Source organism: Aquarana catesbeiana, linkage group LG06 (assembly GCF_042186555.1).
Source record: "Aquarana catesbeiana isolate 2022-GZ linkage group LG06, ASM4218655v1, whole genome shotgun sequence".
Taxonomy (NCBI): Eukaryota; Metazoa; Chordata; class Amphibia; order Anura; family Ranidae; genus Aquarana; species Aquarana catesbeiana.
In genome coordinates, this window is record NC_133329.1 from 162,336,627 (window position 1) to 162,913,342 (window position 576,716).

The window sequence follows — 576,716 nt, forward strand, 5'->3', positions numbered from 1 at the left end:
TCCTTGGGAGTTTTCATCGGAGGACTACAGGTCCCAGAGGTGCATAATTTAGCTCAAAACAGCAGCAAACTTAACCCAGCACTATCTGCTCTTTAGATAATGGTCCTGAGAGCACCTAAAACTAAACTTAAGGGGGCGTGTCCGGACACAGAGCAAGGAAGACGTGCTTGTGCTGAACTCTGCACAGCCAGCGAACATCCGTTGCCATCCTCCTTCTCTCTCACCCCGGAGATCTTCTAAAACTCCAGCATACTTCCCAAGACATCTTGTACCACATCTACAGCTACCTTTTTTTTACTGCGGACTCTGCCTGGTTGTGTGTACTCTGGCTCGGCTCTCTGGTCTCTGGGCTCGAGGCCCGCCACCATCTTGAGGCCTGCCAGCTCCCTCACTCCTACACATCGAGATCCGGAGGTTGAGCGAACATTCCATCTCAGCTTACCAGTAGCACACCTCCGGAGGACACTGGACAGGCCCATAGTGGGGACGAGCTCCCTGTGGATTCCTAGTCGTGAGCCCCAGCACACTGCGGCCTGGTGTCAATCTGCGGCCTGCGGCCTACTGATTCGGCCACATCCTCCTCCCGTGGGCACAGTGAGTAGCGGACCATCTGTATCTCCCCTTACACAGCTAATACCCTTGACAGCGTCTGCCCACTGCCCCACTAGCTGTGACCAGTGAGGATTCCTTAGGCCCAAACGAAGTGGAGCTTGCACGGCAGGCCGGCCCATAGGAAAGTCTGTGGCTTCGGCCTACACACGGAGGTCGGTGGCCATCTTGGGACTCCAGATACACCCGGCTGCTTTTGTCTCAATCCATTATAGCTCATTTTTACACTCCCTCAACGGTGTCCACCACTGGTAATACTATGCCCTTCCACAGATATTTAAATAATTACCCTCGCAACAGACAACTGTAAGGTGCACATGCAGCTTGCAAAAATGGAAGACGTCTGAGATCTAAGCTCTGGCCTCCGCCCGCATATCTGAATCTCCACAACGCTAGTTTTTCAAGCTTTGGGAGACACGTCAACTTTCCAGGGAACCCCAAAGCTATCCTCCGAACGGTGTATGGGTAAAATTGGAGACCAACGAACCATATACTCAAAACAAGCTTCGCAGGCCGCACTCCGGCAAGCCCACTCAATGGAGAAATACCTCCGGAGGCCTCACTCCCCAGCCTCAAATACTCCGGAGGCAGCCATGAATCAAACGGACAATTTCCCGTTGGTCGACCCTTCTCTATTTACTGAAGACCCTCCACAGCGCCCACAACTACCTGACTCCCCTGCAATGTCACTACTTGTGACAGTGGACGTTTTAGATACCAAGCTGCAAGCTCTGCTCCACAGCATCACCCATAACATTACCAGAGAAGTAAATAAACTAGCCCACGAACTTAGGGGTGAAATAGATCAGCTAGGTGAACGTACAGATCATTTGGAAACTAAATTCGATGACATGGTTCAATATATCCATGTCCTGGAGGAAGAAAACACAGGCCTGAAAAATACAGTCTCACAACTACAGATGCAGCAGGAGGACCTTGAAAATAGAGAACGCCACCAGAACCTACGCATTCGTGGAGTCCCTGAATCCATACCAGATAAAGAAATTCGACCCTACCTCCTTGCTCTCTTTATCATGTTGGTACCTCATATTCCTGATATAGAATGACGCCTTGATAGAGCACATAGATCACTGGCTCCCAAACCTCCTCCAGGTGCTAATCCCAGGGACATCATCGCTCGTTTCCATTTTTATGAAATCAAGGAAGCCTTGACCATTGCTACTCGAAACAGATCAAGGGTTGAATTTAAAGGCACAAAATTTCAAATTTTTAATAACTTATCGCCCATCACCTTGGCTAAACGCCATGCATTACGCCCAGTCACCTCTCAGAAGTCCATAAAACCAAGTCCCTTATCGTTGGGGTTTCCCATTCCGATTGACGGTCATCAAGGACGGTTCACAACACTCCATGCGAGACCTGCAAGAATGTAAGACTTTTATCAAAAACCTAGGTCTCCCTCCCATATCAGATGAAGACCTGCAGACACAAATTCCGCCATCTTGACAGATGTCCACGCCTGGGAAAATCTGGACCGCAGTGCGCCAGAGGTCAAGGAAGACACCAGCCACTCCTCAAAGAGCTGCACAATTCAAAGGCCCTACCTGAAAATGATCTATGGCATATCCTTTTATTCCCTCTTTACACGTAGGTCTTATCTTTGACTTATGTGTTCTGAGACTCTGGGCTCAGAGTCAAACTTCCACACCTGAAGTGCCTTGCACATATGCCCGTTTACTACATTCCCGCACAAAACCTCCATGTTGGCGGTTCCCTGTTTTTCCCTCTTACTTTTTATAAGATGTTCGGATCGGGCGGAGGCCTACACGACTGATTTTGTAGACTGACATGCCCCCCCTAACATGGTCTTGAATCGAGACCGTGATTTCCTGAGGCTCTCACGTTCCTCAGGCCTAATACCTATTTGGTATATATTTTTCCTTTTTTTGTTTTTGCTAGCGATCCTTTTTGGTCCTATCCTGGATCCCCTTTTTTTTTTTATTATTCTTGGTTTTATTTTTGTTTCCCTTTCCCTTGTTTTGATTGTTTTTTCTCTACACATATGATCTTTTTTTGATCCATATTCAAAATACAGTTATATTTAAAAAATTCTACAATACTGTCATATGGTTATTAATGATGTTTTTGTTGCTATGTTTTATACATCATGGTACACATATCTTTACCACTTTTTAAATGTAATATATGCTTTACTCACCTACCTGAGCTATGGCTGTAAGTATATTTTCATGCAATGTTAAAGGTCTAGGTTCCATCCGCAAACGTTGGCTGCCATTGAAAGAGTTTAGGACATCTAAAGCGGAAGTGATCATGGTTCAGGAGACACATTTCCCTACCGCTTATATGGCATCTGATCCCTCTGGAAAGGCTGGAGTGGCCATATTACTGAAATGTAATTCTAATATACGTGTCAAATCAACATGTTTAGACTCTCGAGGCCGCTTTGTTCTCCTGAACTGTGATCACGAAAACATCTCATTCACCCTTGCCAATGTGTATGCACCCAACACAGGACAGATTGGATTTCTTGAGGTATTTTTTGAAAAACTGCAATCCTTTTCTCAACCTTTCATGGTCATTGGGGGTGATTTAAATTTATGCATGTCACCGACTAATGACAGATTTGCTCTTTTTACACATACCCCACCTCCCCAGGTTCAAAAACTGGCTGCATCTTTTAGAAAACTTATCAGAGCTCATAACTTCCCCACAAGTTATATACAAGATTGGACCACTTCTTCGTCTCTGCGCCCTTACTGTCATATGTAGTTAACTCAGAAATTAATACAAATTACATGGTCGGACCATGCCCCCATAGTACTAGACCTTCTCCTGACCAAGCCTACATCTAGGACGTGTCATTGGCGTCTTAATGAGACTCTTCTTAAAATACCTGATATTTATATCCATCCTCAGAAAAAAACTGACCGAATTCTTTGAACTCAACGAAGGTTCGGTTTCTGGGGCGTCTACTCTGTGGGAGGCTCATAAGGCCTTCTTCAGGGAAGAATGCATCTCCTCAAGCTCTTGTCTCAAGTGAGACCAAGCTCTTCCCATGGTAGGGTGCCTTAGATCTGTGGTATCGTTACGTAACCGCATCAATTCTCTAGACCTGAATACATTTGCTAAGTCCTTGCTTTGGACCAAGCAAAAATTTTACAAATTTGCTAATAAGCCCCACAGAATGTTGGTCAATAAATTAAAGCCAAGACCCGCCGCCTCAATCCCTGATTTAATATTACAACCCAATGGTAAACCCACCTATTGCCCCCAACACATGTCCAAGGTCTTTGGTGATTATTACCAAAAACTCTATAACTGCTTGGCTACAGACCAAAATTCCAAATTCACTCAAGAAAAATTTGATACCTTCATTGCGTCTCTAAATCTCCCTACACTCTCCCCTGTGGATCGGTCGGGACTCAATGCACCCATATCTGCTGCGGAGGTTACTGCGGTTATAAACCAACTTCCGACCCACAAATCTCCTGGGCCCGGTGGACTCCCTTATTCATACTTTAAAAGCTTCCTATCGGTTCTAATGCCCCATATGATAAGTCTGTTTACCTCTCTGATGTCAGGGGTTGTCCCACACTCCCAATTCCTCCACGCCTTTATTACAGTTATCCCGAAACCGGGTAAGGACTTATCATTACCAGACAGTTATCTCCCCATTGCCCTCGTGAACTCTGATTATAAAATTTTCACTAAAATCTTAGCTAACAGACTATCCCTACTTCTCCTCTCACTCATACATAAAGACCAGGTTGGTTTTGTTCCCACTAGACACGCAGGAGATAACACTAGAAGAACTATCGATCTTATTGACCTATTGACTAAGACTAAGAAACCTGCGATAGTCCTTAGTTTAGATGCCCAGAAGGCATTTGACCGCCTAAACTGGTCATTTATGTTCTCTATTTTGACTAGATATGGATTTTCAGGCCCCTTCATACACGCTTTGAAAGTGCTTTACTCCACGCCCACTTTTGTCTTCCCATGTCTCTCCGCCATTTTCCTTAAGTAACGGTACCCGACAGGGGTGCCCCTTGTCCCCTTTGCTCTTCATTCTCAGTCTGGAACCTCTGGCTGAAGCTATTCGCTCCAACCCAGACATAGGGGGAGTGGCGCTGAGACATCAGGAATGCAAGTTGTCCTTATTCGCTGATGACATCATATTAACATTGACCCATCCCCATATATCACTTCCTTCTCTCCATGCAATCCTAAATCAATTTGGAAACATTTCAGGTTTTAAAATAAATCCAACCAAAACTGAAGCCCTCCCTATTAACCTTTCAACAGATATGCTCTCGACTTTACAGGCAAATTTCAAGTATCACTGGTGCCCTCACTTCGGTGTTCACCTGACCTCCTCATATTCTACTCTTTTTCAGGCCAATTTTCCCCCTATGTTTATAGAGATTAACAAATTATTGAAGATATGGACAAAGCTTCCCTTATCCCTTCTTGGAAGGATAAATGTCCTCAAAATGTCGGTGCTCCCTAAGCTCCTCTATCTCTTTGAGACCCTTCCAGTTAAGATTCCAATGTCCTAATTAAAGCTAATCCAACAAAATTTCCTAAACTTTATATGGAAACATAAATTCCATAGGATAGCTAGCTCGGTACTTTTTGCAACCCGAGCTGGTGGAGGTTTAGGAGCACCCGACATAATTAAATATTACTATGCTTCACATCTTAGAGCCATAACCTCTTGGACGTCTAAATATGCCCCTAATAGATGGTCTGAAATAGAAATGGGCATTACAGTACCCGCACACCCATGTTACATGCTATGGCCATCCTCGGATAAATTTATCTCTCAGTTACGTAAAATCAGTTTAAACCCGATGTTATTTACACTTTCAATATGGAAAAGTTGCTCTAGTAAATATACGCTTTCATCTCCATGCTCTTCTTTAACAAATATTATTTTTAATCCAGAGATCCCTGATAGCCTTTCTTATGACGCCATGTTGCCATGGACAAAAGCCGATATTTTTCAACTACGTCACCTGGTTAACCCAGTGACACGTAAACTCCTCACTTTTCCTGGCCTACAATCTAAATATAAAATCCCGAAAAAACTTTTTTACTCTTTTCTACAAATTAAACATTTCTTTTCCACCAAAATCCCACAACTGACCCTATCCATACCCATTGAATTTGAAATGGTGTGCTCCAGAGGTCCTTACGATTCTCACCTAATATCCACTATTTATAAAATCTTACATGCTGCCTCTCCCATCACAGAGCAGACTCACACATATATGCAGAAATGGTCCCACATCTTAAACAGACCTATCTTATTAAGTGAATGGAAGAATATCTGGGACAGTGCATCTAAGATATCTAGATGTGTGACTCAGAAGGAAACAACCTATAAAATACTGATGTTCTGGTACAGGACCCCGGAATTTCTATTAAGACAGAAACTGACTACCTCTGGGCAGTGCTGGCGATGTAGTTCATCTTTAGGCACCCATTTCCATATATTTTGGGAATGTCCTCTGATCGTGCCATACTGGTCACAGATTCATGCCCTTCTGGAGAAGGTCCTAAATATCCCTGTACCCCACCAACCTATACATCTCTTACTAGGCCTGCCCCTCCCAAAAACACCAAAAACCCTCAGGAAACTGATGGCTTTCATTTCACTAGCGGCTAAACGGGTTATACCCCAATGTTGGTTAGCCAGTACCCTCCCTACTTTTGCACAATTTTTGTCAGCCATCACAGCTATTTGCAGGATGGAACGTATCACAGCCATAATTGATGATTCCCTCCCTAGATTTGATGCTATATGGGGAAACTGGGACTCCTCTGAATACAACATAGAGAATCCCCAGGTAGTCCTGAGTTAAGGCGGTGAAATGACAGATTCCTTTATTGTATGAGTAAAATAATGCCAATGACCACAACATTGATATTGTTTCACTAACTGATCCTCTTATTCGTTACCATGATGTGTATGTAATGTCTGATAATCATCTGACACTTTATGTTATTTTTCTTGATGCATAATATGCTACAAAATTTTATTTCCTTAAGATTATACTGCTTTTGATGACTTTTCTATGTGAATGTATACTCTGTTTCTGTATACTTGAAAATACTTAATAAATAAACAATTTAAAAAAAAAAAACCTAAACTTAAAACCGGTAAAACAAAGGAAACGGCACACAGGCTGGCGGCTGGAATGGCGGCGGCATCCTCTCCCTCACAGCACAGCAGTACACATATTAAAAAGTCTCTGCCTCACAGCCAGAAGACACAGGCTGCTAATGGTGAGTCTGAGTCTGATTATGAAAACTGTGACTTACAAACTACTATACAACCTGACATATTCAAAAAATTTGAACATGCTTCAGAAAGCCCTCAAGCAGACTTCGGATCATATAACAGAGAAATTGACTAAAGAAATAAGAGAACTAGGTCAGAGAACAGCTGACTTAGAAATGAGGGTTGATGAAATTGATAATTTTACACAGAACTACATGTCTGAGATGACGATACTTAAAGAGGAAAATCTTACATTACAGTCACGTTTAGAGGACCAAGAGAATAGGGATCGCCGATCGAACTTGCGAATTAGGGGAATACCTGAATCTGTTCTAGACCTGCAGGCTACTATCATGGCGCTCTTTCAGGAATTAATACCTGGTACCTCTATCGACAGGCTTGAAATGGATAGAGTACATAGAGCGTTAGCCCCACGCAAAATTAATGGTCCTCCGAGAGATATAATAGCCAAATTACATTACTACAGGACCAAAGAACAGCTACTAACAGCTGCCAGAGGTAGAGAATCCCTCAGTTTTCAAGGCTATGCTTATCAACTTTTCACAGATTTGTCCCCACTTACAGTCGCAAAGAGACGAGAGCTCAAGCCTCAACTGCAGATACTTCAGCGTAATCAATTACTTACCACTGGGGATTACCTTTTTGTCTCAGATTCACTCATTTGGAAACTAAATATGTCTGTCGCTCATCAGAGGACTTGCAGTCGGCCCCAAATGATATGAGTTTAGCTGAAGCAGTCTCATCCAAGGACCAGTCTCTCAGACGCCCAGCCTCTCGAACTAAACAGCACAATAAAGTCCCAAAACCCAGTTCTTCCACATCTTCTCATCAAAATCTTAACAAACGTGGTCGATATGAACATTCACCGCCCAACAACAAGGATTCAATGGACTGACACTTCAGTTTCAAACTAGTTATTCTCTCTTGTTACCTTTTTCCAGCACTATATGCTGGCCAAGTTAATTAACTTGCCGTGTTCATGATTGAAATGAGCCCTGGCTACATGGTACTGTTATAGTTACAAAAAACACTTTTTTTTTTTTTCTTTTTCTTTGAACTTTATGTTATTTTTTAAACAATTTCAGTGAAATATTTCCATGATAGCAATGGAATAGTTCCTGTGGTTCTCCGATGTTATTCATCCCTTAGGAATTTCTTGCTGCCCCACATACCACTTCAGTGCTCCTACCATTGTTATGGGGGTCTCTGTTTGTGGTCCTGGATCCTCTCAGGGAGTTCTAAATACTCTCCTGAGATGTTCCCACTCCCTATTATTTAGCTTTTACATATTGATAAATTACCTTCATATTGGGTTTGCTCTATTCTCTTCTCTTTTTTTCTTTTATTTTTTTGCTTCTCTCTTTAACTTCTACTATTCCCTTCTGATTCTCGGGTTGGTGTTCCTGGCTCTTGGTGAGTATTTTGCTTGTTATACTATGATGTTCACACTAATTGGTTTATGGCTCCTATAAATATCTTATCATTAAATGTACAAGGGTTTACTACTCCATATAAGCGTACCAAGGCAATGAAGAAAGCTAATATCATATGTTTACAGGAAACCCATTTCACTGATAAAGTTTATCCCAAATTTCTTTCATCCGCATATCCACAATTCTATGCTGCTTCTGCTACAGTTAAACAGTGCGGAACCCTCATTGGTTTTCATCGTTCCACTCAGTTTAACCTTGTATCACAATTAACAGACCCTGAGGGACGATATATACTCTTAACAGGATTTATTTCTTATAATCCTATTACAATCATGTCTTACTATGCCCCCAATAAATGCCCAACAGCTTTCTTATCTCACCTTCTTCAACTTATAGAAGTATATAAGTTTGGTACTGTTGTAATTTGTGGGGATTCAAATGCAACTATTTTCCCATTCTTAGATAAATCTCCATCTGGACCTACTACAAGCTCCATAAACCTAACATTTCAGCATCTACTTACCACACATGGCCTGGTAGATACTTGGCGAGAAATGAACCCTACTAGCAGACGTTTCACTCACTATTCCTACCCTCATAACTCCTTTTCACAAATAAATCATATCCTTATTCCATCAAGTATGTTACCAGAAATCATAACAGCTAAAATCATTCCCCTTCCTTGGACAGACCATTGTGCAGTATTCATTACCATTGCTTCCACAGTTCCTAGATCTCATGACACCACTTGATGTATAAATGACTCAATATTGACCCATCCTTCTCATCATATTGAGATCAAGAAGGCACTCTTGGATTATCTAATATCTAATGATACGGGTGATGTTTCTGCTATTACATTATGAGAGGCACACAAAGTAGTCATTAGAGGTAGATTGATACAACTAGCAACTAACCTTAAAAGAGAATGCAAACTTTTGTTTGCAAAACTTGAATCTACCTTTAATGACTGTCATCAGTCCTTTCAAACCTCCCCAACTGCCACTAATAATTCTAAACTAGCAAAAGCCCGTCTTGACCTAGATCTTTTTCTGACTGATTCTGCAGATAAGCTTATACGTAAACGCCAGTATGTTCAATACCATAAGGCAAATAAACCTGATACACTTATGGCAAGAACTTTAAAGAATTCACAACACATGAAGACACCTATCAGATTGAAAGTATCCCGAGAAGCGCACACTAGTAACCCAGTGAAAATTCTAGAGATTTTTCACTCTAATTTATTTAAATTATATTCTTCTGCTCCGAATTTTGATAAAACCAAATCTGATACTCTGTTTTCCAATATTACGCTTCCTAAGCTTGATCAACAACAGAGAGATCTTCTTGAATGCCCAATTACAGATACTGAAGTTCTTAACGCAATAAAATCCTTAAAACTACGCAAGAGACCAGGCCCAAATGGATTCTCGGCAGCATATTATAGACAATTTGCACATATCTTAATGCCTGTCTTAACTAAAGCCTTCAATTCGATCCTTAAAGGTAACTCATTCAGAACGGAGACTCTCACCTCTATTATAGCAATGATCCCCAAACCACATTCTGACTCCACCTCCTGGACTAACTATCATCCTATATCCCTTCTCAACCTAGATATAAAATTAATGGCTAAAATTCTGGCCACTAGATTGAATAATATTATCAGTCATCTAATTCATAAAGACCAAACAGCCTTCTATCCTGCTTGGAAATTTCCAAGATCATTCTCTGCATGGTCCTCTACGAACCTGACTCATTTATACAATCTTTCCTCTGCTAATGTTATTCATACCTTTCCTGTACTATGTGAAACCTTTGGGTTACCTAAAACAGAAATATTCCGATATTTACAAATTAAACATTTCTATGAACCACTTCTTAGTACAGGCTCAACTCTCAATAAAATGACTCAATTTAAGCGGATATGTATAAGCGACCCTCACGTTAGAGGACTTATCTCAATATTATATTACCAACTTAATGTGATCTCTAGTGAGTTTCTACCCTCATACACTACTAAATGGGCACAGGATATGAATCGAGAGTTTGATAAACAAGATTGGTCTAATATATGGTTAGCCACCAAAACTTCCTCTCCAAACTGTTTGGCTGTAGAAACAAATTACAAGGTTCTAGCACATTGGTACCTTGTACCAGCTAGAATAGCTAAATTTGTCCCCACATATTCACCTAATTGCTTTAGAGGATGTAATACATCGGGAACACATTTCCACATATGGTGGCAGTGTCCTGTAGTCGAAGAATTCTGGAAGAATATATTTCTTATGGCTTCTAAAGCTCTGGAAATCACAATTCCTCCAGATCCTGCTATGGCACTCTTAAACCTTAAGCCCTCAATACTCACCCATACTCAATTTCAATTGTTTATTCAACTTAGTACTGCAGCTAAACAAACGATTGCCAAGGCATGGAAATCCCAAAATCTAATTCTTGCTGAAGCCAAACACAGAATGAACAGAGCACTTGTATATGCTAAGATGACAGCTATTGAAGAACATAAAATCAATACATTTCGCAAGATTTGGCAACCATAGGTTAAAAACTACCTTCCCATTGATTTCGACCAATCTCTGTTGTTACCACACTAAGTTGTATACCATATTTACTACTTAAATATGTATTATATTTGTATATATGCCGTGAGCCGGAACACCATCCCGGGAAATCTCTTCTTTCCATCTTCATCTTTCCCTTTCCTCCTTCTCTATTACTATTTTCTAAATATTCTGGATACTTAGTCTGATTACTTGATTAATTTCTCAACTCTTACATCTTTTATTCCAAATAACGTAAAGTAAACGTGGTTGTAAGATAACTCTAAACTTTTTATTATATTGGAAAACATTTTAAATGTATGCTATGTATCCATGCATTATATCCTTTATTTTTTCTTTTGTGAAAACTTAATAAATATATTTAACAAGGAAAAAAAGACAAGATAATAATGGTGTTGTGGTAACTTGACACACAAAACACACCCAAAACAATTCTGGAGATCACCAAAAAAACAAAAAAATAAAAAATAAACAGCATGAATTTAAAAAAAAAAAAAACAACAAATATTACAAAATAAATAAATATAAAAAATATTTTTTTTTTCGGTAGATGTGACAAATAAAAAATATTATATTCATGAAATCACGAGAAATAATAAAGAAAGAAGTTTGTGAGAACTCTGTGTGAATATGAGCAGCAAAACAACTTAATTCTTCTAGCATTATAAAGAAGATTGCAGCGTGACGAAAGTGCTATATCCATTACGAACACTAATTTTACCAGACCGAGCAGTTCTGTCTTGGAATTTATTCTGAGCATGCGTGGCACTTTGTGCGTCGGAATTGTCCACACACGGTCGGAATTTACGCAAACGGATTTTGTTGTCGGAAAATTTTATTGCCTGCTCTCAAACTTTGTGTGTCGGAAATTCCTATGGAAAAAGTTTGATGGATTATATGTGAAAATAAGATGCGCTAAAGTACGCTGCTATTTATGTGCTGGAAATATTCATAAAATAAAATATTTAGACTTGTTTAAGGCAGATATTGATCCACATATTTGAGATCTATGATAAACATTCATGTAGTAGTACTAAATGGGTATAGATATCCAGTCCACATACTGCACTGTAGACTTGAGAAGCTGGTATGGAAAAAAAAAACAAAACAAAGAAATCTCTGACAAGGTGATTATCTTCCTTATAAGGTAGAGTTCAAAAATGTTGCAATTTCACCTTAAATTAGCTCACTGTTTCCTTTGATGATCGGCTGGTATACTTCTCCAGTATTCAATTCCATTCATGCAATCAAACAGAAAGAATATTCATTGCGCAATGAACCTTTCACCTTAATCTCCTTGGCAAAACAAACTAAGCACACTTGTATAAGCATCACACATCAGCGCATAGAGCAGTCAGCCACCCACCGCGATCTCTTTCTCGCACCGTGCTGCGAGTATCAATCAGGCACTTTGGATGACGTCACTTGGCTCCTCCCGACGTGTTACATCACATGTCACATGACTTTATCAAGGATCTGATGGAGCCCACCCACGGTCGGAATTTCCAACAACAAGCTCCGAAACTTTTTTTTGCATTGATACATGTCCCCTGGGGCAGGACCCGGGTCCCCAAACACTTTTTATGACAATAACTTGCATATTAACCTTTAAAATGAGTACTTTTGATTTCTCCCATAGACTTTTAAAGGGTGTTCCGCGGCTTTCGAATTTGCCGCAAACACCCCAACTTTTTTGCTATTCAGCGAACGGGCAAACGGCCAATGTTCAAGTCAAACTCATGTTCGACCAGAACATAAAGCCCATCCCTACTCTGCAGTGACAGGTGGTCAAATCAGAGTCTCTGCTGCTAATTCACATATGCTAGGCTACATTCAAGCCTTGATGTGCTTCCGCAGTACTCAAAGAGAAAAAGAGATGAAAAGGACCATTGCGCAGATAGTATGACATAAAATTTCCTATGTAGTTAGGATAAATTTCACTCACACATTCCTGCAGAGTAAATCGCATATAATATGGTCAGTTGCATAAAGCTGAGATTCTCCTCATACACCAATTTACTCTGCAGGAATGTGTGAGTGAAATTTACCCTAACTACATAGGAAATTGTATGTCATACTATCTGCGCAATGGTCCTTATCTTCTCTTTTTCTCTTTGAGTACTGCGGAAGCACATCAAGGCTTGAATGTAGTCTAGTATATGTGAATTAGCAGCAGAGACTCTGATTTGACCATTTCTCACTGCAGAGATATATTGAGGTTTGAAACCAGTTCAGCATATGTGAACTAATAGCAGAGACTTGGATTCTACCATTTTGGTTATTGCACTGTGGAATTACTTCTCCTACACGGTGTCTGTGTCACATTTACTAGTGAAACCAGTCAGTACGCTGGGAGTAGGGATGAGCTTCGAGTTCGAGTTGAACTCAAGTTCGACTTGAACATTGGCTGTTCCCAAGTTCGCCGAACAGCGAACAATTTGGGGTGTTCGCGGGAAATTCGAATGCCGCGAAAGACCCTTTAAAAGTCTATGGGAGAAATCAAAAGTGCTAATTTTAAAGGCTTATATGCAGGTTATTGTCATAAAAAGTGTTTGGGGACCTGGGTCCTGCCCCAGGGGACATGGATCAATGCAAAAAAAGTTTTAAAAACTGTAGTTTTTTCAGGAGCAGTGATTTTAATAATGCTTAAAGTGAAACAATAAAAGTGTAATATTCCTTTAAATTTCATAGCTGGGGGGTGTCTATAGTATGCCTGTAAAGGGGCGCATGTTTCCAGTGTTTAGAACAGTCTGACAGCAAAATGAAGTTCATTGATAAAAACGTCATGGGATTTCCCCACAGGGGAACCCCGAACCAAAATTAACAAAAAAAAATGATGTGAGGGGTCCCCCTAAATTCCATACCAGGCCCTTCAGGTCTGGTATGGATATTAAGGGGAACCCCGCGCCAAAGTTTAAAAAAAAAACGGCGTGGGGTCCCCCCAAAAATCCATACCAGACCCTTATCCGAGCACACAACCTTGCAGGCCGCAGGAAAAGAGGGGGGGACGAGAGAGCGCCCCCCCTCCTGAACCATACCAGGCCACATGCCCTCAACATTGGGAGGGTGCTTTGGGGTAGCCCCCAAAACACCTTGTCCCCATGTTGATGAGGACAAGGGCCTCATCCCCACAACCCTGGCCGGTGGTCGGGACATGATGGGACTTTCCTGTGGCATTCCCCGTGATGTCACAGGGAAGTCCCGTCAAGTCACCGTGCGTCAGAGGGGGCGGGGTCATCGGGTGGCCCCACCCCCCGTCATTTAAGAACCGTCAGAAGAGGAGACGCGTCACACAGCGGGAGCCTCCCACCATGCCAGCATGGATGCGGAGCGGCCCGGAGAAGAAGATGAAGAAGAGAAGAAGATGAAGAAGAGAAGAAGATGAAGAGAAAAGCGGGAGCCTCCCCCCATGCCATGGGTGCGGAGCGGCCCGAGGAGAAGAAGATAGAAGATGCCGCGGAGGAGATGCTGGACAAGAACACCAGAGGAAGAACCAGAAGAACCAGAAGAAGAAGAAGATGAAGGAAGATAGAGGATAGAAGAAAGAAGAAAGTAAATGCATTTAAATAAAGGAATTGTCAAAAACTGTCTCTTGTCATTTTTAACATCTTTGACAGTTTTTTAGTGAAATGGTAGGGGTACTTTCGTACCCCTTTACCATTTCACACAGGGGGGGCCGGGATCTGGGGGTCCCCTTGTTAAAGGGGGCTTCCAGATTCCGATAAGCCCCCCGCCTGCAGACCCCCACAACCACCGGCCAGGGTTTTGATGATGAGGCCCTTGTCCTCATCAACATGGGGACAGGGTGTATTGTCGGACCGGCAATGCAATAGCCGCGAGTAGTTTTAAATGACTTTTTTTCCTTTGAAATTTCATTTTGCTCTCAGACTGTTCTAAACACGGGAAACATGCGTCCCTTTACAGGCATACTATAGACACCCCCTAGGTATGAAATTTAAAGGCATATTACACTTTTATTGTTTGACTTTAAGCATTGTTAAAATTACTGCTCCCGAAAAAATGGCCGTTTTTAAAACTTTTTTTTGCATTGATCCATGTCCCCTGGGGCAGGACCCGGGTCCCCAAACACTTTTTATGACAATAACTTGCATATAAGCCTTTAAAATTAGCACTGTTGATTATTCATGTTCGTATCCCATAGACTTTAACGGTGTTCGCGTGTTCGAACAAACTTTTTTCCTGTTCGCATGTTCTGGTGCGAACCGAACAGGGGGGTGTTCGGCTCATCCCTAGCTGGGAGTATGTATTAATCGTGTTTTATGGTGAAGACTATATTTATTGAACATATTAGTTAGACTTTATATTTAGTTACTACTGACGTAGATCTTAGCAACCAATAATGTTGTACTTAATATGCTTGCATTGTAAAAAACTGTATAAATTAGACCTGCATCTTGTAATACTTTAAAAATAAACCTGTATGTTCCCAGCTGTTGTTAATAAACCTGCATCACTGAAGTCCTGCCTGGTTTGATACATTATTCTACTTCATTTGGTGGCCCGTATGTGGTTAGCATCACCTCAACTCCGATCTTGCCTAACTCCATGCTGGTGAGGCACTAAGCTCAACACAATATTGCGCAATTTATATCAGGTTAGCAGACACCTATTATTGAAAGTTCTGCATCGTGTTGTGTTGTGCCGTGTTTTGCTAGTGCCAGGTGGTGGTTGTTGGGGTATCGCTGTCCACCAGGCAGATATTTGTGATGGCGGGTTGGGTTTTCTCAACTGTGGGTGCCTTAAAGTGCATTGTAGAGGATGAGATACCCTGGGTGGAAATTTTTCATTTTTTTTTCCGAAGGGGTACCACTGTAGGGGGTTAGTTACTCTCTATGTAAACCTAGGTTTTACATGCATGTTGGTTCCCTGGACTGCAAAAAATAGTCAGGAAGAGGTTTTGGGGATTTAGGACCCCTGGAGAACCTACGTTTCCATGCATGTTGGTTCCCCGGACTGCAAAATTTAGTCTGGATGAGGTTTTGGGGATTTAAAGACCCCTGGAGAACCTACTTTTACATGCATGTAGTTTCCCTTGACTGCAAAATTTTGTCTGGATGAGGTTTTGGGGATTTAAAGACCCCTGGAGAACTTACGTTTACATGCATGTTGATTTCCTGGATTGGCAATCAGTCTGGAGGAGGCTTTGGGGTTATCAGACCCCTGGAACGCCTAAGTTAAATATTTTTTAGGATGAGTACTGATATGTAGTTACTAGGAGAAAAAGGTACCTTTTTTATTGTCTGTGAAAAGATAACATAAAGCATAAAAGTTGTGGTGTAAAACAATACTCATGAGTTTAGAAATGTCAGGAAAGGTAAGTCCTGACAGGTAAATAAGATAAAGGTTTTGGAGCTCCATTTGTTAACAAAGTTAAAAGGTATGTATGATCTTTGTAATATAGGCCTATTGGCTTTACTCTGAGTACTGTTTTCCATAAGTAATTACTAACTAACCTGTCAGTTTTAATCATTCTGTGAATATTTGTATATTTATATATAGTCAGGAATTTGTGTTCATATGTATGCATACTTTGCTAGGTGGAGTGACTGTGTATTGTTATATAGAAAACAGAAGATAATGACATTTTGTTAATGAATGTTCACAAATGTAAGTTAATTTCTTTGTAATCTTTGTAGACTGTTAGGGAATACTGTATGTGTGATTAATAGAGGGAGACTGATCATCTCCCAAATGAGTCTGTAGTGGTTGTAAAGACATTGGTGTGGAAGGACCCTGTGTGTTTGTTCTATGAGTGAATTGTAAGAAGTATGCAGCTGATGCTGAATTCTGCATAGTGTATGATGAATATGGAAATGGTATGTATCTGCCATACAAATACAATTATACATTTCTGTTTCATATCTTTGATTTTGTGACACTTGTTTTTACAATATTTAGTAATCAACAGGCTGATTATTAGTTTGGCTAAAGTAATCATTTGTTTCTTTATTCCAGGAGCAGCCAGCACGTTTTCATATGTAAAGTTATGCTTTGTAAAATTTCACTCCTTTTGATTTTTTTATTATTCAATTTCCTAGTTATGCTACTACAGGTGACAACGTCAGTTTTTGCATTAGGGTCACTCTGCATTAATATCTAATTAACAATAAAATGTGTATATATATATATATATATATATATATATATATATATATATATATATATATATATAGTGTGGGATCAAGCTATAGTTTTTTTTACTTTATTAAACATTGGGTTAGCCTTATCCCAGATATGTGGCTTGTTTTTGGTCTCCAGTTATAAGTGTTACATTTATTGATGTGGGGAAAATGTTTTATGGAAACATGAGCACAATGTGCTAATGTGTCAAATGTAATTAAATAAACTGTAATGACATTCTATTTACTTATGGCTCCTGTAAAGGACATATGATACATTTTAATCTTAAATTTAGAAAGTTTTACTGACAACAGAAACTGTGGGGGTCATTTACTAAGATGAATGCACTGCGCTGGTTCAGACCTTAATTGGTGCGCTGGATAGATCCTTAATTCAGCGCGTGAACCGGCGCACACACAGGAGTACCTACACGCAAGAATGTTTCCAGTGCGATGGGATCGTGCTGGTTCTTGGCGAGGTACATCTTGCGCTCGCTGCAATAGGAAAAACACATCTCCCTGTTAAAGCAGCGTGAGAAAAACCGGCATGGGTTCCTCCTCCGGGTGCATGCCAGGCCTTTCGGTCTGGTATGGATTCTAAGGGGAACCCCCTACGCCAAAAAAAAATACCAGACCAGACCATACCAGACCCTTATCCAAGCATGCAGCCCGGCCGGTCAGGAAAGGGGGTGGGGACGAGCGAGCGACCCCCCTCCTGAACCGTACCAGGCCGCATGCCCTCAACATGGGGGATGGGTACTTTGGGGAAGGAGGGCGTGCTGCGGGCCCCCCCACCCCCCCACCCCAAAGCACCTTGTCCCCATGTTGATGGGGACAAGGGCCTCTTCCTGACAACCCTGGCCGTTGGTTGTCGGGGTCTGTAGGTTTATCAGAATCCAGGAGCCCCCTTTAATAAGAGGGCCCCCAGATCCCGGCCCCCCACCCTACATGAATGAGTATGGGATACATGGTACCCCTACCCATTCACCTGGGGAGAAAAGTGTCAAGAAAAAAACACACTACACAGGTTTTTAAAGTAATTTATTAGGCAGCTCCAGGGGTCTTCTTCTGACTTCGGGGATCTTCTTCCGCGCTCTCTGCATCTTCTCCCAGTGTCCGGTTCTTCTCCACGCTGTCCAGCCTCTTCTCCCGGTGTCCGGTATCTTCTGCTGGCCTCCCCCACTATCTTCTTCCAGCTCTTTTGCTATCGGGGGCCCAGTCTTCTGCCACTGCCCGGTTCTTCTCCAGTATCTATTGCTGGCCTCCCCTACTTTCTTCTTCCAGCCCTTTTGCTACCGGGGGCCCGGTCTTCTGCCGCTGTCCGGTTCTTCTCCGGTATCTTCTACCGGCCTCCCCCGCTATCTTCTTCCAGCTCTTTTGCTAGCGGGGGCCTGGTCTTCTGCCACTGTCCGGTTCTTCTCTGGTATCTTCTACCGGCCTCCCCCACTATCTTCTTCCAGCTCTTTTGCTAGCGGGGGCCTGGTCTTCTGCCACTGTCTGGATCTTCTGCCGCTGTCTGGTTCTTCTCCAGTATCTTCTGCCAGCCTCCCCCGCTATCTTCTTCCAGCTCTTTTGCTAGCGGGGGCCCGGTCTTCTTCTTCTACGCCATCATCTTCTCCACTTTTCTCTTCTTCCGATGTTGACACGATGCTCTCTCCAGCTGTAATGCCGTCTGCGAGGTGTGCAGCGACTTATATAGGCATGGCGCGTGGTCACCGTGTGATGTCACTGGGTGACCCCACCTATTATGATGGCATAGTCCCAGGGCATGATGGGACTATGCCGTCATAAAAGGTGGGGTCACCCGGTGACATCACACGGTGACCACACCCCATGCCTATATAAGTCGCCACACACCTCACAGACGGCATTACAGCAGGAGAGAGCGTTGTGTCAACATCGGAAGAAGAGAAGAGGGGAGAAGATGGCAATGTAGAAGAAGAAGACCAGGCTCCCACTAGCAAAAGAGCTGAAAGAAGATAGCGGGGGAGGCCAGCAGAAGATACCGGAGAAGAATTGGACAGCGGCAGAAGATCCAGACAGCGGCAGAAGACCGGGCCCCCGCTAGCAAAAGAGCTGGAAGAAGATAGCGGGGAGGCCGGCAGAAGATACCAGAGAAGAATCTGACAGCGGCAGAAGATCTGGACAGTGGCAGAAGACTGGGCCCCGCTAGCAAAAGAGCTGGAAGAAGATAGCGGGGGAGGCCGGCAGAAGATACCGGAGAAGAACCGGACAGCGGCAATAGACCGGACCCCTGCCAGCAAAAGAGCTAGAAGAAGATAGCGGGGGGAGGCCGGCAGAAGACACTGGGAGAAGAGGCCGGACAGCACGGAGAAGAACCGGACACCGGGAGAAGATGCGGAGAGCGCGTAAGAAGACCCCCAAAATTGGAAGAAGACCCCGGAGCTGCCTAATAAATTACTTTAAAAACCTGTGTAGTGTGTTTTTTTTCTTGACACTTTTCTCCCCAGGTGAATGAGTAGGGGTACCATGTACCCCATACTCATTCACGTAGGGTGGGGGGCCAGATTCTGATAAGCCCTCCCGCCCGCAGACCCCGACAACCAACGGCCAGGGTTGTTGGGAAGAGGCCCTTGTCCTCATCAACATGGGGACAAGGTGCTTTGGGGTGGGTGGTAAAAGTACCCATCCCCCATGTTGAGGGCATGTGGCCTGGTACAGTTCAGGAGGGGGGTGCTCGCTCATCCCCACCCCCTTCCCTGACCGGCCATGCTGCGTGCTCGGATAAGGGTCTGGTATGGATTTTGGGGGGACCTCCACGCCGTTTTTTCGGTGTTGCAGGCTCCCCTTAAAATCCATAACAGACCGAAGGGCCTGGTATGCTCTTGGAGGGGAACCCATGCCCGCACTGCCCCAGTGTGAAAGGGGCCTATTTTGATATTAAATTTTGCAAACAGGTAATTTTTTTCCTTCATTGATGTACGCTGATGAGGCGGCACTGATGGGCACTGATTGGTTACACTGATAGGCAGCACTGCTTGGGACCACTGGTGGGCATTGATAGGTGGAACTGGCAGGTGGTACTGGTGGGCACAGATGAGGCAGAATTGCCTCTTCGGGACCAATGTCCCTTGCACCTAAGCCGTTGATCAGCTTTTATTTTTATCCTCATGGTGTCAGCGTGAGGAGATAAAAGTAAACAATTACCAAGCTTTAGTTTACATCATGTGATCAGCTGTCATTGCCTGACAGCTAATCGCGTAGTAAGGGGCCGGGATTGGCCCTTACTTTGATCTGTGATCACCCGTGTCTCAGTGCGCAGGGAGCACACGGGGAGCCCGTCCTATGACAGCCTCCCAGAAATTCAGGTCCACGCTGTGGCCGTCGTTTGGCTATAGCACAGACACCAAGTGGTTAATAGAAAAACAGATGCAGATTTCTAGGACTGGCCAAAAATAATGTTTACAGTCCAAGGCAACTGATGACTTTCTATTAAAGGTCTAAATGGGCCATTAACATGCATCACAATTTAACTTAGGAATGTGTCTTTGCAAAGTTAAACTAATTAAAATCCTTTCTTATTTTTGCTTGGGGATAGACTGCAGAGGAATTAGAAGTTTTGTCAGATGTCTACACCCCTGATAGGGTGAAGACACCTCCCAAATTTTGCCAATTACTCATTCAAAATTATTCACTTCCTGTCACATAGCCAAGCAGGAAGTGAGGGTAAAACCCTACCAATGTATGTTCTTGGGGACACATAGGTCAATCTAAATAGTTTCCCCATTCGGGAAATTGCACTCTAGCATTTTGCCATGTACATCCCAAATTATTATGTATCTTGGGGTTTATTTACTAAAACGTAAATCCACTTTGCACTACAAGTGCACTTAGAAGTGCAGTTGCTGGAGATCCGAGGGGGACAAGCAAGGAAAAGAAAAAAATAACAGCATCTTTGCCTCTACATGACTGGATGATAAAATCACCAGTACTACCCCTCAGATTTTCATCAACTACACTTGTATTGCAGAAAGGATTTGCCTTTAATAAACCCCAAAATACCTAATAATTTGGGGTGTACACAACAAAGCACTAGAGTGCAATTTGCATAGTGGGGCACTAGTTAGATTGACCTGTGTGTCCTCAAGGAAAAATATTGTTAGGGTTTTACTCTCACTTCCTGTTTGGCTATGTGACAGGAAGCAAAGCCAATTTTAAGAAAAGGGACACAAAGCCCAACCTTAAAAATAAATAAATAAATAAATAAAAATAAAAATCTTGATTTCCCTCAAATGTCCGCAATTAGAATAGGATTGTCTTCAGCTTGATTTTAGTTCAGTGCTCTAAATCAGTGCTTCTCAACCCTGTCCTCAAGTACCCCCCAACAGGCCATATTTGCAGGTTTTCCTTCATCTTGCACAGGTGCTTTAAATCAAAGTCAACGGTTTTGTATTTTGGACATCTATTTTAGATAAGATAAAATTTCCTAAACATGTCCTGTCGGGGGGCTACTTGAGGACTGAGGCTGAAAACCACTGCTATAAAAAAGAAAATTGAATACTTACCACGCTGAAATGTTAGTTTCCTGGTCACTATCCATGGCAGCATACACACAATCCATGTATGTGCTACCATGAAGGCACCAGGAAAGTAATTTAAAACTAAAAAAAAATAAAAAAGGGATTTGTCTAAGACATGTCAATCAGCCTAGTTAAGCTGCAGCTGGAAAATCCGTTGCATGAAAAGAACACACATAAAACAAAAAATTTGAAACAATTTTATTGGTCCAAAAAAAAAAACAGAACTTGGAAAAGAAGCAAGGAAAGCGAAATACACACATGTATGTTAATTTGAGACACTAACAGAATATGTTTGAGGTTCGACCCTTTTGCAGTGTAAATTAACAGGAGTTAAAAGGAGTGCACCCACAAATGGACATCTATTAAGGATTAAAACAACATTAGGCACAACATCTTGAGAAAGAATTTTAAAAATAAGGCAGCACAGACAGTTAAATCAAAGTGAACAACGTAAAAACAACAAAAATTGCCAACATAAAAAAGATTTCATGGTAAAAAAAAAACAACAAACCAAAGTAACAAATGAATTGCATTAAAACACATCTGTTTTGCAACAACATAAGACGCTTCTCGTCTTCTGACTGTTCTTAAATAATGGAGGGCGGGACCATCCGGTGACTCTGCCCCCTCTGATGCATGGAGACTTCCCCGAGGCTTTCCCTGTGACATCAGAGGGGGCGGACAGGGACGTCCCTGTGCGTCAGAGGGGGCGGGGTCACCAGGTGGCCCCACCCTCCGTTATTTAAGAACCGTCAGAAGATGAGAAGCGTCACACAGCGGGAGCCTCCCATGGATGCGGAGCAGCCCGAGAAGAAGAAGGGAAGAAGACGCCGCGGAGGAAGATGCCGGATGAGAACACCGGAGGAAAAACCAGAAGAAAAAGAAGATGGAGGAAGAAACCGAAGGAAGATAGAAGATAGAAGAAAGAAGATAGAAGAAAGAAGATAGAAGAAAGAAGATAGAAGATGGAAAGAAGAAGCATATAAATAAAGGAGTTGTCAAAAACGGTCTCTTGTCATTTTTAACATTTTTGACACTTTTTTTGTGAAATGGTAGGGGTACTTTTATACCCCCTTACCATTTCACACGGGGGGGCGGGATCTGGGGGTCTCCTTGTTAAATGGGGCTTCCAGATTCCGATAAGCCCCCACCCGCAGACCCCCACAACCACCGACCAAGGGTTGTGGGGATGAGGCCCTTGTCCTCATCAACATGGGAGGTTTGACCCCAAAGCACCCTCCCAGTGTTGAGGGCATGTGGCCTGGTACGGTTCAGGAGGGGGGGCACTCTCTCATCCCCCCTCTTTTCCGGAGGCCTGCCAGGTTGCGTGCTCAGATAAGGGTCTGGTATGGATTTTTATGGGGACCCCACGCCATTTTTTTAAAAAAATTTGGTGCGGGGTTTCCCTTAAAATTCATACCAGACCTGAAGGGCCTGGTATGGATTTTGAGGGGCACCCTCATGCCATTTTTTTTTTTTGGCGTGGGGTTCCCCTTAATATCCATACCAGACCTGAAGGGCCTGGTATTGAATTTTGGGGGAACCCCATGTATTTTTTTTCTGAATTTTGTTTTTTTTCTTAATGCTGTTTTTATCAATGAACTTTTATGTGTTTTGCCAGACCGACATTTCATTATAGCCGCAAAGTCAACCAGCGTAAAAAAGAAAAAAGTCTAGAGGTGCGCCCGTTCAACCTATGCAAATGTATTTACGTTGCTTGACATTTACTAAGATTTTGCCGACGCACTGAACCAAAGCATTTGAACAAGGGCAAATGCCATTTGAGCATGCGCAGTATATAAATTCACCTCCCACAGCTCTAAATGTACCTGCCGGCACTGCTGGCTTGTTCAGAGAAAGTCACTTTATCATTCTATTTTGGCCATATTTGTTACTTGGACAGTTAGTACTACAGTTCCCCACATCACCCCACATCACCCCCATAATATTGGCACTTCCAGCTTGTTTAAATTTTAAGTTAAAGATGCCGTGCGCCATGTCTATAGTGGCGTACCGATCACCTCTTCCTGTGCCCCAGGAAGAGAATAGTAAATGGGGGATCGCGCTGTGTTAACGGCGCAAATGCTTTGTAAATACAAAAATGTCATTTGCGCATCATCGTGCACCACAAGTCATGGCGCAAATGCTTCGTAAATCATCCCCATTGTCTTATAAAAATGTGAAGCTTTCTTTCACTCATAAACAGTGGCATTTGTTGCTAGTGATGGTATACTCAAATATTTAGATATCTTAAGTTTGTAGGCTGTTGATCTAGGCATTGTTTCATCATTGATAATAACACTGATTAAAGGGGTTGTAAAGGTAAAAATTTTTTCACCTTAATGCATTCTATGCATTAAGGTGAAAAAACTTTTGACAATACCGCCGCCCCCAGCCCCCCCGTTTTACTTACCTGACGCCTCGAATCTTCGCTGCTCGTTCTCGTCATCTCCACTGCAGCTCAGCCTGGTCGCTGATTGGCTGCAGTGGATGGATTGAAAGCAGCGCAGCCATTGGCTCGCGCTGCTGTCAATCACATCCGATGATGCGGCGCGCCGGGGGGCGGGGCCGAGTGATACAGCGAGCGGCTATAGCCGCCGGCTGTATCACGGGAGCGCGCCCGCAAGCACTCACCACCATGCGAGGGAGCTCGCATTAAGGTGGTGAATGCTTGCGGGGAGGAGCTGAAACAGCCGCCGAGGGACCCCAGAAGACCAGGTTCGGGGCCACTCTGTGCAGAACGAGCTGCACAGTGAAGGTAAGTATAACATGTTTGTTATTTTTAATAAAAAATAATTTTACCTTTACAACCCCTTTAATGTTTTCAGGTTTTATTGTCTTCTTTCAGATAAGTAGGGTAATTGCACATTTTCTTAACCTCTTCGGATTTAACAGACTGTGCAAGTGACCGTGTAATTTTATTTGATTTCTTTTTAATTATGAACATTATGATAATGTAGTTTCATAAAATGTAGTTCTACAAAGTCTATTTTGTGTGCCTGCATATAGACTATATTGCAATGAAAGAACAAAGCTGTAGATAGATATACTTTAATAAGTGTCTGCTCCTTTTTAAAGTAAATCAAAGTTTTTCATAAGGTCATGCAAATGTACGAGACAACAGCTAAGTGTCTGATGTGGGAAGTTTTTCCCAGGATTGGGGTGTACACAGCACTGATATCAGATAATTGTACCCATTTTTATGAAAAATCAGTTCCATTCTGGTCTATGCTTGGCATAGACAATAGAACCTTGTGTCCACACTCGTATTCATTGGTGGACAGGATGTATGGGCTGTTGTAGACCGAATTAAATACAGTTTACTGGGCCATATGAAACTTTGGATAGATTTGTCACTAATTTTCGGAGTTCTAGAGGCAAATGATAGTTGCTTAGACTTAATGCTGTACAGTGGGAGATAAAATGTGCATGTGTTTAAAAGAATTAAATAAATTGGTGTAGTTTTTTTTCTAAACAGATCCTTGTTTTAGATGTGATCTCTTCCAATCAAAGCCACTAAAGGAATGGATGTCAGTAACTCTTGATGACTACAAGTACATTAACGATCATAAAAGAAAGTGGAAGAATTCACAATTCAAGTGTCCATTTAAATCCACATTTGTGACAGTGACATTTTCAGTTTCTATAGTAGTCAAAGTCTGAGTGAGATTAGCAGGAGTGTTATTCACATAAGTGCAAGTGGAATGCATACAAGAGACCGTTGCAGAAAAAGATATTAGAAGTATTTCAGTAATGGACAATTCTAAATAATTGTATGTGATACTCTGTATGTAGAGAATTACCATTGTTTTGATTGTTATATATGATATAAGTATTATTATTGTGAAGATCTTAAAGTGGAACTTTGGTGAGAAAATTAATTCCTGCTGGATCACTTGAGGCTGACCCCTTTTGCAGGCATAGCTATAAAACACAAAAAAAATAAATGCCTATACTGTTTAAAATCCACTGTCTCACCCTGCTCTGCACATGCTCAGTTGTGCTCTATTTTTTTGCACTGATTAAAATCTTGAGGCTAGTCTGCCTGAAATTCTACTGCTGCTCAAAGGTTCTGGGCTTCAGTAAAATGGTAGCATAATAATTAATGTGGAATGTATTTTTTTTTTGCTAATGAACATTATTTTAGCACATTTTTATGAGTAGAGTTCCACTTTGAGAAAATATTCAATCACTATATACAAATAGTTTTATAATTTTTTGAGGAAAAAAAAAGTGGGGAGGACTAACCGCTTGCCGACTGGCTCACACCGATATACGTTGGCAGAAGGGCATGTACAGGCAGATTAACGTACCTGTACGTTGCCCTTTAGGAAGCGGTTTGCGGGCGCGCGCCACGACCTCCATGAGTGTGATCGCGGGTCCCGCGGACCCGATGTCCTCCGGGATACCCGCGATCGTCTCACGGAGAGGAAGAACGGGGAAATGCTTGTGTAAACAAGCATTTCCCTGTTCTGCCTAGTGACAGGACACTGATCACAGATCCCTGTAATCGGGAGCCGTGATCAGTGCCCTGTCACACATAGCCACCCCCCTCACAGTAGAATCACTCCCTAGGACACACTTAACCCCATCAGTGCCCCCTAGTGGTTAGCCCATAATGTCACAGTCATGATAAAAATTGCTGATCGCCGACATTACTAGTAAAAAATAATTATTAATAAAATTGCCATAAAACTATCCCCTATTTTGTAGACGCTATAACTTTTAGCAAACCAATCAATAAACACTTATTGCAATTTTTTTTTTACCAAAAATATGTAGAAGAATACGCCTCAGCCTAAACTGAGGATAAAATGTTTTTTATATATTTTTTGGGGATATTTATTATAGCAAAAAGTAAAGAATTTTTAAAATTGTCGCTTTTTTTTGCGCAAAAAATAAAAACCGCAGAGGTAATCAAATACTACCAAAATAAAGCTCTATTTGTGGGAAAAAAAGGACGTCAATTTTGTTTGGGAGCCACGTCACACGACCGCACAATTGTCAGTTAACGCGATGCAGTGCTGAATCACAAAAAGTGCTCTGGTCTTTGGGCAGCCGAATGGTCCAGGGCTTAAGTGGGTAATGTAATGAGTATGACATTTTTGCTAAGAATGTAGGATATTGTATGATATTGATGCTTTATAAGATACGTTAGGTTATTTATCGTGATATTTGCATGATGTGGGCCAAGAACTCTCATTTATATGTTGGGGGATACTTATAAAAAAAAAAAAAAACAGCAAGATATATGTGTGTGTACAGATTTATGTAATATGATGTTTTATAATTCATATAAAAAACAGGGAACAATCAGCGCAAACACAATAAAAGAGCACAAACAAATGCAAGCTGAACACTATAGGTAATCACATAAGCCTAAAGATAATTTGTAAAAACAATCGTAAGTGCAGCACAAAAAATTATTAAGAAGAAGGAAAAAGTCCAATACAGATCAATGGGAACTCCAATAACCAGACAGATGGAATTATAAGATCCCTTGTGAAGAAAGGTGGAAATAGATTCTTCCAATAATAGGTGACAATATCCTCCACTACATAAGCCAAAATACGCTTACCAGAAATGGTGGACCTCCTTTTTACAGAAGGTCAGGAGCACGTTTAACCCCACAGGGATGATGTTAACCTCCAGAAGGGCTTGAGCGATCCTCAATCCGGGCACATGGAGCTCCTGTCCAGCAGTGAGGTCTAGCTGAAAAAGCCTCAGAAACCATTTTTTGGGAATGATAAACTCTGTGTTCTCCTTATAACAATACAAGTCAGTAGGATAGGCAAAACATCAAGTCTTAAATTCCGCTGAACTGCATTTTCATAGTATATTAAATAGATATAGCTAAGAATTTTTGAAAATTCAATCCCATAAGACTGGGATGCAAGCTGGAATAGCTGCAGCTAAATAGGTGAAAGCAGATCAGGTATCCACCTCGGAACGATCCATCAAAGCTCTCAGGGATTACCCCTTAGAAAGGAGGGACAGATATCTGTGATTTCATTGTAGTATTGTGTTCACAGAGATCCCTGGCGTTTCTTGGCTGTATTTTGATTCATGCTTTAAGACATAGGAGAGGTAAAAAAATAAACCATAGTAATTAAAATTAGGCTACTGACTTAGACAGTATAGCAGTGACTGACAGAGGAGACCCATGCTGACTGTTATTGTATAATATTCTACAGTATAGTATGTGCAGGGATGGACAAAAAGTGAAATGGTTTTGGGTTTAGCAAACTTTGTGGGAAGACTACAGAATTAAAACTAATGAAATATCTGGACTGACTATATTGACCTATGACATGACAAGGGTAATAGTAACTGGTAGGTGGAGTCAAGGTTAAGAAATTATAAGAATTTTAAATTTATTGTATGGGAAATAGTATTGGCTAGAAACTAGGAAATAAAATGTAAAAGAATAATCTATATAAAATACTTCATACTGAAAACATGTACTAATATTGTTGAGGAATATTCTAAGAGTATTGTATTATGATAAAACTATATAGATACATGTATATTATTTTAGCGGATGTTGTAGAAGTAAAAGGAACGCACTAAATAAAGTTATTAGATAAAATTATAGTGTAGGAGCCATTGCTTTGTAGGTTTCCCTGAAATGCTTGCCAGAGGCCTAGTGTATCCTGACGCTGACTATTTTTTTACAACTTTAATTTTGAAGTGTATTTTATATCCAGACAAATATCGGGTGATCGCAGAAGACATGATGCAACTTGTTACAAATGTTAATTGCTACAAAGGAAGGATTTCATGCAATAAAGGAGGAACTGGAACATCTGAGACTTGTATCTTTGTAGAACAGGTATGCACTGAACTTGTGTCTTACAGCATCCAAAGCAGCTTGTGCTATGATACTGGACCAGCAAATGATGATGAAAAAGAAGATCTCTCCAAAAACATCAAGCACTTGGCTAAGCTGAACAGACCTATGCAGGAAAAGGCAGAGCCTTATGGGACTGAGTCTGCTGAATGGTCCCTGGAACCACAAATTTGGCTTTCATTCACTAGCTAAATGGATTGTTCCTCTACCCTGTTATTCTTGATGTGATGTTGCTGAGTAACTGTTGTCTGTTGCAAGAAGTTTGTGGCAAGGATGATCACGATGCCACTGAGACTGACAACTATGTCTTCCTTGCCACATATGGAGAAGACTTTGCAGCTACAGAAGAAGATGCAGTGTGTTTTTGATTGGACTGATTTATTTTTTATTTTTTTTGGACGATTTATGTGATAAGTGTCAGGTACATGGGATCTCTGAAGGGCATGGTGGGTGATCTGTATTGTAATTGCTGTGAGGCTTACCCCTCAACAGGGGGGAAATGTAGTCGAATTTCATATTAACCAATATATTTTATGTTTTTCATATTAATTTGCACATGTTTTATTGATAAAATCATTATTATTTATATTATTATTCATATTATTATTATATAGTAGCGGTCTTATCACTATTATTATTCAATAGTAAAGCAACAGTTTTTAATCTTTATTAATGTATACTATGTTATTCCATAAATATACAAAGTCTTCATTTTTAAATGTTGAACTTTAGATGACCTCTCTGCTTCTTTCTGATATTTTTTATAAGATAGTTTACTGGGTGAAAGTGTATTAGGATACTTCAGTTTTTAAATTCACTAATTAAAAGAAGAGAAACACTTTGACAGCAGTTGAACTATAGTCTGATAAAATAACATTCCTTAAAGGTAATAAATAAACATTGTCAAGTATAAGAAGTTTCATGTGGAATATGGGAAAGTTATGTATATTAATTTAGTTTGACAGCTTGTGTCCTCACACAACTGATGTGTATGTATGTATGGATAATTAAACAATATTGAATAAAGTAGTTTATATATATATATATATATATATATATATATATATATATATATATATAATGTAAACGATACAGTACTTTTTTGTGAAACCAATATATGAATATATACATATGGGATTGTATAGTGAAAAACTATAAGACATATAAAGACATGGGGTTATTACAAGTTAATTTTCCCAAAGTCGTAAATCTATTATCCTTGAGTTGCTAAAGTCTTATCAGGACAAGGAGGGTTTGATTTAACATGACTGGGTGCCATACTGTCTCTATACAAGTATTTTAATGGGCAAAGCCATAGACAAAAACAGTTATAAATCATTTTAATAAACATGTAGGAATTCTGGGAATGAATAAGTTTGTCTGGTTGTATGACAAGTGTCAGATTTATAGTTAGTTACATTGACATAGATCTTAGCAACCAATCATGTTGTACCTAATATGCTTGCATTGTAAGAAACTGTATAAATTAGACCTGCATCTGCATGTAATACGTTGAACATAAACCTGTATGTTCCCAGCTGTTGTTAATAAACCTGCATCACTGAAGTCCTGCCTGGTTCAATACATTATTATTCTACTTTACTCTCTGCTGGTGGCTCACTTTTTTTAGCATATCAGTTACAGTTTTAGGGAATTGTGCGCTGTGAACTTAGAAGACCAAGCCTTTTCTGGCACTTTTTGTTTACAAGATTAAATCAGTATTTTTTGCTAGAAAATTACTTATACCCCCCAAACATTATATATATATATATATATATATATATATATATATATATATATATATATATATATATATATATATATATATATATAATGTTTGGGGGGTATAAGTAATGGGATGATATCTATATATATAGCAGACACCCTAGAGAATAAAATGGTGATTGTTGCAATTTTTTACGTCACACAGTATTTGCGCAGCGGTTTTTCAAACAAAATTTTTTAGGGGAAAAAATACACTCTAATTAATAAAAAATAAAGCACCATATATACCCCAATTTTTTTGGAAAATATGTTTGATGAAATTAGGCTGAGTAAATAGATACCTAACACAGTTAGATAGTCATGCTTTAAAATTGCACACGCTCAACTTTACTTAATATGGTACTTTAAAATCTCCATAGGCGACACTTTAAAAATGTTTACAGGTTAACCGTTTAAAACTATAGAGGAGGTTTAGCACTATAATCATTGCTCTCTCTCTAAAATTTGTGGCGATAACTCACATGTGTGTCGTGAGATCACTGTTTACATATGCGTGAGCGACGGACGTATGTGTTCGCTTGTGTGCATGAGAATGGGGGGATGTGGGTGCTTAAAATGTTTTTTTGTTTGCTTGTTTATTTTATTTTCTATTTTTGCATAGTCCCTTGTATCCCATGTAATAGAAATAAGGATGACAGGTCCCCTTTATGGAGATATCTGTGGTCAAAAAGACCCCAGATCTCTCCTTTACCTTCAAAAGCAAAAGATCACAAATTTTTTTTGATCTGTTGCGTTAAAAAAAATGAATTGTTTACTTCCACCCATGATGTCACAATGTTGCTTTGGTCCTCCAAAGCCAGAGTCGCAATCAAAGATGATCTAGTCTTTTATCGCCTCTGTAACCAGCCGGCTGCACCTTCGGATTGTGGGGGGGGGGAGGCGTCCCCTCCTGCCACTTCTGAAAGCTTTCCAGTGGCTTATGAGCTGTTCTGAGCACTTTCAAAAGAAAGCCAGCCCCCAGTTGAAAACAAAAAGGGGGTTATGGCTGTCAGCTTCAGGCATAACCCCGGTAAACCACTTGCAAACCGCAACGTATATATACATATTCTGATTAGCAAGTAGTTAAAAGGCTGTCCCTGTCATCTTTATTTATGATTTATATAAACTACTATTATTAAATGTCTATCAAACATCCCAGCTGAATATGCTATTGTTATGTATAGTAAAACAGTTAATAACAAATTGCCATATATACAATTAGATGAGGCTATCCTTTCATAGTATGCATAATTTAACCCTTTACATGTACTGTTACATTTACATGTAAGATTAAATATACTGTACTGTTCTGTTAAGATGTGCTTGTGTAAGATTGTGTTTGTGATCATAGTTCCTAATGTTTAAATAGCAATTACATATGATCTTCAAGTTCCAGCATTTTCTATTTTTGTGCAGATGTTACAACTCTAGCTTCTAGACAAATAAGTAATTGTACCCCTCATCCTCCTGTCATCAGCTCATCAAACTCACCACTGTACTACCGTGTTATAGGATGTCATGTGATGTTGAGTGGTTAAGTGAATCTGAGGATTCAGATAGCTATCACTGTACAGTCTACTGTCACTAAAGTAAGAAAAATATGTTATTCAAAAGCATTCAAATTTTTATCTTTGACAATAAGCATGTTAAGAAATAAGATGTTGTTTCTTTTTTTCAGATTGTGTATGTCCAGGCATTTCCTTATATTTTTTGTATATAGATTATTTGTTTTTCTACATCTGGGCAGGAATATTCCAAACATCTCGGTTCCCTGAAAACATGATTAAGGGCCTGCATTGATGATAGACAAATACAAAGTGCTTTTGACAAATATTATTAACTCTACCTGCCATAAAAGTTGTTTCCACACTTGCTACTGCCTTGAATAACCACCTCTGCATTTGCGATAAGAGCTACAGTGATACACTCTATCCGTGATCATTATTGATGGACTGCCCCAGTACACTGTGTGTTCAATTTTATTTTTCCACAAAACAAATAGTATGACAAGCAACAAGGAAGGATGTCTTCTGTGTGTAGCCCCTTGGAAGACATCTCATCAGACAAAACGTGCGTAGGGTAGAGTTTAGTGGTGACATTATAACGCCCGCCCAGAGAGTCAGTGGTGCTGTGCGTTATGCTTGTCATACTATTTATAACTTGTTTATTTTTAAATGTTGTTTAAACAGTACTTCACTATGGGATTCCCTTGCTTTTCTCTGCTGAGATTGTTATATGAAAAGCAATGTAGTGACAACTTTTAGGGCATGACATTTATTAGAGAGTGAGGCTTGAGGCTTGCTGAGGTGTGAGAGGAAGAGAGCTGGAGCCATCCATCCATGTGGGATTTGTCATCTTTAAATGCTGATTTAGACCTTTTGAGTTGTGGGGTCTAAGGATTTGGTAAACGGCATTATAATCCCTTCGTGGTTGGTGCACAGAAGCTGCATGAAGATTTTTCACTCTTTTAGTGGACTTTGATTTTTCGTTTGTAGGACTTTTTATTTTTTTAATTGTTTGTTATACACTATATATTGAATTAGAAGTTTTCCTGAAAATGCAACACTATTTTCTTCAAGTTCTCGTCTTGACTTTTGGTGATATTGCTGTGTTTACACCCATGTACACCCATACTAGCTAGTCTGTTTTCTCCCAGATCAAGACACTACTATTTTCATATGTGACTTCTCTATATTTGGTTATCTACACCAACAGTTTAAAATTAAAAACAAAATACAGAATGTTCATATTTATCTCAATGCATTCATGTAATGAAGCATGTGATATATACAATATTGCATTCTTATCTTGTTGTAATATCTATATACTTTTTGCTGTGTAATATATACTTTCTTTTCTGTATTTGAAAATCTCGATAATACAAATGTATTAAATTAAACTGAATATACTATATAATGTTTATCATATCACCAGCTTATGTATGTAGAGTTTTTCAAATCTAACTTATTTTGAAAGTTCAAGTGAAGAAAAATCTCAAATATCAGATAAAAATGATAAGTATAGACAAGAGAACCTTTAAAATATTGTACACTATAAGAAATTAAAATAGAGAAGAGAATCTTAGAGCCCATTTACACAGTTGCAATATGCTAACATGCATTTTACTACACTAGTGCGATACAGTGGCATTAAGAAGGAATGCCAAGGCATCCTGCCAATGTATTGCAATACAAGATGATGTAAATTGTTGTGCACTGCATTGCAGAAAAAGGTGCATGTGTATATTTTACAGCAATTCATTGAGTTGACAGTTTTTTCAAATGAGTGGAGTGCCTGAACGCTGTGTACCCCACTCACTGGGACTTCAGCTGATCACCGGGGCGGTTATTACTGTCTGTCATTGGCTCCTTTTCAGTACCCCTCCTTCACTAGCAGCCTGTGCATGCTGACAAGCTGCAAAAAGAACTAGGGCAGTGCTCAGAAATCCCTAGCACACTACCTGCTGATAGAGAGAGAGCGCCTAAGCATGGCCGAACAGCTGGGGAACCAGTGTGTATGATGAGGCCACAATATAATGCACCGGGAACAAGATTATAGATTTTTTGGATACATTCTGGTGTCACTTTGACTTTGGATAGAAGTAACGGTTGCGTAAAAATTGGTCTTAGGGTGTCGTGGCGCCTTTCCACCATAACCCTATAGAGGTAATCTTGATGAAAGCAAGAATTGACCTTGCTGTAAAAAATTGCAATGCTATGCACCTGTCAAACAGGTGCAGAAAAATTGGTCTTTGGGTGTTGGTGCGCCTTCCCACCGTACCCCTATAGAGGTACACCTAATGAAAGCAAGAATTGGCCTTGATGTAAAAAAATGCAATGATATGCACCTGTGAAACAGGTGGATAAAAATTGCTCTTTGGGTGTCGGGGGCGCATTCCCACCGTAACCCTATAGAGGTGCTCTTGATGAAGGCAAAAAAAAAACAGGTGCTGAAAAATTGGTCTTTGGGTGTTAACTGTGCCCATGAATCCTATACCAAAACATTCTTCCAGATGAAATGATCGAACACCCTCAAAGCTAGGTAGCCTCGAAGTCCTGCAGAGATTCCACATCCCAAAAAGACTTAATCAGTGACATCGACATCAGGGGCTTCATAGCTGGTAATCCAGGACTGATTCATCTTTATAAAAGTCAAACGGTCCACGGAGTCTGTGGACCGTTCCTAGGATCCATCGTTTGGTCCCGCCCAGCCTCCCCCTTTTGGAGCGCTAGAAGTTCAGCGCTCAGAGCCCATTAGACTCACTGCCATGTGGTAGGTGTGTCCAACGTATCTGGTAAGAGTATTTCATCTTTTCCATCTGATTACTGCTCTTGAATTTTCCAGACTCATTCGGGTCATACCATTTAGATGCACACTTTCACGTGTTGCTATGCTGTTTTGTGAAATACTTTTGTATATGTATTTCAGTGTATTTGCTTTCATGCACACCACCACCATTTGTTGTTTTAAGTACTGTTTGCACCCATATTTACAGTGGGTCTTTTTATTATCACTTGTAGATTATTGTTATTCATATCCATAGAGATAGCTCACTTTTTAAAACCACACTAATTATTTACACATTAATCCAATAAAGTGACTTGTGCCCAGTGCCTGTTCAGAATAATGCTGATTATCTTTTCAAGTGACAATGGTGCCAGGTGATATTATCCATGCTAGTAATAAGATTGCACTCACCAGATGGCCTTACCCCCCCAGGGGTATTGAACGTTAACAGTGTGAGCCACTGTGTAGCTCTCTGGAACCTGCTGAGCAATCTGTGAATCACTTGCTGGCTTTCCACCAGGTTATCACATACAAAAAAGAGGAGTGCACATAGCATAATATTGCTTAAAAATGCTTTATTTTTAATAAGATGTGAAGATATACTCACATTTTGCTAAAATTTGACATGCATCAATGAAAAAATAGTAAGTGAAAAAAACTGCTCTGGAAGAAAAAAACTTTAAAAGACAAGCTGCAACACAATGTGAGATGCACACAAAAACAAATAGAAACAACAATGGTTGGGCTCTAAACCTAAAATGTAAATAATAGTGACAAGTAATTCAAGAAAATATAAAAGTCCCAAAATGAACCAGTGAACTATTATGGTATAGGTGATAATAAGCAAAAGTTCTAATATCGGCCGAATATCCAGTGAAACAGCCTTTATCACTTTAGTGAAGATATCGACTGGTGAGCAATTCCTAAATTAGTGACGTTGCTTGCAAGCCCACCACCATAAAAGATGTGTGCTTACCAGATGCACAAACAAAAAATGCCTGTGGCTAGCACCAATCATCCGGACCGGACATCCATGGACCCAAAGGAACTCTGCTGGAAGCTGGTATGCAACTCAATACATGGTGAAATGAACGTGGCTCGGAAAAAAAAAATTCAAAGAGCAGCCATAGATAAAACCCACTAGGTGATTTATTTAAAAATTATTTAAAAACAGTGCCAATAAGCATTTACAGAAGAATTCAACAAACATGGTAGCATGTATTAGAAGGGGGTTCACCAAACATTCGGTATCCAAGCATGATCTGACTGCCCATAATAGGGACCCTTCTAATACTATTTTTCTAGGAATAGATAAATATAACCCCCATTGGAGGGGTAGCTGTCTTGTAAGAAGTATTTCCAAACTCGAGATGGCATGGGTACATAAGATAAAAAGCTATACCCCTATGGTTTAAATACTGAAGTTGATGTTAATGCATTTATAGATAATGCTTTATTGCTTAGATCCCTTATGCTATATTGTTTTAGACATGATTTGATACCATGTGAACTCGATTTGAATCTTGTAGAGTGGAATTCTTACCCTTCTTTAATGCACGGGAGGTTGTCCTTCATTAAGAGTAATGTGTCCAAGGGAGATGCCCTCTAGTTCAGAATTCTTAGGTTAGCTTGGTTTGTTATTTATTACCATTTTGGCTGTAGGGGGTCATTTAGTGTGACAGCTGTCACTGTTTTTGATGACCTATCCTCACCAGTTTGATTTTTGGTGATTAATTTATGGGTTCAGTTTTTCTCTAGATTGGCCGATTGCACTTTCATTCCTAATATCGGCTGACCTGATTGTTAGTATTGTCAGGTTAATGTTCACAGCACCTGATTTGTTTACTTTTGGTTACATGCTACCATGTTTGTTGAATTCTCATCACGGCAGGTATGATGCATGTCACCAATATGGTTTCGGTTGGCCGATATCATCGTTTTATCGCAGTAGACATCGTATCATCGTATATCATAGTAGACTACATTTAGTATTTATGTTGATATGCTATAGGACTATTAGCAGCGTCTATTGTGGATACAGAGTGTTTATTATGACACCTGGTGTGTATTTAATAGTTGTCCTTGCCTGTTTTTCATTATTCAATGATATTATATTATGATCTTTTTCTTATTTCTATTTTTAAGTTTTTATTTATGTATATATTTTTTAGTTTTTTCGTTCTTATGTAGGAATTTAGTGTCAGCAGCACAGCAGGCTGTGCCGATTTTCAGCTTCTAAATAGTGTTTATAAATAGCGTCTCTTAGAGAGTGATTTAGTATTGTTTCTCTTAGATTTAATTTGCTGTGACACGGGGGTTGTGCTTGGAGGAGTTATTTTGGCCATTTGGATGGTAAATAAGATAGTTACTTGTTTACTATAAGTTAGTATCCCTCAAGGCTCAATGTGCAGATTACTTCTGGCATTGTAATGGGGTTCCCCTTATCCAATATTGCGTTTTTCACCAGCCACCTACGATTCAGAATGAGGCTTGGTTTTGTCTTTATAAGCAGTGTGTCAGTTCGCCGCCTGTGCCCCATGACAACGTCAAACCTGTGATGAAATGCATCGGGAGGAGCGAAATACTGACGTCACCATGCGCTACGTTCCATTTGTTTTGAAGCACGAGCGCGTGTATTGCAGCTGGTCGGCCGCATTATTTTTATTCCATGCACGGGCGTGTGTATTGCAGCCGGCCATGCTGTATATGCCTATTGACATTGTTTTTTAATAAAATTTAAATAAATCACCTAGTGGGTTTTATCTATGGCTGCTCTTTGAATTTTCTTTCTGAACCACGTTCTATCTGCCATGTATTGAGTTGCATACCAGCTTCCAGCAGAGTTCCTTTGGGTCCATGGATGTCCGGTCCGGATGATTCCCCCCCTTTCCTACTGATGCGGTGATGGGACCAGGATTGGAACTCCACTGAGGAAAAGGTCCTGGCTGGGTGTTAGCCACAGGCATTTTTTGTCTGTGCATTTGGTAAGCACACATCTTTTATGGTGGTGGGTTTGCAAGAAATGTCACTAATTTTGGAATTGCTCACCAGTCGATATATCTTCACTAAAGCTATAAAGGCTGTTTCACTGGATATTCGGCCGATATTGGAACTTTTGCTTATTATCACCTATACTATAATAGTTCACTGGTTCATTTTGGGACTTTTATATTTTCTTAAATTACTTGTCACTATTATTTACATTTTAGGTTTAGAGTGCAACCATTTTTGTTTCTATCAATGAAAAAATGTAAACAGACAATCGTGGCTCTGACCGGAAGTGACGCAAAGACATATTTAACTATGCGTTTCATCATTCAAGGCGCCAGGTGACATCTTGAATGACGAAATGTGTAGGGAGGGGTCACAATACCTCGTTGATGGCCCTCTGCTGCATGTATAACCGCTACAGCATTGCCAAAGTCGAGTTCCACCTGGTGGGCATGTCACAAATCAGGCAGTTTACGGGCAGGTGGAATTCCTGCTGAATTTCAGCCAACAGAGCACTGGTTATGTATTACCGTCTGAAATGGCTACAGACTCTTCTGGCCAGCTTTAGCACATCTTGCAACCCTGGGTACTGAAGCACTGTATGGCACCTTTTAGCCTGACTCATGGAATAGCCCTTTGAACGCTTAGGGGGTACCTGATGTTCATAGGACAATTCTGCAGAGGAGGGCATAGAGGTGGCAGAGGAGGAGGGGGTAGAGCTCACATGTCTAGTATCATCACCACCAGCTGTATGGAGACATGGGGGCACAACAAGCTGCATCCTTTCAAGTTGCAAGTAGCTTTACCCAGTGTGCAGCAAACAAAATATATTACCCCTGCCCATGCTTGCTGGATCATGTGTCAGCAGTAAGGTCGATTTTACGGATGACTGCCTTGCCCAATAATGCCAGAACTTTCCCTTCCACTTGATGGTAGAGAGATGGAAAAACCTTGCGTGAAAAGTAGTAGCAACGGGGAACCTGCCATTGTGGTAAAGCACATTGTGCAAATTCACGGAAGGGGCAGAATCCACCAGGCTGAAAGGCAGAAGTTTGAGAGCCAAAAGCTTTGATAAGCTTGCATTTAGACGCTGGGCATGTGGGTGGCAGGGACTGTATTATTTTTTCTGCTGCAGCAGATGGGGCAGAGAAATTTGCCGGCTACAGTCTACAGCTGGTGGTGTGCTGCTGGCAGATGTGCTGGTAGGACCTGGGACACCCTGTGCTATATCATCATCCCTGTCAGGGACAGACTGAAATGGGTAAGGAGGAGAAGGAGGAGGGACAGATTTGTGCCCTTTTTGTGCGGCTTTTAGGTTCTCTTGCCAAAGGACTGAGTGGTTGGACATTAAATGCCTTGTTAAGCATGTTTTAAAAAATTAGGACATTTTGAGCGGACTTTACCGGTACCAGAAAAGGAACACTACATCATTTTATGAAAATCTTTTTATTACAAATACGTTACAAAAAAAAGATTCTAAAAAATATTAGCACAAGATAAAAACAGAAAATTGAAGCTCTCATTGATATAACCACATAATATATATATCACATTGGATCCCTATCACTGCTGAGTCAAAGAGGTGGACGTTTCGCTTTATGTTTCCTCAGGACCTTATTTCTACTAAAAAGGAGATTCTGTATAGAAAAGAGAGGAGGGAGACATCATATTCCAGTGATGGCGAACCTTGGCATCCCAGATGTTTTGGAACTACTTTTCCCATGATGCTCAACTACACTACAGTGTAGTTGAGCATCATGGGAAATGTAGTTCCAAAACATCTGGGGTGCCAAGGTTCGCCATCACTGTCATATTCCAATTGCATGAGAAATGCAGCATAACATTTAAATAATATAATCCCAATATATAATATGGAGATCAATGTACTAGGAGTGCCATTCACAAATCATAGAGAGCCCTCATACGTGTAACATGCCATGTGCTATTTAGAAGCGGTTAGATCAGCGATATCATCCCTAGATCAATCAGCCAATGTACGAAAAGGCCCCATTCTGAAAGGGACAAGAGAAAAATCAGCCTCTAAAGAAATATAAGCATAATATTTACTAACGTTCAACCATATCCATAATGATATACTACTTACTGGGCCAAGAAACCCCCAGAGTAACTACATCGGGATACAAATCAACCGCCAGTTCACAATATCATTCAATATGGCTACTTTATCCAATTAGCTCCTAAAGTGAGTATGAGACACATGGAATGATCAGCATTGCAGATGGCAGAAACCCCCTTGTCTAACAATAGAAGTCAATAGAATCAAATAAAACAATACCATAAATACCTTGATGGTATTCAGGTAGGAATCAATGACGGAGTAGTTTATTGGAACTTTAAGTATCCTCCACGAAAAAACATTAGATAAAGTGAAATCTAAAAATAGAGATCATAATGTGTTATCAGATAAATCATATTAATCACCCACCACGTAATTGCAGATTGAAAAGCTGTTCCAATTAGGGGCAGCAATCAGTTGCAAACTTACCAGCAAATCAGTGTTAGAAGTCAACATCAGTTAATATGTATTGCATAGCCACTGATGTTGTCCATATCCACTAGCGACAGCTTCAGCCAGATAGTCTAAAGAATGTATATATAGATGCAGATAGGCTTCAGTTACACAACACCCCTCAATAGTGCTGATAAAAATCATCATCATCACGGACACCTCACACAGACTCACCTAACAGTGCTTTCCCTGAATAACACCACAGCAACAATTACTGCCAGCACAATCACCATTAAATAGGAGGAAATAGTGGTGCCAAAAACCAGCCAGTTACTTAGTCTGACTTAAATCAGCTGTGCGAAGATGCACACAGGGGGGTGAGGCAGGGGGCTTCACCCCGTGTAATGTATCAGGATACCCATACGGCACAGATGGGCAGCACCATAGTGTGCCATGCATGTGCTGTAAGGACATCGGAGCCTGCATTAGAGCCGAAAGTGCACGCATGCACAGTGGCTAGCAGCAGGCAGTCAGAGAAAATATAGAATGATGAACCTCAGATAATAACGGTCCTCCACAGACAGACCTAAAATAGCAAAGACGCCTCTACCCTAATACAATTACCACATTTACCATGTAAACCTACTCTAAAGGGGCTAGAATGGACAAAAGCACAATAGTACGCCATTAGAAACCTATTGTTATTAAATAATAAAATACATACAATAAATGCTCATGGGGGATTTCCCCTACTCCAACCACCGCAACACCACCACCATGGACATGCAGGGGCCATAGGTAAGCCAACCTGCTTCCAGATTTTTACCATGCAGGGGGTCCTTATTGCATATAAAGAGAAAGAACACCTGATCAGAACTGCATATGGGAAGCTCCATGGCACGTCACAAAAATATGTGCACTTAAAATAGATCTTCAAAGACAAAGGAAAGAAATAAATTTATCCCATGTATAGAATTAAAAATTACAGATGCTGCATTTATTATCCAAACCTCCAAAGACAATTTTTTAAATACTCACGATTCCAATCTCATTAACAATAGTTTATAGCTCATGATTCAGTTCAATGATTTGAAAAAACAAAACCTATTAGGACACATACAGGCAAATAGGAATGGTGTAACCCTATCATAATTTAAGATGACTAGCTTTTAATTTATGTGAGGAGAGGTTAGGTCTTAAAGAGCCACCACTTTTAACCCAAAAATGGTTTATAACTAAGGGCCTCATTGAGGACAAGGACAAGTAGCATTTAATTTAAAAATCCATTTGGCCTCCCGCTGCAGTAATTTTTTGTCCACATTTCCTCATCTAGGGTCCTCCAGGACCCTTTCTAAAACTGTAAACTGCACCATTGATGTGTCATGCTTATGTTGGAGGGTAACATGTCTCCAAATTGGGGTATATAATAGATTTTTTCTAATGTAGTAGATGTGGTCATAAATTCTCTTCCAAAATTTCCTGAATGTCTTTCCAACATAAAATGATCCACATTTACATTACACATTTCTTTTGGCAGTCAACATAATGATCAATTCTATGTGTATTACCATTTGGAAGAGTGAAGGATGCTTCTTCTAAAATCCAGTTACAGTACTCGCAACTACACATGCCCTTCAAATGTTCAATTGACACCTCAGATTCCTGGAAGTGACTATGGACTAAGCCAGGGGTCCTCAAACTTTTTAAACAGGGGGCCAGTTCACTATCGGTCAGACTGTTAGAGGGCCGGACTATAGTTCGGACGCGCTGTGATAAAAGTCCCGCCCTCCTCCTACCTAGACCAGCTTGTGGCTCATTCTATCTCAACACTCCAAATCAGTCCATCATATCTAAGGCACCCCAAAGAGGACCACCCTAACCACAGCACCCCAAAGAACCCCACACTAGCGGGATGCACAGGGGGAGGCAGTGGGGTGGAGGGGGGACTGCAGAGCGGTCAGAAGGACAGTGGGATGCACAGGGGGACAGTAGGATGGACAGGGGGACAGTGGGATGGAGAGGGGGACAGTGGGATGGAGAGGGGGACAGTGGGATGGACAGTGGGATGGACAGGGGGAAAGTAGGATGGAGAGGGGGACTGTGGGATGGAGAGGGGGATTGTGGGATGGACAGGGGGACAGTGGGATGGACAGGGGGAAAGTAGGATGGAGAGAGGGACTGTGGGATGGAGAGGGGGACTGTGGGATGGACAGGGGGATAGAGGGATGGACAGGGGGACAGAGGGATGGACAGGGGGACTGTGGGATGGACAGGGGGACTGTGGGATGGACAGGGGGACAAAGGGATGGACAGGGGGACAGAAGGATGGACAGGGGGACAGAGGGATGGACAGGGGGACTGTGGGATGGACAGAGGGATGGACAGGGGGACTGTGGGATGGACAGGGGGACAGAGGGATGGACAGGGGGATGGACAGGGGGACTGTGGGATGGACAGGGGGACAGAGGGATGGACAGGAGGATGGACAGGGGGACTGTGGGATGGACAGGGGGGCAGACGGATGGAGAGAGGGATGGACAAGGGGACTGTGGGATGGACAGGGAGACAGAGGGATGGACAGAGTGATGGACAGGGGGACTGTGGGATGGACAGGGGGACAGAGGGATGGACAGGGGGACAGAGGGATGGACAAGGGGACAGAGGGATGGATAGAGGGACTGTGGGATGGACAGGGGGACAGAGGGACTGTGGGATGGACAGGGGGACAGAGGGACTGTGGGATGGACAGGGGGACAGAGGGATGGACAGGGGGACCGAGTGATGGACAGGTGGATAGAGGGATGGACAGGGGGTCAGAGGGATGGACAGGGGGACAGAGGGATGGACAGGGGGGCTGTGGGATGGACAGGGGGACTGTGGGATGGACAGGGGGACAGAGGGATGGACAGGAGGATGGACAGGGGGACTGTAGGATGGACAGGGGGACAGATGGATGGAGAGAGGGATGGATAAGGGGACTGTGGGATGGACAGGGAGACAGAGGGATGGACAGAGTGATGAACAGGGGGACTGTGGGATGGACAGGGGGACAGAGGGATGGACAGAGGGATGGACAGGGGGACTGTGGGATGGACAGGGGGACAGACGGATGGAGAGAGGGATAGACAGGGGGACTGTGGGATGGACAGGGGGACAGAGGGATGGACAGGGGGACTGTGGGATGGATAGAGGGATGGACAGGGGGACATAGGGATGGACAGGGGGACTGTGGGGTGGACAGAGGGACTGTGGGATGGACAGGGGGACTGTGGGATGGACAGGGGGACAGAGGGATGGACAGGGGGACAGAGGGATGGACAGGGGGACTGTGGGATGGACAGGGGGACTGTGGGATGGACAGGGGGACAAAGGGATGGACAGGGGGACAGAAGGATGGACAGGGGGACAGAGGGATGGACAGGGGGACTGTGGGATGGACAGAGGGATGGACAGGGGGACTGTGGGATGGACAGGGGGACAGAGGGATGGACAGGGGGATGGACAGGGGGACTGTGGGATGGACAGGGGGACAGAGGGATGGACAGGGGGATGGACAGGGGGACTGTGGGATGGACAGGGGGACAGAGGGATGGACAGGAGGATGGACAGGGGGACTGTGGGATGGACAGGGGGGCAGACGGATGGAGAGAGGGATGGACAAGGGGACTGTGGGATGGACAGGGAGACAGAGGGATGGACAGAGTGATGGACAGGGGGACTGTGGGATGGACAGGGGGACAGAGGGATGGACAGGGGGACAGAGGGATGGACAAGGGGACAGAGGGATGGATAGAGGGACTGTGGGATGGACAGGGGGACAGAGGGACTGTGGGATGGACAGGGGGACAGAGGGACTGTGGGATGGACAGGGGGACAGAGGGATGGACAGGGGGACCGAGTGATGGACAGGTGGATAGAGGGATGGACAGGGGGTCAGAGGGATGGACAGGGGGACAGAGGGATGGACAGGGGGGCTGTGGGATGGACAGGGGGACTGTGGGATGGACAGGGGGACAGAGGGATGGACAGGAGGATGGACAGGGGGACTGTAGGATGGACAGGGGGACAGACGGATGGAGAGAGGGATGGATAAGGGGACTGTGGGATGGACAGGGAGACAGAGGGATGGACAGAGTGATGAACAGGGGGACTGTGGGATGGACAGGGGGACAGAGGGATGGACAGAGGGATGGACAGGGGGACTGTGGGATGGACAGGGGGACAGACGGATGGAGAGAGGGATAGACAGGGGGACTGTGGGATGGACAGGGGGACAGAGGGATGGACAGGGGGACTGTGGGATGGATAGAGGGATGGACAGGGGGACAGAGGGATGGACAGGGGGACTGTGGGATGGACAGGGGGACTGTGGGGTGGACAGAGGGACTGTGGGATGGACAGGGGGACTGTGGGATGGACAGGGGGACAGAGGGATGGACAGGGGGACAGAGGGACAGAGGGATGGACAGGGGGACAGAGGGACTGTGGGATGGACAGGGGGACAGAGGGACTGTGGGATGGACAGGGGGACAGAGGGATGGACCAGGGGCACCGAGGGATGGACAGGTGGACAGAGGGATGGACAGGGGGACTGTGGGATGGACAGGGGGACTGTGGGATGGACAGGGATACTGTGTGATGGACAGGGGGACAGAGGGATGGACAGGGGGACAGAGGGATGGACAGGGGGACACTTACACATATGGACTTGCCTCTGACTGTCTCCTCGACCTCTCATTTCTCATTTCTTCCTAGTAGGCTGTTCCCTGAAGCCTGCGCTCTCCCTGCTGGACTCCTCTTCCTCCTCGCTGTCCTGGGACAAGTTGAGCGTCCCCTCCGCGCCTCCTGTCTGCCATGCCAGTGAGAAGTGAATCCGCGGGGCTGCACTGGAAACTACACTTCCCAGCGTGCAGCGCGGCACACGGAGCCCTCCTTAGAGATGACTGGGGTGGGGGAGGCGGCTTGTGTAGCTTGTCTGAGCAGAGCGGACATTCTCCCCTCCAGAGCAGAGTGGACCTGCCCAAGATAAGCCGACCTGGCCCCGGCCCGAGCCAAGCAGATCCGCCCCCGTCCGTGCCATTTATTAGTCTGGCTGGGAGTCCTGTCAGGAATCCGGCCCTGGGTGGGGTGGGCCGGATAAATGTCCTCGGCGGGCCGCATGTGGCCCGCGGGCCGTAGTTTGAGGACCCCTGGATTAAGCGATCCTTAAGGGATCTACAATTCTTATACGTAACTTGGGGGTAGTCCCAGAGATATATTTCATCAGGATGGGATCACCAGTTAGAAGGTGCCAATGTCTATCCAATGTTTTCCTTGTTAAGCATGTGGTACCCAAATGGATGGTGTTTTTGCCACGTTTGATGTGCCTGAGACACAGTTTGCAGATAGAAACAGTGCTATCATCTGCAGATGTGCCGAAAAAGGCCCATATAGCTAAGGGTTGGGGAGTGGGCCGGGAGATAACAGCTGCAGAATGTGATGAAATAGGGTGGCTCTCCCCTCTCTCTAGGCTCATGTTCCTGTCATCCCCAACCTCAGAACCAACATCTGAATCCAGTAATGGCTGGGCATCATCAAGGAGCAAGTGGCTTATGCTGTGGTAAAATAACTCAGCTGACTCCTCCAGGGCTGATGTTGGGGCTATGGCAGGAATAGATGTGGATAAGGGGGCAGGTTTATCCACTCTGGCAACTTCAGGGGGCTGCACACTTGTCTCTGCTTGCGTGACAGAGGATGAGGAGGTTGAGGAAGCTTTAGTAAGCCAGTCCACCAGCTCCCCTGCATGCTGTGGCTGGATAGCATGGGCAAACTCACTAAACAGAGGAAATTATGCCCTGCCTGAGGACTGACCACCACGTCCACCTTTGCTTGTGGATACATTTGTTGCTGGCCCCCTTAAAGTGCAGAGGGAACGTCTGTCTCTCCTTGTTGTCCTCCCAGACATTATTGGGAGGGAGGGTGCGGTGCTTATAAGCAGATGTAAAGAAAAAGTGGAAATCTGTACGTAGATGCATTTTAATCAATGTAAAGTGGTGTTTGGTGCACTTTAATTTGAGTACTCACACTACACAGACACACTCGATGGATATACTATAATATACTGCAATATAATCCGTCAAACGTACAGTGACGCACAGAACTATGTGGTATTAAACTTGCAGTAACGCACACAGAAGTAAATGGCGTTAAACTTGCAGTAACGCACAAAACTATATGATGTTAAACTGGCAGTAACAAACACAAAACTATATGGCGTTAAACTGGCTGTAACACACACATAGAACTATATGGTGTTAAACTGTTAGTAACGCACAAAACTCTATGGCGTTAAACTGGCAGTAACACACACAGAAGGAAATGGTGTTAAACTTGCAGTAATGCACACAACTATATGGCGGTAAACTGGCAGTAACGCACACAAAACTTTATGGCGTTAAACTGGCAGTAACGCACACAGAATTATATGGCGTTAAACTGGCAGTAACGCACACAGAACTATGTGGCATTAAACTGGCAGTAAAGCACAGAACTATATGGCGTTAAACTGGCAGTAACTCACACAAAACTATATGGTGTTAAACTGGCAGTAATGCACACAGAAGTAAATGGCGTTATACTTGCAGTGATGCACAAAACTGTATGGCGTTAAACTGGCAGTAACGCACACAAAACTATATGGCGTTAAACTGGAAGTAATGCACATAGAACTATATGGTGTTAAACTGGCAGTAATGCACACAGAACTATATGGCGATAAACTGTCAGTAATGCACAAAACTATATGGCATTAAACTTGCAGTAACACACAGAAGTAAATGGCGTTAAACTGGCAGTAATGCAAACAGAAGTAAATGGCATTAAACTGGCAGTAATGCACACAGAATTATATGGTGTTAAACTGGCAGTAACGCACACAAAACTATATGGTGTTAAATTGGCAGTAACGCACACAGAAGTAAATAGCGTTAAACTGGCAGTAACACAATCAAATAGACGGTGTTCAACCGTCACTACACTGACGCTATCTGAACTGTCCCTATTCTAACTATACATTAATGTAAAGATTACTGACACGGTCTCACTACACTACACTCAAACTATATGAGCTGTCCCTACACTACACTAATGTCTGTATGCAGGGCTGGACTGGGACAAAAATTTGGCCCTGGACTTCATCCAGACCGGCCCACTTTAATTTTTCAAACACACACAAAAACAGTATATAAACTGTTGTATTGCACAGCATTGCAGAGTATTGTGGGGGCATTGCAGAGTATTGCACAGCATTGCAGAGTATTGCACAGCATTGCAGAATATTGTGGGGGCATTGCAGAGTATTGCACAGCATTGCAGAGTATTGTGGGGGCATTGCAGAGTATTGCACAGCATTGCAGAGTATTGTGGGGGCATTGCAGAGTATTGCACAGCATTGCAGAGTATTGTGGGGGCATTACAGAGTATTGCACAGCATTGCAGAGTATTGTGGGGGTATTGCAGAGTATTGCACAGCATTGCAGAGTATTGTGGGGGCATTGCAGAGTATTGCACAGCATTGCAGAGTATTGTGGTGGCATTGCAGAGTATTGCAGAGTAGTGTGGGGGTATTGCAGAGTATTGCACAGCATTGCATAGTAGTGAGGGATGGCTGAGCATGGATGGATGGATGTCTCTGTGCAGCGCTGTGGGCACTACACATACAGCCCACAGCGCTGCAGACATCCATCCATCCCCCTCCCCGCTCACTGTGTACCGATCAGTACACAGGAGGGGAGGAGAGGAACCGGCGTCATCAGACGGCGTCATTTGACGGCGAGATCACATGGTAAACGGCCGCGATCAGCGGTCATTTACCAGGATCCGTGATGCGTGGTCACGGATGTGTTCGGGTGTGCGCCCCAGGGGGCGCGCGAGAGGGGAATTCTGGGAGGACGTCATAGTACGTCCTCCCAGAGTTATCCAACCGCCCTGCAGCCGTCATTCGGCTATGGGCCGGTTGGTAAGTGGTTAATATTAATTTAATGCCACTGATCAATTATTAATTTAATGCCACTGGCCATGGTAACTGATGGATGAATAATTTAACCATGTCCAGTGGCAGTACATTTACAGTACAGATTAACCCCTCCCCCCCTCCCCCCACCATGCTGCATATTCAGTTACTTTATAATTTAACCATCACCAATGGCAGTACATTTACAATACTTTTAGTAACTGAATATGCAGCATGGCGGGGGGAGGGGTAAATCTGTACTGTATAAATGTACTGCCACTGGTCATGGTTAAATTATTCATCAGTTACCATGGCCAGTGGCATTAAATTAATAATTGACCAGTGGCATTAAATTAATATTAATGCCTGGCATTAATATTAATTTAATGCCACTGGTCAATTATTAATTTAATGCCACTGGCCATGGTAACTGATGAATAATTTAACCATGACCAGAGGCAGTACATTTATACAGTACAGATTTACCCCTCCCCCCCTCCATGCTGTACATTCAGTTACTTACTAGTAATTACTATTATTATTAGAAAAGTTATTATTACTATAGTGCTGCACTGCTGCTTACTTGAATGATGACAGACTCAGTGACACTATAGCCTTGGTCTCTCTGTACTTGTTGCTGGTGGTGGTTCAGAACTTCTGCTCCGCCTCCTCCTATGTCCCTGGGCCGCCTCCGCCCTCCGTCCGTGAGTGACGTCACGGCGCCGGGACAAAGAGGCAGCCCAAATAGCTATATTGATAGCTGTTAGGGGGAGTGCCTGGGGGAGTGTCAATGCCTGCCTGTTCTTTTGTGACGCCGGCGGCCGGCCCGCCCGCCGAGTGCAGGAGCGGAGCCGCCCGGCGCCAGGCGACACTCAGACGGAGAGAGACAGTGACACAGTCACTGTCTGACATCTGAGTCATTGTAGTGGCCCGCTGCCAATCGGCCCACCGGGAATCTCCCGGTAGTCCCGATGGCCAGCACAGGCCTGTCTGTATGAATGACAAGGTCTCACTACACTACAGTGAAACTATCTGATCTGTCCCTACTCTAGCTGCACACTATGCAAAGCTGAATGATGGTCCTCCTCACTACACTCACACTATCCTAAGACTGACACTAAACTAATATTCTACACTGACAACTAAAGCAAAATAGCACAGTATAGCACATTAACTAACTAATAGCACTGAACAGAGCCCTGTTCTATCTCTCTCCATGCCAAAATCACACTGAAAATGGCTGCCATTGAAAGAATACTTTTATACTGTGGGGCAGGAATGAGCCATGATTGGATAAAGTCATGATGACTCTGACAATGCTCTGTGCCCTGATTAGGGATGAGCTTCGAGTTCGAGTTGAACATGAGTTTAACTCGAACATCGGCTGTTCGATCGCTCGACGAAGATCAAACATTATGGGCCCTTCACGCCAAATTAGAGCGGTGCGTCATGGCCCATAGTGCACTGCATCATTGCAGTGGTTTGCTGGCTGATGATTGGCCAAGCACGCACTATGACCCGCATGCTTTGGCCAATCACAGCGCCATAAGCAAACAGAGCCATAATTGGCCAAAGGCAGGGTGCCTTTGGCCAATTATGGCTCAGGGGATTGTTGTTGATCTCTTCCTAATATACTACAGGCAGGCAAGTTCATTCAGTTAGCTGCAGTATATTCAGTACTGTATCCTGTGCAGCTAGATCTCGCTGAAGACCGTTCCTGTTGTTCTCTTCCTAATATACTACAGGCAGGCAAATTCATTCAGTTAGCTGTATTATATTCAGTACTGTATCCAGTTTAGCTAGATCTCGCTGCAGACCGTTCCTGTTGTTCTCTTCCTAATATACTACAGGCAGGCAAGTTCATTCAGTTAGCTGTATTATATTCAGTACTGTATCCAGTTTAGCTAGATCTCACTGCAGACCGTTCCTGTTGTTCTCTTCCTAATATACTACAGGCAGGCAAATTCATTTAGTTAGCTGCAGTATATTCAGTACTGTATCCTGTGCAGCTAGATCTCGCTGCAGATCGTTCCTGTTGTTCTCTTCCTAATGTACTACAGGCAGGCAAGTTCATTCAGTTAGCTGCAGTATATTCAGTACTGTATAGGGATGAGCTTCGAGTTCGAGTCGAACTCATGTTCAACTCGAACATTGGCTGTTCGCAAGTTTGCCAAACAGCGAACAATTTGGGGTGTTCACGGAAAATTCGAATGCCACGGAACACCCTTTAAAAGTCTGTGAGAGAAATCAAAAGTGAAAGGCTTATATGCAAGTTATTGTCATAAAAATTGTTTGGGGACCTGGGTCCTGCCCCAGGGGACATGGATCAATGCAAAAAAAACTTAAAAACGGCCGTTTTTTCAGGAGCAGTGATTTTAATAATGCTTAAAGTCAAACAATAAAAGTGTAATATCTCTTTAAATTTCATAGCTGGGGGGTGTCTATAGTATGCCTGTAAAGGGGCGCATGTTTCCCGTGTTTAGAACAGTCTGACAGCAAAATGACATTTCAAAGGAAAAAAGCCATTTAAAACTACTTGCGGCTATTGCATTGCCTATCCCACAAGACCCTTCAGGTCTGGTATGGATTTTAAGGGGAACCCCATGCCAAAAAAAAAAAAAAACGGTGTGGGGTCCCCTCAAAAATCCATACCAGACCCTTATCCGAGCACACAACCTGGCAGGCCGCAGGAAAAGAGGGGGGGATGAGAGAGTGCCCCCCCTGAACCGTACCAGGCCACATGCCCTCAACATTGGGAGGGTGCTTTGGGGTAGCCCCCAAAACACATTGTCCCCATGTTGATGAGGACAAGGGCCTCATCCCCACAACCCTGGCCGGTGGTTGTGGGGGTCTGCGGGCGGGGGGCTGATCAGAATCTGGAAGCCCCCTTTAACAAGGGGACCCCCAGATCCTGCCCCCCCGTGTGAAATGGTACCATTTCACAAAAAAACTGTCAAAAATGTTAAAAATGACAAGAGACAGTTTTTGACAATTCCTTTATTTAAATGCTTCTTCTTTCTTCTATCTTCCTTCTTCTTCTTCTTCTTCTGGTTCTTCTGGCTCTTCTGCTTCTTCCTCCGGCGTTCTCATCCAGCATCTCCTCCGCGGCGTCTTCTATCTTCTTCTCCTCGGGCCGCTCCGCACCCATGGCATGGGGGAGGCTCCCGCTCTTCTCTTCATCTTCTTCTTCATCTTCTTCTTTTCTTCTCTTCTTCTCTTCTTCATCTTCTTCTCCGGGCCGCTCCGCATCCATGCTGGCATGGAGGGAGGCTCCCGTTGTGTGACGGCGTTGTGACGAAAATGTAAGCGTAGGATAGTTTTGCCTTAACAAGATGTGGTGTGATCTGTAGAAGTAGTGTAATTGTAGATGTAGTTTAATTCTGGGTTATTAAAAATATAGTATTCTATGTCAGTCATGCACATATGTTCTTTCATTAGCATTTGAAAAGGACACAGATAGTTTTTTCTAGGATCGAAGTGACACCTAGATGCCAATAAAAGTTCCCATTAGAGTAAACATAGATTGCCACCTTCCTGAGGCTCAAAGAAAACTGCTAGTCATCTTGGCCACACGGATCTGCAGGGGGCATTCACAAGGCTCCGGACAGTCTGTAAACTTTGATTAATATCAAGAGATCTAAGGAACCTATTTTATCTCTCATAAAAGCTAAAATATTAACGGCAGAGAGATGAAAATAATTCCTTTTGATCGTACCCCTATTGGGTTACATGTACATGTAACTCTGTAGGTTTAGCAGGTGTGGAATCCTAGAGAGCCACACAAAACCGTTATATGGCACCTGATTGCGGCAGGCAGGCGGTGATTGGTACTGTTGCGATCGGACTGATGCGCCGGTATCCGAAATCCTATCCATGACCCAGCAATCAGCGCCGTTCTGGGCCAATTTGACTCTGGTCGTTTCAGAACACAAAACATTTGTGAAAGTGTGAACAAGATATGGTGAAAAATACTCCTGCGCTAGTGAGATCGTTTGCTGTAAAACAAAGGTAGTATTGTAGTCAGAGATAGGACTGGGGGAGATAATGGAGCGTGTCCCGCTGCCTTAGCTGACCAGGGGTGGTCTGGAAAGGACTGTTTAGTAGGAAGTGGGTGGAAGGCGCGTGATCAGACGCTTACATCAAGAAATGTATGGTTTATTTATGTACAAGAATACAGACATATAGTCATATAGATATAAAATCATACAAATACTACATAATATTAAAAAAAAAAAAAAAAAGGAAAAACAGGTAACAAAATAAGTACTAGGAAGTTAAAATTGGGGTGTGCCCATATTGAGGCAGGTATTTAAGAAAGGCTGACGCGTTTCGAGGAAAACCTCTTCATCGGAGCCAGGAGAACTGGAGCACAGTCTGTATGGGCCGGTAGGCCGACATGTGTACATGGGGAGAGGTGGTGTTGCTAGTAGGAGGATGTGTCCTGTGATGGACAATTGATTATTCCAAGTTCCATACCCAGGTGTTCTAGATGGGGTATAAATAAGAACAATATATACCGTACACTACAGACTGGAGACGTAAGATAAGTTAAGATTACATTGGAAAATGCATTCATAAAATGATGAAAAGTATATAATAAAAAAAAATATATTAGAAATAAAAATTACCATATCAGTACAAAAAATTAATGATAGGTAGTGGGATTTTGAAGCACAGAGCATGAGATTGTAGTCTAAATACATACAAATAAAAGAATCTACGCATACATAAGTGTACACACACATACTCGTGTACACATACATGCACATACTTACACGTGCATAATACAAACGCATGTAAATGCATAAAAAAAAAAAAACATATATGCATATGAGAGGGGGGGGGGGAAAGGGGGCGATGGTAAATGAAGTAAAAAGTGCACTGAGACACATTGAGAGATATTGTCTCTCCGCATGGTAAAACCGGTTGTGCTTTTGTCCAAAGGACATGTGCATGCGTGTAAAAACTCTGCCAGCACGTAAACGCTGTGCTGGAACAGATGTGTGGAGGTATGTCCCTGTTCACTGAAAGCACAAATGGGGGCACAAAGGTGGCCATGTGGTTTGTGCAAAAACAGAAATGTGTTCATTCAAATGGAAATCCACAAAAATGTATACAAAAATGCATATATCAAATGTACATAAAAATCTAAAACGCATATGCATATATATACATAGATAAAGAAACAATATGCACAAAATAAATATATGTATATATTCACATAAATCTGTACACAATTATATATACACACATACACACATATGCACACATATATATATATATATATATATATATATATATATATATATATATATATATATACACGCACACATATACATGTCCACATGCATGCACACACATGTGGAGACCACCCCTACACAGCATGTATTGTGCCTATGTAGAACCAGTGTCATGGCGGTAGGGTGGGAATGTGTAGTTTGTGCAACACAATAGCGGAGAGTGGCGGGAGTGGATACGTTAGGGGGATAATCTGGTGTTGGTGACCAAATATTGGAGGTGGCAGACAGGTGGGCTGATGACAGAACGCACCTACCTATGGATGTAAATAGATTGTATACAATCTATTTACATCCATAGGTAGGTGCGTTCTGTCATCAGCCCACCTGTCTGCCACCTCCAATATTTGGTCACCAACACCAGATTATCCCCCTAACGTATCCACTCCCGCCACTCTCCGCTATTGCGTTGCACAAACTACACATTCCCACCCTACCGCCATGACACTGGTTCTACATAGGCACAATACATGCTGTGTAGGGGTGGTCTCCACATGTGTGTGCATGCATGTGGACATGTATATGTGTGCGTGTATATATATATATATATATGTGTGTGCATATGTGTGTATGTGTGTATATATAATTGTGTACAGATTTATGTGAATATATACATATATTTATTTTGTGCATATTGTTTCTTTATCTATGTATATATATGCATATGCGTTTTAGATTTTTATGTACATTTGATATATGCATTTTTGTATACATTTTTGTGGATTTCCATTTGAATGAACACATTTCTGTTTTTGCACAAACCACATGGCCACCTTTGTGCCCCCATTTGTGCTTTCAGTGAACAGGGACATACCTCCACATATCTGTTCCAGCACAGCGTTTACGTGCTGGCAGAGTTTTTACACGCATGCACATGTCCTTTGGACAAAAGCACAACCGGTTTTACCATGCGGAGAGACAATATCTCTCAATGTGTCTCAGTGCACTTTTTACTTCATTTACCATCGCCCCCTTCCCCCCCCCCCTCTCATATGCATATATGTTTTTTTTTTTTTTTTTATGCATTTACATGCGTTTGTATTATGCACGTGTAAGTATGTGCATGTATGTGTACACGAGTATGTGTGTGTACACTTATGTATGCGTAGATTCTTTTATTTGTATGTATTTAGACTACAATCTCATGCTCTGTGCTTCAAAATCCCACTACCTATCATTAATTTTTTGTACTGATATGGTAATTTTTATTTCTAATATATTTTTTTTTTTATTATATACTTTTTATCATTTTATGAATGCATTTTCCAATGTAATCTTAACTTATCTTATGTCTCCAGTCTGTAGTGTACGGTATATATTGTTCTTATTTATACCCCATCTAGAACACCTGGGTATGGAACTTGGAATAATCAATTGTCCATCACAGGACACATCCTCCTACTAGCAACACCACCTCTCCCCATGTACACATGTCGGCCTACCGGCCCATACAGACTGTGCTCCAGTTCTCCTGGCTCTGATGAAGAGGTTTTCCTCGAAACGCGTCAGCCTTTCTTAAATACCTGCCTCAATATGGGCACACCCCAATTTTAACTTCCTAGTACTTATTTTGTTACCTGTTTTTCCTTTTTTTTTTTTTTTTTTTTTTAATATTATGTAGTATTTGTATGATTTTATATCTATATGACTATATGTCTGTATTCTTGTACATAAATAAACCATACATTTCTTGATGTAAGCGTCTGATCACGCGCCTTCCACCCACTTCCTACAAAACATTTGTGGGCTGAGACAGGAACACCCCCCCAGGGTTCATTGGCCAAGGGCTAAAGTCCAGCCCACATCCATATTTCAATAAATTGGGTAGCCTGAGATATGGACATTGTTCTTCCACGAAGCCAGTTCGAAACTGGGGAGTTCCCACATGTCCCAGTATGCTTCTACTAACGGATAGACTTGGGTAAAGTTTATTTCTGTTTTTATCCCTTTTTATTTTCATAGCAAATTGCCAATTTGTGTGTCTTTCTGCATTTTTTTTATCTTTTTTGGTAAATTCTTTTTCTTTGTATATCTTATATGCACTGCCCACTTTCGGGCTATTAAATGATAAAATTAATAAGTGACTTCTGTGTACTAAGCTAGGACTCATATCTCTGGAGAGGTTGTTGTATTTTAGTGCCTAAGTACTCGGTCTAAGTTACGTGCCAATCGGTATGCAATTGCACTGTGTGTTGGCAGATTGCATGCAGATTGTAAGCTAACAGATCTTCCAGACACAGATCTGTGTGTATGGTGGCTCAGCAGACCAGTCTGTGGACAAACTGTTGGGTGGTGGCAGGCTATCGTTTATTGTGTGTCTGGTGTGTGGGTGTGGGGACAGTGGGGAGAGTGATTAACACCGGGGTTCAAGCTTGCAGGATAGCTGGAGGAACCCTAGAAGTGTATAGTAATTGCTAGACTGCTCCCCAACCCTTAGAGTGCACCAGATTGTATGTAAGATTTGTAACTGCCTGTGTGTGGTCAGCTAGCTGGATTGAAGTGGAGTCTCCCTCTAGTGGTGGCCAAAGGTAGTGTAGGCTGTGAAAGTATCGCAGCCAGTCTTACATGCGCAGTATAAGTTCCCCCTTATTCCCTTAGTTCCTCATATACTCCGGTCACGGAATGCACGTCGCGGTTAGTTAGTCGCCGTGGGCGTGTGAATTTGTGACAGTTTGGCGGCAGCGAGCGGGATTTGCTTAGTACATTAGTACATGGTTTATTCATTTAACCTGTGTACTAAAAGTCAGAAGCTTGTTAGAAGCAACTGACCTACAGAAGCTCGGTGCATAATTTTTGTTTTGTAGAAGACATACTTGGCTATTTGCTCCCCACCCCCTCTTTTTTTTTCTTTTCTATCTTTTATTTGGGCAAAAAACTTGGAGATGGTAACCCACGAGATGATATGCTAGTACAAGAGGCAATCCGAAGAGACTGCGATTGACCTCTGTGGTCTAAGAGGCATCAGTACAGTCGGCAAGACGAGGACCCAGTTTTTATGTGCGTTGATAGAGGATGACCATGAACAGTTCACTATGGCATCTAAACCCAGAGACTGTGCCACTCCAGAGTACTGTGCGAGACAGCATGACTCTGTTCTCAAACCCTCTCAGCGGAAGAAATCACTACAGCAGATGAAGCAAAGAGAGAGAGAGAGCACAAACTGAACAGTACCCAAATCCAGCCTGGAAATGCAACATCACCTCCATCTGCATCAAAAACTACAAGAGCCAGACCTACATCTGTGGAAACCTTGAAGTGTTTTGTCTGTAACCAAGGTGGACATTACTCAAGCCTTTGTCCAAAGAGGAGGAGGCCTAGCCCACCAGCAAGTGTGAAAAGTGCTCCCCCTACTGTGTTGCCTTTTGGGGAAAATGTAGGAGACCGAGCGGATAACCTGCAGCCAATTACCGCAAGTAACAGCGCTACAGTCGGACTCCGAGGTATGGGATCAGAGGATGACCTAGCTCTTCCAGGATTGAGGTGCTGTGAGGATGTGATCCCAGGGGAAGCCATGTTTGTCACCGGAGGTGGAGGAGCCATCTCTGCCGTGCCTATGGCTTGTGTTTTGTTGAACCTGGACTCTGAAAGCCAAATGAAAGAAGTGGGCAGAGCAGATCCCACATATGTAGGAGGCCATGCGGATAGTCTGCAGCTGGTTACCGCAGGTAACAGTGTTACAGTTGGACTCCAAGCTATGGGATCAGAGGATGTCCTAGCTCTTCCAGGATTGAGGAGCTGTGAGGATGTGATCCCAGGGGAAGCCATGGTTGGCACAGGAGGTGGAGGAGCCATCCCTGTCATGCTTATGGCTTGTGTTTTGTTGAACCGGGAATCTGAAAGCCAAGTGAAAGAAGTGGGCAGAGCAGATCCCACAAATGTAGGAGGCCGTGAAGATACCCTGCAGCTGGTTACCGCAGGTAATAATGGTTCAGTCGGACTCCGAGATACGGGATCCTTGGATGCCCTAGCTCTTTCAGGATTGAGGAGCCATGAGGATGTGGTCCCAAAGAAAGCCACAGTTATCACAGGGGTTGGAGGAGTCATCCCTGTGTTACCAACAGCTTGTGTTGCTTTGCTCAGAGGATCAAAAAGCAAAGTGAGAGAAGTAGGCATAGCAGATGCCAGTAATGTACTATCGGGTACTGACCAGGTGCAGTTGGTAGCTCGCTATGAGCCAAATTCAGCCCCCCTGGAACCTGCATCTCCACCTGAAGCCCCGGATTCACGTAAAGTACTGTTGGGTGACTCAGTGCATGTTGGGAACTCTGGGGAGGGTCAGGGGACTAGTGACTGTGTGCTAGGTCCAGGCCCTAATGGGTTTCTGGAGCCAAGGCCCAGAGAGGAAACTAAAGTCACAATGAACTCTGAAATTGATAATGTTTTGTGTGATGTAAAAAGTCATGATCTGTGCTGCGCAGACGCTCCCTCTGCTGCAGTGGTGACTCCCGGGGCCCACCGGTCTGCCCCGAACTGGTCATTGCCCACTGCTACAGAGGGACTGTCTGTGAAAGGGCCCAATCCAACTGGGTCGGACCCTTGTGAACTTGGTCAAGCAGGCCTAAGGTCCCCTCACCCTGTTGTCTCCCTGGCTTCTGTACAAATATACAGCAATCAGTGTAGCGCTGGACATAAGAGTGTAACTGGTGATTAGAAATTGGTGCACAATCTCTGATAATGCTAGGGTGTAATGCCGAATAAACAATGTAAATACACCAAAAATAATCATCTAAAGCTTATATCTATACAATATATAGTGATATTCCTTTTAAATATGGGACCATGCCAGAAATAGGTATGTGTGAAAAGAATAATAAAAGTGAAAAATAAAATAAAAAGTTCAAAAAAGTGTCCCAAATAACAATGTGTAAAATCCAAAAGAGATCCGGAGGAAGATATATTGCAGGATTCGGGAATATTCGATCCACCTCCCGTGCAGCCCACCACCAAATGGTAAAGATGAAGGCTTACCAGAAAGCCTGCGACCGCCCTTACTCAGGGGGGTCAGAACAAGCTTAGTTGTGGAAATGTCCAGGGATGATGGAGCCTCCGAGTCCTCTCTCACTACATCGGGCAGGCAGCCCACAGCAACGGGAACCCCGAAGAAGAAGTTCACAAGAATTCCCTCAATGTTTCTTCTCGGAAAAGGTCAGATATAAATGAGCCATAATGCAGAATCAGTGGGAGTCCCGAGTGTGTCACTAGCCACGTCGCCTACAACCAGATGCCATCAGGCGTCCCCAGCAGTCCGTCCTTACATCAGGTGCCCCCAGCAGAGTCCCTCCTTACATGCAGCATCCTTACATGCAGCATCCAATCTTCTGTGACCTTCTCCTCTGTCACCACAGTTGTGAGTACCGCCACTGCGGATTCATTGTGTGTCACGGAGGAAATATTACAGGGTGACAGGGCAAATCTGGCCCCATCAGGGCCTATCATCTAAACAGCTGCAGCTGAAAACACTGAGTACTTTCTGGCTGATAAGTCTGATGTTGGCCCAGAGGAACTGAGGTGTTGTGCTGGCAGGCCTTCTGCTGAGGAGGACAGAGTAGGAGCATGTGACACGGGTCAGAGGATGACCCCTGGCAGAATAAAGTCTTTTGTGGCTTTATCCTCTGTCCCCACAGCTATGAGTATCATGATTGAGGATTCGTTGCTGTACATTACAGGGGAAGAACCACAGGATTATGGGGGAAAACTGACCCCATCTGAATCTGCTCTCTCAGAGGCTGCAGCTGATGGCACTGTGTTCCTACAGGCTGATATGTTTGGTGTCAGCATAGAGGAATTCAGGGGTTGTGCTGGCAGGCCTTCTGTTGAGGCAGAACGAGAAAAAGTGTGGGAGACAGGCCAAAGGGTGGAGGCCCTGGTACCCAGGTCATGGAACCAGGCCCAGACCACCCAGGGACGACCTTATGCCAGGCTCAAACATCTGGGTGTGGTAGCTAATAGAGTACCACCAGATGGCCAGGGCCAATGGCTGAGAATGCTGACAGCACGCAATGACAAATTTTCCTGTAACCTTTCAGTAGGTAGGCAGTGGCCAGTGGATGAAGTGGATCCGCGGTGCAATCTGCTGGCCAATCCTGATCCAGACCCGTTAGGATCAGTCAGAGAGGGGTGCGGTCGCCCTCTCCTATCTGCAAAGGGACAGGCTGAAATGTCAGCGGTGCCAAGCTTCAGTTGGGGGAACCTTCACCCCCCAACCTAGGGAATCTTCCATGCAGACGCATTAGCTGACCCGTTTAGGCTCGGCTGTGCGTCATCTGGAAGGGGGAGATGTGACGAAAATGTAAGCGTAGGATAGTTTTGCCTTAACAAGATGTGGTGTGATCTGTAGAAGTAGTGTAATTGTAGATGTAGTTTAATTCTGGGTTATTAAAAATATAGTATTCTATGTCAGTCATGCACATATGTTCTTCCATTAGCATTTGAAAAGGACAAAGATAGTTTTTTCTAGGATCGAAGTGACACCTAGATGCCAATAAAAGTTCCCATTAGAGTAAACATAGATTGCCACCTTCCTGAGGCTCAAAGAAAACTGCTAGTCATCTTGGCCACACGGATCTGCAGGGGGCATTCACAAGGCTCCGGACAGTCTGTAAACTTTGATTAATATCAAGAGATCTAAGGAACCTATTTTATCTCTCATAAAAGCTAAAATATTAACGGCAGAGAGATGAAAATAATTCCTTTTGATCGTACCCCTGATGGGTTACATGTACATGTAACTCTGTAGGTTTAGCAGGTGTGGAATCCTAGAGAGCCACACAAAACCGTTATATGGCACCTGATTGCGGCAGGCAGGCGGTGATTGTTACTGTTGTGATCGGACTGATGCGCCGGTATCGGAAATCCTATCCATGACCCAGCAATCAGCGCTGTTCTGGGTCAATTTGACTCTGGTCGTTTCAGAACACAAAACATTTGTTTTTTTTTTGGTAAATTCTTTTTCTTTGTATACTGCCCACTTTCGGGATATTAAATGATAAAATTAATAAGTGACTTTTGTGTACTAAGCTAGGACTCATATCTCTGGAGAGGTTGTTGTATTTTAGTGCCGAAGTACTCGGTCTAAGTTACGTGCCAATCGGTATGCAATTGCACTGTGTGTTGGCAGATTGCATGCAGATTGTAAGCTAACAGATCTTCCAGACACAGATCTGTGTGTGTGGTGGCTCAGCAGACCAGTCTGCGGACAAACTGTTGGGTGGTGGCAGGCTGTCGTTTATTGTGTGTCTGGTGTGTGGGTGTGGGGACAGTGGGGAGAGTGATTAACACCGGGGTTCAAGCTTGCAGGATAGCTGGAGGAACCCTAGAAGTGTAGACTGCTCCCCAACCCTTAGAGTGCACCAGAATGTATGTAAGATTCGTAACTGCCTGTGTGTGGTCAGCTAGCTGGATTGGAGTGGAGTCTCCCTCTAGTGGTGGCCAAAGGTAGTGCAGGCTGTGAAAGTACCGCAGCCAGTCTTACATGCGCAGTATAAGTTCCCCCTTATTCTCTTAGTTCCTCATATACCCCGGTCACGGAACGCATGTCGCGGTTAGTTAGTCGCCGTGGGCGTGCGAATTCGTGACAGGCATCTCCTCTTCTGGCAGTTCTTAAATAACGGGGGGTGGGGCCACCCAGTGATCCCGCCCCCCTCTGACGCACGGGACATGACGGGACTTCCCTGTGGCATTCCCCGTGACGTCACAGGGGACGTCAAGTCACCGTGCGTCAGAGGGGGCGGGGTCACTGGGTGGCCCCGCCCCTTATTATTTAAGAACCGTCAGACGAGGAGACGCCGTCACACAGCGGCAAAAAACTGTCTCTTGTCAAAAACTGTCTCTTATCATTTTTAACATTTTTGACAGTTTTTTAGTGAAATGGTAGGGGTACGTACCCCCTTACCATTTCACACGGGGGGGCCGGGATCTGGGGGTCCCCTTGTTAAAGGGGGCTTCCAGATTCCGATAAGCCCCCCACCCGCAGACCCCCACAACCACCGGCCAGGGTTGTGGGGATGAGGACCTTGTCCTCATCAACATGGGGACAAGGTGTTTTGGGGGGCTACCCCAAAGCACCCTCCCAATGTTGAGAGCATGTGGCCTGGTACGGTTCAGGAGGGGGGGCGCTCTATCGTCCCCCCCTATTTTCCTGTGGCCTGCCAGGTTGCGTGCTTGAATAAGGGTCTGGTATGGATTATTGGGGGGGGGCACGCCGGTTTTTTTTTTTTTGGCGCGGGGTTCCCCTTAAAACCCCATACCAGACCTGAAGGGTCTGGTATGGAATTTAGGGGGACCCCCACTTCATTTTTTTTTTAATTTTGGCCGGGGTTCCCCTTAATAACCATACCAGACCTGAAGGGCCTGGTATGGAATTTAGGGGGACACCCACGTCATTTTTTTTTTAAATTTTGGTTCGGGGTTCCCCTGTGGGAAATTCCCATGCCGTTTTTATCAATGAACTTCTATGTGTATTGTCGGACCGGCAATGCAATAGCCACGAGTAGTTTTAAATGGCTTTTTTCCTTTGAAATGTCATTTTGCTGTCAGACTGTTCTAAACATGGGAAACATGCGCCCCTTTACAGGCATACTATAGATACCCCCCAGCTACGAAATGTAAAGGGATATTACATGTTTATTGTTTGACTTTAAGCATTATTAAAATCACTGCTCCTGAAAAAAACGGCCGTTTTTAAAAGTTTTTTTTGCATTGATCCATGTCCCCTGGGGCAGGACCCAGGTCCCCCAAACACTTTTTATGACAATAACTTGCATATAAGCCTTTAAAATTAGCACTTTTAATTATTCATGTTCGTGTCCCATAGACTTTAACGGTGTTCGCGTGTTCGAACAAACTTTTTTCCTGTTCGCATGTTCTAGTGCGAACCGAACAGGGGGGTGTTCGGCTCATCCCTAGTACTGTATCCTGTGCAATTAGATCTTGCTGAAGAACGTTCCTGTTGTTCTCTTCCTAATATACTACAGACAGGCAAGTTCATTCAGGTAGCTGCAGCATATTCAGTACTGTATCCTGTACAGCTAGAGCTTGCTGAAGACCGTTCCTGTTGTTCTCTTCCTAATATACTACAGGCAGGCAGGCCTGTGCTGGCCATCGGGACTACCGGGAGATTCCCGGTGGGCCGATTGGCAGCGGGCCACTACAATGACTCAGATGTCAGACAGTGACTGTGTCACTGTCTCTCTCCGTCTGAGTGTCGCCTGGCGCCGGGCGGCTCCGCTCCTGCACTCGGCGGGCGGGCCGGCCGCCGGCGTCACAAAAGAACAGGCAGGCATTGACACTCCCCCAGGCACTCCCCCTAACAGCTATCAATATAGCTATTTGGGCTGCCTCTTTGTCCCGGCGCCGTGACGTCACTCACGGACGGAGGGCGGAGGCGGCCCGGGGACATAGGAGGAGGCGGAGCAGAAGTTCTGAACCACCACCAGCAACAAGTACAGAGAGACCAAGGCTATAGTGTCACTGAGTCTGTCATCATTCAAGTAAGCAGCAGTGCAGCACTATAGTAATAATAACTTTTCTAATAATAATAGTAATTACTAGTAAGTAACTGAATGTACAGCATGGAGGGGGGGAGGGGTAAATCTGTACTGTATAAATGTACTGCCTCTGGTCATGGTTAAATTATTCATCAGTTACCATGGCCAGTGGCATTAAATTAATAATTGACCAGTGGCATTAAATTAATATTAATGCCAGGCATTAATATTAATTTAATGCCACTGGTCAATTATTAATTTAATGCCACTGGCCATGGTAACTGATGAATAATTTAACCATGACCAGTGGCAGTACATTTATACAGTACAGATTTACCCCTCCCCCCCTCCCCCCGCCATGCTGCATATTCAGTTACTAAAAGTATTGTAAATGTACTGCCATTGGTGATGGTTAAATTATAAAGTAACTGAATATGCAGCATGGTGGGGGGAGGGGGGGAGGGGTTAATCTGTACTGTAAATGTACTGCCACTGGACATGGTTAAATTATTCATCCATCAGTTACCATGGCCAGTGGCATTAAATTAATAATTGATCAGTGGCATTAAATTAATATTAACCACTTACCAACCGGCCCATAGCCGAATGACGGCTGCAGGGCGGTTGGATAACTCTGGGAGGACGTACTATGACGTCCTCCCAGAATTCCCCTCTCGCGCGCCCCCTGGGGCGCACACCCGAACACATCCGTGACCACGCATCACGGATCCTGGTAAATGACCGCTGATCGCGGCCGTTTACCATGTGATCTCGCCGTCAAATGACGCCGTCTGATGACGCCGGTTCCTCTCCTCCCCTCCTGTGTACTGATCGGTACACAGTGAGCGGGGAGGGGGATGGATGGATGTCTGCAGCGCTGTGGGCTGTATGTGTAGTGCCCACAGCGCTGCACAGAGACATCCATCCATCCATGCTCAGCCATCCCTCACTACTATGCAATGCTGTGCAATACTCTGCAATACCCCCACACTACTCTGCAATACTCTGCAATGCCACCACAATACTCTGCAATGCTGTGCAATACTCTGCAATGCCCCCACAATACTCTGCAATGCTGTGCAATACTCTGCAATACCCCCACAATACTCTGCAATGCTGTGCAATACTCTGTAATGCCCCCACAATACTCTGCAATGCTGTGCAATACTCTGCAATGCCCCCACAATACTCTGCAATGCTGTGCAATACTCTGCAATGCCCCCACAATACTCTGCAATGCTGTGCAATACTCTGCAATGCCCCCACAATATTCTGCAATGCTGTGCAATACTCTGCAATGCTGTGCAATACTCTGCAATGCCCCCACAATACTCTGCAATGCTGTGCAATACAACAGTTTATATACTGTTTTTGTGTGTGTTTGAAAAATTAAAGTGGGCCGGTCTGGATGAAGTCCAGGGCCAAATTTTTGTCCCAGTCCAGCCCTGCAGGCAGGCAAGTTCATTCAGTTAGCTGTATTATATTCAGTACTGTATCCTGTGCAGCTAGATCTTGCTGCAGACCGTTCCTGTTGTTCTCTTCCTAATATACTACAGGCAGGCAAGTTCATTAACCACTTGCTGACCGCCTAATGGCACGGGCAGGCAAAATTACGTACACACCGCTGTATTAGTGTCACAGGTGACGCTAGTTAGGGAGGTAAGTATATAGGTTCGCCGTCAGTGTTTTATAGTGACAGGGACCATCATATACTACCTAATATAGGTTTTAACCCCCTGATTGTCCCCTAGTTAACCCTCTCACCAGTGATCACCGTATAACTGTTACGGGTGACGCTGGTTAGTTAGTTTGTTTATTATAGTTTCAGGGCACCTGCTGTTTATTACCTTATAAAGTTTTAACCCCCTAATCGCCCGGCGGTGATATAAGTTACGTTTTAGGGTCAGATAAGGTCTGCGTCACCCCAGGCAGCGTCAGGTTAGTGCCAGTACCGCTAACACCCACGCACGCAGCATACACCTCCCTTAGTGGTATAGTATCTGAACGGATCAATATCTGATCCGATCAGATCTATACTAGCGTCCCCAGAAGTTTAGGGTTCCCAAAAATGCAGTGTTAGCGGGATCAGCCCAGATACCTGCTAGCACCTGCGTTTTGCCCCTCGGCCCAGCCCAGCCCACCTAAGTGCAGTATCAATCGATCACTGTCACTTACAAAACACTATACACACATAACTGCAGCGTTCGCAGAAGTCAGGCCTGATCCCTGCGATTGCTAACAGTTTTTGTTGGTAGCATTTTGATACAGTCGCTAACAGTCAGGAGCTTTTGAGCCTCACTAGTGTACCACTAAATTTAGAGCCCAAAATGGCAAATCGAAGGTACACTAGTGAAGAGGCCTACAAGTTTCTGAGCATGACCGTGAAGAGGAAGTCACTCATCTGTCAGATTCAGGCTCAGAATATGATCCTGTAGACGACAGCGGCTCCATGACAGATAGCTCTGACGATGGAGTTGTGGTCCCTGCCAAGGTCAGGCGTACCAGACCCAGAACTTCTTCTTCTGTCCTTGATGTGCAAGAACCGCAGGTCCCTCGTATGGAGCAGAGAAGTACTAGCGCTGCTATTCCTTCTGGTGAACTGGCAAGCACCAGCGGCCTAGTACACTCTGGTCGTACATCCAGCACTGCAGTAACACTTGGTGACGTGGCGAGTCCCATAAGTGCAGTTCAAGCTGGCGAGGTGGTAAGCACAAGTAGTGTCCCGCTGCCACCAAGAAGATGAACACAGGCCCGTCGTGCCCATAGTGCCCTTCCTGCTGCATTCGCCAATCCTAATTGGGAACCCACCACTTCTGCAGCACCCGTATTTCCCCCATTCACTGGCCAACCCGGCATTCAGGGGGAAACAGTTGATTTTACGCCCCTGGATTTTTATTCGCTGTTTTTCACTGAAGATCTCTATAGATCTATTGTGGACCAAAGCAATTTGTACGCTGGTCAACACATCGCCACTATTCCCCAGTCCTCCCTTGCCAGAGATTGGAAACCAATTACGGTTTCTGAATTTAAGATCTTTCTGGGCCTTTCCCTCCTCATGGGCATAACGAAAAGAGTGAGTTGCGGTCATATTGGTCCATTGACCCAATTCACCGTATGCCCATGTTCTCTGCTTCTATGGCCAGGGCACCATACGAGCAGATTTTGTGGTTCGTGCACTTCAATGACAATGAACTCTGTCGTCCTCGTGGAGACCCTGAATACGATCGGCTCTACAAAATTCGGCCCCTCGTAAACCACTTCAACCAACGTTTTGCAGACTTGTTTACTCCCCATCAAGTTGTCTGTGTTGATGAGTCCCTGATTAAGTTTTCTGGCCGCTTGTCAATCAAACAGTACCTTCCCAGCAAACGTGCCAGATACGGGGTCAGGATGTATAAGCTCTGTGACAGGGCCACAGGCTATACATGTAGTTTTATGGTTTACGAGGGAAAAGATAGTCACGTAGAGCTGACAAACTGCCCTGACTACATAGGAAGCGCTGGCAAGATTGTGTGGGACTTGGTGTCACCCTAATTCGGAAAGGGGTACCACTTGTACGTGGACAATTATTACACAAGCGTGCCACCTTTTAGTCACCTTTTTGATCATCAGATTGGAGCACGTGGCACTGTGCAACCTAATTGCCGGGGCTTTCCCCAGCGGCTTGTAGATTCCCGTCTTAGGCTGGGGGAGAGAGCCTGCTTGCAGTGTAATAATTTGCTAGCTATGAAGTGGAGGGATAATAAGAATGTTTTCGTTCTTACCTCCCTTCATGCAGACACGACGGTCCAAATTACTACGGCGACTGGTGTTGTGGAGAAACCCCTCTGTGTCTACGAATATAACCTTAACATGGGAGGGGTGGACCTCAACGACCAGTTGTTGGCGCCTTACCTAGTTGCCCTTAAGGCCAGACGCTGGTACAAAAAAAGTGTCTGTTTATTTATTTCAATTGGCTTTGCTGAACGCTTATGTGCTATACAGAGCTTCAGGATGGACTGGATCCTTCCTTAAATTCCAGGAAGAGATCGTCAGAGCCCTTCTGTTTCCAGACGGTGCTCTACCTCACCTTCCCCAACCAAATGCAGTAAGCCAGCTGCATGAGAGGCATTTTCTTTATGTCCTCCTAAGTACCCCTACCCAACAAGCCCCCCAAAAAAGATGTGTCTGTAGCAAGTGTGGATATAGGCGTGACACCCGCTATTATTGTCCCTCCTGTCCTGACAATCCTGGTCTTTGCATTGGTGAAGGTTTTGAACGCTACCATACACTAGTTGAGTATTAGCGTAGGGTACAGCACTGCACAGACTAAGACACACTTTCACAGGGTCTCCCAAGATGCCATCGCATTTTGAGAGACCCGAACCTGGTACCAGTTACAAAAGTTAAAGTTACAAAAGAAAGTGTAAAAAAAAAAAAAAAGTAAAAAAAAAAACACAGAAAAATATAAAAAAAAATAGTTGTCGTTTTATTGTTCTCTCTCTATTCTCTCTCTATTGTTCTGCTCTTTTTTACTGTATTCTATTCTGCAATGTTTTATTGTTATTATGTTTTTATCATGTTTGTTTTATAAGTATGCAATTTTTTTTATACTTTACTGTTTACTGTGTTTTATTGTTAACCATTTTTTTGTTTTCAGGTACGCCATTCAGCTGCAGAGCAGATTTATTCATCTTGACAGCAACAGCGTTTGCTCCCACGATACATAAAGCCGTGACTCCAGCGCTGTCGGAGGTGATTTCACCACCACAGTTACATACTTCAGCATATATGCTGAAGCGTGGGGGCAGCAGTGTGTGGAGGAGCGGTTTGCTCCTACCTTTTGCGGGAGGATGCCCCCATGCTTCGGCATACATATATTTTAGGCACAGGTTGCGCTAAATGTTTTATTTTTTACTATGTTTTTTTGTATGTGCTTTGCAGGTATGGTAAGTCTTACTGTTATACTGTAATGTTACTTTGTTTTATTGTTAACAATCATTTGCTTAGCAGGTACGCCATTCAGTTGCAGCGCGGATTTATTTATCTTGACACCAACAGCGTTTGCTCCCACGATACATAAAGCCGTGACTCCAGCAATGTCGGAGGTGATTTCACCACCACAGTTACATACTTCAGCATATATGCCGAAGCGTGGGGGCAGCAGTGGGTGGAGGAGCGGTTTGCTCCTACCTTTTGGGGCGGATGCCCCCATGCTTCGGCATATATAAACGGTGCATGTATGCCCATCATTAGAAGTGGGTGGATGAAGGGAGGTATTCTAATGGTGGGCATACCCACCGATCAATCTCTTTTTTTCGTTCAGCCCACAGGCTGCATGAAAAAAAAGTTTACAATATATGCCCAACAAGGACCAGCAACATACTGGTACGTTGCTGGACTTTGAGTGGTTATACCAGAATGATGCCTGCAGGTTTAGGTATCATAGTTACATAGTTACATAGTAGGTGAGGTTGAAAAAAGACACAAGTCCATCAAGTCCAACCTATGTGTGTGATTATGTGTCAGTATTGCATTGTATATCCCTGTATGTTGTGGTCATTCAGGTGCTTATCTAATAGTTTCTTGAAGCTATCAATGCTCCCCGCTAAGACCACCGCCTGTGGAAGGGAATTCCACATCCTTGCCGCTCTTACAGTAAAGAACCCTCTACGTAGTTTAAGGTTAAACCTCTTTTCTTCTAATTTTAATGAGTGGCCACGAGTCTTGTTAAACTCTCTTCTGTGAAAAAGTTTTATCCCTATTGTGGGGTCACCAGTCCGGTATTTGTAAATTGAAATCATATCCCCTCTCAAGCGTCTCTTCTCCAGAGAGAATAAGTTCAGTGCTCGCAACCTTTCCTCATAACTAGGGATGAGCCGAACACCCCCCTGTTCGGTTCGCACCAGAACATGCGAACAGGAAAAAAGTTCGTTCGAACATGCGAACACCGTTAAAGTCTATGGGACACGAACATGAATAATCAAAAGTGCTAATTTTAAAGGCTTATATGCAAGTTATTGTCATAAAAAGTGTTTGGGGACCTGGGTCCTGCCCCAGGGGACATGGATCAATGCAAAAAAAAGTTTTAAAAACGGCCGTTTTTTCAGGAGCAGTGATTTTAATAATGCTTAAAGTCAAACAATAAAAGTGTAATATCCCTTTAAATTTCGTAACTGGGGGGTGTCTATAGTATGCCTGTAAAGGGGCGCATGTTTCCTGTGTTTAGAACAGTCTGACAGCAAAATGACATTTTGAAGGAAAAAACTCATTTAAAACTACCCGCGGCTATTGCATTGCCGACAATACACATAGAAGTTCATTGATAAAAACGGCATGGGAATTCCCCAAAGGGGTACCCCGAACCAAAATTAAAAAAAAAAAATGACGTGGGAGTCCTCCTAAATTCCATACCAGGCCCTTCAGGTCTGGTATGGATATTAAGGGGAACCCCGGATAAAATTAAAAAAAAAAAATGACGTGGGGTTCCCCCTAAATTCCATACCAGACCCTTCAGGTCTGGTATGGATTTTAAGGGGAACCCGCGCCAAAAAAAAAAAAAAAAAACGGCGTGGGGTCCCCCCAAAAATCCATACCAGACCCTTATCCGAGCACGCAACCTGGCAGGCCGCAGGAAAAGAGGGGGGGGCGAGAGTGCGGCCCCCCCTCCCTCCTGAACCGTACCAGGCCACATGCCCTCAACATTGGGAGGGTGCTTTGGGGTAGCCCCCCAAAACACCTTGTCCCCATGTTGATGAGGACAAGGGCCTCATCCCCACAACCCTGGCCGGTGGTTGTGGGGGTCTGCGGGCGGGGGGCTTATCGGAATCTGGAAGCCCCCTTTAACAAGGTGACCCCCAGATCCCGGCCCCCCCCCTGTGTGAAATGGTAAGGGGGTACATAAGTACCCCTACCATTTCATGAAAAAAGTGTCAAAAATGTTAAAAATGACAAGAGACAGTTTTTGACAATTCCTTTATTTAAATGCTTCTTCTTTCTTCTATCTTCCTTCATCTTCTGGTTCTTCTGGCTCTTCTGGTTCTTCCTCCGGCGTTCTCGTCCAGCATCTCCTCCGCGGCGTCTTCTGTCTTCTTCTCCTCGGGCCGCTCCGCACCCATGGCATGGGGGGGAGGCTCCCGCTCTTCTCTTCTTCTTTTCTTCTCTTCTTCTCTTCTTCATTTTCTTCTCCGGGCCGCTCCGCAATCCATGCTGGCATGGAGGGAGGCTCCCCCTGTGTGACGGCGCTCCTCGTCTGACAGTTCTCAAATAACGGGGGGGCGGGGCCACCCGGTGACCCCGGCCCCCTCTGACGCACGGTGACTTGACGGGACTTCCCTGTGGCATTCCCCGTGACGTCACAGGGAAGTCCCGTCAAGTCACCGTGCGTCAGAGGGGGGCGGGGTCACCGGGTGGCCCCGCCCCCCCGTTATTTAAGAACTGTCAGACGAGGAGCGCCGTCACACAGCGGGAGCCTCCCTCCATGCCAGCATGGATTGCGGAGCGGCCCGGAGAAGAAAATGAAGAAGAGAAGAAGAGAAGAAAAGAAGAAGAGAAGAGCGGGAGCCTCCCCCCCATGCCATGGGTGCGGAGCGGCCCGAGGGGAAGAAGATAGAAGACGCCGCGGAGGAGATGCTGGACGAGAACGCCGGAGGAAGAACCAGAAGAGCCAGAAGAACCAGAAGAACCAGAAGATGAAGGAAGATAGAAGAAAGAAGAAGCATTTAAATAAAGGAATTGTCAAAAACTGTCTCTTGTCATTTTTAACATTTTTGACACTTTTTTCATGAAATGGTAGGGGTACTTATGTACCCCCTTACCATTTCACACAGGGGGGGGGCCGGGATCTGGGGGTCACCTTGTTAAAGGGGGCTTCCAGATTCCGATAAGCCCCCCGCCCGCAGACCCCCACAACCACCGGCCAGGGTTGTGGGGATGAGGCCCTTGTCCTCATCAACATGGGGACAAGGTGTTTTGGGGGGCTACCCCAAAGCACCCTACCAATGTTGAGGGCATGTGGCCTGGTACGGTTCAGGAGGGAGGGGGGGCCGCACTCTCGCCCCCCCCTCTTTTCCTGCGGCCTGCCAGGTTGCGTGCTCGGATAAGGGTCTGGTATGGATTTTTGGGGGGACCCCACGCCGTTTTTTTTTTTTTTTTTTGGCGCGGGTTCCCCTTAAAATCCATACCAGACCTGAAGGGTCTGGTATGGAATTTAGGGGGAACCCCACGTCATTTTTTTTTTTTAATTTTGGCCGGGGTTCCCCTTAATATCCATACCAGACCTGAAGGGCCTGGTATGGAATTTAGGGGGACTCCCACGTCATTTTTTTTTTTTAATTTTGGTTCGGGGGTCCCCTTTGGGGAATTCCCATGCCGTTTTTATCAATGAACTTCTATGTGTATTGTCGGCAATGCAATAGCCGCGGGTAGTTTTAAATGAGTTTTTTCCTTCAAAATGTCATTTTGCTGTCAGACTGTTCTAAACACAGGAAACATGCGCCCCTTTACAGGCACACTATAGACACCCCCCAGGTACGAAATTTAAAGGGATATTACACTTTTATTGATTGACTTTAAGCATTATTAAAATCACTGCTCCTGAAAAAACGGCCGTTTTTAAAACTTTTTTTTGCATTGATCCATGTCCCCTGGGGCAGGACCCAGGTCCCCCAAACACTTTTTATGACAATAACTTGCATATAAGCCTTTAAAATTAGCACTTTTGATTTCTCCCATAGACTTTTAAAGGGTGTTCAGCGGCATTCGAATTTGCCGCGAACACCCCAAATTGTTCGCTGTTCGGTGAACTTGCGAACAGCCAATGTTCGAGTCGAACATGAGTTCGACTCGAACTCGAAGCTCATCCCTACTCATAACTAAGATCCTCCAGACCCTTTATTAGCTTTGTTGCCCTTCTTTGTACTCGCTCCATTTCCAGTACATCCTTCCTGAGGACTGGTGCCCAGAACTGGACTACATACTCTAGGTGCGGCCGGACCAGAGTCTTGTAGAGCGGGAGAATTATCGTTTTATCTCTGGAGTTGATCCCCCTTTTAATGCATGCCAATATTCTGTTTGCTTTGTTAGCAGCAGCTTGGCATTGCCTGCCATTGCTGAGCCTATCATCTACTAGGACCCCCAGGTCCTTTTCCATCCTAGATTCCCCCAGAGGTTCTCCCCCCAGTGTATAGATTGCATTCATATTTTTGCCACCCAAATGCATTATTTTACATTTTTCTACATTGAACCTCATTTGCCATGTAGTCGCCCACCCCATTAATTTGTTCAGGTCTTTTTGCAAGGTTTCCATGTCCTGCGGAGAAGTTATTGCCCTGCTTAGCTTAGTATCGTCTGCAAATACAGAGATTGAACTGTTTATCCCATCCTCCAGATCGTTTATGAACAAATTAAATAGGATTGGTCCCAGCACAGAACCCTGGGGAACACCACTACCCACCCTGACCATTCCGAGTACTCCCCATTTATCGCCACCCTCTGAACTCACCCTTGTAGCCAGTTTTCAATCCATGTACTCACCCTATGGTCCATGCCAACGGACTTTATCTTGTACAGTAAACGTTTATGGGGAACTGTGTCAAATGCTTTTGCAAAATCCAGATACACCACGTCTACGGGCCTTCCTTTATCTAGATGGCAACTCACCTCCTCATAGAAGGTTAATAGATTGGTTTGACAAGAACGATTCTTCATGAATCCATGCTGATTACTGCTAATGATACCGTTCGTATTACTAAAATCTTGTATATAGTCCCTTATCATCCCCTCCAAGAGTTTACATACTATTGATCTTAGGCTAACTGGTCTGTAATTCCCAGGGTGTATTTTGGGCCCTTTTTAAATATTGGTGCTACATTGGCTTTTCTCCAATCAGCTGGTACCATTCCAGTCAGTAGACTATCTGTAAAAATTAGGAACAACGGTCTGGCAATCACTTGACTGAGTTCCCTAAGTACCCTCGGATGCAAGCCATCTGGTCCCGGTGATTTATTAATGTTAAGTTTCTCAAGTCTAATTTTAATTCCGTCCTCTGTTAACCATGGAGGTGCTTCCTGTGTTGTGTCATGAGGATAAACACTGCAGTTTTGGTTACTGAAGCCCCCCGATTCACACATGAAGACTGAGGAGAAGAATAAATTCAATACCTTCGCCATCTCCCCATCCTTTGTAACCAGATGTCCTTCCTCATTCTTTATGGGGCCAATAAGGTCTGTCCTCCCTTTTTTACTGTTTACATACTTAAAGAATTTCTTGGGATTTTTTTTGCTCTCCTCCGCTATGTGTCTTTCATTTTCTATCTTAGCTGTCCTAATTGCACCCTTACATTTCCTGTTGCATTCTTTATAAAGTCTGAATGCTGAGGATGATCCCTCAACCTTGTATTTTTTGAAGGCCTTCTCCTTTGCTTTTATATGCATTTTTACATTGGAGTTAAGCCATCCAGGACTTTTGTTCGCTCTTTTAAATTTATTACCCAATGGGATACATTGGCTAATGCCCTTATTTAATATGCTCTTAAAGCAAACCCATCTCTCCTCCGTATTCTTTGTTCCTAATATTTTATCCCAATTTATGCCTTTTAGCAAGGTTTGTAGTTTAGGGAAGTTGGCGCTTTTGAAATTCAGTGTCTTTGTATTCCCTTTATGTTTCCTATTTGTGTGATTTATACTGAAACTAATTGACCTGTGATCGCTGTTACCTAAATTGCCCCGTATTTCCACATCCGTGATCAGGTCTGTATTGTTGGTAATCAGTAGATCCAGTAATGTTTTATTTCTAGTTGGTGCGTCTACCATCTGACCCATAAAATTGTCCTGCAAGACATTAAGGAACTGGCGAGCCTTAAATGAATGCGCGGTTCCCTCCGTCCAGTCTATGTCTGGATAATTAAAATCCCCCATTATGATAACACTTCCCATCCTTGCTGCTAATCCAATTTGTGATAGGAGATCCGTCTCCACTTCCTCCCTCAGGTTAGGCGGCCTATAGCATACTCCCATTATTATTTTCCCCTTAGCTTCATCCCTTTGGAGCTCTACCCATAAGGATTCCACCTCCTCTCTAGCTCCCTCAGTGATGTCAACTCTCACATTCACTTGTACATTATTCTTGATATATAGGCATACCCCTCCCCCTTTTTTACCCTCTCTATCCTTGCGGTATAGGGTATACCCTTGAATGTTTGCCAGCCAATCATGAGAGCTGTTGAACCAGGTCTTTGAAATTCCCACAAAATCCAAATCCTCCTCATACATGAGTATCTCTAGTTCACCCATCTTGTCCGCCATGCTCCTGGCATTGGTGAACATGCCACATAGTTTAGACCGGGCGCATATTGTCCTCGTATTGGGTGTTTCGAGATTGCAACTAGGACTTGCTACTATACTCACCTTGTGTTTTTGTGCTTTGGTTAACCTACCACTAATGCCCCCAATATTACCCTCTGGAATATCTTCCACGCTGGCTATCTCTGCCTCTGGGCCCTCCCCCCAACGCCTAGTTTAAAAACCCCTCTAACTTTTTGGCCATCTTCATTCCCAGCAGATCTGCACCCTCCTCATTAGGTGCAGTCCCTCCCTTCTATAGTACTGGTTACCGACTGAGAAGTCGGCCCAGTCCTCCAGGAACCCAAACCCCTCCTTACTATACCAGTTCTTCAGCCACTTGTTTACTTCCCTAATCTCCCTCTTCCTTTCTTGTGTGGCTCGATGTACTGGTACTATTCCTGAGAATACTACCTTGGAGGTCCTTTTCCTCAATTTAGCTCCTAAGTCCCTAAAATCGTTCTTTAGGACACTCCATCTGCCTCTGACTTTGTCATTGGTGCCAACGTGCACCATGACAGCCGGGTCTTCCCCAGCCCCTCCCAGTAATATGTCCACAAGATCCGTGATGTGCTGAACCCGAGCGCCCGGTAGACAACATACTGTTCGGCGCTTCAGGTCTTGGTTACAGATTGCCCTCTCTGTCCTTCTAAGAATTGAGTCCCCTACCACCAGAATCTGTCTTTCCTTTCCCTTTGCTGCCCCCCCACTCTCACTGGGGGAGTTCTTCCCCCGGCAGCTAGGAGAGTCCCTCAGCTCCAGCAGTGCTGGTCCCTGACTGGTTTCACCAATGTCACTCAAAGTAGCGTACTTATTGGGATGCTCCAGTCCTGGATCAGCCTCCCTGGCACTTCCCCCTCTACCCCTCCTGACTGTCACCCATCTACTCTTTGCTAGTGCCAGCACCTCTTTGTCTCCACCCGCCTCTGTGCTGCCCCCTGCCGGCACCTGCCGTGTACGTTCCTGGCTCTCCTTTAGTATGGAGGAACTTCTCAGTGCTGACAGTTGCTTCCCCAGATTCTGAACCTGGGCTTCCAGGGAAACAATGTGCTTACATTTTGCACAGCAGTATTCGCCCTCGATCGGATGATCAAGGAACGCATACATGCGGCAAGATGTACAAAGAGTCGCCTCTCCACACCCACCGGGCATCGTACCTATTAAATTTAGTGAGGATTGGGGATTTTACCCTGTCCAAATTACCTAACAGCTAGCTTCCTGGCACTAATACTCAAGACAATACACAGGTACTCACAGACCTGTATACTCAAGTATACAGTACACAATACACAAGTACTAACGACCCACACACACTACTCAGACAACACTCATGTACTCACACTACACAGGTACTATGACCCCTGTTATAATCTCCTTTTTTAAACTCTGGTTTTTAACTCACCACTTAGAAAAGTTCCACTTGGTTTAAGTTCCAGCAGACTCCCAATGAGCAGGCTCAGGATGAGTCCTACACACAGTTATATAGACTACAGGCACCTGTGAGCAATTACCCCCTCCCCTTAATTAATAGCCTGAAGGAACCAAAGAAGACAAAAAAAAAAAGCTATTTAAAAAGTGACAGAAAAAGGTTGGTATCTTTCTTTTCAGCCAGCGGTCGGCTTTCATGTAAAAGCAATCCTAGTGGCTAATTAGCCTCTAGACTGCTTTTACAAGCAGTGGGAGGGAATACCCCCCCACCGTCTTCTATGTTTTTCTCTGGCTCTCCTGTCCCAACAAGGAACCTAAGAATGCAGCCGGTTATTCAGCCAGCTGACCATAGAGCTGATCAGAGACCAGAATGGCTCCAAACATCTCTATGGCCTAAGAAACCGGAAGCTACGAGCATTTCATGACTTAGATTTCGCCGGATGTAAACAGCACCATTGGGAAATTGGGGAAGCATTTTATCACACCGATCTTGGTGTGGTCAGATGCTTTGAGGGCAGAGGAGAGATCTAGGGTCTAATAGACTCCAATTTTTTCAAAAAAGAGTACCTGTCACTACCTATTGCGATCATAGGGGATATTTACATTCCCTGAGATAACAATAAAATGATTTAAAAAAAATGAAAGGAACAGTTTAAAAATAAGATAAAAAAGAAAAAAAAAAAAAAAGCAAAAAAAAAAAGCACCCCTGTCCCCCCCTGTTCTCGCGCAAAGGCGAACGCAAGCGTCGGTCTGGCGTCAAATGTAAACAACAATTGCACCATGCATGTGAGGTATCACCGCGAAGGTCAGATCGAGGGCAGTAATTTCAGCAGTAGACCTCCTCTGTAAATCTAAAGTGGTAACCTGTAAAGGCTTTTAAAGGCTTGTAAAAATGTATTTAGTTTGTCGCCACTGCACGTTTGTGCGCAATTTTAAAGCATGTCATGCGTGTCGTATCCATGTACTCGGCCTAACATCATCTTTTTTATTTCATCCAACATTTGGGCAATATAGTGTGTTTTAGTGCATTAAAATTTAAAAAAGTGTGTTTTTTCCCAAAAAAATGCGTTTGAAAAATCGCTGCGCAAATACTGTGTGAAAAAAAACATGAAGCACCCACCATTTTAATCTGTAGGGCATTTGCTTTAAAAAAATATATAATGTTTGGGGGTTCAAAGTAATTTTCTTGCAAAAAAAATTTTTTTTTTTCATGTAAACAAAAAGTGTCAGAAAGGGCTTTGTCTTCAAATGGTTAGAAGAGTGGGTGATGTGTGACATAAGCTTCTAAATGTTGTGCATAAAATGCCAGGACAGTTCAAATCCCCCCAAATGACCCCATTTTGGAAAGTAGATACCCCAAGCTATTTGCTGAGAGGCATGTCGAGTCCATGGAATATTTTATATTGTGACACAAGTTGCAGGAAAAAGACAATTTTTTTTTTTTTTTTGCACAAAGTTGTCACTAGGGATGAGCTTCGAGTTCGAGTCGAACTCATGTTCGACTCGAACATTGGCTGTTCGCAAGTTCGCCGAACAGCGAACAATTTGGGGTGTTCGCGGCAAATTCGAATGCCGCGGAACACCCTTTAAAAGTCTATGGGAGAAATCAAAAGTGCTAATTTTAAAGGCTAATATGCAAGTTATTGTCATAAAAAGTGTTTGGGGACCCAGGTCCTGCCCCAGGGGACATGAATCAATGCAAAAAAAAGTTTTAAAAACGGCCGTTTTTTCAGGAGCAGTGATTTTAATAATGCTTAAAGTCAAACAATAAAAGTGTAATATCCCTTTAAATTTCGTACCTGGGGGGTGTCTATAGTATGCCTGTAAAGGGGCGCATGTTTCCTGTGTTTAGAACAGTCTGACAGCAAAATGACATTTTGAAGGAAAAAACTCATTTAAAACTACCCGCGGCTATTGCATTGCCGACAATACACATAGAAGTTCATTGATAAAAACGGCATGGGAATTCCCCAAAGGGGAACCCCGAACCAAAATAATAAAAAAAAAATGACGTGGGAGTCCCCCTAAATTCCATACCAGGCCCTTCAGGTCTGGTATGGATATTAAGGGGAACCCCGGCCAAAATTTAAAAAAAAAATGACGTGGGGTTCCCCCTAAATTCCATACCAGACCCTTCAGGTCTGGTATGGATTTTAAGGGGAACCCCGCGCCAAAAAAAACCAAAAAAAAAACGGCGTGGGGTCCCCCCAAAAATCCATACCAGACCCTTATCCGAGCACGCAACCTGGCAGGCCGCAGGAAAAGAGGGGGGGACGAGAGTGCTGCCCCCCCCCTCCTGAACCGTACCAGGCCACATGCCCTCAACATTGGGAGGGTGCTTTGGAGTAGCCCCCCAAAACACCTTGTCCCCATGTTGATGAGGACAAGGGCCTCATCCCCACAACCCTGGACGGTGGTTGTGGGGGTCTACGGGCGGGGGGCTTATCGGACTCTGGAAGCCCCCTTTAACAAGGGGACCCCCAGATCCTGGCCCCCCCCCCTGTGTGAAATGGTAAGGGGGTACCCCTACCATTTCACTAAAAAACTGTCAAAAATTTTAAAAATGACAAGAGACAGTTTTTGACAATTCCTTTATTTAAATACTTCTTCTTTCTTCTATCTTCCTTCATCTTCTGGTTCTTCTGGTTCTTCTGGCTCTTCTGGTTCTTCCTCCGGCGTTCTCGTCCAGCATCTCCTCCGCGGCGTCTTCTATCTTCTTCTCCTCGGGCCGCTCCGCACCCATGGCATGGGGGGAGGCTCCCGCTCTTCTCTTCTTCTTCATCTTCTTCTCTTCTTCTTTTCTTCTCTTCTTCATTTTCTTCTCCGGGCCGCTCCTCACCCATGCTAGCATGGAGGGAGGCTCCCGCTGTGTGACGGCGCTCCTCGTCTGACAGTTCTTAAATAACGGGGGCGGGGCCACCCGGTGACCCCGCCCCCTCTGACGCACGGTGACTTGACGGGACTTTCCTGTGACGTCACGGGGAATGCCACAGGGAAGTCCCGTCATGTCCCGTGTGTCAGAGGGGGGCGGGGTCACCGGGTGGCCCCGCCCCCCGTTATTTAAGAACTATCAGACGAACAGCGCCGTCACACAGCGGGAGCCTCCCTTCATGCCAGCATGGATGCGGAGCGGCCCGGAGAAGAAAATGAAGAAGAGAAGAAGAGAAGAAGATGAAGAAGAAGAGAAGAGCGGGAGCCTCCCCCCATGCCATGGGTGCGGAGCGGCCCGAGGAGAAGAAGATAGAAGACGCCGCGGAGGAGATGCTGGACGAGAACGCCGGAGGAAGAACCAGAAGAGCCAGAAGAACCAGAAGAACCAGAAGATGAAGAAAGATAGAAGAAAGAAGAAGTATTTAAATAAAGGAATTGTCAAAAACTGTCTCTTGTCATTTTTAACATTTTTGACAGTTTTTTAGTGAAATGGTAGGGGTACTTTTGTACCCCCTTACCATTTCACACAGGGGGGGGCCGGGATCTGGGGGTCCCCTTGTTAAATGGGGCTTCCAGATTCCGATAAGCCCCCCGCCCGCAGACCCCCACAACCACCGGCCAGGGTTGTGGGGATGAGGCCCTTGTCCTCATCAACATGGGGACAAGGTGTTTTGGGGGGCTACCCCAAAGCACCCTCCCAATGTTGAGGGCATGTGGCCTGGTACGGTTCAGGAGGGGGTGGGGCCGCACTCTCGTCCCCCCCTCTTTTCCTGCGGCCTGCCAGGTTGCGTGCTCGGATAAGGGTCTGGTATGGATTTTTGGGGGGACCCCACGCCGTTTTTTTTTTTTTTTTTGGTGCGGGGTTCCCCTTAAAATCCATACCAGACCTGAAGGGTCTGGTATGGAATTTAGGGGGAACCCCACGTCATTTTTTTTTTTAATTTTGGCCGGGGTTCCCCTTAATATCCATACCAGACCTGAAGGGCCTGGTATGGAATTTAGGGGGACACCCACGTCATTTTTTTTTTTTAATTTTGGTTCGGGGTTCCCCTTTGGGGAATTCCCATGCCGTTTTTATCAATGAACTTCTATGTGTATTGTCGGCAATGCAATAGCCGCGGGTAGTTTTAAATGAGTTTTTTCCTTCAAAATGTCATTTTGCTGTCAGACTGTTCTAAACACAGGAAACATGCGCCCCTTTACGGGCATACTATAGACACCCCCCAGGTACGAAATTTAAAGGGATATTACACTTTTATTGTTTGACTTTAAGCATTATTAAAATCACTGCTCCTGAAAAAACGGCCGTTTTTAAAACTTTTTTTTGCATTGATCCATGTCCCCTGGGGCAGGACCCAGGTCCCCAAACACTTTTTATGACAATAACTTGCATATTAGCCTTTAAAATTAGCACTTTTGATTATTCATGTTCGTGTCCCATAGACTTTAACGGTGTTCGCGTGTTCGAACGAACTTTTTTCCTGTTCGCATGTTCTGGTGCGAACCGAACAGGGGGGTGTTCGGCTCATCCCTAGTTGTCACTAAATGATATATTGCTCAAACATGCCATGGGAATATGTGAAATTACACCCCAAAATACATTCTGTTGCTTCTCCTGAGTACGGGGATACCACATGTGTGAGACTTTTTGGGAGCCTAGCCGCGTACGGGATCCCGAAAACCAAGCACTGCCTTCAGGCTTTTTAAGGGCATAAATTTTTTATTTCACTCTTCACTGCCTATCACAGTTTCGGAGGCCATGAAGTAGACACCCCAAGCTATTTGCTGAGAGGTATAGTGAGTATGCAGCTAGGCTCCCAAAAAGTCCCACACATGTGGAATCCCCCTACTCAGGAGAAGCAGCAGAATGTATTTTGTGGTGTAATTACATCACATATGCCCATGGCATGTTTGAGCAACATATCATTTAGTGATTTGTAATTTTCCCACATTTTGTGTCAAAATATAAAATATTCCATGGACTCAACATGCCTCTCAGCAAATAGCTTGGGGTGTCTACTTTCCAAAATGGGGTCATTTGGGGGGGGTTTGTGCCATCTGGGCATTTTATGGCCTTCAAAACTGTGATAGGTAGTGAGGAGTGAAATCAAAAATTTACGCCCTTAGGAATCCTGAAGGCGGTGCTTGGTTTTCAGGCCCCATATGCGGTTAGGCTCCCAAAAAGACCCACACATGTGGTATCCCCATACTCAGGAGAAGCAGCTAAATGTATTTTGGGGTGCAATTCCACATATGCCCATGGCTTGTGTGAGCAATATATCATTTAGTGACAACTTTTTGTATTTTTTTTTTTTTTTTGTCATTATTCAATCACTTGGGACAAAAAAAATAATATTCAATGGGCTCAACATGCCTCTCAGCAATTTCCTTGGGGTGTCTACTTTCCAAAATGGGGTAATTTTGGGGGGGTTTGTACTGCCCTGCCATTTTAGCACCTCAAGAAATGACATAGGCAGTCATAAACTAAAAGCTGTGTAAATTCCAGAAAATGTACCCTAGTTTGTAGACGCTATAACTTTTGCGCAAACCAATAAATATACGCTTATTGACATTTTTTTTACCAAAGACATGTGGCCGAATACATTTTGGCCTAAATGTATGACTAAAATTGAGTTTATTGGATTTTTTTATAACGAAAAGTAGAAAATATCATTTTTTTTCAAAATTTTTGGTCTTTTTCCGTTTATAGCGCAAAAAATAAAAACTGCTGAGGTGATCAAATACCATCAAAAGAAAGCTCTATTTGTGGGAAGAAAAGGATGCAAATTTCATTTGGGTACAGCATTGCATGACCGCGCAATTAGCAGTTAAAGCGACGCAGTGCCAAATTGTAAAAAGTGCTCTGGTCAGGAAGGGGGTAAATCCTTCCGGGGCTGAAGTGGTTAAGTTAGCTGCAGTATATTCATTACTGTATCCTGTGCAGCTAGATCTCACTGCAGACCGTTCCTGTTGTTCTCTTCCTAATATACTACAGGCAGGCAGTTCATTCAGTTAGCTACAGTATATTCAGTACTGTATCCAGTTTAGCTAGATCTCACTGCAGACCGTTCCTTTTGTTCTGTTCCTAATATACTACAGGCAGGCAAGTTCATTCAGTTAGCTGCAGTATATTCAGTACTGTATCCTGTGCAGCTAGATCTCGCTGCAGACTGTTCCTGTTGTTCTCTTCCTAATATACTACAGGCAGGCAGTTCATTCAGTTAGCTGCAGTATATTCAGTACTGTATCTTGTGCAGCTAGATCTCGCTGCAGACCGTTCCTGTTGTTCTGTTCCTAATATGCTACAGGCAGACAGTTCATTCAGTTAGCTGCTGTATATTCAGTACTGTATCCAGTTTAGCTAAATCTCGCTGCAGAACATTCCTGTTGTTCTCTTCCTAATATACTACAGGCAGGCAAGTTCATTCACTTAGCTGCAGTATATTCAGTACTGTATCCTGTGTTGCTAGATCTCGCTGCAGACCGTTCCTGTTGTTCTCTTCCTAAAATATTACAGGCAGACAGTTCATTCAGTTAGCTGCTGTATATTCAGTACTGTATCCAGTTTAGCTAGATCTTGCTGCAGACCGTTCCTGTTGTTCTCTTCCTAATATACTACAGGCAGGAAAGTTAATTCAGTTAGCTGCAGTATATTCAGTACTGTATCCTGTGCAGCTAGATCTCGCTGCAGACCGTTCCTGTTGTTCTCTTCCTAACATACTACAGGCAGGCAGTTCATTCAGTTAGCTGCAGTATATTCAGTACTGTCTCCTGTGCAGCTAGATCTCACTGCAGACAGTTCCTGTTGTTCTCTTCATAATATACTACAGGCAGGCAGTTCATTCAGTTAGCTACAGTATATTCAGTACTGTATCCAGTTTAGCTAGATCTCACTGCAGACCGTTCCTTTTGTTCTGTTCCTAATATACTACAGGCAGGCAAGTTCATTCAGTTAGCTGCAGTATATTCAGTACTGTATCCTGTGCAACTAAATCTCGCTGCAGACCGTTCCTGTTGTTCTGTTCCTAATATGCTACAGGCAGACAGTTCATTCAGTTAGCTGCTGTATATTCAGTACTGTATCCAGTTTAGCTAGATCTTGCTGCAGACCGTTCCAGTTGTTCTCTTCCTAATATACTACAGGCAGGAAAGTTAATTCAGTTAGCTGCAGTATATTCAGTACTGTATCCTGTGCAGCTAGATCTCGCTGCAGTCCGTTCCTGTTGTTCTCTTCCTAACATACTACAGGCAGGCAGTTCATTCAGTTAGCTGCAGTATATTCAGTACTGTATCCTGTGCAGCTAGATCTCACTGCAGACAGTTCCTGTTGTTCTCTTCATAATATACTACAGGCAGGCAGTTCATTCAGTTAGCTACAGTATATTCAGTACTGTATCCAGTTTAGCTAGATCTCACTGCAGACCGTTCCTTTTGTTCTGTTCCTAATATACTACAGGCAGGCAAGTTCATTCAGTTAGCTGCAGTATATTCAGTACTGTATCCTGTGCAGCTAAATCTCGCTGCAGACTGTTCCTGTTGTTCTGTTCCTAATATGCTACAGGCAGACAGTTCATTCATTTAGCTGCTGTATATTCAGTACTGTATCCAGTTTAGCTAGATCTTGCTGCAGACCGTTCCTGTTGTTCTCTTCCTAAATACTACAGGCAGACAAGTTCATTCACTTAGCTGCAGTATATTCAGTACTGTATCCTGTGTAGCTAGATCTCGCTGCAGACCGTTCCTGTTGTTCTCTTCCTAAAATATTACAGGCAAGCAGTTCATTCAGTTAGCTGCAGTATATTCAGTACTGTATCCTGTGCAGCTAGATCTTTGCTGCAGACCGTTCCTGTTGTTTTGTTCCTAATATACTACAGGCAGGCAGTTCATTCAGTTAGCTGCAGTATATTCAGTACTGTATCCTGTGCAGCTAGATCTCACTGCAGACCGTACCTGTTGTTCTCTTCCTAATATACTACAGGCAGGCAGTTGATTCAGTTAGCTGCAGTATATTCAGTATATACAGTGGGGCAAAAAAGTATTTAGTCAGCCACCAATTGTGCAAGTTCTCCCACTTAAAAAGATGAGAGAGGCCAGTAATTGTCATCACAGGTATACCTCAACTATGAGAGACAAAATGTGGAAACAAATCCAGACAATCACATGTCTGATTTTTGAAAGAATTTATATGCAAATTATGGTGGAAAATAAGTATTTGGTCACCTACAGCAGGATTTCTGGCTCTCACAGACATGTATCTTCTTCTTTAAGAGGCTCCTCTGTCCTCCACTCATTACCTGTATTAATGGCATCTGTTTGAACTTGTTATCAGTATAAAAGACACCTGTCCACAACCTCAAACAGTCACACTCCAAACTCCACTATGGTGAAGACCAAAGAGTTGTCAAAGGACACCAGAAACAAAACTGTAGACCTGCACCAGGCTGGGAAGACTGAATCTGCAATAGGAATGCAGCTTGGTGTGAAGAAATCAACCGTGGGAGCAATAATTAGAAAATGTAAGACATACAAGACCACTGATAATCTCCCTTGATCTGGGGCTCCATGCAAGATCTCACCCCGTGGGGTCAAAATGATCAGAAGAACGGTGAGCAAAAATCCCAGAACCACACGGGGGACCTAGTGAATGATCTGCAGAGAGCTGGGACCAATGTAACAAATGCTACCATCAGTAAAACACTACGCTGCCAGGGACTCAGATCCTGAAGTGCCAGACGTGTCCCCCTGCTTAAGCCAGTACATGTCCGGGCCCATCTGAGGTTTGCTAGAGAGCATTTGGATGATCCAGAAGAGGATTGGGAGAATGTCATATGGTCAGATGAAACCAAAGTAGAACTGTTTGGTAGAAACACAACTGGTCGTGTTTGGAGGAGAAAGAATGCTGAGTTGCAACCAAAGAACACTATACCTACTGTGAAGCATGAGGGTGGCAACGTCATGCTTTGGCGCTTTTTCTCTGCAAAGGGAACAGGATGACTAATCCGTGTACATGAAAGAATGAATGGAGCCATGTATCATGAGATTTTGAGTGCAAACCTCCTCCCATCAGCAAGGGCACTGAAGATGAAACGTGACTGGGTCTTTCAGCATGACAATGATCCCAAACACACCACCTGGGCAACAAAGGAGTGGCTTCGTAAGAAGCATTTCAAGGTCCTGGAGTGGCCTAGCCAGTCTTCAGATCTCAACCCCATAGAAAATCCTCAGCATGTGACCGTGGGGCACGCTTGTCCTTTTTTTCCAGCAGCTGGCTGTGTTGAGCCACAACATGCAGAAGAGTTGGTAGAGTGGATGACCAAGCCGTCCTCATCCTCCTTATCCTCTGTCACCCAGGCTCAGAGTACCAAAGCAGCCTCTTCCATCGGCTCAATGTCATCAGTCACTCCTTCCCTAGCCCCACCATCATGCCCAGAGGAGTCCCCCGAACTGGTCGACCACAGTGTTGGGAACATGCTGCAGGAGGATGCGCAGCGTTTTGAAGGCTCCGATGATGGTACCCATCGGAGGCAGTAACGTGAGCCCAGAGAGAGGGGGTGCCCAAGAAGGACAATAAACTGGCAGTCATGTTCCCCCAGCTGCAGCATACTGCTAGGTTTGCTCCAGTGATGAGGAGGGAGGGGATGATGAGGTCACTGACTCAACGTGGGTGCCTGATAGGAGAGAGGAGGAGGAGGAAGCACATCTCCAACAAGGCAGGATGCCCTCCAGGGGCCAGCTTAAGGGCAGCCAACTGACTGCATCACACCGCATGTGCAGGACGCTGCTGACTCCGCACGTTTTTCCAAAAGTTCTTTGGTGTGGGCCTTTTTTGAGACGTGTGCAGCAGATCGCACCATTGCTGTTTGCAACATATGTCTGAAGTATATCAAGCGTGGCCAAAATAGCAGTCGCTTGGGCACCACATGCTTGACCAGACATATGTAGAACTCCCATGCCGTCCGTTGGCAAGCGTACTTAAAAGACCCACACCAAGGAACAAGGCAGACCTCTCCTTGCTCCTCATCAGCTGGGATCTCCAACCCCACTATATCTTCAGTTCTCTCAGAAACCTGCACTGAGAGGAATGAAGGTGTAGAATTAGGTGTGCCAAGTACTTGTGGGCAATCTGCTATCGCTACACCAATGTCCGATTGTAGCAGGCAAATTTCCCTACCCCAGTTGCTAAACCGGCAAAAGAAATTTGGTCCCAGCCATCCACATGCCCAGCGGCTGAATGCTAGCTTGGCTAAATTGCTAGCACTCCAACTGCTGCCTTTTCAGCTGGTAGACTCTGCCCCCTTTCGTGAATTTGTGGAATGTGCAGTACCTCGGTGGCAGTTTCCCAAATGCCACTTTTTTTCATTGAAGGTGATTCCGGCTCTCTACTGGCATGTGGAAGGCAATTCCTTGGCCTCGCTGGACAGGGCGGTCAGCGGTAAGGTGCATATTACCGTTGACTCCTGATCCAGCAGGCATAGACAGAGACGTTACCTATCTTTCACGGCCCACTGGGTGACCTTGCTGGCAGCTGGGAAGGATGCAGGACAGGGTGCAGTATTGTTGGAGCTTGTTCCACCACCACGTTTCCAAAATGCAACTAGTGGTGATTCTGACACACCTCTCTCCTCCACCCCCTCCTATTCTTCTTCCTCCATGGCCTCTTCCTCTATAGATTTTTCCTCTGAACCAACGGTGCTCTGTAGGCATTCAAGGGGCTACGCGAGCACTCAGGCAAAAAGATGCCATGCAGTGCTTGAGCTGGTGTGCTTAGGGGACAGGAGCCACACTGGGGCAGAGATTCCGTCAGCTCAGAGGTGGATGACACCATGCCAGCTTCAGGCGGTAATGGTGGCTTGCGACAATGGCACCAACCTCCTCTCCGCCCTTGGACAGGGACACTTCACCCATGTTCCCTGTTTGGCTTGTGTCCTTAATCTTATTGGTGCAGCTGTTCTTGTGCAGGTACCCGGGCTTACAGGATCTCCTGAGGCAGGCCAAGAAAGTCTGTGTGCATCTCCGCCGGTCATATAATGCCAGTGCTCAGCTGGCTGACCTCCAAAAGGAATACAACCTGCTCAAGAACTGCCTAATCTGTGACATGCCCACCAGATGGAACTCAACATTGGCCATGCTGCAGCGGCTGCACACGCAGCAGAGGGCCATCGATGAGTACCTGTCCGACTATGGCACCAGGACAGGGTCAGGGGAGCTTGGCTTTTTTTCGCCACGCCAGTGGCTCATGATCAAGGATGCATGCACTGTCCTGTCACCATTTGAGGAGGCCACGAGGATGGTGAGCAGTGACAGTGCGTGCATCAGTGATACTGTCCCTAGTGTCTACCTGTTGAAGCACACGCTGCATGAAATAATGCACAGGGCACTTAAGGCAGAACAGAGGGAGGAAGAGGATGACTTCCTTACCTCTCAAGGCCCCCTTTATCCAGACCGTGTTCCTGCGGGCCCCCAGATCACACAGGAAGAGGAGGAGGAGGATTATGTCAGCATGGAGGTGGAGCCTAGCACTCAACATCAGCAGCAGTCTTCAAGGGATCGTTTACAGTCCACAGAAACCCATGGACTTGTACGTGGCTGGGAGGAGGTGGCTGCGGATCAGGTCATCCTTAGTGACCCAGAGGACTCCAGACCGAATGCCTCAGCAAACCTATGATGCATGGCCTCCCTGATCCTGCAAAGCCTGCGAAAGGACCCTTGGATTTGTGGTATCAAGGAGAGGGATCAGTACTGGCTGGCAACCCTCCTTGATCTATGTTACAAGGGTAATGTTGCAGAACTTATCCAGCTGTCGCAGAGGGAGCAGAGAATGAAACATCTTCAGGAGACCTTGAAGAAAGGTTTGCACGTTTCCAGAGCCTGGGAGGTTACAAATTCCTGGTCCTGGACAACCTGTTGCTGAGGCTTTGGTCAGTCACAGAAGGAGCGGTGGAGAAGGTGGCCGTCTGACAGATGCGTTCAGACAATTTTTTAGTCTGCAACCCCAAGATCTGATCAGATCCAGCAACCATCGCCAGCGTCTGAATTACATGGTGCAGAAATACCTAGGGGCAAGATCAGACTTGGAGACCTTTCCAACCGAAAATACTCTGGGTTACTGGGTCTTGAGGATGGATCACTGGCCAGAGCTTGCACAGTATGCAATTGAGCTACTGGCCTCTCCTGCATCCAGCGTTCTTTCGGAATGCACATTCAGTGCTGCTGGAGGCTTTGTAACCGATCACAGAGTGCGCCTGTCCACTGACTCGGTTGATCGGCTCACCTTCATAAAAATGAATCAGTCTTGGAACACCAGCTACCAAGCATCTGATGCATATCTAACCGACTAATTTTTTTTATGAATGTGAGATCCCTTGAAGACTGCCTATGCTGATGCTGAGTGACTATCCTGTTATGCTGAGTGACTATCCTATTCCTCCTCAATGTTCATGTTAATAGCTTGTAAGAACATTTTTGGTTATGGGCACCACCACCAGTGGCTAAGGCCCAATTTTTCTGCCCCTGTTCAACAGGGGCGAGAAATTACAATTTTTGCTGTAATATTTTGCAGCAGAGATTGTTCCTGCACTCAACTAGAGTATCTGTGAGGGGTGGCAGTGTTGTAGCACCAGTGCCTAAAGCCCAATTTTTCTGCCCCTGTTCAACAGGGGCGTGTAATTACAATTTTTGCTGTAATATTTTGCAGCAGGGCTTGTTCCTGCACTCAACTAGAGTATCTGTGAAGGATTGCAGTGTTGTGGCACCACCACCAGTGCCTAAGGCCCAATTTTTCTGCCCCTGTTCAACAGGGGCGTGTAATTACAATTTTTGATGATATATTTCACAGCAGGGCCCGTTCCTGCGCCCACCAAGAGTAACTGTGAGGGCTTACAGTGTTCTGGTACCACCAACACCCAAGGCCCAAATTTCTGCAGAGTATATAGGTCAGGCCCCTACTTTAAAACATCTGACTTACAAATGACTCCTACTTAAAAACGGAGGGACACAACAAGAAGTGAGAAGAAATCTACCCCTAGGAAGGGGAATTCTCTCCTGTAAGAGTTAATATGGGAAAAAGGTGTCTCCTCCACTGATGCTTTATCACCAATCCTTGTTTCCCTAAAAATTGCAAATTTTTAAAATCCAATTGCCATTGAGACAGAAAGTGAGGTAAAAATCTTCTGAATAGGGGCACAGACAGCAAAACAAATGTTACAGGGGTGATAACCCTTCCCTATGTTTTCCAAAAATCTTAAAAATAGATTTTTTGGCTGGAGCTACACTTACAAAATGTACCTGTTCCAAATTACAAACAGATTCAACTTAAGAACTAACCTACAGTCCCTGTCTTTCCTGGGACCGCCTGTTCAGAGTATATAGGGCCTAGGGGCCCCACGCCTTTTCTTTTTTAATTTGGGTCATGGGTTCCCCTTAATATCCATACAAGACCCAAAGGGTCTGGTAATGGGCTGGGGGGTTACCCATGCCGTTTTTCTCAATAATTACATTACAACCGCAAGCAGTTTTAAATGACTTTTATTCCTTTAGAAATGTCATTTTGTGCAGGGACTGTTCTAAACATGGGAAACACACGCCACTTTACAGACATACTATAGACACCCCCCGTTACGATATTTAAAAGAATATTTCACTTATATTTTTTCACTTTAAGCATCATTAAAATCACTGCTCCTGAAAAAACGTCAGTTTTTAAAACTTTTTTTTGCATTGATACATGTCCCCTGGGGCAGGACCCGGGTCCCCAAACCCTTTTTAGGACAATTACTTGCATATTAACCTTTAAAATTCACACTTTTGATTTCTCACGTTCGAGTCCCATAGACTTTAACGGTGTTGGAAAGTTCGCATGAACTTTCGGACCGTTCACGTGTTCTGGATACGAACCAAACCGGCGGGTGTTCCACTCATACCTAGCCCTGAATGACTGAAGCTTTCACTGCTTCAGCCAATCAGGACTTGCAATGCACTGTTCAGCGCCACAATGCATTGTGGTCAGTTTGGGGGGCCGAACAGTCCAACGACATGTTTGTTTGGATGTTCGCCAAGAACCATAACTTACCATAAGGTAAGGTCCTAGTGCAGCAGAAGTGTTTAAAAACCTTACTTGGCACCAATCTAGTGGCAGGCATGTGCGCCGGCGCGCACACATGTGCACGCATGCACATGAGTATGAGCACGGGTCTGGCTAACAGGAATTCTCCGTCCGTGATTAACTATGCACCTGGACACATTGGGGCTGATTTAAGAAACATTTGGGCCATGAATTGCGGTGTACGCCGATGCTCAAAGGACTTTTTTGTATATACAAAATATTTGCGCCGGTAACACAGCACAATTCCCCATTTACTATTCTCTTCCCGGCGCGCGGGAGGAGGCAATCGGTGCGCCATTATAGACATGGCGCATGGCATCTTTAACTTAAAATTTAAACAAGCTGGAAGTTCCAATATTATGGGGGTGATGTGGGGTGATGTGAGGAAGTATAGTAATAACTGCCCAAGTAACAAATATGCCCAAAATAGAATGAGAAAGTAACTTTATCTGAACAAGCCTGCGCTTGTTCAAATGCTTTGGTTCACTGCATCGGCAAAATCTTAGTAAATGTCAAGCAACATAAACGCTGGTTCACTTCGCGGCTATAATGAAATGTCGGTCCAGCAATACACATAAAAGTTCATTGATAAAAACAGCATTAAGAAAAAAACAAAATTAAGAAAAAAAATGCGTGGGGTTCCCCCCGGAATTCCATACCAGGCCCTTCAGGTCTGGTATGGATATTAAGGGGAACCCCATGCCAAAAAAAATGGTGTGGGGGTCCCCCTCAAAATCCATACCAGGCCCTTCAGGTCTGGTATGGATTTTAAGGGGAACCCCGTGTCACCATTTTAAAAAAAATGGTGTGGGGGTCCCCATAAAAATCCATACCAGACCCTTATCCGAGCACGCAACCTGGCAGGCTGCAGGAAAAGAGGGGGAATGAGAGAGGGGCCACCCCCTCCTGAACTGTACCAGGCCACATGCCCTCAACATTGGGAGGGTGCTTTGGGGTCCCCCCAAAGCAACTTGTTCCCATGTTGATGAGGACAAGGGCCTCATCCCCACAACCCTTGCCCGGTGGTCGTGGGGGTCTGCTGGTGGGGGGCTTATCGGAATCTGGAAGCCCCCTTTAACAAGGGGACTCCCAGATCCCCCCCCCCCGTGTGAAATGGTAAGGGGGCACAAAAGTACCCCTACCATTTCACAAAAAAGTGTCAAAAATGTTAAAAATGACAAGAGACTGTTTTTGACAATTCCTTTATTTAAAGCCTTCTTCTTTCCATCTTCTTTGGGTCTTCTTCCTTCCTTCTTCCTTCGGTTTCTTCCTCCATTTTCTTCTTCCTCTGGTTCTTCCTCCAATCCTCTGCTTCTTGCTCCGGTGTTCTCGTCCGGCATCTTCTTCCGTGGCGTCTTCTTCCCCACTTTGTTCTTGGGCTGCTCCACATCCATGGGAGACTCCCACTGTGTGACGCTACTCTTCTTCTGACACTTCTTAAATAATGGAGGGCGGGGCCACCCGGTGACCCCGCCCCCTCTGAAGCACGATTCCGTTATATAAGTGTCAGAAGAAGAGAAGAGTCACACAGCGTAGGTTATATGATTTTCAATGGCATAGTTCACACCAGTGCTTGCAGTTCCAGTGCGTTTCCAGTTCCCGAAAAAAAAGCAGAACATGCTGCATTTTTTATGTACTGGACTGTACTGGAACGCTGTAAAATGCATCAAAAACTTACTGGAGTACACCTAAATGCACCAAAAATGCATTGCAACACACTTGTCCTTATTTAAGGTTAAGAAAAAAGAGGGGGGAAGCACAGGACTGCATCAAAAACGCACCCAAAACACACTGGAACGCATCAAAAACGTGCATGCAGAAAAGCACCTGAAACGCATCTGGACTGCGTTTCTATGGTGTGAACTGGCCCAAAGGGTCCTTTGGGCCAGTTCACACCATAGAAACGCAGTCCGGACGCGTTCCAGGTGCTTTTCTGCATGCGCCTTTTTGATGTGTTCCAGTGTGGTTTTGGTGTGTTTTTAAAGCAGTGCTTTTTTTCCCCTTCTTTTTTCTTAACCTTAAATAAGGACAAGTGTGTTGCAGGGCATTTTTGGTGCATGTAGGTGCATTTTTTATGCATTTTTGGTGCATTTTTGATGCAGGCTAGTGCTTTTTCCCTCCCTCTTTTTTCTTAACTTTAAATAAGTGTGTTGCATGCGTTTTTAGGTGCATTCCAGTGCATTTTTGATGCGTTTTACAGCTCTCCAGTACAGTCCAGTGCAGAAAAAATGCAGCATGTTCTACTTTTTTTTCTGGAACTGGAACGCACTGGAACTGCAAGCACTGGTGTGAACTATGCCATTGAAAACCATATAACCGACTTTCCATGCATTTTTGATGCATTAATTATGCACTGGACTGCATTGGTGTGAACTGGCCCTTAAGCAATTTGGCATATTTAAAGGCATTTCTCCTAGTTTCGTTTTTGGGGTTGTCCAATTGGTGACATTGATATATGTCCCCTAGGGTGGGACCTGGGCCTGCATACCAATTTAAAGGCCAATAACTAGAAGATAAGCCAGCCAAGTGGGGACTAGTAAAATTATCAAGTCAGTTCCCTTAGACTGCAATGGTATTTGTTGTATAACTTTTGCACATGTTAGGCTCTTTAGTTGCCCCCCTGGACTGGGGGGTGTTTTGTCCCATCTGTAATTTTGGTACATGCTGGATGATGTGCTTAATTTTGGACAGGGGGTGGCTTATTTTGTGCTAGCTGCATTTGGGTTGTTCTGGGCATGCTCAGGGACTTTGTTTTTTTCCTGTGCCTTTTGGTGTGTGAAATGCATTTGGGTTTGTCTGGGCATGCTCAGGGACTTTGTTTTTTTATTTTTTTTGGTGCTTTTTGTGTGTGAACAGCACTTGGATGTTTCTGGGCATGCTCAGAGTGTGTTTTTTGGGCTAGTAATTTAAGGTGTACCCACTTTGAAGTTCTCTCGACATTGGGTGAACTTGTTTTTTGTGTGTTTCATGGACTGTGCATGTGTTTGCAATGGCCTCATTAGCACACAAACCTATGTTATATAAAGCTTGCAGATAGCATTCTTTACTTTGCCCTGAAAAGAGCCAAGATTGTATGTGTGTGGGAGGCAGCAAGACAGTACATTTGGGTGTCCTTATCGAGTTTCTAACACATGTATTTTCTCTTTGTATTTTGTTTGTTATGTTGTTGCAAAACAGATGTGTTTTTATGCAATTTATTTGTTATTTTGGTTTGTTGTATTTTTTTGGGTGGTGGTTATTTTACCATGAAATCTTTTTTATATTGGCAATGTTTGTTGTTTTTACGTTGTTCACTTTGATTTAACTGTCTGTGCTGCATTATTTTTAAAATTCTTTCTCAAGATGTTGTGCCTAATGTTTTAATCCCTAATAGATGTCTCTTTGTGGGTGCACCCCCTTTTAACTCCTGTTAATTTACACTGCAAAAGGGTCAAACCTCAAACATATTCTGTTAGTGTCTCAAATTAACGTACATGTGTGTATTTTGCTTTCCTTGCTTCTTTTCCCAGCTGCAGCTTTACTAGGCTGATTGGCATGTTTTAGACAAATCCCTTTTTTATTTTTTTATTTTTTTTTTTAGTTTTAAGTTACTTTCCTGGTGCCTTCATGGTAGCATGTGCATGGATTGTGCGTATGCTGCCATGGATAGTGACCAGGAAAGTAACATTTCAGAATGGTAAGTATTCAATTTTCTTTTTGAGCGGTCGTTTTCAGCCTCAGTCCTCAAGTACTCCCCCGACAGGACATGTTTAGCAAATTTATCTAATCTAAAATAGCTGTCCAAAATATAAAGCCATTGACTTTGATTTAAAGCACCTGTGCAAGAAGAAAACCTGCAAACATGGCCTGTTGGGTGGTACTTGAGAACAGGGTTGAGAAGCACTGAACTAAAATCAATCTCAAGACAATCATATTCTAATTGTGGACATTTGAGGGAAAGCAAGAATTTTTTTTTTTTTTAGGTTGGGCTTTGTGTCCCTTTTTTCTTAAAATTGGTTCTTTGCTTCTTGTCACATAGCCAAACAGGAAGTGAGAGTAAAACCCTAACAATATTTTCCTTGGGGACACACAGGTTAATCTAACTAGTGTCTCCATTATGCAAATTGCACTCTAGCACTTTGTTGTGTGCACCCCAAATTATTAGGTATTTTGGGGTTTATTAAAGGCAAATCCTTTCTGCAATACTAGTGTAGTTTATGCAAATCAGAGGAGAAGCACTGGTGATTTTATCATCCAATCATGTGGAGGCGAAGATGCTGTGTTTTTTTTTTTTTTCTTTTCCCTGCATGTCCCTCTCAGATCTCCAGCAACTGCACTTCTAAGTACACTTGTAGTGCAAAGTGGATTTACCTCTTTAGTAAATAAATCCCAAGATACATAATAATTTGGGATGTACATGGCAAAATGCTAGAGTGCAATTTCCCGAATGGGGAAACTATTTATATTGACCTGTGTGTCCCCAAGGACATACATTGGTGGGGTTTTACCCTCACTTCCTGTTTTGGCTATGTGACAGGAAGTGAATAATTTTGAATGAGAAATTGGCAAAATTTGGGAGTTGTCTTCACCCTATCAGGGCTGTAGATATCTGACAAAACTTGTAATCCCTCTGCAGTCTATCCCCAAGCAAAAATAAGGATTTTAATTAGTTTAACTTTGCAAAGACACATTCCTAATTGTAATGTATGTTAATGGCCCATTTAGACCTTTAATAGAAAGTCATCAGTTGCCTTTGACTCTAAACATTATTTTTGGCCAGTCCTAGAAATATGCATCTCTTTTTCTATTAACCACTTGGTGTCTGTGCTATAGCCAAACAACAGCCACAGCGTGGACCTGAGTTTCTGGGAGGCTGTCATAGGACAGGCTCCCCGTGTGCTCCCTGCAGGTCGCGCAGCGTGCACTGAGTCGCTGAGATTCAGGTGATCGAAGTAAGGGCTGATACCAGCCCCTTTCAGTGGATCTAAGGCAGCGCAGGGGTCAAAAAGCCTTTCCTCATGACAGAGGGCTCCCAAAGAAGGCCTCTGCCTAAGAGCCACAGAAGAAGTGTCCCACTCCGCATTCATAACCATATTAAAATCGCCACAGACAATTAATCTACCTTTCTGCATTTTTTTTGCCATTGTGAGTACTTTACGGATACATTTTAGAGCTCTCACATTCGGTGCATACAGGTTTACCAGGGTATAGGTGACATGGTCCATTTCAGCCACCAGGATGATAAAGCGGCCTCGGGGGTCCACATGTACCTGCAAGAGAGAAAAGGTTAATCTGTCCCTGATAGCTATTAGGACTCCATTCTTCTTAGTGTTGTTGTTGGCCGTGATTACTTGTTGAAATTTGGGATGTGTGCATTTTGGTGGTTTCGTGCTAGAAAAGTGAGTCTCTTGAGCGCACAAGATGTCGCAGTTCGCTTCCATGGCAGTTTTCCAAAGGGCTCTTCTCTTGTAGGGACTGTTCAGGCCTCTCACATTGAATGTCATCAGTTTAAGATTCATGTAGGTGGTAGAAGATGCAACTATGCCATCTGGTGGTGGAGATGAGCGTTGAAGGTGACGTAGGTGGTGTGTCCAGCGCGCAGGGAGCCCCCCGCAGCTCTGCTTCATGCTGAGCAGTGAAACTTGTGGTAGCGGGAACCATAAAAACTTGAACTGGTGAGATCTTATAACGTATAGATCGCATCAAACACGGAGAACAGGTTACGGACAACATCTCGTAACTTGAGTTGGGGTATTAGAGTAAAAATAAAAGAAAACAGCCGAACAACGGGCGGTTGTTCTGTGAGCATTACACTTGCTGTGCAGGGTGAAGGCACCAAGATTAGGGTACGTCTGGTGTACCTAGTACTTTAAGAGTAGGTTGGAGGCTTGTGAGAGGTGGTTCTTCTTTGGCGGGTGAGGGTGCTGTGCCTCCCGTGTAAAGGGTCAGGGTCTGCTAGCTCACCGTTCTCAGGCAGCAATTTCCATTTGCAGAGGATCTCCAGGCCTTTGTCAAGTGATGTGATCACATGCGATTCGCTATGCATATCCACGATTAGCTTGGCTGGGAAGCCCCACTTATAGATGACTTTGTGGTTACGTAGAATTTTGGTGATTGGTACCAGGTTGTGCCGTGACGTAAGAGTTGCTTGTGACAGGTCAGCATATAATGCAATTCCGGTAAACGGGTCAGGAAGAGCAGGGCTTGTTGTCTTGCAGTTGATCTTTGATATGGTAGAAGTGGATGTGTGCGATAACATCCCTGGGGATCTGGGCAGGCAGGAAGGATGGCTTCGGAAGTCTGTGGGCCCTGTCAATTGTTAAGTCCGCAGGTTCTAGTGCAGGGAGGGCTGTTATCATGAGCTTTTGAAGGTAAGCTGTAAGTTCAGCCGGCTTGACCGACTCAGGGACACCTCTGAATTTGATGTTGTTCCTGCGGGCCCTGTCTTCGATGTCGGCCATTTTAAGTTGCATGGTTTTGAGCTCTTCCTCAACATCAAAGTGTGCATCCACTAGATCGTTATGTGCCAAAGTGAATTCTTCCATTTTCTTCTCCACATGTGTTACTCTGGAAGAGACTGCTGCCACTTCACGTTTGGTGGTATGCATAAACGCTGCAATGTCGCACTGGAGGGCCCCTCTTAGTGTTTGTAACATCTCTTTCATAGTGGTGTCTAAGATGGGCTGCCCTGAGGTGGGGAAGGCATCTAGCTTCTGCGTATAAGCAGAGGATTCCTCCATATCTTCCCCCTCCAGCCCTGAGTTATCCCAGGTCTCATCCTCTTCCCAGATCCTCCTTTTTTGCTTGGCAGGGCTATTAAACGGGGAGGATGGCAGCGGATGGTCACTGGCGTTTGACTCACCCGAGGATGGCACAGGATGGCTGTGTGGCTGTGCTGTGGAGGCTGATGAGCGGCTCTCCGCGCCGGCGCCATCTTGGAAATCCTGGGCCGTGCTGAGGGGATAGAAATCCGTCAGTTTTCTCTGTGCTTCTCTGTCCTTACGTTTGGACATCGCTGCCGCTGTGTGCCCCACGTCCTAAGGAGTTGATAGATGTGTTTTAGGGGTGCTGTAATGCGCTGTGAGCCGCTTGATTTCGCTCGTTGTAGCAGAGCTTAGGTGTCATACATCCATCAGCTCTGGCAGCCGGCTCCGCCCCCTCCTGATACCAGCCCCTTACCACGCGATTAGCTGTCAGCCAGTCACATGATGTCAACTAAAGCTCGGTAATTGTTTATTTTTTCTCCTCACACTGACAGCATGAGGATAAAAATAAAAGCTGATCACCGGCTTAGGTGCAAAGGACATTGGTCCCGAAGAGGCAATTCTGCATCATCTGTGCGCACCAGTACCACCCGCCAGTGCCACCTATCAATGCCCACCAGTTGTCCCAAGCAGTGCTGCCTATCAGTGTAACCAATCAGTGCCGCCTCATCAGCATACATTAATGAAGGAGAAAAATTACCTGTTTGCAAAATTTAATATCAAAATATCCAAAATTATTTATAAAAATCTGTCTCTTCTTTTTTTTTTTTAACAAAAGAAAAAACCACAGAGGTGATCAAATACCACCAAAAGAATGCTCTATTTGTGGGAAATTAAAAAAAAAAAACATTTGGCTCAGTATGATAATTGTCATCCAAAGTGCATCAGCGCTGAAAATTGGTCTGGACAGCAGGGGGATTTAAGTGCCCAGTAAGCAAGTGGTTAATTTCCATGCAAATTATGGATTTCTGTAATAAAGATGTGTGCCCGCTGTGCATACAGCATGTGTGCATGGGCGTAAGCAAGTCGCACACATATGAACGGTACTGATTGTAAATCATGGGGTACAACTTGCGATGCAACTTTTCAGTCCCAAGTGGCCATAGGCTCTCTTTCCACTACTGCGAGTTGTTGTGCAACTTGACACATGTGAAGTCGCAGGACAAGTCAAAACACCTGTATTTCAATGTCCCTCCATTCCAATTGGTGCAACTCCAAACAAAGTTCTTGCACTACTTTGTTCCAACTTCAGTGCGACTTTTTCTCCGATGTTTTGAACTAGTTGCATGACATGGCATTAAGGCTCGGTTTCCACTATTGCAAGCCTGAAGTCGCATGTTTTTTGCCACGAGTTTCCCACAACTTTTTGCCAAAACTTGAAGCAATGCCTGTGTATTTTTGAGGTCTATGGACCTCAAGTCACATCAAAATGGGACCAAAGTAGTGCAGGGACTACTGTGAAGTTGCTGCAACTTGAGGTCGCACACATATGAACGGTACTCATTGTAAATCATGGGGTAGAACTTGTGATGCAACTTTTCAGTTCCAAGTGGCATGACAAGTTGCAATAGTGGAAAACAAGCCGAAAAAGCACATTGTAAATCACGCAACTTTGGGGTTGAAATAGTGGAAACAGAGCATTAGGCTAAAGCAATAATAGGAAGATGCACTATAAGAATTACTTCTAATTGTAGAAAATCAAACAGGCTCTTGCACTGAAATTAATTTATGGAAGATCTAACTGATTGCCCAGTGTATGGTGACCTTTAAAGATATGAAAACTTGAATTTCTGGTGTTTAAGCCTCATACACATGATGGCACTTTGTACAAGTGGATTTTTCCCGTGGATTTTTGTACAAAGGGCATTAGCCTTAGGGCTCTTTCACACAGACATGTCCGTGTACGGATCCCGCTCTGCTCAGCGGGGGATTGCTCTGTCGATCCCCGCTGAGCAGGCACATGACAGGTCTTTCTCTGCACACTGTGCAGGGACGGATCAGTCAGAGTGCCGCTCTCCTCTATGGGGGATCGGATGATGACGGACCGTAGAGTCCGTCGTCACCCGATCCGCAGACGGATGGAAAAATAGTTTTTTTCGGATTGGAGAGGGTCAGATGTCAGCAGACATGTCACCACTGACATCCGACCCTCCATAGAGGTCTATGAAATGTCCGTTCAGGTCCAGCAGGTTAGGCCCCTTTCACACAGCGGTAAAACGGCGCTTTACCATCATTTTAGCAGCAGTATTCAGCGGTTTAACCCGCTAGTGGCCAAAAAGGGGTTAAATCCACCCGCAAAACACTGCTGCAGCGGCGTTTTGCCGGCGGTATAGCCACGCTGTCCCTTTGATTTCAATGGGCAGGAGCGGTTTATACACCGCTCCAAAGATGCTGCTAGCAGAACTTTTTTTAGGCCCCTTTCACACTGGGGTGTTTTTCAGGTGCTACAGCGCTAAAAATAGCGCCTGAAAAACGCCCTAAAAAAGCAGCTCCATTCACTCCAGTGCTTTCACACTGGAGAGGTGCGCTGGCAGGGTGTCACAAAAAGTCCTGCTAGCAGCTTCTTTGGAGCAGGGAACTCACCGCTCCTCCACCGCTGCTCCCCATTGAAATGAATGGGGCAGCGCTTTGATACCGCCGGCAAAACGCCACTCCGGCGGGCAGATTCAACCCTTTTTTGGCCGCTAGCGGGGGGTTAAAACTGCCCCGCTAGCAGCCGAATAACAATGCTAAAACAACGGTAAAGCGGCGCTAAAAATAGCACCGCTTTACCGCAGATGCCCCCACCGCCCCAGTGTGAAAGGGGCCTTACCGTCCTGCTAGCGCACCGCTCCAGTGTGAAAGCCCTCAGGCTTTCACACTGGAGTGAATGGAGCCACTTCTTTAGGGCGTTTTTCAGGCCCCTTTCACACGGACAGATAGAAATGTGCTTTTAGATGCATTTTCTATCACAGCTAAATGCACACAATGCTTTCCTATGGCCCCATTCACACACTGCGTTTAGCTGCATTTTGATTACATGTGGTTTGGTGCGGATAGAAAAAATAAAATTGACTGCATCCAGGAGCGATTTAGAGCAGCTATCCGCACATAACCGTGGGTAATCGCAGTGCACTGTCAGCTGCGGATAGCAGCGCCAAGCTGGCTCGCTCACTGGGAAAGGAAAAAATGTTTTTTCCTTTCCAAATGAGCTACAAGGACGAGGATCCGGCTTGGATCTCTGCCAATACAAGGCACTGTTTGGTATGAATCTTGAGGGAGAACTCCACGCCAAATTTAAAATAAAAAAACGGCATGGGTTCCCCTCCATGGACATACCAGGCCCTTCGGTCTGGTATGGATTTTAAGGGAAACCCCCTATACCACAAAAATGGCGTGGGGGCCCCCCAAAATCAATACCAGACCCTTATCCGAGCACGCAGCCTGGCCAGTCAGGAAAGGGGGTGGGAACAAGCGAGTGCCCCCCCTCCTGAACCGTACCAGGCCGCATGCCCTGTTGATGAGGACAAGGGCCTCTTCCCCAAACCCTGGCTGTTGGTTGTCAGGGTCTGTGGGCGGGGGACTTATCAGAATCCGGGAGCCCCCTTTAATAAGGGGGCCCCAGATCCTGGCCCCCCACCCTATGTGAATGAGTATGAGGTACATGGTACCCCTAACCATTCACCCGGGGAAAAAAGTGTCAAGAAAAAAACACACTAGACAGGTTTTTAAAGTAATTTATTAGGCAGCTCCGGGGGTCTTCTTCCGACTTCAGGGGTCTCTTCTGCACTCTCCAGCCTCTTCTCCGCGCTCTCCGCTTCTTTTCCCACTCTCTGGTTCTTCTCCGGCCTCTTCTCCCAGTGTCCGGTTCTTCTCCTGCTCTCCGGCCTCTTCTCCAGGCCTCCGGTTCTTCTCCCGCTCTTCTGCCGGGCTCCTCGGCTATCTTCTGCTCTTTTGATGCTCTTTTGCTAGCGGTGGCCCGGTCTTCTCTGTTCTCTTCTCCCACTGTCCGGTTCTTCTGTAGCTGTCCAGTTCTTTTCCGCTCTCCGGTATCTTCTGCCGGACTCCCCTGCTATCTTCTTCCAGCTCTTTTGCTAGCGGTGGCCTGGTCTTCTCCATCATCTTGTTCCCTCTTCTCTTCTTCCGATGTGGACATGACACTCTCTCCCGCTGTAATGCCGTCTGCGAGGTGTGCGCCGACTTATATAGGCATGGGGTGTGGTCACCGTGTGATGTCACCGGGTGACCCCACCCCTTATGACGTCACAGTCCTGGGGCATGCTGGGACTTTGATGTCATAGGAGACGGGGTCACCCGGTGACATCACACGGTGACCACGCCCAATGCCTATATAAGTCGGCGCACACCTTGCAGATGGCATTACAGCGGGAGAGAGCGTCGTGTCCACATCAGAAGAAGAGAAGAGGGAACAAGACAACAGAGAAGACCGGGCCACCGCTAGCAAAAGAGCTGGAAGAAGATAGCGGGGGGAGTCTGGCAGAAGATACTGGAGAATGGAAAAGAACCGGACAGCGGGAGAAGAGGACGGAGAAGACCGGGCCACCGCTAGCAAAAGAGCGACAAAAGAGCAGAAGATAGCGGAGGAGCCCGGCAGAAGAACCAGAGAGCGGGAGAAGAACTGGAGGCCTGGAGAAGAGGCCAGAGAGCAGAAGAAGAACCGGACACCGGGAGAAGAGGCCGGAGAGCCTCTTGAGGGCATGTGGCCTGGTACGGTTCAGGAGGGGGGGCGCTCGCTTGTCCTCACCCCCTTTCCTGACCAGCTGGGCTGCGTGCTTGGATAAGGGTCTGGTATGGATTTTGGGGGGATCCCCACACCGTTTTTTCGGTGTAGGGGGTTCCCCTTAAAATCCATACCAGACCAAAGGGCCTGGTATGCCCCTGGAGGGGGAACCCATGCCATTTTTTTCATGCTGCTTTAATAGGAAGATGTGTTTTTCCTACTGCAGCGAGCGCGAGCTGTACCTCGCTGAGAACCAGCGCGATGGGATTGCGCTGGAAAAATTCTCGCGTGCAGGTACTGCTGTGCATTTGCCAGTTCACACTCTCAATTAAGGATTTATCCGGCGCACCAATTAAGGTATGAACCAGCGCAGCACATTCATCTTAGTAAATGACCCCCATTGTGTCTTTCCTGACATTGGGTCTGGCTAATAGGAATTCTCTTTCTGCTCATAACTGTGTGATTGGAATATTTCGTGTTTTCTGACACTGATAGCCTTTTAAGAATCTTTCCCAAACATAGACTATATGTAAAAGCAAAGTTTCCTCAAAAAACAGAACTTTGAAGGACCATGAACACTCAAAAAGAATTGTTTAGTAAAATGTTTGTTTGACAGTTGGTTTGGGCCTCTTCCATTCTTTTATGTTTCAATTTCATGTGTATTATAGTGTCATCATGTGTTTTAGCTCCTTCCTTGATATGATGTTAATTAATAATATGTGTACTTTTTACTAAACAATTCTTTTTGAGTGTTCATGGTCCTTCAAAGTCCTGTTTTTTGAGGAAACTTTGCATCCACTTGTTGTCCAAACATAGACTATATGGACTGTGTGCTACCACTTGTGGATTATTTGCCAATCATAGACACTGCCTCTAATGTTGCGTACACATGACCGGACTTTCCGTCAGAATAGACTCCGACAGTCTTTCCGACGGAGTTCCAACAGAGTTTCGCTGAAACGGACTTCCCTACACACGATCACACCAAAGTCTGATAGTTTAGAACATGATGACGTACGACGGGACTAGAAAAAGGAAGTTCAATAGCCAGTAGCCAATAGCTGCCCTTGTGTCGTTTTTGGTCCGTCGGAATAGCATACAGACGAGCGGTTTTCCCGATAGGAACTGATTCCGTTGGAAAGATTTGAAACCTGTTCTATTTCTAGGTCTGTCAGAATTTTAGAAAGAAAAAGTCAGATGAAGCCCACACAGGATCAGAATGTCCGACGGAATGATTCCGTCTGACCTTTTCTGCTGAATAGTCTGGTCGTGTGTACACAGCATTAGGGACACTAAGGACTCTCTGGTGTTATTCAAGTATCATTAACCTTTGGGCACTAAAGCACCTTGTACAGGAATTCATGTGAGAAGCTGCCAGATAAGAACTGTTCCTGTGTGATGCCTTACTCCAGTAAAGCTATCGCCAACTGTTTAATGCCTGGACTGAAGTTTCTCTCTTAAGTGGTGTATTGCATGGTGTATCCAAAGAACAGGACTCGTAACAAGGGAACTGTAGGTTAGAGTAGATACAGTACACTTTAGTCCAGCATGTAGTTTGCTGTCTAGTTTAGACTATACTGCCATTGCTAGGGACAACCATACATGTATCATAGCTTTATACACCCAACCAGCCAGGGAATGGGTGACTGGCATAAGTTGACGGTTACTCTGGTAGTGAAGTGGAGTGGTGCCCATCCCCTTCACTAGCAGCCAGCTCTCTGTTTTCTGGGACCAGACCTGCGGCGCAGACTAGCTAGGGGACCTAGCCTGGGAATCACAAGGAGAGAGATGTTGAGAGGGGGCCCCTGATAGAGAGAGAGAGCAAGCATGTATTTACAGAGTGAGGTTCATTGCTATATCCATTGGTAACTGTGGACATGTCACTGGAAATGTAGTGACAGGTATTGCTGGGTTGGCGGATGCTGGTACAGTCTTTGCAATACCAGTGTCTAAATGCTGCACACCTGGGAGTTGGTGTTCTCTAACCATGGTAGGATTTGTATTGCTTAGTGTAACAGTACAGTCAGTTAGCCTGGGGTTGTTAGAGGTTTGCTTTGACACCTACTGCTCTCTAGTTATTGAATTAATTATTAGAGTGCAGCGCCAATAGGGAGACATTGCAATATAAGCTCTGTGATGAACAGTCCTATTCAGAAACTGCCAACAATGATGGTTGACAGGTTGGTAAAGAAGTCCCAGCACCAGCAGTGTGAAAAGAGATTGAATGCTCTTGTCACCGCCAGTGTGTAGAGGCAATCCTGCTTACCAGAAGAAGTTGACTCTCAAATCATAAAGAGTCAGGGAACGTGTATGTGATAAAGACGAGCATCCTCAACTGCACCACTCCAACTCCTGTCAGTTATGGAAAATGTGATCCCAGCCCAGGAAGCACTTTCTCCGGGGAAGTGGATGTATATATGAATATACTGCAGTCTTTTTACCTCAAAAAATGTAAGGGCACCACAATAGCGTAATATTGCTTAAAAACACTATTTTATTTAAAAAAAATATATAGTACACTCACATTTCCATAAAAGGTAACAGGCAAAGAATCTCATAAAAGGTCCATAAATCGAAACGTGCTTACATCGTCTGGTACTACCTTACATGTTTCGCAATAATATTGCATCGTAGCGGGCAAACACAAGCACGTCCTAATATAATAAAATAACCGGAAGTGACCCACAGGAAGTAGTTAGTCCACTCTCAGATCGGAAGTGGCAATATAAGATAAACTTTCTGCTGATAATCTACTGAACATTGTTATACGTATTTTTCCTGTTTTTCCTCTTTCTCTTTTAAATGAAATATTATGTTATGTATTTTTATGAATTGAATCTGTATCTGTATGGGATATTTGGCTATTGTATAAATTATGTCCACTAGATGGCGTGTTCACCTCGCGTGCTTTTCAAAATTTTGATTAGTGGATTTATGCAATGATTTATTTCATATAGAGGACAGTGTAATGCCCCATACACACGATCGGATTTTGCAACAACAAATGTTGGATGTGAGCTTGTTTGCGGAAAGTCCGACCATGTGTATGCGCCATCGAACAAATGTTGGCTAGTGGGTTCTCAAATTTTCCGCCAACAAATTTTTGTTGTGGGACTTTCCGATCGTGTGTACACAAGTTCGTCCCACAAAAGTCCACGCATGCTCGGAATCAAGTACGAGCCGGAAGCGCTCAGTCTTGTAAATGGAGATATCACGTACGTCTTGTACATCACTACATTTGTAATTGTTGGCCAACATTTGTGTGACCGTGTGTATGCAAGACAAGTTGGAGCCAACAACCTTCGAAGAAAAATCCACTGTTTTGTTGTCGGAAAGTCAGATCGTGTGTATGGGGCATAATACTATCTTCGTTATGGTTTTGTTTTTTCTTCTTCGCAAGTAGAGAGCTTTTCTCCTTGTCGTTCATAGTATTTCTTCTATTTAATATACTCCCATTGTGATCTGAGAACAGCGGGACCCATCTGCAATCGCTTCTGGTCCTTGGAGCGCATGGTGAACCGCATGAGAGCAATTCGCTAGCTTTAGGGTAGGTAATTTGATAGCTGCGGGATAGGCTTTTATCCCTTCTGGTCTGTGGAACGCATGGTGAACTGCATGACGGTGGACTGACCACTTCCATTTTGTCACTTCCGGTTTGAGAGCGCACTGACTACTTTCAGTGAGTCACTTTTGATTTGTCACTTCCGGCCTGGGAGCAGACTGACTACTTCCGGTGGGTCACTTCCGGTTATTTTATTATATTAGGACATGCTTGCGTTCGCCCGCTATGCCTCTGACGACATAATATTATTGCGAAACATGTAAGGCAGTACCGGACGATGTAAGCATGCTACGATTTATGGACCTTTTATTTTTTGTTTTCAAAAGGTTTTTATTAGAAATAATAAAGAAAAGTACATGTACATATGAAGCAATAATATAAACCATATTCTTCAGAGTAATATAACAGTTATGGAAAGCAATTTAAAGAGTGTACATTCATGGTAGGATGTAAGAACATTTAGTCAACATAGTGGCCACTTGAATTACACTCAGTTCTAGAAGGTTGTCCCAACTCAGAAGGAATGTTGTACTAGGAAAAAGAAACAGGAGGGAAAAGCCAGAAACAGAATATAAAAGGTGAAAAGAAAAGAGAAGTTCAGCATAATCAAACTGGATATAACACGGTCAGTCTTGAAGCCTGAAAAGGAACCATGGGTTCCATTTAGCATCAAATGCATGTATAGAATCATGTAGGGTATGAAATATCTTCTCGGTTACCATCATAGAGTCAATGCGTGAGATAATTTGTGCAAACGGGACCATAGAGGATTTCCAGTGAAGAGCGATGCCCCAAAGCATAGACACACAGATTGAGTGTATTAGCCTCAAAGGGTTTGGTAATATCAGGGATATCTTGAAATAGGATGCAATGATGGAAAGTGAGATTGATGGGATTTCCTACTAGTTTGTCAACCAATTTTAGTAATTCCTTCCAGGTGGGTTGTAGTTTCTCACATTCCCAGAATATGTGTATGTATGAATCAAAATTTAAAGGCTGCGCTGCAATAAATGACATAAAACAAATGAAATAGTAAATGCATTTTGACAAATATCCATTTCTATGCGTGAATTATAGCAGTGATGACATGACCCACACAATAATAACCAAAAAATTGATAAACAACGTAAAGTCCAAACTGCAAAGTGCACAAAAGTGTATAGTTCATATAGAGGCAAGATTTATGCCAGGAAGAGAGTGGTGAACATCCGAATGGTGTATAGCATATGATTAAATCACCCAGGGTTCAGTGATGATAGAAAAAACTCCTCCACCTATGTAGAAAGATGTCCCCTTACCGACTCCTAAGATCTCTTTTCAGGAGATCAAGCAGGCATATGGCTGTATAACCCCAGCCTCGGGTATGGACCCGGAAGGTGACACTCATAAACCTCTAGGATGGGAGTCCTCTGTGTGGCGAATGGTCACTCGATTGTCTCCATACACAGGAGAAATGGATGGACAGATCATGTCTCGGTGGGTCGGTGATGTACTCGGTTTCCGGGCTGTACACTGATCTCTGCACTCACTGATCAACTATTCCTGATAGTGATGTCCAGTTCATGTACCAATCGTTCTTTTGCATCGATTCTTTTCAGTGAACTGGATGGATCTGTTTGATAGAGTTCACTATGGAGTGATAAGTGTAGAAGATCAGATCTGGTAATAAGATCCTAGAGTGAGAGAGGATCTTATTACCACTCTAGGATCTTATTACCAGATCTGATCTTCTACACTTATCACTCCATAGTGAACTCTATCAAACAGATCCATCCAGTTCACTGAAAAGAATCAATGCAAAAGAACGATTGGTACATGAACTGGACATCACTATCAGGAATAGTTGATCAGTGAGTGCAGAGATCAGTGTACAGCCCGGACACCGAGTACATCACCGACCCACCGAGACATGATCTGTCCATCCATTTCTCCTGTGTATGGAGACAATCGAGTGACCATTCGCCACACAGAGGACTCCCATCCTAGAGGTTTATGAGTGTCACCTTCCGGGTCCATACCCGAGGCTGGGGTTATACAGCCATATGCCTGCTTGATCTCCTGAAAAGAGATCTTAGGAGTCGGTAAGGGGACATCTTTCTACATAGGTGGAGGAGTTTTTTCTATCATCACTGAACCCTGGGTGATTTAATCATATGCTATACACCATTCGGATGTTCACCACTCTCTTCCTGGCATAAATCTTGCCTCTATATGAACTATACACTTTTGCGCACTTTGCAGTTTGGACTTTACGTTGTTTATCAATTTTTTGGTTATTATTGTGTGGGTCATGTCATCACTGCTATAATTCATGCATAGAAATGGATATTTTTCAAAATGCATTTACTATTTCATTTGTTTTATGTCATTTATTGCAGCGCAGCCTTTAAATTTTGATTTGTACAACAGATGGATGTGTCTCACATTGTATGGTTGCAGCTTGTTCACATATAATATTTTTTTCACTTGGGGATAGCGCAGTAATTTTTTTCAGTTTACAATGTGTATGTATGAGCCTGAGTGGGTGCATCCCCTAAAGCAATCAGTAGAAGTCTGCAGATAAATCTTATGAATACGGGCTGGGGTATAATACCATCTCGTCGTGAGTTTAATGGCTGTCTCTCTAATCGTTAGGGATTTTGAGCATTTGTGTATGTTCAACCAGCCCCTATCCCAGTCTATATCATCTTGGTCTAAGGCTAGTTCTTGTTCCCATTGAGATCTGTACTTCAAGGCCGGAGTGTCTTCCACCGATTCTAATGAGCTGTAGATTTGTGAGGTAAGGCCCTTTTGACGAGGGGCCGTGTGGCACAAAACCTCGTATGATGTCATGTTTTCTGTCGAGGGGGCGGTGTAATGCTGTTGAAAAAAGTGTTGAATTTGAAGGAAACGGTAGAATTCTCTATCTGGAATATGATAACGGGACTTAAACGATGAAAATGAAATAAATTTAGAGTCAGTTAGAAAATCTCCCAAGGTGATCAGGTTATGTTGAGTACACTCCACAAATAACTCCGGGTGGTAATAGGCCGGGGGGAATCTAGGATCTCCGATATAGGAGGCTCCAAGAGGGGATTGAGAGGAGAGATTGTATTTTCCCTTATATGAATTCCAGAGTTTCAGAATTATTGTTACTATTTGATTTTTGGTGGAGATTTCTGTGAGGGAGGGAATTGAGGACCACATTAATCCAGGTAGATATAGGGGAGCAATAGAGTCCTGTTCAAATTTAACCCATGGGACCTTGGAGTCTCTAATGTTCCACTGGGCTTGTTGTGTGTATCTACTGGCTATATAGTATAACCAAATACGGGGAACCCCCAGACCCCCCCCCCCCTTTGGAGAACGGTAAAGAATTTCCCTAGTAAATCTAGGAGGTTTGTCTTGCCAAATAAATTTATTAATGTGGGCTTGAAGAGTGAGCAAGTAAGATTTAGATACTCTAATTTGGAGGGAACGAAAAAGGTATAGTAACCTGGGGAGTATCACCATTTTTAGGGCTGTGACTCTACCAAGGAAAGAGATGTGGAATTGAGACCATGATTTAAGGGTTTTTTTCAATTTAGAGAACATGGAGGGATAATTGTTTTCAAAGAGTTTGTCAAAGTCACCTGTCAGATCAATGCCCAGATATGGTAAACGGGTTTCTGCCCATACAAAGTGGAAGGTACTTTTAAGTTGTTGTATCTCCCCCGGAGAGAACCCCACCGGGAGAGCGACCGATTTCGAGACATTGATCTTGAGGCCGGAGACTCCTGCAAAATTTGATAAGGTCTGTAGGAGATTTGGCAGGGAAATGTGGGGATTAGCTAAGAACAAGAGGACGTCGTCTGCATACATACTAAATTTGTAGGAAGAGGAGCCTTTGGTGTAACCCGATATATCTTGGTTATTAAGTATCGCGATGGCTAAGGGTTCTAGGGCAAGGGCAAATATTAGAGGGGATAGTGGGCATCCTTGCCTAGTGCCCCTCCCTATAGAAAAGAAATCAGAACTACAGCCCGGTATCTTGATACGAGTTTTGGGGTTTACATAAAGGGCCCGGAACGCATGTAAAAATTCATCACGAAAACCCATGCGTTGCAAAAGAATAGATAGATAGCTCCAGGAGACAATATCAAACGTCTTATGTATGTCTAGGCTGAGTAGAAAGAGTTTATGGGAAGTCAAATTGGAGTCTTGTATAATGTTAGAGGCTAGCCTAATGTTATCTGTTATGAATCTATGGGGTATAAATCCTGATTGGAAGGGAGAGATAAGAGAGGATATAATAGATGCTAACCTGTCTGCTAGGATTCTACTAAAAATTTTAACATCATTATTCATGACAGAAATTGGTCTATAATTTTGGGGAAGTAGATGATTTTTATTAGGTTTGGGGGTCAGGGACATATTTGCCAGCAGCATTTCATCTGGGAAATTACCTCCTTGTAGGACCCAATTAAATAGTTGTACTAAACCAGGGGAAAGAAGGTTGGCATTTTTTTTGTAGTTTATGACTGAAAAGCCATCCGGGCCTGGGGCAGAGCCCATCTTGAGGGATTTGATCACATTAAGGACTTCTGAGGGTGTGATAGGAGCATTGAGCTTCTCTATTTGAGTGGGTGAGAGAGTGGGTATAGGAATGTCCTGAAACCAAGTGTTTTCTGCCAAAGTAGGAGGATTTTGGACTGGAGCTAATAGGGAGGAGTAAAAGTGTTCAAAAATTCGAAGCACCTCTTTGGGATGGGAAGTAGAAAGACCTGTCTCTGAGGCCAGTTTATACACATGTGTGGGACGGGAGGTCTGATTGAACTTTCTTGCAAATAAGGTTGATGCAGTGTTGTTATGCAGTCAAAATTTGGCCTTGGACCATCTTAGGGCTTTTTCAATCTTGGAGGATAGGAGTGAGTCTAATTCTAGGCGCTTTTGATCTATCAATTTTCTGGTCGACTCCAGGCCCAAAATGTTAGTATTTTTGTATATGCGGTCTAGTTCAGTTGTAAGGTTCAACAATTTTTTGTCTGTGTATCTTGTTGTAGGATGAGGCGATGCTTATTAGTTTACCCCTTAGAACTGCCTTATGGGCAGTCCATAAAATAGAAGGTGGAGTATCAGGGAGAGCATTAAGAGAAAAGTATTCCTCAATGGATTTAGCTGTCTCAGATTCTGCCACTAAATCCGAGAGCAAAGCCTCGTTCAGTCTCCATGTATGAGGAGTGGGTGCCAATCCAATAAAATTTGTTGTAAAGGAGGTTACGTGATGGTCAGACCAAACATAGCGGTGGATCGTGGCACCAATGGAATTTGGTAATATGATGGGGTAGTGTAAATGTAATCCAACCTGGCATAGCTGTTAAAAGGTGTATTCCTTAAGCCCTCTGTTGTCCGTTCTCCAGGTGTCAACCAGCTGGTGGTCAAGGAGGCCTTGGGTTAGAGACCTGGGGAAGGCCTTGGAGGCGTTTGTGGAGGAGGATCTATCAAGTGAAGGGTTAGCTACTAGGTTGAAATCACCCCCTATTATTATATGGGGAGAGTTCAAGGAGACCAATTTATCAAAAAAGGATTTAAAAAAGGATGCAGGTGCGTCATTAGGGGCGTATATACTGGCAATTGTTATCTCTCTGTTGTGTATCACCCATTTGATAATGACGAACCTGCTGTCCCTATCTTTATAACATTTCTTTACCTCCATGGGAAGGGAAGCATGTAAGAATATGGCGGCATCCCTGCTTTTGGTTGAATAAAGGGAGTAAAACGATTGAGGGAAATGCCTATGAAAGAATTTAGGGTGCGAAGAATGGGAGAAGTGAGTCTCCTGCAGCAGAAGAATCTTGGCCCCTATATGGCCATACAGATCAAAGGCCTTTCGTCTCTTTATGGGGGAATTAAATCCCTTCACATTATGTGATATACATGTAATTACCATAATTGGTCACTACAACTCTATCGTATTTGAGAGGGTCCAAAGTTAACCATGCAAGGAAATCAACCTGTATTAGCAAACTAATGCATGCTAGTCCCAGCAGGGGTACTGCCATTATCCCACACATCACATTGTAAATACAGTATCCATTCTTCCTGTAAAAAGGGTCCATGCTGTGAACTGATTGACCAGAAAAAAAGAACTATAAACAAGTATACTCAAAAAAAAAAACATTGTAGAGAACTAGAAAAGGACATGAAGTTCAACGTCCAAACTGTATCAGGTAGAGAGAAAAAACAAAGCTTTACCTGATAAAAAAAGGTTAAGTCACAAGCGAGACAACTAGGTCTCGTACCCAGTCAAACTGCAAAATCCTACTGGTGAGGTTGCAGAGCGAGAAACCTGTAGGGCTAACAAAGAAAGGGAAAGTAAATTCAAAGAAAATTATACAAAAAAGGAGGTGCAACGCCCAAAATATAAAAAAAAAACTCTTGCTTGGTGGGGTGGACATGACACGCCTCCGAGGGACAGCCGCTCTTAGTGAGGTTAGAGAAAGTTAGGTGCAGAGCGTCTCAAGGAACAGATGAGTGATATTCAGCGACACTTTCAGCGTGGTTGTAATGCGAGGTCCTCTCCGATATCATAGCGGATCCTTCTTCTATCCCTCCTGGGTGGCGGGGTTTGCCAGATGGGGGCCGGACGGGGTGTCGATGGTGGGCGACGAATTGCAGCTGCATCTAGGAGACCAAGCTTCACCAGAATTTCTTGACCCTCTTGTAGGGAAGAAGCGGAGAAGGTAGTGCCATTATGGGGAACCAGCAGCTTAAATGGAAATACCCATCTGTAACGGATTTGTGCAGATTGAAGTGCAGAGGTGATTTCCTTCAGGCCTCTTCGCCTGTCCAAGGTGGCAGGGGAGATATCCAGATAAATCTGGATAGGATGGTCATCAAGGGTTATCCGTTGTTTATTACGGGTAGCTCTCAGGATTTCCTCTTTGGTGAGAAAGTCTTTCATGCAGAGGACCACGTCCCTGGGGGACTTATCATCTGGTGGTTTCGGACGAAGTGCCCTGTGGATGCGATCACATTTGAAAGCTGCGGAGTCATAATCTGGAAGGAGTGATTTGAATAACCAAATTACGGTCGGAATTAAGTCTGTCTCTGACCCAGGAATACCTCTTAGACGTAAATTATTGCGCCTATTTCTATTGTTGAGATCTTCGACTTGGGCTTGGATAGCAGTAAGGGCCAAGGCTAGAGATTCATGTTCACGACTGAGGTCATTATAAGCCAAGGCAAGCTCGTCATGTTTGGTTTCCAGGAGCTCAGTACATGAGCCTAAGGCTGCTATTTCTTGTGACAGGGTGTGGGAAGTTTTATGCAGTTCCGTTTGAAATTTAGTGGCTAGTCTGGTGTACATAGCCTCCAGGCTGACATACAGATCTGCCTTAGAGAGGGTGGTATGGTACTCACCCGCATTGCTTGCGGACGGAGAAGGATTCGATCGTGGTGGAGGAGCCAGAGCAGGAGACTCCCCCTTCCCTGCCGCGCCATCTTGAGACATGCTGAAGCGATCCTGCATGCGGAGGAGATAGTGGGTCAGGGTGTTTTGAGAGGATCCTCTGGATTTCCTTCTCCTCGGCGGCATGCACCGAGTGTTTGTGGCTTGAGGGGTGTAAAGATTAATGTGCATTGTGCTGTTTGTAGCCCTCAGGAAGCCTCTATAGTCCCGGGTGGAGCGGAGCTACAGAGTCAGGCGTCCATCTTCCTCGGCGCTGCGTATGCGCCCCGATTTATGGACCTTTTATGAGATTCTTTGCAGGTTACCTTTTATGGAAATGTGAGTGTACTGTATTTTTTAAAAATTAAAATAGTGGTTTTAAGCAATATTACGCTATTGTGGTGCCCTTACATTTTTTGAGGTAAAAAGGCCGCAGTATATTCATATATACATCTACTTACCTGGAGAAAGTGCTTCCTGGCCTGGGATCGCAATTTCCATAACTGACAGGAGTTGGAGTGATGCAGTTGAGGATGCTCGTCTTTATCAAATACATGTTCCCTGACTCTTTATGATTTGAGAGTCAACTTCCTCTGGCAAGCAGGATTGCCTCTACACACTGGCGGTGACGAGTGCATTCAATCTCTTTTCACACTGCTGATGCTGGGACTTCTTTACCAACCTGTCATTCATCATTGCTGGCGGTTTCTGAATAGGACTGTTCATCACAGAGCTTATATTGCAATTTCTCCCTATTGGCGCTACATCCTTATATATTTAATTTTAGTGGTGCCATGATCAAAACCTTTAGTGCTGGCTACCGTGGTCAGTGTTACTAGCTTTACATTTTTTAGCCAAAGCGCAGATTTTATTTGTTTTTTATGTGCTTTGATTTGTTTGTAACCTATTTGCTGCTGGCTTGATATGGATATTTTTTCAGTTAGGAATAATCATTCCATTGATTTAAAAGATGTGTTTGAGGGCCCCAGTGTTTCTGGGAACACTGATTTGGGAGGTACATTCGTGAGATTGAAAAATATCATGATGTCAGAAATTCATACTAATTGGGACATTGCCCTCCTGGAAAAGTACCTGGAGGTCAATATGATCCCAAGAAGTCTAAGGTGGGAAGTCAACCCCCAAGAGGATGAAAAAGATTTAGTCCTATGGTTCAAATATTTTAACGATGCTGGTTTGGATATTTTGCGGTTCTTAATTGGTCACAAAAGAAATAAACTTACCAGATTAGATGCAGAGGTTAATGAACTCAAGGATAAATCGTTACCTTATATTGATGGAGATGAATATAAGAATAAGTCAGAATCATTTAAAAAAAAAAAAACTTTAGAGAAAGAGGAACAGGAACAGAAAATAAAAAAAACAGAAAAAATACTTCAGGGATGTAGAGGCCTAAAAAAATAATGTTGTTTTTAAATGGCAGAAAAAAGTAATAGAGGAGGCGGGTGCAGAGGCTACAAGGGTGGGACTGACTCAGCCTGCTCCATGTGGAGGGGGAGGGTCTAATCCTTCACATCTAACTTTCCAACCACCCCCTTTGAGGCTTCATCAGACCCCGCAAAAAGATTGGAATAATGTACGTAAGGGACAATCTCAATCCAAACCACCCTTTAGATGACCAGGTCCGTTCTATCAGAATGAGAGATTCCAATCTAATGTTTCCAATATCGATGAGTACAGGCAGTATACGCCATGGGATTTGTGAGGAATGGTGATAATTTTAGCCATTTTGCCCCACAGAGGAACGGTCCACCTTTGTTCAATAGGTTTGCACCTCTTACAGGTCACTCCCCAGGAAGTTATGGGGACTATGACGACAGATACATCACGGGTCACCCTATGAACACTCCTGGTAGAGATAGGAATTGGAATCAATACCAACAGGATTGGTTTGGACCATCTCGGAACTATAATCAATTTAGACCCCCTTTTTTTCGTGAGGACGGACAGAGGAACAAATCAAATTTAGATCAAAGACAGGAACTAGAGGGGGGAGGATGAGTAGAAAGCAAAAAGAAAAAGGGTCTGAATGATGTAGGTATCTTTAATCCAAGCCAAACCGCCTTTACGGATCAAGAAAAACTGGTTCTTAATCATGGTCTGAAGTTTGCTTCCCCAAAACCATTAAACAAGTTTGGTGTTTTTATGGATGTTCACAAATACATCCGTAAACTAAACATTAAACGCCATTGGATTTCTAATCCTGTTATCACAAATAGGACAGAAGCCACTAGCATTAGACACTCAGGGTTGGCTAGTGCTTCCTTATTCAACCCCCCTGGTGTGTTGGCTCCTTCATTTGGAGTTTTCAGAGAATTAGTGTTAAAGGATCTAGATTCCTTGAACATCAAGAGGGCTAGGTTGGATATTGGATTTAAACAAGGATTAAAGTCCCTAAAACAGAGGAACAACATTATTGTCCACCCTGCATATAAGGGTGGGGTTATTGTTCTGGATAAATCTTCTTATCTATTGGAGATGGAAAGGATATTGTCATAAGACTTATATTTCTTTACCATCCAATCCTACTAATGGATATAAAAAAGAGCTAGTCTGATTAATAGATGAGGGTTTTCAAAAAAAGATTTTATCCAAGAAGGAGAAGGACCATTTGGTCCCCATGGCCCTACATGTTCCAGTAATGTACTACCTACCAAAAGTAATACTACCTACCAAAAGTGTGGTACCTCCTGGGCTGGGATTGCGTTTTCCATAACTGACAGGAGTTGGAGTGATGCAGTTGAGGATGCTCGTCTTTATCACATATGCGTTCCTTGACTCTTTATGATTTGAGAGTCAACTTCCTCTGGTAAGCAGGATTGCCTCTACACACTGGCGGTGATGAGAGCATTCAATCCCTTTTCACACTGCTGGTGCTGGGACTTCTTTACCAACCTCTCATCCATCATTGTTGACGGTTTCTGAACAGGACTGTTCATCACAGAGCTTATATTGCAATTTCTCCCTATTGGCGCTGCACCCTTATATATTTGTTTTTAGTGGTTCCACAATCAAAACCTTTAGTGCTGGCTGCCGTGGTCACTGTTACTAGCTTTACATTTTTTAGCCAAAGCGCAGATTTTATTTGTTTTTTATATATTGAATTAACTATTACCTGAACAGGAATCACAAGCATTTACATGTGACCGGATTAACCCTGCACTTAACCTCCACCAGACAAACGATCCAGTGACATCATACTATGTATGAAAGACTTCCTTGTTAAGGAGGACATCCTCAGAGCTGCAAGACATTCCTTTAACCTCATGTTAGATGGAAATATGATCTTAATCTTTCCAAATGTCCCCCCAGCTACCAAAATAGTCATCACAAATTTAAAGAAATTACTGAAGCTTTAACAACTGCATGGATCAGATATTGTTGGGGCATTCCCTTTAAATGAATAGTCTCCCATAACAGCACCACCTATGTGGTCACTAATATTCTGGAGGGACAAGACATTCTGATTAATCTCGGCCTTGTTGACATGGAAGCTCTACCTAGGTCTCCCTCTACTCCACGGCCCTCTCGTATCTTGAACACACCTTCCCCTTGTAGAGATCACCGCAGAATCTGACATGAGATCAGCTAATATTGGCTCACTCTCCTAACCTTTGAATCATTTTTCCTATTGCAGTGGTTTTTTTTGTGTGCTCTTTTCTTAGGTTCACAATGTCTTTAATCCATATATTCATCCATTACATGCTTATAACCTCAGCAATCTTGTGGACACTTTCTACACTTCAACAACATGACTAATTGTTCCTCTGGTAACATGTAATTAATAGGCTGGATATTTCTAACCACTGGGAACTATTCAGAGTCTATATACCAGATGGACTATTTTTTTTTTTCTTATTTGTCTTTTTTTTTCTTCTGCAGAATCAAAGGCTCATTCTAGTGGCTTATGCAAAAAAAAATAATATTGGTAAGGTTTTTTTTAACAAACTAGACTGAGTTTGGGACCTCTGTGTCCCTTTGTAATGGGTTTGATATTGGATTGTTCAGTTTTTCCTGATCTGGATACTATTCCTCTACTGTTAACTGTTTCTTTATATATTATTCTATTGTTATTTTTTTTCTATTTTGGTATAATTTAATGGTGATACTCATGTACTCTATCTTCATATCTTTATGATGATGATTGTACATAGGAGTTTATTGTCTCCTTATAATACACCTTTATGCGCATATGGATTGTCAACCTCTTTTTGGGAGCGTTTCATGTCTAATTTTTCTAAGTAGCCTTTTCCCAATGTTACACTTTTAGATTCCTGTAAGAGGAAATTATCTCTTTGTCAATTCAATTCCCCGCATAAAAGGGTGAAGGCTTTCTTGCAATATAAACGGTAGGGAGCTAAAATTGTTTTGCTACAAGAAACACAGTTTGCCAGTAGACATGTGCAGTTAGTTTCGGTCCGAATGTATCCGAATGAAATAGTAACGAATCTCATTGAAATCCATTAAGATTTGTTTTGTCTACTTGTTTTCTAATGAATTCCGAATTTTCGTAACGATTCGAAACGGATAAAAAACTATCGACCGATTTGAATTCTGTGTGAAGAATAGATGATTGTTAAGCAGTGGGTCGGGAAGCCGGCCGCTGTGTCCTTAACATCTGATGACTCATCAGCTGTCAACGGGCTTCCCTGCTGAAAGCTGAAATGGAAACTTGTTCGGAATAGAAATGTCAGAAAAAAAACAGCATGGGGTCCCCCCCCCAATCCATACCAGGCCCTAAAGAGTTTTCTATTGCCAGCATTCTTTTGTTTACATTTCAGGTCAGCGGGGAAGCCTGCTGACAGCTGTTGAGTCATTAGTTGTTAAAGATGCTGTGGCCAGCTTCCTGGCCTGCTCCTTAACATCCAGCTATTCTTCACACAGAATTCAAGTCAGTCGATAACTTTTTGACCGATCCGAATTCTAATCATTCCGAAAATTTGGAATTCAATCAAAAATTTATAAACTAAACAAAATTAAAGCAAACTAAACAAAACTAAACAAATTCTGAAAAACAAATCAACAAAACGAAATTAGTAACATAACGAATCTATCCGAAAGAAATGTTTCCGTTCTGCACATGTCTATTTGCCAGTTTGAATCATCCAAAATTTTTTCACAAACCCTTTGGTCAGGCATTTTATAAATTTTGTGCAGGGGTGTTGCCATCTTTATCTACAACTCGCTCCCATTTGATATACATATATATTGTAACAAAGATAGTTGATTTTTGATTCTTAAAGGCCTTATAACTGGTCGTGAAGTGTCTATGCTCCTAATGCTTCTCAAACCTCCTTCACCCAATTTTTTACAATTTTTATCATTCTCCTTCAGACAAACGAATATGGTAGCACAACCCTTACTGGATAGGAGTAAACCTACTCCAACGTCTAAAACATTCTCAGAATTTCTAGTAAATTGCCTACTCTCCTGCCAATTGATTGACACTTGGAGAGCTCATAATATAGGTGCTAGAGAATATACCTTTTTCTCACAACTTCTATGCCAGAGTGGATTACGCTTTTTGCATTCCAATTATTTTGATCCAATTCTAATTCTGCTATTATCCCCCATTGTACCTGGTCTGATCACTATATTAACTAATTTGCAACGAAGTTCATAGGTCTTTCTACTACTTCATACTCAGAGAGACTCAATGAGTCACTCCTTACAGATCCCATCATTGAAACAGAGCATTCCCAGGTAATTGCAGAATATTTTTCTCTCAGTTCTACCCCAGAGACTTCTATTACTACTCAGGGCAGTCTTTAAGGCAGGGCAAAAGGGGCATCTGCCCTGGGCCCCATCATTGTTGTGGGGCCCAAAGCAGCTGCGTCAAACTTGCCAACTATCCCAGTTCAAATTCCCTTGTCCCTTGAAGTTTTAGTCCCATGCTGTGTCCTGATATCTCAGTATAAAATTCTGTTCCTAGTTGCTCAGCTCGGCCTATTGTTGTGCACAGATGACCCACCTGCAGGCCCTGTGTTTAAATGTAAATAACCTGCATTGATATGTAAATAAAGGCGGCATTCACATGTATATCATCCGCCACTGAGGTCATATCCGCCATCACTTCTGCTGAATGCTGACCAGTGGGGAAGTAAAGGGGCATGCCTGAAAGTCCTGCCTAAAACTGTGGTCATTAAACCTATCATTAGCCTGCCTGTTCTGCAAGGCAAGCAAATTGGAGGTGGAACCCTTTTTCAAAATAACATGGTGCAACAGAACCCTGAATTGTGGTGCATGTGAATACGCACATCTCAGCAGATGTGTGAGGGTGTCATTAACAATTAATGGCACCGCTGTGTATCTGCTAAAGGGCAGCATGTTTCTGTGGTGTCAGGGAAGCAATTTTGCATGCGTTCCCGACACACACACAAATGTGAAAGCATGCTAAATGTCACAGTTACATTGGTGGTCAGTGTAAATCTTCTCATTACATTGGGGCTTGGTGTACAATCCTTTCATTCACACTAGTTGCCAGTGTGAAGGTCCCCTTTACATTGGTGGTCAGTGTAAATCCCTCCTTACATTAGTGGTTCCTGTGAATGCTCCTATTACATTAGCGGTCAGTGTAAATCCCCATTACATTAGTGATCAACGTGAATCCCCATTACATTGGTGTTTTCTGTCTGTTGATGAGTCCCCTCGCCTCCCCAGTCCATGGTGTGCAGGCAGTGAGGAGATGATGTGCTGTGACCTTTAGCAACCAATCAGTGAGCAGTAATGATGTGGACTAAGCTCTTGCAAAAAATTATTGAGGGGTAAGGATATGCAGTAACCTCTTGCAACCAATTAGTAAGCAGTAATAATGTACAGGAAACTCTAGCAACCAATCATTGAGCAGTATTGATGTACAGTAATCTCTAGCAACCAATCAACAACAGGCAGAAGTCATGTGATGTAACCTCTAGAAAATAATAAGCAAGCCATAATGTGTGCTGTAACCTCTAGCAGCCAGTCAGTGAGTGGTAATGATACACTGTAACCTTTGGCAACCAATCGCAATCACTGCCTGATCTGATTCAGTAAACTGATTTTGTGTCTAGCTGCTATTTATTGTAGACTCAGAGCAGGTGGAGAGCGAAATTTCATGGGGGCTCAAGAAAATGTTTTCCCAGGGTCCAATCAATATTAAAGATGGCCCTGCCCATAATACAGTATTGTGAGGGAGACTTGTTAGCTTAGCCGCTACATACAATAAACAGAATTTGGCAGAATTTCTCTCTTTCACAAAACAATTAGATTGACTTTATAGAACTCACGCGAATACCCATACACCCTCAATAACCCATTTAATTACCCAAAAACATTTGGAATTGAATTCCTTACTGTCATTCAAGGCTAAAAAGCTTTACAATGTAGGCCATGTTTTTATTACATAGCAATACCACTACCACTATGTTTGCTAGGAAATTAAACCACATATCTATAAACTCAACATTGCTGCAGGCCAAGCTACAACTCACCCATGGGAAGCACTTCAAATTAAAAAAAAAATAGGATTTTTACGTCATACTTACCTGTAAAATGCTTTTCTTTGAGTACATCATGGACTACAGAGTCAGGCTAATATTCATTACATGCTGGGTTATACTCCATCATTAGGTGAATGGACACTGGTAGACCAAAGGTCTTCAGACAGGAAGTGATCCCCTATATAACCCCTCCCATACAGGAAGTACTTTAGTTTTGTAGCAAGCACTAAATCCTCAAAAAAGAGGGGAGGGATCTCTGTGTACCATGATGTACTCAAAGAAAAGCATTCTACAGGTAAGTAGGACGTAAAAATACTATTTTCTTTTTCATACATCATGGGAAACAGAGTAAGGCTAATACTCATTACCTGCTGGGATGTCCCAGAGCAATAGCCTTGAGGGGAGGGTGACACCCTGCCAAACAATAGCCATCAGAACTTATATGGCAACCCGCAGTACACTGCGGCCGAAAGCTGAATCCTCGGCTGCTCGAACATCCACTTGATAAAATTTTGTGAATGTATGCACTGAAGACCAGGTAGCAGCCTTACAAATCTGAGCCACAGATACCTGGTGGCGAAAAGCCCAGGAGGTTCCTACACCCCTGGTAGAATGAGCTATCACCCTAAAGGGAGGAGCTTTATGTTTCAGACCGTAGGCCTGAATGACCAATTGACGGACCCAATTGGCAATGGAAGCTTTGGAAGCTGCCTGCACCCTACTTGGGTCATTTTGGTAAAACAAATAAGAGTCTGATCCTCGGATCTCCTCAGATTTAGACAGATAAACCTTGACTGCCTGGACAACGTCCAAAGAATGCATTTATCTCTCTTCCGTCATGGTGAAGGATCAAGTACGGTTCCCTGCATTAAAGGGCCGCCAACTCCGACACCCTTCTAGCCGAGGTGATAGCCATCAAGAAGGCTAGCTTGCGTGACAGCAAGTCTAATGGAATTTCCTTAATAGGTTTAAATGGTTGTTTCTGTAACACAGACAGCACCAAGTTCAAGTCCTAAAGACACATAGGTAACCTAATGGGGGGAAGCAAGCGAGTTGCCCCTTGCATAAAGGTTCGGATCAATGAATGGGAGGCTAAAGGCCTTTAGAAGAATACTGACAGGGCTGAAACCTGACCTCTGATTGTACTCAAAACCAATTTGATTTCCACAGTTGACTGTAGAAAAGAGAGAATTCTCCCAATCACATATTTCCGAGGCTGCCATTTTCTGGCTTCACACCAAGCATTATAAGTCTTCCAGGCCTTATGATAAATCTTCCTAGTGACAGCTTTTCTAGAATTCACTAGAGTAGACACCACAGGTCCCGAGAAGCCACGGTCCTTTAACACCCTGGCTTCAATAGCCATGTGATCAAATTTAGAGACTTTAAATTGGGGTGGAATATAGGACCTTGAGACAGTAGATCGGGCTGACATGGAAGTGTCCGTGGCCCATCTATCGTCAGTCTCACAATCTCCAGGAACCAGGGCCTTCTGGGTCAGGCTGGTGCCACCAGAATGACTGGAACCCCCTCTCTCTGAATCCTGCGCAACAAATGTGGAAGGAGAGGGATCAGAGGGAAAGCATAAACCAGGGAGTACTGGCTCCATGGAACTATCAGAGCATCTGCTCCAATTGCCAGAGGATCTCTTGTTGGAGACAGAAATTGCTATAGCTTGTTGTTGAACCTGGATGGCAGTAGGTCGACCCCTGGCCATCCCCAACATTAGCAAATTTCCTGGAACACCTCTGGGTGTAGGGACCAGTCCCCCAGGCAGATCTGCTGGTGGCTGAGATAATCTGCCTCCTAGTTCTCTACTCCTGGGATATGGACTGCCAATATCATTGGCACATGTCCCTCTGCCCAGGCTAGTATGTAGGAACGACTCCTGGTACTGCCTTGGTGGTTTATATAGGCCACTGCCATGGCATTGTCAGACTGAACCCTGATGGGGCAGTCCTGAAGCTCCACCGTCCTGGACCGCAGGGCCAGACGTACAGCCCGTAATTCTAGGACATTGATGGGCAGGGTCTGCTCTGTCCTGACCATTTCCCTTGAGCTGTGAGCCCGTCTAGGGTCTCTCCCCAACTTGAGAGACTGGCATCTGTAGTCAGTACTCTCCAAGTTACTGGGACAAAGGATTTTCCCTTTCGCAGGTTCTGCTCCTGTAACCACCGATTTAGGCTTAAGCATGCCTGAGGAGATAAGCACATTGGATAATCCAGGGCTTTTTCCTCTGTTCCAAGTTGACAAGATGTCTTGTTGTAAAGGCCTGGAAAAGAACTGGGCATAGGGCACTGCCTTGAAGGAGGATACCATCCCCCCTAGAAGACTCATACAGAGCGGAATGGAGGGTTGTCTGGTGCCCCTTATCTGACGCACCTGATCCTTCGGAGCACAGATCCTTATGGGTGGCAAGAATATTCTTGCTTGGACCGTGTTTAGAATCAGACCTAAATATCTTAGACTTTGAGCTGGTCTCAAGGCTGACTTTTCGGTATTTATGACCCAGCCTAAGCTTTTCAAATACCTCACTGTGTATATTATGCTCTGTTCTAGAGCCTGTACTGAGTGATCTTTGAGCAGGAGGTTGTCCGGATACCCGAGCACCAGAATCCCTTGGGTCCTTAAAAGACCCAGTACTGGTGCTAGGACCTTTGTGAACACCCGAGGAGCTGTAGCAAGCCCGAAGGGTAGAGCCACAAACTGAAAGTGGCGTTCCTCTACTGCAAAACGTAGGAACCTCTGATGAGGCTGAAAGACAGGTACATGTAAGTACGCGTCCTTTATATCGATGGGGGCTAAAAAGTCTCCCCTCTGGAGTGAGGTTACTACTAAGCAGACAGACTCCATCCGAAAGGACTGTATCAATAGATATTTGTTCAGGGACCTTAGGTCCAAAATGGGCCTTGTGTACACATTTGGTTTCTGAACTGTAAACAGGTGTGAGTAAAACCCTGTGCCCCTTTCGAATACAGGAACCTCTAATATCACTCCTTGATGCATTAGATGATGTAGTGCCTGAAGCAATAGGTTTCTTTTTGGAGGATCCCAGGGAACGCTAGATCTTAGAAACCTCTGAAGGGGAACCCCCTGTAACTCCAGCTTGTAACCACGAGATATAATTGAGGTGACCCACTTGTCCTGAATTGTTGTTTTCCAAATGTCCGCAAAGTGCATCAGCCTTCCCCCCACACAATGGAGTGGGAGCGTCCCCTCAAAAGGAGGGCTTGGTACTGGGTTTAGAAGAATTTTGGACCCAGGGCCTTTTCTGGCCCTGGCCTTGTGGCTTGCCTCTGTCCCTAGTTCCCTGTTGGCGGTGGAACTACCCTGACGTTGAGACATTTGAAGAAGTAGTCCCTGGGTTTTTAAACGAGGGATGTTTGGTGCTTTTCTTCACAGAAAGTAGAGAACTCTTCCCTCCGGAAATCTTTTGGATATATTTGTCCAAGTGATCACCGAATAAATGTTCCCCATGAAATAGGAAACCTGCCAATAACTTTTTACAAGTAAGCTTGGCTGATCAGTTCTTAAGTCATAAAAGTCTGCTCGTATGTACAGACAAGAGATCCAGACGAGAAACCTGCTGTATTGAATCATCCTCCTGGTTAGGCCTATCCGACCATTTGACCTGATGCTTTACAGACTGGAGAATACCAATTGCTGCAACAGCTGGCTGAATAGCTGAACTGGCCAAAGAAAAGGAAGCCTTTAATAATAACTCCAATTTCTTGTCAACAGGGTCTTTCAAGCCCTGTGCGTTATCTACCGGACAAGTTAAGTTCTTGTTTAACGAAGAGACTGCTGCATCTACGGCTGGCATGCTCCATTTTTTAAAAACTTTTCATCCATGGGATATAAAAGGGAAAACCTTTTAGGAGGCAAAAAAGTCCCATCAAGATGTTCTCAATCAGCATACGTCACCTGTTCCAACAGGGGTGTAGCGGGAAAGTCTGTGCGACCTGAAAAGGTCTCAGAGATCCCAAAGAGGACCAGGGGGGCTCAGACACCTCTGCAAGAGTCAACTTAAAGGCAGAATGAACCATTTCGGTCAGAGTCAGGATCAAAAGCCTCTGTGACTGAAAGGCAGACATCGAATGGATATCTTCTTGTCCTGATTGCTCAGAAGCAGACTCATCTGCCGGGCACTCCACCGAATCCTGAGCTTTTAGCTCTTCCTCATCCTTAACCCATTCCTGCTCCAGACTAGGAGACTCCAGGGAGGATGATCTGTCATGCTTCCTGCCACCCTTCCGGATGGAGGCAATCATGCTGGCAATCCTGTGCTCTTACCCTCTTCCTCCTCAATGATCATGCTTATAGCTTGTAAGAATATTTTTGTTTCTGGGCACCGCCACCAGTGGCTAAGGCCCAATTTTTCAGCCCCTGTTTAACAGGGGCATGTAATTACAATTTTTGATGCAATTCTTTGCAGCAGGGCTCGTTCCTGAGCTCCAACTAGAGTATCTGTGAGGGGTTGCAGTGTCGTGGCACCAGCACCAGTGCCTAAGGCCCAATTTTTCAGCCCCTGTTTAACAGGTACATGTAATTACAATTCTTGATCTAATATTTCACAGCAGGGCCCATTCCAGCACCCACCAAGAGTAACTGTGAGGACTTACAGTGTTGTGGCACCAGCACCCCCACCATCACCAAAGGCCCTATTTTTCTTCCCCTGTTCAAAAGGAGCAGAAACACAAAACACTAAACACATAACTGCAGCATTTGCAGAGTCAGGCTGGATCCCTGCGAATGCTAACAGTTTTTTTGGTAGCGTTTGAAGCAGTCACTGTCAATCAGGTGCTCTTTTTTCCTGTGAGTCACACTGGTGTACCCGTAAAATGTCCAATTGAAGGTACACTATTGAAGAGGCCTACATGTTTCTGAGCCTGACAGATGAGAGTGAAGAGGAACTCGCCCATCTGTCCTATTCAGGCTCAGAATACGAACCAGTAGACAGCAGCGGCACCCTGACAGATAGCTCTGACGACGGAGTAGTGGTCCCTGCCAAGGTCAAGCGTACCTGACCCCGTTCTTCTGCTGTTGTTGAGGTGCAAGAACCGCAGGGCTCTCATATAGAGCAGAGAGCTAGTACTAGTGGCGCTCATCCTTCTGATGAACTGGCATGCGCCAGAGGCCTAGTACATCTTGGTCATACATCCAGCACTGCAGTAACACTTGGTGACGTGGTGAGTCCCATAAGTGCAGTTCAAGCTGGTGAGGTGGCTATCACAAGTAGAGTCCCGCAGCCACCAAGAAGACAAGCACAGGCCTGTCGAGCCCATACCCTTCCTTTTTTTTTTTTTTTTTTTTCTTTTTTTTTTCTTTTTTTTTTCTTTTTTTTTTTTTTTTTTTTGCCACTTCAGCTTGAAGGTTTCTCCCGGGAAAAGATTTTTCAAATATTAAAATTCAAATTTCTTTCCCATCTTATCGTCACATCATCGTGGCTTTACATTTGCTTGGTACTCCAATTTAGTATATTACAAAACAAAAGAGGATACATAATTATCCCAACGATAGCTAATGCTTCCCTTTTACCCATCCCCCCCTCCCACCCCCTACCCCCCCCACCCCCCCCGAGACCATATCCATCCAGTCCTCTGCATTCCTCTACTTATGTAGACCACATCTCAACCGCATTTGGAGATTCTTTAAATTTTTCCCAGTCTTTCCATTTTATTTCAAAGGCCCCCATTTTTGTCCCTTCGCTAAATCTTAGGTACTTCAAGCACTGAATCTCATTAATTTTATTAAACCATTCCCTCATCTTTGGCCTCTCTTTCCTTTGCCAATACTTAGGGATTAAGCTCTTAGCTGCATCAATAAGATGTGGCAAAAGTGTTCTGAGATATGTTTTAGTCGGCATATCACTCATGTGGAATAAACAGATCCAAGGGTCATTTGGGACGTCCAAGTTTGTTATCACTTTGATAAATTTTCTTACTTCGCCCCAAAACCTTTTCATTTCCGGACATAGCCACCAGATATGGGCCATTGACCCCATCTCTGAGCAGCCCCTCCAACAAAATTGCGACTTATCCCTATGTATTTTATGCACCCGATCGGGGGTCAGGTACATTCTGGTCAGGCATTTAAAATTTAATTCTAGGAGTTTACTATTAACTGAAGTGGCTGAGACTCTTTTCAAGATCAGGGAGACTTCCGTATCTGTAAGATTTCTGAGCCCATACCCTTCCTGCTGCATTTGCCAATCCGGATTGGGAGCCGACCACTTCTGCAGCACCCGTACTTCCCCCATTCACTGGCCAACCCGGAATTCAGGTGGAAACAGTTGATTTTACGTCGCTTGATCTTTATTTGCTGTTTTTCATGGAAGATCTCTATAGATCTTTTGTGAACCAAAGCAATTTGTATGCTGGTTAATTCATCACCGCTAATCCCCAGTTGGTTCTTGCCAGAGATTAGAGTACCTATTACGGTCTCCGAATTTAAGACCCTCCTGGGCCTATCCCTCCTCATGGGCATAGTTAAAAAAAGTGAGTTGTGGTCATATTGGTCCACTGACCCAATTCACCATATGTCCATGTTCTCTGCCTCCATGACCAGGACACAATACAAGCAGATCTTGTGGTTCATGCATTTCAATGACAATGAACTCTGTCATCCTTGCGGTGACCCTGGATACGATCAGCTCCACAAAATTCGGCCCCTCGTTACATAGTTACATAGTTACATAGTAGGTGAGATTGAAAAAAGACACAAGTCCATCAAGTCCAACCTATGTGTGTGATTATGTGTCAGTATTACATTACATATCCCTGTATGTTGCGGCCATTCAGGTGATTATCTAATAGTTTCTTGAAGCTATCAATGCTCCCCGCTGAGACCACCGCCTGTGGAAGCAAATTCCACATCCTTGCCGCTCTTGCAGTAAAGAACCCTCTACGTAGTTTAAGGTTAAACCTCTTTTCTTCTAAATGTAATGAGTGGCCACGAGTCTTATTAAACTCTCTTCTGTGAAAAAGTTTTATCCCTATTGTGGGGTCACCAGTACAGTATTTGTAAATTGAAATCATATCCCCTCTCAAGCGTCTCTTCTCCAGAGAGAATAAGTTCAGCGCTCGCAACCTTTCCTCATAACTAAGATCCTCCAGACCCTTTATTAGCTTTGTTGCCCTTCTTTGTACTCGCTCCATTTCCAGTACATCCCTCCTGAGGACTGGTGCCCAGAACTGGACAGCATACTCCAGGTGCGGCCGGACCAGAGTCTTGTAGAGCGGGAGAATTATCGTTTTATCTCTGGAGTTGATCCCCCTTTTAATGCATGCCAATATTCTGTTTGCTTTATTAGCAACAGCTTGGCATTGCATGCCATTGCTGAGCCTATCATCTACTAGGACCCCCAGGTCCTTTTCCATCCTAGATTCCCCCAGAGATTCTCCCCCCAGTGTATAGAGTGCATTCATATTTTTGCCACCCAAATGCATTATTTTACATTTTTCTACATTGAACCTCATTTGCCATGTAGTCGCCCACCCCATTAATTTGTTCAGGTCTTTTTGCAAGGTTTCCACATCCTGCGGAGAAGTTATTGCCCTGCTTAGCTTAGTATCGTCTGTAAATACAGAGATTGAACTGTTTATCCCATCCTCCAGGTCGTTTATAAACAAATTAAATAGGATTGGTCCCAGCACGGAACCCTGGGGAACCCCACTACCCATCCCTGACCATTCTGAGTACTCCCCATTTATCACCACCCTCTGAACACACCCTTGTAGCCAGTTTTCAAGCCATGTACTCACCCTATGGTCCATGTCAACGGACCTTATTTTGTACAGTAAACATTTATGGGGAACTGTGTCAAATGCTTTTGCAAAATCCAGATACACCACGTCTACGATGTTAGGCTAACTGGTCTGTAATTCCCAGGGATGTTTTTTGGGCCCTTTTTAAATATTGGTGCTACATTGGCTTTTCTCCAATCAGCTGGTACCATTCCAGTCAATAGACTGTCTGTAAAAATTAGGAACAACGGTCTGGCAATCACCTGACTGAGTTCCCTAAGTACCCTCGGATGCAAGCCATCTGGTCCCAGTGATTTATTAATGTTAAGTTTCTCAAGTCTAATTTTAATTCCGTCCTCTGTTAACCATGGAGGTGCTTCCTGTGTTGTGTCATGAGGATAAACACTGCAGTTTTGGTTACTGAAGCCCCCCGATTCACTCGTGAAGACTGAGGAGAAGAATACCTTTGCCATCTCCCCATCCTTTGTAACCAGATGTCCTTCCTCATTCTTTATGGGGCCAATATGGTCTGTCCTCCCTTTTTTTACTGTTTATATACTTAAAGAATTTCTTGGGATTTTTTTTGCTCTCCTCCGCTATGTGTCTTTCATGTTCTATCTTAGCCGTCCTAATTGCACCCTTACATTTCTTATTGCATTCTTTATAAAGTCTGAATGCTGAGGATGATCCCTCAACCTTGTATTTTTTGAAGGCCTTCTCCTTTGCTTTTATATGCATTTTTACATTGGAGTTAAGCCATCCAGGATTTTTGTTCGCTCTTTTAAATTTATTACCCAATGGGATACATTGGCTAATGCCCTTATTTAATATGCTCTTAAAGCAAACCCATCTCTCCTCCGTATTCTTTGTTCCTAATATTTTATCCCAATTTATGCCTTTTAGCAAGGTTTGTAGTTTAGGGAAGTTGGCTCTTTTGAAATTCAGTGTCTTTGTGTTCCCTTCATGTTTCCTATTTGTGTGATTTATACTGAAACTAATTGACCTGTGATTCACCTAAATTGACCTAAATTGCCCCGTATTTCCACATCCGTGATCAGGTCTGTATTGTTGGTGATCAGTAGATCCAGTAATGTTTTATTTCTAGTTGGTGCATCTACCATCTGACCCATAAAATTGTCCTGCAAGACATTAAGGAACTGGCGAGCCTTAAATGAATGCGCGGTTCCCTCTGGATAATTAAAATCCCCCATTATGATAACACTTCCCATCCTTGCTGCTAATCCAATTTGTGATAGGAGATCCGTCTCCACTTCCTCCCTCAGGTTAGGGGGCCTATAGCATACTCCCAGTATTATTTTCCCCTTAGCTTCATCCCTTTGGAGCTCTACCCATAAGGATTCCACCTCCTCTCTAGCTCCCTCAGTGATGTCATCTCTCACATTCGCTTGTACATTATTCTTGATATATAGGCATACCCCTCCCCCTTTTTTACCCTCTCTATCCTTGCGGTATAGGGTATACCCTTGAATGTTTGCCAGCCAATCATGAGAGCTGTTGAACCAGGTCTTTGAAATTCCCACAAAATCCAAATCCTCCTTGTACAACAGTATCTCTAGTTCACCCATCTTGTCCGCCATGCTCCTGGCATTGGTGAACATGCCACATAGTTTAGACCGGTCGCATATTGTCCTCGTATTGGTTGTTTCAAGATTGCAACTAGTACTTGCTACTATACTCACCTTGTGTTTTTGTGCTTTGGTTAACCTACCACTAATGCCCCCAATACTACCCTCTGGAATATCTTCCGCGCTGGCTATCACTGTCTCTGGACCCTCCCCCCCATCGCCTAGTTTAAAAACCCCTCTAACTTTTTGGCCATCTTCATTCCCAGCAGATCTGCACCCTCCTCATTTAGGTGCAGTCCGTCCCTTCTATAGTACCGGTTACCGACTGAGAAGTCGGCCCAGTCCTCCAGGAACCCGTAAACCAATTCAACCAACAGTTTACAGCCTTGTTTTCTCCCGATCAAGTTGTCAGCAATGATGAGTCCCTGATTAAGTTTTCTGGCCACTTGTCTATCAAACTCTATCTTCCCAGCAAGCATGACAGATATGGGGTCAAGATGTATAAGCTCTGTGACAGGGCAACAGGTTATACATATTGTTTTATGGTTTACGAGGGAAGAGATAATCACGTGGAGCCTGAGAACTGCCCAGACTACATCGGGAGCGCTGGTAAGATTGTGTGGGACTTGGTGTCACCCTTATTCAGAAAGGGGTACCACTTGTACTTGGACAATTATTACACAAGTGTGCCACTTTTTAGTCACCTTTTTGATTGTGGAATTGGCTCATGTGGCACCGTGCGATCGAATCATCGGGGCTTCCCTCAATGGCTTGTAGAATTCCAACTTAGACGGGGGGAGAGAGCCTGCTTGAAATGTAATACTTTGTTAGCAGTGAAGTGGAGGGATACACGGAATGTTTTCGTTCTGTCCTCCCTTCACGCAGATACGACTGTCCAAATTCCTACAGAGACTGGTGTTGTGGAGAAAACCCATCTCTTTCCACAAATACAACCTTAACATGGGAGGGTTTGACCTCAACAACCAATTACCTAATTACCCCTAAGGCCAGACACTGGTACAAAAAAGTGTCTGTATATTTATTCCAATTAGCTCTGCTGAATGCTTATATGCTATACAAAGCTTCAGGACGAACTTGATAATTCCTTAAATTCCAGGAAGAGATTGCCACAGCCCTTCTGTTTCCAGATGGTGCTGTGGCCCACATTCCCAACGCAAATGCAGTGAGCCAGCTACATGAGAGGCATTTTCTGTATGTCCTCCCTGGTACCCCTACCCAAAGAAATCCCCAAAGAAGATGTCGTGTCTGCAGAAAATGCGGATTTAGGCATGACACCTGCTTTTATTGTCCCTCCTGTCCTGACCAACCTGGTCTCTGCATCCGTGACTGTTTCAAACGCTACCACACACTAGTGGAGTATTAGCGTAGGGTACAGCATTGCACAGTCCTAGGGCACACTTACACAGGGTCTCGAAAGATGAGATGGCCATCACATTTTGAGAGACCCTAATCGTTTAAACAATTACAGTTTACAGTTTATATAAAAGTCCAAAAAAACCCCCCACAAAAACACAAAGAAATAAAAAATAAAAAAGCCAAAAATAGTTGTGGTTTTATTTTTCTTCTCTCTCTATTGTTCTCTATCTTATGTTCACTCTCTATTTTCCGCTTTATTGTTTGCTCTCTATTGTTACTGTATTTTAGAATGGTAATGTTTTATTTTGACTATGTTTTATTGTATTTGCTTTGCAGGTATGGCATGTCTTACTGTTATACTGTAATGTTACTTTGTTCAATTGTTACCCATCATTTACTTAGCAGGTATGCCATTCGGCTGCAGCACGGGTTTATTTATTCTGACAGCAACAGCGTTTGCTCCCACGATACGTAAAGCCGTGACTCCAGCACTGATGTCACCACCACAGTTAAAAAAAAAGGGGAATATATGCCAAAGCATGGGGGCAGGGGTGGAGGAGCAATTTGCTCCTAACATTAGGGGCGGATAGCCCCCATGCTTAGGCATATATTTTTTAGGCACAGATTGTGTTAAAAAATCAAGTTGTTTTATTGAGTTAATATCATTACCATTGTTTGCTTTTCAGGTACGCCATTCAGCTGCAGCGCTGATTTATTTATCTTGACAGCAACAGCATTTGCTCTCACGATATGTAAATCAGCGACTCCAGCACTGTAGGAGGTGATTTCACCACCACAGTTAAAAAAAAATTGGTGGATGTATGCCCATCATTAGAAGTGGGTGAATGAAGGGCGGTATTCTAATGGTGGGCAAACCTACCAATCAATCTCTTTTTTTCGTTCAGCCCACAGGCTGCATGAAAAAAAGAACATTACAATGTATGCCCAGCAAGGACCAGCAATGTACTGATATGTTGCTGGACTTTGAGTGGTTATACCAGAATGATGCCTGCAGGTTTAAGTATCATCCTGGTATCATTTTTTTCAGCCAGCGGTCAATTTTCATGTAAAAGCAATCCTAGTGACTAAATAGTCTCTAGGTTGCTTTTACAAGCAGTGGAAGGGAATCCCCCCCCGGGAGGGAATGCCCCCCCCACTGTATTCCATGGTTTTCTCAGGCTCTCCTGTCCCAACAGGGAATCCGAGAATAGAGCCGGTGGTTCCGCCAGCTGACCATAGAGCTGATCGGAGACCAGAATGGCTCCAATCATTTTAAAGCATGTTTTGTTTGGTATCCATGTACTTGGCATAAGATCATCTTTTTTATTCCATCAAACATTTGGTCAATATAGTGTGTTTTAGTGCATTAAAATTAAAAAAAGTGTTTTTTTTTCCAAAAAAATAGCTTTTGAAAGAGCTGTGCAAATACTGTTTGAAAAAAAATGCAACACCCACCATTTTAATCTGTAGGGCCTTTGCTTTAAAAAATATATCTTGTTTGTGGGTTCACAGTAATTTTCTAGCAAAAAAATATTTTTTCATGTAAGAAAAAAGTGCCAGAAAGGGCTTTGTCTTCAAGTGGTTAGAAGAGTGGGTGATGTGTGACATAAGCTTCTAATGTTGTGCATAAAATGCCAGGACAGTTCAACCCCCCCCATGACCCCTTTTTGGAAAGTAGACACCACAAGCTATTTGCTGATAGGCATGTTGAGTCCATGGAATATTTTATATTTTGCCACAAGTTTTGGGAAAATTAGAAACTGAGGAAGTGAAATCATCATTTTTCGTTCGTAGAAAGCCTGAAGGCGGTGATTGGTTTTCGGGGTCCTGTACACGCCTGGGCTCCCAAGAAATCTGATACACATGCAGTATCCCCGTTCTCAGAAGAAGCAGCAGAATGTATTTTGGGGTGTAATTTCACATATGCCCATGGCATGTTTAAGCAATATATCATTTAGTGACAACTTTGTATAATTTTTTTTTTTTTTGTCATTTTTCAATCACTTGTGACAAAAAAATAAAATATTTAATGGGCTCAACATGCCTCTCAGAAATTTCCTTGGGGTGTCTACTTTCCAAAATGGGGTAATTTGGGTGGGTGGTGGTTGTACTGCCCTGCCATTTTAGCACCTCAAAAAATGAGAACTAAAAGCTGCATTAATTCCAAAAAATGTACCCTAGTTTTTAGACGCTATAACTTTTGCGCAAACCAATAAATATACGCTTAATGACATTTTTTTACCAAAGACATGTGGCTGAATACATTTTGGCCTAAATGTATGACTAAAATTGAGTTTACTGGATTTTTTTTATAACAAAAAGTAAAAAATATATATATTTTTTCAAAACTTTCAGTCTTTTTCCGTTTATATTGCAAATCAAATACCATCAAAAGAAAGCTCTATTTATGGGAAAAAATTGCGTTTGGGTACAGCATTGCATGACCGCACAATTACCAGTTAAAGCAGCACAGTGCCAAATTGTAAAAAGTACTCTGGTCATTGAGCAGCCATCCATGGCTCTATGAGGAAGATTTACTAAAACCAGAGCATACAAAATCTGGTGCAGCTGCGCATGGTAGTCAATCAGCTTCTAACTTCAGCTTGTTCAATAAGTGTCAGTTCACACTGAGGCAGCACAACTTGCAGCGTGACTACGTCAGGCGACCTGGACACGACAGGAGCGGCGACTTGCAAAATGACTTCTGTATAGAAGTCAATGCAAGTCGCCCCCAAAGTCGTACAGGAACCTTTTCTAAGTCGGAGCGACTCGCATCGCTCCAATTAGAATGGTTCCATTGTACCGAACGGGACGCGAACGGGACGCGACTTGTCAGGCGGCTAAGTCGCCTGACGAGTCGTCCCAGTGTGAACCGGCATTTAAGCTTTGACAATAAAACCTGGAAACTAATTTGTTTCTATGCAGAGCTGCACCATATTTTGCACATTTTAGTTTTAGTAAATCTCCCCTTATGTCTTGCTTTTCTGAGAAATGGCACCCATGGTTCTTGTCCCATCTTCCCACCTCCATCTAAACCCACAAATTACACAGAATCTACACAATTTATTAAGAAGTGCTCCTTCCTAAACTTATTGTCACCTGCTTACACAGATTCTGAGAACTGAATTATATGACGTTTATTCTTTTTTTCATGATCCATGAATGTACTGCCTTACTTTTTGCTTTCTTTTTCTTATGTTAAAATCCTTATTTGTTTTTGATGCAACATACAGTATGCAGAAAGAAATATTTTACAAAATATACTGTATGCCTATTAAACAGGTAATGCAGGAAATAGTAGATACTTAAGGACGGCAGTGGTGCAGTGGGTAGCACTTTCGCCTAGCAGTAAGAAGGGTCGCTGGTTCGAATCCCAACCACGACACTACCTGCATGGAGTTTGCATGTTCTCCCTGTGCCTGCGTGGGTTTCCTCCGGGTACTCCGGTTTCCTCCCACACTCTAAAGACATGCTGGTAGGTTAATTGGATCCTGTCTAAAATTGTCCCTAGTATGTATGAATGTGAGTTAGGGACCTTAGATTGTAAGCTCCTTGAGGGTAGGGACTGATGTGAATGTACAATGTATATGTAAAGCGCTGCGTAAATTGACGGCGCTATATAAGTACCTGAAATAAATAATAAAAAATAAAATGTAATACAGGTAAGGATCTAGACCAGGATGTGCTGCTCAATAAAAAACAAAGGAAAGGAATGCTCTGAGACATAATCCAAAAATCTACTTACATCTCCTCTGCAAAAAGTATGATGTTTATGGAAGAGATACAACATACAGTATGCAGAAAGAAATATTTTACAAAATATACTGTATGCCTATTAAACAGGTAATGCAGGAAATAGTAGATACTTAAGGTAGAAGAACAAAGCTACAGTACACTTTTGTACCAAGTTACAAATCATTGAACCTCATTCTGCTAACAATTTTAAAAGCAAAATCAGAAGAAAAATCAGAACAGACAAATGGCTTGTAGAGAAAGAAAGGGTTAGTAGAAGAATAAAACTGTATATACTGTACTAATTAGAAATAATTAGCAATAAAGAGAACTTTGTAAAATAATCTTTGTGGATGGTTCACCAGATCGACCTTCATAATTTGATTAACAATAATCTAAATCTTTTTTTTTATTAAGCCATAGATAAATTATTTTTACTGAGTCTCCACACATACATGTAGGAATCTTTACAAAAATGTAATAGTGAAGAAGTGAAATTTTGCCAAAAGCATTGAGGAATTCAGTATATATACAGTATCTCACAAAAGCGAGTACACCCTTACATTTTTGTAAATATTTTATTACATCTTTTCATGTGACAACACTGAAGAAATTACACTTTGCTGTAAACTAGTGAGTGTACAGCTTGTATAACAGTGCAAATTTACCTTTCCCTCAAAATAACTCAACACACAGCCATTAATGTCTAAACCCCTGGCAACAAAAGTGAGTACATCCCTAAGTGAAAATGCCCAAATTGAGCCCAAAGTGTCAATATTTTGCATGGCCACCATTATTTTCCAGCACTACCTTAACCCTCTTGAGCATGGAGTTCACCACAGCTTCATAGGTTGCCACTGGAGTCCTCTTTCACTCCTCCATGATGACATCAGGGAGCTGGTGGATGTTAGAGACCTTGCACTCCTCCACCTTCCCTTTGAGGATAACCCACAGATGCTCAATAGGGTTTAGGTCTGGAGACATGCTTGACCAGTCTATCACCTTTATCCTCAGCTTCTTTAGCAAGGCAGTGGTCGTCTTGAAGGTGTGTTTGGGGACGTTATAATGTTGGAATACTGTCCTGCGGCCCAGTCTCGGAAAGGGAGGGGATCATGTTCTGCTTCAGTATGACACAGTACATATTGGCATTCATGGTTCCCTCGATGTTGTGTATTCTTTCACATCCTCCTGGCTAATAACTGCCCCAATTTTTGTTAAATCTGAATATCTGGTAACCTTTTAAATTCCAGCATCTTCACTACAAAGTGCATTTTATAGGTTTAGGAAAAGAAAATGTCTATTGGTTTCCTTTTAATGTATTCTCTGATTTTCTAGTTTTGGCTTTGGCTTTGGGGAGGCTTTGGCCAATTATAGCTCAGGGGGTTTAGTACACGCCCCACACTATATAAGACCGCCTACGTGGAAGCCTTGTGTAGTGTGTTGCGGTGGCGGAGAAAGATAGACAGAGAGACAGTGTCATTTGATTTAAGTTAGATAGAGTAGGCGGGTGAGTCAGTTAGCTGCACTAACAGTGTATTGTGTATATATATGCATCATAGGTGTACACTGTGTACACTGTATTCAGTTTAACTAGATTGGTTCCTGTTATTCTCTTCCTACTGACAGGCAGGCAGGTGTTTTTACAGTATTTACAGTATTTACAGTTAGTGTACTGTATCCCTTGCACTAAGTGTACCTAAAGCTACCAGAAGAAAATTACTGGTGTTCTAATGATCCGAATAGTACCACTGGAAGGCAGCTGCAGTATTTACAGTTAGTGTACTGCGTCATCTGCACAGTGTGCACCTAAAGCTACCTGTAGACAATTGCTGCGGTTCTGATCCTATTAATACCACAGGCAGGCAGCTGCAGTATTTAAAGTTAGTGTACTGTGTCCTCTGCACAGTGTGCACCTAAAGCTGCCTAAAGACAATTGCTGCTGTTCTGATCCTATTAATACCACAGGCAGGCAGCTGCAGTATTTAAAGTTAGTGTACTGTGTCCTCTGCACAGTGTGCACCTAAAGCTACCTGAAGACAATTGCTGGTGTTCTGATGCTATTAATACCACAGGCAGGCAGCTGCAGTATTTACAGCTAGTGTACTGTGTCCTCTGCACAGTGTGCACCTAAAGCTACCTGAAGACAATTGCTGTTGTTCTGATCCTATTAATACCACAGGCAGGCAGCTGCAATATTTACAGTAAGTGTAGTTCGTCCTCTGCACAGTGTGCATCTTAAGCTACCTGAAGACAATTGCTGCTGTTCTGATCCTATTAATACCACAGGCAGGCAGCTGCAGTATTTACAGTTAGTGTAATGTGTCCTCTGCACAGTGTGCACTTAAAGCTACCTGAAAACAATTGCTGGTGTTCTGATCCTATTAATACCACAGGCAGGCAGCTGCAGTATTGACAGTTAGTGTACTGTGTCCTCTGCACAGTGTGCACCTAAAGCTACCTGAAGAAAATTGCTGGTGTTCTGTTTCTTATAATATGACAGGCAGGCAGAAGCAGTATTTACAGTTAGTGCACTGTGTCCTCTGCACAGTGTGCACCTAAAGATACCTGAAGAAAATTGCTGGTGTTCTTCTGATCTTACTAGTACCACAGGCAGGCAGCTGCAGTATTTACAGTTAGTGTACTGTGTCCTTTGCACAGTGTGCACCTAAAGCTACCTGTAGACAATTGCTGCGGTTCTGATCCTATTAATACCACAGGCAGACAGCTGCAGTACTTAAAGTTAGTGTACTGTGTCCTCTGCACAGTGTGCACCTAAAGCTACCTGAAGACAATTGCTGTTATTCTGATTCTATTAATACCACAGGCAGGCAGCTGCAGTATTTACAGTTAGTGTACAGTGTCCTCTGCACAGTGTGCACCTAAAGCTACCTGAAGACAATTTCTGGTGTTCTGATCCTATTAATACCACAGGCAGGCAGCTGCAGTATTTACAGTTAGTGTACTGTGTCCTCTGCACAGTGAGCACCTAAAGCTACCTGAAGAAAATAGCTGGTTTTATTCTGATCTTACAAGTACCACAGGCAGGTAGCTGCAGTATTTACATTTAGTGTACTGTGTCCTCTGCACAGTGTGCACCTAAAGCTACCTGAAGACAATTGCTGGTGTTCTGATCCTATTAATACCAAAGGCAGGCAGCTGCAGTATTTACAGTTAGTGTACTGTGTCCTCTGCACAGTGTGCACCTAAAGCTACTTGAAGAAAATTGCTGGTGTTCTTCTGATCCTATAAGTACCACAGTCAGGAAGCTGCAGTATTAACAGTTAGTGTACTGTGTCCTCTGCACAGTGTGCACCTAAAGCTACCTGAAGACAATTGCTGGTGTTTTGATCCTATTATTACCACATTCAGGCTGCTGCAAAATTTACAGTTAGTGTACTCTGTCCTCTGCACAGTGTGCACATAAAGCTACCAGAAAAAAAATGCTGGTGTTCTTCTGATCTTACTAGTACCACAGGCAGGCAGCTGAAGTATTTACAGTTAGTGTACTGTGTCCTCTGCACAGTGTGCGCCTAAAGCTACCTGAAGACAATTGCTGGTGTTCTGATCCTATTAATACCACAGGCAGGCAGCTGCAGTATTTACAGCTAGTGTACTGTGTCCTCTGCACAGTGTGCACCTAAAGCTACCTGAAGACAATTGCTGTTAATCTGATTCAATTAATACCACAGGCAGGCAGCTGCAGTATTTACAGTTAGTGCACTGTGTCCTCTGCACAGTGTGCACCTAAAGATACCTGAAGAAAATTGCTGGTGTTCTTCTGATCTTACTAGTACCACAGGCAGGCAGCTGCAGAATTTACAGTTAGTGTACTGTGTCCTTTGCACAGTGTGCACCTAAAGCTACCTGTAGACAATTGCTGCGGTTCTGATCCTATTAATACCACAGGCAGACAGCTGCAGTACTTAAAGTTAGTGTACTGTGTCCTCTGCACAGTGTGCACCTAAAGCTACCTGAAGACAATTGCTGTTATTCTGATCCTATTAATACCACAGGCAGGCAGCTGCAGTATTTACAGTTAGTGTACTGTGTCCTCTGCACAGTGTGCGCCTAAAGCTACTTGAAGAAAATTGCTGGTGTTCTTCTGATCCTATTAGTACCACAGTCAGGAAGCTGCAGTATTAACAGTTATGCCCCGTACACACGGTCGGATTTTCCGATAGACAATGTCCGATCGGAGCGTGTTGTCGGAAATTCCGACCGTGTGTGGGCGCCATCGGACATTTTCCATCGGATTTTCCGACACACAAAGTTGGACAGCAGGAGATAAAATTTTCCGACAACAAAATCCGATCGCGTCAATTCCGACCGGCCTGTTCCGACGCACAAAGTGCCACGCATGCTCAGAAGAAATTCCGACACGGGACAGCTCGTTCTGGTAAACTTAGCGTTCGTAATGGATAAAGCACTTTCGTCACGCTGCAATGTTCAAAATGGTTTAATACAGCGCACTCTCTTCTTCTTTATAATGTGACAAGAATTAAGTCGTTTTGATGCTCATATTCACACACACTTCTCACAAACTTTTTTCGTTACTATTTATCGGGATTCCCTCAATATATTTTGATTTCTCACATCTGACAACATATTTTTTTTTTTTTGTTTTTTTACTTTAATGTAGAATCTTTTTTTGTGTTTCTCTTTTTATTTATTTTTTTTTGGTGATTTTGATTTGTACTCCCGAAAATGTTTGTGTGTTTTTTGTGACAAGTTCCCACAACACCATTGATATGTTGTTCTATTTAATCTGTAGGAGGAGATTGTTTGGTGTTGTTGTCCCTTGTTAATTTCACATTGTACTTTAGAAATGTACCTGAATCCTCACCAACAAACTGTCCTTTTTGGATGAAAACACACACAGGAGAGTAGAATTTACCGAAAAATATTTTATTAAGGGGTCACAACTATAAACAAAGAGGGAGGCAACGCTGGAGAAACTGCAGAAGTGGGTGAAGCCTTGGACCCCCGGGGCAGACATCAATTATTTAAAAGCAAAATTGGTGGCCTGAGGAGTCCTTATCTAAGGGAGGGCAGTCTGGTCCAGAAGTCCCAGAGATCCGGAAAGCAGCAGATGACATCTGTGTCCCCAGGCTGTGGTCATACAAGAGACTGCAGCTTTTGTCAGACCAGACTAAACCCAGGGCCATCACTCTTTGGTCTTCCTTCCACGCTTCCTTACAGGCTTTGGCTGTGGTGGTGGAGTTGTGGCAGCAGGAGGAGGAGGAGGAGGATCGTCCCTCTCCATGACATCCTTCTTGTGTGTCAGTTCCCCACTCTCCCCCTTACGTAGGACTTTATAAATCAGGTCCTCAGAAATCTTGCTTTGGCCCTCCTGCATGCCCTGCAATTTGGTGGCAGCCATGCAGGCAAAAGCCTCTTCAGGACTGGGGAAGGCTCTGAGGGACGCCGAAGCCTCCTGGATCAGCCTGTACGCTGAATCCTGCACAGGACTGGGAGTGGCCTTCCTGGCCCTTTTATATGGCAGGCGGAGGGGAGGGACCTGAGACTCAGTCAGGCTGCGACTGGTCCCTGGCTTCTCTTGGCTGACACTTAGCCCCGCCTCCTCCTGGCTGCCACTAACCCCCGCCTCCTCCTGGCTGACACTAATAATCCCCGCCTCCTCCTGGCTGCCACATTCCACAGCCTCCTCCTGGCTGAGGTCTTCCTGTGTATGAAAAAGGGACATAGTTTTAGTATTGTTTTCATCAATCACACACAATTTTCACCTCCTGACTGCTGCAAATTCAATGTTAACAAATATAACAGACTATCCTTCTGAACCCAGCATTTTGCATTCTTGTCCCAATTTTGGGTGCCCACTACTGTCTATTGATATGTAAAACACTTTTTTCAAGCAGCAATTAGTGTTCAATAATAACATCTAGTAAACATCATTTATTTATTGACCAGAAATCTGTAGAAGAATGCTATACCTGACTCCAGCTGGGCTCCTCCATTTCTTCCTGGCTGGAAGGCCCAGGTTGGACATCGGAAGCCTCAGCTGGGGTGGAAGGAAGCGTGGAAGGAAGAGTGGAGAGGGATTCCCTGACTTCAGTGTGGTCTGACAGAAATCGCAGTCTCTCGTAGTACCACAGCCTGGGGACATAAATGTCATCTGCTGCAGCTCCGGACCTCTGGGAATCTGTGACCTTCTTGCGCTCCCTAAGATAAGTGCTCCTCAGGCCACCAATTTTAGCTTTCAAATAAGGGATGGTTGCTGTGGGGACCACCGGCTTCACCAACTCCAGCAGTTTCTCCAGCGCTGCCTGCCTCTTCTGTTTGTGATTATAGTGGGGGTGTCTGACCTGCCACAGACAGGGCAGCTCTCTGTACTTGTCAATAAACAGGGGCAGGAAATTGTGGTCGTTGAACCCATCCATTTTCTCTGCAAGACACAACACAAGACAAACCCTAATGTCAGGCCAAACTCCCCTAATCTTGTTACAATATAGGCTTCCATTTCGAAGCAGTATAGGCCCAAGTTTAGATCCTACCTTCGTTAGCACGATCGGCGTCTCCGATGCTCCTTCCTCCGCTCACAGATCGTACGTAAGACGCGCGCGTTACGATTTATACACACTGCGCATGCGTATAACTCCGCCCGCCCCTGACGTTCTTTCTATTCTATTCCCCGCCCCTTTTCGTTCGGCGCAGTGGAGGAAGAGCACATGGCGGATAGACAGCAGGATCGTGCTAAGTACAGCAACGAGGAGGAGGAGGAAAGGCCGGAGCCTGAAACGTCCCGATCCAGAAGGAGATTAAAGGACTCAAATATGTCCTTTGGGGAGATGTTGGAGATGGTGGACATCCTGAAGAAGGCCGACTATGATGGAAAGTATGGGCCTTACCCCAACCCCAATGTCCGAAAGGCCAAGATCATGGCGAAAGTGGTCAGGAGTCTGCACCGGAAATTCGGGGTACGACGATTAAAAGATCAGCTCAGGAAGCGGTGGTCGGACCTGAAATTACGAGAACATGAGCAGTACAGAAAGATCCGGAGAGTGCTGCAAAAAAGTAAGTAGTTGTGCTGTGTTCCTATTGTTCTTGTGTTTATTACGTTCGTGCTGCTCCATGTGCTTTTAGGAACTGTTGTACAGTTTAAAATGGCAACTTTCATGTTCATGGGCACATTATTCGTTCGGATCACACATTTTTTTTTCGGACTATAAAATACCATTGTTTAGCCCATATGCATTTGGCCACCATTTTGAGGCCCTATACTTGTCTTGAAAGAATTGGGGTGTGTAGATGGCTTTGTTACTAGAATGAAATGCAAACTAGATTGTGTGTAAGGAGAGGACACTCAGCAGCTGTTTTCACATCTGGACACTGGAGCACTAGTGTGGGACACCAGAACACCATTTTTATTAGGGGGGCCACACAGGTGCTCCAGTGTATACTATAGGGGGGGCTACATCTGTGAAGCTTGTACCAAACAGGTAAAGTATTGCAGCTTGACAAAGGACACTAAAAAAGCTACATCTTGGAACTCGGCTAAAATAGACAATTGTACCCCACTTCCAAGCAATGTTTCATCTTTATAGTTCTGCCATCAAATATCTGTGTGCTAATTATACCATTTTTGTTTTACATAGGGGAAAAAAGACTCGGAGGACACCCCTCATCCGAGGAGACCAGAGACCCCCTGCTCTGGAAGAAGGGGAAATCCCCCCAACACAAGCTGAGCAGGAGGAAGAAGACGTGGTGGAACTAGTCACCACAACAGGTGAGTGTCTGCAACCACAGGCTCAGATAAGAGATGGATGGCGGCATTTTTTTTAGACCTAATTTATTTTGGGTTTCCTGTCTTTGTAGGTGATCGTGAGGTTGTGGATGTAGATCCTTTCACATCCGAAAGTGCCCAGATCCTGATCGGGGAGATCATGGGGTGTAATTTACAATTGGAAATCATCAAGCAAAACATCAATGATGTTATTCCCAAATATAAAAACATCATTGATGTTTTGGGGCGAGTTTAAAGCCCCTCCAAATCACTTTCTTCTTTTGTCTGCTACAATGTGCGAAATGTTTTTGTGATTTTTCCCAAAGCCAAATTTGGAGGATGCACACAGTGTGTCAACATGTGCTATCTGCCATCACGGGAGATCAATGGACGTGTTTTGGGGGTGCAACCCCTTCCTCAATAATAAAGTAGCGGTGAGGAAGGGCTTTCTCCCCCAAAACATGTCCCTTCATCCCCCATGATGGCAGATAGCACATGTTGACATTGGGAAATTTGTGTGCATCTTCCAAATTTGGCTTTTCCAGGGGTGATTTCCCCCCATCTGAACGCAATATCAAACACAGTTCCTAAATTCTCATGTCTGATATTGCCTTCCAGTTCTAACAAATGTGAACTTTGTAAGATCAAGATTTGTGTCTTTCTTGTGGGTTTTACACAGGCCTGTTTTCTATAAAATGCACATTTTGATTTTGGATAATGACACCACAAAAATTGTTCTACAACAAACATGGTTTGTCAGAAAAACCTTTGGTAAATGCACATGTGATTGTGCAGGTATTAAAAAGATTGCTCATCAAGAATGTGTGGATTATTGTCTCAACGCTACAACACTTTTGGGGTGATGTAATTGTTGTTTTATGTGAAAATGGGGGTAATTTCCTAAGGGCAAATCCACTTTGCACTGCAAGTGCAGTTTCAGTGCAGTTGCAAGTGCACTTGTAGTGAAAAGTGTCTTTGCATTTAGTAAATAACAGCCAACAGTGCTTTGTATAAGGTTACACAATCACGACATTTTCTGGACTCCACACATTTCTGTCAGGGTCAGCTAAAACAAACACAAGCAGTAAATGTCCACAAAGAAGAGCCTGGGGGGGAGATGCCTGTCGAGAACTTAAGGTCCTGCAGGCTTCTCCCTGTGGCCAAATACCGCAAGGTAGCAACCAACCTCTGCTCCGGAATGATGGCTTGCCTCATGCAGGTATCCTGCCTGCTGATATAGGGGGTCAGCGAAGCCAACAAACGGTGAAACACGGGGTCCGTCATCCTGAGAAAGTTCCTGAAATCATCAGGATTATTCTCACGGATCTCACGGAGCAAAGGCATGTGACAGAACTGGTCACGCTGAAGCAACCAATTCTTGGTCCATGAACTCCCCCCCACCCTGTTCATGGACTGGACTTGTGTCAAGGTCAGGACCCCAACACCAAGCCCCCGCACAGCACGAACTCTACGAGGAGTACGCATACGAAACATGGCTAGAAAACGGTCGGCTGCTCAGAACGAAGTAACAGAACGCACTGAAGAAAAGCAAGGCCTGTGAAGAGCGACCTGAAAAACAGCAACGAGCGGACAAGATCGCACAGAAAACTCCGATACGAACTGACTGCACGCACTGAAGAGCAAATACAAACCCACAAGCACAAACTGAACGGCAGAAAATGATCTGAAAGCCACGAGTCTGAAAAAGCGCGAATCGTCTCTCACCAAACTTTTACTAACACGAGATTAGCAAAAGGAGCCCAAAGGGTGCCGCGCTTGGTTCTGAACCGGCCTTTTCTAGTCTCGTCGTACGTGGTGTACGTGACCGCGTGGTTGTCGATCGGAAATTCCGACAACTTTGTGCGACCGTGTGTAGGCAAAATAAGTTTGAGACAACATCCGTCGGAAAAAATCCGAGGATTTTGTTGTCGGAATGTCCGAACAAAGTCCGACCGTGTGTACGGGGCATAAGTGTACTGTGTCCTCTGCACAGTGTGCACCTAAAGCTACCTGAAGACAATTGCTGGTGTTTTGATCCTATTATTACCACATTCAGGCTGCTGCAAAATTTACAGTTAGTGTACTCTGTCCTCTGCACAGTGTGCACATAAAGCTACCAGAAAAAAAATGCTGGTGTTCTTCTGATCTTACTAGTACCACAGGCAGGCAGCTGAAGTATTTATAGTAAGTGTACTGTGTCCTCTGCACAGTGTGCGCCTAAAGCTACCTGAAGACAATTGCTGGTGTTCTGATCCTATTAATACCACAGGCAGGCAGCTGCAGTATTTACAGCTAGTGTACTGTGTCCTCTGCACAGTGTGCACCCAAAGCTACCTGAAGACAATTGCTGTTAATCTGATTCAATTAATACCACAGGCAGGCAGCTGCAGTATTTACAGTTAGTGTACTGTGTCCTCTGCACAGTGTGCGCCTAAAGCTACCTGAAGACAATTACTGGTGTTCTGATCCTATTAATACCACAGGCAGGCAGCTGCAGTATTTACAGTTAGTGTACTGTGTCCTCTGTACAACGTGCACCTAAAGCTACCTGAAGACAATTGCTAGTGTTCTTCTGATCCTATTAGTACCACAGGCAGTCAGCCGCAGTATTTACAGTTAGTGTACTGTGTCCTCTGCACAGTGTGCACCCAAAGCTACCTAAAGACAAGTGCTGGTGTTCTGATCCTAATAATACACAGGCAGGAAGCTGCAGTATTTACAGTTAGTGTACTGAGTCCTCTGCACAGTGTGCACCTAAAGCTACCTGAAGACAATTGCTGGTGTTCTGATCCTAATATGTACCACAGGCAGGCAGCTGCAGTATTTACAGTTAGTGTACTGTGTCCTCTGTACAGTGTGCACCTAAAGCTACCTGAAGACAATTGCTGTTGTTCTGATTATACTAATACCACAGGCAGCTGCAGTATTTACAATTAGTGTATTGTGTCCTCTGTACAACGTGCACCTAAAGCTAACTGAACACAATTGCTGGTGTTCTGATCCTATTAATACCACAGGCAAGCAGCTGGAATATTTACAGTTAGTGTAATGTGTCCTCTGCACAGTGTGCACCTAAAGCTACCTGAAGATAATTGCTGGTGTTCTTCAGATCATTTTAGTACCACAGGCAAGCAGCTGCAGTATTTACAGTTAGTGTACTGTGTCCCCTGCACAGTGTGCACCTAAAGCTACCTGAAGACAATTGCTGGCGTTCTGATCCTAATAATACACAGGCAGGCAGCTTCAGTATTTAAAGTTAGTGAATTGTGTCCTCTGCACAGTGTGCATCTAAAGCTACCTGAAGACAATTGCTGGTGTGCTGATCCTATTATTTAACACAGGCAGACAGCTGCAGTATTTACAGTTAGTGTACTGTGTCCTCTGCACAGTGTGCACCTAAAGCTACCTGAATAAAATTGCTGGTGTTCTTCTGATCCTATTAATACCACAGGCAGGTAGCTGCAGTATTTGCAATTAGTGTACTGTGTTCTCTGCACAGAGTGCACCTAAAGCTACCTGAACACAATTTCTGTTGTTCTGATCCTATTAATACCACAGGCAGGCAGCTGCAATATTTACAGTTAGTGTACAGTGTCCTCTGCACAGTGTGCACCTAAAGCTACCTAAAGACAATTGCTGGTGTTCTGATCCTATTAATACCACAGGCAAGCAGCTGAAGTATTTACAGTTAGTGTACTGTGTCCTCTGCACAGTGTGCACCTAAAGCTACCTGAAGACAATTGCTAGTGTTCTTCTGATCCTATTAGTACCACAGGCAGTCAGCCGCAGTATATACAGTTAGTGTACTGTGTCCTCTGCACAGTGTGCACCCAAAGCTACCTAAAGACAAGTGCTGGTGTTCTGATCCTAATAATACACAGGCAGGAAGCTGCAGTATTTACAGTTAGTGTACTGAGTCCTCTGCACAGTGTGCACCTAAAGCTACCTGAAGACAATTGCTGGTGTTCTGATCCTAATATGTACCACAGGCAGGCAGCTGCAGTATTTACAGTTAGTGTACTGTGTCCTCTGTACAGTGTGCACCTAAAGCTACATGAAGACAATTGCTAGTGTTCTTCTGATCCTATGAGTACCACAGGCAGTCAGCCGCAGTATTTACAGTTAGTGTACTGTGTCCTCTGCACAGTGTGCACCTAAAGCTACCTGAAGACAATTGCTGTTGTCTGATCCTATTAATACCACAGGCAGGCAGCTGCAGTATTTACAGTTAGTGTACTGTGTCCTCTGCACAGTGTGCACCTAAAGCTACCTGAAGACAATTGCTGGTGTTTTTCTGATCCTATTAGTACCACAGGCAGGCAGCTGCAGTATTTACAGTTAGTGCACTGTGTCCTCTGCACAGTGTGCACCTAAAGCTACGTGATGACAATTTCTGTTGTTCTGATCCTATTAATAACACAGGAAGGCAGCTGCACTATTTACAGTTAGTGTACTGTGTCCTCTGCACAGTGTGCACCCAAAGCTACCTAAACACAAGTGCTGGTGTTCTGATCCTAATAAAACACAGGCAGGCAGCTGCAGTATTTACAGTTAGTGTACAGTGTCCTCTGCACAGTGTGCACCTAAAGCTACCTGAATAAAATTGCTGGTGTTCTTCTGATCCTATTAATACCACAGGCAGATAGCTGCAGTATTTGCAATTAGTGTACTGTGTTCTCTGCACAGAGTGCACCTAAAGCTACCTGAACACAATTTCTGTTGTTCTGATCCTATTAATACCACAGGCAGGCAGCTGCAATATTTACAGTTAGTGTACAGTGTCCTCTGCACAGTGTGCACCTAAAGCTACCTAAAGACAATTGCTGGTGTTCTGATCCTATTAATACCACAGGCAAGCAGCTGAAGTATTTACAGTTAGTGTACTGTGTCCTCTGCACAGTGTGCACCTAAAGCTACCTGAAGACAATTGCTAGTGTTCTTCTGATCCTATTAGTACCACAGGCAGTCAGCCGCAGTATTTACAGTTAGTGTACTGTGTCCTCTGCACAGTGTGCACCCAAAGCTACCTAAAGACAAGTGCTGGTGTTCTGATCCTAATAATACACAGGCAGGAAGCTGCAGTATTTACAGTTAGTGTACTGAGTCCTCTGCACAGTGTGCACCTAAAGCTACCTGAAGACAATTGCTGGTGTACTGATCCTAATATGTACCACAGGCAGGCAGCTGCAGTATTTACAGTTAGTGTACTGTGTCCTCTGCACAGTGTGCACCTAAAGCTACGTGATGACAATTTCTGTTGTTCTGATCCTATTAATAACACAGGAAGGCAGCTGCACTATTTACAGTTAGTGTACTGTGTCCTCTGCATAGTGTGCACCCAAAGCTACCTAAACACAAGTGCTGGTGTTCTGATCCTAATAAAACACAGGCAGGCAGCTGCAGTATTTACAGTTAGTGTACTGTGTCCTCTGCACAGTGTGCACCTAAAGCTACTTGAAGACAATTGCTGGTGTTCTGATCCTATTATTTACCACAGGCAGGCAGCTGCAGTATTTACAGTTAGTGTACTGTGTCCTCTGTACAGTGTGCACCTAAAGCTACATGAAGACAATTGCTAGTGTTCTTCTGATCCTATTAGTACCACAGGCAGTCAGCCGCAGTATTTACAGTTAGTGTACTGTGTCCTCTGCACAGTGTGCACCTAAAGCTACCTGAAGACAATTGCTGTTGTCTGATCCTATTAATACCACAGGCAGGCAGCTGCAGTATTTACAGTTAGTGTACTGTGTCCTCTGCACAGTGTGCACCTAAAGCTACCTGAAGACAATTGCTGGTGTTTTTCTGATCCTATTAGTACCACAAGCAGGCAGCTGCAGTATTTACAGTTAGTGTACTGTGTCCTCTGCACAGTGTGCACCTAAAGCTACCTGAAGACAATTGCTGTTGTTCTGATTATACTAATACCACAGGCAGCTGCAGTATTTACAATTAGTGTATTGTGTCCTCTGTACAACGTGCACCTAAAGCTAACTGAACACAATTGCTGGTGTTCTGATCCTATTAATACCACAGGCAAGCAGCTGGAATATTTACAGTTAGTGTAATGTGTCCTCTGCACAGTGCGCACCTAAAGCTACCTGAAGACAATAGATGGTGTTCTGATCATATTAATACAACAGGTAGGCAGCTGCAGTGTTTTGAGTTAATGTACTGTGTCCTCTGCACAGTGTGCACCTAAAGCTACTTGAAGACAATTGCTGGTGTTCTGATCCTATTAATACCACAGGCAAGCAGCTGAAGTATTTACAGTTAGTGTACTGTGTCCTCTGCACAGTGTGCACCTAAAGCTACGTGATGACAATTTCTGTTGTTCTGATCCTATTAATAACACAGGAAGGCAGCTGCACTATTTACAGTTAGTGTACTGTGTCCTCTGCACAGTGTGCACCCAACGCTACCTAAACACAAGTGCTGGTGTTCTGATCCTAATAAAACACAGGCAGGCAGCTGCAGTATTTACAGTTAGTGTACTGTGTCCTCTGCACAGTGTGCACCTAAAGCTACCTGAAGACAATTGCTGGTGTTCTGATCCTATTATTTACCACAGGCAGGCAGCTGCAGTATTTACAGTTAGTGTACTGTGTCCTCAGCACAGTGTGCACCTAAAGCTACCTGAAGACAATTGCTAGTGTTCTTCTGATCCTATTAGTACCACAGGCAGGCAGCTGCGGTAATTACAATTAGTGTACTGTGTCCTCTGCACAGTGTGCACCTAAAGCTTCCTGAAGACAATTGCTCGTGTTCTGATCCTATTAGTACCACAGGCAGGCAGCTGCAGTATTTACAGTTAGTTTACTGTGTCCTCTGCACAGTGTGCACCTAAAGCTACCTGAAGAATATTGCTGGTGTTCTTCTGATCAAATTAGTACCACAGGCAGGCAGCTGCAGTATTTACAGTTAGTGTACTGTGTCCTCTGCACAGTGTGCACCTAAAGCTACCTGAAGACAATTGCTGGTGTTCTGATCCTATTAATACCACAGTCAGGCATCTGCAGTATTTACAGTTAGTGTACTGTGTCTTCTGCATAGTGGGCACCAAAAGCTACCTGAACAAAATTGCTGGTGTTCTGATCCTATTAATACCACAGGCAGGCAGCTGGAATATTTAAAGTTAGTGTAATGTGTCCTCTGCACAGTGTGCACCTAAACCTACCTGAAGACAATTGCTGGTGTTCTGATCCTATTAATACCACAGTCAGGCAGCTGCAGTATTTACAGTTAGTGTACTGTGTTCTCTGCATAGTGTGCACCTAAAGCTACCTGAACAAAATTGCTGGTGTTCTGATCCTATTAATATCACAGTCAGGCAGCTGGAATATTTACAGTTAGTGTAATGTGTCCTCTGCACAGTGTGCACCTAAAGCTACCTGAAGACAATAGCTGGTGTTCTGATCCTATTAATACCAAAGGCAGGCAGCTGCAGTATTTACAGTTAGTGCACTGTGTCATCTGCACAGTGTGCACCTTAAGCTACCTGAAGAAAATTGCTGGTGTTCTTCTGATCCAATTAGTGCCACAGGCAGGCAGTTGCAGAATTTACAGTTAGTGCACTGACTACTCTGCACAGTGTGCACCTAAAGCTACCTAAAGAAAATTTATGGTGTTCTTCTGATCCTATTAGTACCACAGGCAGGCAGCTGCAGTACTTACAGTTAGTGTACTGTGTCCTCTGCACAGCGTGCACCTAAAGCTACCTGAAGACAATAGATGGTGTTCTTCTGATCCGATTAGTACCAGAGGCAGGCAGCTGCAGAATTTACAGTTAGTGTACTGTCTCCTCTGCACAGTGTGCACCTAAAGCTAACTGAAGACAATTGCTGGTGTTCTGATACTATTAATACCACTGGCAAGCAGCTGAAGTATTTAGCTACCTGAAGAAAATTGCTGGTGTTCTTCTGATCCTATTAGTACCACAGGAAGGCAGCTGCAGTATTTACAGTTAGTGTACTGTGTCCTCTGCACAGTGTGCACCTAAAGCTACGTGAAGACAATTTCTGTTGTTCTGATCCTATTAATACCACAGGCAGGCAGCTGCAGTATTTACAGTTAGTTTACTATGTCCTCTGCATAGTGTGCACCTAAAGCTACCTGAAGAAAATTGCTGGTTTTCTTCTGATCCTATTAGTACCACAGGCATGCAGCTGCTGTATTTACAGTTAGTCTACTGTGTCCTCTGCACAGTGTGCACCTTAAGCTACCTGAAGACAATTGTTGGTGTTCTGTTCCTATTAATACCACAGGCAGGCAACTGCAGTATTTACTGTTAGTGTACTTTGTCCTCTGCAAAGTGTGCACCTATAGCTACCTGATGAAAATTGATGGTGGTCTTCTAATCCTATTAGTTCCATAGGCAGGCAGCTACAGTATGTACAGTTAGTGTACTGTGTCCTCTGCACAGTGTGCACCTAATGCTACCTGAAGACTTTTTCTGGTATTCTGATCCTATTAATGCCACAGGCAGGCAGCTGCATTATTTATAGTTAGTGTACTGTGTCCTCTGCACAGTGTGCATCTAAAGCTACCTGAAGACAATTTCTGTTGTTCTGATCCTATTAATACCACAGGTAGGCAGCTGCAGTATTTACAGTTAGTTTACTGTTTCCTCTGCACAGTGTGCACCTAAAGATACCTGAAGAATTTTGCTGGTGTTCTTCTGATTTTGTTAGTACCACAGGCAGGTGGCTGCAGTATTTATAGTTAGTGTACTGTGTCCTCTGCACAGTGTGCACCTAAAGCTACCTGAAGACAATAGCTGGTGTTCTTATCCTATTAATACCATAGGCAGGAAGCTGCAGTATTTACAGTTAGTGTACTGTGTCATCTGCACAGTGTGCACCTAAAGCTACCTAAGACAATTGCTGGTGTTCTGATCCTATTAATACCACAGGCAGGCAGCTGCAGTATTTACAGTTAGTGTACTGTGTCATCTGCACAGTGTGCACCTTAAGCTACCTGAAGAAAATTGCTGGTGTTCTGATCCAATTAGTGCCACAGGCAGGCAGTTGCAGAATTTACAGTTAGTGCACTGACTTCTCTGCACAGTGTGCACCTAAAGCTACCTGAAGAAAATTGCTGGTGTTCTTCTGATCCTATTAGTACCACAGGCAGGCAGCTGCAGTACTTACAGTTAGTGTACTGTGTCTTCTGCACAGCGTGCACCTAAAGCTACCTGAAGACAATAGATGGTGTTCTTCTGATCCGATTAGTACCAGAGGCAGGCAGCTGCAGAATTTACATTTAGTGTACTGTCTCCTCTGCACAGTGTGCACCTAAAGCTAACTGAAGACAATTGCTGGTGTTCTGATACTATTAATACCACTGGCAAGCAGCTGAAGTATTTAGCTACCTGAAGAAAATTGCTGGTGTTCTTCTGATCCTATTAGTACCACAGGCAGGCAGCTGCAGTATTTACAGTTAGTGTACTGTGTCCTCTGCACAGTGTGCACCTAAAGCTACGTGAAGACAATTTCTGTTGTTCTGATCCTATTAATACCACAGGCAGGCAGCTGCAGTATTTACAGTTAGTTTACTGTGTCCTCTGCATAGTGTGCACCTAAAGCTACCTGAAGAAAATTGCTGGTTTTCTTCTGATCCTATTAGTACCACAGGCATGCAGCTGCTGTATTTACAGTTAGTCTACTGTGTCCTCTGCACAGTGTGCACCTTAAGCTACCTGAAGACAATTGTTGGTGTTCTGATCCTATTAATACCACAGGCAGGCAACTGCAGTATTTACAGTTAGTGTACTTTGTCCTCTGCAAAGTGTGCACCTATAGCTACCTGATGAAAATTGATGGTGATCTTCTAATCCTATTAGTTCCATAGGCAGGCAGCTGCAGTATGTACAGTTAGTGTACTGTGTCCTCTGCACAGTGTGCACCTAATGCTACCTGAAGACTTTTTCTGGTATTCTGATCCTATTAATGCCACAGGCAGGCAGCTGCATTACTTATAGTTAGTGTACTGTGTCCTCTGCACAGTGTGCACCTAAAGCTACCTGAAGACAATTTCTGTTGTTCTGATCCTATTAATACCACAGGTAGGCAGCTTGAGTATTTACAGTTAGTTTACTGTTTCCTCTGCACAGTGTGCACCTAAAGATACCTGAAGAATATTGCTGGTGTTCTTCTGATCCTGTTAGTACCACAGGCAGGTGGCTGCAGTATTTATAGTTAGTGTACTGTGTCCTCTGCACAGTGTGCACCTAAAGCTACCTGAAGACAATAGCTGGTGTTCTGATCCTATTAATACCATAGGCAGGCAGCTGCAGTATTTACAGTTAGTGTACTGTGTCATCTGCACAGTGTGCACCTTAAGCTACCTGAAGAAAATTGCTGGTGTTCTGATCCAATTAGTGCCACAGGCAGGCAGTTGCAGAATTTACAGTTAGTGCACTGACTTCTCTGCACAGTGTGCACCTAAAGCTACCTGAAGAAAATTGCTGGTGTTCTTCTGATCCTATTAGTACCACAGGCAGGCAGCTCAAGTACTTACAGTTAGTGTACTGTGTCCTCTGCACAGCGTGCACCTAAAGCTACCTGAAGACAATAGATGGTGTTCTTCTGATCCGATTAGTACCAGAGGCGCAGAATTTACAGTTAGTGTACTGTCTTCTCTGCACAGTGTGCACCTAAAGCTACCTGAAGACAATTGCTGGTGTTCTGATCCTATTAATACCGCAGGCAGGCAGCTGCAGTATTTATAGTTATTTTACTGTGTCCTCTGCACAGTGTGCACCTAAAGCTACCTGAACACAATTGCTGCTGTTCCTCTGATCCTATTAGTACCACAGGCAGGCAGCTGCAGTATTTACAGTTAGTGTACTGTGTCCTCTGCACAGTGTGCACCTAAAGCTACCTGAAGATAATTGCTGGTGTTCTGATCCTATTAATACCACAGGCAGGCAGCTGCAGTATTTACAGTTATGCCGCGTACACACGGTCGGACTTTCTATCCTACTTGGTCCGGCACACTTTCCGACGGACTTTGTCCGCCAGGTGCGCCGGACTTTAAAACGGACGGACTTGCCCACACACGACCGGACTTTCCAGCGGGCTAAGTCCGCCCGTCTTTCCGACGGACTTTCGCCGGAGTTACGGCGGACTTTCAGAATGAACGGACTTGCCCACACACGGACAAGTCCGTTCATTTTGAACGTGACTCAGGTGTGACGGGACTAGAAAAGGAAGTCAATCTTGCCGCTTTTATCGGCGAGATTGACACCTTGCGAGCCCCGTCGCGGGGCATACCAGGCCCTTAGGTCTGGTATGGATTATAAAGGGAACCCCCTACGCCGAAAAAACGGCGTGGGGTCCCCCCTAAAATCCATACCAGACCCCGATCCGAGCACGCAGCCTGGCTGGTCAGGAAAGGGGGTGGGGACGAGCGAGCGCCCCCCCTCCTGAACCGTACCAGGCTGCATGCCCTCAACATGGGGGGTGGGTGCTTTGGGGGAGGGGGGCGCCCTGCGGGGCCCCCACCCCAAAGCACCTTGTCCCCATGTTGATGAGGACAAGGGCCTCTTCCCGACAACCCTGGCCGTTGGTTGTCGGGGTCTGCGGGCGGGGGCTTATCGGAATCTGGGAGCCCCTTTAATAAGGGGGCCCCCAGATCCCGGCCCCCCACCCTATGTGAATGAGTATGGGGTACATGGTACCCCTACCCATTCACCTAGGGAAAAAGTGTAAGTAATAAAACACACTACACAGGTTTTTAAAATAGTTTATTAAACAGCTCCGGGGGGGGATCTTCCTCCGGCTTCGGGGGTCCCTCCGCTTCATCTTCTCCCGGCGTCCGGTTGGTTCTTCTCCCGGTGTTCCAGTTCTTCGGCCGGCTCCTCTGCTGTCTTCAGGTAGCTCTCTTGCCAGCAGAGGTCCGGACTCCTGGGCTTCTGGGCTTCTGGGCTTCTTCTCTTTTCTTCTCTTCTCTTCTCCAGATGTTGACACGACGCTCTCTCCGGCTGGACTGCTCTCCGAGGTCTGCGTTGTGACTTATATAGGCGGAGACCCCGCCCCCTTTTGATGTCACAGTCCCTGGGCATGCTGGGACTGTGACGTTTTAGGGGGCGTGGTCAACATCACCCAGTGACCACGCCCCCTAAAACGTCACAGTCCCAGCATGCCCAGGGACTGTGACATCAAAAGGGGGCGGGGTCTCCGCCTATATAAGTCACAACGCAGCCCTCGGAGAGCAGTCCAGCCGGAGAGAGCGTCGTGTCAACATCTGGAGAAGAGAAGAGAAGAGAAGAAGCCTAGAAGCCCAGGAGTCCGGACCTCTGCTGGCAAGAGAGCTACCTGAAGACAGCAGAGGAGCCGGCCGAAGAACTGGAACACCGGGAGAAGAACCAACCGGACACCGGGAGAAGATGAAGCGGAGGGACCCCCGAAGCCGGAGGAAGATCCCCCCCGGAGCTGTTTAATAAACTATTTTAAAAACCTGTGTAGTGTGTTTTATTACTTACACTTTTTCCCTAGGTGAATGGGTAGGGGTACCATGTACCCCATACTCATTCACATAGGGTGGGGGGCCGGGATCTGGGGGCCCCCTTATTAAAGGGGCTCCCAGATTCCGATAAGCCCCCGCCCGCAGACCCCGACAACCAACGGCCAGGGTTGTCGGGAAGAGGCCCTTGTCCTCATCAACATGGGGACAAGGTGCTTTGGGGTGGGGGGCTCCGCAGGGCGCCCCCCTCCCCCAAAGCACCCACCCCCCACCATGTTGAGGGCATGCGGCCTGGTACGGTTCAGGAGGGGGGGGCGCTCGCTCGTCCCCACCCCCTTTCCTGACCGGCCAGGCTGCGTGCTCGGATCGGGGTCTGGTATGGATTTTAGGGGGGACCCCACGCCGTTTTTTCGGCGTAGGGGGTTCCCTTTATAATCCATACCAGACCTAAGGGCCTGGTATGCCCCGCGCTCGCCGCAATAGGAAAATGTGTTTTTCCTATTGCAGCGAGCGCGAGATGCAATACCCTGCCCTCGTGTCGTATCTGGTCCGTCGGACCAGCATACACACGAGCGGGCTTTCCGTCGGACCAGCACACACATGAGCGGACTTTCCGCCCGAAACTGAGTCCGGCGGAAAGATTTAAAACTTTCTTCAAATCTAGGTCCGGCGGGCTTTTGGGAAAAAGTCCGCCGGAAAAGTCCGCCGGCGCCTACACACGGGCGGATTGTCCGGCACACTCTGGTCCGCCGGACTAAGTATGCCGGAAAGTCCGACCGTGTGTACGCGGCATTAGTGTACTGTGTCCTCTGCGCAGTGTGCACCTAAAGCTACCTGAAGACAATTGCTGGTGTTCTTCTGATCCTATTAGTACCACAGGCAGGCTGCTGCAGTATTTACAGTTAGTGTACTGTGTCGTCTGCACAGTGTGCTCCTAAAGCTACCTGAAGACAATTGCACTTATTCTGATCCTATTAATACCACAGGCAGGCAGCTGCAGTATTTACAGTTAGTGTACTGTGTCCTTTGCACAGTGTGCACCCAAAGCTACCAGAAGAAAATTGCTGGTGTTCTTCTGATCCTATTAATTACCACAGGCTGACATCTGCAGAATTTACAGTTAGTGTACTGTGTCCTCTGCACAGTGTGCACCTAAAGCTACCCGAAGACAATTTCTGTTATTCTGATCCTATTAATTCCACAGGCAGGCAGCTGCAGAATTCACAGTTACTTTGCTGTGTCCTCTTCAAAGTCTGTGCCTAAAGCTACCTGAAGAAAATTGCTGGTGTTCTCTGATCCTATTAGTACCACAGGCAGGCAGCTGCAGTATTTACAGTTAGTGTACTGTGTCCTCTGCACAGTGTGCACCCTAAGCTACCTGAAGACAATTGTTGGTGTTCTGATCCTATTAATTCCACAGGCTGGCAGCTGCAGAATTTACAGTTAGTGTGCTGTGTCCTCTGCACAGTGTTTGCCTAAAGCTACCTGAAGAAAATTGCTGGTGTTCTTCTGATCCTATTAATACCACAGGCAGACAGCTGCAGTATTTACAGTTAGTGTACTGTGTCCTCTGCATAGTGTGCACCTAAAGCTACCTGAACAAAATTTCTGGTGTTCTGATCCTATTAATACCAGAGGCAGGCAGCTGGAATATTTACAGTTAGTGTAATGTGTCCTCTGCACAGTGTGCACCTAAAGCTACCTGAAGACAATAGCTGGTGTTCTGATTCTATTAATATCACAGGCAGGCAGCTGCAGTATTTACAGTTAGTGCAGTGCGTCCTCTGCACAATGTGCACCTTAAGCTACCTGAAGAAAATTGCTGGTGTTCTTCTGATCCAATTTGTACCACAGGCAGGCAGCTGCAGAATTTACAGTTAGTGTACTGTGTCCTCTGCACAGTGCGCACCTAAAGCTACCTGAAGACAATTGCTGGTGTTCTGATCCTATTAATACCACAGGCAGGCAGCTGCAGTATTTACAGTTTGTGTACTGTGTCCTCTACACAGTGTGCACCTAAAGCTACATGAAGACAATTGCTGTTGTTCTGATCCTACTAATACTATAGGCAGTTGCAGTATTTACAATTAGTGTACTGTGTCCTCTGCACAGTGTGCACCTAAAGCTACCTGAAGACAATTGCTGGTGTTCTGATCCTATTAATATCACAGGAAGGCAGCTGCAGTATTTACAGTTAGTGTACTGTGTCCTTCGCACAGTGTGCACCTAAAGCTACCTGAAGAAAATTGCTGGTGTTCTTCTCATCCTATTAGTACCACAGGCATGCAGCTGCTGTATTTAAAGTTAGTCTACTGTGTCCTCTGCACAGTGTGCACCTTAAGCTACCTGAAGACAATTGTTGGTGTTCTGATCCTATTAATACCACAGGCAGGCAACTGCAGTATTTACAGTTAGTGTATTTTGTCCTCTGCAAAGTGTGCACCTAAAGCTACCTGAAGACAATTGCTGGTGTTCTTCTGATCCTATTAGTACCACAGGTAGTCAGCTGCAGAATTTTCAGTTAGTGTACTGTGTCCTCTGCACAATGGCACCTAAAGCTACCAGAAGACAGTTGCTGTTGTTCTGATCCCATTAATACCACAGGCAGGCAGCTGCAGTATTTACAGTTTATTTACCGTTTCCTCTGCACAGTGTGCAACTATAACAATGAATAAATATAGAGGCTTGTCTTGAGACATGTATATAATACCGTGACCTAAACCTTGTGGTTGCCTACCAACCCCTATAGTCAGCAAACCAAAGAATATGTCCCAGACAGATGGGGACCAAGAGAACAGCGGGGCTTATTGGAAAGGCAATGAAAAGGATGTATATATCAAAAGAAATAATTTATTGTGGGTACACAGTAGAAAAACATGAAGAAATATACAGTAGCTTCACCATAGAGTGACCTTGCCCTAGTAAAATATGACCAAAGCCTAGATTGATCAAAAAACGAAAGACACACAGACATGGGGAACAGGTAACAAGACATACAAAAAACCACCGTCCGGACGTCAAAGCTTATTGATGTCTGCGCAAACCCACAATGAGGAGTATACAGCAATTGCTGAATGAGGTTTTGCTGGAGCAGACATCAATACCCCCGGGGGAGGGGTGGCTCAAATGGTGGGGTAGGGGTGGGGAAGGAGGGGGGGAGGGGTGGTGGAATGGGTAGGGAAGGGGCGAGGGCTGTGGGGGGAGAGAGGTTAATGACCGTGGGCAGGGGTGCCGGGAAGAGTCCTAGGACATCAATTGGTGTAAATGGCGAAAATATGCCGGCCTTCCATGTGAAATAGGTGGGTTGTGATAACCAGGATTCAAAGTAGTATACAGCTGTGCTGTTGTCATATACAGTACTTTCCGGAATGGTGTGGGTACTCCTGCATATAGCCTCCCTGTGGTTGGAACAGACAATACTGTGCATGAGCTGCACTACATATACAGATGGCTGTGTACGTTACCACTCCCGGGTCCCAGTTGGGAATCCTTATGTGATGCCGGGTAGCGGTAGCCTCTGTATGTTTTAGCTGCTCCACTGGTCGCTATGAATGGTACCAAACGCTGTCCCGGTATGGTTGATCACACACCCCTGGATCAGAAGTGTAGTTCGTAGGGGTAGATGGACGGCCGGGCAGCTGCATCTATTTCCTTCCCCACGGTTCGTTCACAGCATGGAGCGGAACGTCCTCTCGATCGGTGAGCCGGCTAGCCCCAACGGGGGATGACAGCAGGCATGACGTCCGGACGGGATGACGTCAACGCGTTTCACAACATAGACTTGTGTAGCTTCGTCTGGACGTGACAGTGTGCAACTAAAGCTACCTGAAGACAATTGCTGGTGTTCTGATACTATTAATACCACAGACAGGCAGTTGCAGTATTTACAGTTAGTGTACTGTGTCCTCTGCACAGTGTGCACCTAAAGCTACCTGAAGACAATTGCTGTTGTTCTGATCCTTTTAACACCACAGACAGGCAGCTGCAATATGTACAGTTAGTGTACTGTGTCCTCTGCACAGTGTGCACCTAAAGCTACCTGAAGACAAATGCTGGTCTTCTCATACTAATAATACTACAGGCAGGCAGTTGATTCTGCTAGCTGCAGTTTAATTAGTATACAGTGGGGACGGAAAGTATTCGGACCACCTTAAATTTTTCACTCTTTGTTATATTGCAGCCATTTGCTAAAATCATTTAAGTTCATTTTTTTCCTCATTAATGTACACACAGCACCCCATATTGAAAGAAAAACACAGAATTGTTGACATTTTTGCAGATTTATTAAAAAAGAAAAACTGAAATATCACATGGTCCTGTCACAGACCTAGCCGGGACAGAGGCTGTTGGAGAGGACTGTATGCAAGCCTGTTGCCTTTTGATTATTGGCCCTGGATTTTCAATGGATTCATTCTGTTGGGACACATCCTGTGAGGAGATGCTGGTGTCATCAACCTGTGTTTATGTTAATTTAATGAGCTAATGACATTGTCCTCTATACAATGTAGGAGACGGGACGACTGCCATTGTGTTGATATAACTGTGTGAAGCTCGGTGACCACAAGTCTGGGCGAAAGGTCATGTCTCAGTCACCTAGGCTGTATAAAGGATTAGATAATTAGCTCATGTTAATTAGGTTACGTTTGTATTGTTAGAGTAATCTTCTCCTGTGTATATAAGACTGTATTCTGGTTCTGAATAAAGTGAGTTCTTGGTAGCAACAAGTAAGTGTCGCCTTGTTTGTGCTCAGAGAGGTTGGGATATCTGTATACAGACTGGGAGGAAGTGATATATGACGGAAGCACTCAAGCGGAGTATGGGACGTTCCGTGACAGGTCCTATGTATTCAGACCCTTTGCTCAGTATTTAGTAGAAGCACCCTTTTGATCTAATACAGCCATGAGTCTTTTTGGGAAAGATGCAACAAGTTTTTCACACCTGGATTTGGGGATCCTCTGCCATTCCTCCTTGCCGATCCTCTTCAGTTCTGTCAGGTTGGATGGTAAACTTTGGTGGACAGCCATTTTTAGGTCTCTCCAGAGATGCTCAATTGGTCTCTCCAGAGATGCTCAGTCTGAGGTCCTGAGCACACTGGAGAAGGTTTTCCAGGATATCCCTGTACTTGGCCGCATTCATCTTTCCCTCGATTGCAACCAGTCGTCCTGTCCCTGCAGCTGAAAAACACCCCCACAGCATGATGCTGCCACCACCATGCTTCAATGTTGGGACTGTATTGGACAGGTGATGAGCAGTGCCTGGTTTTCTCCACACATACCGCTTAGAATTAAGGCCAAATAGTTCTATCTTGGTCTCATCAGACCAGAGAATCTTATTTCTCACCATCTTGGAGTCCTTCAGGTGTTTTTAGCAAACTCCATGCAGGCTTTCATGTGTCTTGCACTGAGGAGAGGCTTCTGTCAGGCCACTCTGCCATAAAGCCCCGACTGGTGGAGGGCTGCAGTGATGGTTGACTTTCTACAACTTTCTCTCATCTCCCGACTGCATCTCTGGAGCTCAGCCACAGTGATATTTGGGTTCTTCTTTACCTCTCTCACTGAGGCTCTTCTCCCCCGATAGCTCAGTTTGGCCGGACGGCCAGCTCTAGGAAGGGTTCTGGTCGTCCCAAACATCTTCCATTTAAAGATTATGGAGGCCACTGTGCTCTTAGGAATCTTAAGCGCAGCAGAATTTTTTTCGTAACCTTGGCCAGATCTGTCTCTGAGCTCTTCAGGCAGTTCAGTTGACGTCATGATTCCTATTTGCTCTGACATGCACTGTGAGCTGTAAGGTCTTATATAGACAGGTGTGTGGCTTTCCTAATCAAGTCCAATCAGTATAATCAAACACAGCTGGACTCAAAAGAAGGTGTAGAATCATCTCAAGGATGATCAGAAGAAATGGACAGCACCTGAGTTAAATATATGAGTGTCACAGCAAAGGGTCTGAATACTTAGGACCATGTGATATTTCAGTTCTTCTTTTTTAATTAATCTGCAAAAATGTCAACAACTCTGTGTTTTTCTGTCAATATGAAGTGCTGTGTGTACATTAATGAGGAAAAAATTAACTTGAAATGATTTTAGCAAATGGCTGCAGCATAACAAAGAGTGAAACATTTAAGGGGGTCTGAATACTTTCCGTCCCCACTGTATATATACAGATCCCAGCTTTGTGCAGCTACATCTCACTGCAGGCCATTAGTATGTCTGGAAGGCCAACAAGGAGAGGCAGATAGTCACAAGCCAATAAAAAAGGGCAAGCAGGCTCTGTGTCTAGAGGCAACAGTGCTGGTCGTGGACACGGTGCATCCTCATTAGCACGGGGCCGTGGGACATGCTTGTCCTTTTTTTCAGCAGCTGGCCGTGTTGAGCCACAACATGCCGAAGATATGGTAGAGTGGGTGACCAAGCCGTCCTCATCCTCCTCATCCTCTCTCACCCAGGCTCAGGGTACTTTGTCTGGCAAAGCAGCTGCCATCGCGGCCTCTTCCATTGGCTCAGTGGCATCAGTCACTCCTTCCCTAGCCCCACCATGTCCTCCTGAGGAGTCCCCCGAACTGTTTGACCACAGTGTTGGGTACATGCTCCAGGAGGATGCCCAGTGTTTTGAAGGCTCCAATGATGGTACCCAGCTAGAGGAAGGCAGTAACGTAGCCCAGAGAGAGGGGGTGCCCAAGAAGGACAGCAATCTGGCAGTCATGTTCCCCCAGCTGCAGCATACTGCCAGCTTTGCTCCAGTGATGAGGAGGGAGGGGATGATGAGGAAGTCACTGACTCCACGTGGGTGCATGATAGGAGAGAGGAGGAGGAGGCACATCTCCAACGAGGCAGGATGCCCTCCAGGGACCAGCTTAAGGGCAGCACACCTGCCTGGGCACCACATGCTTGACCAGACATATGTCGACCTGCCATGCAGTTCGTTGGCAAGTGTACCTAAAAGACCCACACCAAAGAACAAAGCGGACCTCTCTTTGCTTCTCATCAGCTGGGATCTCCAACCCCACTATACCTTCAGTCCTCTCTGAAACCTGCACTGAGATGAATGAAGGTGTAGAATTAGGTGTGTCACAGCCAAATACTTGCGGGCAATCTGCTATCGGTACACTGACGCCAGATTGTACCAGGCAAATTTCCCTGCCCCAGCTGCTGCACCGCCGAAAGAAGTTTGCTCCCAGCCATCCACATGCCCAGCGGTTGAATGCTAGCTTGGCTAAATTGCTAGCACTTCAACTGCTGCCTTTTCAGTTGGTAGGCTCTGCCCCTTCCGTGAGTTTGTGGTTCCTCAGAGGCAGGTTCCCAAACGCCACTTTTTCTCACGGAAGGCGATTTTGACTCTCTACCCGCATGTGGAAGGCAATGTATTGGCCTCGCTGGACAGGGCGGTCAGCGGTAAGGTGCATATTACCGTTGACTCATGGTCCAGCAGGCATGGACAGGGATGTTACCTATCTTTCACCATGCACTGGGTGACTCTTCTGGCAGCTGGGAAGGATGCAGGACAGGGTGCAGTAGTGTTGGAGGTTGTTCCGCCACCACGCATCCAAAATTCTACTAGTGGTGATTCTGCCACACCTCTCTCCTCCACCCCCTCCTCTTCTTCTTCCTCCACGGCCTCTTCCTGTGCTGACTTGTCCTCAGAACCAGCAGTGCTCCGTAGGTGTTCAAGGGGCTACTCAAGCACACAGGCAAAAATATGCCATGAGGTGCTTGAGCTGATGTGCTTGGGGGACAGGAGCCACACTGCGGCAGAGATTCTGTCAGCCCTGCAGGGGCAGGTTCAGAGGTGGTTGACGCCATGCCAGCTTAAGCCAGGTATGGTGGTTTGCGACAATGGCACCAACCTCCTCTCCACCCTCCGACAGGGACAACTGACCCATGTGCCCTGTTTGGCTCACATCTTTAACTTGGCAGTGCAACGGTTCTTGGGCAGGTACCCGGGCTTACAGGATGTCCTTAGGCAGGCCAGGAAAGTCTGTGTGCATTTCCACAGGTCATACAATGCCAGTGCTCGGCTGGCTGACCTCCAAAAGGAATTTAATCTGCCCAAGAACCACCTAATCTGTGACATGCCCACCAGGTGGAGCTCAACATTGGCCATGCTGCAGCGGCTGCACACGCAGCAGAGGGCCATCAATGAGTACCTATGCGACTATGGCACCAGGACAGGGTCAGGGGAGCTTGTTTATTTTTCCCCACGCCAGTGGGCTATGATCAGGGATGCATGCACTGTCCTGTCACCATTTTTGGAGGCCATGGGGATGGTGAGCAGTGACAGTGCATGCATCAGGGACACTGTCCCTCTTGTCCACCTGTTGGAGCACATGCTGCGTGGAATAATGGACAGGGCATTTGAGGCAGAACAGAGGGAGGAAGAGGAGGACTTCCTTACCTCTCGAGGCCCCCTTTATCCAGACAGTGTTCCTGCGTGCCCGCCGATCACACAGCAAGAGGAGGAGGATTGTGTCAGCATGGAGGATGTCCTTAGGCAGGCCAGGAAAGTCTGTGTGCATTTCCACAGGTCATACAATGCCAGTGCTTGGCTGGCTGACCTCCAAAAGGAATTTAATCTGCCCAAGAACCGCCTAATCTGTGACATGCCCACCAGGTGGAGCTCAACGTTGACCATGCTGCAGCGGCTGCACACGCAGCAGAGGGCCATCAATGAGTACCTATGCGACTATGGCACCAGGACAGGGTCAAGGGAGCTTGTTTATTTTTCACCACGCCAGTGGGCTATGATCAGGGATGCATGCACTGTCCTGTCACCATTTTTGGAGGCCATGGGGATGGTGAGCAGTGACAGTGCATGCATCAGGGACACTGTCCCTCTTGTCCACCTGTTGGAGCACACGCTGCGTGGAATAATGGACAAGGCATTTGAGGCAGAACAGAGGGAGGAAGAGGAGGACTTCCTTACCTCTCGAGGCCCCCTTTATCCAGACAGTGTTCTTGCGTGCCCGCCGATCACACAGCAAGAGGAGGAGGATTGTGTCAGCATGGAGGTGGAGCCTGGCACTCAGCATCAGCAGCAGTCTTTAAGGGATCATTTACAGTCTGAAGAAACCCATGGACTTGTACGTGGCTGGGAGGAGGCGGCTGCAGATCATGTCATCCTTAGTGACCCAGAGGACTCTGGACCGAATGCCTCAGCAAACTTACGCTGCATGGCCTCCCTGATCCTGCAAAGCCTGTGGAAGGATCCTCATATTCGTGGTATCAAGGGGAGGGATCATTACTGGCTGGCAACCCTCCTTGATCCACATTACAAGGGTAAGGTTGTGGACCTTATCTTGCCATCGCTGAGGGAGCAGAGGATGAAACATCTTAGGGAGGTCTTGCAGAAAGGTTTGTGCAACGCGTTTCCAGAGCCTGGGAGGTTACAATTTCCTGGTCCTCCTGGACAACGTGTTGCTGAGGCTTCGGTCAGTCACAGAAGGAGCGGTGTTGAAGGTGGCCGTCTGACAGATGCGTTCAGACAATTTTTTAGTCCGCAGCCCCAAGGTATGATCAGTTCCAGCAACCATCACCAGCGTCTGATTCACATGGTGCAGGATTACCTAGAGGCAAGATCAGACTTGGACACCTTTTGCACCAAAAATCCTCTGGGTATGCAATTGAGCTACTGGCCTGTCCTGCATCCAGCGTTCTTTCGGAATGCACATTCAGTGCTGCTGGAGGCTTTGTAACCGATCACAGGGTGCGCCTGTCCATCAAATCGGTCGATCGGCTGACCTTCATAAAAATGAATCAGTCTTGGATCACCAGCTACCAAGCACCTGATGCTGATGTAACCAAATATATATTTTTTTTTTAATGTGAGATCCCTTCAAGACTGCCTATGCTGATGCTGAGTGACTATCCTGTTATGCTGAGTGACAATCCGCTTCCTCTTCAATTTTCATGCTGATATCTTGTAAGAACATTTTTGGTTCTAGGCACCGCCACCAGTGGCTAAGGCCCATTTTTTTTGCCCCTGTTTAACAAGGGCGTTTAATTACAATTTTTGATGCAATACTTTGCAGGAGGGCTCATTCCTGCATTCCAACTATAGTATCTGTGAGGGGTTGCAGTGTTGTGACAGCAGTGGCTAAGGCCCAATTTTTCTGCCCCTGTTTAACAGGGGCGTGTAATTACAATTTTTGATGCAATACTTTACAGCAGGGCTCATTCCTGCACTCCAACTAGAGTATCTGTAAGGGGTTGCAGTGTTGTGGCACCAGCACCCATGCCCAAGGCCCAATTTTTCTGCCCCTGTTCAACAGGGACATGTAATTACAATTCTTGAACTAATATTTTACAGCAGGGCCCATTCCTGCACCCACCAAGAGTAACTGTGAGGGCTTACAGTGTTGTGGCAACACCACCACCACCAAAGGCCCAATTTTTCTGCCCCTGTTCAACATGTGCATGTAATTACAATTCTTGATATAATATTTCACAGCAGGGTCTGTTCCAGCGCCCACCAAGAGTTACTGTGAGGACTTACAGTGTTGTGGCACCAGCACCACCACCACCAATAGCCCAATTTTTCTACCACTGTTCAACAATGGCATGTAATTACAATTCTTGATCTAATATTTCACAGCAGGGCCAGTTCCTGTGCCCACCAAGAGTAAATGTGAGGGCTTACAGTGTTGTGGCAACACCAACACCTAAGGCCCCAATTTTTGCAGAGTATATAGGGCAGGCCCCTACTTTCAAACATCCAACTTACAAATGACTCCTACTTGCAAACAGAAGGAGACAACAGGAAGTGAGATGAAATCTACCCATAGGAAGGGAAATTCTCTCCTGTAAGCATAGGCGTGCACAAGGGGTGTGCCAGGTGTGCCTGGGCACACCCTAATCCTGGAGTTGGCAACCCATCAATTGTGGGCAGGTGACAGGTAAGCCGCGATCCTTACTTGCCGACCCCCAGAATCTGAATAGGATAGGCAGCTGGAGTGGAAATCAATGGACCGATCTGTATTTTCTTCTGCAGCAGCTGAAACTAGGCTTCTCCTCCTCTTCCTCTCGACAATATTCAGCTGCCACGGGAGGAAAATACAGGGGATTGGTACCAATGTATGCCACCCCTATTGTCCCAGTTCCTTTTCTTTCTGCTGCCCAGGTCCCCCTGTGTGCTCCCCTGCTCCCCCCATTGTTTTAGGATGACGAGTGGTAAGAGGCTGGTTAATATGTCACAAAGGCATATGTGTTGGAGCTTTGAGGTGCACACCCTAATACAATAGGCTGCGCACACCTATGCCTGTAAGAGTTAATATGGGAAAAAACGTGTCTCCTCTCCACTGATGCTTTATCACCAATCCTTGTTTCACTAAAAACACCAATTTTTCAAAAACATTTCTCATTGGGACAGAAAGTGAGGTGAAATCTTCTGAAGATGTGCACAGACAGCAAAACAAATGTTACATGGGTGATAACCCTTCTCTATGTTTTCCAAAAAGCTTAAAAATAGATTTATTTGGCTGGAGCTACACTTTAAAAATGTACCAGTTCAATATTACAAGCAGATTCTACTTAACAACAAACCTACAGTCCCTGTCTTGTTTGCACCGCCTGTATACTGCTGTTCAGAGTATATATGGCCTGGGGGCCCCACGCCTTCCCTTTTTTTAATTTGGGTGCGGGGTTCCCCTTAATATCCATACAAGACCCAAAGGGCCTGGTAATGGACTGGGGGTGGTATCCATGCCGTTTGTCTCACTGATTTTGATCCATATTGCCGGGACCCGACATTACATTAAAGCCACAAGCAGTTTTAAATGACTTTCATTCCTTTACAAATGTCATTTTGTGCAGGGACTGTTCTAAGCACGGGAAACACGTGCCACTTTACAGGCATACTATAGACACCCCCAGGTATGATATTTAAAGGAATATTTCACTTTTTTCACTTTAAGCATCATTAAAATCACTGCTCTTGAAAAAACATCTGTTTTTAAAAAAGTTTTTTTTGCATTGATATATGTCCCCTGGGGCAGGACCCGGGTCCCCAAACCCTTTTTACGACAAAAACTTGCATATTAGCCTTTAAAATTAGCACTTTTGATTTAGAATGTTCAAGTCCCGTAGACCTTAACGGGGTTCTAAAGTCTGTGCGAACTTTCGGTTCGTTCACAGGTTCTGGTGCAAACTGAACTCTGGGGTTTTCAGCTCATCCCTAACCACCACAATGGATTTGAAATGAAACAAACAAGATGTGCTTTAACTGCAGACTTTCAGCTTTAATTTGAGGGTATTTACATCCAAATCAGGTGAACGGTGTAGGAATTACAATGGTTTGTATATGTGCCTCCCACTTTTTAAGGGACCAGAAGTAATGGGACAATTGGCTGCTCAGCTGTTCCATGGCCAGGTGTGTGTTATTTCCTCATTATCCAATTTACAAGGAGCAGATAAAAGGTCCAGAGTTTATATCAAGTGTGCTATTTGCATTTGGAATCTGTTGCTGTCAACTCTCAATATGAGATCCAAAGAGCTGTCACTATCAGTGAAGCAAGCCATCATTAGGCTGAAAAAACAAAACAAACCCATCAGAGAGATAGCAAAAACATTAGGTGTGGCCAGATCAACTGTTTGGAACATCCTTAAAAAGAAAGAATGCACCGGTGAGCTCAGCAACACCAAAAGACCCAGAAGACCACGGAGAACAATTGTGGTGGATGGCCAAAGAATTCTTTCCCTGGTGAAGAAAAGACCCTTCACAACAGTTGGCCAGATCAAGAAAACTCTCCAGGAGGTAGGTGTATGTGTGTCAAAGTCAGCAATCAAGAGAAGACTTCACCAGAGTGAATACAGAGGGTTCACCACAAGATGTAAACAATTGGTGAGCCTCAAAAACAGGAAGGCAAGATTAGAGTTTGTCAAACAACATCTAAAAAAGCCTTCACAGTTCTGGAACAACATCCTATGGACAGATGAAACCAAGATCAACTTGTACCAGAGTGATGGCAAGAGAAGATTATGTTGAAGGAAAGGAACTGCTCATGATCCAAAGCATACCACCTCATCATTGAAGCATGGTGGTGGTAGTGTCATGGCGTGGGCATGCATGGCTGCCAATGGAACTGGTTCTCTTGTATTTATTGATGATGTGACTGCTGACAAAAGCAGCAGGATAAATTATGAAGTGTTTCGGGCAATATTATCTGCTCATATTCAGCAAAATGCTTCAGAACTCATTGGACTGCGATTCACAGTGCGGATGGACAATGACCCGAAGCATACTGCGAAAGCAACCAAAGAGTTTTTTAAGGGAAAGAAGTGGAATGTTATGCAATGGCCAAGTCAATCACCTGACCTGAATCCGATTGAGCATGCATTTCACTTGCTGAAGACAAAACTGAAGGGAAAATGCCCCAAGAACAAGTAGAAACTGAAGACAGCTGCAGTAGAGGCCTGGCAGAGCATCACCAGGGATGAAACCCAGCGTCTGGTGATGTCTATGCAGATTGTTAATCTGTCCCATTACTTTTGGTCCCTTAAAAAGTGGAAGGCACACATACAAACTGTTGTAATTTCTACACCGTTCACCTGATTTGGATGTAAATACCCTCAAATTAAAGCTGATAGTCTGCAGTTAAAGCACATCTTGTTCATTTCATTTCAAATCCATTGTGGTGGTGTACAGAGCCCAAAAGATTAGAATTGTGTCAATGTCCAAATATTTATGGACCTGACTGTATATATATATATATATATATATACCAAAACATTATGAATCTCTAGCTTTGGATAACACCATCCATAGAAAGCAGATAGAAAGGTTAAAAATAAAAAGCCAATGGTCTTGTTTAAAGATTGTTTTATTGGTTGCAGCAGCATCACTTAAAATATCTGCTGGAAATATACGATAAACATTGAAGACTGACACTGAAAGAGAGTCAATACCACATCACTATACACCCTAATACACTCAGCACACCCTGTCATGAATCCCAATACACTCAGCACACACTGCCATGCACCCCTATACACTCAGCACATCACACCTTGAAACCCCTATATATTTATCATTCTCTCATGCACTGCAGTACACTCAGGCCACTCCAAAATATACCTAATTACAGTCAGCACACTTCACCATGCATGCACCCTTTATGCATTCCGCACAATCAACCATGCACCTTCAATACACTCAGCATATCCCATTTTAAACTTTAAACATATTCAGTGAACCCAAATACATACAACACCTACCATAGAAATCCAACTGGTGGATCGGTGGGCTGTCAACTTTTCAGGTTGCAAATGAATCTTAATATCAAGGCCAGCAATCTTTATTTTCTCCTTTTGCTTCTCTCTCATGAAGCTCTGCCCACTTACTGCATATCACTTTCTTGCCCTTTCCAATACTGGCCCTATTTACACTAAAAGACCTGATCCCTGCAATAAGCCTAATGAGTTAAAAAAAGATGACTAGTGTGTGGCCAATTTTAAGATTCCAAATATATACACTGCAAAATATGAAAAAAAAACTAGAATGTTTTCTTTATTTTGTGGTTTACACATTCTGGTATAATTTGTGCTTACATTTTCATAAAGGCTTTTATTTATTTTTAATTGTTGAGCTTTGCTATGTGACCCATGCAACAAACCAAACTGAAAACACAGCAAGAAAGAACATCTGCTATAAGCATTTGTTAATAAATACAATTTGATTCTGGGACAGAGGACAGTGCCCCTGCTTCATCATAATCAATTCTCAGACCAGCTAGTGCACTCTAGGTAGGATTTAGTATTAAGTCCATTTACTACCTGGAAATACATTAGTTATTTGACAATTTCACTAGCATCAAGGGCAGTGAATGTTCATTTAGACTGATTTGCTACAATTTTCTCATTTTTGTTTTTGATTACAAAACCCGAGCAGTGAAGGACATTTTGCATCAGTAGTGCTTGGCAGAAGGAGAAGCTTGTTCTAAAGACACAATGAACAGAGTAATACATTTTCAAGCAACCATGTTATACTGCAGGAGAAAAATGCTATACACTTCCCATGACCTCAAAAGCTGATGTCCCCAAGAAATCTAATACAGCCAGCAAACAGAAAGAACAGATCAAAAGAAGCATTAGATACAATCCTGTCCTTTTGCACCTTTTTTCTGTTTCTTCCACAGTTCAGTCACTGTAATCCCCGCCCAATACAATTATTTTCTTCTTTTCACTCTCTTCTATACTATTGGGTCAGGTTGCCTTTTTTCTCCCTCCTTGACAATCTAGTTCTTGGTGTCCTGCCCCAAACAGTCCTGTTCTTCAACAGCCTTGTTGTCAGTTGTCTACATGCCTTTACTTTTTTATCTCCGTTGTCTCACTCCTCCACAATCTCATGTCCAGGGAGAAGCAAACACTCAGAGATTCTGTCTCACACACATTTGATCCATTGCAATGGCAAACAGTGGGACTTTGGGGGGTCCTGTTTAAGGACAAATGTAAGCATTTAGGGGGCTTGGAGCAATTTTTTTAGTAGCAGAATTCACGTAGACCAGTAGATCTAACGTTAATATTTACCATTAGGTCTACTTTATTTAAATAATTTTTTGATTTATTGTGAAAATATAAACAATTTACCAATTTCCTCTCGATAAGTGAAAAATGTGTTTGGTGGCTTGCTTTGCTTATCAAAGTGGTTTTGCCATTGCACAATAGATGAAAATGTGAAATGTTTAATGCTCATTTGTAGTAAGTAAGCTGAATGATAAGAGTTCTTTGTGATGATGGCAATTAATATTTTATTTAGGTGAGTCCATGTCAGTGTAACAAAGTAGAGGTCAACATAATTTACAATTGTACTCAAAGTCAATCTGTGGATAGTGTAGGCAAGGAACAAAGAGCAACAGAGAACATAGACCTGATTTGTGCCATGGTCACGTGGTCAGTATGCCTAAAAGGGGGCAAAAATAAACACAGTAGGATGAAAGCTAAACAACCAGATTTATTACACACAGAATTAACGTGCAATCTGCCAGATTGACAAAATGCTTGTGGCACCTCACAAGAGGCTCTGGGACGTTCCCAGAGAAACAAGCCGCCCTCCACTACTGTAATGGAAATTTGTACTTTCTGTATATAATTGTATTGTATTTTGTATGTATTGCACACTGCCCTCACTGTGCACACAGCACTAATAATGTTTTCAGTAAATGTTTACATTCTTTCGAGTCCTGATTACAATTAGTCTGCCTATGTAACGCCCCTTGTTACCATAAACGTACAATTGTAATATTAATGTGATACCTACGTAATCATGTGCATAAAAACCTTCAATTGCGTCATAATAAAGCAGAACAGTTATTTGGAAAGATGCTGAGCGTATCTTTTGTGTCTGTTCCCTACTGCAGTAGTTATTAATTTGGAACCACTAATCAATATGAGGATAGGAGTTGCCTATCATCAATTTAACCAAGTCAGCATGGCAAGCTTTGCCTTAGGAGGGGATTCCAGGTGACCCTGAGTATCCGAAACGAGGAGCTTGAGACGATCTGGGAATTTCTGATAATCAGCCGGCTGAGGTAAGCCTTTTGCTTACATTTGAGTTATCAGACTTCCTTGATCGGTAAGGCATTTTCGGGACAAAGGGTACCTATTTTACTCCCCTTAATCGAACTGTATTGATTGGTGGTTATATGTTATGTTGTCCCTGACTATTGTCCATCGGAGTGTTATAGATAAGAAAGGGAAGAATAGTGCTGTTCACGGGTATATGTAGTAAATCTGCTAGATAAAGTAGTTTAGAGGCAAGAGGGTATAGGCACACGCAGAGAAGAGAGAAGACTGGCCAGTCATTATGGGCATTGAATTAAGTAAGGGAATGAAGGGTAAGAGACCCTCAAAAATGCCCAGCGCAAGAGGAGCGCTATATATGAACCGAAGGTGCGGTTCCGCCTATACTGAGCCCCTAGATTAATGGTTAAAGTGGACATGGATCCACAATGGGTAACTGGGTTACCAAGGTCCACAGGGACTAAGAATCATGCAGAGTAAATAGCTAAAGAAACAGTTATCTATGTGAGCAGGATGGATCAAGGGTGACATTAACACTAGACAGAAAGGGAAATTTTCATGTTAAGTTGTGGGATGAATTTGGGGTCAGGCACTACAACTAGTAAAAATCAGAAACAGAGAAATGAGAGGTAAAACAGAATACTTTATATGTTGTCAGAGAGGGAAGATGGGATGAGTACTCTGGCTGCCCGTCTGATCATAGAAGCTAGAAATAAAAGATATCTGAACAAAATAAGGAAAGCAGAATTTAGGCAGGTAAATATTAAAGAGTTAAAAGAAAGTGAGAGAATGATATGCATGTGTTGTGTACAAATGGGAAAAAGTAAGCGATTTTAGAGAGATATTGGTGTATGTGTGTGCGAATGCTGGGAGCTTTAGTTCTATCCCTTGTGTGTTTCATGTACACAGATGTGACCCCCTCCTTTGTGCTCTCATGAAAGAAATGTGGCTGGGATGAGAGGTCAGTGATAAGCTGGAAGGACACCATACCAATTCCAGTTTTTTAGACAAAACATTTATAACAAAATGTGCCGGGTTAACGAATCTAATGGTAAACAATGTGATCACAATTATTTTGAATCTGTTTTCCAAACATGGTAAAATGAAGGTTACATTTAACCGTGTATTATACAAATTGAAAATCTTTTGAGAGTGGAAACAGTGCATTTAAAAAAGGGAAATTAAATAAAATTAAGTAATGAGTATTAATTTCTAATATGAGTTTAACAATTTTATTAATAATATAGATATATTGAAACTGGTTTAGACAACCTTTGGTTGGAAATGAAATCCAGGTTATTGGGGAAATTAGTAAATGAGCATGGGATAGAGCCAGGGCTCTCCACAGTTGTTTTTATAACATACCACTTCTTGTTTTACCTGTTACCAAATGTGTTACCAAAAGCTGAACATCCCTTCCAGAGATTACAAAAAGATATATCCAGATGCCCAAGTTAGGATCTTACGAGTATGCATTTTGTCTGTATGGACATGTTTTTTTGATGTCCAGTGGCAAATGCTACTGGCAAAGGCCACAGTAAAAAGTGTTATTAGAAGTAGTTTGTAAGTACAGAGTGCAGAAAGTACAGAGAGTAACAAAGGAAATAATTTTTTATAGGAGAGTCCTTACCAGAAGTTTTGAGGTTTTATTTTTACACCCCCTGCTGTCTACAATGTAGCGGAAAAAGTAGAGTAAGAAACTAGAAAACTTTTGCCTGAATGTTTTCTTATATTTTATGAAGCCCCTAAAGGGGATATTGGACTCTCTCCCTATGAGATTTGGTTTGGGAGTGTGTTACTCACTTGCTTATACTTTGTCTCAGCAGCTGAAGTCCTCCATTCGGATCTCACAGAGAATGTTGCTGATCTTTTAAGGTTTTTGACAAACTCATTTATGTGTTTTTTCCCCAATTCCAGTTCCTAAAAGTTTGGAAGGATCTAAAACTAAAGCCAGGTGACTTGTGGATTGTTAAGAGACATTTATATATATGGAAATGTTTGGTGACTCAATACAGCATCTATTTCATGTACAGTTTTTGCAAAACTTGAAGGAAAAGTCACCTGGATCCACACCAGACACTGCAAAAATGACTAAATTAAAGAAATCTCTGTGTTTGATTTGTTTCCCTCTTGTGATTGTCGTGAATATTCAGTCAGAATAAGTTGTGCCTTTTTAAGGACAGGTTTCCCGCACAATAATTATCATTGAGTAATTTTTAACGAAGATATTTTTAAGATACAAAATCGATCAATATGACACAGTCTGTACATGTGAAACTTATTCGCGGAGACGTGTGGTCATACGAAATAGAAATTTATTGGTAAACAAACACAAATAATCACATGAAATTAAGATACCGATTGCGTTACATGAACGTCTTGAAAATCAATAAAAACACTTGCGAAAATGGGCGTACCGTCCCTTTGACATAATACCACCATGATAACTTCTCGGTAGAATCAATAACCTTGTGAACTTGACAATTAAACAGAACATCTGTATTTCACACGTACAACCGTTACTATACTGCAGGTAAGTAAGTGGTTAATAATGTGAAATAAATTAGACGTTTGTTTTGTCAATAAATGTGGCAACTATGCAAAAAGAAAAATATAATGTAAAATTTGAATCTTTAGAGAAAAATCTACCAGGCGGTTATTGATTCGGGAGAATGATTATCAGTGTAAAATATTCAATACATCAATATTTGAGAGAGCATATCAATATTTGAGAGAACATACAAGATAAAATCAACATGACATAATTACCCATTCCAAGATGGCTACAGTTCCTATTGGCTGGTTACCAGAGTTAAGATGGCTGCCTTAGTTTCAAAATAGATACTCCTAAAGAGGATTTACTTCTTGTGACCTCCGAGTTCTAAGTATTAGGTGTTGAGGAATCTTCATGAATGTAAAGATATGAATTCATGCATGGTGCATGAGTGTTAGTCTCGGAGTGTGTGTGTCTCCCAGTGTCCCCCCTTCAGGGTGGATCCCTGAGCTCTCCCCCTGAGCTCTCTCCTTCCTCCTCCCGTTCTTCCTATCTGCCATCTTCCTTGCCTCTAAATACCATTTCAGATAATAAGACCATAAAAATTATAATGGCTCTGCCCAAAAGGAGGTGGCTCACTTCCCATTGGGTTAGGAGACGTAATGATTAACTTCCTCTGGAAATTTAGTGAGTTCAAATAATACCACCTTCAACCACCAGGTGTCTCACACGTGTTTTGAGTCCATCCTTTTAAATTAATACGTTCTATTTTCATAATGTGTATAATGGTAAGGATAAGTATATACCTTTAAATATTCTGGTACTCGGTCTAATGTAAAATACACTCAGTATAAGTTTGATTAATCATCATTACATAACTTGGTTATATAACTGTATCTCTATAAATGTATATCTGTAAAAACTGGTCTATCTAGGAAATACACACATTGTTATATATTTCATCAATACCACATAAAAATGATTGTCTATATGGATACCTGTATAACTTCTGGTATCTCCACTGAACATTTGTTTATCTTAAGTATAGGCTACAATCTTATATAATTATAATCATGATTATATGTTTTTCCTAATACTAATTTGTTACTTAAATTACTTCTACTTATAAAATCACACTTTCATATACATTTTCTTCATGGCAAAGTTGTTGGGTCCGCAGATGCCAACATTATAATGTCTCTGTGACCTACAATGTCATAGATAGTTTAAAATGACTTATAATAACCTTATCGATACTTTACAATATTTTTGACTGGCACAATATTCAACTTTCTCTAAGGGGTTGAGATGGACCGTGAACATTCTCACTGGGTGTTTAGAAATGACTTGTTTGTCTAAACCATCCTAAAAGTTCATACAATGAGTTTTGTTAGCCAAGGTGTTAGCTATTTAAACAGTTCTTCACTCGAACACAATAAGTTAGGTTATCTCTATGCGAGAAAAGTCTATATAACCTTGTGTCCTGTGGCACTTTTTGTTTATTCCCCATACCATGTAAATATCTCCTTGTTTTGTGACGAGAGCAGCCTTTGTTCCAACAGTTTCCTTTACAATACATGCTTGTAAAAGTCTTCAATATTTGAAGAAGTAGAGAAGGGCTTGTTCAAACATGAGAACATCCATTTTGTCCTAAGGTCAAAAAGGGCAACAGTTCATCTGCTTTTTGAGGCATAAGCATCTCTCATGTTTTCTGCCAAGAAATATAAAATATGTTTCTTCATGAATTCACAACATGATCACAGTCTAGGGTACTTTTTGATTCAATTACTTTAATTGTAAGGAATATATATATATATTTGAAAAGTAGTTCAGCCATGTTGAAGTCATATTTTGTCTTTTGTTTGTCTTCCATTTTATGTAGAATTGTCTGTGTTTACATATGCTGATAAGTCAGCATGCCAACAATTCAGCTAGAAGGCCATTCTGGCCACAGGAGTGTACAGCCAGTACTCTGTAAATATGTCTTATCAATCATTTGTTTTTCACAATGAAAAGTCATTTTGTAATGAAAAAGTTGCTCAGCTATTTTCTCTACAATGGAGTTTTTTTGCCTCTTTGGCCAGGACTACCTCCACCTATGCGTGTGGAGGTTCCAGGTTAAAGGTTATAGCAGGTATGGTTAGTGATCAAAATATTGATCAAAAGAGGGGAGACAGTAATGGAAATTTGTACGTTCTGTATATAATTGTATTGTATTTTGTATGTATTGCACACTGCCCTCACTGTGCACACAGCACTGATAATGTTTTCAGTAAATGTTTACATTCTTTCGAGTCCTGATTAGAATTAGTCTGCCTATGTAACACCCCTTGTTACCATAAACGTACAATTGTAATATTAATGTGATACCTACGTAATCATGTGCATAAAAACCTTCAATTGTGTCATAATAAAGCAGAACAGTTATTTGGAAAGATGCTGAGCGTATCTTTTGTGTCTGTTCCCTACTGCAGTAGTTATTAATTTGGAACCACTAATCAATATGAGGATAGGAGTTGCCTATCATCAATTTAACAAAGTCAGCACCTACCCAAATACCAAATAATAAGGGCTGGGGCCCCCTGGCGCAAAGACACAGAAGCTGCTCCTATCCTGAATGAATGTCAAAGTATGCTAAAGGGTCCAGACCCTGATTGGCCAAAAAAGGGGTGGGAATGAAGTATGCATAGAGCTGTGAAGAGAGGAGGGTTAGAAAAAGGCAACAGAGGACCAACCCTGGGTTTGTCAGATGTAGCACTGACGAGCTGGTTTAAAATGCAGATGTAAACAGAAAAGGCCAGGGTGCAAAAACCAGTTGATTGGCCAACAATAAATGAGACCCTGCGCCAGAAGAGCAACTCCCCTGGCCACAGGAACCACAAAAAGGCCAGCTATAGCACTGCCTTGAGCACCAAGCTGGTAACCAATGCAAAAGGAGACCTTGAGAGCATGACAGATACTTTATGAAAAAATATGACCTACGATGGGAAGTCTGCTGAGCACAGCAGGAGGGCCACTCTTCAGGATCCCTGAGGATGGCTTAATAGAGTGCGCAGAAAATAAGAAAGGCCTGTCGGGTCTTCCAACAACATGAAATGCTGAGTCTCAGCCAGATATGCCCCGATAGTGCTGTGGGCCGATATGAGTTGGAAGAGGCAAAAAACAGAAAAGCAAATAGGAACTGGATATTAACCGTCAGGACTAGGAAACCTTGACCTGGAAAACATCCCAAGCAGTGTCATGAGCTTTCCTGGTATTCAAAATAAAGACTTACGATCAAGCCTGCTGCGTCCACCAAATAGAAACCCAATCCATCACAAATGCTGGAAATCAAAGAGAAGGCATGATGCCAGCATCTGCATTCTAGACCTGGGCCTACTGGTACCAGCCTAGGCACCGAGAGGGTTCCGGAATCCACTAAAGCCCCTGAGCCAGTAGAAGCTGCAATAAGCTGACTTACCAATAGTTCCATACAATAGCCAATCCTGGCCAGACATAGCTGGGAATTAAAGGTAGTGTGGATTTGGGACAGGGAAAAACCACAGTCCGCCGAGTAACCTGCTCCGCACTCGCACTCGATGTGCAAGGAAACCATAACCTAAGTAGCTGGGTTTACCGAGCCGAAGCCGGGAAAGCAATCCCCTGTGTTGAAATACTGCCGTCAGGTCAAAGAGTGCTAGCTATGTGTAAAAAGGAAGCCTTGGGATGGACCAGGTTCTGAGAGAGGGTGAGCTATCATGCTCCGACCCCCCCAGCTGGAGAAAGGAGGGATAGAAGCAAAGTCACCAAAATCCGCTGCTTGAGACATGACCTGCATAACCGGAACTTGCAACCTAAAAATGTGTCCGGGTGCTGAAGTAAATGGTAAGATGTAAATTTATGAAACAGAAACCAAGTTATAAAGAATGTAACCCAGATGAGAAGACTTGCTGCTGCCCACGCCAATTAAAAACTGACCAACTCAACTATGAAGACAAAACCTATGAACAGTACCCAGAAAAATGTTGAAAAAAAAGAACCCATGAACTGAGTGGAAATGACACACAACTGGGTCAGCAACATAAACTGCGAGAGAAACGTGAGCAGAATGAGAAAACTGTGACAGGAATGTAAGCTGCATGAAGGAACGAGAAACATGCATAGCGCAAGCTGACGAAAACGTGAGCAGCATGCGAACTGAGACTGCAAGAAAACACAAACTACATAAGAGACACTGGTAGCATGAGAAAGTGAATTGATGAACAACGTGAGAAACATGAGAGACGAGAGTAACATGGGAAAACATGAGAAACCTGAGAAAACGAGAGAAACATGAAAACGTGAGTTGGCATAGAAACAATGAATTGCATGAGAAACGTAAATTGCATGAGAGACGTAAATTGCATGAGAAATGTAAATTGCATGAGAAAACTTAAATTGCATGAGTGGCGTAAATTGCATGAGAAACGAAAATTGCATGAGAAAATGTAAATTGCATGAGATACGTAAATTGCATGAGAAACGTGAGTTTGTACGAAATACATAAGCAGCGTAAGAACAGATGAGGAGACTTGCCACCCAACAAGCCAATTAAAAACGATCACCTCAATCTGTTAAACCCATAGACGTGATGGGTAACCTGCAGTGGCAGAACATGGACAACCCAGCTGTGTGAAAGCAACCAGATAACATTACAGACAACCAGCCCATGACATAACACCCCTGGTACCTGAGAAGTATGATCATGTGGGTGCAGAAATGACAAGACCAAGAGCGCAAGAATGTGAGCCTAATGACGACACCACCCTACTGTATGCAGTAAGCGAGCCAGAGCAACCTGCAGCGCCAGGACAGGAAATTAAAACGAACACTCAGGGCTAAGGTACCCACAGGCTGTGGTGGGTAGTAGTAAAGGTGTAATGGTGAACATGCACGTATGACATATGGAAAACAGAGCAGGAAGATTGTGGGACAACAATCAATTAAAACGAAACCTCAGCCCGTATGGATCTGTAGATGTGATAGAACCTGGATGTGAGCACTAGCTAACGGAAATGCAGCGAACGAAAGGCCATGACATAAAAAGGCATATGACATGAAACGTGAGAAAGCATGGGAAAACGTAAGAAAGCAAAAACATGGGAAAACGTAAGAAGAATGGGAAAACGTAAGAAGAATGGGAAAACGTGAGAAACATGGAAAAACAAGAGAAACATGGGAAAACGTGAGAAGCATGGGAAAACGTGAGAAGCATGGGAAAACGTGAGAAGAATGGGAGAACGTGAGAAATGTAAGAAACATGGAAACACGTGAGAAACATGGGAAGACGTGAGAAACATGGGAAGACGTGAGAAACATGGAAAAACGTGAGAAGCATGGGAAAACGTGAGAAGCATGGGAAAATGTGAGAAGCATGGGAAAACATGAGAAGCATTGAAAACGTGAGAAGCATGGGAAACGTGAGAAACATGGGAAACGTGAGAAACATGGGAAACGTAAGAAACATGGGAAACGTAAGAAACATGGGAAACGTGAGAAACATGGGAAACGTAAGAAAAACATGAATAGGCATAAGAAGTGACAAATTGCAGGAGAAACCATAATTGCATGAGAAACCGTACATTTCATGAGAAACCATAAATTGCATGAAAAAACGTAAATTGCATGAGAAACCGTAAATTGCATGAGAAACCGTAAAATACATGAAAAACTGTAACAAAGCATGAGAAACCGTAAAAATGCATGAGAAACCGTAAAATGCATGAGATATTGTAAAATGCATGAGAAACCGTAAATTGTATAAAAATCGTAAAATGCATGAGAAACCGTAAATTACATGAGAAACCGTAAATTGCATGAAAATTGTAAAATGCATGAGAAACCGTAAAATGCATGAGAGATCGTAAAATGCATGAGAAACCGTAAATTGCATGAAAACTGTAAAATGCATGAGAAACCGTAAACTGGATGAGAAACCGTAAATTGCATGAAAAACCGTAAAATGCATGAGAAACCGTAAATTGCTTGAGAAACCATAAAATGCATGAGAAACCGTAAATTGCATGAAAAACGTAAAATGCATGAAAACCGTAAAATGCATGAGAAACCATAAATTGCATGAGGAACTGTAAATTGCATGAGAAACTGTAAAATGCATGAGAAACCGTAAATTGCATGAGAAACCGTAAATTTCACGAGAAACCGTAAATTGCATGAAAAACCGTAAATTGCATGAAAAACCTTAACAAAGCATGAGAAACCGTAAAATGCATGAGAGATCGTAAAATGCATGAGAAACCGTAAATTGTATAAAAACCATAAAATGCATGAGAAACCGTAAATTACATGAGAAACCGTAAATTGCATGAAAACCGTAAAATGCATGAGAAACCGTAAAATGCATGAGAGATCGTAAAATGCATGAGAAACCGTAAATTGTATGAAAACTGTAAAATGCATGAGAAACCATAAATTGCATGAAAACCGTAAAATGCATGAAAACCGTAAACTGCATGAGAAACCGTAAATTGCATGAGAAACCGTAAAATGCATGAGAAACCATAAATTGCATGAGAAACCATAAATTTCATGAGAAACCGTAAAATGCACGAGAAACCATAAATTGCATGAAAACCGTAAGCTGCATGAAAACCGTAAAATGAGTGAGAAACCGTAAAATGCATGAGAAACCGTAAATTGCATGAAAACCGTAAATTGCATGAAAACCGTAAAATGCATGAGAAACCATAAATTACATGAGAAACCGTAAATTGCATGTCCCCAAAGGACCCCACAGAATATAATGAGATGACAGGCGATGAGCAAGTGTCATGAGAACCCCACAGCTTGAATTCACCCCTGAAACCTGTACTTATGCATGGGTGGCATGAGGTAACCGGGCGCTAGTAGCGTGGCCCCATGTAGGTGAAAAGGCAGCACCCGCAGGCTGCCCTGTCTGCAAACTGTACTACCATGGACACCCCCATCCACAGCCTTACAGCATGAGGATGCACTGCTCTTACCTTGTAAAAAAAAAATAGTGACATAATCACCATTGTGCTTATAACTGCCAATAGGGAGAGAGGAGCAGGCAGGCGGGTGGCTGACCTTCCCCCACAGTGTGAGCACCGGGATGGAGGCTCCCACGTGGAGCCGGCGTGAGCACCGGGAGGGGCGGACAGGCGGCCCCCTTATGGAACCGGAGCAGCACAAGGAGAGGAGAAGACAGGCGGCCGAACACCCCCCTCCCCCCGGCGTGAACACCAGGAGAAGCGGGCGGGCGGCCCCCTCACGTGGAGCCAGATATCCCTGGGGTGATACGAAGGTGGGCGGGCGGTCTCCCAGGTGGTGCCTGGTGTGAGCACCGAGAGAATATATAGTATAATGAACCACAGAAGGGAAAATACCTCACCTTCAATATGTTGCCAACATCCCAGATTAATGCAAAAAAATAAGAACCCCAAAACTAGGGAACTTGTGTACCCCCCAGTACTATGGGACTTTGTAGGCAAACAAAATGATTGCGTTTGGATAAAACTATTATTTATTAGAAAAAAAGCATAAAAATAAGACAGACTGAACATAAATCTCTACAAAAGTGCTTATGCAGTGGATTTTCTTTCATAATGATCATTATATACTTTCATCTATAAATACATGTTTCTCTGTAGGCCTAACATGTTTCAGGACGGTGTCCCTTCTTCAGAGGCGTATTGCAGAGATAAATTATATGTATAGAAGACGCATTCTAAAAAGACAAGTGACAACAATTTACATATTAAAGTATTGTGCAGGATAAACATTTCACAACATGGTATCCGACAGTGTCCAACATACCTACCAAAATCCAGTCCTTAAAACGAGAATAAAGTGCATGAAGTATGCAAAGGAGCAGACTTTTGTATCAAATGAAAAGAAAGGGAGTGATTTGATAAAATAACAATGGCCACCAATTAGCCAAATGGTGAGTGTGGCGGTTTTTCCCCTGGATCCAGGAATAGCTCCGCAAAGGCCCCCAAAAAGGGAGGATGACCCTGCCGCGTCCACACAATGGCCCTAGAAAGGGGGGGGAAATAAGTTTGTGTGAATTAAAAAATCACATTGGCTTGCTGTAGGCATTTTAGATTGCTGTAAACTGCTTTCTCCATAATTTCAAACAAAATGTATGGCTTTGTATTGTGACTGCAGGAACTAACAGTCCTTTGGTTGCTGTGCAACTGCATCTTAGAAAAAAGATGGGGGGGGGGGGTATTTTAGTTACTGTTGTTCTTAACAATTCCAAAACTTTCAACTTAGAAGGGAAAAGGAACAATATCAAAAAGAAATGAAAACATGATGAACACAGCTTTTACCCCAATCGTTATATTGAGAAGACATGGTGTTCCATGTATATTGATGAACAAATAGGAAAAAAAGGACTATTCATGCAGCTACAGACTTAACCAAACAAGCACAGTTTAAATTGCAATGGAGGAGGTGGTAAGGCATTAACTCTCCTTCATCACAGAATGCATACACAATATATATCATAAGACTTATTTACTACTTACTCGTTTGGGTTTAGCCGTGTTGGACAGATGACTGAAACGTGATGAGCATTGATAGATAGGGTTTTAACACTGAGCTGGACACCAATTGCGGCTTTTAAATAGCCGCCGGCGCCTGCGCAGTGTGGATCAAGCTTTCGGTGTCAGCAAAGGTGGGTCTATATCGTCGCATATGACGCACAAACGTCATAACAAAGCGACGAGCACGGGCAATCTGAATGGATAGTGGCCTGGAGAAACTAAGGAAACAAAACCAAAATGTCTTATGAGCATACATCTGTATGTACAGACATATTACTCCAATGATTAAATGATTTTATTGGTCTGGATGCGAAGGACATAGTCGGATGTACATGGTGAAAGAATAGCAGGAATCAATGAATACAGGACAGCATATGGAACTGCAAGCTATCTGGAGTAAAATAGGGGGGACATCACACCCAGAGACCAAAGATAACAGTCAGATGTACAAACATATTTGACATATTCATCATATAGTGGTGTCAACATCATACATAAGTATGTTAAGTACAGTTTATAAACAATGTACATTCACAGATATATTAACAACATTGCATGACAGAAAAAAGCGGCACTATAAAAAAAAGGGGGAAAGAAGAGTCTTTCACAGAATCAAAATCAATTATCACATTACAATTAGATTGTTTAAATGTTTAGTCTAAGCGCATATAACTCTGATATTTTTGGGTATGCAGTGCATTTTAATGTAAATAATAAAAGTAATAAAAGGTAATGTGAGTCTGTTTACTCCAGATGGCTTGCAGTTCCATATGCTGTCCTGTATTCATTGATTCCTGCTATTCTTTCACCATGTACATCCGACTATGTCCTTCGCATCCAGACCAATAAAAGTATTTAATCATTGGAGTAATATGTCTGTACATACAGATGTATGCTCATAAGACATTTTGGTTTTGTTTTCTTTTTTGATTTACAATTTCCTTTTTTGTGCCCTTGGCTTTGGTTTTATCTCCGCCCGGCGCACGGGGGCCATGTCGTTTCCATCCTCAATGGCGGCATGGCGTCCTTTCACACTGCAGATCTGTCCGATTTGGGGCATGTCATTGCGGTGTTTCGTGCGTCGGTGGGGCTTACCTGCATGACGCTCCCCCAGCGCTTAGGCACTGGGTGGGTGCCGAGCAGACTTGTCCCTGGGGCCCCTTCATTGGATGTCCCAAGTCCTAAGTCCCTTGTTTTTTTCATGACTTCCTTGTCTTTGTTGGTTAGTATCCGATTGGCATCTATTGGTTGTTAGTATGCCTGTGTATTTTTGGCTGCCGTAGTGCTGGGTGGGTTTTCTTCGACAGCCTTTCGCATGGCTTTGTTGCCTGTCTTTCATTTCCTTGCACCGCCCCCGCAGTTGCCGTGGTGATGATTGGACCCCCCTTGAGTAGTATACTGCACGTTTTTTTCCGTTTTGTGTACCGCCCCCTCATTGCGTCACCGCGTTGAACGTGGTGACGCGGTCTTGTAGTAGTGATGCGGTCCCTTAGTTTCTCCAGGCCACTGTCCATTCAGATTGCCCGTGCTCGTCGCTTTGTTATGACGCTTGTGCATCATATGCGACGATATAGACCCACCTGACACCGAAAGCTTGATCCACACTGCGCAGGCGCTGACGACTATTTAAAAGCCGCAATTGGCGTCCAGCTCAGTGTTAAAACCCTATCTATCAATGCTCATCACGTTTCAGTCATCTGTCTAACACGGCTAAACCCAAACGAGTAAGTAGTAAATAAGTCTTATGATATATATTGTGTATGCATTCTGTGATGAAGGAGAGTTAATGCCTTACCACCTCCTCCATTGCAATTTAAACCGTGCTCGTTTGGTTAAGTCTGTGGCTGCACGAATAGTCCTTTTTTTCCTATTTGTTCATCAATATACATGGAACACCATGTCTTCTCAATATAACGATTGGGGTAAAAGCTGTGTTCATCATGTTTTCATATCTTTTTGATATTGTTCCTTTTCCCTTCTAAGTTGAAAGTTTTGGAATTGTTAAGAACAACAGTAATTAAAATACCCCCCCCCATCTTTTTTCTAAGATGCAGTTGCACAGCAACCAAAGGACTGTTAGTTCCTGCAGTCACAATACAAAGCTATACATTTTGTTTGAAATTATGGAGAAAGCAGTTTACAGCAATCTAAAACGCCTACAGCAAGCCAATGCGATTTTTTAATTCACACAAACTTATTTTCCCCCCCTTTCTAGGGCCATTGTGTGGACGTGGCAGGGTCATCCTCCCTTTTTGGGGGCCTTTGCGGAGCTATTCCTGAATCCAGGGGAAAAACCGCCACGCTCGCCATTTGGCTATTTGGTGGCCATTGTTATTTTATCAAATCACTCCCTTTCTTTTCATTTGATACAAAAGTCTGCTCCTTTGCATACTTCATGCACTTTATTCTCGTTTTGAGGACTGGATTTTGGTATGTATGTTGGACACTGTTGGATGCCATGTTGTGAAATGTTTATCCTGCACAATACTTTAATATGTAAATTGTTTTCACTTGTCTTTTCAGAATGCGTCTTCTATACATATAATTTATCTCTGCAATACGCCTCTGAAGAAGGGACACCATCCTGAAACATGTTAGGCCTACAGAGAAACATGTATTTATAGATGAAAGTATATAATGATCAATATGAAAGAAAATTCACTACATAAGCACTTTTGTAGAGATTTATGTTCAGTCTGTCTTATTTTTATGCTTTTTTTCTAATAAATAATAGTTTTATCCAAACGCAATCATTTTGTTCACCTACAAAGTCCCATAGCACTGGGGGGTACACAAGTTCCCTAATTTTAGGGTTCTTATTTTTTCAAGCCCCGAGAGAAGAACCGCCGCCGCAACCACTGTAGCAGCCGACCGTCACTCCGCAATGGACCCGGAAGTGACGTGAAACGAGCCACACCTTTACCCCCTTCTGACCATCCCAACTCAGACACGAGAGCCTACAACCACTAGGGAGGAAGCAAAGGAGGGCAGGCTTTATGCAGCCTGACTCCTCCTACAAATACAGGCTGACCTGCGGACAGCCTTACACTTATGCCTTACAATCCCCCATTTTAGCATATATTAGCAAAAATGTTGTGTCACAATAAACCATGTTCATTAAGACAACACCCACGATTCACCCTGACTACCAATCACTGCGATGCTGGGATACACTTTGTGTTCATACCATGGAACAAACCAAGGCAATTCAGATCTACTAATTGTATTGACATGTAGTTTTCACATAAGGTAATCTCTGCTTAAGCAGATTTTCATCATATGTTCCTCTGCAAATTGCTAGGTTTGTAAATGATTTACTTTATGTGGCCACATAGCATTAAAGAACACCAACTGAGCCAAAAACTTGCTCCCCAAACATACAAATTTTCTACAAACAAGATGGGACCAATTTTTACTGGAGTCTCTTTAAAACATTAGAAGACATACAAATATCAATAAAAATCACCCATGAAAGAAGGAATAGGTGGATCTGCTATCGTGAGTTGCAACTACCTTTGTTTGAACGCCAGACTTCCAAGAGAAATAACAATAACATTTCAATCAGTTTCAGAGTCTGTCAGACAGCAGCCACAACTGATGTGTTTGGATCACTAAGTCAGAGATGTGAGAAGGCCAAATAAAATAGCTGTGTCTCTGTGAATCTTCTGAAATAAAAAGTGAAATGACAAGGTCACACATACAAGTAAAACTGTTCCCAGAAACTCATTAAAACGTAAAGGTTAGAATTTGTTCCTGCTTCCTACTCAAATACAGAATGTCATCTTTAAATATAAAAGCTTTAAGCACTAGGTCAAGTTGGCAGAACATGTATTTTAAATACATTTTAAAGTACATCTGCCACCCCATAGATCCCCAAATCTAACCGTTAGGCTGGGTTCACACATGTGCGGTGCGAATTGAAGCTCCGTTTTTACAGCTAATTGACAAAGTAGTTGTTCAGCGTTTCACATCTGTTTCTGATCAGGATCAGGTCAGGATTGCATCAGTATCAGGTCAGGTTTACATCAGGATCAGGTCAGTATCTTATCCTGTTCACAACGGAATGCATCTGCGAATCAGATGCGTTCCCATAGAAGATAATGTGCTTGCAATTTACACCGCAATGCCCAGAAAATGCACACTTTTTTGGGCAATGCAGAGTGCGAATGCAATGCACATATGTGAACCAGCCTCATTCAAACGAACGATTTTAAAATGTCACATAGGTGTGAAACCAACCTTAAATGAAGATTGATTTTGCCAAGTGCTGACAGATACCAATGACTCCAGAAACAATCACAAGAATGTTAACATTTTTGAAAATGTAATGCTACAGGGTTTGCTGGGCACTGGGGACTAGGGATGAGCTTCGAGTTCGAGTCAGACTCATGTTCGACTGGAACATTGGCTGTTCGCAAGTTCGCCGAACAGCGAACAATTTGGGGTGTTCGCGGCAAATTCGAACACCCTTTAAAAGTCTATGAGAGAAATCAAAAGTGCTAATTTTAAAGGCTTATATGCAAGTTATTGCCATAAAAAGTGTTTGGGGACCTGGGTCCTGTCCCAGGGGACATGGATCAATGCAAAAAAAGTTTTAAAAATGGCCGTTTTTTCAGGAGCAGTGATTTTAATAATGCTTAAAGTCAAACAATAAAAGTGTAATATCCCTTTAAATTTCATAGCTGGGGGGTGTCTATGTGTCTATAGTATGCCTGTAAAGGGGCGCATGTTTCCCGTGTTTAGAACAGTCTGACAGCAAAATGACATTTCGAAGGAAAAAACCCATTTAAAACTACTCGCGGCTATTGCATTGCCGTCCGACAATACACATAGAAGTTCATTGATAAAAACATCATGGGAATTCCCCACAGGGGAACCCCGAACCAAAATTTAAAAAAAAAATGACGTGGGGGTCCCCCTAAATTCCATACCAGGCCCTTCAGGTCTGGTATGGATATTAAAGGGAATCCTGGCCAAATTTTAAAAAAAAATGACGTAGGGGTCCCCCTAAATTCCATACCAGACCCTTCAGGTCTGGTATGGATTTTAAGGGGAACCCCACGCCAAAAAAAAAAAAAAAAACGCGTGGGGTCCCCCAACAATCCATACCAGACCCTTATCCGAGCACGCAACCTGGCAGGCCGCAGGAAAAGAGGGGGGGACGAGAGTGTGGCCCCCCTCCTGAACCGTACCAGGCCACATGCCCTCAACATTGGGAGGGTGCTTTGGGGTAGCCCCCCAAAACACCTTGTCCCCATGTTGATGAGGACAAGGGCCTCATCCCCACAACCCTGGCTGGTGGTTGTGGGGATCTGCGGGTGGGGGGCTTATCGGAATCTGGAAGCCCCCTTTAACAAGGGGACCCCCAGATCCCAGCCCCCCCCGTGTGAAATGGTAAGGGGGTACTTACCCCTACCATTTCACTAAAAAACTGTCAAAAATGTTAAAAATGACAAGAGACAGTTTTTGACAATTCCTTTATTTAAATGCTTCTTCTTTCTTCCTTCATCTTCTTCTTCTTCTTCTGGTTCTTCCTCCGGCGTTCTTGTCCAGCATCTCCTCCGCGGCATCTTCTATCTTCTTCTCCTTGGGCCGCTCCGCACCCATGGCATGGGGGGAGGCTCCCGCTCTTCTCTTCATCTTCTTCATCTTCTTCTTCTTTTCTTCTCTTCTTCTCTTCTTCATTTTCTTCTCCGGGCCGATCCGCATCCATGCTGGCATGGAGGGAGGCTCCCGCTGTGTGACGATGTCTCCTCGTCTGACGGTTCTTAAATAATGTGGGGCGGGGCCACCCGGTGACCCCGCCCCCCTCTGACGCATGGTGACTTGACGGGACTTCCCTGTGACGTCACGGGGAATGCCACAGGGAAGTCCCGTCATATCCCGTGCATCAGAGGGGGGCGGGGTCACTGGGTGGCCCTGGCCCCCGTTATTTAAGAACTGTCAGACGAGGAGATGCCGTCACACAGCGGGAGCCTTCCTCCATGCCAGCATGGATGCGGAGCGGCCCGGAGAAGAAAATGAAGAAGAGAAGAAGAGAAGAAGAGAAGAAAAGAAGAAAAGAAGAAGAGAAGAAGATGAAGAAGATGAAGAGAAGAGTGGGAGCCTCCCCCCATGCCATGGGTGTGGAGCGGTCCGAGGAGAAGATGATAGAAGACGCCGCGGAGGAGATGCTGGACGAGAACACCGGAGGAAGAACCAGAAGAAGAAGAAGAAGAAGATGAAGAAGATAGAAGAAAGAAGAAAGAAGAAGCATTTAAATAAAGGAATTGTCAAAAACTGTCTCTTGTCATTTTTAAAATTTTTGACAGTTTTTTAGTGAAATGGTAGTGGTAAGTACCCCCTTACCATTTCACACGGGGGGGGGGCTGGGATCTGGGGCTCCCCTTGTTAAAGGGGGCTTCCAGATTCCGATAAGCCCCTACCCGCAGACCCCCACAACCACCGGCCAGGGTTGTGGGGATGAGGCCCTTGTCCTCATCAACATGGGGACAAGATGTTTTGGGGGGCTACCCCAAAGCACCCTCCCAATGTTGAGGGCATGTGGCCTGGTACGGTTCAGGAGGGGGGGGCCGCACTCTTGTCCCCCTCTTTTCCTGCGGCCTGTCAGGTTGTGTGCTCAGATAAGGGTTTGGTATGGATTTTTGGGGGGACCCCACGCCGTTTTTTTTTTTTTTTTTTTGGTGCGGGGTTCCCCTTAAAATCCATACCAGACCTGAAGGGTCTGGTATGGAATTTAGGGGGACCCCCATGTCATTTTTTTTTTAAATTTTGTCCGGGGTTCCCCTTAATATCCATACCAGACCTGAAGGGCCTGGTATGGAATTTAGGGGGACCCTCACATCATTTTTTTTTTAATTTTGGTTCGGGGTTCCCCTATGGGGAATTCCCATGCCGTTTTTATCAATGAACTTCTATGTGTATTGTTGGACCGGCAATGCAATAGCCGCGAGTAGTTTTAAATGGGTTTTTTCCTTCAAAATGTCATTTTGCTGTCAGACTGTTCTAAACACAGGAAACATGCGCCCCTTTACAGGCATACTATAGACACCCCCCAGCTACAAAATTTAAAGGGATATTACACTTTTATTGTGTGACTTTAAGCATTATTAAAATCACTGCTCCTGAAAAAACGGCCGTTTTTAAAACTTTTTTTTGCATTGATCCATGTCCCCCGGGGCAGGACCCAGGTCCCCAAACACTTTTTATGACAATAACTTGCATATAAGCCTTTAAAATTAGCACTTTTGATTATTCATGTTCGTGTCCCATAGACTTTAATGGTGTTCGTGTGTTCGAACAAACTTTTTTCCTGTTCGCATGTTCTGGTGCGAACCGAACAGGGGGGTGTTCGGCTCATCCCTACTGGGGACTAGGTTTAAAAAAATATGCCACGGTTTAATTGCGAACAGTTTGGCAAATCTTACTTGAAGTTTGAAGTTTGCAAACCCTATTAATGTATATGGGGAAGTCTATTCAATTTTGACCATTGGTATGGCTAAGCAAGATATTGTCAAAGCAAATACATAGGAATCTGGGTACTAGCTTTTGTTATCTATTTAAAGTTGGTACATTTCCCATGGTAAAAACTGCTAAAATGCAGCTGTTATTATGTCAGAGTGGATCACCCCCTGGGGGGATTAGTCATGGACTTACTGCCTTTTGTTGAATATCACCAATTCACGGACTCTGAGGCCTGATTCACACCTATTCATTTTTAGTGCTTTTTACATTTTGGAGATTTGCACTTCAGAACATGTTCCATAGGAAACCATGTTGAATGGACTGTAATTCAAATCTGCAAAATGCAAAAAGTACTAAAAATGCATAGGTGTGAATCAGGCCTAAGGGACTGTTGCTACCTCTTGTGGATTTACTGCCTAAATGGACTTTTGCCTTTAAAGGACTCTTTATGCATATAGCCATCGGCCTAAGGTACAGTCACTATATGGGGAACCTAGAGTGCTTTGTATAGGAAAGTGTGTGGAAGTTATCTTTGAGAACTGTTACTTGTTACCTTCAATAAAATATCTTTTTGTTCATCTGAATTGTTTGGTCTGAAATCTCTAAAGGGGTGCATGTATGGCGTAGCAAAACAACAGGGCTTACAACAAGAGGACTGAAGTTAGGGGAGATACAGTACAGAGGTCTATCAAGCAAAATGCTGTCAAGTGAAAGCTTGCTAATGCTATTTGTGTCACTTGCTAAGCAGCCAATTAGCGAGAAAACGGGTGACATGGCAGGAGTGATGTATATTCTGGTAGTGAAGGAGTGGTGTGCTAGGCCCCTTCATTAGCGACTGGCTCCCCACATACTGGGACCAGTCTTGTGGCACAGGGTACCTAGGTACCTAGCCTGGAGTCATGGGAGAGAGATGTAGAATAGCACAGGGAAGGAGAACAAGCATGGAGTTGTGGAAAAGGTGCTTTTGATGTATCCAGTAGCAACAATGGGACCAGTCACTGGGAGTGAGGTGCCCTGATTGCTGAGTTGGTAGGGACCAGTGCATGCTCCACGGCACTGGCTCAGAAATGCTGCACACCAGGAGATCAAGGTGTTCTCTAACAAAAGTGTGTCTGAAGTGCTCAGTGTCAACATCCTATACTGTTGACACTGCCACATATTACAAAGAGTTAACTGTGCAAGTGTACTGTATTCTTCTATGTCTGGACTATTGCCTTGATGTTGACTTTTACATGAAAGTGGTTCCCTGCCTAGGTTAGGCATTAAGGAGTGCCCTTCCCATCAGCTAAAAAGGACCACAAAGCCTGACCTCCACCTACGTATATCACCTCAAAATAGAAAGTGACACAAGGGGAAAGCTGCACCACAGCACACATCAACCCCTATTTTACCAAATATGAAACAGTTAATGTATAGTGCACCAATAACACTGAGACACCTGCCTACAAGCTGCTAGATCTTTTACTAAAGCTAGGGCAGACACTGGGGAAAAAAGGTGCAACACAAGGTGTGGAGAGTATATGGTGATATGCACATTATAGAAAAAACTGTGCAGCGCTTAGATAATTAAAAAATAGATACTGTATAACACCAACAATTATATATTGATAACAATAAATAACAAAAAGAGTTCATATATAAGTGTCAATGTTGACTAGTGATAGGCCTCAGTGATCTCTAAGTCTCTCTGGACCACTCCAACAAAGTATTTCAATGTGTTCCACCACTAATCTAATGTACTTACCAGAATATGCTGCTGCACAAATTATAGGCAGCAAATTGGGCTCAAAGGTTTCACCCAGAATCAATGATGTAACCTTGGGTATAAACTCTCATGGGTGATGGCCTTCTGGAGATGACAACCGCCACGTCAGTAGTCAGTAGCCTTTCAAAACAGCAGATGGATTGCAGGACTTTGTGGAATGGATGCTTGCCAAAAAAGAAAAACATTGGTAATAGTGTAGTATTTAAAAAATTGAGAATGATTGTGTACTTGAATGAAATATGAAAGGTGAAACACCACTGTGTGCTCAAACATTAAACTGGAGCAAACCTTGGATGAAATGAATGTACAAAAATGTGAACAGCATGTAGGCACAGTGAATAGGCACTAAAACACAACAGTCCACACTTGAAGGACAATTCCGCTTTAACTAAATACAGTATCTAGTGAAAAAATCACCACAGATGTGTCCTACCACAAGTATATTGCGCTCACCAGATCAAGTGGCTGCACAAAACTGTGAACAGCAAATAAGCACCATATAAATTACCAGGTCCCCGTGATGTGCACCACTACCAATATAATGCGCTCATCAGATCAGATTGCTGCACAAAAATGTGAACAGCAAGTAGACACCAGCGATTAACACTTTTTAGGGATGGTCCCCTTAAAGGAAAAATCCTCACACAGTGGAACCGACCAGGTATGTAGCAGCATTAATAGATAATGGGAATGGTAAAAGCCATACCATATACCTGGTCAGTGCCAGGTTGCCAGTAGGGTTTTAAAAAGGAGAATACTGTATATCTGATTAATATCTGAACAATAATTCTAAGGCCATCTTGTGGAAAAAAGCATACTTTCTGCTAAGCACATAATAGCTGGGCAAATATTGCTTTCATTAAAATGGTTCTAAAAGGCTAAAGGTTTTTACCTTTGTGCATTCTATTCATGAAGAAAAAAAACTTTCTCTGTCTAGCTGCCCCCCTCCCAGACCCCACTAATACTTACCTGAGCCCCATCTTTTTCCAGCACTGCGCAGAAGAGCCTCGGCTCTGGAGACTGAACCTCTTGATTGGCTAAGACAGCAGCAGGAGCCATTGGCCACTGCTGTCAAACACAGCCAGTATAGCCAATGAGGAGAGAGGGGGCAGGGCAGAGCTTTGGCTCTGTGTGTGACTGGACACGCTAAGCAGAGGCTCAGGAGCAAGCCTGCCTGGGTGCCCCCATGGCAAGCTGCTTACTCTGGGGGTTATCGGCAGGAGGGAGGGGCCAGGAACAACAGGGGGACCCAAGAAGAGAAGGATTGGGGCTGCTCTGTGCAAAACCATTACACAGAGAAGGTAAGTATAACATGTTTTGTTATTTTAATGTAAAAAACAAAGCTTTGATATCACTTTAAAGCTAAGCTAAACGAAATATGTTCTTTAAATTTTGGAGGATGCCTCTGGGTTACAGTTCCAACCAGCTGTGTAGTACTCTGGGGGAGATTTACTAAAACTGGAGCAATCAGAATCTGGTAAATCAGCTTCTAACTTTAGCTTGTTTAATTTTCACAATAAAACATGGAAGCTGATTGGTTACAATACAGAGCTGCACCAGATTTTGCACCCTCCGGTTTTAGTAAATCTATCCCTCTGAGTCTTTTTTTATCTACAGTATTGCATTTTGACTGTAGGTTAAAATGGGAATAGTTTCAACTGCTTTGTAAGACCTAAAACCAGTCAAGATAATAATAACAAAGGCAGTGATCACAGTAGACTTGTGCACAACGGAAAATTTTGTTTAGTTTTGGTTTGTTGTCTTTCGTAAAATACATAATTTTGTTCTGCTATATTCATTATGTTACGTTAGTTTTTGGATAATTCGTTATTTTTGTAGAGTGTCGATATTCGTTATACTGAATCTCGAATCATGTTGAATTCATTTGTTATATCCACTATAATTTCTTTCGTATTAGTTGAAATTCGATATTTATGTATGTATGTATATTTGTGATAATTAGGGATGAGCCGAACACCCCCCTGTTCGGTTCACGCCAGAACATGCGAACAGGAAAAAAGTTTGTTCGAACACGTGAACAAGTCTATGGGACACAAACATGAATAATCAAAAGTGCTAATTTTAAAGGCTTATATGCAAGTTATTGTCATAAAAAGTGTTTGGGGACCTGGGTCCTGCCCCAGGGAACATGGATCAATGCAAAAAAAAAGTTTTAAAAACGGCCGTTTTTTCAGGAGCAGTGATTTTAATAATGCTTAAAGTCAAACAATAAAAGTGTAATATCCCTTTAAATTTCGTAGCTGGGGGGGTGTCTATAGTATGCCTGTAAAGGGGCGCATGTTTCCTGTGTTTAGAACAGTCAGACAGCAAAATGACATTTCGAAGGAAAAAAAGCATTTAAAACTACTCACGGCTATTGCATTGCCGGTCCGACAATACACATAGAAGTTCATTGATAAAAACGGCATGGGAATTCCCCACAGGGAAACCCCAAACCAAAATTTAAAAAAAAAATGACGTGGGGGTCCCCCTAAATTCCATACCAGGCCCTTCAGGTCTGGTATGGATATTAAGGGGAACCCCGACCAAAATTTAAAAATAAAATGACGTGGGGGTCCCCCTAAATTCGGATTTTAAGGGGAACCCCGCACCAAAAAAAAAAAAAACGCGTGGGGTCCCCCCAAAAATCCATACCAGACCCTTATCCAAGCACGCAACCTGGCAGGCCGCAGGAAAAGAGGGGGGACGAGAGTGCGGCCCCCCCCTCCTGAACCGTACCAGGCCACATGCCCTCAACATTGGGAGGATGCTTTGGGGTAGCCCCCCAAAACACCTTGTCCCCATATTGATGAGGACAAGGGCCTCATCCCCACAACCCTGGCCGGTGGTTGTGGGGGTCTGCGGGTGGGGGCTTATCGGAATCTGTAAGCCCCCTTTAACAAGGGGACCCCCAGATCCCGGCCCCCCCCTGTGTGAAATGGTAAGGGGGTACTTACCCCTACCATTTCACTAAAAAACTGTCAAAAATGTTAAAAATGACAAGAGACAGTTTTTGACAATTCCTTTATTTAAATGCTTCTTCTTTCTTCTTTATTCTATCTTCCTTCATCTTCTTCTTCTTCTGGTTCTTCCTCCGGCGTTCTCGTCCAGCATCTCCTCCGCAGCGTCTTCTATCTTCTTCTCCTCGGGCCGCTCCACACCCATGGCATGGGGGAGGCTCCCGCTCTTCTCTTCATAGTTACATAGTTACATAGTAGGTGAGGTTGAAAAAAGACACAAGTCCATCAAGTCCAACCTATGTGTGTGATTATGTGTCAGTATTACATTACATATCCCTGTATATTGCGGTCATTCAGGTGATTATCTAATAGTTTCTTGAAGCTATCAATGCTCCCCGCTGAGACCACCGCCTGTGGAAGGGAATTCCACATCCTTGCCGCTCTTACAGTAAAGAACCCTCTACGTAGTTTAAGGTTAAACCTCTTTTCCTCTAATTGCAATGAGTGGCCACGAGTCTTATTAAACTCTCTTCTGCGAAAAAGTTTTATCCCTATTGTGGGGTCAGCAGTACAGTATTTGTAAATTGAAATCATATCCCCTCTCAAGCGTCTCTTCTCCAGAGAGAATAAGTTCAGTGCTCGCAACCTTTCCTCATAACTAAGATCCTCCAGACCCTTTATTAGCTTTGTTGCCCTTCTTTGTACTCGCTCCATTTCCAGTACGTCCCTCCTGAGGACTGGTGCCCAGAACTGGACAGCATACTCCAGGTGCGGGCGGACCAGAGTCTTGTAGAGTGGGAGAATTATCGTTTTATCTCTGCAGTTGATCCCCCTTTTAATGCATGCCAATATTCTGTTTGCTTTATTAGCAGCAGCTTGGCATTGCATGCCGTTGCTGAGCCTATCATCCACTAGGACCCCCAAGTCCTTTTCCATCCTAGATTCCCCCAGAGGTTCTCCCCCCAGTGTATAGATTGCATTCATATTTTTGACACCCAAATGCATTATTTTACATTTTTCTACATTGAACCTCATTTGCCATGTAGTCGCCCACCCCATTAATTTGTTCAGGTCTTTTTGCAAGATTTCCACATCCTGCGGAGAAGTTATTGCCCTGCTTAGCTTAGTATCGTCTGCAAATACAGAGATGGAACTGTTTATCCCATCCTCCAGGTCATTTATGAACAAATTAAATAGGATTGGTCCCAGCACAGAACCCTGGGGGACCCCACTACCCACCCCTGACCATTCTGAGTACTCCCCATTTATCACCACCCTCTGAACACGCCCTTGTAGCCAGTTTTCAATCCATGTACTCACCCTATGGTCCATGCCAACGCACCTTATTTTGTACAGTAAACGTTTATGGGGAACTGTGTCAAATGCTTTTGCAAAATCCAGATACACCACGTCTACGGGCCTTCCTTTATCTAGATGGCAACTCACCTCCTCATAGAAGGTTAATAGATTGGTTTGGCAAGAACGATTCTTCATGAATCCATGCTGATTACTGCTAATGATATCATTCTTATTACTAAAATCTTGTATATAGTCCCTTATCATCCCCTCCAAGAGTTTACATACTATTGATGTTAGGCTAACTGGTCTGTAATTCCCAGGGATGTTTTTTGGGCCCTTTTTAAATATTGGTGCTACATTGGCTTTTCTCCAATCAGCTGGCACCATTCCAGTCAATAGACTGTCTGTAAAAATTAGGAACAACGGTCTGGCAATCACCTGACTGAGTTCCCTAAGTACCCTCGGATGCAAGCCATCTGGTCCCGGTGATTTATTAATGTTAAGTTTCTCAAGTCTAATTTTAATTCCGTCCTCTGTTAACCATGTAGGTGCTTCCTGTGTTGTGTCATGAGGATAAACACTGCAGTTTTGGTTACTGAAGCCCCCCGATTCACTCGTGAATACTGAGGAGAAGAATAAATTCAATACCTCTGCCATCTCCCCATCCTTTGTAACCAGATGTCCTTCCTCATTCTTTATGGGGCCAATATGGTCTGTCCTCCCTTTTTTACTGTTTACATACTTAAAGAATTTCTTGGGATTTTTTTTGCTCTCCTCCGCTATGTGTCTTTCATGTTCTATCTTAGCCATCCTAATTGCACCCTTACATTTCTTATTGCATTCTTTATAAATTCTGAATGCTGTGGATGATCCCTCAACCTTGTATTTTTTGAAGGCCTTCTCCTTTGCTTTTATATGCATTTTTACATTGGAGTTAAGCCATCCAGGATGTTTGTTCGCTCTTTTAAATTTATTACCCAATGGGATACATTGGCTAATGCCCTTATTTAATATGCTCTTAAAGCAAACCCATCTCTCCTCTGTATTCTTTGTTCCTAATATTTTATCCCAATTTATGCCTTTTAGCAAGGTTTGTAGTTTAGGGAAGTTGGCTCTTTTGAAATTCAGTGTCTTTGTGTTCCCTTCATGTCTCCTATTTGTGTGATTTATACTGAAACTAATTGACCTGTGATCGCTGTTACCTAAATTGCCCCGTATTTCCACATCTGTTATCAGGTCTGTATTGTTGGTAATCAGTAGATCTAGTAATGTTTTATTTCTAGTTGGTGCGTCTACCATCTGACCCATAAAATTGTCCTGCAAGACATTAAGGAACTGGCGAGCCTTAAATGAATGCGCGGTTCCCTCCGCCCAGTCTATGTCTGGATAATTAAAATCCCCCATTATGATAACACTTCCCATCCTTGCTGCTAATCCAATTTGTGATAGGAGATCCGTCTCCACTTCCTCCCTCAGGTTAGGGGGCCTATAGCATACTCCCAGTATTATTTTCCCCTTAGCTTCATCCCTTTGGAGCTCTACCCATAAAGATTCCACCTCCTCCCTAGCCCCCTCAGTGATGTCATCTCTCACATTCACTTGTACATTATTCTTGATATATAGGCATACCCCTCCCCCTTTTTTACCCTCTCTATCCTTGCGGTATAGGGTATACCCTTGAATGTTTGCCAGCCAATCATGAGAGCTGTTGAACCAGGTCTCTGAAATTCCCACAAAATCCAAATCCTCCTTGTACAACAGTATCTCTAGTTCACCCATCTTGTCCGCCAGGCTCCTGGCATTGGTGAACATGCCACATAGTTTAGACCGGTCGCATATTGTCCTCGTATTGGGTGTTTCAAGATTGCAACTTCATCTTCATCTTCTTCATCTTCTTCTCTTCTTCTTTTCTTCTCTTCTTCTCTTCTTCACTTTCTTCTCCGGGCCGCTCCGCATCCGTGCTGGCATGGAGGAAGGCTCCCGCTGTGTGACGGCGTCTCCTCATCTGACAGTTCTTAAATAATGGGGGGCGGGGCCACCCGGTGACCACGCCCCCCTCTGACGCACGGGACATGACGGGACTTCCCTGTGGCATTCCCCGTGACGTCACAGGGAAGTCCTGTCAAGTCACCGTGCGTCAGAGGGGGGTGGGGTCACCGGATGGCCCCGCCCCATGTTATTTAAGAACCGTCAGACGAGGAGACGCCGTCACACAGCGGGAGCCTCCCTCCATGCCAGCATGGATGCGGAGCAGCCCGGAGAAGAAAATGAAGAAGGGAAGAAGAGAAGAAAAGAAGAAGATGAAGAAGATGAAGAGAAGAGCGGGAGCCTCCCCCCATGCCATGGGTGCGGAGCGGCCCGAGGAGAAGAAGATAGAAGACGCCGCGGGGGAGATGCTGGACGAGAACGCCGGAGGAAGAACCAGAAGAAGAAGAAGATGAAGGAAGAAAGAAAAAAGAAGAAGCATTTAAATAAAGGAATTGTCAAAAACTGTCTCTTGTCATTTTTAAAATTTTTGACAGTTTTTTAGTGAAATGGTAGGGGTAAGTACCCCCTTACCATTTCACACAGGGGGGGGCCGGGATCTGGGGGTCCCCTTGTTAAAGGGGGCTTCCAGATTCCGATAAGCCCCCTACCCACAGACCCCCACAACCACCGGCCAGGGTTGTGGGGATGAGGCCCTTGTCCTCATCAACATGGGGACAAGGTGTTTTGGGGGGCTACCCCAAAGCATCTTTGGACTTTATTCTCAACCACAATGTTTTCTCTTTTGATGGCTCCCACTACCTCCAGGTACAGGGTGTTGCGATGGGGACATTCTGTGCCCCATCGTACGCTAATCTGTACCTGGGGTAATGGGAGCATTTTTTGATGGCAGATGAACATTTGACGATGTATACCGACCACATCATGATGTGGGTAATATACATCGATGACTTTTTTTTAAATTTGGGATGGTCCAGTGGAGATGCTGTCTGCTTTTTTGGCTAGGCTTAACAAAAACCAGTTCAATTTAAACTTCACCATGACCTACCATCCAAATGAAGTGACCTTTCTGGATGTCACAATCCTTCGTGGAGAGGGCAGTGCCATCCAGACTCGCCTGTTCAGGAAGCCGACGGCAGGAAACTCTATACTCCATGCATCCAGCTTTCATCCACGTCCTCTCATGACCTCCATGCCCTTCAGTCAGTATTTACGCACTAGAAGGAATTGCTCCGACGAGAACATTTTTCAAATCGAAGCAAAAGAGTTACAAACTAGATTACTTGGGAGAGGATACTTCAAAACCTGCCTCAAGAAGGCCTACAAAAAATCTTTGGAAAAAACAAGACATGAACTTCTATATTCTCATAAACAAATAAGTGATGCCCAAAACCCTAATGCGACTAAAATTATAATATCCTATTCCAACCAACATAATAAAATTTGCAATATAGTGCAGAAATATTGGCACCTTCTTTCTATGGATGCCAGTTTGAGCAGGTTTGTGTCAACAAAACCACTCATCACCTTTGGACGTGCCACATCAATTAGAGATTGCATTGTTCAAAGTGAGTTCAAGGGTGAGAATCGGGGCAATCCCTGCAAATCCCTAGGCCCATACATGCAGGTGGGACCCACATGTGTGCTGCCAAATGGAAGACCCTTTAAAGCGGCGCATTTCACTAACTGTAAGACCAAGGGGGTGGTATATTTGCTACTCTGCGATTGCGGCTCATTTTACATAGGTAAAACAAAGGTTGAACTATGATCTAGGATGTCCAAACATATTTTGAGCATGAAAAAAATGTGTTCCAGATCTCCCCCTTGGGAGACATGTTCTGTCCCTGCACTGCGGTATCTGTCCGAGGATCAAGTTTTTGGTCCTGGATATTGTTCATCCCAGTGCAAGAGGGGGAGACTGGAACAAAATCATTCTACAAAAAGAACTTAAGTGGATTCTTATGCTCCAGGCCACAACCTTTCCAGGCCTGAATGAGACAGTCAATTACAAGCCCTTTCTGGAGGGGTTTGTGTCTGGAGGTATGGAAAAAGAGTGAGATTTATTTATATATGTTTTGTTTTTATAACACAATTATCCTCTCTGTTTTTCTACTCTGCCCTCATTTTTTCCTCCTCTTTATACATATGCATATGATCCACTCTTTATGTGTACAATATTTTGTTTATTCATCTCAATTTATGACGACAGCTTATGGTCTTTGGGGCACGTGTACCCTAAAAAATATAAAAAAATATATTTTTCTTTGCCTTTGATCTTTTCCCCATTTGCATCTGTGTCGTTGTGGGTGCCGCATGTCACTAGGGCCTCTCTTTGTCTACTTTGTTCCCTTTCCTTTCACCCCATGTTGCTTGTGCCTGTGCACACACAGTACCTTTTTGAGGTATATTTCTATTGATACTTCTTTGTATATATTTCTTTGTATGCCTATGTGTATGTATGTATGTATGTATGTATGTGTATATATATTTATATTTATATATATATATGCGTATATTTTATTTGAATATTATAAAATCAATTTGACTTAGATGGGCCCCTCTTTGACCTCCTGACCAACCTCTTTATGTGAGGCTCTTTGGAAAAAATGGGGGACTAAAATAAAATAAAATAAAATAAAATAAAATAAAATAAAATAAAATATTCAGTGTTAGTTTATATACTTTGAGAGTGTTTTTTTGTTTCATTCCCAGCTTCCTGCTGTTTGCGGTCTCGGTTCGCCTTCAGCATTGTTTCTGCATCCACTTTCTTCATCAATCAGGAACTCACCCATCTTTTAATTCCAGCTTGCTTTATCTGTGCTTCTTGGGCTTATTTGGCTATTATTTTAGGCTCTGGTGGCATATTGGACGCGTGAGTACAACAGCGACATATATGCATTCTTTGTTACATCTGATATAAACACTGACTGAGCTATGTTGTTATTTAAAATATGTATTTCTTTGTATTTTAGATTATTACATGTAGAAAATATTTTTGCATATCGAATCATCCCTGAAGAAGGAGTGTTAGACACTCCGCAAGAGATATCATATACTCCAAAGCCATTTGCACAGACAATTTTAATATATGCTGATATATGTATGTTATGAATTTTTGATACATTGTTTAATAAAATTTTGTTATTTTTTACTATATTATATGTCTGACAATCTATGCCTTTAAAGCCCCACCCTAGAGGGGAAAACTTTGTACCATGTTTTAGCATTAAAACTGGTTGCTCTATGAAAGTGTTTCTGAATTTTTATTCCAGAGGGACTGTTCGGAAATAAGAGCATACATAGGAAAGTGGAGATATGAAGCAGGGTGTTGTTTATAACAAAGGCATAGACTGACCCGCATACGGTCAAAGCATCTGGTGAGTGTCAGTGTGCTCAGGGGGAAGGTGTGGAAGGACAGGAGAGCATAGTTTTGCAGAGCACAACTTTTTGCATGAATAAGAGTTGAGCACAGTTTGAAGTTTCTGGACATATCATCATTAACACTGTTGGAATTTGGCACATATTGTATGTTGGACTGCTATATTGACTTGTTAGCATTTACATTTTGGAGTGCAATATATGTTTCTTTTTTTGGTATTCATATATTGGTGATTTAGACTTTTTATGACATAGGTGATAAATATTGATACTTAGCACCCATACAATTTTATATTTAGTTTTCACACCTGTGTTTAAAACACTGGTACATCTATGATTTCGCAACAGGGGGATCGCTATTAATAGAGACATATCCTTGGTGCAGTGATTTTAGTTGATAGATCAGTCTTCTGAATACCTTATTGCAGAAGGTCCCCACTTAGGAGGGTGCTAACAAGCAGATTGGTACTACCAGTGTTTTCTATGGCAACTGCCAATGCTGTGTGCCAACAGATAAGTTTGGATGTATTTCGAGCCTATTTCGCAAGGATTTTGTATTTAAAGAACAATTGCAGGTATGGCTTTATTATTTTAAGGCCCCTTTCATACATACAAACATTTGTCCATTTTTCATCCATCCGTTGACGGATGTAAAACAGACATCAATGCATCTCTATGGAAAAAACATTTGCATCCATGCTCATCAACATCCGTTTTTTGCAACGGATCAAAACCCTATTTTTCTTCCAATAAAAAATGGATCGGACAGAAAACAGATGTAAACAGACAAACGATCTGTTTTTGCATGAAAAAATGGCTCCATGACTCAAGTGGTTAAGGGCTCTAGCTTGCAGATGTAAAAACAGGTGAAAAACTGATATAAACTTCACCTGCTTGTTTCTTTGAAAAAACGTGACTGAACTGATTAAACAAACGGTCCACATGTGTGAAAGTGGTCTTAGTGTGATGTGCCTGGGGTTTCACTCAATTGTAGCTCTTGTAAGTTACATAGTTAGTTACATAGTTACATAGTTAGTCAGGTTGAAAAAAGACACAAGTCCATCCAGTCCAACCATAAAAAAACAAAAAAAAACAAAAAAACAATATACCCAATACTATACCCACAGTTGATCCAGAGGAAGGCAAAAAACCCCAGCAGAGCATGCTCCAATTTGCTACAGCAGGGGAAAAAATTCCTTCCTGATCCCAGAGAGGCAATCGGATTATCCCTGGATCAACTTTACCTATAAATGTCAGTACCCAGTTATATTATGTACATTTAGGAAAGTATCCAGGCCTTTCTTAAAGCAATCTACTGAGCTGGCCAGAACCACCTCTGGAGGGAGTCTATTCCACATTTTCACAGCTCTTACTGTGAAGAAACCTTTCCGTATTTGGAGATGAAATCTCTTTTCCTCCAGTCGTAAAGAGTGCCCCCTTGTCCTCTGTGTTGACCGTAAAGTGAATAACTCAACACCAAGTTCACTATATGGACCCCTTATATATTTAAACATGTTGATCATATCCCCCCTTATTCTCCTCTTCTCAAGAGTGAACAAATTCAGTTCCTCTAATCTTTCCTCATAGCTGAGCTCCCCCATGCCTCTTATCAGTTTGGTTGCCCTTCTCTGCACTTTCTCCAGTTCCCCGATATCCTTTTTGAGAACTGGTGCCCAAAACTGAACGGCATATTCCAGATGAGGTCTTACTAATGATTTGAACAGGGGCAAAATTATATCTCTCTCTCTGGAGTCCATACCTCTCTTAATACAAGAAAGAACTTTGCTCGCTTTGGAAACCGCAGCTTGGCATTGCATGCTATTATTGAGCTTATGATCTACCAAAACCCCCAGATCCTTCTCCACTACGGATTCCCCCAGTTGTACTCCCCCTAGAATGTATGATGCATGCATATTCTTAGCCCCCAAGTGCATAACTTTACATTTCTCAACATTAAACCTCATCTGCCACATAGTTGCCCAATTAGACAGTGCATTGAGGTTGGCTTGGTCTAGGTCTACTACAGCTAGGGAGTACATTTTTTCCAGGGCTTTGGTCCACTTTTATTTAAAAAGAATGTAAAATTCAAAACAAATTACTCAGGGGTTTACAGCACCTCATTGATCCAACAAAACTTGTTCAACCTCCTGGCTCTCTGTTTCTCTCATGCTACAGCCTGAGAATGCCTCTCCTCCAGGTCAAAACAGACACTCTTCTAATGTCTTGTTCACACACTGATTCCTTTCACCACTGCTGTCTCATATTGCACAACAGTGACCCACACTGTCTTCATTAGATATCAGGCTGGACAAGGCACCTGACTGCCACCCTGGACAGACCATGCACACACTCTGACCTTTCAGTTGTTTGTCTCCTGGAAAGGGAGCCCTGAACTACTGTCAGGTTTTTGACTATAAAGGGAATTCACACCTGCACACACACCAGTAACACCTGACAAAAAGTAAAAAGACCATCCAGCACTCAGAGCTCAGGAAGTCCCCCGAAACACTAAAGCTTCTCCACTGTGTGGTGTTGGTGGGGATGCCCATCTCATTTGCTGGATTGCTGCTATTGTGTGGGAGTTACAAAAAAGTTAGGAAAGCAAATTTTCTCCACTCATAAGATCCATTCTGGAGCCTCTCAATCTGCACCCTTGAGAACCTTCTGTGCCATTGACCTCATTTTAAATAGTGACAGGAACCTGCACTGTCACAATAGTTATACCGGTCCAGCTTGGACCAATGTAATTATGTATATACCATATCTGGTTGATGCCCCTGGAAGCTGGAAATTACTGAAATAGACTCCACGTGCTTCTGGGACTTGTGCTAAGTGGCCAGCCTGATGCATTGTAAACACATGAGGTCGATTGCTCAGTACAAGTGCCATTCAGAGAATGCTTAGCATTTTCTGACTGAATGCAAAGCATTCTTTAATTGGATGAAGTGGAGCGCATGATGGTCCTGCCTCTCTTTGTCCAATCAGAGATAGCTTTACATTAATTCAGAAAATGCAAAGCATTCTCTGAATGGAGCCTATGCTGAGTGGATGATCTCCTGTGTTCAGTAAGCAGGAGTGCAGCTGCTCAGCCCGGGACTTGGAAGCAAGTGGAAACCACTGGAGTAGCAAAGTAGTGGTGTATACATCAGTGATTTCCAGCTTCCAAGGTAAAATTATGGTATAAGCATACCTGCATTGGTCTAAGTTGGACCAATGTAACTATCTTAAATATAGCTATGCCTGGAATTATTCTTGAATTCTGTGTTCTTCACTAGTATAAAATAAGGAGTATAAAGTAAATTAGCCATTTTGAACAAAATATGCAAAATATTACCTAAAATGTTCAGAGGTTTTCAGTACAGGCAGTTGTAACATAATTGTGTAGATTAGGCAGCTACCGTTATATTACTTTAAGCTGTAAGAACCACAGAGTGAGTTCTGGTAAGTGTCTCTTAATTGCTCTAATGATTACATTGTCTCATGCCCTTGCCATGCATTACCGAGGCTGATCTATTACCTGGACTGACATCTCTGAGCATCTTATTAGAATATTCACAGCATGTTCCCAGGCAATCTGTTTTTGCTCTTTGTAAAGTGGCTATTTTCCCACAATGGAGGACTACAATTCTAGAGGTCAATACAATTAGACCATCTTTTCATCAGTATAACATGAATGGTTTCCTCTCAAACATTTTTCATAAGGACTATCTCTTCTAATCATTGAATATCTCAGCTTTATAAGCATTTGTTTGCATAATTTCCTAATTGCACGACAAAAGAAAAAAAAAAGTGTTGCATAATTTGGTATTTTTCAGTAGAAACTCAAATAGTTATGAAGGGTGACTTTTGTAGAGATGCAAACTATTTTATGTTATGACACTTGATCTGTTTAAGCGAAAAGAAAAATAAGAATATATTATTGGTAGCATTGTGTCATGGTCTGGAGTAGGGATGAGCTTCGAGTTCGAGTCGAACTCATGTTCGACTCGAACATCGGCTGTTCGCCAGTTCGCTGAACAGCGAACAATTTGGGGTGTTCGCGGCAAATTTGAAAGCCGCGGAACACCCTTTAAAAGTCTATGGGAGAAATCAAAAGTGCTAATGTTAAAGGCTTATATGCAAGTTATTGTCATAAAAAGTGTTTGGGGACCTGGGTCCTGCCCCAGGGGACATGGATCAATGCAAAAAAAGTTTTAAAAACGGCCGTTTTTTCAGGAGCAGTGATTTTAATAATACTTAAAGTGAAACAATAAAAGTGTAATTTTCCTTTAAATTTCGTACCTGGGGGGTGTCTATAGTATGCCTGTAAAGGGGCGCATGTTTCCCGTGTTTAGAACAGTCTGACAGCAAAATTACATTTCAAAAGAAAAAAAAGTCATTTAAAACTACTCACGGCTATTAATGAATTGCCGGTCCGACAATACACATAAAAGTCCATTGATAAAAACGGCATGGGAATTCCCCACAGGGGAACCCCGAACCAACATTTAAAAAAAAATGACGTGGGGGTCCGCCTAAATTCCATACCAGGCCCTTCAGGTCTGGTATGGATAGCAACGGGAACCCCGGACAAAATTTTTTTTAAAAATGGCGTGGGGTCTCCCCAAAAATCCATACCAGACCCTTATCTGAGCACGCAACCTGGCAGGCCACAGGAAAAGAGGGGAGGACGAGAGAGCGCCCCCCCTGAACTGTACCAGGCCACATGCCATCAACATTGGAAGGGTGCTTTGGGGTAGCCCCCCAAAACACCTTGTCCCCATGTTGATGGGGACAAGGACCTCATCCCCACAACCTTTGCCCGATGGTTGTGGGGGTCTACGGGTGGGGGGCTTATCGGAATCTGGAAGCCCCCTTTAACAAGGGGACCCCCAGATCCCGGCCCTCCCCCTGTGTGAAATGGTAAGGGGATATAAAAGTACCCCTACCATTTCACAAAAAAAGTGTCAAAAATGTTAAAAATGACAAGAGACAGTTTTTGACAATTCCTTTATTTAAATGCTTCTTCTTTCTTCTATCTTCTATCCTCTTTCTTCTATCTTCTATCTTCCTCGGTTTCTTCCTCCATCTTCTTCTTCTTCTGGTTCTTCCTCCGAAGTTCTCGTCCGGCATCTTCCTCCGCGGCGCCGGCGTCTTCTTCCCTTCGTCTTCTGGGCCGATCCGCATCCAGCATGGTGGGAGGCTCCCACTGTGTGACGCTTCTCCTCTTCTGACGGTTCTTAAATATAAGAGGGTGGGGCCACCCGGTGACCCCGCCCCCTCTGACACACGGGGACTTGACGGGGACTTCCCTGTGCCATTCCCCGTGATGTCAGAGTGGGCAGAAAGGGAAGTCACCTTGTATCAGAGGGGGGTGGGGACACCAGGTGGCCCCGCCCTCCATTATTTAAGAACCGTCAGAAGAGGAGAAGCATCACACAGCGGGAGCCTCCCACCATGCTGGATGCGGAGCGGCCTGAGAAGATACAGGGGAGAAGACGCCGACGCCGCGGAGGAGGATGCCAGACGAGGACACCAGAGGAAGAACTAGAAGAACCAGAAGAAGAAGAAGATGGAGGAAGAAACAGAAGGAAGATAGAAGAAAGAAGATAGAAGATAGAAGAAAGAAGAAAGGAGACACATTTAAATAAAGGAATTGTCAAAAACTGTCTCTTATCAATTTTAAAATTTTTGACACTTTTTTTGAGAAATGGTAGGGGTACTTTTGTACCCTATTACGATTTCACACAGGGGGGAGGGCCGGGATCTGGGGGTCCCCTTGTTAAAGGGGACTTCCAGATTCTGATAAGCCCCCACCCGCAGACCCCCACAACCACCGGGCAAGGGTTGTAGGGATGAGGCCCTTGTCCCCATCAACATGGGAACAACGTGTTTTGGGGGGCTACCCCAAAACACCCTCCCAATGTTGAGGGCATGTGGCCTGGTATGGTTCAGGAGGGGGGGCGCTCTCTTGCCCCCCCTCTTTTCCTGCGGCCTGCCAGGTTGCGTGCTCGGATAAGGGTCTGGTATGGATTTTTGGGGAGACCCCACACCATTTTTTTTTTAATTTTGGCGCGGGGTTCCCCTTAAAATCCATACCAGACCTGAAGGGTCTGGTATAGATTTTGAGGGGGATCTCACGCCATTTTTTTAAATTTTGGCCGGGGTTCCCCTTAATATCCATACCAGACCTGAAGGGCCTCCACGTCATTTTTTCTAAAATTTTGGTTCGGGGTTCGCCTTTGTGGAATTCCCATGCCGTTTTTATCAATGAACTTTTATGTGTATTGTCGGACCGACAATTCATTAATAGCCGCAAGTAGTTTTAAATGACTCTTTTTCCTTTGAAATGTCATTTTGCTGTCAGACTGTTCTAAACACGGTAAACATGCGCCCCTTTACAGGCATACTATAGACACCCCCCAGGTACGAAATTTAAAGGAATATTACACTTTTATTGTTTCACTTTAAGCATTATTAAAATCAATGCTCCCGAAAAAACGTCCGTTTTTAAAACTTTTTTTTGCATTGATCCATGTCCCCTGGGGCAGGACCCAGGTCCCCAAACACTTTTTATGACAATAAATTGCATATAAGCCTTTAAAATTAGCACTTTTGATTATTCATGTTCGTGTCCCATAGACTTTGATGGTGTTCGCATGTTCAAACGAATTTTGGTTCGGGTTTGTCTGTTCGCATGTTCTGGTGCGAACCGAACAGGGGGGTGTTCAGCTCATCCCTAGTTTGGAGTCAGGCTAGGAGGCTAGTACTGCAGCTATAGCAGTGGAGCAGCACCCACGACAAGCGGGACAGGTATACAAGCAGGGTACCCTGACTGACGACACGGGTTTACCTGAGGTGTGGGCTCTAAGTACTAACCAGTATTCACCAGTGCTCCTGATGGTGGAGATGGGTTTTGCTGCGTGTTAGCACTAGGTCGGTGCCCTCGGATTTGCCCCACCAGGAGGTGAGCAAGCAGGGGTCCAGTAGCAAATATAGCAGGTATGGATCAAGCAGAAGCATAATCAGGCAACAAGCCAAAAGGTTAGAAACGAAAGGTTGCAGGTTGGGATTAAGCAGAAGTCGAGGAAAAAGCCAAATGCCGCTAATGAAGGGTAGCGAATATACAGACAGCAGCAGGACAGACAAAAGCAAGATATTAGCTGGAGGGGGCACAATAATCTGGCAAACATGAAGTGCAGCTTTCCAGGTGGCTCAGCAAGCAGAGCCATTGCCAGACACAGCAGAGGTCCTATGGTTCAAGTCCAGGCCCTGACACATTGATATTCTATTCAGTCTGCTGTGGAATTCAAAATTACTGTCTTGCAGCAAAACAGTTAATGTTTTTAACAGTCAAAGCATACACACACATACGACAAATACAAAGCACACATCTTTCAATTAGATGCAGCTACTTTTATAAAATAAAGAACAAAAGCTTATTTGTCATAAACAATATGCATTTATTACTTATTGGGCGTTTTTCTGACATGGACACTTGCATAAAACATTTATTACAAAAGATTTACATTCAAACTAAATACTGTACTAACACATTCTTACTTAAAGTAATATTAAACCTTAATTTTTTAGCTTAATACTTTTTTTACGTCAAAAGAATTTTTAATTGAAGATTTTAACAGATACAGATATTGCATCAAATAGAGAATGACAATACAGACCACAATGTGGTTGTGGAAAGAACATCATAATACGTGACATCAAACAAGCAAGAAAGCAATATGGCAATAGGAGCCATATATAGAACTGAAGAGATTATTGATTACACCAATTGCTCCAGGGTCGCCATAATTTCTCAAAGGAGGTGTGCAAGGCAACATTTATAGAAAGGTATTGCTGATATACAGTGCCTTGAAAAAGTATTTATACTCCTTAAAATTTTTCACATTTTGTCATATTACAACCAAAATTGTAAATGTATTTTATTGGGATTTTATGTGATAGACCAGCACAAAGTGGCACATAATTGTGAAGTGGAAGGAAAATGATAAATGGTTTTCAAACTTTTTTACTAATAAATATCTGAAAAGTGTGGCATGCATTTGAATATTCTTTGATCTAAACCATTCCATTGTAGCTCTGGCTGTATTTAGGGTCGTTGTCCTGCTGAGAGATGAACCTCCACCCCAGTCTCAAGTCTTTTGCAGACTCTAACAGGTTTTCTTCTAAGATTGCCCTATATTTGGCTCCATCCATCTTCCCATCAACTCTGACCAACTCCCCTGTCCTGCTGAAGAAAAGCATCCCCACAACATGATGCTGCCACCCCCATGTTTCACGGTGGGGATGGTGTGTTCAGGGTTATGTGCAGTGTTCGTTTTCTGCCACACATAGCATTTCACATAGCGTTTCGTTTTTAGGCCAAAAAGTAAAATTTTGGTCTCAAATGACCAGAGCACCTTCTTCCACATGTTTGTTGTGTCTCCCAGATGGATTCCCCGCAAACTGCAAACAGGACTTCTTATGGCTTTCTTTCAACAACGGCTTTCTTCTTGCCACTCTTCCATAAAGGCCAGATTTGTGGAGTACACGACTAATAGTTGTCCTGTGGACAGATTCTCCCACCTGAGCTGTGGATCTCTGCAGCTCCTCCAGAGTTACCATGGGCCTTTTACCTGCTTCTCTGATTAATGCTCTCCTTGCCTGGCCTGCCAGTTTAGGTGGATGGCCATGTCTTGGTAGGTTTGCAGTTGTGCCATACTCTTTCCATTTTCCGATGATAGATTGAACAGTGCTCCATGAGATGTTGAAAGTTTGGGATATTTTTTTAAACCTAACCCTCCTTTAAACTTATCCACAACATTATCCCTAACCTGTCTGGTATGTTCCTTGGCCTTCTTGATGATGTTTGTTCACTGAGGTTCTCTAACAAACCTCTGAGTTCTTCACAGAACAGTTGTATTTATACTGAGATTAAATTACAGGTGGACTCTACTAATTAGGTGACTTCTGAAAGCAATTGGTTCCACTAGATTTTAGTTAGGGGTATCAGAGTAAAAGGGGCTGAATACAAATGCACGCCACACTTTTCAGATATTTCTTTGTAAAACATTTTGAAAATGTTATTGTTTATTGTTTACCATGTGATATGTGATTGCGCAGAGATCACATAGTATCTGGGCTGCTTACAGTGGCTTGATACCGTGCACCACAATCCGGCCACATTACCACTCTCAGTGGCTGGATATCGAGCACTGGACACAGTGGTTGCAGATCGCACTGCTGTGCACCCCAGGGTAGGAGGCCCACAGTGCACATGAGCACCTCAACGTATGTGTAAATTGCAGTGAGTGACAGAGTCACACACCAGCAGTAAATGTACTGTTTGTGGTCAGCAAGTGGTTATATTGTTGGTAAATGACAACCTCCACTTACTTACTTCTGTTTGCAAACAAATGGCCACGGATTCTCTTCATCTATATTGAATACTTATCTTTGATGAGGCTCTGCTATGGATATTAATGGGGAACCCCAAGTAAAAAAAAAAGGTAGGGGTTCCCCCCAAAAATACATACCAGCCCATTATCTTTGATATGGATGTCAGGGGGGACCAGACACAGAAAAAAGCATTGGGTCCCCTCAGTATACCAGGCCTGATGGGGATATCTGTGACATCACTGATCAAATTTGGTCATGTCTCCAAAATGATCAATTATTGTCTTGCAACTATCGGCTGATAATGCATTGGTTATCTACTTAGCTACATGAACACTGATGTTTGCTCTTATTATTCTTTTGTTTTTTTTGTTTGTTTCACTACACATTTGAGGTATATGCATAATTTTCTTTATCTAAAGTTGATATGTATATTTCTATAAACAAGCCAATGCTTAAAATGACTGTAGATGACCTTACTGTATAAGTTGTAAGAGACGACAACCAATACTCTCTGTACCTCATTTTTATTTTTTTTACATATCTGAAAGCTGACTTTATATTTTTGATACAGTCACTGGAATATTTCTCCTTAAGGTACATCTCTGAATTTGTACTCTATTTTGAAAACCCAATAAAAATTCTATACTTAAAAAAAATCTATATTTGGTCAATAACTTCACCCTGGAACCTCCACCCCTTTGTTTACATTTAGTGGCAGGAACTGGGAGATGTCATTCACAGTGAGTGAGCAATGGGAATGAATCATGTCAGCATTCTTGGGGATTTTCTTTCAGCTGGTGTCATTCGTTGTGATTGATGGGGATCTGCATCCATTGGACAACATGATGGACAATCGATTTACATTGTGAGACTTTAAAAAAAAAAAGAAAAACTTTGTCAGTGTGTTTATTTACTTACTTTACTCACATTTTTAATATCAATTTGCACCCTTAACTCAGTCATATGGGGAGGGGTATCTGGGAGCCCCTTTATTGTTAAAGCCCTCTGCCCTTTGCCCTCACAACCACCAAGCCAGGGGTGTGGGGAAGAGGCCCTCATCAACATGGTACCTTCCTTTGTTGGGGGCATGTGGCTAGTTAAGGTTCAGGAGGGGGGCCACACACGTATCCCCCTCTTTCCTGGCCAGTCATGCTGCATGCTTAGATCAGGGTCTAGTGTGGATTTTGGATGGGATAGCATATTTTTTTCTTGTTATTTTGCGTAGGTTTTCCCCTTAAACCCCAACAATCAGCAAAAGGGGAAGCGGTCACATTTAGCAGTAGTAGTAATACAGCTGCTAAATGTATCTATTCCCCTTGCCACCAGAGGTTTTCTGAACACCAATTTGGTTTAGTCATTTGATGAATCTCTGATAAAGCAAAAGCAAGAAGGCAGGTACACCAGCAGGCTTACCACTACTGACTACTGAGTATCCAATCTGTGCTACCTTGCAGATCCACTCTCTCCCTTTGATTATTTAACATCTGATACTTCTGGGTGTATTGGATGCATACTTCTTCTACACTAATGTGTTTCCACAGAGCTGCAGGTTCACAATAGTGATGTTGTAGATGGTGGATGGAACCATAGTGCACACCCTAAGTTCTTTCAAGGGTCTGTTTATCAAATATTTGATGGACAATACTCCTCACATTCATCCCAAATTCACCCATGTATCAAGTGAATTTAGTAGCCATTTAATACATTGGCCCATTGTTTGTTCACTGAAAAATACATTCCCTCATATTTTTCAACATTTGTTGTTTAATATATAGTTATTATTATTTATGATTTATATAGCGCCAACAGTTTGTGCAGCACTTTACATTATAAAGGGAGACAGTACAGTTTTAATACAATTCAATACAAGAGGGTTGGGAGGGCCCTGCTCCTGAAAGCTTACAATCTAATAGGGAGAGGCAAGTGGAAACAAAAGATAAAAACTGTGAGGGGTGAGCTGATAGGAAAATTAAAAGATTCAGTTGTTAGGTGAAGGCGAGATAGGCTTCCCTAAAGAAATTAGTTTTCAGGGATCCCCTAAAAGTGGACAGAATAGGAGATAGCCAGACAACTAGAGAGTTCCAGAGGATGGGAGAAGCTCTGGAGATGAGTATGGAAGGAGACAAGGGAGCTATGAAGCAGGAGGTCTTGGGAGGAATGGGGAGGATTGGTGACGCAGCTTAACCACTTGCTGCCCACCTTATTACAAAATGACGGTGACAAAGTGGTTTGAATATCCTGACCGGACATCATAATATGATGTCGGTCAGGCTGCGCCTCTATTGCGTGCCACCGGTGGCGTAAACCACTGCGATCGGGGATCATGCTTGTCCCTCGGACACAGCACATCCCTGACCAGGGTAAACAGCCAATGAAATGGCTGTTTAGCATGTGATCGGCTGTGTCCAATCACAGTCAGTCACAAGTATAAACATTGTGGCGGTTTCCAGAGATCTCTCCTTCTCTCTCCTCACACACCGATCGTGTGAGGAGAGAGAAGGAGAGATCTGATATCAGTGAGTGAAACATTTTATTACATTTACTGTCTGCACAACACGCACCCCCCCACAAATAAAGAGAACCTGTCACAGCCCATCAAAACCTGTCACAGCCCATCTGGATCTGTCACAGCCCATCTGGATCTGCCACTACCTGCCATCAGCACTGCCATTGGTACCGCCATCAGCACAGCCACGGCCATCAGCACCACCATCGGTACGATCTGGATCTGAAGGCCCATCTGTCACGGCCCATCTGTCATGGCCCCATCTGTCACGGCCCATCTGTCACGGCCCATCTGTCACGGCCCCATCTGTCACAAAAGCCGCCATTGGTACCATCTGGATCTGATAGCCCGTTTGTCACAGCCCATCTATCACAGCCCATCTGTCACAAAGGCCGTCATCGGTACCGCCATCAGTATCGCCATTGGTACCATCTGGATCTGACTGCCCATCTGTCACACAGGCCGCCATCAGTACCACTAACAGTACCGCTATCAGTACTGCCATCAGTACCGCTATCGGTACCATCTGGATCTGACAGCCCATCTGTCATAGCCCATCTGTCACACAGGCCTGCCATCACTACCGCCGCACAGTCCCACCATAAGTACCATCACACAGGCCATCAGTAACCTGTCAGTACCATCGCACAGGCCCGCCATCAGTGAGCTGTCAGTAGCACCACCAGTTCCGTCACACAGGCCTGCCAAAAGTACCACCATCATGTCCCAAAGAGTTTGTAAAGCTGAGGAGGTATATAACATCCTTACCATGTCAGATGATAAGAGCAGCGGGGTGCTCTTATTATCCCATTCTGGTTCGGAATACGAGCCAGTGGAGGGTAGTAAATCGGAGTCCGAGCCAGCAGAGGAAACCGCCCCTCCTAAAAGAGTAAGGAGATCAGGACCTAGATCAGTACCAAGATCAGAACACCTGCCAGCACCAGACCACAGGAAGAGGACCCCAGTACAAGTACTGGAATTGCACATCCAGCCCAAAGAATCCGGGCCCAGTCCTACCTTCCCGATGCCCCGGCAAACCCCTCATGGTTGCCTGCCAACTCAGGATCTGCTACAATCTCCCCTTTCACTGCACAGCCAGGTGTGCAGCCCAACACTTCAAATTTTTCACAATTGGACTATTTCTATTTGTTTTACCCCAAAGATTTGTTGCAGTACATTGTGGACCAAACAAATCTCTATGCAGATTAATTTATTGCTGCCAACCCCAATTTGTCCTATGCCGTATGTTAAATTGGCGATGTCTCACACTAGACAAATTCAAATTCTTTTTGGGCCTTACTTTTAATATGGGGCTTACAAAGAAAAATGAACTGCATGCCTACTGGTCCACCCACCTCATCCACCACATGCCCATATATTCTTCTGTCATGTCCAGGACACGGTACGATATGATTATGCATTTCCTACATTTCAATGACAATTAGCAGTGCCCTCCCCAAGATCATCCCAACCACGACAAATTATATAAGCTTCGCCCCCTAATAAATTCTTTTACCAAACGATTTTCTGAAGTGTTTATCCCCGGACAAAATATTTGTGTAGGCGAATCCCTTATCCACTTTACTGGCCGGCTGCAATTCAAGCAGTATATCCCAAGTAAGAGAGCCAGGTACGGGTTAAAATGAAATAAATTATGTGATTGAGCCACTGGATATGTGTACACATTTCGTATTCATGAGGGCAAAGATTCCCAGCTCCATCCCCGTGAGTGCCCCACATATAGGAACCAGTGGTAAAAAATTGTGTGGGACCTTGCATACCCCCTGTTCCGTCACCTGTATCCTGAAAAAACCCTGGCCTACGGTACCTTCCGAAAAAATAGGAAGGGCTTCCTACAGAATTTACTGTCAAAACGGCTACAAAAGGGGGAAGCCGCATTCATGAGGAATGAGGAGGTGTTGGCCATGAAGTGGCGGAACAAGAAGGATGTTCACGTGATGACTACCATTCACAATGATAGCTTGGTGGAGGTTCAGAGAAGACAATCTGTATATGGGGGGTTGGATTTAAATGATCAGATGCTACAACCATATTTGTCAACCTGCAAGTCCAATTATTGGTATAAGAAAGTTGCATTTCATCTGTTTCATATGGCCATGTTCAATTTGTTTGTCTGCTATCAAAAATCACCCGAAAACCAACCCATCACCTACCTCAAATATATTGAAATCATTGCCACTGCCCTTATTTACCAGCAAGGACCCACCCCAGAAAGCATTCGCTCTGATAATGTGAGTTGACTTCATGAGCAACATTTTCCCTATAACATTCCCCCCACAGAATCCGGAAGAAGACGCCAAAAGAGATGTCGTGTATGCGCAAGTGGAGGAGCTAGAAGAGATACAAGTTATTATAGTCTCCAATGTCCCTCCCAACCTGGCCTGTGTATCGGTGATTGCTTCAAAAATTATCACACATCCATCAGATATTAACTCCCCTTATTAATAACAGACTGCCATTTCCCAATTTCAATTATTACTACCATGTTAACTGACCCTGGCCTGCTTACCGACAATGTTTTTGCCTGCCGCTTTAACCACGTTTCTGACTTCCATGTGCACCGACCTCGGACTGTTAAATCGACCATGTTTTTGCATGCCACTTGGACTGATCTTTTGCCCTTCCACTTCAGTACACAGAGGTCTCATATATGTGAGAGGCTTTAGAATAGCGTTCTGAGTAGAGAAAATCAGTTTTTGGTTTTCTGTGTTCTCAGAACAGGGTCTGGTTGCCCGGAGGCTTCAAAGAGATTTGGGTGGGAGAAGCCTCTACCCCTGTCCCCCTGGCCCTTAGCTTGATGGTCCTTCCTGCTGCCTGGACCAATACTTTGGCTGTGCTGACCATATCACTGCCTGTAATGACCCAGGACTTTATGGACTGTGTTTCTTTCTGCTGTCTGGACCAATACTTTGGCTGTGTTGACCATATCTAAGCCTGCTGCCTCTACTGACTATGGTCAGTATTTCTGCCTGGACATCTCTGCCTGCTACCTGGACCAATGCTTTGGCTGTGCTGACAGTATCTCTGCCTGCACTCATTATGGACAGTATTCCTGCCTGCTGCCTGGACGATTACTTTTGCTGTCACTGACCACATCCCTGCCTGCTGCCTGGACCGATGCTCTCCTCTGCGGACCACTGCACTACTAAAACCACAGGTAATCTTTTTTTATTTGGTATGTACATGTTATGTGTCATGAAGCTTGGAATACTGAAGTATTTCTCCTTTGATTCTATTACACAGTGGGGGGATCTTCTTCCCTGTTTTAAGACTAACCCCCTCCAGACGGCTCCATGGTCTGGAAGGAATGCATTGTTCTGTGTTTGACTGTTTGTTTATGTACTTTAATTACCCCCTGGGGCTTCTCTGTGTCATTACACATATCAGTCCTCCTATTCAAGCTATTGAACCAATCCCTGCTGACCCTGTTTCAAGTCTTCATTTGCATGGCCAAGAGGACCTAATTGAGGACTAAAGTGTACTTTACAATTGACCAATAGGAAAGTGGTTGTTGGGGGCGGGGCGTTCAAACTGCTGTGTATAAAAGTGTGTTGTGTGCATCCAATAAAAGTGAGATTCCTGTTTGAACTTACATACAGCCTGCCTGGTGTTTGTTCTGAGCTATCACAACTGGATTCGAACGGCACGTAGCTGTAGTTCGATTCCCGGAGCATCGGATGACCGAACCATCAGACGTTGTGATCTGCAATCTCAATAGCCACAGAGGAGACCCTTCAGGTCTGGTATGGATTTTAAGGGGAACCCCACGCCAAAATAAAAAAAATGGCGTGAGGGTCCCCCTAAAAATTCATACCAGGCCCTTATCTGAGCATGCAACCTGGCAGGCCACAGGAAAAGAGGGGGGACGAGAGAGCGCCCCCCCTCCTGAACCATACCAGGCCACATGCCCTCAACATGGGGAGGATGTCCCCATGTTGATGGGGACAAGGGCCTCATCCCCACAACCCTTGCCCGGTAGTTGTGGGGGTCTGCGGGCCGGGGGCTTATCGAAATCTTGAAGCCCTCTTTAACAAGGGGATCCCCAGATCCCAGCCCCCTTGTGCGAAATGGTAATTTTCACAATTTCACAAAAAAAGTGTCAAAATTGTTAAAAACGACAAGAGATGTTTTTTGACAAATCCTTTATTAATGTCTTCCTCTTCCCTGCTTCTTCTTCCATCTTCTTCTTACCCCGCTTCTTCCTCTTCTTCCTCCGATCCCTGCTTTACTCTCCGGACAATCTGCATCCATGGGAGGTTCCTGCTGTGTGACGCTTCTGTTCTTCTGACAGTTCTTATATAACTGAGGGCGGGGCCACCCAGTGACCCCGCCCCCCTCTGGCACATGGGGACTTCAAGGGGACTTCCTTATGGTTTTCCCAGGTGGTGTCAGAGGGGGGCGGGGTCACCCGTTACGTAATGTACATGCTATGTGTTGGAAATGTGTATGTAATGTGTTGGAGTAATTTTGCTCCTAGAATGACTGGAGGTGCTTCTTGATGTTGGGCATCTGTATGTGGCCAAGCTGTGTAAAAGTCTCAAAAAAGTGGTATTGCCATACTCAGGAGGAGAAGCAGAATGTATTTTGGGGTGTCATTTTTGCTATGTACATGCTATGTGTTGGAAATATCTTATAAATGGACAACTTTGTGTAAAAAAAATGGATTTTCATTTTTTTCCCACGTTTTCCGAAAACTTCTGGAAAAAACTGAACCGTTCAAAAGACTCATTATGCCTCACAGATTATATGTTGGGGTGTTTTCTTTCCAAAATGGGGTCATTTTGTGGGCGTTTCCATTGTCCTGGTGCTCCAGGGCCTTTAAAAGTGAGATAGGTCGTCATGAAATTATATATGTAATTTTGCTCCTAGAATGCCTGGAGGTGCTACTTGGATGTTGGGCCTCTGTATGTGGACAGGCTGTGTAAAAGTCTCACACATGTGGTATCGCCATACTTAAGAGGAGTAGCAGAATGTATTTTGGGGTGTAGTTGCAAGTATGCATATGTTGTGTTCAAGAAATAACCTGTCAATACGATAAGTTTGTGTAAAAAAAATAATAATTTTCCCAAGAATTGTGGGAAAAAATTACAACTTCAAAAAACTCACCATGCCTCTTACTAAATACCTTGGACTGTCTATTTCAAAAAAGGGGTCATTTGGGGGATATTTGTGCTTTCCTTGATTGTTAGTGTCTCAAGAAATGACATAGGCCTTCAGTTGGTTTGTAAGTTGAGCTTGGAAATTCTTTGGTTTTATTTTACATGCATTTGCCCTTCCAGTGCTCCTTGCTGTAAAGACCAGTTATAGGTGGGGCAGTGACCTTTTTTTGTATTGTTGACATATTGGTCAGGCAACGCACTGACACCTTTGCTGCCATTGTGCAATGTGCTGGGTGTTCAATGTGCTCCTGTGCCTTTAAAGTGGGGTTCCCATTTAAAAAAAAAAAATTAAAAGTCAGCAGCTACAAATACTGCAGCTGCTGATTTTTAATTGGACACTTACCTGTCCCAGGGTCCAGCGATGCGGGGGTTCGAAGCCCCGCTCTTCCCCCCTCTGCTCGGCGGCACCGGCATTCTAACTGTGCGCACCCACTGCGCATGCGTGAGCCGCACCGCACGCTGTCACTGGCCCCGCGATCATCTGGGACCGGTCACATGTCCCAGATGATTGACAAGAGGGAGGGAGAGAGGTGATCTCCCTTCCTGCGCTGAGGGAAGTGACGTCAGGAGCCCAGGTACCGAAGGAGGCAGACTACGAGGGACCCCCTAGCAACAGGCATTTAGAGGTGAGTAAAAAAAAAAATTTCGCCAAATTTTTTTTTTTATTTTTTTTAAACGCACTACTAATTTTTTTTTTTCGGGTTGGAACTCCACTTTAAGGAGGGTTGGGCTCCCTCCAGTCATCTGCCCTTCATCTATCCCTTAGAATACATGTGCTCCCACTATGGAGACTCTTCAAAGTTAGAGTAATGCCGCGTACACACGAGCGGACTTTTCGACGGACTAGGTCCGGCGGACCGGACTCCGTTGGACAATTCAACCGTGTGTGAGCTCCAGTGGACTTTTTTCCCCAAAAGTCTGACATTCCTAGAAATAAAACATGTTTCAAATCTTTCCGACGGACTCGAGTCCGGTCGAAAAGTCAGTTCGTCTGTATGCTAGTCCGACGGACAAAAAACGATGCTAGGGCAGCTATTGGCTACTGGCTAGGGATGAGCTTCAAATTCGAGTCAAACTTATGTTCGACTCGAACATCGGCTGTTCACAAGTTCGCCCAACAGCAAACAATTTGGGGTGTTCACGGCAAATTCGAATGCTGTGGAACACCCTTTAAAAGTCTATGGGAGAAATCAAAAGTGCTAATTTTAAAGACTTATATTAATGGTATTGTCATAAAAAGTGTTTGGGGACCTGGGTCCTGCCCCAGGGGACATGGATCAATGCAAAAAAAAGTTTTAAAAACGGCCATTTTTTCGGGAGCAGTGATTTTAATAATGCTTAAAGTGAAACAATAAAAGTGTAATATCCCTTTAAATTTTGTACCTGGGGGGTGCCTATAGTATGCCTGTAAAGGGGCGCATGTTTCCCATGTTTAGGAAAAGGAGAAAAAGGAAAAACATGTTTCCCATGTTTAGGAAAAGGAAAAAAAGTCATTTAAACTACTTGCGGCTATTAATGAATTGCCGGTCCGACAATACACATAAAAGATCATTGATAAAAACGGCATGGGAATTCCCCACAGGGGAACCCCGAACCAAAATGTAAAAAAAAAAATGATGTGGGGGCCCCCCTAAATTTCATACCAGTCCCTTCAGGTCTGGTATGGATATTAAGGGGAACCCTGGCCAAAATTTAAAAAAAAATGGCGTGGGGTCCCCCTCAAAATCTATACCAGACCCTGTAGGTCTGGTATGGATTTTAAGGGGAACCCCGCGCCAAAATAAAAAAAAACGGTGTGGGGTCCCCCCAAAAATCCATACCAGACCCTTATGCGAGCATGCAACCTGGCAGGCCGCACGAAAAGAGGGGGGATGAGAGAGCGCCCCCCCTCCTGAACCGTACCAGGCCACATGCCCTCAACATTGGGAGGGTGCTTTGGGGTAGCCCCCAAAACACCTTGCCCTCATGTTGATGAGGACAAGGGCTGGTGGTTGTGGGGGTCTGCGGGCAGGGGGCTTATCGGAATCTGGAAGCCCCCTTTAACAAGGGGACCCCCAGATCCCGGGCCCTCCCCCCTGTGTGAAATGGTAAGCCTAGCCTATCTTCTTCTCTTCATCTTTTTGTCTTCATCTTCTTGTCTTCATCTTCTTTTTGGGCCGCTCCACATCCATGATGGCATGGAGGGAGGCTCCCACTGTGACGCTTCTCCTCTTCTGACGGTTCTTATATAACGGGGGGGTGGGGCCACCTGGTGACCCCGTCCCCCTCTGATGTCACGGGGAATGCCACAGGGAAGTCCCGTCAAGTCCCCATGCGTCAGAGGGGGCGGGGTCACCGTGTGGCTTCGCCCCCCGTTATTTAAGAACCGTCAGAAGAGGAGAAGCGTCACACAGCGGGAGCCTCCCTCCATGCCATCATGGATGGAGAGTGGCCCGAAAAGAAGATGAAGACAAGAAGATGAAGAGAAGAAGATGAAGAGAAAAAGATGAAGAGAGAAGCGTCACACAGCGGGAGCCTCCCTCCATGCCATCATGGATGCAGAGCGACCCGAGGAGAAGAAGGGAAGAAGATGCCGATGCCATGGAGGAAGATGCTGGACGAGAATACTGGAGGAAGAACCAGAAGAACCAGAAGAAGAAGAAGATGGAGGAAGAAACCGAAGGAAGATAGAAGAAAGAAGAAGCATTTAAATAAAGGAATTGCCAAAAACTGTCTTTTGTCATTTTTAACATTTTTGACTGTTTTTTTGTGAAATGGTAGGGGTACCCCCTTACCATTTCACACAGGGGGGAGGGCCGGGATCTGGGGGTCCCCTTGTTAAAAGGGGCTTCCAGATTCTGATAAGCCCCCTGCTCGCAGACCCCCACAACCACCGGCCAAGGGTTGTGGGGATGAGGCCCTTATCCTCATCAACATGGGGACAAGGTGTTTTGGGGGGCTACCCCAAAGCACCCTCCCAATGTTGAGGGCATGTGGCCTGGTATGGTTCTGGAAGGAGGGGCGCTCTCTTGTTCCCCAATCTTTTCCTGCGGCCTGCCAGGTTGCGTGTTCGGATAAGGGTCTTGTATGGATTTTTAGGGGGACCCCACGCCATTTTTTAAAAAAAATTTGGCGCGGGGTTCCCCTTAAAATCCATACCAGACCTGAAGGGTCTGGTATAGATTTTGAGGGGGACCCCACACCATTTTTTTTTAAATTTTGGCCGGGGTTCCCCTTAATATCCATACCAGGCCCTTCAGGAATTTAGGAATTTAGGGGTGCCCCCACGTCATTTTTTTTTAAATTTTGATTTGGGGTTCCCCTTAATATCCATACCAGACCTGAAGGGCCTGGTATGGAATTTAGGAATTTAGGGGTGCCCCCACGTCATTTTTATTTAAAATTTTGGTTCGGGGTTCCCCTGTGGGGAATTCTCATGCCGTTTTTATCAATGAACTTTTATGTGTATTGTCGGACCGGCAATTCATTAATAGCCGCGAGTAGTTTTAAATGACTTTTTTTCCTTTGAAATGTAATTTCGCTGTCAGACTGTTCTAAACAAAGGAAACATGTGCCCCTTTACAGGCATACTATAGACACCCCCCAGGTACGAAATTTAAAGGGATATTACACTTTTATTGTTTCACTTTAAGCATTATTAAAATCACTGCTCCTGAAAAAACGTCCGTTTTTAAAACTTTATTTTGCATTGATCCATGTCCCCTGGGGTAGGACCAGGTCCCCAAACACTTTTCATGACAATAACTTGCATATAAGCCTTTAAAATTAGCACTTTTGATTATTCATGTTCGTGTCCCATAGACTTTAACAGTGTTCGCGTGTTCGAACAAATTTTTTGCCTGTTCGCAAGTTCTGGTGCGAACCGAACAGGGGGGTGTTTGGCTCATCTCTACTACTGGCTATGAACTTCTTTATTTTAGTCCGGTCGTATGTCATCACGTACGAATCAGTCGGACTTTGGTTGATCGCGTGTAGGCAAGTCCGTTCATTCGAAAGTCCGTCGGAAAGTCCATCGGAAAGTCCATCGGAATGTCCGTCGAAAAGTCAGTCGGACCTAGTCCATCGAAAAGTCTGCCCGTGTGTACGTGGCATTAGGGTCTGTAGGATACAGGGTGACTTGCCGTGGCCTGCAGCTTATACCTGTATTTGAAAATGTGTACAACTAAACCCCTGTTTTTAATGCATACTGTTAGGCAGGTTCATTTGGTTGGTCGCAGGCTGGCTGGTAAGTTGAGCTTGGAAATTCTTTGGTTTTATTTTACATGCATTTGCCCTTCCAGGGCTCCTTGCTGTGAAGACCAGTTATAGGTGGGGGCAGTGACCTTTTTATGTATTGTTGACATATTGGTCAGGCAACGCACTGACACCTTTGCTGCCATTGTGCAATGTGCTGGGTGTTCAATGTGCTCCTGCACCTTTAAGGAGGGTTGGGCTCCCTCCAGTCATCTGCCCTTCATCTATCCATTAGAATACATGTGCTCCCACTGTGGAGACTCTTCAAAGTTAGAGTTAGGGTCTGCAGGATACAGGGTGCCTTGCCATGACCTGCAGCTTATGCATGTATTTCCAAATGTGTGCAACTAAACCCCTGTTTTTAACGCATACTGTTAGGCAGGTTAATTTGGTTGATCGCAGGCTGGTTGGTAAGTTGAGCTGGGAAATTCTTTGGTTTTATTTTACCTTCAAAAGTGAGATAGGTCATCATGAAATTATATGTGTAATTTTGCTCCTAGAATGCCTGGAGGTGCTACTTGGATGTTGGGCCTCTGTATGTGGACAGGCAGTGTAAAAGTCTCACACGTGTGGTATCACCATACTTAGGAGGAGTAGCAGAATGTATTTTGGGGTGTAGTTGCCAGTATGCATATGCTGTGTTCAAGAAATAACCTGTCAATACGATAAGTTTGTGTAAAAAAAAATCTTTTTCCCAAGAATTGTAGCAAAAAATTACAACTTCAAAAAACTCACCATGCCTCTTACTAAACACCTTGGACTGTCTACTTTCCAAAAAGGGGTCATTTGGGGGGGTATTTGTGCTTTCCTTGATTGTTAGTGTCTCAAGAAATGAGATAGGCCTTCAGTACATCAGGTGTGGTCAGATGTGATCAATTTTCAGTGATTTTTTGCACCCTAACTTGTAGACTCTATAACTTTCACACAGACTAAATAATATCCACTAATTTGGGTTATTATTACCAAAGATATGTAGCAGTATAAATTGTGGCCCAAATTTATGAAGAAAAATTACTTATTTGCAAAATTTTACAATAGAAACTAAAAAAAAAAACGTGTTTTTTTCAACATTTTCAATATTTTTTCGCTTATATCACAAAAAATAAAAAACCCAATGGTGATTAAATACCACCAAAAGAAAGCTCTAATTGTGAGAAAAAAATGATACAAATTTTGTTTGTATACAGTTTAGCATGACAGAGTAATTGTCATTCAAAGTGTGAGAGCACTGAAAGCTGAAAATTGGTCTGGGCGGGAAGGTGTTTAAGTGTCCTGTATTGAAGTGGTTAAGGCAGAGACATGAATGGCTTTGTATGTTGTTGTTAGTATTTTGAATGTTATTTGTCGGGAAATCAGAAGCCAGTGGAGGGATTGACAGGGAAAGGTAGCAGACACTAAGGGGTTTATTTACTAAAGCTATGGAGTGCAAAATCATGCACACGTCTGTAGAGAAACCAATCAGCTTCTAACCACAGCTTGTTCAATTAAGCTTTGGCAAAAAAACTTGGAAGCTGATTAGTTTCTTTGCAGAAGTGAGCCTGATTTTGCACTCTTCACTTTTAGTAAATAAACCCCTCAGTGGTTGGTAAAGTATATAAGTCAGGCAGCACTATTCATCATAGACTGAATGGGGCGAGGGGTAGCCTGTGTAGTGGTAAGTCTATGAGGAGGGATTTGCAATAGTCAAGGTGAGAGATACCGTACATTAACAAGGTAATGAATAAGTTACTTGGTGGTTTCCTTGGTTAAAAAAGGGCATATTTTGGAGAAGTTATGGAGATGAAATCTACAAGATCTGAACAATGATTGTATTTGGGGCTGAAGGGAAAGGTCAGAGTCCAGAATTACACAATTGCACCCTGGCATGAGTGGAGGGACTGGTAGTTATTTCGTATATTACTTATAATGTAGTTATTTACTATATTATATTGTTGATTGTGATGGAGAAGCCAGTGGAATAGGCATAGGAAAGAATATTATGAGCCTAGTTTTAGAAAGATTGAGTTTAAGGAAGTGGCATGGCATCAATATTGATATGTCAGTTGGTAAGTTAATAATATGAGAAGAGTCTGAATGGGTAAGGTGAGGAATAGAGAGATAGATTTGGTGCCATCAGCATATAGATGGCATTGGAAACCACAAGAGTTTATCAAGTGACCAAGGGAGGAGGTGTAGACAGAGAAATAAAAGAGTCAAGACAGAACCTTGGGGACCCCTACAGAAAGAGGAACTGTAGAGGAAGAGGCAGAGCTCTAGGCAACACTGAAAGAAATCTGTGATGGGTAGGAGGAGAACCAGGAAAGAGCAGAGTCTTAGAGGCCATGGGAGTGAAGTGTTTTAAGGAGGAGTGGATGATCAACAGTATTGAAGGCAGTAGAAAGGTCTAGTAGTATGAGTATGGAGTAAGCAATGGAGTGGCTATTGGTTTTAGCAGTTAGGGAATCATTAGTGAGTTGCATTAGGGCAATTTCTGTGGAGTATTGTGGGTGAAAGCCAGACTGTAAGGGGTCAAGAATTTTGTTGTCAGTGAGGTAAAAGCTCAAATTGTTATAGACTAAGTATTCTAAGTAAATGGGAACAAGGAGATGGGTCTTAATTTGTTGGGACCAATGAGGTCCAGTGAGGGCTTTTAGGTATGTGGGCGACCAGTGCATGCTATAGAGGAGAAGGGAAGTTGCCGATAGTGAGGGAGAGATTGAGGATGGGAACATACAGGTGTATCTCAAAAAAATTTGAATATCATCAAAAAGTTAATTTATTTCAGTAATTCAATTCAAAAAGTGAAACTCATATATTATATAGATTCATTATACACAGAGAGATATATTTCAAGCATTTCTTTAATTTTGCCGATTATGGCTTACAGCTAGTGAAAATCCAAAATACAATATCACAAAAAATTTGAATATTGCATAAGACCAATAAAAAAATGATTTTTAATACAGAAATGTTGGCTTACTGAAAAATATTTACAGTATAGTATGCACTGAAAACTTGGTCAGGTTTCCTTTTGCACGAATGAATAAATCAATCTGGCGCGGCATGGAGGTGTCAGCCTGTGGCACTGCTCAGGTATAGAAGATCAGGTTGCTTTGATAGCGGCCTTCAGCTCATCTGCATTATTGGGTCTGATTTCTCTCATCATCTTCCTCTTGACAATCCACAATATTCAGTATCTCAAAAAATTAGAATATTGTGAAAATGTTCAATATTGTAGACTCATTGTGTTACACTCTAATCAGCTAATTAACTCAAATCACCTGTAAAGGTTTCCTGAGCCTTAAAATGTTCTCTAAGTCTGGTTCACTTGGTTACACAATCATGGGGAAGACTGCTGACTTAACAGTTGTCCAGAAGACAGTAAGCCAACATTTCTGTATTAAAAATCCTTTTTTTATTGGTCTTATGTAATATTCTGATTTTCTGAGATACTGAATATTGGGTTTTCACTAGCTGTAAGCCATAATCATCAAAATTAAAAGAAGGAAACGCTTGAACTATATTACTCTGTGTGTAATGAATTTAATGTATATAATACATGCGTTTCACTTTTTTAATTGAATTACTGAAATAAATAAATTTTTTGATAATATTCAAATTTTTTTGAGATGAACCTGTAGACTAGAGCAAAAAGGTGTCGGTAGTAGTTGTGAGGGAACTGGGACCAGCAGAAATGTGTTTCAGCTTACTTCTGAGGCTGGTGATGCCTTCTATAGTATACTAAAATGTGCTGTGCTATTAAGGTGACAAGAGCGGTATATGCGGACCCTCACTAATAGGGACCCGCATGGATCATTCACTCATACAGCAAAGTGACTATGAAAATCTAAGTGCTAAAACAATAATTGAAATATATGTAATAGAAGATAAATAACCAACGTTATAACATATAATGACGTGTCTCATGCAATAAAAGTGCAAATATGGAAATGATCAAGAATATACTATGTGAAGCATAAAATCATCACGTGTTAAAAATAATCTTAAAAGGAAAATTGTAGCCAAAGGGTATGTAAATACTGTATTAGAAAAAAAGAAGAAAGTCCACAGTAGTGTTGCAGACAATTCCTGATGAGAAGAGACAAGACTCCAATGGCAAATGGCTGGTAAACCCAATTTCATAGATATGTCACCACTGTGAGGAATATCCCCCACCTTATAGGATTGGATACTGTTACCAAAGCTTGTGGATCCATTCAACCTATGGTGTTAGGTCAAACAGGCAGAGGTGAATGTACATTAGTAGAGGGATGTCTCCATAACCACTCTCCAAAGGACACACTTTAAGGTGACTTTAAGGGACCACCAACTCCACCATCAAGCATGGATCATCTCCTCTTAGTATCACACCAATAATATTTCATCCGAAAAAGAAAAGAACACCTCCTTTGCAGCCACTTCTAGCAATGTCTCCTCTCTACTTCCTCACTTCTATAGTAACAAGGTCAAAACAGGAAAGTACTGAATGTGGTTTTAGACAAGGTATGTAAGGTGGGGTGGATATCTGTGAAGTGGAGATCTTCCCATGAATCACATCAATCTTGTTTTTGAAGTAAATGGCAATCTCCTGAGCAGTGAGTTACAGCGTCGGGTGGTGGGGAACAAAGTAAAGAGTTGAAGGTAGAAAAAAGTCTACAAGGACTGGATGACAGCGTATTAAAGTGATTGTAAAGTCTCTTTTTTTTTCTATAAGAATAAAAAACATGTTATACTACCTACCTGTCAGGGCTGGGCTCAGCCCTTCCTTCTCAGAGCTGGCTGCCCAGCTGTCTGCTAATTGCCAGCTCCTATCTCTCCACAATTACTCAGCTGTCGATGATATCCTGCTCATCGGTCCTGCCTACGTAAGCCGTCCAGCCCAGAGGATCTTTGCCTTCGCCTTGGTCAACATCACAGAGATCTCCTGCATTCCTGTTTAAAGGCTTGCTTGGCTGACGTCCCTCGTGGCTCCAGATCCTGCTTGCTGTTCCACTACATTGATCCCTGATGTTCTGGCTTCGCTGGCTATCCGTTCTGGTTACCAGACTTTGGCTATGTTTTGACTACGTTTGTTCTATTTACTTTTTTTATTAAACAAGTGTGATTTAACTGTACTTCTGTCTCAGTCTGATTCCATGGTTTCTGACACTACCTCTGTTATAGTGGATTCGCAAAGTGCAGCCTGGATCCTCCTCTTCTCGGGTCCCTCTTCTATGATCCTGGCCCCTCCCTCCTGTTCAGTGCCCACACAGCAAGCAGCTTAATATGGAGGCACCCGAGCCGAGTCACAGCTCCCTGTATCCATTCAGACACTGAGCCCGGTCCTGGCCCCGTCCCCTCTCTCTCCTGATTGGCTAGCTGATTTTTATTGATTGTCAGCCAATCAGGAGGGAGAATTTCGAACGGCTGAGACACTCGTGGACATCACTGGAAAAAGAGAGACCTCAGGTAAGTGTTAGGAGGGGCTGAGGGGTGCTGCTGCACACAGAAGGCTTTTTATCTTAATGCATAAAGATAAAAAAAAAACCTTCTGACTTTACAATCCCTTTAATGAGAGTGACAAAATAGGGTTTTTTATGGCAGCATGGAGGCAGAAATTGTATTTTAGGAAGGTAGATTTATATAGGGTGAAGGCCTGCAGGATTTGGTTTTACAATTGCTCTGATTAAAATTGAATTCTGATTAGTATACCAAGTTTGTAATAGTTGGGGCCTGATTCTGTGTAGAGATGGGCCGAACACCCTTCTGTTCACTTTGCAGCAGTATTAAATGATTAAAAAAAGATTGCCTTTTCAGGAGCAATGATTTTTATGATGCTTAAAGTGCAACAATAAAAATGAAAAATTCCTTTAAATATGATGCCGGGGGGGGGGGGGAGGTCCCCTTAGTCTGCCTGTAAAGTGGCCCATCTGTAGCATGTATAGAACATGCTGCAGCAAAAATTACATTTCTAAAGAAAGAAAGGGAGTTAAATCCCATTTAAATTGACTCACAGTTGCAATTGCTGATACCCTAGTATGGATTTTAAGGGGAAGCCCATGCCAAAGCACGTGGACCCCAAAATCCATACCAGGCCTTTATCTGAGCATGCAGACTGGCAGGCCAGGAAAGGGGGGGGTGAGCCATCAGCTCCCCTTCTGACCCATACCAGGCCACATGCCCTCAACATGGGGGGGTGCTTTGGGGCAGGGGATGCTCTGCCCCAAAGCAAGGTGGGCACAAGGGTGTCTTCCTCACAACCCTGGGCTTTGGTTGTGGGAGTCTGCAGGCAGGGGGCTTATCATAATCTGGTAGACCCCTTTAAGAAGGAGGCCCCCAGATTCTGCCCCCATGTGAATGAGTATGGGGTACATAGTACCTCTACCCAATCAACAAATTCCTATATAAAAAAAAAACAGTGCCCCCGATGTAAATCCTTTGTCAATCATGCCACCCACTGCACTTGAAAAAGAAAAAAAAATGCTTCACAGTCATTGATGGCCGACCGGCCGAATGCCTCCTCTGCCATTTGACAGTGCTTATATAGGTAAGGGTGGGGCCACTTGGTGATGTCCCCCTTGTGACGTCACGGATGTGCATGCTGAGCATTTTTTTTCGGGTGCAGCAGCCGGACATGATTGATGATTTATGATTACAATTGACGATTTACATCGGGGGACCCTTTTTTTATTTTTTAATAAAGGAATTGTCAAAATCTGTCTCTGTGTTTTTATTATTTTTTGACACTTTTTTTGGTGAATGGGTAGGGGTACTATGTACCTCATACTCATTCACATAGGGGGGCGGGATCTGGGGGCCACCTTTTTAAAGGGGGCTTCCAAATTCCGATAAACCCCCTGCCCGCAGACCCCCACAACCATGGCCCAGGGTGGTGGAGAAGAGACCCTTGTCCTCATTAACATGGGAACAATGTGTTTTGGGGGGACCTGCCCCAAAGCACCCACCCCCCATGTTGAGGGCGTGCTTGGATAAAGGTCCAGTATGGATTTTGGTGTGGACCCCACGCCGTTTTTTTTTTGTTTTTTTTTACTGGCAAACTTTTTTTTATTCAGCTATCAGCGGGGAAGCCCATTGACAACTGATGATTCACAGGTTATTAAGGATGCCATGGCCAGCTTCCCAGCCCCACTCCTTAACAACCAGCTTTTACTGCACCCTGACTGGGCAAAGCTTTGCCTAATCAGGGCACAGAATGCACTGTGCAGCATGCAGTGCATTGCAAGGTGTCCAGCAGGCCGAACACCCTGCAAATTTGCGTGTTCCTTAAACGGGGTGAACAGCTAATGTTCGCCCAACTTTAATTCTGTGTAGTGAGAGGAGCAAGTGCGCCCAGTGAGGATGAGAGTGAACTATTGTAAACAGAAATGGCCAGGACAGGACAGGGGTGAGATTTTTTTATAGAGGTTATCATTACCAGGGCAGAAAAGAGACGGGTTAACATGGCGAAGCTTTCCACTGCAAATAGTTTGCTGCTGGAGGGAAAGGTGGGTGAAGACATGGACACTGTGAAAGTGATGAGGTTGTGATCAGAAATAGGAATGGGCATGTTGGCAAGGTTGCAAGGAGTGCAGAGATATGAGAATACAAGGTCAATGGTGTTACCATCAGAGTGAATAGAAGTCTGTGTCCATTGTGTTAGGTCAACGGTTAAGCGGTTGAGATGTAGCCAAACTGCTAACATTAACAGCTATGTTAAAGTTACCAAACATGATAGTGTGTATTTCAGAGGATAAAAAGTAAGGTAGCCAGGCAGAAAAGTCATAAGGGACTCCAACCCAGGAGGCTGATAGATTAATGCAATCCTTAGAGAAATTGGAGAAAGCAAATTAATACAATGGGTCTCAAAAGAAGAGATGGGTAGAGAGGGAGATGTACAAAGGACTTGAAAGGTGCTCAGTGGGGATATAAGCAATCAATCTCCACCTCCTTTCTGTCGACTGGGTATGGGTGAGTAAGTTCTGTAGCAGCAACCATGGAAGAGGGCAGCAGAAGAGGCTGAGTCAGACTCTTGATACCAGGTTTCAGTAATGGCAAGTAAGTTAAGGCAATGGAAGCCAAAATGGTCATGGAGAGAGGTACACTTGTTACAGACAGAACATACATTCAAGAGAGCACATGAGAAGGGTAGGTTGGTTTTTGGAAGCAGGGAGATGGAGATTAAATTGAGTGGAATGTGGCTGTGGCCAGAGGAGGGAAGGTGTTGGGTGTATGGATGGCAGTGAGATAGTGGAGGGCCAGGATTATGAAAGATATCCCAAGATTACATATACAAGAAAAAATAAAGGTGAACACTTCCCTAAGAGTAGTCATAAATTCAAATCATGAGGTAAACTGTTGTTGTCTCCTCACTGGATGTGCAGGATATAGATGCATCTTTTACATAAAGTAGAGCAACATTTCCTCTGTCTGGATCATAGGTCTTCTGTGAAGTCCATTGTATCTTGCAGGGATAAATGCAGCACTGTGGGTGATCAGCTGAAAGCATAGGGCTTTTGGCTCCTGTAGACTATACTCAGTTTATCTCACTGATTCCTCTGTTAGGAAGGTAACTAACAGCTCACAAGCTGCTAGGAGGTTCTTGTTTTGTTTGCTACTCTGTACTGTATCACTTGTAGCAGAACTTTCACTGACTTCAGGCTTGTGTCAGGTGTCTGATAAACTGGAGGCAGCACTGTGGAGGATCAGTTAAGTACATAGAATTGCCAGCTGTAGAATTGATGAGTGGCTTCTCTCACTTGTTCTTGTGATCAATCAATCCAGGGGTTAGCAGGGCATGCTACCGCAGTAAAGATGGAGGAATTGAGTCAGATGTGATCAAGCTCACTTTAATCAACACATTTCCAAGTGGAAACACTGTTCCCTCATCACTACAAGTGTTTAAGGTAAAAGGGGCAACAAGAGATTAGGAGAAGGAGAGTGAGAAAAGTAAGATGAGAGCAAGATGGATATGAGCACACATACCATGCCATCCAGGTTTTTAGGTCAGCATGTGGGTTAAGTATTTGCAGGAGGTGTAGTAACAGGGAAAGTGTAAGAATGAGTGTAGTATGATATAGAATATGCGTGTGATGGGAGGTGAGGGGCCCATGGAACCCAGCTTTCCTTGGAGAGGTTGGGAAACTCTTGTTTCAGCTCCCCATGTCCCTCTTATGTGTAAGTTACCCTGCGTCTATTAGGGGCACAGGGTGACCAAGAAAAGGCTGGACAACTATTTAATGGACACTGAGAATATATCCCTCAAGAAATATATGAAGACTATTCCTGGTTTGTTGATTCTAAACTATACATTAGGGATGAGCTTCGTGTTCGAGTCGAATCCATGAACATTGTCTGTTTGATCAATCGCCGAATTGCGAATGATATGGGCCATTCGCGCCAAATTCGTGTGGCGCGTCATGGCCCATAATTCACCGCTGCATCGCAGTGCATTGCTGGCTGATGATTGGCCAAGCATACACTATGACCCACATGCTTGGCCAATCACAGCGCCGTCTGTAGAGAGAGCTGTAATTGGCCAAAGCTAGGGTGGCTTTGGCCAATTATGGTTTAGGGGGTTTAGTACACACCCCACACTATATAAGGCCACCTGCACGGTGGCCCTGTGTAGTGTGTTCCGGCATTGGGAGACAGAGAGACAGTGTCATTTGATTTAAGTTAGATAGATTAGGCAGGACAGTCAGTCAGTTAGCTGCACGTACAGAGTATTGTGTATATATATGCATCCCAGGTGTTGTATATATATATATATATATATATATATATATATATATATATATATATATATATATATATATATATATATATATATATATATATATATACACACACTGTATTCAGTATTCAGTTTAGCTAGATCCCTTCCTGTTATTATTTTCCTACTGACAGGCTGATAGGCAGGCTTGTGTTGTTACGGTATTTACAGCTACTGAAGAAAATTGCTGGTGTTCTTCTGATCCTATTACTACCACAGTCAGGCAGCTAGGCTATTTACAGCTAGTGTAGTGCAGTCCTCCCCACAGTGTTCAGCTAAAGCTACAAGTTAGTTTAGTGTGACCTCTGCACAGTGTTCAGCTAAAGCTACAAGTTAGTGTAGTGCAACCTCTGCACAGTGTTCAGCTAAAGCTACAAGTTAGTGTAGTGCGTCCTCTGAACAGTGTTCAGCTAAAGCTACAAGTTAGTGTAGTGCACAGAGTTCAGCTAAAGCTACAAGTTAGTGTAGTGCATCCTCCTCACAGTGTTCAGCTAAAGCTACAAGTTAGTGTAGTGCGTCATCCTCACAGTGTTCAGCTAAAGCTACAAGTTAGTGTAGTGTGACCTCTGCACAGTGTTTAGCTAAAGCTACAAGTTAGTGTAGTGCGTCCTCTGAACAGTGTTCAGCTAAAGCTACAAGTTAGTGTAGTGCACAGTGTTCAGCTAAAGCTACAACTTAGTGTAGTGCGTCCTCCTCACAGTGTTCAGCTAAAGCTACAAGTTCGTGTAGTGCGACCTCTGCACAGCGTTCAGCTAAAGCTACAAGTTAGTGTAGTGCATCCTCTGAACAGTGTTCAGCTAAAGCTACAAGTTAGTGTAGTGCATAGTGTTCAGCTAAAGTTACAAGTTAGTGTAGTGCGTCCTGCTCACAGTGTTCAGCTAAAGCTACAAGTTAGAGTAGTGCGACCTCTGCACAGTGTTCAGCTAAAGCTACAAGTTAGTGTAGTGAGTCCTCTGAACAGTGTTCAGCTAAAGCTACAAGTTAGTGTAGTGCACAGTGTTCAGCTAAAGCTACAAGTTAGTGTAGTGCGTCCTCCTCACAGTGTTCAGCTAAAGCTACAAGTTAGTGCAGTGCGACCTCTGCACAGTGTTCAGCTAAAGCTACAAGTTATTGTAGTACGTCCTCTGAACAGTGTTCAGCTAAAGCTACAAGTTAGTTTAGTGTGACCTCTGCACAGTGTTCAGCTAAAGCTACAAGTTAGTGTAGTGCGACCTCTGCACAGTGTTCAGCTAAAGCTACAAGTTAATGTAGTGCATCCTCTGAATAGTGTTTAGCTAAAGCTACAAGTTAGTGTAGTGCGAGAGAGAACACCAGGAGGAGGGACACCTATGATCATCCAATATAGGTTTAGGTATAGCCAAAGCTGTATTACAGGTCTATAGATTGCCCGCTTTATTCATTATACCCATATATATCATTAAACCATTGCTGATTGGAACCTGCAATGGGTATACAACAATCAGGAAATGGTTGTCCTATGAACAGAGATTTACATATACAGAAAAAGAGGGGGAGGATAGATCTCCAAAAGACAGTTCAAATCAAGGACAATTCGATATATACCTAAATATCTTTATTGATTATCCCAAATAAACAAAAATTTACCTATCTCCAACCCATGAGTTAAAAATAGAACAGTAGTCCTATAAAGCACTGGTGGCCACCGGTTCACTCCATGCACATCAATCACTCATATCCTTACACACATGTTGCCAAATGTCCAAGACCCGGGTCTAACATATATTAATTCAATTCCCAGATTTGAGCTAAAGATTAGTAGGTTACTGTCCCATCGGCATACATTAAACAAGGTGCAGGTGCTGGTGATTTATGAAAAGTTCCATCAGAATATCACCTGGGAGAGAGGCTAACTCAAACACGACCAGTGTATTTAATTGGACATCCTAGTTTTTACAGGCTATCAGCAGGAATCAAGCAGCGAGCTTGCATCTTGTCAAGGAAACAAACAGTAGAGAGCAGGGTCTAAAATGACATAAAAACAAACAAAGGCGCCTCTAAGTGCAGAAGATAAACAATTTTAATACCCCAACTGGGTTAAAAACACTTACAAAATAGGAGTAGAAAACAGGCACATCGTGGGTAAGGCTGCATTGGAAGGGGTCACGATCAGAGGAAGCCTTCAGGAGGATGAATGTAGTCACTGTCAGCAGTGGTGTGAAACACAGGGAACAGCTGTGAAGCCGGCGTCGTCAGCGTGTGAGGGCTGCGAACCCGGAAGTGATGTCATCCGATGAGCGGCTCTGTGACCAGCCTGAACCGCAAACGAAAGGCCGGAGAGGGGATGTGATGTCATCAATGAGGGACGCGTTTCGGAACCGTCATTCGTTCCTTTCTCAACCTCGGATTACACTGATGGCTGGGGAGGATATATACAAGCACACTGGCAGTGGATTGGCCGGGGGGCGGGGATAACAAGGTTAAATAACAATAGGTCTAGTGAATGCATATGAATGTAGACACACACCTGCAATAGCATGCTCCTCTGCCGCCAAATCCTGCAGTGTCTTCTCTCTACGTCTTACGTAGAGAGAAGACACTGCAGGATTTGGCGGCAGAGGAGCATGCTATTGCAGGTGTGTGTCTACATTCATATGCATTCACTAGACCTATTGTTATTTAACCTTGTTATCCCCGCCCCCCGGCCAATCCACTGCCAGTGTGCTTGTATATATCCTCCCCAGCCATCAGTGTAATCCGAGGTTGAGAAAGGAACGAATGACGGTTCCGAAACGCGTCCCTCATTGATGACATCACATCCCCTCTCCGGCCTTTCGTTTGCGGTTCAGGCTGGTCACAGAGCCGCTCATCGGATGACATCACTTCCGGGTTCGCAGCCCTCACACGCTGACGACGCCGGCTTCACAGCTGTTCCCTGTGTTTCACACCGCTGCTGACAGGGACTACATTCATCCTCCTGAAGGCTTCCTCTGATCGTGACCCCTTCCAATGCAGCCTTACCCACGATGTGCCTGTTTTCTACTCCTATTTTGTAAGTGTTTTTAACCCAGTTGGGGTATTAAAATTGTTTATCTTCTGCACTTAGAGGCGCCTTTGTTTGTTTTTATGTCATTTTAGACCCTGCTTCAAGTCTTTTAAAGTTGCAGCCCTTTCTGCTGAAGATTACCATCCTTTCATCCCTTTCAACCAACATTTCTCCCGTTCATTTTTGGACTGCCGACCCCTAATAGAGACATCATTTCGACTACGCTAGTCCTGTGCGCCCTATACTACTTTTTATTTTAAACAGTAGAGAGCGATGGTCATACCTCCTAAATGATGGAGTACTAAACAGCTCACCGTTTGACGTCTTTTCTAGATGGATGCCAGAGCCCGCAAGTAGTCCCGATGGCCGCACTAGTTCAGTGTAGAGAAGCGATCATACAGCGTGTTCATCCGTTGCTGACAGTAAGTGCTGTCTTCCGGTCAGGATGTACGGTACACCTTGAGGTCCAAATCTTCCAGACGTAGCGTGTCTGGTAACTGGAGGGAGAGCTCTATCCCTAAAATGGCTACACAATTCACCTTGGTGGTTTGGAATCAGATAGAGTGATCCAGTGTGGTTAGAGGTAATTCCTCATCTGTATGTGGAGTCCTATGTCCCACCAGTGCATTGGTTAGACGCTTACGCGTTTCACTTGTTGCCAAGCTTCATCAGAGCATGCGCAGTGCCTTCAGCTCCGTGCTTAAATAGCCGAACAGCTGAGGCTCGGTATACATTAATTATAAGCGACACCTGGGCAATGTAAACTAACCACATTCAACATTCACCATAAGTGTAATCACACAGTTATGTACACATGCGCTTCAGATCCAGATAGAACACAGATCATAATCACTCAATGATTCCTAAAGCTCCATAGTTTAAGTCTCTTCGATCCGTGTATAGCTCAGAACGGATCCAATAGGGAAGAAAGGGGGAGGGGGAGGAGTAAAGAGAAGAGAAGTGGTAAAAGAGAACTGAGAATCAGAGCTGGTGAACACGTCCAAAGTATCCTGAACAAGGAGGATGACCGGCCTCTGTCCCTACATTTTCTTGAAAAACATGGTGGGAAACCGAATGGCCTTAAGTGTAAGGGCATTTATAAGCTCAATTTACCCCACAGACGAGGGGATTTTGACAGAATATTGTATCAGAAGGAGAAGATGTGGATTATTTATTTGAATAGCATGCAGCCCTCTGGATTGAACAATGAGTTCAATTTGTCGGCCTTTCTGGAGCAATAAGTCGGCTGAGAACCATACCTGGAAATATAGACCGTTGACTACTTGGGGATTCTTTTTCCCTTTCTTTCCCTTTATGATCTACATCTTCTCACTTGGATGTTTATTAGGGTGAAGATTACTTAATATCAGCATGCTATTGACATCTTAAATATCTGAGCTGTCACCTTATCTAACACATAGCAGTTTAAAAATCTTTTCCCACTTCTCTTCTCTTTATTCCTCCCCCTCCCCCTTTCTTCCCTATTGGATCCGTTCTGAGCTATACACGGATCGAAGAGACTTAAACTATGGAGCTTTAGGAATCATTGAGTGATTATGATCTGTGTTCCTTCTGGATATGAAGCGCATGTGTACATAACTGTGTGATTGCACTTATGGTGAATGTTGAATGTGGTTAGTTTACAGTGCCCAGGTGTCGCTTATAATTATTGTATACCGAGACTCAGCTGTTCAGCTATTTAAGCACGGAGCCGAAGGCACTGCGCATGCTCTGATGAAGCTTGGCAACAAGTGAAACGCGTAAGCGTCTAACCAACGCACTGGTGGGACATCGGACTCCACATACAGATGAGGAATTACCTCTAACCACACTGGATCACTCTATCTGATTCCAAACCACCAAGGTGAATTGTGCAGCCATTTTAGGGATAGAGCTCTCCCTCCAGTTACCAGACACACTACGTCTGGAAGATTTGGACCTCAAGGTGTACCGTACATCCTGACCGGAAGACAGCACTTACTGTCAGCAACGGATGAACACGCTGTATGATCGCTTCTCTACACTGAACTAGTGCGGCCATCGGGACTACTTGCGGGCTCTGGCATCCATCTAGAAAAGACGTCAAACGGTGAGCTGTTTAGTACTCCATCATTTAGGAGGTATGACCATCGCTCTCTACTGTTTGTTTCCTTGACAAGATGCAAGCCCGCTGCTTGATTCCTGCTGATAGCCTGTAAAAACTAGGATGTCCAATTAAATACACTGGTCGTTTTTGAGTTAGCCTCTTCCCAGGTGATATTCTGATGGAACTTTTCATAAATCACCAGCACCTGCACCTTGTTTAATGTATGCCGATGGGACAGTAACCTACTAATCTTTAGCTCAAATCTGGGAATTGAATTAATATATGTTAGACCCGGGTCTCGGACATTTGGCAACATGTGTGTAAGGATATGAGTGATTGATGTGCATGGAGTGAACCGGTGGCCACCAGTGCTTTATAGGACTACTGTTCTATTTTTAACTCATGGGTTGGAGATAGGTAAATTTTTGTTTATTTGGGATAATCAATAAAGATATTTAGGTATATATCGAATTGTCCTTGATTTGAACTGTCTTTTGGAGATCTATCCTCCCCCTCTTTTTTGTATAAGTCAGTGTAGTGCGTCCTCCTCACAGTGATCAGCTAAAGCTACAAGTTAGTGTAGTGCATCCTCTGAACAGTATTCAGCTAAAGCTACAAGATAGTGTAGTGCACAGTGTTCAGCTAAAGCTACAAGTTAGTGTAGTGCGACCTCTGCACAGTGTTCAGCTAAAGCTACAAGTTAGTGTAGTGCGTCCTCTGAACAGTGTTCAGCTAAAGCTACAAGTTAGTGTAGTGCGTCCTCTGAATAGTGTTCAACTAAAGCTACAAGTTATTTTAGTGTGACCTCTGCACAGTGTTCATCTAAAGCTACAAGTTAGTGTAGTGCGTCCTCTGAACAGTGTTCAGCTAAAGCTACAAGTTAGTGTAGTGCACAGTGTTCAGCTAAAGCTACAAGTTAGTGTAGTGCGTCCTCTGAACAGTGTTCAGCTAAAGCTACAAGTTAGTGTAGTGCAGAGTGTTCAGCTAAAGTTACAAGTTAGTGTAGTGCGTCCTCTGAACAGTGTTCAGCTAAAGCTACAAGTTAGTGTAGTACGTCCTCTGAACAGTGTTCAGCTAAAGCTACAAGTTAGTGTAGTGTGACCTCTGCACAATGTTCAGCTAAAGCTACAAGTTAGTGTAGTTCGACCTCTGCACAGTGTTCAGCTAAAGCTACCTGTAGAAGGTTGGTGGTGTTTTCCTGATCATATCACTACCACAGGCAGCTACATTATTTTAACGTTAGTGTAGTGCGTCCCCTGCACAGTGTTCAGCTAAAGCTACCTGTAGAAGGTTGGTGGTATTTTCCTGATCCTATCACTACCGCAGGCAGCTGCATTATTTTAATGTTAGTGTAGTGCATCCTCTGCACAGTGTTCAGCTAAAGCTATCTGTAGAAGGTTGGTGGTGTTTTCCTGATCCTATCACTACCGCAGGCAGCTACATTATTTACACGTTAGTGTAGTGCGACCTCTGCACAGTGTTCAGCTAAAGCTACCTGTAGAAGGTTGGTGGTGTTTTCCTAATCCCATCACTACCGCAGGCAGCTACATTATTTTAACATTAGTGTAGTGCATCCTCTTCACAGTGTTCAGCTAAAGCTACCTGTAAAAGGATGGTGGTGTTTTCCTGATCCTATCACTACCACAGACAGCTACATTATTTTAACATTGGTGTAGTGCATCCTCTGCACAGTGTTCAGCTAAAGCTACAAGTTAGTGTAGTGCGACCTCTTCACAGTGTAAACAGTCTAAAGCTACCTGTAGAAGATCCGCAGTGTTCTCATACTACAGGCAGGCAGTTGATTTTGCTAGCTGCAGTATCAGTATATATATCTATATATATATATATATATATATATATATATATATATATATATATATATATAGAATATATAGAATATATAGATAGATAGATAGATAGATAGATAGATAGATAGATAGATAGATAGATAGATAGATAGATAGATAGATAGATAGATAGATAGATAGATAGATAGAATATATATAGAATATATATATATCTATATATATAGATATATATCTATATATATAGATATATAGATATATATCTATATATATAGATCTATATCTATAGATATAGATATAGATATATAGATATAGATATATAGATATATAGATATATAGATATAGATATATAGATATATATACAGTATATATCCCAGCTTAGTGCAGCTACATCTCACTGCAGGCCATTAGTATGTCTGGAAGGCCAACAAGGAGAGGCAGACAGTCACAAGCCAATAAAAGAGGGCAAGCAGGCTCTGTGTCTAGAGGCAACAGTGCTGGTCATGGAGACGGTGCATCCTCAGCACGTGGCGGTGGGACATGCTTGACCTTTTTTTTATGCAGCTGGCCGTGTTGAGCTGCAAATGCGGAAGACTTGGTCGAGTGGATGACCAAGCTGTCCTCATCCTCCTCATCCTCTCTCACCCATGCTCAGGGTACTTTGTCTGGCAAAGCAGCTGCCAATGCGGCCTCTTCCCTCGGCTCAATGGCATCAGTCACTCTTTCCCTAGCCCCACCATGTCCTCCTAAGGAGTCCCTTGAACTGTTTGATCACAGTGTTGGGTACATGCTCCAGGAGGATGCCCAGCATTTAGAAGGCTGATGATGATACTGAGCTAGATGAAGGCAGTAACGTGAGCATGGACAGAGGGGGTGCCCAAGAAGGACAGCAATCTGGCAGTCATGCTCCCCCTGCTGCAGCATACTGCCAGGTTTGCACTAATGATGAGGAGGGAGGGGATGATGAGGTCACTGACTCAACGTGGGTGCCTGATAGAAGAGAGGAGGAGGAGGAGGCACATCACCAACGAGGCAGGATGCTCTCCAGGGGCCAGCCTAAGGGCAGCACACTGACTGCATAACAACGCAAAGCTCCGCATGTGCAGGGCACTGCTGTCTCTGCGTGTTATTTCAAAAGTTCTTTGGTGTGGGCCTTTTTTGAGACAAGTGCATTAGATTGCACCGCTGCTATTTGCAACATATGTCTCAAGCGTATCTCGCGTGGCCAAAACATCTCCTGCTTGGGCACCACATGCTTGACCAGACATGCAGTTCATTGGCAAGCGTATCTAAAAGACCCACACCAAAGAACAAAGAGGACCTCTCCTTGCTCCTCATCAGCTGAGATCTCCAACCCCACTATACCTTCAGTCCTCTCTGAGACCTGCACTGAGAGGAATGAAGGTGTAGAATTAGGTGTGTCACAGCCCAGTACTTGTGGGCAATCTGCTTTCGGTACACCGATATCAGATTGTACCAGGCAAATTTCCCTGCCCCAGCTGCTGCACCGCCAAAAGAAGTTCGCTCCCAGCCATCCACATGCCCAGCGGTTGAATGCTACCTTGGAAAAATTGCTAGCACTTCACCTGTTACCTTTTCAGTTGGTAGACTCTGCCCCCTTCTGTGCGTTTGTGGAATGTATGATTCCTCAGTGGCAGGTACCCAAACGCCACTTTTTCTCACGGAAGGCGATTCCGGCTCTCTACCGGCATGTGGAAAGCAATGTCCATGCCTCGCTGGACAGGACGGTCAGTGGTAAGGTGCATATTACTGCTGACTCATGGTCCAGCAGGCATGGACAGGGACATTACCTAAGTTTCACGGCGCATTGGGTGACTCTGCTGGCAGCTGGTAAGGATGCAGGACAAGGAGCAGTAGTGTTGAAGGTTGTTCCGCCATCACACCTCCAAAATGCCACTACTAATGATTCTGACACACCTCTCTCCTCCACCCCCTCCTCTTCTTCTTCCTCCATGGCCCCTTCCTGTGCTTTGTCCTCGGAACCAGCGGTGCTCTGTAGGCATTCAAGGGGCTACTCAAGTATGCAGGCCAAAAGATGCCATGCGGTGCTTGAGCTGGCGTGCTTGGGGGACAGGAGCCACACTGGGGCAGAGGTTCTGTCAGCTCTGCAGGGGTAGTTTCAGAGGTGGTTGATGCCATGCCAACTTAAGGCAGGAATGGTGGTTTGCGACAATGGCACCAACCTCCTCTCTGCCCTCCGACAGGGACAAATGACCCATGTGCCCTGTTTGGCTCACGTCCTTAACTTGGTGGTGCAGCAGTTCTTGGGCAGGTACCCAGGCTTACAGGATGTCCTGAGGCTGGCCAGGAAAGTCTGTGTGCATTTCCGCCGGTCATATAATGCCAGTGCTCGGCTGGCAGACCTCCAAAATTTAACCTGCCCAAGAACCACCTAATCTGTGACATGCCCACCAGGAGGAACTCAACTTTGGCCATGCTGCAGCGACTGCACATGCAGCAGAGGACCATCAATGAGTACCTGTGCGACTCTGGCACCAGGACAGGGTCAGGGGAGCTTGTTTTTTTTCCCCACGCCAGTGGGCCATGATCAGGGATGCATGCACTGTCCTGTCACCATTTGAGGAGGCCACGAAGATGGTGAGCAGTGACAGTGCATGCATCAGTGACACTGTCCCCCTTGTCCACCTGTTGGAGCACACGCTGCGTGGAATAATGGACAGGGCACTTGAAGCAGAACAGAGGCAGGAAGAGGAGGACTTCCTTAGCTCTCAAGGCCCCCTTTATCCAGACAGTGTTCCTGCATGCCCGCCAATCACACAGGAAGAGGAGGACGAGGAGGAGGAGGAAGATTGTGTCAGTATGGAGGTGGAGCCTGGCACCCAGCATCAGCAGCAGTCTTTAAGGGATCATTTACAGTCCCAAGAAACACATGGACTTGTACGTGGTTGGGAGGAGGTGGCTGCGGATCAGGTCGTCCTTAGTGACCCAGAGGACTCTGGACTGAATGCCTCAGCATACCTACGCTGCATGGCCTCCCTGATCCTGCAAAGCCTGCGGAAGGATCCTCGTATTCGTGGTATCAAGGAGAAGGAACAATACTGGCTGGCAACCCTCCTTGATCCACGATACAAGGGTAAGGTTGCGGACCTTATCTTGCTGTCGCAGAGGGAGCAGAGGATGAAATATCTTCAGGAGGCCTTGCAGAAAGGTCTGTGCAATGCATACCCAGAGACTGGGAGGTTACAAACTCCTGTTTCTGGACAACGTGTTGCTGAGGCTTCGGTCAGTCAAAGAAGGAGCGGTGGAGAAGGTGGCCATCTGACCGATGCGTTCAGACAATTTTTTGGTCCGCAGCCCCAAGGTATGATCGGTTCCAGCAACCATCGCCAGCGTCCGTTTTACATGGTGCAGGAATACCTAGGGGCAAGATCTGACTTGGACACCTTTCCCACCGAAAATCCTCTGGATTACTGGGTCTTGAGGATGGATCACTGGCCAGAGCTTGCACAGTATGCAATTGAGCTACTGGCCTGTCCTGCATCCAGCGTTCTTTCGGAACGCACATTCAGTGCTGCTGGAGGCTTTGTAACCAATCACAGGGTGCGTCTGTCCACCGACTCGGTCGATCGACTGACCTTCATAAAAATGAATCAGTCTTGGATCACCACCAGCTACCAAGCACCTGAATCTGATGTAACGGAATAATTTTTTTTGAAATGTCAGATCCCTTCAAAGACTGCCTATGCTGATGCTGAGTGACTATCTTGTTATATTGAGTAATTATCCTCTTTCTCCTCAATGATCATGATGATAGCTTGTAAGAACATTTTTGGTTCTGGGCGCCGCCAGTCCCGCCACCAGTGCCTAAGGCCCAATTTTTCAGCTCCTGTTCAACAGGGGCGTGTAATTACAATTTTTGATGCAATTCTTTGCAGCAGGGCTAGTTCCTGCGCTCCAACTAGAGTATCTGTGAGGGGTTGCAGTGTTGTGGCACCAGCACCAATGCCTAAGGTCCGATTTTTTAAGCCCCTGTTTAACAGGGGCATGTAATTACAATTTTTGATGCAATTCTTTGCAGCAGGGCTAGTTCCTGCGCTCCAACAAGAGTATCTGTGAGGGGTTGCAGTGTTGTGGCACCGGCACCAATACCTAAGGCCCAATTTTTCAGCCCCTGTTTAACAGGGGCATGTAATTACAATTTTTGATGCAATTCTTTGCAGCAGGGCTAGTTCCTGCGCTCCAACTAGAGTATCTGTGAGGGGTTCCAGTGTTGTGGCACCAGCACCAGTGCCTAAGGCCCAATTTTTCAGCCCCTGTTCAACGGGAACATGTAATTAGAATTCTTGATCTAATGTTTCACAGCAGGGACCGTTTCTGCGCCCACCAAGAGTATCTGTGAGGACTTATGCCCCAGACACACGGTCGGACATTGATCGGATATTCCTACAACAAAATCCATGGATTTTTTCCCAACGGATGTTCGCTCAAACTTGTTTTGCATACACATGGTCACACAACGTTGTCGGAATTTCCGATTGCCAAGAACGCGGTGATGTACACCATGTATGAAGAGACTAGAAAAGGCCAGTTCAGAACGAAGCGCGGCACCCTTTGGGCTCCTTTTGCTAATCTCGTGTTAGTAAAAGTTTGGTGAGAGACGATTCACGCTTTTTCAGACTCGTGGTTTTCAGATCGTTTTCTGCTGTTCAGTTTGTGCTTGTGGGTTTGTATCTGCTCTTCAGTACGTGCAGTCAGTTCGTATTGGAATTTTCTGTGCGATCTTGTCCACTCGTTGCTGTTTTTCAGGTCGCTCTTCACAGGCCTTGCTGTTCTTCAGTGTGTTCTGTTACTTCGTTCTGAGCAGCCAACCGTTTTCTAGCCATGTTGTGTATACGTACTCCTCGTAGAGTTTGTGCTGTGCGGGGGTTTGGTGTTGGGGTCCTTACCTTGACACAAGTTCAGTCCATGAACAGGGTGGCGAGGAGTTCAAGGACCAAGAACTGGTTGCTCCAGCGTGACCAGTTCTGTCATATGCCTTTGCTCCATGAGATCCGTGAGAATAATCCCGATGATTTCAGGAACTTTCTCTGGATGACGGACCCCATATTTCACCATTTGTTGGCTTTGCTGACCCCCTATATTAGCAAGCAGGATACCTGCATGAGGCAATCCATCACTCTGGAGCAGAGGCTAGTCGCCACCCTGCGGTACTTGCTGACGGGGAGAAGCCTGCAGGACTTGAAGTTCTCGACGGGCATCTCCCCCCCAGGCTCTGGGGATCATTATCCCGGAGACCTGTTCTGCCATCATCCAGGTCCTGCAGAAGGAGTATATGAAGGTAAGATTTTTATCCTTTAACATCACATTTCATTGTATTTAATGTTTGCTAATATATTGTATTTCTTTCCTCATTACCTAATTACCATGATTGTAATATGCTGTGAATGTCCCCTTTGTCCTCATGCATGCTGGATTTTTATGTAATTATTTTTTTCATACATATTTGCCTTCACTTACCTCCCCAGCATGGTCTCCTGGCCCTATATTCACCTCATGTAATCACTGAACAGTGTATTTTGTGAGCTCCTTAGTAGTGCTTTACCCTAAATACCCCCTAAAATGTTTAAAAAGGTGATTTGTGCTTTAAATTCAGGCAGAGTGCCAGAGGCTTTATTTTTTGGGTCCCCAAGTCATTTGGAACCCTCCCTCACCCCAACTGCTAAGTCAGCTGATACCAATTCTCTATCTATCCTCAATCATCTATCTGCTGACTTTGCCAAACCCATACACACTATACCCATCTCTTTTGTGGTCAGATGTATGGATGAATTCCCAAAAACATGTAGTGCAAGGGCCTGCCTGTATACTTTCAAATGGTACTGTTTCAAGTTTTTGTATACTATTATTTTCTTGATAGGTAATAGCAGAATGTCCAAATGTGCTAAAATGTGTACAGTGTGTATTTATATCTTTGTATTATGACACTTCTTACCTGTCCAGTGGGCTATCAATAGTGTAAGTAAGGAGGGGCTGGCCAAAGTAATACACAGTATATAAAGTAATACACATTATTTAGGCATTCATCTCTCAATGAAGTGGAGAGGGTTACCTGTCCAAGAGCTCCCCCCCTAAAATGTTAGAAATGGCCCATGAGAGGGTGGGGGGAGGGGGAATCTGTTAGGTGGACCTTATACCTTGGTCTTTCCAAACTCCCTAAAGTAAATGTTATACTAATGTTGGCCAAGAATGTTTGTGTCTAATCTGCTTTCCTTGTTTAGGTGCAAAATGATTATTTTTTTTTCTTGTTTGACTCCACAGTTTCCTTCCACCCACAGGAATGGCAGACTGTGGCCTCCCACTTTGCCCAGCGGTGGGACTTTCCTAACTACGGAGGGGCAATTGATGGGAAACACGTCCACATCGTCCCACCACCCAACTCGGGGTCATACTATTATAATTATAAGGGGTTCAATAGTATTGTGATGTTGGCAGTGGTGTCGGCTACTTACAAGTTCCTGTATGTGGACGTGAGGAAGAATGGCTGGATGTCCGATGGTGGAGTCATCGCCCAGACGGAGTTCTCCAGGCGTCTCCAGAATGGCAGCTTGGACTTGCCACCTCCAGAAGACAATGTGGAAGGACTCCCATTCGTCTTCTTTGCTGATGAAGCGTTTGTGCTGGGGGACCATCTTATGTGGCCATTCCCGATGAGGACCCTCACCCCTGACCAGAGGGTTTTTAATTACCGGCTGGCCAGAGCCAGAAGAGTGGTGGAGAACACGTTTGGAATCATGGCCAGCTGGTTCCACCTATTTCTTACACCCATACACATGACGGAGTACAAACTGAATCATATTATCCTGGCGTGCTGTGTTCTACACAACTATTTATGGCAAACTATGCTGGCTCAGTTGAGCCTGAGGCCGAAATTCATAATGAACCAACCCTGATGGCGCTTGAAAGTGCCCATCCTGGCTTGCCCCGCCTGAGTGCCCATGAGGTTCGTCTAAGATACCTTGATTACTTTGCGGGTAGGGGGGCCATCAATATGCCAGACAATGTCTGAAATGTTTTTAAAATAAAAAATCATTTGAACTACTAAAATCTTTGGTGACATTTATTGCTTGTGTTTCTTTTAATTGACCCTGACAGAAATGTGGTGAGTCCTGAAAATGGCGTGATTGTGTAACATTACAAAGCACTGTTGGGTGTTATTTAGTAAAGGCAAAGACACTTTGCACTACAAGTGTACTTGAAACTGCACTTGTAGTGCAAAGTGGATTTTCCCTTAGGAAATAACCCTCATTGTCACAGAAAACACCAATTTGAGCATAACAAAATTTTTGGAGTGTTCAAACAATAATCCACACATTCTTGATCCACATCAATCTTTTTAATACCAGCACAATCACATGTGCATTTATAAAAGGTTTTTAAAACAAACCAACATGTTTGTTGTATAACAATTTTTGGGGTCACATTACTAAAAGTAGAAATGTCCATTTAAAATAAAGCAGGCATGTTTAAAACCAACAAGAAAGACACAAATCTTGAACTTACAAAGTTCAACTTTTCAAGAAATTGAAGGCAATATCAGACATGAGTATTTATAAACTGTGTTTGATATTGCGTTCAGATGGGATGAAGTCACCCCTGGAAAAGCCAAATTTTGAAGATGCACACAAATTGGTGAATGTCAACATGTGCTAGCTGCCATCATAGGGGATCAAGGGATGTTTTTTTGGGGGTGCAACCCCTTCCTCCCATCTACTTTGTTATTGAGGAAGGGGTTGCACCCCCCAAACATGTCCATTGATCTCCCGTGATGGCAGATAGCACATGTTGACACACTGTGTGCATCCTCAAAATTTGGCTTTTCGAGAATATGTCAAAAAATGTTTGAAATTTTTAGAGCCCAAAAAGCACAAAAAAGGAAGGGATTTGGAGGGGTTTTAAACTCTCCCTAAAACATCAATGATGTTCTTCATTTTTTTTGAACATCATTGATGTTTTTCTGAATGTTTTCCAAGTCCCTATTATACCCCATGATCTCCCCGATCAGGATCTGTGCACTTTCAGAGGTGAAATGATCTGGATCCACAACATCACGATCACTTAAAAAGATAGAAACAAAAACACACCATGTATTATAAATATGCCGGCATCCATCTCTTACCTGAGCCTGTGGTCGCAGACACTCACCTGTTGTGGTGACAATTTCCACCACATTTCCTTCCTCCTCCTCCTCCTGTTGTGTTTGGTGGGTCTCCACTCCTTCCTGAGGTGGGGGGTCTGCTGTTTCCTTGAATGAGGGGTGTCCTCCCAGTCTTTTATCCCCTATGTAAAAAAAATAGGTATACTTAGCACACAGATATTTGATGGCAGAAATAGGAATATGAAACATTGCTTGGAAGTGGGTACAATTGTCTATTTTGGCAGAGTTCCAAGATTAAGAAATGTTTTTGTCCTTTGTCAAGCTTGAATACTTACCTGTTTTTTACAAGCTTCACAGATGGAGTCACCACTATAGTATATACTGGAGCACCTGTGTGGGACCCCCTAATAAAAAGGGTGTTCTGGTGTTCCACACTAGTGCTCCAGCGTCCAGATGTGAAAACTGCTGCTGAGTGTCCTCTCCTTACCCAGAATCTAGTTTGCATTTCATTCTAGTTACAAATCCATCTACACAACCAAATTATTTTAAGAGAAGTAGGCCATAAAAAATCTATTCAAATGCATATGGCCAAAAAAATGGTGTTTTCTAGGTCGAACGAACAATGTTTCATACGAACGAATAATGTGCCCATGAACATGAAAGTTGCCATTTTAAACTGTACAACAGTTAAGAAAAGCACATGGAGCAGCACGAACGTAATAAACATAAAGAATAGGAACACAGCACAACTACTTACTTTTTTGCAGCACTCTCCTGATCCTTCTGTACTGCTCGTGCTCCCTTAATTTCAGGTCCAACCACCACTTCCTGAGCTGATCCTTGGATCGTCGTACCCCAAAATTCCGGTGCAGACTCTTGACTACTTTCGCCATGATCTTGGTCTTTCTGACATTGGGGTTGGGGTAAGGTCCATACTTCCCATCATAGTCGGCCTTCTTCAGGATGTCCACCATCTCCAACATCTCCCCAAAGGACATATTTCATGCCTTAAATCTTCTCCTCCGGGATCGGGACGTTTCAGACTCCGGGCTTTCCTCCTCCTAGTTGCTGTAATTAGCACGCACCTGCTGTGTCTCCGCCATGTGCTCTTCCCCCACTGCGCCGAACGAGAAGGGGCAGGGAATAGACTAAAAAGAACGTCAGGGGCGGGCGGAGTTTAACGCATGCGCAGTGTATATAAAGCGTAAAACGCGTGCGTAGTACGTACAATCTGTGAGCGGAGGAAGGAGTATCGGAGGCGGCGATCGTGATAACGAAGGTAAGATCTAAACTTGGGCCTATACTGCTTCTAGATTGAGGCCTATATTGTAACAAGATTAGGAGAGTTTCGCCTGACATTAGGGTTTGTCTTGTGTCTTGCAGATAAAATGGATGGCTTCAATGACCACAACTTCCTCCCACTGTTCATAGACAAGTACAGGAAGCTGCCCTGTCTGTGGCAGGTGAAACATCTACATTATAATCATAAACAAAAGAGGCAGACAGCGCTGGAGTTGGTGAAGCCAGTGGTCTCCACGGCAACCATCCCCAACCAACCATTTAAAAGCCAAAATTGGCCATCCACAAGCATACGTACAATACTCAGGATTCCGTTCAGATCCCCTTCCCATCTCCCGTGGAACCAGACAGGGTTGCCCCCTATCTCCCTTATTATTCGCCTTAGTAATAGAACCCCTGGCAGCCTTGATCAGAGCAAACCCTAATATCCGTGGTCTGGAGGTGGCTTCTACCACACACAAATTATGCCTTTTTGCAGACGATGCATTATTGTTTGTTACGTCACCGCATACTACCTTACCAAACCTCATGCTTATCTTAGATAAGTTTGCTTTAGTCTCCGGATTAGAAGTCAACCAAACGAAATCCAAAGCCCTCAATGTGTCATTACCACAAACTGATCTTGAGCTACTTCGCCAAAACTATCCTTTTAATTGGTCCACCACATCAATATCCTACCTGGGAATTAAATTGACCAGCGACCCACTTAACTTATTCCACTCCAATTACCTCCCAATGCTAACCCAACTCACTTCTTTGCTTAACTCCTGGCAGCTCTTATGTGTCTCCTGGCTTGGACGAGTGGCGGCTGTGAAAATGTCCCTGCTACCAAAACTACTGTATCTATATAGGGTACTCCCGATTGCGACCCCCCCTTACTACCATAGGACCATACAAAACCGAGTTTTTAAATACATTTGGGGCCTCACTAAACCTAAAGTGGCTAGACCGGTTTTACTCCGTCATAAGCTTAGTGGAGTTCTTGGTATACCCAACTTTTTACATTACTACCATGTAGCCCACCTGGCCCAGTCTATTCTATATCATTCTAAGACTCAAACTCCGCTCTGGGTCAGCCTTGAGGCCATAGACCTACACCCAATTACACTAACCAATCTGCTTTGGCTTCCCCTTGCAGCACGTGGCACTATAACCAACCCAATAACACAATGCACCCTCAAACTTTGGGATAGATTGAGAATCCCTTTCAAATTGATATCTTCACACTCCCCACTTTTATCCTTTTTAGGCCATCCGTTGTTCTACCCAGCATACACTGAACCAGCCTTATTCCAAGCCTGGGCCCGTGCGGGTCTGACTCGTATTTGTGACATAATCAACGGTGACGCTATAAAATCTTTTCCGGATATACAAGCGCAAGCGCACCTTTCACCTAGAGAGTGCTTCCGTTACCTCCAAATTGCTCATTTTGTCAAAACGAATGTAAAATCTAGCTCTGGGCTAGATACCCTAACTGAGTTCGAGAATATGTGCGACTCGGACCCGCATAAACCAGGTCTTATCTCTCGCCTTTATACTCACCTCACGTCGCCACCCTCAATTCTCCCCACCTACGCGCAGCACTGGTCTAAAGACTTAAATATCAACCTAGAAACAGATGACTGGACATCCATTTGGACTAACACGAAAAACTCATCCCAAAATGTTGTTGCCTCTGAAGCAAACTACAAAGTACTCATGCGATGGTACCTGGTCCCATCTAGAATTGCCAAATTCCTTCCTGAGTATCCCCAGAGTTGTTTCAGGGGTTGCAAGGATAAAGGAACACACATTCACATCTGGTGGACATGTCCACTGGTGCAATGTTTCTGGGCAGCAACATTCCAGATGGCTTCTACCCTCCACCAAGTCACTCTAGAACCTAACCCAACTATAGCCCTACTTAACCTCATACCGCAAGACTACACCAGAGCCCAACGTCGTCTCCTCCTCCACCTATTTACAGCAGCCAAGCAAACAATAGCTAAGGCCTGGAAGACACCTGCACTTAGCATAACTGAAATGAAAAATAGGATTACACAGGCAATGATACACAGTAAAATTGAAGCAACTATTCTGGATAAAGTCCCGCAGCACTTCAGAACCTGACAACTGTGGATAGAACACTTCTTGCCCTCAGATATGGACAAGAGCCTACTTGAACCCTGAGATAGCTCTAAGAACCATTTACGATTTTTGAAACTACACCGGTGCCCGCGCGACTCGACCGACCCACCACCCCTTCTCAGCTCTCCCTCACTTCATTCTTTCTGTTCCCCTTCCCTCAACGCTCTTCTGTCTCCTTTCGCTCTCTCCTTTACTCAACCCCGATAACTATTGGTGTTATACTCTGTTTCTTCTCCTTTTTCATTTTGTTGAGTTGGTCTCGGCTGTTTTCGTGACCGACCCCATGAATATTATCTTTAGCAGTGCATTGTGACTAAATTAGGGACCCTGGTTCCTCTTAATGTTAGCATGTTCAGCCTCATTGGACCCTGAACCACTTGACAGAGTATCTAATGTTTGTAAGCTTTTTTCTTTCTTATAACATCATTATTTCGACTTGTTAAGGTGCATATTGTTTTTATGTACACAATATCCTGTACTGTAAAGCTTGTAACAGACGCTTGTTAATTACCAATAAAAATATTTGAACAGAAAAGCCAAAATTGGTGGCCTGAGGAGCACTTATCTTAGGGAGCGCAAGAAGGTCACAGATTCCCAGAGATCCGGAGCTGCAGCAGATGACGTTTATGTCCCCAGGCTGTGGTACTATGAGAGACTGCAATTTCTGTCAGACCAGACTAAAGTCAGGGAATCCCTCTCAACCCTTCCTTCCACTCTTCCTTCCACCCTACTTTCCACCCCAGCTGAGGCTTCCGATGTCCAACATGGGACTTCCAGCCAGGAAGAAGTGGAGGAGCCCAGCTGGAGTCAGGTATAGCATTGTTCTGCAGATTTCTGGTCAATAAATAAATGATGTTTGCTAGATGTTATTATTGATCACTAATTGCTGATTTAATAAAGTGTTTTACATATGAATAGACAGTAGTGGGCAAAAATAATTGGCACAAGAATGAAAAATGCTGGGCTCAGAATGATCATCTGTTATATTTGTTAACATTCAATTTGCAACAATCATGAGGTGAAAATTGTGTTTGATTGATGAATAAAAAACTAAAACTATGTCCCTTTTTCATACACAGGAAGACCTCAGCCAGGACAAGGCTGTGGAATGTGCCACACAGGAGGAGGCTGTGGAATGTGGCAGCCAGGAGGAGGCGGGGGTTAGTGGTAGCCAGGAGGAGGCAGGGCTAAGTGGCAGCCAGGAGAAGCCTGGGCCCAGTAGGAGCCTAACAGAATCGCAGGTTCCTCCCCTCCGCCTTCCAAACAAAAGACCCAGGAAGAGGAGTCACATGCAGGATTCAGCACTCAGGCTGATTCAGGAGGCTTCTGCATCCCTCAGAGCCACCCCCACTCCTGAAGAGGCCTTTGCCTGCATGGCTGCCACAAAACTGCAGGGCATGCAGGAGGGCCAACGCCTCCTGTGTGAGGACCTTCTTTATAAAGTCTTAAGTAAGGGGGTGAGGGGCGAAATCACACCCAATACCCACCTGAGTGAGTTGGACCATCCTCCTCCTCCTGCCACAACTCCACCACCACAGCCACAGCGTGGAAGGAAGAGTGGAAGGAAGACCAGAGAGTGATGGCCTGGGTTCAGTCTGGTCTGACAAAAGATGCAGGCTCTTGTATGACCACAGCCTGGGGACATAGATGTCATCTGCTGCTTTCATGATCTCTGGGACTTCTGGACCAGACTGCACTCCCTTAGATATGGACTCCTCAGGCCACCAATTTTGCCATGAAATAATTAATGTGTGCCCTGGGGGCCAAAGGCTTCACCAATTTCTGCTGTTTCTCCAGCGTTGCCTCCCTCTTTGTTTGGTTATGACCCCTTAATAAAGGAATTTTTGTTTCAATTATACTCACCTATGTGTGTTTTCCTTCAAAAAGGACAGTTTGTTTGTGAGGAGGCAGGTACATTTCAAAAATACAATGTGAAATTAACAAGAGACACCAACAACAACCAATCTCCTTGAGATTAAAGATTAAATAATACCAGATAATAATGGTGTTGTGGTAACTTGACACACAAAACACACACAAAAATATTCAGAATCTAAAATTAAAAAAAAAAATTAACAAGATCAGGCTTGAAAACAATACAAACCAAAAAAAAAAAAAATTATATATATTTTATTTTTTCCGATGTGACAAATCTAAATATATTGATGAAATCATGATAAATAATAAAGAAAGAAGTTTGTGAGAAGTCTGTGTGAATATGAGCAGCAAAAATACTTAATTCTTCTAGCATTATAAAGAAGAACAGAGTGCGCTGTATTAAACAATTTTAAACATTGCAGCCTGACGAAAGTGCTATATCCATTCCGAATGCTAATTTTACCAGACCGAGCTGTGCCATCTCGGAATTTCTTCTGAGCATGCGTGGCACTTTGTGCGTCGGAATTGGCCACACACGGTTGGAATTGACGCAATCGGATTTTGTTGTCGGAAAATTTTATAGCCTGCTCTCAAACTTTGTGTGTCGGAAAATCCGATGGAAAATGTCTGATGGAGCCCACACACGGTCGGAATTTCCGACAACAAGCTCCAATCGCACATTTTCCGTCGGAAAATCTGACCGTGTGTACGGGGCATTACAGTTTTGTGGCACCAGCACCACCACCAAAGGCCCAATTTTTCTGCCCCTGTTCAACAGGGGCATGTAATTACAATTCTTGATCTAATATTTCACAGCAGGGCCCTGTGAGGGCTTACAGTGTTGTGGCCACAACAACACCTAAGGCCCAAATTTCTGCTGAGTATATAGGGCAGGCCCCTACTTTCAAACATCCAACTTACAAACGACTCCTACTTGCAAACGGAAGGAGACAGCAGGAAGTGTGATGAAATCTACCCTTAGGAAGGGAAATTCTCTCCTGTAAGAGTTAATATGGGAAAACTTTTCTCCTTTCCACTGATGCTTTATCACCAATCCTTGTTTCATAAAAAACGCCAAATTTTCAAAAAACATTTGTCATTGGGACAAAAAGTGAGGTGAAATCTTCTGAAGAGGAGCACAGACAGCAAAACAAATGTCACAGGGGTGATAACCCTTCCCTATGTTTTCCAAACAGCTTAAAATAGATTTTTTGGCTGGAGCTAAACACGTTAAAAATGTACCAGTTCAAAATTACAAACAGATTCTACTTAACAACAAACCTACAGTCCCTGTCTTGTTTGCACCGTCTGTATACTGCTGTTCAGAGTATATGGGGCCTGGGGGCCCCACACCTGTCCTTTTTTTATTTGGGTGCGGGGTTCCCCTTAATATCCATACAAGACCCAAAGGGCCTGGTAATGGACTGGGGGGTACCCATATCGTTTGTCTCACTGATTTTCATCCATATTGCCAGGACCCGATATTACATTAAAGCCGCAAGCAGTTTTAAATGACTTTTTTCCTTTAAAAATGACATTTTGTGCAGGGACTGTTCTAAGCACAGGAAACACGCGCCACTTTACAGGCATACTATTGACACCCCTCAGGTACGATATTTAATGGAATATTTAACTTTTTTTTTTTTTTTACTTTAAGCATCATTAAAATCACTGCTCCCGAAAAAACAGCCGTTTTTAAAAGTTTTGTTTACATTGATACATGTCCCCTGGGGCAGGACCCGGGTCCCCAAACCCTTTTTAGGACAATACCATGCAAATTAGCCTTTAAAATGAGCACTTTTGATTTTGAACGTTCGAGTCCCATAGACGTCAATGGGGTTCTAACATTCGTGCAAATTTTCGGTCCGTTCGCAGGTTCTGGTGCGAACCGAACCGGGGGGTGTTCGGCTCATGCCTACTATACATGTACATTGAAAGAGCTGATCACATTGGCCTCTGTTCCATGTAGGAACTGGACAGTCTATTACTGGTGGTCTCCTGCTATTGTCTGTGTATTAAGCGGTTACGTGTTTTCTGCAAAGCATGTCTGTCCCAATGCTAAATAACTCACCTATTCTCTGTCTGCTAGTAAACCATTGTGGGTTGTGTTTATACTTGTAATAATGTGTATTGTTTTTAGTGAGCTTGAAGTCGGAAAGTCTGACCTGGAATGAGACCTCTGAGTCATCCAGGTAGCTAATTAACGTAATGTTTATAGTATATGTCTGTTGTTGTAATTATTATCCTGTGTGCAGTTTGTATTGTTGGGATAATATGATCAGGAGGGGGATGTCCTCCTGTGGGGTATATATTTTGTGTGTTTGTCCAAATAAATGAGTTCCAGGTTCATACAAGCTATTGTCAGCTAGTCTTGTATGATCAGTTATAATATCTGATCTCTATGATAAGACTGAAGGAAGCGGTGAACTGACGGAAGCATTCAAGCAGAGTGTGGGACGGAGTCTGTTACAGTAAGCACTGGGGTGGAGAAGAAGGTTGAAAGTAAAAAGAATTTGAGGCCAGAGGACACTAATGTGAGCAGGAAGTGTAGAAGGAGCAGAAATGGTGGAGAGTAGTAGAAATGTGCAAAAAAGAAACATTTGTTTTGTTTCAGATAGCTTCCCCCTATCCATTTACCAATAAAGTGTACAAAGTGAATAAAGACAGTGCACAAGTTGTTGACAATTCCTTTATTAAAAATAAAAAACAATGTTTCCCGATGTAGATCCATTGTCAATCACGATGCCCACTGCACCGAAAAAAAATCTCCACACGTGACGAAGACTGACGGCCAAATGCCTTCTCCGCTGGATGCCACTTTTTAAATAGGTAAGGGGTGGGGCCACCAGGTGATGTCACCCGGTGGCCCTGCTCCATGTGACATCACCAACTGGTGCATGCTGGGCCGGTGATGTCACAAGGGGATGGGACCAGCAGGAGACATCACCAGGTGGCCCCACCCTTTACCTATTTAGGAACGGTCACCTGGCGGAGGAGGCATTCAGCTGTCAGCCATCAACCAGTGCAGATTGTTTTTTTTACGGGTCTAGAAGTGTGGTGGGCATCGTGATTGATGATAGATCTACATCGGGGAACCTCATTTTTTAAATAAAGGACTTGTCAAAAACTTGTCTAGTGTTTTTATTTATTTTTGACAGTTTCACCCCATACTCATTCACATGGGGGGATCTAGGGGCCCCCTTGTTAAAGAGGGCTTCCAGATTCCCTTACACACCCTGCCCACAGCCTGCCATAACCACCATCCCAGGGTTGTCGGGAAGAGGCCCTTGTTCCCATCAACATGGGGAGTGGGTGCTCTGGGGTGGGGGGCTCTGAGCACCCACTCCCCATGTTGAGGGCATGTGGCCTGGTATGGCTCAAGAAGGGGGCTGCTCGCTCACCCCCCCCCCGTCCTGGCCTGCCAGGCTGCATGCTTGGATAAAGGTCTGGTATGGATTTTGGGGGTGATACCACACCATTTTTTTTTTTTACATTTCAGAGTGGAGTTCCCCTTAAAACCTATACCAGACTTAACGGTAACCATCAATGAGTGCAGAGCATTTTTTTTTTCAGCGTCCGTCGCGATTGTCCTACATCAGGGGACATTTTTTTTTTTTAATGTTGTCAATGTTTCTAGTGAGTCAAATCACATTTATATTACTTTTGCATGAAACCACATTACCCTTTGTCAGATAATAGGAGGTTCTGGTGATCTGAAAGAGGCTGACATGATCTCATGGAGAATGGAAGTAATGGAAGTAAGCTAATAGAATACGACTTTCTGTGCAGCAATCACTGATGACAGTCAGGAGCCAGTAAATAGTGAGTTCAACACTGATAGTGGTCTGCACTGGGAGAAAAGAGTTGAAATATTATAGTAATATACTGAAATTGTGAAATTGCATGTCTGGGTTATTAATCCACTGTTTCAATATGTAGCCTGTGCCACATGACTATGGTAATTAGGGTGTTGTTCAATTGTGTTTTTTACGCTATAGGACCCTGTCCAATTTTGTCCATTATCTAATGGATGGATCTAATTTGCTCCAAAAACACATTTTGTCCTGATCACTATTGGCATCAGATAACTCTCTGCTCAAAAGCCTGTGCTTATATAGCCCTTTTAAATCATTCTATATACCAGTTCATATTAAGATAATACCTCATTGTAGTAGCTCTTATGATAAGGAACTCTTTCCATACACATAGGCTAAATCTCTTTTACTCTACCTGTAAAGAGTGTCCCCATGTCTTCTGTAATGACAGGAGGATCAACTTTCCTATGAGTTTACTATATGGAACATATATTTTTTTTCAAGGGTCTGTACCCCTCCTTAATCACATCTTCTGATGGAAGAATACATTAGTTAATTCTTCCTCACTGCCAAGTCACATTCAAATGAGTGCACTGCACTGTTTGTAGTTCAATATCCTTTTTGTATACTGGTGTCCAAAATTGAAATGCATATTTAAAATATAGTCTTACTGAGGGGGGCAGGAGGCGGAGCCTAGCAGAGCAGACATGCATTGTTAGAGCTCCACACCGCTGAGGAGAGAAGAGAAGGACAAAGCGGAGCCTGCAGGCTCAAAAGGTATCCATTTGAACCTTTTTGCCCCAGGGAACAAACTGTGAAAGTTTGGGCAGGAAATATGGTACTGGGAGGAAACCGTGGCAGAAACAAAAATCACCTCACAAAGAGCTCACAGGCACTCACTGCAGCTGAAGCAGCTCCAGTCACCTCACAAGATACAGCATCAGGGCGCTCTCACAGACAGAAAATGTCACAGCAAGACTCTCCATTTGAGTCAGATACAGAACAAATCCTCTCACAAACTTCTCCACAAGCCTCCTCAGTATCCCCAGTAATATTATTACAATTTGAAAAGATGCTTCATAAGGCTTTAAAACAAACCTCAGACCAAATAACAAAAAGCCTAACCAAAGAAATAAGAGAGCTGGGAAACCGCACCGCAGCCTTAGAAATAAAAATGGATGAAATTGAAATTACAACCCAAGAAAATATAACAGAATTGGAACAATTAAAAAAAGAGAATTTAATACTTCAAACTAAGCTCGAAGATTACGAAAATAGAGCCAGACGTTCAAACTTGCGCATAAGGGGAATACCTGAAACTGTGACAGACCTGCAATCTACTATTACTGCTCTATTACAAGAACTAAAGCCAGATATCCCTATTGAACGTTTAGAACTGGACAGAGTACACAGAGCCCTCACAGCCAAAAAGAAAGATGGACCCCCACGTGATATAATCACAAAATTTCATTATTACAGAACGAAAGAACAAATACTAATTGCTGCAAGAGAAAAAAAGGAACTTAATTTTCAAGGACACAATTATCAAATTTTTGCTGACCTATCCCAACTTACTATTACTAAAAGACGATCCATGAAACCCCAACTAATGGAACTGCAACGCCACAACATTATGTATCAATGGGGCTTCCCCTTTTCAGTCAGATTTAACTACCAAGGTACAATTTACAGAAGCAGATCAGCAGATGAACTACAACAAACCCTTTTAAAATTAAATCTGACAGAACCCACAAGCAGGAACACTCCCACACGCAGAAGAATGGCGTCATCTTCACCTTCAGGCAGCACCCAGAAAATTTCAGAACAAAATGGGAATCATCATTCTCACAAAAGAGGCCGTTATGCCACATCATCCATGGACCAAGAAGATTCAATGGACTGACATCCTAATTCCTGATATCTCTTCATTTATTATACTAAGAGATGGTTCTCTATAAAAAACCTATATTTATAACTGAATGTAACTGCATTCTGATAGTCACACACTGTGTGGGATCATGTTACATCCCAGTTATATTTCTTATTACTTCTGATTCATATAGCCTTAGAATATATAAGTGAAATAAGGAAATTCTTGTTCAGTTATATATTATCAGGTAATAACAATAGATTTATTACTTTTTAGGACAAATATGTTCAATAATCCAGAAGTAATGGAAGCTTTTTCTTTCTTTTCTTAAAACAAATATATTATTACCTAACTAGTTCCTAGAATTATGTTTTTGTTTATTCTAATCTGAAGCAATACAACCTCAATTTTATGAGTTAACATATATAAACAGTTACATATGAATAAAATATGTAATTGTTTACTCTAAAAGGGTTAAAATCCCAAAATAATTCAAACTATCTTCATCAATACCAAAGTTATTAACAGTACCTTTCTAACTGAATTATTTAGCCTAGGGCAAGACTAACCATATACAACCACCCTGGAATAAATAATTTCAACAAAAACTATATTCTGCACTCCAATTAATGAAACATCATTTTGATGTCTTTTGACATAGCACTTCTCTCCTGTAAGCGGAAGATCCGTGTACCACCATTAGCCCTCCTCATTCTCCCAACCATATTATGTGGGAGTGTGACGAAGGCACTTATTCCCCTGAGAGAGATATTTATTCTCTTTCACGGATAAATTGTGATTACTTGCAAAAAATTATTTATACAATGTATCATCTAATCTCATATGTTTTTTGTTTACTCTTTACTCCGGAATTCACTGGTTTCTTTTCTATCTATTCATCTCTTCAGTCCACACAGGTTGATCTGTGCAGTCAGCTCTGCATAACAAAAAGTAAGTCAAAACTATTTGATCTATTGCCATGGCACCACTGAATATACTTTCCCTGAATGTTCAGGGAATAAATGTCCCTCAAAAAAGGACCAAAGCCTTCCGTACTTTCCATAACAAGAAGGCTCACATAGTATGCCTCCAAGAAACACACTTCACCAAAGATTCTACTCCAAAATATATTTCTCCTTTTTATCAACAAATTTACACGGCTTCTGCCTGTACCAAGCAAAGGGGAACTCTAATTGCATTTCACCGATCCACACCATTCACCTTATCATCAGAAATTAAAGACCCAGAAGGTAGATACCTGATACTCATGGGTTATATAATGGATACAGCAATCACGGTGATTTCCTACTACGCTCCTAACAAACAACCTACACCATTCCTCTCACATATATTACAAGTGATTAATACACACAAAATAGGAACAGTGATAATGTGTGGGGATTCGAACCAGGTCCTCCTCCCATTTCTGGATAAATCACCTTTTACACCATCCAAAATAACCTCTAGATTACCTTTTTCTCAACTTCTTTCCAAATACAATCTGGTAGATTCATGGAGAGAAAGTAACCCAATGAAAAAGAAATTCACTTATTTCTCGCACCCTCATCAAACCTTCACCAGAATAGATCATATTTTTCTAACAATAGGAATGATACCAGAAATTATTGCATCAGATATAATTCCGATTCCGTGGTCTGACCATAATGCAGTATACACTACTATAGCCTCAGCCATACCAAAAGCGCATGACCCAACGTGGTACTTACCGGACATAATGCTCAAACACCCACTACATCAGATGGCCATTGAACAAGCTTTAAAGGAATACATATCAATTAATAACACAACAGACATCTCCCCAATAACACTGTGGGAAGCTCATAAGCCTGTCTTGCATGGTACAATACAAAGACAAATGGCACTATTTAAACGGGAACGCAAAAATCTAGCAAAAAAACTAGAACTCAATTTTAATGCAGCCTATATATCATTTCAAGATAATCCATCTCAGAGTACAAAATCTCATCTGGAAAAATCTAGATTGGAATACGATCTATTTCTCACTGAGTCAGTTGATAAATCCCTCAAACGCTCCAAACACAATTTCTACATGAATACAAACAAACCAGGTACATATTTGGCTCGGGCATTAAATTCAACTAACAAATCTTTCAAACCAATACGTTTGAAATTATCAAAAAATGTTTACACTTGTAATCCAGTTAAAATAGTCCATAAATTTCACTCACATCTCGCAACTTTATACAAGACAAACAATGAATTTAATCCTACAGAAGCTGAATCCTTCTTCTCAAAAATAACCTTACCTGAGTTATCTCAGAATCAAAAAAGCAGTTTGGATGAGCCTATAACTATAGATGAAGTTGCTAACGCCATAAAAGACCTAAAACTTAACAAAAGACCAGGCCCAGACGGCTACTCTGCTTTATACTATAAAACATTCTCAGAAATACTCTCTCCCATTCTCACTGAAACTTTTAACAAACTTCTAGATGGACATTCTTTTCGGCAAGAAACACTAATGGCAATTGTTTGTATGATCCCAAAACCCCTTTCTGATGATACTTCCTGTGTGAATTATCGGCCTATCTCTCTGTTAAACCTCGATATTAAATTATTAGCAAAAATAATAGCAAAACGCCTCAATAGCATTATAGGAAAATTAATACATAGAGATCAAGTAGGCTTCATGACAAATAGACAGGCAGGCGATAATATACGCAGGGCAGTGTTATTGGCACATATTGCTAAAAAACGGAAAATCCCTTTATGTTTTCTATCTCTCGATATTAAGAGGGCATTTGACACAGTATCCTGGCAATATATGCAATATTCATTACAAAAATGGGGTTTTGGACCCCACTTTTTAACATGGATCAAAGCATTATATAATAAACCCAAAGCCTATATAAAATATGCTGGATACAAATCTGAAGCCTTTAATATCGAAAGAGGTACCCGACAGGGTTGCCCATTATCTCCCTTATTATTTGCCCTTATACTCGAACCCATGGCCCAATACATCAGAACAAACCAAACTATAACTGGCATTGAAGTAGGAGGTATTACACACAAATTATGTATATTTGCAGACGATATATTACTTTTTCTATCATCACCACAGGTCTCTGGTCCTAACTTAATACCAGCTCTTGATGGATTTGCAGCCCTATCCGGCCTTATGATTAATCCTAAGAAATGCCTAGTGCTTAATATTTCACTCACAAACATGGAATTGATCCCGGCTAGGGCTGCACTCCCATTCACATGGGCAGAAAAATCAATCCCATATCTTGGAATTCATTTAACAGCATCTCATTCTGACTTATTCTCAACCAATTATCCTCCTGTATTAAGACAGATCACAAATCTAATAAAACAATGGTCGCAACTTCCTTTATCCTGGATAGGGAAGATTAATGCAATCAAAATGACTATTCTACCCAAATTGCTTTATCTATTCAGAGTCCTCCCTATTCCAATTCCTTCCTATTTTTTGAGAATAGTACAAAAAAGAGCAACTTCGTTTATATGGGGCTCTTCTAAACCACGTATACCTATACACACACTACATCTTCCCAAAAATAAAGGAGGCCTGGGATACCCTCATTTTACTAACTACTACAGAGCAGCACATTTGGCCAGTCTGTCCAAATACCATGCAAAACAGGAAATCCCATTATGGGTATTTATAGAGGCTTCAGAAAATGACCCTCTATTAATATCAAATTTATTATGGCTTGATCCTAAAGACCGCTTTAAAATTCATAATCCCATAACTAAACACTTCTTATCTCTCTGGGATAAACTAAAAACCAAATATCAGTTACAATCTCCACACAATCCTCTCCTTTCTTTTATCAGAAATCCGGCCTTTTATCCGGCATGGATCTACCCAAATTCTTTTAAAGCTTGGACAACATCAGGCATTCAGACACTAAATGACTTCATAGCATCTAAATCATTCCTTTCATTCCCATCGCTTAGAGAAAAATATGATCTACCAAACTCTGAGATATTTAGATATCTCCAAATCAAAAATTTCTATACACCATTCCTAAAGGGGGATACACCATTATCCCAATTATCCATTTTTGAATCAATCTGTACAAAAGATCCATTTGCTAAAGGTACAATTTCATTACTTTATAATCAATTATATGGAGTAGCAAATCTTAATAGACCCTCTTACGTTCAGAGGTGGGAGGAGGACCTGGGACGAACTTTAGAAGACACGGACTGGTCTAATATATGGCTCACATCTAAGTCATCTTCACCCAACATCTTAGCACTGGAGACAAATTATAAAGTCCTAACTCGCTGGTACCTTGTACCCGCTAGAGTGGCAAAATATTCACCTAATACCTCAACTCTTTGTTTTCGAGGATGCCCAGAAATAGGCACATATTTACACATATGGTGGACGTGCCCAGTAATCCAAACCTTCTGGAAGGAAGTCTTCGTGATTGCATCTAAAATATTTAAAAAAATAATACAACCAGATCCATATTTAACTTTACTTAATCTAAAACCGGAATGGTTAACACTCTCTCAATTCAAACTTATGATCCAACTAATAACGGCTGCAAAACAAACAGTGGCCAAGGCATGGAAATCTCCTACATTGGTACTAGCAGAAACAATTCACAGAATGAATAATACAATGTCCCATGCTAAGATGGTAGCCATCGATCAAAATCAAATTCCAAAATTCGAAAAACTTTGGCATCCTTGGATAAAACAACAGTCCCTGTCAAATTTCAATGACTCTGTACTGTTGCCATGGTAACAGATTAAATGACTTACAGAGACACCCATTCTAAGGCTTCAAAGAGAACTAAAAAGAATAATAAACTGATGAGCGGGACAACCTTGTGGACCATACCTCTACCTTTCAACCCTTTTTCTTCTTTCTCTTTCCTTTTCTCCACCTTACGATTAAAGCTCATTATCAGAATTTATTTGACCTATATACACTCTACTTGTAAACAATATGTATAGTAGGTATAAATCATTTAAATACCTACAAAAGTAACTAAGGAAATGATATATATCTTTAATTTAGGTTTACGTGAATCCAATGTTTAATATTTGAAATTTCATGATATTTACCTATATAAACCCTACTGTAAAACAATGAGCTTACTTTATAGATCCTTGTAAACTTACTTTATGTATCTTTATGTATCTTTATAACATTGTATACTCAATAAACTTCTTTTGACAAGGAAAAAATATAGTCTTACTAATTTACTGCTTACTATTTTTAAGTCTGTGATTTACCAGAACACCGAGAATGCATCTCTGTTATTGACTCCCCTAGTTGTACTTCTCATAGAATGTATGATGCATGCGTGTTTTTTAGCCCCAATGCATAGCTTTACATTTATCAACATTAAACCTCATTTGCCATTTAATTGCCCAATATGCTAGTACATCAGCTTACAAATTAGGAACCTCTTGCAAGGATTGTATTCTGCTACAGAGCTTTGTGTCATTTGCATCTGCATAGCCTAAATGATCTCTAGTTTGCTCATACACTAGTAATTACTTGTAATAATAAATTACCTGGACCAGATGGTATTGCTGCTGACATTTACAAAAGGTATTCAGCTTTCTCAGTACCTGAGCTTCAAAAGTATAGTGTTCCCGGTGAAACAAGGTACAATTCCCACTCACATTGGGCCATATAAATCAACATCCCTCTAAAACTGCAGCTATAAAACAAAAAAATATTAGCCTTGCATTAGTCTTTTGTAAATGTATCATTTGCATACTCTGATCAGCTTGGGTTTATGATTGGGAAATTACACAATCTAATAATACTGTAGTACGCATTCAATTAAATCAGTAGAATGCTGGGAACAGAGATACTTATCTCTAATGGGGCGTACACACGGTCGGACTTTTCACATGCAAAAGTCCGACGGACGCCGCCGGACCAAATCCGGCGGACAATCCGACCGTGTGTGGTCTCCATCGGACTTCCGATGGACCGTTTCGGCCGGAAATCCGACGTACTTTAGATTTGAAACTTGCTTCAAATCTTACGTCGTAACTCCGCCGGACTCAGTTCCTGACGGAAAGCCCGTTCGTCTGTATGCTGGTCCGATGGACCAGATACGACGGAGGAGCAGGGTACTGCATATCGCGCTCGCTGCAATAGGAAAAACTCATTTTTCCATTGCGGCGAGCGCGGGGGGCATCCCAGGCCCTTAGGTCTGGTATGGAACTTTAAGGGGAACCCCCTACACCGAAAAACCGGCATGGGGGTCCCCCCAAAATCCATACCAGACCCCGATCCGAGCACGCAGCCCGGCCGGTCAGGAAAGGGGGTGGGGACGAGCGAGCGCCCCCCCTTCTGAACCGTACCAGGCCGCATGCCCTCAACATGGGGGGTGCTTTGGGGGAGGGGGCACCTTGCGGTGCCCCCCTACCACAAAGCACCTTGTCCCCATGTTGATGAGGACAAGGGCCTCTTCCCGACAACCCTGGCCATTGGTTGTCGGGGTCTGCGGGCGGGGGGCTTATCGGAATCCGGAAGCCCCCTATAATACAAGGGCCCCCAGATCCCGGCCCCCCCACCCTATGTGAATGAGTATGGGGTACATGGTACCCCTACCCATTCACCTAGGGAAAAGTGTAAATAATAAAACACAACACAGGTTTTTAAAATATTTTATTAAACAGCTCTGGGGGGGGATCTTGCTCTGGCTTCGGGGGTCCCTCTTCTCCCGGCGTCCGGTTGGTTCTTCGGCTGGCCCCTCCGCTGGCTTCAGGTAGCTCTATTGCCAGCGGAGGTCCGGACTTCTTGTCTTCTCTTCTCCAGATGTTGACATGACGCTCTCTCCGGCCTCTTCTCCCGGTGCTCCAGGTCTTCGGCCGGCCCCTCCGCTGTCTTCAGGTAGCTCTATTTCCAGCGGAGGTCCGGGCTTCTGGGCTTCTCTTCTCTTCCCCAGATGTTGACACGACGCTCTCTCCGGCTGGACTGGTCTCTGAGGGCTCCGTTGTGACTTATATAGGCGGAGACCCCGCCCCCATATGATGTCACAGTCCCTGGGCATGCTGGGACTGTGACGTTTTAGGGGGCGTGGTCGACCACGCCCCTTAAAACGTCACAGTCCCAGCATGCCCAGGGACTGTGACATCATATGGGGGCGGGGTCTCCGCCTATATAAGTCACAACGGAGCCCTCAGAGACCAGTCCAGCCGGAGAGAGCATCGTGTCAACATCTGGGGAAGAGAAGAGAAGCCCAGAAGCCCGGACGTCCGCTGGCAATAGAGCTACCTGAAGACAGCGGAGGGGCCGGCCGAAGACCTGGAACACCGGGAGAAGAGGCCGGAGAGAGCGTCATGTCAACATCTGGAGAAGAGAAGACAAGAAGTCCGGACCTCCGCTGGCAATAGAGCTACCTGAAGACAGCGGAGGGGCCGGCCGAAGAACCAACCGGACGCCGGGAGAAGAGGGACCCCCGAAGCCGGAGCAAGATCCCCCCCAGAGCTGTTTAATAAAATATTTTAAAAACCTGTGTTGTGTTTTATTATTTACACTTTTTCCCTAGGTGAATGGGTAGGGGTACCATGTACCCCATACTCATTCACATAGGGTGGGGGGGCCGGGATCTGGGGGCCCTCGTATTATAGGGGGCTTCCGGATTCCGATAAGCCCCCCGCCCGCAGACCCCGACAACCAACGGCCAGGGTTGTTGGGAAGAGGCCCTTGTCCTCATCAACATGGGGACAAGGTGCTTTGTGGTGGGGGGGCACCGCAAGGCGCCCCCTCCCCCAAAGCACCCCCCATGTTGAGGGCATGCGGCCTGGTACGGTTCAGGAGGGGGGGGCGCTCGCTCGTCCCCACCCCCTTTCCTGACCGGCCGGGCTGCGTGCTCGGATTGGGATCTGGTATGGATTTTGGGGGGGACCCCACGCCAGTTTTTCGGCGTAGGGGGTTCCCCTTAAAGTTCAATACCAGACCTAAGGGCCTGGGATGCCTGCGACGGGGCTCGCAAGGTTTCAATCTCGCCAAAAAAAGCGGCGAGATTGAATTCCTTTTCTAGTCCCTTCGTACCCGAGTCACGTTCAAAATGAACGGACTTGTCTGTGTGTGGGAAAGTCCGTTCATTCTGAAAGTCCGGCGGAAGTCCGTCGGGAAGACCAGATTCCGGAAAGTCCGGCCTTGTGTAGGCAAGTCTGGCCGTTCAGAAAGTCCGGCGGTAGTCCGCCTGGAAGTCTGGCGGCAAGTACGTCGGACCTAGCTTTCCAGAAAGTCTGACCGTGTGTACGCCCCATAAGTGTCATTGAGGCATTCCACTCACTGGAGGGAGTCCTGCATGAAAGATAGAAGGGACAACAGCAACTATGTATCTGGGAACTAGTGCTTTTTGGCTGACCTGTCTAGAGAGCAGTCTTGCTCCCCAGAAGTGAGACATCAGAAGGAAGTACTGTTAGCATGTTGCACTCCCCTCTGGGAAGAGCCTGACAATGTGAATGGCAGGATCATGAGATGCAGATCATGCACCACAACACCCCCTCCATTTCAAGTGAACTGCATTGCAATGTTAGTTAACTATGCCATAGACTGTAACTGGTACTACCCATTATATGGAGCTGTCAGTGCCAGACATGTGGACTGTAGTGGACACTCTATAACTTCGGTAAATGTCTCTGAGTCATTTAAGTACTGTTCAGTAAATGCCATTGTAATCCTTCATTACTAACTATGAATGCAAGTTACATGCCTTTAGGAGGCAGGATCCAGTGCTGAGTAAATGGCGAGTAATGAGTAATGTGTAGAGAGGAAACTGTAATTTATTATGCACAGCTGATACCTGGGAAAAAAATTGTCTTTATGTGACAAGTGACAATCCGATGGGCCTAGTAGCTGGTGGTGGTTAAGAAAGGGGTTGTCCTCCTAAAGGTGAGAGAAGAACCTCTCAACAGAGTACATGCAAGATGACCTGAGCCCAATGTCCCATGGGTCCCAGGCATTTGGTTGGACCTACTGAACCTTAACTGTAATCATGTGTAAAATGTAGGGCCCTGTGTGAGAGGGTGTTCAAGGTGTGAAGAGGGGTGGACTTGGATACAGATCAGGAGAATGGAGTGGAAAGGGTTTCAAACCCACCATCCATGCACATGTAACAAACTAGATACAGAATCACTTGCGTCTTTCATATTGTAGGAGACCAGGGATTTGTTTTTTTGTTATGTATAATATTTCACAACTTTCCAAATGATGTTATGTATTGTATATTATGTTATGTATATTATTTTCTGTGACAGACCTAGCCAGAACAGAGGCTGTTGGAGAGGACTGTATGCGAGCCTGTTGCCTTTTGATTATGGGCCCTGGATTTTCAATGGAACAATACTCTTTGTGAGGTGAATGAGAAATCCAGGCTGAACTGTACTAATCGGACTCAGTCGTGTATATATGTATATATTGTATGGGGACTCCTTACTGTAGATTTGTGTCCCTGAAGAGGGAGGGGGGATTCCTCCAGCAGCCCCCTGCTGATAAGACTGATTCATTCTGTTGGGACACATCCTGTGAGGAGATGCTGGTGTCATCAATTCCAACTACCTGTGTTTATGTTAATTGAATGAGCTAATGACATTGTCCTCTATACAATGTAGGAGACGGGACGACTGCTATTGTGTTGATATAACTGTGTGAAGCTCGGTGACCACAAGTCTGGGCGAAAGGTCATGTCTCAGTCACCTAGGCTGTATAAAGGATTAGATAATTAGCTCATGTTAATTAAGTTACAGTTGTATTGTTAGAGGAGGTTCCAACGGCATATAAAGTCTTGTAATTTTGATCCTAAATAAAGTGAGTTCTTGGTAGCAACAAGCAAGTGTCGCCTTGTTTGTGCTCAGAGAGGTTGGGATATCTGTATACAGACTGGGAGGAAGTGGTATATGACGGAAGCACTCAAGCGGAGTGTGGGACGTTCCGTGACATTTTCCAATTTTCCAAATTGCAAATAGCATGCTATCGTTTTCAGAGCATCTCATTACTGGTATACCTAAATGTAAGGTATGCTGGAAAAAATATACACACACACACATTGAGGAAAAGGAAAGCTTAACTTTTATCTTTTGGCTTTGGATAAAATTTGGGGACTGGTAAGAACTTCTTTCAGCTTTTCGTATCTTTGTCTAGTTCAGGATGGTTTCCCATTTCTTCCTGTCCCAGAAAAATGACAGGAAGTGTTTGCAAATCTTCCCAACACAAAAGGTAAGCCAATCTTACCATTTGCATTGTCCCTATAGGAAAATATCCACTCTATTCATGTTCAAGTAAGGAGTGTCAAATTTTGGATTTCCCATCACTTTCGGTTCCAACAGCATTGGCCACCATAATGGTCTTCATAACAAATACTGGATCTCCCTAATAGGAATAAAGACAGCCATTACTGAGGCTAAACTTGTGTCCGCATTAAAATGTATGGCTAATGCCTAAATGGTGTTTCTTCGGTGTCTGTCTCGGCCTCACAGAAGTTATCCCATCTCTTTCTTCTCCACAGAACTTATAGAACAACCCAACAGCTGCATAAATGGGGATGTAGAGATAGCCCATTATGCTTGAAATGTCAAAGCGAAAATGGGGACTTACTACATATTCTATGGAAATGCCCCAAGCTTTTTCATTATTGGACAGAGGTTCTATCTACAATATCCCAGGTTTATAACTACCAGTTGAAGAGAGATCCCATTGTCTGTCTGTTGGGCGCACTGAGAGAGGTTACCCTGAATCCAAATGAACAAATAGCTATATTTCAGTTACTGTACATCACACGAAAATTGATTGCGAGGTGTTGGATTTCTCCCAGGGTGCCTACCAGGGGACACTGAATAGAACAGGTTAATTCTATGATAATTAGAGAAATATTGACCTACCTACATAGAAAAGCCCCTAAAAAATTCTTCTCTATTTGGCAACCATGGATAGATGTCCCAGGCCTTGCACCACATCAACTAGTGTTGGATAGATTATTGGAGGGATAAGACATATTAGGTGAAGACATAGTCAGATGATGAGAGGTTGGTATGTGAGACTGTTTTCCTATTCCGCAAATGTTCACAAGTTAATAATAGTTTGTTTTTTCTCTTTTTTTTTCTATTTTCTTTTTTTAATTGTAGAATCTATTTTCCCATCGAATAATTTTATACAGCTGCAAAAAATTTTTTACCTACGGAAAAAACATGCATATTTCTGTTGTATAACATCCGGGCATTATGTATAACTTTTGTTGGACAGTTCTACAGAGGTTCTGTACTAATATTTCACAAGGTAATTAAAACGCATATTTGATGCAGTCTGTTAAAATGTCATGTGTTTCTTTCACAATAAAAACTATTTTCTGATTTAAAAAAAAAAGTATGGCTAAAGGTAAAGCCTCTGGATGTGATGGTCTCACTGTCACTTACTATCAAACGTACCAAGACATCCCACACATTGAATCTTACGCAAACTCTATTTCTAATAGATCAGATTTCACACCTGAAACTCTGCATGCCCATATTATCATCCTTCCCAAGCCAGGGAAAAAAACACCTCTTGTAGCAGTTATGGGCCAATATCTTTATTGAACCTTGCAAAACTGTCAGTATTAAAGTATTAGATAATAGACTGTTCCCCTTTACCATCCCATTTCTTATTCCCTCATAGCCTTCTCTCATTACATTTCCCTCCCTTCTCTTTTCTGCCAGTACTGAAAAAGCGATTGATAGGGGGGACAGAGAATTGCTCATGACGACTTAAACATTTCTAGGCCTAGGTCCTTGGATTCTCCATTAGGGATGAGCTTCATGTTCGAGTCAAACCCATGTTCGACTCGAACATCGTCTGTTCGCCCGTTCGCCGAATTCCGAACGTTATGGGCCGTTCGCGCCAAATTTGTGTGGCGAGTCATGGCCCATAATTCACTGCGGCATCGCAGTGCATTGCTGGCTGATGATTGGTCAAGCATGCACTATGACCCGCATGCTTGGCCAATCACAGCGCCGTCTGAACAGAGAGCCATAATTGGCCAAAGCCAAGGAGGCTTTGGCCAATTATGGCTTAGGGGATTTAGTACACGCCCCACACTATATAAGGCCGCCTGCACGGCAACCCTGTGTAGTGTGTGTTCCGGCATTCATAGATAGAGAGAGAGAGACAGACAGTGTCATTTGATTTAAGTTAGATAGATTAGGCAGAACAGTCAGTCAGGTAGCTGCACTTACAGTGTATTGTGTATATATATGCATCCCAGGTGTTGCATATATATATATACATACACTGTATTCAGTTTAGCTAGATCCGATCCTGTTATCTTCTTACTGACAGGCAGGCTTGTCTTGTTACAGTATTTACAGCTATTGCTGGTGTTCTTTTGATTATATTAGTACCACAGTCAGGCAGTTAGACTGTTTACAGTTAGTGCAGTGCGTCCACCTCACAGTGTACAGCTAAAACTACAAGTTAGTGGGGTGCGTCCTGCTCACAGTGTTCAGCTAAAACTACAAGTTAGTGGGGTGCGTCCTGCTCACAGTGTTCAGCTAAACCTACAAGTTAGTGCGTCCTGCTCACAGTGTTCAGCTAAAACTACAAGTTGGTGCGGTGCGTCCTGCTCACAGTGTTCAGCTAAAACTACAAGTTAGTGCTGTGCGTCCTGCTCACAGTGTTCAGCTAAAACTACAAGTCCTGCTCACAGTGTTCAGCTAAAACTCCTGCTCACAGTGTTCAGCTAAAACTACAAGTTAGTGGGGTGCGTCCTGCTCACAGTGTTCAGCTAAAACTACAAGTTAGTGGGGTGTGTCCTGCTCACAGTGTTCAGTTAAAACTACAAGTTAGTGCAGTGCGTCCTGCTCACAGTGTTCAGCTAAAACTACAAGTTGGTGCGGTGCGTCCTGCTCACAGTGTTCAGCTAAAACTACAAGTTAGTGCTGTGCGTCCTGCTCACAGTGTTCAGCTAAAACTACAAGTTAGTGTAGTGAGACCTCTGCACAGTGTTCATCTAAAGCTACAAGTTAGTGCAGTGTGTCCTGCTCACAGTGTTCAGCTAAAACTACAAGTTAGTGGGGTGCGTCCTGCTCACAGTGTTCAGCTAAACCTACAAGTTAGTGCGTCCTGCTCACAGTGTTCAGCTAAAACTACAAGTTGGTGCGGTGCGTCCTGCTCACAGTGTTCAGCTAAAACTACAAGTTAGTGCTGTGCGTCCTGCTCACAGTGTTCAGCTAAAACTACAAGTCCTGCTCACAGTGTTCAGCTAAAACTCCTGCTCACAGTGTTCAGCTAAAACTACAAGTTAGTGGGGTGCGTCCTGCTCACAGTGTTCAGCTAAAACTACAAGTTAGTGGGGTGTGTCCTGCTCACAGTGTTCAGTTAAAACTACAAGTTAGTGCAGTGCGTCCTGCTCACAGTGTTCAGCTAAAACTACAAGTTGGTGCGGTGCGTCCTGCTCACAGTGTTCAGCTAAAACTACAAGTTAGTGCTGTGCGTCCTGCTCACAGTGTTCAGCTAAAACTACAAGTTAGTGTAGTGAGACCTCTGCACAGTGTTCATCTAAAGCTACAAGTTAGTGCAGTGTGTCCTGCTCACAGTGTTCAGCTAAAACTACAAGTTAGTGGGGTGCGTCCTGCTCACAGTGTTCAGCTAAAACTACAAGTTAGTGCGGTGCGTCCACCTCACAGTGTTCAGCTAAACATACAAGTTAGTGTAGTGAGACCTCTGCACAGTGTTCATCTAAAGCTACAAGTTAGTGCAGTGCGTCCTGCTCACAGTGTTCAGCTAAAACTACAAGTTAGTGCAGTGCGTCCTGCTCACAGTGTTCAGCTAAAACTACAAGTTAGTGCTGTGCGTCCTGCTCACAGTGTTCAGCTAAACACTGTGAGCAGGACGCACCCCACTAACTTGTAGTTTTAGCTGAACACTGTGAGCAGGAGTTTTAGCTGAACACTGTGAGCAGGACTTGTAGTTTTAGCTGAACACTGTGAGCAGGACGCACAGCACTAACTTGTAGTTTTAGCTGAACACTGTGAGCAGGACGCACCGCACCAACTTGTAGTTTTAGCTGAACACTAAACAGTGGGGTGCGTCCACCTCACAGTGTTCAGCTAAACCTACAAGTTAGTGTAGTGAGACTTCTGCACAGTGTTCATCTAAAGCTACAAGTTAGTGCAGTGCGTCCTGCTCACAGTGTTCAGCTAAAACTACAAGTTAGTGGGGTGCGTCCTGCTCACAGTGTTCAGCTAAAACTACAAGTTAGTGCGGTGCATCCACCTCACAGTGTTCAGCTAAAACTACAAGTTAGTGCGGTGCGTCCTGCTCACAGTGTTCAGCTAAAATTACAAGTTAGTGTGGTGCGTCCTGCTCACAGTGTTCAGCTAAAACTACAAGTTAGTGCTGTGCATCCTGCTCATAGTGTTCAGATAAAACTACAAGTTAGTGTGGTGCGTCCACCTCACCGTGTTCAGCTAAACCTACAAGTTAGTGTAGTGAGACCTCTGCACAGTGTTCATCTAAAGCTACAAGTTAGTGCAGTGCGTCTTGCTCACAGTGTTCAGCTAAAACTACAAGTTAGTGCGGTGCATCCTGCTCACAGTGTTCAGCTAAAACTACAAGTTAGTGCGGTGCGTCCTGCTCACAGTGTTCAGCTAAAACTACAAGTTAGTGCGGTGCGTCCTGCTCACAGTGTTCAGCTAAAACTACAAGTTAGTGCTGTGCGTCCTGCTCACAGTGTTCAGCTAAAACTACAAGTTAGTGTGGTGCGTCCACCTCACAGTGTTCAGCTAAACCTACAAGTTAGTGTAGTGAGACCCCTGCACAGTGTTCATCTAAAGCTACAAGTTAGTGCAGTGCGTCCTGCTCACAGTGTTCAGCTAAAACTACAAGTTAGTGGGGTGCGTCCTGCTCACAGTGTTCAGCTAAAACTACAAGTTAGTGCGGTGCGTCCTGCTCACAGTGTTCAGCTAAAACTACAAGTTGGTGCGGTGCGTACTGCTCACAGTGTTCAGCTAAAACTACAAGTTAGTGCTGTGCGTCCTGCTCACAGCGTTCAGCTAAAACTACAAGTTAGTGTAGTGAGACCTCTGCACAGTGTTCATCTAAAGCTACAAGTTAGTGCAGTGCGTCCTGCTCACAGTGTTCAGCTAAAACTACAAGTTAGTGGGGTGCGTCCTGCTCACAGTGTTCAGCTAAAACTACAAGTTAGTGGGGTGCGTCCACCTCACAGTGTTCAGCTAAACCTACAAGTTAGTGTAGTGAGACCTCTGCACAGTGTTCATCTAAAGCTACAAGTTAGTGCAGTGCGTCCTGCTCACAGTGTTCAGCTAAAACTACAAGTTAGTGGGGTGTGTCCTGCTCACAGTGTTCAGTTAAAACTACAAGTTAGTGCAGTGCGTCCTGCTCACAGTGTTCAGCTAAAACTACAAGTTGGTGCGGTGCGTCCTGCTCACAGTGTTAAGCTAAAAATACAAGTTAGTGCTGTTCATCCTGCTCACAGTGTTCAGCTAAAACTACAAGTTAGTGTAGTGAGACCTCTGCACAGTGTTCATCTAAAGCTACAAGTTAGTGCAGTGCATCCTGCTCACAGTGTTCAGCTAAAACTACAAGTTAGTGGGGTGTGTCCTGCTCACAGTGTTCAGCTAAAACTACAAGTTAGTGCGGTGCGTCCACCTCACAGTGTTCAGCAAAAACTACAAGTTAGTGCGGTGCGTCCTGCTCACAGTGTTCAGCTAAAACTACAAGTTAGTGTAGTGAGACCTCTGCACAGTGTTCATCTAAAGCTACAAGTTAGTGCATTGCGTCCTGCTCACAGTGTTCAGCTAAAACTACAAGTTAGTGCGGTGCGTCCTGCTCACAGTGTTCAGCTAAAACTACAAGTTGGTGCGGTGCGTCCTCCTCACAGTGTTCAGCTAAAACTACAAGTTAGTGTGGTGCGTCCTGCTCACAGTGTTCAGCTAAAACTACGAGTTAGTGCTGTGCGTCCTGCTCACAGTGTTCACCTAAAACTACAAGATAGTGTGGTGCGTCCAGCTCACAGTGTTCAGCTAAACCTACAAGTTAGTGTAGTGAGACCTCTGCACAGTGTTCATCTAAAGCTACAAGTTAGTGCAGTGCATCCTGCTCACAGTGTTCAGCTAAATATACAAGTTAGTGGGGTGCATCCACCTCACAGTGTTCAGCTAAACCTACAAGTTAGTGTAGTGAGACCTCTGCACAGTGTTCATCTAAAGCTACAAGTTAGTGCAGTGCATCCTGCTCACAGTGTTCAGCTAAAACTACAAGTTAGTGGGGTGTGTCCTGCTCACAGTGTTCGGCTAACACTACAAGTTAGTGCGGTGCGTCCTGCTCACAGTGTTCATCTAAAACTACAAGTTAGTGCTGTGTGTCCTGCTCACAGTGTTCAGCTAAAACTACAAGTTAGTGCTGTGCGTCCTGCTCACAGTGTTCAGCTAAAACTACAAATTAGTGTAGTGAGACCTCTGCACAGTGTTCATCTAAAGCTACAAGTTAGTGCAGTGCGTCCTGCTCACAGTGTTCAGCTAAAACTACAAGTTAGTGGGGTGCGTCCTGCTCACAGTGTTCAGCTAAAACTACAAGTTAGTGGGGTGCGTCCACCTCACAGTGTTCAGCTAAACCTACAAGTTAGTGTAGTGAGACCTCTGCACAGTGTTCAACTAAAGCTACAAGTTAGTGCAGTGCGTCTTGCTCACAGTGTTCAGCTAAAACTACAAGTTAGTGGGGTGCGTCCTGCTCACAGTGTTCAGCTAAAACTACAAGTTAGTGCGGTGCATCCTGCTCACAGTGTTCAGCTAAATCTACAAGTTAGTGCGGTGCGTCCTGCTCACAGTGTTCAGCTAAAACTACAAGTTAGTGCGGTGCGTCCTGCTCACAGTGTTCAGCTAAAACTACAAGTTAGTGCTGTGCGTCCTGCTCACAGTGTTCAGCTAAAACTACAAGTTAGTGTGGTGCGTCCACCTCACAGTGTTAAGCTAAAACTACAAGTTAGTGTAGTGAGACCTCTGCACAGTGTTCATCTAAAGCTACAAGTTAGTGCAGTGCGTCCTGCTCACAGTGTTCAGCTAAAACTACAAGTTAGTGGGGTGCGTCCTGCTCACAGTGTTCAGCTAAAACTACAAGTTAGTGGGGTGCGTCCACCTCACAGTGTTCAGCTAAACCTACAAGTTAGTGTAGTGAGACCTCTGCACAGTGTTCATCTAAAGCTACAAGTTAGTGCAGTGCGTCCTGCTCACAGTGTTCAGCTAAAACTACAAGTTAGTGGGGTGTGTCCTGCTCACAGTGTTCAGTTAAAACTACAAGTTAGTGCAGTGCGTCCTGCTCACAGTGTTCAGCTAAAACTACAAGTTGGTGCGGTGCGTCCTGCTCACAGTGTTCAGCTAAAACTACAAGTTAGTGCTGTGCGTCCTGCTCACAGTGTTCAGCTAAAACTACAAGTTAGTGTAGTGAGACCTCTGCACAGTGTTCATCTAAAGCTACAAGTTAGTGCAGTGTGTCCTGCTCACAGTGTTCAGCTAAAACTACAAGTTAGTGGGGTGCGTCCTGCTCACAGTGTTCAGCTAAAACTACAAGTTAGTGCGGTGCGTCCACCTCACAGTGTTCAGCTAAACATACAAGTTAGTGTAGTGAGACCTCTGCACAGTGTTCATCTAAAGCTACAAGTTAGTGCAGTGCGTCCTGCTCACAGTGTTCAGCTAAAACTACAAGTTAGTGCAGTGCGTCCTGCTCACAGTGTTCAGCTAAAACTACAAGTTAGTGCTGTGCGTCCTGCTCACAGTGTTCAGCTAAACACTGTGAGCAGGACGCACCCCACTAACTTGTAGTTTTAGCTGAACACTGTGAGCAGGAGTTTTAGCTGAACACTGTGAGCAGGACTTGTAGTTTTAGCTGAACACTGTGAGCAGGACGCACAGCACTAACTTGTAGTTTTAGCTGAACACTGTGAGCAGGACGCACCGCACCAACTTGTAGTTTTAGCTGAACACTAAACAGTGGGGTGCGTCCACCTCACAGTGTTCAGCTAAACCTACAAGTTAGTGTAGTGAGACTTCTGCACAGTGTTCATCTAAAGCTACAAGTTAGTGCAGTGCGTCCTGCTCACAGTGTTCAGCTAAAACTACAAGTTAGTGGGGTGCGTCCTGCTCACAGTGTTCAGCTAAAACTACAAGTTAGTGCGGTGCATCCACCTCACAGTGTTCAGCTAAAACTACAAGTTAGTGCGGTGCGTCCTGCTCACAGTGTTCAGCTAAAATTACAAGTTAGTGTGGTGCGTCCTGCTCACAGTGTTCAGCTAAAACTACAAGTTAGTGCTGTGCATCCTGCTCATAGTGTTCAGATAAAACTACAAGTTAGTGTGGTGCGTCCACCTCACCGTGTTCAGCTAAACCTACAAGTTAGTGTAGTGAGACCTCTGCACAGTGTTCATCTAAAGCTACAAGTTAGTGCAGTGCGTCTTGCTCACAGTGTTCAGCTAAAACTACAAGTTAGTGCGGTGCATCCTGCTCACAGTGTTCAGCTAAAACTACAAGTTAGTGCGGTGCGTCCTGCTCACAGTGTTCAGCTAAAACTACAAGTTAGTGCGGTGCGTCCTGCTCACAGTGTTCAGCTAAAACTACAAGTTAGTGCTGTGCGTCCTGCTCACAGTGTTCAGCTAAAACTACAAGTTAGTGTGGTGCGTCCACCTCACAGTGTTCAGCTAAACCTACAAGTTAGTGTAGTGAGACCCCTGCACAGTGTTCATCTAAAGCTACAAGTTAGTGCAGTGCGTCCTGCTCACAGTGTTCAGCTAAAACTACAAGTTAGTGGGGTGCGTCCTGCTCACAGTGTTCAGCTAAAACTACAAGTTAGTGCGGTGCGTCCTGCTCACAGTGTTCAGCTAAAACTACAAGTTGGTGCGGTGCGTACTGCTCACAGTGTTCAGCTAAAACTACAAGTTAGTGCTGTGCGTCCTGCTCACAGCGTTCAGCTAAAACTACAAGTTAGTGTAGTGAGACCTCTGCACAGTGTTCATCTAAAGCTACAAGTTAGTGCAGTGCGTCCTGCTCACAGTGTTCAGCTAAAACTACAAGTTAGTGGGGTGCGTCCTGCTCACAGTGTTCAGCTAAAACTACAAGTTAGTGGGGTGCGTCCACCTCACAGTGTTCAGCTAAACCTACAAGTTAGTGTAGTGAGACCTCTGCACAGTGTTCATCTAAAGCTACAAGTTAGTGCAGTGCGTCCTGCTCACAGTGTTCAGCTAAAACTACAAGTTAGTGGGGTGTGTCCTGCTCACAGTGTTCAGTTAAAACTACAAGTTAGTGCAGTGCGTCCTGCTCACAGTGTTCAGCTAAAACTACAAGTTGGTGCGGTGCGTCCTGCTCACAGTGTTAAGCTAAAAATACAAGTTAGTGCTGTTCATCCTGCTCACAGTGTTCAGCTAAAACTACAAGTTAGTGTAGTGAGACCTCTGCACAGTGTTCATCTAAAGCTACAAGTTAGTGCAGTGCATCCTGCTCACAGTGTTCAGCTAAAACTACAAGTTAGTGGGGTGTGTCCTGCTCACAGTGTTCAGCTAAAACTACAAGTTAGTGCGGTGCGTCCACCTCACAGTGTTCAGCAAAAACTACAAGTTAGTGCGGTGCGTCCTGCTCACAGTGTTCAGCTAAAACTACAAGTTAGTGTAGTGAGACCTCTGCACAGTGTTCATCTAAAGCTACAAGTTAGTGCATTGCGTCCTGCTCACAGTGTTCAGCTAAAACTACAAGTTAGTGCGGTGCGTCCTGCTCACAGTGTTCAGCTAAAACTACAAGTTGGTGCGGTGCGTCCTCCTCACAGTGTTCAGCTAAAACTACAAGTTAGTGTGGTGCGTCCTGCTCACAGTGTTCAGCTAAAACTACGAGTTAGTGCTGTGCGTCCTGCTCACAGTGTTCACCTAAAACTACAAGATAGTGTGGTGCGTCCAGCTCACAGTGTTCAGCTAAACCTACAAGTTAGTGTAGTGAGACCTCTGCACAGTGTTCATCTAAAGCTACAAGTTAGTGCAGTGCATCCTGCTCACAGTGTTCAGCTAAATATACAAGTTAGTGGGGTGCATCCACCTCACAGTGTTCAGCTAAACCTACAAGTTAGTGTAGTGAGACCTCTGCACAGTGTTCATCTAAAGCTACAAGTTAGTGCAGTGCATCCTGCTCACAGTGTTCAGCTAAAACTACAAGTTAGTGGGGTGTGTCCTGCTCACAGTGTTCGGCTAACACTACAAGTTAGTGCGGTGCGTCCTGCTCACAGTGTTCATCTAAAACTACAAGTTAGTGCTGTGTGTCCTGCTCACAGTGTTCAGCTAAAACTACAAGTTAGTGCTGTGCGTCCTGCTCACAGTGTTCAGCTAAAACTACAAATTAGTGTAGTGAGACCTCTGCACAGTGTTCATCTAAAGCTACAAGTTAGTGCAGTGCGTCCTGCTCACAGTGTTCAGCTAAAACTACAAGTTAGTGGGGTGCGTCCTGCTCACAGTGTTCAGCTAAAACTACAAGTTAGTGGGGTGCGTCCACCTCACAGTGTTCAGCTAAACCTACAAGTTAGTGTAGTGAGACCTCTGCACAGTGTTCAACTAAAGCTACAAGTTAGTGCAGTGCGTCTTGCTCACAGTGTTCAGCTAAAACTACAAGTTAGTGGGGTGCGTCCTGCTCACAGTGTTCAGCTAAAACTACAAGTTAGTGCGGTGCATCCTGCTCACAGTGTTCAGCTAAATCTACAAGTTAGTGCGGTGCGTCCTGCTCACAGTGTTCAGCTAAAACTACAAGTTAGTGCGGTGCGTCCTGCTCACAGTGTTCAGCTAAAACTACAAGTTAGTGCTGTGCGTCCTGCTCACAGTGTTAAGCTAAAACTACAAGTTAGTGTAGTGAGACCTCTGCACAGTGTTCATCTAAAGCTACAAGTTAGTGCAGTGCGTCCTGCTCACAGTGTTCAGCTAAAACTACAAGTTAGTGGGGTGCGTCCTGCTCACAGTGTTCAGCTAAAACTACAAGTTAGTGGGGTGCGTCCACCTCACAGTGTTCAGCTAAACCTACAAGTTAGTGTAGTGAGACCTCTGCACAGTGTTCATCTAAAGCTACAAGTTAGTGCAGTGCGTCCTGCTCACAGTGTTCAGCTAAAACTACAAGTTAGTGGGGTGTGTCCTGCTCACAGTGTTCAGTTAAAACTACAAGTTAGTGCAGTGCGTCCTGCTCACAGTGTTCAGCTAAAACTACAAGTTGGTGCGGTGCGTCCTGCTCACAGTGTTCAGCTAAAACTACAAGTTAGTGCTGTGCGTCCTGCTCACAGTGTTCAGCTAAAACTACAAGTTAGTGTAGTGAGACCTCTGCACAGTGTTCATCTAAAGCTACAAGTTAGTGCAGTGTGTCCTGCTCACAGTGTTCAGCTAAAACTACAAGTTAGTGGGGTGCGTCCTGCTCACAGTGTTCAGCTAAAACTACAAGTTAGTGCGGTGCGTCCACCTCACAGTGTTCAGCTAAACATACAAGTTAGTGTAGTGAGACCTCTGCACAGTGTTCATCTAAAGCTACAAGTTAGTGCAGTGCGTCCTGCTCACAGTGTTCAGCTAAAACTACAAGTTAGTGCAGTGCGTCCTGCTCACAGTGTTCAGCTAAAACTACAAGTTAGTGCTGTGCGTCCTGCTCACAGTGTTCAGCTAAACACTGTGAGCAGGACGCACCCCACTAACTTGTAGTTTTAGCTGAACACTGTGAGCAGGAGTTTTAGCTGAACACTGTGAGCAGGACTTGTAGTTTTAGCTGAACACTGTGAGCAGGACGCACAGCACTAACTTGTAGTTTTAGCTGAACACTGTGAGCAGGACGCACCGCACCAACTTGTAGTTTTAGCTGAACACTAAACAGTGGGGTGCGTCCACCTCACAGTGTTCAGCTAAACCTACAAGTTAGTGTAGTGAGACTTCTGCACAGTGTTCATCTAAAGCTACAAGTTAGTGCAGTGCGTCCTGCTCACAGTGTTCAGCTAAAACTACAAGTTAGTGGGGTGCGTCCTGCTCACAGTGTTCAGCTAAAACTACAAGTTAGTGCGGTGCATCCACCTCACAGTGTTCAGCTAAAACTACAAGTTAGTGCGGTGCGTCCTGCTCACAGTGTTCAGCTAAAATTACAAGTTAGTGTGGTGCGTCCTGCTCACAGTGTTCAGCTAAAACTACAAGTTAGTGCTGTGCATCCTGCTCATAGTGTTCAGATAAAATTACAAGTTAGTGTGGTGCGTCCACCTCACCGTGTTCAGCTAAACCTACAAGTTAGTGTAGTGAGACCTCTGCACAGTGTTCATCTAAAGCTACAAGTTAGTGCAGTGCGTCTTGCTCACAGTGTTCAGCTAAAACTACAAGTTAGTGCGGTGCATCCTGCTCACAGTGTTCAGCTAAAACTACAAGTTAGTGCGGTGCGTCCTGCTCACAGTGTTCAGCTAAAACTACAAGTTAGTGCGGTGCGTCCTGCTCACAGTGTTCAGCTAAAACTACAAGTTAGTGCTGTGCGTCCTGCTCACAGTGTTCAGCTAAAACTACAAGTTAGTGTGGTGCGTCCACCTCACAGTGTTCAGCTAAACCTACAAGTTAGTGTAGTGAGACCCCTGCACAGTGTTCATCTAAAGCTACAAGTTAGTGCAGTGCGTCCTGCTCACAGTGTTCAGCTAAAACTACAAGTTAGTGGGGTGCGTCCTGCTCACAGTGTTCAGCTAAAACTACAAGTTAGTGCGGTGCGTCCTGCTCACAGTGTTCAGCTAAAACTACAAGTTGGTGCGGTGCGTACTGCTCACAGTGTTCAGCTAAAACTACAAGTTAGTGCTGTGCGTCCTGCTCACAGCGTTCAGCTAAAACTACAAGTTAGTGTAGTGAGACCTCTGCACAGTGTTCATCTAAAGCTACAAGTTAGTGCAGTGCGTCCTGCTCACAGTGTTCAGCTAAAACTACAAGTTAGTGGGGTGCGTCCTGCTCACAGTGTTCAGCTAAAACTACAAGTTAGTGGGGTGCGTCCACCTCACAGTGTTCAGCTAAACCTACAAGTTAGTGTAGTGAGACCTCTGCACAGTGTTCATCTAAAGCTACAAGTTAGTGCAGTGCGTCCTGCTCACAGTGTTCAGCTAAAACTACAAGTTAGTGGGGTGTGTCCTGCTCACAGTGTTCAGTTAAAACTACAAGTTAGTGCAGTGCGTCCTGCTCACAGTGTTCAGCTAAAACTACAAGTTGGTGCGGTGCGTCCTGCTCACAGTGTTAAGCTAAAAATACAAGTTAGTGCTGTTCATCCTGCTCACAGTGTTCAGCTAAAACTACAAGTTAGTGTAGTGAGACCTCTGCACAGTGTTCATCTAAAGCTACAAGTTAGTGCAGTGCATCCTGCTCACAGTGTTCAGCTAAAACTACAAGTTAGTGGGGTGTGTCCTGCTCACAGTGTTCAGCTAAAACTACAAGTTAGTGCGGTGCGTCCACCTCACAGTGTTCAGCAAAAACTACAAGTTAGTGCGGTGCGTCCTGCTCACAGTGTTCAGCTAAAACTACAAGTTAGTGTAGTGAGACCTCTGCACAGTGTTCATCTAAAGCTACAAGTTAGTGCATTGCGTCCTGCTCACAGTGTTCAGCTAAAACTACAAGTTAGTGCGGTGCGTCCTGCTCACAGTGTTCAGCTAAAACTACAAGTTGGTGCGGTGCGTCCTCCTCACAGTGTTCAGCTAAAACTACAAGTTAGTGTGGTGCGTCCTGCTCACAGTGTTCAGCTAAAACTACGAGTTAGTGCTGTGCGTCCTGCTCACAGTGTTCACCTAAAACTACAAGATAGTGTGGTGCGTCCAGCTCACAGTGTTCAGCTAAACCTACAAGTTAGTGTAGTGAGACCTCTGCACAGTGTTCATCTAAAGCTACAAGTTAGTGCAGTGCATCCTGCTCACAGTGTTCAGCTAAATATACAAGTTAGTGGGGTGCATCCACCTCACAGTGTTCAGCTAAACCTACAAGTTAGTGTAGTGAGACCTCTGCACAGTGTTCATCTAAAGCTACAAGTTAGTGCAGTGCATCCTGCTCACAGTGTTCAGCTAAAACTACAAGTTAGTGGGGTGTGTCCTGCTCACAGTGTTCGGCTAACACTACAAGTTAGTGCGGTGCGTCCTGCTCACAGTGTTCATCTAAAACTACAAGTTAGTGCTGTGTGTCCTGCTCACAGTGTTCAGCTAAAACTACAAGTTAGTGCTGTGCGTCCTGCTCACAGTGTTCAGCTAAAACTACAAATTAGTGTAGTGAGACCTCTGCACAGTGTTCATCTAAAGCTACAAGTTAGTGCAGTGCGTCTTGCTCACAGTGTTCAGCTAAAACTACAAGTTAGTGGGGTGCGTCCTGCTCACAGTGTTCAGCTAAAACTACAAGTTAGTGCGGTGCATCCTGCTCACAGTGTTCAGCTAAATCTACAAGTTAGTGCGGTGCGTCCTGCTCACAGTGTTCAGCTAAAACTACAAGTTAGTGCGGTGCGTCCTGCTCACAGTGTTCAGCTAAAACTACAAGTTAGTGCTGTGCGTCCTGCTCACAGTGTTCAGCTAAAACTACAAGTTAGTGTGGTGCGTCCACCTCACAGTGTTAAGCTAAAACTACAAGTTAGTGTAGTGAGACCTCTGCACAGTGTTCATCTAAAGCTACAAGTTAGTGCAGTGCGTCCTGCTCACAGTGTTCAGCTAAAACTACAAGTTAGTGGGGTGCGTCCTGCTCACAGTGTTCAGCTAAAACTACAATTTAGTGGGGTGCGTCCACCTCACAGTGTTCAGCTAAACCTACAAGTTAGTGTAGTGAGACCTCTGCACAGTGTTCATCTAAAGCTACAAGTTAGTGCAGTGCGTCCTGCTCACAGTGTTCAGCTAAAACTACAAGTTAGTGGGGTGTGTCCTGCTCACAGTGTTCAGTTAAAACTACAAGTTAGTGCAGTGCGTCCTGCTCACAGTGTTCAGCTAAAACTACAAGTTGGTGCGGTGCGTCCTGCTCACAGTGTTCAGCTAAAACTACAAGTTAGTGCTGTGCGTCCTGCTCACAGTGTTCAGCTAAAACTACAAGTTAGTGTAGTGAGACCTCTGCACAGTGTTCATCTAAAGCTACAAGTTAGTGCAGTGTGTCCTGCTCACAGTGTTCAGCTAAAACTACAAGTTAGTGGGGTGCGTCCTGCTCACAGTGTTCAGCTAAAACTACAAGTTAGTGCGGTGCGTCCACCTCACAGTGTTCAGCTAAACATACAAGTTAGTGTAGTGAGACCTCTGCACAGTGTTCATCTAAAGCTACAAGTTAGTGCAGTGCGTCCTGCTCACAGTGTTCAGCTAAAACTACAAGTTAGTGCAGTGCGTCCTGCTCACAGTGTTCAGCTAAAACTACAAGTTAGTGCTGTGCGTCCTGCTCACAGTGTTCAGCTAAAACTACAAGTTAGTGTGGTGCGTCCACCTCACAGTGTTCAGCTAAGCCTACAAGTTAGTGTAGTGAGACCTCTGCACAGTGTTCATCTAAAGCTACAAGTTAGTGCAGTGCGTCCTGCTCACAGTGTTCAGCTAAAACTACAAGTTAGTGGGGTGCGTCCTGCTCACAGTGTTCAGCTAAAACTACAAGTTAGTGCAGTGCGTCCTGCTCACAGTGTTCAGCTAAAACTAAAAGTTAGTGGGGTGCATCCTGCTCACAGTGTTCATCTAAAGATACAAGTTAGTGCAGTGCGTCCTGCTCACAGTGTTCAGCTAAAACTACAAGTTAGTGGGGTGCGTCCTGCTCACAGTGTTCAGCTAAAACTAAAAGTTAGTGCTGTGCGTCCTGCTCATAGTGTTCAGCTAAAACTACAAGTTAGTGTGGTGCGTCCACCTCACAGTGTTCAGCTAAACCTACAAGTTAGTGTAGTGAGACCTCTGCACAGTGTTCAGCTAAAACTACAAGTTAGTGCAGTGCTTCCTTCTCACAGTGTTCAGCTAAAACTGCAATTTAGTGGGGTGCGTCCTGCTCACAGTGTTCAGCTAAAACTACAAGTTAGTGCTGTGCGTCCTGCTCACAGTGTTCAGCTAAAACTACAAGTTAGTGCTGTGCGTCCTGTTCACAGTGTTCAGCTAAAACTACAAGTTAGTCTGGTGCGTCCTGCTCACAGTGTTCAGCTAAAACTACAAGTTAGTGGGGTGCGTCCTGCTCACAGTGTTCAGCTAAAACTACAAGTTAGTGCAGTGCGTCCTGCTCACAGTGTTCAGCTAAAACTACAAGTTGGTGCGGTGCATCCTGCTCACAGTGTTCAGCTAAAACTACAAGTTAGTGCTGTGTGTCCTGCTCATAGTGTTCAGCTAAAACTACAAGTTAGTGTAGTGAGACCTCTGCACAGTGTTCATCTAAAGCTAAAAGTTAGTGCAGTGCGTCCTGCTCACAGGGTTCAGCTAAAACTACAAGTTAGTGGGGTGCGTCCTGCTCACAGTGTTCAGCTAAAACTACAAGTTAGTGGGGTGCGTCCACCTCACAGTGTTCAGCTAAACCTACAAGTTAGTGTAGTGAGACCTCTGCACAGTGTTCATCTAAAGCTACAAGTTAGTGCAGTGCGTCCTGCTCACAGTGTTCAGCTAAAACTACAAGTTAGTGGGGTGTGTCCTGCTCACAGTGTTCAGTTAAAACTACAAGTTAGTGCAGTGCGTCCTGCTCACAGTGTTCAGCTAAAACTACAAGTTGGTGCGGTGCGTCCTGCTCACAGTGTTCAGCTAAAACTACAAGTTAGTGCTGTGCGTCCTGCTCACAGTGTTCAGCTAAAACTACAAGTTAGTGTAGTGAGACCTCTGCACAGTGTTCATCTAAAGCTACAAGTTAGTGCAGTGTGTCCTGCTCACAGTGTTCAGCTAAAACTACAAGTTAGTGGGGTGCGTCCTGCTCACAGTGTTCAGCTAAAACTACAAGTTAGTGCGGTGCGTCCACCTCACAGTGTTCAGCTAAACATACAAGTTAGTGTAGTGAGACCTCTGCACAGTGTTCATCTAAAGCTACAAGTTAGTGCAGTGCGTCCTGCTCACAGTGTTCAGCTAAAACTACAAGTTAGTGCAGTGCGTCCTGCTCACAGTGTTCAGCTAAAACTACAAGTTAGTGCTGTGCGTCCTGCTCACAGTGTTCAGCTAAAACTACAAGTTAGTGTGGTGCGTCCACCTCACAGTGTTCAGCTAAGCCTACAAGTTAGTGTAGTGAGACCTCTGCACAGTGTTCATCTAAAGCTACAAGTTAGTGCAGTGCGTCCTGCTCACAGTGTTCAGCTAAAACTACAAGTTAGTGGGGTGCGTCCTGCTCACAGTGTTCAGCTAAAACTACAAGTTAGTGCAGTGCGTCCTGCTCACAGTGTTCAGCTAAAACTAAAAGTTAGTGGGGTGCATCCTGCTCACAGTGTTCATCTAAAGATACAAGTTAGTGCAGTGCGTCCTGCTCACAGTGTTCAGCTAAAACTACAAGTTAGTGGGGTGCGTCCTGCTCACAGTGTTCAGCTAAAACTAAAAGTTAGTGCTGTGCGTCCTGCTCATAGTGTTCAGCTAAAACTACAAGTTAGTGTGGTGCGTCCACCTCACAGTGTTCAGCTAAACCTACAAGTTAGTGTAGTGAGACCTCTGCACAGTGTTCAGCTAAAACTACAAGTTAGTGCAGTGCTTCCTTCTCACAGTGTTCAGCTAAAACTGCAAGTTAGTGGGGTGCGTCCTGCTCACAGTGTTCAGCTAAAACTACAAGTTAGTGCTGTGCGTCCTGCTCACAGTGTTCAGCTAAAACTACAAGTTAGTGCTGTGCGTCCTGTTCACAGTGTTCAGCTAAAACTACAAGTTAGTCTGGTGCGTCCTGCTCACAGTGTTCAGCTAAAACTACAAGTTAGTGGGGTGCGTCCTGCTCACAGTGTTCAGCTAAAACTACAAGTTAGTGCAGTGCGTCCTGCTCACAGTGTTCAGCTAAAACTACAAGTTGGTGCGGTGCATCCTGCTCACAGTGTTCAGCTAAAACTACAAGTTAGTGCTGTGTGTCCTGCTCATAGTGTTCAGCTAAAACTACAAGTTAGTGTAGTGAGACCTCTGCACAGTGTTCATCTAAAGCTAAAAGTTAGTGCAGTGCGTCCTGCTCACAGGGTTCAGCTAAAACTACAAGTTAGTGGGGTGCGTCCTGCTCACAGTGTTTAGCTAAAACTACAAGTTAGTGCGGTGCGTCCACTTCACAGTGTTCAGCAAAACCTACAAGTTAGTGTAGTGAGACCTCTGCACAGTGTTCATCTAAAGCTAAAAGTTAGTGCAGTGCGTCCTGCTCACAGGGTTCAGCTAAAACTACAAGTTAGTGGGGTGCATCCTGCTCACAGTGTTTAGCTAAAACTACAAGTTAGTGCAGTGCATCCTGCTCACAGTGTTCAGCTAAAATTAAAAGTTAGTGCGATGCGTCCTGCTCACAGTGTTCAGCTAAAACTACAAGTTAGTGCTGTGCGTCCTGCTCATAGTGTTCAGCTAAAACTACAAGTTAGTGTGGTGCGTCCACCTCACAGTGTTCAGCTAAACCTACAAGTTAGTGTAGTGAGACCTCTGCACAGTGTTCATCTAAAGCTACAAGTTAGTGCGGTGCGTCCTGCTCACAGTGTTCAGCTAAAACTACAAGTTAGTGGAGTGCGTCTTGCTCACAGTGTTCAGCTAAAACTACAAGTTAGTGCGGTGCTTCCTGCTCACAGTGTTCAGCTAAAACTACAAGTTAGTGCGGTGCGTCCTGCTCACAATGTTCAGCTAAAACTACAAGTTAGTGCTGTGCGTCCTGCTCACAGTGTTCAGCTAAAACTACAAGTTAGTGTGCTGCGTCCACCTCACAGTGTTCAGCTAAACCTACATGTTAGTGTCGTGAGACCTCTGCACAATGTTCATCTAAAGCTACAAGTTAGTGCAGTGCGTCCTGCTCACAGTGTTCAGCTAAAACTACAAGTTAGTTGGGTGCGTCCTGCTCACAGTGTTCAGCTAAAACTACAAGTTTAGTGCTGTGTGTCCTGCTCATAGTGTTCAGCTAAAACTACAAGTTAGTGTAGTGATACCTCTGCACAGTGTTCATCTAAAGCTAAAAGTTAGTGCAGTGCGTCCTGCTCAAAGGGTTCAGCTAAAACTACAAGTTAGTGGGGTGCGTCCTGCTCACAGTGTTTAGCTAAAACTACAAGTTAGTGCGGTGCGTCCACCTCACAGTGTTCAGCAAAAACTACAAGTTAGTGCGGTGCGTCCTGCTCACAGTGTTCAGCTAAAACTACAAGTTAGTGTGGTGCGTCCACCTCACAGTGTTCAGATAAACCTACAAGTTAGTGTAGTGAGACCTCTGCACAGTGTTCATCTAAAGCTAAAAGTTAGTGCAGTGCGTCCTGCTCACAGGGTTCAGCTAAAACTACAAGTTAGTGGGGTGCGTCCTGCTCACAGTGTTTAGCTAAAACTACAAGTTAGTGCAGTGCGTCCTGCTCACAGTGTTCAGCTAAAACTAAAAGTTAGTGCGGTGCGTCCTGCTCACAGTGTTCAGCTAAAACTACAAGTTAGTGCTGTGCGTCCTGCTCATAGTGTTCAGCTAAAACTACAAGTTAGTGTGGTGCGTCCACCTCACAGTGTTCAGCTAAACCTACAAGTTAGTGCAGTGAGACCTCTGCACAGTGTTCATCTAAAGCTACAAGTTAGTGCGGTGCGTCCTGCTCACAGTGTTCAGCTAAAACTACAAGTTAGTGGGGTGCGTCCTGCTCACAGTGTTCAGCTAAAACTACAAGTTAGTGCAGTGCGTCCTGCTCACAGTGTTCAGCTAAAACTAAAAGTTAGTGTGGTGCGTCCTGCTCACAGTGTTCAGCTAAAACTACAAGTTAGTGTGGTGCGTCCACCTCACAGTGTTCAGATAAACCTACAAGTTAGTGTAGTGAGACCTCTGCACAGTGTTCATCTAAAGCTAAAAGTTAGTGCAGTGCGTCCTGCTCACAGGGTTCAGCTAAAACTACAAGTTAGTGGGGTGCGTCCTGCTCACAGTGTTTAGCTAAAACTACAAGTTAGTGCAGTGCGTCCTGCTCACAGTGTTCAGCTAAAACTAAAAGTTAGTGCGGTGCATCCTGCTCACAGTGTTCAGCTAAAACTACAAGTTAGTGCTGTGCGTCCTGCTCATAGTGTTCAGCTAAAACTACAAGTTAGTGTGGTGCGTCCACCTCACAGTGTTCAGCTAAACCTACAAGTTAGTGTAGTGAGACCTCTGCACAGTGTTCATCTAAAGCTACAAGTTAGTGGAGTGCGTCTTGCTCACAGTGTTCAGCTAAAACTACAAGTTAGTGCGGTGCTTCCTGCTCACAGTGTTCAGCTAAAACTACAAGTTAGTGCGGTGCGTCCTGCTCACAATGTTCAGCTAAAACTACAAGTTAGTGCTGTGCGTCCTGCTCACAGTGTTCAGCTAAAACTACAAGTTAGTGTGCTGCGTCCACCTCACAGTGTTCAGCTAAACCTACATGTTAGTGTAGTGAGACCTCTGCACAGTGTTCATCTAAAGCTACAAGTTAGTGCAGTGCATCCTGCTCACAGTGTTCAGCTAAAACTACAAGTTAGTTGGGTGCGTCCTGCTCACAGTGTTCAGCTAAAACTACAAGTTTAGTGCTGTGTGTCCTGCTCATAGTGTTCAGCTAAAACTACAAGTTAGTGTAGTGATACCTCTGCACAGTGTTCATCTAAAGCTAAAAGTTAGTGCAGTGCGTCCTGCTCACAGGGTTCAGCTAAAACTACAAGTTAGTGGGGTGCGTCCTGCTCACAGTGTTTAGCTAAAACTACAAGTTAGTGCGGTGCGTCCACCTCACAGTGTTCAGCAAAAACTACAAGTTAGTGCGGTGCGTCCTGCTCACAGTGTTCAGCTAAAACTACAAGTTAGTGTGGTGCGTCCACCTCACAGTGTTCAGATAAACCTACAAGTTAGTGTAGTGAGACCTCTGCACAGTGTTCATCTAAAGCTAAAAGTTAGTGCAGTGCGTCCTGCTCACAGGGTTCAGCTAAAACTACAAGTTAGTGGGGTGCGTCCTGCTCACAGTGTTCAGCTAAAACTACAAGTTAGTGCAGTGCGTCCTGCTCACAGTGTTCAGCTAAAACTAAAAGTTAGTGTGGTGCGTCCTGCTCACAGTGTTCAGCTAAAACTACAAGTTGGTGCTGTGCGTCTTGCTCATAGTGTTCAGCTAAAACTACAAGTTAGTGTGGTGCGTCCACCTCACAGTGTTCAGCTAAACCTACAAGTTAGTGTAGTGAGACCTCTGCACAGTGTTCATCTAAAGCTACAAGTTAGTGCGGTGCGTCCTGCTCACAGTGTTCAGCTAAAACTACAAGTTAGTGGAGTGCGTCTTGCTCACAGTGTTCAGCTAAAACTACAAGTTAGTGCAGTGCGTCCTGCTCACAGTGTTCAGCTAAAACTAAAAGTTAGTGCGGTGCGTCCTGCTCACAGTGTTCAGCTAAAACTACAAGTTAGTGGAGTGCGTCTTGCTCACAGTGTTCAGCTAAAACTACAAGTTAGTGCGGTGCATCCTGCTCACAGTGTTCAGCTAAAACTACAAGTTAGTGCGGTGCGTCCTGCTCACAGTGTTCAGCTAAAACTACAAGTTAGTGTGCTGCGTCCACCTCACAGTGTTCAGCTAAACCTACATGTTAGTGTAGTGAGACCTCTGCACAGTGTTCATCTAAAGCTACAAGTTAGTGCAGTGCGTCCTGCTCACAGTGTTCAGCTAAAACTACAAGTTAGTGGGGTGCGTCCTGCTCACAGTGTTCAGCTAAAACTACAAGTTAGTGGGGTGCGTCCTGCTCACAGTGTTCAGCTAAAACTACAAGTTAGTGCGGTGCGACCTGCTCACAGTGTTCAGCTAAAACTACAAGTTAGTGCGGTGCGTCCTGCTCACAGTGTTCAGCTAAAACTACAAGTAAGTCCGGTGCGTCCTGCTCACAGTTTTCAGCTAAAACTACAAGTTAGTGATGTGCGTCCTGCTCACAGTGTTCAGCTAAAACTACAAGTTAGTGTGGTGCGTCCACCTCACAGTGTTCAGCTAAACCTAAAAGTTAGTGTAGTGAGACCTCTGCACAGTGTTCATCTAAAGCTACAAGTTAGTGCAGTGCGTCCTGCTCACAGTGTTCAGCTAAAACTACAAGTTAGTGGGGTGCGTCCTGCTCACAGTGTTCAGCTAAAACTACAAGTTAGTGTGGTGCGTCCTGCTCACAGTGTTCAGCTAAAACTACAAGTTGGTGCGGTGCGTCCTGCTCACAGTGTTCAGCTAAAACTACAAGTTAGTGCTGTGCGTCCTGCTCACAGTGTTCATCTAAAGCTACAAGTTAGTGCAGTGCGTCCTGCTCACAGTGTTCAGCTAAAACTACAAGTTAGTGGGGTGCATCCTGCTCACAGTATTCAGCTAAAACTACAAGTTAGTGCGGTGCATCCTGCTCACAGTGTTCAGCTAAAACAACAAGTTAGTGCGGTGCGTCCTGCTCACAGTGTTCAGCTAAAACTACAAGTTAGTGCGGGGCATCCTGCTCACAGTGTTCAGCTAAAACTACAAGTTAGTGCTGTGCGTCCTGCTTACAGTGTTCAGCTAAAACTACAAGTTAGTGCTGTTCGTTCCGGTTCACAGTGTTCAGCTAAAACTACAAGTTAGTGTAGTGAGACCTCTGCACAGTGTTCATCTAAAGATACAAGTTAGTGCAGTGCGTCCTGCTCACAGTGTTTAGCTAAAACTACAAGTTATTGGGGTGCGTCCTGCTCACAGTGTTCAGCTAAAACTACAAGTTAGTGCGGTGCGTCCTGCTCACAGTGTTCAGCTAAAACTACAAATTAGTGCGGTGCGTCCTGCTCACAGTGTTCAGCTAAAACTACAAGTTAGTGTGGTGCGTCCACCTCACAGTGTTCAGATAAACCTACAAGTTAGTGTAGTGAGACCTCTGCACAGTGTTCATCTAAAGCTAAAAGTTAGTGCAGTGCGTCCTGCTCACAGGGTTCAGCTAAAACTACAAGTTAGTGGGGTGCGTCCTGCTCACAGTGTTCAGCTAAAACTACAAGTTAGTGCAGTGCGTCCTGCTCACAGTGTTCAGCTAAAACTAAAAGTTAGTGTGGTGCGTCCTGCTCACAGTGTTCAGCTAAAACTACAAGTTGGTGCTGTGCGTCTTGCTCATAGTGTTCAGCTAAAACTACAAGTTAGTGTGGTGCGTCCACCTCACAGTGTTCAGCTAAACCTACAAGTTAGTGTAGTGAGACCTCTGCACAGTGTTCATCTAAAGCTACAAGTTAGTGCGGTGCGTCCTGCTCACAGTGTTCAGCTAAAACTACAAGTTAGTGGAGTGCGTCTTGCTCACAGTGTTCAGCTAAAACTACAAGTTAGTGCAGTGCGTCCTGCTCACAGTGTTCAGCTAAAACTAAAAGTTAGTGCGGTGCGTCCTGCTCACAGTGTTCAGCTAAAACTACAAGTTAGTGGAGTGCGTCTTGCTCACAGTGTTCAGCTAAAACTACAAGTTAGTGCGGTGCATCCTGCTCACAGTGTTCAGCTAAAACTACAAGTTAGTGCGGTGCGTCCTGCTCACAGTGTTCAGCTAAAACTACAAGTTAGTGTGCTGCGTCCACCTCACAGTGTTCAGCTAAACCTACATGTTAGTGTAGTGAGACCTCTGCACAGTGTTCATCTAAAGCTACAAGTTAGTGCAGTGCGTCCTGCTCACAGTGTTCAGCTAAAACTACAAGTTAGTGGGGTGCGTCCTGCTCACAGTGTTCAGCTAAAACTACAAGTTAGTGGGGTGCGTCCTGCTCACAGTGTTCAGCTAAAACTACAAGTTAGTGCGGTGCGACCTGCTCACAGTGTTCAGCTAAAACTACAAGTTAGTGCAGTGCGTCCTGCTCACAGTGTTCAGCTAAAACTACAAGTAAGTCCGGTGCGTCCTGCTCACAGTTTTCAGCTAAAACTACAAGTTAGTGATGTGCGTCCTGCTCACAGTGTTCAGCTAAAACTACAAGTTAGTGTGGTGCGTCCACCTCACAGTGTTCAGCTAAACCTAAAAGTTAGTGTAGTGAGACCTCTGCACAGTGTTCATCTAAAGCTACAAGTTAGTGCAGTGCGTCCTGCTCACAGTGTTCAGCTAAAACTACAAGTTAGTGGGGTGCTTCCTGCTCACAGTGTTCAGCTAAAACTACAAGTTAGTGTGGTGCGTCCTGCTCACAGTGTTCAGCTAAAACTACAAGTTGGTGCGGTGCGTCCTGCTCACAGTGTTCAGCTAAAACTACAAGTTAGTGCTGTGCGTCCTGCTCACAGTGTTCATCTAAAGCTACAAGTTAGTGCAGTGCGTCCTGCTCACAGTGTTCAGCTAAAACTACAAGTTAGTGGGGTGCATCCTGCTCACAGTATTCAGCTAAAACTACAAGTTAGTGCGGTGCATCCTGCTCACAGTGTTCAGCTAAAACAACAAGTTAGTGCGGTGCGTCCTGCTCACAGTGTTCAGCTAAAACTACAAGTTAGTGCGGGGCATCCTGCTCACAGTGTTCAGCTAAAACTACAAGTTAGTGCTGTGCGTCCTGCTTACAGTGTTCAGCTAAAACTACAAGTTAGTGCTGTTCGTTCCGGTTCACAGTGTTCAGCTAAAACTACAAGTTAGTGTAGTGAGACCTCTGCACAGTGTTCATCTAAAGATACAAGTTAGTGCAGTGCGTCCTGCTCACAGTGTTTAGCTAAAACTACAAGTTATTGGGGTGCGTCCTGCTCACAGTGTTCAGCTAAAACTACAAGTTAGTGCGGTGCGTCCTGCTCACAGTGTTCAGCTAAAACTACAAATTAGTGCGGTGCGTCCTGCTCACAGTGTTCAGCTAAAACTACAAGTTAGTGCGGTGCGTCCTGCTCACAGTGTTCAGCTAAAACTACAAGTTAGTGCGGTGCGTCCTGCTCACAATATTCAGCTAAAACTACAAGTTAGTGTGGTGCATCCACCTCACAGTGTTCAGCTAAACTTACAAGTTAGTGTAGTGAGACCTCTGCACAGTGTTCATCTAAAGCTACAAGTTAGTGCAGTGCGTCCTACTCACAGTGTTCAGCTAAAACTACAAGTTAGTGGGGTGCGTCCTGCTCACAGTGTTCAGCTAAATCTACAAGTTAGTGCTGTGCATCCTGCTCACAGTGTTCAGCTAAAACTACAAGTTAGTGTGGTGCATCTACCTCACAGTGTTCAGCTAAACCTACAAGTTAGTGTAGTGAGACCTCTGCACAGTGTTCATCTAAAGCTACAAGTTAGTGCAGTGCGTCCTGCTCACAGTGTTCAGCTAAAACTACAAGTTAGTGTGGTGCCTCCTCCTCACAGTGTTCAGCTAAACCTACAAGTTATTTTTTTGCGAGCTCTGCACAGTGTTCAGCTAAAGCTTACCTGTAGAAGGTTGGTGGTGTTTTCCTGATCCTATCACTACCGCAGGCAGCTAAAAAAGCTACAAGTTAGTTTTTTGCAAGCTCTGCACAGTGTTCAGCTAAAGCTACCTGTAGAAGGTTGGTGGTGTTCTCATACTACAGGCAGGCAGTTGATTTTGCTAGCTGCAGTATCAGTACATATATATATATATATATATATATATATATATATATATATATATATATATCCCAGCTTAGTGCAGCTACAGGCCATTAGTATGTCTGGAAGGCCAAGAAGGAGAGGCAGACAGTCACAAGCCAATAAGAGAGGGCAAGCAGGCTCTGTGTGTAGTGCTGGTCATGGAGACTGTGCATCCTCATCAGCACGTGGCCGTGGGACACGCTTGGCCTTTTGTTGGGTACATGCTCCAGGAGGATGCCCAGCGTTTGAAAGGCTCTGATGATGATACTGAGCTCGATGAAGGCAGTAACATGACCACGGACAGAGGGGGTGCCCAAGAAGGACAGCAATCTGGCAGTCATGCTCCCCCTGCTGCAGCATACTGCCAGGTTTGCACCAATAATGAGGAGGGAGGGGATGATGAGGTCACTGACTCAACGTGGGTGCCTGATAGAAGAGAGGAGGAGGAGGAGGCACATCACCAACGAGGCAGGATGCTCTCCAGGGGCCAGCCTAAGGGCAGCACATTGACTGCATCACACCCCAAAGCTCCACATGTGCAGGGCGCTGCAGTCTCGCGTTATTCAAAAAGTTCTTTGGTGTGGGCCTTTTTTGAGAAGAGTGCGTCAGATCGCACCGCTGCTATTTGCAACATATGTCTCAAGCGTATCTCGCGTGGCCAAAACATCTCCCGGTTGGGTACCACATGCTTTACCAGACATATGTTGACCTGCCATGCAGTTTGTTGGCAAGCGTATTTAAAAGACCCACACCAAAGAACAAAGAGGACCTCTCCTTGCTCCTCATCAGCTGAGATCTCCAACCCCACTATAACTTCAGTCCTCTCTGAGACCTGCACTGAGAGGAATGAAGGTGTAGAATTAGGTGTGTCACAGCCAAGCACTTTTGGGCAATCTGCTTTCGGTACACCAACGTCAGATTGTACCAGGCAAATTTCCCTGCCCCAGCTGCTGCACCGCCGAAAGAAGTTTGCTCCCATCCATCCACATGCCCAGCGGTTGAATGCTAGCTTGGAAAAATTGCTAGCACTTCAACTGCTGCCTTTTCAGTTGGTAGACTCTGCCCCCTTCCGTGAGTTTGTGGAATGTGCGGTTCCTCAGTGGCAGGTACCCAAACGCCACTTTTTCTCACGGAAGGTGATTCCGGCTCTCTACCGGCATAGGGAAGGCAATGTCCATGCCTCGCTGGACAGGGCGGTCAGTGGTAAGGTGCATATTACCGCTGACTCATGGTCCAGCAGGCATGGACAGGGACGTTACCTAAGTTTCACGGCGCATTGGGTGACTCTGCTGGCAGCTGGGAAGGATGCAGGACAAGGTGCAGTAGTGTTGAAGGTTGTTCCGCCACCATGCCTCCAAAATGCTAATGATTGTGACACACCTCTCTCCTCCACCCCCTCCTCTTCTTCTTCCTCCATGGCCTCTTCCTGTGCTTTGTCCTCGGAACCAGCGGTGCTCCGTAGCCGTTCAAGGGGCTACGCAAGTACGCAGGGCAAAAGATGCCATGCGGTGCTTGAGCTGGTGTGCTTGGGGGACAGGAGCTACACTGGGGCAGAGGTTCTGTCAGCTCTGCAGGGGCAGGTTCAGAGGTGGTTGACGCCACGCCAACTTAAGCCAGGAATGGTGGTTTGCGACAATGGCACCAACCTCCTCTCTGCCCTCCGACAGGGACAAATGACCCATGTGCCCTGTTTGGCTCACGTCCTTAACTTGGTGGTGCAGCGGTTCTTGGGCAGGTACCCGGGCTTATAGGATGTCCTGAGGCAGGCCAGGAAAGTCTGTGTGCATTTCTGCCGGTCATATAATGCCAGTGCTCGGCTGGCGGACCTCCAAAAGGAGTTTAACCTGCCCAAGAACCGCCTAATCTGTGACATGCCCACCAGGTGGAACTCAACGTTGGCCATGCTGCAGCGGCTGCACATGCAGCAGAGGGCCATCAATGAGTACCTGTGCGACTATGGCACCAGGACAGGGTCACGGGAGCTTGTTTTTTTTTCCCCACGCTAGTGGGCCATGATCAGGGATGCATGCACTGTCTTGTCACCATTTGAGGAGGCCACGAGGATGGTGAGCAGTGACAGTGCATGCATCAGTGACACTGTCCCCCTTGTCCACCTGTTGGAGCACACGCTGCGTGGAATAATGGACAGGGCACTTGAAGCAGAATAGAGGCAGGAAGAGGAGGACTTCCTTAGCTCTCAAGGCCCCCTTTATCCAGACAGTGTTCCTGCGTGCCCGCTGATCACACAGGAAGAGGACGAGGAGGAGGAGGAAGATTGTATCAGTATGGAGGTGGAGCCTGGCACTCAGCATCAGCAGCAGTCTTTAAAGGATCAGTTCCAAGAAAACACATGGACTTGTACGTGGCTGGCAGGAGGTGGCTGCGGACCATGCCGTCCTTAGTGACCCAGAGGACTCCGGACCGAATGCCTCAGCAAACCTACGCTGCATGGCCTCCCTGATCCTGCAAAGCCTGCGTAAGGATCCTCGTATTCGTGGTATCAAGGAGAAGGATCAATACTGGCTGGCAACCCTCCTTGATCCACGTTACAAGGGTAAGGTTGCAGACCTTATCTTGCAATCGCAGAGGGAGCAGAGGATGAAACATCTTCGGGAGGCCTTGCAGAAAGGTCTGTGCAATGCGTTCCCAGAGACTGGGAGGTTACAAACTCCTGTTTCTGGACAACGTGTTGCTGAGGCTTCGGTCAGTCAAAGAAGGAGCGGTGGAGAAGGTGGCCGTCTGACCGATGCGTTCAGACAATTTTTTGGTCCGCAGCCCCAAGGTATGATCGGTTCCAGCAACCATCGCCAGCGTCTGTTTTACATGGTGCAGGAATACCTAGGGGCAAGATCTGACTTGGACACCTTTCCCACCGAAAATCCTCTGGGTTACTGGGTCTTGAGGATGGATCACTGGCCAGAGCTTGCACAGTATGCAATTGAGCTACTGGCCTGTCCTGCATCCAGCGTTCTTTTGGAACGCACATTCAGTGCTGCTGGAGGCTTTGTAACAGATCACAGGGTGCATCTGTCCACCGACTCGGTCGATCGACTGGCCTTCATAAAAATGAATCAGTCTTGGACCACCACCAGCTACCAAGCATCTGATGTTGATGTAACCGAATAATTTTTTTTGAAATCTCAGATCCCTTCAAAGACTGCCTATGCTGATGCTGAGTGACTATCCCTGAGTAATTATCCTCTTCCTATTCAATGATCACGCTGATAGCTTGTAAGAACATTTTTGGTTCTGGGCGCCACCACCAGTCCCTAAGGCCCAATTTTTCAGCCCTTGTTTAACAGGGGCGTGTAATTTCAATTTTTGATGCAATACTTTGCAGCAGGGCTCATTTCTGCGTTCCAACTAGAGTATCTGTGAGGGGTTGTAGTGTTGTGGCACCAGCACCAGTGCCTAAGGCCCAATTTTTCAGCCCTTGTTTAACAGGGGCGTGTAATTACAATTTTTGATGCAATACTTTGCAGCAGAGCTCATTTCTGCGTTCCAACTAGAGTATCTGTGAGGGGTTGCAGTGTTGTGGCACCAGAACCAGTGCCTAAGGCCCAATTTTTCAACCCTTGTTTAACAGGGGCGTGTAATTACAATTTTTGATGCAATACTTTGAAGCAGGGCTCGTTCCTGCGTTCCAACTAAAGTGTCTGTGAGGGGTTGCAGTGTTGTGGCACCAGCACCAGTGCCTAAGGCCTAATTTTTTAGCCCCTGTTCAACAGGGGCATGTAATTACAATTCTTGATCTAATATTTCACAACAGGGCCCATTTCTGCAACCACCAAGAGCGAGTGAGGACTTACAGTGTTGTGGCACCAGCACCACCACCACCACCAAAGGCCCAATTTTTCTGCCCTTGTTCAACAGGGGCATGTAATTACAATTCTTGATCTAATATTTCACAGCAGGGCCCATTTCTGCACCCACCAAGAGCGAGTGAGGACTTACAGTGTTGTGGCACCAGCACCACCACCAAAGGCCCAATTTTTCTGCCCTTGTTCAACAGGGGCATGTAATTACAATTCTTGATCTAATATTTCACAGCAGGGCCCATTTCTGCGCCCACCAAGAGCGAGTGAGAACTTACAGTGTTGTGGCACTAGCACCACCACCAAAGGCCCAATTTTTCTGCCCCTGTTCAACAGGGGCATGTAATTACAATTCTTGATCTAATATTTCACAGCAGGGCCCTGTGAGGGCTTACAGTGTTGTGGCCACAACAACACCTAAGGCCCAAATTTCTGCTGAGTATTTAGGGCAGGCCCCTACTTTCAAACATCTAACTTACAAACGACTCCTACTTGCAAACGTAAGGAGACAACAGGAAGTGAGATAAAATCTACCCCTAGGAAGGGAAATTCTCTCCTGTAAGAGTTAATATGGGAAAAACATTTCTTCTTTCCACTGATGCTTTCCAATCCTTGTTCCACATAAAAACCCCAAATTTTCAAAAAACATTTGTCATTGGGACAAAAAGTGAGGTGAAATCTTCTGAAGAGGAGGACAGACAGCAAAACAAATGTCACAGGGGTGATAACCCTTCCCTATGTTTTCCAAAAAGCTTAAAAAAGATTTTTTGGCTGGAGCTAAACACGATAAAAATTTACCCGTTCAAAATTACAAACAGATTCTACTTAACAACAAACCTACAGTCCCTGTCTTGTTTGCACCGCCTGTATACTGCTGTTCAGAGTATATAGGGCCTGGTGGCCCCACACCTTCCCTTATTTTAATTTGGGTGTGGGGTTCCCCTTAATATCCATACAAGACCCAAAGGGCCTGGTAATGGACTGGGGGTACCTGTGACAGACCTAGCCAGAACAGAGGCTGTTGGAGAGGACTGTATGCAAGCCTGTTGCCTTTTGATTATGGGCCCTGGATTTTCAATGGAACAATACTCTTTGTGAGGTGAATGAGAAATCCAGGCTGAACTGTACTAATCGGACTCAGTCGTGTATATATGTATATATTGTATGGGGACTCCTTACTGTAGATTTGTGTCCCTGAAGAGGGAGGGAGGATTCCTCCAGCAGCCCCCTGCTGATAAGACTGATTCATTCTGTTGGGACACATCCTGTGAGGAGATGCTGGTGTCATCAATTCCAACTACCTGTGTTTATGTTAATTGAATGAGCTGATGACATTGTCCTCTATACAATGTAGGAGACGGGACGACTCGTATTGGAGCTGCTATTGTGAGAAATGTCCTGTGATAATTAACTCAGTCTGGGCAATAGGTTATGTCTCAGTCACCTAGGCTGTATAAAGGATTAGATAATTAGCTCATGTCAATTATGTTAATTAGGTTACAGTTCTATTGTTAGAGGAGGTTCCAATGGCATATAAAGTCTTGTAATTTTGATTCTAAAAAAAAGTGAGTTCTTGGTAGCAACAAGCAAGTGTCGCCTTGTTTTGTGCTCAGAGAGGTTGGGATATCTGTATACAGACTGGGAGGAAGTGGTATATGACGGAAGCACTCAAGCGGAGTGTGGGACGTTCCATGACATTGGTGGCAGCAGTGAGATAGCTTCCTGCAGTCTGGGAAATCTAAGGTTTCAAAAGTTTTATTGTTTTTAAGATAAACAATTAACATAATACATCAAAATACAGTATTGATAGCGTAGGCTGGAGACATCATGCCTTCCTCAGACACCAGTAATACAGTATTACAACTAGATAATACAGTCCGTTGTCAGTTAAGTGCTATTGTGATATTTGAAATATGAATAACTGTCGTGAGCTGAATCCATAACAAAAGAAATAATGAAAGAACATAACTTAGCTCTGAATGGTTTGAACTTGCAAAGAAAGGTGTACATAAGGAGAACAGGAGGTAAATAAAGTTATAACACCGTTTAACTATTACAGAGTGCCTCTTGTTCATTATTATTGTCTCTGTTTAACAGACTCATTTAGAACCTTTTTGACTAAAACTCAATGCACAATTATCACAATGCTCAAATTCCTCCCTCCTTGAACCTTGCTCCTCAATATAGTTTGTTTAGGTGCAACTTGTCCAATAGGGGGGCCCTAGAATATCGTGCATTGACTCTCAGTCAACAATCCCCTCGAAGCCCGCTTTGCTGAGTATCAAACACAGACAATATTATAAATGTATTCGTTACATGGTATATGTGAGGAGCACTTAACCGCAGAACCTGGCAGACTTGCATCTAACTTTCTAGCTGTCATGAGAATCGCAATAAATTTTGTTTCCAGCAGACAAAGTTAAATATCTCCGCGGTGAGTGACTACAGTTGCCTAAGCTCGGATCCCGCGGGGGAGAGGTCCTCTCTCCTCTCCGGGCACCCCGTTAGGGTTCTTGCTGTGCCCATCAGAGCGATCAAAGACCCGCCCCAGCCGGATCCCTTTCCCTGTATAGTCCCCATAGACACCTCACCATTCTTGTAGCTAATGAAGACTTAGGACTCTGTTCTGCTGATTATCAATGAAAATTCGGAGCTAGAGAACCCTTTCTTGAGTATTCGTGACCTACACATTGTATGTACAAAAAAGGCAACTTGTCCCAGTGTGGATTTCTCCTGTGTGCTCTAATTTAAGTATGTGTCTGCCTCGTAAGTCTATACATTTCCTACTATAGGGGATATTTAAGTCATCCCTTTTTTTTTGAAAATAATACAGTATATCACCAGATTTTCGGTAAACATATCCTATGGAACACTCTGTCATGAATGTGTCTTGATGTGTATAACTTAAGGGCCAAGAGAGGCCTGTATATACCGAAGGGGCTCGCTGGCCCCTGTCTTAGAGAGAAGAAGACGTGTTAAAAGAAGGGAGGAAAGGCAAGAGAAAGAGAGAGAGAAAAGTTATTGATACTGTAGATTAGGTAGGTTACCTGGTCCCATCTCCATACCCGGATAGAGTGAAATATTACAATATCGTGCCCATGGTTCCCAAATGATATTGAATTTCTCAACCGTATCCAGCAGTTTAGCCACTATTTTCTCCTGGGACATTATCCATGTTACCTTCCTTTTACAACACTGAAAGGATACTGTGCGCCTTTTCCAGGCCTTAGCTAAAGTAATTTTTGCTCCTAATAAAATAAAGAAGGCTAACTTCTGGGAGCTTTTAGGTAGGTTCGGTATGGTATGATTGAGTAAAGCTATGGTTGGATCTGGCGCTATACGTATATTCAGTAAGCTGCCCATCATACAGAATATTTTCTTCCAGTAGGTTCTAATGCGCGGACAAGTCCACCAGACATGTAGCATAGTACCTTCCAATTTGCAATCTCTGAAGCAGGATGGAGAGGTCCCAGGATAAAACATGGCCAACTTAGCAGGTACATAATACCATCTTGCCATCACCTTTAGGCTAGCTTCTATCAGAGAGATATTATAAATACCTTTGTAAGAGCGGTCCCACCCTCTGAACCAGTCCTTGGAAGTCCAAGATCCTCTCAAGTCCTCCTCCCAGGTCCTGGCATATGCTGGTTTATCCGACTTAGACATGAGTGCTGTGTATATTATCGAGATCCCCCCTTTCTGTCCTTCCATGTTAGAACACCACTGTTCGTATGGTGTAATCGAGGGAGCTACTTGTAGGTTAGACCAAAGTGATTGTATGAAGTGGAATATTTGGTTATATCTGAACCTTTCAGAGTCGGGCATTTCCAATGTGTGTTTACAATAATTCAAATTGATAGGACCCTTCGCAGTTAGATAGTGTCCTATTCTGTAGAGTCCTTTGTCTGTCCACCACTTAAACGCCTGAATATTTAGTCCTGGCGGGAACGCTGTATTATTAAATATGTGTGACAGAGGTCTAAGTGGGGAAATTAGAGACGTTTGAGTAAAGAGTTTGTTGCAAAGTGCGATCGAGTGAGATAATGTGGGGGCTAGGATGACTGGTCTGCATTTGGGGTCACACCATAATAAAAAGTCAATGGTGTTGCGAGGTGTAGCCTGCCTTTCCATAGACAACCAGTCAGGTTTTGAGGCCTTTCCAAAAATGAGAGAGATCTGCGCTAATTGAGCTGCCCGATAATAACCCCAGAGATCAGGCAATCCCAGCCCTCCCTGCGATCGTAAGCGTAAAAGAACAGTGGATGGGCATCTGTAACCCTTACTTCCCCATACAAAGCGTATTATCGACGATTGTAGTTTGTGGAGGAAGCCTTTCGTTAGTGGGATTGGGAGAGAGCGAAAAAAATATAAGATGCGGGGAAGTAATGTCATCTTTATAGCGTTTACTCTTCCTACCCAGGAGAGACCATATTTAGCCCATTTGTCTAATTCTTGTCTGCATTTCAGTATCATTGGAGGATAATTAGCTTTAAATAATTCCCCTATCTCAGAGGTTAAGTTAATTCCCAGATAAGGGATAGCCGTAGCAGCCCAAGAGAACTCAAAGCTTTGTTGAAGTTGTGAGAGAATTTCTGCCGGTACCGTAATATTCAGGGCCACTGATTTAGTCATATTCACTGTCAGACCTGAAATTTTACTGAAAGTTCTTAGGATCCTGCATACTACTGGGGTGGATATCAGGGGGGAAGAGATATACAGCAGTAAATCATCGGCGTATAAAGCGCATTTGTGTTCCTGGTCTCCACACCTCACCCCCCTGACATCCGGGTTTGTTCTGATGGCTATAGCCAATGTCTCTATGGCAATGGCGAATAAGAGGGGAGAAAGTGGGCATCCCTGCCTGGTACCCCTATTAATAGGTAGTGCTGCCGAGTATCTGCCCATGAGCCGCACTTGCGCCGAGGGGTTTGAATACAGAGACTTGATTATATTTCTGAAAGTGCTACCAAAGCCCCACCTTTGTAGGATATCAGACAGGTATGCCCAGTCAATAGAGTCGAATGCCTTATGTAGGTCAATTGATAAAATATATCCTTTTTGTGGTTGTCCCCCATCCCAGCTCGACTTCAGAAGAGATACTATATCTATGGTCCGTCTAATTTGATCCGGCCCCTGCCTGCCAGGTATGAAGCCTACCTGGTCTTTGTGTATATATGATGCAATGAAGCTAGACATTCTATTTGCTAAGATCTTCGTTAGAATTTTAACATCGTTGTTAATTAGGGATATTGGTCGATAGTTCCCTATTTCCCTGGGATCCTTCCCTGGCTTGGGGATTACTGTTATGTACGCAGCATTTAATTCAGAACCCAGTGGTTCTCCTTTTCTGAGGGAATTCAAGAATTTCGTCAAGTGTGCGACCAGTGTAGGTCCAAACTTTTTGTAATAACCATTGGAGAACCCATCCGGGCCAGGGGAGGATCCAAGCTTCAATGAGTTTATGACCTCCAGAACTTCTTCCTGGGTGAAGGGTTCCTCCATTAGCTCCCTATGGGACTGTGTTAGTGTCGGTAGGGTCAGTGAGTCAAGAAATTCCTGCTTTAGCTTTCCTTCCGCTGACACTTTAGCTTTATAGAGTTCATGGAAGAAGGTAAAAAATTCCTCCATAATCTTACTTGGATTTTGTGTTATATCTCCGGATTTGAGCTTAATTTTAGGGAAAGCTAATGCCCGGTGTTTCGGACTAATCTTAACCGCTAATCTGGCGCCTATCTTATCTTTTTGGCTGTAAAATTTCGCTCCCGTCCACCTGAGATGTTTTTCCGCTGCAGTGGTCAGAGTGAGGTTTAGGAGAGCCCTGGCCCTATCCAGTTTTGCTAGGGATTCAACGGTGGGTGTTCTTTTATGTGCCCTAGCTAAAGCCTTAAATTCTTCTGATTGTTTTAATGTGTCTGCCCTATGCTCCGCTTTAAGTTTTGCCGTCATTTGCATTATCTTTCCCCTGATTACTGGTTTGTGAGCTGCCCAGATCACTTCCGGTGAAACATCTGGGGTTGTGTTGATTTGAAAATATTCCTTGATGTAGTTTTCTAATATTGCGCACTGAATGGGGTCACTTAATATAGATTCTTGTAGTCTCCATCTTGGGGGGTTATCATCCCTTGATGACTTTTTGAAACTTACTGTGACCATCGAGTGGTCCGATATCGGTGAGTCTACGATCTTGGATTGCAGTATCAATGGAATCGAATATGAGCGTGTGAAAATATGGTCAATCCTGGCGTGTGATCTGTGAGGTGCAGAATAATGTGTGTAATCCTTAACGTGAGGGTTAAATTCTCTCCAGATATCGATGAATCCCTCCTCCTGTAACATTTTAGCTATGTAGACACTTTGCCTAGAGGGACGCCTGGGTTCAGGTTTACCAGAGCCAGATATTCCCACTGAGAAGTCAAAAGCCACGTTCGTATCACCTCCAAGAAAGACCGAGCCTTTCATATGAGGTCGAAGCTTGGTCATCATTGTTTCAAAAAATTTTTTCTGTCCCTGATTCGGGGCGTAGTACGATATAAATGTATATAATTCCCCGTCTATATGTCCCGCAACTAGTATGTAACGACCCTGTGGATCAGCGATCACATCCGACTGGGAAAAGTTAATGTGTTTAGCGAAACATATCGCTACTCCCTTTGTTTTGTTAGATGCTGAAGATAAAAAAAATTGGGGATAATGGTGATGTAAAAATTTTGGTTGATATGATATGGGGAAGTGTGTTTCTTGTAAGAATAGTATATCAGCATGCATGGATTTAAAAAGTTGAAATGTCTTCCTACGCTTGATGGGAGAATTGAACCCCTGAGTGTTATTGGAAACAATCCTAAGGGATGAGCTAACCTTATCCTGATCAATCATGTAGTGTACCTTGTGGTGCTATGCTAGTGTGGTGAGTCTTACCTAGTTGGTCGGGAGGATCTGTTTTACGCGGTGGTGAGCCAGTGATTCGAACCAATATAAGACCTGGGAGGAGAGACCATCTGCGGATCCGAGACCTGTATTCAATCAGAGGAATAGAAATCAAGAAGTAGAAGAAAGAAATGAAAAAGAGAAAAAGAAGAATGGTGATCAGTACATTAGGCAATATTGTATCACTCATATCATGTGATGCGAGATCAATATCTAAGAAGTCAATTTGGGAGTCCCCAGACTCCCCCCCCTTCCCGAGGCAGAATGCACCAGGCATTCTGAGCCTCTTAACCCGTTAGAGCTATCCCCTCACTAATGGAGAAGTTAGCCCTGAAAACCGGAGTACAAATTACTCTCCGGTATTTACAAGGAGCGCATTGAAACCACCACGGCCCCATCACCTGAGTTACATAACCATTTAAAGTGAACTTGCGAACTGAGACCAAAACCGGTCCAATGGTCTTTAAAACCTCAAACATAACCTCTGAAACTTATACCTACCACCCCGTCCCCTCTCTGTGGGTGAGATCCTCCCCCTCCAGACCCCGCCCCATAAAATGCGAGGCCAGGGGGGGAGGCCAACTCCCCATCCAAATTTCAACACAGACCCACCCCCAACCATGCAGTGTCCCTCCCAATAGTGACCACCCCCTTGCTGGTATGAACCCCTTAGACTTCCTCCGTAAATGTGAGTTATGATAGAAGTCATTAACCATAAACATTTGTAGCATAATAAATTCAGACATAAGCCTATTCCCCTCAGACTCAGCCCAATCCCTGTAGGAGTCACAGTAAGATCTGACCCTCCCCCCCTCCCCTCCCCCTGCAGCCGTTGCTACCCCTATGTAGATGTGGGACTCTAGTTCTACACTGCTTGAACCTCCTGTCTGTCCCCATTCAAGGTACACTGTGCTGCTTTCAAGTCCTGGTAAAAGGCGATGCTGAAGAGGTTGTTCTTGTGATCCTGTAAAACAAAGAAGAAGTGTTCACCCGGGACTGCAATAGTGTCCCTAGGAATCCAAAAACTTCAGGGAGGGATGCTTTCTTTGGAGCGTTTAGTGTTCTGCTTTAGCCATGTGGGTTGCAGAGGGCTTGCCGGCGGCGGACGCTTGACTGATGACGGAGTGCTTCTTCCTTCCGGTGTAGGGTTCGGACCCTGTGGAAGTAGTCCCAGCTGCTGGAATAACCTTTCTCCTTCAGCGAGCGATGAAAAGCCATAATGTTTATTTCTGTATGAGAAGTTCAGCCTCAGGGGAAATGCCCATCTGTATGTTATGGCTCTTTCTGTAAGCAGGTGTAATAACGGTTTCAAAGAACGTCTTTTCTGGACTGTGTAGGGTGAAATGTCTGCGAATATTTGAATTTTGTGGCCCAGTAATTGTAGATTTTCTGTTCCCCTTGCTCTCCTCATAACTTCCTCCTTTATGGCAAAATAGTGGGGTTTCACAATAATGTCTCTTGGTAGTCCGTCTGCTCGGGGCGGTTGCAGAGCTCTGTGCGCTCTATCCAATTCTGTGCGATGCTCAGCTATATCTGGGATGAGATCCTTTAGCAGGGTTTTTACTGCCGCACTGATATCCTTCTCAGTCTCAGGCAGGCCACGAATCCTAAAATTGTAGCGTCTTGAGCGATTTTCGAGGTCGTCAATTTTAGCAAGAGCAGTGTCCAGTTGTTCTTGTATATCCTGAATTCTATCTGTGTTTTGATTTATACGTGCTGCAGCTTGGTCAGCTCTCTTTTCAATGGAATCCATACGCTGCCCTAATTGCTGCAGATCTGCATGTATGGAGGAGGTGATGTGATCAGCATTTCTGGCCAGGCTCTGAGAGAGCAGATGGGAGAAAGCCTCCATCATAGAAGGAAAGTCCGTGGGGACAGGGGAGTTAATAGAGTCCTCTGTGTGGGACAGTAGCATGCCCGTGTGTGGGTCCAGCATAGGGGTGGAGGGGGAGCCATCCTGTAACCTGCCTAGCAGGGATTCTGTGGAAGTGGGAGATGTTCCCATGGGCAGAGGGGGGAAATCGGTACCTGGAGACTGCGGGAACCGAACATCCTGGTCTGCGATTGAGTCTTCTTCTCCCCCTGTGCTGCGTGTGCCTCGTGCCGCCGCCGCCATCTTGGCATAACTGACTGGGCCGGGCGCCGCAGTCATCTGGCCGATTAGGCTTCTGCGGACGTGCGCCGTTCTGCTCCCCTGAATCCGGGAGGTCTCCCCCACACTGTGCACCCGTTTGGCTACTTTGTAGTCCGCTCTGCTCGCTCCGGTGAGCTCCTTAGGGCCGTGGTGGCGCGGAGCTTCAGTGACTCGCGGCCATCTTAGAAGCTCCCGCGCATGCGCTTGTCAGTCTGGGAAATCTAAACCTCCACCTGGATCCAAGATCAGGATAGCAGACTTCAGTCACCCCAGCGGAGATATGGACCTGGCATCAGAATTCCCGGGGCTGCTGCGGATCATCCTTTCAACATACACCAGGACTGTGTCTGAGGATGAATACCTGGAGCTTAGGCAGCAAATTCAGGTGGAGCTCTGGATTGCAGCCCTCCGTCTCGCTGGTATAAAACAGGGCAAGTGCTTTCCAACCCAAGAGCAACGGGCCAGTGACCAACGGGCATTGCGGATGGCATTCTTGGGAGAGCAGCCCCAGGAGCAATGGGTGACTGAGTTGGACAGGTTGGTCCAGCAGGAGATAGAGCTGGACAATCGTTATCGGGCTCTGCAATGGCACGCAGAGGAGGGATATTTAGGGGAGATGACAGAATGCTCTCCAGAGGGATATGACTTTGGCGGCCCTGGATTGCTGTGGGAGAACCTTACAGATCTTTTTATGTTTGGCGATGAAGGGGAACCTGACCTTGAGGACCTGAGAGAATATAGAGAGTCTATGCTCGGTCTTGCAGGGGTCTCAGAGCTCAAACCTGATCTGGACCATTTGCTAAGGAAGGAACAGCATCTGGAAAGGGCATACAGGAAACTGCTAGAACAAGTTCAGCTGCATGCCAGAGAATCGGCAGTGGAAAATCCAGAGATTGCCATCCCCAAACCTGAAGTGCTGACAACAGGACAGAGCTCTGCTAACCTCTGCCCAGAAATGATAGCATCTTCTGGGTTCCATGGACAGGAGATGGTGAATCTCTATCCCCAGACATCAGTTGCAGAGACATGGGATTTGATAGACTTTTCTGTAGAGGAGGAGCCACCTGGCAAACCCCCAGCAGAAGTGCTGGCAACCGGACAGAGGGTCCTAATTATGTTAATTAGGTTACAGTTCTATTGTTAGAGGAGGTTCCAACGGCATATAAAGTCTTGTAATTTTGATTCTAAAAAAAAGTGAGTTCTTGGTAGCAACAAGCAAGTGTTGCCTTGTTTTGTGCTCAGAGAGGTTGGGATATCTGTATACAGACTGGGAGGACGTGGTATATGACGGAAGCACTCAAGCGGAGTGTGGGACGTTCCGTGACAGTACCCATGCCATTTGTCTCACTGATTTTCATCCATATTGCCTGGACCCGACATTACATTAAACCCGCAAGCAGTTTTAAATGAGATATTTAAAGGAATATTTCACTTTTTTTTTACTTTAAGCATCATTAAAATCACTGCCCTGAAAAAACGGCCGTTTTTAAAAGTTTTTTTTGCATTGATACATGTCCCCTGGGGCAGGACCCGGGTCCCCAAACCCTTTTTAGGACAATACCATGCAAATTAGCCTTTAAAATGAGCACTTTTGATTTGAAACGTTCGAGTCCCATAGACGTCAATGGGGTTCTAACGTTCGTGCGAATTTTCGGGCCGTTCGCAGGTTCTGGTGTGAACTGAACCGGGGGGTGTTCGCGTCATCCCTATTCTCCATAGGATATCTGCTCTGTACTACTCATTGCCTGCCCAAATACGTATCAATAGTACCATGAGTGACTCTTTCACGCTATACAATGGTGCCCTCTAGTTCCAATTCTACTTGCCCTTTCGAAAGAACCATTCCTTTCTACTGTCTGCCACAATCCAGATGTTCACAGAATACGAGTAAAAGACTGCACACACAAATACGCACCACATGCGCATGATATTTTATTGTATGTCCAACAGCGACTAATCTCCCTTCCAAATTTGATGTTATCCTTCACTTTCTACGGGGAAATTACAAATTTCAAAATCAATCTCAATAAATCTGAAATTCTCAACATTTTCCGTATGGCAGATGAAGTCCACCGACTCAAACCAGTCCTTCCTTTCTCTTGCCGAACAAAATTGTTGAAATATTTAGGTATCTTCCTCACCCCAAAATTATCAGGCCTTTCCAAGTCCAACTATATGCCCTTATTGAATACTATCAAGCAAGATTTACACAGGTGGAGCCATCTTATCCCATTCATGGTTAGGAAGAATAAACATTATAAAAATGAGTATTTTTTCCAGAGTACTGTTCTATTTTCAAACGCTGCCCTATGGTGTACCAGATTTCTTCTCTCTACTACATTGTTTGATTACCAAGTAGATGTGGAACAGGGCTATTTTAAGACTCTCCTGGTCTGTCCTTATTCAAACAAAAAGGAATGGTGGTTTGGCACTGCCAGGTTTTCAAAAAAGTTATCAAGCTGTGGTGTTGAATAGAATCTCAAACTGGAAACATTGTCCTCAAAGTAAATAGTGTGTCCAGTTGGAATATGAGCGAATTTTCCCTCATGACATCACCATGGATTCCTAAGATTTAGGAATCTATCTAGCCATACCTCTGAAATAACCATAACATCCTTAGCAGTGTGGGATTCTATTCATATGAAGTACAACTGGCCCTTTAATTCTTCCCTGATGCTTTTATTAGGCCACTCCTATTTTCTACCTATCTCCATGGATGCCCACTTTCAATTTTGGCTCACCTATCAACCTTTACTGTTACATAATGTGGTAGGAAAAATAAATGTGTTACCCCTGGAGTACCTCATAAATACGCTCACACTATCCTTTATGGATAAATGATGCTATACACAATTATCCCAATTTGTCAAGAGGCTGCCTTAGCCTTTGTGATCACTAAAGGACCTAAACCCTGTTTAAAATGTTCTCTCATCATCATCCCCTCTGAGGCATGTTATTTCCCAATTTTATCTTGCTCTTCTACGTCTCAGCTCTTCCGAATACCCTAGTTTGTCTGTCAGGTGACAAAAAGACCAGATTTTCCAACTGTCTCATATCTCCTCCATTTCTTCAAAAATGGTGACGTTAACTTTCCTGAAGTCTCTGATGTATGTTGGAGGGCTATAGTGCAGCCGCTACATGCGCTCACACCTGGTGGGAATGTCCCCTTGTATGCTTTTATGGGTCCTAAATTGGAAAAAAACATTCAAGGATTTGAGGTACCGGATGATCCATGGGTATATGGGCCTGTTGGTTCACTTTCAAATATACCTCCTCTTACTTGGATATTATATCTAAAGATGATTGTTGACACTGACAATGTCTCACATGTAACTTACTGTATGGTCATACTGGTTACAGCATCTGCTTAGACCTACTCTATCAAAGACCTACTTTCCAACCCCAACCCCATTCTCTTCTCTTTCTCTTTTTCTTTTCTTGCTCCTATTATTTTTACATCTCCCTTCTCTCTCTCTACATAATACCAAAGACCATTATTACATCTGGATGGCAGATGAATGTGGTCCTGAAATTACTTAGAACAATTCATACCTATATTTCATGCCACTGTACAGCGATTTATACTTTGTATACTATTTTCTTTTCATTTTTTCTTTATATGGGAATATTCCTTTTATATAACTATAAAAGAGTCCCTCACTGTTTGTGAACTGGCTACACCTGCCTTGTAACCTGTGATGGTTTTTCAATAAAAATGTATTAAACAAAAAAATAATAAGGATCTTTTAGCAGCATAAACCATACAATCCAATATACAATCATTATTACCTTGTTCAATATAATAAAAGTATATTCTGATATCTACACTCTTGCTGTCTTGCTAATGGTTTTCTTTAAGGTCATCTACAGTAATAACCTTTTTCACTCACATCTAAATCTATTATCCACTGCCATCAGTGCACATTATAAACAAATTAAAGAAGGAATCCCAAGTACATTACAATGACAATAATGACACTAGTGGAGAAAAACAATATTATTTTCTAGCTGTAATTGCAATTTCAGCTAGCACTCATTGACCCAGCTATTTTCGTTTGCATTGATTTAAAATTAATGATGTACAGTTATTTAAAAGGTCCAGCAAAACTAGAATAAGTTTTCTCTGGCCAAATTATAAAAGGAGGCTAATGTAATGACAGCTGCCTTCAAGCATTCATTTCAAGGTGCAATGTCAAAGGAAACACCTGCCTGCCACAGTATATATTAAAGATAAGTTACAATACATCAGAACAATATGTGAAGGAATGACCCCATTCTCATACAACTGTAATGCAATCATTATATACCTGTGACTAGGTGTTTTTTTGTTTTAATTATCGGTTAAATGCTGGATTACTAAATTTAGATGAGTCAAGCCCAGACACATCTAACAAGCTATAGACAATTATGGTGAAGTATGTTTTAACTGTTTAGTTTGTGCTTTGAATGAGATGATCTAGGGAGATTTGGGGAGATTTTTATTCTGTTCTTAGTTCTTCAGGAACTAATGATAATTTAAACCTTGTGGTTTTAGGCCAGGATATTATTATTTCTTAGCTGTGTTCAATACAAAGCGCATCAAGAAATATTGTTTGGACATGTTACTGTTATGCTTGTTGCTGTTATGCTTTTATTATTATGTATAATAAAATATCTTACACTGCATATACATGCAGGATGAAATAAAACAACTCATTTTATGAGCCTAAAATAAAACCTTTCATAGAAAAACTATTTGTGTGTTTTAATTCTTCAGTGACTGTTAACCCACAAAAGGTAATCTTTTGGTATTTTTTTTGATCAACAGTTCAGGTGTCAACTAGACAACCTCCGGTCAGAAAACAGAAATTGGTATACCCCAATAAATGTGCTATAGGAAATTGGTTTGGACATTTGGCCAACCAAACATCTTATATATGCATCCTAATGTGAACTACGCTTGCTGGATTATGAAGAACTGTCTAATTTTACTTAGACTAGGGAAACTTTAGAACTTCCGTCAGTTTTTTATGTCTGACTCCAGGGCCTGTAGGGATGCTTTAGTTAGTGTGGAGAGATGGGCTTGAGAGTAGTCCCAAATGATATTATGATGGTTTCAAAGGGATCCTGGTTATTAGCTTTTTTAACATGATACAATTGTTGGTAGAAGTTCTGAAAAGTATGAGCTGTATCCTTTGTCCCATGGGCAATAGTATCTAGAGGGTTTTTTTAATTTTAAAAGTTAAAGTTTTAAACCCAAAACCTGCATTTCACTATATCCGGTCTCACACAGTACACAGAACATGGAAATGCAAATATTTTAGTAAATATAAACTGATAAATAACTTTTCTCATCAGCAGTATATAGCAGCCTTGCAACTTCTATCAGTTCCTAGTAAAGCTTGTAGGAGGAGTTTCCATTCTCCCCTGACCCTCTGTCTGGACAGTGCTGATGGACTGATCACATGCGCCCTCCCAAGAAAAAAACAAACTCTCTAGCAATACACACCGAACTGAGCATGTGCAGCCCGTCCCCTGGTTCTGTAAATATCAGGTTATTTTTTGGAGACAGGAAGAAGAGGAGGATCAGAGAGACAGGATAAAACAGCCTCTATACACAATGCAAAGGATTAACCCCTTAGTTTCCACAGTGACTATAACAAGCATACTTTACTGCATATACAGTCTGATTTTACTGTTGTGGGTTTAGTAACACTTTAGGGAGGCAGATTTTTTAGCCTGTAAAGCATGAACTAAGATTTTCACAGGTTATTTCCCTATTCATATATGGTTTGAAAAACTAAATGTATTGTCCCCATCGAAATTGCCCCATAGAAATTGCCCCATCATATTGCCCCATCGAAATTGCCCCATCATATTGCCCCCATCAAAATTGCCCCATTATACTGCCACCAACAAAATTGTCCCATCAAAACTGTCTCATCCTATTGCCCCATCAAATTGCCCCATTAAAATGGCCCCATCATATTCCCTCATCAAAATTGTCCCATCATATTGACCCATCAAAATTGCCCCATTATACTGCCACCAACAAATTTGCCTCATCAAAACTGCCCCATCCTACTGCCCCCATCAAAATTGCCCCATCATACTGCCACAATCAAAATTGCCCCATCAAAACTGCCCAATCAAATTGCCATCATCAAAATTGCCCAATTAAATTGCTACCATCAAAATTGCCTTATCATATTGCCCCATCAAAACCGCCCCATCCTATTGCCCCATCAAAACTGCCCCCATAAAAACTGCCCCCATCAAACTGCCCCTATCATACTGCAACCATCAAAATTGCCCCATCAAAACTGCCCCATCATGCCCCATCAAAAATGCCCCATCAAACTGCCCCATCAAAACTGCCCCATCATATTGCCACCATCAAAATTGCCCCATCAAAACTGCCCCATCATAACTGCCCCATCCTATTGCCCCATTATACTGCCACCAACAAAATTGCCCCATCAAAACTGCCCCATCCTATTGCCCCATCATATTACCCCCATAAAAATTGCCCCATCATACTGCTACAATCAAAATTGCCCCATCAAAACTGCCCAATCATATTGCCACCATCAAAATTGCCCCATCATATTGCCCCTCATCAAAACTGCCCCATTCTATTGCCCCATCAAAATTGCCCCATCAAACTGCCTCATCAAAAATGCCCAATCAAAACTGCCCCATCATATTGCCCCATCAAAACTGCCTCATCATATTGCCACCATCAAAATTACCTCATCCTATTGCCCCATCAAAACTGCCCCATCAAAATTGCCCCATCATACTGCCACCAACAAAATTGCCACCATCAAAACTGCCCCATCATTTTGCCACCATCAAAATTGCCCCATCCTATTGCTCCATCAAAATTGCCCCATCATACTGCCACCAACAAAATTGCCCCATCAAAATTACCCCATCAAAACTGCCCAATCAAATTGCCACCATCAAAATTGCCCCATCATATTGCCCCATCAAAACTGCCTCATCCTATTGCCCTATCAAACTGCCCCATCAAAATTGCCCACATCAGAAATGCCCCATCAAAATTGCCCACATCAGAATTGCCCCATCAAAATTTCCTCATCAAAACTGCCCCATCATATTGCCACCATCAAAATTGCCCCATCCTATTGCCCCATTAAAACTGTGCCTTCCTATTGCCCCCATCAAAACTGCCCCATCAAAACTGCCCCATCAAAATTGCACCATCATACTGCCACCAACAAAATTGCCCTATCAAAACTGCCCCATCCTATTGCCCCATCATACTGCCACATTCAAAATTGCCCCATCAAAACTGCCCAATCAAATTGCCACCATCAAAATTGCCCAATTAAATTGCCCCCATCAAAATTGCCTCATCATATTGCCCCATCAAAACTGCCTCATCCTATTGCCCCATCAAAACTGCCCCCATCAAACTTCCTCATCATACTGCCACCATCAAAACTGCCCCATCCTATTGCCCCATCAAAACTGCCCCCATCAAACTTCCTCATCATACTGCCACCATCAAAACTGCCCCATCAAAACTGCCCCATCATATTGTCACCATCAAAACTACCCCATCCTATTGCCCCACCAAAATTGCCCCATCAAATTACCCCATCAAAAATGCCCCATCCAATTGCCCCATCAAAACTGCCTCCATCATGTTCCTCTATTATAAATCATTAGTAATGGGGTGTCTGTTCTGTACCCGGGCTCTGTAATCAGAGCTGAGATGCTCCAGCCTCCTCCCCCACCGCCCATCACTGTGTATAAGAAGCTTTAGTAACCATGGCAACAAAAGCCTGGTTATCCTTTTTAAAAATGGCACTGGCTACCGCCTTGCATTGCGTAATTCCTGGTTTTGAAATAATGCGATGCTACGGCCCAGCAATGCCTATTGCCTCCTGGGATTGATAACAAACATCTACCAGGAGGCATTGCAGACTGGAAATGATGTGCTCGGCCACGGCCGAGAGGAGGAAATGAAGATTTCAATCTTAGATATAACAGTGAGTTTAAAAAAAATATATATATATGCCAATCGTTTTCAGCACACACAGCAGCTTGGGCTGCAAAGAACTTCAAAATGTGGGTGGAACTCGGCTTTGAGTAACCCAGACTGGGGCAGAGAGTGGCTCCTTTTTCTTACAGGCCCCCAATTCCACAAGCTTACCACAAATTGTTACTTTGTGGGCTTCCAACAGTGTACTAGGAGAGATTTCAGATGAAAGATTTCAGAAAAATATTGCTTAGTGTCACTAAACCCACAACATAAAAAAAATCTGTCATTAAATGCTGTATTACATGCTGTTCATACTTAGTCACAGATTTGTTTTCTGTATTCTGTAAAAAAAATGGTTCATCTAGCTGCTCTCAATCTCCGCCTTCTGTTTATGTTCCCAATTTAGCTTGGGATTTTGCAGCTGTGGTGTAAACTCTGCACATGCTCAGTTTTCAGTGAGTTTCTATGCTGGCCATTTCCTCCTTATTACATTTGAACAGTGACTATAGAGCATGACTATAGAGTCACACATGTGGGAGTATTCACAGTGGTAAATGAGAGCCCACTCCCTCCCTCCTTCATGCCCACTAACCAGCTAAACACAATAGGGGTGGGACATTACATGTAGAATAATGGAGGCTTTGCCTCCCTCTTATTCCAAGGCTGGAGGAGCGTGATACAGCCTGTGACTGGCAGCAATTCGGCCACATCATGTTATTGCCAAAAAATAATAAATATTGGATTTCAGATATATATTTATATGACAATTTAGAACAGCTTATTGATATTATTTATGTATTTTACTCTGTATTCCAGAACATGAACATGTGACCAGCGGCCAAGGACTAGAAGCTCCTCCTGCTTATCTTTCCCTGCAGACAGGCTGGGAAAGATCTGGATCATGTGACAACTGTATATCGATTAGGAAAAAGGTACTTAGATATTTTTTTTTTTTATTAAAATAATTACAGTGCCATCATCCACATACAGAAGTAGAAGGGACAATGTAAATGAAACAGTGTTTGTTTCGCATCACTTTAATATCTGCAGCAATCTGATTTACATCATGTGGATCGGAGAGAAGGGCATCATTCAGTTTCCAATTATTCATATGGTTGGGGAGAGACAAAATATAAAATTGGGATGTTACCTGTGAGTGATCCTAAATGGTAGTAGCCTATATCGATGTTGTCCACAGTAGGTTGAGATGATGGTGATCAACATAGACATCGTCTATCCTAGAATAGGAATTATGTAATGGGGAAGAGTAGGGGTAGTCCCTATCTTTGGGGTGTAAAATCCTCCAGATATCAATGAATTAATTGTTCTGAAGACATCTGCGAATATATGCAAGGCGCTTATGTGGTATGTGTTAGAATCCCATAGACATGTCAATGACAGGATCAACGCTGTAAGAAAAAAAGAATAATAACCGTGCTTATGCGTATAAATCGTGAACAAAAGGTATATCAAAAAGCTGCAACAGTACTATGAGATATGTATCACAGTTAACAGAAATCTAAATGATACCTTCTGCACTAATTTGCAGCTGGGGATTTAAAAGAGGCACACACAGGGAGCAGTCCTAGAGAGCCCTTTTCAGGATTCCTCGTACCCAGTGGGCTTTACCGGATACAGGTGGAGAAGGGCGATGTGGTCTGGATATACTAAATGCAAGCGCTTTTTGACTTCTCTATATATAGAGGGTCAAAATTGGCTGGTAAGCTTACATCTATCTTCAGTGATGGTGGCAATCAAGTGAATCATAGGGAGCAATTGTGTTAGTGGATTTATGTTACATATAAGAGTGGATTGTTTTTTTTTTTATGTTGGCTTGCTTGGACATTTTTGATGCTATATGATGTGAATATTTTGTTTGGTGATCAGCGTTGTGCCTGCCCAAATTTCATTTCGGATGCAATCCCAGACCAAGAAGAAGGCTGTCAGAAGTGGTCAGTGTCCCTCTGTTTTGGCAGGTCTGGCTACACACTGTTTCAGCTGCTCCGTGTTTGAGCGGTCTGCTCACAGTGTATAGAATTACCCTTCTATTCTGGAAGCTGTTGGTTCTTTGCCTTGGTGTAAGTTAGGATATTATGTTTACAAATAAACTTTGTTACACTTTACTAATTCAGTGCTCTGGTCACTCTGTGGTCCTTTACAAGCTGCTTTGGAGCCTTCCCAGATCTGGTTTACAGGAGCTGTGAATTACAGTGTAACCTTCACTTGATGGCTTCCACTCACCATTGCTCAGACTTGCCTTAAATCCCAGGTCTTGTAACTGTGGTTTTATTCAGCTACATTCAGACTGATTAATATCTATTTTATGCTGCGGATCCCCTACCATGGGTTTACTGCCACTTTATTGCCAATTATATTGTGTTCTATCCGAACAGCCAAAAAACTGACATTTTCAGGCTAATAGAACATTTACTTTGAGCTGCTGATCTCCTGCTGCAGGTTTACTGCCACTTCATTGTCAACTGCATTGTGTGTTCCTCTGCAAAGCATTTGTATTGTTGAGCGCCAAATGTATGTTCCTATAGACAGGATAAATGGCTATGTTCATGTCCCCTGCTAATTTAGTAAGACTCTAGGAGAAGTTCACTAATTTGAAAAGAATTGGAGAGATAAAAGTAAAGTAGAGTACATGTAGTATTATCTAAAGAGCCTTTTAAGAACAAGAATCCCCCATGTACTGTATGCCTGCCAGCAAGTCATCAAGTAGAGACATTTCTGTTGAAACTTATGGAAACTCTTTTGGATTTTTTAGTATCAGATAAGCTATAGTACCAGACTGGATAATGTATAGAATTAGGTTTTTGTTGTATTAAAAAAGGGGGGAGATTGGGACTTTGAATGAGATATGTGGGTCACATATCTACATCCCTAAATCTGTGTGAAGAAAGGTTTTTGGGGGGGATTTTGAATGAGGTGAGTACACATGGCTATGAGTCGATATCAAAAACATGTTTTTATTGGTGAAACAAGGAACATGGCAAAATGACATGATACATGCAGCAATTAATAAAATTGTCAATCACATATTACAGATCATATAAAGAAACAAACATTGGTAGCAACCAGCCAACCACTGGTATGGAACAAATCCTGGATGTAATAAAAACACCTACAAATACATAGAAGGTGAAGAGTGAGGAGTGTGAGGAGTGCGATGTGTAGCGGCAAGGAGTGAGAGGATGCTGTGTGACCTCCCACTACCTCCCCTGTAAGGCACATCCATGGCTGGTGGAAGGTCTTAGGAGAGAGAGAGACCCAAGGTCGTGAGGCTGAGCAAGCTGAGTAAGCTACTTCTCTGAGCGGTGCTGAGGGAAGTGCCGGGCAGACTCTGTGGCGACACCCCGGAGCCTAACGAGAGTCGTACGAGTGACTCCGAAGTATTCCGAAGTACCCCATGCTGTCCCGAGTCATTCTAAGCCAGCTGTGACTGCACTGAGAGCGGCCAGGAATTACATCAGTCGCCGTGCACTGATCGTGAGGGAATCTACATATGGCAGTCATTAGTCTCTGCCCAGTCATCTCGAGGAAGGTAGCGGCGGCCCCCCAAAGGGGCTGTGAGTGCGGGAGCTGCTCTCATTGCAGGGTACAACTACAGAGAGAGCTGACCAGTGGTAACCGATGGTACCCTTATCGTAAAAGGGTCAAATGAAGAAAAAGTATTCTAGGAGCCCTGGATACTGATACTGAGTTCTCCAATATCCCCTAATAGACAAAAAGGATACGTGAGTAAAGGGGTGATGTGTGGGTATCACATATTACCATATGCTGCCAAATTGCTGCTCTAGAAACTGTCTATGGATTCGGTTGCGGATACATATTGTATATAGCTAAATATTAACCCAGAAACTGTGCATATTGAGTTACACTGTGGACACTGACGAATCAGCAAAAGAGTATATGGTTGCATACTGTTAATGGGTTGCATATTGCTAAATGCTGCCCCAGTGACTGTGTATACAGCTTTAGGATGTTAACTCTCAATTTCTGACCCAGAGGTCCTTACTGTTAATAACTATTGTTATTCCATCAATAACTTTGGGGTGGGATGTAATATAAGTGAGTAGTACGGTTTCTGTGTGCCTTCCAGTAATGGGAAATTTCGTTTTTTGGAATATACAGGATGCAGAATCTACGGTCCTCAGCAAATGGCAGCAGCTGCATCAGCATCAAAATTTGAACAATATGCACATATCCCTGTTCAGACCCCTCCAAAGAAGGGAAGGGGTCACATGCCAAAGTACAACAGGGGGGCCTATCAGATAGGAAAAGCCAGGGCCAGAGTCAAGTAACTGTTGCAGCGCCACCAGCTCTGTCAGCAAAACCACAGAGTAATAAAAGCTTGGGGGTGAGCAAACAAAATATAGATGCAGATGTAATAGCTGAGCCTTGTGTGAGTCTAGAGAAGGAACCAACATTGAGGGATGTATTGAAGGCAGTGAATGCATGTAATGGATCGCTTAAAGATCTTTGTGATCAAATGAAGGGAGTAAAAGAGGATCTGTTATTGGTCAGACAGGACCTACAAAAAACAGCAGAGAGAACAACTGACCTGGAAAGAAGGACTAGTCAGTTAAAAGATGACATGTTCCCATTGATAAAAGAAGTGAAAAGTATGAAGGAACAGATATCTAGTCATGCGTCCAAAATGGAGGAGATGGAGAATAGGCTCCGAAGGGACAATGTGAGGATGGGCCTACCTGAAAAGAGCAAGGGCCCCAACCCTATAGAATTCCTAGAAAAGTTGTTGGTTGACCTCTTTGGAAAAGAGTCATTCTCAACAATGTTCTCCATTGCAAGAGCACATAGAGTGCCCTTTAGGGCCCCCCTAGAAGGAGGATTCCCCAGGCCTCTATTCATGAAGTTTCTTAACTATAAGGACAAAGTGTCATTGCTGCAGAAAACAAGGTATTAAAAGGGTGAGACAACTTTAGGTGGGTAATAACCTTAAAAAATTCTCTGGGCTGAAATGTGAATTCAATTTACTGCAGAGCACATTTTATACCTATTTACAGATAAGACATGCCCTTACCGTCCAATTTAGGAGTCAACCCTTAGAATGGAAAGAAACACCTCTCTTCCAAAGTATATCTCGGGTAGGCCCCACTAAGGGTCTAATATCCAAAATATATGGGCAAATAAGTAAAGAAGTCAATAGGGAGGGGAAACTCTGCGCTGAAAGAATAAGATGGGAAGAGGACATAGGGGCAATAACACAGGAGCAGTGGAGGAGAATCTTAGAGTTGGGACCGTTGGTATCGGTCTCCCCCCGCAGAAGATATCCCATCTAATGTTGCTAAATAGAGTCTATTATACTCCCAAGTGAATATTTAGGTTTGGTAGAAGAGCTGATGATAGATGCCCCAGATACCAAGGGACTGAGCACCTCATACACATGGTGTGGAGATGCCCCAAGATATTTTATTACTGGGAGGGGGTGATCAATACCATGAGGGATATATTTGGAATTACACTGGAGAGGGAGGCCATAGTATGTATACTGGGGTATAGGTGGGAACAGGGTGAGAGGAAGAGCATTACAATACCAATCTTGAGATGCTTGTTCCAAGCCAGGAAAACGACTACAGCAAGATGGCAATCAAAGGCACCCCTACAGTAAGAGACTGGATTGGAAAAATAAATGAGACCCTCTGTAGAGAAAAAGCAGTGTATACAAAGAGAAGCAACCTCAACCTCAATTTGTCAAGATATGGAGACCCTGGCTGGAAAAAAGTGGGGAAAGAGCATTATAGAGTAGAATCATTCAGAAATCATTAAAATCAATTAAAATCATTCAGACTGGACAACCTGATAGGAAAAGGAAATATTAGACCAAACGGAACTAAAGAGTTAGCTAATATTAAATAAGGTAAATTATTTGCAATATAAATACAGTTTGATAAAATGAATATAGGAATTTAAACACGAGCACACTTAAAGGGGAGGGTTGGGAAAGGGGGGAGGAATTAAGGTGTAAATATTACATTTATAACACTGGAAGTGGATATAGAAGGGGGGTTTAAGGTGTTTTCTACACCTGGGGTTTCTTTCTGGTCATTTGTATTTTTTTTTTCTAGTAGAATAGGCCTCCACCCCCGTTTTTCTATCAATCTTACTATGTAGATATGATAATGTTTACTTGGTTTTATTTTTTGTACTGTTTAATCTTTAAAAATTGAATAAAGAATGAAGTTAAAAAAATATATATATAAGGGGCCCATAAAAAAAAAAAAAAAATACATAGAAGGTGGTGAACTCAAGATAATGTAATGAGTCGAAGCATCTGGGGGGGATTAGTAGAGTCTCTAAATATATAGGTATAACCACTTAACATTGAATGAGAACTCAGAGATATACAGTATATAAAAAAGAATGGGAGTCTGTTATGAGGGAAATGTGGAAGGGATCTCACCCATTTATATGAGCAGATCAAGGTGTGGCTGAACAGCATTTCTTAACAGCTTTGTGCTAGTGTTTTTCCGGTAATGGATCAAAGGGAGGAATGCCAGGGAGTTCTGAGGGATCATTTTGTAGATCCATACAGAACTTCTCCAAATCTTCAGGGAAGCAGAGAGTAGCCAAAAGGCCATGTTTCTGTGCAATTAAACAGCCTGGAAAGTTGCAGCAATAAGATATGCTATGATATTTGTAGTTTGTCTAGCAGAAGACATAGGGCACTGCAGCGATCCAGCGTCTCCTTAGACAGGTCTGGGACAATGGTGCGGGAAGCCCTGTCAAAATGCATAGATTGTATCTCTCTGAGCTTGCGCATCAGTATCTCCTTATCTTCATAGTAATGGTGGCAACATACATCTCTCAGCACATCACATGATAGATTGCGGGGTCATAGAGCTTGATGCACCAGGTTTGGTTTTAATAGACGGGAAGTGGGGTTGCCCAAGATGGTATTTAGCACATACTCCTGTTGGTGAGATCCTCGCCTTTGATAGCTGCCAGAAGACCTCAAAAAACGTACATATTTTCTTCTGGTATGACTTTTTTGATCCTCCAGTTTGTACAGGGCCATTCTGTGTGCTATAACAATCTGGCAAGAATGAGCCTTCAGTTCCTGTCATGTACCTGGTAGGTAGAGCCCGGAATGCAGGGAACGGTCTCTCGTACACCTCCGACTCGGGAACCCCTGGTAGTGATGACAGGGGCTCGAGAGTGAGAAGGGGCACAAGTGCCTGACTGGAAAGCTGGAGCAGAGGGCTGGATCTGGTAGTCAGCTGGGAGGTGTCCTGTAGTCCAATGGCAGGATACAGACAGAAGGGAGGTGTCTTGTAGTCCAGCAGCAGGATGCAGACAGCAGGGAGGTGACTTGTAGTCCAGCAGCAGGATGTAGACAGCAGGGAGGTGTCTTGTAGTCCAGCAGCAGGATGCAGACAGCAGGGTACAGGCAGGCCGGGTCAAACACAGGCAAGCAGATCAGGTACAGAAGGTAAATCCAGGAGAATGGTCAAAGTCCAGAGCCGAGATCAGGGCAGGCAGCAAACAGGGTAGTCAAGAATAGTCCAACAGGTAGCAGGTAGCAAGTACAGAATATGGGTAACAAGGAAGTAGGGGTCTTCAGGAACGCTGTAGACCGTTCAGCAATGGAACAGTCCCCTTTAAATAGCCAATCTTTGGCGCCAAGTGCTGTCACCTGCGCATGCGCGTGCGCCGGATAGCGCTTCTGTGCACAGGCATTCTTTTAAACTTTTTTTTTTCTTCATTCTTTTAAACTTTCTATTGCTGGAATGCTTGCAAGAAGGCTTTTCCTGACAGTTCCTGAATAGCAGTAGCATGGTGGTCAAGGCACTGTTTGATTTCCACACGTTGCAGTAAATATGATAGGTAGGAGTGCATAGCTGACATAGCCAACGGTTCATTTTTTAATGGTGCACGCTAGACTGTGGAGCATGGTTGCCAATTTAGATTTTGTAGGCAAGCCACCTACCAGGGTGACCACATCAGACAACACACTGGGCTTCCTGTAATGGGGAAGCTGAAGCAATTGGGTTAGGTGTCTACGTGATCCTCTACTAATAGCGTTAGTAGCGTTAGTAGTCTTAGTATTAGTATATTCTAATACTAATTATAATAGGAGAATGGAAAATTGTTATCATATATCATATTATCATATACGTGAATATATATAATCTAGTATTGTTGTAGTTGTTCTGGATCCCTAATTATTATATGTACTTCATAATTTAAAGGTGTGGATTACAAAGAAAATCCTTAGAATATTTAAAAGTATTTTTCCTTGTCAAAAGAAGTTTATTGAGTATACAATGTTATAAAGATACATAAAGTAAGTTTACAAGGATCTATAAAGTAAGCTCATTGTTTTACAGTAGGGTTTATATAGGTAAATATCATGAAATTTCAAATATTAAACATTGGGTTCACGTAAACCTAAATTAAAGATATATATCATTTCCTTAGTTACTTTTGTAGGTATTTAAATGATTTATACCTACTATACATATTGTTTACAAGTAGAGTGTATATAGGTCAAATAAATTCTGATAATGAGCTTTAATCGTAAGGTGGAGAAAAGGAAAGAGAAAGAAGAAAAAGGGTAGAAAGGCAGAGGTATGGTCCACAAGGTTGTCCCGCTCGTCAGTTTATTATTCTTTTTAGTTCTCTTTGAAGCCTTAGAATGGGTGTCTCTGTAAGTCATTTAATCTGTTACCATGGCAACAGGACAGAGTCATTGAAGTTTGACAGGAACTGTTGTTTTATCCAAGGATGCCAAAGTTTTTTAAATTTTGGAATTTGATTTTGATCGATGGCTACCATCTTAGCATGGGACATTGTATTATTCATTCTGTGAATTGTTTCTGCTAGTACCAATGTAGGAGATTTCCATGCCTTGGCCACTGTTTGTTTTGCAGCCGTTATTAGTTGGATCATAAGTTTGAATTGAGAGAGTGTTAACCATTCCGGTTTTAGATTAAGTAAAGTTAAATATGGATCTGATGGTATTATTTTTTTAAATATTTTAGATGCAATCACGAAGACTTCCTTCCAGAAGGTTTGGATTACTGGGCACGTCCACCATATGTGTAAATGTGTGCCTATTTCTGGGCATCCTCGAAAACAATGAGCTGAGGTATTAGGTGAATATTTTGCCACTCTAGCAGGTACAAGGTACCAGCGAGTTAGGACTTTATAATTTGTCTCCAGTGCTAAGATGTTGGGTGAGGATGACTTAGATGTGAGCCATATGTTAGACCAGTCCGTGTCTTCTAAAGTTGGTCCCAGGTCCTCCTCCCACCTCTGAACGTAAGAGGGTCTATTAAGATTTGCTACTCCATATAATTGATTATAAAGTGATGAAATTGTACCTTTAGCAAATGGATCTTTTGTACAGATTGATTCAAAAATGGATAATTGGGATAATGGTGTATCCCCCTTTAGGAATGGTGTATAGAAATTTTTGATTTGGAGATATCTAAATATCTCAGAGTTTGGTAGATCATATTTTTCTCTAAGCGATGGGAATGAAAGGAATGATTTAGATGCTATGAAGTCATTTAGTGTCTGAATGCCTGATGTTGTCCAAGCTTTAAAAGAATTTGGGTAGATCCATGCCGGATAAAAGGCCGGATTTCTGATAAAAGAAAGGAGAGGATTGTGTGGAGATTGTAACTGATATTTGGTTTTTAGTTTATCCCAGAGAGATAAGAAGTGTTTAGTTATGGGATTATGAATTTTAAAGCGGTCTTTAGGATCAAGCCATAATAAATTTGATATTAATAGAGGGTCATTTTCTGAAGCCTCTATAAATACCCATAATGGGATTTCCTGTTTTGCATGGTATTTGGACAGACTGGCCAAATGTGCTGCTCTGTAGTAGTTAGTAAAATTAGGGTATCCCAGGCCTCCTTTATTTTTGGGAAGATGTAGTGTGTGTATAGGTATACGTGGTTTAGAAGAGCCCCATATAAACGAAGTTGCTCTTTTTTGTACTATTCTCAAAAAATAGGAAGGAATTGGAATAGGGAGGACTCTGAATAGATAAAGCAATTTGGGTAGAATAGTCATTTTAATTGCATTAATCTTCCCTATCCAGGATAAAGGAAGTTGCGACCATTGTTTTATTAGATTTGTGATCTGTCTTAATACAGGAGGATAATTGGTTGAGAATAAGTCAGAATGAGATGCTGTTAAATGAATTCCAAGATATGGGATTGATTTTTCTGCCCATGTGAATGGGAGTGCAGCCCTAGCCGGGATCAATTCCATGTTTGTGAGTGAAATATTAAGCACTAGGCATTTCTTAGGATTAATCATAAGGCCAGATAGGGCTGCAAATCCATCAAGAGCTGGTATTAAGTTAGGACCAGAGACCTGTGGTGATGATAGAAAAAGTAATATATCGTCTGCAAATATACATAATTTGTGTGTAATACCTCCTACTTCAATGCCAGTTATAGTTTGGTTTGTTCTGATGTATTGGGCCATGGGTTCGAGTATAAGGGCAAATAATAAGGGAGATAATGGGCAACCCTGTCGGGTACCTCTTTTGATATTGAAGGCTTCAGATTTGTATCCAGCATATTTTATATAGGCTTTGGGTTTATTATATAATGCTTTGATCCATGTTAAAAAGTGGGGTCCAAAACCCCATTTTTGTAATGAATATTGCATATATTGCCAGGATACTGTGTCAAATGCCCTCTTAATATCGAGAGATAGAAAACATAAAGGGATTTTCCGTTTTTTAGCAATATGTGCCAATAACACTGCCCTGCGTATATTATCGCCTGCCTGTCTATTTGGCATGAAGCCTACTTGATCTCTATGTATTAATTTTCCTATAATGCTATTGAGGCGTTTTGCTATTATTTTTGCTAATAATTTAATATCGAGGTTTAACAGAGAGATAGGCCGATAATTCACACAGGAATTTTTATCAGAAAGGGGTTTTGGGATCTTACAAACAATTGCCATTAGTGTTTCTTGCCGAAAAGAATGTCCATCTAGAAGTTTGTTAAAAGTTTCAGTGAGAATGGGAGAGAGTATTTCTGAGAATGTTTTATAGTATAAAGCCGAGTAGCCGTCTGGGCCTGGTCTTTTGTTAAGTTTTAGGTCTTTTATGGCGTTAGCAACTTCATCTATAGTTATAGGCTCATCCAAACTGCTTTTTTGATTCTGAGATAACTCAGGTAAGGTTATTTTTGAGAAGAAGGATTCAGCCTCTGTAGGATTAAATTCATTGTTTGTCTTGTATAAAGTTGCGAGATGTGAGTGAAATTTATGGACTATTTTAACTGGATTACAAGTGTAAACATTTTTTGATAATTTCAAACGTATTGGTTTGAAAGATTTGTTAGTTGAATTTAATGCCCGAGCCAAATATGTACCTGGTTTGTTTGTATTCATGTAGAAATTATGTTTGGAGCGTTTGAGGGATTTATCAACTGACTCAGTGAGAAATAGATCGTATTCCAATCTAGATTTTTCCAGATGAGATTTTGTACTCTGAGATGGATTATCTTGAAATGATATGTAGGCTGCATTAAAATTGAGTTCTAGTTTTTTTGCTAGATTTTTGCGTTCCCGTTTAAATAGTGCCATTTGTCTTTGTATTGTACCACGCAAGACAGGCTTATGAGCTTCCCACAGTGTTATTGGGGAGATGTCTGTTGTATTATTAATTGATATGTATTTCTTTAAAGCGTGTTCAATGGCCATCTGATGTAGTGGGTGTTTGAGCATTATGTCCGGTAAGTACCACGTTGGGTCATGCGCTTTTGGTATGGCTGAGGCTATAGTAGTGTATACTGCATTATGGTCAGACCACGGAATCGGAATTATATCTGATGCAATAATTTCTGGTATCATTCCTATTGTTAGAAAAATATGATCTATTCTGGTGAAGGTTTGATGAGGGTGCGAGAAATAAGTGAATTTCTTTTTCATTGGGTTACTTTCTCTCCACGAATCTACCAGATTGTATTTGGAAAGAAGTTGAGAAAAAGGTAATCTAGAGGTTATTTTGGATGGTGTAAAAGGTGATTTATCTAGAAATGGGAGGAGGACCTGGTTCGAATCCCCACACATTATCACTGTTCCTATTTTGTGTGTATTAATCACTTGTAATATATGTGAGAGGAATGGTGTAGGTTGTTTGTTAGGAGCGTAGTAGGAAATCACAGTGATTGCTGTATCCATTATATAACCCATGAGTATCAGGTATCTACCTTCTGGGTCTTTAATTTCTGATGATAAGGTGAATGGTGTGGATCGGTGAAATGCAATTAGAGTTCCCCTTTGCTTGGTACAGGCAGAAGCCGTGTAAATTTGTTGATAAAAAGGAGAAATATATTTTGGAGTAGAATCTTTGGTGAAGTGTGTTTCTTGGAGGCATACTATGTGAGCCTTTTTGTTATGGAAAGTACGGAAGGCTTTGGTCCTTTTTTGAGGGACATTTATTCCCTGAACATTCAGGGAAAGTATATTCAGTGGTGCCATGGCAATAGATCAAATAGTTTTGACTTACTTTTTGTTATGCAGAGCTGACTGCGCAGATCAACCTGTGTGGACTGAAGAGATGAATAGATAGAAAAGAAACCAGTGAATTCTGGAGTAAAGAGTAAACAAAAAACATATGAGATTAGATGATACATTGTATAAATTATTTTTTGCAAGTAATCACGATTTATCCGTGAAAGAGAATAAATATCTCTCTCAGGGGAATAAGTGCCTTCGTCACACTCCCACATAATATGGTTGGGAGAATGAGGAGGGCTAATGGGGGTACACGGATCTTCCGCTTACAGGAGAGAAGTGCTATGTCAAAAGACATCAAAATGATGTTTCATTAATTGGAGTGCAGAATATAGTTTTTGTTGAAATTATTTATTCCAGGGTGGTTGTACATGGTTAGTCTTGCCCTAGGCTAAATAATTCAGTTAGAAAGGTACTGTTAATAACTTTGGTATTGATGAAGATAGTTTGAATTATTTTGGGATTTTAACCCTTTTAGAGTAAACAATTACATATTTTATTCATATGCAACTGTTTAGATATGTTAACTCATAAAATTGAGGTTGTATTGCTTCAGATTAGAATAAACAAAAACATAATTCTAGGAACTAGTTAGGTAATAATATATTTGTTTTAAGAAAAGAAAGAAAAAGCTTCCATTACTTCTGGATTATTGAACATATTTGTCCTAAAAAGTAATAAATCTATTGTTATTACCTGAAAATATATAACTGAACAAGAATTTCCTTATTTCACTTATATATTCTAAGGCTATATGAATCAGAAGTAATAAGAAATATAACTGGAATGTAACATGATCCCACACAGTGTGTGACTATCAGAATGCAGTTACATTCAGTTATAAATACAGGTTTTTTTATAGAGAACCATCTCTTAGTATAATAAATGAAGAGATATCAGGAATTAGGATGTCAGTCCATTGAATCTTCTTGGTCCATGGATGATGTGGCATAACGGCCTCTTTTGTGAGAATGATGATTCCCATTTTGTTCTGAAATTTTCTGGGTGCTGCCTGAAGGTGAAGATGACGCCATTCTTCTGCGTGTGGGAGTGTTGCTGCTTGTGGGTTCTGTCAGATTTAATTTTAAAAGGGTTTGTTGTAGTTCATCTGCTGATCTGCTTCTGTAAATTGTACCTTGGTAGTTAAATCTGACTGAAAAGGGGAAGCCCCATTGATACATAATGTTGTGGCGTTGCAGTTCCATTAGTTGGGGTTTCATGGATCGTCTTTTAGTAATAGTAAGTTGGGATAGGTCAGCAAAAATTTGATAATTGTGTCCTTGAAAATTAAGTTCCTTTTTTTCTCTTGCAGCAATTAGTATTTGTTCTTTCGTTCTGTAATAATGAAATTTTGTGATTATATCACGTGGGGGTCCATCTTTCTTTTTGGCTGTGAGGGCTCTGTGTACTCTGTCCAGTTCTAAACGTTCAATAGGGATATCTGGCTTTAGTTCTTGTAATAGAGCAGTAATAGTAGATTGCAGGTCTGTCACAGTTTCAGGTATTCCCCTTATGCGCAAGTTTGAACGTCTGGCTCTATTTTCGTAATCTTTGAGCTTAGTTTGAAGTATTACATTCTCTTCTTTTAATTGTTCCAATTCTGTTATATTTTCTTGGGTTGTAATTTCAATTTCATCCATTTTTATTTCTAAGGCTGCGGTGCGGTTTCCCAGCTCTCTTATTTCTTTGGTTAGGCTTTTTGTTATTTGGTCTGAGATTTGTTTTAAAGCCTTATGAAGCATCTTTTCAAATTGTAATAATATTACTGGGGATGCTGAGGAGGCTTGTGGAGAGGTTTGTGAGAGGATTTGTTCTGTATCTGACTCAAATGGAGAGTCTTGCTGTGACATTTTCTGTCTGTGAGAGCGCCCTGATGCTGTATCTTGTGAGGTGACTGGAGCTGCTTCAGCTACAGTGAGTGCCTGTGAGCTCTTTGTGAGGTGATTTTTATTTCTGCCACGGTTTCCTCCCAGTACCATATTTCCTGCCCAAACTTTCACAGTTTGTTGCCTGGGGCAAAAAGGTTCAAATGGATACCTTTTGAGCCTGCAGGCTCCGCTTTGTCCTTCTCTTCTCTCCTCAGCGGTGCGGAGCTCTAACAATGCATGTCTGCTCCGCTAGGCTCCGCCTCCTGCCCCTCCTTAAAAGTATTTTTAATATATGGAGGAAAACATTACATTTTTGGGCTGGGTTTGGCGGTCCACCCTCTATATCAGTTGATAAGTGTATTTATGCGAGAGGTAGCTTGATTAGAAGTGCTAGAAAAGGGACTCTCAGGGCGGTGCCCTAATTTTCCAAATGCTGAATACAATTTGGTAATAAGCAATGACTAAGGATAAAAGGGTTTAATTATTTAAAACCATTTGGCATAATTTTATATATTTAGTTACAAAGCACTTTTTCCCCTTAAAATCAGGGGAAAATGGTGGGTGCGTGTTATACACCGATTCCTGCTGTCTCTGAGGGAAGAGGAGCGAGTGCCGCTGAATTACACAGAGCCACGATCTCCTGTGTACCCAGTGCTCCATCACTCACAGCCAAGCCCCCTGGCCCCGCATTGGGCCACTGTTCTGTCTATCATATGAACACTGCAGGGCCAGGAGGCATGGCTGTGAGTGACGGAGCACCAGGTACACAGGAGATTGCAGCTCTGTGTAATTCAACGGCGCTCGCTCCTCCTCTTCCCTCAGAGACAGCAGGGATAATCCAACACTGGCGAGGTTGCAATGATGAGAAAGGTGAGGCTGCAGATGGGCACTGAACAGGCTGCATTGTTGGTCAATTTATAGGCTGCAGATGGGCACTGAACAGGCTGCATTGTTGGTCAATTTAATGGCTGAAGATGGGCACTGAGCAGGGTGCATTGATGGGCAATTTAGAGGCTGCAGATGGGCACTGAGCAGGGTGAATTGATGAGCTGTGACCCTAATTCTGCTTCAAAGTTCTTTATTTAAAATTTAAGTTTTTTTCCTTAAACTTCCCTTCTAAAATTGGGGTGCGTGTCATACACCAATAAATACGGTATATTACAATGACTGTCTAAAATAATTTCAACTGCTATGGTAAGGGTTCCTTTACTTAAACAAAATGTTTATGTATTTACAATTACATTATGCAATAGGGGAGAGAATAATATCAATGAGATATTATAGTATTTATTATAAGATCCCAGTGGTGGAGGAAGCAATGGTTTTCAGCTTCCAAACTAGACCAATATACAGTAACTGTAAATGTAAAAATTCCCATACCTGGAATTCATCTTTAACCCTACCCTATCTTTTTTGTTAACAGGGACCACTAAAAACAGGCATATGCAATTTGTACTGCATTGATAGCTTTTACAGAAAATAGGATGTGTGCTGTCGTGATTTTTTATTTTTATTTTTAACCAATTGTATATCTCATCTGTATGCTTCTATTTGGATAAAGTATATTTGTGAAAGCATATGGCTGTAACAGGACAGCTCCCCCTTCTATAACATAGACACAATTTATACTAGGTTTTGTTTTTTGTATTCCCTTTTGGCTAGCATTAGGACATGCTTTTTTAATTATTAGAGAGTGTGATGGTCTAAATGATACAGCATTATGTGACTATCTTCCATGTAAATCATATCAACAGCCAAAGTGGCTGCAGATTACAGCTCTTGTGAGTGTACCTGTACGACATTTTAATTCCTTCTCTTTAAGAAACCACATTCTAATTTGCGCTCCCCACACTTTTGTTGTTGATGTGATTTGGCTAATTTTCCCAATACCTTTGTATTTGAGAGCTGCTTGAGGATGGCTATGCATAATGAATATTGATTGCTGGATCTTAAATACTCCCCTGTACATTTATTATAATTTAAATGTAGATTGCGCTCCAGGACTCGCGTTTTGCTGATCCTCTACATAAATATTTTTGTCTAAGTTTCACATTTAACAAAAGAATCAAAGGGCAGGAGAAAAGAATGGCCAAGTGGCTATCACAGTTTCACATTTTGCTAATTGTATTGGTGTCCTATAACAAATCAGGTGACATGAAGAACTGTACTTAGGAATGTAGAAACATGGGTACAAGGTAGGGAGAGCTTAATGGCCTATGGTCAGGCTATGGATTTTCAACTATTTACACATTCTTAAAGAGACCCTGTCACTAGACTATATATAGTTGTGCTCATAAGTTTACATACCCTGGCAGAATTTATGATTTCTTGGCCATTTTTTAGAGGATATGAATGATAACACAAAAACTTTTCTTTCACTCATGGTTAGTGTTTGGTTGAAGCCATTTATTATCAATCAACTGTGTTTACTCTTTTTAAATCATAATGGCAACAGAAACTACCCAAATGACCCTGATCAAAAGTTTACACACCCCAGTTCTTAATACCGTGTATTGCCCCCTTTAACATCAATGACAGCTTGAAGTCTTTTGTGGTATTTGTGGATGAGGCTCTTTATCTTCTCAGATGGTAAAGCTGCCAATTCCTCTTGGAAAAAATCCTCCAATTCCTGTAAATTCTTGGGCTGTCTTGCATGAACTGTATGTTTGAGATCTCCCCAGAGTGGCTCAATGATAATGAGTAGGGATGAGCCAAACACCCCCCTGTTCGGTTCGCACTAGAACATGCGAACAGGAAAAAAGTGTGTTCGAATACGCGAACACCGTTAAAGTCTATGGGACACGAACAAAAATAAAGTGCTAATTTTAAAGGCTTATATGCAAGTTATTGTCATAAAAAGTGTTTGGGGACCTGGGTCCTGCCCCAGGGGACATGGATTTTAATAAAGCTTAAAGTCAAACAATAAAAGTGTAATATCCCTTTAAATTTCGTAGCTGGGGGTGTCTATAGTATGTCTGTAAAGGGGCGCATGTTTCCTGTGTTTAGAGCAGTCTAACAGCAAAATGACATTTCAAAGGAAAAAAGATATTTAAAACTACTCGCGGCTATTGCATTGCCGGTCCGACAATATACATAAAAGTTCATTGATAAAAACGGCATGGGAAATCCCCACAGGGGAACCCCAAACTAAAATTTTTAAAAAAATGACGTGGGGGTCCCCCTAAATTCCATACCAGGCCCTTCAGGTCTGGTATGGATATTAAGGGGAACCCCGGCCAAAATAAAAAAAAATGACGTAAGGGTCCCCCTAAATTCCATACCAGACCCTTCAGGTCTGGTATGGATATTAAGGGGAACCCCGCGCCAAAAATCCATACCAGACCCTTATCCGAGCACGCAACCTGGCAGGCCGCAGGAAAAGAGGGGGGATGAGAGAGCGGCCCCCCCTCCTGAACCGTACCAGGCCACATGCCCTCAACATTGGGAGGGTGCTTTGGGGTAGCCCCCCAAAACACCTTGTCCCCATGTTGATGAGGACAAGGGCCTCATCCCCACAACCCTGGCCTGTGGTTGTGGGGGTCTGCGGGTGGGGGCTTATCGGAATCTGGAAGCCCCCTTTAACAAGGGGACCCCCAGATCCCGGCCCCCCCCTGTGTGAAATGGTAAGGGGGTACTTACCCCTACCATTTCACTAAAAAACTGTCAAAAATGTTAAAAATGACAAGAGACAGTTTTTGACAATTCCTTTATTTAAATGCTTCTTCTTTCTTCTTTCTTCTATCTTCCTTCATCTTCTTCTTCTGGTTCTTCTGGCTCCTCTGGTTCTTCCTCCGGCGTTCTCGTCCAGCATCTCCTCCGCGGCATCTTCTATCTTCTTCTCCTCGGGCCGCTCCGCACCCATGGCATGGGGGAGGCTCCCACTCTTCTCTTCTTCTTCTCTTCTTCTCTTCTTCATTTTCTTCTCCAGGCCGCTCTGCATCCATGCTGGCATGGAGGGAGGCTCCCACTGTGTGATGGCGTCTCCTCTTCTGATGGTTCTTAAATAAAGGGGGGCGGGGCCACCCGGTGACCCCGCCCCCCTCTGACGCACGGTGACTTGACGGGACTTCCCTGTGACGTCACGGGGAATGCCACAGGGAAGTCCCGTCATGTCCCGTGCATCAGAGGGAGCGGGGTCACCGGGGGGCCCCGCCCCCCGTTATTTAAGAACCGTCGGAGGAGGAGACGCCATCACACAGCGGGAGCCTCCCTCCATGCCAGCATGGATGCAGAGCGGCCCGGAGAAGAAGAAGAGAAGAAGAGAAAAAAAGAAGAAGATGAAGAAGAAGATGAAGAAGAGAAGAAGATGAAGAGAAGAGCTGGAGCCTCCCCCCATGCCATGGGTGCGGAGCGGCCCGAGGAGAAGAAGATAGAAGACGCGGCAGAGGAGATGCTGGACAAGAATGCCGGAGGAAGAACCAGAAGAGCCAGAAGAACCAGAAGAAGAAGAAGATGAAGAAAGATAGAAGAAAGAAGAAGCATTTAAATAAAGGAATTGTCAAAAACTGTCTCTTGTCATTTTTAACATTTTTGACAGTTTTTTAGTGAAATGGTAGGGGTACTTTTGTAACCACTTACCATTTCACACATGGGGGGGCCGGGATCTGGGGGTCCCCTTGTTAAAGGGGGCTTCCAGATTCCGATAATCCCCCTGCCCGCAGACCCCCACAACCACTGGCCAGGGTTGTGGGGATGAGGCCCTTGTCCTCATCAACATGGGGACAAGGTGTTTTGGGGGGCAACCCCAAAGCACCCTCCCAATGTTGAGGGCATGTGGCCTGGTACGGTTCAGGAGGGGGGGCGCTCTCTTGTCCCCCCCCCTCTTTTCCTGCAGCCTGCCAGGTTGCGTGCTCGGATAAGGGTCTGGTATGGATTTTTGCGGGGGCCCAACGCCGTTTTTTTTTTTTTTTTTGGCGCGGAGTTCCCCTTAAAATCCATACCAGACCTGAAGGGCCTGGTATGGAATTTAGGGGGACCCCCATGTCATTTTTTTTTTTAATTTTGGTTCGGGGTTCCCCTGTGGGGAATTCCCATGCCGTTTTTATCAATGAACTTCTATGTGTATTGTCGGACCTGCAATGCAATAGCCGCGAGTAGTTTTAAATGGCTTTTTTCCTTTGAAATGTCATTTTGCTGTCAGACTATTCTAAACATGGGAAACATGCGCCCCTTTACAGGCATACTATAGACACCCCCCAGCTACAAAATTTTAAGGGATATTACACTTTTTTTTTTTTTTTTTTGACTTTAAGCATTATTAAAATCACTGCTCCTGAAAAAATGGCCGTTTTTAAAACTTTTTTTTGCATTGATCCATGTCCCCTGGGGCAGGACCCAGGTCCCCAAACACTTTTTATGACAATACCATGCATATAAGCCTTTCAAATTAGCACTTTTGATTTCTCCCATAGACTTTTAAAGGGTCTTCCGCGGCATTCGAATTTGCCACGAACACCCCAAATTGTTCGCTCTTCGGCAAACTTGCGAACAGCCAATGTTCGAGTCAAACATGAGTTCGACTTGAACTCAAAACTCATCCCTAATAATAAACCACTCCAGAACCTTCACTGCTGTAGCCAATGACAAGTCGACTTGGCATTGTGTTTTGGATCATTGTCATGATGGAATGTCCAAATACGTCCCAAGCGCAGCTTCCTGGTTGATGAATGCGAATGTTCCTCCAGTATTTTTTTATAGCATACTGCATTCATCTTGCCAACAATTTTTGACCAAATTTCCTGTGCCTTTGTAGCTCACACATTCCCAAAACATCAGCGATCCACCTCCGATCCTTTCATCATAGGCCTTGTTGACTCCTCTCCAAATGTACCATTTATGGTTGTGACCAAAAAGCTATATTTTGGTCTCATCACTCCAAATGACTTTGTGCCAGGTTTGAGGCTTGTCTGTTGTTTAGGGTATTGCAAGCAGGATACTTTGTGGCATTTGCATAGTAATGGCTTTCTTCTAGCGATTCTTCCATGCAGCCCATCTTTCTTCAAGTGCCTCCTTATTGTGCATCTTGAAACAGCCACACCACATGTTTTCAAAGAGTCCTGTATTTCACCTGAAGTTATTTGTGGGTTTTTCTTTGCATGCCAAATAATTTTCCTGGCAGTTGTGGCTGAAATGGTAATTGGTCTACCTGACCGTGGTTTGGTTTCAACAGAACCCCTCATTTTCCACTTCTTGATTAGAGTTTGAACACTGCTGATTGGCATTCTTAATTCCTTGGATATCTTTTTATATCCCTTTCCTGTTTTATACAGTTCAACTACCTTTTCCTGCAGATCCTTTGACAATTCTTTTGCTTTCCTTATGACTCAGAATCCAGAAACGTCAGTGCAGCACTGGATGAAAGATGAAATGCATTAACCTTTTATATACACACACTAATTACAAACAAACAGATCACAGGTGAGGATGGTTACCTTTAATAGCCATTCAAACCCCTTTTTGTCAACTTGTGTGGATGTTATCAAGCCAAAATCACCAGGGTATGTAAACTTTTGATCAGGGTCATTTGGGTAGTTTCTGTTGCCATTATGATTTAAAAAGAGTAAACACAGTTGATAGATAATAAATGGCTTCAGCCAAACACTAAATGTATATAAAATGTGCCGCGCTACTCCTAACCAACAATCAACACAACCTATGCTGTAAAGTAATCTGGATTATATGTGTATCATAAAACAGTGAATTACAAAATAATCCAATCATAATATAAAGTGCTTGTGCTCCGTGAATCACACACAGTCCATAATGATATAAAAATAATCAACACAGTCCATATAAAGTGATAAGGTGTCTTCATGCAATGTGCACTCCTCCCCCTTCAGTTGTACCCTCACCTCAAGGGCTGAGAAAATAAGCCTAAATATGTTTTCAGCAGATATCCTGGACCATCCTTATATCTCCTATAAGTATACTGGCTGTTGTGTGCTGGTACTCCTCACTGGTCACCTCCTGTTCCTGATAAGAGCCCAGCTTTAAGAAGATACCAGTTTTCTCCTGGTCACTTCCAATAAGCCTCCTCCTTTGCTGCCTCTGCCAACAATGTCTCCTTGCTAGGTCATACCTCATGGAACTTCCTGTCTTTATCAAACATGTTTATTAAGGGCTTACATTTATTTTTCACATTGTGGGGAAGTGTGGGAAGTCCAGGCAGCTTTTTCAGTTTTTAGTCCACGGTAGTTTATAGTTTTTTGGCAGCTCACGAGGTCTCACATATTTCTTTTCAGCCAAACACTAACCATGAGTGAAAGAAATGTTTTTGTGTTATCATTCATATTCTCTGAAAAATGGCCAAGAAATCATAAATTCTGCCAGGGTATGTAAACTTATGAGCACAACTGTACCTATAAAATTATATTTGCATATTTTAGGCATATTATTTACCTGTAAAATCTGTTTTGTTGTAGATATCCAAAACATCTGGGACTGTAGCTGGGCGCCACCATCTTGGATGTGTTGTCAGCAGCCCCAGCAGACTCAGAGCTATCACTCAAGTGACACTCTATAGTGTTAGCTTTTGCTTCTTCCCAGGAAGCTAAATGAAAGGTTATGCTGGAATTTGAAAAGAGAAGCCAACACAGAGACACTCCCAGAGTGGAGAAGACTGTTATATAGGAGGAGGCACTTCAAAGGAATTGACATTTCCTGAAGTAGTCAGTATTTTCCAGTAAGTTCAAAGGTACATTGCAAGTGTATAAAAAAATTATGGAAAAGAAAAATACTTCAAGTAAGCATTTAAAATACCTGATTTATTTGGGCTTTAACCTGCAATTTAAGTTGGCAACAGGGTCTCAAACAAACCATTGCTGAGCTTTATAGCTGCATCACCTCAGAGCAATTAATCCTCAAATTTCAAAGCAAAAGTACCAAAGTCAATAAAGTTTTCTTGACAGTTGAGGGGCATAGGCCTAAAGCCATAAATAACCATACCTACCAATAACCTTGCCCATTAAATGACACTTAGTTAAGTTAGAGAGGGCAAGGCCAAAACCTATCCAACTGGTTTATTTACAGTGGCAATGGGGGTTATTTACTAAAGGCAAATGCACTTTGCATTACAAGTGCACTTGCAGTGCAAAGTGGATTTGCCTTTAGTAAATAACCCACACAGTGCTCTAAAATTGGCCCCAATCAGGCCATTTTAGGGACTCCAAACAATAAATTCATGGTGCTGAAAGGGATGATTATTTTTATCATTAATGCATTGCATACATTAACAACAAAAACAATGTGTGTGTGTAGCAGACCCACAACATAATAGTTAGCTGAAGAAGAGGTTGTCACCTCATGTATCAAATAAATTACATTTGCACTATTGAAGAAAATGTCCAAAAAAAAAAGCCCATTGGATAACCAAGGAGACAGCTAAAAGAAACACAAGCAGTAAATCAAATGAAATTTTAGTTCATTTTAACCACTTGAGATCCACGCTATAGCCGAATGACAGCTGCAGCGCGGACCTGCTTTGCTGGGACGACGTCCATTGATGTTGTCCTGTGCATGAGCACCTGCGTGCCCCCTGCAGGGTGCGCGCAGCACGCTCTGTGGTCAGTGAGTCTATGAGACTCGCCTGATCACAGATCAGAGTAAGGGGTCGATCATGACCCCTAACCACATGATCAGCTGTCAGCCAATGACATGATCATGTGATGTCAACAGAGCCGGTAATCGGCTGTTTTTTCTCTTTGCACTGACAGTGTGAGGAGGAAAAAAAAGCTGATCACTGGTGGCCGTGAGAGAGACATCAGTCCTGAACACGGCAAGCTACTAAAGATCCTCAGTGCCCACCTGTGCCCCCTGCCAGTGCCACCTAGCAATAGGCAGCAGTGCTGCCTACCAGTGCCCACCAGTGCCACCCATCAGTGCCCACAGTGCCACCCATCAGTGCCACCTATCAGTGCCCACAATCAGTGCCTCAACAACAGTGCTGCACATGAGTGCCACCTAACAGTGCCCATCAGTGTCACCTACCAGTGCCCATCAGTGCTGACCATCAGTGCCCATCAGTGCCGCCCATCAGTGGCCACCTATCAGTGGTACCTATCAGTGCCCATCAGTGCCACCCATCCATGCCATCCATCAGTGCCACCCATCAGGGCCCATCAGTGGCCATCAGTGCCGCCTTATCTGTCCCCATCAGTGTTGCCTTATCTGTGCCTTTCAGTGCCGCCTTAACTGTGCCCATCAGTGCCGCCTTAACTGGGCCTATCAGTGCCGCCTTAACTGGGCCTATCCATGCCCATCAGTGCAGCCTATCGGTGCCGCCTCATCAGCGCATATCAATGAAGAAGAAAAATTACCTGTTTGCAAAACTTTATAACAAACTATGAAACATGATTTTTTTTTTCAAAATTTTTCATCTTTTTTTGTTTGTTTAGCAAAAAATAAAAATCCCAGCTGTGATTAAATACCACCAAAAGAAAGCTCTATTTGTGGGAAAAAAATTATACAAATTTAATTTGGGTACAGTGTTGTATGACTGCGCAATTGTCATTAAAAGTGCGTCAGCGCTGAAAATTGGTCTGGGTAGGAGGGGGGTTTAAGTGCCCAGTAAACAAGTGGTTAAAATAAAAATGTATTTATCAAAATGTTTTATACATTTGCTGGCATATCAATGCTCCCCTACCAGTAAAGTACCCCAGATATTTTTCTCTGACTTTGTGGGCGCTTTGGGGGGGCAAGCCAGGACAGCCAGCTTCAAGTGCCATCAGGGTCGCTTAATCTTGAAATCCAGCCTCAGGCCCAACTGGGGCCACATAGTTCGTAGCATTTTTATGAAGGAAAATGTGCAAAATGCAGCAGGCAAGCATTATATGGTTGAGTTTATATTCTGCCATGTGTATGGGTGTTAGAAATAGGCGGAACTGGCTGGCCATTATGCCGAAAGCATTCTCCACCACTCTTCTGGCTCTGGTCAGCTGATAGTTAAAAACCCTCTGCTCCGGGGTGAGGATCCTCATTGGGAATGGCCTCATCAGATGGTCTCCCAGCCCAAACACTCCATCAGTGACGAACACAAATGGAAGACCGGCCACGTTGTGTTCCGCAGATGGCAAGCCCAAGCCACCATTCTTGAGGCGTCTGTGAAAACTCTGTCTTGGCGATAACTCCACCATCCGACATCCGGCCCACGTCCACATACAGGAACTCGTATGTCACTGGCACCTCTGCCAACATCACTATACTATTAAACCCCTAATAATTATAATAGTATGACCCCGAGTTGGGGGGTGGGATGATGTGGACTTGTTTCCCATCGATTGTCCCTCCGCAGTTGGGGAAGTCCCACTGCTGGGCAAAATGGGATGCCACAGTCTGCCATTCCTGTGGGGTTGAAGGAAACTGTGGAGTCAAACAAGAAAAAAAAAATTAGTACTTTTGCACATAAACATTGCAAGCAGATTAGACACAACCATTCTTGGCGAACATCAGTATAACATTTATTTTAAGGAGTATTTAAAGACAAAAGTATAAGGTCCACTTATCAGATTCATCACGCCCTCTGATGGCCCATTGTAAACATTTTATGGTGGGGGGGAGATGTTTTGGACAGGTAACCCTCTCCACTTTATTGAGAGCTGAATGCATAAAGAATGTGTATTACTTTGGCCAGCCCTTCCTTCTTTACACTATTGGCAGCCCACTGGACAGGTAAGAAGTGTCATAATACAAAAATACACACTGTCCAAATTGAAGCACAATTTTACATTCTGCAATTACCTATCAAGATAATAGGAGAACAAAACTTTAAATAGTACCATTTGAAAGTATTCAGGCAGGCCTTTGCACTACATGCTTGATGGTGAATTCATCCATAAATCTGACCACAAAAGAGGTAGGTATAGTGTGTATGGGTTTGGCAAAGTCAGCAAATAGAGGATTGGTATTGGCTGACTTAGCAGTTGGGGGGGGGGTTCAAATGAGTTTGGCCCCCCCCCAAAAAAGCCTCTTGCACTACTCATGAATTTAAGGACAAAAATAACATTTGTACACATTTTAGGGGTGTTTAGGGTAAAGCACTACAATTGATCTGACAAAATACATTGTTAAGTGACTAGGCTAGGTGTATAGGCCCAGGATAGAATGGTGGGGAGGTTAGTGAAGAAAAATATGCATGAAGGACAAAAAAGGAACTTTAAAAGCTTCCAGAATGCATGAGGACAAAGAAGACATTCACAGCATATTACAAGCATGGTAATTAGGAAATGATGAAATAAATACAATAAATTAGCAAACATTACATACATAGAATGTGATGTTAAAGGATAAAACTTACCTTAATATAGTCCTTCTGCAGGACCTGAGTAATGGCAGAACAGGTCTCTGGAATAATGATCCCCAGAGCCTGCGGGGAGATGCCTGTTGAGAACTTGATGTCCTGCAGACTCCCCATCTCCAAGTACCACAAGGTGGTGACTAGCTTTTGTTTCGGAGTTATGGCTTGCCGCATGCAGGTGTCCTGCTTGGTAATATAGGGGGACAGCAAAGCCAACAAACGGTGAAAAATGGGGTCCGTCATCCGGAGATAATTCCTGGAATCATCAGGATTATTCTCCTGGACCTCCTGCAACAAAGGCATGTGAGGGAATTGGTCATGCTGGAGCAACCAATTCTTCGTCCATGAACTCCTCCTCGCCCTGTTCATGGACTTTGGTCAAATCCGTTATCACTTTGGACTTGTTTGGGACAGCCATAAGCAATGACAAGTTTCTGGAGCAGTTGAAGCGTTGCAGCTTGAGCTGCACGTTTGCAAGGATGAACAAGCATAAGTCCTGAATAGGTGTCCACTGCAGTGCAACAATATCTCAGTCCATTGTTTCCCTGGGGCAGGGGTCCAATGAAGTCAATCTGCCAGATCTCTGCAGGCCTCCCACCCTTCTTAATAGACCCGGTGGAGTACTTTTGCAATGGCCATTGCCGCACTATTCCACACACTGTACACTTCACTCTTACGCTGTGTACACATGACCGGACTTTCAACGGACTGAATCACATCGGACTTTTCGATGAACTTTCGATGGACTTTTTGATGGACTTCCATCGAATCGGACTTGTCTACACACAATCACACCAAAGTCCGATGGATTCGACCGTGATGACGTACGACCAGACTAGAATAAGGAAGTTCATAGCCTGTAGCCAATAGCTGCCCTAGCGTCAGTTTTCGTCCATCGGACTAGCATACAGACGAACGGATTTTTCGACCGGACTCGAGTCCATCGGAAAGATTTGAAACATGTTCTAAATCTAAAGGCCGTCACATTTTCGACAGAAAAGGTCCGCTGCAGGTCCGATGAAGCCCACACACGGTCAAATTGTCCGACAGATTCGTTCCATCGGACAAGTTTGGTCGAAAAGTCTGGCCATGTGTACACGGCATAACAGTCTTTATCATGTCCATGGATATAGGCAATCCTCTCTGCTGTGCCCATTCATATGTTGCTTTCTGCTCCAAATTTCCAGATTGCTTGTGGGCCCAGTTGGCCAAGTTCATCAAAACAGGATCAATTGGCACAACTGCCTTCACTTTGGTGATTTCATCTGCAATCATCCATTCATTGGACTTCCACGTGGGCCTCCAAGTTGTTAGTCCTTTAAAAACCGGCCAGCTTTCAGTGTAGATAGTGACATGGGAAGAAGGATCCTCCTGAAGAGTCATCACTACAGCTTTCAACTCTGCATACTGACTGGACCCTCCAATTCTGGTCTCCTGCAGGACTGTGTCTGTACATGGGTTGTAGGCTGCTGCTGTCCATTTACGCCCAGACGAGGCAAATATGGCTGAACCATCAGTGAACCATGCTGACTCCTTCATGTCTTCTGACAGAGAGTCAAAGGGTGGAGCCTCTTGAATGGGAGATGACTGCAGCACAGGAATTTCTTCTTCTGGCTGGGTGCTGGTAAAAGTAACAAGCCCAGCCAACTGTTTTGAAATGTCTCTAACATCCCCAGCTTCAATACCCCTTCTTTCTTGAAGGTACCACTTCCATTTCATCAGTGTCTGGTTCTGGACTACAGCTGCCCTAGTGGTCAGTCCATTATCTCTCACCCATCCTGCTATTGGCAATGCAGTATGGATGGTGACTGTGTCCTTTCCTGTAATGGTCTCTACAAGTTGAAGTACTGTGTAGGCCCCAAACAGGTACTTCTCTAGGGGCATGTATCTCTTCTGTGCCCCTGTCAGTTGTTGGGACCAAAATCCAATGGGTAATGCTCTCAGTCCTTTCTTTTCGTTTGGCTACCACAAACTCCAAGATATGGTACCATCCTGCTCCAATACATCCAGCCGAAATGGTATGCCTTGTCTTACGGGTCCCAATCCCTGATGCTGCAAAATAGCTTCTTTAGCAGCAAGGCATGCGGTCCGCTGCTCTGAACCCCATGCAAACTCAGTCTTTTTCCTGGTAACATTGTATATAAGCCTCAGAATTAGTCCAAGATGTGGGATGAACGATCTCTAGAATCCCACAACTACAATGAACTTCTGTGCCTCCTTTTTGGTAGTAGGTAGCGACAGCGCCTGGATAATTTGCACAACTGTCTCTGGAATTTTCCTCTGTGGCTCAGTCCACATCATTCCTAGGAATTTCACCTCTGTGGCAGGTCCTTGAACTTTGTCTCTGTTGATAGCCCACCCTCTGTTCTCCAAGTGCTGTATCAGCAGGTGCAGTGCTTCAGTTACATCTTCTTTTGTCCCAGAGATCATGATGTCATCAATGTAGGGAACCAGGGACTTTCAAATTCAGGGTACTTAAATCTTGGGCAATCAGTCCATGACAAATCATTGGAGAATGAACATAGTCATCAGGAAGTATGGTGAAAGTGTCCTGGCGGCCATCCCACACCATAGCAAACTGATCTTGACACTCTGGGTCTATCAGAATTGAAAAGAAAGCATTAGCCAGGTCTATCACAGCATGATATTCTCCAGCCTCTTTAGCAATTTTCTCAACAATTGAGATTATATCAGGTACAGCTGACTTCAATGGAGGAGCCACTTTGTTTAGACCCCGGTAATCCACAGTCATTCTATATGTCCCATCAGGTTTCTTTACTGGGAACACCAGAGATGAGAAAGGACTAAGGATCCCTATTATCAACAGTTCTTGAATAGTCTCCCCAATTTCTTTGTGGCCTCCAGGAAGTCTGTACTGCTTGGGACAGACTGGCTTCTCTGGTGGAGGAATGTAGACAGAGGTCCATTTCGCATGACCTCTAACCACAGCCTTCACCAACCCTAACCAGATACGCTTTATCATAATACCCGAATGTGAATGTACCCCATTCAGTCTGAATAGACTGACCTTGAAGTACATCCATCCCAAAAATATTTTCGGGTAACTGATACCAAAACATTTGTCCGAAATCCTGGTCCCTTGCCAATAGCCAATTTCACCCGTGCCTTAACTGCTGGTGTGGTTTGCCCTCCCAAACCTTCTACATAAATAAATTCTCTTTTGTGATGGGAAGGATTTCCCTGCAAAAGTGTAACTTCAGGAACAGGTGCATACAGGCGTTGGTCAGACCCACCTTCCCTTCATAAAGGACAAAGAACCTTCCAATCCCCTTTTCTGAGTCTCTTTAACTCCTCACCAGGATAAGGGGATTTGGGTTTGGGTTCATGTGCAGTGTATGGAATTGGTTTGGGGCTAACAGGAGGGGTCTGTTCTGTTTTCTCTAAATCTAGGCGGATGTTATCTTCACTAGGAGTAGTGTTTCTAACCCCGACAGTTTTCCCCACTAAATTTTTCCACCTCTTCAACATATCTGCAGTAGAAATCCCATCTATCTCATCTTTAGGTACTCCTGTCTTTAATAGGTCCACCCACATTTGTTTCCTAGAGATAACTAGCCTAGTTTGATCTTCACCTCCTGTCTTCTCTACCACATTCCCTTTCTTCTCTGGCCTTTTTTGCTTTTGTTATTTGCCATTTTGGATTTCCCTGTCTGAAGAGGGCTGAGGGCTGCAAGGCCTAGGAAGCATTAGGTGACCTGTGAATTGGAGGGCCACCTGCGAAAACTAGAATATGACTCGCCACATCCACTACACCTGACCTGAGTGCAGATGGAGTTTTTTTGTTTTCACTGGTCTATGAATTCTACATGCTCAAATAGTATGTGGTCCCTAAAAGATATTTTCCTAGGATTACATATCTTCTGCAACTCTGGAAAATTGGGAAATCATTCACTTTGGTTCTTTTCTTTCTATTATGGAAAGGATGTAGAACTTAATTAGGCGATGTTGCTCCGGTCCTCTTAAGCTACCTTTGGTTGTAAAATCAGCAATAAACATTTTAGTATGGTTTAACGAAACCATTCAGAGAAGAAGACAAATCACCTCTACATAGCATAACTCTTTTATTCAAAAAACACAAACACACAAATTAATTCACTTACACAGCATGGATTCCTACAATCAAATGGAGAGGAGAAGGATCGGAACTGCATTGCATACTGTATGTTGTAATTAAGTGCAATATCCTTTCTGTAATGGAAAAGATTAAACTAAAGTAAGATTTTTCTCCTTCTGCTTGGGACACTTCAGTTCAAGGAAGCACTTTTTTTAATGGAGGTTCACATTGAATTCTAAGAAGTTTTTTTGTTTTAAGGATTGATACCAAATCGGAAGAAAAACCACATACTGTATTGAATCTTGTTCACTTCATGAACTTTTTTTTTACTTATTGTTTGTACTATTTTGAACAATATTTTGGTTAATGTTTATATTTAATGTTATTGTGACGGGAGGGCCCGTGGAACTCAGAATACATCTTATGTCTAAGTCACCCTGTGCCATCCTGGCACAGGGTGAGTGAGAAAATATATCTTGGACTACTTAAAATGGGACAGTAATATTTGTCCACAATATCTCCCAGGATGTATGTTAATTGAATGAGCTGATCACATTGTCCTCTATACAATGTAGGAGACGGGACGACTCCTATTGGAGCTCATGTTAATTAGGTTTTGTTTTAATTGTAATTAGCTCCAGCTATTGTGTTATATTACTGTGTGAAGCTCGGTGCCCACAAGTCTGTCATCTAGTCTGGGTAAATTTTGTAGTAAATTAGCTCATGTTAATTAGGTTAGCTTTGAGTCATCCTGGTGTATAAATGTGTGTGAGATCTCGAATAAAACAGTTCTGATGTACTCCAAGACTGGTGTTGTCTAGTTCTTGGGGGTTCCTATAGCCAGATCCATTGGACTCGTGTTCCAGGACTTAGGAAGCGGTATATGACAGAAGCACTCAAGCGGAGTGTGGGACGTTCCGTGACATTGGTGGCAAGCAGCGGGAAAGCTTCCTGCAGTCTGGGAAATCTAAACCTCCACCTGGATCCAAGATCAGGATAGCAGACTTCAGTCACCCCAGTGGAGATATGGACCTGGCATCAGAATTCCCGGGGCTGCTGCGGATCATCCTTTCAACATACACCAGGACTGTGTCTGAGGATGAATACCTGGAGCTTAGGCAGCAAATTCGGGTGGAGCTTTGGATTGCAGCCCTCCGTCCCGCTGGTATAAAACAGGGCAAGTGCTTTCCAACCCAAAAGCAACGGGCCAGTGACCAACGGGCATTGCGGATGGCATTCCTGGGAGAGCAGCCCCAGGAGCAATGGGTGACTGAGTTGGACAGGTTGGTCCAGCAGGAGATAGAGCTGGACAATCGTTATCGGGCTCTGCAATGGCACGCAGAGGAGGGATATTTAGGGGAGACAACAGAATGCTCTCCGGAGGGATATGACTTTGGTGGCCCTGGATTGCTGTGGGAGAGCCTTACAGATCTTTTTATGTTTGGCGATGAAGGAGAACCTGACCTTGAGGACCTGAGAGAATATAGAGAGTCTATGCTCGGTCTTGCAGGGGTCTCAGAGCTCAAACCTGATCTGGACCATTTGCTAAGGAAGGAACAGCATCTGGAAAGGGCATACAGGAAACTGCTAGAACAAGTTCAGCAGCATGCCAGAGAATCGGCAGTGGAAAATCCGGAGATTGCCGTCCCCAAACCTGAAGTGCTGACAACAGGGCAAAGCTCTGCTAACCTCTGCCCAGAAATGATAGCATCTTCTGGGTTCCATGGACAGGAGATGGTGAACCTCTATCCCCAGACATCAGTTGCAGAGACATGGGATTTGATAGACTTTTCTGCTGAGGAAGAACAACCTGATGAGCCTCCAGCAGAAGAGCTGCTATCAGGGCCAAAGTTCACTGTGTTCTGCCCAGCACCAACAGTGGCTTCGGCCTTCTTGAGAGAAGAGGTAGTCGGCCTTTCTCCCATAACACTGACAGGGACATGTGATTTTCTGCCAGCAGCATCTATGGAGTTAAAACAAACTTCTCCAGCTGAAGATCTGGTAACTGAACAGAGGGTCCAAGACTTCTGTCCCACACTTTTACCAATTCAAGAGACTGGGGATTTCATAGACATTTCTGTAGAGGAGGAACCACCTGGCAAACCCCCAGCAGAAGTGCTGGCAAACGGACAGAGGGTCCAAGACCTCTGCCCCACACCTGCAGCAATTGTGGAGGCTCAGGGTGAGAAGATGGCAATCACTTCCCAGCAGCAGATACAGGGGGAGAAGGGAGAGGAGGTGTGTGTTGTCCCTCCCCAACAGTTGGCCAGGGTGGAGGAAGCGGGCTTTCCTCCCCTGCAAAGATCCGTGTACCTGGGAGACAGTACCATCGACATGTCGTCCCAGCAGCCAGATGAGGGAATGGAAAAGGAAGCAGCCGGCTCACCTCCCCAATGGCAGCTACACAGTTTGGGAGTGGAGGAAGCCAGCCTCCTGCCCCAACGGTTAGCCGGAGCGGAGGATGCGGAGTCCCCAGCAGAAGTGCTGGCAACAGGGCAGAGTGCTACCAACCTCTGCCCAGCACCGGCAACAACTACAGAGTTCCAGGGAGGTGGGGCAGTCGGCCTCCCTCTCCAACAGTTAGCCGGAACAGATGGTGTGGGGTTTCCAGCAGAAGGGCTGGCAACAGGGCCGAGGACTGCTGGACTCTGCCCTCAACTAACAGAGGATGGATTTCCTGTGAAGGTGGATGGGACTTCAGTCTCCACCTGTATACCCCAGGGATGCTGGGCAGTGGGCCCAGATCCCCAACAGCATGACAGAGTGAGCCCAGACACCCTGTCTTCTCTCCAGCGGCAGAAAGGATTCCAGGGAGAAGGGCCAGTCCAGGCCTCTCCCCAGCGGCAGATATGTTCTCTGAGAGAGGCAGAGGTTGGCTGGGTGATTAATGCTTTGTTTGGAACAATTTATTTGGGGTACTGTGTGGGTACAGGCAGTAGAGGACTGGAACTACTTACTAACTTCGGAGTCAACCCGTCTGGGGTCTCCTCCTGTGTTAGTCTTCTGCCGAAAAGGGAGAGATGTGACGGGAGGGCCCGTGGAACTCAGAATACATCTTATGTCTAAGTCACCCTGTGCCATCCTGGCACAGGGTGAGTGAGAAAATATATCTTGGACTACTTAAAATGGGACAGTAATATTTGTCCACAATATCTCCCAGGATGTATGTTAATTGAATGAGCTGATCACATTGTCCTCTATACAATGTAGGAGACGGGACGACTCCTATTGGAGCTCATGTTAATTAGGTTTTGTTTGTATTGTTAATTGTAATTAGCTCCAGCTATTGTGTTATATTACTGTGTGAAGCTCGGTGCCCACAAGTCTGTCATCTAGTCTGGGTAAATTTTGTAGTAAATTAGCTCATGTTAATTAGGTTAGCTTTGAGTCATCCTGGTGTATAAATGTGTGTGAGATCTCGAATAAAACAGTTCTGATGTACTCCAAGACTGGTGTTGTCTAGTTCTTGGGGGTTCCTATAGCCAGATCCATTGGACTCGTGTTCCAGGACTTAGGAAGCGGTATATGACGGAAGCGCTCAAGCGGAGTGTGGGACGTTCCGTGACAGTTATTATAGTATAGTAGATTTTTTGTACTGCTGTCATTTCTAATTTTTGTTTGTGGATTTTATACATTAAAGCTAATTTTTTGTGAAGCTGGCCGTGCGGTCAATCTTCATGCCACATAGCCTGATGTAATGGGACACAAGTCCAAATTTCCTTTTGACCACCCATAGAGACATCACAAGTCCTCCCCTGTCTGCTGTTTGTTGTAAGCAGATGCAAACTGAACAGACCTGGAAGTCAGAACACTGACATCTGTCCCATTTAGCTCCAATTCAGCAGAGAATCCACTCACTGATTGGAGCAGCACTGTTTGAAAGAGCTCCTTATGCTGGGAAGGTAGTGTTGGTGAAAGTACATATGCTGCAACCACAATGTTTTTTTCACACCAAAAATTATCCCCACTGGAACCACCTACCATGTTCCCTGCTGGGCATGAACCCTTTCAACTACTGTCAGGATTTTTAAGTGGTTAAACAGGTGGTGAGGAGGTGATAAAATGCCTGTTCCCCACCAGCCAAATGATGTCTGAAGAGCAATCCGCATGTAGATTACTCTTCAGAACATTGCTAGTGTGAATTAGCCCATGAAGATTTTAAATAATTATTGGAGTGCATGCTTCAGACAATTTAAAGGCATAATCAATGTGACTTAAGGCTTAAGGAAAATTGAATCCTTCAAGTCAGATGCAGCACTCTCATTCTCTAGCAGGAATGAGCTCAGGCATGTTTAGATCCTGGTCTAATCAAATTTATAACAGTCTGGATAAAGATAAATATCACTTGAAATATCGAAGGGAAATGTCACTTTTTTGAGGTGGGTGGGCGGGGTCAAGGGCGGGGTTGGGGGCCCCATTGGGTAGGCTGTATGGGGCCCCATGGTTTCTAACAGCTGCCCTGCTTACATGTATGTATTATTTTATCATCTTCTATGCTAAGAGAGATTGTGCTCTGAGCTTTCTGATCTTCCTCTATCCACTCATCTGAAGGGTGCTCTAGCCTGAATTCTTTTATATAATTACATGTACCTTCTTCCTTCTTTTAGAGCCCTTTCACACTGAGGTGCTTTACAGGTGCTACAGCGCTAAAAATAGTGCCTGCATAGCTCCTGCAAAGAGCCTCTCCTGTCTCTTCAGTGTGAAAGCCTGAGGGCCTGATGGTAAAAAAAGTCCTGAAAGCCGCATCTTTGCAGCACTGTAGAAACAGTGTATACACTGCTCCCAAAGCGCCCATGCCCATTGAAAGCAATGGGGCAGCGCTGCCAAACTGCCGGCGCGGCGCTTTGCGGAAAGTTTTAACCCTTTTTCGGCCGCTAGCGGGGGTTAAAACTGGAAAAACAAAAAAAAAACACAGCGCTATCCTAAAAAACCTATTCAAAAAGCAGCAGTTCAACTGTAAAATATTCACAATAAACAAAAAACAACAAAGAGGAAGTTTTTGTCAGGTATGGGGGGAGGAGCTGCTGACCAAGATGGCCGCTTAGGTAGATCGTGGACTGACATGCTGCAAACACTGGGCGTCTGACGTCTATGCAGCCGGTGCATGCTTTGGATATGCCACCGGCTTCCCTTTGAGTAATCAGTCTCTTACCCATCCAGCTGAATGGCAACAGAACAGGGGTGGCAGTGAGAGTGGTAAAGCGGCATTCGTGATTCAAAGGAGCAGAGGCCTGTGGAGTGCCGGGAGTTCCCTCGAGGACGGGGTCAGGAGACAGCGGACGTGGGGAGGCGGGAGCCTCTGTGGGTCTGCGGAAGCGGACGGCAGTGGTCCTCGCTTGAGAGCGTCCTCTCTGGCAGAGTCATCGGGAGCGGAACGCCAGAGAACAGACGGACCCGGGATCTCCAAAGCGAAAGTCAGCAGACTAAAGGTCAGCCGCTTTAACTACTAAATTACTAAACTACTAAATGTCACAGCACACAGATCGGAGCAGCAGGCAGGATACGGGAGCAGCATAAAATCCTGTTTCTCTCATCTCTTATGTCATCTTCTGAAATATTCTGATGTTTTGAAATCCTTGAAACGCACAAAGGTACCAAAGGATATAGCTCTTAAAATAAATAAAATACGTAAAGACAAAGGAGGAAAGAAGGAAGGGAGAAAAGGAAAGAAAAAAAAAAAGAAAGAAAACTGGACAGCTTTTTGTACAAACTGAGACATATATTAGAGGTAAATAAATATGAACTGCTGAATTAAAGGGACCACAAAGCAACAGGTAACAGGCAACAGGATTCCTTTAATGCCCCTTTGCTTCCTCTGTTCCTCTATTTCCCAAATGTAAAAGTAAAAATCATCAAAAGAAAGGATTGATAAAGAGGCAAAAAAGTGTGAAGAGAGTGAAGGTAAAAGAGTAAAGAAGGAAGGAGGGGAAGAGGCGGTAAAGGGGAAGAAGAAAGAAAGGGAAGGGAAAAGGAGAAGGAAAGGGAAGAACAAAAAAAAGGAAAAAAGAGAAAGACAAGAAGAGGGGAAAGGAAATAAGGGGAGAAGGAAGAAGTGAAGGAGGGGAGGAGAAAGCAGAAGTATGGCCCCTAAGAAGAGCAGTAAGACACCGCAATCTCAAAGGGGTAAAAAGGACAAAACAGAAGGTATTAACAAAAGCATTACAGGGGTTCAACCAACACAAACAACTGACATTAAGGAATTTTTTCAGCAGTTACAGTCACAGCTACAGTCCCCTCATGTAACTCAGATACTACAAACATCACATGATCTGTCAAACATAGTGGAATCAACGGAAACATCTAGATCATCAGGGGAAGAGCAAATAAATCATCCCAGAAATAGTTCACTAATGGACACAACAGGGTCATTAAATGAACAAAAGGAGGAAGATAAAGAAAAATGGGATATAAGAGCATATATCCGTTCGCTCCCAACTAGGGCAGATATGGATCAGTATGTGCATAGGCTGGAAAAATCATATAAAGAGGAGATTCAAGAGCTTAAAATATCTACAAAAAATACACAAGAAAGGATGGACATAATAGATGAGAGAGTTTTAAAAATGGAACAGGAATTGCTAAAGATAAAAGAAAAAATGCAGAAGCAAGGAATTCAACTAAAGCAAGTAATAAACAACTTAGACGAGCAGGAGAATAGAAATAGAAGATCTAACATAAGAATTAGAGGTTTAGGCAGGAGGTGGAGCCTAGCGGAGCAGACATGCATTGTTAGAGCTCCACACCGCTGAGGAGAGAAGAGAAGGACAAAGCGGAGCCTGCAGGCTCAAAAGGTATCCATTTGAACCTTTTTGCCCCGGGAACAAACTGTGAAAGTTTGGGCAGGAAATATGGTACTGGGAGGAAACCGTGGCAGAAATAAAAATCACCTCACAAAGAGCTCACAGGCACTCACTGCAGCTGAAGCAGCTCCAGTCACCTCACAAGATACAGCATCAGGGCGCTCTCACAGACAGAAAATGTCACAGCAAGACTCTCCATTTGAGTCAGATACAGAACAAATCCTCTCACAAACTTCTCCACAAGCCTCCTCAGCATCCCCAGTAATATTATTACAATTTGAAAAGATGCTTCATAAGGCTTTAAAACAAATCTCAGACCAAATAACAAAAAGCCTAACCAAAGAAATAAGAGAGCTGGGAAACCGCACCGCAGCCCTAGAAATAAAAATGGATGAAATTGAAATTACAACCCAAGAAAATATAACAGAATTGGAACAATTAAAAAAAGAGAATTTAATACTTCAAACTAAGCTCGAAGATTACGAAAATAGAGCCAGACGTTCAAACTTGCGCATAAGGGGAATACCTGAAACTGTGACAGACCTGCAATCTACTATTACTGCTCTATTACAAGAACTAAAGCCAGATATCCCTATTGAACGTTTAGAACTGGACAGAGTACACAGAGCCCTCACAGCCAAAAAGAAAGATGGACCCCCATGTGATATAATCACAAAATGTCATTATTACAGAACGAAAGAACAAATACTAATTGCTGCAAGAGAAAAAAAGGAACTTAATTTTCAAGGACACAATTATCAAATTTTTGCTGACCTATCCCAACTTACTATTACTAAAAGATGATCCATGAAACCCCAACTAATGGAACTGCAACGCCACAACATTATGTATCAATGGGGCTTCCCCTTTTCAGTCAGATTTAACTACCAAGGTACAATTTACAGAAGCAGATCAGCAGATGAACTACAACAAACCCTTTTAAAATTAAATCTGACAGAACCCACAAGCAGCAACACTCCCACACGCAGAAGAATGGCATCATCTTCACCTTCAGGCAGCACCCAGAAAATTTCAGAACAAAATGGGAATCATCATTCTCACAAAAGAGGCCGTTATGCCACATCATCCATGGACCAAGAAGATTCAATGGACTGACATCCTAATTCCTGATATCTCTTCATTTATTATACTAAGAGATGGTTCTCTATAAAAAAAACTATATTTATAACTGAATGTAACTGCATTCTGATAGTCACACACTGTGTGGGATCATGTTACATTCCAGTTATATTTCTTATTACTTCTGATTCATATAGCCTTAGAATATATAAGTGAAATAAGGAAATTCTTGTTCAGTTATATATTATCAGGTAATAACAATAGATTTATTACTTTTTAGGACAAATATGTTCAATAATCCAGAAGTAATGGAAGCTTTTTCTTTCTTTTCTTAAAACAAATATATTATTACCTAACTAGTTCCTAGAATTATGTTTTTTGTTTATTCTAATCTGAAGCAATATAACCTCAATTTTATGAGTTAACATATCTAAACAGTTACATATAAATAAAATATGTAATTGTTTACTCTAAAAGGGTTAAAATCCCAAAATAATTCAAACTATCTTCATCAATACCAAAGTTATTAACAGTACCTTTCTAACTGAATTATTTAGCCTAGGGCAAGACTAACCATATACAACCACCCTGGAATAAATAATTTCAACAAAAACTATATTCTGCACTCCAATTAATGAAACATCATTTTGATGTCTTTTGACATAGCACTTCTCTCCTGTAAGCGGAAGATCCGTGTACCCCCATTAGCCCTCCTCATTCTCCCAACCATATTATGTGGGAGTGTGACAAAGGCACTTATTCCCCTGAGAGAGATATTTATTCTCTTTCACGGGTAAATTGTGATTACTTGCAAAAAATAAATTATACAATGTATCATCTAATCTCATATGTTTTTTGTTTACTCTTTACTCCAGAATTCACTGGTTTCTTTTCTATCTATTCATCTCTTCAGTCCACACAGGTTGATCTGCGCAGTCAGCTCTGCATAACAAAAAGTAAGTCAAAACTATTTGATCTATTGCCATGGCACCACTGAATATACTTTCCCTGAATGTTCAGGGAATAAATGTCCCTCAAAAAAGGACCAAAGCCTTCCGTACTTTTCATAACAAGAAGGCTCACATAGTATGCCTCCAAGAAACACACTTCACCAAAGATTCTACTCCAAAATATATTTCTCCTTTTTATCAACAAATTTACACGGCTTCTGCCTGTACCAAGCAAAGGGGAACTCTAATTGCATTTCACCAATCCACACCATTCACCTTATCATCAGAAATTAAAGACCCAGAAGGTAGATACCTGATACTCATGGGTTATATAATGGATACAGCAATCACTGTGATTTCCTACTACGCTCCTAACAAACAACCTACACCATTCCTCTCACATATATTACAAGTGATTAATACACACAAAATAGGAACAGTGATAATGTGTGGGGATTCGAACCAGGTCCTCCTCCCATTTCTAGATAAATCACCTTTTACACCATCCAAAATAACCTCTAGATTACCTTTTTCTCAACTTCTTTCCAAATACAATCTGGTAGATTCGTGGAGAGAAAGTAACCCAATGAAAAAGAAATTCACTTATTTCTCGCACCCTCATCAAACCTTCACCAGAATAGATCATATTTTTCTAACAATAGGAATGATACCAGAAATTATTGCATCAGATATAATTCCGATTCCGTGGTCTGACCATAATGCAGTATACACTACTATAGCCTCAGCCATACCAAAAGCGCATGACCCAACATGGTACTTACCGGACATAATGCTCAAACACCCACTACATCAGATGGCCATTGAACAAGCTTTAAAGGAATACATATCAATTAATAATACAACAGACATCTCCCCAATAACACTGTGGGAAGCTCATAAGTCTGTCTTGCGTGGTACAATACAAAGACAAATGGCACTATTTAAACGGGAACGCAAAAATCTAGCAAAAAACTAGAACTCAATTTTAATGCAGCCTACATATCATTTCAAGATAATCCATCTCAGAGTACAAAATCTCATCTGGAAAAATCTAGATTGGAATACGATCTATTTCTCACTGAGTCAGTTGATAAATCCCTCAAACGCTCCAAACACAATTTCTACATGAATACAAACAAACCAGGTACATATTTGGCTCGGGCATTAAATTCAACTAACAAATCTTTCAAACCAATACGTTTGAAATTATCAAAAAATGTTTACACTTGTAATCCAGTTAAAATAGTCCATAAATTTCACTCACATCTCGCAACTTTATATAAGACAAACAATGAATTTAATCCTACAGAGGCTGAATCCTTCTTCTCAAAAATAACCTTACCTGAGTTATCTCAGAATCAAAAAAGCAGTTTGGATGAGCCTATAACTATAGATGAAGTTGCAAACGCAATAAAAGACCTAAAACTTAACAAAAGATCAGGCCCAGACGGCTACTCGGCTTTATACTATAAAACATTCTCAGAAATACTCTCTCCCATTCTCACTGAAACGTTTAACAAACTTCTAGATGGACATTCTTTTCGGCAAGAAACACTAATGGCAATTGTTTGTATGATCCCAAAACCCCTTTCTGATGATACTTCCTGTGTGAATTATCGGCCTATCTCTCTGTTAAACCTCGATATTAAATTATTAGCAAAAATAATTAATACATAGAGATCAAGTAGGCTTCATGCCAAATAGACAGGCAGGCGATAATATACGCAGGGCAGTGTTATTGGCACATATTGCTAAAAAACGGAAAATCCCTTTATGTTTTCTATCTCTCGATATTAAGAGGGCATTTGACACAGTATCCTGGCAATATATGCAATATTCATTACAAAAATGTGGTTTTGGACCCCACTTTTTAACATGGATCAAAGCATTATATAATAAACCCAAAGCCTATATAAAATATGCTGGATACAAATCTGAAGCCTTTAATATCGAAAGAGGTACCCGACAGGGTTGCCCATTATCTCCCTTATTATTTGCCCTTATACTTGAACCCATGGCCCAATACATCAGAACAAACCAAACTATAACTGGCATTGAAGTAGGAGGTATTACACACAAATTATGTATATTTGCAGATGATATATTACTTTTTCTATCATCACCACAGGTCTCTGGTCCTAACTTAATACCAGCTCTTGATGGATTTGCAGCCCTATCCGGCCTTATGATTAATCCTAAGAAATGCCTAATGCTTAATATTTTACTCACAAACATGGAATTGATCCCGGCTAGGGCTGCACTCCCATTCACATGGGCAGAAAAATCAATCCCATATCTTGGAATTCATTTAACAGCATCTCATTCTGACTTATTCTCAACCAATTATCCTCCTGTATTAAGACAGATCACAAATCTAATAAAACAATGGTCGCAACTTCCTTTATCCTGGATAGGGAAGATTAATGCAATCAAAATGACTATTCTACCCAAATTGCTTTATCTATTCAGAGTCCTCCCTATTCCAATTCCTTCCTATTTTTTGAGAATAGTACAAAAAAGAGCAACTTCGTTTATATGGGGCTCTTCTAAACCACGTATACCTATACACACACTACATCTTCCCAAAAATAAAGGAGGCCTGGGATACCCTCATTTTACTAACTACTACAGAGCAGCACATTTGGCCAGTCTGTCCAAATACCATGCAAAACAGGAAATCCCATTATGGGTATTTATAGAGGCTTCAGAAAATGACCCACTATTAATATCAAATTTATTATGGCTTGATCCTAAAGACCGCTTTAAAATTCATAATCCCATAACTAAACACTTCTTATCTCTCTGGGATAAACTAAAAACCAAATATCAGTTACAATCTCCACACAATCCTCTCCTTTCTTTTATCAGAAATCCGGCCTTTTATCCGGCATGGATCTACCCAAATTCTTTTAAAGCTTGGACAACATCAGGCATTCAGACACTAAATGACTTCATAGCATCTAAATCATTCCTTTCATTCCCATCGCTTAGAGAAAAATATGATCTACCAAACTCTGAGATATTTAGATATCTCCAAATCAAAAATTTCTATACACCATTCCTAAAGGGGGATACACCATTATCCCAATTATCCATTTTTGAATCAATCTGTACAAAAGATCCATTTGCTAAAGGTACAATTTCATCACTTTATAATCAATTATATGGAGTAGCAAATCTTAATAGACCCTCTTACGTTCAGAGGTGGGAGGAGGACCTGGGACGAACTTTAGAAGACACGGACTGGTCTAACATATGGCTGGTACCTTGTACCCGCTAGAGTGGCAAAATATTCACCTAATACCTCAGCTCTTTGTTTTCGAGGATGCCCAGAAATAGGCACATATTTACACATATGGTGGACGTGCCCAGTAATCCAAACCTTCTGGAAGGAAGTCTTCGTGATTGCATCTAAAATATTTAAAAAAATAATACAACCAGATCCATATTTAACTTTACTTAATCTAAAACCGGAATGGTTAACACTCTCTCAATTCAAACTTATGATCCAACTAATAACGGCTGCAAAACAAACAGTGGCCAAGGCATGGAAATCTCCTACATTGGTACTAGCAGAAACAATTCACAGAATGAATAATACAATGTCCCATGCTAAGATGGTAGCCATCGATCAAAATCAAATTCCAAAATTTGAAAAACTTTGGCATCCTTGGATAAAACAACAGTTCCTGTCAAACTTCAATGACTCTATCCTGTTGCCATGGTAACAGATTAAATGACTTACAGAGACACCCATTCTAAGGCTTCAAAGAGAACTAAAAAGAATAATAAACTGACGAGCGGGACAACCTTGTGGACCATACCTCTACCTCTCAACCCTTTTTCTTCTTTTTCTTTCCTTTTCTCCACCTTACGATTAAAGCTCATTATCAGAATTTATTTGACCTATATACACTCTACTTGTAAACAATATGTATAGTAGGTATAAATCATTTAAATACCTACAAAAGTAACTAAGGAAATGATATATATCTTTAATTTAGGTTTACGTAAACCCAATGTTTAATATTTGAAATTTCATTATATTTACCTATAGAAACCCTACTGTAAAACAATGAGCTTACTTTATAGATCCTTGTAAACTTACTTTATGTATCTTTATAACATTGTATACTCAATAAACTTCTTTTGACAAGGAAGAATTAGAGGTTTAAAGGAGACAGTGGGCCCAAAAGAGCTTATAACAACATTACAAAAAATACTCCAGGAAATTACCCAGGACATTGACATAAAAGATCTAATTATTGACCGAGCGCATAGGGTAGCAGGAATAAGGAAACCAGACATAAATAAACCTCGAGACGTTATTTGCAAAATGCATTATGCTCATATTAAGGATAAAGTTATGCTTGCAGCCCGTCAAAGTAAGCATATCCAATTTGAAGGAGGACCTCTCCTGCTCTTTCAAGATATATCAAAATATACATTGGATCGCAGAAGAGCGCTAAGGCCCCTTGTGGAGCAACTAATAAAAAATAACATTCAATATAGATGGAAATTTCCATTTCAGTTGCAAATTCAAAAGGAAGGACAGGCTATATCATTCAGAGATCTGGAGGACGGAATTTTTAGCGGTTCTAAAAATTTCAGAACTAACATTACTGGATTGGCCCATAAAGTATATGCAAACATTCAAGAAACTATAAGAGGGCCCCTGAGGGGGAGGGGAATGAGATGAGAGGATGGGGAAGCGGGGTATAGTAATTGGGTAATTCTAAAATTGAAATAAATTGAAGTGTCGTTTAGGGTTTTTTTTTTTTTTTTTTTTTTACACAAAGGAGATAATATTTTATACATGTTGTTTGCACTAAGATATATAAATGAAATTTAATCCTTTTTTTTTTTCTCTTTACACAAAGGAGATAATATTTATTTGTATGTTATTGGCAGTTGTTCACACTAGGAGATATGTAATGAGCACAGAGGAGATAATGATATGTATAAGTTTTATGCACCAAGTGATATGAAAGGGTAAATATGAATTCAGAGGGTACACAGTATATAGTAGCACAGGATGGGGTTTTTTTTTTTTTTTTTTTCTTCGATTAATTAATAATATAGAGGAGATACACATTTATGTTGTATGCACAATGTTCACGCTAGGATATGTAAAAGGTTGTGTTTTTTTTTTTTTTTTTCTTCACAGAGGAGATAATATTTTATACGTGTTGTTTGCACCAAGATATATAAATGAAATATAATTTTTCCCCCTTTTTTTTTTTCTGATTAATAATATAGAGTAGATACACATTTATTTTTCCGAATAATAACACAGAGGAGATAATATTTATATGTACGTCATATCACATTGGGATATACGAAATGAGTTTAGAGGAGATGATATTTGTTAGTTTTATCTGTAATAATGAAATGTGTAAGTTTTATGCACAAGGTGATACGAAAAGGAAAATATGAATTAAAGAAGGAGTATTTGGTGGGTTTTTCTTTTTTTTTTTCTTCTCAAGTATAGAGGAGATAATTATATTATAACTATATTTGTACGTTTCCCCTCGGACAAAAATTTATATTTTGAAACAATAAGGTTAAAAGGATTAATATCGTATTTTGGAAGTATAATAGGGACCCCCCCTTTACACCCTTCCCCAAGGAAAGAGAGAGAAAGAAGGGAAAGAGAGAGCTAAAGAAAATAGAGACAAAAGAGATCCAAAAGAAGAGAAAGAATAAAGAGTTAGTAAAATGCAGCAGGAGGTTAGCGATCGAGAGGCGACCCTTGGTCATCAGACTCAAAACCCCCCATAGTAGGGAACTTACTTTAGATAGTAAGAAAGACTTTTTTTTTAGTCAAATAGATATAGGGTAGATTGTGTGTGTGGGGAGTGTGAGTGTGGGTTGTCTTTGCTTTCTTTTTTTTTTTCTTCTTGTTGTCCCTACTGGTCTCAAGATATGAAAATATGTTCTTATAATATCAGAGGTCTTAACTTAGCAACAAAAAGGCCACAGGTTCTGTATTCTCTTCATAAGCAAAAAATAGGGGTAATCTTTTTCCAGGAGACGCATTTCTGTACGGACCACGTTCCGAATTTACAAAATAGATTCTACACTACTTGGTATCACGACTCCTTTATGTACTCAAAATCAAAAGGCGTCTCTATAGCAATACATAAAACAATACCTCACCAGGTGCTGGAAGAATGGCATAATAAGGATGGAAGAGCAATACTACTCAAACTTATTATATATGGCAAAAAGTATACCTTTATTAATATATATTTACCTAATCAAGGACAACATAAAGTAGGAACACAAATGTTGAAACAGCTTATGGAAAAAGCTGAGGGGATAATAATAATCGGAGGAGACTTTAATTTTGTCCTTGATAGGGAGATGGATACTACAGCATCTTCATTAATACAGATGGGCAGGGAGAAAAAAAAATTTCTAGAAATGATGGCAAAATATCAGCTGATCGATATATGGAGGGTTCTACACCCAACAGAAAAGGATTTCACATTCCACTCAAAAGTCCATGGGACATACCATAGACTGGACTTTTTTCTGGTAAACCAAATGGGGATGGCGGTAACCTTATCTACCGAGATAGGTAGTTCGTTATGGTCAGATCATGCGCCAGTATTTTTGGTATTGGACCCACTTAAGGGTAATAACAGTAAGAGGAATTGGAAGCTTAATGATAATCTGCTGCATGATGAGACATGTGTGATAGAAATAAGGAAGGCAATATCAGACTTCGTACATGATCACAGAGAGGACACTACATCTTTGCCGATCAAGTGGGAAACATTAAAATGTGTAATCCGAGGCCTTTTTATAAAACACGGGGCCAGATTGAAAAAATTAAAAGACAATAGAATGACTCAACTATTAAAAGAAATACCCAAAATAGAAGCCCAACATAAACAAAATCCAGTGCGTGAATTATTAATAGAGTTAACGGAAATTAAAACAGAACTAAAAACATTGATAAATGAGCAAACTTTACGTATAAGGGACAGTAACCGTGCCCTATATTATTAACAGGGTAATAAACCAAGTAAATTTCTCGCAAGGGCTTTGCGCCATCGGGGCAATACACAGCCTATTGTTAAGATCAAGTCAGAAAAAGGAGATATAAGATACGACCCAAAGGGGATATTGAAGGAGTTTCAGACTTTTTACACGAAACTATATAACATTCCCAACTATGTCACAAATAGCGATTCGGAGGGAATCCAACAAAGTATAGAACACTACGTAAGAGAAACAGCACTTCCTGTATTAGCTCCGACAGAAAGGGTACAATTAGATCAGGACTTCTCGGAGATGGAAATACAAAATGTAATCGATGCATTAGTACCAGGGAAAAGTCCAGGCCCTGATGGCTTTACCCCAAGATTCTATAAAATATTTAAAGAAGAACTTATTCCCATTATGAAGCAGACATTCAACGCAATATCTACATCACTGCCCTTTGTTCCACAAAGCATGCAGGCCTATATTTCACTTATACCCAAACCAGAGAAGGATCATACTTTATGTGGAAATTACAGACCAATCTCTCTAACAAATATCGACCTGAGACTGTATGCTAAAATAATTGCCAATAGACTTGCCCCTTTAATGCCGGTACACATACACTTAGATCAGGTGGGTTTTATAGAGGGAAGAGAAGCAAGAGATAATACTCTAAAAACACTCACATTATTGGAACACGCACAGAGAGGCTCCATCCCATCCTGCCTATTAGTGATTGATGCTGAGAAAGCATTCGCCAGGGTGGGATGGAGCTTCCTTAGAGAGACCTTAGTACAGCAGGGGTTGGGCCCTATATTTATGGATAAAATAATGGCTTTATACAAGAATCCAACAGCTAAGATACGGGCGAATGGCGAGGTAGTCCCTATAACAAATGGAACCCGACAAGGTTGCCCGCTATCCCCAATATTATATATACTGGTGATGGAGCACTTATTAATAGTGATCCAAAAAAATAAAGACATACAAGGAATTAAAGTAGGAGATATGAAGTATAAGATGTCAGTATATGCAGATGATATTCTGTTATATATTACAAATCCATTGATATCATTACCAAATCTGATATCTGAATTTAAACGATTTGGTGCATTAAGTAATTTCAAAGTAAATTATAGTAAATCTGAAGCTCTGAATAATAATTTACCAAGCACTATGGTGGAACTCCTTAAAAAAGATTTTTCCTTTAAATGGCAAGAGAATGCAATTAAATATCTGGGTACCTATATCCCTAGTGATCTTGATAAATTACAGGAGTATAACTATGTCCCAATGGTGCAAAAAACTATGAGAACGCTACAACAATATGAAAAGGGAATGTTCTCCTGGATGGGTAGAATAAGTATAGTAAAGATGGATATATTGCCCAAAATATTATATACTCTTCAAGCAATACCCATTTTTCCTTCAACAAATACTCTGGAAAAGTTGCATAGATTAATAGGAAAATTTATCTGGGGAGGCAAGACCCCCAGAATTAAAAGAACAGTGTTAAATAAAACTAAAGGAGATGGGGGCCTCACCCTTCCAGATATAGATATGTATCTCAGAGCAATATTGATAACTAGAATAGTGGATTGGTTCCACAACAGAGATAATAAACAGTGGGTAAAGCTTGAAAAAGAGATTACGGCCCTTAAGTTAAAATCCCTACCTTGGATTAAAAAAGCGCAAAGACCGCTGGAGAACGAGATGCCCTCTCTAGTGGTATCAACATTAAAAGCTTGGGATACTATAATAAAGAGAGGGAGTGGATCTACTTATAGAGGTCCTATGACCCCATTATTCAGTAACCCAGAGTTTCCACTGACACTTGAATCTAAAACATTTCTTAAATGGAAAAGAAGTGGGGCACTAGGATAGTGGAAACGATGGAAGGAAATAAACTCCTCCCATTGGAAGTGTTGGGGGTAGAACATAAAAATAAATGGATGCAGTATGGTCTGCTCCAGCGGTACATTGAATCTTTAACAAAGGAGTGCGTAATAGATAGGCCTTTGACAAATTTAGAAAAAATCTTTTTGCAAGAACTTAGACCCACCCACGCCTTATCTAAGATTTATAAATATTTAATTTCAGAAAATAATGGACAGGAGTTACCATATGTTAAAAAATGGGAACTAGAGATTGGAATAGAATTTCCCAGGGAAACACGGGAAAAGGCAATTATAGCGACCCATAAACTTTCAATATCGGCTAAACATCAGGAAAGAAATTACAAAATCTTAGCCAGATGGTATAGATGCCCCGTGGACTTACATAAAATGAATCCGGATAATACGGACATCTGCTGGAGGTGTCATGTAGCTCAGGGTACAATGTCACATATTTGGTATTATTGCTCAGAAATCCAACCATTCTGGCAAAAAATATTTGAGATCTTTAGAGCATTGACCGGGACCGAGCTGTATCCAGAAATACAGGTGGCAGTATTATCTATGATTCCAGGATCATTAAAAAACATAAAAAAGGGAATTTTGAAATATTTTTTGACGGCGGCACGAACTGTTATAGCAAGAAAATGGAAAAATACACTTGCGCCGTCTGTTATTTAATGGGAGTGTGAGATGACGGAGATGCGTGCCCTGGAGGAAAAAATGATGATAGAAGAGGAGTTGAAAGAACAAATATTAAACATATGGGCTAGATGGGAGGAGTTCAGAGCCTCTTCGAGACTTCTGAGGACAATATAGAAATATTAAAGAACATAACAGGAAGAGACCTTCCTTAAAATTTTTTTTTTTTTTTTTGTTGTTTGTTTTGTTTTGTTTTGTTTTGTGTCTGTAAGTATGTATGAATGGGTATGAGTGAGGGGATGGGGGTGGGCAGGTAGGCTTAAAGTATGGGTTTTACATCCTGGATTTAATAGTATAAAGAATTAAAATGAAAAAGAAATTTGAATAATGTTCTGATAAAGAATAATAGAATTATTTTATGATTTGGATGTATACATGTTTGATAATGTGTTATTGAAAATGTTTTGATAAATAAAGATTATAAAAAAAAAACAACAAAGAAAAAACTGCGCTATACTGTAGATGTAAAAATTGCATAAAAATCAATCAATGCAGAAATAAATATAAGATAGCACCAAATTGCATCAAATCATAAATGTGCAAAATGATAGTAAAGTCCATGAACTTAGAAATCTAGAAAGTCTTCTATGGAGATGGAAAGAGTCCCCCGATAGCTCTCAATGCAAGCCAGTGTGAAAAGGTAGGAAAATAAAAACACCCCTCACAGTGATCCTCCACCGACTAAAAAATGGGCTTACCAGATCACAAGCACAACAACCATGTATGTGAACCCAAATCTGGGTGTACGGCTAGCACTGAAGCAATCCTCTAAGCAGCGTATAGGACGATGGACAGATAGGCACGTAATGGACTATCCAGGTGTCCCGCTAGCAGTAGGGCGTCCCTCTGTACAGCGTGGCTCCAAGCATGTGAAGGGATATTATAACACACGAATTCAAGGACATAGGGACAAAGGAAAGGTGGCCATAGCATGAATCCGATAAAACGATTTATTAAAAATAAGATGGAAAACTTACAGAATAGTAGTATAAAAGAGCAGTTCGCTGGCCGGCAAGTGAGCACCCGTTCTTGGCAAGGTGCGATGAAGTCAGAGCGTCGACCTCCCGACGTACGTTTCATCTATAACTGACGTCATCTGGGGAACGGGCTACGCTCTGACTCATCGCAATAAATGAACAGGTAAAAACACGCCCCATTGTGACATCTCAGAGGCATCAGAAGTAAACAGCCAATCATTTAAGATGATTGAAGCAGGAAACAACCGTGTACCAGGAAGTTTCCCTGAAAACAATAAACCATACTGAAAACAAATGAAGATAAAATAATCAGATGGTACCAAGGACTAGAGCTGAATATGTAAGCTAAACCCCTAGGATGTTTAACAAAATAAAATAAAAATAAAAATAAAATTGGCCACATGAATAATCTGTCATTAGGTGAAAACAATATAAGACATGTGGATGTGAGCGCTAAATTCAATATGGTCAGACAGCAGTGGTAGGTCTACTTATGAACAGTAGATGGGGTGATTGGATGCTGTATAACTTATAACATGAAATGACAATCTAGAATGGTAAATTTATACGGTGATTAAAACATCAGCAACTATAAGCTGTTGCAGTCCAATAAGAAACTGAATTAAAATCCAATAAAAGCAATTGTAGAAGGCAGCCCTGTTGTTAAAGAAGAAGCAATCCTCTGGGAACTGTAGAAGTAGAAGAACAACAATGGCGCCACTCTAAGTGCAGTATTAGAACAAATTTAATGAATCATAAAAACAGGTACTCACAAAAGTACAAGTATTCAGGCATATAAGTACTGGACAGGAAATGCCAGGTGTCCCAGGGGTATGATCCGATCACGTCCTTAGATGTTGTTCCGCTTGGAGACGGGCTGTGCTGCTGTGTGGGCGGCAGATCCGGCTGCTGGAACGCACTGTGTGTGACGTGTTGATCTGGGGGAACGAAGGCACTTCCGGGTCTAGGCAGGGGTGACGAATAGGCGACGCGTTTGCGGAGCTTCGCTCCTTCCTCAGGCCTAACGTGACCTGTGATTGGTCAAGCATGTTATAGTCTAACATGGGCTGGGATTGGAGGAAAGATCTGTCAATCACTGTTAGGCATAGACTGTGTGCTGGACGCTGTGTGCTAATATGTCAGCGTCTAAAGCTATGTCGAATCTTTGTGCAAGACAGCGGCATGTGTTTGCAAAAGGAGGAAAGATAATGTTACTATTGAGATCATGTTGTCTATAAAAAAGCAAGGGGGGAGAAGAAAGAGGGTTTTTTATTAAACACAAAGAAAGAAAAAAGAAGAAAGAAAGATGGGCATATGTAGGTAAATAAATGTGTAGCTGGAGTTACTGCTATTAGATGAACTCCCTATTGTGACAATGTGGTAAAATAAGAATTATGCATACCTAGTGAAATGAGGAATGGGGAATTGAAAGAGCTCAATAGACTATGGTAAACAAGGATAATAAGAAAATATTGTGTTATTACAGAATGATTATGGTAATAAAATGATGGTGATGAATTAATAATTAGATATATTATAAGAATTGTGTTATTAAAAAATTATATATATATATGTTATAAAAAATTGAAAAAAAAAAAAAAAAAAAAAAAAAAAAAAATTGTATTAAAGAAATATATATAAAAAAATATATATAAAAATATATATATATAAAAAAGTAAGATTCTTGAAAAAAATGAATGGATATTTATAATGTTGGGGTAATTTTGATGTTCTTGCAGAACTGCTGAATTGTGAAAGGGGGTTGGGGTATGATTTGGTAGAAGACCGCACTGGTAAGTTTTGGTTATGAAAAGAAGGGGGGAAGAGTATGTCCTACTAGGATTTGGAAGTTGAACATGTTGTGTTAGCGGCCAATAATACATCAAATGGAAAAACCTGAGGGTGGGGGGGGGGAAGAGGGGGGAAGAGAGGGGGAGGGGGGGAAAAAAGGAGGGGGGGGGGGAAAGGGGGAAAAAAAAAAAAAAAAAAAAAAAAAAAAAAAAAAAAAAAAGGAACAGATGTATTGATGTTGCTGGGGTTCCTGCTTCAGAATGCAAATAGGGTTAAAGGACAGACTAAATGTTGGGAGTTAGAGCATCCCGGTGGGACTTGGAGGACTAGGAGAGCAGTCAGATGAGACTGCTTGTCTCTATTTCCTCGTTGAGTCCTCCAGGAGTCAAAGTATCCAAAGTAAATATCCAGTAAGTTTCCCTCTGGCAGAGGCGTTTAAAACGCTCTGCCAGTGGGAACGTACCGGGAACTGACTCAATGATCCAAACCTTGAGACCAGATGAAGAATGATTATGTTTGCGTAGGAAGTGGAGGGGAACACTGTGATGGTCATCTCCTGCCTCTACTAGGCGGCGGTGCTCACCAAACCTCTTTCTCAACGTGCGTATAGTGCGGCCCACGTAGTGTAACCCACAAGGACATGTCAAGCAATAGATGACGAATTCTGTGGAACAGTTATAAAAGTTACTGATCTGATAGGTCTGTCCCTTAATGGTGAATTCTTTCTGGCCATGATGGACATGGCTGCATGTGAGGCATAATTTTTTACGGCATTGGTACATCCCAATGAGGGGGACGAGACAGAGAGATGTCATCTTGGGATTTTGTTGACTTTTATATTTGCTGGGTGCTACCAGATTTTTGATGTTTCTGCTCTTCCGGTAGGTGAATTTGGGTTTGGAAGTGATAGTGGATTTTAAATGTGGGTCCTGTAGAAGGATCGACCAATGTTTTGTGAGTATACGTTCCATGGCTTTGTGTTTGGAGTGAAATTGGGTTACAAATCTAACCGGCTGTGATGCGGATTGGGTGGTTTCGCTAGTGGATATGGGGGGTTCTGACAGATAAAGATCAAAGGCTTCGTTTATGAGTTTTGGTGGGAAAGCCTTATCTGAGAATTTTTGTTTTAAGTGGGACCCTTCCGTGATGTAGTCAGATTGTCTGGTACAGTTTCTGCGTAACCTGCAGAACTGACTCTTGGGAATATTGGCAATCCATCTTGGATGGTGGCAACTCTGATGGTGCAAGAAGGAGTTGCCTGCTGTCGGCTTGTTATAGTTTTTGGCCAAAATTTTGCCTTTGTCATGAAAAAGTAGGAGGTCTAAAAATGCGAGTTGGGACTGATCATGTTCGGAGGTGAAGCTGAGGCCATGTTCATTGTTATTACAGTGTTTAATGAAATCAGAGAAAAGCGACTCCGGGCCATCCCAAATGATGATGATATCATCTATATACCTCCCATAGAACACTATATGGGAGGTAAAGGGGTTGTTGAGCCAGATGTGATTGGCCTCCCAGTAGCCCATGGTTAGATTCGCGTAACTGGGTGCGAAATTCGCACCCATGGCTGTGCCCTTTGTTTGGAGGAAAAAATCGCCATCGAACTCAAAATAATTATGGGTCAGGCAGAATTCTGTGGCCTCTAGGATGAATTCTGCCTGACCGGGGTTCAGCATGGGATCGGCAGAAAGAAAGCTGGCGATGGCTCTAAGACCTATGTGATGTGGAATGGAGGTATAAAGAGAACTGACATCTAGGGAAGCCCACATATATGTGGATTCCCAAGTGTAGTGTTCTAGCTGTTGCATGAGGTGAAGTCCGTCTCGGATGTAGGAAGGAAGACTGATTGCAAGTGGTTGTAGAAACTGATCTATATATTGGGAAATGGAACTGGTGATGCTGTCCATGGCTGCAACTATGGGTCGGCCTGGTGGGTTTTGGATACTTTTGTGTATTTTCGGAATGTGATAGAAATACGGGGTGGAAAAAAATGGCCGATTGAAGAAGGCATACTCATGTTTTGAGATGATGTTGTTATTTTTAGCTCTATCTGTGAGCGTTTTAACTTCTAGAACATAGCTAGACAAAGGGTCACAGCGCAATTTCTGGTATGTAGTGTGGTCTGACAGAAGACGGCGGGCTTCAGCTAGGTAGTCACTGCGATCTTGGACCACAATGCCCCCGCCTTTGTCCGCCGTCTTGATGACTATATTATGATTATCAGTGAGATTTTTGAGAGATATTTTTTCCTGGGTAGTAAGATTGGAGTGATGTGAATGACTGTCGTGTGTCAACTGGCAAAGTTTTTTGATGTCAGAGAAAACCACTTGATAGAAGGTTTGCAAATAGGGTCCTTTTGAGTGTGTGGGATTGAATATGGATTTGGGCCTAAAAGTACTATACTGTATGGGGGGAGAGGTAGAGGGATGCTGAGTGAGAAGAAGTAAATCTATATCCTCGTCATCACTCTCCATGTTGTACAATTCCTTTAGGATACTCAATTCAGGTGGATCACTGTTGTTTAAAGAAACATTGGGTTCAACCAAATTAGGGGGTGTGTGACTGTCAGTAACTGGAAGTGTTTTCATGCTATAGTGGCGTTTGAGAGTGAGGTTACGGATAAACATATGAAGGTCTTTAAATAACTGAAATGAATTGGGTAGTGAGGTAGGGGCAAAATTGAGACCCCGTTGTAGGATGGAGACCTCAGCTGAGGACAGGTGATGGGAAGATAGATTATATATTTTTATGGTTTGAGGGATTTGGCCCTGTGATTTATGTCGTTGTTTTCCCCCTCGTTTGCCTCTTCTTCTAATTTTCTTTTTCCTGTGTGTGGGCGGCTGGGTAACGAGGGGGGAATTACTAAAAAATCCTGTGTAATAGGTGAGGAGCAGTTAGATGGGACTGATGAGGTAAATACTGTAGAATCTGTATGGGGAAGGGGACTGTGTGTCTGTGTGTTGGCTTTCTGGAGACCAGCGCCAGGGACAAGGGTATGACTGGTGGATTTGGCCAAAACAGAGGTTGGAATTGAACCAGATATGGAATTGGGTTTTGAAGAATCCATAGTGTGGTTCTGGGATAAAGAAGAAATGCTTGAGTTGATGTTATTGTCTCTTGTGGGCCCACTGGGAGTAATTATCTCATTGGTGTGGGTGAGATTGCCCGAGGGATGAGGATGGTGATTGTTGGAGTGAGTATTTAGGTTAGAATTTTGATATGTGTTTAAGCGGGGTCTGGTTCTCTTATTTGGTATGCGTTGAGGTTTGGGAGTGAGTGGGTGTGATATGTTTCTGGAGTGGGAGTTGATGGGATGCATAGACTTAAGCAAGGGTTTAGGCCTAGACAGTGGCCATGGTCTATTGCCTGGGGGTTCCACTATGCATTCCATAAGGGGTATGAGGTGGGTAGGGGGGTGGGTTGAATGATTTGTGTTTGGAGTGCGGTGACTCCTTTTCCAATTGAAGACCCTCCCTAGGTTGAAGTCATCTAGGTCTCTCCTCATTTTTCCCAATTTGGTCTGAATCAAGGAGTCTTCATCTTTTTTGCTGTGGTGTTTGAGGGTATTAAGCCAAGAATGGGGTAAACTGGCTGTGGTGGTATTCAAACGGGAAATGTAAGTCTTAATTTGTTCAACCAAATCCTGATATTTGATCTGTCTCTGTTGAATTATGATCCGCATCCATTTTTGTGTACAAAACTCTGAGATCTGTGACCACTCACTAGTCAACTCAGATGTTAGAAAAGAGCAGGTTTTTAATATTCTCAACCCCCGAGGGGAGATGGAGTGGGAAATGTATTGCTCTAGAAAGAACTTATCCCACCATTGATGGTTGGCCGCTATTATGAGATGTTCTAATTTTCTAAAATACGTGCAGCAAGTTTTGTTGATGTGTTTTGGAACGGAGAAATGTGGTATGAAAAAATTATTTGGAAATAAGCCATATAAATGGTCAAGAATTTCATATTTGGCTTTTTCCAATTGTTGTAACCACTCCATGTTTGGAGTGGCGTGGTGAGAGAGCGTGGGAGTGGATAGAAAAAAATGAAAAATAGAAAATTGAAAAATAAAAAAATTTTAAAAAATTAAAAACTAAAAAATAAAATAAGAAATTTTAAGGAATAAAAAATAAATTAAAAATGAAAAATGATGAATAATAATGAATAATAAAAAAAATGAAAAATATTATTCCTGGTGGTAAGCAAGAGAAAGGGGGTAGTGTTACGCACACACAATTTTCCACATAAATTTTTCTAGGGAAAGAATAATAGTAGATAGGGGAATAGATGAGATGAAATGAGATAGGGAGACGGGATTGTCGATACACAATTATCTACCTATATACATGCCCACAAAGGACGTAAAAAAAAAAAAAAAAAAAAAAAAAAAAAAAAAAAAAACCAACAGATGAATGACACAAGTGTTAGGACTGAATACGAAATCTCAATATAAATTCGATCAAGAATATGCCATGAAGGACAAAAAGATGAAACATGTATGTAATATGACTTTTTCAAAACGGTAATTCTGAGACTGGGGAGGGGGGGGGGGGGAGGGGGAGGGGTGTTGGGGGGGGGGGGGGAAGAGGGGAGAAAGGGTTATTTTTGGGAAGAGTTTTTCTGGGGGAAAGTAACTTCAAATGAATATTATTCAATTGAGTTGGAGGGAATACTGGACTGGTGACCAAGAATAGAATAAGCAGCACAACATTTGGCTTCAGAAAACAATATAAGACATGTGGATGTGAGCGCTAAATTCAATATGGTCAGACAGCAGTGGTAGGTCTACTTATGAACAGTAGATGGGGTGATTGGATGCTGTATAACTTATAACATGAAATGACAATCTAGAATGGTAAATTTATACGGTGATTAAAACATCAGCAACTATAAGCTGTTGCAGTCCAATAAGAAACTGAATTAAAATCCAATAAAAGCAATTGTAGAAGGCAGCCCTGTTGTTAAAGAAGAAGCAATCCTCTGGGAACTGTAGAAGTAGAAGAACAACAATGGCGCCACTCTAAGTGCAGTATTAGAACAAATTTAATGAATCATAAAAACAGGTACTCACAAAAGTACAAGTATTCAGGCATATAAGTACTGGACAGGAAATGCCAGGTGTCCCAGGGGTATGATCCGATCACGTCCTTAGATGTTGTTCCGCTTGGAGACGGGCTGTGCTGCTGTGTGGGCGGCAGATCCGGCTGCTGGAACGCACTGTGTGTGACGTGTTGATCTGGGGGAACGAAGGCACTTCCGGGTCTAGGCAGGGGTGACGAATAGGCGACGCGTTTGCGGAGCTTCGCTCCTTCCTCAGGCCTAACGTGACCTGTGATTGGTCAAGCATGTTATAGTCTAACATGGGCTGGGATTGGAGGAAAGATCTGTCAATCACTGTTAGGCATAGACTGTGTGCTGGACGCTGTGTGCTAATATGTCAGCGTCTAAAGCTATGTCGAATCTTTGTGCAAGACAGCGGCATGTGTTTGCAAAAGGAGGAAAGATAATGTTACTATTGAGATCATGTTGTCTATAAAAAAGCAAGGGGGGAGAAGAAAGAGGGTTTTTTATTAAACACAAAGAAAGAAAAAAGAAGAAAGAAAGATGGGCATATGTAGGTAAATAAATGTGTAGCTGGAGTTACTGCTATTAGATGAACTCCCTATTGTGACAATGTGGTAAAATAAGAATTATGCATACCTAGTGAAATGAGGAATGGGGAATTGAAAGAGCTCAATAGACTATGGTAAACAAGGATAATAAGAAAATATTGTGTTATTACAGAATGATTATGGTAATAAAATGATGGTGATGAATTAATAATTAGATATATTATAAGAATTGTGTTATTAAAAAATTATATATATATATGTTATAAAAAATTGAAAAAAAAAAAAAAAAAAAAAAAAAAAAAAAAAATTGTATTAAAGAAATATATATAAAAAAATATATATAAAAATATATATATATAAAAAAGTAAGATTCTTGAAAAAAATGAATGGATATTTATAATGTTGGGGTAATTTTGATGTTCTTGCAGAACTGCTGAATTGTGAAAGGGGGTTGGGGTATGATTTGGTAGAAGACCGCACTGGTAAGTTTTGGTTATGAAAAGAAGGGGGGAAGAGTATGTCCTACTAGGATTTGGAAGTTGAACATGTTGTGTTAGCGGCCAATAATACATCAAATGGAAAAACCTGAGGGTGGGGGGGGGGAAGAGGGGGGAAGAGAGGGGGAGGGGGGGAAAAAAGGAGGGGGGGGGGGGAAAGGGGGAAAAAAAAAAAAAAAAAAAAAAAAAAAAAAAAAAAAAAAAAAAAAGGAACAGATGTATTGATGTTGCTGGGGTTCCTGCTTCAGAATGCAAATAGGGTTAAAGGACAGACTAAATGTTGGGAGTTAGAGCATCCCGGTGGGACTTGGAGGACTAGGAGAGCAGTCAGATGAGACTGCTTGTCTCTATTTCCTCGTTGAGTCCTCCAGGAGTCAAAGTATCCAAAGTAAATATCCAGTAAGTTTCCCTCTGGCAGAGGCGTTTAAAACGCTCTGCCAGTGGGAACGTACCGGGAACTGACTCAATGATCCAAACCTTGAGACCAGATGAAGAATGATTATGTTTGCGTAGGAAGTGGAGGGGAACACTGTGATGGTCATCTCCTGCCTCTACTAGGCGGCGGTGCTCACCAAACCTCTTTCTCAACGTGCGTATAGTGCGGCCCACGTAGTGTAACCCACAAGGACATGTCAAGCAATAGATGACGAATTCTGTGGAACAGTTATAAAAGTTACTGATCTGATAGGTCTGTCCCTTAATGGTGAATTCTTTCTGGCCATGATGGACATGGCTGCATGTGAGGCATAATTTTTTACGGCATTGGTACATCCCAATGAGGGGGACGAGACAGAGAGATGTCATCTTGGGATTTTGTTGACTTTTATATTTGCTGGGTGCTACCAGATTTTTGATGTTTCTGCTCTTCCGGTAGGTGAATTTGGGTTTGGAAGTGATAGTGGATTTTAAATGTGGGTCCTGTAGAAGGATCGACCAATGTTTTGTGAGTATACGTTCCATGGCTTTGTGTTTGGAGTGAAATTGGGTTACAAATCTAACCGGCTGTGATGCGGATTGGGTGGTTTCGCTAGTGGATATGGGGGGTTCTGACAGATAAAGATCAAAGGCTTCGTTTATGAGTTTTGGTGGGAAAGCCTTATCTGAGAATTTTTGTTTTAAGTGGGACCCTTCCGTGATGTAGTCAGATTGTCTGGTACAGTTTCTGCGTAACCTGCAGAACTGACTCTTGGGAATATTGGCAATCCATCTTGGATGGTGGCAACTCTGATGGTGCAAGAAGGAGTTGCCTGCTGTCGGCTTGTTATAGTTTTTGGCCAAAATTTTGCCTTTGTCATAAAAAAGTAGGAGGTCTAAAAATGCGAGTTGGGACTGATCATGTTCGGAGGTGAAGCTGAGGCCATGTTCATTGTTATTACAGTGTTTAATGAAATCAGAGAAAAGCGACTCCGGGCCATCCCAAATGATGATGATATCATCTATATACCTCCCATAGAACACTATATGGGAGGTAAAGGGGTTGTTGAGCCAGATGTGATTGGCCTCCCAGTAGCCCATGGTTAGATTCGCGTAACTGGGTGCGAAATTCGCACCCATGGCTGTGCCCTTTGTTTGGAGGAAAAAATCGCCATCGAACTCAAAATAATTATGGGTCAGGCAGAATTCTGTGGCCTCTAGGATGAATTCTGCCTGACCGGGGTTCAGCATGGGATCGGCAGAAAGAAAGCTGGCGATGGCTCTAAGACCTATGTGATGTGGAATGGAGGTATAAAGAGAACTGACATCTAGGGAAGCCCACATATATGTGGATTCCCAAGTGTAGTGTTCTAGCTGTTGCATGAGGTGAAGTCCGTCTCGGATGTAGGAAGGAAGACTGATTGCAAGTGGTTGTAGAAACTGATCTATATATTGGGAAATGGAACTGGTGATGCTGTCCATGGCTGCAACTATGGGTCGGCCTGGTGGGTTTTGGATACTTTTGTGTATTTTCGGAATGTGATAGAAATACGGGGTGGAAAAAAATGGCCGATTGAAGAAGGCATACTCATGTTTTGAGATGATGTTGTTATTTTTAGCTCTATCTGTGAGCGTTTTAACTTCTAGAACATAGCTAGACAAAGGGTCACAGCGCAATTTCTGGTATGTAGTGTGGTCTGACAGAAGACGGCGGGCTTCAGCTAGGTAGTCACTGCGATCTTGGACCACAATGCCCCCGCCTTTGTCCGCCGTCTTGATGACTATATTATGATTATCAGTGAGATTTTTGAGAGATATTTTTTCCTGGGTAGTAAGATTGGAGTGATGTGAATGACTGTCGTGTGTCAACTGGCAAAGTTTTTTGATGTCAGAGAAAACCACTTGATAGAAGGTTTGCAAATAGGGTCCTTTTGAGTGTGTGGGATTGAATATGGATTTGGGCCTAAAAGTACTATACTGTATGGGGGGAGAGGTAGAGGGATGCTGAGTGAGAAGAAGTAAATCTATATCCTCGTCATCACTCTCCATGTTGTACAATTCCTTTAGGATACTCAATTCAGGTGGATCACTGTTGTTTAAAGAAACATTGGGTTCAACCAAATTAGGGGGTGTGTGACTGTCAGTAACTGGAAGTGTTTTCATGCTATAGTGGCGTTTGAGAGTGAGGTTACGGATAAACATATGAAGGTCTTTAAATAACTGAAATGAATTGGGTAGTGAGGTAGGGGCAAAATTGAGACCCCGTTGTAGGATGGAGACCTCAGCTGAGGACCCACATTTAAAATCCACTATCACTTCCAAACCCAAATTCACCTACCGGAAGAGCAGAAACATCAAAAATCTGGTAGCACCCAGCAAATATAAAAGTCAACAAAATCCCAAGATGACATCTCTCTGTCTCGTCCCCCTCATTGGGATGTACCAATGCCGTAAAAAATTATGCCTCACATGCAGCCATGTCCATCATGGCCAGAAAGAATTCACCATTAAGGGACAGACCTATCAGATCAGTAACTTTTATAACTGTTCCACAGAATTCGTCATCTATTGCTTGACATGTCCTTGTGGGTTACACTACGTGGGCCGCACTATACGCACGTTGAGAAAGAGGTTTGGTGAGCACCGCCGCCTAGTAGAGGCAGGAGATGACCATCACAGTGTTCCCCTCCACTTCCTACGCAAACATAATCATTCTTCATCTGGTCTCAAGGTTTGGATCATTGAGTCAGTTCCCGGTACGTTCCCACTGGCAGAGCGTTTTAAACGCCTCTGCCAGAGGGAAACTTACTGGATATTTACTTTGGATACTTTGACTCCTGGAGGACTCAACGAGGAAATAGAGACAAGCAGTCTCATCTGACTGCTCTCCTAGTCCTCCAAGTCCCACCGGGATGCTCTAACTCCCAACATTTAGTCTGTCCTTTAACCCTATTTGCATTCTGAAGCAGGAACCCCAGCAACATCAATACATCTGTTCCTTTTTTTTTTTTTTTTTTTTTTTTTTTTTTCCCCCTTTCCCCCCCCCCCTCCTTTTTTCCCCCCCTCCCCCTCTCTTCCCCCCTCTTCCCCCCCCCCACCCTCAGGTTTTTCCATTTGATGTATTATTGGCCGCTAACACAACATGTTCAACTTCCAAATCCTAGTAGGACATACTCTTCCCCCCTTCTTTTCATAACCAAAACTTACCAGTGCGGTCTTCTACCAAATCATACCCCAACCCCCTTTCACAATTCAGCAGTTCTGCAAGAACATCAAAATTACCCCAACATTATAAATATCCATTCATTTTTTTCAAGAATCTTACTTTTTTATATATATATATTTTTATATATATTTTTTTATATATATTTCTTTAATACAATTTTTTTTTTTTTTTTTTTTTTTTTTTTTTTTTTTTTTTTTTTTCAATTTTTTATAACATATATATATATAATTTTTTAATAACACAATTCTTATAATATATCTAATTATTAATTCATCACCATCATTTTATTACCATAATCATTCTGTAATAACACAATATTTTCTTATTATCCTTGTTTACCATAGTCTATTGAGCTCTTTCAATTCCCCATTCCTCATTTCACTAGGTATGCATAATTCTTATTTTACCACATTGTCACAATAGGGAGTTCATCTAATAGCAGTAACTCCAGCTACACATTTATTTACCTACATATGCCCATCTTTCTTTCTTCTTTTTTCTTTCTTTGTGTTTAATAAAAAACCCTCTTTCTTCTCCCCCCTTGCTTTTTTATAGACAACATGATCTCAATAGTAACATTATCTTTCCTCCTTTTGCAAACACATGCCGCTGTCTTGCACAAAGATTCGACATAGCTTTAGACGCTGACATATTAGCACACAGCGTCCAGCACACAGTCTATGCCTAACAGTGATTGACAGATCTTTCCTCCAATCCCAGCCCATGTTAGACTATAACATGCTTGACCAATCACAGGTCACGTTAGGCCTGAGGAAGGAGCGAAGCTCCGCAAACGCGTCGCCTATTCGTCACCCCTGCCTAGACCCGGAAGTGCCTTCGTTCCCCCAGATCAACACGTCACACACAGTGCGTTCCAGCAGCCGGATCTGCCGCCCACACAGCAGCACAGCCCGTCTCCAAGCGGAACAACATCTAAGGACGTGATCGGATCATACCCCTGGGACACCTGGCATTTCCTGTCCAGTACTTATATGCCTGAATACTTGTACTTTTGTGAGTACCTGTTTTTATGATTCATTAAATTTGTTCTAATACTGCACTTAGAGTGGCGCCATTGTTGTTCTTCTACTTCTACATTAGGTGAAAACGCACACACACAAAAACAAAAACCCATATAGCCTAAGTGCATTATAAAAGGGCATTGCTCCATCTTTTGGGAAGAAAAAGCCTGGAATGTGTTAGAAAACGGCATTACGCCATCTTGTGGAAAAAAGGAAAAAATATCACCCAAAAATTATATATAAAAAGTACCTCTCCGAAACGGTACGGAAAAAAGGGGGTGAGTAAACGCAATAGGAATGGCCATGTATAAACTTAATATATGAATTAAACCCTCAATGGCACAAACCTAGGCGTGAAACGTATGGGAGACCACACCACGCCCTTATATAAGTCCATAAAGGACTCCCACCCCTAAAAGAGATGAATATAGGAAGTAGTAAATTATACTTCTAAGAAGGTGAATACCACCCACACACCATAAACTAGTGTGTATATCTAATATGAACCCAATGAGGGAATACCAAAAATAAAAAGGAATAGAATAGAAAAATAGGCAAAAAATGAAAAAATAATAACTATAAAAAATGAAAATATAGAAATAAAATTTTGAAAAAAAAAATATATATATTTTTATATATATGTAAAAATTAACCTTACATATATGTACATATATATATCAAATACCTCACTGAGATGTCACAACAAGTTCACATAGACATACAGGGTGGCACCAATATGTGTAGTCAATAGGACATACTATATAGGGGATGGCATAACTAAGCATTGTCAATGAACGCATTCAAGTCTACCTCTACGTTCAACCCAAATGGTGTGTAGCACTCTGTGTATCCAAGCCATTTCCAAACGCGAGATACCTCACACCAAGGAACCATCCCTCCAAGAACAAGTGAATTTATCTATCCCCAAAAAGATAGTTTTATCTGGGTTCTTATTGTGGACTTCTAGGTAATGCCTAGACACGGGATGCTTGGGAAAACCATTGAGGATGTTTGTCACATACTCATTGAGTCTAACCATAAGGGGTCCTGCCCACATATTGTAGCCCGCAAGGGCATTGAAGCAGGTACACGACCCCCTTAGTGGAGCATGTGATAAAAGGCTTGATCACGAACTCAACCTGAGTACTGTTGGATCTAAAGGAATAAGTTCTGCTGTGAGTGCAACCGTTCAGTGAGCATATTCTGCATCTCCTACATTGGTAAAACCCTGTGAGGCTATAAAGAATCCCCTTTTAATGATGGGGGATCAATGATATTGTTGGCAATAGTGTTCCTGAGGGAAGGTGCCCCTCTGTAAACCACCTGAGGTTTATTAGGAAGTAAAGTATTAAGAGTGGGATCACTGGTAAGAATGTGCCAATGTTTTTTTAATCATTTGGCTGACAGTCCTATGCTGGATGGAATATGTTGTAATAAAAGGAGCGTAGAGCACCCTATTGATATTAGGCATCTTCTCCTTAAGTAGTTTGCTTCTATCCATAGATGATACCTCTTCTAGAGTGTTTTTGAGGAGTGTATCCGAATGGCCCTTCTCCAGAAAACGCTTGGTCAGGGCGTCCGCCTGCAGGAGAAACTCACCCCTGTCGGAGCAGTTATGTCTCAGGCAGATGTACTGACTCTTTGGCACTGACCTAATCCAAGCCTCATGATGGCAGCTGTTAGTGGGGATATATGAATTACGGTCGGTGCTTTTAAAGTAGGTGGCAGTAGTAAAATGTCCCTCTTTTATTCGAATAGTGAAATCCAAAAAATGGATCTTATGCTGGCTGGCTTCATAATTGAGGAAGATACCTCTGGTATTAGTGTTGAGTTCTCCAAGAAAGGAGTCAGACTTGTCCCCATCCAATAGGAGGAGGATGTCGTCTATATACCTTGCCCACAGAACCACCTGGGGTTTCTGTTGGGCATAGACGACATCCTCCTCCCATAGGGCCATAAAGAGGTTCACCAGACTGGGGGCATATTTGGCCCCCATGGCGACCCCTCTGTTTTGCTTATAAAATTGGCCTCCGAACCAAAAATAGCTCTGAGATGCAGCAAATTGGAGCAACTCCAATTGACGGTGGGATGTTCAATTTGAGCACTGTCACTCTGACGAATACTGAGAAACTCATGTTGAGTAAAGGTTTAAAATTTGTCCCCCCACAAAGACTGAATAAGTTTCAGACCTACATTGACATACACAAATTTATTAGGAAGCTTAGTATTAAGGGCTATATGGCCTCTAATCCCATTCAGGGTAGTCAGACCTTACCCAATGGTTAGAGACCTTCAGGGCTCACTAATGCTTCCCTCTTCAATCCCCCTGGAGCTTTGGCCCCTTCCCTGAAGGTTTTCTGGGATGTGGTGCTCAGGGATTTGGACCAATTGCCGGTTAATAAAGTAAAAACAGACAGGGAGTTTGTTGCCGGTCTCGACTCCCTGTGTGAAAATAAGGGTTTGGTGATTAGACCTGCCGACAAGGGGAGTAGAATCATCATCCTTGATAAAAATGACTATCTCACTGAAATGCATAGAATATTGGCTGATAGGGACACCTACACTCCCCTTAGGTCTGACCCCAAGGTTAGATTCAAAAAGGAATTAGAAGTCCTTATTCAAAAAGGCTTCGAATTGGGTATTCTCAACAAGAAGGAGAAGTTACATCTAGTACCAAGGGCACCGCGGACACCGGTGATTTATTATTTGCCCAAGATCCATAAACATCCTACCTGCCCCCCGGGTCGTCCTATTGTAAGTGGCATCGATTCTGTTATGTCCCGGGCAGGCAGGTATATTGATTGTTTTCTCCAGCCAATAGTCAATAAAATGCCTTCTTATATAAAAGACTCACGTCATGTGATTAATCTATTGGCCGACTATACCCCTAGACCAGGTTTGTGGATGGTGACAGCTGAAGTCACGTCCCTCTACACTGTCATACCACATAACCTAGGTCTCTTTGCGGTCAAGTATTTCTTAAGGCATGACTCTGGTCTATTCAATGAGCAAAGCTCTAGTCCTTGGTACCATCTGATTATTTTATCTTCAGTTGTTTTCAGTATGGTTTATTGTTTTCAGGAAAACTTCCTGGTACACAGTTGTTTCCTGCTTCAATCTTCTCAAATGATTGTCTGTTTACTTCTGACACCTCTGAGATGTCACAATGGGTGTGTTTTTACCTGTCCATTTATTGCGATGAGTCAGAGCGTTGCCCGTTCCCCAGACGACGTCAGTTATAGACGAAACGTACGTCGGGAGGTCGACGCTCTGATGTCATCGCACCTTGCCAAGAACGGGTGCTCGCTTGCCGGCCGGCAAACTGCTCTTTTATACTACTATTCTGTAAGTTTTACATCTTATTTTTAATAAATGGTTTTATCGGATTCATGCTATAGCCACCTTTCCTTTGTCCCTATGTCCTTGAATTTGGGTGTTATAATATCCCTTCACATGCTTGATGCCCTACTGCTATTGGGACACCTGGATACAGTCCACTATGTGCCTATCTGTACATCGTCCAATACGCTGCTTAGAGGATTGCTTCAGTGCTAGCCGCACACCCGGATTAGGGTTCACATACATGCTTGTTGTGCTTGCGATCTGGTAAGCGCATTTTTTAGTTGGAGGATCACTGTGAGGGGTGTTTTTATTTTCCTACCTTTTCACACTGGCTTGCATGGAGAGCTATCGGGGGACTCTTCCCATCTCCATAGAAGACTTTCTAGATTTCTAAGTTGGACTTTACTATCATTTTGCACATTTATGATTTGGGGGTTAAAACCGCCCCGCTAGCGGCCGAATAGCACTGCTAAAACAATAGTAAAGTGGTGCTAAAAATAGAATTTACCCTCGACGCCCATCCGCCCCAGTGTGAAAGGGCTCTTAATAGCAGCATTTTTATCTTGAATTTCCAAGACTGGTAATTCTAGTTTGTCAGATTTGCAAATGAAAGCTATGTTGCAGCTGTGTTGTTGCCCATTGTCTTTTATTCTTTTGCAGTCTTCTTTCTGTTGCTGTATCTGCACTTATCTATTGTAGCAGGCTAAGACTGGATGTCTGGGTTGTCAGCTTTCTCTGGGGGGGTGTCTGGGCTATGCTCGGGCCTCTAACCTGTTACAAATTCTGTATATAGCCCTACAGAACAGACATAAGCAGCAAAGCCCATGTGGACTGTCCACTGTCTGTCTAGTCCGAGCAACAGATTATGCCAATAAAAGGAAGAAGAGCAGCTTCTAACAGAGTAGGATCATAGAAGTCACATATAATAATTATTGCATTGCACAAGCACATTATAAAAGTAAACAATGCAGCATTGATGATGGGCAGAGCTGTGGAGGGAGAGGGATCATTAAAGGATTGGTCCATATAAGGAGTCATGTATACCCCTATTAGACATCAAGGCAACATATTAGGACAAGCAATTCTGTTCAGGAAAGTCATGGATTTCTATGGAACTTACTTATGTGACATGGGGCTGATTTTTGGGTGATTTTATGATATAGTTTCTCCTTAGATCAGGTACACTTGAATTTTTATTTGGCACTTATATTTGTAGGATCCTTGGCATGTTATGAGTCCTTTTATTCTTGGGCAGCATAAAAAATGTGAATCACTTATATAGTGAGTTTATATATACATTTATTATTACTAGAAGAATGTATGCAACAAAGTGCATGTGGGGGACGCCCCTTTGGATTTTAAAGGCAGAAAAAATGGTAGTAGGAGGAGTAAATGGGGGTAAAAGGCAAAACTATGCCAATTTTATTATTATACACAAATCGATAAAATGTCTAAAAGACAAGGAAAACATGTACAGTAAGCAAAATCAATATCTTTAGAAACAATTGGATCTAAGGCATACAGAGCATGAGTAGATAATATCACCTGATGCCATCAAACCCAGAGAACCAACCCAATCAAAGATGGATATGGTGGGGGTAGGTGGCTAGTGTGTGTATCCCGACATGTTTCGGAGAAGACCGTAGTCAAACTTGTATATTCCTTCTTCAGGGAAATTTTTTTACACAGACGGGTGAAAATATTTCTTGTCTCTAGAACACAAATATATAAGTAAGTAATCAACAATAACATAGCAAAAGAAGACCACAGAAAGTGGTCTGTTTTTTGCCATTATTATATAAAGTAACCAAGGTCATAGTACTTACATAGTCAAGCTCATGTCTGTTGGTGACCAGATAGTCCACAGTGAATATAAATCACATAGAGGGGACACATGTAAAACCCTAGGAACCTTTTTGTGCGGTGGATGTTCCCACTGTCAGTATATGGACAGGCGTAGGAACATTCATTTTCCTAATGGACGGTTATTCCATCCTAAACATTTTATTAACTGCAAGACCCATGGCGTAGTGTACCTACTCACATGTGAGTGTGGGTGCTACTACGTCAGAAAGACCATCAATCCTCTATGGAAGAGAGTATATCAACATATTTCAACTGTTTCAAAACGTGATCCCGATGTAACCATTGGCCGACATATGGCCCTTGCACACCCCACCTCGATTCACAGAATTTATTTTCTGGGACTTGATCGCATTCATTTCAACTCGAGAGGTGGTGATTTTAACAAGAACCTCCTTCAATGTGAACTCAGGTGGATTCACAATTTACGAGCCACCTCACCACCAGGATTGAATGAGGCGCTTAACTTTAGATCCTTCCTCCTGGGCTTCTCTTCCGGGGTCTGTGAACTCAACATGTAAATAGCTGGCTCATTTTCCCTCCTCTCCTTTCAAGATTTAGACTCATTTTTTATCACTATTATTTTTGTTATATTTTTGAATTATTCTCACTATATGTAATGATATATCCTGGTATAGACTGCTGCCAAAGGGAATCCTTTCATATACCAATCCTGCAATGGGATTGTTTCAGTATTGTTCAACTACCTAATATGAATATTTTTTCAAATATCAAAGCATTTGCCGATTGTGATTGCATGTCAATTTACTTAATCATCTGTCTCACCTTCCCCAACCCCTTTTTCCCCTTTTTTCTTTTTTCTCTTCCCTTCCCCTGTTGTTCTCATTGGTTCATTTATTATTTATATATTATTATTTTTTGTAAACATGCTGGCTGCTTTCTTCCATCTGTCCACTAGATGGCGGGGCTGGGTGCCCCTGGGTCCTTGCGTTGCCGCTCGTGCACCAACACCCGGTGGGTGGGCTCCTCCCGTGTAGCCTGGGTCGGTGAAGGTCCCATTCCATCCCTGCCTCTGATGGCTGCGTGAGGGGGAGCGCCTTTACGCTCTCACCGTCGTCCCCATGACGATCGGTGATGTCTACCCACCGGTGGCGCATCGACGCGTGACGCCATCACGCCACTTGTGGGCGCGGCTGTGCCACGCATCCCAGCACCTGAGGCATGCCCCTTGAGACGCACGCCTGTGTGTTGTGCACGCCGACATGGCAGCAGGGATGGTCTCTCGATGTGCAATCCATTGGCTGTTGTTGACACACACTCTTATTAGCCTTGTTTCAGCTGTGCTCACACACAGCTGAACTGACATGATTGCTCCCACTGGATTGGCCTATCCCCCCTATATATAGGTAACCTCAATGCTCACACCCGGATGTCCTGTGTTAATTCATTGGCAGACACCGGGTTGTCAGCAGCATATGTTCCTCGTTTAAAATCTAGGTAAGAACCATGCCTTGCACAGATTATACATCTATACGGCCATTTACCACACATATTTTCTATGTACTCTTTTCATGTTTTTGTTTACTACATACTTTTAAAAAAGATGTTCCACATTCTCTGGTTTTTAATATACCCCTTTGCCTTTCTTTTTGTGCAATCTCCCCCTAATGGTGACATTGTTTGCTACAGGGAAGATTGGGCGTCCCTTGTGAAAGTGCTCTTGCGGCTCTGCGTGGTGCCACATGTACCCCCTCCGTCAGGTGTGGACCTTTGCAGCCAGCATGTGACCCCCTTATCTGTATGTTTTTATTCATGACACGAGCTTGACTATGTAAGTACTATGACCTTGGTTACTTTATATAATAATGGCAAAAAACAGACCACTTTCTGTGGTCTTCTTTTGCTATGTTATTGTTGATTACTTACTTATATATTTGTGTTCTAGAGACAAGAAATATTTTCACCCATCTGTAAAAAAATTTCCCTGAAGAAGGAATATACAAGTTTCACTACGGTCTTCTCCGAAGCATGTCGGGATACACGCACTAGCCACCTACCTCCACCATACCCATCTTTGATTGGGTTGGTTCTCTGGGTTTGATGGCATTGGGTGATATTATCTACTCATGCTCTGTATGCCTTAGATCCAATTATTTCTAAAGATATTGATTTTGCTTACTGTACATGTTTTCCTTGTCTTTTAGACATTTTATCCATTTGTGTATAATAATAAAGTTGGCATAGGTTTGCCTTTTACCCCCATTCACTCCTCCTACTACCATTTTTTCTGCCTTTAAAATCCAAAGGGGCATCCCCCACATGCACTTTGTTGCATACATTCTTCTAGTATTAGTTAGGATGATGGCAGGCCCTGCACACCAGTATATTCTCATATAACTTGATTTTCACATTTATTATTATGGTATATTGAACACTGTATATATTAGCAGAAGCTGTTAGTAATGTTTATTTTGCTTCTAGGTGGTTTGTTGTGTAATAATGGTGGAGCAAGTAACATGTAATATTAAACACTAAGGAGAATAAGTGTTTTTTTTTTAATTCTCCTTGCTAGTTGAGTGTAGGCATTGTCTTTATTTTTACTTTGTTTTTTTATTTTGAGTTCATGCTGATAGGATATTTATGAGTGGTACTTAGTCCTTTCTGGAATGTTGTATATTATTTATATTTTATATTTATTTTATGTTCATGTAGGTAGCTCCTCATGGTCACATTCCATGCTTAAGGTTGTGTGCTGGGTTCACACTAGTGCGAATTGGATGCTGGTTCCCCCGCATCCAATTTGCATGATGGGAGATTGTGACCAGCTTTCAATGGACCCGGTTCACACACCCCTGTAGCGGCTGCGGAGCAGATTGTACAAAGGTCCTGTGCGTCTTTGACTCTGTTATAGGTCAGAATTCAGGCAAAAATGTAAGCCAGATTCGTCCTTGAAACGAAGAACAGGGGCGCACCTGACCCCTGCTTTCAGCTGCATCGGTATTAAATGTGAACCCAGCCTTAAGATTTATGCTCACCCAAAGCTTGTTTTGAGGTAAGTTTTTGGCTGAGCTACTTTCTAGTCTATCTGCTCACCCATCCCCCCATCACAAATGTATATATTGTTAAGTATATGATTTCATTAAAATATACAGTATGTATGCTTTTTTTATTTTTGCATGTTTATTATTAAATATTGTCAGTGATAAGATTGTTTATATTATTCTTTGTAATTATTTTCTGTGGAATAAAAGTGTTGTCCACATGCAAGCTGTGGTTCCTGGGAAAACATGTTTCTTACAAAATGCGTTAATCCATAACACCAACTTCTACATTAAATGTAGGCTTTATGTACATGCTATACATTGGATACAAAAACATATTGTTTTTAATAATGTTTTAAATTGTATGAATAAAGTTTTTGGATATTTTATGTTTATGCACATGTCCTCTTTGTGGCACACCTAAAGTCCCTGTAAAAGTAACTGGATTCCCGGCACCAGAAAAGAAGTGCGGACATATGCTCATGCTCATGCATTGCACACATGCTAATATTTCTGAGTAAAGAAGTTATGTTAAACCAGTTTGCCGTGCTCACATTCATGTGCAAGCGTGCACATATATGCATACCAGAGATAATGCGCACTGCGCACCCAGTGGCATAACTGGTCTGTCACTACGAGCAGTTGCTGAATGGTATTCAGCTTGTTCCTGTGTTCCTGATACCTAATCCGCTGTATCTGCTTATCTGTGTATGACCTGGCTTGCATTTGACTCCTGTCTATGCCCTGTTCATCTGATTACTCTAACCCCTGCATGTTTACTGGATTTATCTTTGCCTGCTGATTCTGTTTCTGCTTTTCCCCAGTTGCTACTGACCTTGGTCGGCCTCCTGGACTTGCTCTGCCTGTCAATTTGGTCCCTTGCTCCCATTTGTTGCAGACCACTGGTTGCAGACCACTGCCTTTCTCCTAGTCCTGCCTCCATCTTCTGTTCTGGTGCCGAGGACTAGGGATGAGCCAAACACCCCCCTGTTCGGATTGCACCAGAACATGCGAACAGGAAAAAAGTACGTTCGAACACACGAACACCGTTAAAGTCTATGGGACACGAACATGAATAATCAAAAGTGCTAATTTTAAAGGCTTACATGCAAGTTATTGTCATAAAAAGTGTTTGGGGACCTGGGTCCTGCCCCAGGGCACATGGATCAATGCCAAAAAAAGTTTTAAAAACGGCCGTTTTTTCAGGAGCAGTGATTTTAATAATGCTTAAAGTCAAACAATAAAAGTGTAATATCCCTTTAAATTTCATAGCTGGGAAGTGTCTATAGTATGCCTGTAAAGGGGCGCATGTTTCCTGTGTTTAGAATAGTCTGACAGCAAAATGACATTTCGAAGGAAAAAAGCCATTTAAAACTACTCGCGGCTATTGCATTGCGGGTCCGACAATACACATAGAAGTTCATTGATAAAAACGGCATGGGAATTCCCCACAGGGGAACCCCGAACCAAAATTTAAAAAAAAATGACGTGGGGGTCCCCCTAAATTCCATACCAGGCCCTTCAGGTCTGGTATGGATATTAAGGGGAACCCCGGCCAAAATTTAAAAAAAAAATGACGTGGGGGTCCCCCTAAATTCCATACCAGACCCTTCAGGTCTGGTACGGATTTTAAGGGGAACCCCGCGCCAAAAAAAAAACCCCGGCGTGGGGTCCCCCCAAAAATCCATACCAGACCCTTATCCGAGCACGCAACCTGGCAGGCCACAGGAAAAGAGGGGGGGACGAGAGAGCGCCCCCCCTCCTGAACCGTACCAGGCCACATGCCCTCAACATTGGGAGGGTGCTTTGGGGTAGCCCCCCAAAACACCTTGTCCCCATGTTGATGAGGACAAGGGCCTCATCCCCACAACCCTGGCCGGTGGTTGTGGGGGTCTGCGGGCGGGGGGGTTATCGGAATCTGGAAGCCCCCTTTAACAAGGGGACCCCCAGATCCCGCCCCCCCTGTGTGAAATGGTAAGGGGGTACCCCCTACCATTTCACTAAAAAACTGTCAAAAATGTTAAAAATGACAAGAGACAGTTTTTGACAATTCCTTTATTTAAATGCTTCTTCTTTCTTCTTTCTTCTATCTTCCTTCATCTTCTTCTTCTTCTGGTTCTTCTGGCTCTTCTGGTTCTTCCTCCGGCGTTCTCGTCCAGCATCTCCTCCGCGGTGTCTTCTATCTTCTTCTCCTCGGGCCGCTCCGCACCCATGGCATGGGGGGAGGCTCCCGCTCTTCTCTTCATCTTCTTCTCTTCTTCATCTTCTTCTTAATCTTCTTCTTTTCTTCTCTTCTTCTCTTCTTCTCTTCTTCATCTTCTTCTCCAGGCCGCTCCGCATCCATGCTGGCATGGAGGGAGGCTCCTGCTGTGTGACGGCATCTCCTCGTCTGACGGTTCTTAAATAATGGGGGCGGGGCCACCCGGTGACCCCGCCCCCTCTGATGCATGGTGACTTGATGGGACTTCCCTGTGACGTCACAGGAATGCCACAGGGAAGTCCCGTCATGTCCCGGACATCAGAGGGGGTGGGGTCACCGGGTGGCCCCGCCCCCCGTTATTTAAGAACCGTCAGACGAGGAGACACCGTCACACAGCGGGAGCCTCCCTCCATGCCAGCATGGATGCGGAGCGGCCCAGAGAAGAAGATGAAGAAGAGAAGAAGAGAAGAAAAGAAGAAGATGAAGAAGAAGATGAAGAAGAGAAGAAGATGAAGAAAAGAGCGGGAGCCTCCCCCAATGCTATGGGTGCGGAGCGGCCCAAGGAGAAGAAGATAGAAGATGCCGCGGAGGAGATGCTGGACAAGAACACCGGAGGAAGAACCAGAAGAGCCAAAAGAACCAGAAGAAGAAGAAGAAGATGAAGGAAAATAGAAGAAAGAAGAAGCATTTAAATAAAGGAATTGTCAAAAACTGTCTCTTGTCATTTTGAACATTTTTGACAGTTTTTTAGTGAAATGGTAGGGGTACTTTTGTAACCACTTACCATTTCACATGGGGGGTGGGATCTGGGGGTCCCCTTGTTAAAGGGGGCTTCCAGATTCCGATAAGCCCCCCGCCCGCAGACCCCCACAACCACCGGCCAGGGTTGTGGGGATGAGGCCCTTGTCCTCATCAACATGGGGACAAGGTGTTTTGGGGGGCTACCCCAAAGCACCCTCCCAATGTTGAGGGCATGTGGCCTGGTACAGTTCAGGAGGGGGGCGCTCTCTCGTCCCCCCCTCTTTTCCTGCGTCCTGCCAGGTTGCGTGCTTGGATAAGGGTCTGGTATGGATTTTTGGGGGGACCCCACGCCATTTTTTTTTTTGGGCGCGGGGTTCCCCTTAAAATCCATACCAGACCTGAAGGGTCTGGTATGGAATTTAGGGGGACTCCCACGTCATTTTTTTTTAAAATTTTGGTTCGGAGTTCCCCTGTGGGGAATTTCCATGCCGTTTTTATCAATGAACTTTTATGTGTATTGTCGGACCGGCAATGCAATAGCCGCGAGTAGTTTTAAATGGCTTTTTTCCTTTAAAATGTCATTTTGCTGTCAGACTGTTCTAAACACGGGAAACATGCGCTCCTTTACAGGCATACTATAGACACCCCCAGCTACAAAATTTAAAGGGATATTACACTTTTATTGTTTGCCTTTAAGCATTATTAAAATCACTGCTCCTGAAAAAACGGCCGTTTTTAAAACTTTTTTTGCATTGATCCATGTCCCCTGGGGCAGGAACCAGGTCCCCAAACACTTTTTATGACAATAACTTGCATATAAGCCTTTAAAATTAGCACTTTTGATTTCTCCCATAGACTTTTAAAGGGTGTTCCGCGGCATTCGAATTTGCCGCGAACACCCCAAATTGTTCGCTGTTCGGCGAACTTGCGAACAGCCAATGTTCGAGTCGAACATGAGTTCGACTCAAACTCGAAGCTCATCCCTACCGAGGACTGTAATTACAAGCTCTACCCACTTACAGAACGGTTGTCACCAGCCAGCTACTCTGGCACTCATGCCACTCCTTGCCCTTACACTCTCTGTTTCCACCTTCAGGAGTGTTGGGCAGGAGGTGCAAGAGAGGCCTTCACAACATCCCTGTTTTGATCAGGTGCCTGATAGTCCCTCTTACCACCTGTATTGGTTGGAGGAGATTCTTTTTGCTGCCAAGATGGAAGCTAATATATAATTTTGGTGCCTCATTTTGCCTTAAATAAATGTCAATTATCTTATTCTTTGTATATATGTTGGTACATAGTTATGTAGTTAGTCAGGTTGAAAAAAAGAAACAAGTGCATTTAGTTCTACCAATAGGAAATAAATACATAAATACACACATAAATAAAATAGAAAACCACCATATACATAATCATATACCCAGAGCTGATCCAGAGGAAGGCAAAAAAGCCCTATAAAGCAGAATCTAATTTGCTCCAGCACGGAAAAATAAATCCCTTCCTGCATCCCCAGAAGGCAGACATGTACTGCATAGTTTTAAAACAGAACTTTGGCATTGCAATGGATAAACAGTTGTTGCCACAATATACTTGCATATTATGGCTGACTCATCTATGTGTTTGCTCTCTGTCACTGACAGTACAGAGCTGTTCCTCACTGCTCCTTCCTCCTTGTCATCTTTTCAAATAAGTCTTCCTCTTCAGCCACTGGGCAGCCATTGATCTAACGCTATGCACATTTACATTACTTCATTCTGGTGATTGGCTGCATTTTCAGCATCTTTTAGAAGCCACAAATAGGCCAGGAGTACACCTTTTACTGTGCCTGTAATGCAGAGAGTGTACACTAGAAAAAGGATTGCTTCCAGGAAGAGCAAAGTTTTTTTTTTCTTCATAGGAGGCATGCAAATTTGTATTTGGTAAAAAGCTTTAGTTCCTAGAAATTTTTTATTTATCACAGAACTGTAGTCAGGTGTAAATGTAGAACAATGTTTGTCACTGTGAACAATGCTAATAAGCCTTTATCATTCTCATCATTAGAGTTGGGCGAATGGTTCAGCCCAAGCATCAGTTGGTATCAGAACATTGGCTGTTTGCCCCGTGCGGGGCATTCAGCAGGCTGTTAGTGCATAGTGCATTCTGTGCTCTGTACAGTACATTCTGCTCCCTGATTGGGCAAAGCTTTGCCCAAGCATGGTGCAGTAAAAGCTGGTTGTTAGGGAGTGGGGCCAGGAAGCCGGCCGTGGCATCCTTAACAACCAATGAGTCATCTGCTGTCAATGAGCTTCCCCCGCTGACAGCTGAAAAAAAAAATTGCTGGAAAAAAAAGTAAAAAAAAAAAAAAACGGCGTGGGTTCTCCCCAAAATTCATACCAGACCCTTATCCAAACATGCAGCCTGGCAGGTCAGCAAAAGTGGGGCAGGTCAGCAAAAGTACCTGGTCACATGCCCTCAACATGGATGGATGCTTTGGAGCAGGGGGGCCCCATATTCTGCCCCATGTGATTGAGTATAGGGTACATAATACCCCTACCCAGTCACCAAAAAGTGTCAAAAATTCAGAGACAGTTTTTGATAATTCTTTTATTAAAAAATAAAAAAACAGTGTCCCCCGATGTAATTGACTTACACCGCCTGCCACACCGCCGATCTGAAAAAGTAGAAAAACCAAACCTGCCGTCCATGATGCCTGGCAGCCTACTGCAGGCTCCACCGTTTGACAGTTCTCCTATAGGTTAGGAAAGGGCCACCTGGCAATGTCACCTGATGCCACCGACCCAGCATGCACCTGTCCATGACATCACAGGGGAGGTGCTAACAGCAGGGGGGTCAGGTGGCCCTGCCCATACCTATATAAGAACTGTCAATCGGCAGAGCCTGCAGTAAGCATCCAGACTTAATGGAGCATTTTTTTTTTCTTTTTTGGCTGCGGCAGATGGTGCGATTGACGATGGATTTACATCGGGGACAAAGTTTTTTATTTTTTAATAAAGTAATTGTCAAAAACCGTCTCTGTGTTTTTTTTACTTTTTGACACTTTTACTTGGGGGCCCCAGATTCCGATAAATCCCCTGCCCGCATACCCCCACAACCACCACCCAGGGTTGTGGAGAAGAGGCCCTTGTCCCCATGTTGATGGGGACAAGGTGCTTTGGGGTGGGAGCAGAGCTCCCCTGCCCCAAAGCACCCCCCCAGGTTGAGGGCATGTGGCCTGGTATGGTTATTTGTTGTTTTTGTATGGTTATTTGTTGTTTTTTTGTATATCAGGTACTAATTTTTTTATTGACATTTGTACAATTTACAAACTGTTTTTTTTATCATGTACATTTTTTAATGAGAAAAATTGTTATATTTGTTTTTTGGGTTTTTTTTGTATTTGTGGAAAAAAAAGAACATCTTAGCTTTCACCAAGCATGTACGCAAAGTGTTGGGCCCAGTCTGAGAACATGTACCAAAATGATGCTGCTGATATGCTGATACTTAGTTAGATGTCTTGGTATTTTTTTTTTTTGTGATTAAGGGCAACTCTGTTTACTGTTTATGGCCATAAAATAATTTTTCTCCAAATAGTTTGAAATGCAAACCATCAGGATGACATTCTTCATCTCAAAAAAGCAAACCTATTTTATCTTTATTTTGGGTGGTTTGTCAGTACTGATGAGAAAATTTGGCGCCAATAGTGATGTTCCTATAAGTGCTGATTGATAATAATAAAATCACTCCTATACAGACTGCACATGGGCTCAGACAAACACACAGCTATTTCTTCAGAATAACAAAAGTTAGGAATCTGAAACAAAGTTTGTTAAAATCCTTGAAATGTACAGTACATAGATCACCCAGAGGGAAATATTTTTTCAGCAAAAGTGAAGTTACTTTTTAAAGTGTATTTTCACTTCTACTTACCCTTGCTATTTAATGTTAAGGAGGGGCTGGGGAGTTAATGTGTACTATAATTAACCCTGCCTATACTGTGCTGACAGATCTCATTGTCAGTTGTAAACTACATTTGAATACTGTCTGTCTTGTTAAAAGGCTAAATAATATCTCAAAGCGTATATCCTATATTTATAATGAGGGAAACTGTCCTGTAATAATTTTATCACTCAACGTTCTCTTTGAAATTGTTCAGAGTAGCTTGCAGTCTGACCAAAGGCTTCAAATAAATATCTAGAAAAGAAATAACATTTAACAAAAATATATTTTTAAGTATGCTAAGTGCATGGGAACACATAACAAACTTATAGTGGGGTTTTCTTAAATCTGACTGCAAATGTGGAACTAGACTAGTAATACTCTTTCTGATTATAGTTTTTAGCCCCCAGTATTAATCCCACAAAAATTACCTTGCAAATGTCTACCTGAGAAGTAAAAATAAATATATCTTTCATTTTAGGGTACTTTCACACCAGCGCCAGCAGTAAAGCGCCGCTAGTTTTAGCGGCGCTTTACCGTCATTGTAGGGGCACTTTGCGGCCACTAGCGGGGCACTTTTGACCCCCCGCTAGAGGCCAAATAAAGGGTTAAAAATGCCCGCAAAGTGCCGCTACCGTGGCGCTTTGCAAGAGCTTCGGCGGCGCTGCTCATTGATTTCAATGGGCAGAAGCGCTTTAGGAGCGGTGTATACACCGCTCCTGAAGCACCTCAAAGATGCTGCTTGCTGTTTTTGAACATCCCGCAAGCGCACCGCTCCAGTGTGAAAGCCCTCGGCCTTTCACACTGGAGTGACAGGGGAGGCGCTTTACAGGTGCTTTGCAGGAGCTATTTTTATCACAATAGTGCCTGTAAAGCGCCCCAGTGTGAAAGTAGCCTAAACATTCTGTAAATTCTGCTATAGGTTTTCTCCCTTTAAATAACTCTATCTAATATTTAATTCAGAAATATAGTGCTGCTAATGTGCTTATTATTATAACACCTTGACAATATACACTTGAACCTAATTAGACTCTCTTTAGAAACATCACACATTTCAGGGAAAATGGAAACTCCAACTTTGTTAAGAAACAAAAATCCCTTAAGGCCAATTATGCATTGTAAGGATTTTTAGTAAACATTATGGCAGCTTCCTTTATACTTTACTTCTTTAGTTATTGGGCAAAGCACATGGCACTGCAACTGTTGGAACATTAGGGCTAGGGGAAAAATTCTTCATAAGCACACATGAAATATTGACTTATATACTGTATATATATCCTTATATGCCAGTATCTCATCAGAGTTGACATACCTTTTCAAATACAGTGCCTTGAAAAAGTATTCAAACCCCTTAAAATTTTCCACATTTTGTCATGTTACAACCAAAAACGTAAATGTATTTTATTGGGATTTTATGTCATAGACCAACAAAAAGTGGCACATAATTGTGAAGTGGAAGAGTGGAAGGAAAATTATAAATGGTTTTCATTTTTTTTTTTTACAAATACATTTCTGAAAAGTGTGGCGTGCATTTGTATTCAGCCCCCTTTACTCTGCTACCCCTAACTAAAATCTAGTGGAACCAATTGCCTTCAGAAGTCACCTAATTAGTAAATAGAGTCCACCTGTGTGTAATTTAATCTCAGTATAAATACAGCTGTTCTGTGAAGCCCACAGAGGTTTGTTAGAGACCCTTAGTGAACAAACAGCATCATGAACACACCAGACAGGTCAGGGATAAAGGTATGGAGAAGTTTAAAGGTTATGAAAAAATTCCCCAAGCTTTGAACATCTCACGGAGCACTGTTCAATCCATCATCCGTAAATGGAAAGAGTATAGCACAACTGCAAACCTACCAAGACATGGCCATCCACCTAAACTGACAGGCTGGGCAAGGAAAGCATTAATGAGAAGCAGAACCACATGTACCACTTTGTGTTGGTCTATCACATAAAATCTCAATAAAATACATTTACGCTTTTAAATGTAACATGACAAAATGTGGAAAATTTCAAGGGGTATGAAACCTTTTCAAGGCACTGTAACTACAGTATATACAACAGGATTAACATTAGGTGACTCAGTTAATAAGAACGTATATTTATACTTAATATGTACTAAATATATATACTGTATATTTTACATATGCCAGGGACGGCATACTACATACAACATACTGCACTTCATTTAAAGAAAACCTATGCTTTTCCTGTACAAAGCAGGGCAACAGGTGGCTTTAATGCCCCCCCTATTCCCCCCCATCCCCCCTATCAGGACATACTCACTTTCGCTTCCACACCATCTCATTCAGCAGCAGGGTGGGAAGAACATATTAAAAATCTCTTAGTTCCAGACCGTGATAGAGGATCTTCGAAAATGGGATAAACCCATATTTTCTTGGTTTGGGAGAGTGGCAATACTAAAAATGAATGTACTCCCACATCTGCTGTATGTCTTGCAGACAGTACTGATAGAGCTACCTACAGCATTTCTATGAAATTACCAGAAAATTACCAGAAAATATGCACAACCTAAACAAAAAGGGGGATAGGTCTCCCATACATAGGCAAATACCACTGGGCATTCCACTTAGCCAGAATAATTGACTGGCATGCACACAATAAAGCGAAAGACTGGGAGAAGCTAGAAGCCTCTTTCTCAGATATTCCTTTGAAAGCCATTCCATGACTGGCCATTCATCAGCTCCCCATTTCTTTGTAAGATCACCCGCTTATTAAACCAACCATTGCCAGTTTCCACAAAGCATGCGCCAAAACCAAAATCTCATCAACGACAAGCCCCCCTAACACCATTGCAAATGAATCCAGACTTTCAACCTGGGCTATAGGCACACCGCTTTCTTACTGCAGGTGCAATGCTTGGCAGCAACCGTTTGATTAACCAATGGCCAGAGGTTTGTATAACCCCATGGATATATATCCAACTATGCCTATTCTTTCTAATCCCAGGCCACATCACAAACATGTCCCGGCCATTAATACCGTTTGAAAACATATGCTCAAAAGCTGACCCTCAACAACACGTCATCTCTACAATCTATGGAATCCTTAGTGAACATACCCCACCGAACATGGGAAAAGCGTGTTGGGCTTGGGAAGGAGACTTAATGCTTAAAATCCACAATGGTTCAGTAAATGTTTCAACTCAAGAAACTAACTACAAACTGCTATCTAGGTGGTACAGGACCCCAGCACTGCTCCATAAGTTTGACTCTACACGTCCCAACTGAGATGTCAACAGGAAGTAGGCACCCTTTGCATGTATGGTGGGAATGCCCATGCCTCCAACCTTTTTGGTCAGAAGTACATTCAACCATCTTCCAGGTCACAACTGATGCCCTAGAATACTCACCAGAACAATACCTGCTACACTACACCTCGCCCTCTCTTAAGGGCTATCATAAATGGCTTGCAATGCACATGGTAAATGCAGCCAAGTCATGCATACCAGTAGATTGGAATTCACCATGTGCACCTTCTTTAATCGAATGGTTCACAAGCATTAACAAAATAGCAGAAATGGAGGAACTACATAGCAAGGATACACATAGGGAGGGAAATCCCAGACAAATACAATTCAACATGGACTTGCTGGCTTCATTTCCTCACAACAGATGCATATGACCATATAATGAGTAAAATTCACTCGCAGACCTCTAAAGCAAACACATATACTCCCTGAACCACACCCCACTTGAAAAGAACTCTACTGTTTATGCCATCTATCAAAGCAGACTACACACACACTCTACCACCCAGAACATTTCTCTGTTAGACTAATATAAACACAGAGTACACCTTCCAGGGCCATACCATGTGTGAGGTACAGGAAAATAGACTGATGAGCATTCCTCGGGGAGACCTCTACATTTGCTTTATTGCCTCTGAGGAACATCCCCCCCATCGCCCTGAACACAAAGGCACAGACTCACCATTTTTATTCCACTTGCTATTAATCACTCCCCCCCATGTTTTTATTCTTCTTTATTTTTTTTCTTAGACCCTCATATTCTGCCCGACAGTTCTTCTAAATCAAGGAACTAAACATCACTAGGAGGATGACAATGGCCAAAGCGGATATCATATTTTCATTGCCCTATGGCAGAAACTACCTCCGAAGACAAAAATCTGTATACGTATCCTCTGGGTGGAAGAAACTTTCTATCCTATATACCTCTCATACCCCCTTCTCTGATCCTTATCTTCTCCTATATGCATGATGCTCTGCAAGCTTATTAGCTTCTATAAACTTCCTGAGCCAAAGAATGCCATACTACAGCCCTGACTGATAACCGCTTGTCTCACCATTATGTACACGCAAATATGTAATTCAAATATATGGCTTGATGTCATAACATGGCTTAAGATGGGGGCAAATGCCCACTGTTTATTTGCTATAATAGAGTTTGAGAAGTTTGTAATATTGACTTTGTATGCGTTGTTTAACACCAAATAAAATATGTCTGGAAAAAAAAAACTCTTATGCCCCGTACACACAGTCGGACATTGATCGGACATTCTGACAACAAAATCCATAGATTTTTTCCGACAGATGTTGGCTCAAACTTGTTTTGCATACACATGGTCGCACAAAGTTGTCGGAATTTCTGCTCGCTAAGACACACCACATACGACAAGACTAGAAAAGGCCTTTTCAGAACCAAGTGCGGCACCCTTTGGGCTCCTTTTGCTAATCTCGTGTTAGTAAAGGTTTGGTGAGAGACGATTCGCGCTTTTTCAGACTCGTGGTTTTCAGATCGTTTTCTGCTGTTCAGTTTGTGCTTGTGGGTTTGTATCTGCTCTTCAGTGCGTGCAGTCAGTTCATATTGTACTATTCAGTGTGATCTTGTCCACTCGTTACTGTTTTTCAGGTCGCTCTTCACAGGCCTTGCTGTTCTTCAGTGCGTTCTGTTACTTCGTTCTGAGCAGCTGACCGTTTTCTGGCCATGTTGCGTTTACGAACTCCTTGTAGAGTTCGTGCTGTGCGGGGGCTTGGTGTTGGGGTCCTGACCTTGACACAAGCCCAGTCCATGAACAGGGTGGGGAGGAGTTCATGGACCAAGATATGGTTGCTTCAGCGTGACCAGTTCTGTCATATGCCTTTGCTCCGTGAGATCCGTGAGAATAATACTGATGATTTCAGGAACTTTCTCCGGATGACGGACCCCGTATTTTACCATTTGTTGGCTTTGCTGACCCCCTATATCAGCAGGCAGGATACCTGCATGAGGCAAGCCATCACTCCGGAGCAGAGGCTCATCACCACCTTGTGGTACTTGGCGACGGGGAGAAGCCTGCAGGACTTGAAGTTCTCGACAGGCATCTCCCCCCAGGCTCTGAGGATCATTATCACAGAGACCTTTTCTGCCATCATACAGGTCCTGCAGAAGGAGTATATTAAGGTAAGATTTTTTTTGTTTAAATATTTTTTTTGGTTTTTATACATAGTACAGAGTATAAGCACAGATACAATCACGAATGGTGTATCGGAGACAATAATATTCACTAAATCAACTTGTATCTCTGGAAATGAGTATTAAGATACAACAATAAAACTTTAAGAGAAGGTAACTGATAAACAACTTCTAAAGAATGAGCTTTTCTGTTTGATAACCATATGGGCCTTTATCACAACCCAGACCGCCAAGGTGACCATGACTTCCTCTGAACTAAAATAAAAAAATGACCGGTCTTGGAGCCCTGCACGACCTTCCCCAATGGGATCTTCCTGAAGGAACATGCTGGGACTCCCACAGTCCATTTCCAAGCCCCTAAGAGCAGTAACAGGGGAGAAATAAATAGGCTAAAGCCATACTCCTCTCCATGTCACTATACAATGATAGGGTTGGTGAAGAACTGATAGTTAAGGAGGATCGGGGGCCTCTCGGCAGTCCTGTGGGAGATAATAAAGAATATGAACAAACCTCCTCTAGAGGAGGAATACTATTCCCAAAATGTTACCGAAATGGAAGGGACAAGTGAGTCTCAGAAGAGAAGGAGAGAAAACGTGAGAAATGAGGAGGGAGAGAAGGAAGGGAGGCTAAAGCAGAGTTGGGTCAGGGAGAGGAAGAGTTAATATTATTGCCAGCTGTCAATCCCGGGATGAGCAAAATGCTGTGGAGCGAGGCCCAGGGTTCCCAAATGAACCTGAATCTTTCCACCTTATCGTTGAGTTTTGCTACTAAATGCTCCTGAGACATAATTCAGGAAATTTTCCTGATACAGCTCTTATGTAAAACAGTGGGTTTTTTCCAACATTTAGCTATGGTACTCTTAGCTCCTAAAAGGATAAAATAGGCTGATTAAGAAGAGCTATGTGTATGTTGGGGGCCACTGAGGTGTGAAATAAGTTACTGATAATTCTAAAGATTCTCTTCCAGAATGTTCTAATACGCGGGCAGGTCCACCAAACGTGAATCATTGATTCCTCTAGCGAACACTCTCTAAAGCAAAGAGGAGAGGTACCCGGAAAGATCAATGCCAATCTGGAAGGAACATAGTACCATCTTGAAATAACCTTAAGGCTAGCTTCAATGAGAGAGATATTGTAGAAACCTTTATAAGAGCGTGTCCAGGAACTAGACCACTCTGCAGGTGTCCAGGTTCGGCCTGTGTCCTCCTCCCAGGTCTTGGCGTAAGCTGGAATGTCTGACTTAGTCATGAGTAGGGATGAGCCAAACACCCCCCCGTTCGGTTCGCACCAGAACCTGCGAACGGACTGAAAATTCGCACGAACGTTAGAACCCCATTAACGTCTATGGGACTCAAACGTTCGAAATCAAAAGTGCTCATTTTAAAGGCTAATTTGCATGGTATTGTCCTAAAAAGGGTTTGGGGGCCCGGGTCCAACCCCAGGGGACATGTATCAATGCAAAAAAAAACTTTTAAAAGTTGGGAGCAGTGATTTTAATGATGCTTAAAGTAAAAAAAAAAAAAAGTGAAATATTCCTTTAAATATCGTACCTGGGGGGTGTCTATAGTATGCCTGTAAAGTGGCGCGTGTTTCCCATGTTTAGAACAGTCCCTGCACCAAATGTCATTTTTAAAGGAAAAAAATCTCATTTAAAACTGCTTGTGGGTTTAATGTAATGTCCGGTCCTGGCAATATGGATGAAAATCAGTGAGAAAAACGGCATGGGTACCCCCCAGTCCATTGCCAGGCCCTTTGGGTCTTAAATCCCCCAACCAAATTAAAATAAGGAAAGGTGTGGGGCCACCAGGCCCTATATACTCTGAACAGCAGTATACAGGCGGTGCAAACAAGACAGGGACTGTAGGTTTGTTGTTAAGTAGAATCTGTTTAGCTCCAGCCAAAAAATCTTTTTTAAGCTTTTTGGAAAACATAGGGAAGGGTTATCACCCCTGTGACATTTGTTTTGCTGTCTTTCCTCCTCTTCAGAAGATTTCACCTCACTTTTTGTCCCAATGACAAATGTTTTTTGAAAATTTGGGTTTTTTTGTGGAACAAGGATTGGAAAGCATCAGTGGAAATGAGAAATGTTTTTCCCATATTAACTCTTACAGGAGAGAATTTCCCTTCCTAGGGGTAGATTTCATCTCACTTCCTGTTGTCTCCTTCCGTTTGCAAGTAGGAATCGTTTGTAAGTTAGATGTTTGAAAGTAGGGGCCTGCCCTATATACTCAGCAGAAATTTGGGCCTTAGGTGTTGTTGTGGCCACAACACTGTAAGCCCTCACAGGGCCCTGCTGTGAAATATTAGATCAAGAATTGTTGAACAGGGGCTGAAAAATTAGGCCTTAGGTACTGGTGCTGGTGCCACAACACTGCAACCCCTCACAGACACTTTAGTTGGAACGCAGGAACGAGCCCTGCTGCAAAGAATTGCATCAAAAATTGTAATTACACGCCCCTGTTAAACAGGGGCTGAAAAATTGTGCCTTAGGCACTGGTGGTGGCGCCCAGAACCAAAAGTGTTCTTGCAAGCTATAAGCGTGATGATTGAGGAGGAAGAGGATAATTTCTCAGGGATAGTCACTCAGCATCAGTATAGGCAGTCTTTGAAGGGATCTGAGATTTCAAAAAAATTATTCGGTTACATCAGCATCAGGTGCTTGGTAGCTGGTGGTGATCCAAGACTGATTCATTTTTATGAAGGTCAGTCGATCGACCGAGTCGGTGGACAGACGCACCCTGTGATCAGTTACAAAGACTCCAGCAGCACTGAATGTGCGTTCCAAAAGAACGCTGGATGCAGGACAGGCCAGTAGCTCAATTGCATACTGTGCAAGCTCTGGCCAGTGATCTATCCTCAAGACCCAGTAACCCAGAGGATTTTCGGTGGGAAAGTTGTACAAGTCAGATCTGGCCCCTAGGTATTCCTGCACCATGTAAAACAGACGCTGGCGATGGTTGCTGGAACCGATCATACCTTGGGGCTGCGGACCAAAAAATTGTCTGAACGCATCGGTCAGACGGCCACCTTCTCCACCGCTCCTTCTTTGACTGCCCGAAGCCTCAGCAACACGTTGTCCAGAAACAGGAGTTTGTAACCTCCCAGTCTCTAGGAACACATTGCACAGACCTTTCTGCAAGGCCTCCCGAAGATGTTTCATCCTCTGCTCCCTCTGCGATGGCAAGATAAGGTCTGCAACCTTACCCTTGTAACGTGGATCAAGGAGGGTTGCCAGCCAATATTGGTCCTTCTCCTTGATACCATGAATACGAGGATCCTTCCGCAGGCTTTGCAGGATCAGGGAGGCCATGCAGCGTAGGTTTGCTGAGGCATTCGGTCCGGAGTCCTCTGGGTCACTAAGGACGACATGGTCCGCAGCCACCTCCTCCCAGCCACATACAAGTCCATGTGTTTCTTGGGACTGATCCCTTAAAGACTGCTGCTGATGCTGAGTGCCAGGCTCCACCTCCATAGTGACACAATCTTCCTCCTCCTCCTCCTCCTCGTCCTTCTACTGTGTGATCGGCGGGCACGCAGGAACACTGTCTGGATAAAGGGGGCCTTGAGAGCTAAGGAAGTCCTCCTCTTCCTGCCTCTGTTCTGCCTCAAGTGCTCTGTCCATTATTCCACACAGTGCGTGCTCCAACAGGTGGACAAGGGGGACAGTGTCACTGATGCATGCACTGTCACTGCTCACCATCCTCGTGGCCTCCTCAAATGGTGACAGGACAGTGCATGCATCCCTGATCATGGCCCACTGGCATTGGGAAAAAAAACCAAGCTCCCCTGACCCTGTCCTGGTGCCATAGTCGCACAGGTACTCATTGATGGTCCTCTGCTGCGTGTGCAGCCGCTGCAGCATGGCCAACGTTGAGTTACACCTGGTGGGCATGTCACAGATTAGGCGGTTCTTGGGCAGGTTAAACTCCTTTTGGAGGTCCGTCAGCCGAGCACTGGCATTATATGACCGGTGGAAATGCACACAGACTTTCCTGTCCTGCCTCAGGACATCCTGTAAGCCCGGGTACCTGCCCAAGAACCGCTGCACCACCAAGTTAAGAACGTGAGCCAAACAGGGCACATGGGTCATTTGTCCCTGTCGGAGGGCAGAGAGGAGGTTGGTGCCATTGTCGCAAACCACCATTCCTGCCTTAAGTTGGCATGGCGTCAACCACCTCTGAACCTGCCCCTGCAGAGCTGACAGAACCTCTGCCCCAGTGTGACTCCTGTCCCCCAAGCACACCAGCTCAAGCACCGCATGGCATCTTTTGGCCTGCGTACTTGCGTAGCCCCTTGAACGGCTACGGAGCACCGCTGGTTCCGAGGACAAAGCACAGGAAGAGGCCATGGAGGAAGAAGAAGAGGAGGGGGTGGAGGAGAGAGGTGTGTCACAATCATTAGCATTTTGGAGGCGTGGTGGCGGAACAACCTCCAACACTACTGCACCTTGTCCTGCATCCTTCCCAGCTGCCAGCAGAGTCACCCAATGCGCCGTGAAACTTAGGTAACTTCCCTGTCCATGCCTGCTGGACCATGAGTCAGCGGGAATATGCACTTTACCGCTGACCGCCCTGTCCAGCGAGGCATGGACATTGCCTTCCACATGGCGGTAGAGAGCTGGAATCGCCTTCCGTGAGAAAAAGTGGCGTTTTGGTACCTGCCACTGAGGAACCGCACATTCCACAAACTCACGGAAGGGGGCAGAGTCTACCAACTGAAAAGGCAGCAGTTGAAGTGCTAGCAATTTTGCCAAGCTAGCATTCAACCGCTGCGCATGTGGATATCTGGGAGCAAACTTCTTTCGGCGGTGCAGCAGCTGGGGCAGGGAAATTTGCCTGGTACAATCTGACGTCGGTGTACCAAAAGCAGATTGCCCTCAAGTACGTGGCTGTGACACACCTAATTCTACACCTTCATTCCTCTCAGTGCAGGTCTCAGAGAGGACTGAAGGTATAGTGGGGTTGGAGATCTCAGCTGATGAGGAGCAAGGAGAGGTCCTCTTTGTTCTTTGGTGTGGGTCTTTTAGATATGCTTGCCAACGAACTGCATGGCAGGTCAACATATGTCTGGTCAAGCATGTGGTACCCAAGCGGGAGATGTTTTGGCCACGCGAGATACGCTTGAGACATATGTTGCAAATAGCAGCGGTGCGATCTGATGCACTCGTCTCAAAAAAGGCCCACACCAAAGAACTTTTTGAATAACGCGCAGAGACTGCAGCGCCCTGCACATGTGGAGCTTTGGGGTGTGATGCAGTCAGTGTGCTGCCCTTAGGCTGGCTCCTGGAGGGCATCCTGCCTCGTTGGTGATGTGCCGCCTCCTCCTCCTCTTCCTCTCTCCTATCAGGCACCCACATTGAGTCAGTGACCTCATCATCCCCTCCCTCCTCATCACTGGAGCAAACCTGGCAGTATGCTGCAGCAGGGGGAACATGACTGCCAGATTGCTGTCCTTCTTGGGCACCCCCTCTGTCCGTGCTCATGTTACTGCCTTCATCGAGCTCAGTATCATCATCAGAGCCTGCCAAACGCTGGGCATCCTCCTGGAGCATGTACCCAACACTGTGATCAAACAGTTCGAGGGACTCCTCAGGAGGACATGGTGGGGCTAGGGAAGGAGTCACTGATGACATTGAGCCGAGGGAAGAGGCCGCTGCTTTGCCAGACAAAGTACCCTGGGCATGGGTGAGAGAGGATGAGGAGGATGAGGACGGCTTGGTCATCCACTCGACCAAGTCTTCCGCATGTTGTGGCTCAACACGGCCAGCTGCCGAAAAAAAGGCCAAGCGTGTCCCACGGCCATGTGCTGATGAGGATGCACCGTCTCCATGACCAGCACTAGACACAGAGCCTGCTTGCCCTTTCTTATTGGCTTGTGACTGTCTGCCTCTCCTTCTTGGCCTTCCAGACATACTAATGGCCTGTAGCTGCACTAAGCTGGGATATATATATATATATATATATATATATATATATATATATATATATATATATATATATATATATATATATATATATATATATATATATATATATGTACTGATACTGCAGCTAGCAAAATCAACTGCCTGCCTGTAGCCTGTAGTATGAGAACACCACCAACCTTCTACAGGTAGCTTTAGCTGAACACTGTGCAGAGCTCGCAAAAAACTAACTTGTAGCTTTTTTAGCTGCCTGCGGTAGTGATAGGATCAGGAAAACACCACCTACCTTCTACAGGTAGCTTTAGGTGAACACTGTGCAGAGCTCGCAAAAAATAACTTGTAGGTTTAGATGAACACTGTGAGGTGGACGCACCGCACTAACTTGTAGTTTTAGCTGAACACTGTGAGCAGGACGCACAGCACTAACTTGTAGTTTTAGCTGAACACTGTGAGCAGGACGCACTGCACTAACTTGTAGCTTTAGATGAACACTGTGCAGAGGTCTCACTACACCAACTTGTAGGTTTAGCTAAACACTGTGAGCAGGACGCACAGAACTAACTTGTATTTTTAGCTGAACACTGTGAGCAGGACGCACAGCACTAACTTGTAGTTTTAGCTGAACACTGTGAGCAGGAATCACTGCACTAACTTGTAGCTTTAGATGAACACTGTGCAGAGGTCTCACTACACCAACTTGTAGGTTTAGCTGAACACTGTGAGCAGGACGCACCGCACTAACTTGTAGGTTTAGCTGAACACTGTGAGGTGGACACACCACACTAACTTGTAGTTTTAGCTGAACACTGTGAGCAGGACGCACCCCACTAACTTGTAGGTTTAGCTGAACACTGTGAGCAGGACGCACTGCACTAACTGTAAATAGTCTAGCTGCCTGACTGTGGTACTAATAGGATCAAAATAACACGAGCAATTTTATTCAGGTAGCTGTAAATACTGTAACAAGACAAGCCTGCCTGTCAGTAAGAAGATAACAGGAACGGATCTAGCTGAACACTGTGAGCAGGACGCACTGCACTAACTTGTAGCTTTAGATGAACACTGTGCAGAGGTCTCACTACCCCAACTTGTAGGTTTAGCTGAACACTGTGAGCAGGATGCACAGCACTAACTTGTAGTTTTAGCTGAACACTGTGAGCAGGACGCACAGCACTAACTTATAGTTTTAGCTAAACACTGTGAGCAGGACGCACTGCACTAACTTGTAGCTTGAGATGAACACTGTGCAGAGGTCTCACTACACCAACTTGTAGTTTTAGCTGAACACTGTGAGCAGGACGCACAGCACTAACTTGTAGTTTTAGCTGAACACTGTGAGCAGGACGCACTGCACTAACTTGTAGCTTGAGATGAACACTGTGCAGAGGTCTCACTACACCAACTTGTAGGTTTAGCTGAACACTGTGAGCAGGACGCACAGCACTAACTTGTAGTTTTAGCTGAACACTGTGAGCAGGACGCACTGCACTAACTTGTAGCTTTAGATGAACACTGTGCAGAGGTCACACTACACCAACTTGTAGGTTTAGCTGAACACTGTGAGCAGGACGCGCAGCACTAACTTGTAGTTTTAGCTGAACACTGTGAACAGGACGCACAGCACTAACTTGTAGTTTTAGCTGAACACTGTGAGCAGGACACACTGCACTAACTTGTAGCTTGAGATGAACATTGTGCAGAGGTCTCACTACACCAACTTGTAGGTTTAGCTGAACACTGTGAGCAGGACGCACAGCACTAACTTGTAGTTTTAGCTGAACACTGTGAGTAGGACACACTGCACTAACTTGTAGCTTTAGATGAACACTGTGCAGAGGTCTCACTACACCAACTTGTAGGTTTATCTGAACACTGTGAGCAGGACGCACTGCACTAACTGTAAATAGTCTAGTTGCCTGACTGTGGTACTAATAGGATCAAAAGAACACCAGCAATTTTATTCAGGTAGCTGTAAATACTGTAACAAGACAAGCCTGCCTGTCAGTAAGAAGATAACAGGAACGGATCTAGCTGAACACTGTGAGCAGGACGCACTGCACTAACTTGTAGCTTTAGATGAACACTGTGCAGAGGTCTCACTACACCAACTTGTAGGTTTAGCTGAACACTGTGAGCAGGACGCACCCCACTAACTTGTAGGTTTAGCTGAACACTGTGAGCAGGACGCACCCCACTAACTTGTAGGTTTAGCTGAACACTGTGAGCAGGACGCACCCCACTAACTTGTAGTTTTAGCTGAACACTGTGAGCAGGACGCACCGCACTAACTTGTAGGTTTAGCTGAACACTGTGAGGTGGACGCACCACACTAACTTGTAGGTTTAGCTGAACACTGTGAGCAGGACGCACCCCACTAACTTGTAGGTTTAGCTGAACACTGTCAGCAGAACGCACTGCACTAAATGTAAATAGTCTAGCTGCCTGACTGTGGTACTAATAGGATCAAAAGAACACCAGTAATTTTCTTCAGGTAGCTGTATATACTGTAACAAGACAAGCCTGCCTGTCAGTAAGAAGATAACAGGAATGGATCTAGCTGAACACTGTGAGCAGGACGCACTGCACTAACTGTAAATAGTCTAGCTGCTTGACTGTGGTACTAATAGGATCAAAAGAACACCAGTAATTTTCTTCAGGTAGCTGTATATACTGTAACAAGACAAGCCTGCCTGTCAGTAGGAAGATAACAGGAACGGATCTAGCTGAACACTGTGAGCAGGACGCACTGCACTAACTGTAAATAGTCTAGCTGCCTGACTGTGGTACTAATAGGATCAAAAGAACACCAGTAATTTTCTTCAGGTAGCTGTAGATACTGTAACAAGACAAGCCTGCCTGTCAGTAGGAAGATAACAGGAACGGATCTAAACTGAATACAGTGTATATATATATATATGCAACACCTGGGATGCATATATATACACAATACACTGTAAGTGCAGCTAAACTGACTGACTGTTCTGCCTAATCTATCTAACTCAAATCAAATGACACTGTCTCTCTGTCTATCTCTTTCAACGCCGGAACACACACTACACAGGGCCGCCTTGCAGGCGGCCTTATATAGTGTGGGGCATGTACTAAATCCCCTGAGCCATAATTGGCCAAAGCCTCCTTGGCTTTGGCCAATTACGGCTCTCTGTTCAGACGGCGCTGTGATTGGCCAAGCATGCGGGTCATAGTGCATGCTTGGCCAATCATCAGCCAGCAATGCACTGCGATGCCGCAGTGATTTATGGGCCATGACGCACCACACAAATTTGGCGCGAACGGCCCATATCGTTCGCAATTCGGCGAACGGGTGAACAGACGATGTTCGAGTTGAACATGGGTTCGACTCGAACACGAAGCTCATCCCTAGTCATGAGTTCCGTATAAATCAGAGAAATGCCCCCTTTATGGTCCTGTGTATTGGAGCACCAATGTTCATAAGGAGTTAAAGGTGGAGATGTGGAGTCTTTACCCCAGATGGATTGTAGAAAGTGAGACAATTGGGAAAATCTAAATGTTTCGGAATCCGGCATGTCTAGTTTGGACTAACAGTAAGAAAGGGATAGAGGGCCTGATGGTGTTAGGAAGTGGCCAATCCGGTATAGGCCTTTATTCGTCCACCATCTAAATGCTTTTATGTTTACTCCTGGGGGGAAGTCAGAATTATTGAAAATATGTGATAGAGGTTTTAATGGCAAGGTCAGTGTGGCTTGTCTAAAAATTTTAGTGCTTATTGAAAAGGAATGTTATAGGGTGGGAGCCGGTATTGCTGGTCTAATTTTTGGGTCACACCACAGAATATAGTCAATTGTATTGTGAGGAATGGCCTTTCTTTCCATAGAGAGCCAGTCAGGTTTAGGACCTCTGGAGAAGACCATTGAAATCTGAGCTATTTGTGCAGCCTGGTAGTAACCCCAGAGATCCGGCAGTCCAAGACCGCCCTGGGATTTAAGGTGAATGAGGGTGTGGGACGGACATCTATATCCCTTCTTACCCCAGACAAAGCGTGTGATCTCCGATTGGAATCTGAGGAGGAAATTTCTCTTGTGCGGGATAGGGAGAGAGCGGAATAAATATAGTAGGCGTGGGAGTAGTGTCATTTTCACCGCATGTACCCTTCCCAGCCAGGACAGACCACACCTAGACCACCCATCAAGATCTACCCTGCATTTGTTAATCATGGGGGGGTAGTTGGCTTTAAAGAGATTGCTGATGTCTGCTGTGAGGTTAATACCTAAATAACGGATGTTTCCAGAGGCCCATGGGAAGTCAAAGTTACTGGTGAGTTGAGAGAGGATGTCCGAAGGGACCTTGACATTAAGCGCAATAGATTTGTTCATATTAACTGTAAGGCCTGATAAGGCACTAAAATCTTTTAGAACTTTGTATAATCCCGGAATGGAGATCAGGGGTGAGGTGATATACAGCATAAGGTCGTCTGCATAGAGATCGCATTTGCGTTCCTGATCTCTGCACCGTACCCCTTTGATGTCTGGGTTTGATCTGATAGCTATGGCCAGGGTTTCCATTGCTATGGCAAAAAGGAGGGGGGACAGTGGACACCCCTGCCTGGTACCCCTGCCTATAGGGAACAAGGTCGAGTATCTGCCTAATAGACTAACTTGTGCTGTCGGGGAAGAATATAGAGAGCGAGTTAAATTCAGGACGTACGGACCGAAACCCCATTTACTCAGGACATCAGATAGGTATGTCCAGTTAATGGAATCAAAAGCCTTATGCAGGTCAATTGATAACAGAAAACCTTTTTGTGGGGGGCTACCACCCCAATGGGATTGTAGAAGGGAAATAATGTCAATGGTCCATCTAATCTGGTCAGAACCTTGTCGGCCTGGGATAAAGCTTACCTGGTCCTTGTGTATATATGTGGAGATGAAGCTTGCCACCCTATTAGCTACAAGTTTAGTTAGGATCTTGATATCATTATTTATTAATGAAATTGGGCGATAATTTCCAACTTCACTGGGGTCTTTCCCCGGTTTGGGGATCATTGAGATAAAAGCTGTTTTAAGATCTGTACCCAATGGAGAACCTTCTCTAAGGAAATTGAAAAATTTTGAAAGATATGGAGCTAGTGTAGGTGCAAATTTCTTGTAATACCCAGTGGAGAATCCATCCGGACATGGTGCAGAGCCCAATTTTAGGGATCCGATTGTGTCTAGAATCTCCGACTGAGAGAATGGGCGCTCCATTAGGTCACTACGTTCCTTAGATAAGGAGGGCAGTGAGAGGGAGTCTAAATAGCCCTGTGTAGGATTACCTGGGTAAGGGGGTCTTGGTTTGTAAAGATCTGCGTAAAATTGGAGGAACGCTTCCATAATCTTAGCGGGGTTCTGAGAAAGGTCTCCGGATTGGAGCCTCACTTTCGGGAAAGCTAAGGTTCTGGGTTTGGGGCTGAGTTTAACCGCTAATTTCAAGCTTATCTTGTCCTTTTGAGAGTAAAATTTTGCCCCCGACCATCTGAGGTGTTTTTCAGCTGTGGTGGTGAGATTCAAGTTCAGTAGAGCCCGAGCTTTATCCAGTTTAGATAATGAGTCCTGGGAAGGGTTTATCTTATGGGCCCGTGAAAGAGATTTAAAATCTTCAGATAGTTTAAGCAGATCCGCTTTATGTTCCGCCCTAATCTTGGCTGACAGTTGGATTATCTTCCCCCTGACTACAGTTTTGTGTGCAGCCCACACCATCTCGGGAGAGACATCATCAGTGGAATTAATAAGGAAATATTCTTTAATGGAGCCTTCAATTATAGCACATTGTATAGGGTCGCTCAGTAAGGATTCCTGTAAACGCCATTTGGGGGGATCTGTGCGACCCGAGGAACGCTGAATGATCAGAGTGACCATTGAGTGGTCCGATAGGGAGGTGTCTACTATTTTAGAGTTTACCACTAGAGGCCTGGTGAAGATATGGTCTATCCTGGCATAGGAGCCGTGCGGAGCCGAGTAGTGCGTGTAATCTTTAGAGTGAGGGTGACATTCCCTCCAGATGTCTATGAACCCACTCTCATGAAGGAGTTTTGCTAACTTTGCGCTTTGTCTGGAGGGGCGTTTAGGTTTAGGAATACCAGATCTCGTTTTGTCCATAGCGAAGTCAAAAGCAGTGTTGGAATCCCCGCCAAGGAAGATTGTGCCCTTAAGGTGCGGTTGTATTTTGTGCAGGAGGGAGACAAAGAAAGATTTCTGACCCTTATTGGGCGAGTAGTAGGATACAAGCGTATAAACCTCTCCGTCAATTATCCCTGATACTAAAATGAAACATCCCTAAGGGTCCAACACTGTTTCCGAGATCGAAATATTAATATGTTTGGTGAAACATATTGCTACGCCCTTTGTTTTGTTATGTGTAGAGGCGAGAAAAAATTGGGGGAAGTGCTGGTGAAGGAACGTGGGTTTATACGAAGTAAGGAAGTGGGTTTCTTGGAGGAGTAGGACCTCTGTATGCATGGACTTATATTGTTGGAAAAGTTTTCTGCGTTTAATGGGTGAGTTGAGACCCTGTACATTGTGTGAAGTGATTTTAAGCGTAGGCTTCTTGGTACCAGCGCTAGCCATTATAAAGGTGTGGGGGAACCTTTCTCCAAATAAATGTCTTACCTTGCTGGGAGGAGTGTAGAGCTCTAGAGGACCTTGGGATGTAGACTGCCTTCGTGTTGGGACCTGGGAGAAGAGACCGAAGCCGAACCCGGATTCTGAAAACTTTCTGCTGAATAGGGAGGGAGGAGGGGAGAAAAGAGATGAAAGAGAATAGGATAAAGAACACAAGAGTTACGTCATTACTCATTAGCCAAAACAAATGTGAAAGAAAATAACATTGTGTAGAGCTTAGGGGGTTCCTAGACCCCCCCAAATACCCAGGGTAGGATGAGGGAGCCCACCCTGACCCTGCATCCTGAGAGGACTGGAGCCCCACCCTTGGGGCGTCCGGGTAAGGAACCAGTGCCGGAAACTGCACTTCTGGTTCCTAATGGAGGTGCACTGTATCCACCACTGCCCTGCCACCTGCGTTACATAACTGAAAGGAAGACTGCATTCCAGGATGCAGACTTCTTTGTGATAATTGTCAGAACGACCCAAAGAACATGAACAACTTAACCAAAAAAAAAAAAAATATATATATATAAAAATACAAAAGCAGAACTGAAGGAGTTGTCTCATCTGCCCTTCCCCCGAGGGGTTCCTTCAACCTCCCCAAAGCCCAGGGGAGAAATGCAGATCAAGGGGAGGGGAGACCCGGAGCATCACTAAAGAGAAAAATAGATCAGGCCCTCCGCTCAGCAACCATTACATTTGGATCTGAAAGTCAGCTTCAGGAGGTATTTGTCCAGCAAAAGCATTAGGTATCATCTCTTAACTCCTCTTTAAACTGAGGAAGAAAAATAAAAAAAAAGATAAACTGAATGCCAGTTAATGAACAAAGAGATGCAGATCAAAACATCTCAAGTGGATATCCTAAGCTGCTCAGGAGGGCTCGGAATTCATGTGGTGTTGAGGGTTTTCGGGCTGTCCCTTAGCCCCAGATGAACCAAACTAGGGGGTGTTCTCAGTGAGGCTTCCGCAAAAGGATTGGGAAGAAGAAGACCCTAACTTAGGCAAGACCAAAAAGCCAGTGGGCCCATAAAAGGAGAGTCAAAGGTAGAGTCAAGCGGGCAACTTCAGACCATAGACGGCATGGGGAAAGTTCCAGATCAGGTCCCTGATCCAAAGGGTGTTAGAGCATCAGGTTGGAAAGTTCTCCTTGGAGCGTTTGGAACTTTGTTTTAGCCAGGAAGGCTGGAGCGGGATTGCTGGAGGTGGATGTTTCGTGGAAGTAGGAGTATTCCTGCCTTGTTGAGAATGTGGTAAATCTTGTGAAATCAGGCCCAAGTGTAGCAATAGGCACTCTCCGTCCGCCAGGGTTGAGAAGCCATAGTTCTTGTTTTTATAAGCAAAGTTCAGACGGAGAGGGAAAGACCAGCGGTAAGTGATCTCCCGTTCGATCAGTTGATGGATCAGTGGTTTGAGAGCCCACCTCTTCTGTACCGTGTACGGCGACAAATCCACAAAAATTTGAATTCTGTGGCCTAGCAATTTGAGGTCTTCTGTTCCCCTCGATCTTCTCATCACCTCCTCTTTAACTGAATAAAAGTGGGGCTTTGCGATTATGTCACGAGGGAGCCCATCTGAGCAGGGTGGTTGCAGGGCTCTATGCGCTCTGTCGAGCTCCAGACGGTGTTCCACTATGTCAGGAATTAGGTCTTTCAGCAATTTTTTGACTGCCGCTTGAGTGTCCTTCTCTGCTTCTGGGAGGCCTCTAATGCAAAAATTGTAACAAGCCCCTTGCTCGCTCGGTTCCACTCTCTCGACACTCCTCTGCAGCTATTGAATCAGATTGCAATGTCTGATGGTTCGGTCATCCAATGCTCTGGGATTAGAACTTCAGCTATGTGCCGTTCTAACCCAGTTGTGATAGCTCAGAACAAACACCAGGCAGGCTGTATGTAAGTTCAAACAGGAATCTATCTTTATTGACAGGAATACAGTCTTATTTATACAATAAAAGAGGAGGTGCAGACCTCCTGCTTATATTACTCTAACAATACAGCTGTAACCTAATTAACATGAGCTAATTAACTAATCCCTTTAGACAGCCTAGATGACTCAGACATGACCTTTAGGCCAGACTGGCCGTCTTGCAGTTCAGAATATCCAATCAACATTATCACAATAGCAGAGTTAATTAAACACAAACAACAATGGGGATCTAATGACTCTTAGATCCCATACTAGAGACTTATTTACAATACACATTTTAGCAGACAACAGACAGACAGGTGCTGGAATTTACATCAGCATCTCCTAACAGTATCTGTCCCAGCATTATGAATCAGCCACTATTTCTAATATGACAAATCCAGGGTCCCCAGAGTCTGTGTGTCCTGGGGGACCAGGACCCGAATCCACAGTAGTACCACCTCAAGGGTCCCCAGGCATATAGCTCACAAAGAGCACCGTTACCCCAAATGTCAGGGCCCACGATCGATCGGCAAGAGGCTAGCATACAGTCCCCTCCAAAAGTCTCTCTCCCGGCTAGGTCTGTCACATTTCTCCCCTTTCGGCAGGAGACTAACACAGGAGGAGACCCCAGACAGGTTGACTCCGAAGTTAGTCAGTAGTTCCAGTCCTCTAATGCCTGTACCCACCCAGTACCCCAAACAAATTGTTCCAAACAGAGTATTACTCACCCAGCCAACCTCTGCCTCTCTCAGAGAACATATCTGCCGCTGGGGAGAGGCCTGGATTGGCCCTTCTCCCTGGAGTCCTTTCTGCCACTGGAGAGAAGACAGGGTGTCTGGGCTCACTCCGTCATGCTGTTGGGGATCTGGGCCGACTGCCCAGCATCCCTGGGGTATACAGGTGGAGACTGAAGTCCCATCCACCTCCATAGGAAATCCATCCTCTGTTAGTTGAGGGCAGAGGCCAGCAGTACTCGGCCCTGTTGCCAGCCCTTCTGCTGGAAACCCCACACCATCTGCTCCGACTAACTGTTGGGGAGGGAGGCCGACTGCCCCACCTCCCTGGAACTCTGTAGTTGTTGCCGGTGCTGGGCAGAGGTTTGTAGCACTCTGCCCTGTTGTCAGCACTTCAGGTTTGGGGACGGCAATCTTTAGATTTTCCACTGCCAATTCTCCGGCATTCTGCTGGACAGGCACATTCCTCCATCCAAGATCATCCAATGCAGAAACAGGTTCATCCAGGTCAGTCAGCATTTGCTGCATCCGCCATAAGACCTCCGCCTCCATAGCTGCGGGGGCAGGTTGGCAAAGCACACTGTTACTCTGCCACATTGTCAACTCTTCAGCCAGGATTTCAGAGTTGTCGACTGGTATTTCCTGATAGTCCCAGGCAAAGGGAGCCCCACCCTGCTGCTGAGCAGAGTCTAACAGCTGTTTGTAGGCGATCTCCAGCTCCCATTCCTGAATGGCCAGAAACTCCAAATCTTCCAGTGCCCAGTGCACTTCTGAGACATTCAGTCACCGCTCTCTGTGCTCCATTATTTCCTCCAAATGCCACTACCGATCACTCCCAAAGTCAGGGTCCCTGGACAGCCTCCAGTATAACAATCCCAGGCCATCATAGTCAAAGCCTTCCGTGGGGCTGTCATCCGCTGTCCTCGGGCACACTTGGGCTGCATACCACAGGAGGGCTCTGTAGCTCTCGTCCAACCGCATTTCTGCCCGGATCAGCCTGCTTAACTCGGCTGTCCACTCCTGGTTCGGCTGTTCCCCCAAAAACAGCATTCGCACTTCATACTGCGACCAGTACCTCACATGGATGGAGGGGAGAACTTTTCCCTGGTGTTGCTGCTCACAGGCTAGCGCTTCCTTCCAGAGTTCACAGCGGATAGAATCAAACCATCCTAGCAGGACCTGCTCTGATACTGGTCCTCTGTGCTGTATCTGCTTCTCTCGCAACCTCCTTCTGAATTCCTCATCCATGGTGGCTGGTATTTCTCCTCTCCTGCTATCCTGCTACCTTGGATCCAGGTGATGGTTTGGATGTGTTCACGGCAAGGAAGCACGATCCCACCATTTCCTCCATGGCTCTCAAGTAAGTCTTTCAGCATGGCTCTCCTGCAGGCTGGTTTGGAGTGTCCCAGTAACTGGAGAGCAAATCCCATGGCTGCCAACCAATGTAACGAGCCCCTTGCTCGCTCGGTTCCACTCTCTCGACACTCCTCTGCAGCTATTGAATCAGATTGCAACGTCTGATGGTTCGGTCATCCAATGCTCCGGGATTAGAACTTCAGCTATGTGCCGTTCTAACCCAGTTGTGATAGCGCAGAACAAACACCAGGCAGGCTGTATGTAAGTTCAAACAGGAATCTATCTTTATTGACAGGAATACAGTCTTATTTATACAATAAAAGAGGAGGTGCAGACCTCCTGCTTATATTACTCTAACAATACAGCTGTAACCTAATTAACATGAGCTAATTAACTAATCCCTTTAGACAGCCTAGATGACTCAGACATGACCTTTAGGCCAGACTGGCCGTCTTGCAGTTCAGAATATCCAATCAACATTATCACAATAGCAGAGTTAATTAAACACAAACAACAATGGGGATCTAATGACTCTTAGATCCCATACTAGAGACTTATTTACAATACACATTTTAGCAGACAACAGACAGACAGGTGCTGGAATTTACATCAGCATCTCCTAACAGCATCTGTCCCAGCATTATAAATCAGCCACTATTTCTAATATGGCAAATCCAGGGTCCCCAGAGTCTGTGTGTCCTGGGGGACCAGGACCCGAATCCACAGTAGTACCACCTCAAGGGTCCCCAGGCATACAGCTCACAAAGAGCACCGTTCCCCCAAATGTCAGGGCCCACGATCGATCGGCAAGAGGCTAGCATACAGTCCCCTCCAAAAGTCTCTCTCCCGGCTAGGTCTGTCACAGTCTCGATCTGTTTTCGAGGTTGTCTATTTTGGCGAAAGCAATTTCCAGTTGGTCTTGCATGTCCTGCATTCTGGATGAGTTTTGGTTAATACGGGAAACAGCCTGATCAGCTTTCTTTTCAATAGTGTCCATCCTGTGTCCCAGTTGTTGCAGATCAGCATGTATGGAGGACGTTATCTGCGCTGCATTCAGGGCCAGGCTTTTGGATAATAAGTGGGAAAAAGCTTCCATCATGGATGGAAAGTCAGTGGGAACAGGGGAGGCTGCCAAAGGTTCAGAAACAGACAGCAGCAGGCCTGTATTAGGGTCCATGGAGGGAGTAGAGGGGTAGCAGGCTTCCATACGGCCCAGGAGAGACTCAGTGGAGGAGGGTGAGGTGATCTGAGGCAGGGGGGAAGTCTGTACCTGGAGAAAGTGAGTGCTGCAGGTCCTGATCTGCAATTGAATCTTCTGTGCCTCCTGTGTTGGGGGAGTCTCGTGGGGCCTCCGCCATTTTAGCATAACTGACGGGATGATCGCCGCGGTCATCTGGTCAGCGAGGCTTCTCCGGGCTTGTGCCGCTTTGCTGGATTCGTTCCCGGGGGTCCCCCCCACTTGGACAACTCGTTTTGGTGTGTAGGGGTCTGTTCTGAGGGCTCTGATGGTGGTTTGTGAGCAGCGGTGGAGCGGAGCTCTAGAAGCCGGTGGCCATCTTAGACGCTGCCTCCTAAGGTAAGATTTATATCCTTTAACATCACATTTTATTGTATTTAATGTTTGCTAATATATTGTATTTCTTTCCTTATTCCCTAATTACCATGATTGTAATATGCTGTGAACGTCCCCTTTGTCCTCATGCATGCTGGATTTTTATGTAATAATTTTTTTGTCCTTCATACATATTTGCCTTCACTTACCTCCCCAGCATGGTCTCCTGCCCTATATTCACCTCATGTAGTCACTTAACAATGTATTTTATCAGCTCCATAGTAGTGCTTTACCCCAAACACCCCTAAAATGTTTTGAAATGTGATTCCCCAAAGCATGTAGTGCAAGGGCTTGCCTGTATACTTTCAAATGGTACTGTTTCAAGTTTTTGTATACTATTATTATCTTGATAGGTAATAACAGAATGTAAAAATGTTCTAAAATGGGTACAATGTGTATTTCTATCTTTGTATTATGACACTTCTTACCTGTCCAGTAGGCTGTCAATAGTGTAACTAAGGAGGGGCTGGCCAAAGTAATACCCATTATTTAGGTGTTCATCTCTCAATGAAGTGGAGAGGGTTACCTGTCCAAGAGTCCCCCCCTATAATGTTACAAATGGCCCATGAGAGGGGGGGTGAATCTGATAGGTGTACCTTATACTTTGGTCTTTAACCACTTGCCGACCGGGCCATAGTCGAAAGATGGCTGCAGCGCGGTCGGCTAGTTCTGGGTGGACGTCCGTGGGACTGCCTCCCAGAATACTGCTCTCGCGCGCCCCCTGGGGCGCGCACCCGAGAACTTCCGTGACCACCGGGTCCAGAGGACCCGGCGCATCACGGATCACGGTAAACGGCCGCTAATCGCGGCCGTTTACCATGTGATCGCTCCGTCAAATGACGGAGCGATCACATGTCAACAGACCGGCGTCATGTCATGACGCCGGTTCCTCCCTCCCCTCTCTGTACCAATCGGTACAGTGCGAGGGGAGAGGGGGAGGGATCGGATGGCAGCACCGCTGTGGGCTGCATGTGTAGTGCCCACAGCGGTGCTCAGTGACAATTGTAGTCACATCCATCCATCCCTCCATGCTCAGCCATCCCTGCAATACTCTGCGTAATACCCCGCAATACTCTGCATAAATACCCCGCAATACTCTGCATAAATACCCCGCAATACTCTGCAAAAATACCCCGCAATACTCTGCGTAATACCCCGCAATACTCTGCGTAATACCCCGCAATACTCTGCGTAATACCCCGCAATACTCTGCATAAATACCCCGCACTACTCTGAGTAATACCCCGCACTACTCTGCGTAATACCCCGCAATACTCTGCGTAATACCCCGCACTACTCTGCGTAATACCCCGCAATACTCTGCATAAATACCCCGCAATACTCTGCATTATACCCCGCAATACTCTGCGTAATACCCCGCAATACTCTGCATAAATACCCCGCAATACTCTGCGTAATACCCCGCAATACTCTGCGTAATACCCCGCAATACTCTGCGTAATACCCCGCAATACTCTGCATAAATACCCCGCACTACTCTGCGTAATACCCCGCACTACTCTGCGTAATACCCCGCAATACTCTGCGTAATACCCCGCACTACTCTGCGTAATACCCCGCAATACTCTGCATAAATACCCCGCAATACTCTGCATTATACCCCGCAATACTCTGCGTAATACCCCGCAATACTCTGCATAAATACCCCGCAATACTCTGCGTAATACCCCGCAATACTCTGCGTAATACCCCGCAATACTCTGCATAAATACCCCGCAATACTCTGCATAAATACCCCGCAATACTCTGCATAAATACCCCGCAATACTCTGCATTATACCCCGCAATACTCTGCATTATACCCCGCAATACTCTGCATTATACCCCGCAATACTCTGCATAAATACCCCGCAATACTCTGCATAAATACCCCGCAATACTCTGCATAATACCCCGCAATACTCTGCATAATACCCCGCACTACTCTGAGTAATACCCCGCACTACTCTGCGTAATACCCCGCAATACTCTGCGTAATACCCCGCACTACTCTGCGTAATACCCCGCAATACTCTGCATAAATACCCCGCAATACTCTGCATTATACCCCGCAATACTCTGCGTAATACCCCGCAATACTCTGCATAAATACCCCGCAATACTCTGCGTAATACCCCGCAATACTCTGCGTAATACCCCGCAATACTCTGCGTAATACCCCGCAATACTCTGCATAAATACCCCGCACTACTCTGCGTAATACCCCGCACTACTCTGCGTAATACCCCGCAATACTCTGCGTAATACCCCGCACTACTCTGCGTAATACCCCGCAATACTCTGCATAAATACCCCGTGTCACGGAACGTCCCACACTCCGTTTGAGTGCTTCCATCATATACCACTAACTCCCAGTCTGTATACAGATATCCCAACCTCTGCGAGCACAAACAAGGCGACACTTGCTTGTTGCTACCAAGAACTGTTTATTTAGAACCAGAATTACAAGACTTTATATGCCGTTGGAACCTCCTCTAACATTACAACTGTAACTTAATTAACATGAGCTAATTATCTAATCCTCTATACAGCCTAGGTGACTGACACATGACCTTTCGCCCAGACTTGTGGTCACCGGGCTTCACACAGTTATATCAACATAATAGCAGTCGTCCCGTCTCCTACATTGTATAGAGGACAATGTCACTAGCTCATTCAATTAACATAAACACAGGTTGCGTTCAGAATCAACAAAACCAATAATAGTCTTTACATACATCCTGGGAGATATTGTGGACAAATATTACTGTCCCATTTTAAGTAGTCCAAGATATATTTTCTCACTCACCCTGTGCCAGGATGGCACAGGGTGCCTTAGACATAAGATGTATTCTGAGTTCCACAGGCCCCCCCGTCACATCTTTCCCCTTTCGGCAGGAGACTAACACAGGAGGAGACCCCAGACGGGTTGACTCCGAAGTTAGTAAGTAGCTCCAGTCCTCTAATGCCTGTACCCACACAGTACCCCAAACAAATCATTCCAAACAGTGCATTACTCACCCAGCCATCCTCTGCCTCTCTCAGAGAACATATCTGCCGCTGGGGAGAGGCCCGGACTGACCCTTCTCCCTGGAATCCTTTCTGCCGCTGGAGAGAAGACAGGGGGACTGGGCTCACTCCATCCTGCTGTTGGGGATCTGGGCCGACTGCCCAGCATCCCTGGGGTATACAGGTGGGGACTGAAGCCCCATCAACTGACACCAGATCAAGCTGCAGTTGTGAGGTGATGACTGCATTCTCTCCTTGGACCTCCACAATTGCTGCAGGTGTGGGGCAGAGGTCTTGGACCCTCTGTCCGGTTGCCAGCACTTCTGCTGGGGGTTTGCCAGGTGGTTCCTCCTCTACAGAAACGTCTATTAAATCCCCAGTCTCTGGAATTGGTAAAAGTGTGGGACAGAGGTCTTGGACCCTCTGTTCAGTTACCAGATCTTCAGCTGGAGAAGTTTGTTTTAACTCCGTAGATGCTGCTGGCAGAAAATCACATGTCCCTGTCAGTGTTGTGGGAGAAAGGCTGACTACCTCTTCTCTCAGGAAGGCTGAAGCCACTGTTGGTGCTGGGCAGAACACAGTGAACTTTGGCCCTGATAGCAGCTCTTCTGCTGGAGGCTCATCAGGTTGTTCTTCCTCAGCAGAAAAGTCTATTAAATCCTCTACCTCTATAACTGGTGTCTGTGGATAGAGGTTCACCATCTCCTGTCCGTGGAACTCAGAAGATGCCATCAGTGCTGAGCAGAGCGCAATGAAGTTTGGCCCTAATCCCAACTCTTCTGCTGGGGGCTCACCCGATGGTTCTTCCTCAGCAGAAAAGTCTATCAAATCCCCTGTCTCTGCAACTGGTGTCTGGGGATGGAGGTTCACCATCTCCTGTCCATGGAACCCAGAAGATGTTATCAGTGCTGGGCAGAGGTTAGCAGAGCTCTGCCCTGTTGTCAGCACTTCAGTTTTGGGGATGGCAATCTCCAGATTTTCCACTGCAGATTCTCTGGCATGCTGCTGGACAGGCACATTCCTCCATCCAAGATCATCCCATGCAGAAACAGGATCATCAAGGTCAGTCAGCACTTGCTGCATCCGCCATAAGACCTCCGCCTCCATAGCTGTGGGGGCAGGTTGGCAAAGCACACTATCGCTCTGCCACATTGCCGACTCTTCAGCCAGGATTTCAGGGTTGTCAGCTGGTATTTCCTGATAGTCCCAGGCAAAGGGAGCCCAGCCCTGGCACTGAGCAATGTCTAGCAGCCGTCTGTAGGCGATCTCTAGCTCCCATTCCTGAACGGCCAGAAACTCCAAATCTTCCTGTGCCCAGTGCACTTCCGAAATGTTCAGTAGCCCTTCTCTGAAATCCATGATTTCATCCACCCGCCGCTCCAAATCACTCCCAAAGTTAGGGTCCCCTGTCAGCTTCACAAACAACAGTCCCAAGCTGCCGTAGCTTAAGCCTTCCGTTGGGCTGTCATCCGCTATCCAGGGACATGCTTGAGATACATGCCACCGGAGGGCTCTGTAGCTCTCATCCAGCTTCATCTCTGCCCAGACCAGCCTGCTTAATTCAGCTGTCTGCTTCTTGTGTGGTTTTTCTCCCAAAAACCGCACCCGCAGTCCGTACTGCGACCAGTACCTTTCCTCGATGGAGGGGAGAACTTTTCCCTGGTGTCGCTGCTCACGGGCTAGCGCTTCCTTCCAGAGTTTGCAGCGAATCGAATCACACCATCCCAGCAGGACCTGCTCCGATACTGGTCCTCTGTGCTGTATCTGCATCTCTCGCAACCTCCTTCTGAATTCCTCATCCATGGCGGCTGGTATCTGTACCTCTCCTCTCCTGCTATCTGGACCTTGGATCCAGATGGAAGTTTGGATGTCCCAGACTTCAGGAAGCTTTCCCGCTGCTTGCCACCAATGTCACGGAACGTCCCACACTCCGTTTGAGTGCTTCCGTCATATACCACTAACTCCCAGTCTGTATACAGATATCCCAACCTCTGCGAGCACAAACAAGGCGACACTTGCTTGTTGCTACCAAGAACTGTTTATTTAGAACCAGAATTACAAGACTTTATATGCCGTTGGAACCTCCTCTAACATTACAACTGTAACTTAATTAACATGAGCTAATTATCTAATCCTCTATACAGCCTAGGTGACTGACACATGACCTTTCGCCCAGACTTGTGGTCACCGGGCTTCACACAGTTATATCAACATAATAGCAGTCGTCCCGTCTCCTACATTGTATAGAGGACAATGTCACTAGCTCATTCAATTAACATAAACACAGGTTGCGTTCAGAATCAACAAAACCAATAATAGTCTTTACATACATCCTGGGAGATATTGTGGACAAATATTACTGTCCCATTTTAAGTAGTCCAAGATATATTTTCTCACTCACCCTGTGCCAGGATGGCACAGGGTGCCTTAGACATAAGATGTATTCTGAGTTCCACAGGCCCCCCCGTCACACCCCGCAATACTCTGCATTATACCCCGCAATACTCTGCGTAATACCCCGCAATACTCTGCATAAATACCCCGCAATACTCTGCGTAATACCCCGCAATACTCTGCGTAATACCCCGCAATACTCTGCATAAATACCCCGCAATACTCTGCATAAATACCCCGCAATACTCTGCATAAATACCCCGCAATACTCTGCATAAATACCCCGCAATACTCTGCATTATACCCCGCAATACTCTGCATTATACCCCGCAATACTCTGCATTATACCCCGCAATACTCTGCATAAATACCCCGCAATACTCTGCATAAATACCCCGTAATACTCTGCATAATACCCCGCAATACTCTGCATAATACCCCGCAATACTCTGCATAATACCCCGCAATACTCTGCATAATACCCCGCAATACTCTGCAATATACCCCACAATACTCTGCAATATGCCCAGCAATACTCTGCAATATACCCAGCAATATACCCTGCACTACTCCGCAATACTCTGCAATACCCCGCAATTTTTAACCAGTTCCCGCCCACAGTCATATGACGTCCTTGACTTTGTGCGGGGATATCTGAATGATGGGTGCAGCTACAGGCATCATTCAGATATCAGCTTTTTCAGCCGGCGATTCCCTACACCATAAGAATGATCATAGTGGCTGTTACACTGCTTGATCGTTCATACGGGAGGCGAGAGGGGACGCCCCCCCCCTTCCCGCCACCCTCCGGTGCTTCTACCGACTCACCGCTACGATCGAAGCCAAGATCGTTTTTTTTTTTTTTATTTCAGGCTTCCCAGCCTAGAGGTGAGATGTGGGGTCTTATTGACCCCACATCTCACTGTAAAGAGATCCTGTCATGCCATATTCCTATTACAAGGATGTTTACATTCCTTGTAATAGAAATAAAAGTGATCAAAAATTTTTTTTGGGGGGAAAAAGTGTCAAAAACTAAAATAAATAAAGTAAAATAAACAATAAAAAAAAAAAAAAAATGTTTAAAGCGCCCACATTCGTGTGCTCGCATGCAGAAGCGAACACATACGTAAGTCCCGCCCACATATGAAAACGGTGTTCAAACCACACATGTGAGGTATCACTGCGAACGTTGGAGTGAGAGCAATAATTTTGGCCCTAGAAATCCTCTGTAACTCAAAACATGTAACCAGTAAAAAATTTTAAAGCGTCACCTATGGAGATTTTTAAGTAGCGACGTTTGGCACCATTCCACAAGAGTGTGCAATTTTGAAGGGTGACATGTTAGGTATCTATTTACTCGGCGTAACTTCATCTTTCACATTATGCAAAAACATTGGGCTAACTTTACTGTTTTATTTTTTTTTAAAGCACAAAACTGTTTTTTTTCCAAAAAAAAAGCGTTCGAAAAATTGCTGCGCAAATACCGTGCGAGATAAAAAGTTGCAACAACCGCCATTGTATTCTCTAGGGTCTTTGCTAAAAAATATATATATAATGTTTTGGGGTTCTATGTAATTTTCTAGCAAATAAATTATTATTTTTACATGTAGGAGAGAAATATAAGAATTGGCCTGGGTGCTCCAGAACGCCTGGAGGTGCTCCGTGCATGTTGGGCCTCTGTATGTGGCCACGCTGTGTAAAAGTCTCACACATGTGGTATCGCCATACTCAGGAGTAATAGCAGAATGTGTTTTGGGGTGTAATTTGTGGTATGCATATGCTGTGTGTGAGAAATAACCTTCTAATATGACAATTTTGTGAAAAAAAAAAAAGAAAAAAAAAAAATCTTTTGCAAAGAATTGTGGGAAAAAATGACAATTTCAAAAAAACTCACCATGCATCTTTCTAAATACCTTGGAATGTCTTCTTTCCAAATAGGGGTCATTTGGGGGGTATTTGTACTTTTCTGGCATGTTAGGGTCTCAAGAAATTAGATAGGCCGTCAGTACTTCAGGTGTGATCAATTTTCAGATATTGGCACCATAGCATTTGGACTCTCTAACATTCACAAAGACCAAATAATATACACCAAGTTGTACTTATTTTTACCAAAGATATGTAGCAGTATAAATTTTGGCCAAAATTTACAAAGAAAAATTACTAATTTGCTAAATTTTATAACAGAAACAAAGAAAAATTCATTTTTTTACCAAATTTTCAGTCTTTTTTCTTTTATAGCGCAAAAAATAAAAAACCCAATGGTGATTAAATACCACCAAAAGAAAGCTCTATTTGTGTGAAAAAAAGGACAAAAAATTAATATGGGTACAGTGTTGTATGACTGAGTAATTGTCATTCAAAGTGTGAGAGCACCGAAAGCTGAAAATTGGTCTGGTTAGGAAGGGGGTTTAAGTGCCCAGTGGTCAAGTGGTTAAAACTTCCCATAAATAAATGGTATCTTGATGTTGCCCAAGAATGTTTGTGTCTAATCTGCTTTCCATGTTTATGTGCAAAAATACTTTTTTTTTTGGTTTTACTCCACAGTTTCCTTCCACGCCACAGGAATGGCAGACTGTTGCCTCCCACTTTGTCCAGCGGTGGGACTTTCCTAACTGCGAAGGGGCAATTGATGGGAAACACATCCACATCGTCCCACCACCCAACTCGGGGTCGTACTATTATAATTATAAGGCGTTCAATAGTATTGTGATGTTGGCGGTGGTGTCGGCTATGTCACGGAACGTCCCACTCTCCGCTTGAGTGCTTCCGTCATATACCACTTCCTCCCAGTCTGTATACAGATATCAGATATTCCAACCTCTCTGAGCACAAAACAAGGCGACACTTGCTTGTTGCTACCATGAACTCACTTTTTTTAGAATCAAAATTACAAGACTTTATATGCCGTTGGAACCTCCTGTAACAATACAACTGTAACCTAATTAACCTAATTAACATGAGTTAATTAACTAATCCTTTATACAGCCTAGGTGATTGAGACATGACCTTTTGCCCAGACTGAGTTAATTACCACAGGACACCTTCTCACAATAGCAGCAGCTCCAATAGGAGTCGTCCCGTCTCCTACATTGTATAGAGAACAATGTGATCAGCTCATTCAATTAACATGAAACACAGGTAGTTGGAGTGGATGACACCAGCATCTCCTCACAGGATGTGTCCCAACAGTATAATTCAGTCTTATCATTCTAATATGGCATATAAAGGGTTCCCAGAGTCTGTGTGTTTTGGGGGGACATGGAGCTGAATCCAAAGTAACACCAACCCCAGGGTCCCCAGGCATACTGCTCACAGAGAGCACCATTCCCCCCAAATGCTAGGGCCCATAATCAAAAGGCAACAGGCTTGCATGCAGTCCTCTCCAACAGCCTCTGTCCCGGCTAGGTCTGTCACAGGCTACTTATGAATTTCTGTATGTGGACGTTGGGAAGAATGGCCGGATGTCCGATGGTGGAGTCATCGCCCAGACGGAGTTTTACAGGCATCTCCAGAATGGCAGCTTGGACTTGCCACCTCCAGAAGACAAAGTGGAAGGACTCACATTCATCTTCATTGCAGATGAAGCTTTTGCGCTGGGGGACCATCTTATGCGGCCATTGCCGATGAGGACCCTCACCCTGGACCAGAGGGTTTTTAATTAAAGCCTGGCCAGAGCCAGAAGAGTGGTGGAGAACACGTTTGGAATCATGGCCAGCCAGTTCCGCCTATTTCTTACACCCATACATATGGCGGAGTACAAACTGAATCACATTATCCTGGCATGCTGTGTTCTACACAACTTTTTACGGCAACATTCTGCCAACTATGCTGGCTCAGTTGGGCCTGAGGCCGGAATTCAAAATTAACCAACCCTGACGGCGCTTGAAAGTGGTCGTCCTGGCTTACCCCTCCTGAATGCCCATGATGTCCGGCTAAGATACCTTGAATTCTTTGCGGGTAGGGGGGCTATCAATATGCCAGACAATGTGTAAAACCTTTTTCAAATAAAAAAAAAATAAGCAAATCTTTGGTGATATTTACTGCTTGTGTTTGTTTTAGCTGACCCTGACAGAAATGTGGTGAGTCCTGAAAATGGCGTGATTGTGTAACCTTACAAAGCACTGTTGGGTGTTATTTACTAAAGGCAAAGACACTTTGCACTACAAGTGCACTTGAAACTTTGTAGTGCAAAGTGGATTTGCCCTTAGGAAATAACACCCATTGTCACAGAAAACAGCAATTAGAGCACCACAAAAGTGTTGTAGCGTTGAGACAATAATCCCCACATTCTTGATTAACAATCTTTTTAATACCTGCACAATCACATGTGCATTTAGAAAAGGTTTTTAAAACAAACCAACATGTTTGTTGTATAACAATTTTTGGGGTCACATTAGAAAAAGTAAAAATGTCCATTTAAGATAAAACAGGCATGTTTAAAACCAACAAGAAAGACACAAATCTTGAACTTACAAAGTTCACATTTGGTAGAACTTGAAGGCAATATCAGACATGAGTATTTAGAAACTGTGTTTGATATTGCGTTCAGATGGGGTGAAGTAACCCCCGGAAAGGCCAAATTTGGAAGATGCACACAAATATCCGAATGTCAACATGTGCGACCTGCCATCACGGGGGATCAAGGGATGTGTTTTGGGGGTGCAACCCCTTCCTCTCAGCTACTTTATTATTGAGGAAGGGGTTGCACCCCCAAAACGTGTCTCCCGTGATGGCAGATAGCACATGTTGACACACTGTGTGCCTCTTCAAAATTTGGCTTTTCTCCAATTTGACAAAAAATGTTACAAAATTGTAGCACACAAAAAACAAAGGGATTTGGAGGGGTTTTAAACTCTTCCCAAAACATCAATGATGTTCTTATTTTTTCGAAGAACATCATTGATGTTTTTCTTGATGTTTTCCAAGTCCCTATTATACCCCATGATCTTCCCGATCAGGATCTGTGCACTTTCTGAGGTGAAAGGATCTGGATCCACAACATCACGATCACCTAAAAAGATAGGAACCAAAAAAAAACATGTATTATAAATATGCCGGCATCCATCTCTTACCTGAGCCTGTGGTCACAGACACTCACCTGTTGTGGTGCCAATTTCCACCACGTCTTCCTCCTCCTGCTCTGCTTGTCTTGGGTGGATTTCCCCTTCTTCCAGAGGTGGGGGTCTTTGGTCTCCTCGGATGAGGGGTGTCTTCCGAGTCTTTTCTCCCCTATGTAAAAAAAAAAATGGTATACTTAGCACACAGATATTTGATGGCAGAACTATAAATATGAAACAATGTTTGGAAATGGGGTACAATTTTTTTGTGGCCAGAGTTCCAAGATGTAGCATTTTTCTTGTCCTTTGTCGAGCTTGAATACTTTACCTGTCTTTTACAAGCTTCACAGATGGAGACACCCCTATAGTATACACTGGAGCACCTGTGTGGGCCCCCTAATAAAAAGGGTGTTCTTGTGTCCTACACTAGTGCTCCAGCGTCCAGATGTGAAAACTGCTGATGAGTGTCCTCTCCTTACACAGAATCTAGTTTGCATTTCATTCTAGTTACAAACCCATCTACCCAACCAAATTAGTTTCAGACAAGTAGGCCCTAAAAAATGTGGCCAAATGCATATGGACAAAACCATGGTGTTTTCTAGGCCGAACGAACAATGTTTGATACGAACCAATAATGTGCCCATGAACATGAAAGTTCACATTTAGAAATGGATAATAGTTAAGAAAAGCACATGGAGCAGCACGAACGTAATAAACATAAAAAGAATAGGAACACAGCACAACTACTTACTTTTTTGCAGCACTCTTCAGATCTTTCTGTACTGCTCGTGCTCCCTTAATTTGAGGTCCGACCACCGCTTTCTGAGCTGATCTTTCGATCGTCGTACCCTGAAATTCCGGTGCAGACTCTTGACCACTTTCACCATGATCTTGGCCTTTCTGACATTGGGGTTGGGGTAAGATCCATACTTCCCGTCATAGTCGGCCCTCTTCATTATGTCGACCATCTCCAACATCTCCCCAAAGGACTTATTTGATGCCTTAAATCTTCTCCTTCTGGATCTGGACATTTCAGGCTCCGGGCTTTCCTCCTCCTCATTGGTGTAATTATCTGACACCTGCTGTGTCTCCGCCATGTGCTCTTCCCCGACTGCGATGAACGAGAGGGGCAGGGAATAGACTAGAAAGAACGTCAGGGCGGAGTTTCACGCATGTGCAGTGTCTATAAAGCGTAACACGCATACGTAGTACGTACGATCTGTGAGCGGAGGAAGGAATAACGGAGGCGAAAGCGAAGGTAAGATTTAACATTGGGCCTATACTGCTTCTAGATTGAGACATGTATTTGCACAAGTTTAGTAGACTTTAGGCTGACATTAGGGTTTGCCTTGTGTTGTGTCTTGCAGTGAAAATGGATATCTTGAAAGATAAGGACTTTATGCCAATCTTCATTGATATGTTCAGGGAGCTGCCCTGTCTGTGGCAGATAAACCACCCTGAATTTAAGAACCGGACAAAGAGGAAGGCAGCGCTGGATAGTTTGTTGGAATTTGTGAAGACGGTGATCCCCACGGCAGACATGACCTATTTGAAGGTTCTAATTGGTGGCCTGAGGAGCACTTATCTAAGGGAGCACAAGAGAGTCCAGGATTCCCAGAGATCAGGAGCAGCAGACGACATCTATGTCCCCAGGCTGTGGTACTATGACAGGCTGCATTTTCTGGCAGGTCAGACTGAACCCAGGTCAGCACTCTCCACTCTTCCTTCCATGCTTCCTTCCCCCCCAGCTGAGGCTTCTGACGCCCAACCTGGGCCTTCCAGGCAGCAACATGTGGAGGAGCCCAGTTTGAGACAGGTATAGCATTCTTCTAAATATTGCTGATTGTCCAATCAATGATGTTAACAAGATGTTAGTTAGGGGTACTAATTTATGATTGTGATTGATGAAGCAAAAACTAAAACCATGTCCCTTTTTCATATACAGGGAAGTCTCAGCCAGGAGGTGGCCGGGCCAAGCAGGCTGCCAGATATCCAGGTCCCTCCCCTACACCTTCAAAGACAAAGTGCCAGGAAGAGGAGTAACCTAGGGGAGGCTGCCATAGGCCTCTTTTGGAAGGCTACAGAGGCCCTGAGAACCCCCCACACTGTGGAGGAGGACTTTGCTGGCATAACTGCCTGCAAAATGATGCAGATGGAGGAGGGCCAAGGACTCCTGTGTGAGTTCCTAATTTTGGAAGCTCTCAATAAGGGGTTGAGGGGCCAAATAACATGTGCTACCCACATTTGTGACCTCACACATAGTCCTCCTCCTCCTCCTCCAGGTCCTACTCCTACTCCTACTCCTCCTCCTCCTCCTCCTCTTCCAGGTCCTACTCCTCCTCCTGCCACATCTCCAACACCAGAGCCACAGCGTGGAAGGAAGCGTCTAAGGAACACCAGAGAATGATGGCCCTGGGTTCAGTCTGGTCTGGCCAAATATGCAGCCTCTTGTAGTACCACAGCCTGGGAACATAGATGTTATCTGCTGCTTTCATGATCTCTGGGACTTCTGGACCAGACTGCACTCCCTTATATATGGATTCCTCAGGCCACCAATTTTGCTGGAAAAGAATTGATGTGTGCCCTGGGGGCCAAAGGCTTCGCCAGTTTCAGCTGTTTCTTCAGCGTTGCCTCCCTCTTTGTTTGGTTCTGAGCCCTTAATAAAGGAATTTTTGTTTCAATTATACTCGCCTATGTGTGTTTTCCTTCAAAAAGGATAGTTTGTTTGTGAGGAGGCAGGTACATTTCAAAAATACAATCTGAAATTAACCAGAGACACCAAACAATCTCCTTGAGATTAAATAATACAAGATATCAATGGTGTTGTGGTAACTTGACACACAAAACACACACAAAAATATTCTGGCGTAAAAACCAAAAAAAAGAAAAAAAAATAGCATTGAAAAAAATACAAACCCCCCCAAAAAAAATTAAACAGCCTTGAAAAAAATTTAAAAAAATTAAAAACAACCAAAAACAATGTGTTCAGATGTGACAAATCAAAATATATTGAGGGAATCCCGATAAAAAATAAAGAAAGAAGTTTGTGTGAATATGAGCAGCAAAACTACTTCATTCTTCTCACATTATAAAGATGAACAGAGTGCGCTGTATTAAACTATTTAAAACATTGCAGCGTGACGAAAGTGCTGTATCTATTTCGAATGCTAATTTTACCAGACCGAGCTGTTCCGTCTCGGAATTTCTTCTGAGCATGCGTGGCACTTTGTGCGTCGGAACTGGCCACACACGGTCGGAATTGACGCGATCGGATTTTGTTGTCGGAAAATTTTACAGCCTGCTCTCAAACTTTGTGTGTCGGAAAATCCGATGGGAAATGTCCGATGGACCCCACACACGGTCGGAATGTCAACAGGCTCCGATCGCACATAAGTATGAAAAAGCATATGGCACACTCCCCTTTCTCTCATATGACAGCTTTAGCATTTGGTACTTGTTGATTAGTCTACAGCTGTTGCATGGGAACAGAAAGACACTCATGTAAGCTTGGACAAGAGTGATTTGGAGCTTACCAGAGAATCCTTTCTTTGCTGCTTACAAGTTAAATATAGAGGCAGGAGAGCAAAAGGAACGTAAGTATGTGATGCAGGGGAGAGTTGTGAGAAGAAAAAAACTTTTTACTGTTCTGCATGGGAAAAGTAGACAAATTTTAACCCATTCATGCCACTGAGGTATACTATAAATCAGCAGCAGCAGGGGACTGTCGGCTGTCAAGCAGAAGTGAATGAGCGGATGTACAGCGCTCGATCACTTCCACACACCCAGGCAACAGTTAAAGTGGGTGCTGTTGGGTAGTAGGGATGGGTGAACGGTTCGGCCCGAGCATAAGTTTGGGCCAAACTTTTGTTGTCCGATCGTTCGGCGAACAGCCGAACAAACGGGTCATTTGACCATTTGTTCAGCCCCCCAAACCTACTACAATGCATTGAACATGTGCATTTCAAGCCCTAATTGGCTGAAGCAGTGAAAGCTTCAGCCAATCAGGGCACAGAGCACTGCCAGAGTCATGATTGGACACTGTCATCATGACTTTATCCAATCATGGCTCATTCCCACCACACAGTATAAAAGTATTCTTTCAATGGCAGCCATTTTCAGTGTGATTTTGGCATGGAGAGAGATAGAACAGGGCTCTGTTCAGTGCTATCAGTGTGATATACTGTGCTATTTTTCTTCAATTGTCAGTGTAGAATATTAGTTTAGTGTCAGTCTAGGGATAGTATAAGTATAGTGAGGAGGACCATCATTCAGCTTTTCATAGTGTGCAGCTACAGTAGGGACAGCTCAGATAGTTTCACTGTAGGGTAGCGAGACCGTGTCATTCATGCATACATTAATGTGGAGTAGGGACAGCTCATATAGTTTCAGTGTAGTGTAGTGAGACCGTATCAGTAATCTTGACATTAGTGTATAGCTAAAGTAGGGACAGTTCAGATAGCATCAGTGTAGTGATGGTTGAACACCATCTATTTGATTGCGTTACTGCCATTTATTTCTGTATGTGTTACTGCCAGTTTAATGCCATTTACTTCTCTGTGCGTTACTGACAGTTTAATGCTACATAGTTTTGCGTGCGTTACTGCCAGTTTAATGCCATATGGTTTTGTGTGTTACTGCCAGTTTAACGCCATTTACTTCTGCGTGTGTTACTGGCAGTTTAACGCCAAATTGTTTTGCGTGCATTACTGCCAGTTTAAGACCATATAGTTCTTTGTGCGTTACTGCCAGTTTAACGCTATATAGTTTTGCATGCGTTACTGCCAGTTTAATGCCATATAGTTTTGTGTATTACTGCCAGTTTAACACCGTATCGTTTTGTGTGCATTATTGCCAGTTTAACGCCATATAGTTTTGTGTGCATTACTGCCAGTTTAGTTTTGTGCGTTACTGCCAGTTTAATGACATTTACTTCTGTGTTTCGCTACTGCTAGTTTAACGCCATATAGTTTTGCATGTGTTACTGCCAGTTTAACGCCATATAGTTCTGTGTGTGTTACTGCCATTTTAATGCCATATCGTTTTGTGTGCATTACTGCCAGTTTAACGCCATATAGTTCTGTGTGTGTTCATTCCAGTTTAATGCCATATCGTTTTGTGTGCGTTACTGCCAGTTTAACGCCCTATAGTTCTGTGCATCACTGTACGTTTGGTGCATTATATTGCAGTATATTATAGTGTATCCATGGAGTGTGTCTGTGTAGTGTGAGTACTCAAATTAAAGTGCACCAAACACCTCTTAACATTGATTAAAGTGCATCTACGTACAGATTTCAACTTTTTCTTTACATTTGCTTATAAGCACCACCCCCCCCAATAATGTCTGGGAGGACAACAAGGAGAGGAAGACGTTCCCTTGGCACTGTAAGGGGGCCAGCAACAAATGTGTCCACAGGCAAAGGTGGATGTGGTGGTCAGTCCTCAGGCAGGACATAATTTCCTCTGTTTAGTGAGTTTGCCCGTGCTATCCAGCCACAGCATGCAGAGGAGGTGGTGGAATGGCTTACTAATCCTTCCTCATCCTCCTCATCCTCTGTCATGCAAGCAGAGACAAGCATGAAGTCCCCTGCAGTTGCCAGAGTGGATAAACCTTCCTCTTTGTCCACATCTATTCCTGCCATAGCTCCAACATCAGCCATTGAGGAGTCAGCTGAGTTATTTGACTACAGCATCAGCAACTAGCTCCTTGATGATGCCCAGCCATTACTGGATTCAGATGTTGGTTCTGAAGTTGAGGATGACAGGAACATGAGCCTAGAAAGAGGGAGGAACACTGGTAGACAAATTGGCATTCATGTTCCCCAAGCTGCAGCGTATTGCTAAGTTGTCTCCAGTGCTAATTATGAAGATGGAGGAGATGGAGATGATGATGATGATGATGATGAGGTCACTGATGTGACTTGGGTGTCAGATAGACAGGCTACAATTCTCACCAGACACTTTTGCAGTACACACCACACCACAGTGTAAACTAACACCAGAGAAAGCATGGCATTTCGTTTTTCCTATGCATGGGGCTGTGCTGAAAATAGCATCTACCCCCAAATCCCTTTAAGATACATAGTGTTTTGCTACCTGTAGCGAATCCAACCTTATCCAAAATCCTCTTCATTGGCTGTTCTAAACCAGGTAGCCCTAGTTACAAGGCCAGGAAGTGCATTATTTGGTTAATTTGGTACTACAATTCTGTATTATTTCTCCAGGTCCACAAACCACAAACAGGCTTGGGCTGCCTCAAACCTATGTCTGACTTAATCCTAAATCTTACACCTAGCCCTGAAAAAAAGTATATATATATATATATATATATATATATATATATATATAAATTGTAACAAATTTAACTTTTTTATGATTTGTTACTGAGCACTTTACAGGTTCTTTGTTTTCCAATAACTTCTCTTTTATAAGCATTTAATGAGGTTTAATATTTATTATAGCTTACAAAGTTTTACAATTAATCGTATCCTTCAGTTGTCTTTAATTTGATGTTTTGTTAACTGTTAACAAGAATTTTAAGCTAGGATAATAATAATACAGAAAGCTGTAGGTTCTTTATTTTGTTCATAGACCTTCATTTATTTTGCATTTGTATGAGTGGTGCATTGTACTTGTGATTATTGAAATCTAAGGTTGTGTAGGGAACTGTTGATGGAGAAAACGCATTGTATCATTGCTATGAATCATTTCTAGTTGCTTATGACTAGAAATATAACATACAACCACTAAGAGGGTACATTGATTTCTTAATTTTTCTGGTCAGTTCTATATTGGTGTAGCTTCCTGCAAGTGTTGTTTGAATAATCATTATTCCTTAATAAAATTAGAATCAGGCAGTCTAATTGATGCTTTTGTTTCAGGTGCCCTTGAAGGAAGGATTTTTATAGGATATTTATAAAATATATATTATGGATTTTATGACAGGTTGATGAATGCTTCATAACTATTTTGAGCCAATCAGATGATAGCTTTCATTTATAAACTGTTAAAGAAAGCTGTTACTTTTTCTGACATTCAATTCCTTAATAAAATTAGAATCAGGCAGTCTAATTGATGCTTTAGTTTCAGGTGCCCTTGAAGGAAGGATTTTTATAGGATATTTAAAAAATATATATTATGGATTTTATGACAGGTTGATGAATGCTTCATAACTATTTTGAGCCAATCAGATGATAGCTTTCATTTATAAACTGTTAAAGAAAGTTGTTACTTTTTCTGACATTTAATTCAGTCAAACTGGAAAATCTTCATGGCAATGTTTCACATTTTTAATGACTTCTTATGGTCATGTAGGGTAATTTTTAACCCCTACACAACCAGACTGTCTTAGCGAGATTACATAGTGTGTATTACTTTGCCTATCTTTGATTCTAGAATATCAGCACAGCTTCTGAACATTTATAAGGTTTTACTGATACTATTTATAGAGCATTTTACTTATCAAAAACAGCATTAAAATGTACTGTATTTAATGCCAATTTTTTTTTCTTAATTTTGAATAATGTGGAAAGGGTTGAAAACCCCAGTGTTTTTCCATCAGCTTCCCACTGATGAGATTTGCCTTCTCATCCTGTTTGATAGGTTTAACATAAATTAAAAGTAAATATCTCTAAAATAAGGAACCACTCTCTTAGACGGTTATCACTGAATAAGGGTCCCCATTGGAAGATTTTCAATCCTGGGGTATGTGAAACTCCTTAGAGGGTGCATAATAATACAAACCTGACAGACGTTCTAATCCCTCACCACTCTATCCAAAATTAAAAAATGTTTAGCTTTACATACAGTTTAACCCTGAGCCTGTAGATATACTGTGATGAAGTTTTAACTAGTATTTACTAGTGATGAAGTTTTAACTAGTGAGAATAAAGGAGTTGATATTTCAACATCCTGCTGGTTCTTTAAACCAAACCTTACATGATTTTAAAAGAGGGTCCCATCATTCAATTAATGAGATCAGGACACGCTTATGTGTGTATATTTAAAAAAAATAGTATTGTCTGTCTGTCTGTTTATCTGTCTACCTATTTTTCTATTATAAGAATATGGAATGTACTTCCTAGCACATTATCACACTTAACCAGCTAATATTTCAAACAATAAGACCGTATTTTATCTTTTATATTTTACAAGCGAGACGACCATACTGCCTATCAAGTACTTTTGTTTGTAAGATACTGTGCAGCTATTGATTTCCAATTTTAAAATATTTTTAATCTTGACCTTCATGAAATAGCAAAATGCAATGTGCTTGCAAAAATTTCACAAATGTTCATTTCAAGCTGATTCCTATAGTCAGGGATGCACTCCTACCATACAACCCCTGGCAAAAATTATGGAATCACCAGTCCCTGAAGATGTTCCTTCAGTTGTTTATTGTTGCAGAAAAAAAGCAGATCACAGACATGGCCAAAAACTAAAGGCATTTCAAATGGCAACTTTCTGGCTTTAAGAAACACTAAAAGAAATCAAGAAAAATAATTGTGGTGGCCAGTAACAGTTAGATTTATAGAACAAGCACATGGAATAAATTATGGAATCACTCAATTCTGAGGAAAAAAATATGGAATCACCCTGTAAATTTTCATTTTACACTAACACCTGCATCAGATTAAATCTGCTTGTTAGTATGTAGATAAAGAGGGTAAACATCACGCAGTGTTGCACAAGATGTTGGTTGTTCACAGTCGGCTGTGTCTAAAACATGGACCAAATACAAACAACATGGGAAGGTGGTTAAAGGCAAGCATACTGGTAGACCAAGGAAGACATCAAAGCGTCAAGACAGAAAACTTAAAGCAATATGCCTTGAAAACAGAAAATGTACGGGAGGCTGAGTTCGGGAAACAATTAGACCCGGAAGACTGGCATAGTATGACTACTGCGCTAAATGTTCCAAGAATGTTCTCTTTTTAGAGAATGCGTATAAAGTCTTCTATAGATGGTATTATACTCAGGCTAGATTAGCAAGTTTCATCCCATCTTACTCCCCCTCTGTTTTCGCGGGTGCTCACAGGAGGGCACGATGGCGCATATTTGGTGGACCTGTCCCAGGGTCTGCAGACTATGGGTTAGAGTATATGCACTATTACGCAATCTTTTTAATACTAACATAAAGCGGGATCCTTTTGAGGCCCTTTTATGGAAACCAATTGCAGAACTTCATCCTGAACGTCAGTTAGCAGCACAGATCTTCACTGCAACTAAACTCACCATAGCAAGAGCCTGGAAAACCCCAAACCTTTTTGAAGCAGTTAAAAATACCGTGCATGATATCATGGTAAATGAGAAACTCACGGCCATATTGCTGGACACTCACGATAAGTTCCTCAGGATATGGCAACCCTGGGTGACTTACAATCGCCCATCAAGATTTGATCTAATACTCCTTTCCTTATAATAAGCCTCCGTTCCCCCCCCCCCCCAGGGTCCTTCCTTTCTTTCTCTTCTTTCTACCCCCCCACCTTTCCCACTTTCAATTTCTCTCTCTTTTTCTTTATTCAGGCCCTCTGGCTTAATTCTACAATGATCAGAAATTTAATATAACAAACAAATTATTACATTCAGAGGTATTTTATCCTCTCTGAGATTATTCAATTTAATCTGAATTTATTACTGGTTCTTTATGTTTTTCTTATTTTATATTTTTATTTTTATTCTACTTTTTTTTTAATTTCTTCATGTAACATTATGTATTGCAACAATATTTCGCATTGTATTTTTTAGTTATTCATGTATGTTTGCAATCATATTAATACGTACTGATATCATACCACAATGCCAGAATACGCGGGATGAAGATACGCCTTGGTATGTCGCCTGGCCTCGGCATTGAACTGCCTGAGTCCAGGCTTAAATCTTTGAACAATAGCTCCACCCGCCGGATGTCGGCAGCCTTATACCAGTTAATTCATGATGTATCCATCACTGTTTTGCACTTTTCTGTTGATATATATTTTCAATAAAACCTTTTGCACAAGAAAACAGAAAATGTACAACAAAACAAATGAAGAACTAATGGGAGGAAACTGGAGTCAACAGGAAATGGGATTTACATACAGAAAAGCTAAAAGAAAGCCATCTCTAACACCTAAACACAAAAATACAAGGTTACAATGGGCTAAGGAAAGGCAATTGTGGACTGTGGATGATTGGATGAAAGTCATATTCAGTGATGAATCTCGAATCTGCATTGGGCAAGGTGATGATGCTGGAACTTTTGTTTGGTGCCGTTCCAATGAGATTTATGCAGACGACTGTCTGAAGAAAACATACAAATTTCCACAGTCAATTAGGATATGGGGCTGCATGTCAGGTAAAGGCACTGGGGAGATGGCTGTCATTAAATCTTCAATAAATGCACAGGTTTACATTGACATTTTGAACACTTTTCTTATCCCATCTATTGAAAGTATGTTTGGGGATGATGAAATCATTTATCAAGATGATAATGCATCTTGCCATAGAGCAAAAACTGTGAAAAAATTCCTTGAAGAAAGACACATAAGGTCAATGTCATGGCCTGCAAACAGTCCGGATCTCAATCCAATAGAAATCTGTGGTGGAAGTTAAAGAAAATGGTCCATGACAAGGCTCCAACCTGCAAAGATGATTTGGCAACAGCAATCAGAGAAGGCTGGAGCCAGATTGATGAAGAGTACTGTTTATCACTCATTAGGTCAATGCCTCAGAGACTGCAAGCAGTTATAAAAGCCAGAGGTGGTGCAACAAAGTACTAGTGATGTGATGGAGTGTTATTTTGTTTGTTTGTTTTTCATGATTCCATAATTTTTTCCTCAGAATTTAGTGATTCCATAATTTATTCCCTGTGCTTGTTCTATAAATCTAACTGTTACTGGCCACCACAATTATTTTTCTTGATTTCTTTTAGTATTTCTTAAAGCCAGAAAGTTGCCATTTAAAATGCCTTCAGTTTTTGGCCATGTCTGTGATCTGCTTTTTTTCTACAACAATAAACAACTGAAGGAACATCCTCAGGGACTGGTGATTCCATAATTTTTTGCCAGGGGTTGTATAAGAGAAATGTCTCACAAGAGCCTCCCACAATTTCCAGCCCTTGCATAGCAGCTGTTCTTTTATTAAATATATTCCACAGAGTGCAAATTATGCTGGTGGTGATTAGAAAAATGTGAGCATATAAATATGAGAATGTATTTTGTAGTTTACCTATGTTTCCAATGTTTTTCAGTATTGAGCAAATTAAAGGGGTTGTAAACCCTCAGGGTTTTGAAAAACCTCCTGTGCTGCAGCTGCCCCCCAGAGCCCCCCTTTTACTTACCTGAACCTGGTCTTTCCAGCAACGGGGACGATCACACCAGCTCCAGCCGGTGTCTTGGGTCCTCATTGGATAGATTGACAGCAGCAGGAGCCATTGCCTCCTGCTGCTGTCAATCAAATCCAATGATGCGGGAGCCAGGGGGTGGGGCCAGGTCCTGCTGTCTGTGTCAATGGACACAGCAGCAGGACATCGGAGCACACCCACATGAGTGCCTCCAGGGAAAGAGCTTCTCCATCGGGGCACTTGAGAAGAGGAGGAGCCAGGAGCGCCACAGAGAAACCCCAGAGGAGGATGATTGGGGCCACTCTTCGAAACCCCAGAAGAGGAGGTAAGTATGACATGTTTGTTATTTAAAAAAAAAAAAGACCTTACAACCCCTTTAAGTAAACTATGCTCTTACGGGGGTTCATGCAGATAGTGATGTCATAGCTTATTTCACTAAATGGAAGTTTTAAATATTTGGTTTGGAGGGAAAAAAGCAGAAAATGCATCTACAATACACCATGCATGCTTTTTGAACCTTTACGTGTCTGCCTAAAAGTAAGAATGTAGGATAAAAACCTGAGGTTTTTTGCTATAGCAATTAAGGATAGGCTGAACTTATCTGAGTTTGGTCTGCGAGATGTTCAGGGAACATTTTCAAGTTTGGATGTTGAATCCAAAGCCCACTGAAGTCAATGGGAGCCCAGTCTGTAAAATCAATTATCTCAGGTCGAATACATTGCAGTAGTTGTTCAACTCAAACATATTGTATACCAAAATTATGACAACCCTCCTCCCATATCAGTATCCAGAATCAAAAAAGAAGTTGGAACTAAAGACTGTTTTTTTCTTGCCTCTCTGCATGAGGAAGGTAATGCTGCCCACACTATAGAGAGTGGGCGAGGCTAAAAAAAAAAATACTAAATCAATAGCACATTTTTGCAGGATCTGTAATGGTGTAGAAAACCCTTTGAAAATGTATTCACCCTAAAATTTAGCATGAAGTCAAACAGAGGGTAACTGAAATGATAGCAAAATGTGTGAAAACAAAAAACTGTTCTTACTTTTGTACAGGCTGCAACACCATAACTGAGGTACTAACATTTTTATTGCGACACCAAAAAACTAGTCCTCTGTCTATAATATTTTTTAGTCTGTATACAAAAATTGTTTAGTAACTTATTCATTTAACTTTGTATTTAAATTTTTACATTTATAAAGGAGATTTTGAAATTTTGTAGATGACCTCAACTGTAAATAAAACTGGCTGTAACATTTTTAAAATTGTTGACAATGGTTGTCAGGAAATGTTGAACTATGCTATATAACATAACTTCATTAGGTAAATAAACACAGGTGGAAAATAATCTGCTGTATTGCTTAAAAAAAAACCCAAAAAGAAAAAAACATTTTTCAACAATCATCAAGTGATGCCATATAATTGTATAGATCAGTGATGGCGAACCTTGGCACCCCAGATGTTTTTGAACTACATTTCCCATGATGCTCATGCACTCTGCAGTGTAGGTGAGCATCATGGGAAATGTAGTTTCAAAACATCTGGGGTGCCAAGGTTCGCCATCACTTGTATAGATCCTTCCCTAGTTTATTCTACTACTGTCTACATATTTATTTCTTCTGCATCCTTAGGCAGGCCATACCACAGGTTGCAGGAAAGAAATTTCTACATCAACACAGGCAGTGTGAACAGGGGAATCTCTCCTGCCAAAACATTGTATTCTCCCAGCGGAGGGGCTGGGGAAACTGTCCCCGCCATGAGAAGACAGTGATTATTGCTAATGGCTATAGCAGCTGCTAGCGATACTTGCATGTAAGATCCTGCAGGCTTATTGCACCCAAGGTGAACGTTTGATTAGTTTGGTACATTTAGCCTGCCCATACATGGTTTGAATCTCGGCTGGTTCCTGCTGAACTGGCTGAGATTCGAACCATCTATAGCTGGCCTTACTCAAACATTCTAATCCGGTCCCCACCAAATCTATCAACCCCTGTGTATGTGCCAATGTAATATGTAGCTCATATTTGACTTATAGTATTAATAGCATTAAGAGCCGTATTTTTAAAGCAATTAATCTGATATTCACCAAACATTCACTGAAGCTAACTGTTACATTTGCAATGTGTCTTAATAGACAATGATTGATTCACCACTAGTGAATGTTTGGTGAAAGGCATATTTGTATAGATATCCCCCTTAATGTTGTGCTGTGCTAGCAATAAAACCAAAACATAAAGATCAATCGAGGGACTTAAAAGAAACAATATTTTATGTGTTAAGTTCATATTCAATCTTAGCAACTGATTTATCTTAACTACTAATCTGCCCAGGTTCAGTTCAAGGGAACCCTGCAGGAAGCCAATGAATTCCTCTGAAGTCAATAGGAGGTGAAACTAGAGATTATTTTCTGGCCATTTTCAAGGTTAATAGGCAAGCTATTGTTTAAAAGGGCAGTAGAAACCAGGCACTTCCATGGGAGAAATGTAGCAATGCAAAAATATGTTTTAAATGGCATTCAGCGGGGAGAGGGCCTTTGCGTGTGCCCTAAAGGCAAAATTGAGTATACACAAATCCTTTAAAAGCGGAGTTCCACCAAAAAAAAAAATATTATAAGTTAGCAGCTACAAAAAGTGTAGCTGCTGACTTTTAATAATTGGACACTCACCTGTCCCAGCGATGAGGGTGTACGAAGCCCCACTCCTCTCCCCCTTCTTTCCATGGCGCCGGCATTCTTACTGTGGGCGCCCGGCTGTGGCTTCACAGCCAGACACACACTGTGCATGCGCGAGCCGTACTGCACGCTGTGAATGGCCGGGCAATGTTCTTGACCTGTGATGTGTCCCAGAAGATTGCAGGGAGGGAGGGGCAGAAGGGAACTCCCTTCCAGTGCAGCAGAGCTCCGGGTGGAAGTGGCAGCGGGATACCTCTAAAAAGAGGGTATCCATTTCCCCCCAAAAAATGACATGCCAAATGTGGCATGTCAAGGGGTCACCTGCACTTAAAGCGGAAGTTCCATCACCAAAACCTGTTTCCGCGCACTCTCTGCTTTACACCTTATCATCACCATGCTCACACGCACATCCTCTCCCTTCCATTTTGCACTCACATTATTATTTACCACATATTTAATTTTTCCACAGACATTGTTTCTCACCTACCCAACAGTTCATACATTCATCTATAGCCAGATGCCTGTCTATCCTGGATATGCCCTGTATGGGGTGCCTGCCATTTAGGTCCCCCATCTCAGCCCCTGGGGGGAGTGGTGCCCACATTTGGTGACGTGGGTGACGCGGCTCCCGGGCCAGCAGCACATGGACACCCTGTAAGTACTATCTGGAACTCTGACCTTGTGTTCACTGCCCCCCTAATATGTGTATGTCCTGGATCAATTTGTAATTCTACCTTTGTCACTTCAGAGACACAATACACGTTTGCTCCTGACGAGCAATAAAAAGTCACGAAACGCATAGAGCCAACAGGTATCGTATGCTTATTTATGTGTCATAACCAGTATCTCCAGTATCTCCATAATGCATTATCAATATTCCTTGTCTGTGTATCCCTGTATATTGCTGTTTATTTTTTCATTCTTGCATGGATTTGTTTGTACCATATGTTCTTATTTTATACTATACTCCAATAATAAATCTGTCAAATTTAAATTTTGTATATCCTTCTTGCTTGTTATGGAGTAGTATAATAACCCTCTATTCAGTAGGTATCTATTCCTATGTACACTTACGCAATTGTCTGAACAATAGTAATGTCAGCCAATTGGATAGTAATTACTTGAAACCACGATAAACTATGTATTATAGACATGTTAACTACCATACTAATAACTCAACCCTTATCCCACACATGCTTCATGCAAAGTCCCGCCCTTTCTGTTCTCTTTTTATCATACAAATATGGGGATGAAGGTAATTGACTATGTCACTACCTCATGTAAAGTCCCATGTGTACCCTACTGTTCCTGTACTACATCAGGCCACGTTTCTTTCAATTGGGTGGGGTACCTCACAAGGAGGAGTGGCAGAGCCTCTCGCCTTGCAAGGCACCTCGTCTCAGTATTGAGGGACAAGGGCCTCTTCCCTAAATCTGATGCCCCAATAAGGATGTGGGGATTATTTGAGGGACTTAGAGTAGAATCTGAAAGCCCTCTTTATAATTAGGAGCCCTGTAGATATCAGCCCCTCCCTGAGAAATTAGTACAGTATACATTGTTACTCCATACCCATTCACATAAAGGGTTAAAAGTAAATAAATACAGACCCTGAAAAAGTCACTTCAGTAAAATAAAACAGAAAGACACACACAGCTAATTTTGTTTATGTTTCCAGATGTAAATCCTTTTAAATCACTAAGACCCAATGCCCACTAATGTGTACCCACTGTACCTCCTTTGCTATAGGACATATTCCCAGCCCTGCAATAATGTTAACACAGGTGCTGGGGATCCAGGGTGACCAAATTTGGCCATGCCTTTACTAAGCTGGCTGCTAGATCATGATGCTGCATCCCCATTGCTAAATAAGAGATCTAAAGACTATGGTAATATAGACACAGTGCTCCCTGGTGATATCATTGATCAAATATGGCCTATGATATGTCTACAGATTCCCTGACTTTCTGTTTATATTACAGTAGCCAGGAATTAGAGTGGGTGAACTGCCGCAATAGTTCAGTGGGTTTCGGAGTGGTGAACAGGCTGGGTTTACCTTCATCATAAGTTTAACAATCAGGTTTAAACTTGAATATCATCTCTAGTTGTAATTTTCAGATTAAAACAGTTAAAAGTAAAATAAAAAAAAATTGACGAAAACATGGATTTTCTTTTTCTACTTTTTGTTCTTAAAAATTAAAGAAAAATTAAGTATGTAAATTAGCTATAGGTGAGGTAACTAAAACATGCTAATACTGGGCAAAATGGATAAACTTTAATGCTTTGTTGTATTTAGTACAGCTTGGTCATGAATAGGGATGAGCTTCGTGTTCGAGTTGAACGCATGTTCGACTTGAACATCGTGTGTTCAGTCGTTCGCCGAATTACAAACTATATGTGCCGTTCGCGCCAAATTCGAGCGGCATCTCAGTGCATTGCTGACTGATGATTGGCCAAGCATGCACTATGACCCGCATGCTTGGCCAATCACAGTGCTGTGTGTACAGAGAGCTGTAATTGGCCAAAGCCAAGGAGGCTTTGGACGATTATGGCTCAGGGGTTTTAGTACACGCCCCACACTATATAAGGCCGCCTGCACGTCGGCCCTGTGTAGTGTGTTCCGGCTTGAGAGAGAGATAGACAGAGAGAGAGAAAGTGTCATTTGATTTAAGTTAGAGTAGGAGGGTCGAGTCAGTTAGCTGCACTTACAGTGTATTGTGTATATATATGCATCCCAGGTGTTGTATATATATATATATATATATATATATATATATATATATATATTCAGTTTAGCTAGATCCTGTTCTTCTCTTCGTAATATACTGACAGGCAGGCAGGTGTTTTTGTGTAGGCTCTTGACGTATTTCCAGCTATTGTACTGTGTACCCTGCACAGTTGCACCTACAGTATAGCAAGATGAAGCCAGGTGCTTGTATAGGCTTTTGACGTATTTCCAGTTACTGTACTGTGTACTCTGCACAGTTGCACCTACAGTATAGCTACCTGAAGCCAGGTGCTTGTGTAGGCTCTTTGAAGTATTTCCAGTTACTGTACTGTGTACCCTGCACAGTTGTGCCTACAGTATAACTATCTGTAGCCAGGTGCTTGTGTAGGCTCTTGACGTATTTCCAGTTACCGTACTGTGAACCCTGCACAGTTGCGCCAACAGTATAGCTACCTGAAGCCAGGTGCTTGTGTAGCCTCTTGATGCATTTCCAGTTACTGTACAGTGTACCCTGCACAGCTGCACCTACTGTATAGCTACCTTTAGCCAGGTGCTTGTGTAGGCTCTTTGAAGTATTTCCAGTTACTGTACTGTTTACCCTGCACAGTTGCACCTACAGTATATCTACCTGAAGCCAGGTGCTTGTGTAGGCTCTTTGAAGTATTTCTAGTTACTGTACTGTGTACCCTGCACAGATGTGCCTACAGTATAGCTATCTGTAGCCAGGTGCTTGTGTAGGCACTTGACGTATTTCCAGTTACCGTACTGTGTACCCTGCACAGTTGCACCAACAGTATAGCTACCTGAAGCCAGGTGCTTGTGTAGGCTCTTGACGCAATTCCAGTTACTGTACAGTGTATACTGCACAGTTGCACCTACTGTATAGCTACCTGTAGCCAGGTGCTTGTGTAGGCTCTTTAAAGTATTTCCAGTTACTGAACTGTATACCCTGCACAGTTGCATCTACAGTATAGCTACCTGAAGCCAGGTGCTTGTGTAGGCTCATGACGTATTTCCAGTTACTGTACTGTTTACCCTGCACAGTTGCACCTACAGTATAGCTACCTAAAGCCAGGTGCTTGTGTAGGCTCATGACGTATTTCCAGTTACTGTACTGTGTACCCTGCACAATTGCACCTACAGTATAGCTACCTGAAGCCAGGTGCTTGTGTAGGCTCTTGATGTATTTAACGTTACTGTACTGTGTACCCAGCACAGTTGCACCTACAGTATAGCTACCTGAAGCCAGGTGCTTGTGTAGGTTCTTTGAAGTATTTCCAGTTACTGTACTGTTTACCCTGCACAGTTGCACCTACAGTATATCTATCTGAAGCCAGGTGCTTGTGTAGGCTCTTTGAAGTATTTCCAGTTACTGTAATGTGTACCATGCACAGTTGCACCTACAGTATAGCTACCTGTAGCCAGGTGCTTGTGTAGGCTCTTTGAAGCATTTCCAGTTACTGTACTGTGTACCGTGCACAGTTGCAACTACAGTATATCTACCTGAAGCCAGGTGCTTGTTTAGGCTCTTTGAAGTAGTTCCAGTTGCTGTACTGTGTACCCTGCACAGTTGCACCTACAATATAGCTACCTGAAGCCAGGTGTTTCTGTAGGCTCTTGACGTATTTCCAGTTACTGTACTGTTTATCCTGCACACTTGCACCTACAGTATAGCTACCTGAAGCTAGGTGCTTGTGCAGGCTTTTGATGTATTTCCAGTTGCTGTACTGTGTACCCTGCACAGTTGCACCTACAGTATAGCTACCTGTAACCAGGTGCTTGTGTAGGCCTTTTGAACTATTTCCAGTCACTGTACTGTGTACCCTGCACAGTTGCACCTACAGTATAGCTATCTAAAGCCAGGTGCTTGTTTAGGCTCTTCACATATTTCCAGTTACTGTACTATGTACCCTGCACAGTTGCGCCTACAGTATAGCTAGCTGAAGCGAGGTGCTTGTGTAGGCTCTTGACGTATTTCCAGTTACTGTACTGTGTACCCTGCACAGTTGCACCTACAGTATAGCTTTCTGTAGCCAGGTGCTTGTGTAGGCTCTTGACGTATTTCCAGTTACCGTACTGTGAACCCTGCACAGTTGCGCCAACAGTATAGCTATCTGAAGCCAGGTGCTTGTGTAGCCTCTTGACGTATTTCCAGTTACTGTACAGTGTACCCTGCACAGCTGCACCTACTGTATAGCTACCTGTAGCCAGGAGCTAGTGTAGGCTCTTTAAAGTATTTCCAGTTACTGAACTGTATACCCTGCACAGTTGCATCTACAGTATAGCTACCTGAAGCCAGGTGCTTGTGTAGGCTCTTGATGTATTTAACGTTACTGTACTGTGTACCCAGCACATTTGCACCTACAGTATAGCTACCTGAAGCCAGGTGCTTGTGAAGGTTCTTTGAAGTATTTCCAGTTACTGTACTGTGTACCGTGCACAGTTGCACCTACAGTATATTTACCTTTAGCCAGGTGCTTGTGTAGGCTCTTTGAAGTATTTCCAGTTACTGTACTGTTTACCCTGCACAGTTGCACCTACAGTATATCTACCTGAAGCCAGGTGCTTGTGTAGGCTCTTTGAAGTATTTCCAGTTACTGTACTGTGTACCCTGCACAGATGTGCCTACAGTATAGCTATCTGTAGCCAGGTGCTTGTGTAGGCTATTGACGTATTTCCAGTTACTGTACTGTGTACCCTGCACAATTGCACCTACAGTATAGCTACCTGAAGCCAGGTGCTTGTGTAGGCTCTTGATGTATTTAACGTTACTGTACTGTGTACCCAGCACATTTGCACCTACAGTATAGCTACCTGAAGCCAGGTGCTTGTGAAGGTTCTTTGAAGTATTTCCAGTTACTGTACTGTGTACCGTGCACAGTTGCACCTACAGTATATTTACCTTTAGCCAGGTGCTTGTGTAGGCTCTTTGAAGTATTTCCAGTTACTGTACTGTTTACCCTGCACAGTTGCACCTACAGTATATCTACCTGAAGCCAGGTGCTTGTGTAGAAACTTTGAAGTATTTCCAGTTACTGTACTGTGTACCCTGCACAGATGTGCCTACAGTATAGCTATCTGTAGCCAGGTGCTTGTGTAGGCTCTTGACGTATTTCCAGTTATTGTACTGTGTACCCTGCACAGTTGCACCAACAGTATAGCTACCTGAAGCCAGGTGCTTGTGTAGGCTCTTGATGCAATTCCAGTTACTGTACAGTGTACACTGCACAGTTGCACCTACTGTATAGCTACCTGTAGCCAGGTGCTTGTGTAGGCTCTTTAAAGTATTTCCAGTTACTGAACTGTATACCCTGCACAGTTGCATCTACAGTATAGCTACCTGAAGCCAGGTGCTTGTGTAGGCTCATGACGTATTTCCAGTTACTGTACTGTTTACCCTGCACAGTTGCACCTACAGTATAGCTACCTAAAACCAGATGCTTGTGTAGGCTCATGACGTATTTCCAGTTACTGTACTGTGTACCCTGCACAATTGCACCTACAGTATAGTTACCTGAAGCCAGGTGCTTGTGTAGGCTCTTGATGTATTTAACGTTACTGTACTGTGTACCCAGCACAGTTGCACCTACAGTATAGCTACCTGAAGCCAGGTGCTTGTGTAGGTTCTTTGAAGTATTTCCAGTTACTGTAATGTGTACCATGCACAGTTGCACCTACAGTATATCTACCTGAAGCCAGGTGCTTGTTTAGGCTCTTTGAAGTATTTCCAGTTACTGTACTGTGTACCGTGCACAGTTGCAACTACAGTATAGCTACCTGTAGCCAGGTGCTTGCGTAGGCTCTTTTTTAGTTTTTCCAGTTGCTGTACTGTGTACCCTACACAGTTGCGCCTACGGTATAGCTACCTGAAGTCAGATGCTTGTGTAGGCTCTTTGAAGTATTTCCAGTTACTGTAATGTGTACCATGCACAGTTGCACCTACAGTATATCTACCTGAAGCCAGGTGCTTGTTTAGGCTCTTTGAAGTATTTCCAGTTACTGTACTGTGTACCGTGCACAGTTGCAACTACAGTATAGCTACCTGTAGCCAGGTGCTTGCGTAGGCTCTTTTTTAGTTTTTCCAGTTGCTGTACTGTGTACCCTACACAGTAGCACCTACAGTATAGCTACCTAAAGCCAGGTGCTTGTGTAGGCTCTTGACATATTTCCAGAAACTGTACTATGTACCCTGCACAGTTGCGCCTACAGTATAGCTACCTGAAGCCTGATGCTTGTGTAGACTCTTTGAAGTATTTCTAGTTACTGTACTGTGCACCTTGAACAGTTGCAACTACAGTATATCTGCCTAAAACCAGGTGCTTGTGTAGGCTCTTGACGTATTTCCAGTTACTGTACTGTGTACCCTGCACAGTTGCACCTACAGTATAGCTACCTGAAGCCAGGTGCTTGTGTAGGCTCTTTGAATTTTTTCCAGTTACTGTACTGTGTACCCTGCACAGTTACGCCTACAGTATAGTTACCTGAAGTCAGATGCTTGTGTAGGCTCTTTAAAGTATTTCCAGTTACTGAACTGTATACCCTGCACAGCTGCACCTACAGTATAGCTACCTGTAGCCAGGTGCTTGTGTAGGCTCTTTGAAGTATTTCCAGTTACTGTACTGTGTACCCTGCACAGTTGCACCTACAGTACATCTCCCTGAAACCAGGTGCTTGTGTAGGCTCTTGACGTATTTCCAGTTACTGTACTGTGTACACTACACAGTTGAGCCTACAGTATAGTTACCTGAATCCAGGTGCTTGTGTAGGCTCTTTAAAGTATTTGCAGTTAATATACTGTGTACCCTGCACAGTTGTTCCTACAGTATAGCTACCTGAAGCCAGGTGCTTGAGTAGGCTCTTGACATATTTCCAGTTACCGTACTGTGTACCCTGCACAGTTGTACCTACATTATAGCTACCTGTAGCCAGGTGCTTGTGTAGGCTCTTTAAAGTATTTCCAGTTGCTATACTGTGTACTCTGCACATTTGCACCTACAGTATAGCTACCTGAAGCCAGGTGCTTGTGTAGGATCTTGCTGTATTTCCAGTTACTTTACTGTGTACCGTGCACAGTTGCTCCTACAGTATAGCTACCTGAAGCCACGTGCTTGTGTAGGCTCTTTGAAGTATTTCCAGTTACTATACTGTGTACTGTGCACAGTTGCACCTACAGTATAGCTACCTGTAGCCAGGTGCTTGTGTAGGCTCTTTGAAGTATTTCCAGTTGCTGTACTGTGTACCCTGCACACTTGCACCTACAGTATAGCTACCTAAAGCCAGGTGCTTGTGTAGGCTCTTGACATATTTCCAGTTACTGTACTATGTACCCTGCACAGTTGCGCCTACAGTATAGCTACCTGAAGCCTGATGCTTACGTAGACTCTTTGAAGTTTTTCTAGTTACTGTACTGCGCACCTTGAACAGTTGCACCTACAGTATATCTGCCTGAAACCAGGTGCTTGTGTAGGCTATTGACGTATTTCCAGTTACTGTACTGTGTACCCTGCGCAGTTGCTCCTACAGTATAGCTACCTGAAGCAAGGTGCTTGTGTAGGCTGTTTGACGTATTTCCAGTTACTGTACTGTGTACCCTGCACAGTTGCAAATTCAGTATATCTACCTGAAGCCAGGTGCTTGTGTAGGCTCGTTGAAGTATTTCCAGTTACTGTACTGAGTACCGTGCACAGTTGCACCTACAGTATAGCTAACTGTAGCCAGGTGCTTGTGTAGGCTATTTGAAGTATTTCCAGTTACTGTACTGTGTACCCTGCACAGTTGCCCCTACAGTATAGCTACCTGAAGCCAGGTGCTTGTGTAGGCTTTGACATATTTCCAGTTACTGTACTGTGTACCCTGCACAGTTGCACCTACAGTATAGCTACCTGAAGCCAGGTGCTTGTGTAGGCTCTCTGAAGTATTTACAGTTACTGTACTGTGTACCGTGTACAGTTGCACCTACAGTATAGCTAACTGTAGCCAGGTGCTTGTGTAGGCTCTCTGAAGTATTTACAGTTACCGTACTGTGTACCGTGTACAGTTGCACCTACAGTATAGCTACCTGTGGCCAAGTGCTTGTGTAGGCTCTTTAAAGTATTTCCAGTTACTATACTGTGTACCCTGCACAGTTGCACCTACAGTATAGCTACCTGAAGCCAGGTGCTTGTGTAGGCTCTTGACATATTTTCAGTTACTGTACTGTGTACCCTGCACAGTTGCTTCTACAGTATAGCTACCTGAAGCCAGGTGCTTGTGTAGGCTGTTTGAAGTATTCCCAGTTTCTGTACTGTGTACCCTGTACAGTGGGACCTACAGTATAGCTACCTGAAGCTAGGTGCATGTGTAGGCTCTTTGAAGTATTTCCAGTTACTGTACTGAGTACCCTGCACAGTTGCACCTACAGTATACCTACCTGAAGCCAGGTGCTTGTGTAGGCTCTTGACATACTTCCAGTTACTGTACTGTGTATAACCTGCACAGTTGCACCTACAGTATAGTTACCTGAAGACAGGTGCTTGTGTAGGCTTTTGACATATTTCCAGTTACTGTACTGTGTACCCTGCACAGTTGCTTCTACAGTATAGCTACCTGAAGCCAGGTGCTTGTGTAGGCTGTTTGAAGTATTCCCAGTTTCTGTACTGTGTACCCTTCACAGTGGGACCTACAGTATAGCTACCTGAAGCTAGGTGCTTGTGTAGGCTCATTTAAGTATTTCCAGTTACTGTACTGTGTACCCTGCACAGTTCGCCCTACAGTATAGCAACCTAAAGCCAGGTGCTTGTATAGGCTCTTGACATATTTCCAGTTACTGTACTGTGTATAACCTGCACATTTGCACCTACAGTATAGCTATGTCAAGCCAGGTGCTTGTGTAGGCACTTTGAAGTATTTCCACTTAGTGTACTGTGTACCCTGCACAGTTGCACCTAGAGTATAGCTACCTGAAGCCAGGTGCTTGTGTAGGCTCTCTGAAGTGTTTCCAGTTACTGTACTATGTACCCTGCACAGTTGCACCCACAGTATAGCTACCTGAAGCTAGGAGCTTTTGTAGGGTCTTTGAAGTATTTCCAGTTACTGTACTGTGTACCCTGCACAGTTGCACCTACAGTATAGCTACCTGAAGCCAGGTGCTTGTGTAGGCTTTGATGTATTTCCAGTTACTGTACTGTGTACCCTGCACAGTTGCACCTATAGTATATCTACCTGTAGCCAGGTGATTGTGTAGGCTCTTTAAAGTATTTCCAGTTACTGTACTGTGTACCCTGCACAGTTGCACCTACAGTATAGCTACCTGAAGCCAGGTGCTTGTGTAGGCTCTTGACATACTTCCAGTTACAGTACTGTGTATAACCTGCACAGTTGCACCTACAGTATAGTTACCTGAAGACAGGTGCTTGTGTAGGCTTTTGACATATTTCCAGTTACTGTACTGTGTACCCTGCACAGTTGCTTCTACAGTATAGCTACCTGAAGCCAGGCGCTTGTGTAGTCTGTTTGAAGTATTCCCAGTTTCTGTACTGTGTACCCTTCACAGTGAGACCTACAGTATAGCTACCTGAAGCTAGGTGCTTGTGTAGGCTCTTTGAAGTATTTCCAGTTACTGTACTGTGTACCCTGCACAGTTGGCCCTACAGTATAGCAACCTTAAGCCAGGTGCTTGTGTAGGCTCTTGACATATTTCCAGTTATTGTACTGTGTATAACCTGCACATTTGCACCTACAGTATAGCTATGTCAAGCCAGGTGCTTGTGTAGGCTCTTTGAAGTATTTCCACTTAGTGTACTGTGTACCCTTCACAGTTGCACCTAGAGTATAGCTATTTGAAGCCAGGTGCTTGTGTAGGCTCTTTGAAGTGTTTCCAGTTACTGTACTGTGTACCCTGCACAGTTGCACCCACAGTATAGCTACCTGAAGCTAGGTGCTTTTGTAGGCTCTTTGAAGTATTTCCAGTTACTGTACTGTTTACCCTGCACAGTTGCACCTACAGTATAGCTACCTGAAGCCAGGTGCTTGTGTAGGCTTTGATGTATTTCCAGTTACTGTACTGTGTACCCTGCACAGTTGCACCTACAGTATATCTACCTGAAGCCAGGTGCTTGTGTAGGCTCTCTGAAGTGTTTCCAGTTACTGTACTGTGTACCTTGCACAGTTGCACCCACAGTATAGCTACCTGAAGCCAGATGCTTTTGTAGGCTCTTTGAAGTATTTCCAGTTACTGTACTGTGTACCCTGCACAGTTGCACCTACAGTATAGCTACCTAAAGCCAGGTGCTTGTGTAGGCTTTGATGTATTTCCAGTTACTGTACTGTGTACCCTGCACAGTTGCACCTACAGTATATCTACCTGTAGCCAGGTGATTGTGTAGGCTTTTTAAAGTATTTCCAGTTACTGTACTGTGTACCCTGCACAGTTGCACCTACAGTATAGCTACCTGAAGCCAGATGCTTGTGTAGGCTCTTGAAATATTTCCAGTTACTGTACTGTGTACCCTGCACAGTTGCACCTACAGTATAGCTACCTGAAGCCAGATGCTTGTGTAGGCTCTTGACTTATTTCCAGTTACTGTACTGTGTACCCTGCACAGTTGCACCTACAGTATATCTACCTGAAGCCAGGTGCTTGTGTAGGCTCTCTGAAGTATTTCCATTTACTGTACTGTGTACCGTGCACAGTTGCACCTACAGTATAGCTAACTGTAGCCAGGTGCTTGTGTAGGCTCTTTGAAGTATTTCCAGTTACTGTACTGTGTATTCTGCACAGTTGCTCTTACAGTATAGCTACCTGAAGCCAGGTTCTTGTTTAGGCTGTTTGAAGTATTCCCAGTTACTATACTGTGTATCTTGCACAGTTGCACCTACAGTATAGCTACCTGAAGCCAGGTGCTTGTGTAGGCTCTCTGAAGTATTTCCATTTACTGTACTGTGTACCGTGCACAGTTGCACCTACAGTATAGCTAACTGTAGCCAGGTGCTTGTGTAGGCTCTTTGAAGTATTTCCAGTTACTGTACTGTGTATCCTGCACAGTTGCTCCTACAGTATAGCTACCTGAAGCCAGGTTCTTGTTTAGGCTGTTTGAAGTATTCCCAGTTACTATACTGTGTATCTTGCACAGTTGCACCTACAGTATAGCTACCTGAAGCCAGGTGCTTGTGTAGGCTCTTGACCTATTTCCAGTGACTGTACTGTGTACCCTGCACAGTTGCTCCTACAGTATAGCTACCTGAAACCAGGTGTTTGTGTAGGCTCTTTAAAGTATTTCCAGTTACTGTACAGTGTACCCTGCACAGTTGCACCTACAGTATAGCTACCTGAAGCCAGGTGCTTATGTAGGCTGTTTGAAGTATTCCCAGTTACTGTACTGTTTACCCTGCACAGTTGCACCTACAGTATAGCTACCTAAAGCCAGGTGCTTGTGTAGGCTCTTGACGTATTTCCAGTTACTGTACTGTGTACCCTGCACAGTTGCTCCTACATTATAGCTACCTGTGGCCAGGTGCTTGTGTTGGCTCTTTAAAGTATTTCCAGTTACTGTACAGTGTACCCTGCACAGTTGCACCTACAGTATAGCTACCTGAAGCCAGGTGCTTATGTAGGCTGTTTGAAGTATTCCCAGTTACTGTACTGTGTACCCTGCACAGTTGCACCTACAGTATAGCTACCTGAAGCTAGGTGCTTTTGTAGGCTCTTTGAAGTATTTCCAGTTACTGTATTGTGAAATCTGCACAGTTGCACCTACAGTATAGCTGCAGGAAGCCAGGTGCTTGTGTAGGCTCTTGATGTATTTCCAGATACTGTACTGTGTACCCTGCACAGTTGCTCCTACAGTATAGCTACCTGAAGCCAGGTGATTGTGTACGCTGTTTGAAGTATTCCCAGTTACTTTGCTGTGTACCCGGAAGTGTTGTACCTACAGTATAGCTACCTGAAGCCAGGTGCTTGTGTAGGCTCTTTGAAGTATTTCCAGTTACTGTACTGTGTACCCTGCACAGTTGCACCTACAGTATAGCTACCTGAAGCCAGGTGCTTGTTTAGGTTCTTGACGTATTTCCAGTTACTCTACTGTGTACACTGCACAGTTGCACCTACAGTATAGCTACCTGAAGCCAGGTGCTTGTGTAGACTCTTTGAAGTATTTCCAGTTACTGTACTGTGTACCCTGCACAGTTGCGCCTACAGTATAGCTACCTGAAGCCAAGTGCTTGTGTAGGCTCTTGACGTATTTCCAGTTACTGTACTGTGTACCCTGCACAGTTGTGTCTACAGTATAGCTACCTGAAGCCAGGTGCTTGTGTAGGCTCCCTGAAGTATTTACAGTTACTGTACTGTGTACCCTGCACAGTTGCCCCTACAATATAGCTACCTGATTCCAGGTGCTTGTGTAGGCTCTTGATATATTTCCAGTTACTGTACTGTGTATAACCTGCACAGTTGCACCTACAGTATAGCTACCTGAAGCCAGGTGCTTGTGTAGGCTCTTGACGTATTTCCAGTTACTTTACTGTGTACCTTGCACAGGTGCACCTACAGTATAGCTACCTTAAGCCAGGTGCTTGTGTAGGCTCTTTGAAGTATTTCCATTTAGTGTACTGTGTACCTTGCACAGTTGCACCTACAGTATAGCTACCTGAAGTGAGGTGCTTGTGTAGGCTCTTGACGTATTTCCAGTTACTGTACTTTGTACCCTGAACAGTTGCTCCTACAGTATAGCTACCTTTGGCCACGTGCTTGTGTAGGCTCTTTAAAGTATTTCCAGTTACTGTAATGTGTACCCAGCACAGTTGCACCCACAGTATAACTACCTGAAGCCAGGTGCTTGTGTAGGCTCTTGACATATTTTCAGTTACTATACTGTGTACCCTGCACAGTTGCTTTAAAGTATAGCTACCTGAAGCCAAGTGCTTGTGTAGGCTCTTTAAAGTATTTCCATTTACTGTACTGTGTACCCTGCACAGTTGCACCTACAGTATAGCTACCTGAAGCCAGGAGCTTGTGTAGGCTCTTGATGAATTTCCAGTTACTGTACTGTGTACCTTGCCCAGTTGTGCCTACAGTATAGCTACCTGAAGCCAGGTGATTGTGTAGGCTCATGATGTATTTCCAGTTACTGTACCGTGTACCTTGCACAGTTGCACCTACAGTATACAGTAGCTACCTGAAGCCAGGTGCTTGTGTAGGCTGTTTGAAGTATTCCCCGTTACTGTACTGTGTACCCGGCACAGTTGCACCTACAGTAAAGTTACCTGAAGCCAGGTGCTTGTGTAGGCTCTTTGAAGTATTTCCAGTTACTGTACTGTGTACCCTGCACAGTTGCATCTACAGTAGAGCTACCTGAAGCCAGGTGCTTGTAAAGGCTCTTGATGTATTTCCAGTTACTGTACTGTGTACCCTGCACAGCTGCACCTACAGTAAAGCTACCTTAAGCCAGGTGCTTGTGTAGGCTCTTGACTTTTTTGCAGTTACTGTACTGAGTACCCTGCACAGTTGCGCCTACAGTATAGCTACCTGAAGCCAAGTGCTTGTGTAGGCTCTTGACGTATTTCCAGTTACTGTACTGTGTACCCTGCACAGTTGTGTCTACAGTATAGCTACCTGAAGTCAGGTGCTTGTGTAGGCTCCCTGAAGTATTTCCACTTACTGTACTGTGTACCCTGCACAGTTGCCCCTACAGTATAGCTACCTGATTCCAGGTGCTTGTGTAGGCTCTTGACATATTTCCATTAACTGTACTGTGTATAACCTGCACAGTTGCACCTACAGTATAGCTACCTGAAGCCAGGTGCTTATGTAGGCTCTTGACGTATTTCCATTTACTTTACTGTGTACCTTGCACAGTTGCACCTACAGTATAGCTACCTTAAGCCAGGTGCTTGTCTAGGCTCCCTGAAGTATTTACAGTTACTGTACTGTGTACCCTGCACAGTTGCCCCTACAATATAGCTACCAGATTCCAGGTGCTTGTGTAGGTTCTTGATATATTTCCAGTTACTGTACTGTGTATAACCTGCACAGTTGCACCTACAGTATAGCTTCCTGAAGCCAGGTGCTTGTGTAGGCTCTTGACATATTTCCAGTTACTTTACTGTGTACCTTGCACAGGTGCACCTACAGTATAGCTACCTGAAGTGAGGTGCTTGTGTAGGCTCTTGACGTATTTCCAGTTACTGTACTTTGTACCCTAAACAGTTGCTCCTACAGTATAGCTACCTTTGGCCACGTGCTTGTGTAGGCTCTTTAAAGTATTTCCTGTTACTGTAATGTGTACCCTGCACAGTTGCACCCACAGTATAACTACCTGAAGCCAGGTGCTTGTGTAGGCTCTTGACATATTTTCAGTTACTATACTGTGTACCCTGCACAGTTGTTCTAAAGTATAGCTACCTGAAGCCAAGTGCTTGTGTAGGCTCTTTAAAGTATTTCCAGTTACTGTACTGTGTACCCTGCACAGTTGCACCTACAGTATAGCTACCTGAAGCCAGGAGCTTGTGTAGGCTCTTGACGAATTTCCAGTTACTGTACTGTGTACCATACCAAGTTGTGCCTACAGTATAGCTACCTGAAGCCAGGTGATTGTGTAGGCTCATGATGTATTTCCAGTTACTGTACCGTGTACCTTGCACAGTTGCACCTACAGTATACAGTAGCTACCTGAAGCCAGGTGCTTGTGTAGGCTGTTTGAAGTATTCCCCGTTACTGTACTGTGTACCCGGCACAGTTGCACCTACAGTAAAGCTACCTGAAGCCAGGTGCTTGTGTAGGCTCTTTGAAGTATTCCCCGTTACTGTACTGTGTACCCGGCACAGTTGCACCTACAGTAAAGCTACCTGAAAGTAGGTGCTTGTGTAGGCTCTTTGAAGTATTTCCAGTTACTGTACTGTGTACCCAGCACAGTTGCACCTACAGTATATCTACTTGAAGCCAGGTGCTTGTGTAGGCTCTTGATGTATTTCCAGTTACTGTACTGTGTAGCCTGAACAGTTACACCTACAGTATACCTACCTGATGCCATGTGCTTGTGTAGGCTCTTGACTTTTTTGCAGTTACTGTACTGTGTACCCTGCACAGTTGTGCCTACAGTATAGCTACCTGAAGCCAAGTGCTTGTGTAGGCTCTTGACGTATTTCCAGTTACTGTACTGTGTACCCTGCACAGTTGCTATTACAGTATAGCTACCTGTGGCCAGGTGCTTGTGTAGGCTCTTTAAAGTATTTCCAGTTACTGTAATGTGTACCCTGCACTCTTGCACCCACAGTGTAGCTACCTGAAGCCAGGTGCTTGTGTAAACTCTTTGAAGTATTTCTAGTTACTGTACTGTGCACCTTGAACAGTTGCAACTACAGTATATCTGCCTTAAACCAGGTGCTTGTGTAGGCTCTTGATGTATTTCCAGTTACTGTACTGTGTACCCTGCACTGTTACGCCTACAGTATAGTTACCTGAAGTCAGATGCTTGTGTAGGCTCTTTAAAGTATTTCCAGTTACTGAACTGTATACCCTGCACAGCTGCACCTACAGTATAGCTACCTGTAGCCAGGTGCTTGTGTAGGCTCTTTGAAGTATTTCCAGTTACTGTACTGTGTACCCTGCACAGTTGCACCTACAGTACATCTCCCTGAAACCAGGTGCTTGTGTAGGCTCTTGACGTATTTCCAGTTACTGTACTGTGTACACTACACAGTTGCGCCTACAGTATAGCTGCCTGAATCCAGGTGCTTGTGTAGGCTCTTTAAAGTATTTGCAGTTACTGTACTGTGTACCCTGCACAGTTGCTCCTACAGTATAGCTACCTGAAGCCAGGTGCTTGAGTAGGCTCTTGACATATTTCCAGTTACTGTGCTGTGTACCCTGCACAGTTGCACCTACAGTATAGCTACCTGTAGCCAGGTGCTTGTGTAGGCTCTTTAAAGTATTTCCAGTTGCTATACTGAGTACCCTGCACATTTGCACCTACAGTATAGCTACCTGAAGCCAGGTGCTTGTGTAGGATCTTGCCGTATTTCCAGTTATTTTACTGTGTACCGTGCACAGTTACTCCTACAGTATAGCGACCTGAAGCCACATGCTTGTGTAGGCTCTTTGAAGTATTTCCAGTTACTATACTGTGTACTGTGCACAGTTGCACCTACAGTATAGCTACCTGTAGCCAGGTGCTTGTGTAGGCTCTTTGAAGTATTTCCAGTTGCTGTACTGTGTACCCTGCACAGTTGCACCTACAGTATAGCTACCTGAAGCCAGCTGCTTGTGTAGGATCTTGCCGTATTTCCAGTTACTTTACTGTGTACCGTGCACAGTTGCAACTATAGTATATCTACCTGAAGCCAGGTGCTTGTTTAGGCTCTTTAAAGTATTTCCAGTTACTGTACTGTGTACTGTGCACAGTTGCACCTACAGTATAGCTACCTGTAGCCAGGTGCTTGTGTAGGCTCTTTGAAGTATTTCCAGTTGCTGTACTGTGTACCCTGCACAGTTGCACCTACAGTATAGCTACCTAAAGCCAGGTGCTTGTGTAGGCTCTTGACATATTTCCAGTTACTGTATTATGTACCCTGCACAGTTGCGCCTACAGTATAGCTACCTGAAGCCTGATGCTTGTGTAGACTCTTTGAAGTATTTCTAGTTACTATACTGCGCACCTTGAACAGTTGCACCTACAGTATATCTGCCTGAAACCAGGTGCTTGTGTAGGCTCTTGGCGTATTTCCAGTTACTGTACTGTGTACCCTGCACAGTTGCGCCTACAGTATAGCTGCCTGAAGCCAGGTGCTTGTGTAGGCTCTTTGAATTTTTTCCGGTTACTGTACTCTGTACCTTGCACAGTTGCTCCTACACTATAGCTACTTGTATCCAGGTGCTTGTGTAGGCTCTTTAAAGTATTTCCAGTTACTGTAATGTGTCACCTGCATGGTTGCACCTACAGTATAGCTACCTTAAGCCAGGTGCTTGTGTAGGCTATTGACGTATTTCCAGTTACTGTACTGTGTACCCTGCACAGTTGCGCCTACAGTATAGCTACCTGAAGCCAGGTGCTTGTGTAGGCTCTTTGAATTTTTCCCAGTTACTGTACTCTGTACCCTGCACAGTTGCACCTACAGTATAGCTACCTGAATCCAGGTGCTTGTGTAGGCTCTTGATGTATTTCCAGTTATTGTACTGTGTACCCTGCACAGTTGCACCTACAGTATATCTGCCTGAAACCCGGTGTTTCTTTAGGCTCTTGACATATTTCCAGTTACTGTGCTGTGTACCCTGCACAGTTGCACCTACAGTATAGCTAACTAAAGCCAGGTGTTTCTGTAGGCTCTTGACGTATTTCCAGTTACTGTACTGTTTACCCTGCACACTTGCACCTACAGTATAGCTACCTGAAGCTAGGTGCTTGTGCAGGCTTTTGAAGTATTTCCAATTACTGTACTGTCTACCCTGCACAGTTGTGCCTACAGTATAGCTACCTGTAACCAGGTGCTTGTGAAGGCTTTTTGAACTATTTCCAGTCACTGTACTGTGTACCCTGCACAGTTGCACCTACAGTATAGCTATCTAAAGCCAGGTGCTTGTTTAGGCTCTTCACATATTTCCAGTTACTATACTGTGTACCCTGCACAGTTGTGCCTACAGTATAGCTAGCTGAAGCGAGGTGCTTGTGTAGGCTCTTGAGGTATTTCCAGTTACTGTACTGTGTACCCTGCACAGTTGCACCTACAGTATAGCTACCTTAGGCCAGGTTGTTGTTTAGGCTCTTTGAAGTATTCCCAGTTACTATACTGTGTACCCTGCACGGTTGCACCTACAGTATAGCTACCTGAAGCCAGGTGCTTGTGTAGGCTCTTGACTTATTTCCACTTATTGTACTGTGTACCCTGCACAGTTGCACCTACAGTATATCTACCTGAAGCCAGGTGCTTGTGTAGGCTCTCTGAAGTATTTCCATTTACTGTACTGTGTACCATGCACTGTGGCATCTACAGTATAGCTAACTGTAGCCAGGTGTTTGTGTAGGCTCTTTGAAGTATTTCCAGTTACTGTACTGTGTATCCTACACAGTTGCTCCTACAGTATAGCTACCTGAAGCCAGGTTCTTGTTTAGGCTGTTTGAAGTATTCCCAGTTACTATACTTTGTATCTTGCACAGTTGCTCCTACAGTAAAGCTACCTGAAACCAGGTGTTTGTGTAGGCTGTTTGAAGTATTCCCAGTTACTGTACTGTTTACCCTGCACAGTTGCACCTACAGTATAGCTACCTAAAGCCAGGTGCTTGTGTAGGCTCTTGACGTATTTCCAGTTACTGTACAGTGTACCCTGCACAGTTGCTGCTAAAGTATAGCTACCTGTGGCCAGGTGCTTGTGTAGGCTCTTTAAAGTATTTCCAGATACTGTACAGTGTACCCTGCACAGTTGCACCTACAGTATAGCTACCTGAAGCCAGGTGCTTATGTAGGCTGTTTAAAGTATTCCCAGTTAGTGTACTGTGTACCCTGCACAGCTGCACCTACAGTATAGCTACCTGAAGCTAGGTGCTTTTGTAGGCTCATTGAAGTATTTCCAGTTACTGTATTGTGAAATCTGCACAGTTGCACCTACAGTATAGCTGCAGGAAGCCAGGTGCTTGTGTAGGCTCTTGATGTATTTCCAGATACTGTACTGTGTACCCTGCACAGTTGCTCCTACAGTATAGCTACCTGAAGCCAGGTGCTTGTGTACGCTGTTTGAAGTATTCCCAGTTACTTTGCTGTGTACCCGGAACAGTTGCACCTACAGTACAGCTACCTGAAGCCAGGTGCTTATGTAGGCTCTTTGAAGTATTTCCAGTTTCTGAACTGTGTACCCCGCACAGTTGCACCTACAGTATCGCTACCTGAAGCCAGGTGCTTGTTTAGGTTCTTGACGTATTTTCAGTTACTGTACTGTGTACACTGCACAGTTGCACCTACAGTATAGCTACCTGAAGCCAGGTGCTTGTGTAGACTCTTTAAAGTATTTCCAGTTACTGTACTTTGTACCCTGCACAGCTGCACCTACAGTATAGCTACCTGAAGCCAGGTGCTTGTGTAGGCTCTTGACTTTTTTGCAGTTTCTGTACTGTGTACCCTGCACAGTTGCGCCTACAGTATAGCTACCTGAAGCCAAGTGCTTGTGTAGGCTCTTGACGTATTTCCAGTTACTGTACTGTGTACCCTGCACAGTTGTGTCTACAGTATAGCTACCTGAAGCCAGGTGCTTGTGTAGGCTCCCTGAAGTATTTCCAGTTACTGTACTGTGTACCCTGCACAGTTGCCCCTACAATATAGCTACCTGATTCCAGGTGCTTGTGTAGGCTCTTGATATATTTCCAGTTACTGTACTGTGTATAACCTGCACAGTTGCACCTACAGTATAACTACCTGAAGCCAGGTGCTTGTGTAGGCTCTTGATGTATTTCCAGTTACTTTACTGTGTACCTTGCACAGGTGCACCTACAGTATAGCTACCTTAAGCCAGGTGCTTGTGTAGGCTCTTTGAAGTATTTCCACTTAGTGTACTGTGTACCTTGCACAGTTGCACCTACAGTATAGCTACCTGAAGTGAGGTGCTTGTGTAGGCTCTTGACGTATTTCCAGTTACTGTACTTTGTACCCTGAACAGTTGCTCCTACAGTATAGCTACCTTTGACCACGTGCTTGTGTAGGCTCTTTAAAGTATTTCCAGTTACTGTAATGTTTACCCTGCACAGTTGCACCCACAGTATAACTACCTGAAGCCAGGTGCTTGTGTAGGCTCTTGACATATTTTCAGTTACTATACTGTGTACCCTGCACAGTTGCTCTAAAGTATAGCTACCTGAAGCCAAGTGCTTGTGTAGGCTCTTTAAAGTATTTCCAGTTACTGTACTGTGTACCCTGCACAGTTGCGCCTACAGTACAGCTACCTGAAGCCAGGAGCTTGTGTAGGCTCTTGACGAATTTCCAGTTACTGTATTGTGTACCATGCCCAGTTGTGCCTACAGTATAGCTACCTGAAGCCAGGTGATTGTGTAGGGTCTTGATGTATTTCCATTTACTGTACTGTGTACCTTGCACAGTTGCACCAACAGTATACAGTAGCTACGTGAAGCCAGGTGCTTGTGTAGGCTGTTTGAAGTATTCCCCGTTACTGTACTGTGTACCCGGCACAGTTGCACCTACAGTAAAGCTACCTGAAGCCAGGTGCTTGTGTAGGCTCTTTGAAGTATTTCCAGTTAATGTACTGTGTACCCTGCACAGTTGCATCTACAGTAGAGCTACCTGAAGCCAGGTGCTTGTGTAGGCTTTGACATATTTCCAGTTACTGTACTGTGTACCCTGCACAGTTGCACCTACAGTATAGCTACCTGAAGCCAGGTGCTTGTGTAGGCTCTCTGAAGTATTTACAGTTACTGTACTGTGTACCGTGTACAGTTGCACCTACAGTATAGCTAACTGTAGCCAGGTGCTTGTGTAGGCTCTCTGAAGTATTTACAGTTACCGTACTGTGTACCGTGTACAGTTGCACCTACAGTATAGCTACCTGTGGCCAAGTGCTTGTGTAGGCTCTTTAAAGTATTTCCAGTTACTATACTGTGTACCCTGCACAGTTGCACCTACAGTATAGCTACCTGAAGCCAGGTGCTTGTGTAGGCTCTTGACATATTTTCAGTTACTGTACTGTGTACCCTGCACAGTTGCTTCTACAGTATAGCTACCTGAAGCCAGGTGCTTGTGTAGGCTGTTTGAAGTATTCCCAGTTTCTGTACTGTGTACCCTGTACAGTGGGACCTACAGTATAGCTACCTGAAGCTAGGTGCATGTGTAGGCTCTTTGAAGTATTTCCAGTTACTGTACTGTGTACCCTGCACAGTTGCACCTACAGTATACCTACCTGAAGCCAGGTGCTTGTGTAGGCTCTTGACATACTTCCAGTTACTGTACTGTGTATAACCTGCACAGTTGCACCTACAGTATAGTTACCTGAAGACAGGTGCTTGTGTAGGCTTTTGACATATTTCCAGTTACTGTACTGTGTACCCTGCACAGTTGCTTCTACAGTATAGCTACCTGAAGCCAGGTGCTTGTGTAGGCTGTTTGAAGTATTCCCAGTTTCTGTACTGTGTACCCTTCACAGTGGGACCTACAGTATAGCTACCTGAAGCTAGGTGCTTGTGTAGGCTCATTTAAGTATTTCCAGTTACTGTACTGTGTACCCTGCACAGTTGGCCCTACAGTATAGCAACCTAAAGCCAGGTGCTTGTATAGGCTCTTGACATATTTCCAGTTACTGTACTGTGTATAACCTGCACATTTGCACCTACAGTATAGCTATGTCAAGCCAGGTGCTTGTGTAGGCACTTTGAAGTATTTCCACTTAGTGTACTGTGTACCCTGCACAGTTGCACCTAGAGTATAGCTACCTGAAGCCAGGTGCTTGTGTAGGCTCTCTGAAGTGTTTCCAGTTACTGTACTATGTACCCTGCACAGTTGCACCCACAGTATAGCTACCTGAAGCTAGGAGCTTTTGTAGGGTCTTTGAAGTATTTCCAGTTACTGTACTGTGTACCCTGCACAGTTGCACCTACAGTATAGCTACCTGAAGCCAGGTGCTTGTGTAGGCTTTGATGTATTTCCAGTTACTGTACTGTGTACCCTGCACAGTTGCACCTATAGTATATCTACCTGTAGCCAGGTGATTGTGTAGGCTCTTTAAAGTATTTCCAGTTACTGTACTGTGTACCCTGCACAGTTGCACCTACAGTATAGCTACCTGAAGCCAGGTGCTTGTGTAGGCTCTTGACATACTTCCAGTTACAGTACTGTGTATAACCTGCACAGTTGCACCTACAGTATAGTTATCTGAAGACAGGTGCTTGTGTAGGCTTTTGACATATTTCCAGTTACTGTACTGTGTACCCTGCACAGTTGCTTCTACAGTATAGCTACCTGAAGCCAGGCGCTTGTGTAGTCTGTTTGAAGTATTCCCAGTTTCTGTACTGTGTACCCTTCACAGTGGGACCTACAGTATAGCTACCTGAAGCTAGGTGCTTGTGTAGGCTCTTTGAAGTATTTCCAGTTACTGTACTGTGTACCCTGCACAGTTGGCCCTACAGTATAGCAACCTTAAGCCAGGTGCTTGTGTAGGCTCTTGACATATTTCCAGTTATTGTACTGTGTATAACCTGCACATTTGCACCTACAGTATAGCTATGTCAAGCCAGGTGCTTGTGTAGGCTCTTTGAAGTATTTCCACTTAGTGTACTGTGTACCCTTCACAGTTGCACCTAGAGTATAGCTATTTGAAGCCAGGTGCTTGTGTAGGCTCTTTGAAGTGTTTCCAGTTACTGTACTGTGTACCCTGCACAGTTGCACCCACAGTATAGCTACCTGAAGCTAGGTGCTTTTGTAGGCTCTTTGAAGTATTTCCAGTTACTGTACTATTTACCCTGCACGGTTGCACCTACAGTATAGCTACCTGAAGCCAGGTGCTTGTGTAGGCTTTGATGTATTTCCAGTTACTGTACTGTGTACCCTGCACAGTTGCACCTACAGTATATCTACCTGAAGCCAGGTGCTTGTGTAGGCTCTCTGAAGTGTTTCCAGTTACTGTACTGTGTACCTTGCACAGTTGCACCCACAGTATAGCTACCTGAAGCCAGATGCTTTTGTAGGCTCTTTGAAGTATTTCCAGTTACTGTACTGTGTACCCTGCACAGTTGCACCTACAGTATAGCTACCTAAAGCCAGGTGCTTGTGTAGGCTTTGATGTATTTCCAGTTACTGTACTGTGTACCCTGCACAGTTGCACCTACAGTATATCTACCTGTAGCCAGGTGATTGTGTAGGCTCTTTAAAGTATTTCCAGTTACTGTACTGTGTACCCTGCACAGTTGCACCTACAGTATAGCTACCTGAAGCCAGATGCTTGTGTAGGCTCTTGAAATATTTCCAGTTACTGTACTGTGTACCCTGCACAGTTGCACCTACAGTATAGCTACCTGAAGCCAGATGCTTGTGTAGGCTCTTGACTTATTTCCAGTTACTGTACTGTGTACCCTGCACAGTTGCACCTACAGTATATCTACCTGAAGCCAGGTGCTTGTGTAGGCTCTCTGAAGTATTTCCATTTACTGTACTGTGTACCGTGCACAGTTGCACCTACAGTATAGCTAACTGTAGCCAGGTGCTTGTGTAGGCTCTTTGAAGTATTTCCAGTTACTGTACTTTGTATTCTGCACAGTTGCTCTTACAGTATAGCTACCTGAAGCCAGGTTCTTGTTTAGGCTGTTTGAAGTATTCCCAGTTACTATACTGTGTATCTTGCACAGTTGCACCTACAGTATAGCTACCTGAAGCCAGGTGCTTGTGTAGGCTCTCTGAAGTATTTCCATTTACTGTACTGTGTACCGTGCACAGTTGCACCTACAGTATAGCTAACTGTAGCCAGGTGCTTGTGTAGGCTCTTTGAAGTATTTCCAGTTACTGTACTGTGTATCCTGCACAGTTGCTCCTACAGTATAGCTACCTGAAGCCAGGTTCTTGTTTAGGCTGTTTGAAGTATTCCCAGTTACTATACTGTGTATCTTGCACAGTTGCACCTACAGTATAGCTACCTGAAGCCAGGTGCTTGTGTAGGCTCTTGACCTATTTCCAGTGACTGTACTGTGTACCCTGCACAGTTGCTCCTACAGTATAGCTACCTGAAACCAGGTGTTTGTGTAGGCTGTTTGAAGTATTCCCAGTTACTGTACTGTTTACCCTGCACAGTTGCACCTACAGTATAGCTACCTAAAGCCAGGTGCTTGTGTAGGCTCTTGACGTATTTCCAGTTACTGTACTGTGTACCCTGCACAGTTGCTCCTACATTATAGCTACCTGTGGCCAGGTGCTTGTGTTGGCTCTTTAAAGTATTTCCAGTTACTGTACAGTGTACCCTGCACAGTTGCACCTACAGTATAGCTACCTGAAGCCAGGTGCTTATGTAGGCTGTTTGAAGTATTCCCAGTTACTGTACTGTGTACCCTGCACAGTTGCACCTACAGTATAGCTACCTGAAGCTAGGTGCTTTTGTAGGCTCTTTGAAGTATTTCCAGTTACTGTATTGTGAAATCTGCACAGTTGCACCTACAGTATAGCTGCAGGAAGCCAGGTGCTTGTGTAGGCTCTTGATGTATTTCCAGATACTGTACTGTGTACCCTGCACAGTTGCTCCTACAGTATAGCTACCTGAAGCCAGGTGATTGTGTACGCTGTTTGAAGTATTCCCAGTTACTTTGCTGTGTACCCGGAAGTGTTGTACCTACAGTATAGCTACCTGAAGCCAGGTGCTTGTGTAGGCTCTTTGAAGTATTTCCAGTTACTGTACTGTGTACCCTGCACAGTTGCACCTACAGTATAGCTACCTGAAGCCAGGTGCTTGTTTAGGTTCTTGACGTATTTCCAGTTACTCTACTGTGTACACTGCACAGTTGCACCTACAGTATAGCTACCTGAAGCCAGGTGCTTGTGTAGACTCTTTGAAGTATTTCCAGTTACTGTACTGTGTACCCTGCACAGTTGCGCCTACAGTATAGCTACCTGAAGCCAAGTGCTTGTGTAGGCTCTTGACGTATTTCCAGTTACTGTACTGTGTACCCTGCACAGTTGTGTCTACAGTATAGCTACCTGAAGCCAGGTGCTTGTGTAGGCTCCCTGAAGTATTTACAGTTACTGTACTGTGTACCCTGCACAGTTGCCCCTACAATATAGCTACCTGATTCCAGGTGCTTGTGTAGGCTCTTGATATATTTCCAGTTACTGTACTGTGTATAACCTGCACAGTTGCACCTACAGTATAGCTACCTGAAGCCAGGTGCTTGTGTAGGCTCTTGACCTATTTCCAGTTACTTTACTGTGTACCTTGCACAGGTGCACCTACAGTATAGCTACCTTAAGCCAGGTGCTTGTGTAGGCTCTTTGAAGTATTTCCATTTAGTGTACTGTGTACCTTGCACAGTTGCACCTACAGTATAGCTACCTGAAGTGAGGTGCTTGTGTAGGCTCTTGACGTATTTCCAGTTACTGTACTTTGTACCCTGAACAGTTGCTCCTACAGTATAGCTACCTTTGGCCACGTGCTTGTGTAGGCTCTTTAAAGTATTTCCAGTTACTGTAATGTGTACCCAGCACAGTTGCACCCACAGTATAACTACCTGAAGCCAGGTGCTTGTGTAGGCTCTTGACATATTTTCAGTTACTATACTGTGTACCCTGCACAGTTGCTTTAAAGTATAGCTACCTGAAGCCAAGTGCTTGTGTAGGCTCTTTAAAGTATTTCCATTTACTGTACTGTGTACCCTGCACAGTTGCACCTACAGTATAGCTACCTGAAGCCAGGAGCTTGTGTAGGCTCTTGATGAATTTCCAGTTACTGTACTGTGTACCTTGCCCAGTTGTGCCTACAGTATAGCTACCTGAAGCCAGGTGATTGTGTAGGCTCATGATGTATTTCCAGTTACTGTACCGTGTACCTTGCACAGTTGCACCTACAGTATACAGTAGCTACCTGAAGCCAGGTGCTTGTGTAGGCTGTTTGAAGTATTCCCCGTTACTGTACTGTGTACCCGGCACAGTTGCACCTACAGTAAAGTTACCTGAAGCCAGGTGCTTGTGTAGGCTCTTTGAAGTATTTCCAGTTACTGTACTGTGTACCCTGCACAGTTGCATCTACAGTAGAGCTACCTGAAGCCAGGTGCTTGTAAAGGCTCTTGATGTATTTCCAGTTACTGTACTGTGTACCCTGCACAGCTGCACCTACAGTAAAGCTACCTTAAGCCAGGTGCTTGTGTAGGCTCTTGACTTTTTTGCAGTTACTGTACTGAGTACCCTGCACAGTTGCGCCTACAGTATAGCTACCTGAAGCCAAGTGCTTGTGTAGGCTCTTGACGTATTTCCAGTTACTGTACTGTGTACCCTGCACAGTTGTGTCTACAGTATAGCTACCTGAAGTCAGGTGCTTGTGTAGGCTCCCTGAAGTATTTCCACTTACTGTACTGTGTACCCTGCACAGTTGCCACTACAGTATAGCTACCTGATTCCAGGTGCTTGTGTAGGCTCTTGACATATTTCCATTAACTGTACTGTGTATAACCTGCACAGTTGCACCTACAGTATAGCTACCTGAAGCCAGGTGCTTATGTAGGCTCTTGACGTATTTCCATTTACTTTACTGTGTACCTTGCACAGTTGCACCTACAGTATAGCTACCTTAAGCCAGGTGCTTGTCTAGGCTCCCTGAAGTATTTACAGTTACTGTACTGTGTACCCTGCACAGTTGCCCCTACAATATAGCTACCAGATTCCAGGTGCTTGTGTAGGTTCTTGATATATTTCCAGTTACTGTACTGTGTATAACCTGCACAGTTGCACCTACAGTATAGCTTCCTGAAGCCAGGTGCTTGTGTAGGCTCTTGACATATTTCCAGTTACTTTACTGTGTACCTTGCACAGGTGCACCTACAGTATAGCTACCTGAAGTGAGGTGCTTGTGTAGGCTCTTGACGTATTTCCAGTTACTGTACTTTGTACCCTAAACAGTTGCTCCTACAGTATAGCTACCTTTGGCCACGTGCTTGTGTAGGCTCTTTAAAGTATTTCCAGTTACTGTAATGTGTACCCTGCACAGTTGCACCCACAGTATAACTACCTGAAGCCAGGTGCTTGTGTAGGCTCTTGACATATTTTCAGTTACTATACTGTGTACCCTGCACAGTTGTTCTAAAGTATAGCTACCTGAAGCCAAGTGCTTGTGTAGGCTCTTTAAAGTATTTCCAGTTACTGTACTGTGTACCCTGCACAGTTGCACCTACAGTATAGCTACCTGAAGCCAGGAGCTTGTGTAGGCTCTTGACGAATTTCCAGTTACTGTACTGTGTACCATACCAAGTTGTGCCTACAGTATAGCTACCTGAAGCCAGGTGATTGTGTAGGCTCATGATGTATTTCCAGTTACTGTACCGTGTACCTTGCACAGTTGCACCTACAGTATACAGTAGCTACCTGAAGCCAGGTGCTTGTGTAGGCTGTTTGAAGTATTCCCCGTTACTGTACTGTGTACCCGGCACAGTTGCACCTACAGTAAAGCTACCTGAAGCCAGGTGCTTGTGTAGGCTCTTTGAAGTATTCCCCGTTACTGTACTGTGTACCCGGCACAGTTGCACCTACAGTAAAGCTACCTGAAACTAGGTGCTTGTGTAGGCTCTTTGAAGTATTTCCAGTTACTGTACTGTGTACCCTGCACAGTTGCACCTACAGTATATCTACTTGAAGCCAGGTGCTTGTGTAGGCTCTTGATGTATTTCCAGTTACTGTACTGTGTAGCCTGAACAGTTACACCTACAGTATACCTACCTGATGCCATGTGCTTGTGTAGGCTCTTGACTTTTTTGCAGTTACTGTACTGTGTACCCTGCACAGTTGTGCCTACAGTATAGCTACCTGAAGCCAAGTGCTTGTGTAGGCTCTTGACGTATTTCCAGTTACTGTACTGTGTACCCTGCACAGTACAGTACACCCTGCTATTACAGTATAGCTACCTGTGGCCAGGTGCTTGTGTAGGCTCTTTAAAGTATTTCCAGTTACTGTAATGTGTACCCTGCACTCTTGCACCCACAGTGTAGCTACCTGAAGCCAGGTGCTTGTGTAAACTCTTTGAAGTATTTCTAGTTACTGTACTGTGCACCTTGAACAGTTGCAACTACAGTATATCTGCCTTAAACCAGGTGCTTGTGTAGGCTCTTGATGTATTTCCAGTTACTGTACTGTGTACCCTGCACTGTTACGCCTACAGTATAGTTACCTGAAGTCAGATGCTTGTGTAGGCTCTTTAAAGTATTTCCAGTTACTGAACTGTATACCCTGCACAGCTGCACCTACAGTATAGCTACCTGTAGCCAGGTGCTTGTGTAGGCTCTTTGAAGTATTTCCAGTTACTGTACTGTGTACCCTGCACAGTTGCACCTACAGTACATCTCCCTGAAACCAGGTGCTTGTGTAGGCTCTTGACGTATTTCCAGTTACTGTACTGTGTACACTACACAGTTGCGCCTACAGTATAGCTGCCTGAATCCAGGTGCTTGTGTAGGCTCTTTAAAGTATTTGCAGTTACTGTACTGTGTACCCTGCACAGTTGCTCCTACAGTATAGCTACCTGAAGCCAGGTGCTTGAGTAGGCTCTTGACATATTTCCAGTTACTGTGCTGTGTACCCTGCACAGTTGCACCTACAGTATAGCTACCTGTAGCCAGGTGCTTGTGTAGGCTCTTTAAAGTATTTCCAGTTGCTATACTGAGTACCCTGCACATTTGCACCTACAGTATAGCTACCTGAAGCCAGGTGCTTGTGTAGGATCTTGCCGTATTTCCAGTTATTTTACTGTGTACCGTGCACAGTTACTCCTACAGTATAGCGACCTGAAGCCACATGCTTGTGTAGGCTCTTTGAAGTATTTCCAGTTACTATACTGTGTACTGTGCACAGTTGCACCTACAGTATAGCTACCTGTAGCCAGGTGCTTGTGTAGGCTCTTTGAAGTATTTCCAGTTGCTGTACTGTGTACCCTGCACAGTTGCACCTACAGTATAGCTACCTGAAGCCAGCTGCTTGTGTAGGATCTTGCCGTATTTCCAGTTACTTTACTGTGTACCGTGCACAGTTGCAACTATAGTATATCTACCTGAAGCCAGGTGCTTGTTTAGGCTCTTTAAAGTATTTCCAGTTACTGTACTGTGTACTGTGCACAGTTGCACCTACAGTATAGCTACCTGTAGCCAGGTGCTTGTGTAGGCTCTTTGAAGTATTTCCAGTTGCTGTACTGTGTACCCTGCACAGTTGCACCTACAGTATAGCTACCTAAAGCCAGGTGCTTGTGTAGGCTCTTGACATATTTCCAGTTACTGTATTATGTACCCTGCACAGTTGCGCCTACAGTATAGCTACCTGAAGCCTGATGCTTGTGTAGACTCTTTGAAGTATTTCTAGTTACTATACTGCACACCTTGAACAGTTGCACCTACAGTATATCTGCCTGAAACCAGGTGCTTGTGTAGGCTCTTGGCGTATTTCCAGTTACTGTACTGTGTACCCTGCACAGTTGCGCCTACAGTATAGCTGCCTGAAGCCAGGTGCTTGTGTAGGCTCTTTGAATTTTTTCCGGTTACTGTACTCTGTACCTTGCACAGTTGCTCCTACACTATAGCTACTTGTATCCAGGTGATTGTGTAGGCTCTTTAAAGTATTTCCAGTTACTGTAATGTGTCACCTGCATGGTTGCACCTACAGTATAGCTACCTTAAGCCAGGTGCTTGTGTAGGCTATTGACGTATTTCCAGTTACTGTACTGTGTACCCTGCACAGTTGCGCCTACAGTATAGCTACCTGAAGCCAGGTGCTTGTGTAGGCTCTTTGAATTTTTCCCAGTTACTGTACTCTGTACCCTGCACAGTTGCACCTACAGTATAGCTACCTGAAGCCAGGTGCTTGTGTAGGCTCTTGATGTATTTCCAGTTATTGTACTGTGTACCCTGCACAGTTGCACCTACAGTATATCTGCCTGAAACCCGGTGTTTCTTTAGGCTCTTGACATATTTCCAGTTACTGTGCTGTGTACCCTGCACAGTTGCACCTACAGTATAGCTAACTAAAGCCAGGTGTTTCTGTAGGCTCTTGACGTATTTCCAGTTACTGTACTGTTTACCCTGCACACTTGCACCTACAGTATAGCTACCTGAAGCTAGGTGCTTGTGCAGGCTTTTGAAGTATTTCCAATTACTGTACTGTCTACCCTGCACAGTTGTGCCTACAGTATAGCTACCTGTAACCAGGTGCTTGTGAAGGCTTTTTGAACTATTTCCAGTCACTGTACTGTGTACCCTGCACAGTTGCACCTACAGTATAGCTATCTAAAGCCAGGTGCTTGTTTAGGCTCTTCACATATTTCCAGTTACTATACTGTGTACCCTGCACAATTGTGCCTACAGTATAGCTAGCTGAAGCGAGGTGCTTGTGTAGGCTCTTGAGGTATTTCCAGTTACTGTACTGTGTACCCTGCACAGTTGCACCTACAGTATAGCTACCTTAGGCCAGGTTGTTGTTTAGGCTCTTTGAAGTATTCCCAGTTACTATACTGTGTACCCTGCACGGTTGCACCTACAGTATAGCTACCTGAAGCCAGGTGCTTGTGTAGGCTCTTGACTTATTTCCACTTATTGTACTGTGTACCCTGCACAGTTGCACCTACAGTATATCTACCTGAAGCCAGGTGCTTGTGTAGGCTCTCTGAAGTATTTCCATTTACTGTACTGTGTACCATGCACTGTGGCATCTACAGTATAGCTAACTGTAGCCAGGTGTTTGTGTAGGCTCTTTGAAGTATTTCCAGTTACTGTACTGTGTATCCTGCACAGTTGCTCCTACAGTATAGCTACCTGAAGCCAGGTTCTTGTTTAGGCTGTTTGAAGTATTCCCAGTTACTATACTTTGTATCTTGCACAGTTGCTCCTACAGTAAAGCTACCTGAAACCAGGTGTTTGTGTAGGCTGTTTGAAGTATTCCCAGTTACTGTACTGTTTACCCTGCACAGTTGCACCTACAGTATAGCTACCTAAAGCCAGGTGCTTGTGTAGGCTCTTGACGTATTTCCAGTTACTGTACAGTGTACCCTGCACAGTTGCTGCTAAAGTATAGCTACCTGTGGCCAGGTGCTTGTGTAGGCTCTTTAAAGTATTTCCAGATACTGTACAGTGTACCCTGCACAGTTGCACCTACAGTATAGCTACCTGAAGCCAGGTGCTTATGTAGGCTGTTTAAAGTATTCCCAGTTAGTGTACTGTGTACCCTGCACAGCTGCACCTACAGTATAGCTACCTGAAGCTAGGTGCTTTTGTAGGCTCATTGAAGTATTTCCAGTTACTGTATTGTGAAATCTGCACAGTTGCACCTACAGTATAGCTGCAGGAAGCCAGGTGCTTGTGTAGGCTCTTGATGTATTTCCAGATACTGTACTGTGTACCCTGCACAGTTGCTCCTACAGTATAGCTACCTGAAGCCAGGTGCTTGTGTACGCTGTTTGAAGTATTCCCAGTTACTTTGCTGTGTACCCGGAACAGTTGCACCTACAGTACAGCTACCTGAAGCCAGGTGCTTATGTAGGCTCTTTGAAGTATTTCCAGTTTCTGAACTGTGTACCCCGCACAGTTGCACCTACAGTATCGCTACCTGAAGCCAGGTGCTTGTTTAGGTTCTTGACGTATTTTCAGTTACTGTACTGTGTACACTGCACAGTTGCACCTACAGTATAGCTACCTGAAGCCAGGTGCTTGTGTAGACTCTTTAAAGTATTTCCAGTTACTGTACTTTGTACCCTGCACAGCTGCACCTACAGTATAGCTACCTGAAGCCAGGTGCTTGTGTAGGCTCTTGACTTTTTTGCAGTTTCTGTACTGTGTACCCTGCACAGTTGCGCCTACAGTATAGCTACCTGAAGCCAAGTGCTTGTGTAGGCTCTTGACGTATTTCCAGTTACTGTACTGTGTACCCTGCACAGTTGTGTCTACAGTATAGCTACCTGAAGCCAGGTGCTTGTGTAGGCTCCCTGAAGTATTTCCAGTTACTGTACTGTGTACCCTGCACAGTTGCCCCTACAATATAGCTACCTGATTCCAGGTGCTTGTGTAGGCTCTTGATATATTTCCAGTTACTGTACTGTGTATAACCTGCACAGTTGCACCTACAGTATAACTACCTGAAGCCAGGTGCTTGTGTAGGCTCTTGACGTATTTCCAGTTACTTTACTGTGTACCTTGCACAGGTGCACCTACAGTATAGCTACCTTAAGCCAGGTGCTTGTGTAGGCTCTTTGAAGTATTTCCACTTAGTGTACTGTGTACCTTGCACAGTTGCACCTACAGTATAGCTACCTGAAGTGAGGTGCTTGTGTAGGCTCTTGACGTATTTCCAGTTACTGTACTTTGTACCCTGAACAGTTGCTCCTACAGTATAGCTACCTTTGGCCACGTGCTTGTGTAGGCTCTTTAAAGTATTTCCAGTTACTGTAATGTTTACCCTGCACAGTTGCACCCACAGTATAACTACCTGAAGCCAGGTGCTTGTGTAGGCTCTTGACATATTTTCAGTTACTATACTGTGTACCCTGCACAGTTGCTCTAAAGTATAGCTACCTGAAGCCAAGTGCTTGTGTAGGCTCTTTAAAGTATTTCCAGTTACTGTACTGTGTACCCTGCACAGTTGCGCCTACAGTACAGCTACCTGAAGCCAGGAGCTTGTGTAGGCTCTTGACGAATTTCCAGTTACTGTATTGTGTACCATGCCCAGTTGTGCCTACAGTATAGCTACCTGAAGCCAGGTGATTGTGTAGGGTCTTGATGTATTTCCATTTACTGTACTGTGTACCTTGCACAGTTGCACCAACAGTATACAGTAGCTACGTGAAGCCAGGTGCTTGTGTAGGCTGTTTGAAGTATTCCCCGTTACTGTACTGTGTACCCGGCACAGTTGCACCTACAGTAAAGCTACCTGAAGCCAGGTGCTTGTGTAGGCTCTTTGAAGTATTTCCAGTTAATGTACTGTGTACCCTGCACAGTTGCATCTACAGTAGAGCTACCTGAAGCCAGGTGCTTGTGTAGGCTCTTGATGTATTTCCAGTTACTTTACTGTGTACCCTGCACAGCTGCACCTACAGTAAATCTACCTTAAGCCAGGTGCTTGTGTAGGCTCTTGACTTTTTTGCAGTTACTGTACTGTGTTCCCTGCACAGTTGTGCCTACAGTATAGCTACCTGAAGCCAAGTGCTTGTGTAGGCTCTTGACGTATTTCCAATTACTGTACTGTGTACCCTGCACAGTTGTGTCTACAGTATAGCTACCTGAAGTCAGGTGCTTGTGTAGGCTCCCTGAAGTATTTCCAGTTACTGTACTGTGTACCCTGCACAGTTGCCCCTACAATATAGCTACCTGATTCCAGATGCTTGTGTAGGCTCTTGACATATTTCCAGTTACTGTACTGCGTATAACCTGCACAGTTGCACCTACAGCATAGCTACCTGAAGCCAGGTGCTTGAGAAGGCTCTTGACGTATGTCCAGTTACTTTACTGTGTACCTTGCACAGTTGCACCTACAGTATAGCTACCTTAAGCCAGGTGCTTGTCTAGGCTCTTTGAAGTATTTCCACTTAGTGTACTGTGTACCTTGCACAGTTGCACCTACAGTATAGCTACCTGAAGCCAGGTGCTTGTGTAGGCCCTTGACATATTTCCAGTTACTGTACTGTGTACCCTGTACAGATGCACCTACAGTATAGCTACCTGAAGCTAGGTGCTTGTGTAGGCTCTTTGAAGTATTTCCAGTTACTGTAATGTGTACCCTGCACAGTTGCACCTACAGTATATCTACTTGAAGCCAGGTGATTGTGTAGGCTCTTGATGTATTTCCAGTTACTGTACTGTGTAGCCTGCACAGTTGCTATTACAGTATGGCTACCTGTGGCCAGGTGCTTGTGTAGGCTCTTTAAAGTATTTCCAGTTACTGTACTGTGTACCCTGCACAGTTGCTATTACAGTATAGCTACCTGTGGCCAGGTGCTTGTGTAGGCTCTTTAAAGTATTTCCAGTTACTGTACTGTGTACCCTGCACAGTTGCTATTACAGTATAGCTACCTGTTACCAGGTGCTTGTGTAGGCTCTTTAAAGTATTTCCAGTTACTGTAATGTGTACCCTGCACTCTTGCACCCACAGTGTAGCTACCTGAAGCCAGGTGCTTGTGTAGGCTCTTGACATATTTCCAGTTACTGTACTGTGTACCCTGCACAGTTGCTCCTACAGTATAGCTACCTGAAACCAGGTGCTTGTGTAGGCTCTAGATGAATTTCCAGTTACTGTACTGTGTACCCTGCACAGTTGCTATTACAGTATAGCTACCTGTGGCCAGGTGCTTGTGTAGGCTCTTTAAAGTATTTCCAGTTACTGTAATGTGTACCCTGCACTCTTGCACCCACAGTGTAGCTACCTGAAGCCAGGTGCTTGTGTAGGCTCTTGACATATTTCCAGTTACTGTACTGTGTACCCTGCACAGTTGCTCCTACAGTATAGCTACCTGAAGCTAAGTGCTTGTGTAGGCTCTTTAAGGTATTTCCAGTTACTGTACTGTGTACCCTGCACAGTTGCACCTACAGTATAGCTACCTGAAGCCAGGGGCTTGTGTAGGCTCTTGACATATTTCCAGTTACTGTACTGTGTACCTTGCACAGTTGCACCTACAGTATAGCTACCTGAAGCCAGGTGCTTGTGTAGGCTCTAGATGAATTTCCAGTTACTGTACTGTGTACCATGCACAATTGTGCCTACAGTAAAGCTACCTGAAGCCAGGTGCTTGTGTAGGCTGTTTGAAGTATTCCCAGTTACTGTACTGTGTACCCTGCACAGTTGCACCTACAGTATAGCTACCTGAAGCCAGGTGCTTGAGAAGGCTCTTGACGTATGTCCAGTTACTTTACTGTGTACCTTGCACAGTTGCACCTACAGTATAGCTACCTTAAGCCAGGTGCTTGTCTAGGCTCTTTGAAGTATTTCCACTTAGTGTACTGTGTACCTTGCACAGTTGCACCTACAGTATAGCTACCTGAAGCCAGGTGCTTGTGTAGGCCCTTGACATATTTCCAGTTACTGTACTGTGTACCCTGTACAGATGCACCTACAGTATAGCTACCTGAAGCTAGGTGCTTGTGTAGGCTCTTTGAAGTATTTCCAGTTACTGTAATGTGTACCCTGCACAGTTGCACCTACAGTATATCTACTTGAAGCCAGGTGATTGTGTAGGCTCTTGATGTATTTCCAGTTACTGTACTGTGTAGCCTGCACAGTTGCTATTACAGTATGGCTACCTGTGGCCACGTGCTTGTGTAGGCTCTTTAAAGTATTTCCAGTTACTGTAATGTTTACCCTGCACAGTTGCACCCACAGTATAACTACCTGAAGCCAGGTGCTTGTGTAGGCTCTTTAAGGTATTTCCAGTTACTGTACTGTGTACCCTGCACAGTTGCACCTACAGTATAGCTACCTGAAGCCAGGGGCTTGTGTAGGCTCTTGACATATTTCCAGTTACTGTACTGTGTACCTTGCACAGTTGCACCTACATTATAGCTCTGAAGCCAGGTGCTTGTGTAGGCTCTAGATGAATTTCCAGTTACTGTACTGTGTACCATGCACAATTGTGCCTACAGTAAAGCTACCTGAAGCCAGGTGCTTGTGTAGGCTGTTTGAAGTATTCCCAGTTACTGTACTGTGTACCCTGCACAGTTGCACCTACAGTATAGCTACCTGAAGCCAGGTGCTTGAGAAGGCTCTTGACGTATGTCCAGTTACTTTACTGTGTACCTTGCACAGTTGCACCTACAGTATAGCTACCTTAAGCCAGGTGCTTGTCTAGGCTCTTTGAAGTATTTCCACTTAGTGTACTGTGTACCTTGCACAGTTGCACCTACAGTATAGCTACCTGAAGCCAGGTGCTTGTGTAGGCCCTTGACATATTTCCAGTTACTGTACTGTGTACCCTGTACAGATGCACCTACAGTATAGCTACCTGAAGCTAGGTGCTTGTGTAGGCTCTTTGAAGTATTTCCAGTTACTGTAATGTGTACCCTGCACAGTTGCACCTACAGTATATCTACTTGAAGCCATGTGATTGTGTAGGCTCTTGATGTATTTCCAGTTACTGTACTGTGTAGCCTGCACAGTTGCTATTACAGTATGGCTACCTGTGGCCAGGTGCTTGTGTAGGCTCTTTAAAGTATTTCCAGTTACTGTACTGTGTACCCTGCACAGTTGCTATTACAGTATAGCTACCTGTGGCCAGGTGCTTGTGTAGGCTCTTTAAAGTATTTCCAGTTACTGTACTGTGTACCCTGCACAGTTGCTATTACAGTATAGCTACCTGTGGCCAGGTGCTTGTGTAGGCTCTTTAAAGTATTTCCAGTTACTGTAATGTGTACCCTGCACTCTTGCACCCACAGTGTAGCTACCTGAAGCCAGGTGCTTGTGTAGGCTCTTGACATATTTCCAGTTACTGTACTGTGTACCCTGCACAGTTGCTCCTACAGTATAGCTACCTGAAGCTAAGTGCTTGTGTAGGCTCTTTAAGGTATTTCCAGTTACTGTACTGTGTACCCTGCACAGTTGCACCTACAGTATAGCTACCTGAAGCCAGGGGCTTGTGTAGGCTCTTGACATATTTCCAGTTACTGTACTGTGTACCTTGCACAGTTGCACCTACAGTATAGCTACCTGAAGCCAGGTGCTTGTGTAGGCTCTAGATGAATTTCCAGTTACTGTACTGTGTACCATGCACAATTGTGCCTACAGTAAAGCTACCTGAAGCCAGGTGCTTGTGTAGGCTGTTTGAAGTATTCCCAGTTACTGTACTGTGTACCCTGCACAGTTGCACCTACAGTATAGCTACCTGAAGCCAGGTGCTTGTGTAGGCTCTTTGAAGTATTTTCGGTTACTCTACTGTGTACCCTGCACAGTTGTACCTACGGTATAGCTCCCTAAAGCCAGGTGCTTGTGTAGGTTCTTGACATATTTCCAGTTACTGAACTGTGTACCTTGCACAGTTGCACCTACAGTATAGCTACCTGAAGCCAGGTGCTTGTGTAGACTCTAGATGAATTTCCAGTTACTGTACTGTGTACCATGCACAATTGTGCCTACAGTAAAGCTACCTGAAGCCAGGTGCTTGTGTAGGCTGTTTGAAGTATTCCCAGTTACTGTACTGTGTACCCTGCACAGTTGCTCCTACAGTATAGCTACCTGAAGACAAGTGCTTGTGTAGGATCTTTAAGATATTTCCAGTTACTGTACTGTGTACCATGCACAGTTGCACCTACAGTATAGCTACCTGAAGCCAGGTGCTTGTGTAGGCTCTAGATGAATTTCCCATTACTGTACTGTGTACCATGCACAATTGTGCCTACAGTATCGCTACCTGAAGCCAGGTGCTTGTGTAGGCTCTTGATGTATTTCCTGTTACTGAACTATGTACCTTGCATAGTTGCACCTACAGTATAGCTCCCTGAAGCCAGGTGCTTGTGTAGGCTCATGACATATTTCCAGTTACTGTACTGTGTAGCCTGCACAGTTGCACCTACAGTATATCTACCTGAAGTCAGGTGCTTGTGTAGGCTCCCTGAAGTTTTTCCAGTTACTGTACTGTGTACCCTTCACAGTTGCCCCTACAGTATAGCTACCTGAAGCCGGGTGCTTGTGTAGGCTGTTTGAAGTATTCCCAGTTACTGTACTGTGTACCCTGCACAGTTGCACCTACAGTATAGCTACCTGAAGCCAGGTGCTTGTGTAGGCTCTTTGAAGTATTATCGGTTACTCTACTGTGTACCCTGCACAGTTGTACCTACAGTATAGCTACCTAAAGCAAGGTGCTTGTGTAGGCTCTTGACATATTTCCAGTTACTGTACTGTGTACCGTGCACAGTTGCGCCTACACTATAGCTACCTGAAGCCATGTGCTTGTGTAGGCTCTTGACGTATTTCCAGTTAATGTACTGTGTACCCTGCAAAGTTGCGCCTACACTATAGCTACCTGAAGCCAGGTGCTTGTGTACGCTGTTTGAAGTATTCCCAGTTACTTTGCTGTGTACCCGGCGCAGTTGCACCTACAGTAGGTACCTGAAGCCAGGTGCTTGTGTAGGCTCTTTGAAGTATTTCCAGTTACTGAACTGTGTACCCTGCACAGTTGCACCTACAGTATCGCTACCTGGAGCCAGGTGCTTGTTTAGGTTCTTGACGTATTTCCAGTTACTGTAGTGTCTACCCAGCACAGCTGCACCTACAGTATAGCTACCTGAATCCAGGTGATTGTGTAGGCTCTTGACTTTTTTGCAGTTACTGTACTGTGTACCCGGCACAGTTGTGTCTACAGTATAGCTACCTGAAGCCAGGTTCTTGTGTAGGCTCCCTGAAATATTTCCAATTACTGTACTGTGTAACCTGCAAAGTTGCCCCTACAGTATAGCTACCTGAAGCCAGGTGCTTGTGTAGGCTCTTGACATATTTCCAGTTACTGTACTGTGTATAACCTGCACAGTTGCACCTACAGTATAGCTACCTGAAGCCAGGTGCTTGTGTAGGCTCTTGACATATTTCCAGTTACTGTACTGTGTATAACCTGCACAGTTGCTCCTACAGTATAGCTACCTGAAGCCAAGTGCTTGTGTAGGCTGTTTGAAGTATTCCCAGTTACTGTACTGTGTACCCGGCACAGTTGCACCTACAGTATAGCTACCTGAAGCGATTTGCTTGTGTAGGCTCTTTGAAGTATTTCCAGTTAATGTACTGTGTACCCTGCACAGTTGAGCCTACAGTATAGCTACCTGTAGCCAGGTGCTTGTGTAGGCTCTTTAAAGTATTTCCAATTACTGTACTGTGTACCCTGAACAGTTGCATCTACAGTAGAGCTACCTGAAGCCAGGTGCTTGTGTAGGCTCTTGATGTATTTCCAGTTACTGTACTGTGTACCCTGCACAGTTGCACCTACAGGATATCTACCTGAAGCCAGGTGCTTGTGTAGGCTCCCTGAAGTATTTCCAGTTACTGTTCTACGTACCCTGCACAGTTGCCCCTACAGTATAGCTACCTGAAGCCAGGTGCTTGTGTAGGCTCTTGACATATTTCCAGTTACTGTACTGTATATAACCTGCACAGTTGCACCTACAGTATAGCTACCTGAAGCCAGGTGCTTGTGTAGGCTCTTGACGTATTTCCAGTTTCTTTACTGTGTACCTTGCACAGTTGCATCTACAGTATAGCTACCTTAAGCCAGGTGCTTGTGTAGGCTCTTTGAAGTATTTTCACTTAGTGTACTGTGTACCCTGCACAATTGCACCTACAGTATAGCTACCTGAAGCCAGGTGCTTGTGTAAGCTCTTGACCTATTTACAGTTACTGTACTGTGTATCCTGCACAGTTGTGCCTTCAGTATAGCTACCAGAAGCCAGGTGCTTGTGTAGGCTCTTTACGTATTTCCAGTTACTGTACTGTGTACCCTGCACAGTTGCTCCTACAGTATAGCTACCTGTGGCCAGGTGCTTGTTTGGGCTCTTTTAAGTATTTCCAGTTACTGTACTGTGTACCCTGCACAGTTGCACCAACAGTATAGCTACCTGAAACCAGGTACTTATTTAGGTTCTTGACGTATTTCCAGTTACTGTACTGTGTACACTGCACAGTTGCTCCTACAGTATAGCTACCTGAAGCCAAGTGCTTGTGTAGACTCTTGACTTTTTTGCAGTTACTGTATTGTGTACCCTGCACAGTTGCACCTACATTATAGCTACCTGGAGCCAGGTGCTTGTGTAGGCTGTTTGAAGTATTCCCAGTTTCTGTACTGTGTACCCTGCACAGTAGCACTGTACTGTGTACACTGCACAGTTGTGCCTACAGTATAGCTACCTGAACCCAGGTGCTTGTGTAGGCTTTTTGAAGTACTCCCAGTTTCTGTATTGTGTACCCTGCACAGTTGCACCTACCATATAGCTACCTGTACAAGGTGCTTGTGTAGGCTCTTTTAAGTATTTCCAGTTACTGTACTGTGTACCCTGCACAGTTGCACATACAGTATAGCTACCTGAAGCCAGGTGCTTCTTTAGGTTCTTGACGTATTTTCAGTTAATGTACTGTGTACCCTGAACAGTTACACCTACAGTATAGCTACCTGAAGCCAGGTGCTTGTGTAGGCTCTTGACTTTTTTACAGTTACTGTACTGTGTACCCTGCACAGTTGCACCTACAGTATAGCTTCCTGAAGCCAGGTGTTTGTGTAGGTTGTGTGAAGTATTCCCAGTTACTGTACTGTGTACCCTGCACAGTTGCACCTACAGTATAGCTAACTGTAGCCAGGTACTTGTGTAGTCTCTTTGACGTATTTCTAGTTACTGTACTGGGTATCATGCACAGTTGCACCTACAGAATAGCTACCTGAAGCCAGGTGCTTGTGTAGGCTCTTGATGTATTTTCAGTTACTGTACTGCGTACCCTGCACAGTTGCTCCTACAGTATAGCTACCTGAAGCCAGGTGCTTGTGTAGGCTGTTTGAAGTATTCCCAGTTACTTTACTGTGTATCCTGCACAGTTGCACCTACAGTATAGCTACCTGAAGCCAGGTGCTTGTGTAGGCTCTTTGAAGTATTTCCAGTTACTGTACTGTGTACCCTGCACATTTGCCCCTACATTATAGCTACCTGTAGCCAGGTGCTTGTGTAGGCTCTTTTAAGTATTTCCAGTTACTATACTGTGTACCCTGCACAGTTGCACCTACAGTATAGCTACTTGAAGCAAGGTGCTTATTTAGGTTCTTGACGTATTTCCAGTTTCTGTACTGTGTACACTGCACAGTTGCGTCTACAGTATAGCTACCTGAACAGGAGCTTGTGTAGGCTCTTTGAAGTATTTCCAGCTACTGTACTGTGTACCCTGCACAGTTGTACCTACAGTATAGCTACCTTAAGCCAGGTGCTTGTGTAGACTCTTGACTTTTTTGCAGTTACTGTACTGTGTTCTCTGCACAGTTGCACCTACAGTATAGCTACCTGGAGCCAGGTGCTTGTGTAGGCTGTTTGAAGTAGTCCCAGTTTCTGTACTGTGTACCCTGCACAGTTGCATTGTTCTGTGTACACTGCACAGTTGTGCCTACAGTATAGTTACCTGAAGCCAGGTGCTTGTGTAGGCTTTTTGAAGTATTCCCAGTTTCTGTACTGTGTACCCTGCACAGTTGCACCTACAGTATAGCTACCTGAAGCCAGGTGCTTGTATAGGCTGTTTGAAGTATTCCCAGTTACTGTACTGTGTACCCTGCACAGTTGCACCTACAGTATAGCTACCTGTAGACAGGTGCTTGTGTAGGCTCTTTGAAGTATTTCCAGTTACTGTATTGTGTACCCTGCACAGTTGCACCTACAGTATAGCTACCTGTAGCCAGGTGCTTGTGTAGGGTCTTTGAAGTATTTCCAGTTACTGTACTGTGTACCCTGCATAGTTGCACCTACAGTATAGTTACCTTTAGCCAGGTGCCTGTGTAGACTCTTTGAAGTATTTCTAGTTACTGTAGTGGGTATCCTGCACAGTTGCACCTACAGTATAGCTACCAGAAGCCAGGTGCTTGTTTAGGCTCTTGACGTATTTTAAGTTACTCTACTGTGTACACTGCACAGTTGCGCCTACAGTATAGCTACCTGAAGCCAGGTGCTTGTGTAGGCTCTTTGAAGTATTTCCAGTTACTGTACTGTGTACCCTGCACAGTTGCATCTACAGTATAGCTACCTGAAGCCAGGTGCTAGTGTAGGCTCCTGACTTTTTTGCAGTTACTGTACTGTGTACCCTGCACAGTTGTGCCTACAGTATAGCTACCTGAAGCCAGGTGCTTGTGTAGGCTGTTTTAAGTATTCCCAGTTACTATACTGTGTACCCTGCATAGTTGCACCTACAGTATAGCTACCTGTAGCCAGGTGCTTGTGTAAGCTCTTTGAAGTATTTCCAGTTACTTTAGTGTGTACCCTGCACAGTTGCACCTACAGTAAAGCTACCGGTAGCCAGGTGCCTGTGTAGGCTCTTTGAAGTATTTCTAGTTACTGTACTGTGTACCCTGCACAGTTGCACCTACAGTATATCTACCCGAAGCCAGGTGCTTGTGTAGGCTCTTGACGTATTTCCAGTTACTGTACTGTGTACCCTGCACAGTTGCACCTACAGTATAGCTACCTGTAGACAGGTGCTTGTGTAAGCTCTTTGAAGTATTTCCAGTTACTTTACTGTGTACCCTGCACAGTTGCACCTACAGTAAAGCTACCGGTAGCCAGGTGCCTGTGTAGGCTCTTTGAAGTATTTCTAGTTACTGTACTGTGTACCCTGCACAGTTGCACCTACAGTATATCTACCCGAAGGCAGGTGCTTGTGTAGGCTCTTGACGTATTTCCAGTTACTGTACTGTGTACCCTGCACAGTTGCACCTACAGTATAGCTACCTAAAGCCAGGTGCTTGTGTAGGCTCTTTGAAGTATTTCCAGTTACTGTACTGTGTACTCTGCACAGTTGCACCTATACTATAGCTACCTGAAGCCAGGTGCTTGTGTTGGCCCTTGACGTATTTCCAGTTACTGTACTGTGTACCATGCACAGTCACACCTACAGTAAAGCTACCTGTAGCCAGGTGCTTGTGTAGGCTCTTTAAAGTATTTCCAGTTACTGTACTGTGTACCCTGCACAGTTGCGCCTACAGTATAGCTACCTGTAGCCAGGTGCTTGTGTAGGCTCTTTGAAGTATTTCCAGTTACTGTACTGTGTACCTTGCACAGTTGCACCTACAGTATAGCTACCTGAAGACAAGTGCAGGTTTTCTCATAATAATTATAATAATACTACAGGCAGGCAGTTGTTTCTGCTAGCTGCAGTATAATCGGTGTATATATACATCCCAGTTTTGTACAGCTACATCTCACTGCAGGCCATTAGTATGTCTGGAAGGCCAACAAGGAGAAGCAGACAGTCACAATCCAATAAAAGAGGGCAAGCAGGCTCTGTGTCTAGAGGCAACAGTGCTGGTCATGGACACGGTGCGTCCTCATTAGCACATGGCCGTGGGACACAGCCAAGCAGATGACCAAGCCTTCCTCATCCTCCTCATCCTCTCTCACCCTGGCTCAGGGTACTTTGTCTGGCAAAGCAGCTGCCAAGGCGGCCTCTTCCCTCGGCTCAATGGCATCAGTAACTCCTACCCTAGCCCCACCATGTCCTCCTGAGGAGTCCCTCGAACTGTTTGACCACAGTGTTGGGTACATGCTCCAGGAGGATACCCAGCGTTTTGAAGTCTCCGATGATGGTAGTCAGCTAGAGGAAGGCAGTAGCGTAAGCCCAGACAGAGAGGGTGCCCAAGAAGGACAGCAATCTGGCAGTCATGTTCCCCCTGCTGCAGCATACTGCCAGGTTTGCTCCAGTGATGAGGAGGGAGGGGATGATGAGGTCACTGACTCCATGTGGGTGCCTGAAAGGAGAGAGGAGGAGGAGGCACATTACCAACGAGACAGGATGCCCTCCAGGGGCCAGCCTAAGGGCAGCACACCGCAGAGCTCCGCATGTGCAGGGCGCTGCTGTCTCTCCACATTATTCCAAAAGTTCTTTGGTGTGGGCTAGGGATGAACTTCGAGTTTGAGTCGAACTCATGTTTGACTCAAACATCGGCTGTTTGCAAGTTCGCCGAACAGTGAACAGTTTGGGGTGTTCGCGGCAAATTCGAATGCCGCGGAACACCCTTTAAAAGTCTATGGGAGAAATCAAAAGTGCTAATTTTAAAGGCTTATATCCATGGTATTGTCATAAAACATGTTTGGGGACCTGTGTCCTGCCCCAGGTGACATGTATCAATGCAAAAAAAAGTTTTAAAAACCACCGTTTTTCAGAAGCAGTGATTTTAATAATGCTTAAAGTGAAACAATAAAAGTGTAATATCCCTTTAAATTTTGTACCTGTGGGATGTCTATAGTATGCCTGTAAAGGGGTGCATGTTTCCCATGTTTAGAACAGTCTGACAGCAAAATGACATTTCAAAGGAAAAAAAGTAACTGAAAACTCCTTGTGGCTATTAATGCATTGCTGCTCCGACAATACACATAGAAGTTCATTGATAAAAACGGCATGGGAATTCCCCACAGGGGAACCCCGAACCAAAATTAAAAAAAAAAAATGACATGGGGGTCCCCCTAAATTCCATACCAGGCCCTTCAGGTCTGGTATGGATATTAAGGGGAACCCCGGCCAAAATTTTTTAAAAAATGACGTGGGGGTCCCCCTAAATTCCATACCAGGCCCTTCAGGTCTGGTATGGTTATTAAGGGGAACCCCGCACCAAAATTAAAGAAAAAATGGCGTGGGGGTCCCCCCAAAAATTCATACCAGACCCTTATCCGAGCACGCAACCTGGCAGGCCGCAGAAAAAGAGGGGGGACGAGAGAGCACCCCCCCTCCTGAACCGTACCAGGCCACATGCCCTCAACATTGGGAGGGTGCTTTGGGGTAGCCCCCCAAAACACCTTGTCCCCATAGTGATGAGGACAAGGGCCTCATCCCCATAACCCTAGCCGATGGTTGTGGGGGTCGGCGGGCAGGGGGCTTATCGGAATCTGGAAGCCTCCTTTAACAAGGGGACCCCCAGATCCTGGCCCACCCCCCTGTGTGAAATGGTAAGGGGGTATGTACCCCTACCATAAAAAAGTGTAAAAAATGTTAAAAATGACAAGAGACAGTTTTTGACAATTCCTTTATTTAAATGCTTCTTCTTTCTTCTTTCTTCTATCTTCCTTCATCTTCTTCTACTGGTTCTTCTGGCTCTTCTGGTTCTTCCTCCGGTGTTCTCATCCAGCATCTCCTCCGCGGTGTCTTCTTCCCTTCTTCTCCTCGGGCCGCTCCGCATCCATGGCATGGAGGGAGGCTTCCGCTCTTCTCTTCATCTTCTTCTCTTCTTCATCTTCTTCTCTTCTTCATCTTCTTCTCCGGGCCGATCTGCATCCATGCTGGCATGGAGGGAGGCTCCCACTGTGTGATGCTTCTCCTCTTCTGATGGTTCTTAAATAACGGGGTGGCGGGGCCACCCGGTTACCCCGCCCCCTCTGACATACAGGGACATGTCAGGACTTCCCTGTGGCATTCCCCGTGATGCCACAGGGAAGTCCCATCAAGTCACCGTGCGTCAGAGGGGGGCGGGGTCACCAGGTGGCCCCACTCCCCCATTATTTAAGAACCATTAGAAGAGGAGAAGCGTCACACAGCGGGAGCCTCCCTCCATGCTAGCATGGATGCGGAGCGGCCCGGAGAAGAAGATGAAGAGGAGAAGAAGATGAAGAAGAGAAGAAGATGAAGAGAAGAGCGGGAGCCTCCCTCCATGCCATGGATGCAGAGCGGCCCAAGGAGAAGAAGGGAAGAAGACGCCATGGAGGAGATGCTGGACGAGAACACCGGAGGAAGAACCAGAAGAGCCAGAAGCATGGACAGGGACGTTACCTAAGTTTCACTGAGCATTGGGTGACTTTGCTGGCAGCTGGGAAGGATGCAAGACAAGGTGCAGTAGTGTTGGAGGTTGTTCCACCACCACGCCTCCAAAATGCCACTACTGGTTATTCTGACACAACTCTCTCCTCCACCCCCTCCTCTTCTTCTTTACCCCTGGCCTCTTCCTGTGCTTTGTCCTCGGAACCAGCGGTACTCTGTAGGCGTTCAAGGGGCTACGCAAGTACGCAGGCCAAAAGATGCCATGCGGTGCTTGAGCTGGTGTGCTTGGGGGACAGGAGCCGCACTGGGGCAGAGATTATGTCAGCTCTGCAGGGGCAGGTTAAGAGGTGGTTGACGCCATGCCAACTTAAGCCAGGAATGGTGGTTTGCGACAATGGCACCAACCTCCTCTCCGCCCTCCGACAGGGACAACTGACCCATGTGCCCTCTGTGGCTCACGTCTTTAACTTGGTGGTGCAGCGGTTCTTGGGTAGGTACCCAGGCTTACAGGATGTCCTGAGGCAGGCCAGGAAATTATGTGTGCATTTCCACAGGTCATACAATGCCAGTGCTTGGCTGGCAGACCTCCAAAAGGAATTTAACCTGCCCAAGAACTGCCTAATCTGTGACATGCCCACCAGGTGGAACTCAACATTGGCCATGCTGCAGCGGCTGCACACGCAGCAGAGGGCCATCAATGAGTACCTGTGCAACTTTGGCACCAGGACAGGGTCAAGGTTTTTTTCCCCATGCCAGTGGGCCGTGATCAGGGATGAATGCACTGACCTGTCACCATTACGAGGATGGTGAGCAGTGACAGAGCATGCATCAGTGACACTGTCCCCCTTGTCCACCTGTTGGAGCACACACTGCGTGGAATAATGGACAGGGCACTTGAGGCAGAACAGAGGCAGGAAGAGGAGGACTTCCTTATCTCTCAAGGCCCCCTTTATCCAGACAGTGTTCTTGCATGCCTACCAATCACACAGGAAGAGGAGGAGGAGGATTGTGTCAGCATGGATGTGAAGCCTGGCACTCAGCATCAGCAGCAGTCTTTAACCACTTGACATCAGCGCTATGGCCATATGACGGCCACAGCACGGACCTGAATTCCCAGGAGGCCGTCATATGATGGCCTCCCCTGTGCACGCGCCCTACATTGCGTGCGCTGAGCGCATTGTGATCACTGAGTCACTGAGACTCGACCGTCCCAGCCCCTTACCATGTGATCAGCTGTCAGCCAATGACAGCTGATCACATGATGTAAACAAAAGATCAGTAATCATTTTTTTTTTCTACTCATGCTCATAGCGTGAGTAGAAAAAAAAGCTGATCACCGGCTCAGATGGGAGGGACAAAGGTCCCGAAGAGGAAGAGGCACATCTGCCTTATCTTTGCCAGCTAACGGTGCCACCTAACAGTGCCCACAGTGCCACCTAACAGTGCCCACAAGTGCCACCTATCATTGCCCACAAGTGCCAGCTATCAATGCCCACCAGTAGTGCCAATCAGTGCCACCAAGCAGTGCTGCCTATCAGTGTAACTGATCAGTGCCCATTATTGCCACCCATCAGTACCCATCACTGCCACCCATCAGTGCCCATCACTGCCGCCTATCAGTGCCCATCAGTGCCGCCTCATCAGCGTACATCAATGAAGGAGAAAAATTACCTGTTTTAATTTTTTTATAACAAAATACAAAAAAAAATGCAGTCTTTTTACATTTTTTTAACAAAAAATAAAAACTGCAGAGGTGATCAAATACAATCAAAAGAAAGCTCTATTTGTGGGGAAAAAATGATAAAAATTTCATTTGGCTACAGTGTTGTATGACCACGCAATTGTCATTCAAATTGCGTCAGTGCTGAAAGCTGAAAATTAGTCTGGATAGGAGGGGGGATTAAGTGCCCAGTAAGCAAGTGGTTAAGGGATCATTTACAGTCCCAAAAAACCCATGGACTTGTACGTGGCTGGGAGGACGTGGCAGCGGATCATGTCGTCCTTAGTGACCCAGAGGACTCCGGACCAAATGCCTCAGGAAACCTACGCTGCATGGCCTCCCTGATCATGCAAAGCCTGCGGAAGGATCCTCGTATTCGTGGTATCAAGGAGAGGGATCGTTACTGGCTGGCAACCCTCCTTGATCCACGTTACAAGAGTAAAGAGGGAGCAGAGGATGAAACATCTTTGGGAGGCCTTGCAGAATGGTCTGTGCAACACGTTCCCAGAGACTGGGAGGTTACAAACTCCTGTTCCTGGACAACATGTTGCCAAGGCTTCAGTCAGTCAAAGAAGGAATGGTGGAGAAGATGACCGTCTGACCGATGCATTCAGACAATTTTTCAGTCCGCAGCCCCAAGGTATGATCGGTTCCAGCAACCATTGCCAGTGTCTGTTTTACATGGTACAGGAATACCTAAGGGCAAGATCTGACTTGGACACCTTTCTCACCGAAAATTCTCTGCGTTACTGGGTCTTGAGGATGGATCACTGGCCAGAGCTTGCACAGTATGCAATTGAGCTACTGGCCTGTCCTGCATCCAGCATTGTTTCGGAACGCACATTCAGTGCTGCTGGAGGCTTTGTAACCGATCACAGGGTGCGCCTGTCCACCGACTCTGTCGATCAACTGACCTTCATAAAAATCAATCAGTCTTGGATCACCACCAGCTACCAAGCAGCTGATGCTGATGTAACCGAATAATTTTTTTTGAAATGTCAGATCCCTTCAAGACTGCCTATGCTGATGCTAAGTGACTATCCTGTTATGCTGAGTGACTATTCTCTTCCTCCTCAATGATCATGCTGATAGCTTGTAAGACTATTTTAGTTTCTGGGCACTGCCACCAGTGCCTAAGTCCCAATTTTTCAGCCCCTGTTCAACAGGGGCGTGTAATTACAATTTTTGATGCAATTCTTTTGCAGCAGGGCTCCTTCCTGTGCTCCAACTAGAGTATCTGTGAGGGGTTGCAGTGTTGTGGCACCAGTGCCTAAGGCCCAATTTTTCTGTCCATGTTTGACAGGGACATGTAATTACAATTCTTAATCTAATATTTCACAGCAGGGCCCATTCCAGCTCCCACCAAGAGTAACTGTGAGGACCAGCACCACCACCATCACCAAAGGCCCAATTTTTCTGTCCCTGTTGAACAGGGCCATGTAATTACAGCTCTTGATCTAATATTTCACAGCAGGGCCCTGTGAGGGCTTACAGTGTTGTGACAACACCAACACCTAAGGCCCCAATTTCTGCAGAGTATATAGGGCAGGCCCCTACTTTCAAACATCCAAGTTACAAACAACTCCTACTTGCAAACGGAAGGAGACAACAGGAAGTGAGATGAAATCTACCCCTAGGAAGAGAAATTCTGTAAGAGTTAATATGGGAAAAACATTTCTCATTTCCACTAATGCTTTATCACCAATCCTTGCTTCACTAAAAACCCCAAATTTTCTAAAAACATTTGTCATTGTGACAGAAAGTGAGGTGAAATCTTCTGAAGAGGAGCACAGAAAGCAAAACAAATATCACAGGGGTGATAACCCTTCCCTATGTTTTACAAAAAGCTTAAAAATAGATTTTTTGGCTGGAGCTGCACTTTAAAAATGTGGCAGTTCAATATTACAAACAGATTCTGCTTAACAACAAACCTACAGTCCCTGTCTTGTTTGCACCGCCTGTATACTGCTGTTCAGAGTATATAGGGCCTGGGGTCCCCACGCCTTTCCTTTTTTTTAATTTGGGTGCGGGGTTCCCCTTAATATCCATACAAGACCCAAAGGGCCTGGTAATGGACTGGGGGGGTACCCATGCCGTTTGTCTCACTGATTTTCATACATATTGCCGGGACTCGACATTACATTAAAGCGCAAGCAGTTTTAAATGACTTTTATTCCTTTAAAAATGTCATTTTGTGCAGGGAATGTTCTAAGCACGGGAAACATGCTCCACTTTACAGGCATACTATAGACACCCCCCCAGGTATAATATTTAAAGGAATATTTCACTTTTTTTTTCACTTTAAGCATCATTAAAATCACTGCTCACAAAAAAAGTCCGTTTAAAAAAAAAAAAATTGCATTGATACAAGTCCCCTGGGGCAGGACCCAGGTCCCCAAACCCTTTTTAGGACAATACCATGCAAATTAGCCTTTAAAATTAGCACTTTTGATTTTGAACACAAAAAAGGATAAATGGCGCTAGAACATACAAACATGCATATAAAGAGTCCAAAGTAAATGTGAAAAAACATCCAGGGTGTGATAGTCAATAAAATTATATATATATAGAAAAATTGTATGTATATATATATATAAAAAAAGTCACTGAAATTAAAGATCTGATAAAAAGCACCAGCGGCAGCTCACTTGAGAGTGGAAGCAGGCAACTCTGAAAAAACAATGTAAAAAACAGCAAGAAGCGCCAATCTAAGTGCAGTATCATGAAACTTTAATGAGATAATTATAAACGGACAAACAGCCAAATGGCTACTCACAAAGATGAAATAGGTTAAGGCAAGGACAAGTAATGGGTCCAGGGACGTCCTCCTCAGATGTGGGCAAAGTGCATGGTGCAGGTTCTCCTGGAAGCGCTGTCCACGTTAGGATGTGCAAGTAGTCACCGGGGTCATCGCTGGGTGCTGGGCTTGTCTTCCGGTTCCTGTCTACTGCGACGGCTCTGGCTCTCCATGTCCACTTAGACGCTGGTTGTCTTTGCGGACACCTCCATTGTTTTGCAGCCCAGCACCCAGCGATGACCCCGGTGACTACTTGCACATCCTAACGTGGACATCGCTTCCAGGAGAACCTGCACCATGCACTTTGCCCACATCTGAGGAGGACGTCCCTGGACCCATTACTTGTCCTTGCCTTAACCTATTTCATCTTTGTGAGTAGCCATTTGGCTGTTTGTCCGTTTATAATTATCTCATTAAAGTTTCATGATACTGCACTTAGATTGGCGCTTCTTGCTGTTTTTTACTTTGATTTTGAACATTCGAGTCCCATAGACTTCAATGGGGTTCTAACGTTCGTGCAAATTTTCGGTCCGTTCGCAGGTTCTGATGCGAACCGAACCGGGGGTGTTCGGCTCATCCCTAGCCATGAACAAGGAAAGAGGCCAACTTTCATTTTGAAGACTAGATCTTACGAGGATTAACATATTTAGGAAATTAGTTTATATGTAGTTTGGTAGTATGGTAGCTGGTAGAGAAATTCATTTCTGAGACACATCTGGTGTTCCTGGGTTATATTTTTGCGATTCATAAATGATACATTATCCAACTGTTAGTGTCATGCCAATTTTTTTTGCAAACTATTGTTAAGTGTAAGTGCACTAACTGAATGTATTAATGGCTTACACAAGATTATGTAGATCATTGGTGACCTTGGAGAGTCAAAGGCTGCTGAAAAGTACAATTTAAGCAGGGGCATCTTTTTTGTTAAAAATAAATAAATAAATAAATAAATAAATAATTCAATGAATAGTTAATGATGAACAAAATATTATTTTTGAGTAATTCCCATTAGTTTTTTTATAAAGGAAATAATGAAAAGTCCATGAAAAAGTAAGGTTTATCAGTGTTTGTTTTAAATTACATTATTCAAATAAAACAATCTGTATAGAGCTTTTTCTTAGAAGTGTTTTTTATGACAATGTCCAAGTGTCTATTGGGCTTCAGGTGATTTGGCAGCCAAGAAATCCATTATGTCCAATTTACTTGTGTTGGACACACATTGAAAGGTCAAGCAGAGTTGAGAACCTGTATTTCTGAAACACTAAGGCTGAAACACACGAATCCTCTGTCTGCCAGTCGGACACCATATTGATGAGATTAGCTAGTAATTAAAAATGCAGCCAAGCCAGGCAGAGGACGATGACTCAATTAGAAGGATGTCACTGAATCTAATTTACTTTCCTTATCATAGATTTATTCACTAATGAATTAGAAAGGAAGAACAAGACACCTTCATTGGGAGAACTAGAGGCTTAAAAGCTCAAATTATTTTACATAATATCCTTGGCCAACTGTTCAGTTCACTTGGCTTGAAAGTATGCTGATACTGTTAATTACAAAGTGTTTGAGCTCCAGCAAATATTTTTTAATTCGCTAACAGAGTGAAAAAGTGCCTTCAGCTTGTATATGCCTGTGTTCACTTTTAGGTTTCATTTACAATAGTTCAAAGGTACAGATTTATCATTGAGTTCATGAATAGGGTTGCTGTTTGTGATTGGGAAAAGGCTACATTTGTCCCAAACATTGTAGATTCAGTTCTGGAAGGCTAGAACCCAACAGCTACGATGTTTGATTTTACTGAATTTGGCTCAAGTAAAAGTTCTAAAAGCCATGCAGCATGCATAATTATACAAGCATTTTGATAATTATGCACATATAATTATGCAAACAGCTCTTTAAAGTCAGCTGGAATCTATTTGCATGGTAATTTAAAAACCAGTACAGGGTTGGTTTATAATTTGACAATCTATTCTCAACAAAATAAAAGAGAAATCCATCTACAGTTGGCAGCTGTTGGGGTATGCAGTAATTATTCCTATACCTTACCAGATCACATACCTTTTAACATTGGGAGGGGGGTACCTTGCAAGAGGCGTGCAAAACACCTTTGTTCCAATGGTGAGGGATAAGTTCCTATTTCCCACTTCTGTGTGCCCCCTAAAAGTTGAAGGCAAATACTTTAGAGGCTTACGGTATAATCTAGAAGCCCCTACTTTATTATAAGTGGGTGGCCAGATATCCATCCCATCCCATAAGTATGAGTACAGCGTACATTTGTACCCCTTACTCTTGTCCACAAAGAGGTAAAAGTAGAAAAAAAATCAACACCAATTTAAAAATAATGTAATAAGATAAAACACAAACATACTGGCTTCTAAAATAAGGTTTATTAATATCCACAGAAATAAATCCAATATAAGTCACAAAATCTAGAAATGTATTTATCAAATAGGTCACCCAGTGAGGTAATTCCCATGGATTACGATGACCCAATGCCCACTGGTCTGCACACATCATACAGGTTCTCTCCTGCAATAATGTAAATATAGTGCCAGAAATCCCAAGTGAAGTCATTGATCAAATTTGGTCAATGACATCATCCAGGATTTCCAGTGGTATTATCGCTTCCAAAAATCCATGCAGAGTGTACAGTCCACTTAAATTTCATCAACATTGACTTCAATGGTGTTCAGATTTCATTTTAGGTTTTTGACGATATTTGACCTGTTAGGTGAAACTGCTGATGGATTGAACATGGACATGTTCGAGCAGCACTATTAACAAGTGCACACAGACATGAATGCTTGTGACTGATGTGCATGCATATAAGCAATGGTAGACATTTTGCTATGAGAATAAAAAAAGATTTTGACAAGTAGCAACACATTTAATAATACTTTAGGAACAACAGTAAAAACTGTAAATTCTTTTTAATAACATGCCTTGGGGTGGGGGCGGGCGACACTATAACCTGTCTGTGAAGTAACGCAACTGTACAATGTATACAACCTGCTGACACATGCTTCAGTGGTGGACTGTTCTTTGGCATCCTCATGTCCAGTGGAGGGCTATGGACCAGGCATTGGTCTTGATGACGTTAGGTGCATCCTACCACCAGAGCATAGGTAAGCAAGGGTTAATCATTTATTTAGGTCTAGCAGACAGGAAAAGCAGTTTTTCTTACTTGATCCACTTCTTCCTTGGCAGATGCCACTCTCCTACACTCCAGTGATGTACTGTTATTCTGCATCCTCAAACCCTATGGACCCTGCATTGGTTTTGATGACATTAGGTGCATCTGACCAGTTTGGATTTTGGAGGAGCCTGTGGAAGCTAAGGATCAGGTAAATAAAATAGATTTTTTTTCTTCTAGATGTAATCAAGAATCTAAAGCAGTATTAAACCCAAGACACAAAATTGAATATATTGCAACTTTCTAATCCTTAAATGTGTGTGTCATGAACCTTGGAATACTGGATTGTCATGAAGCTTGGAATACTGAAGTATTTCTCCTCTGATTCATAATGCTGGGACAAATACTGTTAGGAGATGCTGATGTCAATTCCAGCCACCTGTCTGTCTGTTGCCTGCTAGAATGTGTTTATTGTAAAGAAGTCTAGTATGGGATCTAAGTGTCATTAGATCCCGATTGTTGTTTGTGTTAATTAACTCTGCTATTGTGTGAAGAAGAGTCCTGTGTTGATTTGTGATAATGTTGATTGTGTTTTCTGAGCTACAAGATGGCCAGTCTGGCCTAAAGGTCATGACTGAGTCATCTAGGTTGTCTAAAGGGATTAGTTAATTAGCCCATGTTAATTAAGTGTCTGGTCACAGGTGTATGTTCAGAGTAATATGAGCAGGAGGTATGCACCTCCTCTTTTACTGTATAAAAGAGCCTGTATTCCTTTCAATAAAAGAGATTCCCATTTGAACTTACATACAGCCTGCCTGGTGTTTGTTCTGAGCTATCACAACTGGATTTGATCGGCACATAGCTGTAGTTCGAATCCCAGAGCATTGGATGACCGAACCATCAGATGTTGTGATCTGCAATCTGATTCTATAGCCGCAGAGGAGTGTGAGGAGAGTGGAACCAAGCAAGCAGGGGCTCGTTACGTTGGTTGGCAGCGGTGGGATTTGCTCTCCAGTTACTGGGACACTCCAAACCACCTCAGTGAATGGCCAGCTATGCAGCCTGCAGGAGAGCCATGCTGAAAGACTTACTTGAGAGCCGTGGAGGGACCGGTGGGACAAAGAACAAGGCCACTGTCGGTAAAATTCCATTCTCTCACTGATCAGTCAACTCCGGTCATGTTGATTAGAAGACAGATTTATTACAAATGTACCGATACATAGGGGTGAGCTCTGTACACAGCAAGGAGTTTCAGCAGAGTCACACAGGAACCCTTTTACACATGTCATTTTATAACAGTATTTGGCAAGCTGCCATTGGCTAAGGCACACTGGTGACTTGTGATGCATCGTCAGCTTTATTGTCAAAAACAGTGCCCTTTCACAATATGCCCTAATATGGTAAACTTTTGCTAGTTCTTTAAATATTGTTGTAGGTGTTGGTCGGAACTAAGCAGATTGCATAAACAATAAGTCAGCGCCACTTTAGCTAGAAAAAAGCATATAAGGAACAAGGCAAATGTTGATATCACTTGTAATTCTTTACATATTTCTTATCATTCCCTCCTCTGATATCTATATTTGTTTCCTCAATTTATTACTTCAGTGCAGGTCCGTTCCATAACTGGGTTTTCAGACTTTAGCAAGTCCTTGACCTTGGCAAGTTCAGTCCATTTTCCAAACCAACCTTCAAGCCAATTTGTGAATGGATCATCAGTACCTGAGTTTTCCGCTAATTCATTCGATAAAGCTGTCAATCCTTCGAGGGCTTTAGTAACGGTTCTTCCAGGAGCTGTAATGTTAGAAATAAAGGTGCAACACATACCACCAAACATTTTACAGACCCCTCCTCTTTCTGCTAGGACCATATCTAATGCCATCCTATTCTGCCATGTCGTCAGAGAGGTAGGGGCTAATTGCTCTGTCAATCCCTTAACTGCATCCCTGGTGTAGTTTACAAACCTTTGTTGGTTATAATATATATAGTTAATCCAGTCAACATTTTTTGTTTACTGTCACCCACCAGGGAAGAGACTCAAATCCAGCTGCCACTTGGTTCCTAGCCTTAAACTCGCTCGGCACTCCACGCGGAACCCCAATCTCATCTATGTAGATCTGGGGGTCAAAAGACCCCGCAGGAGAGGTGTCCCTTCTGCTCCTCCAGTGACCCGTCTTCCAAGGGGACTCTGACAGTAAGCGCAGAGGCATTGCCAGCTGTACCAGGGCACAATCCCCTCGGGAATTGGCTGGGATGCTCGCTCTGAGCCTCTTGTCTCCGCATAACCACCAGACGTCCGCCCTCTGGGTGTCGTGCTCAACCCAGTTGTCACCCTCTCCCTTTACTATTTTGTTAATCCTCTCCATGCAGTAGTCATCCGGTAAAGACCCCAAATCTTTGCCACTCTCATTCCCCGGAAGTGCAAAACAAGTAAAGTTGTCAGGGTATACCGTGACAGCGGGGGGTATCTGAGGTCTCTGAACCTGGGGAAACAACAAACTTAACGTGTGACAGGGAGTGTTGGTGTCAGGTTTGTATGTTTTTTGATATAGCTTTAGCATACACCCTAAACCGTCTGGATCTATATTGTTATTTAAGGGAAAGGGCACTGTAGTCAGCTGGGGTCTGGCCCCGGCACAGACCAAGCAGTTCTCTTTTTTTTTTTTAGGATGTTAGCAGTATAGATTAACCATTCAAGCCATTCATTCTTATCCTGGTATCCTGTTTCTAATGTTATAGCTTCTTCCACTGTGAGATTGGTGAATCTCACTGTGCTTCCTAATACCTCTACTTTAAATTGGTCCTCATTATCTAATTCTTTCTTCTTGTTTGTCTCATTCTTTGGTTTGACTTCAAGAAAGAATTTTCCCAAAAGGTCAGTTCCTGATATCCAAGCTCCTACACGGTATAACCTCTGATCTTCTAGTTTGGGGTCCTTCAGGGAAATCAATAATATATTGCAACTCTTTGGTTCTGTACAGGGAGAGTGGGCCACTTTAGTTATGGTTAATCTATTCTTTAAATCTCCTGCTGCTGGGATCTCATATCCCCAATCCTGGGCTGCAGTTGTCCACATGACTGAATCCCAAGTAGTACACCCGGTAGTTCCAGCCAGGTAGCACACGTATTTGTCTGCCCAGGTCAGCTTACTTGCTTCTACCTTATCTCCACAATCTGTCATCTGGCAGAAATTGACCTGTATAGTACTTTCGGTTCCTTCAACAAAGGTGAGGTTCAATGCTCTTCCTGTCTCTTCCCAATTGATTGGTTCCACTATCCTCCCGTGTCTCCTACCTCCCCGTTTAGAGGCCTCTCTGTCACAGACCTAGCCGGGACAGAGGCTGTTGGAGAGGACTGTATGCAAGCCTGTTGCCTTTTGATTATGGGCCCTGGATTTTCAATGGATTCATTCTGTTGGGACACATCCTGTGAGGAGATGCTGGTGTCATCAACCTGTGTTTATGTTAATTGAATGAGCTAATGACATTGTCCTCTATACAATGTAGGAGACGGGACGACTGCCATTGTGTTGATATAACTGTGTGAAGCTCGGTGACCACAAGTCTGGGCGAAAGGTCATGTCTCAGTCACCTAGGCTGTATAAAGGATTAGATAATTAGCTCATGTTAATTAGGTTACGTTTGTATAGTTAGAGTAATCTTCTCCTGTGTATATAAGACTGTATTCTGGTTCTGAATAAAGTCAGTTCTTGGTAGCAACAAGCAAGTGTTGCCTTGTTTGTGCTCAGAGAGGTTGGGATATCTGTATACAGACTGGGAGGAAGTGGTATATGACGGAAGCACTCAAGCGGAGTGTGGGACGTTCCGTGACACTCTCCTAGAGTCACCAATACTCCCACGAGGAACAAAATCCCTACCATCCTATCTGAAGTGAGGGGGGCCTAGATAGGGTCTTTTCTTTACCAAGGTTGAGACAAGCAGACCTTTTATCTGCCTCCCTTTGTAGTTGGACTTTCCCCCTCCTTCAGTCTTTCTGTCCCTACTCTGCTTATGTTTACCTTTTTACAGTGGGATTGGTGAATCCAGATACTCCTTTCAGCAATTCTTACTGCAGTGGGAGTAGTAAGGAGTACTTGATATGGCCCGTCCCACTTAGGGGAGTGCCAATGCTTCTTTCTGATCACCTTGATGAGCACCCGATTTGTACTTTGTCTTCTCCTATGGGCTCTCCTTCTGAAATGGAACACTCTTGGTTAATTTGTTTCTGTTTTAATAACCTTGACATGTATTCTGCTAAGGTTCTCTCCCCTTCCTCTGTGTGGCTTTCATTTGGTAATAAAGGTGTTTTATAAGGTCTACCATACATCATTTCAAATGGACTCAGCCCCTCTTTAGTAAGGGTGATGTGCATGCCTAAAATAGCTAGTGGAAGACAGTACATCCAATTTTTCCCTGTCTCTTCCATAGCCTTTTTTAGCTTGCTCTTTAATATCCCATTATGTCTTTCTACGAGCCCTGCTGACTGAGGGTGATATGCACAGTGATTCTTTACTTCTATACCCATCACTTCTGTTAGGTGTTTTATAGTCTGATTTACAAATTGTGGACCATTATCGCTATAAATCTTCTCTGGTATCCCAAATCATGCAATGATATCTTTTAGTAAGGCTTTGGATACTGTTAAGGCGTCAGCACTTCCTGTGGGGAATATCTCTACCCATGTGGTCAATGCATCAATGATTTCCAAACAATATTTCTTCCTTTTCACATTTGTCTAATTCAATAAAATCCATGCAAATATGTTGGAATGGATATTGCGGTGTGGGGAACTTCCCTTTCCGTGGTCTTATGCCTCCCTGAGCATTGTGTCTTGCACATATAATGCATTGAAAACAAAAAGTTTTTTTTTTTTTTTAGTAGTTTGTGAAACCATAGGCTGTACATACCTTATTTAACATCTCAGTCATCCCCCTGTTTGACATATGAGTTACTCCATGTGTCAATACTGCTGCATACCTAAATAAGGATTTTTTGCAATACCAGCTTTCCTTCAGGTGATGTGTAGATGTTATCTATTATTGTGCAACCTTTTGTTTTCCGATATTGTTTCTCCCCAGGGGATACATTCTGCTGTATATCAGTAAGGACTGTATGATCTATCCCAATGATTTCCTGTTCTGTCATGTGTCACTTCTGCATATCCAGTTACACTTGTGCCATCTGGATTTTTCGTACTGGAGCCATCAACAAAAAGTGTCATGTCAGGGTTAGATAACGGTACATCTTTCCAATCACTTCTTGGCAGTACCTTTTCAGCGATGGCAGCAGTACAGTCATGTTTATGACCATCAGTAGGAAGTGGTATTAGTGTGGATGGGTTTAATGTAGTACATCTCTGTATTGTTAAGTGAGGTTGTGTCAAAAGTATTGTCATACAGTAAAGGTGTCGTGCTGGGCTCAAATGTATGGACCAACGGGGCGCGGTCAGTATTAAATACCCAGAAATCCACGTTCTACAAAAATTTGTCATGCCCAAAAAAGATATCATTTTTTTCTTTGTTTCTGGCTTCGGCACCTGGTGGAGGGCTCAAATTCTCTCCTCATCCAGGTGTCGACCTTCTTTTGAAATATTATACCCTAAGTATTTGACCTGCTGTTGCCACAACTGGAGTTTAGTTTTATTTACCTTATGCCCTTGGTATAACTGCCTCGTTAACAGCTTGTAAATCCTGTACCATTCTCCAGCCTGTGGAAGGCGGAGCCTTCTTAACAGGAAAAAGAGAGGTATTGCAGGGACTATACCCTCCTCTGCTTCCTTCTTAAGGGGGTATCTCCTTCATCACCTTGCAAAAAAACTTTACTTTCACATTTTTTTTCCATCACTTTCAAATACTTCTCAGAATGCTTAACATATTGCAAAACATCTAAAACTGATGCAATTTGGTAAGTAACCATGTTTTTAACAATGTAATCCTGTTTTAATCCATTAACAAAAGCTATCTTTAGCTGTTGTTGATATGCACTATTCACATCCTCAGCTTTGGGGAGCCCAGAGAACACTTTAAAAACTTCTCGTAGTTTATTTAGATAATCACTGACACTTTCCTTGTCTTCCTTTACAGTCATATTAATCTTTTGCCAGTCAGTTCGTTATACCCATCGGAGATTGCATCTCTGATAGAAGGCAGTCAATCTGTCTGTCAAATCTTGGCTATCATGGGCCAGTGGTTCCCCTCTTTGTTGAGGGGGCACTGTGGCTACACAGGGGTCCCAATTTCCCTTTACTGATACCCAATCTGATCCTAGAACCCTCCTTAAGGCCCTTTCCACTTTGACCCCGTTTAGCCTATAACTGTTCCTCACACCTTCCATATTTTGAATGATTTCTGGGGCCCCAAACTTAGGATGTTTAATATGCTCGGTAGCCTTCTGCACGCCACTCTCAGTCCATGGTCTAAAAACAGTCATAGTTAGGGGCTGACCATTTTGTCTGCCTCTTTGTCCACTAGGGGCAGTTGGGCTTGGCATTTCTCTTTTGTTCTCCTTCCTTCTACTCTAATAGGGCGTACACACGGTCGGACTTTGTTCGGACATTCCGACAACAAAATCCTAGGATTTTTTCCGACGGATGTTGGCTCAAACTTGTCTTGCATACACACGGTCACACAAAGTTGTCGGAAAATCCGATCGTTCTAAACGCGGTGACGTAAAACATGTACGTCGGGTCTATAAACAGGGCAGTGGCCAATAGCTTTCATCTCTTTATTTATTCTGAGCATGCGTGGCACTTTGTCCGTCGGATTTGTGTACACACGATCGGAATTTCCGACAACGGATTTTGTTGTCGGAAAATTTTATCTCCTGCTCTCCAACTTTGTGTGTCGGAAAATCCGATGGAAAATGTCCGATGGAGCCCACACACGGTCGGAATTTCCAACAACACGCTCCGATCGGACATTTTCCATCGGAAAATCCGATCGTGTGTACGGGGCATAATTCTAGCGTGCTCAAACCAGTATTCCACCATTTCTAATCCATACTTCTCTTTTTTTTTTTTTTTTTATCTTTGGGTCCTAACAATTTAAGCTTATCCACCAACTCCTGCCACCCTTTCACAGTTAGTTTACCATTGAATCCCAACTTCCTTTCCCACTTAGCACAATATTTAACAGATTTTGGTTATTTGCTATGCATACATTTCTTATCTCCTTCTAATGGGGAAACTATTCCCCATGTCTCTGTTTTTTTTTCCTTGAGTTTAGAATACAAGACTGGTAATTCTACTCTCGAACTTTGCCAAAATCTATATAAAACAGCAAACAAAGTGCAAACTCTCCAAACAGGAAATAAACATATATATATATACACATATACATACACGTACACATACACACACACACATACATATAAAACAACTTATACCTTTACCTTATTTACTACAAAGTACAGTTGGTCAAAACAAACAGTATTCTTAACGTTCTGATCAGAATTTTTTTTTTTTTACACACACTCACACAAAAGAGGAAGTGCACTGAGAGAAAAAAAGGGGACACTCAACGTACAAAAAGTATCAGGGCTGCGCACCCCATACGATGCATTGAAAAAAGACGAAAAAGACCCCCTAAGCGGGGCTTTAATGCAGCCAATGATAAAAAATGATAAAAAAGAATAATGTGATAATCAAGTTAATTTATTAATACAAAAAATTATTGCACAGGGTTGATGACCTCTGACATTGGAAGTCAAGACATGAACTGTGGTACAACAAATTGTTAAAAAGCCGGCAGCAGTATACAATACAATATATCCAAAGCAACAAGATCAAGTATACTATTGATGTCCTGATGCGTTTCGACTCTGGGGGGTCTTCTTCAGAGGACAGATGTTAACAGCTGTGGAAATGTAAACATATATCACAAGATTTTTAGAAAAACCAACAACATACAGCTCAGTGTGACGTTATCAGTCAAGAAGTGGTAAAAAATATACATATGATAGTATACAATAGATACATGGCATTTATATTTGTACATGTTGCATTTCTGTGTATTATATATTTACCAATTAAGTTGCTTCTGATGGTCGGCCGTGGTGTGGGAAAGTCAGTACCTCCCCCCCTCTCTCCTTCTCTCCGTCCCCCAGACGGTGAACTAACCCCCCCGGGGGAAGCGAGCATCCAGTCACCGCACCTTGCAAGGGATCACACAAAAACTCCCCCTGAAAGATGGGGAGGAGGGGGAATGCCCCCACTGCACCTGTGGTCAAGTAACAATAGTATTGGGTTGGAACCAGGAACGTAACAGGGATTTCTTATTCCCAAAGTAAAAGAGAAGGTATTTAGTTCACAGTAAAAAAACTAAATGTGCGTCAGGGTCTATAGACAGGTCCATAGATGTGCAGGAGGGAAAAAAAAAAAAAAAGGGAAAAAAAGAGGGGGGGAGGGGAAGGGGGAAATGAAGGAGTGAGGGATGAGTGTGGGGCAGGGAAGGAAAGAAGGGGGAGCGGGAATGAAAGGGTCCTGCAAACAGGTATGGACCGTCCACTGCCAAAAAGGGGTATGTGGAGGGAATGCCAGTGATCAGACTAGGAAAAGGATGAAACAGTTTTAAAAGTGAAAAAAAGATCAGTCTAAATAGCTGAAGAAAAAAAGATTAGACTAGGGAAAAGTGAAAGAAAAAGGTGATGGGGAGGAAGGCCAGGTATGTGATGTTATGGGAAGGTGACACAGCAAGGTGAACAGACAAATAGCTGAAGAGGAAAAAGTGAAGGAAAGAGGTGATGGGAGAAGGGGGAGACCAGGGATGTAATGATATGTGAAGGTGACACAGCAAGGTGGACGGACAGAAAAAGACCACAAAACAAGTGACAAGTAAAAAACCAAACGTGATGAGTGTGAGTGCAAAAGGAAAGAATGTAGTGAGAGCAAACAAAATTACCTTAAATAGGAAGTAATGATGAAATAAGAATGCCAGCAACTCTGAAAAATTATGAGCACGATGGCATTATTAGAGGAAACAGTCAAAATAGCAGATAAAAGGTAAAAGGTAATCATCATAAAAGACAGCAGGGAATCAGTGAAGCACAGCCTAAGTTACTCACCAATCAGCCTATATCAGTAGTGTGCAAACGTTCGGCGGCATGTGGAGGTTGAAATGAATCTCCTCCGCCGCCCGATTACTTTATCTAGGTGCTGATTGGTATTCATTACTTGTAGGTGCTGACCTTAACCCACTCCTTAACCGACCCCCCAGCCAAAGGAAGGGGTGGCGCCTATGGGCGCCTGCAGTGTGACCCCCCGGCGTTCCGGAGAAAGAATCCTTCCGGGAACACCCGACACCTCTGCCACAACTGCGGGGCACCATGACGTCATGCGCATGCGCCGAGCGTTATGCGTACGTGAGCACGGCGCCCAGAGGGGATCCGGGACGCCGCTGGCAGGGAAGAGGAGAGCGTCCACCATGGGTGCTGCCACCCAGTGGATGCATCAAGGAGGCGCAGGGCCCTTGTGCCAGCCCTCTTACCCTGCCAGGAAGGCGAGTGTGACTGGAGCCCGCCCCCCGGACCAGGGACACCGCCTAGCATATCCTAGAACCATCTGAGCATCTTCCCACCAGGGGGACGGACAGATGGAAGGAGACTGTGGGAGGAAAGAGGGGAGAAAGGGGGAAGGGAGGACCATCCACATGTCCCACGCCATAGACAACAACAGAGATCCACATTCAAACAAATAACAAAACATTCCTGCTGCCTTTAGAGCATGCACTGTCTACAAGTTGCCACTGCCAACAAGAATATATTAATATTACATAATTGATAAAACATTACATAATTTATTATAATAGACATAAAAAATAAAAAATCAAAGGTAAATAAGGCACAAACAGCGAACTAGCTTTTTGTTAAAAAGCAAAACTCCTATGGAAATATCGAGATGATTATTGATTATTAAACAGCAGGCACAGGCTCCTCTTCAGTTTTCTACCATTTAAATTAAGGGATAAAAATGTGACTGGAACATTACAAATAATCCAATCTCATTATCATCGCCAACATATGGAGTGGGGATATTCCATGGGGGACAATATTTGAGCAGATTTCCTCGGGCTGACATCAGGGCTACATAAGGAGATAGGTGAAACTGAGAGCCAATCCCAGATTTATTATTTCCGGTGGTTTGTACACCAACGCAAAAATTAAATGAGGGATAGGATTCCTCCTAGTTTATAACACCATTGGGTGATGTACTTCTCAACATTGGACCAGAATCCAGAATATCTTTGGGATGGATTCCAAGCTCCATCATTATCTGATTCATCTAGTGTGTCTTGCCAGAGGAAAACCCCTGCAAGAAGGGAGCAAATGAAATGGATTAGTTTAGGCCTGGAGGGGAGGTGGCCTGTAACAGAAATATCCATCTCTGCTCTTTCTGTAGCAAGGCTTTGCTCCAATCACCGCCTCTGTGGGGAATATGCATTCTACTGAGAGCCATGAAGGTCACTTTCGGAACTTTGTAGTTGTGTGCTGAGATAACATGTCTCCCAATCGGGAGATAGGGATTTCCCACCTGCATACTGTATATGTGTTGGGAGATGCGTTTCCAGAATTCCTGCCTAGTTTTCCCCACATAGTAAGAACCACATTCACATTCCATGAGGTAAACCACTCTGCGCGTGTAGCAATTTACGAAGTGTGTGGGTGAGAATGTGTTTCCATTGGAGAGAACGGGAGTTTTTTCTTTCTTAATGACTGGGCAATAAGAGCAGTGTCCACATGGGAAGGAGCCAACTGCGGGGCAGTGTTTGTGTCTTATGGTTTCGTTCTTATATTCGCTCTGGACTAATCTGTCCTTTAGTGACACGTCTCTTTTGTAATGGCTGGTTGTTCAAAAACAAAGTTTCTCAGTTTGGGATCATCCGTATGAATGCTTCAATGATGTTTCAAGATCTTTCTAATGGCTAGGTGTTGTCGTGAATATCGCATTATTATGCGAGTGAAGCTGCATTCGGGCTTTTGGAGGGTTTCTGTTGGAATAACACCTGAGATCTTGGTTGTCTAATTGCCTGGTTATAAGCTTTTTAAGGCAAGATCGACTGTATCCCCTTTCTAGTAATCGGGACTGAAGCTCTCCAGCTTCTTTTTTGAAGAAAACATCATTTGAGCAGTTACGGCAGAGGCGCAGGTATTGCCCGTAAGGGATCGAATTTTTGAGTGGTGTGGGGTGGAAGCTATCTGCGTGAAGAACCGTATTTCCAGCGGTTGTCTTACGGAATAGAGTGCTGGATAGTCTCCTTTCCGCAGTGACAAGGATGGAGACATCCAAAAACGTGACCTTGTGGGTGTCATAGCTCGCTGTGAATCTGAGGTTTCGGTCATTCAAGTTGATCAAACTCAAGAATTCCAGCAGTTTAGCCTCAGATCCCTCCCAGACGACGAAGACGTCGTCAATGTACCTCAGCCACTTGGATATGTGGCCGGTGTACACGACGAGGTCCTCGTCATCTAGGAGGGATTTCTCCCACTCCCCCAGGTACAGGTTGGCATATGAGGGGGCACAGCATGTGCCCATAGCCACACCCTGTACCTGGAGGTAGTGGGAGTTATTGAAGCAGAAGTGGTTGTAATTCAATATGTACTGTAAGCCCCTTAGTATGAAATCATTCAATGCTGAGTCATAATGTGAATGTTGCTGGAGAGCCCTCTGTACAGCAGATAAGCCAAGAGAGTGGGGAATACTGCTGTACAGGACCTCAACGTCAATCGTGACCAAGATGGCACCCTCTGGTATTTGTAGATCATTGATCAGTTGTAAAAATTGTATAGTGTCCTTGACAAATGATGGCAAGGAGGCCACGAGAGGTTGGAGATGGGCATCTATAACACGGCTTAAGTTTTCAGATATGGCCCCATTGCCAGAGACAATGGGGCGGCCTGTCAATTTAATAGAGTTTTTATGAATCTTGGGCAGACTGTAAAAGGTGGCTATCCTGGGATGTGGAGTCCTGATGAATTCATAAGTGTCCTTCGGGATTGCGCCAGTAAAAAATGCGCGATCAACCATATTGTAAAAAATGGAATTGTACTGGTTGATACTTAGGACCGAGATTGGTTTATACCACTCCTTATTCTTAAGGATGTCCAGGCACATTGCAGTGTAGTCGTCATTGTTCATGACGACTACATTGCCTCCTTTATCTGAAGGTTTTATTACAACTTTACCGTTTTTTGCAAGATGGTTGAGAGCTTTATTTTCATCGAATGATAGATTAAGGGGCTTAGACTTAGGTTGAGATAGTTTACATATGTCACGGATGGTCTGCTTCAAAAACACAGCTACATTGGGGTTGATGCTAGAAGAAGGAAATGTAGCGGAGGCTTTTTTAAACATTAACAGCGGATTTGGAATTGACTCGTCAGCCTCCTGCAGTAAGGCGTCTAGGTCAATTTGATCGATTAAATCTACTGTATTGTTTTCTTCGTAAAGAAGAGTTAGATCACGTAAGGCCCTACATTCCTTCATAGAATATGTAGGACCTTCCACAGTGTCGGGATGGGGATCATCCTTGGTATGTAAGTATTTCAATAGTAGCTTGCGTGCAAAAAGCTGTATGTCTGTGATGGTTTCAAAAATATCAAAATCCTGTTCGGGGCAAAATGTTAGCCCGCGAGATAGAAGTTGTGTTTCCGCTCGGGTTAGTTTTAGAGAGGATAGATTAATTATGCTTAGGTGGTTTGCTGAATCCGAACTATGAAGGGGTCCAGGCCCTTGCCTATTTTGTTGGTTTTCAGGGACCCTGGTCCCTGGACCAAGTTTAAAGCCTTTTGTGGAACTGCTTTGATGGAATTGGACGATGGGTGAGGGTCTTTAGAAGTCTCCTGCAGTAGAGAGGTATCAGTGTTGACCGCAGGAATAGGTGCCTGGTCTGTGTCAGTAAAAGAATTGTTGGACATTACAGCATCAAATTGGGCAACATGGGAAACTGATAGAGAATCAATGTCCATTGTCCGTTTTTTAGGATCTTGTTCAGGTGAGTTCCTATGACTACGGTCTCTTTTTTGTTGCTTATTACGTCCTTGACCACGTTGGGGGGGATTTTTTAGTCGTTGAGGATCAGAAGTAGAGGAGATCCTAGACTTCAAGGTTTTAGGTTGAGTATTTTTTGATTCATGACGCGAATGATTGTTTGATTGGGCCGTATGGGTATTCCATCGGTAGGCTCGTCCCTCCGAAAAGGCATGTTTGTCTCTCCAGAATTGGATTTCTTTGTTCTGTAATAAGTTTTTATTGAAAGCTGATAGCTTCTCATTTAGGAGGGTCTGTGATTCGCTAAATAAGGGGTGTTGGGCATAAGGGACCAACGCCTGTTCTAAATTGTTGATCACTATGTCCAAAAGGACAATCTGCCTGTTGTATTCCCTGGACAAGATCGACATCATCTCCCGGGAGCACAGTTGGAGATTAGCTTCCCATTCTGCTTTGAACTCATTACTTATTGGGTCACCATTGGGAAAAATTTGGACATGTAGTCTAAAGGGATTGATCTGCTCCTCCTCTACCAAAAGATTTGATATGCCAAAAGAGGGCAGACTTTCTTTCAAGTACTTTAGTTAACTTCTGAAATAATGATGAAATGAATAGGGTTTTTTGGTCTCCTTGTTCAAAAGAATTCTCATATTGGGACATCAAAGTCGCCCAATCTTCACCTGTAAATTCACTCATCCTACTTGAAACAATCAAGACCTTAGTACAATTGAGATGAAGTCAACAGGACAGATGCCAGAGTTATGGACAAGACATAGGAGATTTCACAGTTCATGTCTATTACTTGAGTGTCAGTAAACAGCGGGGGAAGGGTGTTTAACCACCCAAATTACAAGAAGAGAAAAAAAGGGGACACTCAACGTACAAAAAGTATCAGGGCTGCGCACCCCATACGATGCATTCAAAAAAGACGAAAAAGACCCCCTAAGCGGGGCTTTAATGCAGCCAATGATAAAAAATGATAAAAAAGAATAATGTGATAATCAAGTTAATTTATTAATACAAAAAATTATTGCACAGGGTTGATGACCTCTGACATTGGAAGTCAACTGTGGTACAACAAATTGTTAAAAAGCCGGCAGCAGTATACAATGCAATATATCCAAAGCAACAAGATCAAGTTTACTATAGATGTCCTGACGCGTTACGACCCTGGGGGGTTTTCTTCAGAGGACAGATGGTTAACAGCTGTGGAAATGTAAACATATATCACAAGATTTTTAGAAAAACCAACAACATACAGCTCAGTGTGACTTTATCAGTCAAGAAGTGGTAAAAAATATACATATGATAGTATACAATAGATACATGGCATTTATATTTGTACATGTTGCATTTCTGTGTATTATATATTTACCAATTAAGTTGCTTCTGATGGTCGGCCATGGTGTGGGAAAGTCAGCACCTCCCCCCCTCTCTCCTTCTCTCCATCCCCCAGATGGTGAACTAACCCCCCCGGGGGAAGCGAGCATCCAGTCACCGCACCTTGCAAGGGATCACACAAAAACTCCCCCTGAAAGAGGGGGAGGAGGGGGAATGCCCGCACTGCACCTGTGGTCAAGTAACAATAGTATTGGGTTGGAACCAGGAACGTAACAGGGATTTCTTATTCCCAAAGTAAAAGAGCAGGTATTTAGTTCACAGTAAAAAAACTAAATGTGCGTCAGGGTCTATAGACAGGTCCATAGATGTGCAGGAGGGAAAAAAAAAAAGGGAAAAAAAGAGGGGGGAGGGGAAGGGGGAAAGGAAGGAGTGAGGGATGAATGTGGGGCAGGGAAGGAAAGAGGGGGGAGCGGGAATGAAAGGGTCCTGCAAACAGGTATGGACCGTCCACTGCCAAAAAGGGGTATGTGGAGGGAATGCCAGTGATCAGACTAGGAAAAGGATGAAACAGTTTTAAAAGTGAAAAGAGATCAGTCTAAATAGCTGAAGAAAAAAAGATTAGACTAGGGAAAAGTGAAAGAAAAAGGTGATGGGGGAGGAAGGCCAGGTATGTGATGTTATGGGAAGGTGACACAGCAAGGTGAACAGACAAATAGCTGAAGAAGAAAAAGTGAAGGAAAGAGGTGATGGGAGAAGGGGGAGACCAGGGATGTAATGATATGTGAAGGTGACACAGCAAGGTGGACGGACAGAAAAAGACCACAAAACAAGTGACAAGTAAAAAACCAAACGTGATGAGTGTGAGTGCAAAAGGAAAGAATGTAGTGAGAGCAAACAAAATTACCTTAAATAGGAAGTAATGATGAAATAAGAATGCCAGCAACTCTGAAAAATTATGAGCACGATGGCATTATTAGAGGAAACAGTCAAAATAGCAGATAAAAGGTAAAAGGTAACCATCATATAAGACAGCAGGGAATCAGTGAAGCACAGCCTAAGTTACTCACCAATCAGCCTATATCAGTAGTGTGCAAACGTTCGGCGGCATGTGGAGGTTGAAATGAATCTCCTCCGCCGCCCGATTACTTTATCTAGGTGCTGATTGGTATTCATTACTTGTAGGTGCTGACCTTAACCCACTCCTTAACCGACCCCCCAGCGAAAGGAAGGGGTGGCGCCTATGGGCGCCTGCAGTGTGACCCCCCCCGGCGTTCCGGAGAAAAAATCCTTCTGGGAACACCCGACACCTCCGCCGCAACTGCAGGGCGCCGTGACATCACGCGCATGTGCCGAGCGTTATGCGTACGCGAGCACGGCGCCCAGAGGGGATCCGGGACGCCGCTGGCAGGGAAGAGGAGAGCGTCCACCATGGGTGCTGCCACCCAGTGGACGCATCAAGGAGGCGCAGGGCCCTTGCTCCAGTCACACTCGCCTTCCTGGCAGGGTAAGAGGGCTGGTGCAAGGGCCCTGTGCCTCCTTGATGCGTCCACTGTGTGGCAGCACCCATGGTGGACGCTCTCCTCTTCCCTGCCAGCGGCGTCCCGGATCCCCTCTGGGCGCCGTGCTCACGTACGCATAACGCTCGGCGCATGCGCATGACGTCATGGTGCCCCGCAGTTGTGGCAGAGGTGTCGGGTGTTCCCGGAAGGATTCTTTCTCCGGAACGCCGGGGGGGTCACACTGCAGGCGCCCATAGGCGCCACCCCTTCCTTTGGCTGGGGGGTCGGATAAGGAGTGGGTTAAGGTCAGCACCTACAAGTAATGAATACCAATCAGCACCTAGATAAAGTAATCGGGCGGCGGAGGAGATTCATTTCAACCTCCACATGCCGCCGAACGTTTGCACACTACTGATATAGGCTGATTGGTGAGTAACTTAGGCTATACTTCACTGATTCCCTGCTGTCTTATATGATGGTTAGCTTTTACCTTTTATCTGCTATTTTGACTGTTTCCTCTAATAATGCCATTGTGCTCATAATTTTTCAGAGTTGCTGGCATTCTTATTTCATCATTACTTCCTATTTAAGGTAATTTTGTTTGCTCTCACTACATTCTTTCCTTTTGCACTCACACTCATCACCTTTGGTTTTTTACTTGTCACTTGTTTTGTGGTCTTTTTCTGTCCGTCCACCTTGCTGTGTCACCTTCACATATCATTACATCCCTGGTCTCCCCCTTCTCCCATCACCTCTTTCATTCACTTTTCTCAAGACTAATCTTTTTCTTCTTCAGCTATTTGTCTGTTCACCTTGCTGTGTCACCTTCCCATAACATCACATACCTGGCCTTCCTCCCCCATCACCTTTTTCTTTCACTTTTCCCTAGTCTAATCTTTTTTTCTTCAGCTATTTAAACTGATCTTTTTTTCACTTTTAAAACTGTTTCATCCCTTTCCTAGTCTGATCACTGGCATTCCCTCCACATACCCCTTTTTGGCAGTGGACGGTCCATACCTGTTTGCAGGACCCTTGCATTCCCGCTCCCCCCTCTTTCCTTCCCTGCCCCACATTCATCCCTCACTCCTTCCTCCCCCCCCTCTTTTTTCCCTTTTTTTTTTTTTTCCCTCCTGCACATCTATGGACCTGTCTATAGACCCTGATGCACATTTAGTTTTTTTACTGTCAACTAAATACCTGCTCTTTTACTTTGGGAATAAGAAATCCCTGTTACGTTCCTGGTTCCAACCCAATACTATTGTTACTTGACCACAGGTGCAGTGCGGGCATTCCCCCCTCTTTCAGGGGGAGTTTTTGTGTGATCCCTTGCAAGGTGCGGTGACTGGATGCTCGCTTCCCCCGGGGGGGGTTAGTTCCCCGTCTGGGGGACGGAGAGAAGGAGAGAGGAGGGGAGGTGCTGACTTTCCCACACCACGGCCGACCATCAGAAGCAACTTAATTGGTAAATATATAATACACAGAAATGCAACATGTACAAATATAAATGCCATGTATCTATTGTATACTATCATATGTATATTTTTTACCACTTCTTGACTGATAACGTCACACTGAGCTGTATGTTGTTGGTTTTTCTAAAAATCTTGTGATATATGTTTACATTTCCACAGCTGTTAACCATCTGTCCTCTGAAGAAGACCCCCCAGGGTCGAAACGTGTCAGGACATCAATAGTAAACTTGATCTTGTTGCTTTGGATATATTGTATTGTATACTGCTGCCGGCTTTTTAACAATTTGTTGTACCACAGTTCATGTCTTGACTTCCAATGTCAGAGGTCATCAACCCTGTGCAATAATTTTTTGTATTAATAAATTAACTTGATTATCACATTATTCTTTTTTATCATTTTTTATCATTGGCTGCATTAAAGCCCCGCTTAGGGGGTCTTTTTCATCTTTTTTCAGAGGAAGTGCACTTAGGTGTCGGTGAGGGGGGGGAGGAGTGAGTGAGTGAGTCCAGTTTTTTTTTTTAACCACAAGTTTGCAGCCAGACAGATCATAAAGCAGGCCTTTTATCAACCATTAAACCACCAGACTAGCAACCCTTGGATCACAGTAAAGCAAAAATATAAGACTCCCCACACAAAGTTAGCAGTTGTCATGGAACGTCCCACACTCCGCTTGAGTGCTTCCGTCATATACCGCTTCCTAAGTTCTGGAACACGAATCCAATGGATCTGGCTATAGGAACCCCCAAGAACTAGACAACACCAGTCTTGGAGTTCGTCAGGATTAACTCTTTATTTGAGATCTCACACACATTTATACAGCAGGCTGACTCAAAGCTAACCTAATTAACATGAGCTAATTTACTAAAACATTTACCCAGACCAGATGACTCAGAGACATGACCTGCAGGACAGACTTGTGGGCACCGAGCTTCACACAGTAGTATAAACACAATAGCTGGAGCTAATTACAATTAACAATACAAACAACAATCTCCCCCCCTCCTCAGCCTATTCATCAACAGTTCGTCTCCTAGCCAGTGCTGGAGGCTAATGTGATCAGCTCACTCAATTAACAGGTTGAGTTCAGAATCAACCAAACCAATAATAGTCTCTACATACATCCTGGGAGATATTGTGGACAAATATTACTGTCCCATTTTAAGTAGTCCAAGATATATTTCTCACTCACCCTGTGCCAGGATGGCACAGGGTGACTTAGACATAAGATGTATTCTGAGTTCCACAGGCCCTCCCATCACATCTCTCCCCTTTCGACAGAAGACTAACACAGGAGGAGACCCCAGACGGATTGACTCCAAAGTTAGTAAGTAGCTCCAGTCCTCTAATGCCTGTACCCACACAGTACCCCAAATAAATTGTTCCAAACAAAGCATTACTCACCCAGCCAACCTCTGCCTCTCTCAGAGAACATATCTGGCGCTGGGGAGAGGCCTGGACTGGCCCTTCTCCCTGGAGTCCTTTCTGCCGCTGGAGAGAAGACAGGGTGTCTGGGCTCACTGTGTCATGCTGTTGGGGATCTGGGCCCACTGCCCAGCATCCCTGGGGTATACAGGTGGAGACTGAAGTCCCATCCACCTTCACAGGAAATCCATCCTCTGTTAGTTGAGGGCAGAGTCCAGCAGTCCTCGGCCCTGTTGCCAGCCCTTCTGCTGGAAACCCCACACCATCTGTTCCGGCTAACTGTTGGGGAGGGAGGCCGACTGCCCCACCTCCCTGGAACTCTGTAGTTGTTGCCGGTGCTGGGCAGAGGTTGGTAGCACTCTGCCCTGTTGCCAGCACTTCTGCTGGGGACTCCGCATCCTCCGCTCTGGCTAACCGTTGGGGCAGGAAGCTGGCTTCCTCCACTCCCAAACTGTGTAGCTGCCATTGGGGAGGTGAGCCGGCTGCTTCCTTTTCCATTCCCTCATCTGGTTGCTTGGATGACATGTCTATGGTACTGTCTCCCAGGTGCACTGATCTTTGCTGGGGAGGGAAGGCCGCTTCCTCCACCCTGGCCAACTGTTGGGGAGGGACAACACACACCTCCTCTCCCTTCTCCCCCTATATCTGCTGCTGGGAAGTGATTGCCACCTTCTCACCCTGGGCCTCCGAAACTGCCACTGGTGTGGGGCAGAGGTCTTGGACCCTCTGTCCGGTTGCCAGCACTTCTGCTGGGGGTTTGCTAGGTGGTTCCTCCTCTACAGAAACGTCTATTAAATCCCCAGTCTCTGGAATTGGTAAAAGTGTGGGACAGAGGTCTTGGACCCTCTGTTCAGTTACCAGATCTTCAGCTGGAGAAGTTTGTTTTAACTCCATAGATGCTGCTGGCAGAAAATCACATGTCCCTGTCAGTGTTGTGGGAGAAAGGCCGACTACCTCTTCTCTCAAGAAGGCCGAAGCCACTGTTGGTGCTGAGCAGAACACAGTGGACTTTGGCCCTGATAGCAGCTCTTCTGCCGGATGCTCATCAGGTTGTTCTTCCTCAGCAGAAAAGTCTATCAAATCCCATGTCTCTGCAACTGATGTCTGGGGATAGAGGTTCACCATCTCCTGTCCATGGAACCCAGAAGATGCTATCATTTCTGGGCAGAGGTTAGCAGAGCTCTGCCCTGTTGTCAGCACTTCAGGTTTGGGGACGGCAATCTCCGGATTTTCCACTGCCAATTCTCTGGCATGCTGCTGAACTTGTTCTAGCAGTTTCCTGTATGCCCTTTCCAGATGATGTTCCTTCCTTAGCAAATGGTCCAGATCAGGTTTGAGCTCTGAGACCCCTGCAAGACCGAGCATAGACTCTCTATATTCTCTCAGGTCCTCAAGGTCAGGTTCCCCTTCATCGCCAAACATAAAATGATCTGTAAGGCTCTCCCACAGCAATCCAGGGCCGCCAAAGTCATATCCCTCCGGAGAGCATTCTGTTGTCTCCCCTAAATATCCCTCCTCTGCGTGTCATTGCAGAGCCCGATAACGATTGTCCAGCTATATCTCCTGCTGGACCAACCTGTCCAACTCAGTCACCCATTGCTCCTGGGCCGCTCTCCCAGGAATGCCATCCGTAATGCCCGTTGGTCACTGGCCCGTTGCTCTTGGGTTGGAAAGCACTTGCCCTGTTTTATACCAGCGAGCTGGAGGGCTCCGATCCAGAGCCCCACCCGAATCTGCTGTCTGAGCTCCAGGTATTCATCCTTAGACACAGTCCTGGTGTATGTTGAAAGGATGATCCGCAGCAGCACCGGGAACTCTGATGCCAGGTCCATATTTCCGCTGGGGTGACTGAAGTCTGCTAAGCTGATCTTAGATCCAGTTGGAGGTTTGGATGTCCCAGACTGCAGGAAGCTTTCCCGCTGCTTGCCACCAATGTCACGGAATGTCCCACACTCCGCTTGAGTGCTTCCGTCATATACCGCTTCCTAAGTTCTGGAACACGAGTCCAATGGATCTGGCTATAGGAACCCCCAAGAACTAGACAACACCAGTCTTGGAGTACATCAGGACTAACTCTTTATTTGAGATCTCACACACATTTATACAGCAGGCTGACTCAAAGCTAACCTAATTAACATGAGCTAATTTACTAAAAAATTTACCCAGACCAGATGACTCAGAGACATGACCTGCAGGACAGACTTGTGGGCACCGAGCTTCACACAGTAGTATAAAAACCAATAGCTGGAGCTAATTACAATTAACAATACAAACAACAATCTCCCCCCCTCCTCAGCCTATTCATCAACAGTTTGTCTCCTAGCCAGTGCTGGAGGCTAATGTGATCAGCTCACTCAATTAACAGGTTGAGTTCAGAATCAACCAAACCAATAATAGTCTCTACATACATCCTGGGAGATATTGTGGACAAATATTACTGTCCCATTTTAAGTAGTCCAAGATATATTTCCTCGCTCACCCTGTGCCAGGATGGCACAGGGTGACTTAGACATAAGATGTATTCTGAGTTCCATGGGCCCTCCCGTCACAGCAGTAATGTTAAACATGAGGAGGAAAGAGTGAGAGTTAGTCTCATGATTTAACAAATGCAGCAAAAGGAACAGTGCAGGAAATGTTGCTCTCGAGAGAAAAAGAGAAAAACAATCGATCTATGGGGGAAGTGTTTCTTTTCCTGCTCGTACATTCACTTCCTGTTTGTACCAACCACCACTCAGTTAGAAAAAAACCTGAAATGGCCACTGTGACTCTCTGTAATCTATCCAGATTACTTGTAGTCACTATTCACAACAATTATCAATCATCTATCATCTTTCGGTACCTTAAAATTTTTTAATCTGTCTCGGACAGCGGGCTACGTCTATTTACCATAGGCAACGTCCCCAAGTGCCTCTGTCTTTGGCCCCTGTGTCACCCAGATCTTTTATAATCAATACAGTGCCGGCATACTTAATAAAAACCCAAATTACCTCGAGTAGAAGAGAAAAAAAGAGAAAAGAAAAGATCTGTCTTACCTTTCACAGACTTGGAGGACTGAATCAGAAGTCCAGGAGTAGAAGTCAGGTGTGGATCCCGGAACCGACCAGCCTCTTTTTACCACTTAACTTGAGTGGGAGGACCTAGGTCTCGGCGAGAGGTAGTCTGATACTCACCGATATTTTGGATGGAACCGTTCGATCCACCACCTAATCCTTACTTCCGGCTCGAAAGGACCATGGTGTCGGTAAAATTCCATTCTCTCACTGATCAGTCAACTCCGGTCATGTTGATTAGAAGACAGATTTATTACAAATGCACCGATACATAGGGGTGAGCTCTGTACACAGCAAGGAGTTTCAGCATAGTCACACAGGAACCCTTTTACACATGTCATTTTATAACAGTATTTGGCAAGCTACCATTAGCTAAGGCACACTGGTGACTCATGGTGCATCATCAGCTTTATTGTTAAAAACAGTGCCCTTTCACAATATGCCCTAATGTGGTAAACTTTTGCTAGTTCTTTAAATAGTGTTGTAGGTGTTGGTCGGAACTAAGCAGATTGCATAAACAATAAATCAGCTCCATTTTAGCTAGAAAAAAGCATATAAGGAACAAGGCAAATGTTGATATCACTAATTCTTTACATATTTCTTATCACCACCCTGATCAGTGAGCTAGCCAAGATGGATCAGAGGGATGGTGATGCGGGACCCCGGTCAGTTGAAAACTTGTTTCAGCAACGAGTTTGAGAGCGGTTGGCATTATATGGTGCTAACCCATCAGAGACTGCCATACAGAATGTCATTAGAGACATCCAGCTGCAGGATGAGCGACAAGAGAGAGAACTAGAGCGGCAACATGAGCAGAGAATGGTGGAAATACGGCAATTGGAGACAACACCTAAAGATACAGCGCCTTTCCGTAAGTTGCCCTTTCGGGCGTTCAAACTGTTTAAGGAAGAAGAGGAGGAAATTGAAGCATTCCTGCAGGACTTTGAGAGACTATGCCAGATACATAATGTACTGTCCCAAGATTGGGTTGCCTTACTGGTGAGTAATTTGACTCACCTGGAGGTGAGCCCTGGAGGACGAGGACGCTAAAGATTATGACCGGGTAAAAGAAGCTCTGCTAGCCCGATTTGCCATTACACCCGAAGTCAGTCGGATTAAGTTTAGAGAATCCCGGAAACAAGCCAACATAACATACGTGGAGTGGGCACATCGTCTACAGCGGAACCTTAAGGGCTGGTTCCAGGGAAGCCACGCTCATACCATAGAGGACATCACCCAGCTAATACTCTTAGAACAGTTCTTTAACCACACCCCTCCGATAGTACGGGATTGGGTGCGAGATAAGCAACCACAGACTGTACAGCAAGCGGCTACTTTGGCTGATGAATATCTGGACTCTCGGAGGTCAGGCGAAAGCGAGCGCTATCCACTATCTCGGCCCAGTTTACCAGCCTCTAACCCAACTTCAGTACCTCAGTGGTCTGCCTCTAGACACCCAACCCGACCCAACCCTCCTAACGGACCTAAGTGCTATACCTGTAACCAAACCGGTCATCTGCAGCGATATTGTCCTACCCGATCCACGAGGTACCGAGAGACTTCTCATCCATCCAGACCAGTGGCTCATTGCTTCCAGAACGAGCCCAACCATCGAGATGTTCAGGAAGAGTGTGGCGAACTTTTTAAGGCTGATCCCGTCCAAGCTGCTGCCAGAGATAATTGGCAGCACCATCATCAGGCAGTATGGGTTAATGGGCAGCCAGCCCAGGGACTCCGCGATTTTGGGGCTACGATTACCCTTATCCATGATTCCCCAGTCGCCCAGGACTGGCCAGACTGTTGCAGTCAGGGTAGCAGGGGGCAAGGTGCTAAGTTTATCCACCGCCCAAGTCTTCCTGGATTGGGGCTCAGGGGAGCGACAAGTGCGAGTGGGATTACTATGTGAGTTACCCACGGAAGTACTTTTGGGGAACGATTTGGGGCATTTGACTTCCTCATATGCCCCAGAGGCCGCCATGGCCATGACCACATCAGAGCCAACTTCAAGGCAACTCCACTCCTATGGGGACCCAGGTAAGACCAAATCCTCCTACATTACCCCGACTTGACAACCCTGTGTCCTGGGATTCTCCCTCCGACATTAGGCAAGAGACTCAGAATGACCCAACATTAGCTGGTTATTGGGACAGGGCGGGCAAGGATTCAGGGGGGTTGGGGGAAGACAGAATAGAGTGGGAGGGAGGGTTTCTTTATCGTTACACTGAGGGAATGGGTACCAGGAAGCGACAGGGTCCCCACAAACAGCTAGTAGCACCCCAGAAATACAGACAGGAGCTATTGCGGCTGGTTCACGACATCCCCTTGGCCGGACATTTAGGGATAGCTAAGACCCGAAGTCGGTTGTCCCATGCGTTCTTCTGGCCCAGGTTAAATGCTGAGGTGCGAGAATACTGCCGGACCTGTAAGACTTGTCAGAAAGTAGGGAAGACAGGGGATCACCCAAAAGCCTCGCTGCAACCCCTGCCGATCATTAGAGAATCCTTTAGCCACATAGCGGTTGATATTATAGGCCCACTGACCCGCCCCAGTGCCACTGGGAAGAAGTATATTCTTACGGTGGTGGATTACGCCACCCGCTACCCGGAGGCCATTCCCTTATCCAATATCCAGGCTGATACAGTAGCAGATGCCTTACTGCAGGTATTCACTAGGGTAGGGTTTCCCCAGGAGATATTGTCCGATCAGGGTACCCAGTTCACAGCTGAGCTGACGCAGCAGCTCTGACGTCTCTGTGGGATTAAACCCCTCCAGAGCGCCCCCTACCACCCTCAGACTAACAGGCTGTGTGAGAGATTTAACAGGAACCTGAAGCAGCTGCTTCGGGCCTTCGTGGAGAGTAGGAAGGATTGGGAGAAATATCTTCCCCATCTACTGTTCGCCTATAGAGAGATACCTCAAGAGTCCATGGGGTTTTCCCCATTTGAACTGTTGTATGGGCGAAGGGTTAGGAGGCCCTTAGACTTAGTGAGGGCCCAGTGGGAGGGGGTAGAGGATCCAGAAGGCCTCCCCATCCTTAATTATGTCTTGGAACTCAGGGAGCACCTGCAAGAACTTACCGATCTAGTCCATGAGAATATGCAATCGGCCCAGAGTCAGCAGAAGGTTTGGTATGATCGGTCTGCGCGGAATCGCACCTTTTATATTGAACAGAAAGTCCTGGTACTAAAACCCCTGAAGCAAAATAAATTACAGGCCTCCTGGCAGGGCCCCTATCAGGTGGTAAAACAGCTGTGCGATACCACCTACGTGGTTGTCAGCTGTGCAGACACAAAAATTAAGAGGACGTTCCACATTAATATGAGGAAGGTCTATCATGAGAGGACTGAGGCCGTAGCCGCCATATGCACTCCTGCCACCAGGGACTCTGAATATCTACCGATGCTGGAGCTTCCCGAAATCATTAACTGATCCAGGGGTGTGGAAGATATACGGCTAGGAGATAGATTAGGATCCCAAGAACGAGAACAGGCCAGAGAATTACTCCAGGACTGGCAGGAGATGTTCTCGGCACTCCCTGGGTACACTCACATAGCTGTGCCTCAGGCAGAAGCCCCTGAGACAACCAGCCTATAGGATTCCCAGAGCAGTGCAAGAAGGGATGAGAGCAGAGATTAGGGAGATGCTCAAGTTAGGGGTGATTGAACCATCGGCAAGCCCCTGGGCTTCCCCTGTAGTATTAGTCCCAAAATGGGATGGCAAGATCCGATTTTGTGTGGACTATAGGTGACTGAATGACTGTACTGTGACAGATGCCTACCCTATGCCCCGAGTGGACGAATTGCTGGACAAAATAGCTCAGGAACATTATCTGATGACTATTGACTTATGTAAGGGCTACTGGCAGATTCCCTTGGAACCAATTCCATATCTTGATGACATCGCAATCTATAGACAGACATGGGAGGAACATCTTAGACACCTGAGAATAGTGCTAGATACGATCCGAGCCACTAACCTGACCCTGAAGCCAGACAAATGTAATATCGGGATGTCTGAGGTGCAATATCTGGGACATAGAGTGGGATGTGGGAAGCAGAGGCCAGAACCTGCAAAAATTGAGGCCGTCCTAAACTGGCCAGTTCCCAGAACCAAGACCCAGGTACTTGCATTTTTAGGGACAGCAGAGTACTACAGGAAGTTTGTACCCCACTATAGTGACATAGCCAAACCCCTGACGGACCTGACCAAAAAGACTCTCTCTAGACAGGTCCTGTGGTCCCCGGAGTGCGAGACAGCGTTTCATCAGTTAAAAACTGCCCTAACGCAAGCTCCCATACTGGCGGCACCCGATCCTAACAAATGCTTTGTCATTCATACAGATGCCTCCATGTTCGGACTGGGAGCCGTACTAAGTCAAGTTGGCGATGATGGGAAAGAGCACCCGGTAGCGTATCTCAGCCACAAGTTGTTACCCCGTGAAGTTGGATATGCTGCCATGGAAAAAGAGTGTTTGGCCTTAGTCTGGGCTTTAAAGAAATTGCAACCCTATGTTTTACCGTCATGACGGACCACAATCCCTTGATATGGCTTAACCGGGTGGCGGGAGAGAACGGCCGATTACTAAGGTGGAGCCTGGCTTTGCAACCGTACAATTTCACTATACAATATCGGCCAGGGCCTCAAAACGGGGAATGAGGATGGGTTATCCCGGCAGACGGACCTGGAACCTTAAGACTACTTTTCCAACATCCTCGAGTTGGCCTGTTCGGGGTCCCACTGTGGCTGTTGGACTGTTTCCCAGGGGGGAGTAGTGTCATGAACCTTGGAATACTGAATTGTCATTAAGCTTGGAATACTGAAGTATTTCTCCTCTGATTCATAATGCTGGGACAAATACTGTTAGGAGATGCTGATGTCAATTCCAGCCACCTGTCTGTCTGTTGCCTGCTAGAATGTGTTTATTGTAAATAAGTCTAGTATGGGATCTAAGAGTCATTAGATCCCCATTGTTGTTTGTGTTAATTAACTCTGCTATTGTGTGAAGAAGAGTTCTGTGTTGATTTGTGATAATGTTGATTGTGTTTTCTGAGCTACAAGATGGCCAGTCCGGCCTAAAGGTCATGACTGAGTCATCTAGGCTGTCTAAAGGGATTCGTTAATTAGCCCATGTTAATTAGGTTTCTGGTCACAGGTGTATGTTCAGAGTAATATGAGCAGGAGGTATGCACCTCCTCTTTTACTGTATAAAAAAGCCTGTATTCCTTTCAATAAAAGAGATTCCTGTTTGAACTTACATACAGCCTGCCTGGTGTTTGTTCCGAGCTATCACAACTGGATTCGATCGGCACATAGCTGTAGTTCGAATCCCAGAGCATTGGATGACCGAACCACCAGATGTTGCGATCTGCAATCTGATTCTATAGCCGCAGAGGAGTGTCGGGAGAGTGGAACCGAGCGAGCAGGGGCTCGTTACAGTGTGGTTACAGTAGTCTTTTTTTTTAGGCTTTTTCCCTTTATTTTCACCTGGTGATTTGGCCAGTAACACATATCCTATCTTACGGTGTCTCCGCTCTGGATGGAGGAGTAATCCTGCTTGGATAGCAGGATTGTCAGTCTGGGGAGAGGGTAGTGTTATGCCTAGTACACATGATGAGAAAATCAGACAAAAAATACCTCTTTGGAGTGATTGTACAATTATCTGATCATTAGTACACAGATTTTGAGAGTCGATCATGACAGTAGTAGAGGGTAGCGATGAATGGGGAGTATTCAGGATGGTCCAATGTGGAAAGTGGGGTCCCTCAGGGTTCTGTCCTGGGACCAATCCTATTTAATTTATTCATAAATGACCTGGAGGATGGGATAAACAGCTCAATCTCTGTGTTTGCAGATGATACTAAGCTAAGCAGGGCAATAGCAGGATGTGGAAACCTTGCAAGAAGATCTGAACAAATTAATGGGGTGGGCAACTATATGGTAAATGAGGTTTAACCACTTGCCGACCGCCGCACCCTGATATACATTGGCACAATGGCAGCGGTGGGCAAATGGGCGTACCTGTATGTCCCCTTTAATTTGCGGGGCTAATGGGCGTGCGCACACCCACCGCGTACAGTGTGACCGTGCCCGCGGGTCCCGTGGACTCAATGTCCACCGGTGTCCCGCGATCATGTCACGGAGCGGCAGAACAGGGAGATGCCTATGTAAACAAGGCATTTCCCTGTTCTGCCTAGTGACATGACAGGAATCTACTGCTCCCTGTCATCGGGAGCAGTGATCGCTGTAATGTCAGTGGTAGCCCATCCCCCCCAGTTAGAATCACTCCCTAGGACACACTTAACCCTTGATCGCCCCCTAGTGTTTAACCCCCTGCCTTGTCAGTGTCATTAACACAGTAATCAGTGCTTTTTATAGCACTGATCGCTGTATAAATGACAATGGTCCCAAAATAGTGTCAAAAGTGTCTGATGTGTCTGCCATAATGTTGTAGTCACGATAAAAGTTGCAGATTGCCGCCATTACTAATAAAAAAAAAATAAAGCAGGGGTTCTCATTAAAAGAAAATTAAAAGGCAGCAGCTACAAATACTGCAGCTACTGACTTTTATTTTGACACTTACCTGTCCCGGGGTCCAGCGATGCGGGGGATCGAAGCTCCACTCGTCCCCCCCTCCGCTCGGCGTTGACAGCATTTTAACTGTTGGTGCCCGGCTGTGGCTTCACAGCCGGGCACCCACTGTGCATGCACAAGCCGCGCTGCACATCTTCACTGGCCACGCAATCATCTGGGACTGGTCATGTGTCCAAGATGATTGACAAGAGGGAGGGTGATCTCCCTTCCTGCGCCGAGGGAAGTGATTTTTTTTTTAAGCACTTCACTAATTATTTTTTTTTTGAGGTGGAACTCCACTTTAATAATAAAAATGCCATAAATCTATCCCCTATTTTGTAGACGCTATAACATTTGCGCAAACCAATATACGCTTATTGCGATTTAGAATACATATCGTGCGCCTGGACGACGTAAGTTATTACGAAACGCGTAGGACAGAGCGACGCGCTGACGTCACCTCGTACTCCATTCGTGAATCCAGTGGGAACGGGCTGTCTGTTTGTGCTCCGGCCGGCGCAACAGACTTTCTGAGTTTTTACATCCACCATTGTGTAAGTGCATTACCTATAAAATTAGTTGTTGGTTTTACACTATTGGAGCATCTTTCTCTTCTATGCACCGCGGCATTGCCTTGCTGAACCAAGCTGTTGTGAAGTGACCCCCCACCATCTGGAGTTTACCTGCTTTTCCATGGAGCCGGTGTATAATAAAACACACGCTTTCCCTGATCCTCTGTGATGGGGGATCATGGTATTCTGGTAAGAGCGCATTCCTGTTGATTGTGGTGGTGGATTTCACTCAACATTCGGAGACAAGAATTCATTTACAGTTTTTTCACTCATTGATGGACTTTAATTTATCACTCACCAGTGTATAGCATATTACATTGTGCATTGATTACTGAGTTTTTGATGATGTCAAACATTTATTTTATTTTGACGTTCGTATTATCTGCACTGTTTATTAATTTACCAATTGTTTTTATATTGCTTTTTGCTCGCATTCATTAATCACTATATAGATTTTGGTTTAGTTTTGGGTAGCGCAATTTTTAAAAAATTTTAGAATACATATCGGCCTAAACTGAGGAAAAAAAATTTTTTTATATATTTTTGGGGATATTTATTGTAGCAAAATAAATGAATAAAATGATTGTTTTTTTTTTTCAAAATTGTTGCTCTTTTTTTGTTTATACCGCAAAAAATAAAAATGCAGAGGTGATCAAATACCACCAAAAGAAATCTCTATTTGTGGGAAAAAAGGACATCAATTTTGTTTTGGTGTAACATCGTACAGCCGTGCAATAGTCAGTTAAAGCAACGCAGTGCTGAATCAAAAAGAGTGCTCTGGTCAGGAAGGGGGTGAAATCTTCTGGGGCTGAAGCAGTTAATGTAGAAAAAATTGAAATAATGCATTAGGGTGGCAAAAACATGAATGCAATCTACTTACTAGAGGGAGAACCTCTGGGGGAATCTAGGATGGAAAAGGACCTGGGGGTCCTAGTAGATGATAGGCTCAGCAACGGCATGCAATGCCAAGCTGCTGCAAGCAAAGCAAATAGAATATTGGCATGCATTAAAAAGGGAATTACCATATTTTTTGGCGTATAACACGCACATTCATTTTAAGAGGGAAGTTTCAGGAAAAAAAAAGTAACTTTGAAGCAAAATAAGGGTCAGTGCCCATCTGAGGCCTAATCATTGCCATCAATGCAGCCTGATCAATGCCCATCTGCTGCCTCACAAGTGCCATCAATGCAGCCTCATCGGTCCACATCAATGCAGCCTCACAAGCGCCATCAATGCAGCAGCCTCACCATTGCCATCAATGCTGCAGCCTCACCATTGCCATCAATGCAGCAGCTTCACCATTGCCTTCAATGCAGCAGCCTCAACATTGCCTTCAATGCAGCAGCCTCAACATTGCCATCAGTTCAGCCTGATCGATGCCCATCTGCAGGCTAGAGGGGACAGGGAGGGGGGCAGGATGAGAGCTGACAGATTACATATAGTGAGAATCTCCTATGATAGACAGAACAGTGGTCCAATGGTGGCCCAGGAGATGGGACTTCCTATTACAGAGGCTGCCAAGTAAACAAGAGACAGGAGAGTTTCTTCATAGTTTCTGTACTTCTTTTATCGACTGCAGAAACCCCTCACAGATGTCCCTGAAATCGCCCCCAAAGTCGGGACTGACATGCGGGAATGAAATCGCTCAATTTCATTCCTGCTGTCATTGTGAACCTAGGCTAAGGGCTAGTTTACACTTGCTTCAAAACAAGGCTTTGGACACGCTTTGTTAAAGTTCTCTGAACGCTAGTCAATGCTCCTGTCACTAAATAAAATGGTTAGCTTACAGTCCTGTGTACACCTTTCTTTTGCTTTGTTTCAGCTTCGCTTCAAAAATTATACCCCATGTCACTTTAGTTGTGCTTCAAAGCATCTTCAAAGCCTCCATAGAAGTCTATGGCAAAGCTCACTTGAAGCTCCACTGAAGCCCCACTGAAGCCTCATCGAAGCCCCACGAAGCCTCACCAAAGCCTTATCGAAGCACCACCAAAGGCTCATCAAAGCTTCACCGAAGCCTCATCAAAGCCCCATTGAAGCCCCACCAAAGCCTCATGGAAGCCTCATCGAAGCCCCACAGAAGCACCAAGCAAAAGCAAGGTGTAAACAGGACTGTAAGCTAACCATTTTATTTATTGACAGGAGCTTTTTACTGGCATTCAGAGAGCTTTAACAAAGCCTGTCCAAAGCCTTGTTTTGAAGCAAGTGTAAACTACCCCTAGGGTCAGTGTGTATTAGGTATAATCTACCCAGATACACTAAGTAGTTGCTGATATGATGATATGTACAGTTTTACAAACATATGTCAAAGTTGCAAAATTGATGGGTGTTAACCACTCTTTCTGAGATTTGGTGTTTACAAGTTAAAAACATTTTTTTTTGCTAGAAAATTACTTAGAACCCCCAAACATTAGATATTTTTTTTCTAACACCCCAGAGGATAAAATGGTGGTCATTGCAATATTTTCTGTCACACTATTTGCGCAGCGGTCTTACAAGTGCACTTTTTTTGGAAAAAATACACTTTTTTAAATTAAAAAATAAGACAACAGTAAAGTTAGCCCAGTTTTTTTATATTGTGAAAGATAATATTATGCCGAGTAAATTGATACCCAACATGTCACACTTCAAAATTGCGCCCGCTAGTGAAATAGTGTCAAACTTTTACCCTTAAAAATCTCCATAGGCGACGTTTAAAAAAATCTTGAGTTACAGTGGAGCTCTAGGGCTAGAATTATTGCTCTTGCTCTAATGATCACAGCGATACCTCACATGTGTGGTTATAACACCATTTTCATATGAGGGCGCTGCTCATGTATGCGTTCACTTCTGCGAGCTTGGCGGGATGGGCCGCGTTTAGAAAAAAAAATATTATTTTACCTTTTATTTTTTATTTTTACACTTTTTTTTTTTTTTTTTTTAAGTGTCACTTTTATTCCTATTACAAGGAATGTAAACATCCCTTGTAATACAGCGATACCTCACATGTGTGGTTATAACACCGTTTTCATATGAGGGCGCTGCTCATGTATGCATTCGCTTCTGCGAGCTGGGTGGGATGGGGCGCGTTTAAAAATAAAAAATCATTTTACCTTTTATTTTTTATTTTTACACTGTTCTTTTTTTTTTTTTAAAGTGTCACTTTTATTCCTATTACAAGGAATGTAAACATCCCTTGTAATAGAAAAAAAGCATGACAGGACCTCTTAAATATGAGCTCTGGGGTCAAAAAGACCTCAGATCTCATATTTACACTAAAATGCAATAATAGAAAAAATATATAAAATGTAATTTGAAAAAAAAAAATAAAAAAAGTCTCTTTAAGAGCTATGGGCGGAAGTGACGTGTTATGGAGACGGGTGAGGGCCATCTTCCCCTCACTCTTCTCCATACCACACACGGAAGATGACCCGATCACCTCCGCCGCTACCGACGGCTCCGGTAAGTGGCGGAGGGCACTGGAGCGTGGTGGGAGGGAGGGGCCCCTCTCCCGCCACTGATAAAAGTGATCTTGCAGCGAATCCGCCGCAGAGACCACTTTTATCTGAAAGTGGACCGCCCGCTGAAGAAGAGGAAACCAGGGTTATGGTAGCTAGCTGCTGCCATAACGATATCCCTCTTCAAAGTACCGACATATAACGATGGCAGCGTGGTCCGTAAGTGGTTAACCGCTTCCCGACCGCCTCACGCAGATATACTGCGGCAGAAGGGCACGTACAGGCAGATTAACGTACCTGTACATTGCCCTTTAAGAGGCGGCTTGCGCGCGCGCCCAATGTCCGCGGGGATACCCGCGATCGTCTCACGGTGAGGAAGAACGGGGAGATGCTAATATAAACAAGCATCTCCCCGTTCTGCCTAGTGACACTGTCACTGATCTCTGCTCCCTGTGATCGGGAGCGGCGATCAGTGTAGTGTCACTCACAACCCCCCCCCACAGTTAGAAACACTCCCTAGGACACACTTAACCCCTACAGCGCCACCTAGAGGTTAACACCTTCACTGCCAGTGACATTTTTACAGTAATCAATGCAATTTTTTAGCATTGATCGCTGTATTAATGTCAATGGTCACAAAAATGTGTCAAAATTGTACGATGTGTCTGCCATAATGTCGCAGTCATGATAAAAATCGCAGATCGCTGCCATTACTAGTAAAAAAAAATTATTAATAAAAATGCTATAAAATCCCCTATTTTGCAGACGCTATAACTTTTGCGCAAACCAATCAATAAATGCTTATTGCGATTTTTTTTACCAAAAATATGTAGAAGAATACGTATCAGCCTAAACTGAGGAAAAAAATGTTTTTTTTATTATATTTTTTGGGGATTTTATTATAGCAAAAAGTAAAAAATAATGCGTTTTTTTTCAAAATTGGCACTCTTTTTTTGTTTATAGCGCAAAAAATAAAAACCGCAGAGGTGATCAAATACCATCAAAAGAAAGCTCTATTTGTGGGAAAAAAAGTATGTCAATTTTGTTTGGGAGCCACGTCGCACGACCGCGCAATTGTCAGTTAAAGCGACTCAGTGCCGAATTGCAAAAAGGGCTCTGGTCTTTGGCAGGCAAAATGGTCCGGGGATTAGGTTTGTTTTGAGCCTGGTCATGAAGGGGTTAAAGTGAGGGCTCCACTAGAACTAGACATAGTATCCTAAATAATACCTCTATAGGCTCTATATGGTAGAATCAGGACCTCCTTCCAGATGCTGGTGATCTCTTTAGTAATGTCCCCCAGAATTCTATTTGCTTTCTCCGCTGCCTGGCTTTTTTACAGTAATCTAAAAATCAACATCCCTAATTTTTTTGTTGTACCCGCAACATACTCTATTAAAGGATCATTTTTCCTTTAGTACATTATTTTGCAATTAGAAATAAAGAACCTAGTTTCCACTGCTTTGGCCAATTTTCCAGTCATACTAAATCCTGTTCTGTGTTACAGCCACCTCCAAGAACATCGGACCTATTAAGCACCTATGTGTCATCAGTAGGGATGAGCTTCGAGTTCGAGTCGAACTCATGTTCGACTCGAACATTGGCTGTTCGCAAGTTCGCCGAACAGCGAACAATTTGGGGTGTTCGCGGCAAATTCGAATGCCGCAGAACACCCTTTAAAAGTCTATGGGAGAAATCAAAAGTGCTAATTTTAAAGGCTTATATGCAAGTTATTGTCATAAAAAGTGTTTGGGGACCCGGGTCCTGCCCCAGGGGACATGGATCAATGCAAAAAAAAGTTTTAAAAACGGCCGTTTTTTCAGGAGCAATGATTTTAATAATGCTTAAAGTCAAACAATAAAAGTGTAATATCCCTTTAAATTTCATACCTGGGGGGTGTCTATAGTATGCCTGTAAAGGGGCGCATGTTTCCCGTGTTTAGAACAGTCTGACAGCAAAATGACATTTCGAAGGAAAAATTCCATTTAAAACTACCCGCGGCTATTGCATTGCCGACAATACACATAGAAGTTCATTGATAAAAACGGCATGGGAATTCCCCACAGGGAAACCCCGAACCAAAATTTAAAAAAAAAATGACGTGGGAGTCCCCCTAAATTCGATACCAGGCCCTTCAGGTCTGGTATGGATATTAAGGGGAACCCCGGCCAAAATTTAAAAAAAAAAAATGACGTGGGGTTCCCCCTAAATTCCATACCAGACCCTTATCCAAGCACGCAACCTGGCAGGCTGCAGGAAAAGAGGGGGGGCGAGAGTGCGCCCCCCCCTCCTGAACCATACCAGGCCACATGCCCTCAACATTGGGAGGGTGCTTTGGGGTAGCCCCCCAAACACCTTGTCCCCATGTTGATAAGGACAAGGGCCTCATCCCCACAACCCTGGCCGGTGGTTGTGGGGGTCAGCGGGCGGGGGGCTTATCGGAATCTGGAAGCTCCCTTTAACAAGGGAACCCCCAGATCCCGGCCCCCCCCTGTGTGAAATGGTAAGGGGGTACTTACCCCTACCATTTCACTAAAAAACTGTCAAAAATGTAAAAAAATGACAAGAGACAGTTTTTGACAATTCCTTTATTTAAATGCTTCTTCTTTCTTCTATCTACCTTCATCTTCTTCTACTGGTTCTTCTGGCTCTTCTGGTTCTTCCTCCGGCGTTCTCGTCCAGCATCTCCTCCGCGGCGTCTTCTATCTTCTTCTCCTTGGGCCGCTCCGCACCCATGGCATGGGGGGAGGCTCCCGCTCTTCTCTTCATTTTCTTCTTCATCCTCTTCTCTTCTTCCTTCTTCTCTTCTTCTCTTCTTCATTTTCTTCTCCGGGCCGCTCCGCATCCATGCTCTGACGCACGGGACATGACGGGACTTCCCTGTGGCATTCCCCGTGACGTCACAGGGAAGTCCCGTCAAGTCACCGTGCGTCAGAGGTGGCGGGGTCACCAGGTGGCCCCGCCCCCTGTTATTTAAGAACCGTCAGACGAGGAGACTCTGTCACACAGCGGGAGCCTCCCTCCATGCCAGCATGGGTGCGGAGCGGCCCGGAGAAGAAAATGAAGAAGAGAAGAAGGAAGAAGAGAAGAGGATGAAGAAGAAGATGAAGAGAAGAGCGGGAGCCTCCCCCCATGCCATGGGTACGGAGCGGCCCGAGGAGAAGAAGATAGAAGACACTGCGGAGGAGATGCTGGACGAGAACACCGGAGGAAGAACCAGAAGAACCAGAAGAAGAAGAAGATGAAGGAAGATAGAAGAAAGAAGAAGCATTTAAATAAAGGAATTGTCAAAAACTGTCTCTTGCCATTTTTAACATTTTTGACAGTTTTTTAGTGAAATGGTAGGGGTAAGTACCCCCTTACCATTTCACACGGGGGGGGCGGGATCTGGGGGTCCACTTGTTAAAGGGGGCTTCCAGATTCCGATAAGCCCCCCGCCTGCAGACCCCCACAACCACCGGCCAGGGTTGTGGGGATGAGGCCCTTGTCCTCATCAACATGGGGACAAGGTGTTTTGGGGGGCTACCCCAAACCACCCTCCCAATGTTGAGGGCATGTGGCCTGGTACAGTTCAGGAGGGGGGGCTGCACTCTCGTCCCCCCCTCTTTTCCTGCGGCCTGCCAGGTTGCGTGCTTGGATAAGGGTCTGGTATGGATTTTTGGGGGGACCCCATGCCGTTTTTTTTGTTTTTTTTGGCGCGGGGTTCCCCTTAAAATCCATACCAGACCTGAAGGGTCCGAGGAGAAGAAGATAGAAGATGCTGCGGAGGAGATGCTGGACGAGAACGCCTGAGGAAGAACCAGAAGAGCCAGAAGAACCAGAAGAAGAAGAAGATGAAGGAAGATAGAAGAAAGAAGAAGCATTTAAATAAAGGAATTGTCAAAAACTGTCTCTTGTCATTTTCCGCCCCCCCCATTTCACACGGGGGGGCCGGGATCTGGGGGTCCCCTTGTTAAAGGGGGCTTCCAGATTCCGATAAGCCCCCCACCTGCAGACCCCCACAACCACCGGCCAGGGTTGTGGGGATGAGGCCCTTGTCCTCATCAACATGGGGACAAGGTGTTTTGGGGGGCTACCCCAAAGCACCCTCCCAATGTTGAGGGCATGTGGCCTGGTACGGTTCAGGAGGGGGGGCTGCACTCTCATCCCCCCCTCTTTTCCTGCGGCCTGCCAGGTTGCGTGCTCGGATAAGGGTCTGGTATGGATTTTTGGGGGGACCCCACGCCGTTTTTTTTTGTTTTTTTGGCGCGGGGTTCCCCTTAAAATCCATACCAGACCTGAAGGGTCTGGTATGGAATTTAGGGGGAACCCCACGTCATTTTTTTTTTTAAATTTTGGCCGGGGTTCCCCTTAATATCCATAATAAAAATAAACTGCGCTAAGTGTCCTTTAGTAGAAAATGACATAAATATGGGGTATAAATGGTATAGTCCAGATATCACTTAAAGTGAGAGAAAACTCCCCAAATCCTCCACGTGGTACAACATGTATGGGAATGACTATGACCTGAAGGGCCTGGTATGGAATTTAGGGGGACTCCCACGTCATTTTTTTTTTTTAATTTTGGTTCAGGGTTTCCCTGTGTTGAATTCCCATGCCGTTTTTATCAATGAACTTCTATGTGTATTGTCGGCAATACAATAGCGGCGGGTAGTTTTAAATGGAATTTTTCCTTCGAAATGTCATTTTGCTGTCAGACTGTTCTAAACACCGGAAACATGCGCCCCTTTACAGGCATACTATAGACACCCCCCAGGTATGAAATTTAAAGGGATATTACACTTTTATTGTTTGACTTTAAGCATTATTAAAATCACTGCTCCTGAAAAAACGTCCGTTTTAAAAACTTTTTTTTGCATTGATTCATGTCCCCTGGGGCAGGACCCGGGTCCCCAAACACTTTTTATGACAATAACTTGCATATAAGCCTTTAAAATTAGCACTTTTGATTACTCATGTTCGTGTCCCATAGACTTTAACGGTGTTCGCGTGTTCAAGCGAACTTTTTTCCTGTTCGCATGTTCTGGTGCGAACCGAACAGGGGGGTGTTCGGCTCATCCCTAGTCATCAGCAAAAATACAACACTTGCTTTATTTATATGACTGATAAACAGATTAAACAGAATAGGACCTAATACAGATTCTTGTGGTAATTTGCTAGTGACTGCTTTCTGTTTCAAATGAACCCACTCTTATTTTTGTATTTATTAACAAAAAAGAAAAAAACTAAAATATAAATAAATGAAAAACTAAAACACATATCTAATTACATATGTAGTTCACAAATTTAAGAAAGTTGCAAAATCATCAAAAAACGATCTAAGGAGAAAAGAGGGAGAAAGGTATTAAAGAGATTCTGTCACTGAACTGTTATCCACTCATGTGCAAGCAAAAAAGCTTTTTTTTATTTACCTTGCGTGTGATTTGGTATTCTTTGTGAAATGAAGACTTTACCACATTCACTAAGCTCTGGGGAAAATTCTACTGCAAAGTGCAAATTCCCCTGCAAAGTGAACACCCTATTTGCCTTTAGTAAATTAACCACAATATTTGGATTTTATATATTTACCAATAAATCCTCCTTTATTTGGACATCCAAAAGCCTTGAGACCAATGGGGGATGTGGATGTGGTGTCATCAGCTCCGGCAGACTTAGAGTTGTCACTCCTATAATTCTCTATATGTGTTCTCATTTGCTTCTCCCCCTGGTAGCTATATAAAATAGTAATGTAAAGGGAGGGGTGGATGACCTTGGCCAGCAAATAGTGTATTCAGACACTCCTAGAAGAGGAGAGGGCTATGACATGCAAGGACAAAGAGTACTGTGCCAAGGGATTGACTGGTCATATTTTCAAGCAACTTCAAAGGCACCTTGCAGCTGAATAAATCCTTATTCATGGAAAGAAAAAAACACTATAAGTTAGCATTTAAAATATTTTTCTTTGCTTTTACCTGCATTTTTATGCTGGTGACAGTTTTTCATAGCAAGACCACTTACTGTTATCTCACATATATATTATTATTCTTATTAAGTATTCTTGCATAGCAAGACCACTTACTGTTATCTCACATATATATTATTATTCTTATTAAGTGTTCTTGCATAGCAAGACCACTTACTGTTATCTCACATATATATTATTAAGTGTTCTTGCATAGCAAGACCACTTACTGTTATCTCACATATATATTATTCTTCTTCTTCTTCTTCTTCTTATTATTATAGCCAAATTTACCACCCTAATTCGTCCCACAGTTTTTACACTACATAGACAAGTAATATACCGAAACGTGCGGAATGTTCCCGAATGGTGTGCTATTATTTTGTGGAACGTTTCGCCGAATGGTTCACGAAATATCGTTGTTTTTGCGGCGAAATTGGTCCCATAGGAATGAATGGGGAAACTAGAGTGGGAGGTGACAAAAGCTGAAAAATTGTGTAGCCCACCTACACAAATCTTATATCAAAACGTTCAGCTATCCCTGCTGCCACTAAACATGTCCACGGCTAAGCCATAGTCCTGATAGTTTTCACAATATGACCATTTGTTTGCAACTCACACCGTCCATTGACATTCATTGAAACTACACTCTAGCCCCTTCAAATTTGAAGGGCAATTTCTAAACTGCGACTGTGCCTTCATTTTTAATATTTCAGAGACATACTATATATCAAAATCTAGGTTTGGGTCTTGTGATTCTCACAATATAAAGATCTTTGCTGTAGGATTTATAGTTTTTAAAATACAGCCATTTGAATTATTGCAGTTTCTACATCTATCATGGTCCTGTCTATTGTGTATTGAGCAGTATTTGTGAAGCATAAACAGGGCATGAGCGTTGCTAGGAAACAGTGGTTGTAAACACAAGATGCTGAGACCCCCCAACTGCATGTGACTTCATCTGCTAGACTTGATAATGCTTGTAGACTCCTCCCACCGTTTTTAAACTACAGACACAAGTAATTGTTCCCGATTGGTGTGCTATTACTTTGTGGAACGTTTCGCCGAATGGTCCACAAAATATCGTCGTTTTTGCGGCGAAATTGGTCTCATAGGAATGAATGGTGAAATGTTCAATGTCATTTAATTGTTGTGCTATTACCTTGTGGAACTTTGTGAAAAGCTGAAAAATACCAGTGTGAATCCAGCCTCAATGTCATTTAATTGGTGTGCTATTACTTTGTGGAACGTTTTGCCGACTGGTTCACGAAATATCGTCGTTTTTGCGGTGAAATTGGTCCCTTAGGAATGAATGGCGAAATGTTCAAAACTAGAGTTGGAGGTGACAAAAGCTGACAACCCCATGATCAGCCAAAACATTATGACCGCCCCATGAGAAAAAAAAATATTTTGTGGAACGTTTCAGCGAATGGTTCACAAAATATCGTCGTTTTTGCGGCGAAATTGGTCCCATAGGAATGAATGGTGAAATGTTCAAAACTAGAGTGGGAGGTGACAAAAGCTGACATTATGACCCCCCCCCCCCATGATCAGCCAAAACATTATGACCACCCCATCAAAAAAAAAAAAAAATTTGAAAAAAAAAAAATCATTTAAAAAAAATAAATAAATAAAAAACATTTTTGTAAAAATATTTAATATTTTTGAAAAAAAAAATCATTTAAAAAATCTTTAAAAAAAATCATTTTTGAAAAAACAAAAAAACAAAATCATTTTTGAAAAAAAAAACATTTTTGAAAAAAAAAATCACAAAGCTCTGAGGGGAATTATAGCTCCTCTCACACAGCTCTAAGGACAATTATAGCATTATAGCTCCTCCCACACAGCTTGGAGGGAAGTTATAGCTCCTCCCACACAACTCTGAGGGAAGTTATAGCTCCTCCAATACAGCTTTGAGGGGAATTATAGCTCCTCCCACACAGCTCAGAGGGGAATTATAGCATTATAGCTTCTCCCACACAACTCTGAGGAGAATTATAGCTCCTCCCACACAACTCTGAGGGGAATTATAGTTTCTCCCACACCGCTGTGAGGTGAATTATAGCTCCTCCCACACAACTCTGAGGGGAATTATAGCTCTTTGAACAAAGCTCTGAGGGGAATTATAGCTCCTTCCACAAATATCATCATGCCATCTAAAGGAAAGAGATCTAAAGCTGCAAAGATACGCTGAACTAAACTGGATCCGGAGCCCCACAGCAGCATAGTGGATATGGAGGTTTGTGAATGTGCCCAGGAGGTACATAGTGAACCTGTGGTGTCATTTTCATGTTCAACTCAGTGTCAAGTTCAAGAGCACAGTGACAGTGTGATGGGCACTTCTGAAAACCATGGCATGCAAGAACCATGTGTACCAAGTGAGATTTCTGTGCAGGCATCATTTCATCAGGGTCATCATGGCTTTGGAAGGTTAATGAACAAACAGTGTACATGCATGTCTCTGACATTTTTGGCATACCACAGTGAGCTTGATGATGTGAGAAAGGGTGATCTTGATCAAATACTGAAGAAGGGCAACAGCTTGTATGGCTCAACAATAAAACAGCTAAAACAAAGAAGTGCCCCTCAGACTCAACACTGACAAATACGAGTATAACGTTGTTAAATCTCCAGTGTTATCGGGATGTATGAGAGCCACGGTAGACGGTGACAACCAAGGTTGGTTTGTTGACCTCTCTACAAGATTTCAGTGCCTCAATGCAGATGTTACACATGCACTTTTTATAGTAGTGCCATATTGCATTGCATTGTTCAGAGACAAGTCTGGGAGATATGGACTGTTTGATTCTCATAGTCAAAATAAGGATGGACTTCCTGCTACTGGAAAAGGAAAAGCTGTTATGATCACTTTTACACATTTGAGTGATATGGGGGCAAGGATTTATAAGTTGTATGAATTGCTCCTTACAGACACCACAGGCCCTATTGATGGACTGCAGTATGACTTCATGCCAGTCTAATTTCATCTTGCAAGACGTCTGTCAGATGGTTTGCTGTCCCCACTGGTGCAATCTGACAAACCACATAATGCAAAGCATGTGGAGAACAAAGTGACACAGATGACCAAAGATGCAACACACACTGGATTCCCAGCCAGCTAACATTCTCCACGGTCACTTGATGCAAAATCCTCACAGGGCATATGGAAGGACAATAAGGCATTTTCCAAATTAAATGCACAGAGACAACAAAAACTGAAGACAAGACACAGAAATGAAAGAAGGCGTGATTCCAAGGCTACAAAGATGTCTGTCACCAATAAGAAAAGGACATATATCACCAGCCGATACAGAGCAGATGCTGATTTTAAGTTGAAGCAGAAGCAATATATCATTCGCAAATATGCAACAGATGCCAATTTCAACTTGAAGCAGAAGCAATACATCACCAGAAAATATGCGACAAATGCAGATTTCAACTTGAAGCAGAAGCAGTACATCACCAGAAAATATGCGACAAATGCAGATTTCAACTTGAAGCAGAAGCAGTACACCACCAGAAAATATGCGACAAATGCAGATTACAACTTGAAGAAGAAGCAATACATCACCAGAAAATATGCGACAAATGCAGATTACAACTTGAAGAAGAAGCAATACATCACCAGAAAATATGCGACAAATGCAGATTTCAACTTGAAGCAGAAGCAGTACATCACCAGAAAATATGCGACAAATGCAGATTTCAACTTGAAGCAGAAGCAGTACACCACCAGAAAATATGCGACAAATGCAGATTACAACTTGAAGAAGAAGCAATACATCACCAGAAAATATGCGACAAATGCAGATTACAACTTGAAGAAGAAGCAATACATCACCAGAAAATATGCGACAAATGTCGATTTCAACTTGAAGCAGAAGCAATACATCACCAGAAAATATCATAATGATCCTGCTTTCAGAAAACGTCACTTGCAACATTGCATGAGTTACATGAAAATGAAGCGTCACACTCAAGCAGATTTTCGCATAACCCATAAGATGCAATGTGCCTTCAAAATAAGAATGAAATACAGACGATGGACTCGTGTCATGCGGGAATGCAGTCAACCAGTGGACAACAGCCTAATGCAGACAGCTATATCCACTTTCCATGAATGCATTAAAGCTGGGCCAACATTGGTGTGCACGATGTGTCATCGCACCCTTTTCCCTAACCAAGTGAAACATTGCATTCACAGCAATTACAAGAAGAATCTACACATTGTTGCTGCCTGTTTGACAGGGAAATATGTCCATGTGTGCAACAATCACTGTCAAGGACCTGAACAATGCACCGTACCAGATGAAAGGACCAAAGAATGGATTTGTCACAACTGTGACTCACATTTAAAAGCAGGACACAAATCATCCATCGCTGTGGCTAACAACATGGAGCTGGCGCCCATTCCCCCAGAGCTCTGCGATTTGAATGTGCTGGAAAGACAACTTTTGGCCAAAATACTGCCATTTGCCAAGATCATCACACTTCCCAAAGGTCGACAGGCAGCTATACATGGCGCTGTAGTGTGTGTGCCATCCGAGGTGGAAACCACGGTCAATACTCTACCAAGATTGCACAGCACATCCCAGTTACACAGAGTGAAGCTGAAAAGACGTCTGACTTACAAAGGCCACCAGCTGTTTCATAATGTCAACATGGGAAATGTAGTAGCAGGTCTGTCAAAACTCATTGACACACACCCCGACTACAGTGACATTTCAATCAGAGTGGATGAGACAATCGCTGATGATGATAATGATGATGATGATGGGATGGAACTCGACAGTTGTGACGAAACTGAAATGATGGAGATACTTGAACGCATTGAAAATTGTGATCCATCAGAGGTACAGTCTGCATGTTTACCGGCTGCTTCTGAGCAACAGGAAGGCCATGACCAACAACCTCCCAATGTAGAGGATGAGAAGGATACACTAAGACCTGGAATTGGCCTAGACAGTTGTTTGCAGCCATCTGACCTTGGAGAGGAAGTACTGACACACGGTGATGGAATATTCAGCATTGCACCTGCACAAGGAAACACACCTGTCAGCTTCTTTAAAGTTCCTAGGCTTGAGGCAATGGCTTTCCCTGTTCAGTTCCCTACTGGACAGAATACATTGGACCAGGCAAGACAAGTCAAACTGTCCCCGAGCATGTATTTCAATGCAAGGCTTTTTTGTGTTGATACTCGTTTTGCAAGAGACACAAGCTACCTCTTCTTTGCGCAGTTTGTCACAGAAACACACATGGCCAAAAGCAGCATGTCCATCCAGTTAAGGAAAGGAAAACCCAATACCAGGGACGGACGGAAAATATCCAACAAGCTGCTACAGGACAAGTGTGAGGTTGAGAGGTTGGTGCGAAACCGAGATGCCACAAGGTTCATGCAACCACTGAGAGGGAGTCCAGCTTACTGGGATAAAAATCTTAAGAATTTGCTAGCCATGGTCAGACAATTGGGTAAGCCAACATTTTTTCTTACCTTCTCTGCTGCAGAATTCAGATGGCCAGAGGTAATAACGGCAATAAAGGCACAACAAGGTCAAAAGGTGGATTTTGCGGGGCTAGACTGGGCTGAAAAGTGTGACATTCTTCGAGGCAACCCAGTGACCACCATGCGCATGTTTGACAAACGGGTTGATGCTCTGATGCGAGAGCTGCTGTTGGGTCCTGCACAGCCAATTGGTGAAGTTATCGATTACTTTTACCGGGTTGAATTTCAGGCGAGAGGGAGCCCTCATATACATTGTCTCTGTTGGGTAGCAGGAGCTCCTATATTTGGACAAGACAGTGATGACAAGGTGTGTGCCTTTATAGATCATAACATCTCATGCCAGCTGCCTGATGAAGCCAAACAGGCCTTACTTCACAGATTTGTAACAGAACTTCAAATGCACAGCAGATCTCATTCAAAATCATGCAAGAAAGGTAACAGAGTATGCAGATTTGGATTTCCAAAGCCACCTATTAGAAAAACGAGGATAACTTACCCGATGCCAGAAGAACAAGGAGATTGTGCAATGAAACCACAAGCAGCCAAAAACAAACTGAAACCAGTCTGGGATTTGCTTAATAACCCAAAAGTGCAGCTTGAAGACATGTCACAGCTACTGGCACAGTGTGATATGACTTTGAATCAGTACAACTCGTACATTCAGGCATTGACCTCCTCAAGCGTGATTCTAATGAAGCGTGATGTCAAGGACTGCTGGGTGAACAACTACAATCCACATTTGCTGACGGCCTGGAACGCCAACATGGACATCCAATACATTCTTGATGAGTATGGTTGCATCATGTACATGTTGTCCTACATATCCAAGCCAGAACGGGAGCTGAGTGACTATCTCAAAACAATAGTCAAAGAAATGAGCCCAGAAACAGCGACAGAACGAGAAGAAATGAAAGAGGTTCTTCAGGCTTATTCAAAACACAGAGAGGTCAGCGCCCAGGAGTCTGTGGCCCGTACGTGCAGCCTGAAAATGAAGTCTTGCTCACGTGAGGTTGTTTTTCTGCCAACTGGTGACAACGCACTGAAAATGAGTCTCCCGCTCAGTGCATTGCAGAACAAACCAGCCGATTCTCTTAATGTGTGGATGACGAGTTTTGTCGACAAATACAGAGCCAGACCCGAAACACCAGAGTTTGAGTCCATGTGTCTGGCAGACTTTGCATCCCATTACAGGGTTGTCTATGGCAAGCAGAAGGAAGATGGCAAGCAAAAGGAAGACAGCAAGCGTGTCAGCCTATTGAATGAAATGGGAATGATTCAAAAACGCACGAGAAGGAAGCCTGCAATCATCAGGTATGCACGCTTCTCAGAGAAGAAGGACCCCGAGAACTACTACGGCAGACTGCTTAAACTCTACCTCCCCCACCGTTCAGAGTCATCACTGAAAACTGTAAGGTTCCCAACACACCAGGATTTTTACAAAGGCGCCTGTGTGAGCTTACCAGGAGAAGAAGCAATCCGAGCAGTGTCTGCAATTGTTACCAGCAACTAAAAGAAGTTCGAGCAACACAACAAAATTGTGGAACAAGTCTTGGATGACTTTGTAAAAAACGGCCCTGTTGAAGATGCTTGGAACACCTTTGCCCCAGAAGCTGAGTTGGATAGGTTGGAATGTATAGAGGAACGCAAAGAAGGGGAGCCACTTCATGAGAATGAACAAGATGATGTTCCGGAGTATACACGTCACAAACAAACAGGTGGAATTGCGCTTACTGTGAAGGCCCCACAAATGTGCCCTGATTTCCTTCGGAAAATGTACAGAAACCTTAACCGGACACAAGCTCAGACATTCTACTCAGTTTGTGACTGGTGCACTAACCGTGTGCGTGGCCTAAATCCTGACCCATTCTATTACTTTGTCACTGGTGGTGCAGGGACAGGCAAATCACACCTGATAAAGTGCATCTATGCTGAGGCGACAAAGATACTCTGTAAACTTACCAGACTACGTGAGGAAGCAGACATATCCATGCCCAGCGTTTTACTAACTGCATTTACAGGAACAGCAGATTTCAACATTTCAGGCAACACTTTGCATTCTCTGCTGAAGTTGCCAAGAAGCTTGAAGCCACCCTACCAAGGACTTGGAAATCTAATAGATGAAGTGAGGGCACAGCTGTCAAATGCGGAGATCATTGTTATTGACGAGGTGTCAATGATTTCAAAGCCCCTGATTGCCTACATCAACTGGAGATTACAGCAAATCAAAGGCAGTAAGAAATCTTTTGGTGGTATGTCAGTACTAGCAGTAGGAGACTTTTACCAGGTCCCCCCGCTGGGAAAAAGTAAGCCACTCTGCGTGTTTGAGGAAAATACCAATGACGTCTGGAAAGACAACTTTCAGATGATCACGCTGACAGAGATCATGCGACAGAAGGATGACATTTCATTTGCTGAGCTTTTGAATAGAATCAGAGTCAAGCAGAAGACTGGCACCTTAAGCAATGATGAAAAAGCTCTGCTTGCTCAGGCTTTTACAGATCCCACCCACTGCCCTAATGACGTGCTACACATATTTGCCACCAACAAAGAGGTTCACAAACATAATGCTGCAACTGTGTCTGTTCTCCATTCAAACATCACCAACATAGATGCCGACGATTACAGAAAAGACCCTAAGACAGGAGTGATGCTGAGGCAACACCAACCTTTCAAAGGACACAAAGACAATCTGATTGACACACTGCAAGCAGCTGAAGGTGCCCGTATCATGATCACAAGAAACATTGATGTAGAAGACGGGCTTGTTAACGGGACATTTGGCAAGATTGCAAGAATAATCATCCAGACTGAGAATGGTGCTACTACGGTAAACAAGCTTGGACTTATGCCGGACAAATGCAGGACAGAGATACCGTAACAAGTCGTCTTGTGATGCTGACAAGTTGGTGTACATAGAAAGGGTAGAGGAAAACCTGAGACAGAAAGGAGTTGTTCGCAGGCAGTTCCCCCTGAAGTTGGCTTTTGGATGTATGATTCATAAGTGTCAGGGGATGTCGATACAGTCGGCAGTGGTCTCATTGAAACGGGTCTTCCAACCGGGAATGGCCTATGTTGCTCTGAGTAGAACGACTACACTACAAGGACTGTACATAACCGACTTTGATGAGAAGAAGATCTTTGCTGATCCTGAAATCACAGCTTCCCTGGATTCAATGAAGAATGCATCACTGGAAAGTGTTATGCCCCTCTTAAAGTTTCTACAGACAACAGACAAACAGCAAACATTAACAATTATCCATCACAACACGGAAGGATTACCAGCTCACATTGAAGATATCAAATCTCACCATGAGTTGACACTTGGAGATGTTTTATGTTTCACTGAAACTCATCTCTCAGGCTCTTCTGTTGCTGAAAGTCTCCAGCTGGAGGGCTACAACCTGTTCAAACGCAACAGACACATCTCGTACACGAACCTTCCTGACATTGCAAGTAAAAGTGGCGGAGGTGTCGCCTTGTATGTCAGAAACCATTTCAAGGCCTATGAAAAGCAGTATCATCACAATGTGACTGACTTGGAGTTCTTGGTTGTCAAACTGGAGTCCCCTGTACAAGCTTTGATCGCTGTCGTTTACAGGCCACCGGATTACAGTATTGGCCAATTCCTTACTAACCTGCTGGGCCTCTTGGAATCTTTGGAAATAATGGATTGCCAACCTATAATACTCTGTGGAGATTTCAATGAAGATTTTCTGTGCAGAGAAAAGAAGCCAATATCTGACCTTCTTCACTCAAGAGGATATACCCAACTGGTCTGGGCAGCCACCACAGAAAAAAACACACTGTTGGATCACATTTACATCTCCAGGGTGCAGCAGTGTCTCCAGTCAGGAGTACTGCACAGTTATTACAGTTATCATGATCCTGTGTATTGTGTTTTGAGCAGTGGTTGTGAACACGCTTAGAGCCTGCATAAACAGGGCATGAGTGTTGCCAGGAAACAGTGGTTGTGAGACAGTGGTCATCAAACAGATAATAAAGTGGCAATGAGGGTCAGTTTATGTGGCCATAGTTTTGTGGGACCATTTACAATTAGCTAAAAATCATTCTCTATATTTCATGTTCGGTGTACTTGTTAGACACTGAACTCACTTACTCCCCCCCATCCATCACAGACATCTGTCCTCATCATATAGTAAGAGGAATACCGCGCTGTAGTGCACCCAAAAAGGGTACCTGTTCGTGAAATATTGTGAATGACCAAATAGGGGATAACCAAAATAGTGATGAAAATAACTTAGTGAAAAAAAAAACAAAAAAAAAACTACATAATAACAAAAGCAGCCACTTTATGTGAGATACACACACTAATACAACAATATAACAAATATAGCAGCGCTGTAAATAGGAGTAAATACTAGTACCAGTGTTGAATGGGACTAATTGGTTAGAACCCAAATTAAATAACTAACACAGTTCTTGAAACCTAAATCAATAAGTGTTCACTGGACAGTCCTAACACAGTGAATAAAGTCCAAATAAATGTTGTGAAAATACATAGGCTCAGACCCCATTTTTTTAAAGCAGGAAATGTAAAATAGAAAAAATTCCTCCACCGCACCACTGTGGTAGCTGAAAATAAAATGCGCGCTTACCAAACGGCAAGCACAAGGGGGCCCGGTCAGGGCCTTTCATTGGATGAGCTTGTAGGAAATGACATGCCACTTCATACAGCCAAAGGGTGATGATACCGCTAGTCCACCAAGTCACAGGAAATCACTCTTATCATGGAGATTAATAAAAGACTCCTAGCTGGGGGGTTGTTCTCATTTAGGGGTACCCCGGGAAAAGAGAGGGAAACAACATAGCGTAATCCTGGTTTTGAGGTTTATTAAAAGAATTAAAATAACACTTACAGTGTAGCAGATTCAAATAAGCATAAGAAGCCGGCCGGCTAAAACGATCACCCGTCCTGCAGACGGTAGATGCAGCACGTCAGCTCGCCCTATCACACTGTCCTCATCACACTCACCCTCTCCTTCCTGTGCTATAGCCTGCTTGCTGATTAGTAAGACAAAGAAACAGCAAGGAACAAAACTGCAGAGAAACTGAAAATTTGTAAGGGTTTAAAGTATATGTATCCAAAAAGTTCAAAAAGTTGACTGTTCAAAATGTTAATACAATGTATAACGGAAATATACCGCCAGTTCGCTTGTGATGCAATATATTGAAATTATATGTACACTGTGTAAACTGTTTTTGACACACTTGATTTTGGGACGCGAGTCCGTCAGGTGCTACGCTTTGGCTGGGGCGGAATAAATCCTGGTAACCCTTAAGTCTGTGTCCGACAAAGTCATTTACTGATATTTCTACCTTCTACATCATTAGCACTTGTGCACTTTTTAAATTTGATCAATCAATTGGTTAGTGTAATGTTTACTATCTTTACTCACTACAAACACTCCACACAGTTACTCTGCCCATCTGCCCAGTTCAACCTTTCCATAGTTACTCCAACCACACAATAGTTACTCCAGGCACTCCCCCCAGTTACTCCGCCCACTCCAGATGTAGAGGCAAGAACACTTTTCACAATTTCCCCAGAAATTGTAGCTTTTCTAGTTAAGTGTTCTTGCATAGCAAGACCACTTACTGTTATCTCACATATATATTGTTAAGTGTTCTTGCATAGCAAGACCACTTACTGTTATCTCACATATATATTATTCTTATTATTATAGCCAAATTTACCACCCTAACTCCTCCCACAGTTTTTACACTACATAGACAAGTAATATACCGAAACGTGCGGATTGTTCCCGAATGGTGTGCTATTACTTTGTGGAATGTTTCGCCGAATGGTTCACGAAATATCGTCGTTTTTGCGGCAAAATTGGTCCCATAGGAATATATGGGGAAACTAGAGTGGGAGATGGCAAAAGCTGGAAAATCAGAACATGATTTCTAAACTGCCACCACTCCCTCATTTTCAAGCCCACCTACACAAATCTTATATCAAAACGTTCAGCTATCCCTGCTGCCACTAAACATGTCCACGGCTAAGCCATAGTCCTGATAGTTTTCACAATATGACCATTTGTTTGCAACTCACGCCGTCCATTGACATTCATTGAAACTACACTCTAGCCCCCTCCAAATTTGAAGGGCAATTTCTAAACTGCGACTGTGCCTTCATTTTTAATATTTCAGAGACATACTATACATCAAAATCTAGGTCTGGGTCTTGTGATTCTCACAATATAAAGATCTTCGCTGTAGGATGTATAGTTTTTAAAATACGGCCATTTGTTTAGAGGTCATTTCAGGAAATTTTAGCCATTAATCAGAGTGTACTGTTAGTGTTTGTTTTGTTGCCATGGTTACCAAAGCTTCTGTTATACACGGGGGGGAGGTGGCTGGAGCATCTCAGCTCTGATTACAGAGCCCGGGGGAGGGGACAGACACACCATGTACTGATTTATAATAGAGGAATATGATGGGGCAGTTTTGATGGGGTAATTCTGATGGGGCAGTTTTGATGAAGCAGTATTTGGGAAGCATAAACAGGGCATGAGCGTTGCTAGGAAACAGTGGTTGTAAACACAAGATGCTGAGACACCCCAAATGCATGTGACTTCATCTGCTAGACTTGATAATGCTTGTAGACTCCTCCCACAGTTTTCACACTACAGAGACAAATAATATACCGAAACGAGCGGATTGTTCCCGATTGGTGTGTTATTACTTTGTGGAATGTTTTGCCGAATGGTCCACGAAATGACGTTTTTGCGGCGAAATTGGTCCCATAGGAATGAATGGCGCAATGTTCAAAACTAGAGTGGGAAGTGACAAAAGCTGACAACCCCATGATCAGCCAAAACATTATGACCACCCCATGATCAGCCAAAACATTATGACCGCCCCATGTAAAAAAAAAAATATTTTTGAAAAAAAAAAAAAATTTTTGAAAAAAGAAAAAAAATAATTTTTGAAAAAAAAAAATCATTTTTGAAAAAAAAAAAATATATTTTTGAAAAAAAAAATATTTTTGAAAAAAAAAAAATTATTTTTGAAAAAAAAAAATATTTTTGAAAAAAAATTTCTTTTAAAAAAAAAATTATTTTTGAAAAAAAAATATATTTGAAAAAAAAAAATATTTTTGAAAAAAAAAATTATTTTTGAAAAAAAAATTACTTTAAAAAAAATAATAATTTCGAAAAAAAAATTATTTTTGAAATAAAAAAATTCATTTTTGAAAAAAAAAATTACCTTTGAAAAAAAAAATTACTTTTGAAAAAAAAAATCATTTTTGAAGAAAAAAAAATCATTTTTGATTAAAAAAAATTAATTTTTGAAAAAAAAAATTACTTTTGAAAAAAATGTTCAGCTCTTTCAGCGAATGATGGAACTTTTTTACTACTATTTATACTTTTTAAAATATTAAGCTTTTTAACACTTTTCACAGTTACTCAAGCCACTCCACCCCACCCAGTTACTCCGCCCACTCCAGTTGTAGAGGCAAGAACACTTTCACAATTTCCCCAGAAATTGTACCTTTTCTAGTTATTAAGTGTTCTTGCATAGCAAGACCACTTGCTGTTATCTCACATATATATTATTCTTATTATTATAGCCAAATTTACCACCCTAACTCCTCCCACAGTTTTTACACTACATAGACAAGTAATATACCGAAACGTGCGGATTGTTCCCGAATGGTGTGCTATTACTTTGTGGAACGTTTCGCCGAATGGTTCACGAAATATCGTCGTTTTTGCGGCGAAATTGGTCCCATAGGAATGAATGGGGAAACTAGAGTGGGAGATGACAAAAGCTGGAAAATCAGAACATGATTTCTAAACTGCCGCCACTCCCTCATTTTCAAGCCCACCTACACAAATCTTATATCAAAACGTTCAGCTATCCCTGCTGCCACTAAACATGTCCACGGCTAAGCCATAGTCCTGATAGTTTTCACAATATGACCATTTGTTTGCAACTCACGCCGTCCATTGACATTCATTGAAACTACACTCTAGCCCCCTCCAAATTTGAAGGGCAATTTCTAAACTGCGACTGTGCCTTCATTTTTAATATTTCAGAGACATACTATACATCAAAATCTAGGTCTGGGTCTTGTGATTCTCACAATATAAAGATCTTCGCTGTAGGATGTATAGTTTTTAAAATACGGCCATTTGTTTAGAGGTCATTTCAGGAAATTTTAGCCATTAATCAGAGTGTACTGTTAGTGTTTGTTTTGTTGCCATGGTTACCAAAGCTTCTGTTATACACAGGGGGGAAGGTGGCTGGAGCATCTCAGCTGATTACAGAGCCCGGGGGAGGGGACAGACACACCATGTACTGATTTATAATAGAGGAATATGATGGGACAGTTTTGATGGGGTAATTCTGATGGGGCAGTTTTGATGAAGCAGTATTTGAGAAGCATAAACAGGGCATGAGCATTGCTAGGAAACAGTGGTTGTAAACACAAGATGCTGAGACACTCCAAATGCATGTGACTTCATCTGCTAGACTTGATAATGCTTGTAGACTCCTCCCACAGTTTTCACACTACAGAGACAAATAATATACCGAAACGAGCGGATTGTTCCCGATTGGTGTGTTATTACTTTGTGGAATGTTTTGCCGAATGGTCCACGAAATGACGTTTTTGCGGCGAAATTGGTCCCATAGGAATGAATGGCGCAATGTTCAAAACTAGAGTGGGAAGTGACAAAAGCTGACAACCCCATGATCAGCCAAAACATTATGACCACCCCATGATCAGCCAAAACATTATGACCGCCCCATGTAAAAAAAAAAATATTTTTGAAAAAAAAAAAAAATTTTTGAAAAAAGAAAAAAAATAATTTTTGAAAAAAAAAAATCATTTTTGAAAAAAAAAAAATATATTTTTGAAAAAAAAAATATTTTTGAAAAAAAAAAAATTATTTTTGAAAAAAAAAAATATTTTTGAAAAAAAATTTCTTTTAAAAAAAAAATTATTTTTGAAAAAAAAATATATTTGAAAAAAAAAAATATTTTTGAAAAAAAAAAATTATTTTTGAAAAAAAAATTACTTTAAAAAAAATAATAATTTCGAAAAAAAAATTATTTTTGAAATAAAAAAATTCATTTTTGAAAAAAAAAATTACCTTTGAAAAAAAAAAATTACTTTTGAAAAAAAAAATCATTTTTGAAGAAAAAAAAATCATTTTTGATTAAAAAAAATTAATTTTTGAAAAAAAAAATTACTTTTGAAAAAAATGTTCAGCTCTTTCAGCGAATGATGGAACTTTTTTACTACTATTTATACTTTTTAAAATATTAAGCTTTTTAACACTTTTCACAGTTACTCAAGCCACTCCACCCCACCCAGTTACTCCGCCCACTCCAGTTGTAGAGGCAAGAACACTTTCACAATTTCCCCAGAAATTGTACCTTTTCTAGTTATTAAGTGTTCTTGCATAGCAAGACCACTTACTGTTATCTCACATATATATTATTCTTATTATTATAGCCAAATTTACCACCCTAACTCCTCCCACAGTTTTTACACTACATAGACAAGTAATATACCGAAACGTGCGGATTGTTCCCGAATGGTGTGCTATTACTTTGTGGAACGTTTCGCCGAATGGTTCACGAAATATCGTCGTTTTTGCGGCGAAATTGGTCCCATAGGAATGAATGGGGAAACTAGAGTGGGAGATGACAAAAGCTGGAAAATCAGAACATGATTTCTAAACTGCCGCCACTCCCTCATTTTCAAGCCCACCTACACAAATCTTATATCAAAACGTTCAGCTATCCCTGCTGCCACTAAACATGTCCACGGCTAAGCCATAGTCCTGATAGTTTTCACAATATGACCATTTGTTTGCAACTCACGCCGTCCATTGACATTCATTGAAACTACACTCTAGCCCCCTCCAAATTTGAAGGGCAATTTCTAAACTGCGACTGTGCCTTCATTTTTAATATTTCAGAGACATACTATACATCAAAATCTAGGTCTGGGTCTTGTGATTCTCACAATATAAAGATCTTCGCTGTAGGATGTATAGTTTTTAAAATACGGCCATTTGTTTAGAGGTCATTTCAGGAAATTTTAGCCATTAATCAGAGTGTACTGTTAGTGTTTGTTTTGTTGCCATGGTTACCAAAGCTTCTGTTATACACAGGGGGGAAGGTGGCTGGAGCATCTCAGCTGATTACAGAGCCCGGGGGAGGGGACAGACACACCATGTACTGATTTATAATAGAGGAATATGATGGGACAGTTTTGATGGGGTAATTCTGATGGGGCAGTTTTGATGAAGCAGTATTTGAGAAGCATAAACAGGGCATGAGCATTGCTAGGAAACAGTGGTTGTAAACACAAGATGCTGAGACACTCCAAATGCATGTGACTTCATCTGCTAGACTTGATAATGCTTGTAGACTCCTCCCACAGTTTTCACACTACAGAGACAAATAATATACCGAAACGAGCGGATTGTTCCCGATTGGTGTGTTATTACTTTGTGGAATGTTTTGCCGAATGGTCCACGAAATGACGTTTTTGCGGCGAAATTGGTCCCATAGGAATGAATGGCGAAATGTTCAAAACTAGAGTGGGAAGTGACAAAAGCTGACAACCCCATGATCAGCCAAAACATTATGACCACCCCATGATCAGCCAAAACATTATGACCGCCCCATGTAAAAAAAAAAATATTTTTGAAAAAAAAAAATAATTTTTGAAAAAAGTAAAAAAATAATTTTTGAAAAAAAAAAATCATTTTTGAAAAAAAAAAAAATATTTTTGAAAAAAAAAAATATTTTTGAAAAAAAAAATATTTTTGAAAAAAAAAAATTATTTTTGAAAAAAAAAAATATTTTTGAAAAAAAAATCACTTAAAAAAAAAATTATTTTTGAAAAAAAAATATATTTGAAAAAAAAAAATATTTTTGAAAAAAAAAAATTATTTTTGAAAAAAAAAATTACTTTAAAAAAAATAATAATTTCGAAAAAAAAATTATTTTTGAAATAAAAAAATTCATTTTTGAAAAAAAAAATTACCTTTGAAAAAAAAAATTACTTTTGAAAAAAAAAATCATTTTTGAAGAAAAAAAAATCATTTTTGATTAAAAAAAATTCATTTTTGAAAAAAAAAATTACTTTTGAAAAAAATGTTCAGCTCTTTCAGCGAATAATGGAACTTTTTTACTACTATTTATACTTTTTAAAATATTAAGCTTTTTAACACTTTTCACAGTTACTCAAGACACTCCACCCCACCCAGTTACTCCGCCCACTCCAGTTGTAGAGGCAAGAACACTTTCACAATTTCCCCAGAAATTGTACCTTTTCTAGTTCTTATTATTCTTATTATTATAGCCAAATTTACCACCCTAACTCCTCCCACAGTTTTTACACTACATAGACAAGTAATATACCGAAACGTGCGGATTGTTCCCGAATGGTGTGCTATTATTTTGTGGAACGTTTCGCCGAATGGTTCACGAAATATCGTAATTTTTGTGGCGAAATTGGTCCCATAGGAATGAATGGGGAAACTAGAGTGGGAGATGACAAAAGCTGGAAAATCAGAACATGATTTCTAAACTGCCGCCACTCCCTCATTTTCAAGCCCACCTACACAAATCTTATATCAAAACGTTCAGCTATCCCTGCTGCCACTAAACATGTCCACGGTTAAGCCATAGTCCTGATAGTTTTCACAATATGACCATTTGTTTGCAACTCATGCTGTCCATTGACATTCATTGAAACTACACTCTAGCCCCTTCAAATTTGAAGGGCAATTTCTAAACTGCAACCGTGCCTTCAATTTTAATATTTCAGAGACATACTATGTATCAAAATCTAGGTCTGGGTCTTGTGATTCTCACAATATAAAGATCTTCGCTGTAGGATGTATAGTTTTTAAAATACGGTCATTTGTTTAGAGGTCATTTCAGGAAATTTTAGCCATTAATCAGAGTGTACTGTTAGTGTTTGTTTTGTTGCCATGGTTACCAAAGCTTCTGTTATACACAGGGGGGAGGTGGCTGGAGCATCTCAGCTCTGATTACAGAGCCCGGGGGAGGGAACAGACACACCATGTACTGATTTATAATAGAGGAATATGATGGGGCAGTTTTGATGGGGTAATTCTGATGGGGCAGTTTTGATGAAGTAGTATTTGGGAAGCATAAACAGGGCATGAGCGTTGCTAGGAAACAGTGGTTGTAAACACAAGATGCTGAGACACCCCAAATGCATGTGACTTCATCTGCTAGACTTGATAATGCTTGTAGACTCCTCCCACAGTTTTTACACTACAGAGACAAGTAATATACCGAAACGAGCGGATTGTTCCCGATTGGTGTGTTATTACTTTGTGGAATATTTCGCCGAATGGTCCACGAAATATCGTAGTTTTTTGCGGCAATATTGGTCCCATAGGAATGAATTGCGAAATGTTCAATGTCATTTAATTGATGTCCTATTACCTTGTGGAACTTTGTGAAAAGCTGAAAAATACCAGTGTGAATCCGGCCTCAATGTCATTTAATTGGTGTGCTATTACTTTGTGGAACGTTTCGCCGAATGGTTCACGAAATATCGTCGTTTTTGCGGTGAAATTGGTCCCATAGGAATGAATGGTGAAATGTTCAAAACTAGAGCGGGAGGTGACAAAAGCTGACAACCCCATGATCAGCTGAAACATTATGACCGCCCCATGAAAAAAAAAAAATATTTTTGAAAAAAATATATATATATTTTTGAAAAAAAAAAATATTTTTGAAAAAAAAAATTATTTTTGAAAAAAAAAAATTATTTTTGAAAAAAAAAAAAAAATTTTTGAAAAAAAAAAAAATATTTTTGAAAAAAAAAATTACTTTAAAAAAATAAATAATTTCGAAAAAAAAATTATTTTTGAAAAAAAAAAAAATATTTTTGAAAAAAAAAAAAATTATTTCTGAAAAAAAAATTACTTAAAAAAAAAAATAATTTCGAAAAAAAAAATTATTTTTGAGAAAAAAAATTACTTTTAAAAAAAAATCATTTTTGAAAAAAAAAATCATTTTTGAAGAAAAAAAAATCATTTTTGAAGAAAAAAAATCATTTTTGAATAAAAAAATTCATCTTTTGAAAAAAAAAAATTACTTTTGAAAAAAATGTTCAGCTCTTTCAGCTAATGATGGAACTTTTTTACTACTATTTATACTTTTTAAAATATTAAGCTTTTTAACACTTTTCACAGTTACTCAAGCCACTCCACCCCACCCAGTTACTCCGCCCACTCCAGTTGTAGAGGCAAGAACACTTTCACAATTTCCCCAGAAATTGTAGCTTTTCTAGTTCTTATTATTCTTATTATAGCCAAATTTACCAACCTAACTCCTCCCACAGTTTATACACTACATAGACAAGTAATATACCGAAACGTGCGGATTGTTCCCGAATGGTGTGCTATTATTTTGTGGAATGTTTCGCCGAATGGTTCACGAAATATCGTTGTTTTTGCGGCGAAATTGGTCCCATAGGAATGAATGGGGAAACTAGAGTGGGAGATGACAAAAGCATTAAAAATCAGACCATGATTTCTAAACTGCCGCCACTCCCTCATTTTCAAGCCCACCTACAAAAATCTTATATCAAAACGTTCAGCTATCCCTGCTGCCACTAAACATGTCCACGGCTAAGCCATAGTCCTGATAGTTTTCACAATATGACCATTTGTTTGCAGCTCAGGCCGTCCATTGACATTCATTGAAACTACACTCTAGCCCCTTCAAATTTGAAGGGCAATTTCTAAACTGCGACCGTGCCTCCATTTTTAATATTTCAGAGACATACTATGTATCAAAATCTAGGTCTGGGTCTTGTGATTCTCACAATATAAAGATCTTCGCTGTAGGATTTATAGTTTTTAAAATACGACCCTTTGAATTACTGCATAGTTGTTACAGCTATGATCCTTTGTATTGTGTATGAGCAGTGGGTTTGAAGCATAAACAGTACATGAGTGTTGCTAGGAAACAGTGGTTGTAAACACAAAATGCTGAAACCCCCCAAATGCATTTGGTCATACCTTCCTCTGATAGACTTGATAATGCTGATAATTTACCACCCTAACTCCTCCCACAGTTTTTACACTACATAGACAGTAATATACCGAAACGTGCGGATTGTTCCCGATTGGTGTGCTATTACTTTGTGGAACTTTTTTCGCCGAATGGTTCACGAAATATCGTCGTTTTTGCGGCGAAATTGGTCCCATAGGAATGAATGGTGAAATGTTCAAAACTAGAGTGGGAGGTGACAAAAGCTGACAACCCTATGATCATACCACCCTAACTCCTCCCACAGCTTTTAAACTACATAGACAGTAATATACCGAAGGTGCGGATTGTTCCCGATTGGTGTGCTATTACTTTGTGGAACGTTTCACCGAATGGTTCACGAAATATCGTTGTTTTTGCGACGAAATTGGTCCCATAGGAATGAATGGCGAAATGTTCAAAACTAGAGTGGGAGGTGACAAAAGCTGACAACCCCATGATCAGCCAAAACATTATGACCACCCCATGATCAGAAAAAACATTATGACCACCTAATAAAAAAAATATACATTTTTTTGAAAAAAAAAAATCATTTTTGAAAAAAAAAATAAACAAAATTAATTTTTCAATTACACTTTTCACAATTTCCCCAGAAATTGTACCTTTTCTAGTTATTATTATTATAGCCAAATTTCCCACCCTAACTCCTCCCACAATTTTTACACTACATAGACAAGTAATATACTGAAACGTGCGGATTGTTCCCGAATGGTGTGCTATTATTTTGTGGAACGTTTCGCCGAATGGTTCACGAAATATCGTCGTTTTTGCGGCGAAATTGGTCCCATAGGAATGAATGGGGAAACTAGAGTGGGAGGTGACAAAAGCTGAAAAATCAGAACATGATTTCTAAACTGCCGCCACTCCCTCATTTTCAAGCCCACCTAAACAAATCGTATATCAAAACGTTCAGCTATCCCTGCTGCCACTAAACATGTCCATGGCTAAGCCATAGTCCTGATAGTTTTCACAATATGACCATTTGTTTGCAACTCACGCCGTCCATTGACATTCATTGAAACTACACTCTAGCCCCTTCAAATTTGAAGGGCAATTTCTAAACTGCGACCGTGCCTCCATTTTTAATATTTCAGAGACATACTATACATCAAAATCTAGGTCTGGGTCTTGTGATTCTCACAATATAAAGATCTTCGCTGTAGGATTTATAGTTTTTGAGAAAAAGCTTTTTGTTTAGAGGTCATTTCAGGAAATTTTAGCCATTAATCAGAGTGCACTGTGTTTGTTTTGTTGCCATGGTTACCAAAGCTTCTGTTATACACAGGGGGGAGGTGGCTGGAGCATCTCAGCTCTGATTACAGAGCCTGGGGGAGGGGACAGACACACCATGTTTTGATTTATAATAGAGGAATATGATGGGGCAGTTTTGATGAAGCAGTATTTGGGAAGCATAAACAGGGCATGAGCGTTGCTAGTAAACAGTGGTTGTAAACACAAGATGCTGAGACACCCCAAATGCATGTGACTTCATCTGCTAGACTTGATAATGCTTGTAGACTCCTCCCACAGTTTTTACACTACAGAGACAAGTAATATACCGAAACGTGCGGATTGTTCCCGATTGGTGTGTTATTACTTTGTGGAACGTTTTGCCGAATGGTCCACGAAATGTCGTTTTTGCGGCGAAATTGGTACCATAGGAATGAATGGCGAAATGTTCAAAACTAAAGTGGGAGGTGACAAAAGCTGACAACCCCATTATCAGCCAAAACATTATGACCGCCCCATGTAAAAAAAAAATATTTTTGAAAAAAAAAAATCATTTTTGAAAAAAATAACAAATTCATTTTTGAAAAAAAAAAATATTTTTGAAAAAAAAAAATTATTTTTGAAAAAAAAAACTCATTTTTGAAAAAAAAAACATTTTTGAAAAAAAAATCATTTTAAAAAAAAATAATAATTTTTGAAAAAAAAAATAATTTTTGAAAAAAAAAAATAATTTTTGAAAAAAAATATATATTTTTGAAAAAAAAAAATATTTTTGAAAAAAAATTTTTTTGAAAAAAAAAAATATATTTTTGAAAAAAAAATCATTTTTGAAAAAAATGTTTGTGCTCTTTCAGCTAATGATGAGACTTCAACTCTTTTACTACTATTTATACTTTTTAAAATATTAAGCTTTTTAACACGTTTCACAGTTACTCAAGCCACTCCCTCCAGTTACTCCGCCCACTCCAGTTGTAGAGGCAAGAACACTTTTCACAATTTCCCCAGAAATTGTACCTTTTCTAGTTATTCTTATTATTATAGCCAAATTTACCACCCTAACTCCTCCCACAATTTTTACACTACATAGACAAGTAATATACCGAAACGTGCGGATTGTTCCCGAATGGTGTGCTATTACTTTGTGGAACGTTTCGCCGAATGGTTCACGAAATATTGTCGTTTTTGCAGCAAAATTGGTCCCATAGGAATGAATGGGGAAGCTAGAGTGGGAGGTGACAAAACCTGAAAAATCAGAACATGATTTCTAAACTGCCGCCACTCCCTCATTTTCAAGCCCACCTACACAAATCTTATATCAAAACGTTCAGCTATCCCTGCTGCCACTAAACATGTCCACGGCTAAGCCATAGTCCTGATAGTTTTCACAATATGACCATTTGTTTGCAACTCACACCGTCCATTGACATTCATTGAAACTACACTCTAGCCCCCTCCAAATTTGAAGGGCAATTTCTAAACTGCGACTGTGCCTTCATTTTTAATATTTCAGAGACATACTATACATCAAAATCTAGGTCTGGGTCTTGTGATTCTCACAATATAAAGATCTTCGCTGTAGGATTTATAGTTTTTGAGAAAAAGCTTTTTGTTTAGAGGTCATTTCAGGAAATTTTAGCCATTAATCAGAGTGTATTGTGTTTGTTTTGTTGCCATGGTTACCAAAGCTTCTGTTATACACAGGGGGGGAGGTGGCTGGAGCATCTCAGCTCTGATTACAGAGCCCGGGGGAGGGGACAGACACACCATGTACTGATTTATAATAGAGGAATATGATGGGGCAGTTTTGATGGGGTAATTCTGATGGGGCAGTTTTAATGGGGCAATTATGATGGGGCAGTTTTGATGGTGGCAATATGATGGGGCAGTTTTGGTAGGGCAATTATGATGGGGCAGTTTTGATGGTGGCAATATGATGGGGCAATTCTGATGGGGCAGTGTTGATAGTGGCAATATGATGGGGCAATTCTGATGGGGCAGTTTTGATGGTGGCAATATGATGGGGCTGTTTTGATAGGGCAATTCTGATGGGGCAGTTTTGATGGTGGCAATATGATGGGGCAGTTTTGATGGTGGCAATATGATGGGGCAGTTTTGATGGGGCAATTCTGATGGGGCAGTTTTGATGGGGCAATTCTGATGGGGCAGTTTTGATGGTGGCAATATGATGGGGCAGTTTTGATGGGAAAATTCTGATGGGGCAGTTTTGATGGCAGTTTTTGAAAAAAAAATTATTTTTGAAAAAAAAAATTTCGTTTAAAAAAAAAAAAAAAAAATCATTTTTGAAAAAAAATAATTCATTTTTGAAAAAAAAAACTTTTGAAAAAAATGTTCAGCTCTTTCAGCTAATGATGGGACTTCAACTTTTTTACTACTATTTATACTTTTTAAAATATTAAGCTTTTTAACACTTTTCACAGTTACTCAAGCCACTCCACCCCACCCAGTTACTCCGCCCACTCCAGTTGTAGAGGCAAGAACACTTTCACAATTTCCCCAGAAATTGTAGCTTTTCTAGTTCTTATTATTATTATAGCCAAATTTACCACCCTAACTCCTCCCACAGTTTTTACACTACATAGACAAGTAATATACTGAAACGTGCGGATTGTTCCCGAATGGTGTGCTATTATTTTGTGGAACGTTTCCCTGAATGGTTCACGAAATATCATTGTTTTTGCGGCGAAATTGGTCCCATAGGAATGAATGGGGAAACTAGAGTGGGAGGTGACAAAAGGTGAAAAATCAGAACATGATTTCTAAACTGCCGCCACTCCCTCATTTTCAAGCCCACCTACACAAATCTTATATCAAAACGTTCAGCTATCCCTGCTGCCACTAAACATGTCCACGGCTAAGCCATAGTCCTGATAGTTTTCACAATATGACCATTTGTTTGCAACTCACGCCGTCCATTGACATTCATTGAAACTACACTCTAGCCCCTTCAAATTTGAAGGGCAATTTCTAAACTGCGACTGTGCCCCCATTTTTAATATTTCAGAGACATACTATACATCAAAATCTAGGTCTGGGTCTTGTGATTCTCACAATATAAAGATCTTCGCTGTAGGATTTATAGTTTTTGGGAAAAAGCTTTTTGTTTAGAGGTCATTTCAGGAAATTTTAGCCATTAATCAGAGTGTACTGTGTTTGTTTTGTTGCCATGGTTACCAAAGCTTCTGTTATACACAGGGGGGAGGTGGCTGGAGCATCTCAGCTCTGATTACAGAGCCCGGGGGAGGGGACAGACACACCATGTACTGATTTATAATAGAGGAATATGATGGGGCAGTTTTGATAGGGCAATTCTGATGGGGCAGTTTTAATGGGGCAATTATGATGGGGCAGTTTTGATGGTGGCAATATGATGGGGCAGTTTTGGTGGGGCAATTATGATGGGGCAGTTTTGATGGTGGCAATATGATGGGGCAGTTTTGATAGGGCAATTCTGATGGGGCAGTTTTGATGGTGGCAATATGATGGGGCAATTCTGATGGGGCAGTTTTGATGGTGGCAATATGATGGGGCTGTTTTGATAGGGCAATTCTGATGGGGCAGTTTTGATGGTGGCAATATGATGGGGCAATATGATGGGGCAATTTTGATGGGGCAATTCTGATGGGGCAGTTTTGATGGGGCAATTCTGATGGGGCAGTTTTGATGGTGGCAATATGATGGGGCAGTTTTGATGGGACAATTCTGATGGGGCAGTTTTGATGGCAGTTTTTGAAAAAAAAATATTTTTGAAAAAAAAAATTCGTTTAAAAAAAAAATAATAATTTTTGAAAAAAAATAATTCATTTTTGAAAAAAAAAACTTTTGAAAAAAATGTTCAGCTCTTTTAGCTAATGATGGGACTTCAACTTTTTTACTACTATTTATACTTTTTAAAATATTAAGCTTTTTAACACTTTTCACAGTTACTCAAGCCACTCCACCCAGTTACTCTGCCCACTCCAGTTGTAGAGGCAAGAACACTTTTCACAATTTCCCCAGAAATTGTAGCATTTCTAGTTCTTATTCTTATTAAGTGTTCTTGCATAGCAAGACCACTTACTGTTATCTCACATATATATTATTAAGTGTTCTTGCATAGCAAGACCACTTACTGTTATCTCACATATATATTATTATTATAGCCAAATTTACCACCCTAACTCCTCCCACAGTTTTTACACTACATAGACAAGTAATATACCGAAACGTGCGGATTGTTCCCGAATGGTGTGCTATTACTTTGTGGAACGTTTCGCCGAATGGTTCACGAAATATCGTCGTTTTTGCGGCGAAATTGGTCCCATAGGAATGAATGGGGAAACTAGAGTGGGAGATGACAAAAACGGAAAAATTAGAACATGATTTCTAAACTGCCGCCACTCCCTCATTTTCAAGCCCACCTACACAAATCTTATATCAAAACGTTCAGCTATCCCTGCTGCCACTAAACATGTCCACGGCTAAGCCATAGTCCTGATAGTTTTCACAATATGACCATTTGTTTGCAACTCAGGCCGTCCATTGACATTCGTTGAAACTACACTCTAGCCCCTTCAAATTTGAAAGGCAATTTCTAAACTGCGACCGTGCCTTCAATTTTAATATTTCAGAGACATACTATGTATCAAAATCTAGGTCTGGGTCTTGTGATTCTCACAATATAAAGATCTTCGCTGTAGGATGTATAGTTTTTAAAATACGGCCATTTGTTTAGAGGTCATTTCAGGAAATTTTAGCCATTAATCAGAGTGTACTGTGTTTTGTTTTGTTGCCATGGTTACCAAAGCTTCTGTTATACACAGGGGGGGAGGTGGCTGGAGCATCTCAGCTCTGATTACAGAGCCCAGGGGAGGGGACAGACACACCATGTACTGATTTATAATAGAGGAATATGATGGGGCAGTTTTAATGGGCCAATTATGATGGGGCAGTTTTGATGGTGGCAATATGATGGGGCAGTTTTGGTGGGGCAATTATGATGGGGCAGTTTTGATGGTGGCAATATGATGGGGCAGTTTTGGTGGGGCAATTATGATGGGGCAGTTTTGATGGTGGCAATATGATGGGGCAGTTTTGATAGGAATTGTATTGTGTAGAAATTACATTGTGTTGTGTATTGAGCAGTGCGTGTGAAGCATAAACAGTACATGAGCGTTGCTAGGAAACAGTGGTTGTAAACACAAGATGCTGAAACCCCCCAAATGCATGTGGCCATACCTTCATCTGCGAGGCTTGATAATGCTGATAATTTACCACCCTAACTCCTCCCACAGTTTTTACACATTCGCCGAATGGTTCACGGAATATCGTCGTTTTTGCGGCGAAATTGGTCCCATAGGAATGAATGGCGAAATGTTCAATGTCATTTAATTGGTGTCCTATTACCTTGTGGAACTTTGTGAAAATCTGAAAAATACCAGTGTGAATCCGGCCTCAATGTCATTTAATTGGTGTGCTATTACTTTGTGGAACGTTTCGCCGAATGGTTCACGAAATATCGTCGTTTTTGCGGTGAAATTGGTCCCATAAGGAATGAATGGTGAAATGTTCAAAACTAGAGTGGGAGGTGACAAAAGCTGACAACCCCATGATCAGCCGAAACATTATGACCGCCCCATGAAAAAAAAAAATTATTTTTGAAAAAAAAAAAATTTTTTTTTGAAAAAAAAAAAAAATTTTTTTGAAAAAAAAAAATTATTTAAAAAAAAAAAAATTATTTTTGAAAAAAAAAAAATTATTTTTGAAAAAAAAAATTATTTTTGAAAAAAAAAATATTTTTGAAAAAAAAATTACTTTAAAAAAAATATATTTTTGAAAAAAAAAATATTTTTGAAAAAAAAAAAATTATTTTTGAAAAAAAAAAATTATTTTTGAATAAAAAAAATTCATTTTTGAAAAAAAAAATTCATTTTTGAAAAAAATGTTCAGCTCTTTCAGCTAATGATGGAACTTTTTTACTACTATTTATACTTTTTAAAATATTAAGCTTTTTAACACTTTTCACAGTTACTCAAGCCACTCCACCCCACCCAGTTACTCCGCCCACTCCAGTTGTAGAGGCAAGAACACTTTCACAATTTCCCCAGAAATTGTACCTTTTCTAGTTAAGTGTTCTTGCATAGCAAGACCACTTACTGTTATCTCACATATATATTATTATTCTTATTAAGTGTTCTTGCATAGCAAGACCACTTACTGTTATCTCACATATATATTATTCTTATTATTATAGCCAAATTTACCACCCTAACTCCTCCCACAGTTTTTACACTACATAGACAAGTAATATACCGAAACGTGCGGATTGTTCCCGAATGGTGTGCTATTACTTTGTGGAACGTTTCGCCGAATGGTTCACGAAATATCGTCGTTTTTGCGGCGAAATTGGTCCCATAGGAATGAATGGGGAAACTAGAGTGGGAGATGACAAAAGCTGGAAAATCAGAACATGATTTCTAAACTGCCGCCACTCCCTCATTTTCAAGCCCACCTACACAAATCTTATATCAAAACGTTCAGCTATCCCTGCTGCCACTAAACATGTCCACGGCTAAGCCATAGTCCTGATAGTTTTCACAATATGACCATTTGTTTGCAACTCACGCCGTCCATTGACATTCATTGAAACTACACTCTAGCCCCCTCCAAATTTGAAGGGCAATTTCTAAACTGCGACTGTGCCTTCATTTTTAATATTTCAGAGACATACTATACATCAAAATCTAGGTCTGGGTCTTGTGATTCGCACAATATAAAGATCTTTGCTGTAGGATGTATAGTTTTTAAAATACGGCCATTTGTTTAGAGGTCATTTCAGGAAATTTTAGCCATTAATCAGAGTGTACTGTTAGTGTTTGTTTTGTTGCCATGGTTACCAAAGCTTCTGTTATACACAGGGGGGAAGGTGGCTGGAGCATCTCAGCTGATTACAGAGCCCGGGGGAGGGGACAGACACACCATGTACTGATTTATAATAGAGGAATATGATGGGGCAGTTTTGATGGGGTAATTCTGATGGGGCAGTTTTGATGAAGCAGTATTTGGGAAGCATAAACAGGGCATGAGCGTTGCTAGGAAACAGTGGTTGTAAACACAAGATGCTGAGACACTCCAAATGCATGTGACTTCATCTGCTAGACTTTATAATGCTTGTAGACTCCTCCCACAGTTTTCACACTACAGAGACAAATAATATACCGAAACGAGCGGATTGTTCCCGATTGGTGTGTTATTACTTTGTGGAATGTTTTGCCGAATGGTCCACGAAATGACGTTTTTGCGGCGAAATTGGTCCCATAGGAATGAATGGCGAAATGTTCAAAACTAGAGTGGGAAGTGACAAAAGCTGACAACCCCATGATCAGCCAAAACATTATGACCACCCCATGATCAGCCAAAACATTATGACCGCCCCATGTAAAAAAAAAAAATATTTTTGAAAAAAGTAAAAAAATAATTTTTGAAAAAAAATATATATATTTTTGAAAAAAAAAATATTTTTGAAAAAAAAAAAATATTTTTGAAAAAAAAAAAATCATTTTTGAAAAAAAAAATATATTTTTGAAAAAAAAAATATTTTTGAAAAAAAAAAATATTTTTGAAAAAAAAAAATATTTTTGAAAAAAAAATTTCTTTTGAAAAAAAAATTATTTTTGAAAAAAAAATATATTTGAAAAAAAAAATATTTTTGAAAAAAAAAAATTATTTTTGAAAAAAAAATTACTTTAAAAAAAATAATAATTTCGAAAAAAAAATTATTTTTGAAATAAAAAAATTCATTTTTGAAAAAAAAAATTACCTTTGAAAAAAAAAATTACTTTTGAAAAAAAAAATCATTTTTGAAGAAAAAAAAATCATTTTTGATTTAAAAAAATTCATTTTTGAAAAAAAAAATTACTTTTGAAAAAAATGTTCAGCTCTTTCAGTGAATGATGGAACTTTTTTACTACTATTTATACTTTTTAAAATATTAAGCTTTTTAACACTTTTCACAGTTACTCAAGCCACTCCACCCCACCCAGTTACTCCGCCCACTCCAGTTGTAGAGGCAAGAACACTTTCACAATTTCCCCAGAAATTGTACCTTTTCTAGTTCTTATTATTATTATAGCCAAATTTACCACCCTAACTCCTCCCACAGTTTTTACACTACATAGACAAGTAATATACCGAAACGTGCGGATTGTTCCCGAATGGTGTGCTATTACTTTGTGGAACGTTTCGCCAAATGGTTCACGAAATATCGTCATTTTTGCGGCGAAATTGGTCCCATAGGAATGAATGGGGAAACTAGAGTGGGAGATGACAAAAGCTGAAAAATCAGAACATGATTTCTAAACTGCCACCACTCCCTCATTTTCAAGCCCACCTACACAAATCTTATATCAAAACGTTCAGCTATCCCTGCTGCCACTAAATATGTCCACAGCTAAGCCATAGTCCTGATAGTTTTCATAATATGACCATTTGTTTGCAACTCACGCCGTCCATTGACATTCATTGAAAGTACACTCTAGCCCCTTCAAATTTGAAGGGCAATTTCTAAACTGCGACCGTGCCTTCAATTTTAATATTTCAGAGACATACTATGTATCAAAATCTAGGTCTGGGTCTTGAGATTATCACAATATAAAGATCTTCGCTGTAGGATTTATAGTTTTTAAAATACGGCCATTTGAATTACTGCATAATTACTACATCTATCATTATCCTGTGTTCTGTGTATTGAGCAGTATTTGTGAAGCATAAACAGGGCATGAGCTTTGCTAGGAAACAGTGGTTGTAAACACAAGATGCTGAGACACCCCAAATGCATGTGACTTCATCTGCTAGACTTGATAATGCTTGTAGACTCCTCCCACTGTTTTTACACTACAGAGACAAGTAATATACCGAACCGTGCGGATTGTTCCCGATTGGTGTGCTATTACTTTGTGGAACGTTTCACCGAATGGTTCACGAAATATCATAGTTTTTGCGGCGAAATTGGTCCCATAGGAATGAATGGCGAAATGTTCAATGTCATTTAATTGGTGTGCTATTACTTTGTGGAACTTTTTTCGCCGAATGGTTCACGAAATATCGTCGTTTTTGCAGCAATATTGGTCCCATAGGAATGAATGGTGAAATGTTCAATGTCATTTAATTGGTGTGCTATTACCTTGTGGAACTTTGTGAAAAGCTCAAATATACCAGTGTGAATATGGAATCAATGTCATTTAATTGGTGTGCTATTACTTTCTGGAACGTTTCGCCAAATGGTTCACGAAATATCGTTGTTTTTGCGGCGAAATTGGTCCCATAGGAATGAATGGGGAAACTAGAGTGGGAGGTGACAAAAGCTGAAAAATCAGAACATGATTTCTAAACTGCCACCACTCCCTCATTTTCAAGCCCACCCACACAAATCTTATATCAAAACGTTCAGCTATCCCTGCTGCCACTAAACATGTCCACGGCTAAGCCATAGTCCTGATAGTTTTCACAATATGACCATTTGTTTGCAACTCACACCGTCCATTGACATTCATTGAAACTACACTCTAGCCCCTTCAAATTTGAAGGGCAATTTCTAAACTGCGACCGTGCCTTCAATTTTAATATTTCAGAGACATACTATATATCAAAATCTAGGTCTGGGTCTTGTTATTCTCACAATATAAAGATCTTCGCTGTAGGATTTATAGTTTTTAAAATACGGCCATTTGAATTACTGCATAGTTACTACATCTATCATGTTCCGGTGTTCTGTGTATTGAGCAGTATTTGTGAAGCATAAACAGGGCATGAGCGTTGCTGGGAAACAGTGGTTGTAAACACAAGATGCTGAGACACCCCAAATGCATGTGACTTCATGTGCTAGACTTGATAATGCTTGTAGACTCCTCCCACAGTTTTTACACTACAGAGACAAGTAATATACCGAAACGTGCGGATTGTTCCCGAATGGTGTGCTATTACTTTGTGGAACGTTTCGCCGAATGGTCCATGAAATATCGTCGTTTTTGTGACGAAATTGGTCCCATAGAAATGAATGGTGAAATGTTCAAAACTAGAGTGGGAGGTGACAAAAGCTGACAACCCCATGATCAGACAAAACATTATGACCGCCCCATAAAAAAAAATATTTTTGAAAAAAAAAAATCATTTTTGAAAAAAAATAATTCATTTTTGAAAAAAATAATTCATTTTTGAAAAAAAAAATAATACATTTTTTAAAAGAAAAAAATATTTTTGAAAAAAAAAAATCATTTTTGAAAAAAAAAAATTATTTTTGAAAAAAAAAATCATTTTTGAAAAAAAAATTCGTTTGAAAAAAAAATTCATTTTTGAAAAAAAAAATTATTTTTGAAAAAAAAAATTTCATTTAAAAAAAAAAAAATCATTTTTGAAAAAAAATAATTCATTTTTGAAAAAAAAAAAACTTTTGAAAAAAAATGTTCAGCTCTTTCAGCTAATGATGGGACTTCAACTTTTTTACTACTATTTATACTTTTTAAAATATTAAGCTTTTTAATTCAATCTGATTTTATTGAAAAAGAAAGAACATACAAGAAAAAGTACTTCACATAGACATCATTAGTAGTAGTAGTGTTGATAACAATAGATCCAATGTAGTCGCAGGATACATATTGTAGTACGTTATGTGTGCAGATCACAAGGAAAAAACATTGTTTAATTAGCATAATGAAATATAACAAGGATAATCAGAGAGCCCTCACTATATACTGGAGGGGATTACAGGTAAACTTCGTGTGTGTTTACAATCAACTTATTCCAGGAATCTGTTACGTTGTATAGGATTAGCTTGTGCGGGCCGTATTCTGCGTCTAAATTTTAAGGAATACATTGCTATGCAAAGGAGAAGGGTTTGGGGGAAAGTAGAGAAACAGAAAGGTTAGGAACTGGAGTCGCTCCAGCATGGTCATGGGGCGGTACCGTCCAGGTTGCCCTCTGCCCAGGGGATGAAGTCCGATGAGTATCGGAACATGGACCACGAAGTCCATGTAAGAGAGAACTGGTTGTCTTTATTAGATTCCTCAGCCAACAGGCGTTCAAGGTCCCTGATGCGGTCCACCTCAATAGCCCACTCCCCCAGGGAAGGTACAGTTCTTGACTTCCAATATCTTGGGATCACCATTCTAGCAGCAGCCAGGAAATGGCGTAATACATCTTTTTTAATGGATTTGAGTGTGCCCGGAAGTATGGACAAGAGAGCTATCTCGGGTGAAGGAGAGAGAGCCGTCGCCATCAGCCTGCAGTATAGTAGGAAGATCTGTTGCCAGAATTTTTGTATGGGTGGGCATTCCCACCAAATGTGGAGCATGGTGCCCCTGGAGTTTAAACATCACCAACAAGTATCTGGATTTGTCAAGTTGAAGCGATGTACTGTCGAAGGGCATCTATACCACCTCGTCACCAGTTTAAACCCCTTTTCTTGTGTTTTAGTGGCTAGGGAGAGCTTGTGTGTTAGAATAAAGCATTTTTGCCAGTCAATGGGGGAGATGGAGTGTTGGAGATCTTTTTCCCAAGCCTTTGTGTAGGGTGGGAGATCAGGGTGAAGAGCATTCAACAAAAGGGAATAAAGCTGTGATACCATGTGTGTTGGAGGATCGTTTTGGAGGAGCATATCCTCGAATCCTGTGGGTTCAGCTAGAATATCTTGTATTGAATGGAAGGTTTGGATATAGGAAGTCAATTGTTGTTTCTGAAGCCATTGCATAGGGTATCTAGAGAGCGATTCGGGGGGAGTATCTGGCATTAGAGTGGGGTCTGTACGGAGAACCTGAGAAAGCCTCCTATGGTCTTCTTTCCGCCAAGGTCCAAAGCTTGTCACGTGCATAGCCGGTGGGAAGGCTGGGGTCCCAAATAGGGGGGTCATAGGTCCCGAAGGATTGGATATGTTACCTCCAGAGTTTAGGCGATCCCAAATTTGGATCGTTTGGCGGGTGAGGTCACAGAGGGGGAGTGAACCCCTACGAATTGCGGGTGTGGTCCATGGAAGAGCTGAGAGATCAATGGAGTTCATATGGCTTTCCAAGTGAACCCAGAGCTTAGTCGTATGGTTATGGAACCAGCCCAATATGCGAGTAAGTATTGCTGCCTTATGATACAATGAAGCGTCCGGGGCCCCAGCTCCCCCTCTCGCTTTCGGAAGAGATAAAGCGCTGCGTAAACTGTTGGCGCTATATAAATCCTGAATAATAATAATAATAATAATAATAACGTTTTGTATCTAATTCTAGGACGAGCTGAATTCCAAATAAATTTAGAGAACAGCTGGCGCAATTTCCGAAAATAGGAGTTAGGTATGTATATAGGGATTGTCTGAAATAGGTACAAAAATCGGGGAAGGACATCCATTTTCAGGGTGTTCACCCTACCAAGCCAGGAGAGCCGTTTAAGTGTGTAGTTAGACAAATCGGCCTGAGTTCTGAGGAGTAAGGGGGTAAAATTCTTGGAAAAGAGTTGGGATACATCCTCCGGTATCTGAATACCGAGGTATCTGATGGAGGTGGATCCTGTTTTAAAGGAAAAGGCAGTAGAAAGCCTGCGTAGGTCCGACTTTGGCAGAGAAATATTGAGAATTTCCGATTTGTTATAGTTTACCTTAAAGTTACTGACTTCCCCGAATCTCTGGAACTCCTGCATCACCGAGGTTAAGGACAAGTGTGGACGTGTCACAAATAGAAGAAGGTCATCTGCAAACAGAGCAAGTTTAGTTTGAGTGGGTCCGACTGTTATTCCGTGCACAGAGGGATTGTTTCGCAAAGCAATGGCTAAATGTTCCATGGTGAGAACATACAGGAGGGGAGATAGGGGGCATCCCTGTCGTGTCCCGTTAGAAATAGAGAATGCCGACGACAAAGTACCGTTCAGTCTTATCCTAGCAGATGGAGAGGAGTATAGGGACATTATCCTTGAGATCATGTGGGCTCCCAGTCCTATTTGTTGTAGAGATAACCGAAGGAATTGCCAATCTACTCGGTCGAATGCCTTCTCTGCATCGACTGTTAAGAGGCATAAGGGAATATCGTGGGTTCGGGCATAGTTGGATAAAAGAAGGGTTTTCAGGGTGTTATCCCTTGCTTCTCGGCCACTCACAAATCCTACTTGATCCAAGTGGATCAAACTGGGCAACAATGGTTGTAACCTGTTGGCTAATACTTTAGCAAAAATCTTTAAATCCACCCCGATCAAAGATATTGGCCTATAATTTGTACATAAAGTCGGGTCCTTCTCTGGTTTTGGAATAAGGGAAATATGAGCCTCAAGTGTTTGTGGGGGAAACACTGAGCCCTCTGATACAGAATTGAATACTTTAGTGAGGAAGGGAATAAGGAGGGGAGCAAATAATTTATAAAACTTTGGGGTAAAGCCGTCCGGCCCTGGGCTCTTGCCAGTTGGTGTACTTGCAATGGCTTTCGCAACTTCATCTGCTGTTATAGGTGTTTCAAGTTCGGTAATGGTGTCCTCATCCAAAGTGGGGAGCGCGGTTTCCCTGATATAAGAGGACTTGTGCTCCTCTGTAGTAGAGGGGGAGCCTGACGATTGGGCCACAGGTATGTTGTATAGGGATTGATAAAAATCCCTGAATGTCTGCGCAATCTTAGAAGGTGAGGAGATTAATTCTCCATGTGGTCCTTGGATATGGGGGATGAAGGTAGAGGATTTTTTTGGGTGTAGGGAGCGGGCCAGTGACCTGCCACACTTGTCTTGGAATTTATACTGATGGAAAGCAAGTTTGTCCGCAAATGTACGTGCAGATGTCTCATATAGTCCTCTGAGGTGTAATCGGGCTTTGGAAACCTCAGTGAGCGTTTCGGTTGTTGGGGAACGCTTATGGTCAGTTTCCAGGTTTCGGAGCTTCTGGATTGCATCCACTATAGCGGCTGAGTGTTCCCTTTTCAGACGAGATCCTAATTGAATGAAGGTTCCACGTAATACTGCTTTCAGTGCCTCCCATTGGATGGGGAACGACGTGGTATCTTGTGCGTGGTCCCCAAAAAAGTTAGAGATTGTTTCCGAGATATGTGTAATACAGTCCGAGTTAGCTAGCAGTGAGTCATTTAAGCGCCATGTCCACTCCTTGATAGGTGAGGAGGGGAGCGAGAATGTCAAGTATATAGGGGAGTGGTCTGACCAGATCATAGAATCTATTTCACACTCGGGAGACCAGTCTAGGCAACTGTGGTCACTCAATAGATAGTCTATGCGACTATAGGTCTGGTGTACCTGAGAAAAATGTGTGTAGTTACGAGTCTTGGGGTATAATACCCTCCAAACGTCTACAAGGCGTAAGTCGTATAGTACTCGTTTCAGGGCCCTCAATTTGGGGAATGAAATATGTGACCTTGAAGTGGAGGAATCTAAGGCTGGCTCCAGGGGAGTATTAAAATCTCCACCGAGGATGAGTTTGCCCTCCATGAATTCAGATAGGATCCTCAGATACTGCAAAGCTGATGGAACTTGGTTAACATTTGGCAAGTATATATTAGCTACCGTAAATTTGACTCCCCACAGCAAAAATTTCACAAAGACATACCTTCCCTGAGGGTCGGAGAGGTGATCGAGCAATTCAACGGGGAGGCTTTTGTGGAAAGCTACAGATACTCCCTTAGTTTTCTGAGATGGATTAGTACTATGGATCCATCTGTTAAAATATCTGTTAGAGCAAGGGGTGGAGGCTGATTGAAAGTGCGTCTCTTGCAAGAGGAGTACATTAACTTGGCATTTATGCATTTGGTATAGTATTTGTCCCCGTTTAGAGACAACATTGAGTCCATTTACATTGTATGAACATAATTTAAGTCGAGGGTGAGACAACACTGTATAGGCCATGGTGGAGCGAAGAAATAGGAAAGAATTTGAAAGTCTAGAACAAGAGGGGGAGGCGGTTGGGGAAGATACGGAAAAGAGAAGGTAGTTGCAAAAGGGGAAGAGGAATGGAGAATGGCTAGTTAGAGGACACCTGGGAAAGGTGTCTCAAAACAAAATCTAATGTGTTCGCAACAGCAAAACACTCCGTGAGATATCACGTGCTAGGCACAAATCGTGCCAAACCTATTTGGGGGGGGGGGTCGGATTAGAGAGGTCTGAGTTGTGATCCCGACAACATAGCAGGCATATATAACGTATATGTATGACACCCGTCAATCATAGTATATTGAATACTTGATATTTTAGGTTATAGAAGAACATGTCATATATCTAATCAGTGTTCAAAAAAAAAACAAAAAACACTTAAACACCCATAATCAGTCAGCAAGCAATAGTATGTATAATAAACATTTAAATGATGTAACATTGAGGAATTCAACTAGTTCTATGGTGTAGGATAAGTTAGGCCCTGGACTGAGAGGAGACCAAGAAGCCCATAACAGGTAATAAGGTATCTTCTGGAAGACTCCCAGTCAGTCAGCGGGTCCCCAGGCCCAAAGAGCTAGAAAGGCACATTGGTTACAGGTATCACCCCAGAGACTTAGTGGTGGGCTCCACTCGGGCCAGGCCGCATCCCAAATAAAAGAATCATAGGGTTCTGGAGAATTGTATAACAGAGCAAGGTCTCTTAAGGAAACTATGCTCCTAGCTAGGGATGAGCTTCGAGTTCGAGTCGAACTCATGTTCGACTCGAACATTGGCTGTTCGCAAGTTCACCGAACAGCGAACAATTTGGGGTGTTCGCGGCAAATTCGAATGCCGCGGAACACCCTTTAAAAGTCTATGGGAGAAATCAAAAGTGCTAATTTTAAAGGCTAATATGCAAGTTATTGTCATAAAAAGTGTTTGGGGACCTGGGTCCTGCCCCAGGGGACATGGATCAATGCAAAAAAAAGTTTTAAAAACGGCCGTTTTTTCAGGAGCAGTGATTTTAATAATGCTTAAAGTCAATCAATAAAAGTGTAATATCCCTTTAAATTTCGTATCTGGGGGGTGTCTATAGTGTGCCTGTAAAGGGGCGCATGTTTCCTGTGTTTAGAACAGTCTGACAGCAAAATGACATTTTGAAGGAAAAAACTCATTTAAAACTACCCGCGGCTATTGCATTGCCGACAATACACATAGAAGTTCATTGATAAAAACGGCATGGGAATTCCCTAAAGGGGAACCCCGAACCAAAATTAAAAAAAAAAAATGACGTGGGAGTCCCCCTAAATTCCATACCAGGCCCTTCAGGTCTGGTATGGATATTAAGGGGAACCCCGGCCAAAATTTAAAAAAAAAAATGACGTGGGGTTCCCCCTAAATTCCATACCAGACCCTTATCCGAGCACGCAACCTGGCAGGCCGCAGGAAAAGAGGGGGGGACGAGAGTGCGGCCCCCCTCCCTCCTGAACCGTACCAGGCCACATGCCCTCAACATTGGGAGGGTGCTTTGGGGTAGCCCCCCAAAACACCTTGTCCCCATGTTGATGAGGACAAGGGCCTCATCCCCACAACCCTGGCCGGTGGTTGTGGGGGTCTGCGGGCGGGGGGCTTATCGGAATCTGGAAGCCCCCTTTAACAAGGTGACCCCCAGATCCCGGCCCCCCCCCTGTGTGAAATGGTAAGGGGGTACATAAGTACCCCTACCATTTCACGAAAAAAGTGTCAAAAATGTTAAAAATGACAAGAGACAGTTTTTGACAATTCCTTTATTTAAATGCTTCTTCTTTCTTCTATCTTCCTTCATCTTCTGGTTCTTCTGGTTCTTCTGGCTCTTCTGGTTCTTCCTCCGGCGTTCTCGTCCAGCATCTCCTCCGCGGCGTCTTCTATCTTCTTCTCCTCGGGCCGCTCCGCACCCATGGCATAGGGGGGAGGCTCCCGCTCTTCTCTTCTTCTTTTCTTCTCTTCTGTTCTTCTTCATTTTCTTCTCCGGGCCGCTCCGCAATCCATGCTGGCATGGAGGGAGGCTCCCGCTGTGTGACGGCGCTCCTCGTCTGACAGTTCTTAAATAACGGGGGGCGGGGCCACCCGGTGACCCCGCCCCCCTCTGACGCACGGTGACTTGATGGGACTTCCCTGTGGCATTCCCCGTGACGTCACAGGGAAGTCCCGTCAAGTCACCGTGCGTCAGAGGGGGGCGGGGTTCACCGGGTGGCCCCGCCCACCCGGTTATTTAAGAACTGTCAGACGAGGAGCGCCGTCACACAGCGGGAGCCTCCCTCCATGCCAGCATGGATTGCGGAGTGGCCCGGAGAAGAAAATGAAGAAGAACAGAAGAGAAGAAGAGAAGAGCGGGAGCCTCCCCCCTATGCCATGGGTGCGGAGCGGCCCGAGGAGAAGAAGATAGAAGACGCCGCGGAGGAGATGCTGGACGAGAACGCCGGAGGAAGAACCAGAAGAGCCAGAAGAACCAGAAGAACCAGAAGATGAAGGAAGATAGAAGAAAGAAGAAGCATTTAAATAAAGGAATTGTCAAAAACTGTCTCTTGTCATTTTTAACATTTTTGACACTTTTTTCGTGAAATGGTAGGGGTACTTATGTACCCCCTTACCATTTCACACAGGGGGGGCGGGATCTGGGGGTCACCTTGTTAAAGGGGGCTTCCAGATTCCGATAAGCCCCCCGCCCGCAGACCCCCACAACCACCGGCCAGGGTTGTGGGGATGAGGCCCTTGTCCTCATCAACATGGGGACAAGGTGTTTTGGGGGGCTACCCCAAAGCACCCTCCCAATGTTGAGGGCATGTGGCCTGGTACGGTTCAGGAGGGAGGGGGGCCGCACTCTCGTCCCCCCCTCTTTTCCTGCGGCCTGCCAGGTTGCGTGCTCGGATAAGGGTCTGGTATGGATTTTTGGGGGGACCCCACGCCGTTTTTTTTTTTTTTTTTGGCGCGGGGTTCCCCTTAAAATCCATACCAGACCTGAAGGGTCTGGTATGGAATTTAGGGGGAACCCCACGTCATTTTTTTTTTTAAATTTTGGCCGGGGTTCCCCTTAATATCCATACCAGACCTGAAGGGCCTGGTATGGAATTTAGGAGGACTCCCACGTCATATTTTTTTTTTAATTTTGGTTCGGGGTTCCCCTTTGGGGAATTCCCATGCCGTTTTTATCAATGAACTTCTATGTGTATTGTCGGCAATGCAATAGCCGCGGGTAGTTTTAAATGAGTTTTTTCCTTCAAAATGTCATTTTGCTGTCAGACTGTTCTAAACACAGGAAACATGCGCCCCTTTACAGGCATACTATAGACACCCCCCAGGTACGAAATTTAAAGGGATATTACACTTTTATTGTTTGACTTTAAGCATTATTAAAATCACTGCTCCTGAAAAAACGGCCGTTTTTAAAACTTTTTTTTGCATTGATCCATGTCCCCTGGGGCAGGACCCAGGTCCCCAAACACTTTTTATGACAATAACTTGCATATAAGCCTTTAAAATTAGCACTTTTGATTATTCATGTTCGTGTCCCATAGACTTTAACGGTGTTCGCATGTTCGAACAAACTTTTTTCCTGTTCGCATGTTCTGGTGCGAACCGAACAGGGGGGTGTTCGGCTCATCTCTACTCCTAGCATTCAATTTGGTCGTAGTATGGTCCATGTGTGGATAAGTGTACATTTAAAGCTAGGGACGTCCGGTGTCGAGTGGAGCTCCCACGCAGCCATAAAAAGCAGTAACATTACCACCGTCTAATCTACACCCTTTTTTAAATGTAACTGTAACTGTCCCATTAAGGGCAACATAGCACCCCCCCACCTCCTGAGCTTAGTAGACTTCTATACTATCCCTGTAAATGGAGTGGTATAGTTAGTATGAGTTCATAGGAGGGTACAGAGAAAACACGGTATCATTGCAAACCTGGACCAGTCCCTTAATGAAACTGTGGAGTGAAAGGTGTAGATCCATTGTAAAACATTGAACAGGTAGAACAAGTAACAGTGTTGACTCACGTGGGGAGCCAAATCAGTCTTCCGGGGATGTTGGACGTCTTGCTCTAGGACCAAAAGAAGCAGATCTAGATCTTGAGCGTCTGCGACGTTGTGGGAGAGGGCCCTGTAGTCGTTGACGATCCTCTGGAGGGTCTAGCCAGTTCGGGATGCTGATAGGGTCTTGTGCGAGGAAGGTGAAGAAGGCAGGAAGTTGTTCAGGGTCTGACAGAACAAACTTACAGTTGTCGTCTCGGGTTACCTTGATACTGAATGGATGGCCCCAGGTGTAGGAAGCCCCTGCTTGACGTATCAAATCCAAAAGTGGGCGGACCGCCCGTCTCATGTATAAGGTGTTGCGGGAGAGGTCCGGATAGAGGTGTACTGTAGATCCATCGAATTCTACAGGACCTAAGCGCCAGGCCTTACGCATAATCTCTTCCTTGAGGGTATAGTAATGGACCCGGCATAGGACATCGCGGGGGCGGTCGCTGCGGTCTCCCCCCATGCCTCCCACTCTATGTACTCTGTCCAGTTCAATAGGGGATGTAACTTCCCTGCCCAGGACCTGGTTGAGGATAGAAACGACAGTGGGTTTTAGATCAGTACCTGAGGTTGCTTCCGGCACTCCCTGTATCCTAATGTTGTTCCTGCGGCTCCTGTTTTCGCTGTCCTCTATGCGGAGTTGGTGTTGCCGCAAGCGGGATAAATGTGAGGTGGTTGCAGATTCGAGGGCCACAATACGAGCCGCATGGTCATCTTGGGTAGTAGCCAGAACGGATACAGCATTCTCTGTCGTTGAAACCCGATGCTGAAGGGCTTGTAGTTCTACATGGAGGGAGGCTTCCATCTTGGACGCCCAGGATTCAAAGTCCGCCCTAAAGGCAGAAAGAAGGGCTGTAGTCGCAGAGCCGGCTGATCCGCCCGAGGCCGGAGGAAATAGCTCCGCAGGGCCATCTTCGGAGGGGGTGTCAAGGGGCATGGCGGCCATTGAAGGGGCCGAGGGCTCACCCGTAGCGTCCTTGTATTTTGAGGAGTCCATGCGAGCCAGAGAAGGAGGTTTAGGCTTGCCTGGGGTGCGACTGGCCGCCAGCTTGTCTTTTCCCGTGCGGGAGTCGAGCGATGATGTACGTAGTAGGTAGCGCTGGATTGTACCTTGCTGCAGCTCAGCGGAGTCAGAGGAGTGAGAGCTTGAGGATGACATAGAGATTCCGGGTGTAGGTAATTTGCAACACAGCCTGATAATGTCGGGAGAGCACAGAGCTCAGTAGCCCATTTCTTCAGCCGTCCATCGTCAGCCAGTAAACATGATATCTACTATGGGGGATAGGACGGTCGCCACCTGCGACTCTGGAGCCAGGACTGCTGGTTTTTACACCACAGTATGAGATGGAGATGTGTTGCAGAACTATGGCGAGGTAGAAAACTGTCAGCCAAGGAGTATTTATTCTGGGAGAAGGGTTACAGGTGGCACCTGGGTCCTCTGGGCAGTTCTTGTGACAGTGTAGATACACAGTGATCCAGGAGCTGTTTAAGGAACAAGTGCCTACACTGCAGCAGGGTGAAGCAAGATGGCCGATCCACGTGGCCTCAGGGTTATTGTTATAATCCACCCCACGAGTGGGGGTAAATATTAGTTTAGTCCCTTTCTGAGGTCACAGTCTGCTATATCAGGGCACCCTGGTGTTTAGATTGGCCCTGGATTGAGCACAGGAGAGATGAGGAGGCTACTGAGGTGTAGTAAGATGGCCGCCACTTACTGTGTGAGATGGTAGTCTTCCAGGCTGGCATGCAGGAGTGGCACAGGGGAGAGTGCAGGCTTCGGTCAGTAGGCTGGGCTGCTCTGGTGTCTGTGTGGAGGTAGATCCAGGTGCGGAGTAGCCAGGAAGGCCTGGATGTGCAGGCCGGGTGCACCAATATGGCCGCCGCTCCCCCTGCCAAGGCCGAAGCCGCGGCCTGTAGTTAAAACGGCCGGACCACGGGACCACCGTGTCAGCGGCCCCAGGCTAAGCCGTCCCGGTGTTCGTGTAGGGGGAGAGCTAAGCGTTGTGCGGCCAGGAAGATCCGGATGCGGCCTGTGCGGGCCGGGTGTACCAATATGGCCGCTCCCCTTGTGAAGGCCGAAGCCGCGGCCTGTAGTAGATTCGGCCGGCTCTCGGGATCGGCGTGTTGGCGGTCGCAGGTGACACCTCGGTGTGCAGGGGGACCCCCGGTTCAGTGGCAGTGGTGAGGTGGTCCTGCTAGGGGGAAAAGGATGAGGTTATTCCCCAAAACGGCAGGAGCTCTCACTGGGCACGTCTGATCAGGTCTCCAGCCGGCCACGCCCCCCAAATATTAAGCTTTTTAACACTTTTCACAGTTACTCAAGCCACTCCACCCAGTTACTCCGCCCACTCCAGTTGTAGAGGCAAGAACACTTTTCACAATTTCCCCAGAAATTGTACCTTTTCTAGTTAAGTGTTCTTGCATAGCAAGACCACTTACTGTTATCTCACATATATATTATTATTCTTATTAAGTGTTCTTGCATAGCAAGACCACTTACTGTTATCTCACATATATATTATTATTATTATTATTATTATTATTAAGTGTTCTTGCATAGCAAGACCACTTACTGTTATCTCACATATATATTATTAAGTGTTCTTGCATAGCAAGACCACTTACTGTTATCTCACATATATATTATTATTAAGTGTTCTTGCATAGCAAGACCACTTACTGTTATCTCACATATATATTATTAAGTGTTCTTGCATAGCAAGACCACTTACTGTTATCTCACATATATATTATTATTCTTATTAAGTGTTCTTGCATAGCAAGACCACTTACTGTTATCTCACATATATATTATTAAGTGTTCTTGCATAGCAAGACCACTTACTGTTATCTCACATATATATTATTATTAAGTGTTCTTGCATAGCAAGACCACTTACTGTTATCTCACATATATATTATTATTATAGCCAAATTTACCACCCTAACTCCTCCCACAGTTTTTACACTACATAGACAAGTAATATACCGAAACGTGCGGATTGTTCCCGAATGGTGTGCTATTACTTTGTGGAACGTTTCGCCGAATGGTTCACGAAATATCGTCGTTTTTGCGGCGAAATTGGGCCCATAGGAATGAATGGGGAAACTAGAGTGGGAGATGACAAAAGCTGGAAAATCAGAACATGATTTCTAAACTGCCACCACTCCCTCATTTTCAAGCCCACCTACACAAATCTTATATCAAAACGTTCAGCTATCCCTGCTGCCACTAAACATGTCCACGGCTAAGCCATAGTCCTGATAGTTTTCACAATATGACCATTTGTTTGCAACTCACGCCATCCATTGACATTCATTGAAACTACACTCTAGCCCCTTCAAATTTGAAGGGCAATTTCTAAACTGCGACCGTGCCTTCAATTTTAATATTTCAGAGACATACTATATGTCAAAATCTAGATCTGGGTCTTGTGATTCTCACAATATAAAGATCTTCGCTGTAGGATGTATAGTTTTTAAAATACGGCCATTTGTTTAGAGGTCATTTCAGGAAATTTTAGCCATTAATCAGAGTGTACGGTGTTTGTTTTGTTGCCATGGTTACCAAAGCTTCTGTTATACACAGGGGGGAGGTGGCTGGAGCATCTCAGCTCTGATTACAGAGCCCGGGGGAGGGGACAGACACACCATGTACTGATTTATAATAGAGGAATATGATGGGGCAGTTTTGATGGGGTAATTCTGATGGGGCAGTTTTGATGAAGTATTATTTGGGAAGCATATACAGGGCATGAGCGTTGCTAGGAAACAGTGGTTGTAAACACAAGATGCTGAGACACCCCAAATGCATGTGACTTCATCTGCTAGACTTGATAATGCTTGTAGACTCCTCCCACAGTTTTTACACTACAGAGACAAGTAATATACCGAAACGAGCGGATTGTTCCCGATTGGTGTGTTATTACTTTGTGGAATGTTTCGCCGAATGGTCCACGAAATGTCGTTTTTGCGGCGAAATTGGTCCCATAGGAATGAATGGCGAAATGTTCAAAACTAGAGTGGGAGGTGACAAAAGCTGACAACCCCATGATCAGCCAAAACATTATGACCACCCCATGATCAGCCAAAACATTATGACCGCCCCATGTAAAAAAAAAATAATAATTTTTGAAAAAAAAAAAAAAATTTTTGAAGAAAAAAAAAAAATTTTTGAAAAAAAAAATCATTTTTGAAAAAAATTAAAATAAAACCATTTTTGAAAAAAAAAATCAATTTTGAAAAAAAAAATCATTTTTGAAAAAAAAAAATCTTTTTTGAAAAAAAAATTCATAATTTTTGAAAAAAAAATCATAATTTTTGAAAAAAATGTTCAGCTCTTTCAGTTAATGATGAGACTTCAACTTTTTTACTACTATTTATACTTTTTAAAATATTAAGCTTTTTAACACTTTTCACAGTTACTCCAGCCACTCCAACCACACAACAGTTACTCAAGCCACTCCACCCAGTTACTCCGCCCACTCCAGTTGTAGAGGCAAGAACACTTTTCACAATTTCCTCAGAAATTGTACCTTTTCTAGTTCTTATTCTTATTATTCTTATTATTATAGCCAAATTTACCACCCTAACTCCTCCCACAATTTTTACACTACATAGACAAGTAATATACCAAAACGTGCGGATTGTTCCCGAATGGTGTGCTATTATTTTGTGGAACGTTTCGCCGAATGGTTCACGAAATATTGTAGTTTTTGCGGCAAAATTGGTCCCATAGGAATGAATGGGGAAACTAGAGTGGGAGGTGACAAAAGCTGAAAAATCAGAACATGATTTCTAAACTGCCGCCACTCCCTCATTTTCAAGCCCACCTACACAAATCTTATATCAAAACGTTCAGCTATCCCTGCTGCCACTAAACATGTCCACGGCTAAACCATAGTCCTGATAGTTTTCACAATATGACCATTTGTTTGCAACTCACACCGTCCATTGACATTCATTGAAACTACACTCTAGCCCCTTCAAATTTGAAGGGCAATTTCTAAACTGCGACCGTGCCTCTATTTTTAATATTTCAGAGACATACTATACATCAAAATCTAGGTCTGGGTCTTGTGATTCTCACAATATAAAGATCTTCGCTGTAGGATTTATAGTTTTTGGGAAAAAGCTTTTTGTTTAGAGGTCATTTCAGGAAATTTTAGCCATTAATCAGAGTGTACTGTGTTTGTTTTGTTGCCATGGTTACCAAAGCTTCTGTTATACACAGGGGGGGAGGTGGCTGGAGCATCTCAGCTCTGATTACAGAGCCCGGGGGAGGGGACAGACACACCATGTACTGATTTATAATAGAGGAATATGATGGGGCAGTTTTGATAGGGCAATTCTGATGGGGCAGTTTTAATGGGGCAATTATGATGGGGCAGTTTTGATGGTGGCAATATGATGGGGCAGTTTTGGTGGGGCAATTATGATGGGGCAGTTTTGATGGTGGCAATATGATGGGGCAGTTTTGATAGGGCAATTCTGATGGGGCAGTTTTGATGGTGGCAATATGATGGGGCAATTCTGATGGGGCAGTTTTGATGGTGGCAATATGATGGGGCTGTTTTGATAGGGCAATTCTGATGGGGCAGTTTTGATGGTGGCAATATGATGGGGCAGTTTTGATGGGGCAATTCTGATGGGGCAGTTTTGATGGGGCAATTCTGATGGGGCAGATTTGATGGTGGCAATATGATGGGGCAGTTTTGATGGGACAATTCTGATGGGGCAGTTTTTGAAAAAAAAATTATTTTTGAAAAAAAAAATTTCGTTTAAAAAAAAAAAAATCATTTTTGAAAAAAAATAATTCATTTTTGAAAAAAAAAAAAAAACTTTTGAAAAAAATGTTCAGCTCTTTCAGCTAATGATGGGACTTCAACTTTTTTACTACTATTTATACTTTTTAAAATATTAAGCTTTTTAACACTTTTCACAGTTACTCAAGCCACTCCATCCAGTTACTCCGCCCACTCCAGTTGTAGAGGCAAGAACACTTTCACAATTTCCCCAGAAATTGTACCTTTTCTAGTATTCTTCTTATTATTATAGCCAAATTTACCACCCTAACTCCTCCCACAATTTTTACACTACATAGACAAGTAATATACCAAAACGTGCGGATTGTTCCCGAATGGTGTGCTATTATTTTGTGGAACGTTTCGCCGAATGGTTCACGAAATATCGTAGTATTTGCGGCGAAATTGGTCCCATAGGAATGAATGGGAAAACTAGAGTGGGAGGTGACAAAAGGTGAAAAATCAGAACATGATTTCTAAACTGCCACCACTCCCTCATTTTCAAGCCCACCTACACAAATCTTATATCAAAACGTTCAGCTATCCCTGCTGCCACTAAACATGTCCACGGCTAAGCCATAGTCCTGATAGTTTTCACAATATGACCATTTGTTTGCAACTCACACCGTCCATTGACATTCATTGAAACTACACTCTAGCCCCTTCAAATTTGAAGGGCAATTTCTAAACTGCGACCGTGCCTCTATTTTTAATATTTCAGAG